We start from the raw sequence: 560,000 nt of genomic DNA on the forward strand, positions 1-560,000 counted from the left end.
TACATCAGTAACAATTTTTCCCAAGCACACTACAAAATTTAGTGGAACATCTTCCCAGAAGAGTGGAGGATATAACAGCAAATGGGGACTAAATGTGGAATAGCACACTCAAAAACATGTGCATCTTATTGTCAGGAGTCCATAAAACGTTTGTCCATATAATATACTAGTTTTCTGTGGTGTCTGTGTATATACTTAACACTGAGCAGGTGTGTGAGATCATTAATGTTCAGGGGTTCCGGCCATGATATTGGGCCCTCGTTCATGTTATTGCACTGTTAACGCTGCAGCTTTGGTCAATTTTCATGATCTAGGTTTGGCCCCATTTGACCCACTTTGTGCTATAGAGTTTTTGGATTTCCAGCATCCTGTAATGATTTACCAGCTGCACACATCCAGTCATGCATAAATGTGCAACACACATTCAGCTCTTTTCAAATAAAATGTCATTTTCAGAGTTACAGATACAAACTGCATGTTCATCATTGCCTTCTAACAAAACATTATGTTTAACAATACATGCAAGATGTCAAATTTCAGGTTTAAAAATGAATTATTGTTACATTGTCAGGTTTAAAAATAAATTATTTAAGTTTTATACAGTAGTGTAATCTTTTACAAATGAACCAAAAACTTTTACAAATAATATTAAGTGTCATTTTCTTTTCAAATCAATGTTCTGCATAGACTGCATGATGAATGAATAATATATAATGTGATATTCTGCTAAATTATTTACATGTTTTTTGGGACTGCCATTGACATTACAGTATTATTAACATTATATTTAATATTAGTATTAATAGTTTAATAAATTTTATTTTCATATAATAGTCTATAATGCAATTATAGATTATTATAATCTTTTAAAATGCAAACTTATTTAATATAAGGCATATTTTTTTTTTTTTGCTGTAGAAAGGCCTTATGCCTTGAGATTCATGATATATTTTTCCATCACTTACTGCAGTTTTTTGACTGCAAAAGCTTTATGGTAGTCATCCTCATAATGTGAACAAAACTCATCATATGAAAATGTGTGTTTAAATACTTGCACCACTTCCATGTACTGTATTTATACACTTATTACTTTTTGCATAATTCCAATTTGGCAATCTGGCACTGTTTTTTACCCACTGTCTCTGTTCTCTTTCTTTTTCTCAAGGAGGCGGGTGTATGGCGAGGCTTCGAGGAATGGAGCTAGGTGTCCGCTTCCGTTACTATTTCCAGCACCCGTGGTCACGCTTAATTGTAGCCTACCTTGTCACCTTCTTTAACTTCCTCATCTTTGCTGAAGACCCTGTATCCCACAGTCAGACGGAGGCAAATGTGATAGTTGTGGGAAACTGTTTCTCCTTCATCGTGAATAAGTATCCAGGTAGAGGGTGGAACTTTCTAAAGGTGCTGATGTGGATTCTGGCGATCCTCACAGGACTCGTTGCTGGGAAGTTCTTCTTCCATCGAAGACTCTTTGGTAAGTAAGCTAACTATTTAATGTTTGCTCTTCAACATGGGATTGTGCTATGTAATACTTTTAACAAATCATGCATTTGGAACTGTAGATCCATTGTACAAACTTGTTTTTCCACTGTTTTTGTGTACACTTTAAGGGGACCTAGTACATGCACAAGTTTAAAAGTTAGTGAGGTCTCACAACATTTTCCAAACTAATGAAGCCTGTAGCACGCTGATATTTGTGTAATTATTGTTCTCGATATTGTACTGTACAGCTCTTGAACCATATGTGTGGTGAATACACTATACACGAATGCCCAATTAATAACTTTTTAACTTTTTAACACTATTTTTGTTATAGTACATAGTGCTGAATCATTGAAGTGTATTGTACATTACATATTTAGGTCACAATATGCAAAACCCTTCCAAAATACAATCTTGTAGTCATTGTCTATTTCTAACCTTTTAAAACCTGTCAAGCGATTAAAAACACAGGCAAACTGTCTGGCCTTCTGAGATGATAAACACTTGAATTGTTAAACAGATTAATGCATGTGCAATGGACTGGATATCAATGCTTGTTAGTGCGGCTGTAAAAAAATTAACCTGTTGTTATTTAACTCCTTGATTAAGTGTGACTGAATTCTGTGGTGCATAGACCTGACCCCTCAATCCTTAGCTCAGGGGTGTCTGATCTTTTCCAACCAATCAAGGGCCACATCTGATAGTTACTGAAAATGAAAATCATTACATTTAAACAGGTAGAATTTGGTGTGGACCTGCTTGGTTGGAATGAAAACCCATACTGGCCCTTGGAAAAGATTGGACATCCCTGTCTTAGAGGTTTATTAGTTTTCTGGTAAACACTGTCCAGTAATATCCTGTGAATCAGAGCTCATCATGTCTGTCATGCTGGACTAACTATTTTGGAACAAGCTCTCATATCCTAGAATGAATCGAGTTACAGTGATTTGAATGACTCAGATGCTATGATTAGAGTGTGTGAGGTATAATTGGAATTATACCAGAGTGATGTTGAATTCTCCGTTCTGATTGGTCAACATGTGCTGATTCAGTTTTGATGCAAAGTCTTAATTTATTCACCTCAGCAATGTTGCAAGACTCTTGCCTATGTTTTCTAAGGATGCTCAAACTAAATAAAGCTCTGACTATCACTTATACCAAAAGACCTGACCACATCACTCCCACCGTATTTCAACTGCATATTATTACTCACTTATTACTTATCCTGTATCTTATCAAATACAAAAGAAAATACCTCCCACTTGGGTTACATCAGTGACCCCCCTAGTTCCAAGTCACTTGTGGTCCCCAGATGAAGACTTTCTATAATGAGTTGCAGGTCTTTCAATAATTTAGACCTCAGGTTCTATAATCCTCCTCTGAAGGCCTTCATGAAGACTTGTCTCTGTCCTCTTTTAGATGCACCCCCAAGGTCATCTCTGTTTTTAGTGCTATCAATGTCTCAGCAACGAAGCAGGTCCTCTTCTGCTGCAAAATCTCTGTCTCTCTGCTACCATCCCAGTATACCTTTATCCATCTGTTCCATCTCCATTAGGTCTTCCATACAACCACAGTGTCATAGCAGGTAGTGTTAATGCTTTACAGCTTCAGGTTTTCTGTTCAATCTGTAGGGTTTATGTTGTTTAGATGTGTGCCAGGTTCGTCTACAAGCCTGTGGTTCTTTTTTATAGAGACATTTAGCAACTCCTACATAATGTATTATATTCTCCTGCTGTTTAATGTTGCCTGGTCATGTCAGTTTAATTAATTTATTGCATTTTATTGTGTTATCAGTGGTGTGCCAGAAAAAGTTCTGTGATTTATAGGCTTTATTTTGAATTTACTTCCAAAACAGCACCTATGAAACCTTTATTCATGTTGTACAGAACTAAGCTAGCAGACAGACAAAGACATACCCAAATGACATTACTTCAGTGTTGTTAAATAGCATTGACTCACTAATCAGCCTGTAGAACTATTACTGTAGAAATATTTATGTTTCTCTGGTAACAACTCATATAATTAATATGCAATTTTATACATATAATTGTAGACTTGCTTAAATGACGCTATGGAATGAGTCTCCAGTGTCAGCATAAGCATTTTGATATGGTGCTTCAGGACATAGATATTATGTTAGAGAGGGAATGCCTGGTTTTACTTGCTTATAGGAAGTGACATGATGTTGTAGATGTTCCACAACATTACATGCAAATGTTTTTTTTTATTTATGTTTTATTAAGAAAAATATTGTCAATATATTTGCCACTTTGATGTGGTATTTATTTTATAGGAAAATAATCACAGTCATTTTATTTTAAGTGTGTACTGTCATGTTTTATTCCTTACTTATCCCATATCTGTTCATTATGTAAAAGTATGAGAGAGTGAGAGAGAGAGAGAGAGAGAGAGAGAGAGAGAGAGAGAGAGAGGAAGGGACATGAGAAACTATCATCCAAAATTTAAGCCTGTTTTTCCCTTTCTCTCTCTAGGTTTATCTTTAGTTTCCAGCCTTCACAGTCTTACAGTCTCTGTCTCTGTCCCGTGTCCCATTAATTAGCCACTAGGTGTGGCATGTCACATCCTCCGGTCTTCAAACATTGACAGTGAACTACATTGCACTCACCCCACACTTTCCCCCTCAGAGAGAATTTTCTCACATAATTCATTATACCAAAGACCACAGAGTGAATAACAGGTATAAAGTAAGGAGGAAAATCTCTTCCTGGATTATCACCACTAGTTGAGATTATATGAACAAATCATGTTATCCGTCAGCAGCAGATCACTTCACTCTGTCTCAGGAGGAGACAATGTGTCTTCTAATGACTGCTATGTGGGAGCTTGCTGAATAATAATGGAAAGTGTGAAACAATCAAAGCCTTTTGTTGTTCATTGTGCAACCCGCTTTGTGATCTGAAATGCATTCAAGAATGAGACGGTTAGATTTGGAGAATAGATAGCAAAAATCCTACTAGAATGAATACAGAGACGCAATATGCAGAACCTGTGCACCACAACTGATGTCCAAATTGTTGTCCAAAATAAATAAGATCATTCTATTCTTATTTATACATACCATCAAAATGATCTAATTAATTTACAGTTTGTCAAGACATATACCACTTACTGTCCATTTTATTAAAAACACCTTCTCATTTATACAGTATATATAACATTTTTTTTTAAACGGTCAATCATGTAGCTTCACATTGCTTATAATCAAGCAGATACAGGTCAAGTGCCTCAGGCAATACTGGCAACTCCAGAATGAGGGGAAAGTACATTTTCATTTACAATACAAATCTGCTGCTTGGATTTTAAAATTACATTTATGGCATTTGGCAGACGTTCTTAGCCAGAGCATTTTTCAATGTGCTTTAAAGTCTTGATCAATAAATATATTCTAATTGTTCAATAAGACACAGACTAAGAATAACCCATCCATCTACCATTTGTTGCTGTGGAAAACCTAAGGAGGTTCTGGATTAGTGGCAAATGTCGAATGTCTTTATGTCTGTAGTAAGTACGTTTAGTAAGTTTACACAGACTTTATGGCAAAAATATAATAGCACTTCATCTATCATTTAAAGCATTGAATTTGAGTAATACATGAATAAAGAGTAAGTTATAAAAGTGGCACTGCAGGTGACGATAATGCAGGAAGTTTTATTGAAAATGACCACTCAGAGATGGGTTCTGACCCCCGATAACCTGGCACACATATCTGAGACAAAATCCAAAACTCATATTTAAGAAACATGAAAGGTTTAGTTGAGGTTCAAACAATCTATACTAAACAAAACCAAAGAATTGGATCCAAAAAATTGGGTCCAAAGAGAGATAAATACCGAAACATCAAACAGGGGATAACGCTGTTTCAGTAGTAATACAAGCATTACATTAAAAAAGACATGTACAGAATACACACACACACACACACACACACACACACACACACACACACATACAGTATTCATTTCTTACAGTTTTTACAATTTTTTGTATTCTGAGAAATATCATTCTTGGCTGCAGATTGTCTGACAAAAGGTCATGATGGTGTGATTAATCTTCTCACAGGAAAGTGTATATTGTATAACTGCAATATCCTAATATTACAATAATCTCAAGATAATAATCATATCTTTAGCTTACAATTTTCTGGCCTACAGTAAAAAGAAGGCATGAGTTGAAGGCTTAGTATCGAAAGCTAAAAATGAAACAATTATTTTTCTTTATTAACTCTGCTACATCTGTTGTTGATTTGCTTAAAAAAACCACAAGCGGTCATCTATCTCTCAGGATGTTGTGGTCCACTTAGGTTTAAGGTTTATCTCCAACACCAAGTCTATTCACATCTTACCGCTTCTCACATGCCCTTCTATTCATCCCCTCGTAATTATCTGTACACAGGACAAATAACAAAGGAGATCCAAATGTGGTTCAAATGTATAGTGTGCCCATTGGATTACTTATTATACCTATTGAAGTTTTCATATGACCTGTTGTTATATAGGGATTCTTAGTGTTACTGTTTCTGTTGTGAGACGGCCTTAGAAATAAATTATTTACTGAACCTCTTACCTGAACAGAGGAGAAAAGGTGACAGATGGGGTATGTAAGGTCCTAGATGCTTTTTTTTTTTTAGACCTTCAGGTCAACTAGTAGCTGCTTTCAGTGTATGTTAGCTGAGTACCAGATCATCAGCTCAAAGATCATTTATTTTTTCTTGAGTACAGAAAACTTTAGTAGCCTCTTACTGGGCAAATAGAAGGGGGTGAGGGAAGGATGTGCATTCACCTCATGTCTTAAAGATGCAACTGCGATTTTACTGTTGACAGTAAACCTTTAACCTTAAATCTAAGTGGGCATCCTAATGTAAAGATGACAACTTCAGATTAAAAGAAATCGACAAGTTATTGCGGTGTTATAATTAAATCAGAATCAGATATAGCTTTATTACCTAGTACGCTTCCACACACAAGGAATTTGAGTTGGCGTCGGGAGCTTCCAGTGCAGGAGAAAGTACAGACACAATGTAACAAAATAGTAAAACAGACAATTAAATAATGCAATATACACAGAGTAAAAATATTGTTTAAATAAATGTACAGATATTTACAAGTGTGCAGCTTACAAAGGAAAATGACTATAAAATGACTATAAAATGATCACAATTGCATTTTTTATGATCAATAATGGTGGAGTTTGTGTTCTTCTTCAGCTTCCTAGCAAGCTGGGATATGCAAAGTAAGAATTTCACTGTGCTGTTGAGTACATGCGACATGTTTACATGCTGTCTTTTGCACCTCTTGCCTGCTGCTGTTTTTTGCACTACATTTTGTTTATATTCACTCCCTGGTATAGTTTTTACAGTTCTCCTCGCACAGTACTGTATAATCAAAGTATACAGTAGGTTTACTGGTCGGCGCTATCTTGGGTTTTGTGTCTTGTCTTGTGTTGTCTGTCTGCACTGTCTGTCTTTACTGTTTTTTGTCTGCACTGCACTAGGTTGCACTCGATGCACTTTATGTAGCTTGTGTTGTGTTGTAGCTCTATGTTGTTGTTTAGTGTAGCACCAGGGTTCTGGAGGAACGTTGTCTCGTTTTTACTGTGTACCACTGTGTATAGTAGAAATGACAATAAAAGTCTCTTGACTTGACTTGACTTGAAATAAACGCTGCTTTCTCTTTCTATCTTACTTTCTTGTATTACACCAGTTGATCACTAGATGGCAGCATTTGTGTTCGTGAAATCACATACTCTGTAGCGCAGAGATGCAAAAACAAGGTCCCGTGGGCCAAATACCTTTTAAAATGAAATGCTTGTATCCAAATCATTACAGTCACTGACACACCTGGCAGCCCTTTTTTAAGTACAGACCGACCTTAAATGCTAATCTGAACACAATTCTGAATTGTTTGAGTTTGTCAAATTTGGACTTCTATAATCCTGAACATTATAACACTCTAACACATAATGTTTTGCACTTCTTTTTTTTATAAAACACAGTCATTTGTCAGATTACTTGACCTGTTTCCTTTCTTCATTATCGACCTAACACGCTGTTATAGGTATAAGCAGCAAGTACGAAGCAGTGCTGGTCTCTGTTGTGTGGAAATCGCAGGTTTGCTTTGTCTGTAAACACTGTATCGTTGTGTTTGAACAGGCGAAACAGGACGCCTTGAGCGCAAGAGCACAGCTGCTGCGTGGTGTGTTTGCGCACACCTGCTGTGTTCTCACTTCTTAATTCAGCACTCAGAATAGATGTTAATTTCATTTCCTAACATTTTCTGATTAGGCTTGAACCGGGAGTTGTGCAAGCAAAGTGTTTGTTCGAAGCATTGAAAGAGAAACAGCTGAGCTTGCATCAAACCTTTCAGATGACATCATTAGCCAGGTACCCATAGCTAAGGAAATCATATTCAGAGGTGTTGAAGTAGGCTGTTTATTCAAAAAGTAAACATTATATCGCCTTACCCTTTGTTGGAATATATGGAAAGAACAGGTGTTTCCTATGTGCGAAGAGAAATTTTAACAAATAACATAAGCCTACTTCTTTCATAGAGGATTTCTGGTGCCTTGACAGTGATGCTAACTATCATAGTACAGTGGAGCCCACTTATCTCGACCTCGGTTAACTCGCCAACCCTATAAAGCCGACGTTTTTGAAGTGGAACCGGCAAAATCTCGCTTTGGCTAAGCATTTTTTTATCGGTTATGTCGATTCTTTTATGTTGACGAACCCTAATATCTCGAGCACAAGTGGGGGGCAAATTTGCCACTTAACATCGGTTATCTCGATCCCATGACCAATCGCCAGCTTTTGCCACGTCACCATCTAACTACCGCGTTTATATAAGACTTATAGAAAGTTTTACATACCCCTCACCCAGGGTGCGTCTTATATATACGCGAAAATACGGTAGTGAGACGGCACTGTGCAGCCGCAGAAGAAATCGCGGAAGTGGCGGAAAAATCAAGCCTTACAGATGCTACAGGTGTAGGACACTTTTTAGAGCTGTGTGTCAGAGTGAAATGACTCGAGAATTTAATGTTGACACTGGTTAACTTTTTGTAAAAACAAACTACACCCCGCATGTTTTTTGTGATTTGGTGAGCGATCTTTGTGTTTGCAATGTTTGAGAATATAATAAAGGGTTGTTTTGAGAATCGACGGTGGTTTGTATTGTATACTGGTGAATCTCTGCTGTTAGTTGGTGTCCCCTAGGCCCTCGACATAACCGGTTTCCACTGCATATGCACATATTTAACATCAAAAGTTGCACTTTAGGTGTGTTTGTATTAACAGTATCCTCTAACAACGTTCAAAGACAAACTTCTTCTATTCTATTTAATCTTACTGTTAAATGTATTTGTTATTTCCACTATTTTTTTTTTACCCTAACCCTAAACTAACCCTAACATAACGCTAATCTAACCCTAATATAATCTTACCCTAACCACACACTATGACCTAACCCTAACTTGTTAGGTGGTATGTGGTAAGGGGAAGGTGGTAGCTCAGTGGTTATTGCTCTGTGTTACTGATTGGAAGGTTGAAGGTTCAATCCCTGATATCACCAAGGTGCCACTCTTGGGCATATGAGCAAGTCCCCCAACCCTCTGTGCTCCAGAGGTGTTGTATTATGGCTGACCTCAGCTTTCCACTACTGGAAAATGCAAAGAAAGGATTTCACTGTGCTGTAAGGTACTTATAACTAGTAAATTGCTCCTTTCTATATTTTCTCTACCTTTCTTAACCACAAACCTTTCCTAATAATAAACCTACATTAACCCCAACTCTATACTATGCCTAACCCTGAACCTACACTTACCCTAATCCAACACTAACCCTAACCCCAAACTATTGCTAATTCTCGACCTACATCAACCCTAACAACACACTATACCTAACCATATACCAACACCAACCCTAAACCCACACTATTCCTAACCCTAATCCAACACTAACCCTAAACCCACACTTTTCCTAACCCTAATCCAACACCAACCCTGAACCCACACTATTCCTAACCCTAATCCAACACCAACCCTAAACCCACACTATATTTAACCCTAATCCAACACTAACCTCAACCCACACTATAACCAACCCTAATCCAACACCAACCCTAAACCCACATTATATTTAACCCTAATCCAACACCAACCCTAAACTCACATTATAACCCTAATATAACACCAACCCTACACCCACACTATACACAACCCTAATCCAACACCAACCCTAAACCCACACTATATTTAACCCTAATCCAACACCAACCCTAACCCTAAACCCACACTATACCTAACCTTAAACCCACACTATACCTAACTCTAAACCCTACACTATTTCTAACCTTAATCCAACACCGACCCTAAACCCACACAATTCCTAACCCCAATCCAACACTAACCTTAAACCCACACTGTTTCTAACCCTGCTCCTACACCAACCCTAAACCCCTCACTATGCCTACGTCAAACCCTAATTCTAAACTACTGTAACCAGATAAATAATATAATTGACCAGAGTTATTGATTATATTTGTCACATGCTTGGTTATATATATGAAAATAAACAGGTGTTTCTAAGAGAAAAGCCTACAAATATAACAGAGAAAAGTTAACAAATGTAAGAAGCCTACTGGTTTTAAAGAGGATTTCTGCTACCTTTTATTCACATTGATGCTTAAATATATAAACAAATATGCACATATTTTACTACCTGCAATCTACTTTTGGTGTCTGTGTTTTTTTTTATAGAAGTATCTTCTAATGAAAGAGCAGACAGTGGTATGCCCAGCCCTGATTAATCGATGTGACCACTGTTTCTGTGCTTATCATCTCCCAAGGGTCAGTCATGGCATTAAACCACAGTTCTTTTACAACATGATGAATGGATTTTCTCTGACTGAGTCCATGGGGATCTGGGCACAAGTAGTTATTACTAGGGTTCAGTATGCACGGGTTCACTCAGCCAGGAAGCACCCAGGAGGGAGTTGAGGATGCAAGGCTATTCATATTACTGTTAGATATATTTGTAATTAATAACAAAACAATTTAACTCAATACACTTTTATTTTTTGGATTTTTTTCAAATATGTTTTGCAGAATTTGAGTTCATAAACCCTTTACACAGGCTTCTGATTGATCAGAATGCAGCTTTCACCAATATCACATTTCATGTAGTAATAACAAATACATATAACAGTGTAATCGTTTAGTCTTTGTCTGCAAAGCAGCAAGAACCAGTTGATTCAGATGCACCTGAAAATCACCTTTACTGTAATGACTTTTATGGCAATGAGAACTAACCCTGAAACACATTAATCCTACCATTGGCGACTTAGAAAAGCTGAAGATGCTGCTTCTCCACCAAGTAAAAGGTTGGCATACGAGGTTTTACTACCTCTTTTGGGCACCCGAGAAAGGACTTTATCTCAAGTTCAGAAACTTGAAGCTGGTAAGTTTTATTTTTACTCTTGAGCAAAAAATGTGACAATGCCCAAAATGGCAAAATATACAAATAATTACATACTAAACAAATAAATTCTGAAGAAATTAGCGAGGGTTAAACAAATACATAAAGTAAGTTGTAAGCCTTGTGGGTTTTGTGTAAGCCTTGTGGATTCAGTGGTTTTTTTTGTGTTCAGTGCTGACGAGCTTTGCTGAAAAAGATTTGTGAACACAGACATCTGCTGATTTTTGTCTTTCAAGCATTTTAATCATTATTATGATTTAATCTTTGCCCCAAACAATTCACTGCAGCATCAAAAAACAAGTAACAGCTGGCACATCAAGTCTCAGGAGTGTATTTGTTAAATTATTGTACATTTTCTGACCAATGATTTGTTTACTATTAAAAGCTTGTGATTTTGTAATCTTGGGCTTTGGCCCCAGGAGTGAACCTTAATTCAAAGATGATTTTGCTAAAATATTTCAGGCAGTATTTCCTACATTTTCATCCTATAAATGAACTCTTGGGTCAAACAGTTTAGCCAGTTTTGACCTCAGTTCAATTTCAGTGTGTTTTTATTTGGTAAATTTTGTTAAAATTTTACTTAGCTAGTTTAGTTTAGTTTTTAATATTAATTTAGAATTTATTTCTATACAAAAATGCAGCACAAAAACAAAGTGGTAAATACTCCCTGGACACAAGGCCCAAAATCAGCACTGCAAATGTATACTGCCAGAGTAACTTCACTTCAAGTCTTCTTTTAATCTCACAGTGGCTACTGAACACCAACTCTTCTGGTGTCCCTGCAGCACAGCCGTGCCATGACCATCTTCTTCCTCCATCTCTGCTGGAAATCCTGGCTGGCAAGAATGTAGAGCACAGGGTCCAGACAGCTGCTCACACTGCACAAGGCCTCCAAGAACTCATAGGCTATGTAGAGCGTGTCCGTGTTTTCGCTTGTCACCTTGCCGATGAATCGCATGAACACTAAAGTCATAATCATGATGTGGTAAGGAGCATAAGACAACAAGAAAACCACTAAAGCGGCTGTGATGAGAACCAGAGGTTTCCCAGTTCTCCGAGGAGCCAGTCTCAGCTTTCTAGGGTTCTTTGTTCCTGTCATGCTTCTCAAGACCCTTATCATCTGTGTGTAAAATGCTCCCATCACCACAAACGGCAGCAGGAATCCCAACAGCGCTCGAATTAACGAGACGGTGGTCACATAAGAGAAAGGGCCGTGGATGTTTTCCATACAGATGGTAAAGTTGTCAGGGCGACTCAAGTCGAAAGTCATAAATAAATCAGGAATGGAAGCCAAAATAAGGAAAATCCAGGTGCAAATGGAGCAGAAGCAGGCCTTTTTCCCGTCCCACCAGCGCAGAGAGCTGATCGGGTGCACCATGCCGGTGTAACGATCGAAACTAATCAGAGCCAGGAAGAAGATGCTTCCATAAACATTGATGTTGAAGAAGATTTTTTTAAACTGGCAGAAAATGTTTAAGCCTTTTATATGTGGGTGACGCAGGTTGAAGTAAACCGTAAATGGCAGCAAAAGGAGCCAGCCGATGTCACACAGTGCCAAGTTAAGCAGGAAAACTGTCCCCGTGCTCCAAGGCCGTCGATAGCACGTGTAGTTCACAATGGCCACCATGTTACCAAGCAACCCTACTGGTAGACCAACGATAAATAAGACCAGCAGGACAGAGCAGTACCACCTACCATCCTTGAACTGACTGCAGAATGGTGTGGTCTTATTGGGATAATCCAGGAACGCTTCATCATGGTGTGCTGTGAGGAAATGTAGATGGGTGATATGTTCTTAGAAGGTATTATTATAATTAAAAGTGTTATTTCATTAGATATTCACAAAACATTAAGTATATATCAAAACACTAGAATGACAATAGATTATGACCAGTATTACCATCAGCTTTTGTATCATTTTTGTTTCCAACATATTTGCTCATTAACTTGCATAATAAGCCGTGTTTGTCGAAGGTACTTCAGTCCAGTAGAATCAATATATTGCTTCCTGTAGCTGACTTTTCCATATTATAAAAAAGCCTCAGTATATTCCACTTTCCTTTACCATGTCTATCCGTAAAATGAGGGTAGGAAATGCAACTTCCACCACCAGCCACGTTAAGGATCACTTAAAAATCAGGGTTATGTATATATTCTATTTTACATAATATGCTATATAATGAGATTATGTGTGTCCGGTCCAATTCCTAGTGTGTGTGTGTGTGTGTGTGTGTGTGTGTGTGTGTGTGTGTGTGTGTGTGTGTGTGTGAAAAGCGTTCTTACCAGGATTGTAAGAGTTATTGATGAGAAAATGGATCATGCTGACAGACTGCTGCTCTCTTCTCTCTGTCTGTCTACCAGCTCCACCCACCTCATCAATCAACAACGGACAGTGTGTGTGTGTGTGTGTGTGTGTGTGTGTGTGTGTGTGTGTGTGTGTGTGTGTTTTAAAGACATGGCCCTGGTGTATGAGTGTAAATACTGAGATGCATGCATTTACTCTTGCCTTACCACAATGCTGATATACACTGTGGTATTTTGCTCTATACTAGGCTAATCTGAGCTTTTTTAGGACGTAGTGTCAATGTTGGTAGAAAGCATTTATGAGGAATAATCTTGTTTCTATCGAACATCAATAACTACATTGGAGCTAGAGGGTTATAACCACTAGAGGGAACTGTCTACAATGAGATATTTTTTTAACCTTGTACATAAGTGATAGAGCTACAACTTATACAGTATTACATCTGTTCTAACTCCTGTTCTATTTTTATTGTCCAAAGCATTTTTTGTTATGCTGACCTTGCAATCAATCCTCAACCGAATTTGACCTCGGTCTCGCTCTTGATTCCTGTAACTCAGACACACACACACGGTACAAATGAATAATCAGTAATACACGTCATATACAAGAACTTCAGAATTGTCATGGTTTTCTGTTTTAACACACTGACCTTTAGTTAGGTGTGTGTGTGTGTGTGTGTGTGTGTGTGTGTGTGTGTGTGTGTTGGGGGGGTATGTTCTGTCTTTGTCTTGCTCTCTCTCTCTCTCTCTCTCTCTCTCTCTCTCTCTCTCTCTCTCTCTCTCTCTCTTTAAAACCATATATGTTTCTGCTGATCAGTTCACATCCTCCAGTCTGGGGTCACACGTATGGCCAGAAACGAATGTGCCCAACACACACACACACACACACACACACACACACACACACACACACACACACACACACACAGTTCTGCTCATTTTGTTAGCTTTCCCTTTTGCCTTTTTCTTCTCTGTGTTACTCTCTCTGGCACTTTCACACATACACACGTAATCAGTCTCATCTACACACAATACCGTTCACCTCTGCTAGAGCTCAGTCTTTGAACACCCAGAGCTATTAAGTTCATTCATGCAAATCAGTCCAATTATGCAACTAAGACAGACCTTGAAATTACCCAAAGTAAAATAGGAAACGTTCAGGGAAAAGTTGATCCGTTTCAGAGGGAGAGCCTTATTACAGTATAGATTAGTTTGTTTGTGGTGTTCCAAAGGCAGTGAAAGCACTAATGAATCATTAATACACATGTATTATAATGGGCAGTAAGTGAAATGGTACTAAAATAAAAAGGTGCTTAGATATTTAAGGGTCATTTTATAAAAATATTAAATATTTGTTAAGTATCTTAAAAAGAAAATATAATTAAATGTAGCAGCATTAAGTTGAATAAACAATTGTACAAGCGGTGTAACAGATGTATGAATTAGAAGGTGGTGGTTGGGATGCATTGATTTTGGATATGTTAGAATAACATACTATTGATAACAAAATAGTATTCATCAATGCAAGAGATTTTCTATTAGAATAATATGCTTTTAAATAAAAAAGAATCATTTTAGAGCAGTGCATGAAAATATAAAACCTGTTCTATTTCCCTAATGTATTAATATTTCCATCAATGGTCTTTTTTCTCTTTTAAAATAAATCTTAATTATACCAGAATAATCTATTTATATCTTTATTATGTAGTTTTATTACATTCTTCATAAGAATTGTAAGCAAACTGATGCTGTTGAATAATCCTCGGTCTAAAAAGTGTACTTATTTAGAAGATCCTTGCTGAAATTATTATAAGGGTAATGGCAAAAAAAGACACATTTAATCAAAGGCTTGATTGCTTCAGGTGGTGGTGAACCCTGAGCCACGTCTGGCTTTCTTTGATGGCGTTTTAATTCGCTTTACATTGTCAACGCATGATAATGTAAAGTGAACCACCTGCCATCACAGAAATGGCTCAGCATTACATAAAGTAATCAAGCTTCTGAATAAATGTTCCTTTCTTTACATTAACCTAAAGCACTTATTTTGGATATGTTGTCATATGTACAAAGATCTTTCTAACTATCCGAATAAAAGCCTCAATGGAAGTTTGAGAATTATGAACAATACTTTGTATCCCATATAATCCCATGTAGATTGGGAGAACATACATGGATGTTGGGCAAGGTGATAAAAAAAGTGAGGACCCTCTGGCTGGGTGTGTAACATAGAATCAAATCCAGTGGCCAAGTCTTAATGGCAGTTTTGGAAATGCTCCTTTTTTCCTTCAAGATGTTGCAGCATGTGGTCCAATGTAAATGTAAATGTCCCCAGGAACTTCTGTCTGACAGCCAGGTCATGCACTTTGTTCTTCACAGTGTACCTATGCACACACACAATTACATGTCAGGCTTCCATGAACTTGATCAGTTTCACTGAGAAATCCCACTATAATTGTGTCAACAGCAATGACAACAGAAAATGGCACATACTGACATTTTATTTGTTAAAAAAAATATCTATCGACAGACTGCAGCCTGGTTGACACGATTTGGTTTGAGTCTTCGGCACTGTGTTGAAGACACGAAATGTTGTAAGACATGTTGGGAGGCTCAAATTCATCACATCACTGACTGAGCACTTTGCCCTGTAGGTTGATTCAAAAAAAGGTTTGTGAGTAATTTAAGATGGACGGTACCAAGCTGGCTTCTCGGAGCCCAAGGGCTTCAGAGTAATGGGAAAATAAATGGACTCATCATGCCTGAATGAAGGCCAGAGAGCTGTGTCTGGGAAAGAGAATAATGCAGGCTATCACTCAGATGCAGGGAAGGCCCATAGGCTCATAAAGCTAATGCAGTAGGAAAAGTGCAGTGTGTAGGTCAGACAAGAGCAAAAGTATGTTTTTACATATGCAAGAACTGAAATCGCCCTCAGACACAGACATTTTCCAGTCTGGTTAGGTCATGGAAAAGTAACAATCCAGAACAAGTGTAGTCACACTACTGTACAAGTTGTGTTTTCATTAAATATTGTGTTTTCATCGAATATTATGAAATACTTCTCATGAAATTGGTAACTCTTTATAATTGTATTTAATGTAATTGTTGCAGGCTGTGTTTTTCTCTATTGCTTGGCTGTCTGGTGCTACACTCAGATACTACACTCATTAAATAATATGTGGGTTAATGAGGATTTGTATAGATTTTTGTTTCCTGCCCACACAACATTATTTGTTTGTGCATGTAATTACGCATGCAGCTAATCACTCTACTAAAATGTATCTAAGAGGTGAGCCTCCTTAATGTATTTTTAATAGCGCGATTAAACATTTTAACGGCGTGCTGTATCATAAACACTAGTATACAAAGCCATCCTAGGACGATTTTTGAATTACATTTTTTACAGTATAAATAAAATGGATTAAAATAAAATCTTTATGCATGGATGCAAATACTCAATGCCTCTTTTGCTTAAATGCGGTGAGATCGGTTTTCTTGCGTATATTATGTTATTCATTATGTTCTAACCCGGTCAGCATATTGTGGTCAACAATATTATTGTTTAAGGGTTGTAAAACTGTCTGTTCCTTTGAAATAAAGTACACATTTACATATTACTTTATTATCATACCACACATGGGATTTGCTTTCCTTTGCAGAAGCAAAATATAAAATATGCCTATAGAGGTCACTAAGTGACTGTGTGCTGGCCAGAAAATCTCTCTTGTTCATATCTATTAGATATTAGCACCATAACTGCTGTTGTGGAGAAAGTGATTAGTTAGGCGACTAACCTGTTTGTGATTACATGCTCTTCAGTTTGTTCATTGTTGTATTATATCTCTTTTTCATTATTAATTTGAGTTGGTCTTCTGCTGGCTCCATCATACAGTATTTCTGTTTACAGGAACTTAATTGTCTCAGTAAAGATGACACCAGCTGTGTATACACGCAAAAGGAGAAACAATCCCCTAAACATGACAAATAATTTGCATAGAAAAAAACATTGTTAGAAGTTTTGCATGACTTCCAGATGCATAGAAGATGTGTTAGTTCTCCTTGGCATCAATGAGTTGGTGTGTTTTGCAAAACGAATAGTAAAAATTTGATTTTATTCATTATTTAATGTCCAGTAAGTGTTTCATTTCAAATGCTGCTTTTGAGCTTACAGCAAAATTCTATGTAATGTTGCAGTTAAAACTCAATTTCCCCAAAACAAGGCAGAGGAGAAACAGAAGGACATGATTACACATTCAGAGCAGACACTTTGCTATCTGAATCAATCTCATATTCTCAGAGAGGGAGTGTGCACAACAGAAAGGTATCTTGCAATGATTTGATTTTTTGTGTGTTCAATAATTTGATTCCCAATGGAAGAGAAAAGAGAGCGCTTTACAGGTTGTGTGTGTCAGAACAATCTGTAATCATATAAAGGCAACATGAAACCCAAATATCAGATTAGAATCAGAAAAACGGTCTGCAGACTAGTTAGTAGTTTATATGATCTACAAACTATGTTACTGTCAGGTATTGACAAGTGAACTTGTTATGATGGACTAGCTTCGAATAAACTTGAAAGCTTTCTGTCAACAGTCCAGAAATGAAAATGCTGGGAAATGTCTTTACTAGGGATTGTGTATGCATAGTTTAAATGGTTAATGGACATGAAGAGATAATATTTACATTGGACTTTTCTTTGTGTACCAGGACGGTTCCTACGACTAAAGATGTTTCGTGAGGACCATGGCTCCTGGATGACCATGTTCTTCAGCACTATACTTTTCCTTTTCATCTTCTCTCACATTTACAACCTCTTTCTCCTCATGGCAGAAGGCATGAGGTAAGGCCATGCTTTAGCTGTTTTGCAATTTCACTGCCATGTATTTTTTTTTTTTTTTTAGTTAAACAGCATGTCTTACAGTATATATGTGACAACAAACCTATGCACAATTAAATTCTATTTATGTTTATACCAAAATAATGTCAATAATAGGACAAATTTGCCTCCTAATTTAGCGTTTACTGCTTTACTCAGTAACCAATCAGCCTTAGTTCTTTCCTCAGAAGCTACATTTCGTTGGAAACAAAAGCTGCTTTGTCCTGAGAAGCTAATCAGCTAACATTATTTACTCCGTCACATAAAATTATTTATCTATTAGCTAATCAGCTAATAATATTTACTCAACCAGTGGATATACTTCACTCAGATACTAATTATCTAATATTGTTTACCCGGAAGCTAATTTGCTTATAGCTTTTACTCAGAAACTAATTTGGGTAATATTTCTTACTCAGAAGCTAGTCAACTTATGTTATTTACTCGGACAATCATCTAATAATTATTATTTAGAAGCTAATCAGCTGATATTCTTTACTTAGTCATTTGAGTTTCTTTATTTGGAAGCTAATCCGTTTATTTTATTTATTCAGAAGCTAATTAGCTACTATTTCTTACTCAGACGATCGTCAGCTTATATTATTTATTCAGATGTTAATCGGCTAATATTCTTTACTCAGAAAGCTAATATTGTTTACTTAGTCATATAATCCTCACTCAGAAATGAATTAGGCAGTAACTTTTCAGAGGCCAAAGAGTTAATATTCTTAACTCAGAAGTTAGGCATCTAATACTAATGCTAACGCTAACACAAAATGAAATTCTATTTGGTTTCATTACTCAAAGTGGCATTCAATCTCATTTCCCATGTGTAATTAATGCTACAATGCTTACTGATGTCTCCAGCCAGTGTTTTGAGACAGTGGTGATTTTTTTAGCATTAGTATGCCCAGGACAGGCTTGTGAATGGATTAGAGATACCTCTGAAACCGGGTATCCATTAGATCATTTAGATATCGCAGAACAGCCTTTGCATTTTGTAGCATTATGGCTCCATATTATGAAGCAAGATGAATGTCCCACTTTGGGCCTGCGCTTTTTTCTTTGCCTGCGCCATGTTTTCACTCTGAGGTCTTCTGTTTCTGAAGCGGCCCAAAAACAAACACAGGGATTGAAGATTGAGTGTGTTTGTGTAAGCATTATGACCACAATCCTTCACTCCAAGGTTACTCTCAGCTGACAGAGAACACATCAGTCATTAAAGTGCACATGTCCCTGATAGCTGTCACGTTATTGTTTTCTCAACACACTCGATGCCTCGTTTAAATCATATAAATACTGTAATATCTTTTAGATACATAAAATACCATCGCATTGTGGTAAGCCCTGTACAGATTTAATTTCAATCACTTGTTACACATATGTTTTTCTTTATTTAAATTAAAATCAGGATTTAAAATAATAAATTTAAAAGGCAGGTAAAATTTTTTTAATATCAAAATTATTTCAAGGGTTCTCCAAGAAAGGACTGAATAAAGTATCTAGCTAATCTGTTTCCTTTTCTAATTGTCACACATGTCCATTTTTTTTTTTTTGCCTGACCAACAAATGCCATGTTGTCAAGCTGTATTTGGGTCATTTAGTGTGAATTGCTGAGGTCATTCTGGTATGACCATCTAATTCCTCACACACTCTGAGCCATGACAGTGACATCCATCATATTTATTTGTTCTTATTGGCTAAGAGAAACAGCAAACATGTCACTGCAAATAATCAGTCAATAAACAATCGATCTGCGGATGCAAAATTGAAACGCATAAGTAAATTACACATTGTAATTTTTTCAAATATTTTGCCATTGTCTTGTTTTTTTAACCATGACCCAAGATTTAATTGCAGTATACCTTTGTTGTGCTTTTTACAACAGCACAATTGAATTTGGCTTGACCACTGTTACAGGTCCCTTCTGAAGGTATAAAAGGCGGCTTATCTGTTTGGAGCACATGGCTGCCGATGGGTGGTGCTATGCCACAGCAGGCAAATATATCATGCACACTGAGCGTCTCCTCCATCGCTGAGCTCTTTCTCTTTTTTTTCTCTTCATCCATGTTCTATGTTCTCAACTTCTCTTTTTTCTTTCCCTCTACTTTCTCAGCTCATCCTGTCAGGCACTCAGTGAGGAATTGTTTTGCTCTGTCATGAGAAATTAATGTTTACACATGTGTAGACAGCAGACATGTTGGAAGCTCAGCATGCTTCCTACAGGAGACCTGCTGAAGACATGCTGCTACACAGCCACTGCTGAGAGAGAGGGAGTTTTTCTTTCAAACACCTTTTTTTTGGCACAGTCGCTTTCACAACACAAAAATATGCTTTTGTATATTTGTAAAAAATATCCCAAGCACTAGTCAGACTGAATGTTCTAAACATAGTTTTCCATATTTATTAATCTCTTGTTATTGTACCTTGTACTTCGTGCAGCATCTCTGATATGTCATCGTGAGTCCATTTTCTAAAATCTGCGTTTTATCTTGAAACCAGTACTCTTTGTTTCATTTTATTTAATAAGCCAAAAGCCATTATTGCTTGGAATTCTGAAATATTTAACATACCATTCATAAGGGTGATACATATATAAATACATATAATGGTGTAGTGTATAAAAGTGTAGTGCAAAAAGCCAGTTATTTATGTTTTTTTAAGCACATGTTCCTTCTGTTTCTATGCAACAAACTAGGTAAAAGGCAACAATATGCAAGAATTGGACAGTGAAAGCCTAGAAGAAAGTTTCGTGGATGAGATGAGTCCAAATTTGACATTTCTGGCTCTAACAGTAGAAGTTATGTAAGACGGAGAACAGCAGAGAATATTTTAGCAGACTGCCTTACACCCACAGTCAAACATGGCGGTAGAAGCTCATGTTTTGGGTTTGTTTTGAAGTTGAAAAGGCTGGAGACTTGTTCCAGATGAAAGGAATACTAAACCAACATGGCTACCATTCCATACTTGAATGCCATGCAATACTGTCTGGTTTGTAGCTAATTGAAACCAACTTCACCATACAACAAAACAATGACCTGAAGCATACATCCACGCTCTGTAATGTTATATAAGAAGAAAGATACAACTTCTGAAGAACATCTTTGGCAGGTTTCACAAGAGGCATGGCACAATATTTCAGCTGAATGTTAGGAGAAACAAACTGTCCGCATGCCAAGAGTGTGTAAAGCTGTTATTCATGCTAATGGAGGATTATTCTTTTATGAAAATAAGCTTAATAACTTCAAATGTATATATTTTTGGTCAATTTTGATCTTAATGTCATTTTATTACCTGGTATGTTGCATAGAAACAAAAAGGAACATGCATGTGTCTTACAAATCTATTATAAGAAGATTATGTATCCAGGTTTAAAAGTTCAGATTAGAAAGCACATTTACCTGGTGGACAAATAGGTTTAGTGGACTGCTGATATAACTCAGTTTAATTCAGTTCAGATTAAAAAAATTCATCCTCTTCTGGGTGGATAGTGCGATTAATAATCATCACTCTTCTACATATAAAAGCCACAAGCATGTTTATCTCTCTCCTCCAACAACCAAAGATAGAAACCCTTCACTAAATGCATTTGTTGAAACATTACCGGTTCAATATAATTGGCTTAGATGGATCACAAAAGCTGAATGTTATGGCATGTACCATTCTTTTCTGTACCAAGAACATGGCTTGCTAGTTAATTCAGAGTTTATATAGTTTTTCAGCAATAAAGATATCCAGAAATTGATTTATATGTGATGAGCAAACCTGAGGTGATGATAGGAAGACCTCTCTGAGACGACGTGAGGAAAGAAACCTTAAGAGTAACCAGACTCAAAGGGAACCCTTTCTAACGTAAGAAACCAGATAGTGAGAATATCAAATCATTATTTTCTTCAAATGTGTAGTATAGAGTCAAGCAGCAAATGTGAAAGGATCTTCAGTATTAGCTTCTTTAGTTAATAGGAACTTGTTTTACAGTATAAAGATGCAAGTCAGACAGAAATAAAGTTTTTTCGGAGAGATGAGAGAACACGACAAAATAAAAAAGCTTTGAATGTTAGCAAAAAACTTCTCCGTCTTTTGTTTGTGGACGCAAAACAGTACATTTCATCATAAGAGGAGCATCTAGAATCTGGCTACATAAAATCGGCCCTCCAGAGGATTAAACTACCTGCTTCTGTGCCATATTCTGTATTATTGCAGGCAATTAGCGTGTCATACTTTTGAGGTAAATCACATTAGCTGACACTTTTTCACTTTTTTTATCCTAATTGGACTTCCTGGCAAGCAAAACGTAGGACACATCAGAGGTTTTTAGCGTCCCAATAGGCTAGCTAATGAATTTATAATTGATCCATCAGTGTACGAGTCTGCGCAATAACAAAAACGCTGTCAGTCAACACCTCTGAAAATGAAGCGTATTCATTTTTCATCTCGTGTGAGCAGGTAAGCGAGCAGGGAACAGATTTATTCTGTACAGGAAATGTCTCGTTGAAGATTTATGGCAATGTTGCTATTTGTTTATTTCACAGTTTAGCTGGAGGATGTATTCCTTCGAAGGCTGGCAGCATGCACACTGACACAATTGTCATATAGTTTCCTTTCTTTTATATACTTGTTTACTGTTTTTATGTCTGTATATATGTTCCTTTGTTAATCTTTACTGTTTCATTGTCATTGTGTAAGCATTATGGATTCATGTATCCACGTGTATGTGTTATAAGTATCTCAATGTCTGAGGTTTTGCATACCCTAACTTTACGCCATCATGTGTGTGGGTCTCTCTCTCTCTCTCTCTCTCTCTCTCTCTCTCTCTGCATCTTCCTGTCACACCTTTCTTTTGTACGAACATTAGGGCTGTCTGTCTCACCTGCGGTCTTTCTCCTCAGACAGCATCTGTTGCCTCTCATCACATCTCATTGATATTCTTTTATTCTCCATGACCTTCCAGCCTGCAGGGGTGAGGGGGGAGGAATATTCACAAAGCACCCCTCAACCGCCAGTGCCGAAATCAAATTTCAGCCAAATATAAGTCCTAATGCTTTCCCTTATATTGAATAAATCATATTACTGTCACACATCGGATGGCACCACAAATGTGCAACGAGCTAGCAGATTTTATGTTTAACACTTCAAGTTATTGTAATAAGATAGTCGTCGTCATCGTCAAAGAAACCAACAGAAGCTTTTGTTATTTCTAACGTCGCTTTGTGTGGATTGGCTGAAAGATATTAGCCGTCATCTCAAGATAAACCAACTCTGATTGAACATAATAAAACATCAGCGTCGAGATTTAGCCAGGGGGTAAAATATGGGTCTTAGAGGGAAATGGAGCCCCCCTACCTTTCCTTTATGTGAATGAGAACTGAAGCTGTACTGAAATCGAATGAAAATGTAAATTATAGGCTTGCCGTAATGGCGATAATGACGATGTGATACATTTTCATACTGGATCATATCAAAATGCTTTCACTTCTTATAAAAGCTGTAAAACATAACATAAATTGCCATTAGTCAAGGCGGTTGGTAACCGCTGTGTAATATTTGTGCATGCGTTTATTTCGAATGTACTGCTTCGTGTATTTTTGGAACAAAAATTCAAATCAGAAGGTAGTTTTTTATGTCAAAATTTAGAAACCACTAAAACTGAAACACGTAAGTATAGTTAGTAAAATGGAGCACTAAAGACACTACACTTATCTATCAAAAACAGGTTATAAATAAAAGTAATTGATGCTATAACAGCAAGAGTGTGATCAAAATATTCCACATCCTCCACATGGTGCAATCTTATGCCTCGCGCATAGATAATGTCAAAGCCTTTAGTGTCTAGTCTGACTAATAGTCGAATTACTGATATGAAAATGTCTTGCGGTGCTCAGACTGTAACACAGCAGCACTTAGTAACTCATTCGGATTTGACTCAGCATCTGAGTGAACACCATCACGGGACAGTAACCTGCACTCGTTGGCTCGTTCTGTCTCTGTCCATTTGCTTGTTCACTGAGACTGTCATATCAGTGAGTCGGGAGTAGAACAGTAGGTGCTGCTCACGGAGTAAGCTTCAGGGAGAAAATTAGACAGAGGAGGAGCCTCCTTTTCCCCATCTTAAGGCATCCATTATGGGCATAAATCATTTGCTAATTAAGCAGTGTTATTTAATTAAGAACGCCCGGCGCGTGGAGATCTCATTAATCACACCCGATTTAGAGCCATGGCACGTCTGTGCCATGTGGAGAGAGGGATCTGCATGGCCCCAGTGACACATCTGCAAAGAGAGAGAAAGACGAGTGAGAGGGTCTGAGTGAAGGAGATGATAAGGAGGAGGATGATAGAAGAAAGAGGGAAAAAGCATGCCCATGTGAGAGAGAGCAATAAATAGAAGAGAAACAGATGGAGAGAGAGACAAAGTGGTTTTTTTTTCCACCCACTTTTCTCAGCTAGAGAAAGAGGGCAAGGTAATGCACTAAAAGAGTCATAGCTACATTAGTCAGAATGCCAGTGTTGGTCCTGTTTTTCCCTACAAACGAGCCACTTGTGCAGATCTAACAGAAGTCATTAGTGCTTGTACTCTATGGTTCGAAGACCACCATTTCCAGTTGACAATCACTCATTCAGGGTGATAGATATAGAGGGAGAGATATAAACTGTGTTTTCTCTGCAGTTTATCTCTTCACCCATGCTGGGGCAGCTGGGAGCAGAATAGGTCAAATTTAACAAGGTCACAGGTTCCCCCGAAGTGCTGAGCTCAAAGCATCTTGACCTACAAAATCTAATACCCCATCTGGTGATGGATCCGTTGTTTCTGCTCGCAGGCCCAGTGGTTTAAAAAGTAGCTGCATTGTTTTTAAAGCATTGTTATGCAAAATAATGTAAACGGACACCCAATGGGCACCTATCTAATGAACAATCAATAGAATTGATTTGCTCAATTGAATTGAATATACTTGTAATTACTCCTTTCTGCAGCTGATGGCTAGACGCACGCGCTGTGGTTGTCAGACAGTAGACAGAGACACACGTGTACCATGAACTAGTCATGATTCTTAATGTGATATAAAAGCATCTTGTGTTTTCTGAGTGAGACTAAACCGGGACCTAGATTTACTCCTCAGGACTACTTCTCCCTGCTAAACAGTACCACTAGTGCTATCTAGGCCAGTGGGAAGGGCTAAAGGAGGAAGGGGCGTGGCTGTGGAGTAGCAATTGTTACCGTGACAACCAGGGTGGGTCCTATGGGAATAGCAGATATACATACAGCTAGAGCTATACATCAAGAATGTCAGATTGTATCTGGGTGAAAAAGGGTGTGTGTGTGTGTGCAAGAAAGAGAGTAAGGGAGCACTATTGCCATTTTTACCCATCATAGTATGCTTTTAACAGCAGGGTTTATAATAAATTACGTAGTTTCAGCTCTGGTCGCTGTCAGATTTTATATTAAACATTTTCCATAAAACATTGCACTTGTAACTACAGCACTCTGTCTGAAAACCCCCTTGGGGAAGATAAAAAAAAATCCCAGGGTATTAATTTATTTTTGATTTAAGTTTGATTATTTAAAGACTAATTGCTTATCCTAAATGATGTTAAACACATCTCTGTGCAGATTGGAATTGTAAATACAGCAGGTGCCTGTGATAATGAGATATTGATATTCACACTAGGTTCATTTGGACCTGTTCAACTCTGACTCGTTCTGTTTTTTTTTTTTACATTCATTATGCAGTGGATACTTTATGCTCAGTTTCTGTGCTTTTCCAAAGAGCTTTAAGGAGCCCAGGAGCACAGACGAGGGCTTCAGAAACTTTCTGAACCGAGAAGGTATCGTGTTGATAGAAAATATTGTTGAATGATGGTGTTGTAGCCACACCTGGGCTCTATGGAAGACCCTTTCACTGGAGTGTAGAGAAACCCTGAAACACCACATCACAAGCTAAGTGGTTCGGTTGCATTTTCACCATCGCATTTACGCCAGCGTTCTTCATGCAAATGTACCAGATGGTAATATGTCCCCTTGAAATTATGTGAAGGATATGTACATTAACAGAAAAGCATTGTCATTTTGTGTTGCCAAGCAAAGCCAATTAACCAGAAGCCTTTAATTACCATAATTCGGTTGATCTCTCCAGCATGTGACTAGGCTTTTTGAGTGAGAGCTCTGCAGCATCAAGCACCAGGCTTGAGACTGAAGAACTAACGCATGCATATTAATGTGCATGGCAGGAGTCTTCTAGGCCCATGGGCTTATGGTACAAGTGGTGTATGATGTGCCTGGATAGACTATGTAAGCATACGTCAGAATCATTTATAATCTTGTCACGACTGTGATCTATGGTGAAAAGAGGAACTTCTTTTCCCAAGCGAAAAAAATGATGCTAAAGAGAATGACTGCAATTTAGCAATTTCTCACATTGGTGAGTCGAAGCAACGAGCAGAATCTATAATCTCCACAATGAACCAGAACAGCTGGGTCCTCTTTCCAACAGATCGCTTGTCCTGAAGTACCTAGCCTCCAGAGGTTAAAATTAACACGAGGACTTTAGGCAAAGTGTTGCTTTGTATATGCTTCTGAGCACACGTCCAATTGTTGTTTAGTGGCTAACCACAATGTTAAGGATGTTTCTCTTTCTCCATTCTCTCGTAATGTAACGTCACTGCAGCAGGATGCATATTTAATGTGAACCTTTGGTCTGCTGTATAGTAAATCACTCTGACATGACATTATAGCAGATTATGGTTCTGATACAGCGATATAGGTTATATTTGCACAATGCTTACAGACTGAATGACTGTTTCCTGTTTTTGAAATGTCAGGCAGCTCCCAAGTGGTGCCACAAAAAAGAAATCATTCACCCTATCGTTGAAAGATCGCAAGTTCAAATCATGACTGGCTCTGCTGTCTGAGTGGAAGGGATTGCATTACTATTTCCTGTCCATCAAAGTCAAACTAATCTCTGGGATTGTGTATGCGGAAGAGGGCAGATAGAGCTTGCTAGTCTGATACATAGATAACGTAGCTTTACGTCTTGAGAAAGCATTTCGTATACTTCACTCATTCCAGTTGATAGCTATCATGTGACAGATGATGCTTTGAATGTTTGGTGTCCAAGATTAACTTTGTCTTATATGTAAAAGAGAGGGCAAGATGTATTGCATTGATTTAAAAAAAAGTCAGCATCGGATACAAGTTGGCATTTATATTACAATGCATAATTTGTTAACATATTTGTACTCGTAAAAAAACTGTATGTATTTATATATAAATGTTAGAAGTGCGCTATACTTTTATTGTTAAGAAAGTAACCAATAATTTGTGACCAATAATTTATATGTAGATTTATTTCTCTACTTTTTAGATTTATAAACTGTTCTCAAGCGCATTCTCTCAGCACCACTGCTTCTAGGTGAATATGACGTACACAACACTACAGAGATCGAGGCGTGTCCTGGGAGTCACATAATATAGATTAACATGGCAGAGGTAGAGCTGCATTTTCCTGGAGACAGAACAGGATCAGATTGTCTGGTTTTATTTAATCTTTTTTCTTTTAGGTTTGCATGCCATGCATTAGAAGTCAGAAGGTGCTTAAATAAATGTATGATTTGTTGTCTGTATGAACCAAAGAAATAAAAGTGAACTCTCTGTACCATATTGAATTGCATACAGTAGCATCATATTTCTTCCATTGCTTTGTGTTGCATTGGATCGCATAGTGTTGAATCAAATCTAAATCAGAACACACTGCATTGTAACAGGGGTCAATCGGTAGCCCCATCATATGTGTCTTTAATGTATCGTATTATTGGCTATCTACTGAGATGTGAAACGCAACGGCCTCAGTTATGGAGAATTTCATCCCTAATATCTAATCAGATGATGCTATACCTGTTGAGTTTGAGAGCTTAGTGAGATATAGAGTTTTTGACATTACTAACTAAAAAGTTTATAAATATGTGCACTACAATGTCAATACAGGACATTTCTAAGACTCTAATTTGGTAAATCTACCTGTGTTGCTTATGCAAAAAAATCATTCCAAGTTCTACTTCTTTGCTATGGTTTGTTACGGTGATGTGAATGTCCCATTGATCATTTGCAGTCTTGGGAAAACAGGTTTTGCCTTTTTCTGTTTAAATAAGGCCACTGTGTGTAGTTTGTGTGCTCCTCACATGAATAGTTTTGTGTATGTGTGTGTGTGAGAGAGTGCAGGGGTTTTTTTTGTTGAGAAACTGAGGGAAATATTCTGCTGATGTTTCAGCACACTTCCTTTCATTAGACCACTTGACTTGGTACAGCATTAAAATTTCAGCCTTTATGAATAAGTCAAACCCACAGGCTTTAATCACATGGGGTGTGGGGTAGACAAAATTTTAAGGGAGTGCAGAGTAGCATGTCAGGGATTCGTAAAAAAACAGAGGAGAGGAATTTAAAAATAAACAGCACACAGATCCATCTTTTTATGATTTGGTGTGTAAAAAAAAAAAGCAAGAGAGAAAGAGAGAACTTCAATTTCAGTACATGCTCCTCCTTTTGCTAGAAGTGTGTATGCTGTTTAAGTGCGACGCAGTGACTTGGGCTAAGTGCTTCAGATTTATCGATCAGAATATGCATCCTCAGTGAAGGACTCCCCATGGGATCGTTATAGTGACTGGCAGTGTTCCAGAACCCGAAGATGTTCTGAAGTGTCTTAACAGTGTAACAACATCTGCATCCTAATCACACAGGCTGATCAGCATCTCTGCCTCTTGTGTCCGCTCTAATGACTGCCTGTCCACCAGTCTGAAACAATGGAATATAGATGTACTTCAATACACGTTGCACATGCCTAACACGGGACAATAATGGCAGTTTGCCAGGCTGTTTGATGCTGTTTGGTGTTTGTACAGTGAGACACATGAATGAATAAAGAGAAAATGAGTGCGGCGTAAGGTGCATCGTTGAATAACAATCGCGTCGCCGGCTCTTTCTTTAATGGCTGAGGGTATGTAATGCCCTGCTATGGGGAGGAAATGTCAGCTAATGGATAGAGGAAGGGACGGATAATTGGCGTTCATTAAGATGAGAGCCCGTTAAAGCTGTCTGTGTTCGTTAATAGGATAATGACATTACTATTTAGTGCTGGGAAGGAGACAGGAGGATGCAGGATCGACAGAGTTCATTCCGTCGTCAGCAAATCCAGCACAAAGTCACAAGTTCCCTGGCTCTGGCTATGTTTAAGGTTAATTTTATTAGCCCTTGACTTCTAATAGCTGAGATTAAACTCGAGTCAGGGTGAAGTGTTTTGTATTGTGCGATTATAAAATCACCTAAAGAGACAGCATCTAATTCTACACTTGAAATGTTTTCTGTGCCTTAGGAGGAAAATGAAAGGCGATCATGTGTGACAGCCGGCATCATGACACTTCATGACCGCTTGTGGCCTTTCCTTCTTCTGCTTTTCATAAATTGTATATATTCCTGACCTCATCTCTCTCTCTCTTTCTCTTTTTCTCTCTTTCTGCAGCATTTACATGGTTACAGAGTACATGGGCATAAGGAATGAAAGCTTTATGAAAATGGCTGCCGTTGGTACATGGATGGGAGACTTTGTGACTGCATGGATGGTAAGGTCTTTTCCAGCAATAAGTAGTTTTTTTTCCCTCAGTAGCCAACCTAAACATAATACTGAATGTCAAATAGCATAAAACATTGCAGTTGCTATAAAAGCTCACTTGACTCCCAAATGTTTCCAAGTGTTGTCATAGTGGATAAGCTGGGTGTTTGTTATTAATTAGTCATTAGTAATTAATTAATTCATTATTTATGAATACATTATTTTCCTTTTTCACCTATTTTATAAATAGGCAAAAATTCAATTTGGAATTCTGAATCTAATTTAAATAAATAACTCTAGATAAATGAAAATTGCAAAAATAATTTAACATCAATAAATAATAAAATGTAGTGACATTTAATTGTATTATATTATTTTCTGATTATACATATTATTTAGACAGACAGACAGATAATAGATACAGTAGATAGATAGATAGATAGATAGATAGATAGATAGATAGATAGATAGATAGATAGATAGATAGATAGATAGATAGATAGCAATTTACATCTTAAATGAAAAATAGCAAGAGAATGAATATGTAAATATAGAAGTAACAGAAATAGTGTGAGAATGTGATATGGCAGTACATCGTATAATTTTTTGAACTATGTAATTTAACACTGTAATGCATTTAACTCTATTTAAGCAAAATCTCTATTGTACATACATACTAATTAATCTAGCTTGAAAAGGTGGAGTGGCAGCACCAAGGAGTCGTTTGAATCTATTACATTTCAAAGAAATTTTGGACACACCTGTACCTTTAGTTAACTTTTGGAGAAATAACTTTACATTGCATAGTACACATTCCATATTATAACATTTATAAACCTAATCCTTTTTTAATAACCTAATAAAATGTATACAGAACTTTACGTGTCGGAATTCGTTATGTATTCATGCATGTCTATTTTTATTTCCTATTTAATAGAAAAATGTATTGCATTAATTGAAAAGCATTTATTACCTTATGTATTTTGGTAAGGAAAGTAGCAGCTCCTTTATATACTACAAATTAATGAGGTTTATTCTTGGTTCTTGGGCCATTCGAAGTTACACACAAGCATGCTGCGTCTGTGTCTCCTGTCTCGGCTCGGCCGTATTCAGTATCCTGTCTTTAGAGGATAAGTAGCCCAGTCAGTTTTGACTGTTTATGTGCGTGTCTGGGTGACAGAGTGTGTTTGTGTATGCATAAACATGTATGTATGTGGGTGTGGATGCGGCTCAACTTTGACAATCTTATGCTGCCTACATCACATTAGTATGCCTGACAGGGAGGGAGAGAAAAGAGTTAGAGAAGGAGTGAGAGGTACAGTGTGGGAGAAAGAGAGAGAGAGAGAGAGAGAGAGAGAGAGAGAGAGAGAGAGAGAGAGAGAAAGAGCAAACGGCCCCTGAAAGTGCTGAATCGAGACGTTACAAGGCTTTTTTCATTCCATTAATTCAACACAGCGCACTCTCTCAAACGACCTCCCTTTCTCCTCTATGGGGCTTTGCTTCTTTTTTATGGGGGGGGGGTACGTCATGGTCCACAGAAGGGACACACACACACATATATATACACACACAGGCGCACATACTGTACACACAGGCGGTTTCACACTGATGGCCATAGCACAGAGATTTGATGCCAGTCTCTCCCCAGTGAGGAGACATGCTGTGCTCTTGCCTCTGGGCACACTAATCTATCGACACGCTAACCTTGGACAAAATGTGTCATCCTGAAAAGGCCAGATTTGCATAGAAAAGGAGAGAAGCAGAGGGAGACAGGACCAGAGTGGGATAGAGAGGCGGCTGGGTTTAATTACTTTTACTGATTCCTCACGGGTGATATTTTTTCCCAAACAGCAGTAAACTTTGACAGCAAAAGCGTGCTCTGACTATGAAATCCATCTACAGGGAACTCGATTGCCTGCACATCAGACTTTTTTAGAAAAAAACAAGAGAGGGAAGACAGTGAATTAAAAAAAGTACTGTTGTATTCTATTATGTCTGTGCATCCACCTATTGTCTTTGCAATAGGTGGATGCAATAATATAATATTTTCCGTCCGGATTTTTTTTCCTGTATATCCATCTGCTGATTCTAGTATTCCAGAATTAAAAATACAGTGACCCAAATTTGAAATGAAACATTGCTCAGTGGCTTTTATAAAGCCACCTACAGTATATTTAAAACAGTTTTCCGACATTAGCAGTGCAAGAAGGATGATGGTGTGGTTTGTATCTATAATATAAGTGTATGGTAAGAGCATTTTTTAGAAGGAATAAAGTTAATTTTTGAATAGAAATAAAAAGAAAAGTGATAATAAATAATAAAATAAAATAAATGAGCTTCTTAATAGATATAAATATTTTAAATAAGCAACATTTTCTGACCAAAGAATAAGAAAAGAAAATCCTATTTGTTTATGGGCATAATGTCTAGAATCAAGAACCATATTGTTATTTTAAAATAGATAATCATTGTATATGATAAGTATGTTTATAGTGGCTAAGACGAATTTTGTTAGTGAACTGTCTGTATTAAGCATGGTTTCATCACATTTGCTCAGAATTACCAACACAGATCCATCTCCCGCTCTCTCTCTCTCTCTCTCTCTCTCTCTCTCTCTCTCTCTCTCTCTCTGTCTCACTGTCTCTGTCTCTCTGTCAGGTGACAGACATGATGTTGCAGGACTCCCTGTACCCCGACTGGGGACGAGCAGCTCGACGCTTCTGGAAACAGGGCAACAACAGAATTGTGCTCTTCTGGTGAGCTACAGGATGATTCTGTCCCTCAGGTGATGGATTTCTGTGGAAAACATGACAGCCATGCCAAATCAACAGGCAGCAGCGTGAGATACTATTATTTCTGTAAGCCAGTTGGAAGGATGTTTATTGAAAACGGGGCTATAATAAATGGTGAATCTGTGTGGATTTGCATGTTGAATCTTACATTCCAGAGCATACTTACCTATAAGAGCCTAGATATCTCCTGAGCTATTGCTTTTAAGGAAGTATTGAAGGGAATAATGACTTCTTGTACATGTTGTAGACCTGTAACACCAGATCCAATAAAATGTGTTGGGTAAATGATTTCTAACCAAAGTCTAACCAGTATAATTTTGACCGTGTCCAAAAACTAATCCAACCTTTACACTTAAGTTATTGTTAGATTAGATTCAACTTTGTCATTGTGTAGAATACAAGTATAGAGCCAATGAAATGCAGTGAGCATCCAACCAGAAGATAAAATACAGTGTTTATAAATAAATCTAATATAAACTTTCTTTCGGCTTCTCCCATTAGGGGTCGCCACAGCGGATGTTTAATTTGGCACATGTTTTTATGCTGGATGCCCTTCCTAATGCAACCCTCCCCATTTATCCGGGCTTGGGACCGGCGCTAAAAGTGGCTGGGGTCGGTTCCCTGACCAGGGATCGAACCCGGGCCGCAGCGGTGAGAGCGCCGCATCCTAACCACTAGACCACCAGGGGACCATAAATAAATCTAATATAAATATACAAATACACAATAAATATATTATGGGAGTACAAATATGCAGTATGTACTGTAGAAGGTGCCGTATGAGTAAGAGGCATCATGGAAAACAATGTGTAAAGTATGGAGACATGGAAGTGTACAGTCAATATGAGTAGTGTTCAGTTGACTGAATTGGATGTAGAGATCTATTCATGATGTTCCCACATATTTGTCCATTATGCTGTTTAGCAATGAAAGCTTACAGTTAACAAAAAATTGATTATTGATGCTAAATTAAAAATATACATTATATGGAGGAGAGAAATGGGTCGCCTGACTTGCCAAAGTGGTACCACAAAGCTGGAGGCTCAGATAGGATGTATAGGGTGCCTTTGATCATCAAACTACTCTAGGAGACCTAAACCTGTTCCAGTTGCATCTGTACACAATGCAAGTTCCATAAAGATAATGTTGACATGAGTTGGAGTGCAAAATCTTGATTCACTTTGACCATTTGGGTTGAATTGAAGCACTGACTGCACCCCAGGTCTCCTCAATCCTAAATCAGTACCTGGCTTTACTAAGGCCCTTGTGTCTGAACCTTTACATCACTCCAAAATCTAGTGGAACAACTTCCTAGACGAATGGAGGTTATTATAACAGCAAAAGGGGACTAAATGTGGAAATAGATGTTCAAAAAAGACATTCGATTAAGGTGTCCACAAACCTTTGTTCATATAGTGAATATTGAACACTGAATATTATTATATACTGTATAATAGTTTTAGGTGATTTTTACACAGACACATGGACATAAAGATATTTATGAAAATAATCACATAGCTACAACTTTGGAGTTATAGTATTTAAGAAATGAAGGAGCAGCATGATGCATCATGGTGGTCAAATTATTTATTCGCCTGTATGTAGCTGGCTACCTAGCTGTTTAGCTGTATTTGAAGTAAGAGGATAACTTGTGCTAATTCAGTTTTTTGGAGCTTGTTAGAGTGCTGCATAATTAACAGCATGTGTCATTACACAGGACATTATAGGTTTTACAGCTCGTAAAGTGATCGGTGTTAGAGCAGGAAAGTACAGTGCAGTATAGGGGACGATTAAGTTTAAGGTGAAATAGGTAAAGCCTTGAGTTTTCGTTTTGAAGATTATTAAGATCTCACTTTAAAGTCACAGCCGGTTCACATGACTGAATTGTATCCAAAAGCCGTTTGATTGCTCAGCATTATAGAATATCTGACCATACTTGATAAAGGAACAAAACCTAATTACAAACAAGTAATATTTTACTTTTATTTTTCTCTTTACCTCCATAGATTTGTTTAGCAGGACCTTCTGCGTATCCTCTTCTTAGCTAAACTGAGCTCTGCATGCATTTCGTTTTATGTAACTGTTGATCAGAATTGGTTTCGAAATCAGCGTTGATAGTGTACTTAATGCTTAACTGAAAATTGCAAATCGCATGCAAGGGTAAGTAGTAGAACGTTTGTGCTTTTGATAATGAGATTTCATTAAGCTTTCGTTCCTGCTGCGCTTTGCTTTTGATTTTCTCTAACTGTTGCATGCGAAATTAATTCAGGCCCTTTCATTTCTAATGAACAGCAGGAAGTAAGAGATCACAGATTATATCAGTTTTTTTTTTTTTTACATGAATAACTGCATAGTAACGTAGAACATACATTTAAGATTTCAACACGTCATCAGGAAACTTATAAAATTGCTTTCCTTTGCTCTTTTTGTCTCTCTCTCTCTCTCTTTCTCTCTCTCTCTCTCAGGACAGTGTTGATTTCCCTGACCTCTGTGGTGGTATTGGTTATTAGCACAGACTGGATTAGTTGGGATAATTTGAATCGAGGATTCTTACCTAGTGATGAAGTGTCTCGAGCGTTCCTTGCCTCCTTTATTCTTGTCTTCGACCTCCTCATCATCATGCAGGTGACCAATGACCAGTGAACTTTTATGTCTATCTGCTTTACTTTCTCTAGCCTTGTCCTTGGCTTCTACACCCCTTTCCCTTTCCCTCTGTCCACTTTATGCTGTTTTAGCCAATTGACTTTTTGAGCATTGTGCACCTTATGCTTCAGGGCAACTTTAAGTCTTAAAGAGCACATGGCTGGATCTAAGCTGTTTAGATTCTCTTCACTCCTCAATACAGTTTATCATCAAGTTTTTTTATTTACTTCTTAAACTGCAATGCCATTGCATTTCTGTTTTGGAGATCACTTCCATGAATAAACTACAGGCTTTTTAACACATCTCTCCATCGCTAATAGCGTTTTTCAAAAGTTCTTCCTTACCACTTACAAAACAAACTTTTGTATCTGATGTGGTCTCATTTTTCAGGGTCTGCATTACTGAACCTTTCATATCATTGGACTTTATGTCGAGAGAAAACAGCATGCAAATCCACAGAAATCATGACACTGGCCAATTACTTTGAGACTGCACTGTACCCATTAGCCTTGAGTTATTGCATCCCTCACAGAGCTACCTCTCTTTTGATTTACAGGAAAGTAAAGTCCACCCACACAGGACCTTGAATTCTGCTCAATGTGCTCTTCTCTTTCCGAGAGACACATCCAGAATTGCTTTTTTTTTCATTTTGCGCGGTGTACCCTGGGAACATGTTTATTGGCCTTATTTACGATTTTCAATTAGACCGTTGCATCTGGAATATACATCTCCTTGATCTATTCTTTCCCTCACAAGTGCAGTCAATAAACAGTGAGGTTTCTGGTATTGGGATGTCTCGCTTTACCTTTGTCTGTGGTCACCATGTGTGACGGTTAATCTCTGTGCTCTGTGTGACGCCTCTGATATTTTATTCAAAGGCTAATTGACTTTCCCTGTTTGTTGACCCTGATCACACGGAACCCCTTTGTCCCTGGTTCTTAGCAGGTTTACAAGACATTTTATTTGATTTATACAGCAATATAGGTCCATTTCTCAATTTTAATGAAGCTAGTGCAAAGGGAGAGGGACAGAAGAAACTGTAATTATCATGCAATTGAAAATATTATTTTTGTCCTATACTACATCATTGTTTAATCCTCAAATCTGATTGGGTAAAAGATGTTAATTAATTTTTTATGACACCTGACCATAAGATTTGCTTTATTTGCTCCCAGTTTGTGATTTTAATAACCGCCACCCTTTTGGGAATATGTTCCAATAGATTTTGGAGTGTGCTTGTGGAGATTTGTGCTCATCCTGCCACACAGGTTTTAGTAATGCCAGGTAATGTCTTTAAATTCACTCCAGAGGTGTTCAGTAGGGTTGAGGTCAGAGCACTACAGTAGACAACACAAGATCTTCCACTTTGTCCTCTTTAAAGCAGCTTAATGGAGCTCACATTATGTACAAAAGCATTGTCATGCTGAAAATGTAATGCTTCACATTTAAAGACTTCCGATACCTCGAAATTGAAGGCACACAATTGTATAAAACATACATTTGGGGAACAACTAGCAATGATGTCAGATGTCCCCAGCATCATTTCAACGCATAGGCAAACTAATAGGTCGCCTACTGTAGGGTGCAACCAGCTGGCGGGGCACCAGTGACCGCCCCCCTGCCCTGCCACTGCCACACCTTATTCAGTTATATTATTTACCTGTTTTATCAGTTTAATATACATCATACATTTGCATACTCGAATTTAGGCAATTTTACAATGATTATTAAATGTGTTTAATCTTTTTTTATGGAAGGTTGCAAATGATTTGCATGGTGTGGGGGTGGAGCCAATCGAGGCAAGGGGGGTTGACAATAGAAATCTCGCCTAGTGTGCCAAAAAGGCTAGAAACAGACCTGGATGTCCCAGTTCTTTTGTCAAATTTTTGTATTTTATTAGATGGTTGCAAAGCAGATGCTCCACATAAACTGATTTGAAAAAAAAATGTATTTGTTTATATGGAGAAGGAGGCATTTATCTGGAAAGAGTCACTAGTGTTAGCACAGTGTACCAGTCTCAGGACAGAGGATTTTGACATTCTGACAGACTATTGTATTATTCATTTGTTTGTTTGTTTGTTTTTGCAACTTGACAAATGCTGATTAGGCAGTTTTGTAAAGTAAAAAATTCTAAGCATGATCCAAAGTAATGGTTAAAAACAGAGAGGTGGCCAGCAAGCAGTATAATCATGGCTTAAAACAAGAATCAGGACTGATCAATAATAACATAGGCAAGCACCACAAAATAGCTTGGCAAACAGATAGACTAAGATTAACTGACCCTATACTTCGCAAGGAGTTACTAAATTAATGTCTTTTAATATACTATAGAGAACTGGCGTGAGTAATTGAAGACACTTTTGTTCAGTTATTAGAAGGGTTGGTTGTGATGCTCCAATGTGTGGAAGTTGTATTTAGTTATAAACATGTTCAGTATGCCGACCAGGTTGACTTTTGGTAATCGGAGTTGCTGCTTTGTAACCTGATATTTCTGATTTATTAACTTCAAAAGAGAGGCCAAAAAAAAGCCGGTGTGTGAATGACATAGCTGCTATAATGTAAGTTATAACAGGAATTAGCTGTTCGCATATACATTCCATGAAATTAAATATTGTAAATTTAAACAGATAAAATACATTGTCTACTTTTCTTTAAGAATTTCTTCATATTAAGAGTTTCTTCAGCAAATTGCCTTGGTAGCACTATAAAACACGTTGCTGTGTGCTACACATGCAACATATCCCGTTGTGTAATCTTCATACATTTTTTGGGGGTATTTTTTTAAAGGATTTTGCTTGTCATCTAACATCTATAAAAAAAATTTTTTTAAATTCCTATTCATTTTTCTCTCCTACCCAAAAGACGATCACATGTCATAATTCATGTTGATATATGAAAGCTCTAGTTATATGTCATCAGCAGCTATTGAGATCTTACATCATCCACATGCTGTGTGAGGTTTGATTGGGTTTACGCTCTCCTCTATCAGTGGAACCACCGGCAGATAATAGGCAAATCTGACATCTGCTCATCTGATGTTTAATGTCACTAGTCACGGTGGCGCCCCGCAGAAACCTTCAGCAGAATCTGTGCTTTCTGTCAGATTGTGAATAAATGTCAAAAGAATTCATCAATATGTAAGGGTTTCCGAACTGCAAAAGTCAAACAAGGACTTCTGTGTGAAAAATTGTTCCATCTAAAAATATCTTTTAATAACTTTTTTTCCTCTTTGGTAAAGAGTTTATTGCACACCGCTTTGTAATTAGGTTTTCACAGCTTGTGCGCAGTAAATTATGAGCTTCATCATTTTCGGCTAGTATAAATATATATGGGTTTTTCTTTCTTCAGGACTGGGAGTTTCCCCATTTCATGGGGGATTTGGATATGAACCTACCCGGCCTCTCTACAACACAGCTGAAATTCAAACTCCCAGTCTGCAAGCGGATCTTCAAGGACGAATATCATATACACATAACAGGTATGCTTGTATCCTGTACCCATTTATGTATTCACCTCCAACATAAGGGACCATTAAAATATAATTAAAGCAGTACAATTATTCGGTCATTATGTTCTCAGGCATCATTTTAGCACATATAATAAATCAGTTTCTTCCCGTAGGACAGGCTAAGAAATTTTTAGGTTGTAATTACATATTTGACGGCGTTATTTAAAATGTTCAGAAGCAAACATTACTGCAGCCCTTCAGCAATTGCTACCAAGGTTGTTGTCCCTTAGCTGGGTGGATTCTTTTCATGTTCTAGCCATCAGCAAAATCAAGTTGCCAAGTTGTCCCAGACCTACATCCCCTAGGAGTTTCACTCTTTTGTTCATATCACAGCTCTCAATGTGATCAGTGGGTAAGCTTCATGTCTTTTATAGACTGTAATAGTAAAAGCACTTTAAATCTTTTAACAGAAGGACCAAAAGCAGTTTACCACAATGTATGATAACAAAACAGAAAAACTCTAAAAAAAGATACTGTTCCTCATTATTCCTAAAATCTTGAAGTGGAAGCTTTTTCAGAACACTCAGAACATCCAGTGTTATACATTTATTGTGTTATTTGTATGGTTACTGCATGAACAATGCATATGTGCTGGCATTTCTTCTTTTATTAAATATATTATTGCAGAGAGCACAGTATATATATATATATATAACATTTGTTTTGTCATGTTATCCCAAATCATGCTTAGAACTTTCTAGCATGTCGAATCAAATCTTCCACTCCAAATCATGTAAACCATAGCACTGGGGCATTGAACTAGAAGAACTAGGAACATTGAACTAGGAGACCCAAACCTAGTTAAAAAAGAAAATGTAATGCAACTGCATCCAAATACATACATCCTATTCTCCTCTGAATATGTGGTACAAGTTTGGGGAAAAGCTACATAACCTTTTGTCATTTAAAAGTGTTTCAGTTTTCAGAGCCATTTTTGAAGTGGAATATTTGATATGTAGATTCTTTATTAATATTAAATAAATAAAACCTTTACACTGAAACCGTTGTTCTGTCTATACATTGTGTTCATTTTGATGGAGCTGATTGTTTGTAATCTGATTGCATGTGAAAAGAAGTCTTTCTAGTGTGTGGTGTTTTTGATGCTCTTCGATCTAAAGCACCTGCTGGAGGAAAGGAGTTCAAATATGTGGAGGCCTGCTGCAGGGAGTCAATAATGATTTTTTTTTTCTGCTCACTTCCCGGCTCTGAAGAAGAACAGGTCCTTGTGGGAGGGCAGGTTGCTTCCTATGAGCTTTTCAGCTGACCTGAAAATACAATGCAGTCTCTACAGCTCATTACTGGTTGCAGAGCCAAGCCAGACTGTTATTAAGGTGGTGAGCACACTCTCAATGGTGGCTGCGTATAACTGGGTCAATGACTCCTGTACTAGGTTGCTTCCTCAGCTGTCATAGGAAGTACACCCTTTATTAGACCTTTTTGCCAATTCAGTGAGTGTTGGCTTCCCATTAATAAATAGTGCTCCTCAAGAACTTGAATGTCTGCAGTCTTGTTCAGTGTGGCAACAGAAGGTAGTGATAGAGGCAAAAAAAAAAGCAACCTAAACAAACCAGAAAAGTTATTTAACTAGTGTCGAGTTCCAGGTGTGAGGGTTCTGCTACTTCTGAACAATCAGAAAGCATGTGATTCTTTTAAAGGAGTGGATCAGATCAAGAATAATTGTATAACATTTCAAGCTAAAGTAGAGAAACATAGTAAAACTGAAGAAAGAATTGTCCTATTACTGAAAGCATAGAAGCTGCTCATATCTGTCTCTGGAATTTTCAGCCGTACTTCCTGTGCTGCCAAAGATTGAATTCTTTGATGAGTTTTCACCAGTAACTTTGACTGATATTTATCACGGTATGCCTTTCCTGTGACAAGACTAGGGCATGTGAAAAACTGACTCGAATCTGTGCAAACATAAAGCATAAGACAAAGCTTGTGAGATCTAAGGACAAGCAAGTCAATAGACACCAAAGATAGACCTCTCACTCACTAATGGTAGACACACTGTCTAAGCATAACTGCATAGCTCTATGTGCTCTACTGACCTTCCCCAGTGTTGGCATAGTAGTGTAACTATAATTACCTCATTTATCTTCACTGTACATATTACCACTTCTCACGGTAGTCCATCCTATAATATGAATACAGAAAGAGAATACACTTTCTCTCCCAATGTACAGTGTATTTACTCTTCGGCCTTCTTTTCTTGTCGCTGTCCTATTTTCCATTCTACCTTTTTGTATCCATGGGTTTTATACAGAACATATTTATCTTGTGTGTGCTTTTCTTATAAATACATTTTTACCAAACCAGAAATAGGATTAGGCTGAGTTATGACTGTCATCAGGTTTATTTGATTTCAAGTACTTTGGACTAATGACACTCTTAATTGGAACTGTGAAACTATTAATAATTGTGAATCTATAATTGGAAAGTAATCAATCGACCATTCTTACATTTCCTGCATCACATACATTTATCTCAGTGAAATCTAAGAGTGCTTATATCATATATTGTGCTAGCGAAGTGCTCTATTGCATTTCCTTTGTCTTTCACTGTTTATTTTTATGGTTGTTGGGGGAATGGTCTTTAGTTCCCTCAGGCATTGCTTAATGAACTGCATACTCAACAATTAGCAGTTTAATGTTAACTTTAAACCTTAATGGGCTGCAATGCATTTATCTTTCATTAAAAAAAATACTACTAATAATTACTTAATAAGCATAACTAAATACAAAATGCTACTTCTTACTCTTCTCAAGAAATATAACTGCACTTTTAGTTGTTTATTGAAAAGTATATGTTGTATTTAGAACACCTGTATAGTCATTCATGCAGTTATCCAATCTGCCAAATCAATGCGGATGAGGTGAGCCTGTATTCGCTGTATACTCATATTCCTGATCTTGGCTGAATGGAGATTCAAGATGCAAGATTTTTTATTTGTCACAAACATAGTTATATACAGAATACAATTTGCAGTGAAATGGAAACCTGTTCGGTTGCTCAGAAATTGTGCATTAGATAAAAGGGTCTATAAATATAAAATAGGAGAAAATAAGAGAACATATGAGAAAATATATTGGATAAAGATAGTGGAATTGAAAATAGTGCAAATATATTTAGATGTGCAAAAAGGAAAGTACAAATTATATGGAATGTAATAAGGTTTTACAATAACAAACCAAAAACAGTGACAGTGACAATACAAGGTGCTGTGTGCAAATGCACAAAACTGATTGTAAAGGAAAACTGAGCATAAGAGACTTATGTGAAAGTTGGATGGGCATGTGTGCATTAACAAGTCTGGAAGCCTGGAGTGGAACCTGATGTGGTCTTTATCATTTGTTGAAATCCAGCTGAAATCCAGCTGAAAGGTCAACCTATTCTGGATTTGGAGATGCTTGTTTGTATACCACTGATGGAAACAGTGGTTATTTGAGTTACTTCTGTCAGCTTGAAGCAGTTTGCCGATTTTCCCCTGACCTCTCTCAAGAACAATAGGTTTCCACCTGTAGAACTGCCACTCATTGGCTATTTCTTTTGTTTTTCACACCATTCTGTGTAACTCTATAGACTGCTGTGTGTGAGAATCAGCATGCCTGGCACCAACAATCTTTCCTCACTCAGTCAATGTTTGATGTGAATATGATTTGAAATAGATAGATAGATAGATAGATAGATAGATAGATAGATAGATAGATAGATAGATAGATAGATAGATAGATAGATAGATAGATAGATCGATCTTTATTGTCATTGCATAGTACAGGTACACATCAACAAAATGCAGTTTGGCATCTACCAGAAGTGCAAAAAGTAGCAAGTGTGCAAATAGTGCAGATAAATATGTAGAATATTTACAGCATGTGCTCTATATGTAAGCATATGTACAGTGAATAAATATAAAGGCTATAGCAGGGCAGAGACATGTGGACATCATTAAGAAGTACAGATAAATTGTTCGAAGGCTATGGCATTGAAAAGAAAATGTGCAGAAGTGAAAGGTTATAAGATTATGGCATTTAAGAAATGTGCAAGCTGAATAAACAAGTCTCCTATATATTAGTTCAGTAGTGTGATGGTGGATGGAAAAAAGCTGTCCCTGAACATGCTGGTTCTGGTATGTGGTATGTGAGTATAATGCTGTATAATGTTGTGAGCTCTGTGCAGATATCTGCTGTGGTCAAGGTGTTCAATGGCAGGTAGTTGGGTGCCGGTGATGCATTGGGTGGTTTTGACCACCCTTTGCAGAGCTTTACGTTCACAGACAGTGGAGCTTCCGTACCATACAGTGATGGAGTTGGTCAGGTCGATGATGCAGCGGGAGAAACTCGTTAAAATACCTGGGGGCAGATGAGCTTTCTTGAGACTCCTCAAAAAGTACAGGCGTTGCTGTGCTTTCTTAACTAGAGCTGAAGTGTTCTGGTGCCAGGACAGATCCTTAGAGATGTGAACTTCCAGGAACTTAAAGCTGAAGACTCGCTCTACCTCAGTTCCATTGATGTTGACTGGGAGATGTCTCCTGCTGTTGGATTTCTGAAAGAATATATGATTTTATATATGATTTGACTTCTGTCTGCATGATTTTCTGCATTGCATTGACACATGACACATGATCTAATGATTATATAATTGCATGAATGTGCATTTATTCATGTGTTTTCATAATACAGCTGTAAAGATACTGTATCTCTCTTTGTTATTTCAGGTAAATGGTTCAACTATGGCATCATCTTCCTGGTCCTCATTCTTGACCTAAACATGTGGAAGAACCAGATCTTCTATAAGCCCTATGAATATGGCCAGTATGTTGGACCAGGAGAGAAGATCTACACTGTAGAGGAGCCAGCCACTCTTAGCCACTTCAACCGCAGCACGCTAACATGGGAATGGCGGTCAACTAACGTAGACCCTGACACCAACCTTACCTACATCTACAGAGATATGTTTCTCCACAGCCGCTACACTGGCGTCAGCCTGGATGTCAAATGCTTGGCATTCATTCCCAGCTTAGCTGCCTTTGTCCTCTTCGGTTTCTTTATCTGGCTGTTCGGCCGTTTCCAGGACAGCGAGACATTCCTGGAGAGCCAGGACAAGGCGTATGAGCGCATCAAACGCAAATCACCCTCAGATCTGGGCATCACACCTGAGGAGGTGCATGTATCAATGAGTGAGGCCCTGAAAAGAAGTGGTACTCCAATGTTGCTGCTAGTGGACACTCACCATTTCGGGTCCTTGACTAACTCCATATCCCCGTGTTCTAATGAGACCCAGGAGACGCAACCTAGCGGTTCTGTAGATAAAGCAGCATGTGCTGAAGCTGCCGATGTTAACAAACTGACTCCATAACCTTAAGCAAAGCTAATATAAACTCTAGAGAGTTGAGTTACGTTTCTGCTGAGCTCCTGCAACTCCATCCTTGCCTTGTTGGGATTGTTAATGATGGCCAAGCCAATAACTGAACACATGCCACTAACACAGGTCCTGCAAAGAGACACTGTATGCTGGTTGTTAAAAATCTTCAGAGATCCACTGTCAAACTTCTTATAGCAGATATGTGTTTAGCACAGTGTGTTTTCTACATTTTAATAATAAGCTTTTCAAGACACCACTACTGGCACTGACATTTTGGAACTTCTAATAGCCCAACTTTCTTTTCATTAGAGTATTGCATACGGTCCAAACGGTGCTCAACATTTTATTTTTTTTCATATTTTTATTGTTCTACTTTGGCAGTGCCTACATGGAAACTGGTTTATACACCGAGTGCACAGCAAAATGGTCATGAGGAATATTTTCGGCAGAAAAAAAAACGGTGCCTTTAGTAGACATGTCCATTATCGGACAGTAGAATTTAAAGGTCTTGTGAGATGTCACGTTACATTATATATTTATGCAATATGATGTGTTCACTATGTGTCTTGTATTATTCATTCGATCATTCGCAATAAATGTAAAAATTGTATTTAGATGAAAATTACAGCAAAATGAATTAGCTACAATAGAAAGCTGAAGAAATTGTAGTAATTGGTCACTCAATAATGTGTTGAATTTTCACATGGATTTTGACTGTCATTTGGCTGGTACTAAATTCACCTTGTTCCCCTTATATGGTTTTAGTTTATTTACCTTATGTTTTTGTGATCAAGACTTTTCAAGACTGCCATTTGAGTGGCACAACTCGAGTGGCACAACAAATACAAACTGAGATTGGTGTATTGTATATGATCTCCGTCAGTCATGTGTTGAAGTTTGGCATGACCACAATTTTTTTTTTTTTGTATGCTTGCTTTTGTTTTGTGATCATTTACCAATGATGCTGTTCAATTATTTTCTTTTCTAATAAAATATGAACATGATTAAATCTCATTTATATGTCTTAAGTAATGGTATAGATAAATGACATTTGGCAGCATCTGATCAGTGATGCTTCCTTGATAAGGTCTGTTGTTGTAGTTGTTTTTGTTTAGTGTATTGGTGAAAATGATGCTGCTGGTCTTGAAACGCTTCCAGACGACCAACTGTTTCCATTTCAAATAGGCTCGGTCCATAGTGACCCTGTTGCCAAGCAACTCTTCAGGGCCGACCTCTTCCAGCTGCTGCCCCAATTAGTTCATTAGGGAGGGAAAATAACTTTGTGCAGCCAAGGCAAACCAAGTCGTTTAGAGGAAAATTTAGAAAATGACCATCAGCTCCAATTAAGGCCAGCGAACAAAGGCGGCAAAAGCGTTCATTACTTGTCCCTACCATAAGATTTTCCAATACACAACTCTTTATTTATTAGTGACCAGAAATGTGTTGTTTTTCAACACAATTTGCCATGTATTTGTTATCAGTATCCTGTTAATCAAGGAGAGTTTCTTTTGTATAGTATATTCTGAGGATATTTTTGAGGCTAAAATACGAGTGAATGTAAAAAACTGAAAAATGCAGCATTATGAGGAGACAGAGGGAGCACATGAACAAGATTGTGCTGTATATATATTATATATATATATATACAAAAAGAATAAATAACATTATAATTAGACAACTATCTAATTTTTTTCCTTATATTAAGACTCTTTGTAAGAACAAAATGAAAGAGAAACGGTATAATGGACATTTTTTGAAAATATTCCACTGTACTTGGAAGTGTATGCTCTGAACCAGAGGCAGCAGCTGCGTCTAAGACCAAATTGAGTTGTTCTCTGTCTGGCCATCGTCTAAATCTTTCCCAAATCAGTTGTCATGTCATCCCTCTCTCCCGCATCTACTAGATCAGAGTATCAGTTGAGAAGTCTGCCATCAAGCCTCGGCAGAGCTTGAACTCTGAGGGCTCTCTGAATCTGTCAGACTTCCATCATGATTGCTCCTGTGAGATTGTGGTAAGGATATTTTTTGTGAGCTGCTGGAGTGTGTGTGTGTGTGTGTGTGTGTGTGTGTGTGTGTGTGTGTGCATTTAAGCTCTGAGATTGCCTTTGACACTCACACAGCAAGGGTGGACCGTTGGACAAATCCCAGGGTAGAGTTTCTGACTTGTTCAAAAGTAAAATACAAAGAGACTTTTATTCTTTCTTTCTTTCTTTCTTTCTTTCTTTCTTTCTTTCTTTCTTTCTTTCTCTCTCTCTCTCTCTCTCTCTCTCTCTCTCTCTCTCTCTCTCTCCCTCCCTCCCTCTCCCTCTCCATTTCCTTTGACGGCTGGAAAAGTCCAGACAAAATCAAAAGGTCCTCTTCATATAAAGAACTAGAAAAATGAGAAACTTTCTTCAAATGTAATAGCTATCTTCCACATTTAGACAATCTAAAAATTTAATTATGCTGACACTGAACAGTGTCACAGTTTCTAATTACTTTTAGCGCAAAAATAACTCACTGTGGTAATGGATAAGAAAAAAAGTCATTCATCATTATTTTTTTAGTAATCGTTTTATCCTGTTCAGGATCTCTGCCAATCCAGATCCAGACCCTCTCGTGGAAACCCTGATTGTGAGGCAAGAACATGGTCAGCACAGGGAATCAAATACCACACTTTCACTCAGTGGTGTAAAGTTGTTGAGTAAATGTGCATTGTTACTGTACTTAAGAAATTTTCCTAAAAGTTTTAGTTTTCTGAGTACCAAAGATATAAGCATCTTTTACTCTTTACTCAACTACATTTGTGATTTAATATACAGTCCGACCCCAACCTACAAACGCCCGACTTTCCGGAAATACGAACCATGGCCACCCAAAAAATGCAAGAAAAATAAAAAAACAAAGAAAATCTAATATATTCAAGAAAACGTTCAATATCCATCGCAAACAAAGGGAGAAGAAGAAGAGAGCCTGGCATGCATTGTGGGAGAGAAACATGTAAGTCTCACTCTTGTCGACTTATGAATAATTGACTTACGAACACTTTTCCGGTCCCTATCTATTTATTCTGCAAAAGAGACGATGTTGAAATGGCTGTTGTGTTGATTGTTAATGAAGTGTAACGGTGTACAATTGGTCTGTATTTAGGAAATAAAACCTTACAAAACAATCTTTTGGCTTTTCATTGACATGTTTCTTTGGTTGAGGAAAAGTGCATCTACATTCAATATGAGCCAAATACTCAAGCACAGCTCAAATCAGATACTCTAAGACTTTTATTTAAAGCATATTGGAATTGGTGACTTAACTTGTAATGGAGTTAGCTTTGCAGTAAGTTATTTATAATTTTAGGTATGATTTTCAGCTACTTTTTACACTTCTTTCAACCCCCCCCCCCATTTAAGGCACAGGGCAATTTCACATAGCCAGTCCACCTACAGATATATTTTTCGAATATATTAGAGGAAATCCACATGTATAAAGACCATAAAAAGAAACTTCATAATGACTGTAAGAACAACTGAAAACGTCTCCAGTTTACATTTGTAACCCTTATTCACCGAAGGAATGAGATGCTGCGTCAACAGCACTTTGGGAACGCTTCCACATGTCCACGCTCTAAACCACGTGTGAACCACGTGTGCCGTCAGTCTAAACTGTTAGTATATATATATACTATACAGCTATACTGAACAAAATTATAGACGCAACACCTTTGTGTATATATACTGAACAAAAATATAAATGTAACACTTGAATATATATACTGAATATACTGTATCTATACTACACAAAATTATAAACACACTTGTTTTTGCCCTCATTTTTCATGAGCTGAACTTAAAGATCTATTTCTCACAAATATTGTTCACAAATCTGTCTAAATCTGTGTTAGTGAGCACTTCTCCTTTGCCGAGATAATCCATCCACCTCACGTGTGGCATATCAAGATGCTGATTAGACAGCATGATTATTGCACAGGTGTGCCTTAGGCTGGCCACAATAAAAGGCCACTCTAAAATGTGCAGTTTTTCTGTATTGGGGGTCCAGGGGGGGGTCAGAAAACTAGTCAGTATCTTGTGTGGCCTCTGTTTGCCTCACGCATTTTGCCCTGTACAGTGAAAACCGGAATTCATCCGTGAAGAGAACACCTCTGCAAAGTGCCAGACGGCACTGAATGTGAGCATTTGCCCACTCAAGTTGGTTACGACAACGAACTGCAGTCAGGTTGAGACCCCGATGAGGAGGACGAGCATGCAGATGAGCTTCCCTGAGACAGTTTCTGACAGTCTGAGGTTCTTTGGTTATGCAAACCAATTGTTGCAGCAGCTGTCCGGGTGGCTGGTCTCAGACAATCTTGGTGGTGAAGATGCTGGATGTGAAGGTACTGGGCTGGTGTGATTACACATGGTCTGTGGTTGTGAGGCCGGTTGGATGTACTTCTCTGAAACACCTTTGGAGATGACTTATGGTAGAGAAATAAACATTCAGTCAGCATGCCAATTGCACACTCCCTCAAAACTTCTGTGGCATTGTGATGTGTGATGAAACTGCACATTTTATAGTGGCTTTTTAATGTGGCCAGCCTAAGGCACACCTGTGCAATAATCATGCTGTCTAATCAGCATCTTGATACACCACAAGTGTGAGGTGGATTGATTATTTCACCAAAGGAGAAGTGCTCACTAACACAGATTTAGACAGATTTGTAAATAATATTTGAGAGAAAAAGGCCTTTTGAAAGTACGCATCCTTCAGATCTATGGTGACAATCCAGTCCTCGCACCTGATTCGAGACATAACCTGATTAAACATCTTGAACCTGAGCCTCATTTGTGAATGGTTCAGCTGACGCAGATCTAAAATGGGACGCAAACCCCCATTCTTTTTGTGAACTATAAAGTACTGGCTATAAATCCCGGACTCTCTGTCTAATTGATGGACCACCTTGATGGCCTCCTTCCTCAGGAGAGTATTTACTTTTAGTTCCATCACTAGAGCCTGCTTGGGTCCCACCATAAAAATCGGGGCAGGCGAGACCCAAACTGAATTGTGTAGCCTCTGTCTACAGTGCGCAGGACCCATTAAGACACATCTGGCAGGCATTTCCAGGCTGCTAGATATTCTCTTAAGGGAATCATTCTCTTAAGACTGAATCTGGTGTGCCTAGAGGTCTGGTGCAGTTCTAGGGGCCTCCTGAGAGGCAGCAAGCCCCCTAACTTTGCTATGGTGCTGGGTGGAAACTGATTGTGGCACTCGCTGGTAATAGCAATATACTGAGGTGCACGTCGCCCCCTCCGGTGGAGTCCCCAGATTGTCCTGATGACGGTTCTCAGATCCCTGGCAGGGTAAGTGTGAGTAGAGAGACTCTGTCTCTGCACATCACGATGGCTGGATGTACTGGGCTGGGGATGGGGCTGTGCCCTGTAAAATGAAGCTTAGACCCCAGTGCAGAGGCAGCAATGCAGGCTGCAGAAAGCACTCGTCTAGCTTGCTGGATGAGTGCTGCTTCTGCTGATCAGCCGGCACAAATCACTTCCGAACGGCATGCTTTCGAACCAAGAGAAGGGTGCTGGACCCGGCAGGTAAGGAAGGAGAAAGAGACAGTCCCATTTCCAAACCCCCTGCCAGGTCCATCTGCGAACCCCAGGACCTCAATTGCCATCCGCATGGACAGCAGCCAGCTCCCCCGAAATCTGATCAAGCATGCTCCGCTCCGAGACAAGCCACACATAGGCTAATACAACGGGTGCAGGGAGGAACACACAGCCTGAAAGACAGCTTGTCTTTAGCTTTACTTTCCATTTTCCTGAATTCCCGAATATTTACCGGCAAAAACAAACACACGCAGACAAAAAGACAGTGCTTTTTATAGCTTCCTGGTCGTGACGTCACACCTTTCCATTGGACTGATTACACACGTAGTTCAGAGCGTGGACTCAGAAAGCATTCCCAAAGCATTTTGATGCAGCTCAAGTCCCTGAAGGGGAGCATTTGATATGCAAACATGGTTGTTAATAAAAAAAGACTTTTGCAGTGGATCATAAAAAATATAAATGCCATTATTCCATATACTTTTATAGATACTCTAATAGTAATGTAGGTGACTGATTTGAACTTTAATTACTTTCTGTTTGTGTTGTTAATTTATCAGTGCAGTAGACACCATATCTACCACGAAGGTCCTTTAAAATTAAGTGTGTGTGTGTGTGTGTCTGTGTGTGTGTGTGTACAGTATAGAGTTAACTAAAACGATTATTTTTTTTCTATAACCCAACTGATTACATTTATTTTTGTAGTAGAGTTAATGACTTTATATTAGGTCACTGCCAGACTCAAATTCCAACCAGACACAACAGCCTTCAAACATGGCTATTTTTTACCAGATTTTGGTTGACCGTTTTGGTAATTTGGTCCTTTCTTCCCTATAAATTTCTGTTTATTTATTGATGTTATTAAACAAATGCAAATGGCTGAATTTAATTACTAGGCATCTCTAATGGCAGACTTACTAGTATTAGATCCCTTCAGGTAGAGGCATCTGTTGCACTGCTCTCATCTCTCCAATAGAAAATTGGACATTTAGGAGCCAGCTGGACAAACCCAGCACGCCTGCTGTGACTCCACTTTCCGGCCTCTGGCAAAAAGCCACCGCTCACTGAGATCTGCTGAAGCCAGTCGTGCCAGGAGATACTGTTGCCAAATCCATCCCAAACACTCTGAGCTGGGTGTTATCCTACTGGCATTTCACTGATAATAAGTTCATAATGATCAAGTATATCCCCGTGACCTTAGTTCATTCTCCTCTAAGGCCACATTTTAATTCTACATTAACCTTTTAAAAGTTAGTAGTGAAACTCTTTAAAGACATCTTTGAGGATGACTGCCAAATATTTCTTAATTCTTTGTAATACAAAAATGTAGAAAATAAATAATAATATTACAATTTCCAGGAATGTGGTGCACATAGAAAGGTGCTTTATGATTCTATTTACTTGTAATGGACCTTCTATCCATTAGAACGGAAAAAGCACTTTAGGCAAAAGGCACCAGAAAGGCGCTTCATTGATAGCCTGGAAGATTGATTTCTTCATCAGCTACTCCAAAGTTTGCTTATAATGGAAACATACTGAGATGAATCTAAAACACATATGAGTACATATCTGTGAATTTAAGCTGTCTGGAGATTGGGACAGGGCTATACCTGTGTTCAGATCCTACAGTATATTCATTGGTAACTTTTCCAAAAAAAAATGTGAGTTTATCTTTGCTAGTTTTTAATTCTAATTCTAATTGTAACACATCATCCCAGCTGTCAAGCACAATGAGAGTTGATGATTTGGGCTTGTTTTCTAGCCTGAATCAACCATAAACTCCTCTGTATACCAAAGTATTCTAGAGTTAAATGTGAGGCCATCTGTCCGACAACTAATGTACTAACAAGCTTGGCTCATGCAACAGGGCAACAACCCCAAGCACACAGAAAATATATAACAAAATGGGCCAAAAATAAAAAAAATCAATTTGTTGCAATGGCCCGATCAAAGTCGCAGCCGTAACTATACCGAAATGCTGTTGCAGGACCTTAAGAGAGCTGTGCATAAACATGTGATAGCGAGCCTCAAAAAACCAAAGTAACATTGTAAAAAAGAGTGAGGCAAAATTCCCATTCAGGAACTCGAGCTGCGTTGCAATGCTTAGGGAACGCTTCCACGTTGTCTACGCTCTGAATCACGTGTGTAATCTGTCCAATGAAAGGCACGGCGTCACCGGTGGGATGACATCACGACCAGGAAGCTATGAAAAGCACCTGGAGTATCAGATTCAAAACACTGATGCTTGCCTACAAGGCCAAAAATGGTCCAGCACCATCTTACCTCAGTGACCTCATCACATCTCGCACTGCACCACGCTGTCTGAGATCCTCCAGCACTGCTCGACTGGTACCTCCTTCTCTCAGAATGAGAGGTAAGTACACTTCAAGGCTCTTCTCTGTTTTGGCACCGAGGTGGTGGAATGAACTTCCCCTAGATGTCCGTACAGCAGAGTCCCTGACTATTTTCAAATGACGACTGAAAACCTACCTCTTCCTGAAATACCTACATTCGCACTTTCCAAGTTTGTAGAATTCGAGTTATATTTATATTAAGTTTGTAATATTGCGTACCAGTGTAGATTTATTCATTACTAGAGACTCAAAGCACTTTTGTACGTCGCTCTGGATAAGGGCGTCTGCTAAATGCCACAAATGTAAATGTAAAACTGGCGCCAGCTTCTGTGTGTTTATTTAGCACTCTGTGTGTATATTTGTTGAATCGTTTGTCTATTGTTTGTCTAAAGAAAAATATGAAGACAACTAAGAAAGCTAAGCACACCTTCTGGCTTTGTGTTCCTCCCTGCCCCCGCTATATCGGGGGGATACATGCAGCTTGTGTGTGGCTTGCTTGGGAGCAGAGCATGCTTAGTGGGTTCTCGAAGGGAGCACTGTGCAAGGAGGGTGCCCTCACTTCTCGTGGTTCTGGCCCCGCTCTTTCCGAGGCAAAGTGGCGTAGCAGTTCCTGGGGGTCGTGAATAAACATTGCAGAGGGTTTCGAGATGGGTTTGTCCTTATCTCCAACCTCACCTTGGTCCAGCACTCATTGACAGGCTTCGGAGGCATGCCTTCCGGTGGTTTCTTTCCCCTGTGATGATAGCTTGCAGCTCCACCTCTCTTATTCTAAAGAGGGGGGCGCGCTTTGCAACACCAAGGTCGAGAAGCTCATGGAGGTTGTGACTCGTGCCGTCGCCAAGCTCGATCTAGTTTGACCGGCCAGTGAGAAGAGAGTCCTTCCATTCAGTAAGCCTGACTTTTTCAGCCTGCCCATTTAATTCCAAAGCAGCGTTATACTCATACATCATTAGGCTGAAAGAACAGGGTTATAGAGAGATGCCACGAGATATAAAGATGCTGGCCTTTGCAATACGTTGGCGCTCGTGGGGAAGGCTTACGCTTCAGCTGGTTCACCATGGCTGTGCTGCATATGTAACATGCTGCCGCAAAAGCTGGATGTGGAAGGTGCCTCAGGCAGCCAGGTTCAAGAGCTCCACCATACGGCGGACCTGGCTCTCAGAGCCAACAAAGAGACCGCATAGGCAGTTGGCTGGTCCATGGCCACCCTGGTCTCCACCGAGAGACACCTATGGCTCACCTTGTTGGACATGTCTGACAGAGATAGGGTTGTACTGCTGGACGCGCCCTTACACTCACTGGCCTTTTGACAATTTCCGTTAACGCAGTGGTTGAGAGGTTTCAGGGGGGTAAAAAACAAGCTGCGGCATTACATCGGTAACTCCCACACTGCTCTCATGAGGCTGCTCACCGGGCGCAGCCCCAAGATCAACCCAGCACCTCCCATAATAAGGCACAGAAACGAAGCGTCACATCATGCAATCCCCCTGTCAGGAATACTGAAGACGGTCATTTTCAATAGAAGGGGCTTCAACCAAAAAGTCCTGACATAGGACGTTCTGTGGTTTTGACCATTAAGAGGAGTGCTGCACAGCATTACTTGGTGCCCGCCCCGTCCCGGCTCCCTCAGGGACCTGGTCCGTTAACCCTGCCACCGAATGTGCTTCAGGGCACAGCCATCTCTAGAGAGCATCCTCCTAGGTTTCGACCCAGTATCACTTGCCACCTCCTTTAAGGCTACCAGAGCCACATCAGGGTGTTGCTTCTGCTACAGGCATACCAGAGTCAGTCTCGAAAGACTGATACCCTTAAGGGCCACATCTACTATGACACATCAGTTGCCTAGAGATGCTGGCTGTCTTTGAGAGCATCTTACATCCTGGGCCGGTTGAACGAAGCAGCAAACATTCTGTTGAGGCAGGGTTTGAGACCCGGGGGAATGGCAGCTCTATCATCATGTGGTGGAGCAGATTTTAGGAGAGATTCAGCAAAGTTCAGTAGACCTGTTCACATCTTGATGCCAAGGGCTGGATGCCATGGCTCAGGCGTGGCCAAGGCTACACCTGTATGCCTTTCCCCTGTTGCGTTGCTCCTGGGAGGTCTGGGGAGAGTTCGCTGAGATGAAGTCCTCTCCTTCTGGTGACCCCAAGGTGGCCGAGCAGACCATGGTTTGCAGACCTGGTAACCCTCCTCGAGCGCCCTTCCTAGGCAGATTCCTCTGAGGAGGGATCTCGTCTTTCAAGCAGGTGGCACGATAGTTCACCCCCACCTAGAGTTGTGGAGACTGTGGCCCCAGAGGTGGTACAGCTCAGAGGTTTCAGTCTCTCCACCAAGGTGGTAGAGATCATTCTCCACTCTAGAGCTCTCTCCATGAGCAGGTCGTATGCCGCAAGATGGCGCCTGTTCAATGTGTGGTGTGAGCACCACCATTTGGATCCAGTTCACTGCCTGGTTGGTTCAGTGCTGGAATTCCTTCAAGGTCAGTTCACCAAGGGTTGGCTCCAAAAGTTTAAGCGTACACCATTTTGGCGTATCATGCCCCAGTTGCAGGGAAATCACTGCGCAGAATAATGCGTGGCACTAGGCTGAGGGCCCCGGTGTGACCCAGAGTGCTTGGGTGGGACCTGGCCGTTGTGCTGGATGCTCTGTCTGAGCCCCCTTCGAGCCTTTGGCTGAGGCATCTTGGAGGCACTTCACAGTTAAGACTGTGTTCTTATTGGCCATTTGCTTTCTGAAGACAGTTGGAGACTTACAGGCCCTCTCTGTAGCCATTTCCTTTCTGCATAAAGACACTGTGTCTCTATGCGACACTGCTGGCATCCCTGCAGTGCTTGCTTCTCCTTTACAGAAGCTGCCTTTGGTTTCACTCCATGTGCTTTTTATAGCTTCCTGGATATGACGTCACCCCGCCGTCCATTGGACAGATTACACACATGATTTAGAGCATGGACAACATGGAAGCATTCCGAAAGCGTTGCGACGCAGCGTCTTGTTCCCTCAGGAAACTAGGGTTACATACCTAACCTAGAGACTTTCTTCCACAACATGAAAGATGAATGAAGTCATACTAAAAATTATTACTTCCAGTTATTCTGCTAAAGGTAATTCTACTGTACAAGCTATTGAATCATAATATGTACTATATTTTTTACACATGGTTTAAGGGTACTTTTCACACATAGTTTCTCCATTTTGGGTTTATTTTTATAAAAAAAAAAAATTACATTGTAATACGTCATGTTGTACTTCTGAGGTTGTATTTATAAAATATTTAAGACGTTATAAAGAACAGATTATTTATTTATTAGGTACTGATATGTAAATCCATAGAATTCAAAATGGGAGGTGATCACATGACTATTATGCTAGGAATACAGCCTTAATTTTATGTAATGAGAAAGATAGTGGATGCAAATGCAGATTAAGATGATGTATTTTAAATAATCAGCCAGGCAAATTTACCGTAAGCATAAAGCAAGCATTGGTCAAAAACAAACAAACAAAAAAAAAACGAATGCTTGATAAACAGCAGTGAACAATGTCAACTGAAGAAATTACTTTATTAATGTGCTAAATAAATTAGAGTCCATTTAAATTGTGGCTGTGATGAGTGTGTAACTGGAAACAGGTGTGACTAATCAGTATGAGGATGATTGAACATGCAAATGTGTGATAGGAGTTCTATATCATCCTGAATATTCAAGCTCCTCATTGTAGAATGTTACTTTATGTTATGTAATGTTTGATTGGTGGAAAGTTTCCAAGAAACCAAAATAAAGTGTTTTTTTAAGGTGCCAACATAACTGCTTGAATGTGTCTTCTGAAAATGTACTGGAGAGACAAACACCAAAACCTCCAAAAGATATTTCCCCAATTGGTGATTTGATGATGCTTGAGATCTACAGTTGCTACTGCAAAACCCATATCATATGAGTTACATCAATCTTATCTTTATTAAACCAATCTGTGAACCCTTATACCCTGTGGATGGGGTAGATCTCTGGAAATAGTCAATTCTGTTTAATTATAGCATAAATCAGTCAGAGAAATTTGTATATATTTGTAATGATCCTCTGAAGGTAGAGGAGCTCAGTCCTACATAGCATAACAGAGCCACAGCAGGAGTCAAGCAGTCACGCATTTGGTGAAGGATAGCTCATTTGAAAATATCACTTTTTGTCTCCAGTGCCTGTGGTTTTCATACCACCAAACTCTCAAATGTGCATTCATCATTGTAATGAGGGGCTTTCTTGCTGACAGTCTGATCATGTCATGCACTGACATTCTCAGTCACCTGAAAAGCAATTTCTCACAACCATCACAATCAGTAAATATGTGTGTTCAACCACAACATCCAGCCCTATTTACAGACTTCATTCTCATCGTTCAAAATGAAGATGTCACTTTAGTCAGTCTTCCAGTAACTGAAACATGCTCTCTGGTCCTAATAATAAGCATTCTTTCAAAGTCAGATTTTTTAGGTCTTTTACATTCTTTAGTCTTGATCCACAATTAAGAATAACTAGGCTTGCTTGAGATTATATTCATACGCCATAGAGCATGGTAGGAGGTTAATTGCTTAATTGTATCATGCATTACATGTCTGTGATGTTTCTCTACTTACTTATTCCAGCTTTTATTTTATTTTGTCAACCATCTGTATGGTTTTAGAGAAAATGAATTGCTTTTGCCTTCCCTGAAAGAGAAATTGTACAGTAATGCATAAAAGCTTTTAATAGTTGTGGAATATTTCAATATTCATCAATATTTATCATAACCACCCTTTGCCTGCAAATTAGCATCAATTCTTTTTGTCGGTTTTGGTATACTTTTACACAGTTTTTGAAGGAACTTGGCAGGTAGGTTGTTCCAAACATCTGGGATGTAGGCTGCCTCAAATCCTACTGCATCATCATGTAATCCCAGACAGACTTGATGACATTGAGATCAGGGCTCTGTGGGAGCCCAAACTATTACTTCCAGTACTCATTGTTCATTTCTATGCTAAAGATGACATTGGCTGTATGTTTGGGGTCATTATCCTGCTGCAAAATATATGTGGGCCTAAATGTGGGATGCCTCACCGATGGTATTGCATGAGAGATAATCTGTATCATGGTAACGTATCATGATTGATCAGTGCCTGTATTTCTCAGCATTGAGGACATTTGCAGAAATGCAGCCCTAAACTTGCAGGAAACCTCCATTAGGCTTCACTATTGCCTGCAGACACTCATTATTGTACCACTCTTCAGCTCTTTGGCAAACTTGCCTCCTACTACAACCAAATATTTTCATCAGTCCACCTGTTTTCCTGTGTTTTCATTCATAGTTGAATTGATTTGCCTTGTTTCCATGTCGGAGGCATGGCTTTTTAGCTGCAATTTTAGTATAAAGACTAATTATGGCCAGAGTCCTCCAGACAGTAAATGGGTGTATCTGGGTGTCACTGGTTTAAGTTTTCTTGTTAAGTTTCTTTGCACAATCAAGGCATCTATGGTCCTCAAATTAACCATTTCTTTGTTTTTTGTTTTTTTTAAATAGCTCTAACAGCACATCTTGAAACTCAAGTCTGCTTTAAAATCTTTGCCTGCGAAAGACCATCTCTAGGTTATGTATGTAACCCAGGTTACCTGAGGGAACAAAATGCTGCGTCAACAACAGAGAAGCGCAACTTCACTGGCGGGGTAATGCCATGACCATGGGGCTATAAAACCCACAAACAGTGAAGCTGATGCTTGCTTCTGAAAGGGAAGGAAGTGCCCCAGGGATGCAGGGAGTGTGACTTGGAGATGCAGTGTCTCGTTTCCTCAGGGAACCTGGGTTACATACGTGACCTAGAGACGTTCCCTTTCAGGAATTGGAGCTGGGTCAACAACGCTTTGGGAATGGGAGTCTATTCACGCCAGACTGACCAGTCCCTACCTAGTGTGGTTGGGCACAGCTAGACCGAAGTACGGAGGAGCCAGAAGTGTCTCTAAAGTCAAAGTTATAGAGCCTGCAGCATTGCAAATGACTTGGAGGGGAACTAGTGCGCTCTGACACCGAAAGATGCTGGGAGACCAGAGGACTCATATGAGGATGAGATGGCATCCACAATCCACCTGCTGAGGGTCTGCTTGGTCACAGGGAGCCCTTTTTTGTTTTTATATGTCCGACTTCCATCACAGATCTGTCCTGAAAACATATGTATCCAGTGCTCGCACTGGACACAGTCAGTTTAGCTTCTCCTGGTCAGGGGCCTGAAAAGGAGAAGAATAGATTGCCTGCAGCATGACAAGTCGGGGCAGAACCAAGGGCACCTTATGAACATACCCCAGTCTGGGGTACAGAAAGGCAATGGCCATACCTGGGGTGAACTCCAGGAGGGACAGAGCCACAGAGAGAGCCTGAAGGTCCTCATTCCTCTTTGGGGACTAAAAGAATCCTAAGGGTTACCTCGGCTAAGGGCTCAAAGGGAGGCTTAGACAGGGCTTCCAAAACAACGGCCAAGTCCCACACAGGCACCCGGGCCTCAGCCTCTGCGCAGAAAACTTGTCACCAAGTCACTTGTCAGACAACCCTGCGGTGAACTGCTCCTGAAGGAACTTCAGTACTGGCAGTTAATTGGGTCCTGGTGATACTCGCACCACACAGAGAACAGGTGCCATTTAGTAGCATACGACCTCGTGGAGACCAGCAGCTAAGAGCTGTGCCCCTTGATCCAGGGTGCCCCTGCCTGGAAGAGAAGATCCTTCCTGGGAGGAATCTCCCAAGGAGGTTGTATGAGAAGAGCCACCAGTTCCACAAACCATGGTCTGCCTGGCCACTAAGGGGCCACCAGGAGAAGACGGGCTCTGTCCCGACAAACTCTCTCCAGAACTGTCCATAATGGTCAAATCCCATACTACCTAAGATGCTGGATCTCTGTATTGGAGAAAGAACACTCTCCTTGGTGTTTAGTCTAAGCCCCAGCTCCTTTATACAGGCAAGAACGACATCAAAACTTTGATTGAGCTAATATCAACCAAATCATCCATATAGTTCAGAATTTGGATGCCCTGGAGCCTCAGCATGGTCAAAGTCTCAATCAAGCATTTTGTGAAAGTAAAGGGTGAGAGCACAACCCAATGGAAGCACCTGGTAGTGGTAAGTTTTGGCCCAGAAAGTAAACCTCAGGAATTTCCTGTGGGAAGGTAGAATGAATACATCATTTAGATCTATCGTGACAAACCAGTCTTCAGATCTGATTTGAGACACAACCTGCTTCAGGGTCAGCATCTTGAGCCTGAGCCTTAATAGTGAGCGCTTCAGCTGACGTAGATCTAGAATAGGACGTAACCCCCTGTCCTTTTTGGAAATTATAAAGTCCCAGCTAAAGAACTCAGATTATCTGTTTGATGGAGGGACCAACTCGATGGCCTCCTTCCTCAAGAGTGTCTCTACCTCTTGTTCCATGACCAGAGCAGGGAGGACAAGACCTGAACTGAATCATATAGCCTCTGTCTACAGTTTGCAGGACCCATCGAGACACATCTGGCAGAGACTCCCAGACTGCCAGGTAGTTTCAAGTGTGTCAGTCTGTCGAGACTGACCTCTGGTACATCTGACAGCCTTTCCTCCTTCGGAGGAAGAGAGGCGAAGTGTAGTGCTCTTTAAGCATTGGGAAGAAAACGTTAAAAGGTGTGCTTCCGAACCCTTAAAGAAGACACTGGATCTAGCAGTTTTATAATTTTCTAGTTGTGACTCTCCGTTGGAAAGATTACACACGTGATTCAGAGCATGGACAACGTTGAAGCATTCCCAAAGCGTTGTTGATGCAGGAACTCACTAATGCAGTACCTTGTGTCTAGTTGCCATGGTGTGTGACCTGTGACATGAAACTGTCCTGCACAACCTTACCTTAGTAGCACTAGAGTTTGTTTGGCTGTTTTTTACCCAGATAAAATCCCCCTACATTGCTGTTTCTGTGTCACCCTACATATAAAATTGATCATTAGAGCCTGCTTGGTATCATTAGTTAATCATACACGTGACTCTGATCCTGACTTTTGCAAGGGTACAAAGTATGCAAAAATAAGAATTAGGAATTGGGTTTTTTGTGTAAGCCAAAAGGTAGTTACAGCAAATATTCATTTGATTTTGATTTAAATTTTGTTAATTAAGAAAAATAAAGGCATTCTCACATGGGTTACGTAACGTAATCCCGGGTTCTTTGATAACAGAGTGAGGTGTTTCACTATGGGAATCGCTTTGGGCGTGACCAACTACGGAAGCTCTTATGACACCACGTCTGTCTTTCAAGACAGGTCGACCTGAGATCAGGCTCCACCCCACCTTTATCCCTCAGGTTGACCCCTTCTTACATCATTGCAGCGAGATTTCTTTCCGTCCCCGTGCAAGGAGGGAAGTGCTGGTGAAACACCTCACTCTGTTATCAAAGAACCCGGGATTACGTTAAGTAACTCATCGTTCTTTTTCTAACTTCGCTCTGTGTTTCAATATGGGAGATATAGACCACTTCCGGATTGCACATGATCCCGCTACACCCAATCACATGGGCTCAGGACATCTGGCACTCAGCATTGCATGTGCCAAGGCTGACTTAGACACAACTAGTCTATAAAACCGCACAAAGGTGTGTGGCGTAGCCCAACCAGCCGCCGCACAAATTTCCTGAACAGAAACTCCCTTAAGTAGGGCCCATGATGTCGCCATCCCTCTAGTAGAGTGGGCCCTCAGACCCGCAGGTGCCTGAGAACCACAGCATTCATACGCTAGAGATATAGTCTCCACAATCTAGTGGGACAGCCGTTGTCCTCTGATGGAAATCAAGCTCAGTGGAGGGAATGCGTAGAGAAGAACATTTGGCCATGGGTGGGCTAACGCATCCACACCCAACGGTGCATCTTTGTCCCTTAGAGAAAAGTTCAGAGGACACTGAGCGTTTTCTTGCGAGGCATAGAGATCTACGGCAGCCCGGCCGTATTGCTGCCATATCTGCTCCACAACCTGGGTTTCCCCTGAAAAACAGATCTGCACCCCTGTTCCATATGCCTGGAACATGAGTCGCTCTGATGGACAAAAGCATCGTGTCGCACCACATTATCAGTTTCCTCGCTAACTGATGCAGCTGGAGGGACAACCCTGCCGGTTGATGTACGCGACCACTGTGGAATTGTCTGTTTTCACCAACACATGTTGGCCCTTTATGAAAACCAGAAAATGTTTCAGTGCTAGAAACACTGCCAACGCTTAGACGCACGCATACGTTATTTTGACCTGCCAATTGAGATGACGTCGGGGACATAAGCGCAACTGCACGATCCATCTCTGAAAATTTCTCATCATGAGAAGTCCCAGACGCGCCACAGAAATCACTAACGCCATTAAACCCAGCATTCATAGGCACACTCGGAACGGGACCATAGTCCTCGTCTGAAAACGGGGTGTGACGGGTAAACGTCTATGTGAAAATATGCGTCTGATAGATCGATCGTCAAAAACCAATTGTTTGGACGGATCAACCGACAGAGTGCTTTGTGTCTCAACATTCTGAATGAATATTTTCTCAGGTGCTTGTTTAACACACGCAAGTCCAAGATCGGACGAAGAGATGTGCTTCCTCACTTCGGGATCACAAAGTACCGGGAGTAAAAACCCTGACGGCTTTCTGCCTCCGGAACAACTCGGATTGCCCTTTTGCTCAAAAGAGAGTCAATCTCGGCCATTAGGACGCGAGCCGACTCTCCTTCGGCCACCGAGACCAACACACCGTTGAATCTGGGTGGTTTCATTGCGAATTGAAGCCTGTATCCCTGTGAAATCGTGCTTAACACGCCAATTGACGAGGCGCGCAGAAAGGGAACCCCCGCGTACACAACTCTGGTCACACGTTGATGACGTCACAACCGTCGCCGCACTGGGCTCTGCTGGCAGAGCGAGCATGCCCTCCAGCGGTAAAACTAGGGGGGTGCACGCTGAATTATTGGAATTTTTGCACACTATCGCCCTCGGCTGATCGCCTGGATGCGAAAGTGCCACATTTATTGTGTTTTTTATTCTTGAACACATCGCCCTCAGCCCGCGGCTTGGATGCGATGCTTTCCCCACGGTCCCGAGCCATCCGATCTCGGACGTTGACCAGCTTGCTGACTCCTCGCGCTCATCGGTCTCCCTCATGCAGCCGCGGCTGCGGCAAAACCCCGTCGCGCTGGCTGAGGGGGCGGGTTCTGAGACAGCTTACGAGGCAAACAGAGGTTGAATGCTTCGTCCTCCTGTTTCTGAGGGTGCTGGTTTCTCTCATCTTTTCTAGAGCTGGACCGAACAGACCTTTAACGGGGTCGTAAGCAGCATCCATGACTTCTGCTTTCTGTGTGTCACCCAAGCCTGACAGGTTAAGCCACAACGCTCTCTCACCTGACACAGCCAAGCCCATCACGTGGCTGCAGCCCTAAACTGCGCCTCGTGAAGAGCGCATGACTGGGACGTTCACCACACAGATCTCATCCCAAAGTAGCGGGTCCCAGAGCACACTGACTGCGCTGCGTATTTATACATCCTCTGATAAATGGACGCCGTCAATCTCTCTATTTTTCCAGGCAGCACAATTTGAGAGGAGGCAGAGATAAACGCCGATTCGGATGGAGGTGATAAGCCACCAAAGGCTCCACAGCTGGGGGTCCCGCCAACCCCAGCTCTTCCATCCCTTGAATCTCCAGCTTGGAGCACCCTTTTGCGGGAAGCTTGCTCTTGAAGGGGCTAGACCAGTAACGAGACATGCACATGCTTGCGAGTCCGCGAGCAACGTTTGAGCGTGCTTCGGGCCCATGCACATGATGCACATAGGGTGAGGGTCCCTGCCCGAGATGGTTGCTCCACATGATGATGGACACGGGTGGGATGCAACCTTCCTGATCTTCGACTCATTCCCTTTGGTGGGGGGGATGACCGTCGACATGGCTGAGTACGGAGAATACTAGACTCGTCACAACACGTTAGTCTGCCGATGTTCGCAGGGTAGTTAGCCCTCTGAAGGCTTCGCCTTGACGCGCTAAGCCTGTAATTAGCTTGACGCTACTACGTCCCTACCGTGTATCTTAATACCCAGCAGTTTGGAATAGGAATATCGCGCTTCGACGTGGACGCTGACTGTGGCACAACAATGAGCACATGAGAAATATAACGTTTATGTCTTCAGCTTTTAAAGACTATACAAAATTGGTTTTCAACATTTGTCGGCGTAAGCAGGTTTAGGTGTATTAGTGTATGGAAAGTTTTCTTGGCATACTCTGGGCCTGTTAATACCAGTTAATCATTGCTTGACTGCCACAGTCAATTTAAGTATTTTGCTGACCATGTGCATCCTTTTATAGCCACAATTTATTTTTATTTTACAAATTAATCTTCTAATGGCTACTTTCATTATGATAATTCACTATGGCACAAAGCAAAAGTAGCTTCATTAACATCACAGTGAGTCCAGTGTTCTTCAGTGGCCTTCCTAGTCACCGAATTTAGTAGTAACCTTTTGGGAAGAAACCTTTTTATTATTATTTTTTCCTCATTCAGGCAGGTAGATCATCAAGGGAAATTGTAAAATTGCAATGCCCAAGACCCTACAGGTTTTCTATAAAGCAGAGGTAAGGAATCATTTGGGAACTAGAACTGGAAGGCCTGCAGCATGAAAGTACCCCTGAAAAATCTGCAGAACCGTGTAATATAATCATGTTAACATGGACCAGAATCTTAAAAGGATTTCCAGCATCCTTGGCATGAAGATTTGAGGCGGTTTTAAGAGCAAAGTATGTACATGTTTGCATATATTAGTATTCCAAATAAAGAGCTCAGTCAGTGTACATTGGCATACTGCTTATAATTACAGCTAATTGTGTGGTAATTTATCATAGTAACCATTAACAGTACAGAAATGCAGAAGAATGACAGGACAAACAGGAAAAGAAAATACATTTATCCCACATTTGCCTAGTGTATTCTATCAGACATTATCCTGTAATGGATGTAACAGATGGATGACCTCCAAAAAATCCACTTACTCCTGAATCATTTCCAGGATACACTCAGAGTGTGATTAATGGAATAGATGTGTTAGAAAGAATAATTGACTAATCCTCTTAGAGAATCATGAATACTACTGCTTGCCTGTTTCCATGCAGACAGTGGGAACTACAAGATGGAAATCTCAGAAGTCACATAGGTTAATTGAACTAGGGTTCTTTACACTGTAATATTGGGGTGATTAAATAAATAACAAAACACCACTGCTAATCATTACAAATGAATACAAAACCTAAAACAATAGAAACACAATGATCTCATAATTACATGAGAAATCAACTCAGTAAATAATGTTTTAATAATGTTTTAATGTTCAGTAGTGTGTTGGATATATTGTATTTCAGAAAGTGACTGCAACAATAGTGTACTGGTCAGATAATTATTTGTCAGAACAGACATTAACATAACAAATATACCCTGTTACTCTTCACCTGGAAGTATTAACCTTGTATCAGGTTTTCTCATTCAGACAGGGAGATCATCAAGAAAGATTGTAAAATTGCAATGCCCAAGACCCTACCCGTTTTCTATAAAGCAAAGGTAAGGCTATCTATCTGCTATTTTTCAGGTCATCTGCTTTGACTTGCAAGCTGAGTGCCATTCAGAATAAATGAACTGGCCTTTCTTGAGTATACAAACATGTCCTAACCTTCTTCATGGAAGGCTAACTCTGACTTACTCTTGTGGGTGACTATATTACTGGTGCAGTGGAAGTCTATCTTTAGAATTGCTACTTCATTTAAAATGATCAATTTCAGAATTTTGTGAATCGTTAAGTAAGCAGGAGTTTAGGAGGGAGATTAGGTCACCATTAGTGTTTTATTTGCTTTTAAAGAGTCTTAACATTAACTAATAATAACACACTAAGCTAGCTAATCATTAAACAACAATTTTATCGTGTTTTAATATGAAGTTACAGGAGTTAAATCATCAGTGGTGAAAAGAACCTACCTTATACAGTGGAAGACCTTGGATATTAGAAACCTTGGCAGGTTTATATTGAAATGAGAAGGACTCAAATAGTGAAGGGCATCATTACAGGCAGTTAAATATGGCAACTTTGCTGATCTTGGCACACCAGCAGGTTATGTGCAAAACCATATTACTACTGTATTAAGCAGCATGTCAAACTATACTGAGCAATTCTATGGCAAAAATAAATCTGACTAGAGCATGAATCATATTTATTTTTAACAATATTATGGAAATAACATATAATGTATATTCTGCATGTCAAAAAGAGTTGATGCTTCCACCTACTGCAGCATATTTCACCAGCTGCACTATTTCATCTGTGAGTTATAAAAGTCTGTTGGTCTTCAAATTATTTAATTTAATATTATTAATAAGGCATAGATTTGGGATTGAAGAAGAGTCTTACTTCTTCTTATTTAAGTGAGTTTTATATAACAATTAGCTTTGCAGTGGTGTGATAAATGTAACCTAACATTGTGTCTCTGTAAGACAAAAATATCACATCTGTTAAATTTACCTCAGTTATGTGGATCCAACCTAAATTGCATTATAGATTATAGTATTTTCATACAGTATGTGCAACATATTCTGTATATAGAGTATGCAGAATGTATTCTATGTATTGTGTGTTACCTCTTTAACACTGATAAATAGTTATTTACAGTATCTCTGCTATTTAATTCTTAGTTTTAAATGCCTTTGCATTCTCCATGAAAAATAATAAGCTTGAGTAGGCAGTAAAGTAGGTAGGTTATGTGCTTTTGGTAGTTTTAAGTTTGGAATAATCTATAAATATTTAACATTTATTTATTTTAGCTATCTTAATATTATTGCTTTAGCTTATGTCATTTTAAAAAATCATGTAAAATGAAGAATAATATGTAGTAACAGTAACACATAGTCAGAGGCACCTCTGTTTCATGTAAGAGATAAATAATGCTATGTAATACAGTCACCGTAGATCTCTATTTATTTAGATGGTTTATGAATAAAGGATACGATTCAGAATTGTATCATGTGTTTTACTGTTTCTTGTGTCTGTGTAGTCGTGTATTTTTTTCTCCTGATGCCGTGCAGCTCAGAACACAGGTGAGGTGCGTTTTTTCGTTTCCGTTCGGAAATTTCATTGGTCTAATGTTATGTCGTTTAGTTTTTTTGGCTTGAAGTTTGTGAAACCGGGAAAAACGCAGGAAAAATCCATAAATAAGCCGCTTCGTTGTTTAAGCAGCGGGCTTCAAAACGTGGAAAAAAAGTAGCGGCTTATAGTCCGAAAAATACGGTATATATATATATATATATATATAGGTTTAGCAGCTAACTAAAGGCTTACCTATACACATTTCCACAGTTTGGATACTGAGCTGTAAAATGCGGACATCTCTGTGGGTTTTTGCCCTGGATAATTTGGCAGTCATTAACACACTGTAGTGAAATAAATTTAGAGTTGATTAGATAATTTTTTTACACTTAGGTAAACGCATGATTCCTGATTTAATTATACTTAAAAAAAAATACCTTCACAGTGAACCATGCATTCAATTACTGTAATGAGTGTACATGTAGTTCATTACTTTCCACCTCTGCCAGCTTTTAGTCACGAGCTGATTGAGTTAACTTGTCTAATGATTACACTGTGCAGCCAAAAGTTTGTGGACCATCACACACATATGTGAACATCTCATTCCAGTTTTGGTTTACTTTGCTGCTTTACCACCATTCTCTTGGGAAGGCTTTCCACTAGCAGTTTATCCCAATGGTGTTGAGATCATGAATATGTGCAGGACATACAGGTTCCTCCACTCCAATCTTGGCAAGGCAAAACATATCATAGAGTTTGCTTTGTGCACAGGTGTATTGTTATACTGGAACATGTTTAGGACCTGTTTAGTCAGGGAAATCTTGTCAAAATGAATTTTAAAAGTTTAGACTCATTGGAATGAGAAAAATCATCCTACTTATTTAAACACGTTAAATGGTTCAAAATAATTGTTAATTCCTTTTGTAAAGCTGCACTCTAGCTGATGAAAGCATATTCTCTCCATGTTTTTTAAAAACATGTAAATTATTGTGTGACAGGTATAACTATTTTTAAGAGCAAGGTGTGACTTGATGTGTGTAGCTTTTGCTCTCAGGTGTGCATGTTAACACATTAATTAAGCACTTACTAATATGTGTAATAAAATTTTTTTTCTTTTTTTTTTTTTACTTATTACTTTTTGATTGCAGTCAGAATAGAATAAGATTAGTAGTTGAAAGTGTTTGGGGAAAATGCATGAGATGCTTTTAATATACTTAATAGGGATTCTGGACAGGGAAAATGGGGTGATGAAGATTACAAAAAAAAATGTCCAGTCAACATCAATGGATTTCACAATCTATTATCTGTAATCTAATATATTCCTCCCGCTGACCCTTAGAGTGTCACTGAGCATGTCATTTTAATTCATTTGAAATAATTTATGGAGATTAAACAATAGATTCATCTCCATAAATTATTTTAAATAACTTAAAATAATTTATGGAGATTCATATTTCTTAGCGAAAATAGCCAAGATACTTGTAAAGTGGGTCATTTTTATATTTATCTAACTTAATTTAATGCGCCACAAATCGGTCAGACATCTGAACACCATTGCTTTTAGTATAGTTGAGCTGAAGTTTGCCGTCTACGATACAATTCCACATTCTTTGTATAATTCTTGCTATTTTGTATAAAATATTTCCTAAAGCACAAATATTTGCAGATGCAGGGCATCTTAGCACTGGATTCTGCCAGGTCTTCCTTTATAAGCACACAAGATGAGATAAGATGAGATGATAAGATGATGGACTTTAATGGGACTGACAGGAGGGATATGTAAAGACAACCAAGCAGTCTATAATGAACCCAAAATTCTGTTCCAAATGGGTTTTTGTGTGTGTGTGTGTGTGTGTGTGTGTGTGTGTGTGTGTGTGTGTGTGTGTGTGTGTATTGACTTTAACATGCTTTCCACACTTCATCTTCTTTAGCAATGTGAACAAAATGTGTGTGTGTGAACAAAAGGTGCCAACATATACTCTATATAAACAAACGTATATGTGTATAAATATGTCTGTGTGTATACAGTATATGTTTGCACCTTCATAGAATCTTTCTTCTTAGTCATTGAATTTTAAATTTGCTGAAATATTACACAGTCTGAATTCACATTCTATAAGCAGATTGCAGACTGAAAAAGGAACAGATCTGCAAGTCGATAAGTCCATAAATGAATTTCTGATCAAATGCAGGTGCAGAGAAAGAGAAAGCTGGGGGTTTTGGACTGTATCCTGGGTGCTGAGCGTATAATCTATAGGATCAGCTCCATCAGCGGATTCCGCTCTGGAGGGAAAAGCTGCAGCCGGGGAGCTTATTATCACACAGATCTGAACCTACTGTGAAAGGATGAAGAACAGGACCATTGACCTATAGGTGACTAAAGACTAACAATAGAGATTTATGTATTTCATTGGTGTAGTGTGGTTCATAATGTATTTTTTTTGTACAAGTTCTCTGGCTGAAGAAATCACTACTAGATTCACACAGCAAAAAAAGTGGTTTTGGATTTAGTGTTACACAAACTTCGTAGTGCACTTTTAAGCATGCTGGATATGTAGTGAGAAGACCAAAAGAGAGGGAGGGGTGCAAGTGTGTCCAAGTGTGGAATGACCTTGTGTGTTCTGTATAGTGTGAGCACATGGTGCTGCATTTACAGTTAGGACATGCTCCTTGTTTCCTTGTGCTGCCCAAAAAGTGCTGAATACTCATACAATATTCAAACATTCAACAAAATACAAAAATGTTTGATATCTTCAAACTAAAAGCAGATTTACTTGCACAAGTATATGTAAAAATGAAAGTTTTTATATTTGTTTCCAGAATTTGAAGTGAAAAGTCCTTTCACCTCCACATCACACCCACTCACACAACCATGGATATTCATTCAACATGGTTTGTTTGTTAGTGAGGCAGTTATAATGAACTTTTGGTGAAAATGTGTTAGGAAGAATTACGTTTTATACTGTGATAACATTTATATCTGATGATAGCAGTCATTTTCATGTGCAAACTGGGGAGTATGATTTGGGGAGTAAATTGCTGTGTCATTTTAAGTAAAATTGTCATGGTTCATTTAGTGGGTGTTGCTTAGAGGAGCATTCATTTAGCAATTCACCGATAAACATTTAAACCAACACTATGAACCACAAGCCAAAAAAAAAAAGGAGGAAAAAATGCTTCAGCAAAATTTCCAACTCTAGAATTACCCAAATATGAGAAAAGGAAGTAAACAGAACAAGTATATTTTTATTGCTTTAATTCACATTTTTAGCAACATTTATATAATAATTTATAAATAATATATTGTGCTGCAGACCAATTTCCTTATACTGTTTCCAAAAAATACATTCATACTAATATATATATATATATATATATATATATATATATATATATATATATATATATATATATATATATATATATATACAGTGAGGGAAAATAAGTATTTGAACACCCTGCTATTTTGCAAGTTCTCCCACTTAGAAATCATGGAGGGGTCTGAAATTGTCATCGTAGGTGCATGTCCACTGTGAGAGACAATCTAAAAAAAAAATCCAGATTTTACAATACATGATTTTTAAACTATTTATTTGTATGATACAGCTGCAAATATTTGAACACCTGTCTATCAGCTTGAATTCTGACCCTCAAAGACCTGTTAGTCTGCCTTTAAAATGTCCACCTCCACTACATTTATTATCCTAAATTAGATGCACCTGTTTGAGGTCGTTAGCTGCATAAAGACACCTGTCCACCTCATACAATCAGTAAGAATCCAACTACTAACATGGCCAAGACCAAAGAGCTGTCCAAAGACACTAGAGACAAAATTGTACACCTCCACAAGGCTGGAAAGGGCTACGGGGAAATTGCCAAGCAGCTTGGTGAAAAAAGGTCCACTGTTGGAGCAATCATTAGAAAATGGAAGAAGCTAAACATGACTGTCATATCTCCCTCAGACTGGGGCTCTATGCAAGATCTCACCTCGTGGGGTCTTAATGATCCTAAGGAAGGTGAGAAATCAGCCCAGAACTACACGGGAGGAACTGGTCAATGACCTGAAAGGAGCTTGGACCACCGTTTCCAAGGTTACTGTTGGTAATACACTAAGACGTCATGGTTTGAAATCATGCATGGCACGGAAGATTCCCCTGCTTGAACCAGCACATGTCCAGGCACATCTTAAGTTTGCCAATGACCATTTGGATGATCCAGAGGAGTCATGGGAGAAAGTCATTTGGTCACATGAGACCAAAATAGAACTTTTGGGTCATAATTCCACTAAACGTGTTTGGAGGAAGAAGAATGATGAGTACCATCCCAAGAACACCATCCCTACTGTAAAGCATGGGGGTGGTAGCATCATGCTTTGGGGATGTTTTTCTGCACATGGGACAGGGCGACTGCACTGTATTAAGGAGAGGATGACCAGGGCCATGTATTGAGAGATTTTGGGGAACAACCTCCTTCCCTCATTTAGAGCATTGAAGATGGGTCGAGGCTGGTTCTTCCAACATAACAATGACCCGAAGCACACAGCCAGGATATCCAAGGAGTGGCTCTGTAAGAAGCATATCAAGGTTCTGGCGTGGCCTAGCCAGTCTCCAGACCTAAACCCAATAGAGAATCTTGGGAGGAGCTCAAACTCTGTGTTTCTTAGTGACAGGCCAGAAACCTGACTGATCTAGAGAAGATCTGTGTGGAGGAGTGGGCCAAAATCCCTCCTGCAGTGTGTGCAAACCTGGTGAAAAACTACAGGAAACGTTTGACCTCTGTAACTGCAAACAAAGGCTATTGTACCAAATATTAACATTGACTTTCTCAGGTGTTCAAATACTTATTTGCAGCTGTATGTCTCTCACAGTGGACATGCACCTACGATGACAATTTCAGACCCCTCCATGATTTCTAAGTGGGAGAACTTGCAAAATAGCAGGGTTTTCAAATACTTATTTTTAAATACTTATATATATATATATATATATATATATATATATATATATATATATATATATATATATATATATATATATGACCAGAGATGGATGTAACAAAGTACAAATACTTTGTTACTGTACTTAAGTAGATTTTTCTGTTATCAGTGCTTCACTATTTATTTTTCGGACAACTTTTACTTTCACTCATTATATTTTTTACACAAATATATGTACTTTCTACTACTTACTTTTTCTAACCAGGCTCGTTTCTTTAGTTTTAATCTATTTGGTGACATGATCAATATTTTTTGCCTATTGCAAGCTGTTTTCTGCCCATCAACCTGTTTCTTGTCATTGCACAGCTTTTCCAGTCTACCACTGGTGTATGATTTCCATATCATTTCCTGGTATTCACGCACCACAGATTTAGAGTTTATGGAGCCAACAATAAACAGGGCAGAAGGTAACAAGAATTCTGGTTTTAACGTGGATGAGACAGAGGGTCATTATCATCTTTTCTCTGCTTGTGTTCTATATGGTGGTTGTTCATACATTCATTAAATAACAAAATGTGAAATTCTTTTGTATTAATATATTAATATGATGTGAGATCCAGTTACCAGCGTGACACTAAAACAGGTAGTAATAATGGCTAATATTTACTTAAGTACATGTCAAAGCCCAAACTTTTTTACTTTAACTTGAGTGAGTAGTCAGTACTTTAACTTTTACCAGAGTCTTTTAAAACATGAGTATCTGTACTTCTACCTGAGTGTAGGATGTGTGTACTTTTGCATGTCTGTATATGAATGATTTTGAAGGTTAAAAGGTAATAAACTACATCTGTAAATGGATATGGAAATACTTTATTTCACCATTAGACAAGAGCAAGCAGGATAATTCTTTAAAATTGTGAAATAAATCCAAAGGGAACGAACATACAAAAAAAAAAAAGTGTTATGGAATCACAAAATATAGACAGCTTCCATAAAGTGATGAAAGAGAAATACAGTAACGTTTACATACTATCTAAGATCTGCTAATTCTTTTACTGGTTTCATAAACAGTTCTAAGTGAAAGGATATGATGTTTTTTTAACATCCAGTGTGGTCATGCCTGTGTATACAGAATTCTGTACAGTGCAGTGAGCTTTCACCTCAGTGTGAAAAAAAATGGGTTTCTTTCTGTAGCAGATATGAACAGCGACATTCTCTGTCATCAGTTTGGTATAATACATAGTTTGCATTTGGTATAAAGATGTTTTGGAACAGAGTGAAAACAGTGGGTTTCTTTTAAATGGAGAACAACTGTACAAACACCTTTAGCAAGATCGTCTGCAGCTAAAGGCACAAAGGATCCACTGAGCAACAGATGTGTCCATTCTGGAAAAAATAAAAGGAACACAGTAGAAAAAACATACAGTATCAGTATATACAGTGTATATATATATGTATATATATATATATATATATATATATATATATATATATATATATATATATATATATATATATAAATATACAGTATCTCACAAAAGTAAGTACACCTCTCATATTCAGCAACCATTTTATTAATATCTTCTCAAGGGACAACAGAAATTAAACTTGGTTATATTTTAGTCAATATGCAGCTACAGATTTACTGTCCTCTAAAACATACACCCATTATTATCTAAATAGCTGGTAACAAAAGTGAGTACACCCTAAGTGGTAACAGCTGTACGTCATGTAGCCATGCAAATCCATATGTCTTATTCATCATGTTCATGTTTTTGTCTGCTTGACAGGAACATGTAAATTTGTGTATCTTGTATTAGAGAAGTTAAAATTTGGTAAAATGATCTCATAATGACCACTGGATATTCAACATGGCACCTCATGGTAAATACTCTCTGAGGATTTGAGAATTAGAATTGTTTCTCTCCACAAAGATTCCCAGGCTATAAGAAGATCTGTAACAGCCGGAAACTGAATGACAGTACAGTGGCCAGGGTCATACTGAGGTGTTCCAAGACGGGTTCCACTCAAAACAGGCCTTGCAAAGATCGATCAAAGACGTTGCTGTGCGTCAGGTGCAGAAGCTGACTCAAAAAGGCAGAGTGCTGCCAGCATTGCTTTAGAGGTTGCAGAAGCGGAAGGTCCACTTATCAATGCTCAGACCATACGCCGTATACTGCAACAAGTCGGTTTGCATGGCCGTTGTCCCAGAAGGAAGTCTCTTCTGAAGCTGGCAAACAGTTTGCTGAAGACGACCTGTCCAAGAGCATTAATTGCTAGAACCATGTCCTGTGGTCTGATGAGACTAAGATAAACTTGTTTGGCTCAGATGGTGTACCGTATGTGTGGCGATGCCCTGGTGAGGAGTAGCAAGAAAATTGTGTCTTGCCTACAGTCAGGCATGGTGGTGGGAGCACAATGGTCTGGGGCTGAATGAGTGCATTCCAAAATGTACTTTAACATTCTGAAGCATAACGTGACCCTTTAGAAACTGGGCCTAACGGCATTTTCCATCATAATAACAACCCCAAACACACCGCCAAGAAGACAACTGTCTTGCTAAGGAAGCTGAGGGTGAAGGTAATGGAGTGGCAAAGTTTGTCTCCAGACCTGAACCCTATAGATCACCTGTGGGATCCTCAAGCAGAAGGTGGAGAGGTGCCAAGTGTCTAACATCCAGCAGCTCCGGGATCTTATTTTAGAGGAGTGGAAGAGGATCCCAGCAACAACCTGTGCAGCTCTGGTGAATTCTATGCCCATTAAGATTAAGGCAGTACTCGATAACAATGGTGCTCACACAAAATATTGACACTTTGGGCACATTATTTAAATGTTCACTTAGGGTGTACTCACTTTTGTTGGCAGCTATTTAGACAATAATGAATAATGGCTTTATACTGTATACTGCAAAATGTTAAATTGATTTTATATATATATATATATATATATATATATATATATATATATATATATATATATATATATATAAAATAAAATAAAGAGAGAAATATTTTTTGTGTGATTTATGTGCATCTTTGCAAATCTCTACTAACATTAAAGCTGTTGGTGTTAACTCCTTGTGCTGTTTTTTTATTTATTTTGCATTTTATTTTTATATTTAGCTGCTTGTCAAATTCATATGCTGCTTCAGCCCAATAAGTCAAATAGCATGCAAAATTTCTCCAATCAGCTCAACAAATGTTTGGAACAACTAACTCACTCTGTATTAAACTCTAACTGTATGCTCTTATGGTTACAGTGGTTATAAAGCAGCACACTCAACGGTTTGAAAACATCCTTCTAGCCAAAGAGACTTGACTATTTAGACGAGGTGTTAATTTGATTATACTGTAAGTGTCGCACTGTAATATCTAAGAAAGCTCAAAATGTCTCTTTGATAACAGTTCACCCAGATGCAATGCAGAGCAATGAATTTGTTTTATGTGTGTACGTGTGGTGTAGAGACCTTGCACTGGCAGAGTGTGCACTCTGTGCCGTGTTTGACCCAGGAGGAGCCGCTGAAACGCATGATGCCGTGTTCATCCTCGCAAGTTTTGGTGATGTCATTGCGGATGCTCTGAGCCAGGCATGGGTCTGTGACGCAGCGTGGGCAGCATTCGCCCTCGGGCACCATGGTGAAGTCGCAATGCGCCGGAGGGCACAACAACGGCCAGCAGTCCACCTCTCCCTGCTGTAACCCACACAATAGACTATTCAGCAAGTTCACTTATTCTTACATCATCATACTTCTCTTATTAAGCTCTTTTCTGTTTGGATAACACTTGTTACATCCAAGATCATATCAGTTTTGTTGTAAGGTCAGGTTTTGCATTTAAATACTATATACTATATTTACATTGGAGACAGATGATCCGCTGTGGCGACCCCTAATAGAACCAGCCGAAAGAAGAAGAAGAAGATACATGATTTACATTACAATTCTTTTTTTTCTAAATACATTTATTTTAGTTTACAAAAATTCTCCATTAGTTTTCCTTTACTCTAATGGTCCTGGTTTATTTCACAATAAATTGTGTAATACCCTTGCTGCAGTTTGTTTATCCCTTTAACAACAGAAAGAGAAGAAGAGAATTGTACACCTCTGTTAAAACTTGGAAAGAGTGGAAGTGCTCATTTCTGTGAAGCCCCTTGAGTACATTGGAACAAATAACTGAGCCCAAAGTAGACCGCAATAAACAATAGATACTGCCTCTGTAATTGAGAAATGACCCTGCTTGGCTTGCACTGAGAGACTGTTATCCACAAAGGAAACACTAGCCTTGCATATTAGTGTACATCCTGTGTGGTAATTATGGTGTGGATCCATTTTAGTATATTACATGTAAGCAGCTACAATCTTGATGACAGTAACTATATTACGGTGTAGAGTTTGGTGAGAAAGCATACATATCTCTGGAGCAAATGCTCCACTCTTCATTTCTCATAAATCGCATGAAAGCAGCACAACTGAAATTGCACGGCCTGCTTTATGCTCCTCTCAGTAAGTCCCTAAAAAAGTCCCATATATTTCACCTGACCTTATAGATTTGGGTAAGGTGTGGTATAGCACAGTCTGACTTATTTTAGATAGCTGTTTTTATTTTACCATGTTTAAAGTTAAACCTGGTTTGTGTGTGTGTGTGTGTGTGTGTGTGTGTGTGCGTGTGTGTGTGCATGCATGTGTTTAAATGCATGTATCATTGTCTTTCGATGTGGTAGCATTTAATTTCGCCTTCACTTGAACTAGGAGACCCAAAACTGTTCCAGGATGACATCCATGAATATATATATGAAAATATAGTTTACATGGGTTGTATAGGATTTTGAGTGGCCTGCTATAGAGCCCTGACCTCAACCCTATTATTACCTTTGGAATGAATTAAAATGCTGACTGCACCCCAGGCCTCCTCACCCTACATCAGATCCTGACTTTACTAAAACCCTTGTGGTTTAATGAGCACAAATCTCCATAAGCACAATTCAAAATCTAGTGCAGCATCCTACCAGAAAAGTGCAGGTGGTTATACCAGCAAATGGGGACTAAATATGGAATGGGATGTTCAAAGAGCACATACAACTCTAATGGTCACAAACCTTTTGCAGAATATGTGTGTCCGTCGATTAACACAATGTACACTTCAAAATGTTTTTCTTTAATAGTCAGGAAACATGTTTAATCACCTAATATTTGGTGTATTGTGACAGCCTCCTGCCCAGATCTTTCCTTCCTTCTGTTCTTTTTGTCCCTCTCCCCACACGCGCCACTCTCGTTTATCCACACTCCATCATCCGTTTCTCCTCCCTTCTTTGATCCCTGCATCCTTTCCTTTCTTCCCCTTCTTTCATGCTTGACTTATCTCGTTTCATTCATTGAAGTCGGTTGTTCTGCCATTGAGAAGGCAATTAAATATCCTGCTTTCTCGCTACTCCTTTTGGCCTCTTGTCAGAATGCAGCCCTGTATGCAGAAGACCCCACTAGGTATTATCAGAATCAGGTCTTTATTTTTTGCACATCTGTGTTCATATGCTAATCTGAAGCAAGAGGAGGGCTGAGAAAGTTGGCTAGGCTGTGTTTTACTGTGTTTGATCTGTCTAGAGCTTAATAACAGCAGACATACCTCCACCCAGACAAGACTGAAGGGCATTTGTGGAGAAAAGGTGCTACCCAAGAGGAAGCTGTAATAGATTTTTTTTCCCTTCCTGACGAGAAAAAAATCATCTCATGAATGGCATATAGCGGATTTGCATTTGATGAACATATGGATGGGGTGGAGGAACAGCTGAGGGAAAGAGGTAGAGAGGGAAATGTCTTGTCAGAAAAAAAAGTCTAGCGAAATGTGTTCCTCCTTTTTTCACTCTGCAGGAGGGCTCAGAGCCAAGGGAAAGGAAGAAAGCAGGAGAGTGGTAGAAAGTAAGACAGATGAAGAGAATTCTAATGAATGCATTAGCTGCTTCATAGAGATTATCTCCACAGGCGATTATAAGATACAATGCGTGTGATTACTTAATATAAGATCCATGGCAAAAATCCTCAGCTCTGATTTTTTCCAACGCAATCATTCCTGTGCAGTTACATCAGCTGTACCAAACTCATCAAACACAGGAGCGATCACGCTGCAACTCATCACCACTGGCAGGGTGCAAAGAAATGCAACATGCCAGGTTATGTATGTTTTTCTTTTAGAATACACTCAGAGTGGGCCATTTTAGGAGCAGGTCAAATAAAAGGTAGGAGATTATAGGCAAGCTTTCTCCAGACTAGAGGAAAGGATGAAAGTTAGCTCTTTAAGCCAGTCTCTTTGGTCCTGATCCTCATGTCTCACTTAGTAGCTGACTACATTATTACAGAACCAAGCTGAACACATCTCACCTGCCATTCAGCAAACATTTTATACGATGAATTCAATTTTTTGTTTTTTATATTTACTTGATAGGCAGAAGTGCAAAACAGTAGAGCCAACTATCTAAACTGTCTTTCTGTATCTCGTATATATGACAGAATATATTTTTATATTTTCTAAATATTGTATTTCTCAATACATGAAATCCCAGTACACCTGCAAATATATACACCGATCAGGCATAACCTAATGGTTACCAATCAGACACAACATTATGACCACCTGCCTAATATTGTAACAGTCATGACCCGTCGAGCATTAGCAGCATTAACTTCAGCAATTTGAGCTACAGAAGCTCGTCTGTTGGATAGGACCATGTAAATCATTGAGCCTTGGCTGCCCATCACCCTGTCACAAGTTCATCACTGTTTCTTTCTTGGACCACTATAGATAGATACTTATCACTGCAGACCAGGAAACCCCACAAGAACTGCATTTTTGGAGATGCTCCGACCCAGTCGTCCAGCCATCACTATTTGGCCCTTTTCAAACTCGCTTAAATCCTTACGCTCACCCATTTTTCCTGCTTCTAACACATTAACTTTGACAAAATGTTCACTTGCTGCCCAATATATTCCAACAACTAACAGGTGCCATGATGAAGAGACAATCAGTGTTATTCACTTCACTGGTCATATTGTTATAATGTCATAATGTTATGTCTGGTTGTGTATAAATTGCATTTCGTTGGCAAAATAAATGATTCCCACCAAATATCCTTGCATTTACCTAATAGCCCAATGTCTCTAATTTAATTAACATCTCTTCACTCTTAGACTACAAAGACAGTGTCTGACTGATGTCTTTCTACCACTGGAAATTGTACATAATACAGGTATTAATATCTACTGCATGGGTATCCAATAGAAATTTGCAACAATCCAGCTGCACAAGATTCCTGATTTATGATTTCTTATCATGACTGAATGGCATCAAGACTTTTAATCCGTAATTAATATTGATTAATTCAAGGCTGAATGGGCAGAATAATAACGATTCAATAATTATTAATTAATTAATGAGAAGAATTCTTTAAAAGTGATTATATTTTCCTTTTTGCACTAAAATTAAGGAACCTGGATGGACAAGAAACCTGTTCTGAAGGGACCAAAGACATATTTCTTTGCCCAATTGCCCTTAAACCTAACAACATTCTGTTGTCATTGTCACAGCTTTTTTCGAACAAGCCATGCTTTCACTTCAGTAATTAGATTTGAGAATTTGAGAGGGTAATTACATGTCTGGTAAAAAGTCTCTTTCCTTTTTCATTGCGCTGCCTTTAATGAGAAAGGAATTATAGCACGCACATGTGGCAAGCCACAACAGAGCAGCAGCTGTAGAAGCTGCAATGGCTCATTGTATGAAAAATAAATAGTTGCCCAACTACAGCCATTCTTTTTTTCCCCATACATTGATCGGCTCTGCTGCAGTAATTTTTGAATGCTCGGCTTGATCCATTGAAACACTATATCCTTGGGGCTGTGGTCTGCCCCTGGTCTAATACCTCTTATCAGACACTAATAAAGCTGCCACCTGTTATAAGGCCTGCATGTATTTCATATTGATCAATGCAAACAGGGAGGTGCGTGCGCGTGTGTGTGTGTGTGTGTGTGTGTGTGTGTGTGTGTGTGTGTGTGTGTGCGTGCGTGTCTCACCAGACACTGGCATTGCTGGCAGTTTTCTGTCCATGTGTCTCCACTGCTGTAGGTGACCAAGCCATTCTGGTGCAGACATTGAGAGCTGAGGCGTGGGTCACACTCAGGACAGCAGAAGAGATCCACAGTGGGATTCTCACAATCACACACCATACGCCTGCACATCACCTGCCCCATCTAAAGAACAAGCAGACAGTAATCATCTACACATATCCTCATTAAATATAGAACAAGCTGAGTTGCTCAACTCAGCTGAGCAGTAACCTCATGCTTACTGCCTAACGCTTTGGTTTATGAAAAATATCATCCTGACCAGTTTTAAGTATTCAATAACCTTGATCATGCAATGACCTGTGGCTCTCAGACATGAGAAACTTTCCATGTCGCAAATACAATTATATGTTTGAGCTTCTGTTCAGTCAACCACAGAAGACCTAATTTTGACTGGCACTTTCCCCATTTTCAAATCAATTAAAACGAGTCATCTAATTAAAAATGATTTTCTCGCTCTGTCCTTCACCGTGAAGTTACTAATAGGAAGGATGATTATTTAATATCTAGAAACTCATCTTCTTTGGTGCCACCATCAGACACAAGAAAAACATTTCAATTAAGTAGGTAATTACTGAGCGTGACCAGAGAAGCGAATGGAGGTCAGATGGTTTAATGAAGATACTATTCTTAAAAGCCTTCAAGGTGTGGGTCAAATTAGCAGCAATTAAATGCCATCATTACCTAGTGATTAAGATAGAAGGAACAGGGTGTTTTTGACAGAATTTGCAGTGTTTCTGTCTTGAGATTGTATTTTATTGATATATATATAATTGCACAAATCTTTTAATGCATGATTAATGCAGCACACATTTCTGTTTGACCATTTTTTTATATAACTGAATAAATAAAAGAGCAACTAAATGAAAACCTTCAAAACTACACAGATTTATTCACAACATCCTTTCTTTAATCAAATATATGAAAGAAACATTAACTGCATCAAAAAATCATTTTTAATCACTAAACATTTGTTATACTGAACATAGCAAAACTTTTGTTTGGTGTCCTGATGATTTATGTAATTAAAAAAAAAGATTATTACTACACATTTAAAAATATAATGTTTCCAAAAGATCACTTACTAATTCACTGATGCAACAGTACCTTATTGTTTGTAAATTATTAAATAAAACAAAGAAATGTATTCAGAAGACATTTTACAAATGTACTGTATTTAATTATGCAATTGGTGAACATTTCTGTAAGGAGACATTTGCTAAAACCCTCAGGAAGGAGTATCCAATGTTAGCATTTTAAATATCCTGAGATAATGTTGAAATTCTTTACACCATAGGAAGTTTTTTTTTGCAGTATTTCAGTAGCATGACAAGTTTTTTTGTCTTATTAATTGCAAAAGAGAAAAATTTGAAGGTCTTGAGAGATAGCAATTGTTTATATGTGCTGTTACACAACATCAAATGGAACTTTAAATGAACAGAACAATGTGGTCTGGAATCTGAAATAGGTCCATCATACCACATCGCAGAATTACTTTCCTACTACAGTTTGTCTTGAATTATAACAGTCTAACAAGTAATGTTCAGGTGTGTATTCTATTCGTAGTTCCCTACTCACTTGGCATGAGCAAACAGAGCACCTGTCGTTGTCCAGGACCCAGATCTGCCCGTTGTGTTTCACTTTGCTGTCATAGATGCAGTCTCCAGTGCAGTTGTGTCCATGGGGACACCTGCAGTCATATCCCCCATCCAGATTAAAACAGACAGTGTCATTGGCACAGGTATTTCTTCCCACCTTACACTCATCTATATCTAAAAAAAAAAGAGAGACAGACAAACAGATAGCAGGGAGATTGGTTTATTATGGGCATGAGATTGAGAGAGAAAGATAGGCTTGGCTCGACAGAGAAGGTTTGCAGTGACTGTTTTACTTCTCAGTAACTTTTATGGCAGCTTTTATGTAATCTAAAATTCCAAACACTCAATCATATGGCAGTTGTTATTATAAGCTTAAAACTTGAAGTGAAGTGCCAAATGTAAAATGTGTGCTTAAAACATCAGACTACCTTCACATGACTCCCCATTAGCAGTAAACAGGCCGTTGTCATGGTATCCATCACGGCACTCACAGTGGTACCATCCGGGTAAGTTCACACAGGTAGCACGGCTGTCACACTGCACAAACCCTTCAGTGCACTCATCAATATCTGCAGAAAGAGCAGTCAGATTGTTAACAATATTACTGAGTAGGAATTGCTGGTTCAAGCTTTTTGGTCGTGTTCATTTGTGCAGTTCTGTACAGCTTTTAATAAAAGTTAGTATAAAACTTCTAAAATAAGAATAAATAAACTTAAAAAAAAAACGGGAACTTATTATTAGGATCTTAGAAAAAAAGGTAGAAAGAAAAGAAAGGATCCTCTATCTTATCATCAGAGGGTCAATCTGGATGCAGGTTTTTATGTAATAGGAGACACCCAATAGTCTAAATAGTCACCTAATCTAAAAACAATGAGCAGGAAAAAAAGATTGTAGCTACACAAGCTGGAATACAATTTATGGAATTGTTGTTACAGAAAAGGTAGTCCAAGACAAACATCGTTCTTTAAATAAAATTTTCATATTCAACATACATATTTATATTCAGCCATATTACACACATCAAAAAGATGTATTACCTGGATTATATTCTAATTGCTAGCAGCAGGCATTTGGCTTTTAAAATCTATATATTTTGGATTGCATACAAACCAAATATATACTAAATGTTAAATGTATTTTTTCTTCACACCCCCACTCAGGCTATAGATTAATTTCACTCAGTAACATGTCAGAAGAAAACACAAATCACCCCTTTGGTATAAAGGCTAATGGACAGAATCTTCTCTATGCATGAATGGGTGGCATGTGCTGCTGGTGTTCATTACATAAAATTTTCATCGTTTTCTCCCCAGTGGCTGCCTTTTAAAGCACCATTTACTTTCACCCTTCAGAAGGTTATTGACTCTGTTCTCTGCTTAGCAGTGCAATGGCATTATGCAAGCTCTCTCTCTCCAGCTTGATAACTGCATACAGGATGACTGTGATCACTGATAGACAATCTGTATTACACAGCAAGTGGCCTTATGAAGGCATACTTGGCTTAATTTCCTATTTCATACCACAGTATGGCCGAATTTATGATTTGACTGGTCAGAAGGAGTACCCAGGTTCTGCACTTTTGAAACATATACAGTATATATATATATATATATATATATATATATATATATATATATATAGAGAGAGAGAGAGAGAGAGAGAGAGAGAGAGAGAGAGATAGATAGATAGATAGATAGATAGATAGATAGATAGATAGATAGATAGATAGATAGATATAGATATACATTTCATAGGAGAGTAAAGGAAAAATCTGGTGAGAAAACAGCTGTTTTATGCTAATATAATGTAAAGATTGAACTAGTTTTTGAACATTTTCCACAACTTTGCATGCAATAGATAAAATAATAATGATTTTTTTCTTTTTATTATTAAAATTCGAACTTTTGTTTATTGCTGTGCTAAAAGAGGAACAAAAACACTCCGGCAATTGCTCGGGCACGTACATCCCCACTGTATTGATTTCATTTTTCTTTTCTGTAACACTGCACCCTGTCATGTTTTATTTGTTCTATAATCCTGCAAACGTAGAATAAAAACCCCAAAGCATCTGCAATCAGTAGAAATGTAAACGAGTGCAATTTGGCATACATTGTGCATCAGATGAATATCGAAGCTTTTACATTAACATTTACAAATGCGTCCGCTCAGAAAAACAAACCTCATCTACAAAGGGCATAACTGCAGTCCATCTCTCATAAAAGACAGTCTGGATTTAATAGTACACCCAAAACAAATGGGTTTTAATACATAGAGGAAAGGACATTATATTTGAAATAATATTTCATTAGACAGCAATGGGCTGGGGGGATGGGCTAGTTATTAAAGAGGAGGGATGAAAACAGAGGCACTGGGAGGTTTTAGGATGATTAAATGCTCCCACCAGGGCTGTAATGTGCTCATTATGATTGCCACAGATGCATCAGGCTCTGTCATCATGAAATTACTCTGTTGAATTTCTGGGCTTCTTGCTCTGAGACCCACTTGCTCCTGCTGGAGAAGCTGCCACTCTGTTTGTCCTGCTGTTTCAGTGCTGCAATAATGATTACTCTACAGAGACATGCAGCATTTTTTTTTTTTTTTGCCGAATTCTTACGACCAAAACTGAAGCGTGATTGTTTGTAATAATCATGATTAAATGTGAGAGCAAAAGCTTGGAGCAGGGTGAAAATGAATAGTTTATTTTTGATAACAAGCATGAGGAGGAATAATGTAAGCTGTTAGCTGCAAAATTGCCCAAACTGCAATGCATTTTCTCTTTTCCTTTGCAATTTTGAGCTGTTAAAAGTTGCTACATTGTACTCAAAAGAAGGCAATAGACTCTTTGATATACAAATAGGAAAGGGTTTTTACAGTACAAAAATTTCAGCATGCAATATTTTCAACATTTTGGAAACTAACCGTATGGAATTTTATCATATATATATATATATATATATATATATATATCGTTTTTATTTTTTTATAGATTATTCCCAAACTGTTTGTCATTGCTTTCTGTCTGATATCACCGTGCCCATTATAGAGCTTTTCTTTCCGTGTACTAGTATATAATGTACCATTGCTGACCCTCTATATTGACATTGGTACTAATTATGTAGTTTCTGCCTGTTTCTTCAAATGTTGGCTGTTTTTTTGCTTGCAGGAGTCCAGGAGAAGTGCAACAGCTATTATGCTATGAAGTCAGCTATATAAATCACTTCATGCTATTACTTTTCTAGCCATGTCTTTGTCTTATTTTTGTTTGTAATGTGCATTTAAAAGACCTGGCATCATTCTTTTTAACCACAAAGTAGTTGAATGTAACTTATACTTCACAGATTTGAATCTGTATTAGTACGGTTGGAGTTGTGAGAATGATATTTCTATAAAATCACCACATTGTGTGCAATGTAACATGGAAACCTTTATTAAATCATAGCAATCGGGTCAATGACTTTTGGGACCATATTAGATTCTCTTTCTGCTCTTTCTGTAGATAATGTATGCAGACATGTTTTGCAATAGCATTTTACATTGCTCTATAACATTCACCTTTTTCAAAAATTTATATTCAAAAACAACCTCTCTATCGAGGCAATAATGCAGAAAACCATTTCTATAAAATATTTATTGTGTGTCTATGACTTTCACACAGCAGGTGTGACAAAATTTTTTACATTGAATCCAGCGTTTTCAATTCTGATTTGCATCACTTTTATAATGCTTTAAAGAAATTCAATACATATCGAATGTGGCAGTGCTACCTCTCTCTGATCAGGCATATAGGAATTCATGCAACTTTAACATCAATACAATCTGACATTTATCAGAATTTCCTACTACCATGAATAAATGAAGCAAAGTATTACAGATTTTAGTTGGATCTTTGAAACATTGGGGGATTTTGATGTACAAGCAAAATTCGAAGTCATAAATCTTCTTGTATTATCTTGTTTTTGGTTTAGCTGACATCAAATATTAGATATTAGTTAACAAAAAAATGCTGTTTTGGTATTTTTGTGATTTTAACTTTTTTTGTCTATTATACAGGATATATTTTTTTGTCAAAAATGGGTGAATGGCTACAGTCATCTATAGAAAACAGTCATACTCTAAATGCAGGCTGTAAGTACTGTAAGTGTCTATACAAATCTTAATTTCACATTTCTTCAGTTGTTCCTCCATATCAAGCTAGGGCTATGTAAGACAACATATTAAATGCCACATTTTTGTAAGAAAGCTTGCCAGACACATGCTTTGCTACAGAAGTACCCTAAACAAAGCACCTCCCTAGAGAAAAGTATGTACTTGCTCTTTTCTTTACTTTTATTGTGAAAGTGTACTGCCTACCTTGTCATTGAGAGGGAATTCATGTATTTAAAAGTGTAATGCACTTTACAAACACACTGGGCAATGGCCCCGTATTCAATAACTCATCCAGTATCTATCTAATATATTCGATTACAGCGTTCGAACTTCATTTAAACGCTGTTTTCCCATGCACACTGTGCACAGCAAACAGTTCAGGCCCTGTAAATAAGTTAACAAAATCACACAAACAGCGTTTGCTAAAGGCACGCAGCAGACGCCACCACTCAGACAGAAATCTTTCAATTAAAATCTGTATTTCAAAATACACTCCAGCTGCCCAGCTTTGGTTAAAAAAAATCTGTCATAATCTTTGCACTGGGTGAATTTGCACTTGGCAGGAGTTTTGAAATTAAAAAGCTGTTTGACTGCAATGCCCTCTAGCCAGGAAAGAAAAGACCAAGACACCTGAATCCATGCCAGCTCGTTCTGCGTGAAGGGAATCTGAAGGCAGACAGAAGGCATGCAGACTATTTATACCACCCGAAGGGTTTTGACAGCATTTTTAGCAGAGGATGGATGTAACACTGGAGCTAGCAAAGCTTTTACATTAATACATGTCATTTTCAGAGACAATTTTCAAGTCTAACCTCTGCACAAAAAGAAAAGAAAAGAAAAAAGAGAGAGGAAGATAAGAGATGAGATAGAAGAGAAGTCTGTATTGACTGTGAGAAGCGGCACAACTATAATGTTGAAGTTTAATATCAGCAAAAGCTTATTAAATTAAGTGGAAGACTGCTGAGAGAGATGCTACATGGATTATATTACCATGACAACATGAGGGGAATAAAGACATCTCCATGTTTACTTTTTACATAATTTTGTGCTGTAGGCTAACTTCTACCACATAACTGGAAATACAGGAAAATAAAATAAAAAATAATCATATAAATACATAAATAAATAAATAAAATAAAAATAAAACATTTCTAAGATTACCCTTAATACTGCAATTATTTGACTTATTATTTATTATTGCATAATTTTGTTCTGAGTTTATCTGTTCTTAGTTAAAACTTTGTATTTATGAGAAATTACGAGTTACAACACGTTTTATATATAACATAATATCATTTTTATATGGTGTCACCCAGATGAGAAGTTCCTTCTGAGTTTGGTTCTATTTAAGGTTTGTTCCTCATATCATCTCAAGTAGTTTGTCCTTGCCACTGTCAGCACTCGCTTGCTCATTATAGATATACTTATAAGGACTAATTAAGGAAATAGAAATTTATATTATTTACTACTACTGCTACTACTACTACTACTGCTACTGTCCCTTGAGAAGATACTAAAATAGTTGCTGAATTGTGAGGGATGTACCCACTTTTGTGAGATACTATCTACCTATATATATATATATATATATATATATATATATATATATATATATATATATATATTGCATATTAAATACCTGTGTAGAATTCAATGCGTGAATATATACTTGACCTGAATATTAACTGACATTTGTTATTTTCAGTAATAATGAAACTAAATATGATTAATGAACCGAACACAAACAAAAGAGGAGAGCAAGATCAATAAAGCAATTGAAAGCAAGATGGTGGGTGGATGGTGAAAGAATAGCAGTGGGACTGAAGGAGTGAAGTACAGGAGTACAGAACAGGAGAGCAGGTGATGCAACGGCCACAGCTGTTCCCCTCATTATACTGAGCGACAAGCTGGAAACAAAGGCTCTATTAAAATGGCCCTCAAAGGGCAGAGAATGAGTGAATCTACTGTCACTGCATTCCTTCATTTTGTCACTCTCTCCTCTATTGCTTTACTTTCTATCCCCTCTTTCCCTGTGCTTTCCGTTTCCTCAGTTCTTCAGAGGACAGCATGGATGAGTGCTGAAACAGCAGCACGAATGACAGTATTCTACTTTCAAAACAAATGGCGTAATTTGAAAACAGAAAACAAGGAAAAAATGTTGATAAGTGGTTATAAGTCAAGCGTTATTTACAATGCCTCGTAAATGGAGATTGAAGTATCTTGCAGTTAAGAGAAGCTGTACATAGTGTAGCTGTACATGTACCAGAGAAGACAAATAAAGAAATCTAAACTACCATTTGCAAACCTTTGGGGTGTGTGTGTGTGTGTGTGTGTGTGTGTGTGTGTGGCATAATGTATGAAGTCTAACAAGAATATTTTATATACAAAACAGTACCCAAAAACAAAAGAACAATGACAAAAGCGATACGATGCATAATTTATTCTTTCTTGTATCCACAAAGTGTAAGGGGGCAAAACAATATAATTGTTGGGCATTGCGGCAAGACACTTTTGGACTGATTTATCTGGATGAATGTAGCCTTAGGAGCTGCTCCAAATAAATAAAAAATATCATTAAATACATAACTGGCAGGATTTAGACAAGGTGACTTTTTCCCTAAAGCAACATCAAATCTCTGTTCTTTTATTACAGGCATTCATTATCCAGGCAACAACTGCTTTGTGCTAGCACATAAAGCATCAGAAATGCATCTATTCATTACTCCCTTTATCTTGACTACAATTTCCCCTTGATGAAAAGCAGCTCCAATAACTGATGCTGCCACCACCATGTTTCATATGGTGAACATTTTGCAATGTTGCTTTTGCAATATCTTAAAATTAGCCCCCTAAAAAGTTCTGCCTTGGTCTCATCATCAGACACACAGATTTTGGGTTATTTCTTTTAAATAAGGACTGCCATCTAGCCATCCTATCCCATAGCCTAGATACATGTAAAGAAAAACAAGAAGTTAGCTCCTTTAATGTTACTGTATATATCTTGGCAGACTCCTTGTTGATTTTTCATCTTCTCCTTTCATCAGTTTCGAGGGATACCCTAATCTTGGTAATGTTTGTTGTGGTGCCCCATTTTCTCCACCTGCTGATGATGGCCTCCACAGTGCTCCATGGCACATCTAATATTTTAAAAAACAATCTTTTTGTTTCCCTATCCTGATCAAAACATTTTGACAGTGAGATTCCTGCTGTAAGCTTCCTGCAGACTGTGGCTTCAGCAGTCAATCGAAACCAAGAGACAGCTGATTTTTTTTTGTGGTTCACTCAAATTACTGTACTGATGACAGGTACATGGTAATTACTTTGAGCATGATTTGAAAGTGATTGGTGTATACTAAGCACACTCAAATGATAGAAGAGAATAGAATAAAAAAATCCCCCCCTAATATGTCATATCTTTTGTCTTGGTAACTTTATCATATTAAAAGTGGAAAAGCCTTCAGTAGCACTAAGAAAAATACTTACTTTCGTTTTTGGTTTGAATGTTGGTTCTGAGAAACAAAATGCTCTTGTACATTACTATATACGCCTAATTATGGCACTTAACCAATACACATGGATTCACAGAGCAGGTTATAAGTGGAGGGAATAATGTCACCTAGTACAGACAGCTCATTAGGCAGCCTAAAGAGATTGTGAAAAATCTTTGTGTTACACTAACTTTATTATAAATTGTTTGACCTTTAGCTATACCTCTGTGAATTCTTTGATCTCAATCAGGGTTATTTAGTTCTGTAAGCACTCTATAGTCAGTCTCTGAACTCTCTACATTTGGGCATCCCTGTCTCTGCGTGAGTAATTCGAGGAGCTTCGGAATGGGGCTTTAATGAGGTGCTTTTGCACAGAGCGGTGCTTTAGGTCCCAGCCGTTATTAAAGCAAGTAATTACACAAATCTCCAGAAAAACCAGGAACAATCTATACCGAAACCAGATCAACGTCTAATGCTTACAGTCAATATCAGTGTCACAGCAAACATGAAGAGAAGAGAAGAGAAGAGAAGAGAAGAGAAGAGAAGAGAAGAGAAGAGAAGAGAAAAGAAAATTCAATATCAACTTTTATAAATGGCACGCTTTGGTAGAGAAACAATGTTTAATATCTTATCAAATGTTTTATTAATATATTTAGTACTAATTCTTATTAATATATTTACAATATCAGAGAATTAACAGGTTTGACATTGATCTGTGTTCATCTGTCACCCCATGTTATGGCCCCTGTTTTATTATTTGACATTTTATATTTTCCAATTTTATTATTTGGCCAGTATTTTCTTTTTGTGTTATATCTCCTGCTGTCTCTTGATTGATTTCATCTGTTCCCAGTGTCCTGCCAAGTTTTGTTTTCTCCCCCAGTCCTTTGGCAGTCTTGCATGTTTATAGAGCAATTCTAAGCCATTTCTCTTAGTCTAGTTTCTTGTCTTCTTAATTTTTTTTCCTCTACATAAATATAACTGTCCAAAGTTACTAGTGTTGAATGCAGCCAAAATAGAAATCTGAAATCTGATTTTAAGCAAAATTGAATTTGACATGTTTATACTTTATCTCTATATTAAAAAAGGAAACATACCTACTGTGGATTTCAGGAAAAGGTTTTATTTAGGTTATCTTCCAACTTTGACCCTTCATCATTATACAAGCTGTCTCAAGAATGGAAATCACTGGAAATCAATCCAAAGTTATTCTGACTATCACATTTAACCCACAATTTTCTATAATGATGCCAGTGGTCTCCTACAGGACGTCAATGTCTCTATCCAATGTGCATAAGTTCTCCCTAAATATGAAGATTATGTAAATCATAATGCTTCCTCTTCACAGTACCAGGTCTCAAAGCAATTGAACTGAACCTATGAGAGATTTTAAAGCAATGCGTTAGCACTCTTCATTAATATCCTCAAGAATAGCAAATTAGGGGAATATCTTCTGGTAGAATTGCACTCATCTCAATTACTATTACAAAAGACTGGCATATTGTGGTGACTTAACACCTTTATTTTGGGCATTTTTGCTCTACAATTTTACCCATGTGTACATGAAAGGTTTAAGGGATACCACCTGGGCCACTGATTAACAACATTCAAGCACAAATAGCATACATAAGGCAGCATCTATCTTCTATATTCTCACAATATTGGGTTTCTTATCAGTTTTTTAGATATGCTTTTTTGGCTTTACAAATTCATGCAATTGCATTGGGTTAAAGCTACAAAACCAGCTGCTCTGTTTGGGGATCTTATAAATTCTTGTTCCAAAAGTGCAGCACTACAGAGTGTAGTCTATGCATTATACAGTGCTCTATGCATCATTACCCAAGAAGCGGACTGCTGCACTGCATTGCAAGCATGCGTGTATGCTGAAATGTCTATTCCCTCAAGGGACTATGCCATGCTACTGGCTGTAGCTGCAAACTAGCACCTGGGGAAATGACCTCATCACTAGGACTAAGCAAAAAGTTTGGACATTGAGCAATTTTTTTGTTCTGTTTGCATGTCTAGTGTGCAATATTGGATAGAGGCTACATAGTTTGGTGTTTCCAAAGGGATTTTTTTGCATCCATTAAAAAAGAAAAAAAAACACCATGTATTTCAAAAAGTGCTGCAGTAATGGGAGTGGTGTGTTTTGGTTTGTGCTCATTTGAGGTGCTTGGGGATGAGCACACATATGTTTATATAATCTTTCAATCCCACCTGTGCTCCAAAGCCAAGTATGCTCTGTCATCTAATAAAAAAGAAGTACTTTTGCTAGAATGAATGATGATATGCACACACGTTGGCCAGGAGGAAATGATCTGTCCAAGATATTCACGCCAAGTTGTTGGAAAACTAAAGGAAAAACTAATCACAGTTGTCGGTACACATCCAAAGTTGTCCTATTAGTGCTATAAATATGTAACAAGTTCACAGCAAACCACAGCTCTGCATACTGTTAGTGTGTATGTGCATATCTATCGGGTTACAGCACGAAATCAATACAGGTAGTCCCAGACTTATGATGTAGATGAAAGTATCTTGAAAGCATCGCAGGTCGAGACATGGCTTAGTATCAGTATGGGGTAGTATATTGTAATTTGTTAAAAATTTAACAGTACATAATTTAGCAAAACAGAGCAATTTGCAGTACCGTATATATATATATACTTCACAGTATATATGTGTGTGGCAGTGGGAGTGTGGATGAGCACCAATTTGCAAGTGGAGGCGAAGCCAGATGAAACAAGCAGTAAGAAGCACAGTTGTAGCTGATGAGACTAAGTGCGCTCTGTTTTAGTTTTCAGTGATGCAGATAAAAAAACCAAAAAACAAAGACAAGCTAAAACTGGGCTTTGAAAGAGCAAAAACACAGAAGAAAATACCGCTCAAAAAACCAAGACAACTCTCACAATCTCTCGCATCTCACAAGACATCATAGATATGTACATCCTAGCAGCATCCCAGTGTATCCTACCTCATACGCTGCTGTGTTTCCCTGCCACACAAAACTTTTAATATTTTTACACTTTTGTTGTACATCATCTTAAGATAAAAAAAAAACATAAGTTGAAATATTGTAACTTGGGGAGTACCTGTACATTTGCCCTAATATCAATTCTCAAATTGATAAGACAGCAAAGCATATCACTACAATTTCTGTCACATTGTGAACATGGGCTAAGCCTACCAATTCTGTGAGCAATAATCCATCCTTACTATTCCATTGTAGGATAAGATGGCATTTTTCCTGCAATATTATTCTGCCTCTGTTTAGTGCCTCTTTGCACTTTCATGTTTATTGCTTTTTTTTCTCTCTCTCTTTATTCATTTCACTATAAAACACTGCCTCATAAAGCTTTCACTCCGTATCTGTCTGTCTGTTTCTCTGACTCGTTCTCTCTAAGAGCTGTTGCTGGGTAGTCAGAGAATCCCAAAGGTATTCCTAAAAGCCAGTGCAGGGCTGCTGAGAGTAAGAACGAGTGAAAGCATTTCTATGTTCACTCCACCCTTAGCCCCAACACCAATCTCCTTGATTTTGTCTCTGCTTTGCTCTGTGTATCCCCTGAACTATCAAGCCAGCTAATACAAATGAGAAAATCTCACCGGTCATTCTCTTTGTGCGCAATTTTTTTTTTTTTCCGGAAAAACACAAAACTCAGAAAAACAAAACATCTCCCGAATGCTCTGACGCATGCGACAGTCAAAATCAGCTGGTTTAATTACTATGCACGATTTCCATCACTGTTGGATGCCGGGAGACATTAACGCACCCCAATGCATCAAAGCCATGACTAAATAAGCGAACGCAGCATGCATAGAAGACACAATGTGATTCATTGCTGACATTTGTTGTATTGCTGTATTGTAAAGCTCTTCCCATAAATGCCCTCACTCTCCATGGGCATCTGAACGGTCTCTGTCTTTCTGATTTTCCATCCAAATATCTGTCAAACTCATTGTCTCTTTGTCTGCACAACTCACCCTCTGAAAAGTTCAGCATTCACGTTTGGTGACTTTACACATTAAAAACTAAAAAAGCGCTTCACTGATTAATGTGTACTCTGCTCAAGTGAGAACAGCAGCTGTCAGAGTAGTAACAGGATCACGGGGAGTGACACACACACACACACACACACACACACACACACACACACACACACATTTACACACGCACACAGAACAAGAGGCAATGTATCTTACACCTACGCCAATACACCTACTGCCATTTTTTGGAAGGTAGGAGGAAAGTGGAGAGCCCAGAATAAACTTGGGTAGAACATACACAGAAAACTCAGAAGACTTCGGACTCAGAAGTGATTCTATCCACCGCACCACCACACCACTGTTACAGTGATTACTATGTCTGAATCATGCAAATGATACACAATTTAAAGTTAAAATGTACAACAATGCTCAATACTCCAGATATCCATTGAATATAATATGGTAGCCCTTATGGTTTTAAGAGGGTTTTTATCATTTTGTGTCGCCATCTGGTTTTCACTTCACATCACTTATTAACTTCAGAAGAGTGTCCAAGTTCAGCCTTCAAAGTGAAATACCAGAGGCAAAAGCAATAGGTAGAGTCTGAAAAACTAATGCACTGTGAGTGTCATATCTAAAAACTTAAACTTTCATTTATCACTGCCTACTTACAAATAGAGATCACTACCACAACTATATCTGAACAGATTCAAGCCCTCAATAAATGACCAGTTAGATTAAACACATACACAAATACCTCCTCTTTACAGCCAGACATAAGGCAAGTTCCCTAACCTGTTATCTTTGACCCCTTGTGGCTCCATAAACACAACTCTCACATCAATTGGGGGACAGTTGACATTTTTTTATGGTCTCACATCTGTACTGCATCCTCAAACTCCAGTTGATGAAAATCTCCATTTCCTTTTTGCTAACAACTTTCACAGTGAAAATTCTATCCGACTTAACCCAAGCAGTGAGTCCTGCTTAATATCAGAGACTGTTAAAGGCTTTTTTGTTTCAATGTTGTCCCTTGTTGCCCTCATTCTTTCTATGAAAATATGATTGCACTAGTACAGGGGTAATACCACTAAGGTGGGAAGCTTATTCAGTGTCCATATTAGAATACAGAAAAATACAGTTTCAAAGCTTTTGCCCATTGATATTTCATGCCCTCTATTTCTACTTCTTATCATCCCTTATGGGGTTATCAGTTAGATGATGGAAAAATATCCCCCTCCCCATTAATTAATGTTGTCAACTTTAGAAGAAATTAGAGTTATGCAGTGAATTAGAGACAGTGATAAAGTGAGACCTCATTTCGCTTTAATTGAAGACATTATGCATATTTAGCAATGCACTGTGCCTTGGTAAATGTTCCTTCTGACGTCCAGTTCTTTAATGATAAAAGAATGATTTTGCAGGAGATGATTAATCATTGGTTACAGCATCAATATTTTCTACTATCTATCTACATCTTTTCTTTATCTGAGCATGTCACATGTCAGGATATTACTTAAAAGACATTTTGCAACACAAATTATTTCTCAGAACCAAGAAGGGAATGACACAAAAAGGGGGTTTCATTTCAGAGGGCTACATATCAGTACGCAGAGCTAAGGACAAAGTAATTTGTCATAACCACATAAAGTGCATCGTGTGCAACCTAGTGCAAACTGACAATACAAAACATGACAGTCCAGGACAGATACACAAAATACACAAAATAGTGCCGACCAGTGTACCATCTGTATAATATGTTATACGGTACAATGCACAAAAAGAGAACAGTAAACAAAGTGTGCACTGAGTTATTATCAAACTCTTGATGTCACCCAAATGAGGATGGGTTCCCCTTTTGAGTCTGGTTCCTCTCAAGGTTTCTTCCTCAAAACATTTAACGTTTTTCCTTGCCACAGTCGCCATGGCTTGCTCATCAGGGATAAATACACACCATTTACCTTAACTGTTGATTTCTGTAAAGCTGCTTTGAGACAATGTCTGTTGTGAAAAGCGCTATACAAATAAACTTGACTTGACTTGACTTATTAAACATTGTTGTACATTGTTAACTTTGTTAACAAGCAGAGGGTTTCTTTTCTGAGTTGCATCATTAGTCTGCCGAAGATCAGCAGGGAATAACAGCAAGATGAACATATACAGATTTGATGCCAGTGTTAAACAGGATAGTTTCAGTCCAGGTCAATTAGACCTAACCTTAAAGTAACACTGACTATACCCTGAACTTCTAAGTGTTGTTCTTACCTGATGCCATAAGCTTGATTTTACACTAACCCTAACCATAACCAACACCAAACACCAACCAGGTTCATTTAATAAATCTCTGTTTACAATGTGTTCAATTAATGCACAATACAAATATATACTAGTGACCTGAAAAAAGAATACAAATATATAAAATTGTGGATGTGTAAGTCTTACTGAGTACTATATTTTATTGTGTCTTTATTGTACAAGTACAGTGTGTGGGTGTGGCTATTCCTTTTTATGCATTTCTAACATAATTTGGATGACCCTTGATAATTAAGAATCTCAATTCACTTTGCTTTTACATTCGCAATCATTGCACTACACAACTCATTCTCATAGAAATGCAGAGAATAAAACTAGTGACAAGTACAGTTATAGCATGCCTTATAAAACAAAGCAGCTTAAGAAATTTGAAAGCTATATTATCTGTAGCAATTGCATTACACAGGCTATAAAAAACGTTTTGTTAAAGTGTATTAAATCTCTAGCAGAGCTGCTAAATAAATCAATGTACAATGACTTAAAAGACTACTACAGCAAAAGTAATTGGTTATTGTAAAAAAAAAAGAAAGAGCTTTGTGTGAAGCTATTTTTATGGAGTTTTGTTAAATTAGCATTTCTGAGATGTTAAGTATATACTATGCATTGAGCAAGCAGCTGAAATTGTGTGTTGCTACCAAAATGTTATTTTTGCCACTATCATTACAATCAAGTGTCTGAGGGCCCTTTAGAAACCTAAGTGTCTATCTCTGTACTCTGGGAATGACAGGGAGTAAAGAAAAGCAATTGAGCTTCAATCGGCTGCCTCACAGGGACACGTCGTAAAAAAGATTCCTTTATGTGGAATCGATGCAAAGCTAGATGAGTAGGAGTGTCCTGTTGCAGATGCAGGCCGTATAACCGCATGTTTCCTGCTGCAGCTTGCTTTTGTCTCGGCTGTGCTCAGCATCTGCCTCTATCCTTAATTACCCATAGATGAGTAGCAGAGCTGCTGCATTACATAATGTCGAGATTACGTACGCATGCTCACTGAGCTTTAAATCCACGTTTGTGATTAGAACGTCTCAGCCAGCTCAGCCTTTCTCTGGGTAATTCATCACTAAATTAGATGTAACCAGAAGCAACTTTATAACAAAAAAGTAAATAAGAGAGTGTAAAGGATGGATGGCGAGATTAATCCGAATCTATTTAACAAAACACAGAGTTTTCGATGCTCTTCTCCAGCCTCTATAGAGGTCAGAAGGAATTAAATCCATATTCTATTTCGCTTTTGGCATATGAAGTCAAATAGAGATGAAAAGCCATGTGTAAATCGCATTTCATGTGAAATCACATTCCCAAACTGCCACAAATATATGGCTTGAGGCTTTAATTAAATTTGATGAGAAGTTGCGGTGTGATGATCGTGGTCTTTAGAATGGAATGGTCAAAAAAATCAGCAAAAGTATTTATATATTCTTTTGATTATAATAATTTTTTCAAAGCATCGCACTTCTCATCAGCCCCACCCACTTTTTTTTGGGACACATCAAGGGCAGTGGAAAAAACCCTTAGTTTCAGTTCATCACACTGCTGTAGTTGCTGCTCATGAAAGCAACAAGTGGTGAAAGGCAAGAAAAGGTAGTGAAGGAAAACCGGGTGATAAGAGCATTGACAGCACGGCAAGTACCTCTTACCTTTCTCACATTTCTGCCCAGTGAAGCCCTGTGCGCACACACACATGTTAGGAGAGATGCAGGTGCCACCGTTCAGACACAGACCATCGCACAAGGCTAAAGGGTCAAACAGAGGTTATACACATCAGGATTGAACTGAGAAATACTGTACATCTTAGGACTCTGATTGATTGTCAGATGTAAATGGTAATACAGACAGATGTACTGCATTCTTGAAACTGAAGCTGATCAAAAGTAGAGGTTTATTTGTAATTCTTTAGAAATTTCCACTTTTTCAACCTCACCTCCGTCTTCTGCCTCCATGACATTAGTATGAAATATAATTAACAATGCTATTTTCTAAGGATATAACAGAAAACTTACCTGAAGTCTATTTATAATTGAGCAAAATGGCAGCAGGTGGAGGAGTAAATTAAGGTTTATATTCAATATGGTTATCTTCATAGATTACTAATGTTTGTCAATTACGCTTTACATTTTCCACCCATGCGCATGACATATTAACATCTTATATTTATATTACAAAACAGGTAAAAAATGTATAGAGAAAAGAATAGAAACTTTCAATAATCATTATTATACAATATATAGACAAAAGTATTGAAACACCTGACTTTTCCAGCCATATGTAAATCTTATCCATTACATATTGGAGACACATAATTGTTAAGAATGTCTATGCATGTCTTTGCATGAAATTTACCATTCACTTGAACTAAGAGACCTAAGACCAACTAGTAAGACTGTCATTGATTGGGAAAGAAAGTATGACAATTTAGCTGTGACATTTTCAGGATTCAAACTCGTAATATATGGATGATAGTGAAATTTTTTCCAGTATTTCTGATTTGACTTTCAGGGCCAAATATTGATTGTCTCTGTCTGTTGTCACCTGCCAGTGTTCTGACCCATGCTATGAACTATGACAGTGATTATTGGATTTTCCCTAATAAGAAACACATTGATTTGCATCCTGCATCTCTAAATCATGTTGCACTTTTATTTAGTAATTTGTTCCCCACACAGCACATTTAGTAGGCTGTCCCAAGAAAGATGGATTTTTAGTGTGGAGAGCATTTGGGGTTGGGTAAAATCTAAAAAAAAATGTGGAGGTGCTTAACTTCTAGCCTGATCATGTATAGTATCTCACAAAAGTGGGTACACCCCTCAAATATCAACAACCATTGTATGATATGTTCTTAAAGGGCAATACTATAGAAATGAAACTTAAATTATTTACTTATTTATAACTTAGATATACTTTAAGTAGTAAATGTGCAGCTTGTATAGAGGTACAGATTTACTGCCCTCTAAAAACAACTCAATATACAGCCATTATTGTCAATAAAAGCTGCCATGAAAAGTGAATACACCCTAAGTGAGCCATGTAAACATGTCAAAACTGTGTCCAAAGTGTTAATGTTCTGTGTGAGCACAATTGTTATCTAGAACTGCCTTAATCCTCCTGGGCATGGAGTTCACCAGAGATGCACAGGTTGTTGCTGGGATCCTCTTCCACTCCTCCACAATGACATCACAGAGCTGCTGGAGGTTCATACATGCTTAATAGGGTTCAGGTCTGGAGACATACTTGTCCACTCCATCATCTTCACCTTCAGCTTCTTCAGCAAGGCAGTTGTGTTTGGGGTTGTTATTATATTAAGAAACTGCCAGTTTCTGAAGGGCGGGCACCATGTTTTGCTTCAGAATGTCACAGTACATGTTAAAATCCATGTTTTCCCTTAATGAACAGCATCTCCCCAGTACCAGCAGCACTCATGCACTGACAAGCGGACCTTCTGCTTCTGCAACCTCTAAAGCAATGCTGGCAGCACTTTTTTAAGCCAAATTCTACACCTGACGCAAAGCACGAGGACTCAGGACGCAAAGCACGAGGACTTTGATTGACCCTTGTGAGGCCTGTATTGAGTGGAACCCGTCTTCGGGGTGTTACCAATCTTCTTTGTGAGAAGAAACAATTCTAATTCTCAAATCCTCAGAAAGTTCTTTGCCATGAGGTGCCATGTCGAACATCTGGTGGTCAGTATGAGAGAATTGTACTCAAAGCACCAAATTTAAATATAAATATATAAAACACTCCAATTAACCACTGAGAAAGGTCTAAAACAAAGCAGGTCAGTTAAGGTGTGCTAGACAGGTGTGTGTGTGTGTGTGTGTGTGTGTGTGTGTGTGTGTGTGTGTGTGTGTGTGTGTGTTGTGGACAGCCCATCCTTACCTCTGCATATGGTGCCATTGCCAGTATAGCCAGGTTTACAGGAACAGCTGTGCCCCCCTACATTGTTAAAGCACAGTGCATTTTCATCACAGCTGTGCTTTCCCGACACACACTCATCGTGCTCTAAAACAAAACACAGTGAGCACAAAGTTAGAGAAAAACAAGTCAGAGAGATTTGACATTATGATGTCTTTAAGGAAAGCTTTCAACTTAAGGTGAGGAAAGCAGAGAGATGAAAGATGGTACCACAAATGCCCATTAAAAGCAAGAAATCTTGAAAGGAAAGAAGAAGAAGAAGAAAAAAAGAAAGAAAGGTTCACTGTAATTGTCACATGCACTTTATACCACAGTGAAATTCTTTCTTTGCTTATACCAGTGATGTTATGAAGCTGGGGTCAGCCATGATGCAGCTCCCCCAGGCCTTGGTCAGGGGCCCCAAGAGTGGCACATGGCAATACCGGGGTTTGAAGCCCTGATCTTCCATTCAGAAGCCAGAGCCTTAACCACTGAGCTACAACTTGCTCAACTTTTACACTGAAATGCAGTAATGTTTAAGGAACTATTTCTGTCTGCACTTCAATTGACCATGAGCTCAAGGGGATACATTTGTCTGCATGGGAGTGTTGAATAATACCAATGGTATGTCCAGCATGATTACAACAGTGCATTAACAGTGTATTAGAAGCAAATAAATGCTTGGATAAGTAGCTTTAAAACTAATAAGACTAAACTTCATGACATACTAGAACTTCTATTACCATAATTTGCAATGTTTATGATTAACCTAATTATTAATATATTAATGGGTATAGTACATTATTCATACAGAAATGTTCTGTAAATTCTTTTCCCAAATTTTTTTATTACTCATGTAAAAGGAAAGAGCATATTAACGATATTATTTGTTACGTAAAGGCTGTTTGAATCTCACTTCGGAAAATGATTCTGCTCTGTATTTGATTTGTAGGTAAAATAAACAGAAAGTTAGTGATCGAAACAAGCGAGAAAGGCGCAAAGAGAGATAGGCAGGAGATAGAAATAGATAGAGAAAGGAGAACGAGAGAACACAAGGTGACTCAGTGGCTTTTGTAAAGTCAGAGTATGACTCATTCCTGCATGGGTGCTCTTGGACTGAAGCTCTGTTGAACAATGCTTTTACTTATCTCACTCCACGCACTTGCCAAAAACTACTTTCATACAAGTTCAGATGATGCTAGGATTTCCAGAAGCTCAGCCTTTGCTGTAGCTTGTGGGTAAGACATTAACACAAAAAAGTTGAGCTTTCATTCACTCAAATGTAAAACTTGCTCTGGGGCATGTAATATATTGAAAAGTAAATATGCTCTGGGGCATGTAATATATCCACCCTGCCTTTGTGCAGTCCTGAAATTTAGAAATTTCCCCACTATAGGACAAATAAAGGTATATCTTATCGTATATCTTATTAAGCAAAGGAATTGGACTGCAGAAAGTCCGAATGAGGCAGGAGTTAAATGTCAAGTAGACAGGCGAGGAGATTAACCCAAGGTCACTGTGGCCTGCTGGCAGTTGGACCTGCATGATGTGTATTACTGCAAGCATATCGACAGGACTGCAGAGACGCTGTGACACTTTCTCACCTCCTGCCACTCAAATCTACTCCCTCTCCCCCTCTTTCGTTCTAGTGTTGTTCATACTCCTGTCAGATAAACAATCAATTATGTACAGGCAGTCACCAAGGGGATGCTCTGTGTTGTTTTGCTCTCTAGCTCCTCTCCTCTCCTCTTCTCTTCCACTGCTGTTGGAACATCTGTGTGGAGACAGAGCTGTGCATACGCAAACCCAGAGCTGGATGCTAATAAATTGCACTTATTTACCGTGTGGAGAAAAGGCCTGAATACGAGCCCTTTCACCGTTTATGAATTCAGAGCCTGTGCTATAATGCATGCTTTTCAGAAATTATTCCTGAACACTGACACACACACACACACGTTCAAATGCAACAGATGTCATGTTTATATATTTGGCTTTCATGCTGGGAAAATCTTGCTGCGTATAAAAAAAACCCCTGAGGAGGCAAATAGAGATTTCAAAAAGATGACATAAAATAGTAGGCCTTAATGCCTTAATTAATGCCATCTTGAACAGTCATCACCAGCATCTTACAAACACTTCCTTATAAATATTAGAGCAAAAAAGGGTATTTTGTGGAGAATTCAAGACAACTGTCAAGAAGGTGTTGCTGAACAAGAATTTATAGCACTATTCATTCACCCCGTTTCTGACAGGTGTTGTATCCAGTGGCACGCATTTCTATTTGTAAACCCAAAAATTCCAGTCATCTGAGGTTCTTTTTGTAGGCCAAAAGCTCTGAGGGAGGCCTCAGAAACACTGTTGATAGAAGCGTCTTTGAACTGTCTTGCTCTAATCCCGTTTCCCCTGTGACCCCCGGTGGGTAAGTGAGGTAGCTGGTGCACACACCCACACACAAATCAGAAAAGAGTCAGCCAGTTCTGCTATCATCAGATTAAAGCCTTCTTACTGACCTCTGGAGAAAAAAAAAAAAAAACACACACACACACAGAGCGAGATCAAGAGAAAGTGAAGGGAGGCAAAAAAAAAGCAAAATAGAGAGTTGCCTTCTCATGGATTAGAGGGTAATCTTTGTCATTGTTGGAGCATTTGAAGCCACATCAAACTTCAGAGAAAAGAAATGAAGTGAATCTTGACCTTCAAGTTGAAGGAGTTCCAAAAGGTTGATTGTGTTTTAGGGTAAATCAGAAGTTGGGCTTTCAGTGAGCCAGTAGTCATCCTTGTGTCAAGCATAAGCCTTAATAGTAGCTTATACAATGCTATACAATATCTACTGTTGGATTAAATTATTTCAGAATTTTCATGCATAAGAACTACTTTGTGGTAAACATATCATAATTCCTTTTTTTATTTATAGCTGAGTGCAAAAATGTGATTTGCCAAAGAACCTATAACAGCAGGGTAGTTAGTGTGTTCCTTCTACATTATCCCTAATAACAACATGCATTTTTATTTTTTTTGCTTTTCCAAATCTTTTTCATGCACATTTCATTTTTTTCTTTTTCTTGAACTTGTCTTCTTCACCTTTCAATTTTAACACTGCTCTAGCCAATATTTTTCTGTTCTTCTTGACATATACATTTGGTTCTGTCAACAAGCCATATAAGACAAAAACTGTGTCCAAAGTGTTAATATTTTGCATGAGCACTATTGTTATCTAGTACTGCCTTAATCCTCCTGGGCATGGAGTTCACCAGAGCTGCACAGGTTGTTGCTGGGATCCTCTTCCACTCCTCCACAATGACATCGCAGAGTTGCTGGAGGTTTATACATGCTCAATAGGGTTCCTGTTGTTTTAACCAAACACTGCTTTAAATTTTATTTTTTTACAATGGACTTCTAATGGCATCACTACTTGCTGAAAACCTTGCTGTCTGACTGAACACGTCTAAACCCGTGCTAGTGAATGGCACACTTTTATATTTTGTTTTACGTTTTTTGGAAACCTGTGTGCTATAACAATGTAGACAAAAGCCTAATCTATTTGGTTCATGATCAGATAGCGACTGTCAAAATGTCTGCGACACTGCCATCACCTCATCAAAACAAAGGAACAGGGCGTACAAACTCTGCGCCGAGAACAGCAGATTTAAAATGGCTAAATAACCCCAAATTTTACCTAAAGAACAAAACTCACTGAATTCTTGTTGATGTTTGCAAAAACAGAGATGAAGAACAGGAAGAGACAACGATGAAACGTTATTGTGGATGTTGATGATGATCAGAGTGAGATATTGTTGCTCATTTTACAGTTTGGCAGCAATCGGGTTATGAGGTCATGTATTGCATAGCATTATTTAGTTGAATTGGAATAATTCTTTATATATATATATATATATATATATATATATATATATATATATATATATATATATAATGGATTCTATAGCATATATAAAATGCTAGTGCTGTAACTCTTCAGAACAATGTAGAAGGCCATGTAAAAAGTTTTCCTAGGCAACAATACATAGAGTATGTGTAATATAATATATGTATGAATCTATATGGTGACATGTTCAAATCGAGTCTGAAGATTGAGGTGGTCATGACAAACTATTTCTTTTTGTAATTTTTTTCATGAAAACAGACTAGTACTCAAGATTTCTTTCACTAGTGGCAGCCTTAAATCACAGGGTAAACTCAGATGCTGGGTGAAGTTTTATATTAAGACAAAAACAGTTATAAATCGGTGTCTCCAGGGCCACAAACAAACCACAATGCTCTGCGATCAACAATTAATTGCCTGCGTCCCTTAGGAGGACAAAGAATAGTGTTTTGTCAAAGCGGGGTATAAGGGATCCAAAGAAGAGAAGGATTAATATGGTGCGGTATGTGTGTGTGTGTGTGTGTGTGTGTGTGTGTGTGTGTGTTTGTGTGTGTGTGTGTGTTTCTGTGTATGTGTGTTGTATGCAATTAGGGACTAGAAGTTTTCTCTGTGGGTTAGATTTCAAAGTAAACAGATGCTCACTAGCTATTAATTACAACATCTCTGATGAAGATATAGTCAATACGTTAGCGCTAACGATATTCACCATCGGTTTGGGCGGGTACAAGTGTGCGTGTGTGTGTGTGTGTGTGTGTATTTCTTTCTTTTAAAAGCAAAAACACAAAGAACCAATCCATACCCTAACTGTGTCTAATTAAAGGTTTGACTGTTTGGAAACGTTTCACCTCAACCTGGAAGCGTGTCTGATTCATCCATCCGGTTGGCAGACTGTGCTAACTGTGAGAGGACTTTTCTCATATCAAGAGGGATTCAAAGCGTAGGACAAAAATAGCATGCATGGGACAAAAGGAGAACACTATTGGCAAATGAAAGTGTGTGTGTGTGTGTGTGTGTGTGTGTGTGTGTGTGTGTGTGTGTGTTTGTGTGTGCATACTGCCAAAGCTACAATGAAACACAGGAGTTTAAGAAAGAAAAAAGGTACAGTTTTAGAAACCTAGGGTTCTTGATATTTAAACCCAAGGATCTCATTTTTTTGTCATTTACTTTATAAATTCAATCTGGCCTTTTTAATATAAGGCTTATTAATTAAATCTGTAATATTTTGATTACTTTATGCACTATAGAGCTTTTTATTCATGAATATTCTGTCCACATAACAAAATTCCTATTTAGTTGTCATTTCTTTTCAATTCAAGTTTATTTATAGGCCTACTTCTTGTACATTTATTGTGTGAATTGTATTTATTTTATTCACGTTACCAGTCAAACAGGGTAAGAATTATAAGAAGGTCATACATCTAGAAATAGTTTAGTTAGATTTCTACTATTTTTTATTTTTTTTATCACAGGACACCCCTGGCTATGCTTTAAAACCCAGTGCTTTAGACAATCTGGCAGACAAATGGAGTCAATAGGGGCTTATCTGTCAGATAAAGTTTACCAAACATTATTCAAAATATATATATTGTCCCACTTTGAGAGAAATTGTTTACAACACAGGAAACAAAATGCCTCCCAAATCACAGGAGTGAAAGTATCAACTTTCTCGTTTTACTGAACTGAAAATCAACCTAAAAATGAGGTCTTTTTCAGAGTCTATTAGACCATGTATCTTCACCAGTATCTTTATGCTATATACTACAATCTCCAGCCAGCTAAATTCTACACAAAGAAATAAATACATTTCAAATGATAAAAGGGGCAGGCTGGTTAAAATAGAACCCATATTCCAACATTTATCTATGAAGCACGATGTCTCTTAACAAGCTCTTGTTTCAGTTTCATGATAACAAGCAACACAAGATCAGTCCCAGGAAAGGAATTGTATGCCTTCAATATCTCCCTCAGGGTCATCATATTTACACACCATCCACACCTTAATTGTACTACATAAAACAGAAAATACTTCAACAATGATTAGTCATATACTGTATAATATACTGTATAATATAAAGGCTGAACAAATTAGGTAACACTCATAACTCACCATGCCTTTAGGCTTCAATTGTGCCCATAGAGATCCGAAGCACAATACAACCTCTCTATATTTAAACAAATGATCTCGATATTCCACATAGGTAGCTCAAAGTAGCTCAGCACTAAAAAATTAATATAGCTGCCATAAACCAATGGGGTGTCATCTAGAATAAAATCAATAGAACCAGCAGGCCTTAAGGGCTACAGCACTGCAGAGTTTACCATTCCACCTCTCTTACCAACTGATTCAATTCATCAGCTAATTGTCGAGGCTTGCTTGAGTTGAATTTGTTATGTTGGAGAAGGAAAACCTTTCTTGGGTCCGGAGTTTCATTCCTGGTTTCACATCCCATCCCATCACATCACACGTACTAACTAAGTCCGGGCAATACTGATTCAATCAATTCATACACTCTGAATTCTCAGCTTCAGCATTATCTTCAATCTCATTTAGAGAAGCGCCGCATGCAAGGCCATTTTAAATCCCACAATCCACTCTTTGTTCATACTGGTCGATATACATAGAGGCGTGTGTGTGTGTCAGAGAGAGTTATATCCCACTTTACATGCCAAGGTGAAGATGGTGCATGTACAGTTATATCTTCATAAGTCAATACAAGAATGACAGGTATTTGACTTTAGTAAGCACCTCTCACAGCTAAGTCACTATAGCTGAGTCAGAGAAAGGCTGACTTAATCACATAAAATTGACTTTTATAGGGGGATGCAATGCTCTTGAGTCGTCGAACCCTCATCTCCCCCGCTGTTTAATCATGATCTATGTGAAAGCAATTTAATCCATCTCTTTTACAATATTGATGCTCTGAGTCTGAAAAATCAGAAACATTAAACGATCTTAATGGTTCATCTGCTGTCTGGTAAATAAAACATTAAGAAATTAGGTGTAGTCTATCATCAAAGTGGTACAGTTGTACTAAACACACTGGGGTCATAATTTAAAAAAAAGCATATCGAATTTTTACTGCTTATAAAGATTAACTGTTCATCAAGATTCCAAAATCTTTCTAGTCCTTGATGAACTAATCGCTCTACACACTATGCAGGTACGTACCCGCTTCAAATACTTTTGAGCAGTTTAATCGCTTCATTTCAAGCTGCTAGTAGAAGAAAATGCACATGTTGCTGAACCTCACCCCAATTTCCTGCGAGCCGTACCGCACCAGCGAGAGCAGCTTTTTAATTACACACAAAGCACTTTCGAGGCCCTTTTATCAAGTCTGTGGCGTTAAGGTCATATTTGCTGTCAATGTTACATTACACCGTTGAATGTAATCCACCTCCTGGACATTTTTGCATTGTACATTCAGTGCTAGGTATTTGTTTCTTACCAGTGCAAGAATAGTCATCGATGCGGATGTATCCTGTGTGGCAGATGCACATAAACGATCCGGGGGTGTTCACACACATAGTGTTCTCTCTGCAGTAATGTTTCCCCTCCGCACACTCGTCAACATCTGCAGGAAAGACCCAAATCAACAAATTTTCATTAAAGAGTTTGACATTCAAGAAAAAAACAAACATTTTATGCCATACACGATGATGTAAATGAAGTTACTTGTGAGAAATAAAAAAGCTGGCTGATAATAATAAATTAATAGAAGAATAAATTGCTCTGTACTGGTGCAAAGATTGAAATTTGTCTTCAGCTTGTCATCATTTTAATCGGCAATTCAAACACAATTTTTTCGAGCACACTGATATAAAACCAATATTAAAGCTATTAACAGTAAAAAAAAATACTGAGACAAATCAAAACACTTCAAGTCAGAGGTATAAAAAAGTCAGGGGCATGTCAGCTGCATGTCATATATTCTGATCAAGTCAATGCAGGGTCTGAAACAAAATCACCAAAATGATAAAGAAATTAACCATTTTCAGCAATACTGGCCTGAAATAGTTGTGTAGGTTTATGAATGTATATGTTGAATGAAAAGATATCTCAATTTGCTTCAGACATCTATCATATGCAAATTCTTGAAATTGTTCAAGAATAGTCTATATCTTCCTGCTTCAGCAAGCATGTTTATTATTCACTCAAACATCTTTTGCCTTCTGTAAAGCCGCTTTCAATATTATGTTTACATTTACATAAGCCACTGATTTTAAACAGTGAATAAACAAGTATAAAAAATCTGACTTTTTTTCTATTCATCTCGCTCTTCACACTACCTAAAGAGAATCATATATCCTTGAACAGGGCTTCAATCAACTCTCAGCTTTGGACTGAATGAATGAACGCTTGCTTGTTAAGTGATGGAGGCCATCCATCCCATCACTCCTTAGTAATGGCAGGCATGCTGGCAAAAACAAGATAGATGGATAAAAGCTGTTCTAGATAGAGTGGAACCATGACACAAGTGAATAAGCTGTGCATCCTAATTTTTTCTTTTTGCATTTTCCCGATACATTTACATGTATTAATGTATTCACTGATCTGCCAGAGAATCCATCCACTTATCTACTCGACATTTGCTATTTGAAACAATCCAACTTAAGCCTAATACACTGACACAAAGACTCCTCCGATGCATTTCAACTGAGTGATTACAGCAATCTCTAAAAGCAATTCTCGCAACGAGGTGCTGCATTCAGCCACGTCAGTGAGATTACTGAGGCCTCACAATCAGAGGGTTTCTGTCTCCATTAGTAATTCCATTCCTTTGATCGTCCTGTCACGTCAGCCATATAAAAACGAGAAGGAGCATTGTGAGCACTAGGATCACGAAATCAATGCACACTTTTATTCCAAGAGTGATCTGGGTCAAGAGACTCGTTCACACAAAAAGATAAATGAACAGTTTTTCTATTTTTGCCGGCACCAGAACTAAAACTCGCTAATGCACCTTAGAGTTGTGGACACGAGCATTTTTAATATCCCTGAAGATTGCAATCAGACTCTAACCCTAAGAGCAAACAATCAAGTGTAAATCGGAAACTAATGAATGATTACAAATGACTTATGTGCAGCCAAAAAACTATGTGCAATTCTATTTACAACCTACAGAACATTTTGAGAAACCTAAATATGATATAAATATTATACTGAATTATGACATTATAATTTTGACACTGCATGTAGTGATTGCAAGGACATAGTGACATTTTTTATTAATCAGTAATGAATGACAGTTACTAATTAACTAATATAATTATCAAAACTGACATTATAGCAATACTGATCCCAGTGCTACACTGAAACTTGAGTCTAATGCCTGCACAGTGCCTGGGAGAGACCAGTTCCCAGCAGCTACTGTTGCCTCCAAACATGGTACTCAGGGACTCTCGCGTACCCTGCTACTGATTGAGCACAGCTGTGCTAATTGAGCATGTGCTCAATCACACATGCACACACACACCTCACTCACTCTAAGTAAATGCTCTATGTGAATCTGTTCCTTTGCTGCCGAATGGATTCAGTCCTTGTTTTTTGATCTTTTCTGTCCTAGTTTATTCTGTCTGATCATCTGAACTGTTTTTGACTACAGTTTTACCTTCGATTCTGAGTTGTCTGCCTTCATACTATTAAAGAAGTTTTACCTGCACTTGCATCCATCTGTAACTTATTGACATCAAATGCAGTCTCTGTGTATTACAAAACTAAAAACAGATTATGAAGACCAATAGTAAAAATGTATGGTGAATTTATTAATTAATGTGAAAATAAACTAAAGCACAAACCTCTAAAAATTATTTAAACTACAATTTTCCAACAATCATATACTTTTTCGCCCATATCTGCCTTATTTGAATTATCCTAGCCTAAACTAAATCTTTCTTTTCTAGGCTTTTTTTTTACGCTTCAACTGATGTAATTTAACTGCTCAAGTGTCAACTTTAGAGTTAACACAGAGCACAGTCCAATTTCTTAAAAAGTAATTATTCTAAATGATTTTATTTGTGAATGTGGTGAACACAGGAAATGCATATAGAACATTTCCACCGACAATTGTCTGAATGTTGTTTTAAGAAATTACTAAAAACGAGCAACTTCCAAATACTCAAACCAGCATCCATACCACAATCAATATTATAAAGATCAGACATTCTGATCTTTGATGTAAATATTATCCAAAGGTCTCGATCTGTATTTGCATAATTTCTCTGCATATTTTTTCTGCATTGTGCTGCTGATTATATATGTTTGGCTGATTAAACAATTTCACTAATGTGCCGGTTTACAAGTAATTCAAATGAAGTAGATGGTGAATGAATATAATATCTACAAGTGAATGTCAAAATGAGATAAACATGGTGGTTGTAGGTCATCTGAGAAACTTCCAGGTTTCATTTTCACTGTGATTCACATACATACAAATCAAAAACCAAAACATAAAAGCCCTTTATGTTGTCATAGCCTGCATCAAGAGACAGTTATCATGTAGTAATTTACATTTATTTACATTTTGATTGCTTACTGTGCAACGTGACAGTATGATGCCACTGAGAAGGATGATTATTGTTCAGGACCAATAGACAATGAAGCATTGCAATGGTTTGATGATACAAAGCCAGGAGAAGAAGAAAGGGAACCAAGCTGGAAGCAGATTTATGTTTACAATAGACTACAGAGCAATTTACCACCATTCTCAAAAGCTAATCTGATTTCGTGCAGCTCCTCAATTGCAGTTATATTATTACATCAGGGTTTATACTTACTAACAAGCATTTTTTCTATTCCAAGTGCCTCTTCACACAGCACAACAGAACACTACGTGGACCAAACTGTGAGAAAAATATCTACTGCTTTGATTTGAAAATGCGTTTGCTCAACAGGTTTCAAAATTCTTACTCGGCTCTACCTGTAAATTTCACATTTCTGCAAATTTCCCAAAATTCTGCAATCACTTTTTCAGATTATGGCAAATATGCCAAAAAAAACAAAAAATTGTATTGCTAATATATAAAACAAAAATGAAAGGGGCCACAGTTTATGTTTATGTCCAGAGGGGTGCCAATATTAAAACCTTTTCGACAATATGATTCCTTGAAATCACACAATTCAAATCCCCTCTTGCCATATATAATACAGAGCACCTCATTTTATTCTTGAATGGCCTCTGTGAAAAAGCCATTCCTTAACTATACAGAGAATTCATTTCCCTGAACATAAACAGTTTGTAATGATTGAATAATAACAAGTAATATATATATAATAATGCAATGTTTAAAGTATTAATAATAATTTTCTGTAACAGTTCAGACTAACATTATTGCCCCCTGCATGGAAAATCATTATTTTATATTAAAGCTTTCAATAATGTTTCCATAGTAACAACTACGGCAAAGTGGTAAACACATGGTCTATGATTGGATTCTCAATTGCATCCTTTGATCTGAATAAAATAATCAGACTCTCTCTCTCTCTCTCTCTCTCTCTCTCTCTCTCTATATATATATATATATATATATATATATATATATATATATATATACACACACACACACACACACACACACACACACGCTTGCATGCATAGTGGACACTTTTTGCCATGTTCAAGAATTCTGTTATGAGAGTTTATATATATGGTAGTTTTTACAGCAGCACACTAAGGTACATTTTCCATTATAAGAAAGTCTTCAGGGACTCTGTGGATTCTGTGGTAGCATGACAAACTGCATTTTTGCCTTATTAACTTTAAAAGAGTAAGAAAAAACCCAGAAAGACTGTTAAGGAATGTTTATATATGTGATAGCAGAAAATAACATGTTTCACAACAACTTTATTAAATTATATTGAAACTTGGCAAGAGAGAACAAAGTGCTAACTTTATAATAATGCACATTAATCATGTGAATGCTGGCATAGACAGGCTTTACAGTACACACAAAATGTGAGATTTAACCATTTATAAGACAGCCTTCATCCTGAATTTCTAACATTCCGATACTTAATACTGCAAAGAAAAATGCTAAGATCTGGATTATGAGGTTTGAGTTTTGACCAGACTAGATTTATAAAATTCTGTTAAGTATGTATCTATTTTCCTGCAGGTACTCCGACCAAGTACTAGTGAGTCTTGATTTGAGTTACAACACTGCTTCAGTGGTCTTGCTTAACAACCAGGCTACATAGCTAATAATGAGTTGGGCTAGTTTGTTCTAATTAGCTTTTGTGAGTCACTGGCTCTTAGTGAGTTCACAGGAGGGACCCAGGCATTGAGAGGCACTTGAAAACACTGCCTTAATGTCCTTCCTATAGAGGCTTTAGCTGACAAAGAGACAGAATACCTTGAAAGCACCTTGGATCATTAACAGGATTTGGCGAAGTGTCAACAAAATGGAGACGGCAACAGCGCATCCTTTGAAGGCCGTACAGTTGCTATGGCCTCATTACCACAAACTCAGAGGCAGTAAATCATCTCACGATATGAGGTGCCTCTCAGTGCAGAGTAAAATAAGAAACAATAAAGCGTATAATGCCGTGAACACTCAGTGAAGAAGAATGGACTCTGTTATGCCTGATTAATGGTAATGAATTATGCTGTCTCATTTAAACTCCTCACTTACCCAAAGTGGTTCTGACGGTTTGCATGTGTGTGTGTGTGTGTGTGTGTGTGTGTGTGTGTGTGTGTGTGTGTGTGTGTTGGTGGGTTGTGTGTGTCAGTTGTTCGGTTGGTGTATGTATATGTGTGTGCGTGTTTGTTAAGAAAGAAGCTTATCTAAAGGTTTACATGCATTTAATTGAAATCATTAGTCTCTTTAAACCTTACTTTACTGTCATTCAAATATTCGTTTTAATCCATTTTATATAATAAATACATTTCTGTTTTCTGAGCAAGCAGTAAAGGAGTTTAAAGAATTAAAAAAGGTTTTTTAAAAGTCCATTCAGGAAGTCAACTTTAGCTAAATCTCCTATAAATCACTAATGCCATTTCTAGAAATAAAGCCGCATGCTAATCAGAGCTAAGTTGCTTGCCGGGTGCTTTTAATTAGCATCTTAAATTCTCATGTTATTATTCATACTTATTCATCCTAAGCTATATTATTAAATAACTACAGTGAAACTAATATAAGAGTATAATCTTTAAGTATTATTTACAAGATTAAGGACTTTAAATCTCCTGTAAATCCAAACACTGCTCTTGAGTGCTTTTGTTATGCTGTGGATAGCAGGTGGCACTTAGGATTTCAAATTCAGTGTGCTGCTGGTTTAAAGTGATCTTTTTGCCCACATGAAGGGGTGTTGTGTGCGTATGCCCCACAGGTCACTTGGACGAAAACCTTGGTCAGGTCATCCTCCTCGCCCACTCGCCACTCTCCACCTAACTTCACCTCAGCTGTAATTACATTTGGGATTTGGCTGCTTCTCTTCAGTCAATGCCAATTAACCTTCCTCCACCTACTGACATTTTCCACTCAAACTCAATCAAACAAAGCCTTTCAACAGGTTCTGAGACACTCGTCCTCAACCAGTCTACTGGAGTCCCCCTTGGGAGTCGAGATATCGACAAAAAACAACATCCTTTAGGTATTCTTTTTTATGTCTTTACATTTATAAGTAAACCATCTGTAAACCAACAGTCTACTAAGTTTGTATTTTCATCTAAAATATGTCTATTCTGTGTTATATAAGGTTGTAAAGAAATTTTTTTAAAAGAAAATCCTTTATCTTAGGAAAGATTAATATTAATATAAATATGTGGATACCATAAGATGTTTAATAACTGTTTTGGGAAGTCAGAAAGCAGAATCCCAAAGCACAAACACAAGACAACAATGACAACAAGGCATACAGTGACGATTTTGTACTTTACACACTGGGTAAACTCATTATCTGTCCACTCCTGTTGCCTATCAGTGATCATCACAGCCCTGCTGTGATCGCATTCAGCTTCCACAGCCCAGTTTATTACATACATGTAATGATCCCCCCCCCCAAACAGTGTTTGCTGTGCTGGAAAATTCAGCTTCAATTTGAGTGCACCAAGTAAGGGGAGGAATTGAGGCCCCCTGCTTTTCTGTCTGACAGAGCAGCACTCTGCTTCTAAAGAGTATCCCCCTGAGTCTCTGCCCTTCCACCAACCACATGAAAAATTGAAAGGGGACTGATCTCATCGTCAGAGTCTATTTCGAGAGCAGCGATGTGCATGACAACTTTAAAGAAGTAGCTCTCCGTTGTCTCTGCCACCCACAAAAAAAATCCCCCTGTATCTCAGAGGATGCTGAGGAACTGGAAACAACAAGGAATTAATGAGGTGAGGGGGGTTTTGAACATCGAGGAGCTTGCTGCCTCTAGGTTGAAAGTTACCTGAACTTTATTTAAGAGAAATGCAATTTTAAAAAGGTTAAAAAAGGCATTATGAATCCTTTTTGCCTTTAAACTCACATAGCAATGCTAGAAGAGAGCTGCTTAGCTCTTGCCGTGAAGAAATGCTAAAAAAGTGAGTGCTTACTTAAACTGTCTTACTGAATGCAGTTAGCATTTCAAATCTCTTTTTAAACAGATGATTGACCTTTCTTTCGAGAGATCACTGTTTATCAAAAATTAAATATAGAATATCATCTCTAGGTTACGTATGTAACCCTGGTTCCCCGAGGGAATGAGGCGCTGTGTCAATAGCGCTTTGGGAATGTCTCTGGGGGCCCACGCTCTGAACGACACATGTAATCGTCACCGGCAGGGTGACCTCAAGATCAGGAAGCTATAAAAGCACATGCATGGAGACAGTGCTAGTTCCGAAGAGAGAAGGTTGCGCTCGCAGGGATGCAGGGAGTGTGGCACCGAGATGCAGGGTTATGATTTTTAACCTCAGAGAACCAGGTTTACATATGTGACCTAGATACGTTCCCGTTCAGGAACTCAAGCTGCATCAACAACGCTTTGGGAACGATAGTACAACACCGCCAAACTGACAGATCCCTGCCTAGTGTGGATGGCCAGGAGAGGCACTAAGGTCAAGTCTATAAGACCTGATAAATTAAGACCTGACTGCAAATATTCTGAAGAGAAACCCCCAAAAAAAAGCCCTGAGAGTGAGCTCTGACCCCAAAAGGAGCAGGGAGACCAGAAGACTCATAAGAGGAGGAGATAGCATCCACAGTCCACCCACAGAGGGTCTGCTTGTTTGCAGAAAGACCCCTCTTACACAGATCGTAGCAGACAAACAGCTCTGTGTATGGTGAAATAGGGTGCCGACCCCCTGTTGGATGTAATAGACCACGGATGTGTTGTCCGTATGGATCAGCACATGATGGCCCCTCAGGTCTAAGAGGAAATACTTTAACGCTAGAAGCACGGCCAGCATCTCCAGGCAGTTGATGTGTCACACAAGATGGGGCCCTTTCCAAAGACATTGGGTGGAGCAGCCACTCATGACCGCCCCCCAGCCAGTAAGGGAGGCATCTGTCGTTAACTTTTAACGCGACGACAGGGAGCTCTCGAAATGGGGCCCTATGACAGAAACCCAGGATTCCCCCACATGTCTAAGGCTGTAAGGCTCGCGGCATGATCTTGATCAATCTGAGCGGGTTGCCCTTCTGGAAAAACCCTCTGGTCCTGAGACACCACTGCAAGGGTCTCATGTGCAGGAGGCCAAGTGGTCTTTAGGAGGCCATTAGGATCGACTCAATCCGAGCAGGAGACAAATGTGCCCAACAACAGAAGATAGTGCCATCTCCACTGCATGTGTTTTTATAGCTTCCTGATCATGAAGCCACCCCACCGGACAGATTACACAGTGGTTCAGAGCGTGGTCACACAAAAACGTTCCCAATACGTTGTTGACACAAATCAAGTTCCTGAAGGGGAATCTATAATATATGTATCAATATTTATAATGGCATTATTTTAAATGACACCACGATGTGTTAAATGGACTATTCTATATACATATTTAATGTAAATCCATAGAATCTAGACAACCAGTCTAACTAAAATCACAAACTGGTAAAAATATAAAAATTTTCCCTGCTATGCTGAGCACCTTGGCCTTAACCCAAATGAGGGGGAAAATGTGATGAATTGGGCTTCTCTAGTTAAATAGGGCACTATTGCTTTCACTAAGGAAACATTTATAGGTTATAGTTCTTGTGGTAATCGCTGCCAATTAGATGATAAAATTATTAGAAGTATTAAAAGTACCAATTACCACAATTTTTTTTTGCATGCTGTCTGTATAATATTTCAAAACTCAAAAGTGTCTCCCACAGGGCTAAACACTACAAGATAAAGAAATCATTTAAATCTAGCCCATTATTCGAAGTAGAGCTTAACCCAGTAAGGGCCACTGAACTCTCCATTAATTTTAAATCAGTGTGCAAGATAGCATATTTAATTATGCATATTCTCCTGTTCTTGTGTAATTACCTGACAACCATTTCCAAGAGGCGTGAGTAAAGGCTACAAGGGGTGACTGATGGCCTATGCATATCGGTGCAGGTTTATTTTTGGAAGAGATGAACTGCTTTCATTACATTTTTGTCTGCTCTCCACGGTAGTAAAGGCGAAGGAGGGCGAAGCGCTTCCAACCAATCAGCTCAGTTCATTAACCATGCCAAGAAAGTAGGTCATACAGTCAGAAGACAGAAAAGAAAGGCGGACAGGTGTAGGTGACCCACTCATGACACACTCCAGCATGACACACTCCAGCTGAACATTGAAAAGCTTTCTGAAAAATGTGTGGCAGAATAGAATACACCCATCATATCCAGATCAGTCTGTTATTGGCTATTGGTAAGTGAAAGCCATGCGTCATTATAATTAACCTCTTTTTTAAATTTCCTCAACAATGAAATGTTAGCCGAGCACAGTAAAATATACAGGTGCATCTTAATAAATTAGAATGTTGTGCAAACGTTTAAAATTGTGAAACTCGTGTAATCAACACCATGGTGATTAAACCAACTTTTGGTGCCCAGGTAAGACGCTTCTGACATTGTCTGTGGTTCAGGAATGGCTTAACAAGAGGAATACAACAACTGTAGCCAAATTCCTTAACACGTCTGTGTGTGGTGGCTCTTGATGCCTTGACCCCAGCCTCAGTCCATTCCTGGTGAAGTTCAAATCGATTTTGCCTAACAAGCCTCTCAAGCCTGCGGTTCTCTTGGACGGTTGTGCATCTTTTTCGTTAGCATGCATGTATACAGCACTGTGTGAACAGCAGCTTCTTTGGAAATGAATGTTTGTGGCTTACCCTCCTTGAGAAGGGTCAGATCAGCAGTCTTCCCCATGATTGTGTAGCCTAGTAAACTAAACTGAGAGACCATTTTGAAGGCTTAAGAAACCGTTGCAGGTGTTTTGAGTTGATTAGCTGATTGTCATGTCACCATATTAACAACCCGGTAATGCTATTTTACTTCATTTTATAATTAATAATTGTATTTCTTTCAATAAATTTGATTATTTCAACATAAAACGCCATTAAAACAATTTCCTATAAGTTTTTTGGTCTATCGTGCCATCTACAAGAGACCAGGAAAATAAGCAAAACAAATAAATAATAAACATGGGGCGCAAGTTTCAAACCACAGTGAGGCGGGGGATTACTGTGTGTGTGTGTGTGTGTGTGTGTGTGTGTGTGTGTGTGTGTGTGTGTGTGTGTGTGTGTATATATATATATATATATATATATATATATATATATATATATATATATATATATATATAGACCGCATTCAGCATTAGTGAACAGAATCCTGTTGGACTGAATCAGAAAACCCCACAGATCAAAAGCAAACGTCACTTTGTTCTCATTAGACTTCACAGGGCATTTAAAAGCAAGAAAAGCGACTCCCTTAAAATAACTCAGGTGAAAATGGAATTCGAAGTTAGCCTACTTTGCCTTTATAGGTTCATCCGTGCCAGCCTCTCATCTCATATCATTTTAATTGGTAAAAATCCAATTAGCCAGAGGGAAATGATCTGAGGATGCCCTTGATATGCAAGATTCAGTAATATACAGTACAATACTCCACTGGCTACAGTTAGTGAGCCAGTAAACCTTTTGGGTGAAGGTTATTCATCATTTGATTGCCTGAATAAATGAAAAATGCCTGGAGATGTTGCCCTGCTTACCTTCACAGTATGCATTGTCTGGACGGAGCGGACGGAAACCCTCTTTGCAGCTGCAGCTCGCTCCTGCATCCAGATTTATGCAGTCTGAATTCTCCATGCAGTTGTTGCTCTCCGCACAGAAATCATGACCTTTCGAACACAGAGGAATTTATAATTGTCATAACTTCTGACAATGATTAAAGTGGATAATGTGTAATCCAGTGCTTATCATCCTTATAAGTCTTCAAACAGAAACACTCGTTTGATATTTTTGGTAACGTTACACAGAACACTTTGTCGTCAGTGTAATCCATGAGCTTTTGATTTTGTCTTAGCTACAAACGCTTGGATACACTTTCAATATAATTTTTTCCCATGTTAATTTACATGCACTCTGCAGCACTAAGTAAAGTAACAAGGCAGTCTATAGATGGAAAAACATGGTGAATTAAATTTACTATAAACATCCTTTGCACATTAGGTTAATGGCAATATGACAATACAACAAAAAGCCTAGCCTGCTCAATGCCGCAATTGTAAGAATGAAAGAAAATCCATACCAGGGATAGACATTTAGTCTGGCTGTACAATATTAATTGAGGAACTGTGTACATCTATTGCTCTTTTACATTAAAAAACACCAATCACTGATACATTAATACACATTAAAGTAGGTGTATTAGTGTAGGTGTAAGATACATTGCCTCTTGTTCTGTGTGCGTGTGTGTGTGTGTGTGTGTGTGTGTGTGTGTGTGTGTGTGTGTTGTTCCATATGTACCATATTTAGGATGGAGTAGAAACATACTTTCATCTTAAATTCTGTATTTCAGCCTCGACCTCAACCACAAAATGAGTCCAAAAGTACAAGACCCAAAAGTAGAGCTAATATTTAAGCCAGAAATCAAACACATAAAAAATTTCCTTGCAGTGTTTTCTTGCGGGAGTGCTTATAAAACAATACACCGTGTTAAACTCATCACAATGTATTACCATATGAGTGACATTTTAATTGAAAAAGACTGTCAGAGATTATTTTAATCTCACGATCTTTTCTTCTCATTTATTATTGCAGCATTCAATGTGTTCTTGTCATCTACCCATACAAAATATATTGTACGTGTGTTCTCTCTGTCACTCCCTGTCTTTAAAAAAACAAACATACATTTCAGTGATGTAGATTACTGGGCCTCACCTCTACACACTCGGCAGCATCTGTCAGTAAGAGTGACCTGCTGTGTTTCTGGACAGTTGAGTTCGGGGCATTCATTGTTCTGGACTTTGTGCATTGTGTGATCCTGGTTAAACACAACACTGTAACTAAGTTGCTTGTCTTTGAAACAATAATAATAAAGTAAATGATTAAATAATAATAATAATAGATTTTGAAAAGTATAGTGCACATTTTACTTTCAAATACAAAAGTAATAGATTTTTGGGAGGCTTTGCATAAAACAACCTAAAAAAAACTTCCTTATAAAAAAACTTATAAGGTAACAATATATTTTTGAATGATCACAGTAATCATTACATTTAAGGGTTCATGATATTCACAATATAGGGACAAAAGTTTATGGACATCTGGCCATTAGATTCCTATGTGTTTTTAAACATCCAATTACGTTTAGGCCTTAGCTCTGTGTGCTGTTATGTAGCTCTATGAAATAAAACCCTCTTCTTGCATCTTTTTCTTCTTAGTTCTTAAAAACAATTTGTTTTGCAAAATGTTAAAATAATATCCTGTTTTGAGACATTTGCTGTTATAATAACGCCACTCTTCTGGGAAGATCTTCCACTGGAGTCTTTTTGTACAGGGTGTCATGTCATGCTGGAACAGATTTGCAATTGTACCTCATTCAGACATCCAAAAAATCCTATTAAAATTGTGTGCCTAAAGCTTTGAGGTAACAAAGATTTGTACGTGTAGTGCATATGTTCTTGTTGGCTATTAAATGAGCATAACAATTGTCTATAAATGTCCAATTACTTTCATTGAAATATTAAATATTAAAGCTAAGAGCTTTAAGAGCTTTAGTGAGTTCAAGAACTGATGTTGAGTTAGGAAATCTGTGGTGCAGTCACTGTTCCAGTTTAATCCCAAGGTGTTCAGTGGGGTTGAGTTTAGGACTATGTGCAGGATATTTAGTTCTTTCACTCAAACGGTGAAACTTTGTGGTAACCATTTGTGGACTCACATATGGGTATAATAAGCAGGTGTCCACATACTTTTTGCAATATAATGTGGCAAAGCCATTATGTATACACTACTCATGTTACTGGTATGACCTCATGTTAAACCAGTATATCTTACAGACAATATGTTTTTTATATTTGTTTTACATCAGTGTTACAGTGTTATTGGCAGACGCAAACGCAAAGCAACACAAAAGTCATGGTAAAAAAACTATAGTATACGCTTTAAAAAATCATCATCGGTACACTGAAAATAAATTGGATAACAGTGATTATACAATGCATTCTGATATTTTCTTATAAAATACAGGCTCTGATCTCTCACCTGCATTCATAGAGTTGACACAATCCACTGGCATGATGCACAGCTTTTCTGCCCCCTTCCACCAACTCCTGGCCAAAAAATATGCACATGGCTGCATGCACACACACACACACACACACACACACACACACACACACACACACACAATAGAAATGTGTATCAGTTACATATATCGTTTTTATGTGGTTTTATGATGTGTCAAAGCGCTACAGGACTTAGAAAACCCACAAGGAAGTCTCACTCCATTAGTTGTTTAGTATGTTAGACTTTGGTTTCTAAAAAAAGGAGAATTCCCAGACCACCAAACAGCCAAGTTTTATTACTTTCTGTCTATCAACCTTAGAGCAATATAACCAAGCTTTTTTGGTATAATTATATATAAAAGATATTCTTCTTCAGATACACTGTCCCTTACATGAGCAAGTAGAACAAACTTCTAAATGAGATGGCACTTAACTAAACAATGCATGGATCTGCTTCAAGTAAGCACAGTTCTAAGCCACTACTGAATATTTAGCACATGTGGAAAAACAATCTTGCTTGTCAGTTTCTTTACCAAGACACATTGCATTGATTGCAGATAAAAACGCAACACCAAACAGCATAGGACTGAGATGCAATTTGTTCATCGACTGTCCCAAGAAACATTTGTTCTTGCTTCCTTTGCTGTTTAAAAGAGACATATGGCTGGAATCTGTCAGAAATCACACAAACTTTTATCAGTGTGCTAACTTTGATGAAAGTTGCTGCTGCTATATTACTGGCAATACACTAACCAAGAAAGATGATAACAAAACAATTTGATATCAGTGCATGGCAAGAAAGTAATAACTGGAAACCGTGACAGCAATGACATTTCAAAACATGGCGAACGTTAGTTGTTGAGGTGTTTCACTTTTAAACATTTGTTTTAAGCGCATAAGAAAAGAAAAGTGGTGTGTGTGTGTGTCTGTGTGTTTCGGTCTGTGTGTTAAATTTGTAACAAAGAAGCACTTTAGCGCTGTCCTGTTTTATTGAACAAAAAGCTCAACTAATTAGTGCTTTGTTTGCCTTCATGTGAAAAACACAGATGGCTGTAATATACAATGGTGATAGAAGGAAAAGATTAGCTAGGAAAAGAGCTTACACGATACACTCTGTGCATTTCAAACTCTAACAAAGCCCCCATTATTTGCTGAGTCATAAGATAAATGCTACTTCAATTATTTAATCCTGACAGAAACCTAAATTATTAATTCCACTGCAGTGGATGGAATGTCTTTTGTTAGTGGCTTATGGTCACTAAGAAAACGTTTGGAAGGGTTACTTTACATTTGCGGCATTTAGCAGACGTCCTTGTCCAGAGCGACGAATAAAAGTGCTTTGAGTCTCTATCAATGAATAAATCTACACTGGTACGCTAGATTACAAACTTAAGATAAATCAGCCTACAACTTTGTTGAGAGGGTTTTTTTTTTTCGTTTTTTTTTTTTTAACAAAGAAAGTGTTAGTGTAAGTGTTTCAGAAAGAGGTAGGTCTACACCCGTCGCTTGAAGATAGCTAGTTACTCCGCTGTTTGGACATCTAGTGGAAGTTCATTTCACCACCTTGGTGAGAGAACAGAGAAGAGCCATGAAGTATACTTTCCTCTTACTCTGAGAGAAGGTGGTACCAGTCAAGCAGTGCTAAAGGTCTTAGGCAGCATGGTGCACTTTTTAAAGCATTGTGCATGAGGGATACAGTAAATCCAGGTACTGTCCAGGGTGTGAATTATCTACACTCATTTTCAGGTTACCATTGGCCACAACACTCTGTATGACTGTACAGCCTTTATATTTGTTTGAGTCACTATGTTTACTAGGGGAAAAATGTGCAGGGTGTTTAACAAAATTCTGAATTTGACTTTACATGCTCTCTGAGTGGGAGAAAAGAGATTACTCTTTTCACTGCCAGTCAAAATGACAGTAGGCAGTTGTGGGCATTTGTCAGCTCATGTATGTGGAAGAGGGCAGGTAGTGCCTTCCAATATGTTTAACTACCCCGAGACATGAGATCTGGAGATTTCTGGCAACACAAGTGACAGATAGATGTGGGTGTTTCCAGCAAAACAAAGTTAAATAAAGTTAATGGAGTGACTATGAACTGTGAGTACCAACGGAGAAAAAAAATAGAGTGCACATGATTTGTGGCAACCAGCTGAAGGAACACCTGCTGGTAACTTCATAATAGAGTGACTGGCATCTTGCGATGATTAAATCGCTGCATGTATGAACGAAGCATCAGAGCAAGCACATTAAAAGCTGTCACATCACAGGTGCATGCTAGTTAGTGAGCGGGAACCCCCTTTGGCAGAAATTGAAATACAAATTTGAAAAATTTACAAATATTTAAATTCTTGAGCGACAAATAATGTCTTTTTTTTTAACCCTATCATGTTGGGGATTCTCTACAGATTGAAAATTGTATTTACTTAAAGGGGACATACACAGGTTCAGTCAATCTCACGTTAATCTACCTACAGTGTAATATTGCATTCCTCATATCTTCAAAGAGTCTTTAGATTTATCCTATTTATAAAAAATAAAAAAAACAGCTTTACGCAACCGAGCTCCAAGATCCGTTCCGTGGGTGGCATTTTTTGCGTTGCGATCGTCTGCAAACTGTGACATCGTTGTAAATAAAACAGGAACAAAAACTATATAGTTTAAGTCTGAAATTAAAAATCCAATCAACAATGACTACAGCAGGAGGTGTCTATACAGCAAGTACTGAACAAGGTTTTCCTTTTCTCACATCCAAAAACATACTTCTTTGGAGACATTCTTCTCGAACAAGTCCTGTGGTGGGCTGCTGATGACTTCCATAACCAAATGTGATCATGCTTCTCTGTCCTGCACCGAGGTGGTGGAATGAACTTCCCCTAGATGTCCGTACAGCAGAGTCCCTGACTATCTTCAAACGACGACTGAAAACCTACCTCTTCCTGAAATACCTACATTAGCACTTTCCAAGTTTGTAGAATTCGAGTTATATTTATATTAAGTTTGTAATCTTGCGTACCAGTGTAGATTTATTCATTACTAGAGACTCAAAGCACTTTTGTACGTCGCTCTGGATAAGGGCGTCTGCTAAATGGCACAAATGTAAATGTAAATGTAAATGTAAATGAAGGGCGTGCTCTTGCTCTCACTCTGGTTGCTGTGAGCGCACTCTTCCATACAAGAAATTCCACCCTTCATGAGGTCATGAAGGGCCATACTCAAAAAAAGCTTTCCAAAACGTGGAAGGAGTGTTTTTGTTAAAGAAATTCTCCATCATACATCCAAATAGTTTTTTTAAACTTCGGCCATGTTTATCATGTAAATAACTGAAAAAACAATAAAAAGCATTAGACCCCACTTTAATATTGTGTTATTCAAATATTATTAACAGAAATACATTTATTTATGATCTCATCAACATAGCAAAATTGGTTCTGAAGTAGCAGAAGTGTTATTAAACAGTTTAACATGATTAACAGCGTTAATATTGAACACAGAGTTATTTATGGTGCTTAATCTGGAGCTCTAAAAATGAGACAATACTTTTGCCATAATTTATAAGCATTGGGACAATTGTTTTTGATTAGCAATGTAATAGAGATTACAGTCATAGACTCAAATGAATCCAATATTACAGCGATCTGATAGGCCAAGAGGGTTTAAACTGGGGTTTTCCATTTGCATACACCCCTGAGGGCTGCACTTTATTGCTTGCTCGTGAATAATTTATTTGGATATGTATATATACGGGAGGACACCTCTGGAGACACAGTGAGCATGTAGCTAAGCAACGGAGAGATGTGGTCAGTTGTCAGGCAAACCTGTGGGGGTGTGAGATAAAAAGCTCTGCTATAGTATCTTCAGATTCTGTGTGTGTGTGTGTGTGTGTGTGTGTGTATACGTATGTAGGAGTGTGAAGGAAGAAAAAGGCAACTTTGGCAGCAAGCACAGGATGAGTGCGTGCAGGAGGAGGTGGGAGGTGTTTGTGTGTGGGTACTTACGTTGACATTTTTTGCAACACTCGCCTGCCACATAGTCTGCAATGGACCCATCAGGACATTCCAGAGCAGGACACACAATGGCTTCACACTGGACTGTGCCATTCTGAAACGGCAGGAAGTTGAGAAACATCATGCAAACATTTTCAGCCCAACTCTGTGTCCGTACGACAGAACTTATGCAGAGGTCCCCAACCTTTCTGCCTGCTCTAATGCATCAGAGCCAATTAGCCACCTAATTAACAAGGGCTCTCTTGAGTTGATGTGGTTGTGCTAGAGCAGCAAAAACACAAAAATATACAGAGCAAGGGTACACTTCAAGGCAAAGGTTATCAACACACATGCTGGCACCCTGGAAAGAGCAGCATGTTGACCTAACTGCATCACAGCAGCAAAAATGTACTTCTGTGTAGTTTAGTGTCCTGTGTTTTTACACTTCTTCACTAGGATCACACAGGCCTTTGAAAAGCATACTGAACAGCAGCAAAGCAGGGATATATAAGAAGAAAATTACAGTACTTCAAACAGAAAAACAGCACACACCATCTATCACTGTACACAATGCCATTTGCAATGCTATGTGTAAGAGCTGGTTTAATCATTTGTATATTTATTATGCAAATTTAAAGATTGGTTTGAAAGCAGTAAAATAAAGGTGTTTTTGTGTAATTTTGCTTGTCTTGCAATGCTGACATCTTCTATATTTATCTTATTTTATGTGTATTTTTATATTATTGTCATTCTGACATTATTGATTCCTGTTCTGTTTCTACGTTAGACACGCCTACTTTTTTGAATATTGGCAGGGATTAAATGGATTCCTGTATATATTTTTGTATTTTTTACACTGACTGATTAAAGAAGAGCCTTTTGTATAGACTGCTTGTTTTTCTTGTGATGTTGTAAGAACATATTCTCCTGCATTATAGTTTCAAGAAAAGATAATCCAAGACCTTGTTTCTATACTATGCTTATAAAAATATCAAGTAGTTCAGCCCAGTACATGTGGCTCAGGAAAACCATTGCCGTATATTCTAGTTATGTACAGATTAAAAGAGGAGAAAAAAACAGAGATACACTATATAGCAATGAGAGATGAAATGACCTGATACTAATTAACCTTTCATACCAGGTTCCCATCACAGGCTCTGTGTAAGTGGATGAAAGCAGCTAATTAGGTAATTGGAGATTGCTTCATGCTTGCCCAGACATGTTTATTAGAATTTACAGCTTTTTAGTACTGCGATGGGTTAGATTTAACAAGTCACACACACACACACACACACACACACACACACACACACTTTAAGATGCATTTTGCTGGCATGGATTGATTCCACTTGAGTCTACAGGGAAGTAGAGTTTAGGGAAGAGTTAGGTGAGTGTAAAACATATATTAAGCAAGTGCTATGGACTTTATATTAACAGTCACCAAATCTTAACCCAGATAAGCACCCATGGACGTGGCATGTTGGACAAAATCCTCCACCACCATCATTAAAACACTAATTCAGAGAATATCTTATAGCAGGACAGGTACTTTTACAGTCTATGTCAAGGCATCTCTTGGTTTTCCACCTTAATAAGACAATTTCTGTTGGCTTTTCCTATTATTTGTGACCTGTGTGTGTGTGTGTGTGTGTGTGTGTGTGTGTGTGTGTGTGTGTGTGTGTGACTCTGTATCCTGAACTGCTCAGTATTGCACTGTCAAGATGCACAGCAAAGCCACTTGTAAAGGAGCCTCATTATGCAGCCTAATCCAGGCATTGTACAAATTTCACAGCATTTCTTGACAAAGACAAACCATTTCAATCCCTTTTCTGTGCCTCTTCTCCTATTATATCCCCCCTTTCCCCACTTAGCACCCACAGGGGTGGAACCGTTGCATATAACAAAGGAAGCGAGGCCCTGCTGGGAGCTCCATACACAGAGGACACTCAACACACCAAGCATGTGCAGTTTTTGCAGCCATCTGTCCAAGACTGCTCCTCTCTGTAGGTCACCCCCTTCACAGTGCACGTCCGCTCACAAAAGCAGTTATCCAGACCGTTCATCCTCTCCTCTGCTAGTGACAGCTGCAACACAACACACACACAATCAATCAAATGCATGACCACACTGGTCACTCCAGTCAATTATTGGCCCCACCTTTAAATAAAAGTATGTAGGTAAATAAAGTGCAACAGGCAGCTAACATGACAGAGAGATGAAAGAAATCTCTGGTTTGGGTAAAGAACTGAGAGCATAGCCTTGATATATGAATGGGGTTTAGAGATTGCACAGACAATATGACAAAAAAATGATTGTATATGTTTAAATCTGTATAAAATCTGCAACTATTTATTAGAATAAAAGTGGGGATGCATTGGTATTATCAGGGATCCATTCAATACATATATATTTGTGCATGTAAAAAACAATCATAAAAACGTTTGACACCATGTGATAACTATGTAATATAAGCCTACTGCAATTTTTAACAAATCACACAATGTGACAATGAGAGTATTTCATGATTGTGTTCTTAAAAATATAAATATAAAATATCAATAGGAGGAACTGCAGCATTTTCTTATACTACAAGTAGCCTAATGAAAGATCTCTGTACAAGACATTCAGTGGTGCCTGCATATCTCTACAATGCAGCAAACACTGGATAAGCAAGAAAAAAAAAAATTACACCTAGTGTAGTATAAAAAAAGCATATTCTTCTTCATATGTAGCCTTTGTTGGTCATCAACAGCCAGATATTATGACAATGACAACATTAAAAAGCTACAGTTCAGCTTTTTAGAGGTAAAACAAAACGAAGCTACAATAGATAATGCACCTTATTTAAAACCTTTTGTTATAAATAACATAAACAGTAGCACAAGTTCTCAGACATGCACTTTTTTTTACACTTTTAATAACCACTATATAGAACAGAGCGAACCACAAACCTTTTTGTGACACCACTGATTGCTTAACAGTATGTTAATCATTCCTGTATCTGTATCAGCATTAAAATCAAGTACCAAAATACATATACTCATGTTTGTTCTTGGTCTAAAAAGGAATATTATTGATGCATCCTAGTAAAAGCTTATTTTATTATTGTAATTAATATATAAACACACATTGATAACATTGTTAACAGCTGTGCATGTATAACAGATGCATTTTTACCTTGCTGGATGTTTTGGCCAAGATATCTTGAAGTTCCATTATCTTCTGTACGAGCCCATGAAAGTCATTGCAGGTTGGACAAGCTAAAATGCAGAAATGTAGTGAGATGAAAGGATATAAAAGCGTGTATATTGTATGCTGTATCACTACAGTAGTTTCGAGTGCACTTACTGCGATTAAGATCTGGGCACTGCGTGATATAACCTTGAGGCATCGCGATTATATGAATATCTTGCATGACCCCCTGTAATAATAGAATTATATCAGTCAGAGATGGTCAATAACCCGCTTTGATTAAAGAGGTTTATATCATTTGTGTATACCAGCCTTCTCTTTCTGTTCTCACTAAATGTTGCATCGACATCTGTGAAATTCTGTGCTGTCTATTCCTGATTACGGTTTTGACTTCATGTTATGCATCTGGATTAGTGGCAGCATTCAGATTTAATCTCCTCAATCTCAATCAATTTGTTTCCTATTAGTTACACAATACTGAATAATAAGACTTTAGCTGAATAATAAGCATAATCCATTATCATTGTGTCAATACTTTTAACTCACTTTTAGCTGTTTCCAGAATGTTTACTTAATATGCATATGTTTAATGTAACTCTAGTTGAAGAAGTATTAGGATTATAAATAGTTCCAAGCATTTAAACTGTATAATTCAACCTAATTAATAAGCATTTAAAAAAAAAATGATTAAGACTTCTTGAAACTGTAGAGCGCAGTAGATATGCATCAGTTTGTCGAGCATGTGTCAAGACTGTTTGAGACTAATACGCAAGTATGCACCTGATAATTAGACATAATGTAATGTAATGTCAGCTGCAGCATCGATGGAAAAGACTGAACACGAAGGCCAGGTTTCATTCATCGTCTCACTTTAATAAGCATAACTATGAGATTCAAATTAAATTTGCCTCGTAGGTGCATTAATCTGATCAACTTCTGTCCTCCAGCCAAGCTACACGAGTGCAACATCACGCATAGACACTCTGTATCCATGGCAACGTGGCCACCTCACTTCCATCTCCCCTCGAAGGAGAGGAATGGTGCGATTTATGAGAAATTGTTTTTGAAATTGTCTTGCCACTTCAATTTAAAAACCATAAATTCAAAACCCAACAAAACTATTTGCGGATTCTTCAAGGCACGGCAAGAGGAAATGGAGGTGAGCAGTTCAACTATGGAAAGGCTCAGGATGCAATTTAGTGTTCCCGCGTGCAGAACGAAGAGATGGGACACATGCGCCGATCATTTCCATTAGAGTCAACATGCAAGGTCAACAAGTAGCGAATTATTTCTGCATAGACCCCTGCTAATGGTGCCCTCTACAGTTCTGCAATTATGGGCTAAACTTGTTTATCAATATTTCATTACTGCGGTACCTCACCAAATGCCAGTGCCATCAATTTGGTTCATATTAATATTGGTTGCTCTTGAGAAATATTCGAAAACTAGAAGAAAATAGAAAAGCAAACACTAAACATACATATGAGTATCAGCAACTTCTCAGCAAGTAATTCAAGTATGCCAAATACGCAGAGAAATGTTCTAATGTTGTGTTGCTGTCTTGTTTCTCTCCTTGAAATGAAATGGGATGAACATCTGAGTGCTTTTCAATGGTTCTATGGAGACAGAGAAGTGGGCGGGGGCTGATGAACACTCGTTAAGATGTGAAAATGACCTCCAAGACTCCCTTCATCTGCCAATTAACGCTAGAGAAGCTTAACAACCTGGAGCAACAATTATCTCAAAGAGACTCCTGCACACGCACACACACACACACACACACACAACAGCAACGTGTTCAAATGGTTGAAAGTCTGCATGGTGGTGTGATAGTCTCATTTATCACTGCAGAGACGGGCAGCTGAGAAACGGAATCGACTTCAAAAGCTGTGGCTGCACGACTGAAATCCTTTCTTTCCATCTGATAGAGCGATGGCAGTTTTAAAGCCTGAATAATGGGGTGTATGCGGTACTATTGGGAGTAATAATTTAATCTTTTGCTCAATACAGATGAGACAAAAGTACCTTGAAAAGGCCATGTGCACTGTTTCTTTGCCCAATCCAGAATGATGCTTCTTCTGGGATGTCCATGAGAGGCACAGCCACCACCCGCTCATAGATTCTACACAGGAACAAGGACCATTTAAACTGTTAATCGAAATATAATATACAACATCCCATCACAATTTTAGAGTTATATTTAATGGAACTCATCCTTAAGGAGATCTGCTGACTCTTAAATGATACGACATACTGTACCTGTTGCAGTCCACATAAAGAGTGATGTGGGATGCACTGATGGCCACTGAAACTTTGTGCCACTGGTTGTCTGCGAGCAAATAGGGGAAGATCTCGGTGTGCATCTGTCGTCCTTTGGCCAGGAAATGGAGACGCACCTCGCTCTTCTGCCCACTGCTCTCCAGCTCTAAAAATCTGCAATCAAATTTGTTTTTTTTCAGATCTAGACCTTGATTGCGCTTTAAAACAATTTCATTTGATGAGAGACTTCATGACAAAGCCTTTGAATTACAAAGACAAACTGGCTGAAAAGTACTTTAGCATGACAATTAAAAATCTGTCTTCAGCCATTACACCATATATACTGCCACAAAAAAATTGTTAGATCATCTGAATATAATTAGAAAAGTTTGGAAATACGGTACTTGGTGCTTGAGGCACACAATTGTATATGATGTCTTGGATATTGTACCATTAAATTTCCCATTACTTGAACTGGGAGACCTAAACCTGTTCCAGCATGGCCATGCCCCTTTGCACAAACCATGCTCTATGCTTTATGCTCTATGCAAAAATGGTTTACATTAATTTAAGTGGAAGATCTTGAGTGGCCTGTGATAAAGCTCTGGCCAGAACCCTACTGAACACCTTCGGGATGAATTTGAACACTGCCGACACCCTAGGCCTCCACCCTACACATCAGTACCTACCTGACTTTACATATGCCCTTATGGCTGAATGAGCACAAATCTCACAAATAAGAGAAGCAAAACAAGACATGCAACAATGTACAGGCACACAGTTGTATTGGATGTCTTTGGATGGAATTACATTTTCCCTTCACTTGTACTAGGAGACCCAAATCTGTCCAAGCATGACAATGCGTTCATGTATAAAACCAGCTCAATGAAGATATGCTTTACATGGGTTGCTCATTGGGAGCTCTGACCTCACACCTACTGAACACTACGGACTGTACCTCAGGCCTCAGTTGTGGCTGAATAAGCACAAATCTCCACAAACTCACTTTAAAATCTAGTGGAACATCTTCCCAGATGGTGGAGGTTATTATAACAGCAAATGGGGACTAAAGGTGGGAAGAAACGTTTAAAAAGCACATATAAATCTTGTGATCAGGTGTCAACGTTCGTCCTTTTGTTTTGGAATAAAAGCAACCAAAGCCTGCCAAATACTATAACAAAATCAGAAAAAAACTGGTACTAAAAGATACAGGCTTTCAGGGAAGTGCATATTTTACGCTATCAGTGGAAGCAGGGGACTGGACACGTGTCCCTGGGGTGCAGCAAGCAGCTGGAGGACATCACACTCTCCTTTAATGATAATAAATGTGTCCATCTCCTTCCTAGATATGCCATGTACTGTAATAACAGCCCAAGAGATTTACAGTCCATGCCGATAGATTTCAGTCTTCACCACTGACACCGCTGTGAAAGTGAATTAATACGTTACGCCGCTTTTAGCTTTAAAGTAAGGCCGAACATAGGCCCCAAAAAAGAAGCTTCATAAAATAAACCGCTGACACTATCGTGCTTAAAAGGTGCATTTGTGTGAGATGAATGGAAAACACACTGGTTCTCAAAAAAAATAAATAACAGCCTCACATGGTGTTATTCAGCAACATTACCTCTGAGTTGCTCTATTGAGATTCATTAACAGCAGTGACATTAATGGAAAAAGCTGCCAACACAGTTTTCAGCTGCGCTGCCTGTGCAGACCAGCAATTTTTACTCCTCTCAAGACTTCTCTTAGGATCGTTATTCGACAGACACCAATTACTGACAGGCAAATGTTGATTTATCTACAAAGCGGATCTAATGAGTTCTTTTTTCTTTTTTCTGCATTGCATTTTCTGCCAGCTTAAATCTGACTACAAAGAGATATTAGCGTTGCATAGCAAGCATGGTGGCGCAGACGTGTATGCCTGCTTTAGCAACAACGCCTGTGAAAGGAATAAAACAAAGCCACCTTTACAGTTTTTTCAGTTTCTTGAATCATTCTTAATATTTGCAAACCGGTACGTGCAATTCTCAAAACAATTTGTACAAACAGCACCACACAATTTATTACTTGCAAAAACCTGTACTTTTCTCAATTACTTCATTCATCTCTCAAAAGTAAGTATTTGTGTAAATGAACATATCATCGCTTTCAGAATGACAAGTCCTTTTGTCATTGTTTACAAACAAGATGTTTAGTCATGTTGTCAGTATGATGGCACACAGTTTTAGTATTTCCTGATGTATACTAGGGTTTGGATGACACCGATTGAAAATGCATAAGACTGAATTTCGTCTGTATGGCAGAAATGAATTTCGACAGCACAGTTGTACACATAACTGTATGTTGAATATTGATTGGACAAGATTCACACACATACTGTACTGAAATAGTATTCGTTCATTTTCTGATCTGTATTCAGAAATTGTAATTCTGTGTTTTGTATACGCTCACCAATAGAAAATAGATTCACCTTTGACCTATTTTACAGAACTAGCTGATCATTGGTTGCTTTGACGCCACACACTCGCCATCATCAGTGAAATTCAAGATTCATCTGCACAATTCATCAATTTAAGACACATTTACAAAAAAAGTTTAATAGAAATGTGAAAATTATAAGATTGATAGATGATGACAACTAGTTTAACCATTTTGAATTCAATGACTTATGCCTAGATGTTTTTGGGGGTTAAGACTATTCAGGTGAGAACCAGTATAATATTTTTTGATGAACATGACATACACAATCATAATGCAGGGAACAGCAAACAATTGTAAACAATAAATTAGATGAATGTACCAAAGCATTTCCAATTTGTTCAAAGCAATAAGAAATTGCTTTTATGTGCATAAGTGAGTGCATGATATGGAGGTTGAAAATTTAATTTTATTTCTGATCTGACAAATGCTCCAAAGTAACTCAGAAAAAATGTAATAAATTAATGCTTGGCCATGCTTTAAATATGAATCCATTTCATGAATTTTGTGGAACTTATATGAGACATGTTCTTCTTATCACTTATATTAATGCAAGTATAAGTAATAATGTTTTTGTTTCTGTTTTTTTGTTATTTAATATTTAAAAAAAAAATTAATAGTTATTTTTATTTATTTTTTATTATATAAAGCATCCACCGTTCAAATCACCAAATCACTAAATAAGTTGTTACTATAGAAATGCAAATCTGCCGCATTAATATAAAAAAGTGCGATGAACATCAGCCGTAACAACTGTCAGAGTTGTAAAAAAAAAATAATGTTTATAAAAAAAAAAGGAATCAACTTCTTCTAAACAATCAAATTGGACAATTCAACAGGCTATGTTGTAAGATGTAATTAACACCTTTTACCAGCATCTTCATTTACTAACTTCAGTGAATACAGTATGTATACAGGTGTACTCGATTTATAGGTCATTCTTCTGTTGTTTATTTGTGTCATGTTCTGCAGCTGCACTTAGTGTTTCTGGGTTTTGTTTTTATAGAAATAGTAATAAGTGCTCACACTGTAGATTATGTTAAAGCCTGGGATTTAAAGGAGTTGCATTTTAACATGCAGATTAGATAGATAGATAGATAGATAGATAGATAGATAGATAGATAGATAGATAGATAGATAGATAGATAGATAGACAGACAGACAGACAGACAGACAGACAGACAGACAGACAGACAGACAGACAGACTTTATTCATCCCAGAGGAAAATTCGCATATTTCAGCTGCACAGACAATTAGAATTAATAGATAATTATACCATAAAAAAGATCAACAACACAGTCACTCTTCATTTCACTCTTTCATTATTTCATCTTTTTTTAACATTTATACTGGTTAGGGTCTCACACACACACACACAACACACACAACACACACACACACACACACACATTTAAACAGTCATACACATCTGGGAGCAATTTCAGTGTAACCTTGCATGCAGGTTTCTGAGAGATGGAAGGAAACCAGAGAAACCAGAGGAAAACTCAATGGATATGAGGAAAGTCAATGTGCAAAGCCCAGCACAGAAAGTAACCCAACCTTAGAGCTGTGAGGCAAACGTGCCATGCTGCCCCATATTAAGAATATATTATATTTTTATAATTGGAAAGCATTTAATATTATCATCATTTAACAATTAATGTGTATTTTGTGGCTACTAGTGACAAACAGTTTAGAGAAAAGTTATAGAGCTATGGAGAGCTATGAGAGCTCAAATAGAATGATCCGGGTAAAGTACAATCAGAGCAGAGCAGAACAGTGTTTTAATGATTCTTAGTCAAGCCTAAGAAAAGTCTGCTGAGTGGTAATTCTTGGCTAGGCTTAGAGAAAAGAAAAAAATCTAATCAGCCTTTTGGGTACAGAGAAAATGATCACTGTGCAGAGAGAACAGTACTGATGTGGAGCCCAGGCTAGAGAACAACATGGAGAGAGCAAGAGCGAGCTAGAGAGATCACTGTACTACATACTGCTCTACAATAGAAAATAGGCTTTCTCAATTGTTAAGAAGCATTCAGTAGAAGGACTTGCTCTCTAACCCTGCTGTATTGTTCTCCATCCATAAATTACATACCAGACCCTCGCATTATCCTGTCAGGTTCACGTTTCTAGACTATACACTACACTCTAGCCAATAAAGAATAGCATGTCTTTAACCAGAACATTAAACATTAGCCATTTTTCTGCCCTGAATTGTAACTGCCAGGCGTGTGTATGTGATATTGATTATTTGATAGCTAAAGAATAATTGCTATTTGTTAAGGTGCTAGAAGCTCCTGCATCACCTCTGTTCTGCGTGGTGGATCGAGAAGATGGCTCCAGAGTTGAGCAGCTTCTGTTTCAGTGTCACAGCCATGGTAAACTCAGTTCTGCCTCTCAGCTTCTGCAGCATGTGTTGGGCCGTCTCTTCAGCCACCTTCACACTCCTGGAGGAACCTGCCAAGAACAAAAAAAATAAGGGCAAAGTACAGAAACAATTCAGAATGTTTCGGAAAATGTGTGTATAAATTTTAGTAAGCGATCATCTAGTAATAGTATAGTCAGCTTCAGAGTACTTGAAAGGCTGCAAAAATGACATCAGGGCGATATGAAGGTCAGGCATGTAATAAACAAAATGCAGCAGGGATTTTTTTATGTATATGCAAAGTACTGCACAATTTGGAGCCAGAGGCAACAGACTATAAACACGTCTCTTAATTGAGCTGGGGGTTCTTTTTTAAGAAAAGTACATGCATCTAGTTAAGATAAGATTAAATTAGATATATTTGAAAAACATTAAGAATTTGGTTCAGGAAAATAAAATGTTTTGTGAATTGAAGCAAACACGCATATTTGGTGTGCCAAGAAAGAATTTCTATTTGAATCTAATTGTCTGAATGTGTAATTCAGAGTGAAAATAATGTACATGTAGGTTTATGGGGTAAGAAAAAAATGATTGCATTTTTTTGTAAAAGGATTTCTCTACCATCTTATTGCTACAGAGCTTTTAAATCCAGTCAGAACAATATGAATGATCAGAACACTATGATTGTGTCTAAAACATAAATTATTCTGAGATGTGACCAATTCTTCAAGACATATCCCTCTTATCCCATAATTCCACATATCACACTGCAGGTGAAAGAATGCCAGTGGACATCACCAGAACAAAGAAATGTTTTATTTTGGGGAGTAATACATTATATGTAACTATTTTATGTATATTTTGGTGGAAATAGTCCCAGAATATTTATTCAATCCCGAAAATCACTTTATTCCACCTCACCTTATAGACTTTTAGGATTGAAATAAGATGGCAACATGATAATATTCTGCTCTATACAATATATTGTTAAAACTTGTAAGATAAATAGTACATTACAGTACACGGTATTGGATTAGGTGCTAGAAAATCTGTCACACAAGAAGGCAGCAGAGAGATTTTGTTTTGGTCTTTCCTTGCCTCCCACCTGAACTTTGCCTAGTTCCCAGTAACACTGAGCCAAGGCACTGCCACTCTAATGGAGACATCAATAAATTATCAGGTTCCTCAGACGTGATCACATCAAAGGGTTCACTGTGGCAGCTGAGGGAAGCCATGACACACTTTTGAAATCCAGGCAGCCCACTACAACAGCAGCGTCTCTTCAGTAATACTCACGCTGTTCCAGATGGCAAGGGAATCCAATTAACATAATGCAAAATACAAAAAAAAAATTGTTTAAAGATTGGCACTGGGAGAAAAAGAGGAAGAGGGAATGTGTGTGTGTGTGTGTGTGTGTGAGAGAGAGAGAGAGAGAGAGAGAGAGAGAGAGAGAGAGAGAGAAGAGAAAGCCTTAGTGCTACACAACACCAGCAAACACTTATTTTATAACACTATTTATGGTCTTCGGGGCTATTGAGCCTAATGAGCATGGCTGAAGCACACGGAATGCTATAACACTGTCTTTTCCATCATTGACAAATAAGTACAGTAAAGCAGTAACAGCACAGTAAAGGTCACGTTCGAGGTTTTGGAATGCTTTCTTTTTCTTAAACAAAATAATAACTGAATTTCTAGATGTAAAGACCTTGCCTTGCTGAGAAAAGAAGCAGTGGATTTGGGCTGAGGAGGGAGATTCAATGAATCGTGATTGAAACCATAATGGTTATGATTCAGTCTTACTGGCACTTTAATGGCACATTCTGACAAGTGTTCAGCCTAAAACTTAAGCTAGGTGACAGTTGACTTTCATATCCATAACCCCAAGATCACTGGGATTGTGCTCTTCTGTTATGATGGCAATCGAAGTAGGAGACAGAATGGACTCTTTAAAACAGAAAGAAATTGTACTATTTATGCATTATTGAAGAAAAGACCAGCCTGCATGTGTGTAATATTTTGAAAGACATGAACTGTTGGTCAATTTAATCACATTAAGCCTTTAGTCTGCCCGTGATTCTAGCCTCTCTAGCCTGCCAAAAGAGGAACCTTTCATCTTTACACAGAACTACAGGGTCTTCACAGGGGAATGGCAGGAAGAATAGAGGACAGTGGGGGAGACAGGGGTTCAGCTGCTCAGGATTTCCAAAGTGCATCCAAAAAATGACTGTATCCATAGAAACAGCTCCTCCCATATGGTTGCGACCCTTCAACCACTCTCAGTCTGGGAGATTGGTCAATTATCTTAGTAACATGACAAAAAGAAGGGAAACTGAAGCTGTAGAGATGGATGAATCCTCCTCTGTGATAGCCAATGCTATGACGCGCTCTTCCTCTTCCTGGTCTGCCTCACCAAGGTTAAATCAATAGTTTCACTGCACGAGATGCAGGTCGATCAGGTATTGGCAAGCATCTACAGAAGGTGACCACCTGCTCTCAATTGGAGATCCTTCATATGCCACTGAGAAAAGGCAGAGATAAAAGCTCACAGCACTCACTGCTCATATGGCTAATCAGTTAGTCCGTACCGCTTCTCACAGCAGAAAACCAGACGCTCTAAATTCTATAATAAAGCAATTTCAATGCTTTAAACAATATTCCATCATAATTATAGAAGCAATTACATTTCCAAATCCTACCTTAATTCAGAGTATTACAAAGAAGTAGTCCATTTAGACTTCCATCTATAATACTGCTGAGACATCTAGAAGCATCTACAGAATAATTTATAGAATCACCACATGACCACAGGCAGGTGAAGTGAATAACACTGATTATCTCTTCATCATGGCACCTGTTAGTGAGTGGGATATTATTAGGCAGCAAGTGAACATTTTGTCCTCAAAGTTGATGTGTTAGAAGCAGGAAAAATGGGCAAGCGTAAGGATTTGAGTGAGTTTAACAAGGGCCAAATTGTGTTGGCTAGACCACTGGGTCAGAGCATCTCCAAAATTGCAGCGCTTATGGGGTCTACAGTGTCAGAATACATTAAAAGTGGTCCAAGGAAGGAACAGTGGTGAACCGGCGACAGGATCATGGGCAGTCAAAGCCCATTGATTGCAGGTGGGGAGCGAAGGCTGGTCCGTGTGGACCAAACCAACAGATGAGCTCCTGTAGCTCAAATTGCTGAAGAAATGCTGTAAATGTTCAATGGGTCAGGACTGTTTTGGCAGCAAAAGGGGGACCAACACAATATTAGGCAGGTGGTCATAATGTTAAGCCTAATTGGTGGCTGTAGTATTATGCCTGGTTGGTATAAATAAATAATAATAATAATTGCTGTCATTTGTATTTTTAATCCATAGTTGAAGCAAAAATGGCAACTACCGTAATTTCCAGACTATTAAGCGCACCCATATATAAGCCGCACCCACTGAATTTTACATGTATTTTTATTTTGAACATAAATAAGCCGCACCTGTCTACACAAATGTACTTTACACAGGCTTTAACGAAAGACACGTTACACACGGTGTAACGGGTGAAATATGTTGCGCTTCCTTTAGGAGCATAGCGGTATTTTGGGAATAGCCTGGCACTGCATTTTTTTCCGCTATTACTGCATGTGTGCAAGATAAGGATTATGTCCTTATTATTTTCTGATGCTCATTTCTAAGTTTCTTTGACTAACCCATAACGCTGTTGCCAAGAAAAATAAAAAAGCAGGAGTTTTGGAAACCTGTCTGTGCTTATAAGATTTCTGTTGCAACTGGAGTTAGCGAGCTCTCCCTTCACCCAGACTCAACGCGTTACAACGGCTTGTATCTAAACAGTAGCCGACCAAGAAAGTCATTGTTCACTGTCTTCCTTCTTCCTTTTACCATTTCTCTAGGGAGTTTATCTTTTGGCATCGTCGTGCGTAAAAAAAAAAAAATTTCTCCCAATGCCGTGCAGCTCAGAACACATCCGTTCGGAAATTTCATTGGTCTAATGTTATGGGGTTCAGTTTTTTGGCTTGAAGTTTATGAAACCAGGAAAAACCCAGGAAAAATTCATAAATAAGCCGCTTCGTTGTTTAAGCCATGGGAAAACGTTCAAAATGTGGGAAAAAAGTAGCGGCTTATAGTCCGAAAAATACGGTAAATGCAACTAAACCCAAGAAAACACACAGAACACGTGTAAATATAAAAACGTTTTTGTAGCTTTTTAATTTTTAAAGGTGTGTTTCGATTGAACTAAAGACCATATGGTCTAGTAGTAGAACACCTGACTAGTTCCTAAAAGCTCATTCATCTACGAATATATGAACCGACTGCCTGAAACACTGAATGAATTGGCCAAAGTCAGCACGTTTTTATAAGCTATTTGTATAAAACCTGCTTGTTATTATCATTTGTGTTTTATTGCATTTAATCTTTAAATACAAATATATTATGAATATCCCTATCTAACTAGTATGGTGTCAGTTACTCCTAAACTATTCACTGAAAAAGAGCAGCATAATCTATGCTAGCCCCTATCCTAGATTCCAAGGACTCCTACAAAGCTAAAAACTGTCATTACACACAGCTTCCCTTGGGCAATATGAGTAACATATGGAGGAATCACTGTATTCATCTTGATTATCCAAATGAAAAACCCTCAGCAGACACTCCAGTCATCCATACACAGTCAGACTGCTGCAGCCTTAAAACCACAGATTTATCAGCTATTTGTTTGCACCTATCATGAATTCCACACCAAAGGGCACCTTCAAATCTGCTGGGATGGCACTTTGAGCAGCAGACTCTGACTGACTGTCCTGTGATGGCCTGTAAGGATAAAGAGTACGTCCTTGGCACTCAAAGAACTAATCAGAAGCGTTAGAGTGTGACTGTAAATTGAGCAAATAAAACTGGCCAATGCACTCGGAATCAGATATGACTGCAGATATGCCTGAAGCAGTGCAGACCAAATGCTGCAAATCAGCATCTTGAAGAAAAGAATGTTTTTCGTGTTTTTTTGTTGTTGATCATCAATGAAGCGAAGCGTATACAACTAAGACATGTCCATATGGAGGCCCCTTGGTGCGCAACAAAATTCAAAAACAAAAACGCAGCAGATAAAGCGTATGACATTCGAGGACACTTTTACTTCAGAGATGGCAGACATTCTACCTCACTTATCACAGTTAATTTAACTCACCGGCTAATTACCAAAGCTGTTAAATTGTGCTGGATTTGGTTTGTTGCAAGAAGGAAAATAAATGTCTTCAAGGTTTTGGCCATCCCTGACCGCAGTTTGGCACTTCTGTTTTTCATACATAGGCACACTGACAGTCCTAACAACATGACAGTTTTTCAGTTCAGCTTCTATCCTACTGCATTCATGCCACTTGTCCCAATTAGGAGAGGTATACATGGTTGAGGCTCTCCAATTTTATCCCATCAGTCCCTCGGGCCTATCTAAATGTCAGTTAGAGCAACACCCGGTGATGCATTTACATATCAAGCTTGTTTTGCGAAATAGGTGTAGGTGGTGTGTATGAGTGTATTCGCATGTGGGAAGTAAGAGCTAGTTTGTATGTGATTTTTGCTCTAGAGAGACAAAAAAGGTGCGAGAAAAGGATGGGGAGATACAGATATGGTGATACAGAAGGAGAGAGAAGCAACCACAAAGGACAGAAGAAGAGAATATTAAGAGAATGCCTGAGAACTTCGAATACTGAAATGCTTATCTTTACTCAGTGATCTAAAATATGTTACTAACCTGGAAAATGAAACGTGCATGTACTGTTTATTTAAAAATATATATCACAATTGTTAATCTGTCAGACACCTTGATCTTTACTATTGAACGTCGGCAAGAATAGATATCGAATGCAATACATGCATAAATAGGCCACTACGATACACACCACAAAAGAATATACATCCTGGTGTCTATTCTTGGAAGGTTAATATTACAATATTGCTTTTTTCTCTCTTGAGTCTGCCCTGTCACTCAAAATCACAGCCTTTTGTTTGAATATGGCTCCACAGGGCCCGAGTCCCTCTACACCACAAGAATATGAGCTAGCTCAAGAACAGTAATAAAAATACTGGTGATGTGTTACATACATTTGCAGTCCAGCTATGTCATTTACTGAGGTGCAGGAAAGAAAATCTAATTTATGTGCGTGTGATTTTTATACAGAATATCATGAGCACCGACTCAAATTGAATTTGATATTTGGAGTTTTTTGTGATTTGATGCAATCCCATTGAACTCACACAGAAAGTCACAGAGAACTACATAATTATTGGCTTTTATATTATATTAAAATCTGCAAAAACTATAATGGAATAAAAAAAGAAGCATTGCACAAAACTATCAAATTCAAATGGAAAAATGTGCAATTTTCCTCTTGTAAAAAAAAAATTCAACAATACTGTTTTCCTAAAACATTATGAGGAGGAAACTAATCTGTGATAACCATCCATGAATTGAACAATTTACTAGATTATCATCAAAAAATACCTTGCAGAGATCAAATCACAAAACCTTACAAAGTGGCATAAACCTACAGCTACAGCATTGTACAGTAGTCATGGATTTCAAGATATGGCCATTTTAATATATTTTAATAAAAATAATGATCCAATCATCAACACTCAAATCTGAATAAATATAATCACTTCTGGTAGATGCTTGCCAAAAACTCAATAATTAGATTCTTTCCATGATTATGTTCAAAATATCACATATTACATAATCAATTTTTCAAAAAATTCATAATTTTATAAATAATGACGATTCTTGATTCTGACAGAAGTTTAAATCAAGGGAGTGAGACCTCTTCTGATGGTCAAAACCCCCCCTAAAAAATTATATTTTCTCTCCTCTAAAAGTCTTGGTCATTAGCATATGATTTGGACCTGGTGTATTGGATGACATAGATTGTTAAACTGTGCCACGGCCTTCTGGGATTGGAGTCTGACACAGTGTTCATAGTAAAGAATAATGATCTTGAAAAAAAACTATTCTCCACATACCGAAGGTGCTTAAAATGATTTATTAAAAATAATGTGTGTGTGTGTGTGTGTGTGTGTGTGTGTGTGTGTGTGTGTATGCAACATGCCTGCATTTAAAGTAGGATATATTGCTAAACTCTCCCGCAGGCTTCCACAAACCATATAATTGCATCTATTTTGTTCAACGTATGCTGTCCTTGTTGTGTATGTATGGTCTTATGTGAATCATATCACATAATTGAACATTCACATTACATTATTTGGCATTAAACCTTTGTCTAAGTAATTTTTTAGTAAGTGCTGGTAATAGGCCAGGATTCCACGTGCACAAGCTTTGGTTAGGAACTAGTATAAACTAGTAGGAACTTCTAGCATTGTTCATGCAGATGATATTTGGCTATCTGTTTATTATTCACATTATGCACTTTCTGGACTTGTTTGAATTGTGCATCACTTCAACAGCACAAGCAATAAAATAGTCTTCAAGAAGTTTAAAAGATAAACTACTTCCATTCCTTTTTATTGTGTTATTTCGCTTCTTTATCATTGTGAGTAGTGATGCTATGAAAAAAACAACTCAAGGAAATGGATCAATTTCTTCTTCTTACACGTCTTTTATTTTCCATCAAGTTTGATCATAGCATGGCAATAATAGCAGAACAGTTGTATGGAATACATGACTGCACTGGTATTATATTGTTTGATAAAGCATATTCACAAGCGCTTTCTTGTTTTGTCCTCTGTGAAAGCCTGTGGGACATGGTTTTGTGTGCTGTAACTTTTTTTTAATTATTATTCATTTATTTATTTTGTGCAGAAATTGTTTTGGTTTCCTTTGTTATACTGAGACTACAATGAACACATGAAGGCTTGTACAATGCAGGTGCAGTAATTCTAGATATAGTTCGTGGTTCCAAGAAATGGCAGCATAAAACAATCAATATATAGCACAAAGTGTATGTTGAGTTTACCTTGAAACAAGAAGGCTCTGGATTCATCACTGAAGCCCTGCACCTGTGTAACTCCTTCATACTGCTCTCCAGGGCTGAAATCTTGGAACACACTGATGCGCAGCGCAGGATCCACACCAAATCCTGCAACTGCAAGCACCAAAAACACAAATCACCACCATCATCAGCATCAGCACCATCACCAAACCACTGTAATGCATTAGTGGCATTTCTCGAAAAAAAAAATGCAGGAAATCCCGTGTTGGAATAAAGTTCCATTGTGAATACTGTTTGGAAAAACCTCACCGAGCATCACTGAGCATCACCACAAAACGCACATTAACGCCAGGTCTACCTACCTGAGGAGACGAAAAGTAATCCGGACGCAACCAGGAACTGTAATAAACCCATGATGGATGGGATTTAGTCCATCTTTTATTTTTGTATTGCTCTTCCAAAAATGGTGCGTTTTGCGCAAAAGCGGCGGCCGTGTTATTCAACCCAGTGCTGCCTTATACATTCCGATTTGCTGTCCACCGCATCAGTGCAACATCAGCTCCAAAGCTCTGAACTCTAACAATAACGATGATGATAATAATAATAAACCCTTTAAACACACACAAGAACGTGCGGTTCTTGCAAATAAACGCGTTAAACCTGGACTGCTGCTGCTCTGCACACGTGGGAAGGTGGACTGAAAGAAAGCAGTTTGCGGAATCGTTCCCTTCCCCTAATACGAGAGAGAGACAGAGACAGAGAGAGAGAGAGAGAGAGAGAGAGAGAGAGAGAGAGAGAGAGAGAGAGAGAGAGAGAGACCGAGACCGAGACCGAGACCAAACAGAGTCCCCCTACTGGTGTTCCTCAACTCTTCAGGCAAAGTCTCATATACAACTCCCTCTGTCTCATCCACGTTGGATCCATACTTCTTGTTGCCTTCTGTTAGACTTATAGGCCAGCCTACATCTGTTAGACATAGGTTGATGAGCTAAAAATGAGAAGAAAAATTAGAAGAAAAAATATTGATCAGACTCAGGAACAGTTTTTCCCCCAGAGCCATTTGAGAACTGAACACCAAGAAACGCCATAAGTCTTCACAGACTATTTATTCCCAACCACAATCTGTTCAAAGACTTTGAATGTGCAAAACTATCTATCTATCTATCTATCTATCTATCTATCTATCTATCTATCTATCTATCTATCTATCTATCTATCTATCTATCTATCTATCTACAGTATCTATTTGCACTCATTCAGCCACAAGGGTATGAGGGAGAACAGGCACTCATCTTGAGTGAGGTGCAGTCATTGTTTTAGTTTATCTGAAAGGTGTTCGGTACGGTTGAGGACCGCAGTCTGTGCAGGACACTCAAGTTCTTCCATTCCAGTGTTTGGATATCATGTCTTTATAGATTTCACGTTGTACACAGGGTTAGGATTCTTAGTTTGAGTAAACTGTTTTTCATCACGTGCATGAGTTTTAGGTTTTTCTTTTTTCTTTTTTTTTTTTTTGGAAGCCTCAGTGAACATTTACCTGAACAAACAAAACCATAGTAGGAAAAGCAGATTACAGATGACCAGTAAGGGTGATTTTGCACATATTTTATTCTAATGATATTTTGATATCAGATTTAAAATTTTCATTGCATTTATTTGCTTGGCAGCACAAAATGAATACACACCAGCTTACAGTCAATTTCACCTAATTAAGCATTTACGTAATTTGTTGCTATTAGTCACTAGAGACCCGTTCAATTTCACCCATATTAGGGGAGAGTAGTAGAGCACTGATGTGCACAAGGATATATGGATTTTTCTTTTGTGGATACATCAACATGAAGAACTGAGAAACAATGTGCACTTTTGATGAGTTAGACTTTTCCTAAAGTGATCCGTAATGTTTGGCAGGTTGAACAAAGTGGGAAAATGAAGTAGGGTTTGGAGTTTAGAGGTAATGTGTGGACACTTCCTTGGGCTTAATGTAATAAGGTGGCCTAGGGAGAACACAGGTTGTTATTAAAAACATGCCTGCTAGTATCCCTGGATTGTATGACATGGTTTAGAGCATTGCCTCCAAGCACTTCATAGAATATACTGAATTTAATATATTTGAATTGTAGCTGGAGATAAATAAATCTTAATCATTAAAAAACAATTTGGTTGCTGTCACCCACACAAAGCTAGCATATATCCTTTCCATTTAGCTAGCAAACCATGTTATGGAAAGCACCAGGATTTTCACAGTGCATGTTGATCAGTCCTCCTCTCCCTTCTTTACCCATCAAATTCAGCTCTAATAGGTTTTAGACCTCAAACAGCTCCCCCTTTTCTCTCTCACGTTGTGTGAGGTGTGAAAACACTTGACTAGCCAGGATTGTCTGTGGGGGAGTTTCGGTTTTTAAGATGAGAGTCTCATTTTCGCTGGTTCATACAAACCCATGTTGGTTAATCTTCTGCTCTACAAGCCAAACATAGTTTGAAGAACCGTTTTTTTGGTTGATATCAAATCAGGTTCTCTTGCCAAGCTAGTGCCAGTTGATCTGGTCCGCTTCATGTCCACCGTCTCTGCTCTGTTCTTTTTTTATATGCTGTCAGATTATTCACTCATGGCAAATGACTAATGAGACGATACAATTCTGACCAATGTCTGTAAGAGGCCCAATGAATCAGCATTCTCAGGTTTTGAATCCAAAGAGACTTTCGTTTGATTGGGTGGCTTATTTGGCAGTCCTGAACACGATGGAGTCTTATCAAGGAGCTAACAGCTTTTCCATAGATGGGACATCATTCTCTGGTGCAGGGTTGCTATTGAAATCCAAATGAAACCCACACAAGCACTGAGGAACAAATGAGACAAACAGCAACAACCTGTTCTATGCCTGTTATATTAAATGCTGATATTGGCTATTCATTTTTATCCTCATGTTCAGCTTATGATGTGGGTGTTTCCCCTACAAAGGTCATTCTCTGACTCCTACATACAGAATGATGAAAATCTAATTCTGCCTCTGATATGCAGTTTCGCAGCAGAGCGAAAAAGACAAGGAACCAATCTGAATTCCATGCTGTACTGCATACCAACTGAAATAGTTCCCAGCTTCATTTTCCTTCTTTGAAATGTGATGCGCTCAAACTACATTCTGTACCACTTATGTTTTACAGTCCTCTATTCGTCCTAAGTCTTATTATCCTCTTTGCTCTTACTGCAAAAGCAACACCATTCCCCTTTGTGTTTTTTCCTTCGCATTCCATCAAGAATTTATCTCTACATCAAGCCATGCTTTTTGTATAAGCCTGCTCATTAACAACATATTTCTATTTAGGCATCTCAGTATCCACTGTGCATATTGGCTGGCACATGCAGCAAACATATTTGCTCATATCCCCAATATCTGAGTATGTGTGTGGGAGAACGTCACAACTTTTGTTGTGACAGAACATCATCAGTTACAACATTAAAAACGTGAAATGACGAAGCTGATAAAATAGAGAGGTGTAATTTACTCACACGAAATGAGAAAAAGCATCACAGTTTGTGAATTCATTATGCACAAAATTATATTTGATCACAGCTCAATTATGGAACCTTGGAATTGCCTATGTGCCTATCTCCTTCTCTGTCAAGTTAAACAAGCTCCTGAGTTACCAGTGACCAGTGTTCCTGTATTTCTTCTCTACAAATCTACCCGTTTCGAGTTCTCTTCAGACAGAGACCACTCTGTGCAGCTGAGGATAGTTCCAGCTCAGCTCAACTCAACTCAACTCAACTCAACTCAACTCAACTCAACTCAACTCAACTCCAGCTTTATTGTCATTCTTTCACACACACAGTATACAAAAGAATGGATTGTTGTTACTAAGGACCAAGGTGCCTAGACTGTAAAGAGTAAGAATAAAAAGTAGACATAAATAAAGAGTAAACATTGAATAAAGCAGATAAATAAATATGCGATAAATATGGGGTTTAAATGTAAGTAATGTAAGAACAGAGTAAAGTAGTGTGCAGAGTAAAGTGCGAGTGTCAGAGGTGACTGTGTCCATCTCAACAGTCTGAAGATCCATGAAGTTGCTGAGCGACTCAAGAACTTTTAGGATGGTTTTGTACTGTATTTAATATCAAAAATCTACTCCAATAGCTCAGGACCACAGGTTGCATCAACAGTTTTGCATTTAAGCGCTGATCACCGAACACCTCAACAATACAACTGTAATAAATGGACATTCAGTCCCACCCGGACATAGATATGCTCTTTTGCACAACATTTGTTTACATTTTTGCTACTGTTCACTTTGTCTCTTTACAACAGGTTTACTGGCAGAGCTATTTTATGTTTTGTGTACTGTCTTGCACTGTCCTGTATTGTCTTGCACTGTCTTGTGTTGTCTTGCACTGTCCTGTGTTGTCTTGCACTGTCTTGTGTTGTCTTTGTGGGTTGTTTTATTTCACTGTGTACTGCGTCAGCTATATATGGTTGAAATGACAATAAAAAGCTTCTTGACTTGACTTGGATGAGTTCCCTTTTGAGTCTGGTTCCTTGCAAGGTTTTTTCCTCATACCATCTTATGGAGTTTTTTCTTGCCACAGGAATTCTAGGGATAAATGTACAATTATAAGAAATACACTTATAGGCACTTAATTTGGACACTCTTTTATACAACTTTATAGACCCTTTATCTCTGTGAAGCTGCTTTGAGACAATGTCCATTGTTAGAAGCGCTACAGAAATAAAATTTAATTGTATTGAATTGAATTAAATGTGCCATAAACTAGCATGGATGGATAGAGTTTTGGCAAAACTTTATTTTGTGAAATATATCAGAATCTTGCATCATAATCAGAGATTGTATTCAATCTAAATTCTGTTCTTTTTCCCCACGCTGAACTTTTTTTTTTTTTTTTTTTAAACGCATCAATAATTTGAATACACCAATGATGACATCTAGTGGACAGATTAGGTCACGAGTCACTAATCAGTATAAATCCAGAAATAAGTGTAAATCATTCCAGAAAATGCAGGAATAAAAAAAAAAACCATGTCTTACACCTTACAAACACAAAGAGATTTTTATGATCTATCTCATGAAAGTAAGCTGAAAGATGTAAAAAAAAAAAAAAACCCTAAAAAAATAATCCCACTGTTTTTCCACAATAAACCCAATTAGGATTTAAGAATATAAATTCTAACTACAGAGATTATTGGTTAAAAAACAAGAAGCGCTTCATTGATATTTTTCATTGTTGTTTTGGCAAATTTCAGCTTATCCTTCCAGATATTTTAAGAGATATTTAGAGAGATATTTTTGTCATAACATTTAACTGCAATTAGAAAGAATTAAAACAACTGATAATGACTCAAATAGAGACATGAGGGTTTGTTTTTTCTTCAAATTATTTATTAACTTTTTTATGTCACTACTAAAATACTTAATAGAAAGTTACATTAGATAGAATCTGTTTGTAACCTCATAAATCACATGTTAATAAAACATTATTAAGCACTAGAGCAGAAGCATCTTGTGACCATGGTTTTATTGTGGAACAGGACACTTGGCCTTAAAGACATGCAATCACTGCAATAAGGTAATTTTTTTATAAAAACCCACACACCTTCAATTCATTTGTAGTTTATTACAGTGTTGCTTGAAATGTGTTAATGTTGAAAATCTACTGCAAGTACGCTCTGATACAAGACCACAGTCTTGAATATGTTGTTGTTGACCGTCAGGCAACAATTCTACTTTTAAATCTATGAATTCTACACATCTGAATTAATAGTTTTTGCATCATTACTCCATCAGTAGTTTAGCTGTTTTGTAAATTCAGTGTATGATTTGCAAATTATTATTTTTTTTTTTTCACAATATTCACAGAAAACTTTGGGTAGATGCACTGCTTTTGTTCCAGGACTGTTCTATCTTGAGTGGTGCCCCAAGTCACCTTTGAAGGTAGTTTTAGGTTGTGCTTATCACTTATAATAATAATATCCATCCGGGGTGATGAAGCCACAAGTGGACAGAAAAGTCTTAAGCCCATCCCTCAGAGAACTTTCAGTGGTGGTCTGGGATGCATGTGACATACATTTGTAGAATGAACAGCCATGTGTCCTGATATTTCCTGCAAAATGTATAAAAATCAATGGTCATAATATTTAACTTCAATTAAAATGTACTTTTAATGGACCAATTGCAGCCTTTTGCTCTGAGGATTATTAATCAATTTTTGCAAGGTACATACAAAGAAAACGGTCTATACATTGTTTAGCTTTGATGTGACATCAGACTGTGTCAGATTTGACAACCTTTTTACAGACAAAATGTGAATGACCAAAAAAATTGAGAATGGCTATCCATCTCACCTGTCCTTTTGTGTTCAGATCACTGAAGACAGATATTAACATCCAGTCTGTAAAACGTTTTACAAGTGGCACCTGATCCCTATTCATCGGATACAGCAATCTGCTTGTGGGATGGATGTTAAAACCAGAATGTGAATCTTTGTTGACTTAGCATGTTTGGTGGCTAATAGTGGTCTAAGTCCCTTTGTGAAGCATGTGCAAGCAATCCAACAACTGCCACCCTGAGTTTGTGTCCTAATCCATCTTCACTTTTTTTTCTTAACCGGGTCTATTTGATGTGATTTTGAAAGCACCACTAAAACTGAGTTTAGGACAGAACAGATTACTAGTAATCTTGCTATATTAAACAAATGAAAGCATTTCTTCTAATTGGTTTCATTTCAATTGTTTTTATAAACCCAAAGAGCCTAATTTTTCATTTTCTTTGGTAAAAGTTGAACTTTTTTCCCAGGACATGTCCTTACATGACTTTGGTAACTACGAAAAGAAAGGAGTTGACCAAAATGATTCTGACGCTGTTGGTGACAAGAAAATCACCTCTAGATCTGGTTCAGGAGAGTTTGTTGACAGTGAAGTGGAGGGGAACTGATGTGCATTCACAGTGTAATGTGCCTTCACACATCTGTGCCTATGTTCCTCTTTTCAGAGTCGCTGTTTGAAATACCATCGTTTTTGTCTGCTGAGTTGTACCCAGTTTAAAACCAGTGCAGATTTCAAGACCATTTTATCTACTGCCATTCATCCTACATTGTTGTCTTGTTGCTATTTGAATGTATAATTTGACATTTCAGCTGCAATAAATAACCTAATGTGGAGAACTGCATTTCTGAAAAGTCAAGTCAAGAAGCTTTTATTGTCATTTCAACCATATATAGCTGACGCAGTACACAGTGAAATGAAACAACGTTCCTCCTGAGCGATGGTACTATATAAAACAACAATCTCAGAAAACACAGGGCTAAGGACTAGCGTCCTCGCCACATAAAGTGCATCGTGTGCAACCTGTTGCAAGCAGTGTAAACACAACACAAATCAGTGCAAGACAATACAGGACAGTACAAGACAACAACAAGACAATGTAAGACAAATACACAAAACATGTTGTATATTGCACACTGCGATGTGTAAAAGAGTAAGGTGAACATTGTAATTAACAAAAAATTTTAAAAAAATGTTGTGCAAAAGAACAATAACAGCAGTCCAAATAAAGATGTGCAAAACCAGCATGTAAACAGTAGTAATTAAGTTATTTAAAATGAGTGGTGCTGAAGACATGGATGTGTGAAGTGAGTACAATTGTGTGTTTGAGTCCGGGTTGTAAAGATCAGTCACACAGTTGTGTGTGTGTGTGTGTGTGTGTGTGTGTGTGTGTGTGTGTGTGTGTGCGTGAGTTTCAGTTCAGTTCTGAACAGCCTGGCTTGATTATAAGTACTTATTACTTGTGTTTTGGTCATTATGTTCTGCCCAGTAATATTTGTGTTTACTGTGCTTGTGTCACTGTAGTTTGTAAAAAGTCACCTAGCATCTGTACAATTTCACAACTAATACACTACATGCCTTTTAAATGATTTTCGTCATTTAATTAATTATTCAATTTTAACAGATCTGCTTCTTTTCAGAGCAAGTATTTCACAGGAGTAAAGTTGCTTATGTTAGCACTTTCTGTTTAGGTTGCCTTAGCTAACCATTTAATATTGCCCAATCTCCTTCAACAAATCTGCCTTACTCACTAACCTGAAGAGTTCAAATCACTTAAGAAAAGAGGTTTCAAGCACTGTTGTCTGATACACAGGACACTGATAAAATATCGTTTTCGTATACATTAGAAAAATGTAGCTAACATTCATATGTGTACAGATAAGTTGACCAAATCAAGTTGACCTAAAACACCATAATTACAAAAATGAATTACTAAATGTGGTGGCCAAGAGACACCATAGGAAGCATCATTCGCAAATTCAAGGCAAAGGGCACTGTTGAAACGCTACCTGGTCGTGGCAGAAAGATGATGCTGACTTCGACTGCTGTGCGCTACCTGAAGCGTAGAGTGGAGAAAAGTCCCCGTGTGACTGCTGAGGAACTGAGAAAAGATTTGTCAGATGTGGGTACTGAAGTTTCTGTTTAGACAATACGGCGCACCCTGCGTAATGAAGGCCTCCATGCCAGAACTCCCAGGCGCACCCCCTTGCTGTCCCCAAAGTATAAGAAGAGTCAACTGCAGTATGCCAAAAGTCATGTGGACAAACCACAGAAGTTTTGGGATAGTGTTCTGTGGACTGATGAAACAAAATTAGAACTGTTTGGGCCCATGGATCAACGCTATGTTTGGAGGAGGAAGAACAAGGCCTATGAAGAAAAGAACACCTTGCCTACTGTGAAGCATGGCGGGGGGTCAATCATGCTTTGGGGCTGTTTTGCTTCTGCAGGTACTGGGAAGCTTCAGCGTGTGCAAGGTACCATGAATTCTCTTCAGTACCAGGAGATATTGGATGACAATGTGATGCAGTCCGTCACAAACCTGAGGCTTGGAAGACGTTGGACCTTTCAACAGGACAATGATCCCAAGCATACCTCCAAGTCCACTAGAGCATGGTTGCAGATTAAAGGCTGGAACATTTTGAAGTGGCCATCGCAGTCACCAGACTTAAATCCGATTGAGAACCTCTGGTGGGACTTAAAGAAAGCAGTTGCAGTGCGCAAGCCTAAGAATGTGAATGAACTGGAGGCTTTTGCCCATGATGAATGGGCGAAGATACCCGTAGATCGCTGCAAGACACTTGTGTCAAGCTATGCTTCACGTTTAAAAGCTGTTATAACTGTAAAAGGATGTTGTACTAAGTACTAAGATTGAATGTCACTTGGGGGTTGAATAAAACTGATAATGATGTGAGCTCAGAAAAGACATTTGTGGTTATTTCATTATAAATGTTATGTTATATTTGTCTGACCTACACGTGCCTCTTTGATTTAATTGTAAGCAGGGTGACTGAATGATCATAATCAATGTCAAACCGACCAAAACAATCAATTTCAGTGGGGTTGAATAATTTTGAACACAACTGTATGTATAGGTACAGATGCTTCATCTCAATACTAACATTACTGGCTGATAAAACTCTGCCACGTTATACTAAAATAAATAAATAAATAAAACACTGTGCTCAGTTCTAAGCTATTTATGCTTAATAATACATTGGAGTCTTTTCAATAAGATTTTTATCTAAGTAGCAGTAGGGCAGAGTGTTGTGTTCTAGTGTACAAAGAGTGTTGGCACTTGATATACTGTTTATGTGAAAGAAAGTGTGATGATAACACATAAGGATTTATGCCAATGATTATATGCTACCAAACAGTGTCACATTATGTTTACAGCAGGATCTGATGACTTTCTGTAATTCAAGCCAACAGTCTCTAGATAAGATTTTTTAATTTTTTGGAAATAGATGACAGAAGTAGCCCAGTGTCATTAAATAAATATATATAGTCATAACTGTTATATAGTAAAACACACAGAAAATGAGCAAATGACACAGAGAGAGCAATACGTTCAGGATTCTACATTTTTTTACAATTCAAGTTTGGAGAGTAATGAAAGGGTTTAGCAAATACCAATATGCTTAGTGGCAGGTAACCTTAACTAGTCATCAGAGTATAAGTAAACAGTTCTAGGTAGTGCGAATGTTACCCGAACAGATGTCCACCTTTAGATCAATTTTGATTATATTTTGTCCTAGCTCTATGTCATGTAAAGCTGCTTCTTAATAGGCTGGATCTTTTGTTAATCTTTTCAGGTTTTAGTTCAGAATATGGTAGACAGCATGCTTAGATGTATTAATTCCTTTACATCTTCTCACTTCAAGAGGCTCAGATGTATATAAATAAATCAAATAAATGAATTTGAGCTGCTGAAATGTATAGATGCCGTACAGAAGGAAGTGAAATTGTGTGCATTTTCAATCGCTGTAATCCAAACCCTAGTTTCTATCAAGAAATCCTGAAACTGTGCAGTCATACTTACAACATGACTAAACATTGTGACGATCTTGTTTGTGAACAATGACAAAGGGACTTTTCATTCTGATGGGAATGACATGTTCATTGACATTAAAACTTGTTTTTGAGAGAAGAACTAAGGATTGTGATTTGAGAAATGCTGCAAAGCAACTAAGAAAAACTGTAATAATATGCTAGGTAAATGTAAATACACTATGTGGACAATTTGTGGATATCTGACCATAAGATTTGTGTGTGCTTTTTGAGCATGCAACTCCACATTTAGTCCCCATTTGATGTTATAATAACCTCCATTCTTCTGAGAAGAAGTTTCCTTTAGATTTTGAAGTGTACTTGTAGATGTTCCACTAGATTTAGAGAAGGGTGCTTTAGTGTGCTTTCTACAATGGCATTAATAAAGTTAGGTACTGATAGGATAAAGAGGCGTCAGGTCCAGTCAGCGTTTCAATTCTTTCCGAAGCTGTTCATTAGGATTGAGGCCAGAACTCGGTCACTCAAGATCTTCCACTCATGTAAACCTTATCTTCATGGAGCTGGCTTTTTGCACAAGGGTACTGTCATGCTGGTACAGGTTTGGGCCTCCTAGCTCAAGTGGACTGAAGATTTAATTCTCCCACATCCAAATACATTCTACAACTTTGTGGTAACAGTTTGGGGAAGAATCACAAATTTCTGGTCACTTTTTTTTCTATATAGTGTAGAAGTCATAAAAAGAATATTGTTTATGACTGCAGGAGTATTTTCAGATTATATTATTCAAATTGTAATGGAACAAAAACAGGCATGTGCTTTGTGAGATGTTGCACCTCAACGTCATTCTTTAACATTGTGTATTCTTGTAGCACATTTGCTAAAAGGTCACTAATATAAGACAACTTTAACAAAAATATGGGCCAACCTATCCTTGTTTTATCCAGTAATCAGTAATGTTAAACCATTATTATTCTATGATCGTAGATGTTGTTACAATAATGTAATAATTAAATTTATACAAGCAGATTTCAAAGCAGCAATACAATTAGAATTTTCAGATTGATATCTGGGATTGTCCATAATTTTCTACAGTAACAGTGGTAACCTCTAACCTGTTTCAAAGTTAGAAGACGCTTTGTATAAACAATGTCAATAGTGTGTGGATGTATATTACGTCCTGATTATATAATTTAGTAAAAACATTTTGATCTATTCAGCCTGCATTACTTAGAAGCATACTTTTATGATCAATCAGTGTAGAAAAATCTTCCATGATAATGTTTTTCCATATCTTCCAGTTCCATCTGAAGTATTTTATTATTTATATTATAGTTCAATTTGGTGTATATGAAATTGGACAATATTTAAGTGCACCCTGTTTAATTTAATCCTAACTGAACTATAAACTAATTCTATATACTTAAACTATAGTTAATTGTTATACTAAAGAAAATAAGTTTGTAGATTTAATGTTGCAATTGGTTTTGCTGTTTCACATTTACACAATATTTTCCAAAACAAGTGAAATGACCTTGTGAACTTAAAAGTTACATTATTTTCTTAAAAAAAAACATTTCTGTGCAGTTAAAGCAACCTGGCACATGAGTTTACAAACTAACTAACCTTCTTATAATATGCAGTGACTTGACTTCATATGATGGATCTTTTGGACATTTTTATTAGACATTATATACATTCTAAGTTTTATGAGTTTAATTCAAAATGCTGTATTGAATTCATATGTTTTGTAGGAAAGCACTGTGAGCACATTAGCATTTTCTATTTACATTGTCCATAGTAACAAAATAATTAAAATTGATTTTTCAGTTAATTTGTAAGTTAATTGAACAAGTTTGTAAATAATATGCAGATTTATACAATTATATACAACAGGCAATATATATAAAAAAAATTAAAAACACAGATGTTCAGATGTTAGGTAAAAAAAAAAAGCAGCTTTAACTTACCCTTATTGGTTTTTCGGATGAATTAAAAAAAAAGAAAAAAAAGAAAATTTCAATAAGGATTTATTTTAATGGAAACAACTGATACCTTGATCATTAATATCATGTACTTGTAGCATTGTATTAGTCATGCAGCACTGAAATTTGTATATGTGAGCTAAATTAGTCATTGAATAATGTAGTGTAGCACTTATTTAATTTTATATTTATTACATTCTGGTTCTGTACCTTTTTCTGTGTGGTACTAACAATAAAAAGGCTCTAATGAAACTCCAAGTGTTCAAAAACTTTTGACTGAAGTGTACACCTCTTATCTCTGAATATTGTTTGAAGCAAGATGTGTGTGAGCTTTCAAGTGTTTTTCAGGTGTTTGGGATGTGTGGCGCCCCCCACTGGAGAAGGTTTGTGAATGCTCTATTTCTCCTTTTTCTGGGATGCTCCTAAGTAGGAGCTCTTCCATAGCTGGCCGTGAGCTCAGGCTTTCTCTCTCCTTTGAGTTCCTCCACTTCATTCTGCGGTTCTGAAACCAGATTTTTACCTGAAACAGGACAATGTTTAAATATGAGTCGTAGTATTTTCAAAATTATTAAATAGACTAAATAAATATAATATACACTATATGGACAAAAGTTTGCACAAGTGATCTAAATACCTGATTTTACTAACATAAATGTCAATGAAACATGTTCCCAGAAGAGTGGAGGTAATATAAGAGCAAATTGGGACTAAATGTGGAATGTGATGCTCAAAAAGTACATTCTGTACTTATGGCCAGGTGTCTGCAAACTTTTGGCAATAAAGTGTACATACTTGGAATGCAAATCATTACAAATGTTGTAGTAGATTTGGGTTTTGGGGGGTTTTGAATACAACTAAACAAACATAAATATATTCTATGTGTTGAAAATTTGATATGAGACTTTTCTATTAAGCTGTGAATTATAAAAAGGATAATATTATTGATTTTTGCCATTTTTTTATAAGATGTTTTATACAAGCTTTCTTTTTTAAAGGGTTCATTTTACTCTTCAATAGTCTGAGAAAACTTTCAGGCTTTCAGCTTTTGTATGGCCTAATGGCCACAGTTGTATTGAGTTAATGTAGTGTTATAGACTGAATTCAAGAGGCTTTAGTTTAACAGTGGGGAAATCATTAGAGAATCATTGATGAAGCGTGTTTCTGTCAATAGAGAAATGCTGCGTAAACTTAATACAAGATTAATAAACAACATTTAAATTATTATCATTATTATTATTATACATAGTTTTAAAGTCATTGAACTATACCACGTAAACATCATTAAATCATAGCTTGTACATTTGATTATGGGACTCTAGAATGATGTATGTATATATTCCAATCATAACCATAAATTATAAATTATAAATTATAATATATTGACAATAGCAGCTACTGAAGCTGTATACCAGTTTTTTCATACTAATAAATGTGAATGAAAAAGGAAAAAACATCTGTACTAATTTAGAGTGAAGTGTCAGACACACACAAAGATATTAACGTATGTTAGTGGTGGGCGGTCAGGGCGAGCAAAGCCTTCCCTGCTGGCCTAAACACTATCGGAAGCACTGACCTACATTTACAACCTAAATTCTAATATTTGTTCAATGAAATTGTATTAATTTATTTCCAAAAGTTTATTCTCTTCATTTTATAGCATTTCTCTTGGCTGCACTGCTTCCAGTACGTGTATGTGGATGTTCGTTTTTTTGTTCAAATTTCAGCCTGTATGTAATGCCATGTCAATCTAATCTGCCCAGGGCCTGCAAAGTTAGTACTGCTGCCGTTTTTAAGAAATAGCTCTGTTTCTTTAACCAATCAGATTTCATATTCGCCTAGCAGATTTTCATATATTCAGCTAGCTGGCCCAGAATAGCGTCAGCATTTTTCACTCCTCTGATTGGTTGGTCAGAGGGAAACTTGATTTGGTTTAGGACATAATTAAAAATAAATTTTCAAGAAAAGCTAGACATCTTGAGGAGAGGTTGGCCAACCCCGCAGCTAGCTACCTTGTCTTAGCCCGGGAAAGGGTTTGTTCACCACTTCCAGACCAGTGAATACGAGTGATACCACTGGATTACAGCCTCTGAGGAGTGGCGCAAATTATGAGTCTGCATCTCTGTGGGTTGTATTTTATTTTAATGTTTAATATTTTTGTCATCTTATTAGACAAATATTGATTCTGAACTGCTCCAGGTGATTTAGGTGCACAGTTGCGTTTGTAGTGTAGAGGTTTGGAGTCTTAACTGGGTTTCTTGCTTTAGTAAAATAGTATTCATCCTCACTATGTGAAATTCCTCTTTCTCTGTAATGCCACGCGTTTTTATATTGCGTTTTTGCACAGTAATGATGGTTTCTATAAGTGCGACATGATAGGGGGGGTATTGAGAGGTGGATTAAGTTGGGTAAGTCCCCACTGAAGGCCCAGGTACCAAATGCATGGCCCACCACTGACATATGTAGATGTTTATCTGTGTAGGCAGTTAGTTTTACCTGTGTTTCCTTCAGACAGAGTTCTGTGGCCAGTCGGTTTCGATCTGTCTTGCTGATATATTTCTGTCTGCGGAACATTTTCTCAAGTTCTCTCCTCTGCTGCTCAGAGAACACAGCTCTCCTCAGGATCCCTCTGTGTTGTTTAGGGCATGGGCCTGAACTCCATACTGTGGGGCTTGTCCCTTCTGATAAAGAGAAAAAGAGAACTATAGAGTTGTTTCTGTGTACGTAAATACATGGCTCTGTCTTTTATGTGTTCTTTCAACAAGTCTTCAGAAATCATTTGTTTCAAATATAAAAAAATGATGTAAACATAAGAGTAAGGACAGAGGCTGCTAACTACTAATTAATTTTATAGATTTTTGTAACCCATGCACCATACCACCAAAAAATACACAGAAAGGTATAAAGAAGTGAAATTAGGGTTGATTTCTATTTAGCTCAGATTGTGCTAACAGTGTTAAGTGATTATGTCAATTGATTTTACTGTTGTGGGTATAGTAAGGGAAAGCAAGGGGGATTTATTATATAACGACAATTTTCAATTAAGAACGTGGAGGAGAAGAAACTAGAGAAACAAGAAGTGTATCATCTGAACACTCAGCATCTAATTAAAGTTTTGATTAAATTACACAAAAGAAAAGATGGCAGATTTTTGTTTCTTAGTATATGTGTTTCAATAAAAGAGAAATAAGAACTTTTCTGTTGACACACAGCATAAATTAGAAGAAGAAATGATGCATAGATATGAAAATATCATATTCTTATATTTGATTAAGAATATATGTGTTATCCATCATTGTATGGTATGTAGTAATACCCCTAACACACCCACTACACCCTTGGTTCTTCCCCAAACTGTTTCCATAATGTTTAAAGCACACATTTTCCTTTATTATCTTTGAAAGCTTTAGTATTAAGATTTCATTTCAACAAAGAGTCCCAAACATGTGGCAGCATGACACTGTCCCTGTGCACACAGTAAGGTCCATGAAGACATGGTTTGCTAAGGTTTGGGATGAACTGGAATGTTGACTGCACCCTAGACCACCTCGCCTGACATCAGTGCCTGACCTCAGTAATGCTCTTGAGGTTGAATGGGAACAAATCCCCACAGTCATGCTTCAAATTCTAATGCAAAGCCTTCTCAAGACGAGTGGAGGTTGTTATAAGAAGAAAGGGGGACTAAACAAAACAAAAATCAACACACACATATGGTTGGGGTTGGTCGGGTGTCTACAGACATGGCCAAATAAGTATATAACATTATTATTATTATTATGCATTTTAGTGTGTAAGATTTTTTGGAGCAACACATGTATAGTATAGTGAATGAGCTAGAAAGAGAAGGAGGCAAGAAGGGAAAGAAAGACGCATGACCAGTGAATAATAGAGAAATAAGAGGTCTAGAGGTCTGGAAGCAGCAATCCCACGCTTTTTTAACCACAGGTGCAGCTTGACAAAAAAGTCAAGCACCACAATTTCCCCCAATCTATTCAACAATACCTCCTTAATCTGTCCAACAAATCGCAGCGCTGACCACCTCCGTAGCAGAGGGTAAGACAGTTAGTCACGCTCCTGGTCTGTTATTCGGGATCAATGGTTTCCACTTAAACGCTCTATTAGTGGGTCAACTCACGAGCGGGCTGCTTATTCCCCCTCTCTCTTTTGTAGCCCCAAATCTCCTTTCGCGCCTTAACAAAAGAAATGCTCCTTGCCATTCCTCTGCAGTCCCTTCAGGGACCAGTTATCCCTCACTCTATACGTATCTTCCCCTACAGGTACACAGATTCTCTCTATGGGAAGATGAGCTCCAATAAGTCTATAAAAGTCATCCCAATTGATCGTATTATTCCTCCCCATAGAGGGAGTCTGGAATGGATAGAGAGCAGCATGTGAAAAGAGGAGGCGGATTTTCGAGCCTCTGCTTTTTATCAGATACAACAAAAAGGCTGCAGAAGTGTTCCCTCCTTCTTTCTACATAGGAATGTAGGTTTGCATTGTGTCACTAGAAGTTGCCCTTCTTAGTGAACTGACACCAGTTTTGTGGGGTCCTTTAGAATGGCTAAGCTTAAGATTTGGGAAGGGTTCACTGCTCCGGGATCAGTATAGAAAAGCAACTTAGAGTTCATTGCTGTGGTGAAAAATGGCAGCAGGGTCGCGTGTGTGCAGTCTGACTAAAAGAGCTAATTGGTCACGGGGCAAAGCAGCATTGTGTGTCTGGGGGGTGCTGTGGGAAAGTGTCAAGCCACTAAAAAGTTTTCAGAAGTTTTTTTTTCCCTCCAAGGTGGAAGGCATGGAAGATGGTGGGTAGGTGGATAATTTAGCTACATCACTTGTCAAGGTTTATAGGGCTTTCATATAATGCCTTCAGGTATCATCAGTGTTAAACAAAACTGTTATATATGTAAATAAAAAAAAATATATATATGTGTGTGTATATATGTGTGTATATATATATATATATATATATATATATATATATATATATATATATATATATATATATATAAATTTTGTATACCCCTGCAGGATGATTGTTTAGCTTCTGTCTTTCTATCTTTTTATTGCTTTACACTAAATAAATTAATAAATGCAAAAACTAAAATGCATCATTTAAATGCAATTCTATATCAATTTGTGAACCTTTTGCTGCAGCTACTTCAGGCATTAGCAGGATGGCACAGCAGAGCATTCAGGCTGCCTGGAGCTCACTGAAGAATGGGCTGGTCACTATGGTGCTCTTAATATCAATTGTAACCTACTCTGGCAGAAAAAAGGAGGTGTGGTTTTATTGTGCTCTCTCTCTCTCTCTCTCTCTCTCTCTCTCTCTCTCTCTCTCTCTTTCTCTCTGTGTGTGTGTGTGTGTGTGTGTGTGTGTGTGCGTGCGTGCGTGTGTGTGTGTGGTACATGGTAATAAAACCATTCCCCCATACTAAATAGACATGATTGATGAATAAGCTATAGCTATGCATTGCTGTGCATATTAGGGAAGAATTAGCTATTAGTTATAAAACCCATTTACTTTGTGTGTGTGTGTGTGTGTGTGTGTGTGTGTGTGTGTGTGTGTGTGTGTGTGTGTGTGTGTGTGAGAGGGGGAAAATATACTCACTGCAGAGGAGAGGAGGAGAACACGTAAGTGGACTGGAGCCACCATAACACGGATGAACGAGAGGAGAAGCACACAGCAGCACACTGCCCAAAACTGCTAAGAAAACAACAAACCTTTCACAAAACATACTGAAAAGTGGACTGCTCAAGACTCCATTTTGTATGTAAAGTTATAAAAGATATGGTTAGGAAGCAGTTCTTTAATTGTTTTTTATAAAATGCACACTTCTTCCTCTATCAAATTCCTATAAACTTTACTAGAGATCAGGTTTAAATAAATATATATTTGAAATTACCTCATTCTTTAGCTCTTAATTGCTCCTATTAACAAATACATGGGTCTCTGTCTGTCTCAGAGATATGGTTTAACTTTTATATCCATAATGTAATGAAATAAATAATAACAAATACATTTAAAATAAAATTTGTTTTAATTAAGCCAACAAAAAAATAGTTTGTTCATACTTTTATAGTTTACCACCTAGAGATTATGCTGGTGTATAAGATATATATATATATATTGTAATAAACAGAGATAGATAGATAGATAGATAGATAGATAGATAGATAGATAGATAGATAGATAGATAGATAGATAGATAGATAGATAGATAGATAGATAGATAGATAGATAGATAGATAGATAGATAGATAGATAGATAGGCAGGCCTCTTGTGTTGTCTTTGCACTGTTTGCACCAGGTTGCACACGATGCACTTTATGTGGCGAGGACACTTACTAGTTCTTAGTCCTGTGTTTTCTGTTTTCTGAGATTGTTGTTTTATATAGTACCAGGGATCAGGAGAAACGTTGTTTCATTTCTCTGTGTAAGGCGGCAGCTATATATGGTTAAAAGCTTCTTGACTTGACCATTAGAATTTCTAGGTGTTAAACTATTTGACAGTGATCTTCACTAAACTAATAACAAAGTGAAAATGTTTGTTTTAAATGTTAAATGTAGTTAATTTAGTTACAGTATTATTGTATAGTGTAATTATAGTGTATCATATAAAGATACAGGCTTCAAGATTAAGGATTACTTTATTTTAAAGTAGCCAGCAGGAATGGTTTTATAGATTCAAGTTTTATAGATTAAACTATGTTAATCATAGATTGATATAAAAGCAATAATAATTATACCTTAATTGTTCGAGGTTGCCAGAATTTATATATCATTTATTTATCTAAACAAATAATAATCTTCAGATGGAAGATATTTTTTATTAAAGAAAAACATTACAACATTATGGTACCTCTGTAGTAATAAAACAAATATTTATTAAGCTGTTTGTTGATGAAATAATGGTTTTATACCCAACAAATCACTAGCTATAAAGTATTTGTTCACACTGTTGGTCAAGTCACAAAGAGCATAACTGCTCTCAACCTTAGAGATATTTAACACTAGTAAGGAAAACAAATTGTTTCTAGAATTGTTTTTTGTAAAATATCACAATAGTATTTAGTAGCAGTAGTAATATTAGTAGTAGTAGGAGTAGTAGATATAGATTATGCTGCCATCACTGTATGCCATCCTACCTGAATGTGTCTTGAGTGTCCCTCTCTCCATTTCTTGAGGAGTGTTACTTGGCTGAGCGCGTGAAGGCACCCAGGAACGTTTAGGAGCCAGTCCCAGTGGCCCACACACCAGTGTAGAAAGGCATCTTTTCTGGCTGGCAGTAGGTATGACTTGGGCAGAGGGTGATTTGTTGTCAGAACGAAGCAAATTATCAATAAGAAAACTCTTCCCAGAATTGCCAAATCCAAGATGCCGTGATGGAGATTCAGCCATTGCTCTCTGATTCTCTCTTTATCATGAATTTACTCCTTCTGTCTCAGATCCAAAGCTCTTTGCAAAGTTTGTCCCAACTACTAGCATTTTCCTGAAAGACCAACAGGGTAAACTTCATTAAAAAGCAGAAAGAAAACAATAACTCCTTTCCCTCTTTCGCTTCTGGGTGTGCGTTGCTGAGTCCTGATTGGTTAAGCTCCTCTAGTGTGATTGTGAAAGGCGATAAGAGTGGAGCCTTTCTGGTGGACAGAAGGTGGGACCACTTCATTCATTATGTCAAAGTGGCCATTAAATGATAGACATTGGAGACAATAGACTCCTGACCAAAGTTTAACTTGCACACGAAACAGAGTCCTGGAGCAGTAAATAGTTGTGTCTTTTTCTGAGGCACTCACTCAAAAGCCCATCAAGAGTCAGCCTATAAAACTTATCCACCTCACAGTCCATCACTCCTTATTATAAACAGCTCTATTGCCTGACATTTTATAGCTGTGTCCAATACGGATTTATTTGCTATCATGTATTTTTTCAGTGTCAAAATGTCAGATTATTTTATTTAAAACTCTTCTTTTGAATTTCTATTGCAACTGCCTACTTTCCAGTTCTAGTCCAGTTCACCACATGCATTAATATCTGACAAGAAAGTGATTTTATAAGCATGTAAGCCGATTCCTTATTCTTTATATTTCCTGTAAGTCCCTACTTGCTACACATAGCTACAAGAAAGATAAGACAAGACAAGAAAAATATATTTTATGCATGAGATAAAATAAGTCTAGTTTAAAATAGATACTGACAAACATTGACCTTAAAGGCATAACTGATATGAAACGATACAAAGGTGTGTTGTATCTATGTGTCTGGGCCTGTTTCACATATTAAAATATACCAAATTTATTTACTTATTACATAAACATCCATTTCAGTGTCAGAATATTTAGATTATATATATCTATATATATATACAAATTGCTAAACATTATGGTGGCTTGTAGGGTCACTTGTTCCGACTACAGTGAAATGCAGTCAATATGAAACCATTCTTTAAATAAGAGTCCTTTTGAACAAGAACAGGGTCTCCAGCAGGGCAAAAGTGAGCAGAAACAGCGCAGCCTAAACAGAGGTCTAAACAGGCATGTCCCAGTGCAAGGGGTGCTGGGGGATTTCTGTGGGGTAAAACATCACCTCATGCTGGGCATGGTAATCAGCCTGGACAGCCAGGCCCTTTGTGCCTCGGCCGCAGAGCCAAAGGGCGCTTGTAATCAAATTTGCAGTTTTATCCCCCTCACTGGTGGAGGACCTGACGTCTGGTGATGAATATGTAATGTGTTTACGGTTAACTATGAGGAGATGCTCGACTGTGGTAGGCTTTTGGGTGAATACCAAGACAAGATTAAAGTTATGGCTGATATGAAGAGAGGAAATGAGCATCAAAAGAACACACACATCTTTATATTTTAGTTCTAGGCTTTTCACCTGAAAGGACTGTATACTGTAAATCAGCATTATGTAAAGTAAACATAAAAAGGTAAACAGTGTACTGAGAATTCAGCAAGCCGTATCCTGCATATAATTACAAGTGGACAAGAAAAAAGAAAACGGGGCAAATTTGCCAGTAATTAAAGTCAATTAAAAATCTATAGCAATACTGGGATTTACTAAATGTTTGTGTAATTGATTGTTCCATGTTCCATTTCAAGGTCCTTTGTAAAATAACCCCATAAAACCTGACACTCATAAAACCTTAAATTCTTACATTCAGTCTTACATTCTTTCCCTCATGCCAGACATCAAGTGTCTCTCAATCGCTTCCACAGTGCATGGCTTTGCCAAATGGGAACTCCAAATCTGTTGTCCTATTATGATCTCTGAGCTCTCAAACATCACTTCATGTGAATCCATTTGAAGTCCCTTCATCCATTTTTTTATCTTCCAAGACAAATGAAAGAAAATGAGAGGCCTCACAGAAGAGCCATAAAGAGCAAGCTCAGATCCAATGCTCAGTAGACCAGCTGTGAGAGGTCTCCTTCTGCTTTTCTCCCTCCCACCCCTTAAAAACAGAGCACACTCAATAGTCTTTTCCCCACTGGCACTTCATATTGTCAATAGTGGTCCAGACTCCATGAATTAGAGGGGACAATGCGGTAAAGCCTAGCACTGAGGCGGCTTTTTGTGGCACAGCACGGAAGTTTCTAATGTGCTTTCTCCCCATTGTGTCTATAGAGTCATAATGAGGTAGCAAAGGAGAATGAATTGCAGCAACCCTGTTCACATTTGCTAGCCACTCACACACACAGACCCACACACAAAGACTTCTGCAGTTTGGGAAACCCAGAGCGATGTTGCCACATTCCCAGTGTGCACAGTAAACAGAGCTAGAACCAAATAAGATGAACAAAATAATGTAAGGGTAGCGGGAAGTGGAAAATGTGGGACATTTAATTTTGTAATTATTATTTGATTAAAAGACGTAAGCGACACTGAAACCTAAGAACGAAAAAAGATTAGGTTACTGATTATTTACTTTTTTTAGTGGTCTGAACCCAATTTGTTAGCCATTTCACCAACAAATGACAATAATATTGTTTCCAAAAATGTAGCATTTAAATGTTTTGCATTTTTTAAATGGCCATGTTTATTTAAAGATTATATTTTGATATATAATTTTTAAAAGCAATGACAAATATTAATACAAATTAAATACACTTACAAATTTGAGATTTAGCAACTGTAGAATACTGAGCATTACATTTAATTTGAATACATTTAATTTAATTTAATTTGTTTGCATGCATATTTAATACAAAACACAAATACAATTTGTATAAGGGGCATGCCCACAATAATCTGACATCCCATTCCCGGTGTACTCTGGCCCCGAACCCATTGTTCCCAGAACAGATCCTGATCAGAAAAGTGGTTTCTAAAGACAAGTAAGTGAATGAAGAGGAACATGTTCGATTTCTTCTTTATGAAAATTATTATTATTTTTTTTTTTATGCTTCACTGTATGCTACATTCAGGTGTTATTCCTTCCCCTGGTACTCCTTGGTACATTCTTTAAAACCCTGAGCGCCCATAAAGAAACTTTAAACATAATTCTGGTAACTCTTAATATATCGCCCAGAGGCCAGATTAATAGTCGGCACTATTTTGTATTTTCAGCTTTTAAGATATTACTCTTCCACCAATGTTATATTTCTTCACAGCCAAAAACAGATGCTTTACATGCTAGAACTGAAAAGCATTATGAAGACATTTTCAGTCATGTGAAGGCTTTTGATTATTTTTTAAACCCAAAATATACAGGTGTGTTTTTTATAACACACAATAGAAATAAACCAAATTTTTTTAAATAATTAAATAAAAGCCAATACTGACATATTTTTTATACAATCTACAAAACGTAATATTTTTATTGCAAATAATTTCTTAAAACCCTACTTAAAACATTTAACAGAAATACTGTTGAAGTTAAGTGAACATAATCATGGATTCGTATTTATTTATTTTTTTTACAGGTTTTTTTACTGTTTGCTTCTATTCACAAACATATGAATCTTAATAGGTATTGGATAAATGATTTCATTAATAATATGATTGAACTATTTTTTTTTTAATAATTAATGTTAATGTGAAATGTTAATCTTATTGGATACTCATAGCCATTTCAGTTTTGCAATCCAAACTTTAGTAACTCAAAACCAAGCATTGTATATAAATAATATTAACGTGAACCTTAAAACTTGAAATATATAAAAAAAAAAAAAAAAAAATGTGTAATGAAAAATGTGTTGTCAGAGGAATATTTTGTAATTCCTTATTTTGATGTTAAACAGCTGACTTATCTAAATGATCACTGCTGCAACATGCTTGTCTGATTGGATAACTGCATAAATAAGTATTGATAATAATAAATAAATTAACAAAAATAAAATGGTCTGTGAGAAACAGTGTTCCATGGTGCAGTGCTTTCTCCAAATCAATATTTCATTGTTACAGCAGGATCTCTGAATCCTGATTCAGGTATTTTTAAGAAGAGGCAGAAAAAGAAAAGAAAGAAAAAGAAGAAGAAGAAGAAGAAGAAGAAGAAGAAGAAGAAGAAGAAGAAAATAAAAAGAAGGGGGAAAAGAAATTAAATGAATGAGGCTAGTGAGAAATTATTTTTACATGACATTTATTTGTATTCTGCCTACAAACATCATAAAACACACATAAATACACTAATACTTGGATAGAAAATATTATCTTTTTACAAGGCCTTTAATCAAAGGCTCAGTATTTACAACAAAAACAACAACTACTATTGGAGTGCATTCAATTTCATGTGCTCAGAAAATGGAGAGTGAGTTTTTCAACCAGAGGAGAGAAAGTAAAGCTCCAGAAACACGATTCTCTTTTTTACATGTCGGTTCACTCTGTACACTCTGTTTCTCACCTTGAAGTTTTTCTCTCCTCTATAACTGTCTATAATGTCCTCAGCACTTGTGGTGCTTCCACTTGCGGGTAGCAGCAGCTATGTGCAGGTCCTTCTTTAGCCAAGGAAAGAGGTGTGCAAGTTCCACAGTGCCGTCCGAGCGCGTCGTGCCTGTGATCAGGTAGAGCTGTGCACGTCCGGGCTTCACCAGAGTATGTGCACAGCGCAGGTTCAGCAGCAGCCATTGTTGCAGCAGATTGGTGGTGTCATATGGCAGCAGAGGACCTCGCTGAATGAACTCCACCTTTCCCTCCACCTCAAGTTCTGGCTCTGAGGAGGCCACTCGGCGGCGGAACAACTTGGCTTTAAAGGCTGCGGGGAAAGAAAGAGTAATTTTAAAACGTGTCCTTGATACCAGGATACACTCACAGAAGTAGAACTTCTACCACCACATAGGACATTTTTTTTGTAAAAAACGTTTTTTTTTTTTTTTTATGTATTCTTATGCTTTTCCTTACCAAAGTCAGTGAAGCAAAGGGCATCCATCACTGTCTTCAAAGAAGGGAGTTCATCTACTGAAGGACAGGACTGACACACAGGCTGGGGGAGATCTGGAAAAGAAAAAGGATGTATAATTGGATTACTGTGGAATTGCAACACAATAAACACAAACATATACATGATATAAGAACATAGAAATCTTGAAGAAGTCTAAGAAACTGACCTTTAGAGAACCTGCCGACATGCTTGGGTAGTGGGGTGAGACACATGTCATCCTGATCAGGAAAACGGTCACAGTCCAGTTCCTCAGGCCATGCATGGCCATGGCAGGCCAAGACTGGGGCACAGCTGTCCCTCACAGCAAGACATAGACTTCGGCATGGCTGGATAAAACTTTAGAGAGAGCAAAATTGTTACTTACATGAAATTGATGAAAAGATGTGCAATTAAATAAATGTAGATGATTTGAGTAGAATATAGTAAGCCTGTATCAGTCTAAGAAGCAACATCTAAAAAATAAGGTGAGATTTAGAATACTTACGTGTCTAAACAGACAGGAGCGATAAGAGAGCAGATGAAGGTCTGGGCTTGAGGGTGGCACCCAGTCTGCAGCAGGGAACGCCAGCCATCAGACCGTGGTAGCACCTCATCCTCCAAGCTGCTGTCACCAAGGAGGTTAGGCAGTCGCATCTCCGAGTAGCCCACATCGTGACACACACTCAGCTGGCGAGGTATGGACACGCAACGGGTGGACTGGCCCAAGTCAAAGGCCCCGATCTGGGCCACAAAAGTAATGGAAAGCAGGGTAGCAAAGAGAGCCATAGTTCCAGAGTAGAGGATGGTCCTGTCAGGGAGAAGTCTTGCACTGAAGGTGAAGTCTGGTTGACTGATGCTGAATGAGGATCCCTTGGTTTATATACAGTGAGAGCAGACTCAGCCAGGGTTTTATCAACGACCTATCAAACAGGCGCAGACGACACGTCAAGCAGGAGATAACAACGTGCAGACGCAGGGAGGAGGGGGATGAAGGAGGGGGCATTAAATAAACAATCAGAGACTTAGGGTACTTTTCAGCCCAGTTTGATGATGCACACTAGCAATCTGTACACACATTTTTCTGTAGGATGTAGTTTAAAAGCATACTTTGCTATATTTTTTCCAAAATCTCAGCAGCATCACTGTTCATTAAATAAATTATATTATTTTATAACATAAATGAGGCATAATTAATTATGATCATTTAGAAATCCTTGCTTACCTCTACTAATAAATGTCTTTACAAATGCAATGCATTTATGTTTAAACTGTTTACTGTGAATAAAACAACAGAAATATAATGCATAAGCTACAAGATTTGACTTTAGAAATAAGGACAAGTGTGTGGAAAAAAAAGCTATACAACAGAAGAGAAAAGCACCAAGCCATTTTCTTTTTAAAAGAAAAAGGACAGAAAAAATAAAATGCAAAAAAACCCTGAAAACTAAAAGACGCTATGCTGAAGACGTTTTGTTTTAAGGAATTATATTTATGTAATAGTTTCTTGTCCTGTAGGGAGGGGGACTAGTGGACAGACAGGCAGTCTCCTAAGTGATGACAGTTCCTCTGTCTCCCCATGTTAATTTGAGTTTCCCTGACCCGAGAGACTTCAGCATACAGCCTGTCTCCCATTAGAGCAGCCTTGTCTGCAGTCTACCTGACCACTACGCCACCTTTGATCTAACGAAATAGGGAGCTATTCATATTCAAATGCTAAATGGGACACCACTTAGCTACCGTGGCCTACCCAATCCTTACATGACTCAGCTTACTGTCTACATGACTGATTTGGCTCTCATTATGTAGAGTAATAGATTATCCCACATTAGCCAACAACTTTTTTTTCAGTGTCTTAAGTCTTTAGTCTTTAGTATTAATGGCCTATTCTATCCTTAGAATGTTTTTCATTGAGCTGCTCCAACTCATTGGTTTTACTTGTACAACTTAAATGTTCATACATCCAAACTGGAGCAATTAAGGCATATCTCTAGTGGCCACTTATATTTAATTTGTTCTTCATTGATCATTAGTTGACCAAAAACTCACCACGGAAAACTCCAGATTCTATTTACACAACAGGTGTCTGTAGTAGAAAAGCTTTATCCCATAAATGCCTCCCACATACAGCTAGTATATTGCTCAGTCTCCAATATATTAACTTCCAAAAGTCAAAGGCCTCCAGCTGCAATTGTTACCATCTATATGAGAACTTTATTCCTGGCTCCAGTTTTCAGACATGGACCCAAACTAAAATAGTTAATGAAAGCAATCAGACGGAGTAGACGGTGTGATTATTGTTAGAACTTGTGGTGCCATTTGAAGTGAATTAGGGGGGAACGTTAGCTATGCCACCATGCGCCTTCTCCCACTCTTACAGTCCCTCAGTTCTTGAGTCTGCAGCCCTGTCACCCCGGCCCCAGCCTCGATGGCCCCTTTACTGCCCTGACTCAAGTTGGTGTAGACGGCAGTTAACAAGGGGACCTAACTGGGCAATTAGAGACACAGGCCCATTTTGGAAAACAATAGATCCCCCCCTTCTCTCATTGTAATCCCCCCCCAGAAGCATGTTTGTCTTTCTAATAGCTCTCCTGCCCCTTTTTAGGTATTATGTTTGTGTTGTTAATGTATGGCCAGCCTGTAGAACACTAATGGGACCCATACAAACATGTCTGTCAAAGCTTTGTTTAACTTCTTGACAAAGTTGGTTCTGTTTGGGGTTTTTTTTGGTTACAAATAGTTAATATGCATATATTTTTACATAGACTGCAATGTAGAATAGTGTGGAATTTTGGAGCTGCAGCTAAATTATCAAAACGTTATAAGGATTAGGAACTATTATTGCCATTGATTATCTGCTTATCTATATAAATAATGCAAATATTTTAGCCTCTCTCATACACACACACGTACACACAGCTGATCTACAAGCAAGCAGGGTTGGTTTCTTGGTATACTGCATTGACACAGTTATGAAGGATTTATAATACAATAATGTAACTGGTTCATAGAAGCCTTTGAGTTAAATAATAGATTGTAGAATGAAAGCTCAGTTTAAAACATTACTTGAAGAAACACACATTTGATCAGACTTTTAGTTAAAGGTATCGAGAGCACAGTGGACCCGTAAACACAAGCTCAACACTAAGACACCAGTGTCAGACTAGTTTCAAACAGCTTACTCACACCAGCGTATTACATCAAAGAGCAGTCATGCAGTCAGGCCTACTCTGATCTAAAAGCAGTCTCCACCTCAATCATTACAACTTTGCTGACACTTACATGTTACATGCACTGTACTTCCTTCTGTTTCTCTTTTATAAAATAAAAGAATCTCACAACCTCTATGCAACAAAATCCTTTTTTTTAACAGTTGTTATATATATTTATATATATCTATATTGTTATATTTGTTGTAATATAAAAATTAGACATATATGATAAAATCATCTTGCGATTTGACTCTACTGCTCCTCCCGTCTAGTCTCTTGGTGTCCTTCTCCACTCTGTCTCTGCAAATAGTTATTGCCACTCAATTGTCGTATTCCAGACTTGGTCATGGAGACGCTGCCACGCCGAGATGTTCAGACATAGGACTGTCTGCAACCTACAGACTCTTTGACTCTGACAGTGCTCTCAAACTAAAGACTGAGAGACAGACCTTTTTTATGTATGCCAGAAATTTCATTCATTTAAAAATATATTTTTAAACATCTACCTTTCAACAAAGATGCACATATACCTTCACTTCCCTTAATAAAACCAAAACAATTTCCAGAAATACATAGGTCATCATACAGTGCCTGAGGTATGGGATGTGCAGTTGTAAATGTACATCAAATATATAAATCTATGAATAAATATGTACAATCAAGTCCAACAATTTTGGATCACATTGTAAAATGTAAATAAAACAGAATACAATAGTTTGCACATCTGATTAAGCATTTATTTACAATAAAAAATATAGAACAAATATAAATTTGTTCAAACTGAGGAAATGCACCATTATAAGGAAAAACTAAACTAAAATACAACTATAAGAAAAATTTGATGGGGCCATGTTTACCACGGTGTAGCATCTCCCTCTTCTTTTAACAACAGTCTATATTAAATAGACCAGTAACTGGAATTTTGGAAGAGGAATACAGGATTCTTTCTGCTCAACTTCTTTGTCACATTTTTTGTTACATTTTGCACCAAACATTTAAATTTATGAAAGGTCTGGATTGCAAGAGGCCATTTCAGCACCTGGGACTCTCCTACTACAGAGCCATGCTGTTGTAATCGATGCAATATGCCAGGGGTGTCAAACTCAAATTCACAGTGGGCCAAAATTAAAAACTGTGACGAAGTCGCAGGCCAAACTCAATATTTATTGAAAAATTGATTGCAATTGTGCGTGTTTTCTGTCTCTCCAGATATGTAATGTTAAACCTTTTCATATGGAAACAAACTTTAGTTTTGTATAAACATTGAATCTGGAACAACCAAAGTGTAATATTATAAACACATGAGAAATTACATTTGAAAAAAAAACACACATCAGCGGTATTCATTTCTTATTATGTCTCTCCCTCTCTCTATCTACAGACTTTCTAATTCCATTTTAATGTAAACCTTTTTTCCACAGGCCAACAAAACAACCCAAAAAATAATAATTTCCATCAATTGAAAAAAGCAATCTTTAAACCATTAACAGTCCATGCCCTGGAGTAGAAAAAGTGCATAAAGACAAAATTCATTCAAGCTCAGTTTTTACACTCTGATTTACTTTGATTGGTTGAAGACAGATACCTGCATCTCTACTTAGATGCAAGAGCATCATGTCTGGGTTTAGGTTCTGAACTGAGGAAATTCTCAGGATGGAGTGAATATGTTCTTCAGTGAGACTCCTGAGTGGTGTTTTGTTCATCTTCATTAAAGAGAACAGTTACACACACAGATATGTGCTGCTGAACATAGAGAGCGTTTGAGCAGCTTGGGCACGGAGTTGGAGCAGTGTGTCGAGGAGGAAACATGGAAACTGTGCAGCACACACAGAGTCGTACTTTAACTTGAGCGTGTCTCTACACTGGAGTTCAATCAGCTCCATTTGGAGGTTGGTTGGTGCGCTTTCCACGTCAACCAAAAACGGATTACTGAGCAGATGAAATCTGCATTTCTGGGCTTCAAAGTCGGTAAATCACCGGGTAAATTCAGCGCTGAGAACGCGGAGTTTTTCAGCGGTCTCGACTGACGCGCCAACGCACTAACAAAGCATTCTGGGATTTGTAGTATTAGCGGTGTATGCGTTATACACTGCACTAATACACATTTGATATGATCTTGCGGGCCAAATATAATTACACCGGGCCTGAGTTTGACACCCCTGCAATATGCAGTCTAGATAAAAGCATTTGTTGCTCTAAAACCAGTACAAGTAGTCCCTAATTTACGATGAAGATGCATTCTGATGAGTTATGGCATAGCCTAGATCAGTATGGGTATATAAGTATACTGTAATCTGTTAAAAATCTAACAAATTCCAGCAAATTACACTACCTTAATGTTTAAACTTTACAGTATATATGTATTTGGAAGTGGAAGCGAGTGGAGGGTGGATTGGCAAGAAGCGTGCTCTATTTCAGTGTCGGGCAACGCAGATAAAATGAGAGACAAGAGCTAAAATTGGGCTTTAAAAGACCGAAAACACACACAAAAAGAAAATACGCTCTCCAATACCAAGATTACTGAACTCTGTCGACCGCTGCCAAGAGCAAGAGTACACATCCTGTCAGCATCCCAACATATTGTACCACTTATATGCAGCTACGTTTGTCTGCCACTCAAAACTTTCAATATCTATCAAAAAAAATTATCATTTTGTCATCTCAAAATCGTTACTCGAACCATGGGCGTAAATCCCGGGGGGGACGGGGGACATGTCCCCCCCAATCCGAGGGTTGTCCCCCTCCAAAAAAAAATTATAAAAAAAAATCGCACTCTCCATTATATGTATTCCCTATTATATGAAAAATATATGTATGTATACCTAAAATAATTGTGTAAGTAGGAAAAAAAATGCATTTAGAAACAGTTGGGTTCCCCCCTCCCCTTCCTCACAGTGGTTTGACCCACTGCCTGCTTTCCCAAGTTCATCTCACCTTCTCTACACACACACACACGAGTCAGGTGTGCGGTTCATCTCACCTTCTTTACACACACACACCCGAGTCAGGTGTGCGGTTCATCTCACCTTCTCTACACACACACACACACGAGTCAGGTGTGCGGTTCATCTCACCTTCTTTACACACACACCCGAGTCAGGTGTGCGGTTCATCTCACCTTCTTTACACACACACCCGAGTCAGGTGTGCGGTTCATCTTACCTTCTCTACACACACACACACGAGTCAGGTGTGCGGTTCATCTCACCTTCTCTACACACACACACGAGTCAGGTGTGCGGTTCATCTCACCTTCTCTACACACACACGAGTCAGGTGTGCGGTTCATCTCACCTTCTCTACACACACACACAGTCAGGTGTGTTCATCTCACCTTCTCTACACACACACCCGAGTCAGGTGTGCGGTTCATCTCACCTTCTCTACACACACACCCGAGTCAGGTGTGTGTTCATCTCACCTTCTCTACACACACACACGAGCCAGGTGTGCGGTTCATCTCACCTTCTCTACACACACACCGAGTCAGGTGTGCGGTTCATCTCACCTTCTCTACACACACACACGAGTCAGGTGTGCGGTTCATCTCACCTTCTCTACACACACACACGAGTCAGGTGTGCGGTTCATCTCACCTTCTCTACACACACACCCGAGTCAGGTGTGCGGTTCATCTCACCTTCTCTACACACACACACGAGTCAGGTGTGTTCATCTCACCTTCTCTACACACACACCCGAGTCAGGTGTGCGGTTCATCTCACCTTCTCTACACACACACACACGAGTCAGGTGTGCGGTTCATCTCACCTTCTCTACACACACACACACACACACGAGTCAGGTGTACGGTTCATCTCACCTTCTTTACACACACACCCGAGTCAGGTGTGCGGTTTATCTCACCTTCTCTACACACACACACACACACGAGTCAGGTGTGCGGTTCATCTCACCTTCTCTACACACACACACACACACGAGTCAGGTGTGCGGTTCATCTCACCTTCTTTACACACACACCCGAGTCAGGTGTGCGGTTCATCTCACCTTCTTTACACACACACACACTTTAAATAAAGCGATTCTCTTTAATGTAGTTGTTGCAGACTCATTCATAAATTAGTTGCAGCTAAAATGCTGATTAGCGATGTAATTTTCCATGAATCTGCTCTATTAGCGATTAAAATATCACTTATCTAGTGAACGTTAGCTTGTGTACAATAGCTTGTAGCATAGTGCACTGACACTAACACACCAAAGCCGTTTCACATGCAGTGTTTTATTTAGGACGACTTGGTATAATGTTAATTTAACATTAACAGCCACAATTAGCATATTGTTTATCTGTGCATTTACTGAATGAGCACTGTGCTACGTCTGAACTGACCACACTGTATTTTTTTTGTATAATCAATTTCTATTCTGTTCTTAAATGTCTTCATTAATTTGTAAATAAAATGTTAAACATTTTTTTTTTATTCCTTGTTTTTATTGGTGATTATTTTTTTTATGATAGTTTTACTTTATGTAAAGCACTTTGAATTATTATTGTAATTGACGCAGTCTCCGTGCTACAATAATAATGATAGAAACAACGTTTTCACTATGGGGACACTGTGTCTTTATACTGTAAGTACAATTTGACTATTATTTGTGTCCCCCTTCAAAAATTGCTCATGAGAAATTTTATATGTAATGTCCCCCCCTACTGTTAAATGAAATTTACGCCCATGACTCGAACCATCAAATCTTAATACCTGTTTAAACACTTCAGCATTTAAGGTATTGTGGCCTCTTTAAATGTGAAATCTGAATACCTTCATATACAGGTTTCCAAAAAGCATTTCCAATTTTGAATCATCTGACCACAGTAGTTTTCCACTTTGCCTTAGTCCATTTTAAATTGGCTTTGGCCGAGAGAAGACATCGCTTCTGACTCATTGTCACATGAGGATTCTTCTTGCAACTTTAACCTGCATTTGTGAATGACACAGCAAACTGCGTCGAGTGATTTCTGGAGGCATTTCTGAACCCATGCACTGATTTCCATTACAGAATCCTGCCTGTTTTTAATGCAGTGCTGCCTAAGAGCCCAAAGATCACAAGTATCCAACATTGTCCTAGATTTATTTTGGAATCTTTTGATGTTAAGTGCTGTGATTCAAAGTCGTCACAATTTTATGTTGAAGAACATAAGTTATTTCACAAGCTGTAGGGGTTTTTATTGTTTTTTTTTTTTACAGATTGGTAAACCTCTGGCCTCTCTAAGATACTCCTTTTATACCCAATCATTTTACTGACCTGTTGCTAATTAACCTAAGTTGCAAAATATTTCTCCATCAGTTTCATTTTCTAACACTTTTCCAGTCATTTGTTGCCCCGTCTCCCAACTTTTTGAGACGTTTTACAGACATCAAATAAAAAATTACCTTACTTCTTCCTTTAAATGATACATGCCTCCAATTTAAACATTTGACAGGCTTTTTATATTCTAAAGTGAATAAAATATGGGTTTAGGAGATTGTAAAATGAATGCATTGTTTTTATTTTTACCAACTTGTTTTGGAATTAAGGTTAAAAAAGAAACAAAAACCAGACATAGAACAGATTTTTTTTAATTTGAAATACATTATATAGTCTAACCAGTTAAGAATTCTTCTTTATACTCCTACTTCTCTTTAGAAGCAGCCCTGTGGAGAAAAAAATTCAAATATTTCATTATAATACAGTAGAGAGATATTTTGCAAATTTTCCCAATGTGATAAATGAATATAGTATGAAATATAATAAATACAGTATGTATGAATTATATGCATACAAACACACACACAAATATAACATTTTTAATTAGGTTTTACCTATTAGTGGTTAGGAGGGACACCGGAGGGTCACAACCAAGGTAAGCACCATTCTCATAGATGTACTGCAGCAGTTCATGAAAACATGGGTCCTGTAACATATGCACAAGCACACAAAATGACTAGAAATCATGCAATTTTGCAGATTCCTAAATCTCTGCAGAGAAGGCAGCATTACCTTGACCAGCACGTGTGGGTTGCCAATAACAATAAGAAGAGCTTTGGGTCGTGTGATGGCCACGTTGAAGCGTTTGGGGTTGGACAGAAAGCCCAGTGTACTCTGAATGTCATTGCTTGGTAATGCCTCAATGGAGCGCACCTACGGATTAGGAATGAGCTGAGATGTTAATAATAATAATAATAATAATAATAATAATACAAGTTAATAATATAAAACTCTGTTCAATCATTTTCCTTGAGTTACCTGTAATGCAACCCAAGTTTGAAGATTGAAGTATAAAAATAAATATTGCATTACACAAAAAAATTAAGTTGCCATGATTTCTCTCATTAAGGATTTAAACTTATTGAAAAAAATTACTCTAATCTGTGTAACTAATGCACTTTTATATTCAAAGTTCTATGTGATAAAGCATAATGAAAAACAATTCAATTTATTGCACAAGAACTCAATGCCTTATAAAGCTATTCAGTAAACTCTAATGAAACATGCAGCTAGTCCTTATTGTATTTTATTAATGCAGCATGCAGCTAGTCTCTCCCCCTCTTCTTATATATAGCATGGTGGGCCATAACAGAGGTCACCTTTGGGGCTCCTAGTTTGGGCATCTCAGAGTATTTCAGGCCTGTAACAATATCAGAGATGAAAACATGCTTAAACATGCTCTCTGAATGACCTTACAGTTTGTTGATCTGTAATCATTTTTTATCCTGGATCAGGGGGATAAAGCCCCGGTATCGCCAAGCTGCCAACTTTTGGGCTTAACACTCTGTGCTCCAGGGGTGCTGGACCATGGCTGACCCTGCGCTCTGACCCCAGTTTCCGAACAAGTTGGGATATGCAAAGAAAAGAATTTTACTGTGCAGTAATGTGTGTGTGACAAAGGTTATTCTTATATTCCAAGTGTTACCGTAGAGAGAATAATGACCAAGAACTCCTGTCCCTGGAATTCCTCAACTGAGCCAACCTTAATGTCAGCCAGCCCAGCCCTGTGCAGCAGCACGCGAATCTTTTCCACCTGATGACAGGAATAACGATTACAAATAAATTAATTCAATTACACACGAAGTTCATATGTACATGAATAGACAGCACAAGAGACCTGTTTTTTGTAAGGAGTGATGATGCCAATATCAGAAGCTGGTATTGGGTTGTAGAGTCTTTTTGCCAGCTGGCAACAGTAAAGCATGGCCTGCACTGCTTCTCCAGGGTTAAACCAAGACGGGTTGGTAGCTTCCCTCATCTCTGTGCCCTTTAAAGAAACAATGCTTAACAATGCTTATTTATTAAAAATATGCGCCAAGTTATGCAACATCTTAGGCAGACGTCAAATAATGATTTTCTGTTCAAATCACATCATGCAAATGAAATCAAATTTAGCTACACATTGCTATAAAGAAAGGCTCACCCTGACTCCATGGAAGATGAGAGGAAAGCCCTTGGTAGGAAGGCGGCTCCAGTGACACAGGGAGTCCACGACAGCTCTCTGTGAGCGTACACACAACTCGCCACCGTAGAACAGCCGAGACGGTAGCTCCAGCAACACCTCATGGGAGCGGTAGTTATACACCAGCTTAGTCACCTAAAAAAAAAATTATTCAAACTGCAGTTCCACTTGTGCTACCAAACAGAGCAGGAATGTACACATCTCTTGAGACTGCACAATTTATCTAAAGCTTAAGTCTTACAAGCAACGATCACATGTTTCTAGTGTACCCTATTTCATGTGTCATGTAAAGTTAGTTTCTTTATCACATTTTCTTTCCTACACTTGCAACAAAGCAAGAAAGTAGGGCTACGAGTTGATTGTGCATGTTAATTTTTCACCAGAAATGGATTGTAGCCCTTCTCAGTGCAGGAATACAGAGGGTTGGCCATCAGTCTCTCAAGCAAAGACACTCCCAGTCCAAAAGATTCAGCTAATTTAGACTTCACTACTGGACCCAGTTGCTTTGGGTCTCCAGCCAGGACTATCTTTATGAGAAAGGGAAAAAAAATAAAATAAAGGAAAATTCAGACCAAAAAAAATGTATGCCGTATATTGTATATTTACTGCTATTCAAATATAATTTCATGACTAATTATATTTCTAAAGTTTTTAGGTTATTACACCAGAATATAGTTATTTCAAACATAATAGAGGCCAACTAATATGGGTTTTTATCTGTCTGATGCCGATATTTAGAAATCAGGGCAGCCAAAGGCATAGCAGACATGATTTAAAAAAGCTACACAAATCCATTAGCAATGATCACATTTACAGTTCTAACTCTTCTGGTTTCCTGGTTAGGCTGGTGAATATAGACTACTGCCACCTGCTGGTATATGAGAGTTACATTCTCACATGCAAGTGCAAAACGTGCACACAGTTTGGTGTGCTTGATGCGCCAGCATAATAACGGCCTAATTCGCAGCACAATTGGCAAATGCCGATTAATATAAAAGATGTAAAAAAAAATTGCCCTATTAACCGATTCGACCGCTAATACAGAATACTACTAACCTGCCCCGTCTTTTCAAACACCAGGCCAAGAGGAATCAAAGATTCAGGCTCTGTTGCTTGACCAGCCTCATCCAGAAACACATGAGTGAAATGGCCAACACTAAAAACCAAAATAATAAATAAAAAAACACCATACGTCTAATTATAATTTTACAATTTATGTGATGCTTTAGAAACCATATTATATGTTCACTAGTGCACATTACTCTTGGTAAACAATTTACAAGAATATCTATAACTAGTTCTCACCGTAAGCCAATCTGGTAAAACATGCCAGCACTGGTGCAGGTGCTGACAACAATACGGTGGAAAGAAGCATGGCGTACATCCTCTCCAGCATGGCAGTACTGCCGCAAAACCTCGGGAATAAACTGCAAGCATACAGGGAACAAAATCATTACCAGGGAAAAAACTAAAAGAACATAAAATGTTTATTTAGTTTCTTAGCCTTCTTGTCCAAAAAATTTAAATAAAACCACAATAACTAAAAACAGTCACAAAAATACAAATCAATAAACCTTCAAAATCAATAATGTGGATTGGGGATAGAAATTAGGAAATCTTTAAAAAAACAGCTACAAGTTATGTACTGTTTATCAGTGCACTCGCTGAGACTGCAGTACCTCCTCCATCCTGCAGGTGGCGTTGACTCGTGCCATGCTGGCATCTTTCAGGTAGCCGCTCTCATGCAGACGGATACAGATGAGATCTGCAGCACTGTTAGACGGAGTGCACACCAAAACACGACTCCCAGGCACACGATAATACACCTGCATATGAATACATCCATAATTAATACTTCGGACTATGAGAAATAAATCATCAGTTAAAGTGTGGGGAAATAAAGCAGAAATAAACATACAGAAATACACTAACCAAGCATAACATTACAACATTATGATCGGTAAAGTGAATAACATTGATCATCTCTTCTTAATGGCATCTGTACTAGTACTGTAAGTGGGATATATTAGGCAGCATGTCAACATCTACACTGAAGCTCTTGTGGGATGTTCCTGGTCTGCAGTGGTCAGTATCTATCAAAGGTCGCCCAAGGAAGGAACAGTGGTGAACCAAAGGAACAGGGTCATGGGAAAGTAAGGGCTCACTGATGCAAGTGGGAAGCGAAGTTCCGCTTGTGTGGTCCGATCCAACAGACAAGCTCCCAAAGCTCAAATTGCTGAAGAAGTTAATGCTGTTTATGCTTAATGGGTCAGGACTGTTTTGGCAGCAAAAGGGGGACCAATAAAACATTAGGCAGGTTGTCATAACGTTATGCCTGTTCGGTGTATCCGACATGCATATTTTTAATGGCAATTCTCAATTCTTTTCAACAACCAAGTACTTGATTAACAATTTGGTCAATGCCATGTCATCACTCACAGCCAGGGGGTCATTCAGAAGGTTGTTAAGCTCATGTTAAGCTCATGTTAACTAATCCATGTTCAGTAAACACCTTATCAAGGCTACAGAGGAACTGGAGCCTATCCATGGAACACTACAAACATGCTCACAGAGTGGAACATCATGCAGCATCATGCCACATGTTCACACACTAACAACAAATTAACCTTCACAAAGTTTGGTTTGGCCAAACGAGCACTCAGGAACAACTGCATTCTGGGTCCACAATTTTTTTTATACAAATACTAATTCCTGCATGTTTGCTCCAAGTCAACATGGACAACAATCTTAAATTTTCAACATTTTGAGAAACACATGCCGCAAAGAACTAAAGCTGTTGAGATCTTACTTAGCATTAGTATAGTGATCCTGATTAAATATATTAGATTATATTAAATTATATAAATAAGTGAGTGTAGATTGCAAATTATTTAGTATTGTCTGAAAAATGCCCCATAAGAGCAGACAAACAAGACAAATGTGTCAGTCAGGTGATGTGTACCTGCAGTATGGCTTCTATGAGTGTGATAGTTTTGCCTGTGCCTGGTGGGCCAAAGAGCACATATGGAGTGGGGCGACACTGTCCACTGAGAATGCGTTTGACTGCCTCCTTCTGAGCAGGGTTAAGATTGCAGTTAAAGAACTTGCCTGGGTCTGGAACGGGCTTAGCAGCTGACAAAAAAGTAAGACAAAACAATCATGCCCAGACTTTACACCTCTTAAGCTGTGATCAGTGGTGACAAAAATAAAAAGAAAGCAAATCTGTTGGGTGCATACTTTTTTTTTTTTAAAACGACAATCTGATTTAAATACAATTATTCATTCGCCCTTTTTTACACAATTAGATTAAATAACATGCTCAAATCTGGCTAACCTGTTTTTGTCTGTGTTGCCACAGAGACCATGTCCATGGTCAGAGAAGATGGCTTCCCTCCGTTCTCACAGGGTTTTTCTCCACCCTGAAAACACCATTTCACTATTATCAGTGTAGAATATACAAGTTGTCCACCTAAATATCTGTATTACAACTAAAAGGCTTATATAGCTTAACAAAATATTTATACTTTATCTTCCTTGGATGTTTTGTTTTCATCCTGCTTGGATGACATTTCAGGCTCCCAATCACCTGTCCACAAGGGGCTCTGCAGCTGCAAATATCTGGGAAGAGTACTAACAAAAAAGAAGAACTGTTTCAGCAGACATACTCATCTTGCAGGAACAGTTGCAGAAATGATACATGAAAAAAACTAAAAAGAAAGGAGAATTGAAGAGCGAGTTGTTTCTCAGCTTTAGCTCACCATTCTCTCCTAAGTGTTTGGTCTGTTCCAGAGCATGGTGGCATCTTCTCATAGGCAGTCTGAGTTTGAGGACAAAAAGATAATGCGAATGATTGAGGAAATTAACACAGGGGGTATTTAGAGATGTCAAGGTAAGTAAAATAATACACAATTTTTTAAAAGCATTATCATCATGTTTTCAATTATTCTTGTACATGTACCTCAGTGATGTATTGACTAAGCCTTGAAATGGGTTAAAGCCAGTAGGGTTGCAAATTGGAGATACATTTCCAGGATATTTACATGGAGATTTTAGGATTTATATAAACTGTATCATATACAAGAAATATTAATATTTGGTTTCAACATAAGCTGTTAATTGTAAGTAGAATAAATGAAAGATATTTCCTAATATATTTCACAATATTAATGTTCGGTTCTGTATCTTTGATCAAATAAATGCACTTTTTAAAAACATAAAGTTTGGACACACTTCTATTTTATCACTACTGTACTTCTGTATGAAAACAGAAAACAAGCAGAAGGTAGAAAAAAGAGCATCACATCTTGAGCTAGCTAGCCTCATAAATTGTATTGTGCTAGCTTACATTTAGCATATATGGTTTACTGGCTAGCTGCTCAATAAACACATTGGTATTTGCTAGTTAAGATTCAATACCTTAGATAATATATATTCACCCAAGTAATATCAATTCACTTGAATGGATGTAATCTGAATCGAATGCAGAACTGTGGCTTCACTATTCCTGTGGCACTGCAGTATGTGTGCTGTGTGCATGTGATTAATGTGAAATTCAACTGAAATTGCATGAAATCTGGTTGTTTTAAGCAGGACTATCCTGCAAGAACTACATTTAAATTCCCTGTTATAGGCTAATCTGCAATTTTAAAAATTCACAGTTTATTCCTGTTAATTCACATAAAAAATAAAAATAAAAAGATTTCCAGTCTTTAAAAATCCTGGAATTTTGCAACCCTAGTAGTGAATCTGAAAACTCTCTTGTTTTTGTTTTTTTATTACCAATGATAGGATAGTTACCTGTTGTAAGTGAACTCGACATCCAGTGGCTCCCCTAAGTAGTTATTCAGAAATGCCGAATTTACCCGCAAACTCACATCCTCCTCATTGATCTGTAGGCGTCAAGAAACAGCAAACAAAACTATACACATATAAAGACAATACACTTTATACCGGTTAAATTAAGTACAGATAACACCATTTTTTGTAATATAATTGTACCCTAAATTAACGAGCACCTCAGTAACATAGCCGATATACTGTATAGCAAATCCTCCATTGTATGGATTCTTCAGAACAACTTTGTCTCCTATTAGAGATCAGACACACACAAAGATTTAAAACATAAAATATGCTTCACACAAAAATAAATAAAAAACACGACTTGAGTATGCTGCACTGACAAACAGGACACCTCACCTATGAAAAGACTTGGCCTTCCTTCACTCAATCCAGGCACCTCCAGGTACAAGGACCCTGTTCCTTTTTTTAAGAGGGCACCAATGATACTGAACTCTCTGAGCTCTCTTTCAGCCTGCAACTCCTCCAGCCAAAGCAGAGTAGAAAAACGAGGCACCATGGAGGAAGGACACAGTGGCTGCAGATGGAAGGAGGACATGAGTGTTTCAAGTTTTTCCATGGAGCCTGAAAGCTGACAATAATACCCGAATATGAGCATTTTCTGTAGTGTACTTTATACAGATTCTCCTCTCTTTGCTTTATTAATATTTTTGTGTGTTTGAATATTTGGAGTCTATATTCAAATACTTTAGTCAGCTTCCAGGCTCCATATCTTTTCAAGGTGATGCATTATACACTTTTGAAAGCAGAGACTTTATTCTGAGCAGTCAAACCCTATAAACGATCTGTTACCTCCCCAAGAGCAGGCTGAACTGCCAGTACATCGGTTTTGGCCTCCAGACAATCTCTCAAGGCCTGTGGCACTAGGTAGCTTCCCAAGAAATTAGGTAGATGCCTTCTTACCAATCTGATGAGGAAAAAACAGTCGAGCGTGCATTCTCATAAAAACAAAACTCTGAGACTGGGACTTTTTTAAAATTACGTTTCTGTATTTGCATCCCTGTCATCACCAAAAAAAAATACACCCTTATGCTGGAATTTTTTTTGGAACACTGACCTGACTGGAGGTGCAGGAGCCATGACAGTGACCATTCGAGCAGTGGGATGTTGTGAAGATGTCAGCTGGGCAGCTGGAAAGTAAGGGGCACTGGGCTTCAACAACCTTTCCTCTACACTGCTCACAGAAACCTCCAAGCGCCTCCCAATGGTAAACGAAGAGAAGCGCAGCAACAGCAGCTCTGCACACCGCCCCAGGTTTCTACAGAGCACAAACGTGTCTCATTAAAACAACAACAACAAAAAAAGTAGTCATATCTTTAAAACTTTTTGTAATGCACTTTCTATATTATGCCTTTTATTAACATTATATAAAAACTGTGTGCCACTATAAATATTATTGCATATCAAATCCAGAGAAGAGCATCAAAACTGTTTCACCATATGAACGCATATCAACGTAACCACTTTAATACACATGCATATATGAAAATAGTTAGGCCTGAACAGGAAAACATTTAGCAGGAGTTTAAATGCAAATGATCATATCGTTGATCGTGCATAGATTTTTTAAGGGAATGTCTACATTAACAATTGTTTTAGATACAGAATGATACCCTGCTCTGTTATTTCTTTTTATTATACATGAGACCATATCGAATATCGGTTCATGGTAATATTTCGAATTTATGTTACAAGCTTTTATCTGAAACAGTCAATACATGAATTGCCAGATCAACTCCACCTGGAGATTCTTCCACCTCCAACTTGCACACAGCTTTAGAATTACTGGCACAATTCATACGGCTTTAAATAATTCTATAAAAATCCTTAAATATAATTTCTAACACAATTATATTTCTTTTTAGTGGAGCAATATAATCTTTGTCTTTCTTTTTCACACCATAGCTATTAGCAAAGGTGGGATGTAACAAAGTACAGATACTTCGTTACTGTACTTAAGTAGATTTTTCTGGTATCAGTACTTCACTATTTTTTAGACAACTTTTTACTTTCACTCATTACATTTTTACACAAATTTCTGTACTTTCTACTATTTTCAAAAACAGGCTCGTTACTTTAGTTTTAATCTTTTTGGTGAAGTCAATCTCTCACTGCATGCTTTTTTTTTTTCTTTTCAATCTACCACTGGTGTATCATTTGCTGGCTCTCACACACCACAGACGTACACTAGTTTATGAAGCTAACAACAAGCAAGACAAGGTAACAAGAATTCTAAAGTTAACATGGATGAGACGGAGGGAGTCAACGATGTAAACATGACTGAGAACAGAGACATTCCTGATCATAATTTTTCTCTGTTTGTGTTCTATATGGTGGTTGTTCGGCCTGGACACATTCATTAGATGTGTTAGATTAGATTAGAAGTCTCAAATCAGCATCAAAATCCACCATGATGCACACAATCAACCCTCTGTGGTCGGCGCGTTTTGTGCCATTTTTCCCCTCATAACAGCGAAACAAACCTAATCTGTCTTTTTTGATTGTACAGATAAGAGCAATACATCATTTGGATCTGTAAATGGTCTATTTTTATCTGTATACACTCATAAAATGCTGTGCTTTTGTAAAATAAAGAAAACACAGTGTGGCTTTAATGTTGAATTAACTCATGACAATCATGCCATTAATCGAAATTAAATATTTTAATTGACAACCCTAATATTAATATGACGTGACGCCCAGCTACCAGCATGACACTAAAACAGGAAGTAGTAATGGCTTTTTACTTAAATACACATCAGAGCCCAAACTTTTTTACTTTAACTTGAGTAAAAAAAGTCTAGTCAGTACTTCAATTTTTACTAGAGACATGAGTATCTGTACTTCTACTTTAGTGAAGGATGTGTGCACTTTTGCCACCTCTGGCCACTAGTGTTTGTTGCACAAAAAGAAAATGGTCTGTCACATTTGACCCCAAAGCCAATAACATTTAGAGAACTTCAGGTACATCTAATTGTTGTTAAAGTAAAAATCTCTCTTTTAATCATTCACTTACTTAGCATGGCAACCTATAGTGATGGACACCTTCTCCCCTGGTAATATGCTCAGATTTCTCTCTATTGCCCGCAAACGTGGTGCCTCCTCAGCATTATCTGTAACCTCTTTATCAATATCTTCCACAAAACCATTTTTATGTCTTTCCCCATCTTCCCCAACAGGTACAGAGGAAGAACTGGGGAAATCATAGAGGCCATGCCCTGATCCAATGCCTCTTCCAGATACCCGGAGGAAGGGCATGTAGGGGTTGGTTGGGATGATTTGTTGAAGCTTGGAGTTTGATGTAAGGTCAGTGTTGGCGTAACGTGGCGTCAGTCTAAATGAAAACTGCTCCTCCGAGTCCCAGCCAGCAAATTCACACCACTTCAGTTTGTGGGTTTCTGAACCAGTATTGCTGAACACAAAACCAAAGAAGAATTATTATATAAAATATAATACTAATTAAACAATAATCCTGTTAAATGCATTTCATATGTACAATTTTACATTTAAAAAAAAAACAAACATCAGTAAAAAAAAAACAAACACAAAAAACGGACTAAAATATTTTCTGTGCGAGGCAGAATTTGTCTCATTTACTCACTGAAGAAATATAAGCAGCTCTTTACTCTCCCCCAGCCACAAAGATCCAAAATGTGTTTCCTCACTGACCACAAGCCCCCCTTTATTTTTTAGCAACGTCTGGATTTCAGCTTCCGGCAATATAGTCTCCGACCCATTCACCCTAATGTGATGAAAAGCAATAAATATTCTGTGTATGACTTAAGGAATAAGTGGACAAATTAAAGAACAATAGAAAATAAGGGCACTAGCCTGTGTTTATCAATGGGGGCCATACAGAGTGCCCTCCAGCAATACAATGACTGACTGCTCTCCACCACCACAACGCTCACTGCATCTCCTTGTGCGGGTTTGTATCCAGCTGGCAACAGCAGTGAGTCCATATTGAAAAACACACTGTCTCCAACAACCCCACCGTTGCCAAACACACGAGACACATGCATCTGAAAGGCAGAGAGAAGGACAGGAGTGTTATTTTACGTGAAGATGAAATTCCATCATTCCTAGAAATCGACAACCTGAAATAAGATAAAAGAAAAAAAATTTACTAAATAAACACGAGGAACTGAAATATTAGCTCTGTGTGTGTTTGGACTGACTTTGTCCATGCGCTGGTATCGTAGCGGGGCAACAGTTCGAGCCTGACTGCTCCAATCTGTGGGGCTAATGAAGTATTCTGCCTGCACCCAATCTCCTTTAATGGGCTCAAAACCTAAAAGGAAAAGACATTACCGAATAAGCTTATTTCAGTCGACTAAAATCATATTACAAATAATACAGCATTATATGTAAAACAAGTATTGATGCATAACCTTCACACAGGGCTGATCGGGGAAAATACGTCGTCTGATTAATAAATCCGCCATCTTTATTGCATGATGTTACTGTTCCAATCAGAGCCCTGAACTTATTAGCGTCTGTTTCAAGTGAGGAACTGCCTCCTTCCCATGTATCAATTTGCCTTTCCACCTGTAGAAAGAATTCAATAAACATTCTATATATTCTACAATCATATTAGTATATGCCCATGGCTGGTATTTCCAAAATATACATATTCAATTCAGTATGCATGAGAAACACCTTGTGTGATATATTTGAGCCAATAATGTTTGTAATTTAAAGTAAGGTTATGGTTCTTGGTAAAATGCCATGTGATTAGTGGTGAACAGTAAATGTAATTGGTTACTGTACTTAAGTAGCTTTTTAGCATACCTTTATATTCTTACTGAAATATTTCCATTTGGGCAGACTTTTACTTTACTTCACTACATTTCAAAATATCAGTTGTTCCGTTTTATTTATTAGTGGATAAAAACTTAACTGGTCAAACACACAGCAATCCACCAATCAGAGTAGAGCTCAGGCTCTGTAATTACATTTGAAGGCAAATACATTTGTACTTTTACTCAAGTGTAAATTTAAAGGGAAACTTTTACATTTACTGGAGGAATATTTTACCTAATCTGTACTTTAACTCGACTACATGGTTTGTGTACTTCATCCACCACTGCATGTGGAGAATAAAAAACAAAATAAAAAAAGTAGTAAAGAAATGCAAGGCGCAAACCCGTAAAGCCCTCCACCCTCCATGGGTTCCATCTTGAACAGCCAGAGCATTAACAGCATCACCCACATGCAGAGGCACTCCTCCAAGCACCTCTTCAACAGTGAAGTACACAGAATGATCAATCAGCCCGTAATTCTCGCATAGATGAGTCACTACACTACCTCGCATTTGTCGAATCTCCTCCATACCTAGATATATGAAAACAATACATTATTTTATTAGAATGAAAAAGACAGGGGGTATATGATGGAAAAAATAGCAAATTCATGTATATGAATTCAGGAATACATGTACCGGTATATCAAGACATTAGTGAATATGGATTACCAGAGTAATCTTTCCAGAGATTTCACATGAATTACATGATTTATCAAAAACTACACAAACACTTCACTGTTGCACCAAGACAGTCCCAAATCATCATGATTTAAAAAATTGGTCAAGTTTAATTGCTTATTGTTTGTACATCAAAATGCATTTAATGAGGCCCATTTAAACTAGCAAAGCTGGCATTGAGTTGTATGATTTGGGCCTTATGTTGTCATTATGGTTTCAAAATCGCACACCAATCATAATTCTTTCATCAGTTAAAATGTGCAATCTAAAGAGTATTCTGTGGTGTGCTCACCAGAAACCAATTTGGTGTCATTACGACCAAAGTCTTGTGAAAATTGTCATACACTGTTACAAAGCCAGCTGTAGAAGGATGGTTTGGGATTATGGCAAAAACATATAGAACTGCTACAAACACAGTAGAGAAAAAGAAAGATTTTGCCAATCCATATGCCTACAGATCCCTTTAAAGTATAATTGTTTATGCATCCTGATTTACTGCACGACTCCGAATTGTCAGGATTTAGGATAGTGGATCATCATTTAATCTGAAATGGGGAACATGCCACAGTAATGAACATGTCCATTACTGAATCCTGCCAGGATCTCAGACAGTATGAGAAGTAATAATCATAGAAAACAGCAAAGAAAACTGACCTCAGTAATCATTTTCCTGTTTACGCTCAAGTTCACTCACCAATATGAGATCTGTCGTAGATATTATAAAGTGCAGGTCATTTAGACTAGATGAGTTTATTTTTAAACTTAATCTCTATAATAAATTAATAAATCAGGCTAATTTGATAGGTGTGGCAATTTTATTTGTAGTTGATTGAATTAGACACTTATCAAAAATGCTTACTTATAATTGTCTAATTTGGCTATTTTAATTGTTACTACCTTTTTATTGGTATAATGATTTGATGAGGTGTGTGTGTGTGTTTGTGTGTACCTGTGTTTTGGAGAAGGCCTGTCTTACCTGTGCTGTAATAAAAGCCATCCGGTTCCTCATCCACTGTCCTCCAAAGAGGAGAAAGCAGCTTAGAGATGAGAAACTTTACAGCAGACACCATGTCCTCACTGTTTATCACAGATCAATTAATCAATTAATAAAAAGAGGCATTCACAAAGCATATAATCTTATTATATATATATATATATATATATATATATATATATATATATATATATATATATATATATATAAATCTACACTAAGTACTTTATAGATTGTAAATTTTATTATATATATATATATATATATATATATATATATATATATATATATATATATATATATATATATAATTTACAATATATAAAGTACTTAGTGTCCAGCACCAATTGACCAATTGTTAGCTTGAAAAAAAGTTAGCTTGCTAAGTTAATAGAAACTGGTTAGCTGATAGTGGTTTTCTTTTTTTTTTTTTTTTTAAATCACAATTCTTGACAAACAGCACTTACTACTGCTGCTACAGCCAAAATACAACACTATTACATATATTAGTTGCAGTATTAAACATGTTCCCAGGTCTTTTAATGAGATAATTTAATTACCTCCTTATAGCTGTATCAATAGATAAAACACGTGCGCGCGCCAAACTTCCACACACTACCGCGGACCAAATAAAGAGTGAATATAAAATAAAGATATAGTAAAGGTAGCTGAGTATATAATCTGCTCAAATACACTTCGCAGTATATAATGAAATTAAGTGTGCTGGCGTTGCTTCCCGGTATGATGGTGAACTCTAGACTCGCTCCGCATCTACACTCCAACTGCTGCCAAGAAATGTCTGGAGTCGTTTCAGTGAACCGAGTCATTTGAGTCAGTTCAGGTAAATGATTCATTTACCAATTAGTTACAGGGGGTGCTCAGATGTATGGTTTAATCAAGTAAAAATTGTTAGTTGTGTAAAAGATTAGATTAGATTAGATTAGATTAGTTAGTTAGTTGGTTGGTTAGTTAGGAGTGGTGGGCCATCAGGCCCAGCAAGGCCTTCTCTGTTGGTTTCAACTCTGTCCGAATCACTGACTTATAATTAAATATATGTTTTTGTCCATTGATATGTATATATGTAATATTCAAAAACCCATTAGTCTATTCTTTTAAGTTTTGGTTAGAGTTTCTGTCCAATCAGATTTCAGCCGTCACGTGTTGCCGGGCCCAAAGATATCCATCTGCTGTAAACCCCTCAAAATGCAGACTGCTGCACCCTGTAGATTCAAATCCATGTTGTTAGAAGGCTTGTCAGATTTCAAGTTGGCCATTTTGAGGCCCTCAAGTAGAAAAAGGTATTTTCACATTCTTTGATTCAATGGTCAGAGAGCGCACTATTTAGACCTTTTTTTTTTCATTACAAAATGGCTGACTGAGGAGAAGAAATTGATTTGGTCACAGATAAACTTTACAAGCTGGACTTTTCAAGAAAAGCTAGACATTGTAAGGAAACGTCAGTCCAAAAAATCATAAAAGGTTTTTTTTTTGCGAACCATTTATACTTTTGCATTTTCTTTCCGTCGTATTTGCAGAAAAACGCACAATTTGCTTTACATTTAAATCCCCTGAAAAACCATATAGCACAGAAAAAAATGCACAGTCATTTAATGAGGCTTATATTCAGCTTCTGCTAGAGATGATGTATGCAGGTGTTTCAACTGTTGCTGCAGTAAAAAGAAACTTGTTGAATTGTGTTCATTGGGATTCTTGTTTTAATCCTTGTATGGAGTTTGGGTTTGATTTTTTATCAAAAGAAAAATTATACGATTAATTACGGGAACCATTATTTATTTGCTCATACTCTATCCCAGCTGCAAATTGGGGGCGTGACACTATAAATATATCTTTGCCAGTGTGGGTTCTTATCATAACTGATCAAGATAGCCAAAAGATTCTCTTCCAATGATTTTGCAAGAGAGAGAAGTGTGTGATAATGATGATGTAGAGGAAGAAGTTTCAGAATGTGAGGATCACATTTTTGAAAATGACAGTGACTTTGAGGAAGATGAGATGGAGCATCAGCTAGTTCTCAAACGATAAGGAGCATCAGGACCAGCCCATCAGCAACCAGCAACAGGACCAAAACAAACACATCAGCAGCCAGCAAATGAAGAAATATGGATTTAAAAAAAAAAATGGTGAAATTGATAGTCAAGAAATGAGCCACACCACATGGCTGCCAATGTGATAAGGATGCAACCAGGGCCAACACAGATGGTAGTTACTCATGTGCAGGACATCAATTCTTCTTTTGAGCTTTTTAATCACAGTTTCCATCAAGAAAATTATTTTGGATTACACTAATTTAGAAGGACACAGACAGTAAAACTCTGCCCCTTAGGTGTTGTATAGGCTGAATAAAATGGCAATGTGTTCAATGGGGTTGATGTGTTCTGTAGACTGACATGGTTACTGATTTTCTTTTTTAATTACATTTAAAATAATAATAATAAAAACGTAGCACTTTAATTCATAAATGTGATCTAACAAGGGTAAAAAGCAATTAACCATATATGCTGTTTATATTGGTTAAAATTGAGATTAATTAAGCGTCTGTTGAGTATTTATCATACATTATTTTGATTGTGTTGAATTAAAAGCCAAAAAAAGCAGTAAGGCCACCAGATATGCGAATACTGGCTGATTAACAAAAATGTGAACAACACACACGTGTTAATAATGGCTTTTATTCTTGCTGCATGAGATACCAGTCTTTGTTGCAGCACTCAGTTATACTGTGTCTCTGTATACTTCTGAGGGTTTCTAAAGCTGTGGCATCATAATGATGGTATTAATAGGTGCACAAATTAAGGTAGGGCACCAATAAAGGCCTAGGTGAGAAATGCATGGCCTGCCACCCTTGGTTGTTCGGGTGAATGGTTAGTTAGTAATTTGGTTGGTTGGTTAATTTGTTAGTTGCTAAGTTAGTTAGGTATTTACACCCTACAAAGACTCCTGTGGCCTGAATGAGCCAGAATACAACTCCATAAACGAGAAACAAGGAATTTGAGTGATTACGATTCAAACTTGTATAATTCAGTTATGTATAAAAATCTCTATTGAGATTTAATTCTAGAAAAGATTTGGAATGAAAGAATTAACTTTTTAATGATTATATTATTAATATAGACACCGTATTTTGCCACTTGTATTTAAATCTAAATCATATACGGTATATGTAATTTTGCTGGCTTTTGGAAAGGGTGACGTGCAGTATTAAATTCGACCACTAGGGGCCAGGAGAGACCACAAGCCATGCTTCTTTCTCCACACAAAATTGACATTAAATGTAATATAGATAAATAGAAGCAAATATGTAAAATATATACATTTATAGACCGTGTAACCATAAATAGTTACTGAATGTATGCTTTTTAAATAAAAATGAATTAAAATTGTAATCTGTCAGCAAATTCCTTTTGAAAGGGACCTGATGAAAGCAACCCAATCCTAAAGCAGAATTTTGGTGCTTAAATTAAGTTTAAATGCAGTTCTACTCCAGTCTAAATGAATCTTGATAGGTCATGGTAACTCATTAGCCGCTCATCATAAGGAGGGTGTTCTTAGAAAGTGAGCTATCCACGAGGTTCTAACAGGGCAAGTGCAGCCGTTTGTTTACTAAGTTATGCTCATGCAACTAGGAACCTCTTCAAGAGCAACCAAAAGTCTAAAGATCCATGTATTACCACAACACAGATATTAATTTAACATAGCCATTAGAGCTGATTTATTCCTGAACCTTCAACTACATCCTGCATCACTTAAAATCGCCCCATTAACACCATTATTTTAACATGGATTAAAAATGTCTCTTTATTTTACACTTGTTGTTAGTTATTAACCCCTTTAATTATTGAATTATTTATATATTAGGAAATGTAGAAATACACAGCTCTTTATTACATTTTTGGCATGGGCATGTATAACTAACTTTCCCTGTCAGTTACCAAATAAAACCACGACAGAGGTTTTTGTTGAACTTTCCCGAAAGTTTGGTAACAATGGCATTTTAATTGCAGTTAGATTTAATTCCATGGTGATTATTCATATTTTCAACACTGTACATGAATACTGAAGACATCAAAACTATGAAAAAACATGTATGGAATTATGTAGCAAATAACCCAGAACACATTTTTGCCATTTAGCAGACACCCTTGTCCAGAAAGGTCTGAACAGAACAGCTGAAGAGTTAAAGGGCCTTGTTTATGGACACAGCTAACACTGCCAAAAACATTTGTTTTCTATATTTTCGATTCTTCAAAGTAGTCACTTTTACATTTACATTTGCGGCATTTAGCAGACGCCCTTATCCAGAGCGACGTACAAAAGTGCTTTAAATCTCTTTGCTTTAATAACACCCTTGGCATTCTCTCAGTCAGCCTCATGAGGTAGCCACATGGAATGGTATTTCCAACAATCTTGAGGAGTTCCCAAAGTTGCTTAGTGCTGGTTGGCTGCTTTTCCTTCACTTTCCAGTTTTCATCTCAACTCATGTTCAAAAACCAGATTATGAATGACAACAAATATACCAAAGGAACTCATGACAAGGCACATCTGTGAACTGGAAACAATTCCAGGTTACTTCCTTATGGATTTGATGAGAGGATGACTTCTGCCAAGTTGTAACCAGCTAAACTTTGGACAATGTAAAATATACAAATATTCTGTTCATAGTTTTGAATGTAGAATGTTGAAAATAAAAAATGAAGAAAAAACACTAAAGGAGAAGGTGTGTGCAAACTTAAGGAGTTTTAACCAACCACTCAAGTTCAACTAAAGCCCAAGTAATATAATATAAGCCCAGGTTTATTGTGCAACTGCATAAAAGTCTGCATAATAAAAAAACATAATAATTTCGAACCTATTTGTTCCAGCAGTTAAAAAAGGTGATAAATTAATATACCGAACTGTATTAAATAGTCTAATTGTTGATTAACCACATTACAGTCAGGCAAAAAGCAGGGCGTACTAAATCGAGGTCCAAGTGGGCGCGGCCTCAATCCTGTCGCTCACAATCTCCCCAGCGTTTGGTCGAGCGCGCGAGTGACGTTAACGCGCACGCCCCGCCCCCAAGTCGAACTCGCGTCGGACTCGCTTTTAAAACGCTGGCGGGAAGTGCGCGCGTCTGTGTTTGGTGTGCACGCGGCGGGGGCGCGCAGAACGAGCCGAAATGGTCAGGACGAAAGCAGATAGTGTTCCTAGCAGCTACAGGAAAGGTGAGGTTATAATAATAATAATAATAATAATAATAATAATAATAATAATAAGATGCACAGGAACGACTTTGTAGTCGTTTTTGATATTTTTTTTTTTATTTCGTATCCGGTTTGTGTTGAAGCTCTGAGCTGCCTTTATGTTCTCTTCATGCCTCTCCCGCCAATTTGTTTTTCCATCTTATTACCTGGTCAAGATGCAAAAATCTTGACAAAGACGTGTTTGGGTTTTCTTTCTTATATAAACGCTATTATTTTATTTTTATTTTGATGCAAAACCCAGTTTATAAATGGACGTTTTGACATTTTCGCTAAATGGTTTCGCCCGTGTGTCCTGTGACCTTTGTGACCTTGTTGTGGTGGTCTGTCAACCGTGAGGTTTTTTTTTTTTCATAATAAATATAAACATTGATGATAAATAAAAGGTCAGAAAGTGGTTTTAGTCTGGATTTAGCTCCCATTTAAAGATGGTAGCTCGGGGGAAGCTCAACCTCAGGAGAAATGGCGCCAGATTTGTTTGGATGAAGAGGAGGAAGAGGAGGGGATTCATGTGGGCGCTGCCTAAAACCTGTATTTCCGTTTATATAGATTGAAAGCTTTGTTTTTCTTATACATAATTTTTAATGCAATTTTTTTTTATTTGCATTGTCTTTAGCTGTTGCTGCTTCTGCACCCAGGAAGTCACTTGGTGCCTCCAGTTCAGGAAACTCCTCCAGCAGCAGCCCTCAGGCCTCCACCCCAGGTTCTGCTCATCTCCACTGCTCATTCCTTCTCAATCTCAAAATATTTTGGTCTTTATTTGGCAATTAAATACCCCTTCAGGGTTGTTTTCCCCCTTCTTTGTAGCCATGTCATGTTTATTTGGATGTACTTTGAGCATGAGGTATTAATAAGAGGTATTATTAAGGTATTAATTTAGAAATTTCCCCACTGTTTAGAAATTTCCCCACTGTGGGACGAATAAAGGTTTATCTTATAAAGCTGTTTTGTTGTTGCAGGGAAAAATAAGTATGCTGGTGGGAACCCGGTCTGTCCCCGTCCGACTCCGACGTGGCAGAAAGGCATCGGGGATTTCTTCGGAGGCCCTGGCAGAAAGCCGGAGAAGGAGAATGTGCACCCCGTTAGTGATGGAGAAGAGGCCGGGGGCAGCGGCATGTCCAAAGCACCCAGGAAGTACGTCTCGATTGGTTTCATTTCATTCACTGTGTGTAAAATTCATGTTTATATTGTCTGAAATGTTCTGCTTTACCTTGTACAGGTCCAGACCGCTTCCAGATGAAGATGAGGAAGATTAGGTCTCCTTGTATGATTTATTGAACTTGATTGGTCAATGACTTTTTTGGTCATGATTTTTATTTTTTTTTTGTATATCTTTGTACATAAATATTTTGATGTTGCTTAAATTGTTTTTTTGTACAGAAGTTTAATAAACCTTTTTTAAAAGCCACTAATGTGTTCGAGCTTATCTGAGAATGCATACCCTCTATTTATCAAAGCAAACAAATCTAGAGCACCTGAATAATTACACTAATTTATTTTTATATATATATATAAATAAAATAATGGTAAACTTGGAGTATATAGACTGTGCCAAATATTTGGAGTACCATGAGAGAAAAATGTGATTAAGCTAACATTGAACAATTGTAAAACATATATTGAACAATTCAGGTCACTCCTGGAAAGTATAAGGAGAGAGACCTGGGTCTGGTTGAGATTTACTTTTTTTTTTTTTTTTATAAAATAGGTCTCAAATCATAACAAACCAATCAGAACCAGTGCAACCAGGCCATGGATTAATTGTCGTCATGGTGGTATTACAGACAGGGTTTTTATAGCTGAAAGTTTTAAAGAGGAGGAAAAAAATAAATACATCTGCAAGAATGAAAGGGAAAGGTTATAGGACTGTGGTGAGACCTGCGATGTTGTATGGTTTAGAGACAGTGGCATTGAGTAAAAGACAGGAGGTGGAGCTGGAGGAAGCAGAGCTGAAGATGTTGGGAGTGATGAGGATGGACAGGATTAGATATGAGTTTATTAGAGGGACAGCGCATGTTGGATGTTTTGGTGACTTGGTGAGGGAGGTGAGATTGAGATGGTTTGGACATGTGCAGAGGAGGGACATGGGGTATATCGGTAGGAAAATGCTGAGGATGAAGCTACCAGGAAGGAGGAAAAGAGGACGGCCAAGGAGGAGGTTTATGGATGTGGTGAAGGAAGACATGCAGGTACTTGGTGTGGAAGATTCAGACGTAGAGGACAGAGGGGTATGGAGACGGATGATCCGCTTTGGTGAACCCTAATAAGAGAAGCTGAAAGAAGTAGTAGCAGAATTGGATTATTACATGTGTACCAAACTGGGAGCAGCAGCTCTGGGATACTTTTTGTATTATGGTGTTTTGTTTTGGTGATTTGTCTCAGTAGAAGTGGACTTGACTTGTACAATACAATATGCAAAAGTGCCTTCAGCATGCTGAACCCTTTATGGATGAACCTGTTGTGAGAAGGTTGTGAATCGCTCACAACTAAACCGAAAGGATGCTGGAGGTGATCTTGCACATCTTCATGGTGTGAAAAACAAATAAATCCTGAAAAACCTGAGCACGTGATGAACAGACGGCACGTTTCTATTAACCTATATATTTCGCTTTACATTTCCCTTCTGCCCTTTTTCATTTGCTCCATAACCCAGCTAAACAACTACACTAGTGATAATGGCGTCGTCCTAAACCGCGTCATCACCCTACTCCCTTGGTGGTCTCAATAGCATATCATTGTGTCGTGCCCTGAGCACTCTTTCCGAGCAGTGACGCGCGGTTTGGAGCGCAGCCCGCCACCTGAACGAACGCACGCACACACACGCGCACAAAAACACGCCGCTTGTTACCCGGATGAACTGTTGTTCCATAGGCGGTGCTGTTCCGGGACTGAGAGAGAGAGAGAGAGAGGGGCAGGCTGGGGGAAGGAGATACTGATCTGTTCGAGAGGATTTAAATACATATATATACACATCTATAAATGTATATATAACTATACAGAAATATATACATTATTTATTTAAAAACCTATTGCACAAACGAAAAGCGACGGCCTGGGAGTGTATAGACGCGGACATGGACTGAGAGACACGACTTCGGGTTTGATTTCAGGTTAGGAATCCAAATGTACTTTCCAATGTAGCTGAAATGCTGTGTGTGTGTGTGTGTGTGTGTGTGTGTGTGTGTGTGTGTTAGTTAGCACAGCTGAGTGCTACCTTGAGAGCTAGCAACAGCAAACAAGCTCAAGCTGACCTCTTGATGTTCAGGACCTGATGGATGATCGAGCTGATCAGGAACACGCCTCGATCCTTGACTGTAGATCTGCCATTTTAGGATTCAGAGTTACCCAAGCTGTCTAGATTGGTTTTCCGATCTCTTGGATAATGTTCCAGAGAGCTAGAGCTGATTGATGACTTTCTAGCAGTGATGGAGAGAGGAGATGTGCCTGAGATGTGCCTGAGATGTCAGCTACAAAACCCTTTAAATATAATATCAGTCTGAATTGTAGCAGTTTGTCTGATAAAATGTTCACAGAACAGCTTTTGGGTTTCCTCCCCAGGACATTTTCCTTTTTGCCCCCCTAACCGTCCACTTACCCCCTATATCCTATCCGGTTTGGTTTTGTTAAGCATATGCCTAGTGTCAGATTTCTCACCCTAACCTGCTACGATCTTGATATTTCCTCTGTTTCCTCTTTGAGCAGGTGAAGCTCAGATCTTCTGGATCATCATTTTTGCTCAGCCCATAGAAAGTCTTCTAAGGAGTCTTTCCATTTAAATCTTTACCAGTAACAATTCGTCTATTTTCATTTTGAGCTCTGAGGATCATCTGGTAAATACACCATAACACTCCTGACATCCTCTCAGCGGTCCCTGCAAGTGTCTGTCGGCGAGTTCTGTGAAACCTCAGAGGTGTGATGGTGGTGATTGTGTTCCCATGTTCGAGTCGGTAAACAGAACCCAGTGCAAAATACGTCATATCCCGGTCTGATGCGAGTTCGGTGCACTCGTATCGAAAATGAGCACGCGTCTTATCCGAGGATTTCATACGGACGAATATTTATCAATCACACAATCGAAAACGGTCCAGGTTTGAACTGAAACGATTGTTTTTGATTGTAGACGATTGAAGTTTAAATTGGCCCAAGTGACACCAGATACCAGACGTACCTTACAAACGTCACGCTTTCTCCTCATAACATTGAGACTCACTTCTGAGGCAAGTTGTCATGTTATAGGTTAGCGTTCTGAATGTACATGTCTGTTGAGCGTTATAAACCAGTTGAACTAGACAAGATTTTCCCATGGCACTAGTGCTGCTAGACGCAAACGGCATGTTGTCGTTCTGTTGCTACACGTTGCTGTTGTGAAACTCGTGAGTTAAGGTGTTAATGGAATTAGCATTTTAAAGCTTTTTTTTTTTTTTTTTTTATAAATATAAATGAATTGTATTGTTTTGATTGTGTTTCCTGAAAAATTGTGATGACTCATCCAGTTTGTGTCCAATCTGGTGCTCGTCTGCATTTCCCAGACAAACTAGCAGCGTGGGTCACTTTACAGAAGCAACGTGTTCGCATCAGACTTTGGTCATTCGTGTAGTTTTTGTTTGGAACTTTCCCAGAAAGTAGTTCCCTTTGGGTGGAGTTTAGATATGTGTACTAGTGTTTATTCCTCTTCCACTATAAACAACTATAAACACTGCCAATAAAGCCACTAAATGGCAATATATTCCGCCAGTACAGCCACTTAAATACTGTGATGTGCAGTCAGTTAGTTAATATGGTTCTGATGAAAGTGGGCAGAAATAATCCCATCAGTTTTTCCTGATCTAGTTATTGCTCTTGTTTTTTCACAAATAGGAGTGTTTTTTTAATCAGATTTCAAACCCGGCTTATTCATAATCTTGTCAATAAAGAGGTTTAAATGGGGAGAAAAAAGAAAAGAAAAATCTGACAAATTTGAAACAAATTTTCCAACACAAAGAACATCTAGGTTACATATTACTGTTATAATATAATTTTGGCGCTGAAAATTTCGAAGTATTTTGGAGAAAAACTGCTCGCTTGCAGCTGTTGAGATCAAGGTCAAACCATCTTTTCTATGATGTGGTTGTTTTTTCAGTGCAACCTTCGCCAGCATTACTTCTCCATCGTAGATTAAATTAACGTTCCCTTACAGTGGGGTTCCTTAAACCTGGATTATCCGATAATCCAGAATCCTTTCCAGATAAGAGCAGAACGATGAGTTTGAGTTACATTTCCTGGGTAATACAGTGTCCGGGAACAGCGAAAGGGGTGATGCTGACATCTCAGAGGTGGACAGACGAACATGTTATGCTTATAATTGGGATAAAACATTGGTTATAAGGTTGTGAGATGGTTTCCTGTGTACTTTTAAGTATTTTCTAAAATAAAATCATCGTAGCTGAAAAATATACAAATCTAAAAACTTATAGATACTCGTACTACTTTATTTTTGTCATTGTTTGCTGCACTCTCAATTAGATTATATGTGGAAAATGCCATATTCTGGTGATCTGGTATCAAGCTGAGATTTCTTTTTCCTATTCAAACCTCTTCTCTAGGACACAGGTTTGAGAAATCCTACACAACTGAAAATGAGCTCGAATATATTACATGAATCCGCTTTGCTAACCCATTTCGCCCCTTTTTTGCGCATTATCATCGGGCTCAGGTGATCACATAGCACTAGATGCAGATGTTGATGGGGTTCTAGCTTTGAGTTGCATGGTTTTCACACTTTTACATTTAACTGCCCATCCATGCTTGATGTGTGATACATCTGACATCTGTTGCTTGAGCATTCGTGAACCTTCCAATGAATGAAATCTCTATTAAGGATGTAACAATACACAACGTTGACTTTGAACGCCTCAATGTGATACATTTTCAATCAAAAACATGTGGAGAAGTCTCTTTCTCATCTAAAGGTCAGGGGTTGAGACCTCGCAATGCCAAGCTGCCACTTTCGGCCCTTTCTGCATCAGGGGTGCTGTATCATGGCTGACCCTGTTTCCAAACTCTAACCTTATGTGAAATGAAATCTGTGCTGTAATGTTTGTGACATTCTAAAAGTACAATAACTAAAACAACAATGCACTCGTGTGATCAACCATTCGGCCACTTGTGTGGATATAGCACAATAAAACTGCCCCATAATTGAACAATTCTTCGTTTAGCGTGTAGTGTATTTACCACTACCTATACTCTTTGAGTCACACGACTCTCGGTAGCCCTAGATTTGTTTTTTTTAGTGCATTCGACACAGAAAAAGTCTTCTGAATGAAACTGGACGCTCCCCATCTGAAAGGTTTCTACGTTTGCTTTGTGTTTTCATCTAGTTTTAGGCAAAGACACAGAAGAGCGATGTCGGACACGTTTCGCGTATTAGCGCCGGTTTGCCATACACACGTTTGTTCGATTCAGCACACTGTAACGTGACCTTAAATGTTTGTTGTCATCTTCAGAAAGGAAGAATAAAGCTCGCTGTTAATTAAAGCCAGCTATTTTTCCCCAAGCTAATAAGTTAGTATCTTAGCATGCTAACATAGCTAGCATGCTAGCTTTTTAAATCAAAATCAGTATTAGAATACTTTATTGATTAATTGTTCGGTTGCAGTTGCTCACAGTAAAAGATCAAAGTAAAGATTAGATTTAAAAGTAAAATAAGAAAATATAAATAACTGTATATATGAAGTGAAATGGAATTGCAGCAGTAGTGAAAAACTACAGTAATAGATCTAAAAGTTATTGCACATGTGACTAATTATTAGTATTGCACTGAGATTATTGCACATAATCACCCCAGATATTAACAATATATAAACAACATATGAAGTGTGAGTGGGATTTTATTGATTTGATTACATAATAATGTAACTTAGTATTTTGTATGCTCTATAAATTCACCAAATTCAGTAACGTCATAGCAAACGATATTTCACGGTATTGTTACGAATCCTAATCTAAAAAAATAGAACGTCTGTTTGGCGTATAAAAAAAAAAATACTACTTGGAAATCATGGACGGCTTGAGATTTTGCTTCTTTCGTGGAAGGTTTTTGCCGTGGTGCTCACCTGACTTCCTGTTTCAAAAGGAAATCAGTATATGGAATGAAATCACAGTATCCACAGGATTCCATTGACGTGTTTACTGTGATATCCAGCAAAGTACAGTAATAGACCTAAAATAAGATTAGCATATCTACTGATTTTGCAGCATGGACATGTGTATATTTGCATATCTCACCATGTGAGCAGGATATTGAGACATTAGTTAAGGCGAGCAGTAATAGCAGGAGCTGCGACTAATAAGTGTTAGCCATGTGCAGTGGTGATTACCAGCAGCAGCAGTATAATTTTGGTGCCTAAGGGATTTGTGCAGTCTGTTATTGAGACAGGTTACAGTATAGGCCACAAACGGTTTTGATCTCGGTTTGTCTGGTATCTCAGCTCTTGAGAGACTGTATCATCAAACCAAGTACTGATTGCAATGTTCTTTTACTACCAAAGCGAAGACCACGTGACGTGTACGTAAACAAAGCGTGTGTGAGGCGAACCACGCAGTCGAGCGCTCGCTGAATCTGTCTCTCAAATGGCTTCCATTGAAGTCCAGCGTGATTGGAGCCCTGGCTGAACCTTTTAAAGCATTGAATTATACATGATCTTTCTCAGATTGAGTGTCTGCGTCTTGTATGATGCCTGAGCTGTGCGCTGGTGCTCTACATGATCGCCTCATGGCATTGTATTTATTTATTTATTTTTACCAGGTTTGGTCAATGGCAAAGCGAATAGTATTGAATGTGTGTTGGCTGCTCACCAGGCTGCGTGTCTGTGCTGCAGCTACTCTTAGAGACTACGCCACATCAGTATCTCTACTCGCTCTGGGTTTGTCCGATCTGACAGTGGAACATTTCATAGTTTCAGCCCAGGCATGACATGTTTCTCGCACTACCACAGCGACGGCTCATGTCTCATCTCAGCAGTCAAATGTGTTTGTATTGTGCAGTGCGAAAATGTTCTAAATAACAAATTATTCTCTGATTCGACCTGTTGAAGGGGTGATTACAGATCAGAAATTCTTTAGCTAGCTCTCCAAGTGTCCCAACTCTCAAATGCTGCCCAGTCTCACCTTTTTTGTTTGCTTGTAAACCTTATTCTTTGGGCTAAAACCTGTAATAAACACGTTCCTGAGGTACCAGTGACCACTGTTCCTGTCCCTTTCTTCTCTTTGGAAGAATCTGCTTGATGTTATGTCTTACCTACAAAGATGGATGGTGTTCTCTTTAATTGGAGACCAGCCTAAAGATCCTCAGAAGTTACTGAGCAACTCAAGAACTGGATTAACAAAGGATGGATTTGGACTGTAATTAATTTCAACAGTCTGCTACAATGGTTTAGGTCTGCATTTTGCATGAACAATCCTGCATATAAGCATCTATTAGGGAACAGTACACCTTAGCAGGTATGGGGCTGTAATAAATGGACATTTGGTGCCACTCAGATAATGATTGTTTCCCGTTTGAGCCTGGTTCCTCTTGAGGTTCTTCCCTCATACCATCTGGGGGAGTTTTTCCTTGCCACAGGTTTGCTCATTGGGAATAAACATATAAGGAACAAACTTATAGGCACTAAAATTACACATTCCAACGTTTTCTCTGTAAAGCTGCTGTTTATTGTTAATTAGAATTTGAACTGCATTGAATTTCTATTGAGCTATTAATGTACCTCAATACTGATTAAGGGAAAGAAACAAGCTCTTTATTCTCTTCTAACAAAGTTCCTAATGTTTCCTAAGCATTTCATCTTTTTTTGAACCCTTTAAAAGAAAGCCAGCAAGTCTTTGGTCTGGATTACAGATATGAGGTAAAATAAGGCAAAAAGATGTTTAAATCTGGCCAGTATTTTTTTGTTTACTCTTGATATTTAGCTTGGTGTTGACTGAGGGTTTGTGTCAATCATCTCCACAGTTCAGTAGTCAAATCCTTCTAGTGGACATTAGCTCTATAAAAATCCCACAATTCACCACACACAAAAAACACAAAACAGGTAAAATGGAATCTGTGTGTTCTCTTACCTGAAATTGTTATTACTATAACTTTATAGAAGAAAAATGTAGCTTGTTGTCATTGTGGTAGCTCTGAAATGATTACTTGTCTGATGCAATTGAAAAAAATCTACTATTTAGCTTACGACCCTTGTGATTAGGCTACCAAATTTTTTATTTGAATTTAAGGAAATTGAGTCATCGGTATCTCAATGCAGGGTCCTTTCCATTGCTCAAGTTCATGTATTCACTTTGCCGATTCACAACTTTTGGGAGGCAACCAAGACATACCCTGTGTGAAGGAGTTAAATGACTGCTCTTACTCAGTTTCATCAGTGTTTCCGCATACCTGATTCCATCATCCTTCGTTCCATCACAAATCTATCTATCACAGCATCTAGCACAAGCATATTTTTGTATGCATCAGGTGGTGGGAATCGCAAGCTGCCCCAGTTGCTCAGACCAGCAATTTTAATAATAAAGAACCTAAATGAGCTTATAATTCACCAGCTAAGTCACAAAGACTTGCAAGGACATACTTGTATGCTTCCCAGACTTTAATCTGTCACTGAACTGGAGAATACAAGGAAATGAGTATGTACCTGTATGCTTTAAAAATCTTCTGCTTTGAATTATTAACAGAGTGCTTAATGTAGTGCACACACTGGACACGTAATTAAATATTTAAAGGTATGGAATATGCATGTTTAACATGTTAAAGCGATACTACAGCCAAAATGTATGTCAAGTTGTAGGATGAATCTGTTCTGAAGCTTCTTCTAAAGTCGTAGCAAGTTCTGAAAATTCTGCAACCGCTTTTGGGGATGAATTTTTTTATTTATTTATTTTTTTACCAGCAAATTCAGGGTATAATTTAGCTTTAATGATTAGCATGACAGCAGCAGAAATAATCTTTAGATGAGATTTCTTTGGATTTGCACACATTTAGAGCGGAGGTGGACGATGAGAAGTTAAGGGCAGATTGTATTTAAACCTCGTCAGACCTAAAAACTAGTCAGCCCAGTTCAGTACATAAAAAGCACGTTTTGTGGAATGGCGATTAAGTGAAGTTTCTATAGATACTTTTAGATCTCTCTCTCTCTCTCTCTCTCTCTCTTTGTCCTCTGATTTGAACTGCTGCCTGTGCATTATTAAGCATACTTCATATTTCTTCTTTTGTACAGCGTTTGACTTTGAGCAAAAAGTCTACCCATTACTTCTGGATTTTCCCTCCTGTGTATTTACCACATCCTGGTTCAGTGCACTCTTTTACTGATTTTGTTATCTGATTTGTCATTGGAAAAAAAAAAAGTATACATTAGAATATTGCATAACAGGTTAAATGAATTTGTTATTGATCTCCGGTTTTATACCATAAAGTCAGTGTTGATCATTACTACAGTTTTATACCAAGGTCCAATTGGCTGGAAGGAAGTTCAAGCGGTTTAATCACTGCTTTTGTTTTTTATTTCTTCATATTAAAAATTATAAATAACCATAACATACAGTTGCAGTCATACATGCAAAGTAAAGCAGCAGGTAAAAAATGTTTTCCTAATTACCATACTGAGTTGAATGGAAGATTCTTTGAGTGTCGTGTAAGGAATATGGTGAATATGGCGATTTTGATAAACAGGCGGAGACACGATGAATTCGACCAACTGGAGAGGAAAAAAGTAAACAATGAAAAAATAACAAAAAGGGCACAAGGAATTAACACCAACAGCTTAATTGTTAGTAGATAAGCAGACGTGTAATTCACACAATCTTTTTCCCTCCAGCGCGCTCTCTCTTTCTCTCTCTCTCTCTCTCTCTCTTTCTATTGAAACTCATTCGATTAAGTTGAATCATCCCACACTTCTTTATCTATGTGCAGTTTAGAGTGGGCAGAATTTTATACATCATCTTCTTTTTCTTCTTTTTGCTGCTCCCATTAGGGGTCGCCACAGCGGATCATCCGTCTCCATACCCCTCTGTCCTCTACATCTGCCTCTTTTACCCCAACTACCTGCATGTCTTCCCTCACCACATCCACCTCCTTCCTCTTTTCCTCCTTCCTGGTGGCTCCATCCTCAGTATTCTCCTACCGATATACCCCATGTCCTTCCTCTGCACATGTCCAAACCATTTCAATCTCGCCTCCCTCACCTTGTCTCCAAAACGTCCTACATGCGCTGTCCCTCTAATAAACTCGTTTCTAAAGGATTGTATACATCTGTATATAAAATAATAAGAAACCTTTTGTTTTTATTTATTCTGTCACTTTTGTGCTGCACACATCAGTTAGCTTTATCGATGCTGGTAAATGAGCATGACTAGGTGTGCATTACACAGTTTTTACTGCACTTCGCTGAGGCAGTCTCACTCCGCTTCACATCCGCCTTCCGCGTCATCATTTTAAGATGTGTATTATGCACAACTTGCCATGGATTGTCCCTTATGTAATCCAGGGATTCACAAAACACCAATAATTCATTTCCACATCTCCTGCAAAAGAAATATATCATATTGATGTTTAGACTTATGATACCGCTGGAATAAAATCAATATTTTGGTTTATCCGATTCTTTCCATTTTAAAATGTACACTCGGAGACCTACTCGATTGATTAGTCCGAGCCTAATGCTTAAAAATCATGACAGGGTAACATTATCTCAAGCATGTGTTTTGGAAACTCAGTCTGGGTGCATGTTTCCATAAAGCAGGTTATATGACACTACCTTATAGAGGAAGTTTTAGCCGACAATCAAACTGTAGCACAGATACTGTATTTATAATATTTATTCATCAACCATTAACATTTATGAGCTTCACTAATGCTTTACCAAACTCTTTGTCATGAGAGAAAGGGGAAGGCTACTTACCTTGAAAAACAAAAGCAAAAACAAATGCTAACAAATTTCAAATCATCTTTTATCTCATTATAATTTAGTAATAGTCATAATTTTAAACGTATAATAATAAACTAATATTAAAATGTAGACTATTTGCATTTCCAGGTCGAAGACTCTAGACCTTAGTGTTCCAGGTCTTCTCCTCGTATCACAAAGATGAAAGCATCAGGGACAAACTTACACTTATAAAGAACATCTTATTCATTCTTTATTAAGACATGATCTGTGTAAAGCTGCTCTGAGACAATGTTCATTGTTAAAAGCGTTATACAAATAAAAATGAATTGAATTGAAAGCTCTAGATTGACAATAGCCCAGGCACAAATGCGGCTTTAGGAAAATAAGGCTTGCCAAGGTTGTAGTGGAGAAACTCCAGAGTTCTGCACAGAGTCCTGACCTCAACCCTACTGAACAATTGTGATCAAACTGGAACCTCCTCACCACAGCCTGATCTCACTAATGCTCTTAGGATTAAATGAGCACAAATCACAACCACACTCCAACAGCTAGTGGAAGACCTTCCCTGAAGAGTGATTATTATTATTATGGTGGTTGTTTGAACTTATAATTATGACTTATTATGATCTTCTGGTGTCTAAATATGTTTGTCGGATCTGTTTAGTTGCATCATTTGAAAGCAGCGATGTTCTTGTATTGAATACTTCAGGTTCAGGTCATTGTGTTCAGTGGTTCTCAGCCATCATCATCATCATCATCATCATCATCATCATCATTATTATTATTATCATCCATATCTCTTATATTGAACTTTTCAACACAATTTAGCACGACCATATTACACAATTTTATGAAGACTTGAGTAGATAAATAGATTAAATAGATTTGAGTAGATAGATAGATTTGAGTAGCTCTGGACTGATTTTTTTTCCAACAGAAAACATTTTATGCCAAATTTGTCTGGTTAATATGCCAATATTTAATGTTCAATAACAGTAAAAGAGTACAGTGGATATGAACAGTTTTGTTTACCTCTTACTACTACAAAACCCGAGACATTTGAGATTGAGTATGAATAAAAATCCAACTGAGGAAAAAGCCAGTTCACTAAAGGTAAAATTGGTTGTTTTACTTGTATTTAGTTACATTTCGTCTGTACTTTCTCCTGCACTGGAAGCTCTTGTTGCCAAATCAGATTCCTTGTGTGTGTGTGTGTGTGTGTGTAAACATACTTGGTAATTTCTGATTCTGTAAAAGGATGTGGATGTAAAAAATATGATGGTGCTTATTTTTGTGACTTTCTACATATATAAGGTATACTTTGACCTTTAAACTTTGAAACTCAGAACACAAATAGGGGGCTCTTTAGCTCTTTTAAAAAAATCACAACTGGAGGAGCTTCGTATTAATAAATAATGGCTAAATACCATCTGGCAACGATCACACCAAACAGATATTTGCATTGATTTTTTTACCAGTGGATGAACTGATAAGGTTTTGAACTCTTCTCAGGGACTGGACTTGTTGACGGTGGAGATGTTCCCCTGCTGACACCATGGTCACACTCCACAGGGCCAACATGTTGTTGTTCCATGCAACTTGATTGTATCACTTTACTCCACATAGCAACACAATGCAATGGTGGCGCATGCAACTGGTACAAACATTCTAACAATATAGAGTGGCAGATAAATACTTCAGAATCCTTAGTTGGCATTAGATTATTGAACATACAGTAGTAGTCATGTTTTGTGCTGTGAGGTTTTAATTAGGTTCAATTAGAACCATAATTAGCTGGTGGTGCAGTCGATTCATCCCAAAGTCTATAGCAGGCCACTTAAAATGTTTTCACTCTAAATGTAAATCATTGCTTCACGGAGCTGACTTTGTGCGCAGGCATATTGTCAAGCTGGAACAGGGTTTTTTTTTTTTTTTTTAGTTCACGTGAAGGGAACATTTAAATCCAAGACATAATATACAATTACGTGCTTTGTGTTCACACCCTTGTCTCACAAATTGTTTTATTTTTAGCAAACAGAAAATGAAAAGTAATGCAGCTTCCTGTCAAAGTTTACCTGTTTAATATGAAAAATACCAATCTGCAAGGTGTCATGCAGTTTTCAAAGCCATGTGCACTAAATAAGTATATAAAAGTAATGACCAAATACAAACAGGGCGTTATAATCACCAAAATGTACATCGTTTCATGATTCTTGTTACCGAGACAATACTTCCGCCAAAAATGTAACACCAAGTGCACACTGTGCGAACTCGCCCTCGGTTTGGTCATCCGAGAGAAATTTTGAAAATCCTAAAAGATTCCTATAATCCCAAACTCAAATCTGTAGTCTTTGATCGCTGGTTTGACATGTTCACCGACAGCCGATTAATGACGTTACGAGGATTTTTTTTCTGCCATTGTCTGAAGATTTCGGACACTTTCCTGCAGTGTGACCTCCTACGATGAGCGTCAAACCAAGAACCAACAGAAGCGCCGAACCTGTTGACGCAACAACGTGAAAGCACCTCAGGGAAAATGTAGAAATGCCTGGTGGACAGTACTCATGGCATGTCATGAACAATATTAACTCTACAGATTGTTGTTTGTTCGCTGATAGCTACGGATTGATCACGTAAAACTTCGGATGAGTCTTTTTCTTGTGTGCGTCAGTTTTTGACTGTTGTACAGTCTGATATGACAAGCGTGACATGGGGATCATGTTCGTATAGTCCGACAAGCAAAAATTGCAAAAGACTATTAAACCTCTGACATTAACCTGGTCATTATTGTTTAATACAAACAAGCAACTGAATTCATGCTTCATTCAATGTTGTGAAATAGACTAGTTAGTTATAGCAGTTTTTGTTACGGCTTAATACTGTATCATACTGAAGCAAAAAATATTGTCCCACGAGTGGCAAGGAAAGTCACAGGAAGATGTAATGGCAATAACAACGTAGTGAACACCGTCTCATGAGTTTAATGAGTCACTTTACAGGAAAGCAGTTAGCCACATCCCTAAAGAAAAAATGTTTTGACTCTCGGCAAAACAATCTCTCCATCGCAGAATTTCCCCCACCAAGTCTTTATAGAGGTCATGATGCTTGTCAGCCATGTGCTTTTGATGGCTGGTTTACCTTGAAGGGATTTTTTTTCTTCAACACCATTTGCATGTGTTAAACTTAAGACTGTAAAAAAAAAAGGTAAATAGCCTGGTTTATTACTTGTGCATGATTAAAAGTTATTTAACTGCCCTATTGAATGTTTTTTGAAAGGTTTCACTCTTTCTTTATAATTTGCAACACTAATGTGAATCATATAACACTAGTATGTGAATCATATATTGTCACAGGAAAATTACTGAAGTCTTCCTCTGAACTAACCTTTTAAATATGAATATGAAAGCGCATTATATAAAGTATGCCAACTACCTTTTTTTGTTTGCACAGGTCAGTTATCATGCAGTGAGGGGAGCTGGGGTGTGGTTCCTGATCCCGCTAGCCCATGCCCACAGTGCCAGACTGAGGTGCTCTGTCAGGGGCCTCTCTTGCTCCCTCGGTGCCCGGAGCCATGGAGCACACGCGGGAGAAGGAGGGTGAGCGGCCGGCTCGGAACACCAAGACTGCTCAGAGCCGCAGCACACACTCTCGCCCGTCCGGCTCTGGATCATCTGGTGTGCTGATGGTCGGCCCAAACTTCCGTGTGGGGAAGAAGATCGGGTGTGGAAACTTTGGGGAGCTGAAGCTTGGTATGTTTTTATCTGTTCCAGAACTAGTGTGACTAGTTTAACAAGTCATTACCTGAGAAAACCTGATGACTATGCGGGCAGTAGGTCTATAATTTGTGGTGTAACAATGTCCAAATTTGTCACAAGGTGCATAATGTCAGAGTTTCATGGTGTGTTTGGGCTTGATATTGTTCAGTATGTGTGCACATGTATACTTCGATTCACATTTGTTTATTGAAGGGCTGATTTATTTCTTTTCTTCTGCATAGCAAAAATATTAGCAATAGAGCAAGCAAAAAAAAAGTCAATTGAATTTCCTGCTTTTTGTTTTTTTTAGTCTGTTTTCAAAGTTTCATTAAATGTTTTGTAGTATCAAAGAACGAGGAAATTGTTTTACATTTCTATCAATATCTGATTCAATTTCTTTTTACAATAAATACCAGGTACATTGTTTTAACTGAGTCATTGAAACCACATATATATATATATATATATATATATATATATATATATATATTGTATGTATATATATATATTGTATGTATATGTACATTGTAAGTCTGTAGTTTCTAATACCACAGAGAAAGCCAAACTCTGTATAGTTTTTCTTTTTTGTCACACTGACATCTGATCAAAGTTCTTAGATAATGACCATGAAAAACAAAAACATCCAATGTATGACATACTCAGGATTCTTATTCTTGGTGCAGGATAGATTGTTATGTTGCAATAAGACGTAATGCAGGGCTGTTCAGCAGTTGGCCTGTGGGCTGGATGCAGCAAATTGATGTAACGAGTAAAAACAGAAATCTCCAAACAATATACCTTGTAAATTACATTTATGGTGAATTTGTTGATCTCACAAAATGCCATGAGGTGTAGACAAGTAATGGTCTTTTGTACCATCACGTTATGGTATGTATATAATAGATGGCGGTGGTTATCAAATATTATAGTTATCCAATCCCCAGCTGCAGACAGATGTACACTCGAGCTGAGTAAAGAGAAATGGTGAACTTCATAAACAGTTATAATCAAAGTTGAATCCTTTGCTCTCAAGTTCATTTTGATATTTACTTTCTCTACACCAATGGTTGGTTTAGTAAAAAAACTAGGATTATAAAATTCAGTTTTAGTAAGCATTTAAAACCAGCCTAAACTCGGAGCAACAAGCCAGCTTGCAAAATATAAGTTTATTTTGTATTTTGTTGCAGGTAAGAACCTTTACACCAATGAGTATGTTGCAATAAAACTGGTAAGTGGCCAAAAGATTTCTCCCATTTTTTTAAAGCTGATTACAATGTGCAGTTGTTAAATTATCATGTCTCCAAACATACAGCAAATGATTTGCAACCTTTGAATGTTTAATATGATTTAATTGTCTAATTGTTCAGTTCACGTTTAAGGAATTTTTTTTTATATATATTTTTCAACCAAACCCAATATAATGTATATTACATCTGTATAAACAGTGATGTATGAATTACATTAGATAATGTAGTACTGTAGCAGTGTTGCTGTTATAAAGGTGCATTTTAATCGTGCAATCTTGTATGGTAATCTATGATGTCACCAATGTGCAACCCTTCTGTTGGTTCTTATCCTTGTTGTACAGGAACCTGTGAAATCGAGGGCACCACAGCTGCATCTGGAGTACCGGTTTTACAAAACTCTGGGCAGCACAGGTGACTGACTTCTGTCTTTCTCTCTTTTTCTCTCTCTTTCTCTCTCTCTCTCTCTTTTCATTTCTCACACACTTTTTTTTTCAGCTAACAACACACGTACACAAATTCTCGAATCATATATATTCTCAAATAACAGACATATATAATTTCCTAATTTTCTTTGCAGGCACACACTAGCGCACGCGCACACACACACCAACACACGTTTACATTTATGGCATTTGGCAGATGCCCTTATCCAGAGCGAATTACATTTATCTAATTCATAAACTTAAGCAGCTATGGGGTTAAGGGCCTTGCTCATGGGACCAGAAGTGGCACTTTGGTGTGACTGGGATTTGAACTCATCTCACCTTCAGATCCAAAGTTCAATGCTGTAACCACTAAGTTGCTACCCCCAACACACACACACACACACACACACACACACACACACACACACACACACACACACACATGCACACGCACTCACTCACACATACACAAGCCCAGGTGCCAACAGCAGCCCTCAGTGTTGATGTGTTGATGAGACACATGCTCACTCTGCTGATAGAGTGCTCGTGTTAATGGGAGAATTTGTATAACGTTCAAGTGTGAACACCAAGAGTCTCTTTTTGTTTTATATATGGCCTCTCTCCCTGCCGGCTGTCTAAAGCAACAAAACTGCTAACAGGCTGTGTGTCTATGTTAGATGTAACCTAGCGGTTAGTTTTGCTTGGTGCCATATTTAGGTCAACAGTAGAAGATTGCATCGGAGTACACTGCAGTTAGGTTGTACACAGGAAGTTTAGTTTTGCTGTCGTGGCTTTGCTGTGAAGTGCAAGTCGTTTGTGACACCACTACATTTTCATGCGTTCGTTATTCTTGAGGATTGTTGCAGTTGTGATTTGGTGACATTTTATGCAGCTCTCAGACCTTAAGACCTCCAAATTCTATAATATTTCAATGAAAATCATTTATACTATGGACGACAATATAAAGTATTTGAATAAGTCATAGACCAGAGAATATTTGCTAATCAGTTTGATGGGAATGTCTATTTGCATTTACGCTGAATGTTTTACCATTAACAATTAAAAGCAGAAGGTCTGTTATTTACATGCAGCAGACATAGATTAGATGTCTGAACATGTATGTAGCTAAATCATGACAAGCCAGCATGCAACAGCGTAATAACCAAGTAATCAATATGTCAAAATCACCACAATCTTATTTAATTTGAGATTAGCAGCAGAATGCTTTAGAAAAAAAGTCATAGTAACTTGAAAAAAAGCTAAAACACTTTTTACAACCATGGTGAACAGAAAAGCATCTCCAGGTGAACAACAGGGAAACCTGGAGGTGAATTAGCTACGTCAGCAAATCACACCGGATTCTACTCTTGTGAGAAAAAAACGGGTGTCTGAGGCTACATTGGGCATAGGCACAATGGTTATGAATAAGCGTTTTTCATTCTTTTAGTCCTTTCTGAGATGCTTTTTTTTTTTTGCCAAGGTTACATTTCCCCTATTCAGATGTTTGATGTGGCCAATTACTGAAGACCTGGCTTGATTTTATTCATTGCATACGATTTGTTTGTGTTTTTTGGACATCCCGTTCCATATTTAGTCCCCATTTGCTGTAACTGTAACCTCCACTATTTTGGGAAGAAACTCCACTAGATTTGAGTGTGGCTCAGTGAAGTCAGGCACTGATGTAGGGAGAGGAGTCGGTGTAGGGTTGAGTTCAGAGCTCTACTGTATATCGGGCTACTCGAGATCTTCCACTTCAACACGTTACCCATAGCTTCATGGAGCTGGCTTTGTGCACAGGGGCATTGTCATGCTGGAACTGGCATTGTCAGGTTTGGGTCTCCTAGTTCATGTTAAAGAAACACATTTTAATTCTACCACATCCAAAAATGTCCTACACAATTGTGTGCCTCCAACTTTGTGGTAATAAAGTTTGGGGAAGATCCACATATGGCTAGACAAGTCATGTGTCCCAGTGCTTTTGTTCGTATAGCGCATGAGCGCTTGTATACTGATTAATCTAGAATGTTCTAGAATGGTAAGAGGTGCTCCCCTGTAGAAGTTGTTCTTCTTCACCTGTCCCAGCAAAACACAACATAGCAACTCACCATCTACACACTACAGGACTCCAGTGTAGGTGTTTCAGTAGCACTTAAGTAGCTTTCTTGTATTTGCAGGATAAAAATAACCAGTTTCTCTTATTTGTCTGTTGGCAAACACACCAAGGTTTTCAGCCGACATTACTGACTTGTAGAACGGCATAATAATCTTGGTGTTTCAAAGTGCCGAAATATAAGAATAACACTCTGGCGTCAATACTTGTTCAAATACTTCGTTTGAAATGTTGGTGAAACTCAATAGCTAGCAAACTGTGCTAAATCTGTGATTAGCGGTGTATACGTGTGTTGGGTGGAGCCTGGACACCCAGGGACTTATCATGCCATCTGGCACTGTGGACGAACACGAGAGAGACACGCACACAGAGTCTAACCGCGTTATTCCCATGCTGCGGGTGTAGGACTTTTGCCTTTCTGTTTATTCACCCATGTCTCCACTCTTTTAATCTCCACTGCTTCTTGTTTTTCCCACTGCTTTAGTGAGTCATGGCAGATACGTGAGCAGTGGTTTTGAGGGAAGTGAGTGGGCTGTGTGTGTGTTTCTGTTTGTAGCTGAGAAATTCTCTTTCTCATTTTTCCCTTGTGTTCACAGTGATCAGCATTGGATATAATACACTAAAGACATTACTTGATATTCAGGGGAGAGAGATTTTTCCTCATGGGAGAAAGATTCCATCTCGCTTTCATTGCATTAATGAGCGGATCATCTAAAATGGACTTGGACTTAAATGTTTTCTCTCGCCGTTCATTTGATACTTAAAATATGCACAAACCAAATCTGTAATGTGATGTGGAAATGTTAATCATATTTAGCTTAATGCTTATACACATGCTTAAAATAACTCCCACTCTAGTGTCAGTCATTTTCTAGATGTACATGAAACATGGCCGAGCGAAAGGTTGAAGCCCGGTGTGGGATGGGTTGTGTTTTCCTCAAAGGCGGCGTGCAGTGATTCATGGAGAGCCTGCTAAACTCTTTTCATGATTAATGCTGAAGTACAATGATATGCAGTCGCTGCAGCTAGCCGTTAGAGATTCGTAAAACAGTGAGTCAGCATTTAAGAGTAAAGGCCCGCTCGTTCCGGTCATGTTTCTGAAGCATTTTTGAACATGTGTTACCCACTAAATGATTTTAGTCCTGACAAGTCCTTTAATCAGTCCCGACTCCCTTTGACATGCATTAGACAGGTCATACATCCTGCTCCGAGTTGCTCAATACATTGTCGAGGCGCCACCAGCACCACAGTACTATATAAATGCAGTAGATGGAGCAGTTAAACATCCAACCGTAAATCTAACCATAAACTTGTCATTAATGCCCGGGTGAAAGAAATGCATTAAGTATTTTTTTTTTTCTTTCTCGTATTAACATTATATTTTGTAGCTTTAGCAATATTGGTTGTATTATCTGCATGAGTTTTAACTGAGAGACGTGCATCAAGAATTACACAGAGGTCTGTTACTGCTGCGAATGATGTAAATGAAAAACCATTAAGAGTTGCCACAGAATTGGAAATCCTATTTCCAGCTGCCTTTGGACTCAGAAGTACTTCTGTCTTGTAGGATTTAAGAAGGACTCAGCACTAACTGTGTAATGTACTTTACACATTCTGTCATGTCATCTGGTTTTGGTGACGCATACAGCTGTGTATCAGCATAATAATGAAAGGTAATACCTTGAAAGATTTCATAGTTGCAGTTGTCGAATCTGACCAAGATTAGAGCTGTTCCTTCAACCCGTGCAATCTTTCTTATTTAGTCTTTTCAATGATTGTGATCTGCAGAGTAATGATTGATTGGACTGTATATAATTTACAAGCAAAATGCAGCAATCCTGATCAAAAGCCAGTAGTGTTTCATTTAACCAAAGCTGATTCAGGACTGTGATGATGCTTAATCCCTGAGTGATATGAGTGTATTTCCTGGGCAAATATGAGCTCAGCTGCTGAGCTACAGCGTTTTATCGGATCTTGGTGATAGAAGGCTCGGTTGATCAATATGTATAGAATATCTTTATTTTTTACAGCGGGTGTGGGTCAATGTATTTTAATCAATGGTTGTTGGCTGGTAGTTAAAAATGATTTAGGTACATAGCTAATACTAAGGGAGTTAATTATTTTTTTCAATGTTCACTGCTCCTGGTGTATCAGCAAGAATCTGGCGACCCGATACGTATCACGATACAGGGGTTGCGATACAATATTTTGCGATATTGTAAGCAAGGCTATATATTGGGATATTTCTTATTTCAGGAATAAGTGGAAAACTGTCATTAAGAGCACACCACCATATGCGCGTCCACACGTAGTCTGCCACAAAGTGTATCCATAAACTGAACATGCCGTTCCTGAGCTTTTTAATGCCGTTTTAACATAACAAATAACACGCAAACAAAAACATATTCAGTCAACGCTGCTATTACTTCCGGAGGTTATACCCCTAATCTTATTTACAGCAGCTCCCCCAGGAAACGGTTACTAACATTAGTAGCATGTCCTTATGCTAGTACTTCCTGTCACTGTTTGAGTACAGAGATAAGAAGACTGCTGTCTAACTAGCGGTTGGGATATAAACTTAAATGCAATATCGATATTTAAATAAAAAAAATTGTGAAACTAAACAGTACAATATCGCAATACTCACGCGTATCGCTTTTTTCTTACACCTTTTCTTCTGGTATTATTCATTACAGAAATATTTATATCACATCTAGGGTTAGGCTTTTGGAATAAGGAAAATGGTGCTTATATACTGTATATCTCTGTGTAATTACATTATTGTTGTGAAATTCATACTGACATTTCTATATATTTATCTTTTTCTTTGACAAAGGGAATGTATTATAATATTAATATCCCCTACTGATAGCACTGTTGCGTTATTCACTGAAAGAGATGACCGAGTAGAAATAGTAAAGAAAGCTCGGTATCGGGTTGCATAGCAGCTTCTTTCTTCTGGTGCACCATAGCTGAAAGCCAGTTTCCTCTTTGCTTTCATTTACATTTATGGTATTTAGCAAACGCCTTTTTACAGAGCGACTTACAACTGAGCAGTTGAGGATTGAGGGCCTTGCTCAAGGGCCCAGCAGTAGCAGCTTGATGGTGCTGGGATTTGAACCTATGATCCTCCGATCCAGAGTGTAACGCCTTAACCACTGAGCTACAACCTTCCTACCAGCCTTCAACTTGCCCTTTCTAATTTCTTTGGAGATTTCTTTTCTGCTTCACTTCACTTTGTTCAGTGTTTGTGTAAGTGAGCTGCTGGCAGCAAATGCAGAACCAAGATATGTGGCTTATCATCAACTATCAGCCAATACTTTCATAAGATGCATCAGTAACTCCATGTAATCTTTGCTTTGTCTTGATTTATACTCTGGTCTTGACCAATAATTGGAAGGGAGTCTTAAACTGAGTCTCTAAAACGTGCTTTTTAAAATGAATATGTTGCAGGAGCGTAAAAGAGTTTTGTTTTTATTGTACAAGAAGTTGTTAATTAAGCCATCAAATTCTCACTTTTTTATATTGTTTACTCTGTGTTGGTTAATAAAAGATACTAACTCGCTGTTTTGTTCTCTCAGTGGAAGGGTTACCGCAGGTGTACTACTTTGGCCCCTGTGGGAAGTATAATGCAATGGTTCTGGAGCTGCTAGGTCCCAGTCTGGAGGACTTGTTTGACCTGTGTGACCGAACATTCTCCTTGAAGACTGTCCTCATGATTGCAATTCAGCTGGTAAGCACGGCTTTCACTAACTGCTGAACAAGTCTGTCCTTTTGAGAGGTTTACAACATGACTCATACCTGACTGCACAAGTGGATTTCCAGTTTGGGACTTTTTCTTTTTTTTTTTTTTTTTTTTATGGTTTTCCAACACACCTGATTCTTCTTGTGAAGGGTCTGTTAATCAGCTGACGAGTTGAATCAGACGTGTTAATGAAGGGGAAAAAACGAAAATGAGGATCTTGCTGTCACTTGTCTATGCACCTGCTCATGATCATCATAGTGATCTAGGGTTTTTTTTCTGTAAATTTTTGTATGAACTTGAAAAACTTACTACAGTAACCTCAAATTTAACATTGATAGTTAGTTCAGGTGGACCAAATGTAAATTGTTGGCTATTAAAAATATTTTTTTCGTGCAGATATCTCGGATGGAATACGTTCACTCAAAAAACCTCATCTATCGGGACGTGAAGCCGGAAAACTTCCTAATCGGGCGACAGGGCAGTAAAAAAGAGCACATCATCCACATAATTGACTTTGGTCTTGCAAAAGAATACATCGACCCAGAGACAAAAAAACACATACCATACAGAGAACACAAGAGCCTGACTGGCACGGCACGTTACATGTCCATCAACACACATTTGGGAAAAGGTACGTGCAGACGCACACACAAACACATGACATCCAAAGCTAAATGGGTTTATACACACCGGCCTTGAGTATTATTTCAGTGCGCTAAATGTGATCATCACTTACTTTGCTTTAATTATCTTTTTTTAAGAGCAAAGTCGACGGGATGACCTAGAAGCACTTGGCCACATGTTTATGTACTTCTTGAGAGGTAGTCTCCCATGGCAGGGGCTGAAAGTGAGTCTGACTGGTGGCATCATTTCCCTGGCCTTTATTTCCTGTCTTTCTTGACTAAGGCGTATCTTTCATTAGTCTGTTGGGATAAAGACAGAATGCTTTTCTCCGTGTTCAACAGGCAGACACATTGAAAGAACGGTATCAAAAAATTGGAGACACCAAACGAAACACTCCCATTGAGGTTCTCTGTGAGAACTTTCCAGGTACGACTGAACTTTTATCAGAGCTAAATGCTAAAACACACCGCTAAAACAATCACGCACCGATTTTAATTTAATTGCATATTCCTGTAAAGGAATAGCTCAGTGTTCAAAGTGTGGTGCGAACTCAATGATTTACATTCTAAGTGCATTCTGTAAACTTAATATACACTGATCAGGCATAACATTTTGACCACCTGCCTAATATTGTGTTGGTGCGCCGAAAGGGGGAGCTCCTGTAGCTCGTCTGTTGGATCGAACCACATTGACCAGCCTTCGCTCCCCATGTGCTTCAATGATCCTTGACCCATGACTCTGTTGCTGATTCACCACAGTTCCTTCCTTGGAGCAATTTTGATGTATACTGACCACTGCAGACTGGGAACAGACCGGGAGTTTTGGAGATGCTCTGCCCCCGGTCGTCCAGCCATCACAATTTGGTCCTTTTCAAATTCGCTCAAATCCTTACGCTCGCCCATTTTTCCTTCTAACACATCAACTTTGATGACAAAATGTTCACTTGCTGTATAATGTTTCCCATCAACTAACAGGTGTCATGATAAAGAGATAATCAGTATGATTCACTTCACCGGTCATAATGTTATGCCTGTTCAGTGTAAGCTGTAAGTCTTCTATCCCCATGTAAGGCATAATAATGAAACTCTTAATATTTTGAAAGTGTTCACTAGATGCATTAAGAAGATTTCTAGAGAACAGTCAGACTGTTTCATTGTATTAGATTTACATTTACAGCATGTGGCAGATGCCTTATTCAGGGCGACTTATAATGATCTCATTCAAAGAAATGAGCAGTTGAGGGCCTTTCTTATGGGCCCAGCAGTTACAGCTTAGTGGTGATGGGATTTGAGTTTAAAACCATCTGATCCAAAGACCACCATCATAACCACTAAGCTACCTCTAGTCCAATTGTATGAAACTATAGTCAGACGGATATTACGGTTTATTAAAATGATAATGATGTACAGTGTTGTCAGTTTTGTGAACGTGCATTGATTATTCTCCTATGTTTTTTTATATATATATATTTGTAGAGGAGATGGCGACGTATTTGCGCTACGTACGGCGGTTAGATTTCTTTGAGAAGCCAGATTATGAGTATCTGAGGACTCTCTTCACTGAACTATTCGAAAGGAAAGGATATACGTTCGACTACACATATGACTGGGTTGGCAGACAGATTGTGAGTATTTACTGTAAAGTATCACAGGTATTAATACACTGGAACATTTTAATCTGTACTCTCAATATTCGTCATACACACATCCATCCCTTACTGTTTCATTTGTGTGTGTGTGTATAAATATAATTTCTTTTTTTCTAGTGTATGTGATTTCTTAACCTTCCTGATTTCTTTTTTTTTTTTGCATGTTTGTCACACTTCAATGTTTAAGATCATCAAACTAATATAAAGATTAGTAAAAGATAACAAAAGTGAACACAACATGCAGTTTTTAAAGGAAGGTTTTTATTATTTAGGGAAAACTAAATACAAAACTACACGGCCCTTTGTGAAGACGTCTTTGTCCCCTAAACCTAATAACTGGTTGGGCCGCCCTTAGCAGCAACAACAGCAATCAAGCGTCACTCATCTATGCAGAATTGTTGTAATTCAGCCACATTGGAACTTTTTAAAGTCATGCGACAGAATCTCAATAGGATTCAGGTCAGAACTTTGACTAGGCCACTCCAAATTCTTTATTTTGTTTTTCTTCAGCCATTCAGAGGTGGACTTGCTGGTGTGTTTTGGATCATTGTCCTGCTGCAGAACCAAAGTTTGCTTCAGCTTGAGGTTACAAACAGATGGCCGGACATTCTCCTTCAGGATTTTTTGATAAACAGCAGAAATCATGGTTCCATTTATCACAGCAAGTCTTCCAGGTCCTGAAGCAGCAAAACAGCCCCAGACCATCACAATACCACCACCTTATTTTACTATTGGTATGATGTTCTTTTTCTGAAATGCAGTGTTACTTTTACTCCAGACGTAATGGGGGACACACACTTTCCAAAAAGTTCAACTTTTGTCTCATCAGTCCACAGAGTATTTTCCCAAAAGTCTTGGGGATCATCAAGATGTTTCCTGGCAAAACTGAGAAGAGCCTTTATGTTCTTTTTGCTCAGCAGCGGTTTTTATCTTGGAACTCTGCCATGCAGACCATTTTTGCCTAGTCTCTTTCTTATGGTGGAGTCATGAACACTGACCTTAACTAGGGGAAGTGAGGCCTGCAGCTCTTTGGATGTTGTTGTGGGGTCTTTTGTGACCTCTTGTATGAGTCGTCGCTGTGCTCTTGGAGTCATTTTGTTTGGCTGGCCACTCCTGGAAAGGTTCTCCACTGTTCCATGTTTTTGCCATTTGTGAATAATGGCTCTCACTGCTGTTTGCAGGAGTCCCAAAGCTTTAGAAATGGCTTTACAACCTTTTCCAGACTGATCGATCCCAATTAATTTCTTTCTCATTTGTTTCTGAATTTCCTTGGATCTCTGCATGCTGTCCAGCTTTTGAGGATCTTTTGGTCTACTTTACTTTGTCAGGCAGGTCCTATTTAAGAGATTTGCACTCAATTGTACAGGACGTCTTTAGATGCGCTCTAATAACATTTTGCATTCCCTGAACTTGGAAACCCAAACTAGTTCCAGCATGGCAATGCCCCTGTGCACACGTGAGCTCCTTGAAGATCTGGTTTAGATGCTTTGGAGATGAAGATCTTGAGTAACCTGCTATAAAGCTCTGATCTCATCCCTACTGAACACCTTTGGGATGAATGTGAAAGCTGCCAGGACCCCAGGCCTTCTTACCTACATCAGTACATGCCTTTCGTAACACCATGGTGGCTGATTAACACAAATATTCACAAGCACACTCCAAAAACTAGTGGAACATCTTCCCAGAAGAGTGGAGGGATGCAATGCAATGGTCAAAAATCACATACCATACTTATGACCAGTTGACTTACTTTTGGCAATATTGTGTGTGCGTGTGTGTATATATATTAACCTTATTTTTATTCTTTATAGTTAGACTAATCTTTTATTATACTTTATTATATTAATTTTTACCTTACTTTGTTTTTTATTTTGTATATTGTATTTCTATTTTTCATTTGGACAGTCGTAAAAAAAAATGCATTTCACTACATGTCGTACTCTGTATGAATGTGTATGTGACAAATACAATTTTAATTTGATTAATAGTTGGTCTGTAGTTCCTTTTTTAGTTGATATCTTTTTAAAGTTGTAAATTTTGGTCTTGTAGCATCTGAACTTCTCCTGCATTTCTGTTTGCCTCCTAGCCGACACCAGTCGGGTCAGTTCATGTGGATTCAGGAGCCTCGGCTATCACTAGAGAATCCCACGCCAACAGAGAACGACCTTCACAACATCAGCCGCTGCGGAACCAGGTACAAATCATCAGAGTAGTATTTTAAAAAGCCATTGAAAATTTGAAGAGATTTGTTTGAAACTGAGTTATATTAGTTTGTAGGGCCGTGTTAGGTGTGCGCTGCATTGAAGGTATAGCGAGAGTTGATGAGAGAGAGTGAAACAATGAGCAGTGGAATCAGGAAGATAGCCTTGGAGAGCTAAATTAATTTCCATCCTGGAAAAGCTCCAGCCCCACCCCCCGGCCTCCAGCGGCACCACTGCATCCTGATTTGCTGGGCTGCTCGGGCTTCATTGGCTGAGTTGGAGTGGTGCTACTCCTGACGCTGATCTCTGACTGCACCCAGTGCTGTAGTTGAGCCTATAGTCAGGAAGCATCTCGAATTGCTCATCTAGTTTTGGTTAGTTATTGACTTCCCTGATCATAATCATACTGAAATATTTTTTTTTCGAATGCAACCCCTCAGAAAAGCAAAATATAGTGGTGTATTTCAAGAGATTACGAGTGACGACGAAATAGAAGCCGTGTTTTCTTGGCTTGTGTTTATTCATCACAATAAGCAGCCGTCCTCTGTCTCCATGGGCTTTGTGCGTATCACAAATGGATGAACAATTTGTCCAAACAGACAAAGGCTCCCATTTAAACCCCCCTGCAGTACAACAGACTAGCTTTAGCCTTGGAAAATGCTAACACTACAAGAGTAGATGGGTAATTTTCCTGAAGCACAGCTTTGGTTTTTATTTTGTTTTGTTTCGTTGGGGATTTTTTTTTTTTTTTTTTTGGCTTGAGAGAATGGCAGAAAGGAGATATGAATCATGCTGAATATTGGCTGTTTGCATAATTATTTGGAAAATGCTCTTGAGCTCACTTGCAGGTGGTCCAGACACATGGCACTAGCCTATGCCTTTTCTGTTCTTTTCATGTCAGTTGGAGTTATTTTAACTTCTTTTCTGCTTGTGTGTGTGTGTGTGTGTGTGTGTGTGTGTGTGTGTGTGTGTGTGTGTGTGTGTGTGTGTGTGTGTGTGTGTTTTGCTCTACACACTCCTTACCTCACTGCTTGCATCACATTCACATGTCTAACACTTCTCTGTTCTGCTGCTGTCCTCTTTGTCTGTTTATTTTGTGCTGTTTATGTGCAATGCATGGCCATTCGCCCCTCTCTCTCTCTCTCTCTCTCTCTCTCTCTCTCTCTCTCTCTCTCTCTCTTTCCCTTTTTGCTGTGGTCTTGGTGCTTTGTGGGGGTAAGACGGTCAGCTCGGAGCACAGGGGAGCATGGGACACTCAGCCTCATCGGCACACCAACCTGTCATACCTGAGCTCATATATGGCATCTGACCGGCATGGGGGCTCTGCACAGGTAAAGCGAGGATCTGCACGCACTGGCCCTCACCTCATTCCTGCCACACCACACAGCTAAAGCATTGCTGCTTATTTTCTTTTAATTTCACCCCTTTTCCCTTGCAACTAGCAGAGCAGTTTGTTACACTTCTCATGAATGCACACCGGTGTTATTCATGGGAGAACTTGCATGGAGTACACAAATATATGCTGTACATCTAAAACCATGACAAAGATAATCTGTGTGGAATAATAAATTGTTGAATTTGTTAAGGACAAATATATTGCTAAAAAATGGTTTAAGAACATTGCTGCACCTTTACAGTCATGAAGAGTTCAAGGAGCGATGACTACTGGTCCTTACTAGGGGTGTAACGGTACACAAAATTCACGGTACGGTCAGGGGGAAGAAATGCAAAACGTGAAATTGCTTGTCTTTTTGTTTTTGTTTTTTGGATACATTGGTTGAAAATTTGGTTAAATTTGGAAAATGTGAAAATTTGGTTAAATTGGTTAAAATCAATTACATTGATTTAAAAAAATTAAATAAATGGAAAAATGTAAGTATATAGTTTACATTTGTTAGACTCTATTTGGGCAATACAGTGTATGTAAGTGTGTGTTTATACTTTAATTTTCTAAAGATAGGATCTACTTATTTCAGCAGACTTTAACAAATGTCTTCATTCCTTTCAACCTTCATTCATTTACTCCCTTGATATGTGGAATTGCCAGGATTTTCTCCATTTAAGAGAAATTTTCGAAGCTAGACATAAAACGTATAGCACTAGCCTTAGCTGCTAGCCACTTCCTGGTTAGCAGCTAACGCTAGCATGCACGAAACAAATGTTATTTCCGGTACAGAGTGAGGAGTCACAGTGACACTACGCAAACTCTGGTTTCTTTTTTATACCCCTAGCATCGTTTTGTAGGTTTTAAAAGCTAATAATTAAAAAAATGTGCTCAAAGTGCAAGGTGGAGACTAAACAAAGTTGTAGTCCGTCACTTAATACGTTCCTGAGGAAACTCAGATTTTAAATATGTTCCACGTGTAAAAAGGATTGCATTCTGAAAGCCCTGTACCGAAAAATTGTATGAATACGTGTATCGTTACACCCCTAGTCCTCACTATTTCTTACAATAAATAATAGCTAACTGCTGGGAATTTTACTGTCTATGTTCAGCTGTTAAACAGTACCCTAACTTGTAAAAGCTGAACCAATGGCGCTTTCAGAAATATATAGTGAATTATTAATTTGCATGTCAATTCATTTGCATATCAAACACAATTGTCATAGGACCTATATAGTGACTTTACAACCTGACCAAGGTGCACAGACTGTAAAACAGCAAGAGTAAACATTAAACGAAGCAGAGTGCGATAATTATCAGGGAGATGTGATAAATATGAGGTTGAAATGTAAGGAATGTGAGAGCAGACACTGGAAATGTAGTTTTGATAAGAATTACCTGTCATTATATATGCAATTATGAGTGCAAAGTAAAGGAGAGTGTGTTAGAGAAGTGAAGAAAAGAGTGCAGGCATGGTGGAGTGGGTGGAGAAGAGTGATAGCAGGAGTGATTTGTGATAGAGTATCTGCGAGAGTGAAAGGGAAAGTTTATAGAACTGTGGTGAGACTTGTGATGTATGGTTTAGAGACGGTTGCATTGAGTAAAAGACAGGAGGTGGAGCTGAAGGTAGCAGAGCTGAAGATGTTGAGGTTTTTGTTGGGAGTGGCGATGATGGACAGAATTAGAAATGAGTTTATTAGAGGGACAGCGCATGTAGGACGTTTTGGAGACAAGGTGAGGGAGGCAAGATTGAGATGGTTTGGACATGTGCAGAGGAGAGACATGGGTTATATCAGTAGGAGAATGGTTATGGTTGGGCAGAGATACAAAAACGTCTGTTTTGTGCCTAATCATAGATATGTGTGTGTGCGTGAGCATACTGCATGTGAACAGTACCAGTGATTGAGAAGAACTTCTACTTTAATTCTATTTTTGTACTAATGAGTCATTGTGCAGTGTGTCTGTGTAGTTTGTGTATATTTCTAGAGGCACTAAAGTATTATATCGGAAATACTTGATGCAGTTACACTCCGTCACGTAGACGAAAAGATCCGGAGGTAATTTTGAGTTGCTGTGGCAACTTTTGGAAAGTAAAATATAAATGCACTCGGTTCCGATCAACCAAAACAATACTGCGGAAAAAAGTTCCAAAATCTTTCAAATTACCAGAAAGGGTCAAGAAAAATTGCAAGGTAGATTAGAATTAAAAAGAAATTTGAACGCTAGTGGAAGCGATGGATTTGGACACATTTGTGACAACTATTTTCAATCCCGAATTCAATAAAATGTTATTTGACTTCTTAAAAAAAAAAAGTTTTTTTCCAAAGTTTTCTTGCTATCTGGATGAACACGATTTGTGTTGCAGGTGATCAGCTCTACCAACGGAGAGCTGAATGCAGACGACCCTCTGGTAGCCCATTCTAATGCACCAATAACGACGCAGGCCGAAGTGGACGTCGTGGATGAGGCCAAGTGCGTGTTTTTTATTACTTTTTTCCCCCTCCTTCTCTGCTGTATTCGTGCCTCGTCTTTTTCTCAACTTCCTGCTGCGACACCTTTGTTCTTGCGGTCTTCCCTTCATGATTTCTTTGTTGTTTCTCTTTTGCACCATTCATCATCTATTTGTACTTTGTGCTCTTGCCTTGTGTGTATGTGTATTGCATGTAGTTTCACTTCACCTGTTTGTGTGTACAGTATTAATCTCTATCTCTCTCTCTACGCTTTCTGTAGCTGCGTGAAAATGCTCAACTTGTGGTGAGTCTCCCTTTCCCTGTACTCATCCCAGTTCAGGGACGGGCACACAGGGGGAAACACTAGTGCTGACTTAGTGAGCTAATTCTTTACATAATGCAGTACTATCAAACTGGATGGACAGGGTGTCTTGTCTCTCACTAGCTAACTATATTGATTACTATTTGGTCTTGAGTTAACATCTCCATATTCGGTGTTCTAGACAGCAGCCCAGAAGTCGTCTGACACCGTGCCATGTTTCTTTCTCAACAGCATGTCTATACATTGTCTTACTAATGGCCATGTTGTTCTCGTCTTGTGCTTTGGGGTGTTTTGTTTTTCGTGTGTGTTTCACGCGACAACCTTCACTGATGTCCTTTCTTGTAAATTGTAATAGATATTGGGTGTGACCTTGACAATTAATTTTGATCTTTTTTTTTTTTTTCCTTCCCATCCTCCCCCCTCAGGTGCTGCTGCTTTTTCAAGCGTAAAAGGAAGAAGAGTTCCCCGAGGCACAAATGAGCCAAAATCTTCCTCTCCTTTCTTTCACTGCACTGCTGATGTGAGCCTGTCCACGGAGACACATATTTACAGCTGGAAAATGTTCAAGGCTTATACACACAGTACACACAGTGGCCCTGCAAGAATGTTAAAGCTTCTTTACAGTCCAGAGGCACCTGGACGAGACTGTCTCCCCTTTTGCACTCTTTTCATTTGCTTCTTCATTCTGATCTTTCTTTATTTATGTATTTTGATGTTTTTAACGGACATTTGCTTGTCCCAATGAAAATCTAGTCAGTAGAGGACAGTCATGCTGAATTCTTATTATTAATTTTTTTTTTTTTCCCCATGAACGGTTGTATTTTGCTATGAACATTGAAACTTTTCCCTCAACTGTTAAGTCATTTCAATGATCTTCTCTTGCTTGGCCTGTTTTCTGTTTTGTTTTGGTTTTTCCTCTTTTGTTTATTTCATCCACCTGCTTTTTGGACAGAGAGAAATTCATCACTTGGTGGTACCTGGACTCGATAGCACAGATTACTTCCACGTTTTCTTCTACACATTCTGTGCCAGTTTGAATATAAATGTCCGTTTACTGTATTCATCCCGTCAACACATAAGCACAGCGTCGTCACCGAATAACTCATTCAACGCGAAGTTCGAAACTCCACACCACAATAACGGTCCCGATGAAACAAACGTGTTACACTGGAGACAAATATAATTGCATGTCAAAGTGCAATACATACGTACGGTATGTATACGCGTATTGATCTAAAGTGGTTTTGCAAAGATGACAAGCTTGCGAAGGATTTTGTCCCCCAAGACCAAAATCTAAAGAAGAAAAAAAAAGAATTTTACTCAATATATTGAAGTATTTATCCTGAAGGTATTTGTGGCATGTTTGATTAGGTAACCAAAAGCCATATTTCATGTATTTAATCGTATTGTAGTTTGCATGATCCAATCCATGGCTTCTCTTAATACATTTCCAGCAGGGGGCGTACTGTACGTGAGAAAGCCCAAATCCAGCACCACTCATGTTTCAGCTTGCAGAGCACATTTGCTATGTACGGTTATATAAACACTTTTAGCTTTGAATGTGCAATACTCATTCCCAAAGTCTTAAAAGTTCCAATTCTTTATCACCAATCGTTCCTTTCTATTTTTTTTTGTTTCAAATTTTCAAATAAGATAAATAAGATACAGAAGACGAGGCCAATTGTTTAAATGTTACAGTAGGTTTATGTATATTGATGGTTTTTGTAACGTGGGATTGTGCAGTTAGGAGGAAGGAATTTCTCATTCTGATTGTCAGCTCTTTCATGTCCCCTGCTGATGATAATGCCTTGAGTACAGAGCTGCATTCACGTTAGCCAGATCATTCAAATGAATATTCCTGGTGAACAATACCAGACGGATGGAGGGTTGGACATGCTCATGTTCTACCTGTATGAACTCTGAGATGGACTGCAAGCCAGTCATAACATGGCATGTGATTTACCTGCAACTAATTACACTGAATCTTTATTAAATGTAAAGAGCATTTGTCTTAATCCCCATGATGCTAGTGAGCTGTTGGGTATTTGGTAAAACAGTGTTTAAGATTGTTGCACCCTGACATACTTGATCGTTTGAGCGAAAGCTTAATGAACCTTTTATATGCATCACATACTGGATTTTCTTCCCTTGTTTTTTGCTTTGTATTTCCGCTTCAGTCCTCAAGCTAGATTTTGTTTAGGTGATTATTTTTATTTTTTTCATGAGTAATCTAACAAACAGCTGCCTGTTTATAGCATTAATTCTATTGCAAAACATTGTACTGTAAGTTTCTTTTTTTCCTTTTTTTTTTTTTTGTTTGCTTTTTGTATTTGAATATGGATTATAATTGCGGCCTGAATGATGGATTTTTTTTGTTTCTTAAACAAAACAAACATTTATTTTGTATTTAATGATTGATGCCTCAAATGGAAACAATTTGATGGTGTGTTTGTGCATTGACAGTGCATATGAGTGTATGTGGTCACTTTATTTGTAATTTTCTTGATTGTGAATATTTGTGAAAATTTCGATTTCTTTTATTTGGAGAACATTGAGGTCTCAACAGCACCTCCTGGTGGGGTGAATGACTGAATCTGTGCTTTTCTCCTAAATTAGCCATATATGGTAAAAAAAAACAACAAAACAAACAAGCAAAAAAATATATGTATATATATGTATAATGATTATTTGTGCATAATCATTTAAGTTATGACTTTAAGTTTGGACACTGACTGAACCAGTGTTGAAATCATTGTATTAGCTGGACGTCTTCATATAAAGAGACTAGGGGACGTAGGACTGGATTTCCCATCCCGTGTGTTTAATTTAGTCGTGTATGGTTGATATTGAAACTGATCAGAATTTGTTTGAGCTTATATTATTATTAATTGAAGCGTTTTACCTTTACATTTGATGTTGATTTTTGTTTTGTTTTTGTGGGGCAGGAAGGATCAGTGCCTTCGTCCCCAAGTCAGTATCTGCTTCGAGTCATATAAACACTGGTTCATTGGGGCATTTGGATTTTTTTTCTTCCCTATCACTGATTCCAGCACCATCAACATTTATCATGATTAATGTCTCGTCCACAAATCCACGCTTGTTTACTTACACTGTTTAATTCCCAGGTGAATTGCGATAATGTGCTCACATACAGACAAGCTGTACACATTTAGAGAGATCGTTCCTTATGCATAATCTACTCAACGCTACAGTCTTAAACCATGCTCTGGTTCCCTGTTCACACATTATGCCTTATTGAAGGAAAGGAAAAATGAAAAGAAAAGCTTTTTATGAAACTAAGTAAATAAAATAAAGAAATAACCTGAAATAAATCATTGTATCACATCACATAAAAAACTGATTATTGCAGATTTAGCTTGAGAGATTAATATTCAGATAGTACATTCTTTTGTTTAATCTTCAAACCCACACATATGATGGAACTGAAACCACTATTAAAACCATGTTAAAATCAGTCAGAATCTGTGTTGTAAATTGTGTAAGATATTTAATTGTTTGATGGTTTGATTTTGACTCTGCTTTGATTCGGATACATGAAAAGAAAACACACACTTTTGATTTCGTCTTGGACTAAATGCTTTTAATGAGAATTTCTAACAAGAAGCTTTGTTCATGTACAGTGCTATCAGGGCTTAATGTGTGTCTGGATAAAAACTGACTCCTCGAAATGTATTATTAATGTTGTGTGTTTAAAATTGTTGAATGTCATCTCAAATTTTTATTCTTATGCTTTACCTGTGCTAAAGGGCTCCAGATGAGAAGAATCCATTAGTTTGTTGTTTTGGATTTTTTATTTATTTTTGTTTTGGGGGTTTTTTTGTTTTTGTTTTTTTTTGGAAAGTTTTGTGTTCAGAAAGACAGACAGCCTCTCTGTGTAATGGCCATTTTTCAGAGGCACCAATAAATACTTTTTATTCCTTCCAACCAGAGGGGTAGCTCAAATTTGGACCCTTTTTTAAATGTAAAATAAAAAATGATCTCTCTTACCCTTCACCTGGCATCTGAGTCGTTTTTGTGTTTGAATTTAAATTAGATTAGATTAGATTAAACTTTATTGTCATTGTGCAGGGTACATGTACAGAGCCAATGAAATGCAGTTAGCATCTAACCAGAAGTGCATAGATATTTTATTTACAAGTGGCAGTGTAATAAATAAGGGTATGAGGTTATACAGAAGGTGTAGTAATATGTACATATAACTGAATAAGGGTATATATAGTGTGGTTTTTATATAAGTATATTACAGTATGATCTGTTTAAATCTTTACTGTTTAAATCAATTATCATTTTAATAGATATCAGTGTTTGACTCATTCATATCATTCTATTAATAGACTGATGTGCTAAAAGTAATATTAGAGTCTTTTCACATAAACTGAGATGATAAAGCAAACAGTCTTGTGCCAAAAAAAATGATAATAGGAACATTATAGCTGTAATAAATCAGAGCACTTTGGATACCTAAAGTACATTTGAAGGCAAATACTTTTGTACTTTTACTCAAGTGAAAGTGTAAAGGGAGCACTTTTACTTTTACTGGAGTCAAATTTTTATCTCTACTTTAACTCAACTACATGTTTTGAGTACTTCCTCCAGCACTGTCCTTTTTGTACTACACTACATTCCCCTACTCCAGCTCTTAAAAACATTTTATTCAGTAAATTTGTTAAAATTAAAGCTGCGTTTTACTTTTACTTGAGTAGATTTTACAACCGGTAGCTTTACATGTACTTAAGTTAAAAAAAAAAAAAAATTAAAGTAATATTTTATTACACTTTTCGACGGGTGTTCCTATTAAAATGGACATCGAGTGTATATATAGTAAAGTTTGATACATTTATCTCGATTTTATTTATTTATTTAGTAAAATAACTATCATTGCAGAACAGGGATGAAAGAAAAAAAAGTGTCATCCAAAAAAAAAAAGGACGTGTCTCCTGGCCAGAAGGTGGCAGTACGTTCCCGATAGTGTTTCCGGTCTGTGCTTTAAACTTCCGGTGCTGCTCTTTCAGGCTCTCTTCGGCTAACCTAATCCAACATGGTGGGTACTTGACGTTTTTGCTGTCGCTAAAATCTGCTTTAATCCTCTGTGAATCTGCACACTGGAACGCTGTTAGGTATTTAATCGTTTAGGGAAAGCGTTTTGGTGTTCGGATTGGTGAATATTAAAAGTGTGTCGGGTTTAATTGTAATGAAAATAAAATAATGTAATCGCGTCAGTCCCGTCGCAGGAAAGACGGTCCCTGTTTCTTCTACTGTTAGCGAACATGGAGGAGAAATGGGAGGCACTCTGTTATACGTGCTTCATTGTTTTGAAGAATTTTCTTATTGTTAATTTTTTTGTTGTATTTTCTAGTTTGTGGTATTTATTTAAAAACCGGTTTTAGTTTAACAGGAAGCTGTAAAATTATCCCTTGTTGGTTAACACCTTGTAAGTAGCTACATTATTAGCTATGAATTATACAATTAATCATTTTGTCACTGCTTTTAAAAATCCTCTAAATGTGTTTCTAGCATGTTTTAAAAGCATGTAACTGTAGAGTGACACCAAATGGCTGCAGAATTAGTTCAGTTCACTTCCTGGATACTAGTGTACGACTGTTGTTTGATGATGGTTTTTCTTCTTCTGTGTTTTCTGATGGACGGCTGCACCCGTTTACTGTCCGTAGGGCCGCGTCAGGACAAAGACGGTGAAGAAGGCCGCTCGGGTCATCATCGAGAAGTACTACACCCGTCTGGGCAATGACTTCCACACCAACAAGCGTGTGTGTGAGGAGATCGCCATCATCCCCAGCAAGAAGCTCCGCAACAAGATCGCTGGGTGAGAGATCGGTCCCCGGTGTCACGAGTGTCTCTGTATTGACAAGTCCCTGTATCGAAAGTGACCGTGGTTTCTGGTTGCCAGGTCATTGATACTACAGGGAGAGAAAACTGAAAGTCTTTCCCGTGTTTGCTGGACACCGTGTTCTTGTCAAACCCTGTATCTTTCACACACACGTCATCGTGATGTACCTGCTTTTCCTCCCTGACCGGGATCTTTGACTTTATGATAAATTTCAAAACGTGTCGAATGTATTCATTTTGTTTGGTCAAATTTGTCCGAACGAATCCTATTCAATCGTCTGTCTATAAAAACTCATGGTTTGATTTGCATCAATGTTTGAAAGAGATCTCTAGGATTTATAAAGCCCACTTTGAGAACTACTCATCTAAAACAGTGGTCCACAACCCCCGGGCTGCGGACCGGCACCGGTCCGTGGGTCAAGTGGTACCGGGGCGCACGGCGGAAAGAATGCATAACTTGCATTATTTCTGTTTTATTTATGATTCTAAACGATTATTTATTTAGGAAAATTACCGGATTCTCTCCACCACATCTGTCTATGACTCACTCTGGATGCATGTCAAGATGTTTGCCTTGGTCACGTCTTACCTCCATCCGCTACCTTCTTAAAGGGGCTGCTCCGGCCGCTAACACTTAATACATTACAGCTAAATCTAAAAACGAAACCCCCAAGCTGACAAAATAAACAAAAAACAGCACAGTGGATTCATGATTATTATATTTAGAAAATACCAGTTTTTATGCCGGTCGTATCATTTTATTGTTTTATTTATCCGCCTCTACTAATGGTCCCCTGGTTGTCTAGTGGTTAAGATGCAGCGCTCCCACCGCTGCGACCCGGGTTCGATTCCCGGTCAGGGAACCATCCCCAGCCACTCTCAGTGCCGGTCCCAAGCCCGGATAAATTGGGGAGGGTTGCGTTAGGAAGGGCATCCAGCGTAAAACGTGCCAAATCAAACGTGCGGAGGATCCGCTGTGGCAACCCCTAACGGGAGAAGCCGAAAGAAAGTTTATTTATCCGCCTCTACTTAAAGGCCGGTCCGTGAAAATCTTGTCTGACATTAAACCGGTCCGTGGCGCAAAAAAGGTTGGGGACCACTGATCTAATGAGGAGCTGAGCTTTTCAACTGACCAAAACCATAAACACTTTCAAATTAACGTTTCTTTTTCCCCCTGAATAAAAACTCTGTTCAGTTGAGATGTTTTCTGACCACATTTCTAATGCTAATGTACCAAGAAAAGCTCAAAGAAAGCGTTATAAAGTCTAAATTACATGTTGATACATATTTGACTTTTTGAGTTTGCACCTAAACTGCTCTTGAAGATGAATGAAGAAATGAAACACTGTATTGTTACTGTGCAGGTATGTGACCCATCTGATGAAACGTATCCAGAGAGGGCCAGTCAGAGGCATCTCCATCAAGCTGCAGGAGGAGGAGCGTGAGAGGAGGGACAACTATGTCCCAGAGGTATGTTTTTTTTGTTAGTTTTTTTTGCCCCACTGGATCGTTTTTACGTCTTTTTTTACACCTGGTTGATTTGTGCGTCTTGACTCTAGATCACAGATGTTTATACGTGTAGTCAAATGCTTCTGTGATGACAGCGGGAAATATTATTGCTTTATCACGTGTTAATGTGAATTTTTATGCATGGAATTTATCAAGGTATCGAAAAATCATGACCATTGAGCGTGTCGTTCACAGACCACATGCGCTACCTGTTAAAGATCAGGAAGACATGGATTTAGACGTCTAGATAATCCATATAGATAACCAAATGTAAATGCGGCCTTATTCATCTGCTTCTAAGTTACATTTTATTGTCTTGATCATGGCAGATCATTTATCAGGGCATTCAGGTTCTTAATCATTGGGGAAAAAGAATGATACTCTATTCACTTATATAGAGTTGTGCTAGGACCAGTTATGAGCAAAAGGAACAAAGTGGCGGTTGCAGTGGAGATGGTTTCGGTTGAAGTTTGGTTATTTATCTTTGTGGTGGTTGAAGAAATCCTCTCGTCTTAGTATGACATTTCTTCTCGTCTTAGTATGACATTGAGACACGTGTAGATTTGAGGTGTCTCGTGCATCGGTATTTTGAGTCAGGTCTCATTCAAAACCAAACCTCAAGGCGAATAGTGGTTTTATTGTGGATTTTATTGTGCATAGACGTGTTTTTTAAACAGAACAGGCTGCGCACTGGGTTCGGTTTAAACTCTGAAGTGGAACATATCTGATATTGTGCACAATGTCCAACATTGATTCTTTACAGATTTAATTCTGTAGTTTTTAAGTTAAATCACAAACTTGAGTCTTTCAGCACCCAAATTGAACCCGTTGGACTCGTGGCTGATCGTAAAGGACACTTTCTGAATCAAAACTACTAATTTCCTGAACTTAGTTTTTGAGATTCGTCTTCAGCCCTATTCCGACGGGACTAGTTTTCCAAACGACGTTTGAGTTAGAATTTTTTTCAGCCGACGTCTGTCATTTCATGTATGGATTCGGACGGGACTAACATCTCCGTGTTTATTGCAGAGGTAGGAGTGTCTGTGTTTTACATGTGGGCGTTGCACAAGACCTCTACATCCATTATTGGTGCGCAGAAAGCAGAAATTTGAATACCGGCACGCTAGGGTTAGTACGGTAGTTCACGTTGACCAAAACACACAAGTAAACGTGTTTTGGAAAAAAAAAATTTCGTCAATCACAGACATTCGCATTCGGACGGGATTAGATTTCTCAGAGGAGCGCCGAGTTTGCTAAAAAAAACAGTAGGTAATTTGCTCTGGAATTTTTAGAGGTCGTGTGAGAAAAAGACAGACATGGCAGATTTGGACGGGATTAAGATCACAAAGTACCTCTGTGAAACAGAAATTTCTCTAACGACCCCCTGTAAAACCAGTCCCGTCCGAATAGGGCTTTCGATGCATTTGGATCGACGACTGAAGGATAATGGGGGAAGGGCCAAGTGGTCTCATTATGGGTTTTCAGGCAAAACATGAGTAAGCATGTTGGTTTCACTTGCCTTGTAGGCTTGCTATTTGCTAGTTTTTTTTTTTCGCCTACATAAATGTTCTGTCCAATTTAGGATTTTAACCCTTTAGCCTGGTCTTGTTTGAGTGAAAAGAATAACATCTCCAGTTGGATGCTGAGTGGACATGTTTAGTGTGAAGACTTGGGATGCTGTAATGTGTAAAAATCATTTTTTATTGGACACTGCTTTAAAAGTAGTATCCTGACTGTTCATTTTATTTAATACATGTAGTCCCTGATTTACGATGGAGATGCGTTCCGACTAAATTTGAAAATATAAAATGTCGAGACATGACCTAACATACCCAGGAGTCTTAGAGAATAATCGGTGCATAATTTAGCAAAACAGATTTCAGGAAAGTCAAGGAAAGGGAAAGTTGGTATAGATAAATATCGATTTATTTATTTTATTCCAAGATGTGGATTTTTGGTTGTTTTTATTGTCCTACATCACATATCACTGATGTGATCTGTATCACACCCCAGTTTGCTCAGAGTAAATGCATTTGCCCATGGATCCATTTTATTTATTTATTTATTCTCCCACCACCACCACCTAGATCACTATTATATATTTTTGAGACACGGTCTCAAATTTTGTGTATTTTTTTAATTAACCTATAGGAATATCAAGTTTTACTGAATTTCAGCTCCCCTAATGGGAGAAACCGAAAGACGACGACGACTGAATTTCAGCTCCATTTCTATTCCTGTTGCAACAGCATAAATTGTAACTACCACTGAGTAGAAGTGAAGATCTCTTTGGATAAAGTTTGTAATTACAGTGGCAATAATAGTCAGCACATATTTTCTGCTTATATTTATTAATCTAGTGTGTGAAAGCATGGATTCTCTTCGAGTGCAGAACTTTGATCACAGTTGTGATGTGCTGATTGTACAGTGCCATTTCTTTATGCAGAAATATCCAGAAATCATTGACTTGTGCATTATTGAAAATGTGTGGTGGTTGATGCGGCTTTTGATTTTCATATGATTTACTTGTAGATGTAGGGCGTGAGATGCACACACAGTGGTTTTGGTATTAGCTGGGTGTTTGGATATCATGCATGTATCGAGGCAGATGGTCAGTAAATCCGCTCACGGTTGAGCAACTAATCCCAGATTATAGAATTGCAGTTGGACGTGTGTGTAATAATTTAGCTCCAATGCAGACCCTGTATCGAAAGTGACCGTGGTCTCTGGTTGCCAGGTCATTGATACTACAGGAAAAGAAATCTGAAAGTCTTTCCCGTGTTTGCAGGATTGTTTTGTTCCTGTCAAACCCTGTATCTTTCACACACACTTTTTTTTTTTACTGTCAGGCTCCTGGAGTCCTGATATCTCCTGGATATTTATTGCGTTCCCTGCTCTCAACAAGATTCAACCTGATCTCGTCAAAACGAACAAGTGTCTTTAGCAGGCAATTCATTTTCACTAAATTGTAATATTTCTCTCTACAGGTTTCTGCTCTGGACCAGGAGATCATTGAGGTGGACCCTGACACCAAGGAGATGCTCAAGCTTCTGGTATGTTTAATTTCAGCTTATGAAAGGAAGTGGTGTCCTGGGAGACCCTGTATCGAAAGTGATCATGGTTTCTGGTTGCCAGGTCATTGATACTACAGGAAGATAAAATTGAAAGTCTTTCCCGTGTTTGCTAGACAACGTGTTCTTGCCAAACCCTGTATCTTTCACACAAATAGTCTGCACACGTCATCGTTACTTAACCTTTTTTTTTTTTTTGAATGACTATAAAGACCTCGGATGCCATTTTCAAAGGAAATGTTTGAAAAATGCCTCTTGTGGATTTACTCAGTTGTGTGTGTTTTGACAATGAAGCTGAAGCTCCTCAGCACACAGACTATTTACACACCCTGATACCATTTTGTGTTCAGGAGTCGAGTTATTGACTTAAGTATGGCAGCAGGAAAAAACCTTAACTATGAAACATAATTAAAAAAATTCAGTTCCAGAGAACATCAAATAGAAACACTTGGTATTAGTTTTCCAAATGTCTTCATGTAGTAATATTTTATTCAGGTAGCCATATCCAGGTCCAATTTAGTAGTTCAGAAATTAAATCTGAACCGAACATACTGGTAGCTGGTAGTTCTCATGCAGTATTGGGGGTATCTCCTCTTTCGGCTCGTCTCCGTTCTTTGTACATGTAATCATTTTTTATTTTATTTTTTTTGACACTGTCCTGATGTTTGCTCTACAAATCTGACGTCAATCATGTTACCGAGATAAAATTGCATAAGTCTGTGGTCTATAATAAATTTTGTATGCATTAATGCACTAGAAATCCTTTAATGTCCTCTGCAGGCTCCTGTAGCTTAAATATTGACCTGTTGTCGACTCTGATCGTGCTCTCAATATATCTGATATTTCAGATTAACCCGAGAGATACAGAAGATAATTAAGTCAGGAGTTACTGATTACAGGACCGTTTGGATTTATGATAATAAATGTCTTATTTTTAATTTAAGCGGCTTGGACAGAACCTGGATTTCCTTGATTCCTTTTCATAAGTTGTGGTTTACAAATTTTGTGTGTTTGTCTTGCAGGATTTCGGCAGTCTGTCAAACCTGCAGGTCACCCAGCCAACAGTCGGCATGAACTTCAAGACCCCTCGAGGAGTCTAGGTGTTTGTAATATATCTCATAATAAAACTCTGGAAAACAAAGAGCTCGAGTCTGTTTGCTGGTTTATTTTAGACTTGCGCTGTGACGTCTCCTCTGAAATCTAACGATGCACCACAAACACTTCTCTGAAAGGGGACTTGGCCCTAATAATTCACTTTAATGAGTGTGTGAGATGTTCTGCCTGCCTTAAAGTTTCTGGGATTAAAGAGTCACCTCTGCATCTTACAGAAGACGGAGACACTCTGGTGGTACACATTTATACCTTGCTTTAAAAAGGTAAAAAAAATTTATCCAATCGGTTTCCTTGAATGAAGTTTTTAAATTCAGGTTTCTGAGCAGGAGGTTAAACTGGTTCTATGGTGCAGGTGTGATTAGAGCAGAGGTCAACTGACCTTGTTATTAATTAGACTGATGTCTGACCTGATCTGTGTACAGCAATAAGCCATAACATTAAACACACCTGCTAAATATTGTGCAGTTCCCCATTCTGCTGCCAAAACACCAAATTGTGAGCAGATCTTTAAAGTCTTAATGGTTGTGAGGTGGGTGTTGAACTTTTGTTCATCCCACAAACTCCTGTTCAAATCAAAATCTGGGCAATTTGAAGGCAAATTCGACACTTCAAGCTGCTTTTCAGGTCATTTAAACCTTTATTTTGCCAGTGTAGTAGTGTGCATTATCCTGCTGATACACATCACCTGCCTGAAGCACTGCTTTATGGCTTGTCACCAGGATAATGCCCCTCTTTCATGCTACAAAAGTGGTTCAGGAATGGTGCTTGGCACGACAAATGGCTCAATTGAAATCTGGGGAATTTGGAGGACAAGGCGACACCTCATGTTCCTCAAACCTTTTCCAGAACAATATTTTGAGTTTTACTGCCACTGCCTTTAAACAGGTTTGGACAGGTAATGCATGTTAAAGTAGCACCCACCCATGTGTTGCCCACGGCCTCCTACTGCATCCACTGGTTTGCCTTCTATGTATTGGGCATCCTGGTGCCTGCCTTTCTGAAGGACCCAAGAATTTGACTGCCTACATGATTCACATACCTACCAGTCTTCTGTTCATCACAATGAGGCCCAAAAAGTGACTCTGATCCTTCTGCATTTTTGTCATGGCTGATTGGTGTAACTCCGGGGTGTCCAATCTTTTCCACACGGGGGCGATGTTTGGTGCAGGTTTTCTTCCAAACTGAGAAAATTCTACGTGTTTGAATATGATCCTTTTCATTTCCACTGACTATCAGGTGTGGATTTGCTTTGTTGGAATGAAAGTCTGCACTCACACCAGCCCTTTTTTTTTTTTTAAATATAAAGACATGTAAATGATGTTCCAGGACATGTTGTGCAAACAAGAACAAGAAAGTCCAATTCTGCATTTCCTGTCGGTGGATATTGTTTGGGACTCCTGTGCCACACTGCACTGGGATCTGTGCCCTTTTTTCCTTTTTAACACACCATTTAATGTAGATCTTCGTCCCATTAGAGGTTTATCCTGAGGAATACCAGAGTGAGTCCTAATGAGAAAGTAGATCGTGAAGAAAACGTGCACAGTGAAGTGTTGAAAATGTGACCGAGAGCGGAGAAAAAAATGAGCCATTAATTTATAATTTTATTAAATCTGTCAATGAAAAACAGACAAGAGATGAAACTGAATGTTGGGGAAGAACAGTCAGCGTGGCTAAAGTGAGAGATCAGGAGCTTTTGGTGCAAAAATTCACTATTATTGCAAAAATGTTTGATCAAATTTGATCAGCATCACACTAGTCCATACAGAGCAGCACTGTTCACTCTAATGAAGGAGGGAGGAAGAGAGAGAGAGGGAGAAAGATGACTAAATTAAAAAAATAGAACGAATGGCAATAATAATCATCATAATTACAAAAGCAATTAAAACATCTCTAAACGGACAAAACACAATCACCTCAATAATAAGACGATATTCTGTCACCGTCACAACATCAGAAGTTCTTTTTATTTATGTATTTTTTCCATATTGTTTTTAAAAATACTTCACCATCTACTTATACTTTTTTTATTGCGAAAATAGGTGATGGGAGATGGAGCTGGAGGGTGGAAGAGGGTCGTTGGCACTGAAAGCGAGCTGTAGTGTGTGTGGGTTGTGTCTCACACACGCTCCAGCAGGTAACTCCATACAACGAGGCTCCTCCCTTACTTAAGATGTTTCGCACTGGAGTAGATGTGGGGGTTGTAGAACGCTCTGCAGCGCTCCATACACTGATCATAATCCCTGAACAAACGCAAGCGCAACCTCAGAACTGGACTGATATGGGGCTTCACCTGATGGTCACGTGATGATGCTGTGGAGAAAACTTTTTTTTTTACGTTTTATAATGGTAGGAAGCATACATGTTAGAAACAGTTGTGGAATGCTTAAAGAGTACGGCCCAATGAGAACCTCGCCATCGAGGTTTCGACCAGTTTTTCTTTTTTTCTTTTCTAAAACAGCTGAATGAAACGAACGAGAGTGAAATGCACACACTTCTCCTTTCCTTCAGGTTCTCCACGCTTTTGTGAGCTCAGAGAAACACCACAGAGAATTGAAGTCACAGACTTTTTGTTTTCCTCCTTCATTTCACACACACTATTCTGTAGTTAATCCGGAGAGAACGGTGCGCCTTTCTGTGTTCGGAGTCTCCTGTGTGTCTGCATGAGCCTGAACAGTGACATGCAGCCCTGATGGAGGGAGGTGGTAGATTTTGGGGTTGAGAGAGGGCTGTAAACAGGTCTGTGGCAGAACTTTGGCTCAGGGGGCTCTGTCTCTGTAAGGGGAAGACAGGCTGAGAGAGAGAGAGGGGGGTATAGGGGTAGAGAGAAGGAGAGAGATGTGAAAGAGATGGAGAGATATTTCCATCCGGAAAGGTAATAGCTGTAACACTGGCATGCGTCCATCTTGATCGGTTCCACCAGCTCACAGTGACGATGATGTATGAGGTCCCTTGATGTGTTTGGAGCCAATTGGAGTTTGAACACTGGAGCATTGAGGCAAAGCAAACACAGTTATTTTGAAGGTAGTTCAAGGAAAGTTTGGCTTAAAAAAAAAAAAAAAAAAAACTAAAATTTTAGCCTGAACATTAAGGACACTGATTTGGTTATAGACTATAATCTTCTAAATCTGTTTAATGCTCATTCATCCATCCATCCATCCATTCAATCCTTGGTAACCAGTTAATACTGGTCACGATGGGTCCATGGTCGATCCAAATCTGGAATACACTTTATACACACATTCATACATTTTTGAAAGTCTAGGGGTAAATTTATCAGTACTGTGTGTGGGAAGAAACCCATGTGGACAAAGAGAGCGTGTGGAACTTCACACAGACACTAACCCGAGCTAAGGGATCGACCCGGGGACCCTGGAGCCGGCTGCTGTGTCTCACAATGCTTATTTTGATTCGACACATTTACACTCCATTGCTCTTCCATTGCATATTTCTTTTCACATCATTTTTACAGGATACAAAACATCACACCAGTCATTTATCTGAAAAATGGAATCCGAATTAATGAGCAGCACTGTGTGTTGTGTTTGTGTTTTGTGTGTGTGTGTGTGTGTGTGTGTGTGTGTGTGTGTGTGTCTGAAGGTGCAAAAGAGTGGACAGTCAATGCAAATTTCCACCTGTAGTAGCTCACGCCGACATGGTCCAGTCTTACATTAGTCCACACACAAACCCTTACTTTCCCATTCTCTCTCTCTCTCTCTCTCTCTCTCTCTCTCTCTTTCTCTCTCTCATTCTCTCCTTCTCTCTCCCTCTCATTCACTGTCTCTCTGACCTCTTTCTCCCCCCAGACTGAGAGCAAGATGCAGTTCCAAAGCCTGCCACTAGGGGGAAAGAGCTAACATCGGAAAGGTGCTACGAGTTCAGCCACGGATGATTGAGGCAGTCTCTTGCAGAGGCGCGTTTTTCTGGAACCATCTCCAGCATGGGCAACAAGAAGTTTGTGAAGTGGCTGGCGTCCTCGGGTGACCAGCCGTACTTCTCCACCAGGACGTCGAACAGAGACCAGGGCTTTAATTTAGTGATGTGCCGCAACTCACCTACAGAGAGAAACGAAGAGAAAACTGGATTTACTTTACAGAATTTACTCGTGATGAAATGATGTTTTGAATAACAACGTCTGGGTTTTTTTTTTGTCTGCAGATGGTCCACAGTGCTGTCGGCAATCAGCAAACTACGCTGAGCCTGTGCGATGACTCTCTTATTATATGACCCAAAAAGAACACAATGACCAGTAAAAGATATAAACTGGTATCAGCGACACGACCATTATTCCTGCTAATCCACTGATCCGCTCTAATATTTAACATTCACAATTTCACAATGGGTCACTTTTAAACCTGTCGAATGTCTGCGCAAATACAAATGGCAGTAGGGATATTGACATAAAATGATATATCGCTAACATCAATTAGACGATATTTTGCTGACTCCTAAAATTTTCGATATGCTACATACACTCTGTGTGGTGGTCAGTTCACAGCAGTGACAGAGATTAATCTTTTTCAATATGCTTAAATGTATTTGTGTGCATCATCTTTTGAGTCTAATTCATACTTTTAATCAGTCAGTTAGAATAATAAGACATTTTGGCTGTATTTAATATTTCAGTATGAATATAATATACATTTTATAATATAAATCTAAATAGCTGTTTTTTTGTTGTTTTTTTGGGGCTGAGGCACTTTTCGTATGATATTGATTCACTATATTAATTACACATTTTCTGCCTCCACATCTAGAAATTTGTGATCATTCGAAATGCAGTTTAATAGACTGAATCATGCAGCGAAATAACGCACTCTAAATGCACACACGCGCGACTCTAACCTACTCAACTTCATCATGTAATGAATGAATGCACTCTGTAAGTGCGTTTTGTTTGTCAAATCGCACATCGTTGAAACATCGATTACGATATTATCTTAGACGGCCATGTTCTTACGTTTATTATGTCATTACATCATTATGAAAAGAACCGGGTTCGCGAGGAACAGATTTTTTTTTATGTATCCCTGCCCCTCATGTATGGTTAATCCTGAAATTTAGCACGATCTAACAAATGTCCTGTGTTAACCTTTTCAAACAATCTTGCGTTACAGCCGTTTAAGTAAATTAGGCTTAATTTAGGGTTGATTGGCATGTGACAGCCATATTGTTTTCAAGTTTTTGATTGTTTTTTTAGGTCTCCACTATTGTGTCTAACCTGAAATCCAAATAGCTTTTGCACATAAGGCAAAATCTAAGTGAGGGGAGAAAAATAGCTCTTTTTACAGCGCAGTTCTCGGTGGGACGTGCGGTTCTGAAAAAAATGGGCCAAGAAAAAAGATTCGGTTTTTGTATCACCATCGGGCCTATTGTCTGTCTCTTTTTGTACTTGAGTACTGGGGGCTAAACTGCATCTTTCCTTCAAATTGACTGTTTCTATATTTTGTGGTATTTGTTCTCCATACTGTTTTAGTAATAATAGTAATAAGACAAAGAAATATCCTAGAAAATGTGATAGGTTTCTAGAACCTTTGGTGCTTGGACCCCAAACAAGACTTTTCTGATTCAAATGAACACCAGGATTAATTAATAAGCATCAGTTTTCAGCACCTACACAGTATTTACATGAGAATTCTGCTATTGGTATCAGATTTGAGGTGAAAAAAAAAATGTTAGTGTTTGATTTTACAGGCCTCGGAGTCGGGGAACCTCACTAGTTTCTGCTCCAAAGGTAGAAAATAATGTGCTTCTCAAAAATGACAGCAGTGGAGCATTTGATTTGGTGGTTGGTTAAATTTATAGAATAAATCAAACTTGACTTGTGTGCACGAGGCAAGCCAGCAAAGTGAAAGATTTCCAAGCTTGTGCTTCCTGCTTGAAAAAGTAAATACATTTTTTAATAACACTACATAAATATTAACATCATATTTACATAGCAAAAGAAAATTGATCCCGTATGATTCTACTTTGGTGCATGTTCACTCTGTTGATATAATGAAATTTTAGATTTGCCCTGAAGTTATTTAATACAATAATTACCGTCAATGAAGTGCTGAGGAAATGCAAAGCAGGAACGCTTCCAGGAACTGTATAGTACTTCATCAGGATTATCCAGGAGTTCCAAAACTTGTAAATTTAAGAACATCAAAAGAGTTTGAAGACTGGCCTTGTCCTTCAGCCCTGCCATCTAATATTTTGTTTTCCTAATCAGTCCTAATCAGATACACCGATCAGGCATAACATTCTGACCACCTGTCTAATATTGTGTTGGTTCCTCTTCTGCCAAAAACAGCCGTGACCCATCGAGCATTAACAGCATTAACTTCTTCAGCAATTTGTGCTACAGGAGCTCGTCTGTTGGATCGGACCACACGGGGCAGCCTTCGCTCTCGCGTGCATCAAACCTTGAAGCACTTTTGATGTATACTGACCACTGCAGACTGGGAACAGCCCAAAAGAGCTGCAGTTGTGGAGATGCTCTGACTCAGTCGTCCAGCCATCACAATTTGGTCCTTTTCAAATTCGGTCAAATCCTTACGCACCCCTATTTTTCCTGCTTCTAACACATCAACTTTGAGGACAAAATGTTCACTTGCTGCCTAATAATATTCCACCCACTAACACGTGCCATGATAAAAAATAATCAGTGTTATTCACTTCACCGGTCATAATGTTATCATTTTTATAATGTTATGCCTGTTCAGTGTATGTGATTTTGTACATGGAATGCTGGGACTCCTGTCTTAATGTTTTCTTCAATTTCTCTAAGATTTGGTTCCTGTACAGCTGAAGATGAGGAGCTCTATTACCTTTCTTTGAGAAGAACTCACGGCTGTATTTCCCTGCAGCGATGACTTTACGTGGGACTTTCCCCAGCAGCTCCATAATCAGAGCGATGTGGTCTGACCACCACACACACACATACAAACACACAAGCAACAAAACACACACGTAGACATGAGTAAATCATGCACACACACTTGTGCAGGAGGACGAGTAGATGCATGGCAGTTTAGCTCGTGAACAGACAGATACGATTCCCGTAAAGTCCTCAAATTCAAATTAGTGGCGAATTTGCTAACAGCTAACAGATACTGTCTGTATCGAGTGGGACTGCGCATGTATTCGTCCTCCCCAAGTGCTCCTACAGCTACCTCTCCGGTTGAAGAACTCCCGAGAATATTTTCCAGATAGAGCAAAGTGGCGTGGAATACAGCCCAAGAGCTCTATGATGTGGGCTATGTGATCTACAGAAGCAGAGGCAGAGGGGAGAAGAAAAAGTAGATGTACAGGGAAAACAGTGCAGAAGTATGGATGACATGATGAGAAGAGAAAAGGGAGGAGGAGGAGGAGGAGGAAGAGGGAGAGGAATTAGAGAGAAGACAGAAAGACAGAGTTAGTGATAAAGTATAGCGATAAACACAGATTAACTGGAGAAAACATACAGAGTAACATTCCCCATGCTTAGCTTAATTTATACAAGCCATTAATTGAGTCCAGTCCTCCAGCATCATGCTATTTATAGACATGTGTAAGACGCTGTTTTGGGTGTGATGCTGAGGAAATAGTGCAGAGAATCAACTTGATGAGGATGAGGAAAAAAAATACATGGCCTACAGGGAAAATTGGCCCAAAACAATCTGATCTGAGATGGGATCTCATACATTTCTGTTGCTAAATTTCTACATTTGGGTTTGTTGCAACCTAACACATTGCACTGAATGTGCACTGAAAATTGCCTGAAATTCCTTGGTTAGGTTCCACCAAACAGCCATTTCTGATCAGGTAATTTTTACTATGCTAATATTTCGCTGCTGTATCATTTTGGGCTTGTGATGATGGAGCAACAATTACTAAAGCAATTAGTAATTAGTAGCATAACTCTATATTTCACTTTCTTTTTCTCATCCTCTTTTTCCTTTTACAATACTGAGGCTCTGATAGCTTTGACCTTTTCATGATGAAATAGTTTAATCCAGGTAAGCATGGACAATGTTCCCTGACACCCTGGTCAAGAAAATATGATCATATAACCCCAATCTTATCGTCCCTACACTGGGTTCCTGTTAATTTTCAAATCGACTACAAACAACTGCTACTTATTTAAAAAACACTAAATCGTTTAGCTCCCATGTATCTATCCAGTCTTCTAACACGCTACAATCCGTCACGCTCCTTGAGATCTCAAAACTTTGAACTTCTAGTAGTTCCTAGAATAGCAAAGTCCACTAAAGGTGGTAGAGCATTCTCACATTTAGCTCCTAAACTTTGAAATAGTCTTTCTGACAGTGTTCGAGGCTCAGACACACTCTCCCAGTTTAAGTGCAGATTAAAAACTCTTTTTAGCAAAGCCTACACATAACAAACATCACATCATAACCTTGTGCTCCAGAACATATGATCACATGCACATTATCAACTTGTGCTTGTTAATATTATGAACAGCAGCTACGCTAATTCCTCTCCACTGCTTCTCTTTCTCTACCCATCCTGAGGCATCCTGAGGTTACCCCAAATCCAGTCACATGCCACCTCATGAAGATTATGGACCGTCAAAAAAGTAGATGCCAACCCCGCAAACATCCCGAACCATCTAGAGACGTACCATCGGCATTAAGATTCCACTTCATATAAAGTTTCATTTCGGACCTTTTCAAATCGAGGCTCTGGCATGGAGGAGTTGGTGTTAGATATATAATGATCTCAGATGTTGAGTTGCTCAGTAGCTTCTGGTTCCACAACGTTAACTGACTGTATAAGACTTTAGAAAGGACATTACTCATAATCACTCATGTTACTGCTCATGTTAGTTCTCACTCTTGATACTTTTGATACTGGTTCCTCTCATGGTTCATTCATCTAAGGGAGTTTTTCCTTGCCTCAGTCGCCCCCTGGCTGCTCATCAGGGATAAATACACATCAAGTACTTTAATTCTTAAGTTCTGTAAAGCTGCCTTCAGACAATGTCCATTGGGAAAAGCGCTATAGAAATAAACTTGAACTTGAACCCTCTACATTTCTATTTCTCTTCCTAACAGCAGCAGCCACTATCACCAGAGACACTGCTCAGATAATCACAAGTAATCACTGCTACTATGTAGTAATAATAATGATAACATTAATAATTCTCTCGGTGGGTTGAGGACGGGGCAAGGGCAAGCGTGGCAAAGGGGCAGAGGCGCTCACTGGCGCCCCCAGCTGTTTGTGCCCTAGCCGACCGCCTATTTTACCCATGCCTAGAAACGGTGCTGATCGAGCGATGAGAAATTAAAGGATATAGAGTATGTGTGTGGTTAGAATGCATGGGGTTCGAAAAGACTGAAAGGTTGAGATTGAGTTAAAAACAATGGAGGAGAATGGGTGAGACTGAATTAACGTTTGGCTAAAAGAAAGGAAAGGGTGAAATGAGGAACTTAGTGATGAATGTTAGTTAGAGAAATCTTAGAAACCGGGCACATAAACTTTAAATTTACAATTTAATTCTACAATTATATACACTCAAATACTAGCCAGAGAAGTAAAAATGTGGTACAGCAGTAAATAATTAGCAAAACCATGCTATAGCAGCACAACCGTAACCAAATGAATGTAGTAATATATGTATTAATATATTAATAGTAACAAAACATAATTGTGAGCTGAGATTTACCTTCATCACGCGAATAGTCCTCTCCTGAATGTGGCTCGAATAGATAGTCTCCAGTCGCGAGCTCAAACGCCTGAATGGGACAGAAACAGGAGCGTTAAACAGCCTCTAACTGAAGCACGATTAATGTCTGACACATAACCGCAGTCCAATTATTGAACTGCTATGTATTCACAAATCTTAAATTACATAGCTATTATATGAAAGATTTATTCCGGACTATAAAAAAAAGCTTATTTCTAGTTTTAGTTCTATTTCTTCTGGTAATCCCTGTAAAAAGAAAAATACATATAAAAGTGTATCAACACATCCCTCTTAAATGGTGTGCATACAATTCTGAATTTACAGCAAACAGATCAGATTTAAGGAGATAATTATTTTTTTGTAATATAATAAAAAATAATACATTATCCAGTTTTGAAGCACATAAAGGGAAACTTTCTTATGAAACACAAGATTTCTATACAGCCATTTTGTTATTATGAAGATGATGTACAAGGGTAGGCATAATAGAATTATTCAGAAAAACATATAACTTAGATAAATTCATGCATATTCAAATGTCTGTTAAATCTTAAAACACACTTGACTTCTTATATTAAAATGAAGTGTGAGAAGGAAGGAGGGATAATTATAAAAGAGGAAGAGTGGACAATAATATGGAGGTGTCAATGGAAATGCTCCAAGTCACAAAAATGGAGAGTTTTGGTGGAAAAACTTGATATGACATTTTATTACATCACCTCAGAAAGTACACTATAGTTGCAATTTTTTCGTATGTGGGAGAAACTTTGGAATCAAAACGCAACCCTTTACCATGTTTTCTGGTACTTCTATGTTATTATGGACTATTGGTGAAGAATGCATATTGCTTTACAGGATATTTTTAAAAGTATAATACCTTTTGAGAGTAAAATCCTTCTTTTTGGAAAACAAATACCCCAGAAATGGTTAAAAGTAGATAAATATTGGATGAATATATTGCTGATTGCTGTTGGAAAGAGTTTTACCCAAAAATGTTTGTCACAGGAGAGTCCTTCACTGAATGCAATGGATGGAAATCAAAATGGATGTTTATAAAATTGAGCAAATAAGAGCATTTGTAAATCATAAACTAAAACAATTCGCTTTGTACTGGGAAACATGGACCAAATATGCTCTTATAGACCTGATTAAATTTTTTAAAATAAAAATTATGGTGTAAAGACGTGAAAGATCACTCCCTACAGCATTTGTACTTTTTTTTTCTTTTTTCCATCAATATTTCTGATGAGCATATGTCCAGTGAACAAAAATGTAATGTGTATATCTACAGTACAGACCAAAACTTTTGGTCTGTACTGTATATATATTATATATACAGTACAGACCAAAAGATTATATTATATATATATATATATATATATATATATATATATATATATATATATATATATATATATACACAGTACAGACCAAAAGTTTGGACACACCTGCTCATTCAAAGAGTTTTCTTTATTTTCATGACTATGAAAATTGTAGAATCACACTGAAGGCATCAAAACTATGAATTAACACATGTGGAATTATATACATAACAAAAAAGTGAACTGAAAATATTTCATATTGTAGTTTCTTCAAAGTAGGCATCAAGAGAATGCCAAGAGTGTGCAAAGCAGTAATCTAAGCAAAAGGTGGCTACTTTGAAGAACCTACAATATGACATATTTTCAGTTGTTTTACACTTTTTTGTTATGTATATAATTCCATATATAATTCCACGTGTTAATTCATAGTTTTGATGCCTTCAGTGTGACTCTACAATTTTCATAGTCATGAAAATAAAGAAAACTCTTTGAATGAGAAGGAGTGTCCAAACTTTTGGTCTGTACTGTATATATGGGAGTATTCTGGTATGTTAACGTGCGGGTATAGATGTACATGTGTTCATACATAAGTGTATTCAGTTGTATTATGTCTGACGTACATCTGATAAAAATGTATCTTTTTTTCCTTTGATAAAAAGGTGTATCAACAATCTGATCCAGTTAGTGATAAATTTGCTACAAGGTTATGCTTCAATATAAAACACAGCTTATACGTACAGAAGCTTAAAGCTTTAGTATTAGAAACATACCATCACGTCCCCCCATAATAAATATGAGCAGTTATTAATAAGCATCACATAAATTAGAGCTAGTTTTGTAGCCTGAGGAGACTCAGTTGAGAGCCAGTTATTTCACATCTGGGACATGCGACATGCATTTTCCTGCCAGCTATTGATTAAGGCTCTGCGAGAGGCTTGAATGTTTTTGTAAGTCGGAAGAAGGCTAATTATGGTAATTCTGGGATGACTTGACAGTACGTTTGCCTTATTATCATGTACAAAGACCATCAGAAAGAGACGATCAGATATCACTTATTCGTTTTGACAGCTCCAGGGATTGACAAGGAGAATATAAAAAGCTGGATAGATCTAACTGATCAGTGTTTGTGTTTCTGTTCTATTGGCTGATGCAAATATAGTCCTGTACTAGTTCTGCACACTGTAATGAACATGCACACATAGACTCGGTTTATTGCTTACCATACAGGCAGTGCTCCAGATGTCTGCAGGAGTGCTGTAACCAGCTCCAATCAGGACCTCAATGGAGCGGTACTGCCGTGTCTGAATGTCTTCTGTGAAGTGCTTGTGCTGGAAACAAAAGAGAATCAGTGATTCGGCACCGTCTGAGACAAACTAGCAGACACTGGACTTTCAATAGTATTAAATAGTTATCTTTTAAATAAGGTCTCACACTCATACTCACTTTGTGTGACTGATCTGTACAAACAGGAATCAACACACATCATACACTTCGCACACCCATGATTCAGTACCACATTTAAATACCGCAAAATGTTTACATGCCGTTTTTGCACATCTGGGATTGCTGCTATTTGTTCTTTTTTTTATTTATTCTGTCCACAATTTTTTTTGCCACTGTTCACGTTATCTTGATTGCTGCTAATTGTTTATTTGCACAATATTCTGTTTATATTTTTGTGCTACTGTTCACCTTATTTTGTTACGACAGGTTTACTGGCAGAGCTATTTTGTGTTTTGTGTATTGTCTTGCACTGTCCTGTGTTGTCTTGCACTGTCTTGTGTTGTCTTGCACTGTCTTGTGTTTTGTGTATTGTCTTGCACTGTCCTGTGTTGTCTTGCACTGTCTTGTGTTGCACTGTCTTTTGTTTTGTGTATTGTCTTGCACTGTCTTGTGTTGTCTTTCTGCACTGTTTGCACCAAGTTGCACACATGCACTTTATTTGGCAAGTATTTTTCTACTAGTTCTTGGCCCTGTTTTTTTCTGTTTCTGTGACTGTTGTTTTATGTTGTTTCATGTAGCACCGGGGTTCTGGAGGAACATTGTTTCATTTCACTGTGTACTGCGTCAGCTATATATGGTTGAAATGACAATAAAAGCTACTTGACTTGACTTGACTTGATGAAGTATTTTGTATATACACTCAAAGTATTTATTTATTTATTTATTTATTTTACATGCATTTCTTCTCACATCATGTTCAATGTGTCACCAAGTTTTATGTGGACACTCATAGATGTACCTGCGTTTATGTGGGTGGAGTGACATAACAACAAATGTGACATCTAACGTTTCATTTTTAAACCCATTTTAGCTCCAAATTTACAGCCACTTGGTACCCTCTTGACACCTTTGGTCAAAAACTCTGTCCACACATCTTTTAAACCCACACGTTGAACTTGAAAATAAAGAAATAGCGCAAAAAAGCGTGCTCCCTTTCCTTAGGCCTTGCTGTAAATAAAACTACATTTCAGTGCATTTTTCCAGCATTTTTAAAATACAGTATAGACAACAAGGCTGGTTTGAGAGCAATAACAAATGGAATGGAATGTACAAGATGTTGTGCAGAAATGCTGTATCATGCAGAATGACTGCATTACATAACAGCATTTTCCACCTCATCCCACAGATGCTCAAGAGAGTTAAGAGCTGCAATCTGTGCAGGCCACTGAAGAAATGTAAACTCGCTGTTATGTGCTTGAAACACTCTGTGGTAATACGCTATCAAGCTGGACGTGTGCATAGCTTAAAATTATGACGTTCTGATACTTTTATCAGCATAATATGTACAAGCTTTTTCCAATCCTGTTTTGTTTATTCATTTTCTGATTAAATGTTCTAGTGACTAATTTTGACTTCTCAATATGGTTATTTGACTACAGTTTAAGTTTATTTTTACAGATTCTTAAGCGAATTCCCCCCGGATTGGATGCCAGTCCATCACATGACACTATTCATATATAAATTCCATGGTGGATGAAGTACACAAAGCATGTAGTTGAGTTAAAGTAGAGATCCACTCTATATATTACTGCAGTAAAATTTTAAGTGCTCCCTTTAAACTTTTAATTGAGGATAAGTACAAAAGTATTTGTCTTTAAATGCAATTAAGCATCCAAAGTACAATAATTTATTATGGCTATAATGTTCCTATTATCAATTTTGTCACCAGACTCTTTGCTTTATCAACTTATTAATAAGTTTATCAATAAGTTTATGTGAAAAGACTCTAATATTACTCTCAGCACACCATCTATTAACAGAATGATATTAATGATTCAAACACTGATTAATATCCATTTAAATAATCATGAGATAAAATCTTTTCAACTACTTAAAAAAAGCACAAATAAGGCCACGGGTGTTGTGACAAGTTCGAGTCAGGAGTTTCTTCCATCATCAGATATCGGCTGCCCTGATTTCCAAATATCGGCACCGGCCAAAAAAAACCCATATCGGTCAACCTCTAGTTTCTTCCACATTTTAATCCTCTGAAAATGTTCTGTTTGCTGTTGAACTGATGCTGAACTGTATGTTGGTAAAAAATAGACACCACCAAGCAGCGATCAAAACAAGTTCAAAACAGAGTCTGAGCTCTACCCTGATAAATACCCTCTTAAATAAAAATGAACGACTGATTCCGCAAAATGTAGTTGAGTGAAAGTGAGATATTTGACTGTGAAATGTAGTGAAGTTAAAGTAAAATCTCCCCAAATAAAAAGAAATTACTTTAGTACAGTAACTAATTACATTTACTTCATTACTGTCCACCAGTGATCTTTGAAAGATGCCTTTATTACTTTGTCAGATTCAAGTATACACACTTAATTCTAATATGCATACTTACATTTCTAGTATGCACTCCTAAATTTCTAGTTTGCACACTTAAAATTCTAGTATGCACACTTAAATTTTAGTATTCACCCTCAAATGTTGAGTATACACACTTAAAATACTAGTATGCATACTTAAATTTCTACATACTAGAAGTTTGAAATAGATGCTGCCAGTGATGGATGAAGTACACAAACCATGTAGTTGAGTTAAAGTAGAGATACACTTGGTAAAATATGACTCCAGTAAAATTAAAAGTGCTCCCTTTAACCTTTTGATTGAGTAAAAGTACAAAAGTATTTGTCTTCAAATGGACTTAAGCATCCAAAGTACAATGATTTATTATGGCTATAATGTTCCTATTGTAAATTTTGTCACAAGACTCTTTGCTTTATAACTCAGTTTATTTGAAAAGACTCTTATGTTACTCTCAGCACACCATCTATTAATAGAATGATTTTAATGATTCAAACACTGATTGATATCTATTTAAATGATTATGAGCCCAAAACCTTCTTTTTAACTACTTAAAAAAAAAGCACAAATAAGGCCACGGGTGTTGTGACAAGTGCAAATAAGGAGTTTCTTTTATCATTTATTCCTCCCAAAATGTTCTGCTTGCTGTTGAACTTATGCTGAACTGTATGTTCGTGGTAAGTAGATACAAGCAGATGCATGCGACAATCAATACAAGTTCAAATTCGGTGATTGGTGGCTTGCTGCATGTTTGACAGGATTAGTTTATATCCACTCTGAAATAAAAATGAACGACTGATTTCGCAAAATGTAGTTGAGTGAAAAGTAAGATATTTGACTTTGAAATGTAGTGAAGTTAAAGTAAAAGTCTCCCCAAATAAAAATACTTCAGTAAAGAACAGATGCATGAAAACAGCTACTTAAGTACAGTAATGAATTACATTTACTTCATTACTGTCCACCACTGTACAAATTCACAACCAGGAGCAATTTAACACAGACATTCAACCTACATACATGTTTTTTAAGTTGAAGGAACCCACATAACTTTAATGAAAAACATGGAAAAAACTCAACACACCCTGTAACTCGAGTTCACGAACATTCTCAGTATAAAAGGCTAAGCAGTATAAACTAGCAACTAAAGAATCATATTTCCTACTTGCCAAACAGTGTTCTTACAGTTTTACCCACCTTCCCATAAATTCCAATTGTTCCAAAAAGTCTAGTGCCGCAAGCCACCTGTACCTGAGAAAGTTCTTCCAGGGTAGCACACATGACTTTTGGTCATTTTTGTCAATTTAAGTAGTAGTTGTTTAACAAAAATCTGGAAATCTGAAGTATTCTGTGTATTAATGCTGAAAAGCCTGTCTGATTGCTTGCATGATTCTTACCATGTCTCTTTTAAGATCTGTGATCTATAAGCTTTTTTCCACAGGATTTCTGATAACTGGTCATATTTTTGCACATTGCTCCATCCCCAACAAAAGACTGGCACACAATTGCCATCTATCATGTCACATTTAGTGTTGGCCGGATTTTTACCCCATAATGACGCCAGCCACATGATTTGAAAGATTTTTGTAAAGATGAAGGTGTGTCTAATAATCTGGCCACAGATTAGACTGAAAACAAAATGACACCACATATTTTATTTTGCTTCCCGGGTAAGTTTTGAAAATGCATGGATTACAAATCGACAAAACAAATCATCTTACCACCCAGCAGGCATTGCCCAGGTCTGCTATTTTCACTCGGAGAACATCAGCATTGCGAGGGTCCAGAGGATTCACCAGTAGGTCAGCTGCCCGTGCTTTAGCTGAGTGAACCAGTACAGGGCTGATTAGAACATGTTTAGTTATTAGAACAATACAGTAAGCATAATCTGTCTAAATTACTCTACATATGCACTCACTTATAACTAATTTAGACTACTGATTATGTCCTTTCTGTAACACATATATCTTTAATGTCACTGTACAATGAGATCATTTGGAGCAAGTAGATAGATATACTAGAAGGACAAAAGTATTGGGACACCCGATTTCCCAGCCATATATGGTTCTTTTCCAAAACGTTATTGTAAAGCTGAAGGCACACAATTGTGTAGGACATTTTTGGACGCATTTTCCCCTCACTTGAACTAAGAAACCCAGACCTGTTTCAGCATGACAATACCCTTGTGCACAAAGCAAACTCCATTAAGATATGCTTTGCATGGGTTGGAGTGGAAGATCCCCTGCTATAGAGCGCTGAACTCAACCCTATTGAACCCTATTGGGATGAAAGTGATTGCTGACTGAACCCCAGGCCTCCTTACCTACATCAGTACCTGACTTTACTAACACACTTGTGTCTGAATGAGCACAAATCTCCACAAGCACACTCCAAAATCTAGTGGAACATCTTCCCAGAAGAGTGGAGGGTATTATAATAGCAAATTTGGAACAAATGTGGAATGCGATGCTCAAAAAGCACATACTGTACTTGTACTACTTACTGTACATGACTAGGTGTCCATAAACTTTTGGCAAAATAGTGTACCATCAAGAATAAGACAAATGATATAGAAGAACTAAAAACATTTTGTTAATACTGTACTATATCTATAATGCAGTATTTTACATAAAAATAAATGTATTGCTGTATAATAAAAAAAAAAAATATGACCAAACTTTGGTCTGCAATTGTCAGGAGTAAACATATAGCAGTGTGTGTGTGCGTGTGTGTGTGTGTGCGTGTGTGTGTGTGTGTCAGTCACCTTTGGGAGTGTCTCCAGTGCTGGAGGATGAGACAGTGCGGCTGCGCTCAGCATGAGGGTTCAGGTTTGTTTCTTCTTCCTCGGCCTCGGGGTCTAGTGGGAGCTCGGGAAAGCGTGGTGCCGTGGCTCTGTGTCGAGCGCCATTACTGAGTGCCGCCATCTGTCCGTTAAATAGCTCATAAGAGGCATCAGAGGCGTCCCGGTCAGTGGCACTGAGCTCCGACTCCACCAGCGGGCACAGCAGAGGTGAGGATGAGGGCACCACGGGCACAAGTTCTGATAGATGTAATGTATCCACCACTGCGTGACCGTTGGTTTTTAAAGTGTCATTGTGTCTCTCTGTGGAATTCCTAAGCTCTTGGACATCATCCTCGGCTTCATCGTCATCATCGTCATCTTCGTCATCAGCTTGGTCTTCGTCTTCCTCATCGCTTTCCTCTTCTCTTCTTTCCTCTTCTTCTTTCGGCAGCTTAGGCTGCTCCTCCGTTGCACACTCATTTGTCTTTTGTTCCAGCTTCTTGTCACAAGATACGGCTTCAAGCAGGTCTGCTGCTCCCTTTGCATCCTCCTGACACTCCTTGGCTTCCTGCTGCTCTGGTGCTCTTTCCTGCTCCACCTTATCTTCTTCATTTTCTTCTTCTCGTTCCTCCTCCTCTTCCTCCTCATTTGCAGGGTTGTTGCTCGGTTCATGTGGTGGAGTGTTAATCTTTGTCGCCAGAGGGGGATTTCCATCATTGGGTACATCTGTGTTAGGAGATACATCGCAGTCCTCCTCATCCTCCTGCTCTGGTTCTGAAGGAGCTGCACCTAGAACATCAGAAAAAAGTAGAGAAAATGAAGGATTCTCTTCTCAGACTAAAATGAATGAAGCAGCTAAAATCCAGTGTGTGTTTGTGTGTGTGTGTGTGTGTTTGCACACATATGTGTACACACTGAGGGGGCGAAGAGGAAGTTGGAGGTTTGCCTGTCTCTCTATTAACAGACCTCAAAGTGTCTCCCTCTACATTTATTTCCAGTTCAGTAACTTTGGACAGGGAGATATTTAATACTGAAATAGAACAGAATGGATTAAAATATACACTGACTGGTCTTTTTATTAGGCACATTCTCTTTTATGCAATTATCCAAACAACCAATTTGCCACAAATAGCAGCAGTGCAATGAGAAAAATCCTGCAGTTCTCCATGGAAAAATGTGATCTTGGCAACTTTAACTATTTTTGTTGGTTCCAGATGAGCTGGTGTGAGTATTTCATTGAGGGTTTATCTCCTGCACATACACAATAGATCTAAGAGGTTAGATCCAGCTGCAGTTCTGCAGAAGAAAACTTTCTTTATGAGACAGGTCAGAAGAGGATGGCCAAAATGGTTTGAGCTGAGAGGAAGACTATAATAACCTTAAATAATAACCTTTACAACCATAGTAAGCAGAAAAAAGAAGCACAGGCTGTAGTGGGAAAATGGGAAATTCACAGCATGAATGTGCAGCTGACGAATGCAGCAATTAGGTGTTGCAATTATATTAACATGGACCGAAGTCTCTTAAGAATGATTCTATTTTATTGTGAAGTCCACAACAAAGAGGGTTCCTGCCCAGTATTAGTAAGATGCTCCCAATAAAGGGATTAGTGACGGGATTTCATGTTAAGACTCCAAATAAACAATTAACTCTAGTAAATCACTATTTCATAAATCACAATTACATTGAATGTTAACATTTCTTAAAGTTTCTGTGATTTGTTTGTGAATTTGTGCAGCTCGGTGGTTAAATAATTTGGACTTCTGATCAGAAGGTTGTGAGTACAAATGACATCAGCACCAAGTTGGGCTCTCAACTGCTCAACTTATGAGCTCATGAAATTCACCTTTGACCTGTTTTAAAGAACTAGTTGATAATTCTTTTGATCTAATGCCGTACACTCGCCTTCATTAGTAAAATTCAAGATTCATCTGCACAATTAATCAATTCAAGTCACATTTACAAAAAAAGTTTAATAGAAATTTTAGATGACAGATGATGGCAACTGGTTTAACCATTTAGCATTCAATGACTTATGCAATCAACTGAGATGTTTTAGGGGTTAAGACTATTCAGGTGAAACCAATATAACATATTTTAAATCAACATGACATTAACAACTGATAATGTAGGAAACCACGGACAATTTTATACAATCAAATAAATAATTGTACAAAAGCATTTACAATTTGATCAAAGCAATAAGAAATGCTTTTATGATGAGCACAAGTGACTACACAATGTGGAGGTTGAACAAGTAGTTTTGACTCTTGACTTGACTTGAGAATTTCATTTACGATCTGAGAAACGCACCAAAGCAGCTGAGAAAAACTGTAATTAGCTTATGGTCAGCATCCTTATTTTCCAGTTGCCTAGCAACAGTGATTAGCATTCCCATGACCAACAATTAATGTATCATATGCACGTTTGCCATTTTAAAAGCACAGGTTCGCACATCCATGTGAGCACACCGCAAAAATGAGTTCTTTCTAGAATCCTCTGTGCTACACCTGCAGCTGCTGACCCACTTGTGCTGAAAGCTCTCTCTGTGTTGATTGAAGGCCATGTGATGGCTCCAGTGGTGATGAGCCAAACAAAAAAGGAGGATGAAGAGGAATTATAAAATACAAAGAGTATGGGACACCGACACAGGGCTGTAAACTGAAAAGTGTATATCTGATACAGTATACACTACATGGACAAAAGTATTGGGACACCTGACTTTCCCAGCCATTTGTGTTTCTTGCCTGATCTGTTATCGCAAAGCTGAAGGCACACAGTTGTATCGGGGGTCTTTGGATGCAGTAGCATGACATTTTCCCTTCACTTGAACTAAAAGACCCAAACCTGGTCCAGCATGACAATGCCCCTGTGCACGAAGCAAACTCCATGAAGATGGGTGGGTTAGAGTGGAAGATCTCCTTCTACAGAGATCTGACTTCAACTCTATTGAACACCTTTGGAATAAATTAGAAGGTTGACTGCACCCCAAGCCTCCTCACCTCACCTTCATCAGTACTTTATAACACCATTGTCTCTGAATGAGCACAAATCTCCACAAGCACATTCCAAAATCTAGTGGATCATCTTCCCAAAAGAGGGAATTACTTGCTCTTATTGCTATTAGAGCAAATTAGAACTAAATGTTTAATGTGATTCTCAAAAGGCTCGTACCATACTTATACACCATACCATACTTAAAACCAGGTGTCCACAAACGTTTGGCAATAATGTGTATTTTAATGATAGTTTGTAGAGATAAATATAAAAGTCCAGAGTGCCCATGTTTCAACATTACACAGAAAAGGTTATGCTAAATGCTAACAATACAATTTGTATTTGTCAGATGTGTTAATATAGGCCTTTTGCATAAGTGTACACAAAGAACCTTAACAGATTAGCAGCATTAGCAATTTATTTGTATTTGTAAGTGAATACCAGTTTGGTTTTTGCTGTTTTACCTGACCAAAGCTGTGCATAAATACACAAAAATCAAAGCAAACCTTGATTGTCTGCAGTTTCAGCTGTTTTAGATAAAATCTAAACCCGAAATGTCTCAGTTATAATCAAGAACCACTTACATGTGTGGTTGGTTAATCTAACAGGCCGCTCCCTCTCTCCTTCTTCTTCCTCCTCGTCCTCTATGTCCTCCTCTTCGTCGTCCTCATCTTCACTCTCAGCAAGTGCCAGTGTGGGTCCTGGAGGCGGGTTTAGCCCCTCATTGGTTTTCTTTTTCTCAGCCTCCCTCTCTAAAGCCTCTATCTCCAGCATGCGTTTCTCCAGCAGCTCTGCCTGTCGCTTTTGCTTCTTCTTCAGCTTCTTCTTCTTGTTTTTGGAGATCTTCCCCACCTGTAGGGGGCACCAAACACAGTAATGAAACGAGCTTTACATATTAAACACACTGCTTTTGGACCATAAGAAATTTATTTTTTTATTAGTTCATTAATTCAGCTGTGATTATGTTGGGGTCGTTATTGCTACATACCTGTTTGAGTTGTGGTGCTGTGCTCACTACAGAGAAAAAACAAACAAACAAATTCAACTACAGTCACCAAACCAGAACACAGGGCTGTAACCAGGATCACAATTCTTCGGTTCGTATCTATGTTATGTTACCCATCCCTTTTTCCATAAACTTCACTGTTAGACCATTTAATTTTATTGAATTAAATAATTAGAAAATAAATATAAAATACAGCATAACAACATGGTATCAATACAACAGTTAAATAACCGTATCATGTTTATAGTAATTTATCAGTTAATAAATTCTAATTTAAAATTAAACTATATAATATTAAGTGCTTATTAAGAGCCAAGAGTTTGTAGCCTAAACTATTTACCTTACTGCGAATAAATAAAATGTATGTTTCAAAAACTGTCCCCACGCATTCATGCATGACATGCAGTACAGCCACACATTTATATCATACACTATTTGGACCAAAGTATTGGGATGCCTGACCTTTCCTGCCATACAGGTATGCGGTTCTTCTCCAAACTGTTACCACAAAACCTATTGTACCACAATTGTACAGGACGTCTTTTGATGCGCTATAATAAAATTTTGCCTTCACTTGAACTTGAAAACCCAAACCTGTTCCAACACGACAATGCCCCTGTGCACACAGTGAGCTCCATGAAGATATGGTTTACATGCTTTGTAGATGAAGATCTCGTTGGCCTGCTATAGAGCTCTGATCTCATCCCTAATGAACACATTTGGGATGAATTGGAACACTGATTGCACCCAGTCCTCCTCACCTCACCTACATCAGTACCTGACTTTACTAACACCCTTGTGACTGATGTAAACAAATTTCCACAAGCACGCTGCAATATCTCGTGGAACATCGTTCCTGAACAGTGGAGGGGATTATAAGAGCAAATTGGGACTAAATGTGGAATGTGATGCTCAAACCATACCATACTTATGACCAGGTGTCCGCAAACATTTAGCAATTTAGTGTAGCTCTAAAGGATGTTAGCATGTAATTAGTACATTGCAGATCATTCAATATAATAAAACTCTGGTAGCTTTAGGGTCCTTTGAGCTTGAAACATAATAGCCAGTTAACACAGCTGATCATAGGTCAGTTGAAAAGTGATCATCACTACATACTTTTGGCTAGTTACAGCCTTGCTAGCCCTCTTGCACTTTAACACATTATGCATAATATCAGAAATGAGTGCAATGTTTAGGCTCAAAGAGGATTTAATGGCACTGTCTGTCCTGTCTCTCTGTCCCAGTTCCACAAGCTGTTGGCTATTCCTGACGCCTGGCTCACGTCATCTTCTCACTCCATCATGTAGTCCCACCCTGCTGAAGGCCACACAGGCAGCTCATCTATAGCCAGCATGTCCTTAAACACTTCATCAGTGAATCAGGGAGTGTTCCCACAGCCATGTTGTCTATAATGATCAGAGTCTTGAATCCAAGACTTCAGTAAAGGTAATGCATTTTTGCCTTATATGAGCTGACAGATGAAAACCATGAGTAACCAGCATGCTATGAGCTTGATGGCATTGCTTTCCTGAAAACACTGAGGCCAAATACAGGTCAAGTAGTTTGTGGATAAATGTACAATAGCTGGAAGTGGAAGTGTATCTATCAACAATCTCTGAAGGGTAGTTTTCAGAAATTCATTTGAGTACAAAACAGGCCTTTTTCTGAGGTGATTTCAAGAATTTTAACAAAGCGGTACCAAATATTACATGCAGATCAATAATAATTTCTGGCTTTTTCTATTACTTCAACCTTCATACTGGTGATACAAAAAAACAAGGGCTTAGGTTAGTTATTGTTTGTTCCTTCTTCATTATTTTATAAAGTGTATTCTCTAGTCCGAACATAAGCATTGCACAGGAAGGCACTTAAATTAGACTGCCCAGGCAAAGATAATTATATCATTCACACTGTGAAGTAGAATTATTTAAAGCATTTATCTATGTATCTTTCAGGGTTTCTGCAGGTTTTACAAAGTCAAATTTAAGCCTTTCAAACCTTCTTAAGACAATTAAGAAGGAATTTAAGACCTATTTCACGCCATCAAAAACACACACACACACAAATACGTTGTTAGCAACTGGCCTTAATAAAGCCAAGTATCGCTAAACTTTCACTTCCCCATAGCTGTTTTATGTCTGCGGTACAATCAAAGAGGTTCGCGCCAGTAACAGAAAGCTGATTGGATGTTGCATGTTTCATTTGTAGTCGCAATACAGCGAATTATATTCGGACTTGCGAAAGAAAGAACTACAGCCCCACGGAAACGAATTAAACTAATGCGGGAGCATTTCAATGAGCAATTAGAGATAGCATTAAATGCAAGTTATTGGAAATTAAGACCTGTTTAAAATTATTTAAAACTTAGAACAGAGAATTTAAAGCCAAAATTTTAGATTTTTTAAAATCCTGCAGAAACCCTGATATTTATACTTATCATATCAAATATAAACTCAATTAATGTGGCATTAATTCACCTAAATGCATTAATGCAGGTTAAATAGTGCACAAGGCAAACACATGCTCAAATCTTTGGCTAAATCACCATGATAAATAATCATGATAATTATTTTATCCTCTATCATGTACTCTCTAAAAAACAAACAAACAAATAGTGTAATACCTGCAGATCCAGAAGGAGGAGGAGCTCCTGCTTTCTGCCACTCTGTGGCTTCAACTGCCATGCGCCTGACAAAGGCGTCATCCACACACATTAAGATGTTCTCCGGCTTGATGTCTGTGTGAATGATCTTGCACTTAGTGTGGAGGTAATCCAGACCCTGCAAGACCTGCCGATTACGTACACAACATTCACATCGGTTTGCATGGATCAGGAATGAGCTGAGATTTATGCTCCTTTAAATGTGCTGCTGTGGTGGTGAAATGCAACATATATAGCTTAAAGCAGTGATTCTTAAATGAGGTGCAGGGACATTTGTGTATTAAGGATTATATGTATTATTCATGTAGTGTGGTTCGTGACCTGTTTATCTGGTAACTTGAACAGAATGATTTATTAAACTTTAATACTTCATACATTAAATTATATAATGTCAACTGAGACTCGATGTGTCCTTTTGATGCAAAAAAAAATATATATAAAATGTATGGATCTGAAAAATAGACAAAATATAAAATCAAATAATTAAGTCTATAATAAAGAAGCAAAACCCTTAGCTTTTAGAATATCTAACTTAATTTTCTGATATAATATATAATCAAGCCAATATCCAAATTAACACTATAATAAAATCCAATAATGGGTTTTGTGTATACCTGTTTAATGATGCTCTTGACGCATGGTAAAGGCAGACCCTGATAGTTAGACTTGATGATCCATTTCAGTAGATGGTGGCCGAGGACTTCAAACACCATACATACATCTAAGAGCGTGAGTTAGGTGAAATAACACAGGAAAGCTTAAAAAAAAAAACAAAAAAAAAAAAAAACTTGTCCTGTATACACACTGAGGAGGATACGGATTCCGTTTATCCCCGAGATCTTGAAGTCGTCGATGAGCTGAACCACCATATCTTTGTTGGGGTCAGCGGGGTCACTCTCACGTACCTGACAGACAGACATTGGCGTGTACTGTTACCACACACACTCTGAAATGAGCTCTTGGGATCAAATGACCCAAACTTTTAAAAACACATGGCATATCTTAAAACATGTCATCTGACACGAGCTGCATTAGCTTAATGAAAATGATTTTTGTTCAGTGCAGAGCATGTTCGACTTTTCACTCACACATCGGAGTAGCTTGATCTCGTCGAGTGCCGTCTCTGTATAGTGCTGAGCGCTCTTCACCACCTTCATTGCCACAAAGCGCTTTCCTCTGTGAACAAACCACAAGACTGTTGTACATCTAAGCTATAATTGTTGATGAAGCAGCTTAACTGAGTCTGTGTGTGTGTGTGTGTGTGTGTGTCCATATGGAATTTTTGGCTTCCAGCTGTCCCAAATGGCAGTCAGATTCAAAGTGCCTAAGTTTACAAATGGACATCCTATATTCCCTCTAATAGGTAAAGTTCTCTCACATGTTATCTCTGCATGATATTTTCAACTCATTTTGCCTTTTAAAACCCCCTTTCATTTTTATAATAAAAGTTAGTCTGATTGGTTCTGTAATAATAAAGTAATGACCTTTTTTCTTTAAAAATATAAAATAACATTTAAAATCTCAAGTTTTCAAATAAAAAAATAAGGATTTAATATAATTTAATATCCTCTCAAGTTCCACTAGCAAAACACGTCTGTAGCGCGCTGTGCACAATAATATATCTGAGTTAGACTTTTTTACACACACAATGGCTGATAGAGGATGAGAAATTTATTTGGTCTCGGACATACTTAAAAATCCATTTTCAAGAAAAGCTAGACATCGTGAGAAGAGGTCGCCCAACCCTGACTCTAGCTAGCTTATCTCAGCCTGGGAAAGGGTTTGTTCACCACTTTCAGACCAGTAAATACGACCGGTATTATATATACATATATATATATATATATATATATATATATATATATATATATATATATATATATATATATATATAAAACAGTATAGTTTACAATGGGAAATAAGATTATCAGCAAAATCGACTCATCAGCTAAGGGGGAAAGTTCTCCTGGCTAAAAGTCTTGATATTAATGTATTTTATTAGGCCATTTAAACATTGTAAAACTTTATGCACTGTCTGAACAGAGTCTAAGTGCTCTTCTCCATTTGGATCTGATGGAGTGGATGCATTGTGGACATTTTTGCAGTCGGTATATGATAATAAACTGAATTGATACCATTTGCTGTGGTATGTATGTGGTATGTCCAAAAACTTGATCAAATCATAGGAAACTAAGCTAGCAAAATCTGGTTCCTCGCTTAACATGATCTTCAAACGTTTTTTACAGACCTCATCACTATTTTTGTCCAATAGGAGTGTGAAAAGCAGCACGTGCTGAATGTGTGTCGTTAGCTGGTGCCAAATGTCACATGTTGGTTCCACATCATTACATGTCGCAAAGTTTTTCAATACATGTTATAGCATTTAGTGATGATTGATGCGCTCTCGTCCAAACGTTCTACTGAAATCCTGTCTGTTTCTTAAAGAATTTAAGGAGGTTGGATTTTAGTCAGGCAGCTATCACTATGATTTTTTGCATGAATCAGTGCATAAATGCATCAAAGTAGTTCATGATCTAATGAATTCATGCTTGTATGTGAAGAAAAATGGAAGGCAATTTTTTTGTCTGTTTATTCTATAATTCTTTTCATTAATTGTTCTATATGTTCTATATGTTACCACTGTAGCTAAACTGTAGTAAACATAAAAGGTCTTCAAATTCCACCTAATTATGCATAAAAAAAAAAAAAAAAAGTGTTAGTTGATGGAATTGCATTTTATTATTTCTCCGCTCGTAAGAAGGTGGATAAACCTGAATAAAAGCAGCTTTGCTAATGGTTTCTATTATTTTGGATTCATCACGAGATGTAATATAAAATTCACACACATTTTAATCATTTATTGGCTCATTTCAGCAGTCTTCCATTCTAAGTGAGTTTTGATCCTACAGGTTCCGCATTATTTGTTTCAGTACAGTGACATTTTTTTATGTTTACGCCACAAATGTGGTGGATAAAATTCTTTAAAAAGGCTCTCTAAGATTTCTGGAGTATTACATTATCTTATGGGCAGTTTGTGGCTTCCCTCAGCGACTGTGTGTGGGTTTTGTTTATGAACGTATCTCCATGGTTGTGGGCTGTGTTAGCCTATTAGGTGAGCAGACGGTGCAGGTGAGGTGGTTACCTGCTGCACTAAAAACTTTAAGTGCTGGGTATGAGTTTCCAGGTAGATATATGAGCTATTAGTCTAATTAAGAAAGAGGCAAGATGTTCGAACGGAGACAGGCATAGAAACGTGACACTAGGACACAGATACTGGCATACAACAAGCTGCTGGGCAACACTGAGTCTGAGTTTCAGTGGGCGTGTGTGAGTGTGTGTGAGTGTGTGTCTTTGTGTGTGTCTGCAAAGAGCTAAAGTTTTATGCACAAGATGACTCACTGGATATCCCAACAAAGCCAGACAGTAGAGAAGTGACCCCATCCCAGCTTTCGGATCACGTGGTACCTCCCATTAAAAAGATCTCCTATCTTCACTGGATGGTATCCTCCTAGAGAGAGAGAGAGAGAGAGAGAGAGAGAGAGAGAGAGAGAGAGAGAGAGAGAGGACAAACAAAACAGAAAGTTTAGAATAGGGTTGTCAATCGATTTAAATATTTAATCGTGATCAATCGCATAATTGTCATGAGTTAACTCAATTAATCACAACTTAATACCCCCTTTTTTATCTGTTCTAAAATTGATACTTTTCAAGTTTTTAATACTCTAATCAACATGGGTATGGACAAATATAGATGCTTTATGCAAATGTATGTTTAATATTAAGTGAAACTAAACTCAACATAGAGCATAAAGACAAAATATTCTTGTCAATTTTTTAAAGAAATTATTCTGTTTTCAATTACGTAAATCATCAGTACACCAAACGAAACTTTTGCTACAGTATGTTTCCACACGGATGATTTTAACTGCCGGGTATGAACATCATGGCGAATTTTGGTGCTTGATTTGAGTCTTGACGCATCAGTTAAACTTGTTTAGTGATAAAAAAAAGATTTATTTATTTATTATATCCAAGTAAAGAAAGGATGCCGTGAATAAATGTGTAGTGTTGAAGGTTTAAATTCACCTCTATTTGTTTATTTATATTTTTTATAATGCGCGCTGCATTAATTGTGCGTTAATAGAATTAGTGCTGTTAAAATGAATTAGCTTTTTTTTTTGTTTAGAACAATCAAAAATATCATGTTGTTTTTAACATGTAGAGCTCCCTGATGTATCAGCCATGCTACAATTGGGTTTCTATGTCCAACTTGATACAATATAAATATACACTGATCAGGTAATAACATTATGACCACCGGCCTAATATTGTGTTGGTCCCGCTTTTTCTGTCAAAACAGTCCTGACCCATAGAGCATTAACAGCATGAACTTCTTCAGCAATTCAAGCTACAGGAGCTTGTCTGTTGGACAACTTTTGGTAGATACTGACCACTGCAGATAGGAACACCCCAAAAGAGCTGCAGTTTTGAAGATGCTTTCAACCAGTCGTCTAGACATCACAATTTGGCCCTTAACTTACTTAATCTTAAAGCTTGCCCATTTTTCCTGCTTCTAACACATCAACTTTGAGGACAAAACGTTCACTTGCTGCCTAATACTTACAACACACACACTCACTTAACTGTGTGTGTTACTAAACTGTACAACCTAAACTCAACACACACTCATTACTCATCTCAATCCATTCCACCACCCATATTAGATTGATATTTAATCATATTATACTGTTACATGCTGCTTTGCACCTCTTGACTGCTGCTACTGCAGTTTTTTTCCACTTTATATGTTTATGTTTACAAATACAATCTTGTTTATAGTCCTCTTATGCACATTATTGTATAACCATATTATACAATAGATTTACGAATTGGTGCTATTTTGTGTTTTGTGTATATGTCCCACACTGTCTTGTGTTGTTTTTTTTCTCAGCACTGTTTGCACTCGGTTGCACACGATGCACTTTATGTGGGGAGGACACTTAGTTTAGTCCTTTGCTCTGTGTTCTGTTATGTAACTTTATGTTGTGTGTTGTAGCTTTATGTTGTTTAATGTAGCACCAGGGTTCTAGAGGAACGTTATCTCGTTTCACTGTGTACTGCGTCAGCTATAAATGGTATAAATGACAATAAAAGCTTCTTGACTTGACTAATAATATCCGACCCACTAACAGGAGCCATGATGAAAAGATAATCAGTGTTATTCACTTCACTGGTCATAATGTTATAATCTCATACGGTTATGCCTGATCAGTGTATCAAGATATAGATTCATGATACATTTTGACATTTGACTTTTCTAATTATCTAATTCATTTTCTAAGCACTTTCTAAGCAAATCACTTCATTTATATGAGACAGTTACAAAAGAAAAAGCACCAGGTGTCAGGTGTATGATAAATATATAATATATAGACGGTGTAATCCTGAAAGGATAAGAGACATTATCAGTATCTCTGTACTGTATGCAGCTATCATTTACCAAATTCAATTTCAGTAGTTCTGCAAGTGAGAGCAAAAGATAGAAAGAGATAGAGATAGAGATAGAGAGAGAGATAGCAGAACGTAGAGACTTTGCTGGGACCTTTGCAGTAGTCTGCCGGATCCTCTTGTTCTTCATCGTCAGAGCCCAAAATCTCTTCCTCTGGCTCCGGGGGTGCTACTGGCTCTGGTTGGGGTGGTGGTGGTGGTGGAGGAGGGGGGGGAGGAGGGGGAGTGGTTGGGACTTTCTGCTGCGTCTCAGGCCTGTCAGAGAAGGAAAAAGACAACCCATTTAGCATTTAAACAGTCTACTGGTGCTCCAGCGACCGGGAAAATACAGCACTGGTGTGTTGTGAGTGACCTCATCTTTGGGAACAACTTCATACTTTAAACTATTTAGAAGTCACACTATGTTGAGTTTGGCTGAGGGCGTGGCCTATGGATGCAACATGTTTTCCATAGTGATATAAAGTCTGTCCCCTGCTGAAAGCATTCCCATAATACTGTTTACAGATGAGTTTTTAGAGAACGTATCGATGAGATGTACTGTAATTGAGAGCTAGTGGTGTGAAAAATAAACATCCTTATATTGGATTGGAGGAGAGGGTCTGTGGCACCTTCGTTCATGTGTGAAGGTGGAAAGTTAAAAAAATTATATTTCCTTGAGTTACTGTAATTGAGTAGTGTTCTTCCACTTTTTTAATTAGTTTTTAAAATCTTTAATTTTACTTTTACTTCAGTATGTTTTGTTTGAAGTATTGTACTTTAACTTTAAAATCGTGTCCAATACTGAGTAAAAAATAAATAAATAAATAACGCAAGGAAAAAACGCGCCCTGGAAACTACTGCTAAACTCAACCAGCCAAAAGCAAAAGGCCATCAAATCTGTTACCATTCTGAATCTGCATTTGCGATTTCTCTCATTATTATATATAACATTGTAACAGGAGGGTTTTTTCCTGCAAAAGTATTGAATTCACATCAGACTCAAGCCTTTTTTGCATTTTAATTTGTTAAGGTATTCCTTCAATTAAAAAAAAAACAGCTTGAGATGTATATCGCCTTGTCCTTAAGGAAACTACAGTAGAATCCTCCACCCCACCCTTTTTAAGAAGCTACTTTTTATTTTTATTTGAGTAGATTTTTAGACTGGTAACTTTACTTGTACTTAAGTTACTCTTAAGTTATTTAAGTTACTCTAAATTACTCTTAATTGAGTAGAATATTTTATTACTCTTTCCTCTGTTTATGTGATTGGCAAGTGTAGAGAAGTTGGGTGTCATAATTTGACTATAGTGTAGAACATAACATTGGAACATTATAACAATATACCAGATTCAGCGGCTAGTTCAATATGAATACCTGTACACCTGCTCACTCACATGATTATCCAATTAAATTATCATGAGAGTAGCACAGTGCAAAGATGCATGAAGATACATTTCAAGAGCTTTAATTAATGTTCAGTTAATTAAATGTGTTCGTTGGCATGTTCGTTGGTTTGAATATTTCAGATTCATTTCTTGGAATGTGCACACAGTCTTTACATAGAAAATAAATCAACATCCAATAAGCAGCAGTTCTGCGATTTGAATCGTATCTGCATGATTTTATATACTTTTAAACAATCGTCTGCTGCCACCTGATTGGTTGATTGGATGACAGCAAGAACTGTGCAGGTGCTCAGATGTTTCTAGTAACATGGTAAAGTACTCTGTGTAATGACACATTCATTGTGCAAACACACACTAACACAGCCAGTCTTTGGTGATCCAGATGAGGTCAAAGAGAATGACAGAATGCCTGCCAGTGGGTTGCTATGGAAACAAGCCAGGCAAATCTGGCCAATATAGGGTTAATAATCAAAACCAAACACAAAGAACCGGAGTCGCACTGACACTCATAACTGACATTCCAGCAGTATTCTCGCACACAAACACACACACACACACACACACACACACACACACACACACACACACACAGACTCAGGCACACACATACACATGAATATACATAGTACATGTAAATACACAAATGCAACAATATTGTTGGACACATCCGCACTGACAGCAGCGAGTTATGTGTTCGCTAAAGCATTTATAAGTTAGATGTGCCTGTGCAGTAGGAATACAGAATTATAGCTAACATATTTTAATAATTACTAATATTACAATCTCGCTTTTTCACATGAATGCACCCGATTTCTATTTCATTCCTCTTAGTATTTTTTTTTTGTTATTTTATGCAACAGAAAACTTTGTGCATTACACTATAGTTCTGAGACTTAAATTCAAAAACTCAATCCATTGGACTCAGTAGTCAGGAATTGTTCAGAGCTCCAAATATAAAAGCGTTCCAGCATTTCAGCGTCAGGAAAAAATGGATACATGGAAGTTTATATTTGTAAACCTAGTCTCTGAATTTGATTAACATACTGAAAAGGGCTACATGAACATTATCTGTAAAGAAATAACAAAATACATCTTGATGATTATTAAACAAACATATTAGTATCCCTAACTTTTCCAGTCACATGTGTTTCATCCTCAAACAGAAAAGTTAAAAGCACACAATTGTATTGGACGTCTTTTAACGTGGTAGCATTACACTTTTCCTTCACTAAAACTAGGAGACTCAAACCTGTTCCAGCATGACAATGCCCCTGTGCACAACACAATCTCCATAAAGATATGGTTTATGTGGATTTGAATGGAAGATCTTGTGTGACCTGATATACAGAAGAGCTCTGACCTCCACTAATGACTGCACCCCAGGCCTCCTCACCTCACCAACATCAAAACCTGACTTTAACTAACACCCTTGTGTCTGAATGAGCACAAATCTCCACAACTATACTCCAAAATATAGTGAAGCATATGCCCAGAAGCGCAGCATTGCAGATCTATTTTAAAAGCAGATAGGATGTGGAATGGGATGTTTAAAAAATCATAAAAATTTTATGTTCAGGTGACCATAAACTTTGGTTTATATAGTGTATGTTACAGTGTATTAATATCATTATAGAAGAAAGTCTGAAATCTGCATAGTTGCAATGTAGATCTGAACTTATAAGGCTGTAAAACAACTTTTCACAACAGAAGAAAAGTAAAAGAAAAATGCAAAAGGGAAATTCAGTTGAACACTGAATCTGGGCAGCCATATTGTTGTAAGGTGAAAAGGGACACGGCTGATGTTTCCTGAGTTACTAACTGGATCATTAAAAAAATTATTTTCATTTAAAAATCTAAACACAGTTAGACCTCAAAATAAATAGCAAAAAGTGAAGATGCCACTTCCAGACACTTTATAAATATGAAAAAGGCGAATAGTTCAGAACTAATTTACAGACAAATTGGTTTCACTAATTGAGGGTGTTGAAAATGTGCATGGCTAACCTAATATAATATGCCACTATATAATATATAATATAATATAATATAATATACAGATTTGTACTGGGATATACATGTAAACCAATACACAGCTTAGTTCACACACACACACACACACACACACACACACACACACACACACACACACGTTGCCATGGGAGACATAATTATAACTATCTTAACATTCCACATGTTTAACAATTTCAGATTATTCTCTCTCTCTCTCTCTCTCTCTCTCTCTCTCACACACACACACACACACACACACACACACACACACACACACACACACACACACACACACACATACATACAAAGGGCCACAGATATTTGACTGCAGACATCCCAGTTCTGATATCTCCACAACAGACATAATCAGCTGCACACCAAGGTGCATATACAGTAGTAAAGCATAGGAATAGTTAATAGTAAAAAAGTGGCATCAGAGCAAAAATTTAGGATACTTCAATTAAAAAAAAGGTTATTAAAAATAATGGCAATGTCATGGTTCAGTAGAGATGAAAAAAAAAAGTGAAACAACCTTCCAGGCAAACTACAGAAAAGGGGCTGAGTGCTTAGGTGCAATGACGCTTTAGAAGCCTGCCTCAGGGTGGTACGAGGTGAAGCATGAAACGTGAAGCTAACATGTCAAGAAAGGTCTGTGGTTAATGTGTGTGTGTGTGTGTGTGTGTCCATAGGCAGGTCCATACAAGACAACATTTTTATTATACCCATTTGGTATCATCACTAGGTGCTTGTTATCACTCTGCGCTAGTCACCTCTCTCTTTCACACACACACACACACACACACACACACACACACACACACGCACGCACGCACGCACGCACACAGCTTGTCCATTTGCACCATGCAAAGACATTCAGAAGCTCAGCGTCACATTCTAAAAGCCCTTGCCTGCTTAGACAGGCTGCACATGTGGACACACACTTGTGTTCTGCGGTAAGTAGTATTCGGGAATCGCAATTATGATCACTGCTGTAGATTAGTGATGATTCTTTCAAGAACGAGTCGTCTTAAAGAGCGATTCGTCCATCTTTTACTGGTTGCGCATAAGCAAAGCATTGTGAAATCTCTGCAGGTTATGTACAGGAAACAGAATTGAGTAGTTTCCCTCTTTGATATTTTTAATCACTATGCAGTTGTATACACACGTATCAATTATTCAAACTATAGTCAAAGTTTGTGTATGAAAAAATTATTTTATTTCTGATCACAGGAACAGAATGAACTAAAGTTTTGTTCATTCTGTTGATTCTTTTTTTTTTTTTTTTAGTTACTAAATGACAAAAAAAAATATTTATTTTATTTTGATGAACAAGTTACAAAGAACTAAGTCAATAAAATGATCCAATTTTCCATGCAGATGTGCACTGAGGATGAGGATGAAGAGGAGAGAAAGAGACAGCGAGCAGGAGTGGAGTGTATTAATCGGACACTGTGTCAATGATCGAGATAACAGACGTCTTTCTGTGAACAGTTTGCATGCAATTATTTTTGCAAAAGACACTTTGCTGTATTCTCACCTGTCTGTGGAGTATGTTTGGAAAATGGAGGTATAGACAGAGAGAGAGAGAGAGAGAGAGAGAGAGAGAGAGAGAGAGAGACTGAGAAAAAAGAGAAACAGAAAGTGAAAGACTGAGGGAGATCTTTTTAAAATAGGAACAGCTTCTTGAAACCAAGGACAGTATATACTACTGCCAAACCAGGACCGGAACTGGGCATAGGTTTACGCGCGCGTGCGTGTGTGTGTGTTTTACCAATTCATGGCTGTTTTGCTGTCTCGTGTATTACACAATAATTACTATTTGAAAAACACAGAAGCTTTTAAGTGGAATGAGGCCAAAAAGATGTGCTGGATCATGCAAAATTAGCTCCAAGCTCTCCATCCTGCTGTGTAAATGAAGACATAGTTTCCACAATTCAAAGCACATTTCGGTGATGAGCGCCGAAAAACAGCACGAGCCTTAATTGAAGGTGCATGAGATAGGAACATCTCCTAAGTTGCACAGAGTGGTTATGATGATAACAGAATTTTAGGACTTTAACCAGAGGGAAAGTTAGACTTAAGAAAATTCTTCCCGAAAACAAGAGAATGTTTGATGTGCAGTAGCTGGAGGATCGAGAATGTTACTACCACAGCGTTCTCCTCGGGGTTTCTATCTGCTGCCGTACACATTAACACCACATGCACGTGACAGCAGGTATTTAGGCACATGAAATGTATTTTCTACAAAAAAATGCACATTTATGCACAATATTTTTTTCCCCCACACAAAAGATCAGAGCATCTTCACTCTGAAACATGGCTTATCTTACTTTTTTTAAGTATAGGAGATAAATGCCTGGTAAGGTTTTCCATCAAACTATGTACATGTTCTCTTTCCAGCACAGTGCACTGTATAAACCAGAATTTGTACTGCCTGTACTTACAATGGAGATACGTTACGACTACCCAATCATAAATTAAAAATATCGTAAGTCAAAGAGGGTGCTAGGACTGTGACAGTCTTTCCTGCTTCATGCTGATTTATAATTTTCAATTTCTGCTCCAAACTGATGGCTTTCCTCTTCTTTACTCACTACAAGCAGGAAACGTACTTGGGCACTTGGAAGACACGCTTTTATCACTAAAATTGCTGTTTGAAACAGAATAAAGTACACACTGAAACAACTTTACTCCGTTGACCGCTAGCGAGATTGGGGCATCTCACAGGGTGAGATATACGCTCATCCCAGCTGCACGTCCAACGTATCGTACATCGTACGCTGCTGCTTGTTGCGAAAATTTTTAAATATTTGTACAATTTTGTTGTATCACTATCGTCATTGTAAGATTGAAAGATCGAAAGTTGAACCATCGTAACACAGGGTCCATCTGTACAGGTATAAAACCATAATAAAATAAAGATTTGTGCATTCGGTTTTGTACACAACTGACTGTGTACTGTGTAAAATTAGATTTAGATTTAAAATAATAAGATGTGCTGGATAATGTGCTATTGTATGAGCCTGAAGTCATACTGTTAAATGAATCTGAATGACCAGGACATGTGATCTTTACTGATTATTAAGACTATTACTAAGGGATAAGATGGCAATATTTGATTCCAATTAAGGTTTATTTCAATGTAATCTGGTTATTCATACATTTTTATATAAAATTATAAAAAATTGATTTTAGGTTAAATTGTATTACATATCAGAGTGAAGGAAAAACAAAGTTTAGCTGTAGACCTCAATTAACAAGATAACAATTTTCTCCTGCATAAATAACAAAGTAACTTTGGACATAACTTGGTTCTCAAAATCTTTTATCAATGGATGAGTTTTTTTCCATGACACTGAAATTCAAAATGTCAGGACTAATATAAATAAAAACAGTATATCATATATACTAGCAAATGATTTACCATTCAGGTCTAAGTCAGTTTTGCTTAATGAAACATCAAATCTTATATAAGTGACCTATTGTCTCTTATATAGCTATGGCCAACAGGACTGACTTAAGGTTACACAACCAGCATTCATAATTGTACTGTGTCCACTAAAAGGTCAAACCGATTGTGATTTGCAGTGCTATGAATAATGATTGATCTGTATTTGGTAGGTGGCAGGTATTCATTTCAGACCCTGGCCTTTATCCAAGTTTAGCGCTTATATAAATGAGTCAGTCGCACCTATGAATCAACTCTTAGTATTCGAGAATGTTCTGAAACTCTTTGCGAAAAGCCTGCTGTCCTTGGCTATACAAACTTGTCTTAAGTAATCCTACTTTGGACACAGTTGTCATCTCTCCTCCACTTCTTTCTTCTTTTTTTTATCTGATTCATTCTGCCACTCTCACTTTCATTGCCCCTACGTCCAGGCATTCTTTGACAGAGCACACGCTGACTCACCCTCTATCTCTCTTTACGAATGTGGGAATTTGTGTGTCGGCGTGTGCCAAAGTGCAAAGTTGCGTCTTGGGGATATTTCCGTCTGCTCTCTTGTGTTACCACCTTCTTTTCTCAATGTCACACGTTAACACAAACACTCTCACACAAACACGCACACAAACAAATCTAGGCAAATCAATGGCTAATTTAGACGCACGTCTAAGCCACATTAGTATTTTTCTGTCCATTTCTGTCTTTTTTTTATATATTTTATAGTATAGTACGCTTTTATACTTATACTTTATATTTTTATACTTCATATTTGTATTTGATTGTAATTTTTATATTCTATATTTATATACATATACATATATATATATATATATATATATATATATATATATATATATATATATATATATATATATATATATATATATTTATATTTATATACATATACATGTTGGACAGAAATTAAAAGCATTTTACTACAAGTTGTACTCTGTATTAATGTGTATGTCTTCTTCTTCTTCTTCTTTCGGCTGCTCCCATTATTGGTCGCCACAGCGGATTATTCGTTTTCAAACTACTCTGTCTTTCACATCTGCCTCTTTTTAAACCAACTACCTGCATGTCTTCCTTCACCACATCCATAAACCTCCTCCTTGGTCTTCCTCTTTTCCTCCTTCCTGGTGGCTCCATCCTCAGCATTCTCCTACCGATATACCCCATGTCCCTCCTCTGCACATGTCCAAACCATTTCAATCTCGCCTCCCTCACCTTGTCTCCAAAACGTCCTACATACGCTGTCCCTTTAATAAACATCTTTATCTAATGACATCTTCACCTGCAAACATTATGCACACCTGGAGGATTGAGATCGACATCCTGAGGCTCGTGGGAATCCACACATCACACAACTGTCTGGTTTCCTTTGTGCTCCTTTGTCTTGAAAACATTTCTGCTGTCATTATGATTGTTGTTATGAGCCTGATATCAAGTAGAGATTTTTCTTCTTTCATCCAAAAGTTTTAACCCATCAAACAGATTTCTAAATAAATAAGAATTTTTTTATCTGATTTAAAAAAGTTTTTTTATAAGATTCAGACATAAACTGTAATATAGCAGTAGGTTAGTTTTAATACTCAAAAAATGAAATGTCTGCAACCTTATATATATGCAGATATTTCAGTCTTTGAGTAATAAATATATATGTAAATATACTTGCAAGGCTCCTTGCTGGAGAAAATGCTACAAACTGTTTGCTTTATTACACATACACAAATAAATGATCATATACAATTAGAGGAATCATAGTTTTAGAAGCCTGAATGACAAATTTCTGTCTTAATGATGAATGTAAACAGAACAGCACTGTCTGCAAGTAGGCCATAGTACATTTAATGCACGATATTTGCATGCAACATTTCACAATACTGCCCCTGCTGTTTAATATTGGCTCTGCACCATAGGCACATGATGTACCAAATATACAGGCGTTTGGCATTTGTATCGCAAAGCATCGCGTTTAACATATTCGCATAGTCAAAAAATGACTTATTCCCACAACCCGAATACAGGAAATGTTGGGACATTTTTAATTCCAGACTTATTTTATTCACAATAGAACATAGAGAACATAAGAAATGTTTAAACTGAGAAATTATACACTTTTATGCAAAAAATGAGCTTGTTTCAAATTTGATGCCTGCTACAGGTCTAAAAAAAATTGGCTTTTATTTTTTATTTTTTTGAAAAATATTCAGCTGGAAAAACATCTAGCAATTACCGGTAATCAAGTTAATCGACATCAGGACTGTAACATGATTAGCTATAAAAGGGACATCTTAGAGAGCCTGAGCCTACCAGAAGAAAAGCTAGGCAGAGGCTCACCAATCTGTGAACTAATGCATAAAAAGATTGTGGAATGCTTTAAAAACAATGTTACTCACCGTCAAATTGCAAAGGTCTTACAAATCTTATCATCTACAGCACATACCATCAATAAAAAATTCAGAGAGACTAGAGAAATCTCAGTGCGTAAGGGACAAGGCCGAAGAGCTTTGTTGATGCCCGTGGTCATCGGCTCTCAGACGACACTGCATCACTCACCGACATGACTGTGACGTGGAAATTATTAAATGGCCCAGGAATACTTCCAGAAACCACTGTCGGTAAACATCCGCCGTGCCATCTGCAGATGCCAACTAAAGCTCTATCATGCCAAAAGGAAGTCCTTGCTAAAAATCAAGGATGGCGTGTCCTCTGGGTATAGGCAGCTCGCGTGTTTTGGAGGGCACTATGAATGCTAAAAGGTATATAAAGGTTTTAGAGCAACATATGCTCCCCTCCAGACGACTATTTCAGGGACATCTTTGTGTATTTCTGCAGGACAATGCAAAACCACGTACTGCAGCTATTACAAAGGCATGACTTCATAATAGAAGAGTCCGGATGCTGAATTGGCCTGCCTGCAGTCCAGATATTTCACCTACTTTACAGAGAACATTTGGTGCACCAATAAACGGAAAATACGCCAAAGACGACCACCAACTCATCAGCAGCTGGAAACCTATATCAGGTAAGAATGGGAGCACATTCCAACAGCAAAACTCCAAAAACTCATAAGCTCAATGCCCAGACCTCTTCAAACTGTTTTGAAAAGAAGAGATGCCACACCATGGTAAACATGCCCCCAGCTTTTTTGAGAACTGTAGCAGACATTACATTTTCTCATTTTGCACATAAAAGTGTAAAATCTCTCAGTTTAAACATTTATGTTCTCTATGTTCTATTGTGAATCAAATATTTGCTCATGTAATTTGAAAGTCTTTTAGCTTTTTATTTTATTCCAATTTAAAAAACGTCCCAACATTTCCGGATTTCGGGTTGTATATAAATATTAGTTGATGCACTATTGTTATTTATGTCTGTACTTTGATAGGCAACAACATCTGGAACCAAATTCCTTGTGTGTGTCAACACATTTGGCCAATAAACCTGATTCTGATACCATTATTATTTAGAAAGTAAACAATAATTTGTGACCAATATTTTATATGTAGATTAATTTCTCCTCACTAAACGTTTTCTGTAACACATTCTCTCAGCACCACTGGAGACCGAGGCATGTTCTGAGAGTTACAAAGAATATAGATTAACATGGTAGAGGTAGAGCTGCATCTTTCTGGAGACAGAAAGGATTGTTTGTAAAAGGGCCATTTCTTAAAAGTCAGAAGGCACTGATTTGCTGTCTGTCTAAACCAAAAATATAAAAGCAAAAGATCTGTACCATATTGAATTGCATAGCATTATATTTTTTTCATTGTATTGCATTGAATTGTGCTGTGTTGAATCCAGTCGAAATCGGATCTCATTGCATCGTAATAGGGGAATCCTATTGCATTGCATCGGTAGCTGCTTCGCATGTATCTTTAATGTATTGCATCAGAGGCTAGACAACGAGGAGCGAACCGCATCAGCGTCAGATATGGAGATGCACATCCCTAATATGCATAGTTAAAAGTGTGTCATACTATACTGTTCAAATTAAGGTGCTCTGAAACTTAAATTCAGTCATTATTACTGACTTACAAACTTAGAAGATGCTACAGGTGCTTTTCCTAAGCATCCTGTTTGACAGTGTACTAACGTATAAGTTCATAAAACAGTTACCCTCAGCAAAACACAGCTGCATTCAGACAGCCATCCAGGCTAATGTGATCAAAAGGAATCATGTTGGCGACTGGGTAGTCCTTACCCACACATATGAGACTCTTATCACATGATGCAAGATTCATAAACCTGTCCTAGCAATTGGCCAAAAAAAATTAACATTCAATTAGCGATGCTTAATTCCATTCCATTCTAGTGCACAGTGTTTGTTTTGCTATATGCTCCTAAGACTCTGACTTGGATCTCGTTTCAATTATAGCGTTAAATGTTATAACACACGGGTCATCAATCTTGTCCACGAAGGGCTGTAGGCTTTCATTCCAACCGGGCAAGAATCACTCCTGTTTCAACTTGTTTCATCAGTTCATCTTGGGCTTCAATCAACTATAAAGTGCATGCCCTATATGGATAGAATGAAAGCCAGCGATCACACCTTTAAAAAACTGAAGACGTTTCGAAAAAAAATCTAAAGACATTCACTTAATGCTTAATACATATTAAGAAATATATCGTATCAAGACACCAAAATATTTGAATCTTGAATCGTGCATCTCGTTCCACCTTTAGCATAAAACTAGGGGGGCAGATTTCGAACAACTGGCAACACTGGATACCAGCAGCTACAGAACTCAAGGTCGGATCTAGTCACAAAACTGGACTGAATTTACAGCCTCCATTGTTCCCCTCTAGACATGACATAGATATAACTGCACACTACACTGCCCTTTATTGCTCTACTTGCTCCTGACATGTATAACACTCTTTCACACACACACACACACACACACACACACACACACACACACAAACACGGAAGTAATCAATAAGACTCTGATAAATCACTGAATGTTTTATTGAATCCCAACCAACGGCAGCCACTGCAGATGAATGTTTTTGTAGCTGTTTCGATTTATGGTGGCCCAACAAACATAAATAGCTTAGGGAAAATAACACGGGTCATTCTTTTACCGTTTTATCAAGTGTGACAAAAAACAACTCATAATAGAGTGATTTCTTCTTGTCATGCAACCCCAGTGCTCGGTGCAGAATGAAATTTGCATCAGGAAAAGGCTTGCCAGTCTGCATCCGGCAATCTTACGCCAGCAATCTTAACAGGCACCCGCTTATTCTATGTGCAGAAAAACACATGCGTGTGCGCACACACACACACGTGCACACACACACACACACACACACACACACACACACGCACACACACACACACAGTGCTGCTGGGACACTCACCCATCCCCCACAGCACATGACCTTTACAGGAAGAGTTCAAACGCACACATTTGCATTCACAAAAGAGCTAAATGTTGTGTTTCAAGTGATAACAGGAGGAAATAGCTTTCTTCTCAGGTCGAGCAAAGCACAATCAGTGTTATCAGCTTGTTTGTTATGCATGTTTTCCCTGCACAGCAAAACACTCTTCATTCCTATAAGCATAAAACAGCATAATGATCATATACATATTAAATATTAAAACTACATCAGGCTCTAAATATATTCATATTATTAAATAAACTACTTTGTACATGGTGCTACAATAGTAGGGTTGCAAATTGGCATGATTTCAATGAAAGTCATGATCAGACTTTACCTTACCGTTACAATGGTCCAAAAAAACAATAGAAATGCATTTCCTTTGGAACGTATTTCAAGTCTTTTTCAGGACTAGTTTCCCATATTTATTATTAAAGTTTTAATCCAAATATTTTACATCTGGAAGGATTACAAGGTTTTTCAACTTCTATAAAAATGACCAATAGAAATCACCCCAGGTACTATGTATACTCACTGAGCACTTTATTAGAAACACTATACTAATACTGTTTAGGGCCTTTCTTTTCTAGAGCACTTTCAGGTTGTGAATCTCCTGTTCTACCATAATCCCTAAGGTGATTGAATTGGAGACTGCTGCATGTGAAAATCTTAGGAGATCAACAGCTCAAGAAATACTGAGGCCAGCCCGTCTGGTACCAACACTCATGCCACATCGTGCTAATTCTTCCTCATTCTATTGGAACAATACATGATGGAATAATGCATGATTCTCAAACTGTTAGCAGAAAGATTAAGGCATACAATTGTATACAATGACATTGGAGGTACAGTAAAACCTCGTTGGACGAGCATAATTTGTTCTTGAAAATTGTTTGTAGGTCCATTTGCTTGTACGTTCGAACTGATTTTCCCCATAAGAATGAATGTAAAAGTGATTTAATCCGTTCCGAGACCTCATTCGATCGCTTATTTCTCCATTAAAAAAGTATTTGTAGCCTATTTTAACAAACAAATACACCGCAAATTACCATAATGTAAAAATAATTTAACACTTACTCAAGTGGTAGTGGTTGATTGCGAGTGTGAGACACGCACCACGCTCGTAACCTTCTTGGTTTCACTGGTAATTCTATTTACTTTCGTTTTCACAGCACCATCACTGATTTTCTTGGGAGACATTTTTCAAGATTTCTAGTGAAATAAAAATATAACACTAAAAAAAGTTACGTTTTTGCTGCACTGAACAATGAGAGCGACCGAGCAACATGTCATCAACTAAGCGACTGATGCTACCCTTGGCCAAAAACGGGGAACCGGCAGCATGGGTTTGCTCGTGCCTTTAAAATTTGCTTGTGAAATAGGATAAAATTTTGCGAGCAAGGTCGCTCGTATCTCCGTTTGCTCGTACTATTATTTGCTAGTAGAACATGGATTTACTGTAGCAGCTTTAAATTTTCCCTTAGTTGTAACCAGAAGATCTTGATTGACCTGCTAAAGAACTCTGACCTCAATCCTATTAAACACCTTTGGAATTAATTTGAACGTTCCTCCTCACCCTACATCAGTACCTGATTTTACTAATGCCTTTGTAGCTGAATGAGCAAAATTCTACAAGCACACTCCAAAATCTAGTAAAACATCTTCCCAGAAGAGTGGATGTTATTATAACGGCAAATAGCGACTAATGCAGAATGAGATGTTCAAAAGGCATATACGAATGTTATATTCAGTTGTCCACAAACTTGTGTCCATATAGTGCATGTTCTGGCTATGTAACTTACTAATGATAAAGTGTAACATGTGTGACCAAGCAGCTAAAACAAGCTCTTCTAATGAAGATCAAATATTGTATGTAGTATGGATGGGATTTTAAATGCTATATTGTCCAAATCTATCATTTACATTTACAGCATTTGGCAGACACCCTTATAAACATACAATTAAGCATCTTTGGGGTTAAGGGCCATGCTCAGAGGGCCAGGAGTGGCAGCCTGGTGTGGCTACGATTTGAACTCACGATCTTCTGAACCACAAAGCTACCATCTCCCCACCTACCCCCACTAGCTACCACCACCTATCATAATTACTAGAGATCCAGCAACACTACTGTACAAAAGTATAGAAATCCCATAGAAAGTGGAACAATTGGTCCCCATTGGTTTCCTATACTATATTATAGCATGTGCAAAGACACTTTTGTCAACATTTTTCATTCTAAATATTTTCTTAATATTGTCACCTTCACTAGGTGCAATTTTAAATACTCAATTTATATTGCATTAGTGTGAACCAGTGGTTCAATGTACACAAAGCATGTAGTTGAGTTAAAGTAACGATAAACTCGGTAAAATTTGACCAGTAAAAGTACTACCTTTAAACTTTTACTTGAGTAAAAGTACAAAAGGATTTGCCTTCAAATGGACTTAATTATCCAAAGTACTATGATTTATTACGACTAATGATCGTATTATCATTTCTGTCACAAGAATCTTTGCTTTATCAACTTGGTTTATGTGAAAAGTTTAGTTACTCTCAGCACACCGATCTGTTAATAAAATTATATTAATGAGTAAAACACTGATTAATATTTATAAAAATTATCATGAGCCCAAAACCTTCTTTTCAAATACTTGTGGCAAGTTAAAATCAGGAGTTTCTTCCATTATTTATTCCTCTCAAAATGTTATGCTTGCTGTTGAACTGATGCTGAACTGCATGTTGGTGATAAATAGACACCACCAAGCAGCAAACAAAACGAGTGTAAGCTCTACTCTGATTGGTGGTCTGCTGTGTGTTTGACCAGTTAAGATTTTATTCACTTATTACTAAAAGAAATGACTGATTTTGCTAAATGTAGTTGATTAAAAAAATAAGATATTTGGCTTTGAAATTTAGTGAAATTAAAGTAAAAGTCTCCCCAAAAGAAAAGTACAGTAACGAATTACATTCACCTTGTTACTGTCCACCACTGGTGTGAACCCTTGGTATTCATAGACCTGCTCATCATAGTATTAAGCAATGCACCATAGGAAACCGTATCACATCAGCACTTCAGATTGAGTACAGTGAGAACAGTGACACTGACTTCACTGCCATGATTTCCCCATAAATCTTACAGAAACTTAAATGAGTCAGTTATTCTCCACTGATAGTTTAATTTTAGTACATAGACATTACCTCCAGATGTGCTAACATTGGGCATATGAGCTGTACCTGATCAATAATCAATAACCACTTCCTTGTAGTCCAGACAAATCAACTTGTTAATCCTGTCATTTAATTTGAGAATAAGTATCCTCTTTAAAGTCTAAAATCTAGAGGTCCTTGAGACAACACTACAATACACTACACTATACTACACTACACTACACACAAACACACACACACACACACTTATTCTACCTGTGTTTGACGGCTCGGTGGCGAAGCCGGAGAGCGCTGAGTGCTAAGTCCAGGGTCTTGTTAGAGTGAGAAACACTGCGATTCATACTAACACAGACACAAGAAGAGAACGTTATGTCCTGTTTTTCGTTCTGTCCTGTTCCGGTTCCCTCACACTTTCCCCAGCGTCTCTCAGGGTGCTTTACAGAGTGCGGGTGGGGCCAAGAATCTACCTCTCACATGACCATCTCACACCTAAGTGACATCTCTGCATCCATTTCGTCTTTGTCTCTGTAGAAGTGCACACGCTCATACGAGGCACATGCGACTATTTAGTGTCTCTGCATGCAAATACACACACACACACACACACACACACACACACACACACACACACACACAAAGAGACACATACACAAAAAGCTCTGTGTACGCTGTGTTCATTTGTTTTCTTTGTTTTGAAAATAAAAAACTAATGATGAAATTACTATGTTTACAACTATCTTTTGCTCAAAATGTAAAATATTTTACAACACCCCTATTTTATAGTTTCTTGCTATCTTATTATTTAACTTATTTATGGGTAGAGTTGCAAAATTCCAGGAACTTTCAAGACTGGAAACTTTCCATGGGAATTAACATGAATTAATGGGAATAAACTGGGAATTTACAAAATTACAGGTAACAGAGAACTTAAATGTAGTTGTAAAAAAATAATGATGTCATATTACGACCAAACAAAATGTTTACATTTATGTATGTGTATGATACAGTTTATTTACATTTCCTCAAATTTCTAATTAATTCCCATAAATTCCGGTCCAAGTTTTTGACTTGGAATATTTTCAAATTTCCCTAAAATCCCCAGATGAATTTCCCATAGAAAGTTTCCAGAAAGTTATCAAAATTATTCACCCCTTTGCATACCTATTTATGGGTTATTTAGTACTTTTACTTTTTTGGTACTCTTGAACAACCCTGATCTTAAATAACTAATCCACCTGAGCGCATAATACATCAGTGGCTTCATCAAAGATTCTGGATCGCTACATGCTTTATAAAAGCAACAAGAGTGTGACAGTAAATAGAAGTCTGACACATATCCTCTTCTTACAACTTTAGGCCATGCACAAAATATTCAGACACTCATGGTAGAACGACCCTGAGCAACCCCACCCAGCCCCACACTTTGTACTAGATTGTCCATGACCACTGAATATATTGCTTTAGTTTGTATTATATTATTTATCATTTGCACAAATAACTATAGAGAGTGAGCATTTCTTTATTTTTTGTGTATGCTCAGAAACCATATTCTAACCATATTTTTTTGTTTTCAATATTACAGTTTTTCTCAGTTGCTTTTGAGTGTTTCTCAGATCAGAAATTAAATTCTAAAAAGAAAACTTATTTGTTCAAAATCCACATTATTTAGTCACTTGTGCACATCATAAAAGCATTTCTTGTTGCTTTGGTCAAATTGTGAATGCTTTTGTACATTCATTTAATTGTTTGTATACAATTGTCTGCTGTTTCCTACATTATCACTTGTTTATGTCATGTTGATCAATATATATTATACTGGTTTCACCTGAATAGTCTTAACACCAAAACATCTCGGCATCAGTTCATTGCAAAAGTAATTGAATGCTAAATGGTTAAACCATTTGTCATCATCTCATTTAAAATTTCTATAAAAAATCTTTTTGAAAATGTGCCATGAATTGATAAATTGTGCAGATGAATCTTGAATGTCACTAATGAAGGCAAGTGAAAGGCATCAGATCAACCAATGGTCAACTAGTTCTCTCAAACAGGTCAAAGGTGAATCTCGTGAACCTTGATTTGGTGACAGAGTGAAACACGGAATAAAAATTTCTGAAAGTAGACACTATTACAGTACAGTAAAAGTGTGAATCCTGTTCGATCTCTTGCAATCAATATACATCAAATATGCAACAAATAAATTAATTTGTGACGTTGAAATTCATATCTGCCACACAGAAGAAATTCACCCTTGTGCATTTTCAATCACTGGAATCCAAACCGCAGTTTATTTCAGGAAATACTAAAACTGTGCGCCTTCATACTGACAACATGACAACATTTTGACTCTCTTGTTTGTGAACAATGACAAAAGGACTTGTTATTCTGATGAGAATGAGATGTTCATTGAAATACTTTTACACAAATACTTTTGAGAGATGAACTAAGTATTTTGAGAAAAGTACAGGCTTTCGCAAGAAATCCAATGTGTTGTTTTGTTGAATTGCACTTACTAGTTTGCAAATATTAAAGATGATTCGAGAAATGCTCCAAAGAAACTTAATAAAATTGTAAATTAAAAAGGAAGTAAGGCATCATAATTCAAATTTTTTTCGATTGCAAACCAAAAAAAACTAAAAAAAACAATGCAACATACACTAGCCCACAAATTACTGTTGATATCACTTTTACACGCAAGAGTTTCAACGAACACACATAAAGCATTTTAAACCATTATATAATTCCTTGTTTATTGTAACAAGGCCAGTCAGCTTTTTGGTAAATAAATATTTCCCATAAATGCTTAATTTGGAATGAGATCTCCAGAAGGCACGCTCCGGGTTTCTCATTATAGCCTGCCTATCTTGGACTTTCTTTTCCATTCCACTCCAACATTCCTTTAAGCCCAAGTGACTGGCTGTTTCCTGCAGACTCTGATCTCGTCTAAGGTTACCCTTTTCAAGTGCAAGGCTCATCTGACTGCAGATATAGAACAAAAGATGTATAACATAATATTATAGTGAAACATGGCACTTTTCAAGTGTGTTTTATGTAACAGATGTTAACAGAATCTACCCCAAAAATCAGTGGTGGCATTTTCTGTATGACTAGTTTTAGTAGCAGATGCTGCCTTTCACCGAGTTCACCTGCTGACAGAGGTCATGAGATCTCCACCCAAATGTTCCCCGCCCGTGCTCTGCTCAAATTCAGTGCACCGGAGCTCAGTGACGCACATGCCTGACACACACCCTTTACACCGAACAGGTAAAGCCTCCTCAGTTGGTGTCAGCTAGCTCCAAGGGTTCTCATATGGCTCATGAAGGTTCCTCAGATGGCCAAGTGTAAAGTGTAATGTTCCAGCCATCATCCAGGAAACTAATCTGCACTGAAGCTGCAGCTAAACTACTGTTCTGACCTAAATAAGCAGACCACCCAGTGCTGCAGTACGGCATTATGAGATACAATTGAGATCCTTTGGGCACACATTGGTAGAATATTTAGCTTCATCTTACAAAAAAGGTCTAAATTAGGCTTTATCGTAATGGAATGACTGTTATCGCCATTACACAGGAAAGGTAAAGGTATTACGACGCTGTCTATTTACCCATTGCTGCGATAGAAAGAAGGGGGAAAAAAGGGGGGACAGAAAAAAGATATAAAGAGTGCTGTGTACACTGCAATAAATAACCGTCCAAATATAAAAAAACTGATGCAGGTTTTAATATGCTACAGACTAGAAACAAGTCAAATTATCTGCCAGTGCAGTAAACTAATTACACTTGGATTTTCTGAAATAAGAAAACACACTGAATATAGGCTTTAGAAAAGAACAAAATGTCTTAAAATACGCATTAAAACGCTTTTTTCAAGCAGTCGCTTTAGTCTAGTTAACTAAAAACTAGCTTGTTAATACATTTTTTTAAAGATCTTAAAACCAGAGCTACTAAACAAAAGAATTCCTCTTAATTTAAGAATCGTCATCATTATATATTCTTTCTAAACATTAGACAAAGCATTTAAAATAGAAACAAAGATTACTATCAAAATCGAAATCACGCATACATGCATATATGTCAACAATTATTTATTGAAGTGAAGACCGTTTTGTAAAACACAGTAGTTACCAAGCGACAACAAAGCAAAATCGTTACTTGCTGCTTCTCAAAATACTTAAACTTATCGCAACATAAAGCATTATTGAATGTATTTTGTCCTTACTGGACAACTGAAAGATATTCAACATGAAACACTACAGAACAACTTAACAAAAAGCCAAAAAAAATGTTACATTTTCCAAACAAATAACTATACTTGATAATGTTTGGAAAGAGTGTGCTGACTTCATACTGCAAAATCTCATCATTTGCTATTAGGTTGTAAACAAATGTGTCGGTTTTGACGTAAAACAAGCATTTGGAATAAATAATAATATAATGAATAATGAATAATAAATAATACTAATGAAGTCCTAAGTGTGATTTGTGAGCATTTTTGTACTACCAGTTATTACAGCTAAAATAAAGTCTTAAAAGACACTAGAACTAACTTTAAGCTTCGCTAACAAAGTAAGAAAAAAGAAAAATAATATTAAAACAATCATAATAATCTCACACCATCTACTCTTTTATAGTCTTTTATTCTTATAATAAGATCAATAAGAGTTAATGGCTAGAAATAAGATTAAGGCTTGACTAGATGAAGAGTTTTTGCAGAGTAAAGGGAAAAGTTTCAGAAGCACTGGAGAGAAAGAAGCAAATAAATGGAGTAGGATGGGAGGTGGTTCTGCAAACTAATGGATGGCTGGTTAGCTGTATAGAGCAGTAAAAAGTGTATGGGATCAGTGTGGGGTTGAGAGTGCTACAGACTGTAAGTGAAACAGAGCCAGGGGACATTTAAATGTCATGAACACAGACGGAGGCTTTTCTTTTTGAGTACCTCGGTGCCTATTATTTTCTAAAGACAACATTGACAGAAAAGGGATACCTAAATATAATGGATTTGTGTTTATGGACTGAAATAAATGCCCAGGTAGGAGTGTAGGGCTGGCCTGCTCTTTGGTGGGCACGGCTGACTCCATTCTGCTCATCCTATATCATCATTTCTACTTTATGTTTGCATCATCTGCCTTCCCCCAGGATCAATATTATTCATATTTCTCTTAGAAGAATTAAATCTGGCTCCTCTTTTACATTCTTTTCTCCTCCATCTTCTGCTTCTGGCTATTCAACCTTGAGTCTAGTCTATGTGTCATTGTTCTTTTAAACATAGACCTACACCTACATCAGGCATAACATTATGACCACCTGCCTAATATTGTGTTGGTTCCCCTTTTTCTGCTAAAACAGTTCTGACCCATTGAGCATCAACAGCATCAACTTCTTCAGCAAATTGAGCTACAGGAGCTCGTCTGTTGGATCAGACCGCACGGACCAGCCTTCGCTCCCCACATGCATCAATAAGCCTCGGCCCCATGACCCTGTCGCCGGTTCACCACTGTTCCTTCCTTGGACCACTTTAGATAGATACTGACCACTGCAGACCGGGAACAGCCCACAAGAGCTGCTGTTTTGGAGATGGCCTGACCCAATCGTCTAGCCGTCACAATTTTTCCTTTTTCAGACTTGTTCAAATCCTTATGTTTGCCCATTTTTCTGCTTTTAACACATCAACTTTGAGGACAAAATGTTCACTTGCTGAATAATATATCCCACGCACTAATAATAGATAACCAGCGTTATTTACCCACCGTTCATAATGTTATAATGTCATAATATTATGCCTGATCGGTTTGTATAATGGTATACCTTCTTATTTGATTTTCTCTTTGTCGCTCCTTGATGCCTAGTTCTGAGTAAAATGTTCAGTTTTTTGCTGTTCTCATTCTCTAATCCGATCCAAGACATTGAAATTATCAAAGGTATTGTCATGAATCACCAAGTGCATGTCCTAATCAAGCCTAAAACACACAAAAAATTCCAATCCTCTTTAAAGTCCTCTTCCAATCCTCTTTTAACCTTACTCCTCTCATATTTCCCACATTTATCTTCCATCCTCGACACACACACACACACACACACACACACACACACACACATACACACACACACACACACACACACACACACCATTTCACCTTTGGATTGGAACGCTGCTATTTTTGCCCCAACAGACACATCTAACAGCAAACCTGTGCTGTCTCTCCTGTGTGCATGTACCCTCAACAGAACCCTACACCACCCCCAGTCTTATCAGGAGTATGCCAGCTAGATATCTCTATTCTATCTGCACTATAATGACTTTCATCTTACTACATAAAAACAAACCGATATCAGAAGCTGATTATCTGAACTGGAAAACTATACTGAAATGTAGTGGATTCTGAATGGATCTAAGCACAGACCCACTGCTTAAAAAAAAAAGATTGCTAAAACTAGGCATTTTTGGACATTTTATTCTTCACATACTGTAATAGCAATGCTCTAGAACTGTCTTTGGCTCTGAGCTTCAAATCCCAGTCCACCAAGACAGCCAGTTAGCATTCATGTTTCATTTTGCCAACCCATCTGTCCAAGCTAATCAGGTAATGTGGAGAAACTGGAACATTCGAGGACACTCGATACGGTCCGTACGTAGTAGGAGGCATAAAAAATTGCCCTGACAATACTGGCATGCTAGGCTTTACAATCATTCATTAAAGCGAAGCCATTCTTCATGCAATCTATCCAGCGAGCCCATAAACATCGGTTTCAAGATAGTATTGCAATCCAAAGCCCCTATGACAGTGGCTATTAAAAACATTAACGCCATGAACACAATGTGTTCTAACTAATTTATATTCTCTCCGTGTTTGCTGGGCTTACAGCTCTTATTTCACCCTGAATTTATATATATTGATTTTCCATTCCACCAGTGAGAATGTCACTCTGTCACCAAAGGCAGGGTTAGTTGTACCTCATAATAACCACAGGGCAAATTGGGGTTAAATGCCCTTCTCATGGGCACAACAGGGTACATAGGGTAAGATGCTTAGCATGTCATGCATGTTGCGTTTACACTTGCTGCCAGGTTCTGGGACAAATTCTCAGCTTTATCTGCTCTAGTTTTCACAGATTCTATTCTTAAATTTCCCCCGGTATTTTGAGACTGTAGTAGCTGCAATAGCTCTGTGTTTCCAAGACAAGTAACCTCTTTTAGGTACAATTTTGAAAATATTTTACAGCTTACTAGAACCTCTTTGTGTTTATAACTACTAGTCCTACACCTGATCGTTCCTTCCCAAAAAAGCTCTTCAGTGCATTTAGTTTTGGCTCATTTTTTTCAAGGGTTAGCTTGTGTCGCTGATGCGTGAAATGGCGTGCCAGAGTCAAGTGTGGCAGTTAGGCGAGGGCGGAAATAATGAACAAAAAAATAACTAATTTCAACCACAAAATCTTTTCTTTGTGGCCCGGTACCAAATAATCCATCGACCAGTACCAATCCAGAGACTAGGGGTTCGGAACCCCTGTTATAGGGGACCGTTAGGATTAAATTTTACCCTTAGAGCCAGTCAGCAAGGGTGGCCTACTGAGAGCATTGAGCTCCTGGAACATTAGTTTAGGATTCACAGAAATATACAAGTTGTCCAAGAATTCAGTTGAGGTGGATAAGAATCCTTTTAAGGATACCCTCTGGTTATCTGCCTCTAAAGCTTTATCAGGCACATGTCGCTCACCTGTGAAAAAATGCTAAGAATTTTAAGTTTCATAGCTATACTTGGCAGTTCGGGAATCCACACCGGAGTATTATATGTGTATTAAATGTGTAAAATCAAAAACCGTAAACAGTGGAGGCAGAACATTATTCATTATTATGTTAACAGTATTTAATATAAAAACTAACCCAGCCATTAGGGTTGCACAAGCCAGTGCACTCTTAGTGCCGGTCCCAAGCCCGGATAAATGGGGAGGGTTGCGTTAGGAAGGGCATCCAGGGTAAAATATGCCAAGTCAAATATGCGGATCACGAATCAGACACCAGATCGGTCAAATCCCCGGGTTACCAACAACCGCCACAGGTATTGTTAGCTAACAGGATACCATTGGAAATTGGGCTACTGTTGGCCGAAGGAGGAGAAGGAGAGGAGGAAGACGTCTACAGAGACAGCAGGAAAAGGAGAAGTGGAGAAGAGTGGAGGTTTGGGTGGTCACTTTGAATGTTGGTACTATGACTGGTAAAGGGAGAGAGATCGCTGATATGGTGGAGCGGAGATATCATGGTGTGGATGGAAAGAGAAATGGTGTAGGGGTGATTCTGAAGGAAAAGTATAGTAAGAGAATAGTGAAGGTGAAGAGAGTTTCTGATAGAGTGAACATGAAGCTGGAAGTTGAAGGGGTAATGATTAATGTCACCAGTGCCTATGCTCTGAAAGTGGGTTGTGAGATGGAGGAAAAGGAAACATTCTGGAGTGATTTAGATAAAGTGGTAGAAGGTGTACCTAGAAATGAAAGCTTGGTGATTGGGGCAGATTTTAATGGACATGTAGGTGAAGGGAACAGAGGTGATGAGGAGCTGATGGTTAGGTATGGTCTTAAGAAGAGGAATGTGGAAAGTCAGATGTGGAAGATTTTGCTAAAAGGATAGAAATGGCAGTGGTGAATACATATTTTAAGAGGAAGGAGGATCATAGAGTGATGTATAAGAGTGTAGGAAGGTGCACGCATGTGGACTATATTCTATGTAGGAGATGCAACCTGAAGAAGATTGAAGACTGTAAGGTGTTGGCAGGGGACAGTGTAGCTAGACAGCATCGGATGGTGGTCTGTAGGATAGTTTTGGAGGTGAAGAAGAAGAGGAGGAGAGTAAGGACTGAAAGAAGAATAAGATGGTGGAAACTGAAGGATGAAGACTGTAGTGTGAGGTTCAGGGAAGGGGTCAGACAGGGGCTCAGTGGTGGTGGTAAAGACATGCTGGATGATTGGGCAACTACTGCAGAAGTGATAAGAGATACAGCTAGAAAGGTACTTGGTGTGACATCTGCAAATAGAAAGGAAGACAAAGAGACGAGGTGGTGGAATGAGGAAGTGCAGGAAAGCATAAAGAGAAAGAAGTTGGCAAAACAGAATTGGGATCGACAGAGTGATGAGAAAAGTAGGCAGGAGTACAAGGAAATGCGGCAACAGGTGAAGAGGGAAAGCCAAGGGAAAGGCATATGAGGAGCTGTATGAGAAGTTGGAAAGAGAAAAGGATTTATACCGATTGGCCAGGCAGAGGGACCGAGCTGGGAAGGATGTGCTGAAAGTTAGAGAAATAAAGAATGGAGATGGAAATGTGTTGACTAGTGAGGGGAGTGTGTTGAGAAGATGGAGGGAGTATTTTGAGCAGCTGATGAACAAGGAAAATGAGGGGGAAAGAAGGGTGAATGATGTGGAGATGGTGAAGCAGGAAGTGGACAGGATTAGTAAGGAGGAAGTGAGAGCAGCGATTAAGAGGATGAAGAGTGGAAAGTCGGTTGGACCAGATGACATACCGGTAGAAGCATGGAGATGTTTAGGAGAGATGCAGTGGAGTTTTAAAACAGGTTGTATACCAAGATTTTGGAAGGTGCGAGGATGCCTGAGAAATGGAGGAGTATGCTGGTACTGTTTGTAAAGAATAAGGGAGATGTGCAGACCTGCAGTAATTACAGGGGAATAAAGTTGTTCAGTCACACCATGAAGTTATGGGAAATAGTAGTGGAAGCCAGGCTGAGAGAAGAGGTGACCATCTGTGAGCAATGGTATGGTTTCAAGCCAAGGAAGAGCACTACAGATGCATTATTTGCTTTTAGGATGTTGATGGAGAAGTATAGAGAAGGTCAGAAAGAGTTACATTGTGTGTTTGTGGATTCAGAGAAAGCGTACGACAGGGTGCCGAGAAAAGGGTTGTGGTATTGTATGATAAAGTCAGGTGTGTCAGAGAAGTATGTGAGGGTGGTGCAGGACATGTATGAGAACAGTGTGACAGCAATGAAGTGTGCAGTAGGAACGACAGACTGGTTTAAGGTGGAGGTTAGACTGCATCAAGGATCGGCTCTGAGCCCTTTCTTGTTTGGTGTTGGACAGGTTGACGGACGAGGTCAGACAGGAGGCTCCACGGACTATGATGTTATGATATTGTGAATTGTGGTGAGAGTAGGAAGCAAGTTGAGAAGAGCCTGGAGAGATGAAGGTATGTGCTGGAGAGAAGGGGATAGAAAGTCAGTATGAGTAAGACAGAGTACATGTGTGTGAATGAGAGGGAGGGCAGTGAAGTGGTGCAGTTGCAGGGAGAAGAGGTGGAGAAGGTGGAGGAGTTCAGGTACCTGGGGTCAACAGTGCAAAGTAATGAGAGTGTGTTAGAGAAGTGAAGAAAAGAGTGCAGGCAGGGTGGAGTGGGTGGAGAAGAGTGGCAGGAGTAATTTGTGATAGAAGGGTATCTGCAAGAGTGAAAGGGAAAGTTTATAGGACTGTGGTAAAACCTGCGATGTTGTATGGTTTAGAGACAGTAGCATTGAGTAAAAGACAGGAGGTGAAGCTGGAGGTAGCAGAGCTAAAGATGTTGAGATTTTCTTCGGGAGTGACGATGATGGACAGGAGTAGAAATTAGCTTATTAGAGGGACAGCGCATTAGGGACATTTTGGGAAAAAGTGAGAGAGGCCCAATTTAGATGGTTTGGACATGTGCATAAGAAGGACATGGGGTATATCGGTAGGAGAATGCTGAGGATGGAGCCACCAGGAAAAAGAAAAAGAGGAAAACCAAGGAGGAGGTTTATGGATGTGGTGAGGGAAGACATGCAGGTAGTTGGTTTGAAAAAGGTAGATTTTGAGGACAGAGTAGTATAAAGACAAATGATCCGCTGTGGCAACCCCTAATGGGAGCAGCCGAAAGAAGAAGTATTTAATATGAACACTATCCTATTTCTCAACTCTAGCATTAAAAGGCCTTTGATCTGGCCTTCAAACCTACGACAAATTCTGCTTTACATCATAATCTAATAAATACTTTCAAATTTATGTCATGATGATGGCAGACATTTTAAACAACACATTCTATCCTTGTTTTGCTGAACAGAGACAAATATCCTGGCACTTATCACTAAACCTTTTAGTGGTCGATACAGCGATCTGATGGACAGGGATGTTTTTGATCTAGTAGATGTTTCAACACTGTCCGTAAGGTATGCAGATGATTGGGAGAATAACGCTGCCACTGCGTCCAATGCGCCATGAGTCAAATATAAACCAAGCCTGAAACCACCTGCAAGGACGTGACATGACAGCACCTGTCCTGTCTACACAACAAGCTAGAGCACTGAGCAAACTTGCTCAAGGATGCTGTGTTTAAAGGTTTTCATATACTGTAAATTTCTTTCCAGCTTCGGGGCACTTCTATATCTACTGATCTTTTCATGCCGATTCTTGTTGATGCCAGTGTGCTATCCAGCAGTACGGCCTGCTGCGGTACTGCAGGTGCCCTCCATATTATTGGCGCAGCAACAGTTCGATTTGAGTTGATTTATCCGTTTATCTGTCCATCCATCTGCCTCGCTTTTTAATCCCTTTATCTGTCACTCTAAGGCTATAGATGCCGGTCTTGTGCCTGCTGCTGCTCTGTTGCCTTCACAGTGCCTTGGCACAGAGTTCTGAGTCACTAAGCATAGATGGCTTCACCTGGTGTCGAAGACGTCACGGCTACTTAAATAGAACAGATCCTGGTCTACAGTATTGTGCGCAGTGAGGTGGCCTCTCTTTACACTGTGACCAAGTATGACTACATTATAGCAGTGATATCCAGATGCAGGCCTTCATATTCATACAGCATACAACATATATAAAGTGCAAGAAACCGCAAGACATACACAAAGAATGAAGAGCAAAAGGTGAGGTTAGGTGAGTGCTGACATTTAAATGTTATTTAAAAAAGTTTTTGATTTGTATTTGCCCACATTCTCATGTCCTAAGAAATTAGTACACATTATCATCGACCACTGCACGTGTTTGTGTGTTGAGCAGACATTCGTGACCATGTAAATAGTGATTTTACTGATGTTGTTTTTCCCTGATATGATCTCATATTCTCAACATAACTCACTGTTGCTCAGCTCGAAATCTTGTGTCTTATTCTTCGTGAATCGTTTTCGCATACATGTTTGTCAAGTGTTGCTTTTTTTCCGCTGATGTGAATTGTGCTAATATTGTGCACTGATGTAAACTGTTGTCTATCGTGGATGTGATCCAGATATGCATCGAATGTTTGAGATGTCCTACATTGGGCTTGATGCAAGAAAATGTAGTGAAACCGGTTTAGAAAACAAAGTCATTACGGATAATCCGATCTCATTATAGAAATTCAGAATCTGGATTGTACGTTTTGTTCTTAAGAAAGATAGTATGGTGCACCTTTTGCCTGCGATGTGTTTGAGATAAAGAGGTGGGCATCCCACTGATTTGCTAAGGACGTGCTGTGATGTCCAAGCGTGTTCAGATCGTGTTTTCCGGTGCTGGGTATGATTCGACTTCATGTTCTGTCTTTGTCAACATCAAGGCCAATAGGGTAGGACATGCTGTGCAAAAGCGCCCTATTTTCTGTGTGTGTGTATTTGTGTGTGTACAGTACAAAACGCAGTGTCCATGCATCCATTCTCCATCAGACCAACACACTAAGGCAAAACCCAGACAATAAAGACTGCTTAGACAGACAGTACACACGAAGCAAGAGACAGAAAGAAAGAGAAAGAAAGATGGAGATCGTACGGTGAGGCAGATAAATGACAAAAGAAATTGACAGACGGTCCAGTGTCCTGAGACACGTTACCTTTCCGGGGACGAGGATTTTTCTGAGTTGACGGACATGAGCAGAAGCTTCAAGCCGCTCGCTCCCAAAGGAACGACAGAGGCAACCAAGAACGAATAAAACACTCTCTGTGGATCTGCCTCTTCTTGCTCAGTGTCTCACTCTTCTCATCTCCTTGCTGTGAGGCTCCACTGAGACAAGAGAGGAGAGCTGCCTCGTCCTCCTCTCTTTGACCGTGGAAAAATAAAAGGATGGAGGGCAGGCGGTGAAGCCGAGCTCGAATAACAGAATGGTAGAGAGACAAAATCTTGCTGCGTTTAAGCAGACTCAGACGCCGCGAGGAGCCCCTCCTCACTCCTCCTCCCTCCTCTTCCTCCCTCGTTTTCACCTTCTTTTCTTCCTTCCTTTTTTTTCCTTAATGCCTCACCTTTCACTTTTTTTTACAGGGTATGATTTCTGTTGACACTTTTGTCCTCCACTAAACCACTGAAATGACAAGTGGTTTACACTCTCCTTACTGTCTGCCTGATGCTGCCTCTTCCTCCTCCGTCTCTCTCTCTCTCTCTCTCTCTCTCTCTGTCTGTCTCTCAGCGCAGTGGTTGGCTCGACAGGCCCTTCTGCAGCTCTCTGCACAACAACAGAGCTGTGAACGCAGCGGGCTAAACCACTGCCTGAGAGGGAGGGGGAGGCTGTGCAGAGAGCAAACGGAAAACGTGTTCATCTTTCTCACTGGTTCTCCCCCATCAAATAGCTTGGCCCAGGCCTGCCTCACCCCCTTCCTCTTTCACCCCCCTCCCTTTCTCACTTCCTCCTGTTACACCATTCTGTATCTCGGGGCAACGCGGCACATATACGCTTTCCCCCCTCTGTCTCTCTCTCTCTCTTTTTTTACCTCCCATCCTTCTGCCCCGACTCTTTTCCTCCACCTCCCTCCATTTCACAGCTGTCTTCTCTGCTGCTCTGTTTGCTGCCTTTCTCTCTCCATCAGTGCTTGGCAGTTCTGTGTTTTCATCCATTAAATGAAACCAAACAACAGATGCCCAGCACTGGAGGGTGTTCATCATAGTCGAGCTTCTATACATTTCAATGCATTACATCTCCATCTCCATTAAGAGGTGGAAAAAAGAACAGATTTACAATAAATGAAAATGGAAATTGTGCTCACAACAATAACCACAATCTCTCAGTTCACAGTATAACACACATTAACCGAATCTTTTTTTATATTAATGCTTCAAAAAAATAAATCTACCACCATAATATGCAACCAGACAACAGATTTGCTTTTAATGTACATTTGAATTATTCCGGTTTAATCTGAAATATTCATATTTCCTGATTATGATTCATTCATTTCGGGAATCATTTACAATATAAAAATAATTGTTTAGCCCCTAAGAAAACCCCAATACATTTCCATGCTGAAAGAAATACACTGATCAGGCATAACATTATGACCACCTGCCCAATATAGTGTTTGTCCCCCTTTTTCTGCCAAAACAGTCCTGACCTGTTGAGTGTTGAGTGTAACTTCTTCAGCAATTTAAGCTACAGGAGCTCGTCTGTTGTATTGGACCACAATGCATCAATGAGTCTTGGTTGCACATGACCCTGTCGCTGGTTCACCACTGTTTCTTCCTTGGACCATTTTTAATAGATACTGACCACTGCAGACCAGGAAAAGCCAATAAGAGCTGCAGTTTTGGAGATACTCTGACCCAATCGTCCAGACATCACATGTTGGCCCTTGTTAAACTCAAAATCCTTACGTTTGCCCATTTTTCCTGCTTTTAACACATCAACTTTAAGGACCAAATGTTCACTTGCTGACTGATAATATCCCACAAACTAACAGGTACCATGATGAAGAGATAATCAGTGTGATTCACTTATCTTGTTATAATGTCAATGTTATGCCTGATCGGTATAAACCTACAAATAACATTAGAACAAAAAGAGTGCAAGCGCCATAACATACACACATACAACACGCACACACACACAGACACACTCGCTTCCTGTATGTTTGACACATGCTTATGTAAAACCGAGAGCAAGAAAACCATATACACTGGTGACAAATGTGCACACATAGCCTGTTCACCTTTAGCCAAACACACACACACACACACACACACACACACACACACACACACAGACACACACACACACACACACTCAATACTAAGCAAAGGATCAGATGTTCTCATTCTGTATGAATATAATTATCACAAGGCATTCACAAGAATACTATAAGGGAACCTGAAAACACATGTAAATGAGATAATATGCATGTTCTTGCTGTTGTATAACTACTATATGTCTGTCATTTCTGGCAAACAAGCCATGAAATTAATTCACTTTAAAGACCAGAGCACTGATAATATAGAACATGACTGATACTTGGTAGAAACGAAGAGAAGTAATGACCTTGATGCTAGTAATGCTGTCCTATAAAGAATGGGAAGACTAAATAAGGTTTCAGTCCATTAGTGATGGGAAGATCAGATCATTTTAGTGACTTGGTTGATTGAATGTCGTTCATTGAAATGAACAAATAATTTAGGTAAATTTGATCAGAAATAAAACTTAATGCTTCGATTAATGGGTCCCCAACATGTCATGCACAAACTAAGACTATAATTAGAATATGTATATATACAGTATATCTGCATAGTGTCTATAGGAGTCACATGACACAAGAATGAACGACACGGACTAGAATAGTTGAGAAGGAAACTACTCGATTCTGTTTCGTGTACATAACCTACGGAGATTTCGCGACGCTTTGCCCATGCGCGACCAGTCCAAAATGAACGAATCACTGTTTGAGACGACTCGTTCTTCTGAGTCACATTAAAGCCTCGTTGAAAAATGAATGCTATGTTCATAAACGACCCATCACTATCGTGCATATCCATATCATGTCATTTCTTTGCACAGTTATACTGCATATTACAATATATCCTTATTTATATTTACCATATATTATTACCTACTGCACCTTCTGTACATGAATCACTCTCACCCCTGTACATATGGACCCCATACCCTTTATTTATTACACTGCTATTCATTGTAAATAGGCCACTTATGTACTTTTGGTTAGATGCTAACTGCATTTCATTGGCTCTGTACATTTACCTTGCACAATGACTATAAAGTTTAATGTAATCTAATCACTATTGCACATAGTGATGGGAAGATTTTAGTGGCTTGGTTCTTTGAATCTCGTTTATCAAAATGGATACAGTTTGAATACAGTTCTATGATATGATCAAAAGTCTGTGGGAGTGTGGTCACGACTTTTATAGGTCCAGTCTGTACCCCACTTCACCTCCTCACATCATCTATGTCCCTTCATCAGCAGTAGTGGAAGTAGGCTGTGTAAAGATAGCTGTAGCCTTAATACTGACTCCCAAAATACCAAAATGAGAAAGAGAGAGAGAGAGAGAGAGAGAGAGAGAGAGAGAGAGAGAGAGAGAGAGAGAAAGAGAAAGAAAGGCAATCTGGGTCTTTTCTCTCTCTCTCTCTCTCTCTCTCTCTCTCTCCACTCTTCTGTTCTTTACCTCCTTCTTTCCACAGCAAAAATGCTCAGCGAGAGAGCGAGCGTGGGTGTGTGTGACTGTGTGTTCTCCTTCCGTGTGAACTTGTTCTCTAGCTAATCACAGTTCAGACAGTTGCTATAGAGATGGAGCTGGTTTATTCCAGTATACCGGTCTGCTACGTCACAGAAAAGTGTGGGGTTCTCTGGCAACCACAGCTGAGACGGCAGCACAGCACGCTTCAGTATGTGGGTGTCGTAAATACATGTCTGCCGGTGCGGGAATGCGGTAAACGTTTCTGCTGCTCCTTCAACTGTGAAATAGGACATGATGGATGGATTGATTGATTGAGAGAGACGATTCAAATTTTGTTACTATCGACCCAGTTTTGTCTTTACCGATGTTTTACACGTTTGAACGCTGATGTACAAGCGAAGGAACAGTTTTAGGGTTATTTAAAAGAGTGCAATTTAAGGCATTTTGTCCCTTAACAATTGTGTTTAATGAATACAGTGATGCAGTGAAGCCCTAAGAGTTCTGATCCATTTATAGTATTTTGTGCAAATACTGGTGTCTGTGTATATGTATGTAGTGTAAGAGAGAGAACTTTGACCCGGTCAGCAGTCAGCTGTTTCATTTGCCTGGCATCTAAACAGGGCTGAGTCACCTGCAGTCAATACCCCCCCACCTCTCTCTCTCTCTCTCTCTCTCTCTCTCTCTCACACATACACACCCTTGGATGCATCAATGGCATTAATCTTTAAGCAATTACAGCCTCTGCCTCAAGGCGTTTCTCCTCACACTCCTCACACCTCAATTCTCGAGTGCTGTACACCTCTGCAGATTAGCACACACAGTAAAGCATCATCAGCATGCTCCAACTTGCTCCACAGTCTCCTTTTCCAAATTGCTTTGCAGCTGAATCAGACACCATCCAGCCTTGAACTAGAAATGAATAGGTCTTAAGTTTGAAAGCTTAAGAGAAAGGCCTGAAACGTTTTCATTTTCCAACTCTTTTTAGTATTCGATGCCCAGCTTACAGAAACAGAGTGTGTGTGTGCTCTCTGTTGGTCTGAACGAGCACTGCGCTTCCTCTCCTTCCACCACTTAATGAAATGCTCTATACACACCAAAACATTCAGGATAGTGATACTTGGATGTAAATTAGGACATAGGATCGTTTCGAACCGTTTCAGTACAGGACTTTCGGTACAGTGCACATGAGTACCGAATACTTGTTAAATACCTTGTTTTCCATGCGAAATAAATAAATAAATATCTTGTGTGTATCTTACATGCACACATTTGATAAAGTATGCTGAAATAAGTAGAACATATCTTTAGGAAATTAAATAATAAATGTAAAACACACACACACACACACACACACACACTTATATACTCATGTGTATTACTCAAACAAGGTTTAACATATGTAAACTTTTTAATTTAGTTTTTCCCCTTTATTTACTCATTTTAATGTGTGCAATTTAGGCAAATACACAATTTAATCAACATCATAAAATCAAACAGGCATTTTATTTTTAATTGTTTTGAAAATGTAAAGTGTTGATGTTCACTAATGTTAATAATAAAAAACATTAATTTAAAAAAACTATAAATTTTATGTTTTGCATTTCTTCCCCCTAACTCTCCCGGAATTGAATCAAATCATGTTGTACCAAACCGTAGATTTTGTGTACCTTTACACCTCTATTACCTGGATGCTATTTCTGTATAATAGAGCGAATAGAAGTGTAGTTCCGGCTGTGACATTATTGTTAGGGTTATGCTAATGAAAGCAATCTAATGAGTTAATGTTTCTATAGTAACAGTTTGACGAGTGGATGCTTTACATAATCTAAGACATAAATAATCAGATTTTCTAAATTTACAGTTCAAGAATGTAAAATGTACATACATTTGATGTGTTGAAGTATTTTTCTTGAGAGACATTTAGAGAGTCTATGAAGCATTTTGCCCCAGTCATGGTGAAGTTTATCAGCCCAAGAAAGTCGTTAGGACTTTCTCTGTAAAATCACTAATTATTTTTACGAGGTTTTTTTTTTTGAGGCGCACAGGAGACAGCAAGATGAGAAATGAGAGAAGCTGGTGAGGAAATGACTATCACAGATGGAGGTCAACCGATTAACTGGTTTTGCCGATTAACCAGCAACGATAGTTGATTGCTGAAACTATCGGTAAAGATCGATACGGATAGTTTTCCCGGGTTCTGGTCCACTGTGATTGCAAGAGCGGCCTCTAGAGGCGAATCACTGACACCACATGCTGTTTGTTTTTACATGCGAGACTGCAAGCTGCACGGGGAGAGCGCAGTGCATAAAGAACGCTTGATTATATTTATTATTAATAATTGATGAATTATACAATTATATTTATTAATTGATATATTCATATTGATTTTCTTTAACACATTTTCAAGGTTTAGTATCGTGTTATTGATCTTTTAAATAAAGTTCACATAAAGTGTTATGTTTGATTTTTTATCAAAGGCAAGCCTTGTCCATTTACATTTACATTTGCGCCATTTAGCAGACGCCCTTGTCCAGAATGACGTACAAAAGTGCTTTGAGTCTCTAGCAATTAATAAATCTACAATGGTACACCAGATTACAAACTTAATATAAATCAGAATACTAATTTAAGTGTTTTAGAAAGGGGTGGGTCTTCAACTTTCGCTTAAAGATAGCCATGGACTCCGCTGTTCGGACATCTAGGGGAAGTTCATTCCACCACCTCGGTGCCAGAACAGAGAAGAGCATTGAAGGTGGTACCAGTCGAGCAGTGCTGGAGGATCTCAGACAGCGTGGTACAGTGCGAGGTGTGATGAGGTCTCTGAGGTAAGATGGTGCTGGTCCATTTTTAGCCTTGTAGGCAAGCATTAGTGTTGTGAATCTGATGCGTGCAGCTACTGGAAGCCAGTGAAGGGAGCGCAGCAGTGGGTGGCGTGGGAGAACCTGGGCAGATTAAACCCAATTCATGCAGCTAGGTTTTGGATCATTTGCAGTGGAAGAATAGCATTCAGGGGAAGACCTGCCAGCAGAGAGTTGCAGTAGTCCAGTCTCAAAATGACAAGAGACTGAACAAGCACCTGGGCGGCCCAAATGGACAGAAAAGGTTGAATACTTCAGATGTTGTAGCGAAGAAATTAGACAAGAACAAGCCACAATAGCAACATTTGAGGAGAAGGACAGTTGATTGTCCATAGTTGCCCCAAGGTTGTGAGCAGTGGCTGAAGGAGAGAGCAGAGAGTCTTGAAGAGTTATTCGGAGATCTTGGCCTGGAGATAAATCACCTGGGATGGCCAGCAGTTCTGATTTTGCTGGGGTTGAGTTTTAACTGATGAGTACTTATCCATGAAGATATGTCAGTCAAGCATGCCGAGATCCGAGCGGAAGCTGTGGTATCCAACCTGGCCATCGGTATCAGTAAAATCATTTACTGGCCGACCTCTAATCACAGTGTAGGTAGGACTAGGTTTTTGTCTCTGGGATGTTCCACAACATCATAATCTAATTCTAAATTGCTAAAAAGCATACCATTTCATTCATTAAATAATTAAACATTATCACTGTTGTCAAATCACACTGGAATAACACTTTCCTGACAGTACTAGTATACAACACGTTGACAAGTTGAGCCACAACCTTCTATGTGCATTATTTTTCTATAAAAGAACAGTCTGGCACGTTATTCCTTACACAATTATGACTAATCAAACTCTGCTGAATTATTACCTAAAACATAAAGGATTTCCATTTACAGGACCTATGCATCAAAAGACTGTTCCAGCATGACAATGCCATCCTGCACAAACCGAGACCTATAAACACATAGATTGCCAGGGCTGCTGTAGAAGATCTTGTTTGGCCTGCACAAAATCCCGGTGAATGCTGAAATTATGGCTGCACACCAGACCTCCTAGTGCCACATCAGTGCCCGGCCCTTTTGTGCTTTTTCCTTTTGTTGCTGAATAAACATAAATCCCAACAGCAATGCTCTAAATCTAGTGTAAAGCCTTCCCAGAAGAATTTAGTTCATTATAACAGCAAATAAGGGACGAACTCTATATTAACGCCTATGATTTTGGTATAGAATATGTTTGGGTATCCACATACCTTTGGCCATAAAAAGCAATCAAAATGAATACATTTTCAAAATACGCTAGCAGCAGAAATATCTGATTCTGGTACTGAGAGTGTGTTACATGGTAGCTACAGCAAAATCTGGGAGGTATTTTTCTGCCAAAAATAAGAATTTATATGACATATCAGTAATCACAAAGAACAGCAAGAATGGCTACTCTACTAGGCATTATAGAAATAGGTTATCTATCTAAAGAGCTTATGGAGAAGTTCCACTAGTCTCTGAACAAGTACAATATTTTGGCAGCGGTATTTAGTTTTTTAGGTATTTAGCTTTCTGACCATTTACTGAAGCTTAACTTCAAGCCAAAAACTGAGGCAACATAAATTATGAGCCTAGGTATAGTGTTATTCTTTACACCATAAAATAAATGGTCTACTGTAAGAATCAAGACCTGAAACTCTAAACAAAGATTTTATATTTAACATCCGACTCATAGAATCATACCTAAACATTCACTATGTTCACTATGTTATTCTCGATGTCTCAACCATCTTGCCATGACCTGTCCATGGTCCCAGGAATTTACGATGTTGCCCACAGGAATTTTGTAAAAGGCCGGGCTGATATGAAACCGTCATGAGAAATAAATATTCAACAATTATCTAATCACTACTAAGACAGTCTGGAGAAAACACACACACACACACATAAATATACACACAAGCAAGAGAAAGAGCTACGCATGTATTCTCTGTGGCTTAGTTTATCCTTTACAAGATGATTATATTATCGCAGTGATAAATGTGTCCGTGTAAAAGCTGTTACACTTCTACCCTCTACTTTATGCCTTGAGGCTGCTTTTTGGACCCATAAATCAAGTCTAATGACTTCTAATTAGCGTAAAACTCTTGCAAAGTCATTCTGGAGGTTTTTTCCTTACAACAGCTGTGTAGTGAGATGGACCTCACTGGCAAATGTTTTCGATTTAGCGTTTCAGTGCTTCATAAAGTTTGCATCATCAAGCCTCGTTCACAAGCCATCGTGATCAAACGAAAAAAAAAATGCATGCATGTGGTGCTTTCAGTGCCTATTAAAGTACAGCGTCGCTCATGCGGCTCACTGTGCCTACAGCACACACAGCCTGCTCTCTCCAACACTATGTGGAACATAGCCTGCAGGCCAATGTTGTTTCAGGATCTACTCCAAGCACCGAGCAGAACAGAATATAAAAGGAAGGGGGAAGAGAGAGAGAGAGAGAGAGAGAGAGAGAGAGATCAAGAGAGAATGAAAGTCAAGAAGAATGCTGTCTGTGATTCTTCCATCTTCCATCCATCTTTTTCCCCTTCCAGTGAGTTCCAACAGAGGGCAGCAGTGAGCACTCAGCGAAATTATTCTCTCTTCGATGAGCACAATTAGACCTGACACAATTACACACATGAAGTCTATTACTATAAATAATTTAATGTGATTACATTTGAATGATTCTGGTTTCCTCGTAAATAGCTTGGGAATGTTTTTCTTTAGCTTATTCAAACATCATAACCGGTGGGCGTGTTATTGTGTTTAGATGTACCGAGCACATTAGCCAAAAAAGGCAGAATAACAATGCAACAGGTGTTCACAAGCAGCAAAGAACAAAATAACAGAGCATAGGGGGAACGTAAATAGTAATATGATAGAGATGACTGTCATTATATACTGAGCATTTCTATCTATCTAGGAGGTGCTATCAAAAGGTTTTCAAGACTAGCTCTGTTTTCAAGAAAGTACTTTGTTTATCTACATTTACACACTATCAACTTCAAAATAGTCCCATTGCACAGCAATACAGTGCTCCCAGTGTTCCTGCCATTTCTGGAATGTGTCCTTAAAGTCCTCTTTTCGAATCGTGTCAAGTACCTTCTGCGATTCGCGCTGGATCTCCACAATGGTGTCAAAACGGCGAGCTCTGAGCTGGATCTTCATCTTCAGGACGAGGGCGAAGTCCACAGGAGCCAAATCTGCCGAATCATGTGGATTGTTCTTTGAAGATCATCATGCACAAGTTGCTGAATAGTTTCATTACTTCCGTGGGGTGAGCTTGTCGAAGGTCTTCCTGATCTCTCGCTGTCTTCCAGTGATGTTCTTCCGCTCTTGAAATGCGCGTGCCACTAAAAACACCCCGAATGACTCATAGCAGCTTCGCCGTATGTCAAACGTATGTCGTGTCAAACGTCTCTCTGAACGATCTTCTAACTTGCTGTCCATGATGAAATCGATTGTTAACGCATGTTGTCAGAATAGCACCAGTGAGCAGCATTAGTCTCAAAACCTCAGTGGTGGGCAGTCAGGGCAAGCAAGGCCTTCTTTGTTGGCCTAAACACTATTAGAAGCACTGACCTACATTTACAACATAAATTCTAATATTTGTTCCATGAAACTGTATTCATTCATTCCCAACAGTTTATTCTTTTCATTTCGTAGCGTTTGTATATGGATGTTAGATTTTTTGCCAATCAGCCTCTATGTGCTACCATGTCAATCTAATCTGCCCAGGGCCTTCAGAATCAGTAGTGCTGGCTGATGTACCTTGAACTATATTATCAATGGGTCTGTTTCGTTAACCAATCAGATTTCAATGTTTCATTCCTCACAGAATAGCATCAGCATTTTTCCATCCTCTGATTGGTTGGTGTCAGGCTGATGACGCGGAAGCGGAAATAGTTCAATCATAGTCTTTATTTACACAGTTCAACAAAGAAACACTCACTGCTGCCGAGGTGAGAAAACAAACAAAAGAATATCCGCTCGAGACGAGTAATCCCAAAACGAAACCTTGAGTCCGAAACGAAAGTAAAAGGCAACTAGTAATCCCAAGAGAACAGAACCAGGATACGGAACCAGCGGGGAATGCTGGCGGTCGAACAGCCACGGGTATCACCAGCATGACAACACAAGAACCGACAGCCTGTGACTCGAGAACGTGAGTTTATATAGTCTGAACCGTAAGGAGTCACAGCTGTCGGTGTTCAGGCAGGTACGGGATAATGAGGCACATTGAGAGCTACTGAAGGGGGCGTGGCAGGGTGAATCTCTGACAGCGGCCGAGGAAGGCGTGGCAGGGGAATCCCTGACGGTGGCGGCACCCGACGCCCCAAAACCCCACCAACGCCAGGCGGGCCGGGGCACTCTGAGGAAGGCCTCCCCAACCGACCCGGGACAAAGGAGGCCCTATGAGCACCGCAGTAGAACAGGGGAGGATCGGAAGGGCCCAAGGCAAAAGCGGTGTCTACGGTCGGGATCAGGAACAGGTCAGCGGCCCTCGGGAAGACCGGAAGCTGAGCCAGGCTCTTGGCGGAGACCAGCGGTGGCGTGATCTCCACGGCGTGGAACCGGAACGGCGGCGTCCACGGCGGAGACCGGGGCGGCGGCGTCCACGGCGGAGAACCTGAACGGCGGCGTCCACGGCGGAGGCCAGAGGCGGCGGCGCCCTGGCGGAGACCAGGGGCGGCGGCGCCCTCGGCGGAGACCAGGGGCGGCGGCGCCTCGGCGGAGACCAGGGGCCGAGCGACGCCCACGGCGGAGGCCAGAGGCGGCGGCGCCCTGGCGGAGACCAGGGGCGGCGGCGCCCTCGGCGGAGACCAGGGGCCGAGCGACGCCTCGGCGGAGACCGGGGCGGCGGCGTCCACGGCGGAGACCGGGGCGGCGGCGTCCACGGCGGAGACCGGGGCCGAGCGACGCCTCGGCGGAGACCAGGGGCCGAGCGGCGCCCTCGGCGGAGACCAGGGGCGGCGGCGCCCTCGGCGGAGACCAGGGGCCGAGCGGCGCCCTCGGCGGAGACCGGGGCGGCGGCGTCCACGGCGGAGAACCTGAACCGAGCGACGCCCACGGCGGAGACCGGGGCCGAGCGACGCCTCGGCGGAGACCAGGGGCGGCGGCGCCCTCGGCGGAGACCGGGGCGGCGGCGTCCACGGCGGAGAACCTGAACCGAGCGACGCCCACGGCGGAGGCCAGAGGCGGCGGCGCCCTCGGCGGAGACCAGGGGCGGCGGCGCCCTCGGCGGAGACCGGGGCGGCGGCGTCCCTCTCGCGACCTGAGCTCTCTTGGGGACTCTGGAACGAGCTCTCCTGGGGACTCGAACGGAGCGAGCCTCCTGGGGACTCGGAACGGAGCGAGCCTCCTGGGGACTCGGAACGGAGCGAGCCTCCTGGGGACTCGGAACGGAGCGAGCCTCCTGGGGACTCGGGAGCAGGCGAGCTCTCCTGGGGACTCGAACGGAGCGAGCCTCCTGGGGACTCGGAACGGAGCGAGCTCTCCTGGGGACTCGAACGGAGCGAGCTCTCCTGGGGACTCGGGAGCAGGCGAGCTCTCCTGGGGACTCTGGAACGAGCTCTCCTGGGGACTCGGAACGGAGCGAGCTCTCCTGGGGACTCGGAACGGGAGCGAGCTCTCCTGGGGACTCTGGAACGAGCTCTCCTGGGGACTCGGGAGCAGGCGAGCTCTCCTGGGGACTCGGAACGGGAGCGAGCTCTCCTGGGGACTCGAAGCTGAGCGGCACCTCGGCGGAACTCGAAGCTGAGCGGCACCTCGGCGGAACTCGAAGCTGGCGGCACCTCGGCGGAACTCGGAAGCTGAGCGGCACCTCGGCGGAACTCGGAAGCTGGCGGCACCTCGGCGGAACTCGGAAGCGGCCCGGCGCTCGTGAAGACTCTGTGGCGGCCCGGCGCCTCGTGAGACTCTGTGGCGGCCCGGCGCTCTCGTGAGGACTCTGTGGCGGCCCGGCGCTCTCGTGAGGACTCTGTGGCGGCCCGGCGCTCTCGTGAGGACTCTGTGGCGGCCCGGCTGTCTCGTGGCGGGTCTGTGGCGTGAGGTGCGCTCGTGGAGACACTGTGGCGTGAGGCGCGTTTGTGACGGGTCTGTGGCGGCCCGGCTGTCTCGTGGCGGGTCTGTGGCGAAGAGGCGCTCCTGGAGACACTGTGGCGGCGCTCCTGGAGACACTGTGGCGTGAGGCGCTCGTGGAGACACTGTGGCGTGAGGTGCGCTCGTGGCGGGTCTGTGGCGGCCCGGCGCTCGTGAGACTCTGTGGCGGCCCGGCTCTCTCGTGACGGGTCTGCGCGCCCGGCTCTCGTGAGACTCTGTGGCGGCCCGCTGTCTCGTGACGGGTCTGCGGCGGCCCGGCTGTCTCGTGACGGGTCTGCGGCGGCCCGGCTCTCTCGTGACGGGTCTGCGGCGGCCCGGCTCTCTCGTGACGGGTCTGTGGCGGCTCGGCTCTCTCGTGACGGGTCTGTGGCGGCGGCACGCCCACGGGAACCTCGAAACAGGGCAGCACGCTTGTAGATGTCCGGTGCCAGCACTGACAGCTCATGGGAATGCTGGGATGCCAGGGCGCGCTCGCAGACGCTCGGAGTTGGTGCAGAGCGCCCACGAGAACCCCGAACACAGCAGCTCGCTTGTACTGACCCAGGGCAGGGCCATGTGTCCGAGGAAACCCGGGAACTGAGCCTCGCGTTCTTTCATGCCCAGGGACGGAACCGAGCACCTTGGAGAATCCTGGAACGGAGCCACGCGCTCTGAAGAACCACGGAATGAAGCTGAGCACCGTGGAGAACCCTGGAACGGAGCTGCGCGCTCTGAAGAACCACGGAATGAAGCTGAGCACCGTGGAGAACCCTGAACGGAGCTGCGCGCTCTGAAGACCCATGGGACGAAGCTTCTTCATCCTCAAGGGGACTGTCGTGGAGATCCACCACCTCCATCCCACACATCCCCAGAAGAAGCTCGCAGAATTCGGCGAGTGAGCCAAAATTGCCCCCATTGGCGCTCCATAATCTGCTGGTTTTGACAGGCGTCACCAGACAGGAGAGAGATGCAGAAGGCGATCTTGGCTCGTTCTGAGGAAACTGCGCAAAATTTTCCTCCACATACTGCCGATGCTCCTTAGAAACCCGCCCAATTCTTCTCCTTTCCGGAGAAGCGAGCCGGAAATCCTTCGCTCGCGGAGGGCGTGGCGCAGCCGCCGCTTTCATGCTCCGGCTTCTGTGGCTTTGAGCCGCGGGAAGCAGCTTGGAACCCGGCGAAAATCTGAGGCTGGGTTCGCTGCCACTTCATCGCGGCCGAAATCGCGGAGGCGATTCCGCTTCGGTTCAGGTCGGTTCTTCTGTCAGGCTGATGACGCGAAGCGAAATAGTTCAATCATAGTCTTTATTTACACAGTTCAACAAAGAAACACTCACTGCTGCCGAGGTGAGAAAACAAACAAAAGAATATCCGCCGAGACGAGTAATCCCAAAGCGAAACCTTGAGTCGAAGCGAAAGTAAAGGCAACTAGTAATCCCAAGAGAACAGAACCAGGATACGGAACCAGCGGGGAATGCTGGCGGTCGAACAGCCACGGGTATCACCAGCATGACAACACAAGAACCGACAGCCTGTGACTCGAGCGTGAGTTTATATAGTCTGAACCGTAACGAGTCACAGCTGTCGGTGTTCAGGCAGGTACGGGATAATGAGGAACATTGAGAGCTACTGAAGGGGCGTGGCAGGGTGAATCTCTGACAGCGGCCGAGGAAGGCGTGGCAGGGGAATCCCTGACGGTGGCCGAGGGGGGCGTGGCAGGGGAATCCCTGACAGTTGGTCAGAGGGAACTTGTTACAGCCAAGTTCGATTGACAAAATATGTCTTTAATGCGATGCACACATTAATACATCTGAGACTTTTTTTTATGCCTACAGAGAAAGAGAAATTGATTTGGTTTCTGACATACTTAAAAATACATTTTCAAGAGAAGCTAGACATTGTAAGGAGAGGTCGGCCAACCCCGAAGCTAGCTAACTTATCTCAGCCCAGGAAAGGGTTTGTTCGCCCATCTATCTACCTATATACATTCAATTTGAAAAAAAGTACAACTTCTTTGAATTCTATGATTTTAAATACCAGACAAAATAGAAATCATCTGGTTCTTAGCAGATCTAAGAATTAGATAAATACAACCTAAGATGAACAATAAAACATGACATATTACACCGTCATTATTTATTTGTCAAAAATAAAGCCAAAATGTGGAAGCAATGTGCTTCTTTTAATAGCATTCAGATTAAAGAGCTTTTAGAACTACTTTTATCAGCAATAACTTTAATCAGTGACTTTATCAGTCTTTTATGTCATTGTGGAGGCTCAATCTTCTTTCCAGTGTTGTTTCAATTCAGTGCAGGCATATGTTTTTGCACAGCTCTTTTAAGATCATGCAACAGCATTTTAGTTAGGTTGAGGTCTGAACTTTGACTGGGTCATTGCAACAGCTTCATTCTGTTGTTTTTCCATCATTTTGTTGTACATTTGCTGTCGTGCTTTGGATCATTGTCTTGTTGCATGACCCAATTTTCGCTGTTAAACAGATGGCCTCAAATTTGACTCTAGAATACATTAGTATAGCGGGGAGTTCATGACTGCAACATGGCTAGGTCCTGTGCCTGGAAGACAAGCCCCTATTATCACTTTTTTACCACCATGGCTGATGATATCTGTTGATATTCTGTGTTTGAGTGGTCACCAGACGTGGAGCTGTGCATTACATTATTTTCTTTTTATCAATTAACAAAATGGAAAGTAAATGAGCAGAAGAAAATCTAAATTAAATCAATATTTAATGTGACCACTCTTTGCCTCCAAAACAGCATCAACTCTACTTGCACACAGTTTTGATGGAAGTCAAAGAAAGAACAGGTTGTTGTCATCTGTAGATGTAGGCTACATCAAATCCTTCTGTCTCTTTTTATAATCCCAGACAGATTTAATGATGTAAGAGATTTGTACTTCTCTACACTGAACGTAGTTCTTAATGACATTGGCTGTATGTTTATGATTGTTGTCCTGCTGCAGAATAAATTTGGGGACAGTCATATGCTTCCCTGATGGTATTGCATGATCTGCACTGGGGACAACATTAATCCTGACCAGATTTTCAACACCATTTGCAAAAAAATAGCCCCAAACTTGCATGTAACCTCCACCATGCTTCAATGCTTCCCTGATGGTATTGCATGATCTGCACTGGGGACAACATTAATCCTGACCAGATTTTCAACACCATTTGCAAAAAAATAGCCCCAAACTTGCAAGTAACCTCCACCATGCTTCAATGTTGCCTACAGACAATCATAATTGTACCGCTCTCCTGCCCTTTGGCAAACAACTTATTTGCTACAGCTAAATATTTCACATTTTGGCTCATCACTCCAGAGCACCTTCTGCCATTTTTCTGCACCCCAGTTCCTATGGTTTCAAAGGGTGTTACACCAAATACTGATTTAGATTTTTATTCTGTTCGCTCACTTTGCATTTTGTAAATCGTTCAAAATAATCACTTAAAATATATATTTTTGAAAGCATTCTTCCTAACAGTAACTAGATTACATTATACACTTTCACTCCACATGAAGATTGTAAAATTATAAGAAAACACTGTAAAGTCTGTATTATTTTGCATCAAATGCAGTAGCATAACAATACATCATGACAGTGTCAGGCAACCACCGGCCACACCCCCCCTTGGCACTCAGCACACTCGCAGCGCCTTGCTTTCATACTAATCAACTTTACCTGTTCCCAATCTACACCCTCCCTTTATAAGGCCCCTGTACGCACTTACTCACCATTCAATCTCCGGTTCATTCTCGCGATCATCTCTGGACTACCTGTGTTTCGGAATATACCCGTTTTCCCTGTTTTACCCGTGTACCCGTTGTCGGTTCCAGGGCGCGCAGCTATGGAGGATTACGTTCAGACACCCAGATTGTTCCACTCCCGTATCCGCTTCCTCTGGTTCCAGCTGCCCTGGAGGACTTACAGGATGCACGGATCTTCACAAAACTGGCTCTCCGCAATGCCTGAACATCCGCCAGGGGGACGAGTGGAAGACTGCCTTCATCACCCCCCGGTCTCTATGAGTACCGCGTCATGCCATATGGCCTGTCCATCTCCTCCGTGGTTTTCCAGCTCTTCATGAATGATGTGTTCAGACCGTTCCTTCACCAATTCACGATCGTCTACATAGATGAGATGACATCCTCATCTTCTCCCGAGACCCGATCGAAACACCGCGAAGTCCTAGAGCGACTAAGGGACCATCACCTCTACCTTAACCTCAAGAAGTGTGAGTTCTCCCGGTCGGAGGTGCAGTTCTTGGGATTTGTGATTAGCCCATCTGGGATACGGATGGATGAGGGGAAGGTGAAGGCGGTGCAGGACTGGCCCTGCCCGAGCACCACCATAAAGGAGCTCCACTGCTTCCTGGGGTTCACCAACCGGTTCATCCACGGCTTCAGTCTGGTCACCACCCTGCTCACCTCTCTGCTGAAGGGGAAGGCCAAGACCATTACGTGGACCCCAGAAACCAAGGAGGCCTTCCAGGAGCTAAAGAGGAGATTCAGTGTCACCCCCTCCTACAACACCCGGAGTCCCGGCTCCCATTCATCGTGGAGGTAGCTGCCTCCTCCACCGGCGCAGGGGCTGCCTTGTCCCAACAGTTCCTGCTGAAGTCGATTCATGAAGCCCCAGGTTCCGGCCACCCGGGCAGAAAAGACAAACCCTCCTCCTAGCCCAAGCACGCTATGGGTGGCCTGGAATGAGCGAAGAGGTCTTCCGATTCGTCCAGTCTGCCCCATCTGTGCCATTTCGAAGACACCACGACATTTACCCGTAGGGAAGCTGGTTTCCCTGCCTTTCCCTGCAAGCTGGTCCCCTTTCGTGGCCTGCCCACAGCTCTAGAGACTGCCGAGGCATTGTTCCATCATGCCTTTCAGAACTTCAGCTTACCCGAGGAAATCGTGTCCAACCAGGGACCCCAGTTCACATACCATGTGTGGAAGGCGTTCTTCCGGCTCCTGGGAGTGACAGTCAATCTGTCCTCGGGATATCACCCTTAGACCAACGGAAAAACAGAACGCAATATACAGGAGCTATGCACAGAACTCCCTACGCCAGGACGACACTGGCCTAAGCCCATTCAAAGTGCGTGCTGGGCTTCCAGCTACCTTTGTTCCCATGGATGGACAAGCCCTCTAACATTCCCGCAGTGGACTACTGGTTCCAGGAAAGCGTGCATGTGAGAGTAAGCCCACACACAGCTCCGATGTGCCCTCAGAACCACCCGGAGGTTCATGGACCCTTGGAGGTCAGAGGCCCCTTACCAACCAGGGGTTTAGGTCTGGCTGTCCACCCAAGATTTGCGACTCCGGCTACCTGTAAGAAACCCTGTTTCATCGGGCCATTTCAGATCATCAGGCGGGTCAATGACGTTGCTCGACCTGCCTCCTCGGTACTGCGTCCATCCAACCTTTCACATGTCTCTTCTAAAGCCCTTTACACGCCCTACCACCGAGCACACTGGAGTCACCGTAGATCCTCCTCCGCCAGAAATGCTGGACCAGCCATCGGTGTTCTCCATCCAGGAAGTTCTAAACTCACAACGTAGAGGTAGCACCCTAGAATACCTCTTAGACTGGGAGGGGTACGGACCGGAAGAATGATCATGGGTCCCCAGACAGGACATGCTGGCTCCGGCACTCCTGGAGGAGTTCCATGCCAGCCACCCCAACTGCTCCACGCCTAGGGGCCGAGGGCACCTCAGGCGCCGAGTTGGGGCGTCAAGAGCCACCCCTGGAGGAGGGAGTAATGTCAGGCAACCACCGGCCACACACCCCCTTGGCACTCAGCATACTCTCAGCGCCTTGCCTTCATACTAATCACCTTCACCTGTTTTCAATCTACACCCTCCCTTTATAAGGCCCCCGTTCCCACTCGCTCACCATCTGATCTACGGTTCATTCTGGCGATCATTCTGGCGATCCTGGACTACCTGTGTTCCGGAATATACCAGTTTTCCAGAACATGCTGCTTCCTAGCTTCTGTTTGTTTCCCAAGGCTAATAAACGTCCTATTTATATTCTGGTTTCCGACTCTTGATCAAAGTGTGACAGACAGACTGCATGCGCTATTCAAACATGTGATGTAAATCAGCATCCTATTAATTATGCATGTTATGCAGCTGCCATGTTTGTTTTTTTCAAAGAGGCAACATTTACTAACAGTTACTGTTATCTGGCTAGATAGCATACAACGACGTACATTCCGGGTAATGGTCCATCAGGGTGGGATTTGTTTCCTTTTATTATTTCAATCACAAAGCGCTTCCAAATTTGAAGTTAGTATTCCTATTGCTTTCCATGTCCACTCACATCATGTTGCTAACTCCACTGGTGTAATAGGGTCGGCGGCACTGTTTGCAATTTTTACCTGGTAAGTGTGAACAAGTGGAGTGACTTCAAACGTTCCAATGTGTTATATTAAAAATAACACATCTAAAACACTGATCATCCAATCAAATTAGTCAACAGTAACTAAATGTTACTAAACTAAATGTTAGTGTATCTTTTTGAGCATTTGGAACATCCATGAGACTCAATTCTTTAAGACAGAGGAGTTTACGCTTATTCTCATTGAAATTCAATCCTTACAGAAAGCTTTACCATAACAATGATTATATGCTTTTTAATATTAAAACAGTTACAACTTTTTTATCCATTTTCTCCTAGGCTTCAATTATATGATGTAACTGTAAGTACAGAAGGCAACAACCGAACAATGTTGCTACTTTTAATTACTTCTACCTGAATGTTTATATACATTTATTTCTATTTCTTTGTCATTTAAAGCGGGTTGAATTTAAAGTTATGAAACAGCCAGTCACTCATTGCCTCCAGCCTCCATAATGTAAATCTTGTTGCTGAGCAACCACTTCACGGCAATGATGGCAAACTCACATATAGACTAACTGTGCTAACTAGGTACCTGGTGTGTATATCAGGTTGTAACAGTGCTCACACTACAAGATGTCTAATTACATTTCTACAATTCGGTCATACGCATTTCTAATCATTTGCCCTTTCACACTTTGCAGTTAACTCACAATTTACGATCCAATTCTCATGAGTTACCATCCAATTAAAAAGAAAAAATGACAGTGACAGCAAATAACTGTACAAGCCAGGACTACACCACCTCACATGTTGTGAAAAATGTCTAGAAGATTGTTGGCAAAGCCTGAAAGGCATCACCAAATATTCATTGTGACTTAGATTTCTTTTAGTCATCACATTAATAAGGACATGCAGGTAGAACTGCTTTTAAAATGCTCTATAGACTGCATTCAGATAAATCTCTTGAATGCAGTTTTGGGAAGAAGATTTTGATATATTCTTCTGAGGAGAAATGTGTTAAAGATTAGCTCAGTGGGCTCTTTATGGGATATGCTGATTGTGCTTCTCTGAGCTGAGCTGGTAAACAATTCTGGAATTATTCTTTAAGTGAAACCACTTAAGACAGATTAACAGAGAATATATTTTTCTCTTCTGATAAACTCTAAACTCAGCAACCTCATTGACCTTGTTCTCTACAGTGGGACCCCTGCACAAGTATGATTGTCCCACAATGTCTTTTCTGCAGCATTCTTGATGACTATATAGCCCAGAAACATGCCAAGTAGGGGTGAAAGAAAATATGGATACACATATTTTGTTTGCCGATACTGTATCGATTCCACAAAGCACAACATCGATATATTTGAAAAAAAAATCATGCAAGATTCAATGCAGTTATTTGGTTTTGAGTTTATACTGTGTTTGACCGCTAGTAGCGACAGGAAGTACTAGCATAGTTAGAGATCAGCGACAAGAAGTACTAGCATACACTAGCTTAACACTAGCATGTTACATCAGCATTTAGCATTTCATTAATGTTACATTAGATTTATAAGCGTTAATATACACCTGTTTCATCATCAGTCCCGCTACATATTAGGTGTCTACTATGTGCATATGTTAAAAAAAATTATTAAAAAAATTACCATGTTAGGTAGAATTATTTAAACTAATTGAGTTTATGTATTGCAATACACTTGATGCCACTAAGGCGTGATACAGGTGAGGCTGGCACAGGTTTCATGATATGAGTAAGTTTAAGGGGTTAAATTATATTTATTTGCTAAGGTTTGCAAATGGTGATATATTCTTAATGACATGGGATATAATTTTTCCTAAAATTATATCCCATTCCTAAAAATAAAAAATATCCCAATATATATCTTTGCTTACATTATCCAGTGTATGCTAACCCTATTGATAATATGTATCATGGTACATATCATATCGCCAGATTCCTGCCAATACAAGGCCCTAGTTCCTAGTCAACATAAAAAAATAAAAAAGGATTTTTGTTAAACGCAGTTATGACCAGCAACAATGGATACAACGTGTTTTGTGGAAAAAAGAGTGTTCTTGTGAATACTGGGTATACTTCATGTATGATTATCTCAGTGATACTAAATAATCTGAATGTAGGATAGGGAGATGTAGGTTTATGTTACATCATCATATTGAAATCAACGGATTATCTTAGTGAAAACACAACATCTGTCGCCCTTTAAAGTAACCCAGTTCGTAACCCAACACACACACACACACAAACAGATACATAAAACTAAACATCAAAACTCTTCCATGCAGCCAGAGCGAAAGCACTCACACAATACTTGTTAGCCACGAATGAGGATTGCATGAACAAAACAGCAGTGTGAACTGCAATTCTCCTATATCACAGAGGAATCCACAGAAATTAGAGATGCAGTTCATTACATTTACTAAGCAAACCTCTGGCCACCGTCACACACATTTGCAAACATTTAGTCTTGTGTCTTTTACTTTCTACATAATTGTACCACACCCACTACAGATGTCTTTCTTGCATGAATGCGTGTTTTTGTGCTGTATGGAACTGAAAGCTTTCTCTGTTCTTTCTCTGATGCTTTGTTTGCAGCTGTAGGATTTAAAAAGACCCACAATGACTAGTGCCATATTTTATTTCATTTAGAGACACTAATGCACTAAGATCGACACATGGATGTATGCAGACAATAGATGGGATGATAAATGGTTAAGGTCAAACAGTCACTGCACTCCTGCAGAGAGACAAGAGATTTCCTAGTGAATTTACATGTTAGTCACGATGTACCTGAGAGCCCTTTTAAACAAAATTTGCAACAAAGACCTCAGCACTCTTGAGACTTCTGAAGCCTGTGACCCTGTGACTCATCAAACTGCATGTCAAGAACATTAAGAGTGTGTGTGTGTGTGTGTATGTGTGTGTGTGTGTGTGTTGTGTGTGTGTGTTTTTGGGTGTGTGTGCGTGTGCGTGTGCGCGCATGTGTACGTGTTAAAAAAACCACAATCTAGCCATTGCAGATGAATCCTTTAACATTGTTTAATTTAAGTTCAAAGGACAAGCAATAATTGAATACTATTGTTGGACAACATTACTCAATGATCTTTACACACCCTTTGATCTTTCTGAGTTCTAAGGTTAAAGAGTGACAAATACCTGTTAAGTACCAGGAATATACAGTATACAAAAAAAAGGATGCAGGTTGAGAAGAGCCTGGAGAGGTGGAGGAGAGAAAGGGAATGAAAGTCAGTATGAGTAAGACAGAGAACATGTGTGTAAATGAGAGGAAGGGCAGTGGAGTGATGCAGTTGCAGGGAGAAGAGGTAGAGAAGGTGGAGGAGTTCAGGTACCGGGTGTCAACAGTGCAAAGTAATGGAGAGTGTGTTAGAGAAGTGAAGAGAAGAGTGCAGGCAGGGTGGAGTGGGTGGAGAAGAGTGATTGGAGTGATTTGTGATAAAAGAGTATCTGCGAGAGTGAAAGGGAAACTTTACAGGACTGTGGTGAGACCTGCAATGTTGTATGGATTAGAGACAGTAGCATTGAGTAAAAGTCAGAAGGTGGAGCTGGAGGTAGCAGAACTGAAGATGTTAAGGTTTTTGTCTGGAGTGACGAGGATGGACAGGATTAGATATTAGTTTATTAGAGGGACAGCGCATGGAGGATGTTTTGGGGACAAAGTAAGAGAGGCCCGATCGGGATGGTTTGGACTTGTACAGAGGAGGGACATGGGGTATATCGATAGGAGAATGCTGAGGATGGAACCACCATGAAGGAGGAAAAAGGGAGGCCAAAAAGGAGGTTCATGGATGTGGTGAAGGAAGACATGCAGTTGGTTGGTTTAAAAGAGGCAGATGTAGAGGACAGAGTAGACAGATGATCCGCTGTGGTGACCCCTAATGGGAGCAGCTAAAAGAAGAAGAAGATGTATATATATAAAAAAAAAAATTATAACAATAAAAAAAAATAAACAAATAAATAACCAGGCGAATATTACGTTAATGGACAATAGGCAGGTAAATGTTTTCCAAAAGCAGCACATCCTGAAGTGTTTTATTCATACTATACACAGCAACCTGATAATGATTAAAGAATTTAATGCTGCAGAGTTTCCACAAGATGAGTTAGTTCCTGTTACCTAATATGTTCAAGTTAATAACACAAAACAACAAAGCTTGCCTGTTACTAAGAAGCCAAAATGAACAAAGACAATCCTGTGAAGGAACACCTCAGACTTCTGCAATTAAAGCAAAATCAGTTCTAAATATCTGCTCACATACCAACAACTACACACGTTTTAAAATCTATGGAGTGTCCGCCAAACAATTCTCTTTACAGGACAAATTATAGAGAAATACTGATCATATACCATCATTAAACTAATGACAAGGCTTGTCCTCCAAGCTTAAGTGTGAATGGCTGGTCTTCTGAAATCTGAAATAAGATTTGTTTTGGTACTTTTAAAGAGAATTCTGGAAGAATTTAGGGTTAGGGTTAGGGCAAGTCTTTTTTTTTTCCAACTTAATATTGTTATCTTGGCTCTGCAAATTCTCGCTCAATTAATGTTCATTCATAAAACAAGTGTATTCTAAATCCACGCACCTACGTTTTTAACACTGGCTTTTATAAGCTTTATAGTGAATTAATATTGAAGCTGATATGTACAAATATAAGCAAAAATTTAAAATAGGGAAAACACTATCAATGTTAGGCCTAATGTGATTCAACAAAAAATTGTCAGATTCCTACCCTACATGCCCTAATGCAATTCTTTAAATGATCATTTATGTTTTGTTAACTATAGACACAATATTGCCTCAATAAAAAGCCTTTTTAACTCCATGCCTGCTGATTCATAAATGTGTCTAATTGCACCATACACCATGATTAAAATTAATTAAAGACGAAAAATTAAAGACTGTGGAAAAGTAAATCAAGAAGAAATCTGTATTGGTTAAGCCTTGGTGATACCACAGGAAAAAATATATAACTTGATCCTTGAGATAAAGACAGATGAAGTTAGGCCTCTGTTTCAATGTCTGCTGAAATCCATCATTGTCTGTGTGCATTTGAGTGAACACCATGAGGAAAGCCTTATTAAAGCAAAGGATGCAGCTTATATTCATACCGCCTTGAAAGTAGAGCTAGATGATAAATTACTACCAACAATAAAAAAGAATCTCAATCAGACTCAATTAAATTTCTGATCAAAATAAAGAAATGAGAAATGATTCTACAATAAAGATTGTAATGTTCTTGAGTTATCACAGTATGTAGTCAGAGCTCATAATGAATGTTTTTGAGGGATGTTTTTAGATGCATAATTCGCATCCCACGCCGCATTTAGATATCTTATACATCAAGGGGGGTTTAGGTCTGAACCTGAAAAAATACTGCACCATATATGTTTTCATAAACATCTAGAGAAAATGTAGTTCAAATTCAATGACTCCAGATATCTAAATATGAACTAGAGTAGTTTCTATGGCAGACCCTCTTTTGCAGCTCTTCTTATCCCATACAATTATATAAATTATGTGACTGAAGGCAGCTCAGACACTTCATGTTAGTTGTTCATACAGACCTTACAGAGTAAGCAAGAATTATTTACAATTTATAGAGAAATACTGATCATATACCATCATTAGACTCATGCCAAGGCTTGTCCGCCAAGCTTAAGTGTGGTTGGCTGGTCTAATCTGAAATAAGATTTGTTTTGGTACTTTGAAAAGAGTATTCTGAAAGAATTTTAGAAGTCTAGAAGCTCAGAATTGCATAATTCCTGACCTTTCCCAGTAGGAATTCCAAGCTGAGGGGGTGTTGTCTTTGGTTTTTCCTAGTTAGAATTAGAAAATTCAGGAATTTACATAGCCATGCCAAACATTTATTAATTTACATACAATCCATAAGTGAAACTGTATTATATTATAGCCAGAAGTTTGTCAAAACCTGACCAATCACACCCAGTGTTCATTTCCTTGATGAACATCCCATTCTAGTTTTATTCCCCTTTGCTTTTATAATAACTGCCACTCTTCTAAAAAAGATTTGTGCCCATTCAGCCACAATAGCATTAGTGAGGACAAGGAGACCTGGGTTTCAGTCAGTTACAGTTTACACCAAATGTGTACATCAGGGTTCAGGTCAGGGCTCTGTGCAGTTCTTCCATTCCAGCCTTGGCAACTCATGTCTTCCTCAAACTCATTTTGTGTATAGGCTCATTGTGAGGCTGGAACAGGTTTGAGCCTCTTAGTTCCAAACAGGGACAATGTTGCAATGTTAAGCATACAAAACACATTCTAGTCAATCACACACCTCCAATTTGTGGCAACAGTGTGCAGAAGATCTACATATGTGTGTTATAGCCAGGTGTCCACATACAATTCATCTGCCCATATATTTTATAAGGCACCCAGCTGCAAGTGAGCCCACATAATGGTTTGAGGCTCTAGACCACAGAAACCTTTTGTGGAACTAAGGTTTCAAAATCTGATCTCTGACAAAAATGTGTTGTCCTTCCAGCGTGCTGAAGGTAATAATCATTATTTACCTCTGCAGTATTCTGTGCTATTCAATGCTTCAAGTCTTTATAGGATTAAAAGTAACAATCTGATTTTCCAAACTTCTTCCCCTTGCATTCCAACCTTCTGAAGGCTTTGGAAAATTGTTCAGATGAAACATAAACCAGTTTAAGCGCTTATGTCGGTAGTTTGGCTACTGAGAATCAGTGGTGGACAGTAACAAACTATATGTAATTCCTTACTTTACTTACCGTAATTTCCGGACTATTAAGCGCACCCATATATAAGCCGCACCCATTGAATTTTACAAAGATTTTTATTTTGAACATAAATACGCCGCACCTGTCTATAAGCCGCAGGTGCCTACATTAAAACTAATGAACTTTACACAGGCTTTAACAAAAGACAGTGTCTGTTACACGGCTTGTATCTAAACAGTAGCCTACCAAGAAAGTCAGTGTTCACTGTCTTCCTCCTTCCTTTCACAACTATTTCTCTCGGGAGTTTATCTTTTGGCATCGTCCTGTGTTTTAAAAATCACCATCGGTGAAGCTTTTCTCCCGATGCCTTGCAGCTCAGAACACAGGTGAAGTGCGTTTTTTCATGCCCGGTTGTTTTCAGCGTGACGAATGATTCGCATTTCCTGTAGACAGTCCGAGTGAGCGGCAGGTCAAATGTCAGAGAAACCTCATCCATATTTATAATTTGGTGCAGCCCGATTCAGTGGGAGCGCATCTGATTTAATATAAAGAGTTTCATTGGGTTAGGGTTAGGGTTAGGGTTAGGGGTTAGGGTTAGGGTTAGGGTTATCCCGTTCAGCAATTTCATTGGTCTAATGTTATAGGGCTCAGTTTTTTGGCATGAAGCTTGTGAAACCGAGAAAAAAACCCAGGAAAAATCCAAAATCCTGACTCTAACTTGCCATAAGTAATTAAAAAAAAAGGTTTTAGGCTCATGATAATTGTAATAAATATCAATCAGTGTTTGACTCATTAATATAATTGTATTAATAGATGTGCTGAAAGTAACAAAGTCTTTTCACATAAAGATTAAGAAACAGTGACAAAAATGATAATAGGTACATTATAGCCATTATAAATCATTGTACTTTGCATACTTAAGTACAATTGAAAACAAATACTTTTGTACTTTTAGTGCAAACGTTTAATGAGAGCACTTGTACTTTTACTGGAGTAATATTATTTACTTTAACTCAAGAACATGGTTTGTGCACTACTGTCCACCACTGATAAGCATTTACATCATCGTTTTAGCCCTCTCAGTGCAAAACTCCAAAGCCTGTTCAATGAGAGTCTTGTGGTAGGGACGGTTCAGAGGACTCCGGACAACTATCAGCATCCTAACTAATTAGCGTGACATTGAGAAAACTTTAAAGTTGCACTGTAGTCATGTGGCATGTTCATGTCCCCACACCCTGCCTCTGTGTTGAAGAATTACACAGGAAATTAAGAGTCGGCTGTCGTTAAGCAAGTGTGAACCCAGTATTCACACAGGGTTATGGAGCAAATGCCTGCAAGACAGATGCGAAGAGCGAATTCTAAGTGCAAGGCTGTCTTTAAGGCGTCTATGGTGCTTAATATACAGTTTGTTAGATAACAGCTAAATACAACATGTGCTCCAGAGACAGCTTTCCAAATTAAGATCTGCCTTTAGGTTTCAAAAAGAAATTAGTGCATATTTATTAAAGGAGAGGTCATGGAGTGGGTCTGGGTGTCAGGGTGCAGTCGTGTGTGTGTGTGTGTGTGTGTGTGTGTGTGTGTGTGTGTGTGTGTGTGAGGTCTGAGCAGAAAGAACATCAGGGAAGCTCTACGGCACCAATGCATTCGAGCACATTCTGGAGCGCGAGCGTGGCGGGAAACCGGGGGATCGCGGCTGCCCGCTGACGTCATCCTCCACACCCACAAGTGTCCAGGAACGGCTTTGATCCAGGCGACAACGTAAACAATGCGTTTGACTCGTGTGTCCGTCCTCTGTGTTTCTCCTAGGACACGTACTGAGCGGTGTGTGTGTACGTGGGATGTGGTGCAGCACTACACATGGACACGCCGCTGAGTGCTGTAGTGCGTGTTAGGTGTCTTGTGAAGCATGTCACGTCATGACATCCCAAATCCATGTAGGTCAATATGTCCGGGTTTTTTTAATTACAAACACGGAAGAAATAGGCAGACCCACAAAGTGCCTTCGTTGCCATTAGCAACTTCCGACTCGCTCCGCTCCGGCCATTATTGTAGGCTGGAATACTAAGCTGCACCGAGTGTGTGTGTGTGTGTGTGTGTGTGTGTGTGACATGATCGTTAAGGGTGTGTATACATCCAGGGCTCTGACCCTGTCATGTTTAGGGAACCTGCATCACTTGCATTCGGTCCCAAAAAACACCGCCCATATTTCACTTACCTCCGATGATGAGCCGCCTTGTCTTTCTTCCCTTTCGGCCTCCGTTTCCGAGCCTGGATGGCCATCACTGGAAAAGAGACATCGGTGAAGGGTGAAGATACAACCGGGGGAGGAGCGGGTGAGAACAACGCGATAAGATCCGATAAAAGCATCTTACAACCAAAAGCTCTCTCTCACACACAGACACACAGACGCTCTCTGTGGTTCAGCAGGAAGCTTATAAAAGCTGTACCAGCATTTATACAGACAGTTTTGTGGCTATTTATACAAGAAGTAAGATTACCGCTACCTTTTCTGGAGCTCATGATGTCTGCTCCGTGCTCGCGGTCGAGGGCAGCGCTGGCCCGCTTCTCCCAGCCGTCTCGCCGGAGGAAGACGCGCGCACGCGCTCTCTCAGCCGACCACGAGAACGAATCGACTCTTCGTAAACGAGTCGACTCTTAAAAATGTAAACATAAAAAAAAATGTCTAACTTTAAACGTTTCATAATATTTTTGTAAATTTGACATTTTATATATGCCTCTCTAAAGCATCTTTAGATAGATAGATAGATAGATAGATAGATAGATAGATAGATAGATAGATAGATAGATAGATAGATAGATAGATATATTCCACGTGATATATTCAACACACAATAGACGAGTCAAAGGCCTTCAGTGGTGTCCTGTCTTAATCAATCAACCTCTTAATAACATCATTATGATGCCATGGATATAGAGACCATCAATATTAAACAGAAACGCAGTATAACAGCTTTGAATCACAGACAGGTATCTCAGGCAGTGAGAATAAATGCTATTACTTAAGCAAAAAAAAAAAAAAAACAATGAACACAATTAAACAATTCTCCTTTCACTGCAGGCACTGTGAATGAAACATAATTTTAATAATATATTTTTTCTGATTTATTTGCATGATCAATGTCCTCTCTCCCAATGTAATGTAATGCCCATTTGAATATTACATTGACATTTTATTGGGAGGCTGTAGACTGCATTTAAAGCCAATACAAGGTCACATTCATGCACAAGCAGCCCAAATCCATCTGGCCACATAATTTAGTTATTACTGACTACTGACTGATGTGTTCCATGTGTTGTAACAGCACTATACTAGCTTAATTTATATGAAGAAACTATCCAGCAGAAATAAGAAATACGATAATAAAATGATATTAAAGTTATTTCAGGAAATTCTACAAAGTTTAAGTGTAGTTTGAATAACTTTTGTGGTTCCCACAGCACCATCTACTGGCCGAAATACAAAATTGGACATGGTACAAAAAATATATATGTATATATTTATATAGTTTATATAGCTTGAAAGTTGTGATTATTTTTTAACAATTATGTTAGACTGAAAGAAAAAAAAAATATCAACGTTTTTGATGATTTTTATAAGATTTAATCAGAGTCAGAATCAGAATCAGATTTATTGGCCAAGTGTGTTGACACACAAGGAATTTGGTTTCAGCTGTTAGTGACTTTCAAAGTAGAGACATAAATAAAACCATACATTCAGCTTAGACTATACAAGACAAAACAGACAAGACAAGACAAAAACATACTATACAAGACAATATGAGACAATATAGACAGTATAAGTATTAAATAGGGATACAGATTATATGACAGATCAGTAAAGTACATAAAGTGTGAGAGTGCATGGTAGTGCATGGTAGTACCCATGGTAGGGTACAGTATTTAGGACTTTATACAACATATAGCAGCCATAGTGTGTGTAACATACACGGATAATGTGATGACTGACAGTTCTTATAGTGCAGTACTTATAGATATGATATGAAGCAGGGAATAAAATAATAGTGAGTTGTTAATGAAGCTGATTGCTTGGGGAAAGAAACTCTTCCTGTGTCTGACAGTTTTGGTGAACAAGGTTCTGTAACACCTGCCAGAAGGGAGGAGCTGAAAGATGTTGTGTCCAGGGTGTGAAGGGTCAGTAGTGATTTTTCCTGCCCGGTTTCTGGCTCTTGTATGGTACAGGTCCTGTAGAGTGGGCAGGGAAGCACCAATGATTTCTTTCTGCTGTTTTAACAGTTTTCTGCAGTCTGTTCCTGTCCTGTTCTGTTGCTGCTCCAAACCAGATGGTGATTGATGTCTATAGAACAGATTCAATGACTGCAGTGTAGAACTGCACCAACAGCTCCTGTGGCAGACTGTACTTCCTTAACTGGCGTAGAAAGTACATCCTCTGCTGGGCCTTTTTGAGAATGGAGTTTATGTTGGATTCCCATTTCAAGTCTTGGGAAATGGTAGTGCCCAAAAAACTTCTTCTCCACAGATGACACAGGGCAGTTGGATATTGTGAGGGGGATTGTTGAAGTGGTTAAACTGGTATATTTGAGTGTATATATATATATATATATATATATATATATATATATATATATATATATATATATATATATATATATATATATATACGCAAATATATCAGTTTATTATACTACTACTACTACTACTACTACTACTAATAATAATAATAATAATAATAATAATAATAACGTTATTACTTTTTTTCCTTTTCTATTTTTTTTCTTAAAAAAATGTTAGATTGGTTGAAAATTTGAAAGTATCAGCGTAATTGTAATAAGTATACTTTTTAAGATTAAAACGTGTATGTTCGAGTTGGTTAGTTGGTGTAAACATGACATTATTATTATCATCATCATCATTATTATTATTATTATTATTATTATTATTATTATTATTATTTATTTTTTGTGTGTGTATCTATTAATGCATAATGATTTTGTGCATATAAAAAAACATGTATACATCTATCTCCTGGCGTTAAAACAAATACAAATACTTGACATTTAAATTAAATAAACTGGAAGGCGTGGCTTATTCGACTATACACTTCCGGGTTAGCGCGCACAGTAACACATGTTGCTACTGGAGAAAGCAGTGCGGCCAATCAGACTTGTCTGGATCAGGTGAGCTCTGGATTATGAGGCGACATCTTTATAGTAAAGATAAAAATGATGGCCTGTTGACAGGTTTAGAGCTGTAGTGCACGATGCATGGTGAGCTTGTCTTAGTTATCTAACCAGAGACGGTCATGTTTGGCTTCTAAACACCAAACTAAACTAGCTGCTGCTGTACACATGCTAGCAGGAGACATCACAGTTCCAACAGTGTCGACAAGGTTGTGGAAACATGTAATGATTAATGAGTGCTTGATGCCTTGACTCTATTTGGATATTCAACACATGCAGTACTTCTAATGCAATCAGTTATTTGTTTTAATATCATTCTAGATGCTAGAATGCAGATTGTGAGAATGTAGATTGTGAGAATGTGTCCAGCTTTTACTTGTGCTTCTACTGAACACCATGTGTTTGCATTAAATGAGATGTTTTTCCTCCCAACAGATCTTTCACTCTGTGCCCCTATCCTTCAGTAGTGTGCTTTTTCTCAAACCTGTCAAGGCGTCTTCAAAAACCCCATCATAAGCAAAAGATTTTCCCTGCTCTTCGACAGACTTTCTCCTGCAGGTGAGTAACCCAAGTTGGTTTATAGTTATATATAGTTACAATATTCTATATTGATACCTTATTCAAACTCCTCCCTTCTTTCATCCTCACTGCAGATTTGTGCAAATGGAGGATAAGGAGGCTTCAACCGAGCTCGTTCATCTTGGGGAGAAGCGAGCGTGCCCTGAGGAGGATTCGGAACATACAGTAAAGAAAGCCAAGCTTCAGGATGAAGCTAATGGCAGTCATGTCATTAAACAAACAGAGGGTGAGAAAGAAGAGATGGAAGCAGAGGAGGGTGGAGAAGAGGAGTCTTTGGAGGATGCAGATGGAGATGGAGACGGAGAAGGAGAGAGCTTTGCAGATATGATGAAATACGGCCTCAGTGAAGTGGATGTAGGAATCCATAAGTTTGTTAGTGACCATAAAGGCTTCTCTGGGATCCTGAAAGAGAGGTTAGATATCCAGAGTTAATTTGTATCTCCTCTCTCATTTTTCATTCTTTTTTTTTTATTTATATTCACTCCAGATCATAACAATAACATGGTGTCTTTTCAAAAAGACATTTCTTTTTCAAAATGTCTTTGCGGTATCTTTCAAAAAAAAAAAAATGCTGTTTCATATTCTGGCAGTGAATTTTACCCAGGACTAAAATGGCGACATTATTCATTGAGTGTTTGAATAATCACACCAGTACCTGTCTTATTTAGGTATTCTGATTTCGTGGTTCATGAAATTAGCAAGGAGGGGAAGATCTTGCGGCTAGATGACCTCTCCATACCAGTAGAAACTGAGGTAAGTCATGCCTGAACAGTATTAGAAGCTTATTCCGGGCTAATTAAGAATCATTTCTTTAAAGTAATTACCTGATGAATAAGTTCTGCACAGATTATCGTTCATAAACGAGTGATTTATCAGTCTTTGTCTGCCCTGTGTTGTAGGATGCACCCATAGAGACTGAGCCAGTAGAGTGTCAGGACCTGACAGAAGAGCAAAAACAACAGCTTGCTGATCTGCAGCTCATGAAAAACAAAGAGGGGAATGTGGCGATTGAGGTGAATCGGTTTGCACCGTTACATGTGAAAATGTTCTTCTCTTAAAGCTCTTACTGTGTCCGAGCTCATGAAAATAATCAATTTAATACCCCAGAGCTCTCGACTTCTCGATTCTAAATGTTCTACAAGTTGCTTACAGTACAAAAGTAAATACACGCCACGCTAGGGTCTTGCTTGTTCAAGTAAATCCCATAAAGGGGTCCGTATCCGCCAGTATAATTCAGATTTGTTCTGTACGTGTGTAAGTTTTTCCAATAGGAGAATATTAGCCATATTCAACATTTGTATTTGAGATGATGACCATACAATAAGTGCATTTCTTTGGCAGATAAGTAATGACTTTTTAAAGAGTGTGAATCAGTAGAGAAATCTAGTGATGTTTTACAGATATATAGTTAGAAACAATGTGAAGTTTCTAGCCAGTATTTTCTGAACCATATCATGTACCTCATGCCAAAAAGATTGCATTTTCTTAGTCCCGAAATAAATGCATCGATGTTCCTCTTTCAGATTTACATTTAAAACACAGCTAAGATACATTTGGGAACATTTTATAGAGGCGTATTCGGGTGAGATATGTTCTGTTTATGAATTTGTGTTGTACTTTTTAAAAGATGAGTACATACTCTAGCAGCCTAAAAGCTCTCAAACCATGTGCAAGGCAATTGTGTGGAAGAAAAAATCCGATGTTCATCCACTCTCATTTTATTTATTATTTATTTATTTATTTATTTTATCTGTTTTATTTTATCATTTATTCTTAATAAAATGCAAGAAATGAGACTCTCGTCCAGTTACCAACTCGAGATTTAACCAGCCTGAAACGATCTCGCAGAATGTGATTTATAAATTTGAGGAAGTAATTATGGAAAGAATGCAGAATTTGAATATATCCTCAGAAATTGTATGTGGTCATGTATTCATTTTGTGCTGAAACCAAACCCTTAAACGAATCATTATATTTGCCGGCGTATGTGTTTTCATTTACTGGTAAAATCTGTGTATCAGAAAACATTCATCATATGTTCGTCCGCACAGGTGGAAGGAGATTCCAAGGAGAGGCGTACTTTGCTTCATAAAGCAATCAAAAGCCTATACCCAGGCCTGGAGACCAAAACCGAGGAAAGAGAGGGCAAGAGGTTCATAGTGGCGTATCACACGGCCGGGAAAAAAGCACTAGCGGGTAATGAGCATTCACACTCCATTGTACAACAAACATGGCTGTATTTCTACAGGACGTTATGTAGAGATGCAACTTTCTGCATGTGTAAGAACTCATCACATGTCATCTCACAGTCTCTTTCCATACTTTAACTTGCATGATCCATTTAATAAAAATGATTTTGGCATGTACAGGTGCATGGACATAGTGTTGAGGCAGCTGTGCATATTTTTGAAAGAGGGTTGAGTGCACACTAAAGTGTCTGGATTAAGAGTAAATATTACCTGAGATTCAGATTTTATTAATTTATTAATCTTATTAAGAGTCTCTATCTGGACTAATTATAATCACCTAATTCATACAAGTGTTTGCTAGTACTAGAACCATTAGAACTATTTATGGTGAAACACAAACAACTAAAATACATTACATAATTTTGTTGGTAAAATGGTAAAAAAAAATTTACAATTAATTTTTTTTAATTAAATGTGATATGGTTTCTTCTGCACGCCATTCTATTGTAAAGAGAGATTTTTCTGTTACAGACACACAGTGATGGTAACTTAACTCCACACAAACTCTCGTGAGAAGCATGGGGTTACAGTTGTGATCTGACAACAGGTTCTAATTCAACGCAATTTATGTTTTCACTTCAGAGTTGTGAAGAAATTCACTTCAGAGTAGCATTTGTTTCTGTAATATAGTGCTGTTAAAATATTGAGAAATAAGTGTTTCCCAAAATCTACTGATAAAGTACAGATGCATGAAAAACTAAACTCTTAGCTTCAGTAACAAAATAAAGTTTTTGTTGCTGTCCACGACTGCTATTAAAATCAAGCTTTATAGCTGCTCATTACTTTTCTTTGAAGATGAAAAACATTGTCTTTGTTTTAGGGAAAAATTTTTTTCTAAAGGCAATACTCTCTTAAAAACCTGTTTGCTAGAATTCAGCTCCAGCAACATTGACAGAGTGAAGCTCATATAATGCAGGATCTATGTGAGGGAGTAGATGAACATGAATAAAGCAATGAAATGACAGTAAAATCGGAAATTTAATGGAATTTCCAATTTCCACCATAATGGACTAAACATTAGCATATAACAAGTTCGGGAGATTTTCGGATGAGGTAATGATTTATAAATGGCTACCGAGAGACTAGTAGATCTTGAAATCAGACCAGTGTAGGATAAATTCACAAGACATAACATAATTTAGCTAAACATCATACCCGGTGCCCTCACGCCTGATCCTTCTTGTGTTTTGGACTTTATTTTTAATTTTTTTTAATATTGTGTGGTAAATTTTTCACTTTTAATTAAAGATTCAATTATGGTCAGGCTTTTAAAGTATTGTATGAGGTTTGATGTTTTGCATGCTTATGTAGAACAATCAAATGAATTGAGAGACGTTTGGTCAGTGAGATCTGGGTGCAATTGGGTTCTTGTTTCTTGCCAAGTCAAGCTGTTAGACATCAATATGAGAGGCTATATGTGAGCTACCAGATCTTTTGATTTTGCCTTTATCTCAAAATAACAACTTTAGTCTGAGACTATTCACCTTATGAATATGTGACATGATAAAGCCAGATGGAGCGCCATGAATTTTGTTCTATGAGCATTTACTGCTCTAGTCAGCACCCTGCCATAAAGAAGGGTTGTAGCATATCTCCCTGCATGCAAATCATTCCCAGTCTCTGGGTTCTCTACTTTGGTCCCTGACCAATCTTAGTAACACTTTCTTGTCCTCCTAATGCTCCTCTTTATTGGGACAGAAGTTCGAACAGCCGCAGGTAAGAACCTCTCCTCCACTCAGCTCCATAAGAGGGGTTGGGGGAATCATGGGTTTGTTTTGTTGGATTTACATTTGGGACAGTTGCTGTCCAGATGTACTGGGGAATTGGTATTAAGTTTTTAATGTTTCTTGGAGTTGATAATTGAATTGAAAAATGTTCACTTGCAGCTGTTAAACTAAGTTGTTGTTTTACCTTCTTACTCTTTTTTTTTTTTGTCTGTATTTCTCTTCATGGAAGCACCAAGAAAACACTCGTGGCCTAAGAACCGTGGCAGCTTCTGCCATTTTGTGCTTTATAAGGAGAATAAAGACACCATGGATGCCATCAATGTTCTCTCCAAATTTCTCAGGTGTGTTAGTGATCCCATATGTATATATGATCCAATTGTAATGTTTTTTACACAGTTTGGTTTAAACTCTATATATTTTGTGAACATTTTAATTTTTATTCATATGTGGTTATTACATTTTGCAGAATCTCCATGTTAGTATAGTCAGAAGTAAGATATGCGCATGGAATCAATTAGCGTATGGTGCATTCGGTAGCTCAGTGTATATAGTAAGCAGAATAATAGTCATTATAACTTGGCTGTTCAGGTTAAAAGTAATTTTTATATTCTAGAGGTCATTGATAGTGGATTTTATTGATACCGATAGGTAGGTTGGATCGTACTTGCTGATAAACAATTAATCAACCGAACGTTTTTCAAATATACACTGGATAAAAAAAGAAACAAACACTCCATGTAAAAGAGTACTGAACTTTATTACAAAAATACAAAAGCAGTACTGAATCATGAAAATTTGCTAAATTCAATAAATGAGTATATTCATTATATTAATACATATTGAGGAAAACAAAACGAAAATAAACACTAAATAAATAAACAGTTACATTCAAAATAAATAAAAAAGACTCTTCAAATAAACAGCATGCATTGTCAGAGATTCACCTCTAGAGGCTGCTCTGGTACTCTATAACTCAACTCTAAAAAACACTATGGTCATACAGTATATTTTTGCCGACTGTCGGTGCCGAATATATAAGAATATATTCTCTTAATCATATAGTAAGGTTTTGTGCTTGTGACATGTCCAAAAGAGTTATTCTATAAAGACACGTAGAAAGAGACCAGTACAACGGTCGATAAAATAACCATTTTATAAATTTTATTTAAAAGATTATTTTTTTTTTTTGTAACAGTATTCTCAATTGTGAGCTGGTTAGAAAGTATGTCAAATGTATTTAGGAAAACCAGGGAATATAGTAATAAGTAATAAAAAAGCATACATAACTATAATTTCAGATCCTAATATATTAAATATGACAGGAATACAAATAAAAGAAAACCACTCGCATCGGACACTTATCAGGATGTTTCGCATCTGGATTGTTGTTTGTTGTGCAGCTCTACATTCCAAATTAATATAATGTCAGACAATGCAGGAACTGTCTGCCAGTGTTGGTAAGCAAAGACCTAATGACCTGAGCTTAAACACCACATATCAGAAGAGAAGGGCCCAATAGATTACCTCTTAAATTACCTACTTCTTTGGAATCATTGCAGATGATGTTTGGAAGTTGTTGTGTTTTTTTTTTTTTTTTCTTTAATCAAAGAATCTGTGCTTGAAGCAGCCTAATATTTTTTTTTTAAGTTTTAATTTAGTTTTATGTCCTACACTGTTTGTTTTCGTATACAGTAATTTGTCATTATAAGCATTTGCAAAACATTGTGCTACCAAATATGAAAAAGCCTTATTTTTTACAAAGTGAAATTAGACCTTCTATTGACATTGTAATTTTTTTTTCTTTTGCTTTCTGATGTGTCCTCAGGGTTCGACCCAATGTCTTCTCCTATATGGGCACAAAAGATAAGAGAGCCATCACAGTGCAAGAGATTGCTGTGCTAAAGTGCGTTAAAATCCAAACTGATGTTTATATAGATCTTTTTATTAAAATTATATGTGACTGAGTTGTGTGTATTTTCGAAAGTCTATTATTGTATTTTCTCAGAATCAGCGCAGAACGGCTGGCTCACCTCAATAAGTGCTTGATGAATCTTAAACTAGGAAACTTCAGCTATGAAAAGCACCCACTGAAACTGGGGGAGCTTCAAGGGAACCATTTCACTGTGGTACTCAGGTCTGTACACTTGTCTCCAGACTTTTATTTATATACTTTTTGTGTGTGTGGGTGCTGAAATTGATTCAGCCTATTTTAAGCAGTATTGAGATGTTGATTATGGAGCTCCTCCTGTGTTCTGTATTTACAGAAACATCTCAGGCTCTGGTGAACAGGTGGAACAGGCCATGACCTCTCTCAGGGACACGGGCTTTATCAATTACTACGGCATGCAGCGATTTGGCACTACAGCTGTCCCCACACACCAGGTTGGAAGGTAATAACACACCTGCTTAGTCAACAACACAAACACAAGAATATTTAAGAAGAATTCTAACACATTTATCTGTGCATACCTGCAAAGCATTACTTTTTCATTACATTGTGAGTGTTTTGGGAGTCTGATTTTCAGAAACCCTTTTCTTTACTTTAAGAGCCATCCTGCAGAACAACTGGACTGAAGTGATGGACCTGATCCTAAAGCCACGACCTGGGGGTGTGTGTAAAGAGGCTATAAGGATCATCTCCACTAGAACATGTTTTTAATGAATTTTGTCTTAATCTCTAACTTAATGTTTTTCTCTCGCAATCTGCTTTGACACACCTTGACGGATATTAGCGGAAAAGGGCTATTTGGTAAAGTGTAGAGAGGAATGGGCTCAGACACGGGATCCTGAAGCAGCCCTGAAGAAGCTGCCTGTGAAACGCTGTGTAGAGGGCCAGCTCCTGAGAGGCCTGTCTAAGTACGGCAAAAAAAATATCATTACAGCTTTCGGAATGGTACGTACACAAATGCATATGCACTGCTAAATTAAGGGATGTGTGTAAACAGGCACACTGGTGTTAATTGTAAGTTTTGGCAAGAACTTCATACATATAGTAATAAGCACATGTTCAAGCACAGTCGAGTTTACTTCATTTTGAATTGAAATATTTGTAACGCAAGTTGGAATACATATTGGGTGAGACAGGAAAATTAATCATACAAAATGGCCATTCAGGAAGTGCATCATGATGTGCAGTACAGTAAACCCTCGCCTGGGTTACGTTTCAGACCCCCGCCGCGATCCGCGAAGTGGCAACCTAATGTGTACAGTATACAGAATACCTGTATGTCGTAAGGCTTTATAAACCGTCCAGACACGCTTATTAACATTTCCTCTGCTCTTAAACACTCAATATTCTTAAAAAATACGTAATTTTAACATAAAATTAATTCTATGAGTACTCACCAGTGAAGATACAACTTGAATGATGATGATTATGAATTAAGTGTGAAGTACTAATGATGAAGGTGATGACGATGAAATTAATGTACTGCATACCCCATACGGCATTCATCATTATTTATCTATGGTTATTAAATTAGTCACTGCAAATTAAAAGATATATAATAAAACACCATAGTTATATTGAATAGGGTCTTGTTTTGCTTTCAAAACAGTCGATTGTCTGCAGCATGGATTCTACATAACATTAAACATTTGAGATTCAATTATTTAATTGGCCAATTGTGAAGTGCAATAAAATGTTCTTAATAAAGTGCATTCTTGATTGTATACACAAAACATTATTATTACTAAACTCCGTCTCTACTAATGTCATCTTTTAGCAGTTATTTCACGCACTGCTTTTTCCAACTGATTTCTGCTTCGCAGATTCCTCGCAACAACAGGCTGATGTACATTCACAGCTACCAGAGTTTTGTGTGGAACACTATGGTCAGCAGGAGAGTGGAGGCCTATGGCCTTAAAGCTGTGGAAGGGGACCTAATACTCAAAGAAGGTATTGTTCAAAATAATTTAAGTGTATTAATGGATTTGAATGGAATGCAGTTATTTAAAGGCTTGATTTTCATTTATTATGTGCTAGTTTTAATGTGAAGATTTTTTTATTTTTATTTTTTTTTGTGTAACTAGTCAAAACATACTTCAGTCATGTTGTTGTAGTTAAAATTATCATTGTTAGTAATTTTGAAAAAAAAAACACCTGGTTAAGGAATGTTGTATTTTAAGTTGGTATTCCATAAATAAAGTGGTCATCATAGTGTACATAAATGTCAAATTCTCTAGTTAAATATCTTTGCGGAAGATTTAAATAAAATATGAAAGCAAATGTTGTGAAATTTGAAGTAAAAATTAAATATTTCTGAACACAAAACGAGAATTCAAGAAAAACCTTGATTCAAGAAAAAAATAAAACCGTCTTAAAAAGTAAATCCTTTCAAATTAACAAATTTTCTTTTTTCAATATCATACTTCTGTCAGAAAAGCAGTATGGTTGATTTTTATATGGGCTTATAGTTACTAAAGAAAATATTACCTTGTTGAATGGATTATAGTGCTGCAGTGGTTTCTATCACTTGACGGCCAGCAATAATCTGACAAACCTATACAACTTGCGTCATGTGCAATTATTCTCAATAGCAACAAATCCAATAAACAATGTTAAAATAGCAAGCAAGAAAATAAAATAAAATCCAGGGTTGTGGTGTCAAAGAAGACTTGATTTAGGAAAGAAATATAGCCAGGCCATTCCACGGAAGTACCCAAAGACACAGGCCACACATAGTCTGGATATACCCTCTTCAGCCATGTGTGTAACGCTCACATTCCTCATTATTTTCTAAAAAGTACCATAATTCATATATGGCCACTTCTGATTTAAAAGCACCATACTTGCAACTATATAGATCTGGTGATTTCTGGTTTTCTTTTCGCTGAATCTTCTGGTTTGGTATTTTGGTAAAAGTTTTCTTATTGAAGTGCCGTAATGTTGTTTATGGTGTTAAGTATTTGGTATGTTTTGGTAACATTTGATAAAACGATTTCCCAAAGCATGAGAATGTTGACTGTTAAAACAGGTTGTTGTTTGATGATGGTGTGTGTATTTTCGCTGTTTTTGTTTTACAGGCATCGCTCACATCCTGTCTGCAGAGGAAGCTGAGCAGCACTCCATTCATAATATCGTGATGCCACTCCCTGGATTTGATGTCATCTATCCCACACACACAGGTCAGTTAAAACATGCCGATATATTTTCTTTTCCACTTTGTATAATATAATACAATACATTTTCTTTATTATTAATATTTTTCTTGTTTTTGCTTATCATCTCTTTTTTTTTTTTACCTCGTCGGCCTCATGCTCTCTGTGTGGCAGTGGGAAAAGGCTACAGGGAAATGCTGGCAGCCGATAATCTAGACATCGATAGCATGAGGCATAAAATACGAGATTATTCACTGGCTGGAGCCTATCGGCGTATCCTTATATGCCCTAAAGACGTCACCTGGTCAGTGGAATGCAACTTCAAATTCCTTTTTTTTTTTTTTTTTTTAAACATTGAATGCCTTGAATTATGGACAGAAGAATAAGATTGGCTTGTAATGCTCCAGGTTCAAATTGCCCTTTCTCTTTTCATCTTCCTCTCTTTTTGGTCATCTTTGAAAGGGAGCTGATTCATTATGAAGACCCCCGAGTGCCTCTGGTCCACACGGATGTAGAGAAATTGGAAAACAAACCGGCACCGGTTTTTCTAGCGGGTAAGTAATTTTAGTCGAGTTGTCACAGATGTTTAGGGGTAAAAACATTTCCAGTTTAGCGTCAGCATTAATTATATTTATCCACTTACTTCAGTAATACAGGTAGGAGACACCTGAAGACTTTAAGTTCTTTTTTTTTTTTTTGCCGTGAATTCACAAGCCATGGTCATTGTGTTGTAATAGAAAACAAGTATATATAAAACAGAGGTGCTACTTTTTACTTAGTAGTGGTCACACCAGAGCTTCGATCCACTGGTACACACAGGAAAATCTTGTTCACTGATATTAAAATTTTCATTTGATCATTCAGTGTACTAGGACTTTTCTATTGTTACAATCAGAGCTGCCAAAAATGCATCATAAAATATGCAGCACCTTCCCTCAGATTTTGGTGTAAGAGCCAGATGCAGATTCAGTGTTCTATTAGTTGTGCTGTTTTTTTCCGTGTGTGACTTATTTTCCTCTCTCTTTAACCCCATACTGATGGTGTAGAGGGTAAATACAGGGCTCTGAAGATGGAGTTCTCCCTCCCGTCATCTACCTATGCTACCATGGCCATCAGAGAAGTGCTTAAAATGGACACCAGCATCAAGAACCAGACGAAGCTCAACACCGTGTGGCTGAACTAGGACCTGTGTCTGTCTGGAGTTTTACTTCTCGCCAAGCTTTTATTTTTAGTAACTGCAATGAGAAATAAGCACAGATTTGTTCAGTATTTAATTTCTTAATTTTTAACAAGCTTATAAAACAGTAGGCATAGACATTTAATTGACCTTTATTACAGGGTGGACACTGTGTTTGCAAAATTAACCTCCCTGTGTTAAACTTTTTGTCTAATATCAGACTGTGCTCTGTATGTACATATAAGATCAATTCTGTCTTTCTTTTGTAGTTGCAAAATGACACTTTGACAATTATAATGTCCCCCCCACTTTTGGAATAATCTCATATGACTAAACAGCTTCATGTCCAGATCTTTATTTTTGCCGACATTACAATGCTTTGTTTCATTGACCACAATATCTTAAGAAATCATATAATTTCAGGCCCAAGAACACATCAGCGGCATTACACCTTTTACACTATATGAGCAAAATTATGTGGACAGCTGACAATCACACCTATGTGTGGATTATTTTTATTTATTTTTTTCCCCCAATTAATTAACCACAAATTTGAATGCACAGAATAGTAGACAATGGCTGCGGATGCTGGGGCATTACAGTTTGCATGGTGTTGATATGCTGTTCTACAGTTGGAGTCCTGCAAATAGCACTGACCTGAACCGCAGTGTTTACAAGAAAAATACATAATTTCTGTCAAATATAATGTCGCCAAGGCTCACAGCACAGTTTGATTCACAGGTGCTGCAGTGCTGACCATCTGTCCAACACACTGTTCAAGCTGCCTTTAGATTCCCTGCAGTAATAAGTTTGTTTACATTTATTAATTATATAAAGAGCCCCAATTTGCTAAGGTTATAAAACATTTTATAAATGCAGAAGGTTTTTTACAGAATCGATTTTCCAAGATTAATGCAACTCAGGAGACCATGGGTTACAGTAATTGTATTATAGATAAAGGTGTTTATAGGCAAGATATGAATGTCTGAAACCTGCTAAAAGTCATTGCAACTCACAGCCTCTTGTTGCTTTTATAAAACAAAAACTAAACTAACTTCAAACCTTCAATACCACACAATGTTTGGGTTGCTAAACGAAATAACAGCAAAAGCTTAGACTATGAATAAAACACAGGGTTTATTAGTATTAATCAGAATCAGATCAGTTTATTTATTTATTTTTCTATTTATCATTTCAGTTTATATGTACTTTAAAGTATAAACTATAACTACTAAATATAACTACTATAAACTATAAAGTTTGGCATTTTGCCAAAGTTGTTTGCCTCAGGAATATATTGTTTTAATGCTTAATATGGATCCAGATGCAATTATTTTGTGCCACTATTTACCCTATCAACATACACACCGAGTAACAAATATACTATTATATCTATATTATTAACTATTAGTCATTGTAGACATAGAAGCTCGTTTAGAAACAATATGCACAAGTGCTTTTTTTCACGAGTTATTTAAAACTAAATAAAATTAATAAAACATAGGTGATATTCGACTTTAATGCCCACTCCAATAATGGTACAGTAATGTCCGGCGCTTGTTTTCTGCGCGCCCCCACTGCGTGTCCGCGCCCCCTGAGCGTCCTAACAACCTCTGTCTCTCTCACACACACACACACACACACACACTTACACGGGCTATAAGCGGTCAGAAACTCGACAGCAAAAGCAGTTCAGCGGTGAAGACAGAGGTTGTTCATTTGTAGCTCGGTGACTACAGTTACAGCAGGTAAGTAATTTATTTTCTGTTGAAATATAAAATATCAAGCTTGGTTTTAGTTTTCATTTATTATTCACATTTTAATGTGCTCTATTTATATGAACAATGACCTTGTGAAAATGCTGGGAGAACCTGATGTTCTTTAGGGGGTTTTAGTCAGATTTAATGCTCCTTTATACCTATTGTTACAGATCTATTATCTAATCTCAGGGTTTATTCTCAACTCCAGTTGTCTGACAGGCTCCAGGTGTCCGCCTAATGAATTACAGATAGCACACATTCCGCTTCGTGTGTGTGTGTGTGTGTGTGTGAGAAATGCTTAGACTAACCCATACACTCCTGAGCCCCTAAAGAAGATATCTGAGTGGGGTTTGACTTTATTGCAGTGCTTGACCTAATATATCACACCTGCTATGAAGACTAAATTTACATAGTGAAATAATGTCTCATATTTACACTTCTGGACAAAAAGTAAATGGACAAAGCACAAAGTTCTGTAGTGTGATGGTCTTAACAGCAAATCATTGGTTAGGAAATTACCAAAAAGTAAACAAAGAAATGCATCAAGTTATTTATTATGGGATAAATTTGAACTTTGATTTCTTCAAACTGTGTGGTGTGTAAAACTTTTATTTTTTTTTTTTTTTTTTTATTACAGAAATAGGAATGAATATTGTTTTATTCTGTGTAGATGAGTTTCAAACATTTGATAAAAATGACCATTTATAGCTTTTCCTCAGACAGTTTACTGCAGGAAAAAGTAACTAAGCAAATAAATGGCACAGGAATGCATTTGATTCATTCATGCTTATTTTCTGACCATAAAAAAATATGACTGTACAGCTTTATACTTTACAATTTGGGGCGTGGATCAGTTTTTGCACAGGAGTGTACATGGATTAGGCATTAAACAAGTAATTATTATTGACATACAGGCTGGTGAGAGGTTAATAATTAATGTTACTTCTTGGGAGAATAGCAAAGGATTTGTTCTCAAGCAACATGTTTATTCGACATGAATAAATAGACGACAAACCTTTTTTTTTCAATTTTATCAAGTTTTATTGTATAAGTTCTCACTGATCTATTATTTCCAACATCAAGCTATTGAATGAATCTAAATTGTGAATTAGATTACATTTCTTCTCTGAAGTTGAGACAATGATCAGTGTGATTTTATATCATTTTGTTTCTGCACAGTAGATTACAGTTTAGCAGTTTTCTTTAAAACTAATTTAAAAATAAATAAATAACCCTAAACCTAACCCTAACCCTAGCACATTATGTTTAAGTGTCCACACTGGATTGACTGGCATAAGCACTGGTGTCAAGTTGTGACGTGAGTCACTGTGGTCTAAGTCTCTATGGGGACTGTTATAGGACTTACCTCATTTCTCACAGCAGTATAGTGTTACCCAGACAGTGACAGATATGTCTCTGAATGCCAGATAGGGCCCACAGGGTAGTAAAATCTTTCCCACACACACATTCTGCTGTCCGGAAGACACTCAGAGCAGATTCACAGATCATGAGCATTTTTTATCTGATCTGATAAACTGCATTTGAATGTATTCTGAATGATATGCATTACAGATGGTTTAGTCCTCACTTGTGCATATAAAATGTATGTACGTGATGCACAAATCTGTTCTCAAAACTATTGCATAAAGATGTCCCTTTACTGAAATACTGAATGCGAACTCCATGCAGACATGGCTTCCCAAAGGTATGTAATAACAGGAGTGTCAGGCATCGAAACCCTGATCTTAACCCATTATACACTTTTTTAGATGAACTGAAACACTGACTGAACCCCACTGACATGATATACAGGATGTTTTTTTACTTCTATAAGCTGAAGTAATATTCAAATTATATGTTCATTATATTCATCATGTGGTCCTGTATTGTCAATATTTCTTTTTCATAGATGTTTTCTGCATATATACACTCACACGGCAGTACACTCTTAGATAAAGGCTTCTGTAAAGTTTCTTAGGATTTTGAATAGTTCTAGCTTTCCTCAGTTCTAATCAGAACCTTTCTGTAGTGGAAATCATCATCTGCAGGATTCTTGTAATAAGGATTTCCTTAAGGGGGCTTAATTTAATATTTTTTTTAAATTTAGGATACTAAAGGCTTTTAAATAGGAAGATTGAAAACATGTATAACTCACGTTTCAGCTCTTGTTTAATGTTTTCAGATCTCATATATGATTATATGGTTCGGATTAAAGGTTCGGATGTGTTTTGTGTTTTGAACGTTCTCCTTCTCCTAGGATGGTGGCTCGTGAGGAAAAGACCACCTGTGGAACAGTATGCCTAAAATTCCTGTTGTTCATCTTCAATCTGATTTTTTGGGTCAGTTACTTTTTATATATATATATATATATATATATATATATATATATATATATATATATATATATATATATATATTTATTTATTTATTTACTGAATACAATACAGACAGTTGTTGTTGTTTTTTATTTTGGTTTTAAAAACATGAGATAGTATTTTATTAATTTATCTGAAATTCAGTTCTACATCCCAGGCTTTTCATTCAGGATGTATTTCCATTTTAAGTCTATTTAAATCTAATGTGTCACTGAGCAGGAATACTAAAGATGAATAAATTCATATTAACTATAAGATGTTCTAAGAATTGTATCTGGTATATTAACTGCTTTTTTCTCTCCCAGTTGTCTGGAGGTACTGTGATGGGAGTGGGACTCTGGACTCTAGTGGATAAGAGTGACTACATTAGTCTACTGTCTTCCAGTACATATTCATTTGCTGCCTACATCCTAATCGCAGCAGGAGCTGTTGTCATGCTCACCGGAATCCTCGGATGCTGTGCCACTATTAAGGAGAACAAAAGACTTCTGATAGTAGTAAGTCAAAAACATAATGTGGTCATTTATGGGCATGTTGCATAAATTACCATTAGCATTAGGCTGGATGATATAAAAAGAATGGAAATGTATTTTAAATCAGATAGTGAATGTACTGCTACAACCTCTTAAGTGTGGGCCTGGAAAAACAGCGCCATTGCTGTGAAATAAGCTTAAATCCTCATCAAGGATTCAAAGGATCAAACATTGTGTGCCATGTGATATGTTATGTGAGAAGCCAGTTTAAAAGCCTGACCTTGTGCAAAGCACAAAAGAGTGGAGCACAAAAAACTTCCCTGGATCCCTCCACCCAAAAATATTTCAGATGTGTTGCCATAACACTCCCTTTAAGTAAAAGCCTAAGAAGCCGTCTGGAGGATTGGCCATTTCATTTCAGATAAATATGTCTTTGAAAAATGAAGGGAAGGGCATGTTTTGCTTTTGTAATAGAATCTTGCAAGCTCTTATGGTACCGTAAAGGCTACCGAATGCCGTTTTTTTGTTCTGACGTCATCCGTCGGCGGTTTCTAATTGCATGACTATGAAAATGTTTTGTTGTGAAACTGTCATCCATGATGATTTAAATAAAGCGTTATGTATCTTTAAGACCTTTGTGGGGGGACTGAGTCACAGCTGAGGAATGATGGGCATGGGTGAGGGAGTGGGGGATGCCAGGAATGAAGGGGAGAAGAGTGAATGAGCAAAGGTCCCTGTACAGGAAGGGAGTTGTAAGGAGGTGTGTGTCTCTGTGTGTGTGTTTGTGTTATTATGAACATGATGTTATTTCCATGGTAATGTTTTCTCTCTCTCTCTCTCTCTCTCTCTCTCTCTCTCTCTCTCTTTCTCTTTCTCTCTAACCCCTTTCCTGTATGGAAACTTTTAGTAACTTACTTCTATTTCGCTCTCTCTCTCTGACTCTCACACACACACACACACACACACACACACACACACACACACACACACACACACACACACACACAGTTATTGTGCCGCTATACTATACAATAGCATTTTTCTTCATCAAAACCAAAGGCTCTTGGAGTGAATCTGGCATTTACTTGTCTTATTTGTCATGGGTTTACCCTGTATCTTGTTACCTAATTTCTTCTAATCTGAGCTGTCTATTCCTGCTTTCAAGTTTTTTTCTCATTTAGTTTATATTGTACTGTCTGGATTTTTTTAGATTTTTATACATTTCTGATTTTCCTTTGCAGTTCTTTGTGCTGCTGCTGTTGATATTCCTGCTGGAGATTACTGCTGGAGCTTTGGCATATTGGTATTTTCAAGAGGCAAGCCATTCATACTTGTACTGTGTTTGAATCTATTAGATTTGATTTAACATCTCAAGTTAGGAGGCTCTCTCTCACTCCACTTGTGCTTAATTGTTTTGTGCAAAGATTTTGAAATGTAGCAAAATAATTTCTAGACCACTAGTGGTCAGGTCTTTAAGGACTAGAATCCAGCACAGTTTAGCTGAATTAGTTCATTAAAAACATGTACAGTAACTATACAAATTCTTTAGATGCATGAAAATATTCAGGAAGCATTATGCATGCTTCAGGATAATATAATCTCTTACATTTGTCTTCTGCATTAGAACAGTGGTTCTGATCTTGGGTATTAAGGTGGGATTTGAGAAGGCACAGAGTGAGTCACAGGTGGCGTCTACTTCTCAATCAAGTTCTTTTTACATTTTTACTTTATAAATTTTGCATAGTCACACACACTTTATTGCTGAAAGTATTGGGTCACCTGACCTTTCCTGCTATATGTGGTTCTTTTCCAAACTGTTACCACAAAACTGGAGGCACTCAGTTGTACAGGACGTCTTTAGATGCGCTGTAATAAAATTGTGCATTCCTTGAACTTGGAAACCCAAACTAGTTCCAGCACGGCAATGCCCCTGTGCACACAGCGAGCTCCTTAAAGATATGGTTTACATGCTTTGGAGAGGAAGATCTTCAAGGAAGTTAATTCCTACTGAACACCTTTGGGATGAATTGGAACACTGACTGGACCCCAGGGCTCCTCAACTCACCTACATTAGTACCTACCTTTCGTAACACAATTGTGGCTGATGAACACAAATATCCACAAGTACAATCTAAAATCTAGTAGAACAAGGTGACTGAATACTTTTGGGTATATATATATATATATATATATATATATATATATATATATATATATATATATATATATATATATATATATATATAGTGTAAGAACTTTTACTATTATTGTTGTCTCTGGTTACATTTGAGCAAAGCACAGAATCTGGGGTTTGAGCTTTAAACATCTTTTTAAACCTTACAGCACAGTCCTTAGTTTTCTGCTTCATTACATGAATTCATAATCTATTATCAAATTATTCCTTTTTCTAAAAAAAAAAAAGGTATGAAATGTTACTGTTTTAGGTTATTGAAGTAAAGCACAAAACTTGGGCTCAGAGATACGACTAGTTCAAATCTATTGATGCATTTGCATCCACTTGAAGCTCTCAGATTTTATTATTATTATGTATTAGTATCATTCACATTGTGTTATGCTAAACCCTTATTATTAGCATAAAAGGTTGCCAATAGGTATTAGTGTTTAGCAATAATCAATGTCAATTTATTATTGTCAGCTTTATTGCCACATGATTAACAAAAATTATAACATCACTCTTTTTTTAATGCACACACTTATGCTTGCATGCTATGCACCTGGACTTCTTAAATATATCTGTGTCTGCATGCCTTCTTTTGCGGTTTTTTTGCCATGTTTATAAACCCTCTTTTCCTCCTGTCCATATTCTCCCTGCAGTGTTTTCCTTTCTGCAATAAGGTAAACATTACCACTGTGTCTCCCTCTATCACACTATACTCATCCAGCAACACCTTCCTTCACTCTTCCACTCTAAAAAGTAATCTGTGCAATATAAATGCTAAAAGTTCTCATGTTCTGACATTTGACTTATTGACTTTGTTTATTTCTTCACAGTTGAATGATGAGCTAAGAGTGAATTTGAAGGAGACCATGGTGCAGAAATACCAGCAGCCTCATCAGGAGCACATCACCAGAGCTGTGGACAAACTCCAGCAGGATGTAAGAGGTTTTCCAGTTCACTTAAAGGGAATATAAAAATAACTATATAAGAATTTAGTTTGTTATAGAAAGGAAATACACTGAGGTGTAGTTGTTAAAAAAATATTTTTAGGAATCAGGTTTAGGTGACGAGCAGAGAAAAAAAATAAGACATTGCTTTTCAGAAGATTAAATCATATAAAATTATATATATATATATATATATATATATATATATATATATATATATATATATATATATTCCTGTATATATATATATATTCCTGTATATATATATATATATATATATATATATATATATATATATATATACACACACACACACACACACACACACACACACACACACACACATATATATATATATATATATATATATACAGTGCCCTCCACAATTATTGGCACCCTGTTTAAGATGTGGTCGTGGACTTCAAAAATTCTCCTTTTTTAAAACAACATAGAACCCAAATGCAAAAAAGAAAAATCCAACCTTTATTTAAGTACATTACTTTGGTGGTAAAAATCACACATTTAGAAAAAAAAAAAAAATTTGAAATCATGTGTGCCACAATTATTGGCACCCTGATGTTAATACTTTATACAACCTCCTTTTGCCAACAAGACAGCACTTAATCTCCTCCTATAACATTTCACAAGATTGGAGAACACAGAGAGGATTTTGACCATTCTTCTTTGCACAATCTTTCTAGATCATCCAGTGTCCTGGGTCCTCTTATGCACTCTTCTCTTTAGCTCGCCCCACAGGTTTTCGATTGGGTTGAGGTCTGGGGACTGAGATGGCCATGGGAGGACCTTGAGTTTGTGACTGCTGAACCACTTTTGTGTAGATTTTGCCACATGTTTTGGATCATTATCCTGCTGAAAGACCCAATGACGACCCATCTTCAGCTTTCTGGCAGAGGCCATCAGGTTTTTATTTAAAATATCCTGGTACTTCAAAGCGTTCATAATGCCATGCACCCTAACAAGGTTCCCAGGGCCTTTGGAAGAGAAACAGGCCCACAGCATCACAGATCCTCCACCATACTTCACGGTGGGCATGAGGTGCTTTTCGGCATACTCATCTTTTGTTTTACGCCAGACCCACTTAGAGTGTTTGTTGCCAAAAAGCTCAATCTTAGTCTCATCTGACCAAAGCACACGATCCCAGTTGAAGTCCCAGTACCGCTTAGCAAACTCCAGACGTTTACGTTTGTGAGTGTTAGTGAGAAAAGGCTTTTTCCTTGCATGCCTCCCAAACAGCTTGTTGGCATGTAGAGAGCGTCTGATGGTTGTTTTGGAGACTCTGTGACCCCAAGATGCCACTCTTTGATGCAATTCTGTGACGGTGAGCTTGGGAAATTTTTTTACTTCTCTTACCATCCTCCTCACTGTGCGTTGTGGCAAGATAAACTTGGGACCTCTTCCAGCCTGTTTTGTCACTGTTCCAGTTGTTTTAAACTTCTTAATGATTCCTCTGACTGTAGATACCGGCAAGTTAAGGCGAATGGCTATTTTCTTGTAGCCATTGCCTGACTTATGAAGGTCGACACACATCTGCCTTACTTGAATGGTGTGTTCTCTTGTCTTTGCCATGTTGACAAATGGGTAAGAGAATTAGGCCTCTGTGTCACGTCATATTTATACCCCAGGGAAACTGAACTCATGAATTACTAATTAAAAGTCCCTAGATACCCTGACCAACCTTAGCAACTACAGAAAAATATATTAAAAAAAAAAAAAAAAATTTTCAGAGGAATTGTTAGGGGTGCCAATAATTGTGGGACACATGATTTCAAGTTTTCTTTTTTTTTCTAAATGTATGATTTTTTTTACCACCAAAGTTATGTACTTAAATGAAAGTTTGGATTTTTCTCTTTTTTTGCATTTGGGTTCTATGTTGTTTTAAAAAAAAAAGGAGAATTTTTAGAGGTCCACGACCACATCTTAAACAGGGGTGCCAATAATTGTGGAGGCACTGTATATATATATATATATATATATATGTATATATATATATATATATATAGATCCTCTCTCTCTCTCTCTCTCTCTCTCTCTCTCTCTCTCTCTCTCTCTCTCTATATATATATATATATATATATATATATATAAATTTTTTTGTTTTTTTTATTTCAACTGAATGTTGTTTAAAATAACACCATAAATCCATGGTTTTCCCACGCTCTTTTGATACTGGGGAAAAGTTGAAGTGCTGTGGCAGTAACAGCTCGGCAGATTGGCAGGAGGGAGCCTGGATACAAACATTTGCTGACAGACGGCTTGTGCCTGACAGCTGCTGTAAGACCCTTACTGTTCGTTGTGGAGTGAGAGACCACCCATCCAATATCTACAAAGTGGAGGTATGGCTAATACACAGCTCCTTTTTTAACAACACAGTCTGATGTAATGAATTAAACACTTGGAGTATGGCGGTATAGAAAAGTAATTAGCGTTGGAGTGGATTTTTCCTATAACAGCAAAGTGTTTTATTCTGCTTATACCATTGAGAATATGATTTCCAACTGCACGCCATAGCAGTTATAGTTACATTTAATGTTGTAGTATATATATATAGTTTGAAACAGCTATAAATAATTGTCTTCTTACCAGCCTGTACCTCTGTCTTTTTATAGAATATTATTTAACACATTCTGACCATTCAGAATCAAGAATTCAACAATGTCGTGGTATAAACTTAAACAGCAGAACACTTCACTATAGTCAGTAAGTTAAATAGGGCTTTAGACTGTAAACATGTATAGACTGTAAGCAGAAACCTTTTAAAAGTCCCTACCTGAACAGCAGTGTGTCCCAAAGATGTCCTGAATGTTACCAAGCCAAAGCATAAATGGATTTTTTTTAGACACAATATATCTGTTTTTTAACAAATTGCTTGTGTCTGACTGCTTGAGCTTCAGACTAAATTGGGTTTAGTCAGTGAACTGTTCCCAATAAGGGTAATGTAAAATATTTTTGTGAAAATGGCATTTTAAGTGTTTTAACAAGAATGTAAACATGGTGTTTTCTCACTTAAATTTCTTCACTAAATATATTCAGCATCAATTATATGAAGAGACTCTGTAATTCTTTAGAGTCCTTTGGTTGTTTCAGGACTTTATGAGGGAAGACATGCAGGTAGTTGGTTTGAAGGAGGCAGATGTAGAGGACAGGGGGGTATGGAGACAGATGATCCACTGTGGCGAACCCTAACGGGAGCAGCCGAAAGAAGATCAAGAAGATTCAATAAATGTGCATATATCTTTTCTCTGAAATAAAATGTTTTTTTCTTCTTTTTTACCTCAGGGTGGTTGCATTTCTAAATTAGAGGACTCTATTCTTCAGCATTTGCTGATATTAGGTGGTGTCGGTATTGGAATTGCATTCCTGCAGGTAGGACATCCAACTCCTAACTTTTTTTTATCAAATTATGCTCTTTTACAACTTTCCATATTCAAGATTCTAATTATTTGTTTTTTCTCTGTTTTGTTATATTTTGTAGATTTTAGGAATGCTCTTTACCTGCTGTCTATATCGAAGTTTAAAAGAGGAGCCTTACTAAGACCTTGCATGCTGTATTTAAATACCAAAACACTCACAAACACACACACACACACACACACACACACACACACACACACACACACACACACACACACACACAAAGTGGTAACACATTTTACTTTTGACTTTATCTTTCTGTTGTGCTGCTATGCAATGTAAATATTTTATGTAAAGTGGTTAAGGACAGCAGACCATAGCAATATATTTTGGCTGCAGGGCAGTCATTTGCAAATAGAGAAGTATATTAATGATTTAAACGTTCTATAAGGGTGTGGCCTACAATGAACCAATTTGGTTCATCTCATGATATCGGTTCATCTTGGTTCATCCTACTGACTCTGTGTTGAAGTGCACGATCGTGATTGGATGAGATGTAATTCATTATTATTGCTGCATTATTTGTATTAGTTCCTATATATCAGTCTATTGTAAAAAAAAAAATTACCTTGCTAAAAAACATGTCTCGGATCTCGACCTGACTAGCTACAGGTTTTCAAAAGCACAACTAAGCCAAGCTCTAAATGCTGTAAATTTTTGATCATTAAAACAAAATTATACTTGTCTCTGATGCATTAGTGGTAAGAGTAGACCATTTCGATTGATTTGCATTTCTGCATTTAGCAAGTCTGACCAGCTCGGCCTGGTCCATAGTTTGACCAAGATTAATTTTTCAGCAAAATAAATTAAAAGCTGAAATAATAGCCAGATTATACATTGCCATGCACTGCTACCTAACTATATTTAAAATGTATTTTTAAATTAATGTGTAAACTGTAACTGAGTATAAGTATAAAAATCATTATTTCATAAGATGTATCATTGGTATGTATCCTGTCAGTTGAATACATTTTGTTACATGAATAAATGTAATGTAATTCAATCTTGATTATAAGATAGATGTGGATCATGCTTAGAGTGGATTTTATAGTCTTTCAGCCTCCTGACAAATCACCTGACCAGCCAATATTTCAACCACAGCGCCACCTGGTGGCTCTTTTGCGCCTTGCCCTACTTAAAGCACGACGTGACTGCAAAAAAAAGGGTCCAGGTTTTCACAATTCGTTTTAATACAACGTCCATATTTTTTTAAGGTTCACTAGATCTATTAGATTGTGCAGTATGAACACCAAAATGTGTGCAAAGTGTGTTTGGACAAGTTTTTTTATACGTAACCGGAACTACATCTATGAATCCAGTTTCGAGACGGAGCATTTAGTTGGCGGCACCAGCTTTAATAAACCTGTATTTGCCATTTGTATAAAGCTATGAATAAATCCAGCTGTTCTTTCAGGTGTCTCGTTTGATGTTTGCTTTGTTGGTGTACATTACAGACTAATCATCATTTGTATAGGATTTTTAAGAAGTTGTTTTTTAGCGAGATTTAAACAGCAGTGAGGACTGTGAGTTTATTGACCATGACATCTAAACCTACATGCTTGATTGTGGCCAGTGCAACACCTCAAGGTATGTTAGATTTCATAGTTTAGTGCTTAATAAAGACGGAATATACTGTACATTTCAATCCAACACTCAATACTGATTGTGTTTTCATTATTAGGGGTGTCGGCTCGGTCTTTCCAGCAGTGTTTCTCTCTGTGTAGTCCTGTGTTCAACCTGCAGACAGCTACACCAGGGGTGAGCATACAGTATGCATTATACTACACTAGATACATCCTGTAACAATGGTTGAATGATATCAGTTTAGAACGGAAGTCCTTAAAGCCTTTCTCATGATCACATCGTAACTTTCTGGTGATCTCGACATAAACATAGTTTCCATGTTCTAGAGGCATCATCATCAGTGATGATGTGGCCGCTGCTACAAAAGGTTATGGTTATTTGATGCTGCCCTCTAGAAAATATACAGAAAAATTAAGTCGTGATAACGAGGAAACAAGAAAGAAAATAATAGCATAATGCATTTCCTTTTAAAACTTCTGTAGGCAATGCGTTATATTTGTTTGTTTTTTGTTTTCTCGTGATCACGACTTTTCTCCTCGTGCCCACATATACCACAATTAGTTATGGTTATTTTCCATGATTCTGCATTTAGAAGTGTTCTCGTAATGGTAATTTTTTTCCGTGTTTCCAGCTTAAGAGCATGTTCTAGAAGCAGCAGCATCATGAATAAGACGTGATAACGAGAAAACAGCGTTTGTTATGTCGAGATCACGAGAAAATTATGTTGTGATCACGAGAAAACAATAATAATAAAAAAAACATTATTATACATGGCCTCTTAGGACTTCCGTAGTTTATGTGGTGGAGATAAAACATTTATTAATTTTGACTCCTGTCTCACAGGGGAAAACTATTGACTTCGTCGGGATTGATGAGAGCTCCTCTCGATGGGTTCAGGATTTCAGCGTCAAACCATACGCCACTCCTGCCAAACTGGAGTCTATTGATGGTCTGATTGACTTTTGTGACTTGGATTATGTTTTACTCGATTCAGTGTAGTTGTGTAGGTGCCTGAACAATTCCCAACTCCATTTAATATTAAGGTCCTCAAGGCTTCAAGACTCATTCAAACTGTAATGCAATATTCAACAGGCCTCTGGTTTCTGGATGGCACACGCACTGATTTATGTTTGTTGCCCTGCAGGTGCCCGCTACCAGGCTCTCCTGATCCCAGACTGCCCCGGAGCTTTGAAGGACCTTGCTCACAGTGGCTCTCTGGCACGCATCCTCACACACTTCAGCTCTCAGAAAAGTAAGACATTCTGTGCTACAGTTCAAGCTAAATGATAAATGGTGAAATATGGGCAGGATGATGTTAAATAAAGCATGACATTACATTAATTGTGTGTTTTGGGGTCTTTCAGAACCTGTGTGTGCTGTGGGACAGGGGGTTTCTGCACTCTGCTGTGCCACAGAGGGACAGACATGGATATTTAGTGGATACAGCTTGACTGGAGTAAGTCTTAGGATTCAGCAAACATCAAAAAGAGATAATGATTTTAGTTACTGCATTGAATCACATCCTTTCTCTTTCTTAAAGCCCTCTGTGTTTGAGCTGGTGCGCTCCCCAGATTTTGCCAACCTTCCTTTGATCGTGGAAGACTTTGTGAAAGACAATGGTGGATCCTACACAGGTAAATTTGCAAGATCAGCCCTCCAACTGTACATACATCAAACATATTTAGGTTATTAACGATGTTAAATTGGAAAAAGTAAATGTTTCAGTATTCTAACAGAATGCTGATGATGTGTGTGTTGCAGCTAGTCAAGAGGATGCGCTGCATGTAGTCCTGGACCGCCACCTAGTGACTGGACAGAATGTTCAGTCTACAACAGCAGCAGTTAATAATCTGATCCTGTTGTTTAACAGCAGGTGAAATCCATTGTATAAAAAGCAGTGTTGACCAGTGACACTGGAATACTTCAGTGTAAGAAGAATCATTTTAACATTCCAGCAGTTTGTCTTAATAGATGTTCTAAATTGTGCTACACTGAAACTACTTGAAGATCTTGGAAGAATTAGAAAAAAAAATATTTGGTGTAGTTCTAAAAGATTTACAATCTTTATGTAGTGAAAATGCTGTGGAAAAAACAATTACAGACTGACCAAAGAATGCCTGAAGAATGACCTCAAAGTAATGCAGTGTTAAATTTGAGTTGACCATTAATTAATACCTCTTTATACACGTATTAACTGTAGCCTGGTGTCAGTATAAAGCATTATAAATTACAGTACACATCATTATTGAACCATTATTTTGTTTAAATGTTGCAATCATTTGAGAGTTTTAAATATATGATAATTCACCACTATTAGCCACTTGGCATTAAAATATGATAGTTTTTCTTATGATTTGTACCTAAAGTATAAAGAAAGTACTTAGTTTATTCTCCTAAATTCCAGTAAATACCCTCAGTGTTGGCATGGATGGCACCATATGTTGATGCATAGAGGAAAGGGAATATATTTCTACCATTAACGTTTCTATGTTTCTGTGGACATCATTAATAGTCTTAATGTTAATAGATAAAGACTACAAATGGTACCTAAAGTTCTGAGTTTAAAACCTGTGCTTTTTTTTGATCGAGTTCTGCCTTTTGTCAAATTTAAACAAATTGTAGTATTGTACATACCGTATTTTCCGGACTATAAGCCGCTACTTCTTTCCCATGATTTGAACCCCGCGGCTTAAACAACGAAGCGGCTTATATATGGATTTATCCTGGGTTTTTCCCGGTTTAACAAACTTCAAGCCAAAAAACTGAGCCCCATAACATTAGACCAATGAAATTGTTGAACGGGTTCAGGTGAACCAATGAAACTCTTTATATTAAATCAGATGCGCTCCCACTGAATCGGGCCGCACCACATCATAAATATGGATGAGGTTCCTCTGACGTTTGACCTGCCGCTCACTCGGACTGTCTACAGGAAATGCGAATCATTCGTCACGCTGAAAACAACCGGGCATGAAAAAACACACTTCACCTGTGTGCTGAGCTGCACGGCATCGGTGGTGATTTTTAAACACATGATGATGCTAAAAGATAAACTCCCGAGAGAAATCGTTGTGAAAGGAAGGAGGAAGACAGTAAACAATGACTTTCTTGGTAGGCTACTGTTTAGATACAAGCCGTGTAACAGACACTGTCTTTCATTAAAGCCTGTGTAAAGTTCATTAGTATCAGTGTAGACATGCGGCTTATAGACAGGTGCGGCGTATTTATGTTCAAAATAAAAATCTTTGTAAAATTCAGTGGGTGCGGCTTATATTTGGGTGCGCTTAATAGTCCGGTAATTACGGTATATAATATCCCTTAAATTAAAAATCCTATTAAAGTGTGCATTGTCATTTTCTTATACAAACTCAAATATTAAAAGTGAAATTGGTACAAAAATGTTAAATATTTCATTAAATATACACAAGTGTACAGCATTTTTCCTTTTTTATTGTTATATAATAAAAAGTTTTATTAGCATGCTCAGGAGTGACACCGTCATAAAGAACAATGTACCATTACCCATCGGTGTTTGGAAGAAGGGATTACACTGTACAGTTTGTTTCCATGTGTCCAATTCACAAAAGGTCATAGAAATAGTCCAAGCCTTGTCCAAGTTCCCACAAAGAGAGTCCTGTACCGAGTTCTGTCGCCAGGGCAATTCGTAACTCGAGAGACTAAAAGGAGGCAATAAACATCCATGTGATTAACGTATGTTTTAACCGTGCTTGTTACATTATTTGTTGCAATCATAGATGCTCTTACCTTCAGAGTCGGATAATAGACAGTATGCTTCCCTGAACCTCTGAAATAGAAATAAGGAGCCACAGTATTACGGTTCATCTTAAGTCATTTTCTTTAATATTTAGATTTATAACATTGAACTGAGTGTTTGGCATTTATTTTAAGTAAATCATAAATTGTTGTCAGTGGAAGCAAAACATTTTTATTAATAATAATAATATGTGAGACTGCTGTGGATTGTTCCACTTAGGCACCATGAAAATTAATTTGTACTATAATAGACATTTTGCTACAATGGCTTATGAATGCAATTGCCAACAATTTTACACTCAAGTGTATCAGTGAACAGTTATTAACTGTAACTATATATTTGAGTTAACTCAGTTGTGGATGGGTTCCTTTTTAAATATGATTTCACTCGAGATTTCTTCCTTATAATCATCTCAGGGAGTTTTTCCCTCCCATTGTCACCACTGGCTCACACATTAGGGTTAAACTTAGAGAAAACATTTTATATAATACATCTGAATTGATTTGAATTAGTAGGAAATGTTATTGTGTAGATCATAAACAGGTCCTTGGGTAAAGCCCAGAACATTTTGTTAGATAATTCCCACCCTATGTATCTTGAGTTTCAACTCCTCCCTTCTGGCATTCGGTAAAGAACTCTTATTAGTAAAACAAATCATTTTAGACATTAATTTATCCCCTCGGCTGTACATTTTTTTAATTTACAGTAAATATCTCTTAGGAGGAAACGGTATTTGTATTGGGTGTTTGAGTCCTTTTATGTTTTAGGTGATATGCTTGAATGTGCAACCAACTAAATAAATTAAGATGAACTGAACTTGATGTAGTAAATAAAACCAAATTACTATAGGATCAGAAGATCTGCCTAGAATGACATTTAAACCTGATTACATGTTAAAAAATTAATAATTATTAAAAGAAAAAAAAATAGATTTGATGAGATGGTCTCCTGTGTTTATGTGTCTCTAACCTTTTGTAATTAAAATAGTGTTCTCCTGAATACTCATCCCAAATAAGCTTTGGTTTGACATCCTTTAGAAGCTCGATGTACCTACAAAAGACCAAAAGAGGAATGAATATACAGTAGCAAGTATGTAAAAAAGGAACTATTAGGAAATGCTATGGTTTTTTTTTTTATTTTTATAACGCATTTAGGTATAAAAGCATTTGCACTAAATCCATACCTGCCCCCCAGTAGGGGCTCAGCTCCTCCATTGACAGTGAAGTCAAGGCCATACATGTTGAGGCCCAGCAGGATTTTGTGTCTCCACTGGCTCTGTGGTGTGATCTGGAGCACGCAATCTCGCATCCAAGGCAGAGGAGAACTAGGGCCTGGTCTACAGTACACAAACAAAACATCAACCAATCACTGAACAGAACATTTCCAGGTTCTGATCAATAAGCGGATACTGCGTAATTAGTAGCCAATAACGAGTTTCACAAAAACAGTGTGTGTCTTATACAACCTAATTGTTAGGATTTGAAAGTTAGTAAGTGGAAGAGAAAAGGCTGCTTACTCCCTTTTTCACTTCCACATACTGTATTTGAGTAGCATATTTTAGCTAATGTCTGTTTGAAAAATAATAAAAAAAAACAGAAGGGAAAAGAGTCAGAAAGATCATGTGAGACATTTCTGTATTGTGTGTCTAACCTGCCCGGACTGGAATAGTCATAAGTCATCAAACTGAATGCATCAACAACAGGAGCCAGTTTTTCAAATTCTTCCCTTCCAAACATGCCTGGCTGATTAGACCTGAATAATGCAGAAACACAGGTACAGGTTGACACATATCCTTGATAGGTTTGGTTCTTTTAGTGTGCAATGTCTTACAAGATTTTAACAATTCATGTGCAGATTGTAGTGGCCAGTGTGTAAAAAAAAATCATGGCAGTAAAAGAAAAACTTGAGTTATTATATGGTTATTATTATTATTATTATTATTATTATTATTTACCCAGGAATTATAGCTGGAGGAATGACAAGAACGCAGGTAAGCTTCCCAGCATTTAGGTACTTGCACAAATGGGTAATCAAGTGGATCAGCTCGCTGGAATACACACACAAAAAGCACAGTAAAACACACTCAACACTGGGACTCTGCTAAATTGGTTAATGTGTGCTGTGTGCTTTTACTATCTCTGATGCACACACAGAAACAACAAAACTAAACTGACTTTCTCTTATTTCCTCCCAGCTGACTCCACAGTTCCAGAGTATAGCCATCAAAACCTTCAGCCTAAAAAAAAGCATAATCATTATAAGACAAGATTACAGCATGATGCACTGAACAAACCTTTGAACTACACTGAAAAAACTCCACCCTCCTCCACCATCACATTTGATGTTTATATTTATATAGAATATATACATATTTAAGATATATATTTACATAAAGATACTGGTAGCACAGTTTGAATGTCATTAAAATCGTCAGTGATCTTAAACATAAAGAATAACACTGAAGTTTGAACCAGGAGATGGTTTAGTTTTTTGAACATGAAGCGAAATTCAATGTCATACTCATGAGAAATCCAGCAGAGAAGCAATGGAGATGGCAAACGTTTAAAAAAGCTGCGTAGTTCAATAATGCATTTGCATTGAGTCACAGGCAAGACTTGGCTTGGCTAGTTAGTGAATTATGAGATCTTTGACCTATGAGACTTTCACAGCGGTTGATCCTAGAATGCATGAAAGTTGAAGATTCGAAACCTTTTCCGTTCGCGTATGAATTTATGAATTTAAAAAGGGACAGCTGGAAAGACTGAAGCGAATAAAGCTCTGACTCATCACTCTTCTTAGGTAGAGATGAATTCTTGTTTGTGTAAGTATTAGCATTATTAAAAACAGGCCAAATGTGAAAGAATGAATAAACCTCAGAAATAAATAAAAGGATAAATAAACAAATGAACAAATCAATAATCTTCCAAAAAAAAAATAATAATACAATTTAAATAAATCTTTGAATTTAATCGTAAAAAAAAAAAAAAACAACAAAAAAACTTTTGCATCACTGAAGAACATACTGATTATAAATTCAATGATGCAGGTAGGGTGGATTTTTCCTTTCATTCATAGTTTTAAATCACAAAAACACACTATACCTTTGCCACCTCAACGATTTCTCTACCAATCTCCTCAATCTCATCCTCACTGTCCAGAACGCTCATGTAATCCTGATAAGACCAGCCATCAAATAATAACCGAGGTACTACAACACAGTGTAAAAATATATAGGACAGGTTATCGATAAGTCAGCATACGTCACATCGTTTTCTATGTTAAAAAAATACTTACATATTTTATTTTTTTTGTTCGCTTTCCTCACAGCCTTGACCCAACCTGTTACAAGACATTGTTTCAATGATTGAACAATCATTACGGTAGATTGATAGTATGCAAGGCTGCATGAGATTAAGACGCACATACCCTGGTCATTGTCATGAAGGCCGGTAATCTGAAAGCTTTCCGATCCTTTGCGTCTGATCTGGAGCCATACCGGAGACACGGAGGTCAGCTTAGGCCCGAAAATCTTAGCAATGTCATACCCATGGGAGTTCCACTGTAGGAGACAAAAATGAAGAGCGAGAAAGACTTAAAAATCTGCAACTAATAAAATATAAATAAAATCTTAAAAATGATGACATTAACTCATAAGACACAATTACACTATCAGTCACTATCAGAAACATTTATGTAGGACCAATTTGCATAGATTTTTTTTTTGCTAGTCAATAATAAACAGCTACAGGTTTTATGCTGCGCAATTTTAACTTTGGAGACCAGATTTTCCATGCCAGATAATACAATGAAGATTCTGATATTAGTTTTAAGAAAATTACTATGTTCTGCTTGTCATCAATCAGCAGGACCTGAGCTCAAGAAAGAAGTAATAACAGAAACAAACCAGATATAAGAGTCGTTCTCTTTGCTTACACAATTTAAAATCCCATTTCAATCATTATTAAATCATTATTATTTTATTGATTATTAAGAAAAACAGTAGACAATGTAGCATGTCAGTGGTAGCTTATTAGAGGAACTCAAGTCTGATTAGCTAGTCAAATAGAGTAATTGAGAGGCTTCATTTTGCCCCTTGCGAGCCAATCAAATTGAGCCGACTCATCAGGAAACCTTCCAGGTAACTTCATGCCTTCAAAATGTATTTTGAAGCTTTATATTCTTCAATACCAATTCATTTTAAGACCCTTATTTTTTTTATATCAAATCTTCTATAAAATGTTTTTGTGTATGTGTGTGGTTTTATAGTCCATAGTGTATTTGAAAGGCATTATTATTAATAACAAAATTCAATTGCATTACATACATACATACATAATTTGTTCTAAGATTGCTGATCCCAAAATCACAACCAAAGAAGAGCAAGAAAATCAGTGTAAAAATCAAGGGAAAAGCTCCTGCTAAGTAAAGCTAATAGATGTTGTAAAAGTGTACAGAAATGCACATAAAAACAGATGCAGCATGACGGTAAAGGTTACCGGTGTGATGTATCCCAGCACTGCTCCCTGAAAGTGGCGTGTTGATACGGTCTGAGGGCAAAATCGTTTCTCTTCTCTCACTACATCTCTCCACTGGGGAGTAGTCACTATCAAACCTCGCTCCTGCACCGGCTGATCCGCTACCGCTGTCTATGACACACACAGACAGAGGGACAGACAGAGGGACAGACAGAGGGACAGACAGAGGGACAGACAGAGGGACAGACAGAGGGACAGACAGAGGGACAGACAGAGGGACAGACAGAGGGACAGACAGAGGGACAGAGAGCGAGAGGGAGAGAGAGAGAGAGAGAGAGAGAGAAAGAGACTCCTGAGTCACATGCACAATCACTTCACATGTCTATAAGTGCCTTATGTAATCCTCTAAAAACGTGTTTCACTTAATTTCCTTAAGTGCTTACGTCAGCGTCCTGGACTTTATTGAGTTTTTTGGCATCTGTTTTGGAGAGGGTGCCTCTGATAACAGGGACTGATGTGGAGATGTAGAGAAACAGCAGAACAGCTCTCATTTCACTCTGCTGGAAGACAATTATATATATATTTACATGCTAGAAGTCGGTTTGTTGAAGCAATGAGTATTTAGTCCTTCTTTATATATAATATAATATAATATGGGTGGTTTTTTTTTTTAATACACTTGTATTAATGAATGAAAGGTTCTCAATTCTTCTAAAACATTTACTCTTGAGCTCTTGAAATATATATATATATATATATATATATATATATATATATATATATATATATATATATATATAGATAGGAGTCTAATGCATTAGTCTGACCTGCTTCGATTAGCAAGCTATTATACATCCGGGAAAAAGACTGGCTTCATCCCAAACGCCTCCATCTTAAGACTCTCAGTGCACTACATTTCGTTCACAACCCCTTCGTGCAGCACTACATGTAGTTCACTTATATATAGAGCGGATCCATTTGGGATACGGCCCTGCTTGTCAAGCAAACAGTCACTATCTTTTATTTAGCTAACACAGACTAGGGCTTTCTCTTACTATGTGCTGTTAAATGAAAATAAATAATAACAGTCATTACTTACCTAAATGCGTATGTGCTACGATGATTATTTAATTCTAATGCAGTAAAACAGCGCGGAGTAAACAGTGTAACATGTCATTGGTTGTCTATACGGGGAAGGTAACACTGTATAGCTAGTCAAACAGGCAGGGTGACTTGGAGGCTTCATCCCGCCCCCTGTCAGCTCAGCCAATCAGATGCAGGCGTGTCAAAGCACCATCAAGTAACCTGCCAGGTGACCGTAAACCCATGTACCTTTATAATATCCAAGAGGTTGATTAAGTACATTTTTCTGGTATCAGTACTTTACTTCACTTTTTTATTTTTTGTTATAACTATTATAACTTTTTACTTTAACTCATTGAATTTTTTTACAGAAATAGCTGTACTTTCTATTTTCAAAACAGGCTCGTTACTTAGTTTTAATCTATTTGGTGACATAAACAATATTTTTTCTTTTCACTGCGCACAGATTTCAGCCAATCAACCTATTTTCTGTCATTACACGCTTTTTTTTTCTCCAATCTACCACTGGTGTTTAATTTCCAGGTTCTCACACACCACAGACGTACACTAGTTTACAAAGCTAACAACAAGCAAGACAGAAGGCAAGAAGTTTGGGGTTAACATGGATGAGACAGAGGGAGTCAGCCATGTAAACATGACTGAGAACAGCGGTGGTGGATGTTCAGTCTGGATACATTAATTAGGAAACAAAATTTGAAATTCGTTTTATATAAATGTATGAATAAAGGTTTTCAAAATTAACGCGTTAATGCAAATTAATTTTATTATCGTGCGATTAATGCCATTTCTGTGTGACCGTTTTTTCTTACAAATGTAAAAAACTAAATAAAAAAGGGCCGAAATTAAAACCTTCAACAAAACACGTTTATTTCACAACGTCCTTTCTTTACCAGAATATAAAAAAATTTAATAAACTCCACCAAAAAAAAATTATATTTTTATCAGTAAACATTTGTTTGTCAAGTCTCAAATCAGCACCAAAATCCACCATGAGGCACACAATTAGTCCTCCATTAATATGCTTGGATACAGCACTCTGTGAACAGCAGCTTCTTTAGCGATGACCTTTTGTGTCTTACCCTCCATGTGCAGGGTGTCAATGATCGTCTTCTGGACAACGGTCAAGTCAGCAGTTTTCCCCCACGATTGTTTAGTCTGAACCAGACTGAGACATTATTTAAGGGCTTAGGAAACCTTTGGAGGTGTTTGGATTTAATTAGCTAATTAGAGTGTGACACCACAAGTCTCCAATAGTGAACTTTTATATATAATATATATCTTCTTCTTCTTTTCTTCTTCTTCTTTCAGCTTCTCCCATTAGGGGTCACCACAGCAGAGGTGGCAAACGTACACACATCCTTTACTTAAGTAGAAGTACAGATACTCATGTTTTAAAATACTCGGGTAAAAGTTGAAGTACTGATTCAACTTTTTTACTTAAGTGAAAGTAAAGAAGTTTTGGCTCTGACATGTACTTAAGTAAAAAGTAGTTATTACTTCTACCTGTTTTAGCTGTTAACTGGACCTCACATCATAGATAGATAGATAGATAGATAGATAGATAGATAGATAGATAGATAGATAGATAGATAGATAGATAGATAGATAGATAGATAGATCGATAGACCGATAGATAGATGGATGGATGGATGGATGTGATAGCCTAGTGGGTTAATGTCAGTATCCCCACGAGGAGTTTGAGAGTTTGATTCCTGGTCGAGCTGGTGGTTGCTGTGTTGGTAAATAAAACTTCTGGACCTTGTCCCCTCTGAAAACATTTTAATTCTGTCCTTTCTGTGTTGGATTAATTTCTTGATTTCCTGGTCTTTAATGAAAGATAACCCCACCAAAAAAAAAGGCACTTTTGTGGTAGCTCAGTGGGTTAAGGCTTGTGCCTGAACATGGTCCTTAATATAGTCCACGCTGGTGATAAGGTTTCAAAGCCAGTCCTACATGCCTTCTTTCATACTGCGCTGGCATGAAACAAAGTATGAACCCTCCAAAAAGCACACATGCTTTTCAGCAGTGGTCGATCAGTGGTTTAAGGCTTGTGCCTAATCTAAACATGCTTCCCAGTCTGATCTCTTCCATGGTTCATCAGATTAAGGCTGGCGCCTCGCTGATGGTAAAGATCAGGGTTTGAATCCTGCTAGTTGCGATGTATGTTATGTTCCTGCTTCCTAAATATTTCTTTAGCTTTATATTCTTGTGTTGATGGTTTAAAGGTAGATAGACCTGCTCTAAACAAACTTCCTGGCCTGTCTTCTCTGATGGTCCAGTGGGTTAAATCAGGTGTTGTGCTTTTGGTGGGGTTCAGGTTTCGAATCCTGCTTTCTGTCTGCCAGTCACGATCATGATTCACTTCCTACATTTTTCTTTAGCGATATATTTTTGTTTTTAATGGGTTGAAAAGAAAGATAGACCTGCTCTAAACAAGCTTCCTAGCCTGTTCTCACCGATGGTTCAATGGGTTAACGTTGGTGTCTCGCTGGTGGTGGGGATCTTGGTTCGAATCCTGCTATTTTCCTGTTATTTACAATGCTACTTACATCTGTATTCGCTTCCTACATCTTTCTTTAGCGTTAAATTCTTGTGTTGATGGTTTAAAAAGAATGATAGACCTGCTCTAATCAAGCTTCCTATCCTGTTTTTTCCTGATGGCTTAGTGGGTTAAGGCTGGTACTTTGCTAATGTTGGTGGTCAGGGTTCAAACCTGGCTTTCTGTCTGCTAGTCATGAGGTAGGTTAAATTCCTGATTCCTACATCTTCATGTTTTTGTTTTGATGGGTTAAAAAGAAAGATAGACCTGCTCTAAACAAACTTCCCAGCTTGTCCTTCCTGATGGTTCAGTGGGTTAATGCTGGTGTCTCGCTAATGGCGTATATCAGGGTTCAAATCATGCATTGTCCCTGCTAGTCACGTTATGGGTTTGCTTCCCAAGTCTGTCTTTAGCATTATATTCTTGTGTTGATGGGTTAAAAGAAAATATAGACCTGCTCTAACAATTGGTACAGCCTGTCCTTCCTGATGGTTCAGTGGGTTAAGACTGGTATATTGCTGTTGGTGGGGTTCAGGGTTCGAATCCTGCTTTCTGTGTTTCTTTCTGGTCTGAATTTCTTGCTTTGAAGCATGAAACAAAGGATAAACCCCCCAAAAAAAGAAGGTGAGTTGTGGGACTTGATGGCTTTGTGGTAAAAGCCTTGCCTCTGAGCTCAGAGGTTGCTGGTTCAAATCTGGCTTGTCCCCACACTGGGTAAGCTGTGTGGAAATTAGTGTGTGGTGAGCAATGGAGTGGATGACTGTGAACAAAGGCTGTCAAGACCTGCTGGGTTATAGCCTCAGAAAAATTGAGGGTGATAGTTTTGCATTTAGGGGAGGAGAAAAGTTATTAAATTAATTTCCGCCAGGAGCCTAAGTTCATACTTTTTTTGGTTGTTTTTGCTTCATAACCACCTGTTTTCAGCTTCTCAGATGCCAGGGGGGCAGATGCCTGGATATTGCCCCCCTGGTTTAGGATACGCCCTCTGAAACCATCCACATCCAACCTTCCACGCAGCCATTTCTGACACCTTCCTCACTATGGTCACCGGAACCTTCCACACTCTTAACTTTGAGTCCTGGCTGGGGTTTGAACCAGCAACCTCTCAACCCAGAGGTAAAGCTCTTCCAATTGAGCCACAGGATCTCCTGCAAGAACCTGATTTTTAGGACCTTTTTTGGTTCTTTTATAAAACCTTTTAAACAATTTAAAGGATAGCAAAGGGGTAGGACTTGAACCGGGTTCGTCAGATAGCAGAGGCCGCATTACTAACCACTACACTACCAGAGGGGAGGCAAACAAGCCTTTGCTTATTGGACTATTGGTTTTTCTATAGTTAAGAGACCACTATTTTCTCTTAGATCATGATGGTAGAGGGTCAAAACTTCTCCTTCCTGTTCATTCTCTCAGTTACTCGAAGTCTATGAGAAGTGACTCAGGTACAAAAACCACATCTCCAACACCTGCACCACTGATATACCATGATTTACCAGCAACCAATTTTAATAATATTTCATTGTTCTGTTTTTAAAAACTTCTTATAATGTTCAATATGAAACTAGAGGTAAGAATCGAACCAGGGAAGTCTTTCATCATAGATCGCTAATGGCATTACTTCAAAACTCAAAACTTTGTTAGACATGTAAATAAGCAGGAAAGACAGAGACAAAGACAAAGAGACACAGACACAGCTTTACAAAGAGATAGAAACAAATAGAGAGACAGCAAGAGAGAGACATATACAGTGAGACAGAGACATTTACTAAAAGAGACACAGAGACAATTAGATAGAGAAAATAGAGAGACAAAGATAGCGAGATATAGCCACTTCCTGTTGGAAGTGTTTATCCTGAGCGACTCTTAATGATCTCATTTACTAAATGAGCAGTAGTGAGTTAAGGGCTTGCTCAGGTGCCCAAAACTGGCAGCTTGGAGGTGTTAAACATGTATCATATTTACAGCATGTGATATATATGTAAGCATATGTACAGTGATTAAATATAAAGGCTATATCAGTGAAGAGACATGTGGACATCATTAAGAGCCTTTGATATGTTTCCACACGGACAGTTAATGAGGTGATACCGGAGAAAATGCACCTCTTCAAGTCAAGTCAGGAAGCTTATATCTAGAAAATTATAGACATTTATAGAGACACATATAGACAAGGAAAAAATTTCGTGCCGTTTAAAATAATTTTAATTTTGACAGCCATATATATATATATATATATATATATATATATATATATATATATATATATATAAATACAAAACTAATTAAAAATGTTGTTACCTAATGAATGTGTACAGGCTGAAGATGATGATGATCAGGAATGTGTCTGTTCTCAGTCATGTTTACATCACTGACTCCCTCTGTCTCATGCACGTTAACCCCAAACTTCTTACTGCCTTCTGTGGTGAGTGAGTCAGGACTTTATACACCAGTGGATTGAAAAAGACGCGCAGTGACAGGAAATCGGTTGTTCGGCTGAAATCAGCACGCAGTGAAAATAAAAAAAATATTTCACCAAATCAATGGATTAAAACTAAAGTATGAAAAAAAAGTACTCATGAAATCCAAAATGAGCCAATATTTGGCATGACATTTTAAAATGTCATACTTTCAACATTTGATATGTTATCTATATTCTATTGTGAATAAACTAAGTTTATGAGATTTGTAAATTATTGCATTCCTTTTTTATTCACAATTTGTACAGCATCCCAACTTTTTTGGTTTGTACTATAACTTTTCCCTTACCTTCACTGTACTTCAATAGAACATTTCTTTCCTATTCTCACTCGGTGTATATACTGTTTGTCTTTAAATAAAATCGTACCATGCACTTTCACTTATTTTATTACATTTAAGCTAAACCTTAAGTCACCTAGACAAAAAGAATGCAGTCATTCAAGTTATCAGATTAAGGACACTAACAGTAAGTAACACAGTATCAAACGAATTTGTCTTTTAGTAATTACTCATGTTAATTATATGGTCATTTTGTAGCCTTTTATAAACTGGGTCTCTGGAAGGTTTTGTTTAGTCTATTAAATTAGTTATTCCATTGAATATGATCTTAAACCTATTGGTAAATATTTAGATTAGATTAGGATTTAGAGTAAGAGATAGAGAAAATGCACATCTGCTATTTGAAAAAGGAATCGATTGTGAGATTAGATGAAGTTGTTACGGATTTAAAGTTTAGTTCATGCTTAAGTTTCAAAAAAGTGAGGCTAAAACGATTAAACTATAAAACCTCAGATCAGAATGTTTATTTTTTTGCCTATAATCTTGGAATTACTGTATTTAAAATGGATTTACCCTTTCTGAAGAATAGTTTGCATGTAAAAAAAATAAAAAGAAGAAAGTAAATAATGAATAATACTATTCAAAGCCCTGTTTTTCAGGTGTGATGCTTCCTGGGGTTTTTAAACAAATTCAGCTCAAAGGTTAAGCAAAGAATCAATAAATGAGGAGACAATGTATAAGAAAGTGTTTTATTTCTTATTCTACATAGTGAAACATTACAATATAGACTGAAGCACTTGAAAAATGATTCAAAAATAAAGTAAAACTACCGAAGAGAGTTAAATCGGAGATTTAACGGTGACTAAAAAAGCCCTGAGGGTGGTTGAATTTAAAAGGCTTCAGACGATTAGGTCCCCTGAAAGGCAAGAAAAACTTCTGTCAGTGGAAAATGTGTTAAATATTTTAAACAACAACAACAACATTAATCATTGTTTCTTGTGTTACTTTGGGTTATTATTTTAATTACAAGATCTCAGTAGATGAGATTATATATATATATATATATATATATATATATATATATATATATATATATATATATATATATATATATATATATATATATATATATATATATATACCAGTGCACTGAATATTTTTACCTGGTAGAGCGTAAGCACATCTTCTCCCTTGGGAATTCTCTGGGGCCCTCAGAGCCGTCACAGACTTGGCTTTCGGTCTCCAGATAAACATCCAGACACACACACAGACGCTGAATCTGGTTGGTCAGTAGCTGCAGGCCTGGTCGCGGTCCCTGGAGTTCAGACTTGTACACATTCACTTCACTCTCTATCGCCTGGCCAAAACAAAAAAAAAAGACAAAAAAATTTTAAAGCTTGTACAGAGTATTAGGTTATGCAGAAGAGAACCTTATAAACGCACAGTTATTATTTATGATAAAGTAATTGTAATTCAAAACGTGCGGGTCCATGATGCAAACACTGGTGGCTACTGGGATACTTTGAACTACTACAGGAAACATATAGACATAATATATAGTATTAGTTAATCAGGAAAAAAAAAAATTACATATAGGGGTTTCCAAAAATCTCCATACATAGATGACATGAAATTAACGTCTTCAAAAATAATTTCCCTTCAGTATGGGATTTAAATAATTTAAATAAGGTAACTATTAAAAATAAATCATCAAAGATCAAACGATGTTTTTCTGCATCAGAAAATCCTTTCCTCTCAAAGTCTAACAGTGCACTAACACGACTCTTACCCGCAGGTTATCGTCTGTGCGGCCGCTACGCTCTCCTTTCCAGTGCAGTGAAAGTGAGAAGAGAGGGGTGACATCTGGATAGCGAGGATTTAGCACCACTGCAGCCTGAAGATGAGCTGAAAGCAACAATGGATATTTAGAAAACACTGGAGATTTTAGGCAGCTGTATGCTTGTGAGAACACAATGTTTGCTAAAGATTTAAGTCCCGTGCATTGTTCACCGTTTACCTCATTTTAAATACCAACTGAAATTAATCACTCACCTGTTCCCCTTTCCACTATAGCCATGAAGAACAGGTCAGTCTCCCGTACCAGACCAGCTTTCACCACATCCTGGACAAAGTTCAACTCCTAAACACATACACATGAAATATAATCAGCCATTATATTAAGAATTTAATACAACTTTTTTTTCTATCTTGTAAAATATAGTACTTGATCAGTATCAACCTCAGCTCATGCTGACAACAGTGTCCCATGAAAATTTTACATTTACATTAATTGCATTCATTTTTATTTGTATGGCACGTTTAACAATGGACTCTGTATCAAAGCAGCTTCACAGAGATAAAGCGGTTATAAAAGAATGTATACGTTTGTTCCTTATAACATTACATTTACGGCATTTGAGAGACGCCCTTTTCCAGAACGACTTTCAATTCTACAACTATTATTACAATAATAATTTATGCAAATGATCAGTTGAGGGTTAAGTGCCTTGCTCAAGGGTCTAAGAGCAGCAGTTTGGTGGAGCTGGGATTTGAACTCTTTGGATCAGAAGTCAAACATCTTAATGACTGCGCTACCACTTCCCCCAGAAAATCATCTTCTGACAGTTCTGATAATCCATCAATTAATTAAACCATAATGACAGAACAATAAAGTGATTCAGGCTTGACTATGACAACTTGAAAGATCTCTGTAAACATCAGACGTACAATAAAATCCTCGTGGCTCATCATAGTCCAGCAAGCCAGATGAGAGACCACTTTAGCTGGAAAGAGATGCTGGCACTCGGTGGACACAGGAACTATGTTGTGCTCTATAACAAAATTCAAAATTCGATTCAAATTCAGCAGACACAAGCAAAAACAACAGAAAAACAAATTTAAATGGAAATTTACACAATCTGCACTGGAGAAATGAACAACAACAAAAAGTACTGTTGAGTACTCGATAAACATTTATGCAAAACATTTATTTAGAAAGCGATCATGAACATTTCGGTATGTTTTTTTTTTCTTTCTTTGCGAATTTATCTCTAATTGCCATTTCTATCCAGGGAGGAGATTTTGTGAATGTTATATTTATTACTTGGGGTTAATAATGTGCACTTACACAACCTATGTATTTATTGGAAGAGAGATAGACCTAAAGGTAGTAAGGCACATAATTAACAAGAGGTAACTACATTATATTGCTCTGGTGTTGGAAAGTTGAATAAATCTACAACTTAGAAAGAGAGACAAATGAAAGGAAATGCTTCCAAAGACCACTATTGTTATTGATACCATGTGTAACAACTGTAGTTTTTAATTTAAGTGTACTGTAGTGTTCTGTTAAACGTGATTTTGGCAGTTCCAATTATTTATATTTTTTTTGATCAACAGGTTTTCTTTTTTATTGATTTATTACCCATGTTCTCAAAACTAGGAATGTTGAAGACTTGTTACCCAGAGAGCTGAACTGTTTGTGCAAAGCCAGACGAGACAGCAGGCGCCCTCTTAGAAGCTTCATGGTGTTTTCCATATGACTGGCACTGAGAGAACTGCGAGCCCCATTCACCTGCAAGCAGTTAGTAACAGTCACCTAAACCTGTCATTACTTGACTTTCCGTATCCAACAGTAGAATCTATTCGAGATGGAATAGGATGAAGACACAATATACAATATACAATACAGAACAAATACAATAATACAGAATTTTGAAAAGTTAAATGCTTTTAGATAGTTATCACACTGACATCTAAAGTGCTGGATTCAAATATACACTCGTACCTGTGGGGTTTCCCTGGAAAATTGTAATCCTCCAAGATTTTGCACCCAGATGTATGGATGTCCAAGGTCAGACACATAATCAGCAAAGGTTGTGATGCTACATGATAAGAAAGTGAAACTTCCATTAACTGAGGCCCTACCATTATACCAATTTTGCGCTGCTTATCCACTATGCATTTATTCACCATCCATAACTTGTTTATAATTGCACTACTGTATATTCCACCCATCTTTATTCTGTATATACTGTATTATTCAAACCTGTACATAACTGTCATTTGAGCATGTTATCTCCTGACATCTATTCACAATCTCTGCACCGTATATTGTATATTACTATATATACACTTTAATTATTACCTACTGCACCTTCGGTACATGAATCACTCTTACCCCTGTACATATGGAACTCATACCCTTATTTATTACACTGCTATTTATTGTAAATTGGCCACTTCTGGATAGATGCTAACTGCCTTTCATTGGCTCTGTACATGTACCTTGTACAATGACTATAACATTGAATCTAATCTAATCATTGGTAAAGTTTACAGCACTACAGCTGTATTCTGACTGAGGGAACTGCCTTACCCCACTTTGTCAAACTGATAGCGGTTGGTAGGGTTGGGGGTTTCTTGGCCATCATCGGAAGCATACAGGCAGTTCAAGAGAGACTCTGGGTTCAGTAGCTCCCTACAGAGCAAGAGAGATGTTGTTTGGAAAAACTAAGCAGCTGTTGTATTACATTTGGCAATAACTTCACCTTTTTTCCACATTTTACTTTAACAGCCTTAAAAATATATATAACTCACCCTGCACTGATGGCTCCGGAAAGGTCTGTGGAGGCTGAAACTTTTGCTTTCACAGTAAGAATGTTGAGGTTCATCAGGTAGTAAAAAAACAGGTGCAACACACTGCCATCTACAACAGACCAGGGACAACAGATTGTGCAGATTAATGCATTTCAATAATAAATAATGCTGTCGCTCATATGCTTGACATCATATACACCTCTTTACACACACACACACACCTTTACACTTGAGCTCTAAGCACAACGAGAGAGGATGTCGTTTCAGCATTTCTTTACGCTTATCATCAAGCTGAACCCCGACAGTGCCTCGTCGCCTTTTCTGGAAGAAAAATAAAAAGGTCACTAGAATTTCATGACAAGACTTTGTGAGAAAATAGTGCTTTACTTTTGTCGATTATAAAATTAAATCAGTGCTAGAGTGCACAAAGCTATAGAATGGGCAAAATGAGAATTACAGTATTCTGTTGTTCCTCCTCTGCATCAGAATCACTCTCGTCATCTTAAGGAAAGAAAAATAAATAAACAAATAAATAAATAAATAAAAAAACACAGGCAACCAAATTAATCCACTTGGACACGATTATTATTTTGTAACAGACAGAAAACTGAATTTCTTATTCTGAATGATTCAAGATTTGGCAAAAACAGATTTCACACAAGATGGAACATGGTAAACCTTTATGTTACTTGTCCCACTGTGCAACAACAAAGAGAAAACAAACACAAAATAATATAGTAAAATATTAGGTGTATATATATATATATATATATATATATATATATATAAAAAACACATTCTTGTGCAGTATATTTAGAAACTATAAATGTTTACTTATTTTTTTTGTCAAATGTATATTTGGCTGTAAATTAGGAATTACAAATAAAACCATTTGCATTCTATATTTTCTGTACACACTGCACATGAATATATTTCATATACATTTATATGTAAATAGCTTAACACACATTTTGTGAAAAAAATATTCAAATGGCCCTGTCCTATTCTCTAAAATAGCGATCTAAACCCCAGTTTTAAAATCATAACCTAAGCTCATATAAAACTCAATGAATTTTTACAGTTGTATGTCCCACTTTATTTTATCAGAATCAGATGTTCATGAGGGAGAACATAAAGACATGCACAAAAGCATTTGTTACCTTGAGAATCCTCAGGTGGTCTGGAAAGAGCCTTGGCTTCGTCCACATCTCCACTGATAGACACAGACAGATTCTTGTCTGAAACACAAACACACGTGTACACAATTATGAGTGGACACTCTTTGCTGTACCTATTGTCAATTTTCTTTTTTACAGGATTCATGTGCATGTGTGTGAGAGAGAGATGTCACTGCTACAAATCTAAATATGTCTGAAAAAGAAAGGATGTTGCTTGAAAGAGATATGGGACCAAAGTATCTGCATTACCACAGGCTTGTCCGTAAGCGCTGGCCTGCACAAGCAGCACATAAAGAGGAGGAGGAAGGTGCCGTGCAACCTCAGCCTGTTTCTGCACACGCTCAAACGGCATGGACAAGTACTCTTGCACGGGCAGAGATGCCTGAGAGAAAGATAGGGAAAGACAAAGTCAATATGCTTTCTTTACACAGCTTCAATTGAGCACTTTTAGTTCCATTAATGGATTCACTGAGAAATAATAGAGCAGCTACTACTTTCAATCAACACATTATAAATAAATTAAATATACTTGTTTTAGTTCAGTTAGACTGGCTGGCCTCCAGAAGAAATACAAGCAATTTGAAATGCCTGGTAAATCCCTTCTTTGTGTCAGTGACTTACTTGCATGATGGCATGTAGGCCTGGCTGAAGACTGCTCAGGTACTCCTTCTTCGACTCAATCCCTTTCAAGATCTTTTCCTTAGTGCACAAGGAGCTCTTATACTGCTCAGCCAACCTAAAATACGATAGGCAACAACCAAATCCTAATCAATCACCTTCCTTTTGAAACCCTCCACACTATATTAACATGAGAAAATTTTTAAATATTATTGTTAAATATTATTTTTTCAGTGTTTAATTATTGGGTGCCTTGATGTTTTTTAACTATATGTGCCACAAGCACTCAAATGTATAGGATAACTTGGATATTGTCATATTCATTTTCCCTATCACTTGAACTAGGAGACCCACACCTATACAAAGCCAGTTCCATGCAGATACGGTTTACACAGGTTGGATTGAAACATGGCCCATTATAGAACTCTGACCTCAACCCTATTAAATACCTTTAGGATGAATTAAAACATTTGACTGCACCCCAGGGCTCCTCAGCCCACATCAGTAACTGACTTTACCAACACCCTTATGGCTAAATAAGCACAAACCTCCACAAGCACACTTCAAAATCTAGCGGAACATTTCCAAAAACATGGAGGTTATTATAATGGCAAAAGAGGAATGGGATAGTCAAAAAGCAGAGTGTCCACAAACTTATAGTCAGTATTACTTCAGACATGCAAAGCTTTTAATAAACATAAGATCAATGCGTATTAACACTGATCTACTGAAATCTAGCTTTAAAACATGATTAGATACTAAACTCTGGTTTTAAGCATGGTTAATAAAAAGTCCACAAAAACCTACATTTTACCATTAGCTAATCTACCGACCTTTAGTTAAAACACGTTTATTATTATTTATTAAAAGCGCTTAAACTGTACGTGTAAGTAAAAAATAATAATCATAAAAATGACAATCTTAGAGCCCATATACACTGAATATATACGCGTGACTTGTTTGTGTGTCCGTTATTTCCATTTCCATTTGTCACCTTTTTCTCTGTTCCAGTTCCCAGTCCAGTCGAGCGAGTGTGAGCTGGTGTGGGTCGTCTTTAGTGAGATGAGGGCGGGAGATTTCAGCTGGTGCCTCCTTAAAGAATTCTTCCACACTCACTAACTCTATCTCTTCATGCTGGGACCTACACACACACACACACATTTTTTTTTTATTTTGCTTTGTATATATTTACACATATATTCTTTATTTAGTACTTCATTTAAAATGGCCTAATTCTTGTTCTTTCTGCTGCTCCCATTAGGGGTCACCACAGCGGATCATCCGTCTCCATACCCCCTGTCCTCTACATCTGCCTCTTTTAAACCAACTATCTGCATGTCTTCCCTCACCATATCCATAAACCTCCTCCTTGGCCTTCCTCTTTTTCTACTTCCTGGCTGCTCCATCCTCAGCATTCTCCTACCGATATACCCCATGTCCCTCCTCTGCACATGTCCAAACCATTTCAATCTCACCTCCCTCACCTGTCTCCAAAACGACCTACATGCGCTGTCCCTCTAATAAACTAATTTCTAATCCTGTCCATCCTCGTCACTCCCAACGAAAACCTCATTATATTCAGCTCTGCTACCTCCAGCTTCACCTCCTGTCTTTTACTCAATGCCACTGTCTCTAAACCATACAACATCACAGGTCTCACCACAGTCCTATAAACTTTCCCTTTCACTCTTGCAGATACTCTTCTATCACAAATCACTCCTGATATCACTCTTCTCCACCCACTCCACCCTGCCTGCACTCTTTTGCTCTCACAACAAATCACAATATCATCTGCAAACATCATGGTCTATGGAGACTCCTGTCTGACCTCGTCCTCCAACCTGTCCCTCACCACTGCAAACAGGAAAGGGCTCAGAGCTGATTCTTGACGCAGTCTAACCTCCACCTTGAACCAGTCTGTCGTTCCAGCAGCACACTTCACTGCTGTCACACTGCCCACATACATGTCCTGCACCACCCTCACATACTTCTCTGACACACCTGACTTCCTCATACAATACCACAAATAGTTACTGCAGGTCTGCACATCTCCCTTATTCTTGAAAATCGGTACCAGCTCACTCCTTCTCCATTCCTCAGGCGTCCTCTCACCTTACAGCATCTTGTTGAACAAGTTGGTTAAAAACTACATTGCCATCTCTCCTAAACATATCCATACATCTCCACACCATCCAACCTTCTATCTCTCTAATTTTCTTTATTCATCAGCTGCTCAAAATACTCCCTCCACCTTCTCAACACACTCTCCTCACTAGTCAACACATTTCCATCTCCATCCTTTATTGCTCTTACTTGCAGCACATCTTTCCCAGCTCGGTATCTCTGCCTGGCCAATCAATACAAATCCTTTTCTCCTTCCTTATTGTCCAACTTCTCATACAGCTCCTCATATGCCTTTTCCTTGGCTTTCGCCACATCCCTCTTCACCTGCTGTCGCATCTCCTTGTACTCCTGCCTACTTTTTTCATCAATCTGTCGATCCCAATTACCTCTTTCTCCTTATGCACTTCCTCATTCCACCACCACATCTCTTTGTCTTCCTTTCTATTTCCAGATGTCACACCAAGCATCTTTCTAGCTGTCTCTTTTATCACTTCTGCAGTAGTCTGATTTCCTCCCTGAATCTCATACTACAGTCTTCCTCCTTCAGTTTCCACCATCTTATTCTTCTTTCAGTCCTCACTCTCCTTCTCTTCTTCTTCACCTCCTAAACCATCCTACAGACCACCATCCGATGCTGTCTAGCTACACTGTCCCCTACCAACACCTTACAGTCTCCAATCTCCTTCAGATTACATCTCCTACATAGAACATAGTCCACCTGTGTGCACCTTCCTACACTCTTATACACCACCCTATGATCCTCCTTCTTTTTGAAATGGCCTAATAGCTCACTGAAAAACACTTTTGACAGATTTGGACTTGGTGTTATGACCTACATTAACAATAAAAAAATAAAAGACAGAAAATTCTGTATACTTGTGCACATCCTGTATATAATAAATCCCTAGAAAATAAAAAGATCAAACCCCCTTGTTTCCTTCTATAACAAGAGGAAGAAGAACTATTTGTCACATATACATTACAACACAAAAAATAGGGTCGGCCATGATACGTCACCCCTGGAGCAGAGAGGGTTTAGGGCCTTGCTCAAGGGCCCAAGAGTAACAGCTTGGTATTACAGGAGCTTGTTACTGACCTTCCAATCAGTAACCCATCACCTTAACCACTGAGCTACCACTCCCCATAACCTATTTAAATATTATTGCATATATTATTTGTCATCATGCTACTGTAAGTGTAACACGATGGCTCTTTTAACCACCAAAACCACAAAAAAAATTATCTAACTCATGCAGCAGCGTACAATGCTGTGAAGAACAATCTTTTCACGTACTTGAACTCGAGGCATTTGCCGATTTCTTTCTGAAGATGCATGACTTCATAGAGGAGATTCTGAAGCTGTAGGTGCAACACATCCACCTTCTGCTTCGCCTGCAAAACGAATCAAAACTCAATTGAAAAGCAACAGGGAAAATGACAGACCAATAGGAAAATTCTAGTTTTGTATTGTGTGTACCTCGTGCGTCTGATCCCGTGCCTTCTTCAGTCTCATGTGTGACAGACGATTCAGCTTCTTCAGAGTGATGAAGTGAACGCACCCTTGCCTGCGTTTTGCTTCAACCTCTACGCTCTGAATACGCAAACACAAAATCACAGATTTGTCTCTGGAATTGAAAGCTGCTTCAACATCAAGTAGCATGTTTTTTTTTATTTACACTCACCCCTTCTTTAGCTCCACTGGCTTTCAGTTCTTGGATTTCACTCATGAGTGTAGCCAGAGCCTCACAGGTGTTTTTATACAGTATGTAATCCTGTTCATGGTCTCGGCTCTCCAGTTCCACTTCTTCATTATATGTACGCACATCCTAATGGAGACATATTAAGTCAAAAAAACACAGCTAATGTGTGCATGCAATAGTTATGTGCATCTCCAAAACTGAGGCTGACGCAATCCGCATATCAAGGCATAGCCAATAATACATTAAAGATACATATGAAGCAGCTACCAATGTGATGCGATTCCCCTCATTACGATGCAGTGCGATCCGATTTCCAATTAATTCAACACAAAGTGATTCAATGCAAAATGAGAATATATGATACTATGCAATTTAATATGGTACAGATTTCTTCGGTTCAGACTGACATCAAATCATTATTTTACTTAAGTGCCTTCTGAATTCTAACACATGACCCTTTCACAAACAGGCCTTTGTAGTGAAAAAAAAGATGCAGCTCTACTTCTGGCATGTTAATCAGAATTCTATGTGACCCTCAGGACATGCCTCTGTCTCCGAAGTGTTGTGATACGTCATATGCACGCAGCATCAATGGTACTGAGAGAACACGCTTGAGAAACAGTTTAGCGAGGAGAAATGAATCTACATATAAAATATTGGTCACAAATTATTGGTCGCTTTCTGAATAATAAAGGTTTAGCACATCTACTAATAACTATAAAAAAAGTAATCTGTTTTTACTGACACACAAATGTTAGAAATTATGCATCTTGATACAAATGCCAACTAGTAACCGATACACACTTTTTTTTTTTTAAATCGATGCACCATTATGCCGATTCGCTGATGCAAATTGTGTGTGTGCGTGCAATTCTCTCTCGTCCAACTTCTAAGTTAAACCTATACTAGTCAGATGCAGATAACCATCAAATGTAATTACTCTCTTCTCTCACCCAAGTGTAGGTACAGAGAGATGTCCCCCAACTAAGTTGAACAGAGTGCACCTGGACCTCCTGTCTAGCAGTAACAACTGACATAAGCCTGGCATCTTAGCATCATCTTGGTTTCTTCTTACACACAACAGAACGTCTGTATGATCCAGGAATTTTCATTAATGATCATAAAGCTCAAGATTTTCAGACACATTTAAAAGATTCTGAATGTACTGTGGTTAGGTGGGTCAACCGAGTTTGTGTTTTAATCTTGGAGACATTTGAAAACAATTCATAAATCAATCAAGCATTAATTATAATCCATAATGGAAAGAGTTTCTCAAAATTAAAAAGATGGAAAGGAGCCCAGACTGAGTACTTCATAAGACACCAGTACCCACTATTGCAGTAGTACAATTGTACATGCTGTATATTGTAATTTTTATACCCCTCATTCTCTACACATATTATTCCCTACATACATTTGCATTACTATTTTATTTGTGTATCCATATATACACTCCTTACTGTACATCCTGCCTAATATTTCACATTTACGTGTATGTATATATATATATATATTTTTTTTTGTTTGTTTGTTTTTCCCCAATGCCATCACCTTGTAACCTTCTACTTGTACCTTTAAAACAGTGTCTGCACATTTTTCACTGCCAGAGACTTATAACTATTTACTTGTACTTTTCAACATTGTCTACACATCTCTTTACTGCTAATAAACATTATACTTATTCACTGTACATGTTTACATATATATTTATTTACATGCTGTACATATACTACTTGCATATTTATCTGCATTTGTCAATTTGCACAATCGCTACTATTTACACTGTTGACAGTGGAAGAAGCTGCGCACTGACCTGCTCTCCCTCACCCCGAGCCCGTTTAGTCTCCGGTGTGCCGCCGTCACTCCGGATCACTTTGGTCTTGCGTTTTTTTAGTGGGTCCAAGGACATGGCTGAAAGCAGAAACACAACACTTGAACTAACACACAGAGGGTAAAGCTAAATTTGGCACCATGCAGATACATTAATCCATTAACTATGCAATTTCAATTGCAATTGCAGCGATTTAGATTAGACTCAGTGGTCAAGATCATTAAACCAGTACTCTTCCCCCGAGATACAAACAACACGCGGCTTTGGACCGCTAATCTACAATAACCAGGTTCGCTAGCTAGCAACGGGATGATCATTGTGGTTAATAATTTCATTTTCAAGCCAGATTTGTCATTTCACACCAATCACTTGATCACTGCGCAATGCAAAAATCCCGTTAGCTAACAACTCCAGTCCTCACCTTTCAGTGATTTATTTTGATCAAACTACACTGTTAACCAATAACTGAGCCCGGGTTCATTTGTTCAACGCAACTACAGTCGCACTTCCGGGTTTTTCTTATTCTATTGTTTATTGTCGGGTAGCAAACCAGCTTTTTGGTGTGTTAGCGCCACCAACTGGATTGGAGTGTAACGTGTTGAGTGGAGTTTTATTTTTAAAATAAAAGATATTTAATAATGAATTTAGCGTTTAATATTACATTCTGTAAATCAAACGTGTTAGATATCTTAGATAGCTTATTTTTGCTTCCACATATACTCCCCACTTGCATTATGAAACTGGTCACAATTGGTACAGTTTTTCTTTAAATTATTTAATTTCCCTATGTAATACACTAAAGTACGTTTTACTCTTGACTACTATGCATGCATTGCCCTGTTTCAGGTTTTCCTACAATATGTGGTGCATGTTTTTTTAAGAGGTTTTATTTATTTATTTGCAAACAAGAATTAAACAATAATTAATCACAAGGAAGATTTAAAGAAAGTAGGAGAAAATTGGACATACAGATAATGCAAAGACATAGAAAAGTAAAACTTTTTCATTATAAAAGATTAAAGGTCCCTTACAATGGAGTCAAGAATAAGTTATTCAGGCCTTTGAGTTTAAAGATTTTTACATGTTTTTGAAGGATTGAAGTGACGTCACATGGCGTCACTATATTACCCACAGTGCAACTCCCTATGCTGGGCTGAGTCCATTGATATATCACGTGTATTTTTGTGACTCTGCCCACTTTGTTAAATCTAGTATTGAATTCTGTTTTAACTTCCCTTGTATACTGTATAGGTGTCCTTGCCATTCCTACTTCCGGGTGTCGGTCTTTTTTCAAAATAAAGTCCTACATTTCAAAAACGTTTATTAACATTTTATTCACTTGACACACGTTTTTACCTACCAGTACTGTATCCGTTATGGCTTACTAGTGTTATTATTATTACTAATTAGCATTACTAGTTTGCATCTTTGAAGTGAACGTACGGCCAATAGTTTGTGCCTCAGATGATGATGAAAATTATGAGACTTTTATTTTGAATATAACACTAAAGCGTTCCTTTCGGCTGAGAAAGTAAACATGCAACGTAGATCATGCTTTTACCCAGACAGGAAATCGACAGGGATGATCATAATGTATGGGAGACAACAGTTTAAGCAAGTATATGATTATATTATATTTGCAGGAGTTTGATGCCCATGTATTAAAGATGCATTCTAAATTATTAGTGCAGGGAATAAACGAGGAGGTGACTGTGTGGCACTTTATTGAGTCAGTGTGTGTGTGGTCATTAATGGCAGTTCAGTTGGCCAGAGACTGCATGCTTTTGAGTCTCTTCAAGTAAATATAAAAGTAAAATTGTTTATATTTTGCTGTGGAATTGGCAGATGAGCTGAAGTGCCACTGGTATTAAAGAGGCAACAGCTGCTATTAGTCTCCTGGGTTTCTTGTGCTGTGACACTAAATGATGACGTGCACAAACAAAATGTGATCAAATATATAAAGTAGAGAGACAGTTTTTATGGTTCTGCTAAAGGTAATGTATGTAATACGTGTATTTCTCTCAAAGTCAGTCATATTGTTTATGGGTATTAACACAGATCAGGCATACCTAATTTGCCACCTGCCTAATATTGTGTTGGTCCCCCTTTTGCTGTCAAAACAGTCGTGACCTGTTGACCATTAACTTCTTCAGCAATTTGAGCTACAGGAGCTTGTTTGTTGGATCGGAACACACAGATCAGCCTTCACTCCCCATGTGCATCAATGAGTCTTGGCTGCCCATGACCCTGTCACCAGTTCACCACTGGTTCTTCCTTTCACCACTTTTGATAGATACTGACCACTGGAACATCCTTCAAGAGCTGCAGTTTTGGAGATGCTTTGACCCAGTCGTCTAGCCATCACAATTTGGCCCTTGTCAAACTCGCTCAAATCTTTATGCTTGCACATTTTTCCTGCTTCTAACACATCAGTGCTATTCACAATTTGTTTACAGGGGCCTTGTCATGCTGGAACATACATCATTTGAAGACTGCCAGTGACAGCTGTTCAGACATCAAGTAGAAGTTCATTATACCACCTCAGTGCTGGAACAGAAAAGAGTCTCTAAGTAAGCCTTTCAGCAACCTTTATTTTAGTATTAAATTCAAAACATGCAGCCTACTTTCTAGTGGTTTTCACTGTATCACTTCTTAATCTTGCCCTTTTAAACATTTAGAGGGAAAAAGAGGGAGATTTAGCTAGTACTGCTTTAGAATGTCATGTTCTTATTTCAGGACTGCTATATATTTTACAGTTTATTAACAGCACTCTAGCTCTCTCAGCTACTGCTGTCAAAGTATCAGACAAAGTGCTTTTGTTGTATTCATTCACACCACTTGTGTGAAATGTAATCTATGCTCTGGTCCCACTCATATCTTAGTGAAGTGCAAATACATTGAAATTCCTCAGTTTTTTATGCTGTGAACTTCATTCAATAGTTTTGGTTTATGATTCTCTCTCTAGTCATAAGTGGAGCAAAACAGGATTCTGTTTGTTCCTCTGAGAGAAAGTTCTATGCAGAAGGATGGCAATGTAGAACCACTGTTGGTGGTCTTTATTCTTAGGTTTTAAACTAATAAACCCTTGAAGAAACATATTATGTTTGAGTGTGTGCATGACACCAAAGCTGTACAGTGTAAAAGACTTACATTGTGTGTTGCAGCCTTGAGCTTAAGTGTGGACGGTGTTCTGCAATATGGCTCGATGGAAACCCATCACAAACCTGAGGAGTAACATTATACATCATCCTCCAGTGGCTGTGTTTTTCATGTGCCTGCTCCTTCTAGCTGGGGCTTTCATCAGCATTGGGATATACTCGAAAAACCATGACATCCGGAACCCAGACATTAGCATGGTGATTATACTGTTCTGCTTTGTATTTATTCAGTAAGGAAAAAAACCAGAAATGTGGTGTCCTAGATTGTTGACGATCCTTTTTTTTGTTGTTCATGCATGTGTTTCAGGACTGGAATCAGATGCTCGGCTCTCTGGCAGATTTGAAGTTCTGCACACAGTTAAACGATACAGATCTATTAAACGAAAAGCCGGATATGAACTCACCTCCACTGTTAAATCATGCTGATGAATTGATCAACAACACACAAAAAAAAAGTTTGTTTCTTCTAGTGACTTTGAGGACTGATGGAGACTACATGAATTACAACAGCATTAGTGACACATTATTGGGAAGTCAGTTGGGCCTCAAAGGTATGTGCTTTTCCTCTAAAAGAATGCAAACTGTTAGGGTGTGTTCAGGGATATTTGTTTCAGTGTATTCATTTTCTGCCCATAGGCTCTGCTGGGAAACAGACTTTAAATGTAACACTGTACTTGCATGTATCAGCCACTGAGTCCTCATTTATCCAAAAACCCTTGAACATGCAAGCAAAGCCTCAGTTCTATGATTCTTGTCTGAGGATTACAGCTCCAAACCACATTCTGCCTCAAACTCCGTAAGAGAACAAACAGCATCAATACATACTTCATGGGTGTTTTTCAAATATTATATACTTGTAGGCTTATGTTATTTTCAGGTTACCACCACAGTGTCCTTCTAGTAAAAACCTGGAGAAAAACATACCTTCTGTAAGGGCACTTGCTATAAAATCAGGAGAAAAGAGTGCTAATGGACCTGCATGTTTCAGCTTGGAATTTACCCCTGACCCCAAACTGACTGTCTTTCTCACTCAGGTAAAACACAGTGACACACATATAAGTAGTTATAAAAGGGAATTTATTTATATTATATATATATATATATATATATATATATATATATATATATATATATATATATATACACACACACACACACACACACACACACACACACACACACACACACACACAGTGGGGCAAAAAAGTATTTAGTCAGCCACCAGAGGGTTGTAATTTTCATCATAGGTAGACTTCAAAAATGAGAAAAAAAATCCCGAAAATCACACTGTCTGATTTTTTTTTTTTTATTTATTTGCAAATTATGGTGGAAAATAAGTATTTGGTCACCTACAAAAAAGCAAGATTTTTGGCTCTCACAGAACCCTAACTTCTTCCTTAAGAGGTTCCTCTGTCCTCCACTTGTTACCTGTATTAATGGCACCTGTTTGAACTCATTATCAGTATAAAAGACACCTTTCCACAACCTTAAACAGTCAGACTCCAAACTCCACTATGGCCAAGACCAAAGAGCTGTCAAAGGACACCAGAAACAAAATTGTAGACCTGCACCAGGCTGGAAAGACTGAATCTGCAGTAGGTAAGCAGCTTGGTGTGAAGAAATCAACTGTGGGAGCAATTATCAGAAAATGGAAAACATACAAGACCACTGATAATCTCCCTCGATCTGGGGCTCCACGCAAGATCTCAGCCCATGGGGTCAAAATGATAACAAGAATGGTGAGCAAAAATCCCAGAACCACACGGGGGGACCTTGTGAATGACTTGCAGAGAGCTGGGACCAAAGTAACAAAGGCTACTATCAGTAACACACTACGCCGTCAGGGACTCAAATCCCGCAGTGCCAGACGTGTCCCCCTGCTTAAGCCAGTACATGTCCGGGCCCGTCTGAAGTTTGTTAGAGAGCATTTGGATGATGCAGAAGAGGATTGGGAGAATATCATATGGTCAGATGAAACCAAAATAGAACTTCTTGGTAAAAACTCAACTTGTGTTTGTAGGAGAAAGAATGCTGAGTTGCATCCAAAGAACACCGTACCTACTGTGAAGCATGGGGTTGGAAACATAATGCTTGGGCTGTTTTTCAGCAAAAGGACCAGGACGACTGATCCGTGAAAAGAAAAGAATGAATGGGGCTATGTATCGTGAGATTTTGAGTGAAAACCTCCATCCATCAGCAAGGGCATTAAAGATGAAACGTGGCTGGGTCTTTCAGCATGACAATGATCCCAAACACACCGCCTGGGCAACGAAGAAGTGGCTTCGTTAGAAGCATTTTAAGGTCCTGGAGTGGCCTAGCCAGTCTCCAGATCTCAACCCCATAGAAAATCTTTGGAGGAAGTTGAAACACACGCCGCCGTCTTGGTGACCAAGATGGGTACCCTGCGCTGGCATCCCAGAGCACCCCAGTAGGGTACCCCAACCCTAAACAGGATTACTTAGACATGGAGAATGAATGAATGAGGTGGTACCTCAACTACTCACCAGATTTGGCTCCTTCCTGAAGACAAAGATCCAGCTCAAAAGTACTTTCTTGCAAACAGAGCTAGTCTCGAAAACCTTTTGATAGCACCTTGTACCTGTTATACATGATTTAGCAGGATGTCAGGGTCATTCTGGTGCTGTATCAAACTCATAATACCTGTTTATATGGCTGTTTATTGTTTAGACATTTTTCCTTGGAGGCCCCGGTTGGCCTTCCATATTGTTTGATTAATGTAGAGCTGGCCGAAGTGTAAGTGCAAACTGTTTTGAGGTTGATCACAGCTGGTGATTAATAATAAGTCTATCCCTAATGAGCAAGTCAGTGGCAAGAGTGACAGGGAAAAAACTCCCCGAGATGGTAACCAGATGGGGAACCAGACTCAGAAGGGAACCCATCCACATTTGGGTGCCACCTAATGTTTATTCATTAGATGTTTATCATAGTTGAGGTGTGCTGTTCAGTGAACTATTCACTGATAGGTGCTTGAATGCAGAACTGTTAATGCTAATTGTAGTCTTGAGCCATTGTAGAAGACTATATCAATTACAGTCTAATCCATCCTTATACTTCTTGCGTTGCTCAGTAACTTCATGGATCTTTAGGCTGTTCATGTGAAACCATCCTAGGTTGGATTCAGTGGTCTTCAGTGAATCTACAAATGCTTTTCCCACTCAGCCTACCTGTCCAAATATTATTTAAACAATTATTCAACTTATAAGGTGTGCCATTTTGTGATTGGTCCCCTGTAGTGAATGATTAAAAACAGCATAGACTATATTTCCGGTCAGAAATAAATATAATTATTTAGATTTCCCAGAGGCTCAAAAGTGTATATGAAAGCCTTTCTTATTAAAGGTCACAATGATACCAGGATTACTGGCTCAACAATTTATTCTTCCTCTTTGCACCTAAGAGCTCATATACATGATAAAGAGCAGATAGCATCATCTCCGGACATGATTAGGTGCCCTCACTTTGTTAAACAAGAATTTGAAAAATTATATTCTATAGTAGGAAGCACGTTTTGAACTCTGAACTTCCCAAATTGGCACAATGGGCCAATAGAACTAGTAGATGAGAATCAGCTTTGAGGAAAATTGTGTAGCAAATATTACATTTTCATAGCTAAAAATAGAATCCATAAATAAGAAAAAATATTTAGATTGTCAGACCATCAAGTTATTCATACATGTTGTGACCGAAAGTACATGGTAACCCAACACCCATGTGGGGTTATTTTTTCATTCCACATTTATCCCCTTTGCTGTTGTGTTCTTTAAGCCATAAGCATTTGTGAACTTGGGCACTAATGTTAAATGAGGATGTCAGCATTCTAAAGGTGTTCAATAGGGTTGAGGTCAGGGTTCTGTGGAGGACACTTGAGAGCTTCCACTCCAGCCTTGGCAGTCCATGCCTTCATGCCTCTCTTTGGGCAAATAATTGAGTTTCCACATCATAGTTTCATAAAGGTACAGTAAAATTGTAATGCTACAGCTTACAATGACACCCTATATGCATGTAATATTAAAGTGTCCACTAACTCTTACCTATATAGTGTATTTACCTCAATAATTCACCACCACACAACATTTCAAATACACAATACTGCATGCTGCTTTGACAAAAAAAAAAAAAAAACCTTACTTTTCTTCTTCTCCTCAGTGATGTTGCACTGTATTCCACCAGTTGCTGCATGTGTTATTCAATGCCATAATAATTTATACACAGTCATACAAAGTATTTTGTTGATGAACTTTCAAGAACCAGGTGTATGTATTACTGTTTCTCACTCTACCAGGATGAAAAAAGTCTTGCTAGATATCACCTGCTGTTGGTCAGTATTGTTCTTTTGGCTCTCTGCATCACGATGTGTTTCTCAGGAACTGTTACCTGTTCCAAATCACGCCATCATCTTGCAAATGATTCTCAAAAGGTAATGAGAATAAACTCAACCTGCCTAAATGTACACTGGAGATCAAAATTAGAGAACAATTTATAAACAATTGAACAATTCTGAAATAATGTCATCTTCACTACTCAACAGTTGAAGGAGTTTTTGTCCTGTCTATACCATGCATTAATGACTTCAGCAGATCTGCGGCCACAGGACAGCACTAGTCTCTTACACTGCTCTGGTGTGATTTTGGTCCACTCTTCTTCCAGTCTCCTCCACAGTTCGGTGACTGTAGTGGGTTTCTTGGCCATAACTTTGTCGCCAAGGATTTTCCAGAGGTTCTCTATTGGGTTGAGATCAGGACTCAGTTTCAAGGAACTGCCTTACCCGTTTTGCTGTGTGATATGGAGCGTTGTCCTGCATGAACACTGCGGGCTGGTTGGGTGATGAACGCAAGGAAGGAACCATATGTTGTTGAAGAAGGTTCTGATAAACATTTGCATTCACTCTGCCATGTAGCTGTATAAGAGGCCCAACTCCTGCTGCAGAAAACATGCCCCAAACCATGACACTTCCTCCTCCATTTTTCACTGACTTCTTTACACACTTTGGGTTTAGTCTTTCTCCAGTTCGTCGCCAAACATAATGTTTCCCATCAGACCCAAATAAATTAAACTTGCTTTCATCACTGAAGTGAACTTTGGACCAGTTCTCCTCTGTCCACACAACATGCTCCTCAGCAAAGCTTAGTCAAGCCTTTTGATTCTTTCTGCTAATGAGAGGTTTGGTCACTGTAGAGTGGGCTTTCAGTCCAAATGCTCTTAAACGTCGAGACACTGTATGATGAGACAGATCCTTACCCTGTTCAGCGCTGAACTGGTGAGCAATTCCAGCTGCAGTGTGGAAGCAACTGCCCATTGAGATCCTCTGCAGTATCTTGTCCTCTCTTGTATTTGTCTTCCGTGGACGACCAGCCTTCTTGGCGGACTTGAATAAGTTTGTGATGTTGTAAAGATTCAATATTCTTGAAATCACAGATTTGGAACGACCAACTTGTCTTGCTATGGCTGATAGGCTCATCCCTTTGGCCTTCATCTGGACAACCTGCTGCCGGAGTTTTTCAGTCACTTTAGAACGGCCCACCATCTTACAGAGTCAGTGAAACTGGAAGTTAGGCTGCCAGTTAAATAGGGGTTGACATATAATCAAGGAAATTAGCACCAGGTACCAGATTAACACCAATAACTGGGAGGTAACCGAAAGTGTTCTCTAATTTTGATCAGTGTGTTTTGTGCAAAATAATTTTTTTTTTAAATGCCTTAGTTATTTTGTGGAAAAGGTGTTCTGGTAGCATGGTATAGACAGGACAAAAACTCCTTCAACTGTTGAGCAGTGAAGATGACATTATTTCAGAATTGTTCAATTGTTTATAAATTGTTCTCTAACTTTGATCTCCAGTGTATATATCCATTGCATCTCTTTTTGTGCACTTTTTTGCTGATCTAATAGTTCAGTGCTATTTGGTACGGTGTAATCGACCTCTAAATTATCCACTTGACTTTACAGGAAACTCTGCTTGGGTGACGAGGATAAGAAGTGCATCAGGAGTAGTGCACAAGCGTTACTGCTTATCAATCACTGTGAAAGTCTATATGATTGATCTGTGAATTGCATCCTTTGATTTGCTCCAAAACAGATGTATTACACAATAAAAGTGTTTCGCAGAGTCTTTTGTGATCTGTCTTCTATGTTTGGTGTGCAAAATTTAAAATGTTTTTTTAATGTGAAATTTCAACCAATAGCTTTTCAGTTACTGATACAATTAGACACAACAAGGTTATCTTCAGTGCTAAAATGGTTTCTTTATATCCTGTTTTCCAGCATTAATGAGGGTAAAATGCAATAAGATGCAAGGTGGTTAAAGCATTGGACTCTGGATCCAAAGATCCCAGCACCACCAAGCCTGCCACCTCTGGGCCCATGAACAACGCCCTTAACTGCTCAGTTATAAGGACAACTGGATAAGGGGCTGCAGTGGGCTTAGAGCTAGCACCTTGGCAATGCTAGGGCTTGAACCCCCGACCTTCAAATTAGTAACCCAACACCTTAACCACTGAGCTACCACTCCAGCTCTAAGCAATCAGTCACTGGACCTAAAGGACCAATATGGTTTCCTTTCCATACTTCAACACCATGTAATTCTGTCTGGACTGCGGCTAATTGGCACCAACTTTACCACATCTGTGCTGTAAAGACTTCCTGACAAAGCTCCTTGTGTAAAAGTATTGATACATCACTGCAAAACTTACTCCGTTACAAGTTATGTCACCAATTCCAGTATGACGAGTAAAATGCAGAGTATGTGATTTAAAGAGTACTTGAGTATTTTACTCATATTGAACGTAGGCCAAACAAGTCTTTCAAACAAGACAAAAAGTAATAAAACAATCTTTTAAACTAGTCTCTTTAAATAACAAATATATGTACAGTTTAATGTCACAAGGTGTACAAACTATTAGATAGAAAAAGAGAAATAAAAATTTTACCTTGGCAATTGCTTGAACCCCGAACCTTGTAGGGACCAGCTGATCGGTAAGCCAACACCTTAACCACTAAACTATCAGATACACCGTTGCGCGTACAATCAATAAGCCTAATAAACCAACATGGCTTCGCCATGTAACCCATATTAAAAGTTGACCAAAGTCTTTCAAAAAAGACAACAAAATAAAGCAATCTTTTAAACAGGTCTCTTAAATTACCAAATAGATTTAATTAACAAATATATGTACAGTTTAATGTCACAAAGTAGACAAACTATTAGATTTCAAAGGAGAAATAAAAACTTCACCATAGTGATGCTGGGGCTTGAAGCCCCAAACTTATGTGGGGACCTGCTGATCTGTAAACCAACACCTTACCCACTGAGCTATCCCTTTCTACTAGTAACAGCAGTCAATAAGCCTAATGAACCAACATGGCTTCTTTTCCACACTTCAACACCATGTAAATCAGGGGTGTCAAATTTAATTGCATAGGGGGCCAAAACTCAAAGCACATTTTAGGTTGTGGGCAAAACAGGAAAAACATTTATTGAACACACTAAAACGAAATGTTTTTTTAACATAAATATGAATAAAAACAGACAGGAATATTATTCCAGAATAAATCAACTTAAACTTTAAATAACTTAAAATATTTTGCTCTCCATTAAAATATCTCCAGTCAAACACAAGACGTCTCACACCTTCATCATGCAGCTCTTGTGAAACTCTCCCTCAGTAAATAACCGGCTGATGTGACTCTGATTTCTCCTCTGTTTTCACACCAGCTTCACTTTGTGATTTTGCTCTAGTGAAACACCTCTGCTGAAATGTCAGATTCTTCTTTAACTCTTCTACTCTCTGTATCTTCTGCTTTGCATTCAGGTTTTTCAGCTTCTCCTGATGTGTTGTCTCGTAGTGCCGTCTTAAATTAATTTCCTTAATTACAGCCACATTCGCTCCATAAATAAGACACACGGGTTTACCTGCAGGGTCAGTAAACATCTACTCAGAATCCCATCGGTTTTCAGAATCAACTTTTCTCTTCGCCACTGTGAGGCGCTGCTTCACAATAACTTTACAATAGGGTTAAATGCATCATTAGAAGCTTGACTTGATTGACGGCGGAATGTTCCCAGGCAGTCTCGCGTTCAGTGAAGCAGCGGAAGCGCTGCATTATGGGATATGTAGTTTGTGTGTTATCAGCACTTCCGATCGCCGGGCCATTAATAACAATAATAATAGATGTATATAAAATCATCTCGCAGGCCGGATATAATTGTACATCGGGCCAGATGTGAGTTGATTTGAGTTTGACACATAGATGAACCACAAATAAAGCAAAAAAAAAACTATAAACACTCTGGTTTTAATGCTGTTAATATGACAACTATCTATTCCAACAAATTAACTCTTGTTTATGTTCCTGAGCTAAATTCTGCAAAATAACGACTTTAGCAATAAATAATACCCAATTCAATCTTTCTCCAGGAGACCACAAACCTCGCCTTTTTGTGTTTCCATGTCACACACGGCGCCGCCATGAAATCCCAAACACGTCTTTCAGTGACCGACAGTCTTATCAGCGAATCAGGAGCGCAGGAACGGACACGGCGCCTCGCGATTGGTCGAGTCTCTTCCGAGGGGCGGGACTCGATTTTTCGTGTTTTTTTGCGCAGGGAAACGAAAAAAAAAGAAAAAAGAAAAACCCGCGGCCTTCGCAGTGTCGGTGTGTTCTGCACCCGGACACGGAACAAAATACGACCAACTTCTTACCAAGAAGCTAAAGAAAGACTGGATAGAACAGAGCAAAGGACTATCTCGTGAAGGTTAAACCGCTTTGCAATATTAAGTGGACGGAATGATAAGTGCACTTAGTGGCATTTTTTTGTATTCTAGTTAGCTGCCTGTTAGCCAGCTAGCAGCTGAGGACATGGACATTAATACTGTTAGGTGTAGCAAAAAGCCAGACCTGAAGTTGAGCACCGCACAGTGTGGGTTAGATATTCAGGCTGGTGTGTGACTCGAGGTTATGAGCCCACAGCTCCTGGTCGAGTCTCTAGTTAGGGTTGAAGAAGAAGTTGGGGGATTTGCAGGGTATTGAGTGGGCCCTGCTGCATGCACTAGCATGTGTAGCGACCAGAAGGCGTGTACAGCAATGCCAGGTAGCTTTTAACTCCCACTGTGTCTCAGTGTGCGAGACCATGCCATCATGGACACAGCCCCCAAAATTCACCCTTCATTCATCCAGTTAGCTGATCACACCTTGTATCTCAGTCTTGTCAAATGATCCAGGAGGCTGCTGAGCTCATTGTTACCTTCAGCACTAGACTTTTCAAGACAAGTAGACCTATCCAGAGATGGTATTTTTTTGCATGGTATTATAGCTGTCAAACACACCTGGCAGTATAAACATAGACAGATCGATAAATACATACTTGCTGTCTTGGCAAAGTATAGGTGCTCAGCAAGGAAATGCACTTTCGTCACATGTTCAAATTGTGCATGTATGGTGTATAAATAATTTGCAATGCATATACGTAATACCAGAGCGCATACTGAATAGAACAGAAATGCAGGATCAAAACACCTCTACATTGTATAGCAGTAGAGTTCAGCAGGGTAATGCTTGTGGGAGAAGCAGACGGTCCTGAGCTGTCTGGTCCTGGTGTGAATGATGCTATATTATCAGTATACCAAAGTGAAGTTTAATATAAGATGAGTATTTCAGATATACCAGATGTGTATTTCGTCTCTTCCTTTGCGAAAGCATCTAAAGACATCATGTGAGAGAGAGAGATGTAATATAGAAGTAATTGAAACTGTGCAGTGAAACAGAATGTTTGTTCATTCAGATTTGTTCTTTGCTTTCGTAGGTGCTGCAGGAGCACATCGCTTTGAAAGTATGTAAAGAAGAGCAGTGACTGAGAGTGTTTTTCACTATTACCACTTGAGACAATGGCATATTCAAATTACAGCAGTTTAAACCGTGCTCAGCTCACCTTCGAATACCTGCACACTAATTCGTAAGTATCACCGTGTTTTGAGAGCGAGAGAAATCGTGTATGCCTCATTGAGTGAAAAGAATAAAACAAACATATTCACTGACTACTAGGAGTTAACAGGAAGACCTTTTGGGTTTGCAATAAGTAATACAAGTTGCACTAGCTGGATGTGATTCAGTACTTATTTCATCTTATTTTTAAAAGAGATTTATAAGAGAAGTGCAGAAATGGGTTGTTTACATTTTAAGGGGCTCCACTGGAAGCTGAAAGGCACTTCAGATTTTTTTTCCACTAGGCAAGGCTAGTGATGAAGCATGTTAATCATTGGTATGGTAGATGTCTTTGCCTGTCTCGGAGGCAGCATGTGCAAGTTCTCATTATCTCTATTTGATACCTGTTGTACGATGGGGAAAAGTCAGCAGGTGGAATCTGGAATGACTTCTGAATGTGTCGGACATTCGGTGGATTGATGGCACAGGATTTGATGGTCTTCTTTATAATGTGTAATTATGTAATATTGATATAATCTGAATATTAATAATAAATTATTAAAATTTATTTGAAAAGTTTGAAATGACCATTTTATGCTGTGTATTATATAGTGTTTTTTAGTGATACTGTAATGTTGCATCCACAAAATGCACTGAAATGGCCATTATGGACACAGACAATGAGGAGGGCTCATTTTCACATTTATTACTGATTATCAAATGCTAATTATCAAAATGAAATTAAACAAATGTTATCAGACACTTGACATTAAATGAAAGTGGAATTTATTCCAAACATGACGTATTCTCACTCTAAAGCTGAGCAGCATGTAAATATATTAATTCAAATGAGGTTTTTGGTTATTATTAATTTATTGTTAATACTCGTCTTATTACACTGGTATACTGGGATGCTGAATCCCATTTTATGTATGTTTTTACCTATATATTTTAGAGGAAAGAATTAATCTCAGCTGTCCCTTTTCCTGAGTGTGATCAGTGCAGCAATATAAGTTCTTAAGTTCTTGTTTAATTATTTGGTTTTGGAACAGGTTTTGGCCAGCTGCATGACCAGGAAGTTCTTCAGTTAAATGACATATTATCCAGTATATGTTTTTGTTTCTGCACAGGCAATGAGAATTGCACCATTATGCTGGACAGTTTTTCTAGAGCATGAAAGTGTTATCATCAAAAGTATATACTCATTGCTTTAAAAATGCTTTCTATGCATTTCAATCATAGTGTCATAATTCCCTTCATTTAGCTATTCAGAGAAGGTTATTATTTGCAGACCAAAAAACTTTGTTCATAGTATGTCCAACCTGCATTTAGCCCATAAATATGTTTTAGATTACAGGTAAATCTCCAGACCGAAATGTTTTTGTAAAAGTCTTCTTGTTTGTTTTCACGAGTACAACCCCAATTCTGAAAAGAATTAGCACTATGTGTAAAATGTCAATTAAAAAAAAGAGTGCAATGATTTGCAAATCTCATAAATCTATATTTTATTCATAGTAGTACCATTTTAAGGGATTTAATAAAGGTATTTTGTTTTATTTGATAGCTGCAACATGTCTCAAAAATGTTTTGACAGGGCAACAAAAACCAAAGTGCTATTAAAATGAACAGGTCAGTAAGATGATTGGAATAAATAGTATCTCTCAAGTAAAGATTGGCAGAGATTCACTAGTTTCTGAAGTACTATGTCTACAAATTGTTTTTCAACATAAAATTGCAAAACAGTCGAATATCTTTTTATTAACAGTCCATATCATCAAAGGTTTTAGAGGATCAGGAGAAATCTCTGTGCACAAGGGACAAGTGTGAAAATCAATATTGGATGCCTGTGATCTTCTGCTTCTCAGGTGGCACTGCATTTAAAACAGTCATGATTCTGTAATGGAAATCACTGCCTGGGCTCATTAACACCTCCGGAAATCATTGTCTGAATTTAGTTTGCCATTATCCACAAATTCAGGTTAAATCTTTATCATGCATGGAAGAAGGCATGTGTGAACATGATCTAGAAATGCCCCCATCCTCTCTGGGCCAAAGTGTATTTTAAGAGTTCTGAGGCAAAGGGGAAATCGGTTCTGTGGTCAGACGAATCGAAATTGAAATTTATTTTTGAAAACCGTGGTCAGCACATCCACTGCACTAAAGAGGAGGGGCCATCTGGCTTGTTATCAGCATTCAGTGCAGAGCTGCATCTCTGATGGTATAGGAATGCATTAGTGCCTGTGGGCAGCTTACACATTTGGAAAAAGGCTTCCAACCAGAAAACGTGTTCTCAAGGGAGGAGCTTGCATATTTAAGCAAGACAATGCTAACTGCATAATGCATCTATTACAAAATCATGACTGTGTAGTAGAAGAGTCTGAGTGCTGAACCTACCTAGATTGTAGACCTCTCACCATTTGAAAACATTTGCCGCATCATGAAACAGAAAAACACAACAAAGGACACGCTGATCTGTTGAGCACCTAGAAGCCTGTATCAGACACATATGGGATAAAGTTTCTCTCCCAAAACCTCAGAAACTGGTCTCTTCAGTTCCCATATGCATACGGACAGAAGAAGTGATGCTACACAGTGGTAAACATGGCCCTGTCCCAACTTTTTATGAGACCTGTTGCAGCCATCAAATACAATTTCCTTCTTTAAAATAGTATAAATTCTCAGTTTTAACATGTTTTTTAAATGAGATTAGCAAATCATTGCATTCTGTTTTCTATTTTTATTTACATTTTACAAAGTGTTACACTTTTTGGGAATTGGGGTTGTACATGCTTCTTGTGAATTGTTTGTCACACAATAAAGCATTTCATTTTGTAAGAGTTATAGAACTTGTTCAGAAATTCTAATGTTTCTATTAAGGAAATTCCCTAGCGATTAGCATATCGTGGACATGATCATATATATTGACTGATCTAATGAATCTGTCTAGAAGGCCAAACACCAAATGTTTTTTTGTTGTTGTTTTTTTGTTTGTTATTATTACAGTAATCCCCTGTTTATCACAGTGGTAACGTTCCAAAACCGCCCGCGATAAACGGACGCCACCCCAAAAATGCTATTTTATGTATACAGTACTGTATTAACATTTTACTTCATTTTATAATTAATAATCATATTTTTATTAATACATTTCATTATTTCAACATACAACTCCATAAAAACAATTCCCTATAAGTTTTTTGGTCTATCGTGCTATCCGCAAGAGACAAGGAAAATCAGTGAAACAAATTAGTTATGAGGCAATTACGCGATAAAACCGGGGGCGCGGGTTTGAACCGCAGTAAAGCGGGGGATTATTGTATTATTATTATTATTGTTATTATTATTGTTAGTGTTGGTAGTAGTATTACTTGTACTAGTAGAATTTCTCTTAGATTTTCTTTGTTCTGTTGTATTTAAACCAATAGGACAACACACGAGTTTCTATTTGGAGCTTTGGCTGAGCTTGTAGACAATTCAAGGTACCTATCAACTCTTTCCTTCCTTTTTTTACTGACAAGAAAAAAACATTGCAAATGTCTTAAATGTAAAAATCTCATCATTGTTTTTTTTCTACAGAGATGCAAATGCTACAAGGATTGACATATATACAGGTGAGGAATCACCCAAATACATTCAAATGTGTTGAGATATATTTGTATAACCAGTGCCTTCAAAATAAAGCTTATTGTAATCAAATCTATTTTTCAATATTTACATTTCTTGGAAATTTAGAGAAAAGGCCAGACCTTCGAGGAGGCTTCATGCTTTGTTTCTTGGATGATGGGACTGGAATGGACCCAAGTAAGTACATTTTATTTATAATATAAAATCACCTTCAAAACTCAACACTACAGCATCTCTCAACAGACATGTGATTCAGTTTATGAGTCCTGTGGAGCAATTACAATCTCATTTGCATAGGTGAGGCAACACACGTGATTCAGTTTGGCAAATCCAGCAAGAGGTTTCCCGAGTCCACGCATATTGGCCAGTATGGAAATGGCCTTAAGTCGTAAGGGACTTTTATACAAGCATTCATAAGTTCACAAGATTGAACACACTTCCTGTAAAATTTTCTGAAAATGTTGTATTTACTTGTACAATAATAAGTTTTTCTTCTATCCTGATTTCAATATTTCTTCTATTTTTTTTTAGTGGTTCAATGCGTATTGGCAAAGACTTCATCCTATTCACAAAGAAAGATGACAAATTAACGTGTTTATTTCTGTCTCGAACATTTCATGAAGAGGAGGGGCTGGATGAGGTAGGAGTCTGTCTGTCTTTCTGTCTGTCTATCTATCTATCTATCTATCTATCTATCTAAGGAATCTATCTAAGGAATCTATCTGTCTGTCTATCTGTCTGTCTGTTTATCTATCTATCTATCTGTCTATCTGTCTAATATACAACTACTATTTTCTACTTCCCTATTAGTTACTAGAACTTATTAGTTCAATGTAAAGCCATGGTCTTATTTAGAATGCAGTATCAAGTATGTAATAGAATAAGTAAATTAAGAAATGTTTGTGACTTTATTGGAACCTGCTATAATCAATTTAGATGTTGAAATCGTTAATAAAGCAGTTGTGGGACACAGCTTGTATTTATCTTATTGTACATAAAAGCATTTCAGGTTAACCATTATGCCCATGCTGTAAGTAGTCATTGGTTATATTGAGCATTGGGTGAAATTTCCGTAAAGCATTTGGAGCAGACCCACAAATGTGAACTGGAAATGATCTTGTTTAGGATTCGGAGAATTTGCCATTCAATTCGTTTAATACATCACTAAGAATTAGACCTTTAATAAAACATATTTTCCTTTATTAAACCTGTATAGGTTCCCTGGCGGTTTAGTGGTTAGGATTCGGCGCTCTCACCGCCGCGGCCCGGGTTTAATTCCCGGTCAGGGAACCGAACCCAGCCATTAGGATTGCACAACCCAGTACACTCTTAGCACCAGTCCCAAGCCCGGATAAATGGGGAGGGCTGCGTTAGGAAGGGCATCCAACGTAAAAACATGCCAAATCGAACATGCAGATCACGAATACTGGGAGAAGCCGAAAGAAAGAAACTGCTCAGTGTTTCTCATATAGCTTTGTAACTTTACAACCAAAAAAAACCCCCAACTTTTTGTATATTCTTTTCTGTCTGTAGGTTATTGTTCCATTGCCCAGTTGGAATCTAAAGACTCAGCAGCCTCTTACTCAAGACCCGGAGAAATATGCGATTGAGACAGAACTTATTTTCAAATACTCTCCTTTCAAAAGTGAAGAACAGCTTTTCCAGCAGTTCAAAAAAATCGAGGGAGCAAGTGGTAAGATTTCACAATGCAATTCTGAATCTTGAAAGATTTGTACACCTACTAATATGCATGATCCTGTGTGTGCATTTACAGGGACACTGGTTGTAGTTTATAATCTGAAACTTATGGACAACAGAGAGCCTGAATTGGATGTGCAGACAGATCACCAAGACATCCTGATGGCAGGGACACCTGTGGAGGGAGTGTGAGTATTTCAACAATCCCACTTGTTTTGTTAGTTTGTTTGTTTGTTTGTTTCCTAATTTCTTATCCTCTTTGTCATTCATCATTCCCCTGTTTGTTTTTGGAACAGGAAGCCCGAAAGACGGTCTTTCCGTGCCTATGCAGCTGTTCTGTACATTGATCCTAGGATGAGGATCTTTATTCAGGGGCACAAAGTCAGAACCAAGAGGTTGTCCTGCTGCTTATTTAATCCTAGGTATATACTTCTCTTCATATAATAAATATGTGTTTTATTAGGGAATATGCAGGATATATATGTTGAATCTTGTTTCTTATAACATTCACAGCATCCAAATAATAGAAGCTAAAGAAGGGACATATAAATGCCATTTTTTCCCTTTTTTTTTTTTAAACCTTTTATAATGCCAACATGGAATGTAGACATTTTCATATCAGACCTTCTCACAGAGATGCCTCTCAACAAGCTAGCTTAGGTGTTACTATATCCCTAACTAGAGCTATTCTCAAATAGTGTTTGCTTCCCTGCAGGATGTATAAATACACATCAACCCGCTTCAAAACACGTGCAGAGCAAGAAGTAAAGAAAGCGGATCACCTTGCAAAACTTGGTGAGTACATAAAAAAAAAACATATTTGTACTTTACAGAGGGTACTGGTGAGGAGACGACATTTTTCATTTCATGTCTGTTAAAGTTATGTTGTAATATCGTTATTCTGCTTTCTTTTATTCTAAAGCCGAAGAAAAGGCCAGAGAAGCAGAGAGTAAAGCTCGTGCTCTGGAATTAAAACTGGGAAATGATTTATCTAAAGAGGCCAGGGTAAGAACTCGCAACCATTTGTTACACATATAAAATGTGACCAAAAGTATGTGGACACACCTGCACACCTTGCATGTGTATCTGCACTGACTCAGTTTCATTTAAATTGTTAATGTTTTTCTGAATTGTTTTCAGGCTGCTTTGAGAAAAGCACAAGATTCAGCTACAGCACTTCGTGCAGAAGCTATTCGAAAACAAGCCATTCATGCATCTAAACAGAAGTACTACACACACACACATTTACATAAATACTGACACAAAAAACTATTTGGGTTCCCTCAAAGACATATTGACACAATTGATAAATGTTGATCCCGTTTCTTTGTTGAATAACAATAGCGGAGTCATGACCTTATTAGCTTGTGACCATGACTCATGTACAGCCTATAAACAAACCTATCAGTTTTATATTCTAGCCATTCTTATAAAAGCCAAGCTTTGAGGTTATACAAAATGTGGCCACATTGACAAGGTGATGTCTTTGCTATTAGTATTTGTCAAGGAAAGAAGCAAACATCTGTTCAACACTGATTACTGATTTTCCTGTGGTAGGGCACTAAAGGAACCCAAAGAGCTGAATTTCATCTTTGGCGTGAACATTGAAAGGCGAGACCAAGACGGCATGTTTATCTACAACTGTAGTCGACTCATTAAGATGTATGAGAAGACCGGACCACAGCTAGATGGTGGAATGTGAGTACTTTATGTTAACATGTAGTACATGTAAGATTTTAAGTGTACCTGTGAAGATATAATAAGCCAAATGTTAAGGTTTGTGGGCTGTATTTGGACATTGTTTCCTTTTGCATATTTCAGGGCATGTGGTGGAGTAGTAGGGGTGGTAGATGTTCCCTATCTTGTATTAGAGCCAACACATAATAAGCAAGATTTTGCAGATGCAAAAGAATACAGACATTTACTAAGAGCTATGGGAGAATACCTTGCACAGTACTGGAAGGACATTGGTATAGGTGAGTATACGCCGTCTTTTCCACTTCATGCATAAAATCTCCCCCAAATAAACTGCCAAATTGTATAACTTTATTTACCGAACAGCTCAAAAAGGCATAGTGAAGTTCTGGGATGAGTTTGGCTACCTGTCAGCCAACTGGAATGCTTCACCTTCAAACGATCTTCGGTTCCGCCGGCGCAGGGCCATGGAGATTCCTGTGACAATACAGTGTGGTACGAGCACAGACCTTTCAGACTAGCACACACTTTGATAATAGCCTAAACATAATTTATTGCATAATTACAGTTTGTTTACATAAAAAACTTTTATTATCCCTATTTTTCTGTTCTCTCAGATAAATGTCTGAAGTGGCGTACGTTGCCGTTTCAGATGGATGCTGTGGATAAGCGTTACCCAGATAGCTGGGTCTGTCTCATGAACCCTGATGGAACGCAGGATAGGTACAGAAAATAAAGACAATAAGAGGGTTTGGCTAGTGTTTCATTTGCTCCCTCTTTTTATATTATTAGTACACACTCTGCTCCACTTCTTTCACTGCTATAAAAGTATTTTTCCACTCTTTTGTCACTCCTGATTCATGACTCCCAGGTGTGATGCCCTTGAACAGAAGCAAAATTTACCAGTTGGTGTTTTGAAGAAAGACACAAAAACTTCAGAAGACAAACAAAAAGAGCTCTCTGAAAGAATTCGCCAGCAACAGGAGAAATTGGAGGTTCTACAGGTACTGCAGCATACGTTTATGTATCTTTTTTTCTTTGCTATAAATTGTTGCCTGTGTGCCTTAATGTAATCCATTACATTACCTTTCATTACAGAAAACCACAACTGTTAAATCGGCAGCAGATGTAAAACGGCTCCCACTAGACGTGACTGCAAAGATTATAGAGGAGCGTACATCTCAGGTACTGTTTTACTGTGTGTGTGTGTGTGTGTGTGTGTGTGTGGGTGGGTTGGGTGAGTGGGTGTCCACCTTTTATTCAAACTAAGAGTCTACATCTTTTTTTCTTCCTCGGATTACGATCACTTGATCTAGTGATCAATTCAGTGGTAATAATAATGATTTCTCGAAGGTCTCTGCAGTGATACGAGACGTGTGTGTGCCTGTGTATATTCTCTCTTGTTTGTTTGTATATAATTGTGATGAAAGTAGAGACAGAATTTTGTTATGTTAAGAGAAGTTTAAATATATATCTTTTTTTTTATTATTAGACTGCTACCCGGTCGTCGCAGCGTGCAGCAGCTCGTCCTCGTTCACCTCCACTTCCCGCCGTGGTCAAAAATGCTGCCAGTCAACCGCCTGCAGCTAAAACTCCACCTTCTAAATCTACTGGACCTGCCCGTCCCACTAGAACTCCACCAGCTGCTACCACTACAGCCAAAGCCAAACCACCCCCCACCCCACTTCCCAAATTGATGAAAGCCACCACTAAAACCTCAACTCCACCTTTAAAAGCATCAGCTCGCAAGAGCATAACTCAAACACGCAATACAACGGTGAGCACGCACCAACGTTCATCAATATTAGCCAGAAGTTTGTAGTAGTTCTGAAGAGCTTAATAGCAGCACTTAGTGGCTATAATCATAAACCATGTTATAAACATTTATAAACATGAGCCTTAATGTTTTTACTTTTTTAAATGGTTCCAGTCATCCGTTACAAAGACAACCAGACAGACGGCAGCTAGCAAGAAAGGAAGTGTCAAGAAAGGAAAATCACAGAACAAAGTTGAAGAGGAAGAAAGTGAAGAGGAAGAGGAGGAGGAGCAGGAAGAGGAGGAGGAGGAGGAGGAAGAAGAAGAAGACAAAGAAAGTGAAGAAGAGCCACAACCCAAGAAATCCAAACTGGCTCTAGCGACTCAGCCTCGTGGCAAGGGAACAGTAGAGAAGAAGGTCCTGCCAACCAAACAAGCGAATAGCACAGAGGTATATTAAATATACTGTTATACTTTCCAGTGCTCTTGGCTAATTTTGTATTATATGCAGAATTAATGAATTATAAAGCAGATTTTTTTTAACTGAGCTCACATATTTTTAGCGAGTCAGCAATAGCACAGAAGAAGATTTAAAACAAGAGGCACTGAAAAATGGCCTTAAAGGTACCCACTATTTCTATATGCATTTAAATCCTGAAACATTTGCTTGGGAGTAGTAGACTTGCATCAAATATGTACTTCTGTGTGTTTCACAGATAAAGGCTTACAGGTGGAGGCAAAGGTGAATGGAGAATGGTTCACTGGTCGGGTGACCGCAGTAGAAACAGGAAAAGAGAGTGTGCGCTGGAAAGTAAAGTTTGATTACGTGCCCATGAACACCCCACGAGACCGCTGGTACGAATTTACATATATGGCAAAACACTTGTGTTTACTGTGCCTTGTGTAATGCTGAGTTCCTGGTACCTTGTAAAATGGTAATTTTCTAGTTGTTATAATGCCATTTCCCACTTCAGCCTGCTGGTACACAAAGTCGAACTTAAATGTGTTCGTGAAAGCTTGTCTTTTGTTTGCTTGCTACCACCACCGTGCTTCTCTGTGGGGATCTTTTTATCATGAAAATTAGCAGTGTTAAGATCATGTTAAACATAATGCTTTGGGTCTTGGTAAAGTTCAGTTCTGGTCTCATTAGACCAGAAAAACTCTTGATACCAGTTAGTTAGAAAAGTTAGAAAGTGTCATATCATGTGACACTTTAACTGCACATTGCAGACTCAACTAAACGTGTATCTTCTGTTTGCAGCACCAGAACCAGGTTAGGTTCCATTGAACCTTTTTATTTGTCGATTATTTCAAGTGTGCTAAAAACTAATAGGAATCGGCTAGTTGATGATCAGCAGCTAATGTAACCTAATTAGTTATTAGTTTAAAATAAGTCCTTTAAGGAATTCACGATGTTGAAACGAATCTGCCTAACATCATACTATAACATGCTAAACAAGATATGTTTTTAAATAGGCGATATAACATTTTTGACAAATAAAGTATTCGTGTATTGTTTAAACTCCTTTTTTTTTTTTTTTTTTTTTTGCTAAGGGTGTTTAAAGGCAGCGAGGATGTTCGCCTTATGCGGCCTGCCTCACCAGAATCACGTAGTCCAGACACCAATCAGGGCCCAGCACGGTCTTTGACTCCGCCCACCACAGCAGAGCCTGATACAACCCAGAGTGGCCCAAGCAGAGAAACTGCAGAAGGCCTAGTCTCTATGATGAGGTGAGTGAGTGTGTTTGTTTCCGAGGACTAGTAATTCAGATGTTCTTAATTGTATTAACTTGCATTGTGATCAAATTAAAATCTTAAGATAAAAGAGAGAAAGCAGTAACAATCTTTATTAGAAACAACCTTATTGTGATTCTGACAATGGCATGATTGTTGCTGCCAGGCAGGCTGGTTTGGGTGTTTTTGTAACTGCCACAGGCTAAAGGCTGCAGTAACTTAAATAATTATTATAATTTTAGGACGTTGCTGCGGTACTTCTACCCACCCGATTTCCGAATCCCAAAAGATTCTGTGAACACTATGAGTGCTGAAGACCTTGTGGCTTTCCCTATTGTGAGTACTTTCTAACTGTTGTGTCACAGTATTTTAGATTCATATAACCAATGTTAGTAAGGAGTCCATGTGATCTGTGGATTAAATAAAACTGTGCCTTCATATAGTCCCCTAGTTAATCATTAACTAACGCGAGTGTATGTGTTGCAGAAAGAGTATTTTCAGCAATATGAGGCAGGGCTGCAGAAGCTGTGTAACTCTTACCAGAGTCGCGCTGAGTCTCGAGCTCGGGCTGTGGAGGAAAAGAGCAATGGAGCAGAAGCTAAACTCAGAGAGTCTGAAGAAAAACTGAGCAAACTCAGAACAAACATCGTTGCACTGCTGCAGAAAGTCCAGGAGGTCTGAGACACACTTTCTTTTTTTCTCTTTTACACGCGCACACGCAAATGTACATTCAGCATACAATAACACCACTGCAATCACAATTAAACAAAGATATATCCTCACCCACATGTATTAGAAAGCGATTCAGTAACTATTATGAATTAATCAGTAACTAATTACTTGGTACATCTGAACCTGTAGATAGAAAATCAAAATACACTATTTGGAAAAAAGTATTGGGACACCTGAATTTCCCAGCCATATGTGGTTCTTTCCTAATCTGTTTTCATCACGCTAAAGGCACACAGTTGTATCGGGTGGCTTTGGATGCAGTAGCATTAAATTTTCCCTTCACTTGAACTAGGAGACCCAAACCTGTTCCATCATGACAATACCCCTGTGTACAAAGCAAACTCCATGAAGATATGCTTTGCAAGGGTTAAAATGTAAGATCTCCTGCTGACTGCACCCACGTCCTCCTCACCTCACCTACATCACTTCTTGACTTTACTAACACCCTTGTGTTTGATTAAGCACAAATCTCCACAATCACATTCCAAAATCTAGTGAAACATCTTCCCATAGAGGGAATTATAAGAGCAAATTGGGTCTAAATGTGGAATGCCATGCTCAAAAAGCACATACCATACTTATAACCAGGTGTCTGCAAACCTTTGGCAATATAGTGTATAGCAGGTTGGTAATTTACTGGTCTGTAAACTTGTGTCTGAGAATTTATGGATGTTTTCTTTTTCCTAGGATATTGAGATCAGCAGTGATGATGAGCTGGATGCCTACATAGAGGATCTGGTCACTAAGGGCGAATGAAACACTGCAGCACTTGCTCCAGCTCTCCTTGTTTTCCTTTGTCTATATAAGTGGTATCCAATCTTTTCCACAAAGGGCCAGTGTGGGTGCAGGTTTTCATTCCAACTAATCAAGGGAACACCTGATGGTCATTGAAAATGAAAATCATTAGATTTAAACACATAGAATTTGGTGTCGCTCTTGCTTAGTTGGAAGGAAAACCTGCACCCACACTGGCCCTTTGTGGAAAAGATTGGACACCCTGGCCTATATGTTGCCTAAAATCCGATTTCCTCTTCATGCATATTGTTCATTTGTTTTTATAAGCCTTTAAGCCTGAGAGGTCACAGTATTTCCGTTATGCCTCCCACGTCCAGCCTGAAGTTAGAGATGTGCAGGCAGTATTTTCACACAACGGTTCCTTCCCCTAGCTAATTAACTTCTGATGCATATATTGTGAGCATTGACCAAAGGAGCTTCTATGCTTCGCATCTTTCACTTCACACAGACCGTTTTGTATGTTTATTTGGATATATATTTCATTCCCAGCTCTGAAAAGATCTGCATCATATAAGTATAAGCTTGCAGCATTAAAGGGGAAAAACTCTACAGTTACGAAGAAGGTGTTTGGAAACTAAATTACTGTAATTTTATGTTCAGTCTACGCTCGCTGTTTTTATTTTTTTTTTTTGGATAATGTAGGTTCCCTGTGTTTTGCAAGCATTAGTGTGGGGTCCAGGACTGTTTATTTTTTTTGTTTGAATAACTACAGAAGGGTTTACCCAATGTTTGAACAACATTTAGTCAACGTCTTTATATATAAGTATATTTTTTAAACAATTTTAAGAAAATGTTCAAATGTTCCAATAAAAGTTAGGATGTTTATGAAGTGTTCTGTTGTTTCTTTTTGGATGTTTCCTTTAAATAATTTGCAACACAAATGCCAAAGGATACTGATCTGATAAAAAAAAATAAACATCTAACGAGAAAAGGGAAAACATTGTATACAATTTTTAAAAAAGGATATATTTTAGTGAGGCCAACAAAGTCTCACGTTATTCTATATATTTACTGTACAAGAACATTGACATCATGTACATTATTACCATGTAGACATGATTCAGCTTATCATATGAGTATTTACATGATATCTTAATTTGCATAATAATCAGGTCGATATAAGTCCAAGTTGATGTTTTTATACAGGTTTCTCAGCCAGGAGAATTTTATATTGTCAAACTTTAAATTATTTATCTGTAAAAAACCTTCTGCCAGGGTGATTAATACAAACTAAATGCTGTATATATTCTTTCCCTCTATATATATATATATATATATATATATATATATATATATATATATATATATATATATATATAAAATGTGTTTATTTTAAAGCCTCCGATTACCATCATCTTATTGTGCAAATAGTCAAGTGTACAGATCTGTGACTGTATCATTTGATTCAAAAATCAAATACATTTTTAGAAAATGTTGTTGGGTCGTAAACATAAACTTTAAGTGTTCCCCAACAGGGATAACCAAAGAACCATTAAGGATTCTAATAAAAATATTTACTGTAGTGTAGAGAATATGCAGTAGAGCAGTGTTATTCATTTGACATGCTGTACGCAAGCATATAAAGCAAACATAGTTAAACATTTAGCCTGAAATGTTGAGGGCAAAGCAGGTTAACCCAGACCTGGTCATGTAATGTTTATCTCTTCGTCTGGTTCGGTCTCCTGCTTTCACCGTTCATGAGTCCTTGGTGTTCTGTGAGATGCTCGGCATTCTGTCTTTTGCTGGTTTTATGTTAAACACTCTAAGAAAGAAAAGAAAGTATAAAATACATCATTACATTCACCAGCCATAGTTAAAAAAGAAATACAGAAAAAGTTTAATACTATATAAATGTTGTTTACTGAGACTGCAAATAGACAAATTTACTTTTAGTTCATCTGCTATATCTCACTTAATAATTATATTCCAATCATTTTGATTTGATTATTGAGTACTCCATGTTGTTTTTGCACTCATACCAGATTACATGCATCTATTGGTGGGAGTATTTCCAGGCCTGAGAGGTGAGTTAATGTTCCTTTTTATTAATTAGTGGATAAAAACTGGTCAAATACACAGCAAGTCACCAATCTGGGTAGAGCTCCTGCTCTGTTTTGAACTTGTTTTGATTAGCGCTTGGTGGTGTCTATTTACACCAACATACAGTTCAGCATCAGTTCAACAGCAAGTAGAACATTTTACTGGAGTATTATTCGTATCTCTACGTTAACTCAACCACTGGTCCACCACTGGTGGCTGAAAATAAGTAGGTTCCCTCAACTGTTTAGGGTATGTGTGCAAATGATATACTCCTAGCTGTTAGGGTTTGTGAAGAAAGTTTAAAGTGTGTGCAGAAACCTTGTAGTCTTGATGTGGCATGGTGGTGTGCACACTCTCCTCCACATCATGCTCCACACCGCAGTGCGCAGAGCAGGACTGCCCCATATGTACAGCGCAGAGGTACTGAGTGCGTTAAAGCGCGCCATGGAGGCAAACACGTTGGTCGCTTCGTTCCTAAAGTGCAGCCCTCCGTTGGACAGATATCTGACCATGATATTTACGAAGGAGGGACACCATAATGACAGAAAACAAATCACCACGAACACGATGAGGCGCAGTGATTCTTTCTTGCTGTCTCTCTCCGGACTCGGTGCCTCACGTCCAAGCTGGTGTCTGGCTATGAGGTATAACTTAATGGTCATCAAGACTTTGACCACAATTATTATCTGCAACATCATGATGCCAAAGGCAGTCATTTTAACGGCCTGTGCAACTGGTAACACGCTCTGAACAGCCAGGATAGAGTAGGTGTACAGCCAGCAGAAGGCACAGCACGCGACGACGAACCAGCGTGTAATGAAGCGCTTATAGAAGAACGGGTGAGCCACGGCCAAGTAGCGGTCAAACTGCGCGAACACAAACGTCATAATGTTTACGCCTAAAAACGAGGGCAGAATGTAATATGTGCTGTTTCGGGACGGATAGCCCTCCTGCACGTCGAAGAGGCCGAGGTAATAGACGGAGAGGCCGGTGAGGGTGTCGCTGATGCTGGTGTTCAGCATGAATATGAAGCGGTTCTGCAAGCGCAGCGCTCGAGTGCACAGGATACCGAGGACCACCGAGCCCGCAAGCAAAGACGCGCATGTGGCGAACACAAGGTGGTAAATAAAAATGAAAACATCTCCAGGACTTGTAAAATCAACAGAGAAAGGAATTGTGTAATTTACACTAGACATTGTATTACTGAAGGCGAGGAGAACCGCTCGCCCTCCACATACCGGGGACAGGGTGGTATTATATAAACCCTGTGTAGAGACCCGAGGGGCTTAGATTCAAGAATCCAGCAAATCAGTGTGCCAAATGTCACACGAGAGCAGCCATCATCTTGCATGTGTTTATGAAAGTGTTGTTTTAGGCCATAGGCTGAAACAATGTAAGCCTATGTGTCCATTGCAGAACTCATGCCTGCATCAGTAATTATTTATCATCCTTTATTAATCTCACTGCCTTTGCCTGATTCTGATCATGGATGATCAGGGGCCTGTTGTTTGGGAATTGGGAGAAAACCAGGGAAAATCCATACAGTCACAGACAGAACATGCAAATCTAAGGTTGAGGTTAGAGCCAATATTAAGCTCCTCAAGATCTTCCACTCTAACCCATGTAACCCCTATTGTTTGCATTGTACATGGGGCATTGTCATGCTGGGGGTCTAATAGTTCAATTGAGGGGAAAATGTAACCCTGATACATCCATAGACATTCTGTACACAGGTCTGTCTCAAACTTTGTGGTATGTTACATAAAGTAGTAGTGTGTTTCCCTACAGCTGTTGACTGATCATATTTATTATAATATGTAATGTAAGTGATAATTGCTGTCCAATTTAAGATGATGAGAATATTCTAATTGCCCAGACTCTTGCAATGAAATAGCTTTGATTTGAAATACTTGAAATTGTGAGGCCTGGTTGTGAAGCACCACTCAGGATTTTCCACTTGCTTACCTCTCTCTCTCATGCTTTTGACATAAATGCACCTGGACACGAGAGCAATTAAGCGAGCTTTGTTTACAGGTTGTTCCCTCTCCCGTGCTGAATGCCAGTCCCACTCTGGGCTTTAGGGCTTTAGGTGTTTTCAGGCTGTTTTGACAGGTATGAGAGACCACAGAGGAACTCCTGGGGTCATTTAAAAAGCTGTGTGTGGGCTTTCACCGAGTGCACCCTAATGACATGTCCACATCTGGTTGTTTACTTCTCTGATGGCTCTGCTCACGCATGGCCACTCTTATTAAATCCAATTCTTCTGCTTTGGTTAGTGGTTTGGGCCTCGGCCCTGTTCTACCCCTAAACAGTTTCGGGAACGTGCTGCTGTTCCTCTTTAATATTCTCTTGGCTACGGCCATCATCTTTTTGAACGTGTCGGTGTTCGTGTCCATCCTGGTGAACAGTTCGCTGCGCGGCGAGAACCGCTTCATGTACATGCTAAGCACGTGTCTGAGCGACGTGTGCTCGGGCGTGTCGTATTACTACTGCGGCGTGCTGGACGTGCGCGACAGCTACGACTCCCCGACGCGCACTTTCTACGTGGCGCCGACTTTCCTGGGTCTGTCCTACATGGCGATTCTAGCGGCGCAGGCGGACCGCTACCACGCCGTGTCCGCGCCATTCAAGTACTCTCAGCGCATGACGCGCGGCCGGACACTGGTTGTGATCGCGGTGTATTGGGTGTATGCGTTCGTCATCGTGGCCGTCAATAACCTCGTGACGATGGGGATCGCCAAACAGGTCACGGGCTACGGCACGTTCGTGGGCAACATCTTCACCGTGATCATCATGATCGGGTTAAACGTGCGCCTTTTCCTGATCGCCAGGTACCAGCTGGAGCGCGAGCCAGCCAGCGCGGAACGCGAAAACAAGCGCGCGTCCGTGTATCTCATAGTGGTCGTGGCCGTGTGCTTTCTTATCTCTTGGCTCCCGATATTCCTGCACATCATCGTGTGCAATTTATCGGGCACAACGTGCTACTCGTTCCGCAACGAGGGCACGGACCCGCTGCGCGTCATGCCGCGCGTAAACGCCGCACTCACCCCCGTGCTGTACATCAGGGGCTGTGCCGGGATCCGAGCCACACTGCTCAACAAAGTGTGGAGAGGGTGCCACAGACACGTAGGGTAAAAAACACACACACACACACACACACACACACACAAATTCTCTCTCTCTCTCTCTCTCTCTCTCTCTCTCTCTCTCTATCTATCTATCTATATATCTATATAGATATAAATGCGATATATATATATATATATATATATATATATATATATATATATATATATATATATATATATATATATATATATCTCGCATCACACTCTAAATTAACATACCTTAGGATTTCATTAACTGAGCTGAAGTGTGTTATTACCGGAACATTCTTTATACCTATATTTTATACAAAAAGCATAACAAGACACTCTTTGAGAAAAAAAGAAGGTAGCCACCTCAGAGACAAGACCTTTATTTATGACATTGTGCTTTATCATGAACAGCCAAAGCTACAGTATTGATATGAATGTTCATTTGCATATGAAAATCCTACAGCCCTCAATCTATCATAAAACACATTCCCAATCTGCATAGATTTCCATTTCTTCATAAACATGTGGGGTGTCAGGACTATATGGCAAAATGCACTGACACAAAAATGTAAAGGAAAACATTTCTAAATGATGAGGCCTTGTGCGGTCTAGAGCTGGTCAAAACAGCAAACCTAGCATTCAGTGCTATTACAGTAAACCGTAATAAATAAGGAATGTATCCTTGTTCTATGTAACACAGAACATTTTCATTTTTTTATAATTAAAAGCATGTAGAGCTTGTAAACAAATTAGTTTTGCTATAGCTATTGATTTGTATAAATAAACTGGTTAAAGCTGATTGCATCAGGCAGTTGAGCAAACATTATAACAAAATAATATGATTATTAAAGGCTGCTGTGAACTCTCAAGTTTCCCAGTAAATGTAAATGAATTAGGCATATAGTTTAACTTATTTTAGGTTCCAGTGTTAGACTGGGTAACTAAATCATACCATCACACCAATGATGGCCACATATACCTGCATTAGATCAGCTGTAGTGGTGGATTGAAATAGTTATGTGTTATCCTAAGCAGTGTCAGTAATATTTGTCATTTCACTCACATGAATGAAAAAGGAATAAATAGGGTTGATTTTACATGTTGTTATTTTTTTCCTCTGTAGAGTTTATCCAGGACTTCGGGGGAGGTCAGTCGCACCCAATGTCCAATCTGTTTCCACGGTGTGCAAAACGTAGAAGAAAAAGCCAAAAAAGAGTACAAAAAATGTGATGTCATTGTCATGATATAAAATTATTGTAAATTATTTATTGTCTGCATACATCTCATAGTTTTGTGTTGGATATAAGTTTAGGTTAATGCCTTTTTCTCAGTCATGTTAATAGTTAGATCCATAGCAATGTTGCAGACATCACATCATTTCTTAGCTGTTATAATTGTGTTTTGTGCATGGTTTTGCTGGTTTTTTTGAACCTGCATGCTACTATGATAAATAGCTCCACAAAAGCACACAAATTACACAACGAGTTAATTGACTATTTCATAATATTTTTATTAAAATTATATTTTTCTTCAGGTTTAATTTTATTGTCTTTCATTATCTTAATAGAGGACATAAGTTGCCTTAGTAATTAATCTAATTGTTATAGATGAAATAATCTCATTGTATACAGATGTGTAATTGTATTATACATGTAATATATGTAAATCCCACAGAAAAGTAAATAAAGTTTTTTTGCATCCACACAGCAAAGAATAATACTCATAAAAAAATGAAAAAACATAATAAATTATATTATATATATTATATATGTATGACAGACACCCTCTCTAATTTTAAAAACCTGATGATGATGTATGTTGTAATCTTTAAAATAAAAATTATATTGAGAATTCGTTGCTTATCCAGCACAATAACGTTTCAAAGCAATAAATGCAATTACATTAGATTAAACAATTAATATTCATTTTCATGCTAACTGTTAGAAAGGATTCCTATTTAGTTGTAATTCCATGCTTCACCACTAGAGGCAGATATACAGCTTACCAAGCAATGACAAGCTATCTGTTTGCAGTTACATAAAACAATGACTAATCATCATCATTTTTGACATTGTTGTTATCATCATCATCATCATCATCATCACCAACAAAGGGAGAAAAAAGATAAAGCTACAAAGTTCTGCATTATGAGGCATCTAAGAAATGTTGAAATATTAATTAAAGCAATAATGTAGAAATAATCATGTAGATTAATAAGGCCTGTAGAAATTATTATTAAACCAAATAGCAATTTTAGATTTAAAAAAATTATACCAGATTATTTTTTTATAATGTATAATTTGTCTTTTTTAAGGTCAGAATAAGAAGCATTCTATTTTTGAGCATCTGAATTTTAAAATCCCAGCATTTTCTTTCCAACATATCATCAATCTAAACATTATTATTTATTCTATTATTATACCATTATTTTCCTATTTGTTTGCCTATTTTTTTTCTCAGTTTACTGCAAATTTATTAACTTTATACTTAAAGACAATCATCTTTATGAGTCTCATAATCTGCTGTGTAAAGTTTTCTGTCTTTGGTTGTTTGTATGTTTGTTCTGTCTTCTGTCATGTTTTAAAATACAGTTATAAAAGGGAAATTATTTACAACAATTATTTACAAACACCACCTCTGGCTTGCACATTAGAGATAGATTTTCTCATAAAAGAAATTTATATTTGGAAGTTATATAAATGTATATGTGTAAGTCTGATTGATGACCATTTCCATTGTTAAAACTCATTTCAAATAAAATGGAATTGAAACCAGCTGAACTGAATTTATTTCTTACTCATGGATTCAATAGGGCTGATTTGTATCATTAATTATATGAATGATAATTAGCTGATGTGTATCATTAATTACAATTATCAGGTTTTCTAACATTAATAATTAGTTTTAATGTTATAAGATCTTCTGTGAATTACTTACAATGCCATAGATTATATTTTAACTTTACAGCTATATACTAACAGCTAAAAAGTAAAAAAAAAAAACTCATGTGGTAAGTCATGAGTTCAAATCCCAGCACATCACCAAGCTCCACTGTAGGGTCGGTGAGCAGGCCCTTGACCCTCAATAGTTCAGTTGTATAATGAGATATTTGTAAATTACTCTGGATTAGGGTGTCTGTCAAATGCCGTAAATGTAAACGTGTGTGCAGATAATGTACAAAATACATACAGTAGACATAATGGGTACTACGAAACATTTATTTGTAGAAATGATGATCTAGATGGAAAACATAGTTGGTTTAGAATTCTGCCTACAGCAAACCAACTTACTGTATATTCAATACTGTACATTCGCAGATGCTCTTATCCAGAGCAATTTATAATTATTTTATTTTTTGACATCTGATTTTTTATACACCAGCAGTGGCAGTTTGGTGATGCAGAGATTTGAACTCACAAGATTCTGATCAGAAGGCCAATGTCTTAAAGACTAAACAACCAACTTTTCATACCATTCAATACACAGTAGAGCAGGGCAAAATAAACTTAGCCATTGATAATATCTTGAATGTGGGTCAAATGTATCTAAATCTTATTTATGATCAAATTATTATCAATTTTTCTGCCATTTTTATATCATTTTGTTTCCAATGCTTTTACTCATATAAACCTTCTCTATTTATTTAAATATTTCTATTAAAAAAAGCTTAAAAAAACTTAAAAAATACTTTCTACCAAACAAACAAGACTGCTTCAAGCCTGAAAGTAGTACAAAATATCTACAAAATAGGGTTAATGATCATATATTTAGTTCTAGATAATTATCTAGATGTTCTAGATGTTATCATATATTGTAAATTGCTGTAATTTTTGCTGTTTATATACAAAAAAACCTCATGCACTAGTCTTTTTTCACAAGGACACTTTTAAAAACAAGCAAACAGATATTTCATGTATAAGATGTGTATTTAACAAAGACAAACAGATCCCAACTGAGACAGCACTTAAGCTCAAAAAGGTTTAGAAATGTAATTACTGGGCTCATCCCCATCACGCCATTAAAACTACATGCAAAAGTGCACTCCATCAGTAAATTATAATGGCAGTAAAAGCAATGTTGTTATATGAACTCTGCAGGAAGCATCATCTCCAGACATATTGTGGTATTTGGAGGCTGCAAAACTCATTATCTCAATACACTGGTGATATTAGCAAGAGTCAGAGCACTGTGTTTACGCACATGGCCTAAATTTCCTTTTCACTTGATTAACCACGTTAACGATGCCAGTGATGTCAGGGAGAACGGCTCTCTCCAAGGGGTTAATTATTCACCATAACAGGCAAATTATGATTAGTGGAAGTGACATGGTTGTTCTTTTGTGCGGATTTTGAAGGGTATCAAGAAGCCTTGGAACCCAGGTAGAGCAGGAGAGCTGGTAATTAAATCCCAGGGAGCAATTAATACAGTTAATCAGTGATCATTATGGTTAAATGTGTGTACGTGTATATGTGCATATGTCAAACCTAATAAATCAACTGTAGTAAACTTGGAGAGAAAAACAGGTCACACAAGAGATCATAGGACTCAGGAGTATTAAATATTTCCTACACAAAATAAAAACGGGTCTTTAAGAGACAACACAAATAAAGTTTTGTTCAAGTTTATGCGTGTGTTTATTGAACGGACTAAACTAACCCTAGATGTTTTTGTGTTTGTTTTATGTAAATTTGTTTGTTCCAATTGTTCAGCTGCTTAATGCTTCTGGCTCCACATTTCACCCAAAGTAACAAAAGCAATATTAACTACATGGATGTAATGTAGAAAAATAGTATTTTAAAGTGGAATAAAGATCACTTTAAACTGAAACTTTAATCTTAAAACAAGAGTACAAGGACTCAAAGATTTTATTATTATTATTATTATTATTATTTTGTACATGTTTAGGACAGGTGAAATTAGAGTACAGTATATCATTCAGGTACTGTTTAATCTAGTCAGTCAATCATTCATGTTCAGTAACCTGTTCATCCCAACCAACTTCACTATTATCTAACAAATGGAAACTGCTGTAGCCAAACTATAGCTTATAAACTGAATGCATTTTAGCGAAACATTCATATATATTCAAAAATGCCTAAATAGGGATCAAATTACTGAAAGGAATAAATAGATGTTCATATATGGCATTGGAATGACAGACTTATTTAGGATGACTTACACTCATCTAATTTTTGCTCAAGGGCCCAAGTGTGGCAGGCTGGTGGTGTTAGGATTTGAACTTGTGACCTATCTATATATATATATATAAAGAGAGAGAGAGAGTGAGTGGTGGAGTCAAACATCTGAGCAGGTCACAAAGCCCAATCCCAGCGACACCAACTTGCCACATTTCTACTACTAACCCTCATCTACTCAGTTGATAAATTATATAATTGCAAGCCGCCTGAATAAAGCAGTATGTCTAATGCCATAGATGTAAATGTAATGTACATGCCACTTACCACTGGCCCTAATGAAGTGTTGCACAACATTCAGTCAATATCCTGTGGAGACCAAGCCGTTACAGTCCATCCATCTTCAATATAGTGATATTCTTAATTAATCAACAAACCTTATTTTATTTTTTGTTTTTTATAACTTTTATAATTTAAAATAAGACAGGTACAACAAAATATTAATTACATTCTGTGAATCACAGTAACATTTATATGATCAGAAGCCAAAGCACAAGTTAATTCTCACAAATTTCTTATGTAAATGCTCCTACTTATAAATAGAGCTGTAAACTGTTATTAAATTAGAGAGTTATTTGTAGACTACATTGTAAAAAAAAAAAATGTCAGACACTGAGACATTGAAACACAGCATTTAATTGAAGATTAAGCATGGACAGAGAAGTAGACAGGTGGGAGTTAAAAGTATCACAAAACCATGAGTGTACATTAGTTTTTATATCAGTGCAGTCTTTAGAAATAGATTTTCCAGCCAAAGCGCACACATATATTTCCTATTCTTTGTAACTGTTACAATGCATCAAAAAGCCGAAATGCAATCACTTTGCCCTTTACAAATAATGGGTTATACATACATATTTAAGCTGAATGGTGAATCTTGTAGTGCAAAAGAGTTCAACTTATAGAGAATAACTAGAGTTTGTCTAAACTTTAACTTACATTTCAACTTTAACTTAAATAAAACAGAGAATAAAAAAAATATCACATATTAAAGCACACCTCAAACTAAACAATAGATCAGTCTCTACATATTATTAAATAAAAACCTTAAACATTGTAGTGAGCTAAATATACATTCATAGAACCTACTGAAACGTTTTTATCATTTACATAGTCTTCAGACTACTTTAGTGTACTTTGTCATTGAATGCTTTCACTGAGCTATTTACAAAGTAAATAGTAAATCCACTAATCAAAAGTTCACAAGTACACTACATAAAAGACACGCAGCCTCGTTTATCAATCTATCAATGCGATTGTTTGTCAATGCGCAACTCAAATCGAACTAAACCACTTCACCTGGTTTACAAAAGTTTTAGAAGAAAGACGATTCCTTTCATGCTTTCAAATATATATGTTGAAAATTTGTAAAGTGCAAAAATCATTCCTGATGCAACTTATTTACATGTAGTGATGCCCACAAAAATGTCGAGCAGAAATCACAAAATTGATTTTTTTCTTTTTTAAAAGGTGCCTGACAGCTATGCCAATTCAAGATATTTTTCAGCACCTGAGAGAAAAATTGCATAAATGATGAATTAGGTCGGAATTACATGAGATGCCTAGAAAATGGTGTTAAATGAAATTGGAGTGTAAAAAAAAAAAATCTACTCTGTACCCAAGTAATCATGCACATCATATCAAGCAGGTCAGGGACAGGGAGAATGCTATTTATAAATGGATTAAAGTGGCTCAGCTGATGTGCTGGAGTGTTGCGTTAAAATAAGATGCAGCGGTGAAGTGGAAGCGATTTATAAGCATAAATCATACTGGTATTTACAAACCCTTTCTCATAACCATGACAGAAAGTCAGTGGAGTCGTTTGTTTACGATATGAGGATGCAATACACAATAACACGGACCTACGTAAACTAAATGATATAATGATATAATGCAAACACACGAGTGCCGCAATCGATAATAATGAGATAATCATGTTACACACACTCAGAGACACAAGTAAGATTGATAAATGAGGCCTGTCGTAATTTCTATAGTGCGGTACATAACTTGAGTGACCTAATGATATGAAAAAATTACAAAGTAGAATGTATCCAGGTTACGAATAAAGCAGCAGGAATTCGATAAAAATGTGACGTATTTTTTCGGAAACGATGCAACGTGTTGACTAAGAGGGGCAGTAGGGTACACATTCATGCAGTAAGGTCATGGTAAAAAGACATTTCTCTTCTTCAGTGTTACGACAATAATGAGAGACTGCCTGGCCCTGTAAAAAGAAATGAAATCGTGTTTTAGCTTCAGTAAACCAATAACAAAAAGTCAAGAACAGCTAATGTCCTCTGGGTTCTTCTTCGGTCAATATAATTTATTACAACAATAAATTCTGAGGCAGAAACCATTATGTTTGTTGAAATATGCATTCCTTGGTTGTTATATTTAGGTTTTAGTATATTTAGTTAAGTTATTTTTTCTCTTGTTGTTCACTTGATATGTCTTACCATGACTAAAGAGGGTCTACACGGATTGACGGGTTCAGTAGAATAAAAGGGAGCTCAGCAGCAGAGAGATGAGCATGAGCCCATGGCTAAGCAGAATTATCTGTTCAACACCACCACTATTTATCTGCAGTTGGGCCTGTCTCTCAGCATGTTGCTCAGCGTAAACCATGTAAAGTTCGACGCAGCGTCGAGCTTTCATTTGCTCAATCAGTGCAGGATACCCGATTTCCAGTATGCTTACAGTATCATCATCCTCATTCATCCCACCAGTGTTCTCCTGAAGCTCAGAAGGTGGTTCGGTAGCTCCGGTAAGCTTTGCAGCGACTGGCAAAGGGTTACCGGTGGCGTTGGTAGTTTCGTTACCTTCCCCAGCGTACTCGTTTATTGTAATAGCTCCTGAATCTTGAGACTCTGCTTCCTTAACTGGTTTCTCATCCAGCCGCTCATTTCGATCATCGACATTCAGAAACTTTTTACTATCCTGTGGCCAGGATTCCTCAGCAACTCTCTTATTTCTGCCCTGTTCCTCTCGCAACAAATCTGTCCTCTTCATACAACTGTCCATGTACTTGTCATAGGACTGCGGTGGAAGATTCTGAAAGATGTTGGGAACATCATTATTAGTTGGACTTTTTCCAGAGTCATCTGGACTTGCACCTGGAGCATTGGGGTTTGTGTTACTGTCAGACGGTTTGCTACCGTATCGCCGGTACATGTAGTGGTTATAATAATATTCTTCTTGTGGGTTGTGGAACATAAAGTGTGGACGTGGAAAACTGCCCAAACCATAACCTAACGCCATGCCAGCCATAGCGCCAACTCCAGCAGCCATCACTGCCTGCTTTCCAAACCCCTTTGATTGAAGAGAGGGCCTCATGCCCATATTCTGTACAGACTGGGCGAAAGGAGAACCTCCTGCTCCATATGATCCATAACCCCCATGTCCATAGTTACCACCATAACGAGGGCTGATTATTTTATTATTGGGGTTCCAGTAGGGGTATTGTGCTCCTCCAGCATATCCTCCAGCTCCACCATACTGGTTTGGGCTGTAACCAGGATAAGATGCTCCTCTGACTGGGTACCCTGGGTAAGAACCACCTTGAGGATAAGGGTTCCCTGCACCTCTTCCTGGATAGTTGTTGGGATAAGACCCTGCACCTGGATATGATCCAGCCCCTGGGTAAGATCCTTGTCCTGGATAGCGTCCTTGACCTGGATAGCCTCCCTGATTAGGATATCCCCCCTGATTGGGATATCCCCCCTGATTGGGATATCCCCCTTGATTGGGGTAGCCTCCTGCACCGGCTCGGCCTGGATAAGATCCTGCTTGTCCGCCACCAGTGCCAGGATATGGTGGAGGGTTTTGGTTAGGTACATGAGGCTGGCGAGGATAATTGGCTGGTTGGGAGTGGGTTCCTCCAGATGAGGACCCTTTAGTGTTACTAGATCCTCTGTTTCCGGTGCTGGTCCCTTTACTGCCTGTGTTGCTGCCCTTGCCCCAGCCGAGACCTCCTTTAAAACCACCACCTCCACGTCTGGCAACAGCAGATACAACCAATGCCAGACACAACCACACAACCGCAATACGATTCATCTAGAAGCAAACAGAAGAAAAACAAGAAATGTCAGATAAAATCCAATAACCAATCCCATTAAGAAGCTGCTCATCACTGTCAACAGGTTAAATTACAACTGTATCAATAGGGGGTCTACATTATAGTCAAAAACATGATTACTGATCACTGTCTCAGAGACAAATAGAAAAACACTAACACATTTTTCTTGCTACTCCAAATCTGGCTAGGTATTTAGGTTGTTATACATCACCAAGCCCATAATAACAGCCTACATGTGTAAATAGATAACCAAACATTGGTACGACAATATAAACCAGTAATATACTAAGATAATATAATATACTAATTTTGTGTGTTTGCATGAAACGGTAGTTAATAAATGCGTTTGAACCACCGTAGCTAGTTCGCTAAGCTTAACTAGAGACATAATAACATGAACTGCTGTTCATCTGCTGTGAACAAAACCACATCGCATATTGACATTTATATAAATGAGCCACAATCCCAGAGCAACCATATCGCTGTTAAAGAAAAATACATGTAAATTCTACATTTATAAATCGAGGTATACCTTATTCTGGATGCCTTATATTGAATAACAACCAACTCATTCGGGTGATGGCTGCGATCCGACTCTGCGAGTCGACACTCCAAGTCGACTCTCCGAAGCTTTGTGGAGTCGACTCTGCACGGTCGATTCGTGTTCCAGAAGTGTCCAGCTACACTTAATTAAAAATTGTATATTTTTTTTCATTGCTGTCTTTAATTATTTCCAATAATATCTAATATCTATCTATATATATGTGTGTATAGAGTAAAATGCTATTATTTCATACACATATGTATAATATAATTGCATTGTACTGTATACACACATGCTGTTTATACACATTATACATAAGCAAATGTTTGTATAAACAAATTGTATCATTTATTTTAGTATTTTGTTACATCTATATTATTTAGGCCAAAACAATGTATATTTTCATGCATTACTTTTAAAGCAAAAAAATAAATTGTACTGGAAAATGTATATTCGCCTTTGAGCACAAAAAACGCAAATTTTATACCAGACTGTAAATTGAAGTACTGTTTATTGTAGTATTTCGGTGTTAGTAGTTAATTTGATTATTGTTAAAGGCATTTTTGCTTTCCTAGCATTTCTTTGCACGTGACTTGCACAGCACCGTGTACTATGTGGAGTCGATTCTTCGAGTCGATTCCACTATTGACCACAGAAAGGCTTATATCTAATCCAAGATCTAGTAAATATATTTGTACCTAATAATATAAAATCTAAGTAAGACTGCTTATTTCTCATCTTAGGTCTTAAACGTAGGTGGATTATAAAGCTCTTGCAATTATAGCGGTTTAAATATAGTCTCTTGTCGAAATCGTAAAATGTTTTGGAGGTAAACATTTAGCTGTTGTAACATTAAATACTAATTGTAAACATCACGGTTAATTAAAATAACCAACACAAGTCGAATAAATGCGAACATCTTTCCGAAGGAGAATGGATTTTGGATGAATAAACGTGCGCCTTGTGCAGACCAAAAGTCACGTGATCAGCCCGTGACGTACATTTTTCCATTTCCCGGTCAAGGCGAAAGGTTCAGGAGTAATGGATGCTGAGAAGTCACGTGAGCGAGACTCGTAGGAGACACTGGGCACTTTTCTTGGAAATTAATATTATAGCTTTTAATAATATTACATATATTTATTATAAATATTATATATTAAATATATACTCTCTCATTTTATATACATTATATATATATATATATATATACACACACACACACACACACACACACACACACACACACACAAATATATATTTACACAAATAAATATTTATACACATATGTGTGTGTGTGTGTGTGTATAAATATATATATCTACAGTGAGGAAAATAAGTATTTGAACATCCTGCTATTTTGCAAGTTCTCCCACTTAGAAATCATGGAGGGGTCTGAAATTGTCATCGAAGGTGCATGTCCACTGTGAGAGACATAATCTAAAAAAAAAAATCCAGAAATCACAATATATGATTTTTAAACTATTTATTTGTATGATACAGCTGCAAATAAGTATTTGAACACCTAAGAAAGTCAATGTTAATATTTGGTACAGTAGCCTTTGTTTGCAGTTACAGAGGTCAAACGTTTCCTGTAGTTTTTCACCAGGTTTGCACACACTGCAGGAGGGATTTTGGCCCACTCCTCCACACAGATCTTCTCTAGATCAGTCAGGTTTCTGGCCTGTCGCTGAGAAACACGGAGTTTGAGCTCCCTCCAAAGATTCTCTATTGGGTTTAGGTCTGGAGACTGGCTAGGCCACACCAGAACCTTGATATGCTTCTTACAGAGCCACTCCTTGGTTATCCTGGCTGTGTGTTTCGGGTCATTGTCATGTTGGAAGACCCAGCCTCGACCCATCTTCAATGCTCTAACTGAGGGAAGGAGGTTGTTCCCCAAAATCTTGCAGTCGCCCTGTCCCATGTGCAGAAAAACAGCCCCAAAGCATGATGCTACCACCCCCATGCTTCACAGTAGGGATGGTGTTCTTGGGATGGTACTCATCAATCTTCTTCCTCCAAACACGTTTAGTGGAATTATGACCCAAAAGTTCTATTTTGGTCTCATCTGACCACATGACTTTCTCCCATGACTCCTCTGGATCATCCAAATGGTCATTGGCAAACTTAAGATGTGCCTGGACATGTGCTGGTTTAAACAGGGGAACCTTCCGTGCCATGCATGATTTCAAACCATGACGTCTTAGTGTATTACCAACAGTAACCTTGGAAACGGTGGTCCCAGCTCTTTTCAGGTCATTGACCAGCTCCTCCCGTGTAGTTCTGGGCTGATTTCTCACCTTCCTTAGTATCATTGAGACCCCACGAGGTGAGATCTTGCATGGAGCCCCAGTCCGAGGGAGATTGACAGTCATGTTTAGCTTCTTCCATTTTCGAATGATTGCTCCAACAGTGGACCTTTTTTCACCAAGCTGCTTGGCAATTTCCCCGTAGCCCTTTCCAGCCTTGTGGAGGTGTACAATTTTGTCTCTAGTGTCTTTGGACAGCTCTTTGGTCTTGGCCACGTTAGTAGTTGGATTCTTACTGATTGTATGGGGTGGACAGGTGTCTTTATGCAGCTAACGACCTCAAACAGGTGCATCAAATTTAGGATAATAAATGTAGTGGAGGTGGACATTTTAAAGGCAGACTAACAGGTCTTTGAGGGTCAGAATTCTGGCTGATAGACAGGTGTTCAAATACTTATTTGCAGCTGTATCATACAAATAAATAGTTTAAAAATCATATATTGTGATTTCTAGATTTTTTCTTTTTGATTATGTCTCTCACAGTGGACATGCACCTACGATGACAATTTCAGACCCCTCCAGGATTTCTAAAGGGGAGAACTTGCAAAATAGCAGGATGTTCAAATACTTATTTTCCTCACTGTACATACACACATATACACACAAAACAAACAGGCCTAATCTCCAGGGTTTGCCAGACCTTCATACAAAGTAATGTAAACTAAATATCAATAAATAAATTCCTAAAGAATAAGAGCAAGTTGTGCGTAATGCTAATGCATTCATACTTACTCGGAATCCACTTATTCACCCAGTCTCTAACATCACTTTGTCTCCAAACTGCAGTTATTACATGCACTTATGAATAAACAGAACTAGCAGTGTTGAGAGCAGAGGCTTAGTATTACTTTGTATAATTAGTATTACACTTAAAGCAACATACAGCTCATTAGGCCCAGTTTCCCATAATATAACAAATAAAGCAAAATGTTGTGTGTTTATTATAACATTTAATAGTGCATAATAATTCATGTCCACTCTGCTTGGTAGGCTTCTGTTTGATTTTGGAGCATGGCCTGCGGTTCAGAAAACTCCACCTTTCATTTATGTAAATTTTATTCATACTATCACTTGTGGGGTAAAAAGAAACCAAAATTTTGTCTACTCTAAACAGCATGAAAAACCCTTGCTGAAAGCAGCATTTGACCATTTCTTTTACTAGGCATATTGAAAGGGATGAAAGAAGAAGGAAAAAAAAAAAAAAAAAAACAGGGGAAGAGAGAGAAATTATCTCGCAGAAGATTCATTCAAGTGTGGGTAGATTAAATCCTGCATAGGTTTAAAAATATATTTAGATTTAGGATAAGGTTCAGAAAGGAAATCTGAAGGAACAAAAAAATTGACATTTATCAGTTCACTTTCATTTCTCAACATTTAAAAAAAAAAAAAAAAAAAAAAAACATTGAAGATTATGCAGGTTTTAAGCAGAGAATTTACATACATACATAGTGATTCCTGTAACCCATAAGGTTGTATCCCAAAGTGGCCATGCCATTTCATACCAAACGTATAAAGACCACGGCTACTACCAGCATTGATAAATACTGTAGGTTAAAACAAACCGAAGTATAAAGGGGGAAAGAGGGAAACAGCATTTTGTTGCAAAACCCTTTTGTGATCTCATACATTTATAGCACTTTATTTAAGTGAAATCCAAAATGTTCTATATAAACACAAATCTAAAATGCTTACATATAAAAAAAGACAGAAAAATAGACAAGACTAACAGAGACAGTTCCCAGCTAGTTGGGCATGGCCCCAATGCGTGGGGGAGAGTGCCAGACAGCAGAGCTTGTGCGCTTGAAGAAGCGTGGTTTGCTCCTTTGGAAAATCTTCTCCAGTTTTGGTTGCTCAACATCCCCAAAATAGGAGTGTAGATCCAGTGGGTCGTAATATTGCTTCATAATAGCTTGCTGAAGCTGCATGCCTGTATAAAAAAAAAAAAAGATCTTTAAAACAACTTGAAAAAAAAAATCAATTATTTAGCCAAATACCATTAGAAAACATCCCGATAACCACACACAGATGGCGATATCTTACCCTCAGCCCACGAAGGGATGGGTTTCCTGGGTGCGGACTCATCATCTGTAGAGTCATCACTGTTCTGGTCCATGCCATAGTCCTCTGGATTGACCAAAACCTCAACCTTCTTACCTTTAGGTGTGATTTGGTAGGACTGAGGTGACTGCTATAGGATATATTCAAAATAAAAAACAAACTCCGTTATCGTCTGGTGCAGACCAACTACAGACATCACTTTTTTAAAAACAAAATCACAAATCTACGAGGGTGACGAACACATGAACCCAATTACTGTAAAAAAAAAACTGTCCCAGTCAATTTAACATATCAAGCACCACTTATGTTCAAGTGCATTTATCAGGAGTAAAGTGAGACTTTTGAGAACTGATATAAAAAAAAAAATAATAATAATAATAAAATTGATATTTGTATTAAAATCAAAGCGTATTTAGGCTGTTTTAAATATTTCAGCAGTTGCCTACAACTGCAAGGTTACATATATGTATGTATGTATGCATGTAGCATATATAGTCATCGTCTTTTCAATTCAGGTTATTTCAATAAAACCTTTAACTACTGACAACTTTAGCTTTGTCCATTGTGAAAACATTAATTAACAATTCCTTGAGTAAATTGAATAGAAAATTTTATCAAGGCAAATTATTTGCTTCTTTTAGTCCAGACAACATGGTTACTGGTGGATCAGGAATGTTGGATGTTTGCGAAAACTCAAGTCAGAATTAGGCAGACCTTTTATTTTTGTGTGGTGGACTTATTTTTATGTGACTTCCACACAACACAGAAGAACGCTGCAGAATGAAAAATGGAAGAATGGAGAAAACGAGATTGAGGGGCGAGAAGAAGATTCAGGCCAAAGACAAATGACAGTTTTCAAAGTCTGGGATTATTTTTTAACACTGTACTGTGTTTTTGCCCTTTTTAAAGTCTAAAGTCTAGAAGTTTATTTTTATGATGTATATAATAAATTAGTAAAAAAATACTATCCGATTACTTGATGGAATAATCGGTAGAATACGCAATTGTTCAAATAATCATTAGCTGCAGCTCTAATGGAAACAAAGATGAACTTGCCTCTATATCTACAGTAGCATTCAACGCTGATCCTTTGTCAATAGTCTTGTTATGAGTTGTCCCTTTGCCCACAGGAGTTTTCATGACTGAATGCTATAAGAAAAAGAAAATACAAATAAAAGTTGAGAAGGCGCTGAATAGGCAGTACGTGACGTAGAAGAGGAGAAGAGTCTTACCTCAATATCTACAGTAACATTTAGTGCAGGACTGTGTGTAATTGTGGTGTTAAGCGCTTTGTTGACAGGCAGGTTTACAACAGTCTGAAAAAGTGTGCAAAAGTATATTTAAAACACAATAAATCATAAGGTAGTATAATTACAGCGATTAATTACTCTGTATTCGTACAGTGGCTGCAGGGGGTACAGCAGCAGCAGCATGTATCTGTTTGACCAGTCTTTCCTCCTCAGCCCTTTTCTGCTCCTCCTCCTGAATAAAGAATACATACTTTATCTAAACATGTGTTAAATTCCTGTAATGTATGGCAAATTTAGTTCCTGTTACAAAGTTGTATGCCTGCAAAAACCCTTGATATATACATTAAAGAGAGAGAGAGAGAGAGAGAGAGAGAGAGAGATAAACCTTCATGCTATACAGAATTTTGAATGAATGTACAACCTACTATAGATAAAAGCAAATTATAAACATGTCCCAACAAATTTATTTTTAAAATGACAGAAGCCAGACACTGACCTTCCTCCTCTTCTCCTCTAGCTCTTTCCTCTCCTTAGCTGCTCTCTCCAATTCTTTCTGAAGAGCTATGGCCTTCTCCCGCTCCACTCTCTCCCGCTCCCTGAGAACACATTCATTTCCTATTACATGCCACATTTCCGTACTTTCAAAAATTAAAAAGTGAGCTGTGTGTGTGTGTGTATATTATATATATATATATATATATATATAGAGATAATGACGTATTCGCTCATCTGCCCTCACATACAAATGAACATGAGCAACATCCGATTTTTAATCCATAGGGTTTAATAGGGTTTAATATGATGTTGGCCCACGCTTTGCAGCTATAACAGATTCAACTCTTCTGGGAAGGTTTTCCACAAAGTTTTAGGAGTGTGTTAATGTGAATTTTTGACAATTCTTCCAAAAGCGCATTTGTGAGGTTAGACACTGATGTTGGACGAGAAGTCCCGGATCGCGGTCTCCGCTCTAATTCATCCCAGAAGTGGACTCTGTGCAGGCCAGTTAAGTTCATCCACACCAAACTCACTCATCCATGTCTTTATGGACCTTTTGCTTTGTGCACTGGTGCGCAGTCATGTTGGAACAGGAACAAGCCGTCCCTAAACTGATTATACGTGCTCCAACACTTCATGGCTGAGTTGCTGTCATTCCCAATCGCTTTTACTTTGTTATAATTCCACTAACAGTCGCCTGTGGAATATTTAGTAGTGAGGAGATTTTATAACTGGACTTCTTGCAGGTGGCCTCCTATCACGGTACCACACTGGAATTCACTGAGCTCCTGAGAGCGACCAGTTCTTTCACCAATGTTTGTAGAAGCAGTCTACATGCCCAGGTGCTTAATTTTATACACCTGTAACCATGCAAGTGAGTGGAACACCTGAATTCAATGATTTTAATGGGTGAGTGAATAAAGTGATAAAATAATAAAAAAAAAAAAACCTCTCAGCAGCAGCCTGACGTTCCCGCTCTTTTTCTTTTTCCTCACGCTGCCTCTCACGCTCACGTTCCCGTTCTTGCTCCTTCTTGAGCTCCAGGGCACGAGCAGCCTCAGCTTGTTTGCGTGCCTTCTCCCGCTCCTCCTCGGCCTTACGTTTGGCCAATAGTTCCTGGTGACGCCTCTCCTCCTCCTCCTGGGAATGGACGCATACCCAAAGTCACATCTAGTAGTCATATCCCATATACAGCAATCCTATAAAACACCCACTCAAGCAGCTTTGGTCTTTAACTCCCATCCGTTCTCATTTACAAATGGTATAGTTTAAAACCTATTATTTCTAATATCAGGGAAAAGATTTAGTTAATATTGAGATTAAATGCTAGACAGAGACTACAATACTGCAAAGCATCTGATGGTGATGGCTTCAGCTATCGACTGTTTATCATCTCAAAAATTGTAATCCATATTAACCAATTATACAAAATATTGATGGGTATATGCTTTACCCCCAATGCCCACTTGGGGGCAGCATAGATCCAATTTGAATGTGTGAAAACAAAAGCCGCTGCAAGAACAATTTACTAATACACTAAATACAAGAACTCGATTTTATGTACTTGCAAACAAGTTTTTTTTTTAATTAAACTAAAATTTTAGTTTTATTAAAAGTAAGATGTTCTAAAAGGCCAGTCGAGCTTCAATAATTAAAAATTGACATTTTCTAAAAACATTTTCATGCAGTGGAGCAGAGTGTGTATACAGTGCGCTCACAGCTTGCTGAAGCTTTTTCTTGCGAGCTGCTTCTTCCTGTTTCCTGCGAAGTTCCAATTCCTCTTGGCGCTTGGTTGCCACCTTTTTCTTCGCTTTCTCCTCAGCGAGCCGCTCCACACGCAGCTGACGATGTAAAAAAAAGAAGATCCAGACTCATTCACTGACGGAAAAAATAAAGCACAAAAACATTTTAAGGATGCATTTCAAAACAAACCATGTCATTTTTCTTCTCTATTTGTGCCATTTTCTCTTCTATCTTCTTTTTCTTTTCCTGCTCCTTCTCCTTTTCTCCTTTCACCCTAGCCTCCACTACGCGTCTCAAACGCTCGTCCCGTTTCCTAAAAACAAAATCACTTTTATAGATTGTGCACCTTATAAAACACATACATACTGTATCTGGGAGTGTATATAATTTCATACTTTTTCAATTCTTCTTGTTTCTTTCTTCGCTCCTCCTCCAGCTTTTTCTTTCTTTCATTTTCTTGTTCAAGCTTCTTGCTAAGAGCATCCCATTTCTGCCGTTCCCGTTCCTGACAGAAAGAAAAAAAAAAAAAAAGGTCAAAAAGTATAAGGATATCAAAAGGTCACACAAAGCGCCAAATCTGACGGCCGTTAGGTGATTTAGGTGAGAAGTGAATTGAGCTGTAAATAGGGATGATTAAATGAGTAAACGGTTACCCTCCCCAAGTGCAGCACTTCATGATTTAAAAGTCACAGCCATGTGTTGGAGTAGTAAAGCACAGCCAAATATACGCAAACATTTAATAAACCTAGAAACATAAAACTAGGAGTCTCGTTTAAAATGCCATGTAACGGCTTTAATCTATGGTGCAAAACGAGGTGCAGCCTCTTTTCACAGAGCAGTGAAGCATGGCACAGGTTGCTGACGAAACAGCACCCAGGTCAAATTTCCTGCCGCGTATGAGGACATTTGGGATAAGTTGGTGCAAGACGCAGCAATCCTATTGGCTGAATGCACAACAAAACATGGTGCCAAATCTTTAAACTTTAGATATAAACAGACTCTGTGGCTGAAATGCATATGGTGGACTAAACTACACACATACAGCATTTGGTTGGATGTATAGCACCATTATGTCTAGAGGTCAAACAATGGTGAGTTTTACTGATACCCACTATTGGATTGACTCGATCGTACTTGCCGATAACTGATTAAACAAGTGATATTTTATGGATACCGGATTAATAAAAAATAAACCCATAAACATAATACTCCATGTTAAATAGTACTGGATGTATTACAAAAATAAATGTAATTTCAATGCTCTAGCCTTTGAAAAGAGAAAGATGGTGATTTTAAGCATAACTGTTTGGATTAATGCAAAAAGGTAATACTTTACTGTAAGATTCCATTTGTAACATTTAGTAAAGTTAATAAATGCTTAGAAGAATTGTTTTGATTTCAACATTTATTAAATAAATATTAAAATTAACTGAATTCCCATTTTATTACTTCAGTTACTGCACCATGAACTAACATGAATAAGGTGTCAAAACCAACAGCACGAGGCTTCAGTGATTCGCCTCTAGAGGCCGCTATGGTACTGAAAATTACTGCGACCTTCTCAGCTGCAACCTGGAAAAACTATCGGTATAAATCCATGCTGCATGCTGCGGTCAAGTGAAAAGGCACTACAAAGCAAAGCTCATTCAGCCATTTACGGTGCTAAAAACACCACACATCTATCGCTTTTGAAGTAATGCACTGTATGAAATTTGATACATTAACATTATGCTGGTCAGTGTGTACATGCAAGCCACAATACAAAATCCCAAGAAGATAAGATTAAAGACCAACACTAACTCCGATCTTGAAAACTAAATGGAACTATGAACAGAGTGAACACCCCTAAAGGTTAGATGACAAACTTAAGCACCCATGTACATGTCAAAGTGCACACACACCAAAGGTAGGGTTACGATGGATTACACGGACACCAGAGTTTAAACTTACCACTGAGCCAGTGCTCAACTGAGGGAATAAAGAAGAGCAGGATTACTAGCTCAGCAAGAATGCTGAATCTACTGTTACCTGCTTAACAATTGAATATCTTGCATATCTACAAACTAGATAGTATAAGACCTTGATAACCAGTGTAACTTTCACATCAAGTGTGTTGTGCAAGGTGAGCTAAGACAGGTACCTTGACTTCCAGTTTTCCGCTCTGTTTAATAAAGGATTTCATGACGGAGGTACGACCAAGGGAGGTTGGGGTCATCATCAGCAGCTGGTTCTTTTGCACGGTGTGCAGGAAGGAGCGCATGCCGGGTGTGATACCCTGTAATGACCACCGTAAAACTTATGTAGCAAACCAGAAACTAGTCAATTTCCACATTAAACACTTGGATAATAAAAAAAAAAAAAAAACTTTTTATAGATAGATTTTTTACACTATTCTACTCTATGGGGTTCTTTCCCAAACTGTTACCACAAAGCTGGAGGCACTCAATTGAACGTCTTCAGGTGCACTATAATAAAATTTAGCATTCACTTGGACTTGGAAACCCAAACCTGTTCAAGCATGGCAATGCCCCTGTGCACAAAGTGAGCTTCTGGAAAGATCATGCCTACTGAACACCTTTGGGATGAATTGGAACACTGACTGCACCCCAGGCCGCCTCACCTAAATCAGTACCTGCCTTTTGTGATACCCTTGTGGCTGAACAAAATATCTACAAGCAAACCCCAAAATCTATTGGAACATCTTCGTAGAAGAGTGGTGGGAATTATAAGAGCAAATTGCGACTAAATGTGGAATGCAATGCTCAAAAATTACATACCTAAGACCAGGTGACCCAATACTTCTGCCAATATAGTGTATTTCCATTATAATCAGTGAATTATAGAAAGTGTCTTACAGTCATGCACTTCTTTGGAGGAGAGTGCTTCTTCTTGGGGGTACTGATTGCTTCCGCTTCTGCAGCTGCACGTTTGACAGCTGAGCGAGAGGCCCTGAAATACACCCAATTTCTAGTGCACTGCATTCCAGATAAGAAAGCATAACACAAACTAATAAAGAATATTAGCAAAGACAACTCACCGAACATCATCCTGGGTATTTTTCTCACCATCATCTATAGATAAAAACATTTTAACACACATTGTTAATTCTGGATGATGGGTATGCTTTAATGTGTGGCCCCAGGCTTGTGGGCCATTCTGACAACAAACTGGGAAATTTCAGAGACAGCAGTACCTGATCCTGAGGGCTGAGCCATAGAGCGTGTGACACGGTAGTTTTCCTGGACACTGGGAGATTCTGCAATCTCTTCCTCTACTAATATGGGAGCTTCCTCCATTTCTGGCTCAGGCTCCTGATTAAGCACCTGCACACACGTATGAAAATACCTTTATTCACTTGAGGATTTAAAAGCTGACTGCTAAGAGGTCACGGCTTTTGAATTAACTTTATGTACACGTATGCTACATGATACAGAACAATAGCAGTCCAAGACTAGTAAATGCTATGCAATGATTACTTCTTATTAAACCCTATTGTAAAGAGTAGTACATAACTTCCATTGAATATTTAATTAATTTACTTACTAATTGAATAAAAAAAAAAAAAACAATGCTTTGTATTGTATCATGTCCAACCTTTTTGATATACCTTTGGCTCAGAAAGCATTTGGAAATACACACTGAATTTTGCTACATATCACACACCATTAGGATGAAAATGCAATCCTAAGTGTCCTAACCGTTAGTCTAAATGCTTTAAAGACAAATTAAGTGTTAAAATTAGTATGGAGATTTTCATATCAACACTAGATTTGGAAACGGCAAATGTAAATTATATAATTTAATTTTTATTCTGCACCAAACTTTAAAAATGTAAATACAGAAATACATTGCCATTTTGCATATTATTTTATAAAATGAATTTTGCTACCACTATTCTTGCACTGTAGAGGCTGTTTTGAAAAGGTCATATCTCAGGATTAAAGTTGAATTGGACAATGCTAATAATTATCTTTACCTCAGGCTGAGTTGGGCTTGTTTCAGCATTAGATCCAGCTGGTGGCTCTTCCTGGTTACCCACCCTATAAAAGAGGCGGTGATTAATCTCTGATACATAAACAATAAACTCTCCGGAAGAAAAAATAAAAAATAAAAAAAAGGACTTACTCCTCCATCATCTCCCCTACCACTTCCTCATTTTCCTCCGGTTCTATGTTTACAGAAATATCTCCTACACAAACAGACAAACAAACACACACACATGCATCAACAATGAAGTTACACAAAAAGCAGCAATACGAGACAAGCAATAAGTTCCACCTTATACATAATCACAATTGGCCCCTACAATGAAGGTCTGCAAACTAGTGGTTCCCCTTGACGCATAAATATACAGTAAAAATATAAAATTTCTAGCAGTTAGTCTATGCACTTTAACAGGTATAGATTATGGTCAAACACAAAAATTCCATGCGGTAAAATAAATATTCAGCTAGATCTGAAAGTGTGAGGTGAAAATTGGTTTGTAATTGTAAATAACTACCAAATGATCAAAATTATAATCCCCCAATCTGTAACAGATTTATGACTACTTGTGAAATCTCAGTCTGGCATCTACATCAACAACACTTACCGTATTTTCCAGACTATAAGCCGCTACTTTTTCCCCACACTTTGAACCCCGCGGCTTAAACAACAAGGCGGCTAATTTATGGATTTTTCCTGGGTTTTTCCCAGTTTCACAAGCTTCAAGCCAAAAAACTGAGCCCCATAACATTAGACCAATGAAATTGCGGAACGGGTTCAGGTGAACCAATGAAACTCTTTATATTAAATCAGATGCGCTCCCACTGAATCGGGCCGCACCACATCATAAATATGGATGAGGTTCCTCTGACATTTGACCTGCCGCTCACTTGGACTGTCAACAGGAAATGCGAAATCATTCGTCACACTGAAAACAACCGGGCATGAAAGAAACGCACTTCACCTGTGTTCTGAGCTTCACGGCATCGGGAGAAAAGATTCACTGGTGGTGATTTTTAAACGCACGACGATGCCAAACGAAAAACTTCAGAGAGAAATTGTTGTGAAAGGAAGGAGGAAGACAGTGAACACTGACTTTCTTGGTAGGCTACTGTTTAGATACAAGCCGTGTTACAGACCCTGTCTTTCGTTAAAGCCTGTGTAAAGTTCTTTAGTTTCAATGTAGACAGGTGCGGCTTATTTATGTTCAAAATAATGTCAAATTCAGTGGGTGCGCTTATATTTGGGTGCGCTTAATAGTCCGGAAATTACTGTATATAAATTGCATTAATTAATAATAGTGATCAATCACTTATTAGAATATCCTTAACTCCAACCAGTTCAAAATGCAAACTTTTCTGCTAGAAGCTCATTTCCGTTACTGTTCAACATATTGTTTCTACTGCCTACATTTCAAATCGCTACAAGTATTTTTTTTTTTTGATTGACTTGATAAAAACTTCTTTATTACACCCAGTTTCTTACATTTATGGCATTATGCCCTTATCTGGAGTGACTTAAAATGATCTAAGCAGTTGAGGCTCAAGGGCCTTACTTATGGGTCCAGCTTGGTGGTGCTGGCATTTGAACTTCCGATCAGAATCGGAATCATGGCCACTGAGCAACCACTTCCCACTCGTTATAAGAAGCTCAACTATTTGCTAATCTTAATGCAAAAAAAATATCACAGTGCGCTTTTATGTCGTCTCACCACTGATGGTGCTGCTGCATGTTGAGTTGCCCAGTCTGGCTTTCTTCTTCAGAAACGAACGTCTAGAAGCACGACGTACTGCTTCCTGAGTCATGCTGTGTCTGAGACCTGCCAGAGAGCGCCGCACCACCAAGGAGTGTCTGCCCGAGCTCGGTGTTGACGCCTGGCCACCTGCAGCTGCGATGGTAATCTTCTGTGCAGTGCGGCCTGGAGAGGTAGAGCACTGGGGCACTTTTTCAGCAGAAAGACGCTCGGTCGAGGGGATTTTCACCATGACCTCAGACACCAGTGTTTGCACAGGAGACGAAGAGCTGCTTGACTCTTCTACCACATGCCCCCTTTCCATTGAAATATCCTCAGGTGACAGTGGAGCAGCTGGCAGCTCCTCCTCCACCTTCTCAGACTGCTCCTTTACTTTGGCAGCCGCTTTGTTGCGTGTGCTCCGTTTAACCGGCTCGCTGTTTTCAGCTACAGCAGCTTTATTGCGGCGTGTGCGGCGAACAGGCTCCTCAACCACACTGTCTATACTGTTACTGGGTACTTGTGTATTCACCAACTCGGAGATTGAATTTAAAGTGAGCTGGACCGAGGAACGGCGCAGGTTACTGCGCTTCCCCTTAGAGAAACTGTAGAGAGAAACAAAGAATAGTACAATTATTGATGATCTAGAATTATTTTAGATGACACAAATACAAATGATTTAATATGTACTGCTTACAAATTCTGGGCTGATTCTCTTGACTACATTCACTTTCTTAAAAGGTTTTAGAAACACTAAACACAAACAGCATGAAATTTTTCTGTACCTGCTCAAACAAATCATTTATTGTTCTTGAAAAAAAAGTGAACAGCCAGGTAACTCCATAATTAAAAGCTGCATCACTACTATATACGAGTACAAGCACATTTAAAACTCTTACATATACTGCCTCAATAGTACCACCCTCACCGTCTTTTGCTACGAGCCTCACTGAGCTCTGTGGACACCCGTTTCCTGCGGTTCGTCTTTTTCTGTGATGGAGTCTTTGGCATAAGCTCTGGCTCCGTGCTAAAGTCACTGAAATACAAACTCAGAGAATTAGTTCATCAGCACATAATGACAGATCATTCTGAACAAGAACAAAACGCACAAAAACACAACAAAACACGAGATCTGTATATACCTGGAGAACATGCGTTTAGCCTCCTGCTGAATCTCCTCCAGCCATACCATGTGAATCGTCTCAATTTCATTATTAAACTCCTGCAGCTTCCCATTGAACACTTGCACAAGGGAACGAGTGGCCTCCGGCAAGGAACTCATGGCTGCGTCCCTTAAAAATAAAATAGATCAAATAAATGTGAGACTCTTGAATACAGGACCATGTCGGAACCAGGAAGTGTGTCGGACACAAATATTGACAGTAGCTACAAACTAAGAAAATGCACAAAGGAAAGAAGGATAGATTTGTCAGAAGCAGAACTGCAGATCATTGGACTGGATTTGACTTCATATGTTGGCACATATATGGACTCATAGTCTTTGCACGAGTATAGTATACTGGTTAAAGGCAAAATAAATAAATTAAAAAGGCATGTGCCCTCAGAGGCACAAAAAGATTGTCAAGGTTATCTGTCAAGATTTTATTATTATTATTTATATATATATATATATATATATATATATATATATATATATATATATATATATATTTTTTTTTTTTTTGGTAATTATTTTAAGTATGACAAAGGATCAGAATTGAACATTTGTGAATTATTCCATTAGAACATCAGCAGAAATGTATCTAAACACCTTAGTTATGTCTGGTTGTTGATTATATATGCACATATATTCAACTTTATCTATCTATCTATCTATCTATCAACAAAATATCTGTCACATTATTATTTGGTAAACATGTTTTTCTTTTTTTTCACCGGAATGCAGCTAACTAGTTAGCTGACAGTAGCTAGCAAGCAACAAATCTTAGCTTTGAGCCTGAAAACAAGATCATTAGCATCCTAATTATTATTAACACACAACACAAACACGCAACATTACAAACTAGAACAGATTAAATGATCATTCTGATATCGTTACTATTTAAATCTATCTATTACACTAATGAGATCATGAGCTGAATAAGAAGCCTCGCTGCCGCCACCACCACCAACAACAACAAAAGCTAACCATCAACCTCAGAGAAACACCGAACCACTTTACCTTTTAATTAAAAATATCTATAAATAAGCCTAAGAGTTCACTTGACGTCTTCTTCTGGCTCCGTATCTCCTCTTGTCAAAACCATTCAAATCCGATCCAAATGCGCTCCAAATACAATCGCAATTCCTCCTGGAGATGGAAAATGGTCTTTTCGAGGCACCCGCTCAAAACGGTTTAAGTAGTTTAAAATTCTGAGGAGACCAATCAAAGGCGATACGCGCGGCTATTTGTCAAAATTCATGTCTGTCAAACACAAATTGACCAATCAAAACTAAGAAAGGATGAGTCGTCACAGAATAGGCGGTGCTTTAAGAGGAAATCGGAAGTCGCGCAATTTGATTGGACGAGGCAGGCGTCCATCATGCATTCAAACCACCCAATCCAACTGAACCGCAGCGGTAGGGATCCGCCTGCGAAAAACACAGAGTACACAGCGCTGCGACTTTTACACTAGATCACGCCGATTGACACAAAAATGGCAGCCGAATAGAACATGTATTATATAAATCACAATATCCAGCTGTTATTCTTTTGCCAAATGCGAATGAATTGGCTTTTCGGGGTAAATTTTCCTTAAAGTTAATTTTTTTGTCATCGTTAAGTTCATTACATCACGAAATAAGTGATTTTTTTTAAAGCAACTGTATCTGCTTAAAACAAACAAAATAAAGCAGGAGCTTGATTCAGATGCTCAGACGCGGTTGCCTTGGTTACGGCGCTAGCCTTGCGTGGATTCAGTCCTCTCGGTAATCAGCTAGCCGGCTAGCTAAACTGAGAGCGTTTCAGTTATGTGATCGAGGATCTCTAGTTAAACTTTTATATAACTAAGCTCTGTATATTTATTTAACATGTGAGACTTATATGTAATGAAGACCTTCTCGGATTGCCTGTTGATTAGCAAGGTGAGTCCGAGCATGTCGGATGGTTCAGCATGTTAGCTAGCTAACAATGTAAAACTAGCTCTTGGATAAACTGGAATGCAATCAAACATGTAAATGTAAAATATATGCTCCATATATTAAGGGAAGTCAGTTGTTGAATGATAACATTGACGAGTTCTTTAGCTTGCAGAATTGATTTGGTCATTGATTGATTAGCCACTGATTTCACTCTGATTCTGATTTAATGTTGAATATTATTTTTAGACTAGAAGTATTCTGTCCTTGTCTCATGTAGAGATTATGTAGAACCAGTAGACTTTGGCACTAAATTGACAGCTTGGAATTGCATTCTGCAGATTGATGCATGTCCTTGGGCATTAAAAGGCTTAAAGTGAATCCTCTTATTTTATTTTTAGTAAGATAAGGGGAAGACCATGAGTCAGTGGCAGCACCTGAATCTGAGCTGAACCTGGAACAGGAATACAGTATTGCTCGTGTGGACTGCAGTAGCGTACAAGATGAAGAAAATATTACGGTTCACCAAAAAGAAAAGGCTCTCCGAGTGCATCTGAAACAGCCAGTGTGCTTTCGGTCGGCTATGACCTGAAGGAGAAAGACCTGGGCAAGTTGCACAAGGCGGCATTCACTGGGGATTTGGCAAAACTCAGACAACTCGCCAAAAAGAGCGATTTAAACCAGCTGGATAAGGAGAACAGGTAAGACAGAGGTGTATTAAACACGACTAACAGTGTAATTACAATATAATTAATCAGTTTGTCTTTTCAAACATAAGTTAGTCAAAGATCCAGAGATGTGTAATGCCTCCCAAACATGTATAATTTTATAACAGTGTGTCCTGAAGTATATAATTATGCATCCTTCACAACAGCAATTTTGCCGATAATCCCAATATACACCGATCAGGCATAACATTGACATTATAACATTATGAGTGGTGAAGTGAATAACACTGATTATCTCTTCATCATGGCACCTGTTAGTTGGTGAGATATATTAGACAGCAAGTGAAAATTTTTTCCACAAAGTTGATGTGTCTGAGGCAGGAAAAATAGGCAAGCGTAAAGATTTGAGCGAGTTTGACAAGGGACAAATTGTTACGGCTAGACAACTGTGTCAAAATACCTCCAAAACTGCAGCTCTTGTGGGATGTTCCTGGTCTGCAGTGGTCAGTATACATCAAAAATGGTCCAAGGAAGAAACAGTGGTGAACCGGTGACAGGGTCATGGACGACCAACGCTCACTAATGCGTGTGGAGAGCAAAGTCTGGCCCGTGTGGTCTGATCCAAAAGACGAGCTACTGTAGCTAAAATTGTTGAAGAAGGTAATGCTCGACAGTTTGAGACTGTCTTGGCAGCAACCGAGGACCTAGACATTTAGGCAGGTGTTCATGATGTTATGTCTGATCGGTGGTCATAAAGTTATGCCTGGTGTATTAATCTAATAACGAACAATCTGGTCATGCTGTTTCACAATTTATAGTTACATTTAATATCGTCTGTAAGACAGGTGGCGCTTTGTGTTGCTATGAATACATCGTTGCAAGAATAAACAGTCGTTTTCTCACCTAATTTTCTGTCATGGCCAAAAGTATACAGTATACTGTAGCATTATGAGTTTCCTTCCTGAACAGCAAAGAACAATAGGAACAGGAGCGTTCAGTGTGTTATACTTGGAGAACATTCGCTCAGCCCTTTGATGAATCTCCTCCAGTCATACCATGTCAATATTCTCAGTGTCACTAGTGAACTAGTGAAGCTTTGCACGTGGGAACAGGTGGGAATGTATGAAAAAAGGGAACACGACTGCACCTCAGGCCTCCTTGTCTGTCAATAGTGCCTGACCTCTCACGCTCGAATAGCCTGCTACACAAGTCTCTGTGAATAAGCTCTTACAACAAAAAAGTGTGTTCATCATGGTTTTAATTGCTGCCAGAAAAATGTAAAGGAAAATGTGGGGAATTAATCTAATAATTAAGAAATTAATCTAGAAAATATATAAACCACTCTGATTTAAGAATTTACCAGCATGGTGTATAATGGGTCTTAAGAAATGTGTTCTTTGGTAGTGCTTGTTATTATTTTGAATGAGTGCTTTTTACTGTTTGGCTCGGAGACATGGATAGATTTGTGTTTTGAGTATATTGTTAAGCTTAAAATATCAGTTACATTGCTGCTGTCATAACATGGTCAAATCGAGTTGGATCAAAAAGCTGTCTTTGTATTTGTGTATTTGCAGAACTGCACTACATATAGCCTGTGTTCATGGACACACTGAAGTGGTTCAGTATTTGGTGGAAAACAAAGTTAAACTCAACTTATGTGACAATCAGAACCGCTCCGCCTTAATGAAGGTAAAACCAAATTATTGTATTATTATTATTATTATTATTATTATTATTATTATTATTATTATTGCATTATTATTATATTATTGTACCCCAAAACTAGATAATTCATTACATTTTTCTTCAAGACGTTAAACAACATTATTAATACGAATAGTCGCTTTTCTACATGCGTCTACTTGAAAGTGTTTGTTGGGTTTTCTGTGGGTCTTTGTGTAGGCGGTGCAGTGCCAACAGGATCGCTGTGTGTCCATTCTCCTGGAGCATGAGGCAGATCCCAACTTGGTGGATATAAATGGGAACACAGCGCTACACTTAGCTGCCCGCATCCCCTCTCTGACTGTGGCGCTGAAGCTGCTCGAACATGAGGCGAACATCAATGCACAGAACAAGGTGAAGCCATGGCAGTACTTTCTATTTAGTATCCCATTTAGCTTTATTAGAAAACAACAGGTGTCAGATGCATGGCAAAAGACAAATATCTCCGCTATCCTTGTGGTATAGTGAAATTGTACCCTCACACAACAACAGCTGAAGGGGCAAAGAGACCATTAGCTTTATTTCTGATAAAAGCCCATCTTTCAATGCATTATATAATGTATTCTTTTATGTTTATGTTTTGGTTAGGTACATAAAATACATTTGGCATTGGATAGTTATATAAGTGGAAATAGATTTTTAAATGCATACAAAACATAGACAAATTTAAACTTGTTTAATTGTATTTTTAGGAAGGCAATTCTCCCTTGATATTGTCAGTGGAAGAAAGCCATGCAGAGATGGCTGAATTTTTACTCAAGGAGGGGGCAGATGTTAATCTCCAGAACCAGGAGCAACGGTAAGGATGCTTACGGTTCTTCTTGACACTCACAAATAACACATTGCAATTGCATTCAACTGCCATGAATGCATACAGATCGTACACATTTTTTTTTGCCAACAAGGACCCCTTTACTGATTGCTGCTTGCAATGGCCAAATCAGTATGGTGCGACTGCTCTTGCAGTACAATGCTGATATCACTGTGAAAGATAATAAGGGATGGTCATCTGACGACTATGCTGTAATGAATGGCCATCATGCGTAAGTGTTTAATTTGTTTGTGTGTTATTAAAGTTTTCAGCTGCAAATGCGCTGTTTTTATTTTCATAAACAGTACAGAGAAGTGTTGCAAATGATTTTCAGTTGTTCACACCTAATCATTGAGCATGGGACGAAGAAGAAGGCCTTGCAGTCACCCTCCCACCTTGCCTCCGATAAAAACAAGCAGACTTCATTGTTGGGCAGTCCCAAGGATGGCTTTGCTCTCAGAGGTCCAACTCTTGGCAAAGATGGTGAGTCCTGATTGTGACCTTTGAAGTCTGTTAGTGATGAATATATAGTGCTTTCCTTAGATTAAGGTTAAAAGATATAAATATTCTTTAAGTCGGATTATTGGCTATGCCGAATGTAACCTTCAGAGCATGTTAGAAGTTGCATTAATGTATCAAAACATTACATAATGCTTTCGCATCCTTATTTGTGCTTCGTAATGCTTAAACCATTCTACTGCACAATGTTCTATCTGAAGTTTTATTATTTTCCTCCCATTTACATTGTTTACATGTGCATGTCAATGGAGGAAGTGCAAAAGAAGGGAAAGGTATTACAAGTAATAATAAAACTGCTTATATGCAACAGAAAATACACTGCATTGTTTACCATCAAGCTAGTCAATAAAAATATACAGTAAGCTCCATGTGTCTGAGAACTACAATTTTTTCCTTTCAAACTAATTTTTCAAAGAAGCTGAAAGTATGCAGTATCTTGATAATTTAGTTTTCAAGATATTGCATTGTTTCAGCTTGACCTCCAGCTGTCATTCGTGCAAAAGGCCAAACACTATAAAAAATATTGATTCTTCATTTTTACTCAAATTATTGCCAATAATGTAATCAAAAGGTTTGTATTAAAAAAACAAAGGAGGACTGAGGCATTATCATTGGTGGTCTTAGACTTTTTGGACCCTAGTAAATTTTGTTGATTTTGTTTGTTATAAATTCTGTAGTATTTAAAAGATTTAATTAAATACAAAATGTAATAACATTAATACACCCACAAAATAAATGATGTGTAGTAAATATGTGAATATGTTTTTCAGATACAGAGGATAATTCACATGCAGACTCTATCAGCAGGTAAGTATACGGTGTATACAGTGCATCTGGAAAGTATTCACAGTGCTTCACTTTTTCCATATTTTGTTATGTCACAGCTTTATTTCAAAATGGATTAAATTCATTATTTTCTTCACAATTCTACAAAAAAATACACCATAATGACAAAGTGAAAGAAGTTTGTTTGAAATATTCAAACAAAATGAGTCACATTCAATTAAAATTAAAGAATTAACTTTTCCACTGATCATCCTTGAGATGTTTCTACAAATTGACTGGAGTCCAGCTGTGGTAAATTCAGTTGATTGGATATGATTTGGAAAGGCACACACCTGTCTAAATCAGGTCCCACAGTTAACAGTGCATGTCAAAGCACAAATGAAGACATGAAGTCCAAGGAATTGTCTGTAGACCTCCGACAAGATTGTATGGAGGCACAGTAAACGTCCCAATGAACACAGTGGCCTCCAGCATTTGTTCCAAGTTTGCAACTACCAGGACTCTTCCTAGAGGGGCCGCCCAGCTCTAAAAGAGCTCCAGTGTTTCTCTGTGGAGAGAGGAGAACCTTCCTTAAAAACAACCATCTATGCAGCACTTCACCAATCATGCCAGTATGGTAGAGTGTCCAGTTGGAAGACGCTCCTCAAAAAAGGCACATGACAGCCTGCCTGGAGTTTATGAAAAGGCACCTGAAGGACTCTCAGACCATGAGAAACAAAGATTGAACTCTTTGGCCTGAATGGCAAGCGTCATGTCTTTAGGAAAACAGGCATTGCTCATCACCTGGCCAATACCATACCTACAGTGAAGCATGGTGGTGGCAGCATCATGCTGTGGGGATGTTTTTCAGCGGCAGGAACTGGGAGATTAGTCAGGATCAAGGGAAAGATGAATGCAGCAATGTACAGAGCGCTCTGGACCTCAGACTGGGGTGAAAGTTAGTCTTCCAACAGGACAACGACCCTAAGCAATAGCACAACCAAGATAATAAAGGAGTGGGTACGGAAGAAGTCTTTGAATGTCCTTGAGTGGCCCAGCCAGAGACCAGACTTAAACCCGATTGATTCGAAAGGGTCAGAAAAGGTGAGAAAAGGCCATTCAACCTGATGGAGTTTGAGAGGTTCTGCAAAGAAGAAAGGAAGAAACTGCCCAAAAATAGGTGTGACAAACTTGTAGCATCATACTCAAAATGACTTGAGGCAGTAATTGGTGTCAAAGGTTCATCAACAAAGTATAGAGCAAAGACTGTAAATACTTATGTACACTCATGTACTTTTTGTTTTTTATTTGTAATAAATTTGCAAAGATTTCAGACACATTGTCATTATGGGGTATGGTTTGTAGAAATTTGAGCAAAAAAAAGAATTAAATCCATTTCGAAATAAAAAAGCTGCAACATAACAAAATGTGAAGCACTGTGAATACTATTCAGATGTGCTATATATATATATATATATATATATATATATATATATATATATATATATATATATATATATATAGTTGCAATATAAGTATATATAGCAGTTGACAATTTTATGTGAGTATGAAATCATGTTCCTAATAAATGGAAATTTTAGAACATCAAAAAGTGGTGCTGCTGATTCCTGGCCCTCTACAGATGATAATGATGACGACGATGAAGAGCTTAATCTGGGCCCAAAGGTGATTATTTGTGCCCTGAAGAGATTAAAATACTGGAGACATATTTCTCTTATTATAGACCATTTCAATGGCCATTCTTTCGTGTAAGGAAGTGACGTCTTTCCGGTTAGCTTAAAAATGTTAAAATTAAAACTTGTTCGGTGGTTGCATGCTCTTTCAGACCAGGAACTAACTTGCTGTCGGTAAATTAGTGTTTAGATCCGCGAAAAACAAAAGACGTGAAGCTTGAATTGCAGCAGTGAAGAGTGAAGGCTGGATACTAAATTAGATTTTAAAAAAAGAAAAAAAAAAGAATACATGTTAGCCAACAATGAATTGCATGCACCTTCTTGTTTATTCATGACCAGATGGAGCATTCAAACCCTCTCTCACACACTCTTCCACCTCAACAAGGATCATAGCACTTAAGTATCAAAAGTACTATAATTTATTATGGCTATGATGTTCCTATTAAAATTTTTGTCACAACACTTGTTCAATCAACTCAGTTTATGTGAAAAGATTCATGTACTCTTAGCACAACAATATGTTAATAGAATGATATTAATAAGTCAAACACTGATTGATATCTATTAAAATTATCATGAGCCCAAAACCTTCTTTTCAACTACTTCAAGAAAATCACACAAATAAGGCCACGGGTGTTGTTAGCAAGTTAAAGTCAGAAGTTTCTTCCATCATTTATTCCCCTTTAAATGTTCTGCTTGCTGTTGAACTGATGCTGAACTGTATGTTGGTGACACCACCAAGTAGACACCACCAAGTTCAAAACTATTCCAAATCACTGTTCTTACTGTATTATCTCCAGATTTTATTTCAAGTTGTATATTTTTTTTTACATTAAATTTCACTCGCTACAATTTAATTCAGATTAGAATTCAGTTTGCGGCGTGATTTATTATTAGAATAAACATACAAACATACCCGGCCATGCAAATGCATCGCGCGCTAATAACGGTTACCATAGCAACGACCAAAACATGATCTTTTTTTTTTAAACACTGACTTATTCCGGTCTCACCGAACACAAGATATACATCATCAACGTTGTATCGCCAAATATTTCTGTCTTTTCTTTCGCTAATGAAATAATTGTAGGCATCCAGATTACGACATGGTTTTACCGCTATCAGCGTGTAGAAGCACTCGGTCTAAATCAGATCATAATACACATCTGGATAAATTCCTTCAGGTAAACGTTGAGTGTTTTGTCAACCCAAATGTTTAAGGGGTCCGATAATTCCACGTTATCATCATGTTCTGTTATAGCTAAACTGAAAAAGCACGTGGTAGTCATTTTGTTATGACAGCTCCGTGCTTTAGAAATGGCGCCATCGGAAATGCTTTAGGATCGGACATGCGCAGTATCGCCACAATCACATCACATCACATTACTTCCATCTTTGTAAACTTCTTATAAGTAGAATAATGTGCTCTGCTTCCGATCACGAGAAGAATGTTAAAAGCTTTCAAATAAGTCCATTTGACATTTCAGGAGATCCAAGGGCACTCAGATTAGTAACCCCCTACTAGCTGAATACAGTAAAAAGGAAATATTACACAATTATGTTTGAGATGTCTTTTTAAATTTTGTACAAAGGTGATATATTGTCATCACAACAAGTTCATTGAACTGTTTACTACAGACATCATTCATTCTGTTAAAACATACACACTTGCACACAGTCAACTCTGACTCACTCGCACTTTACTTGTTCTTACATTTCTACCTCATATCGCACCGTAGCTCACTTATGTTTAATGTTTGCTGTTCATTTATGTTTAATGTTTACTCTTGCTGTTTTACTGTCTATGCACCTTGATCCATTAGTAATGACATTTCTTTTTTTTTGTATATTATATATAGAGGAATGACAATAAAGCATGAGTTGAGTTGATAATACCTGTTCTGTTATTATAGAAACTTCAAAAGATAAACTTGAAGAAACTAATGAGTGCCTCCAAATTTGATGGGAAAAAATGTAAGTACAATGTTAGATGTTTTGTACATTTTACTTTAGCTTGTGTCTGTGCTGTAACTTCAAACTCCTTCCCTGTAGTCGCTGAGGATCAGGATCCAGAAAAATCCTGGAGTGGCACTGAGTCTGAACCTATCAGCAAGCGCAAAGCAGTAGAACCTTCCATGGCTTTCCCTTCTAGCAGTACCTCCACCCAGCTTCCTGTAACCCCTAAATATATTTCCTTTTCCAACCCTTCCCAGATGACCTCCACCCCCATCATTAGCTCCCAAAAGGTAATCTTACCAGTCAGTGTAATCTTCTCATTTTTGCTTTTCTATCCTTTTGTCTATGCATTCCATCCCATCCTTTCGGGGTAGGTGACGAGGCTGAGAATTCACAGCTGCCCTGTGGCAACAAATCAGATGTAGAAGCCAGCGAAAGTTCAGAAGAAGAATCGGAGGAAGGTGAAGATGTTGAAGACAGCGAAGAAGAGGATGAAGAAGAGGATGAAAATGAGGAGGACAAGGAAGACAGTGAAGGCGATGAAGAAAGTGACGATGAAAGGGAACAAGAGGAGGAAACTAGTGTTGCAATAACACAAGAAGATGATAATGAAAGAGAACTTCCTGAGATCACAGCTGTAGAGGAAAGAGAGGAGAGCCATGATATTCAGATGCACGTTGATGTAAACACGGAACCTATTGGACAACCGGAGACATCAAACATATTGATTGAGAAAAGTGATCATGCTAAGGAGCATTTTAGTTTGTTTGAAAGAGTAGTCTCGAAAAAAAAAGAATTTCTAGAGACAGCTGTGTTAGAAGTCATAGAGAGACAGAAAATAATGCATTTAGAGATCACAGATGAAGAGCTGGAGAAGGGAGTCTCTCACACACTAGGTGTTAATGCTGGCACACTTTTATCAGGCATTAGGGTCGATTCAACATGCGCTGATAAAGAGGAAAATGATTACAGTAACACAGGTGCCACAGGAGCGTTTAGAACACCTCCACATATTGCAGGCACTACCCCAAAAACTACGAAGAATTTTGAAGGTGATGAAGATGAAGACAATGAAGCTTTCAGAGCTGGGAATCACAGCAATGCTGATGTCTTAAAGTTTCTAGAAAATACTCTGGTAGTTGAATCAAATATCAAACCCAAGCAAAGTAAGACTGGAGGCATGGTATCTAAGCAACCTCATGAAACCGGTGATGAAAAAGCAATCATTAATGACATGAAGGCTGATAACACTGTTTCAAAAGCACTCTCTCAGTTGTCCACAGTTCAGATCAATGCAGATGATGATAGCGTTCCAAGAAATGTAAATGATACAATGAAGCCATCAGAATTAATCTCGAACCCAGAAGAACCTAAAAGCTCTGAAGACTCCTGGGGTTCTTGCTCAGATAATGAAACAGAAGGTTCAGTAGAAAATGACACTTCAGATATTGAGCCAGTTAATTGTAAGGATTATGAGAGAGAACATATGACCATTGAGGAACATACAGTAATACATTATGATGATGATGATGATGAGAATTTGCCAGTGTCCATGATCGTTGGAAGTGATGACTTGGAAGATGCTAAGGATGGGGAACTCATATGTCATGAAGAACTCCCACAGACAGTCATTGATGATATTAATGAGACTTTTTATTTTGATAAGAATGATGTAGATGAAGAGCGGGGAATTTTACAGGTACACGAGCATGTTATGCTATTCCAGACTAAGGAACATGTCTCCTACAAGGAGAATCATATCATATAATTAAGGATTGTGGGTTGGTGTATTTAACACCTTAAACTGTTATGATGCATTAAGGTGGTGATCATTATGAATTTTTTCCCATTCTGTGTTATTCAAATTCTCCATTCATGACTCATATCATATATTTAATTTGTTACTTCACTGAATAAAGTTATAATGTTGGACAATACTTAGTAACAAATCTTTGTTCATAGCCAGGAGAGGTAACTTCATCTTCAGAAGATGAGTATGATGAAGAGGATGAAGATGAAGAATGTGACGAAGTATCAAATAAAAGATCAGAGGCTAAGCAGCTAGAAAAGACAGAAGCTTCTAAGAAGCGGGGTAAGATTTAAAATCTTGCGAAATCCAGTGCGTGTGTGTTTAAAGATCTTTGCATGTATTTCATGGAGCTGTTTAAATACTGTGTTTCAGACTTTTTGTCAGAGTTGGGAATTGAAACGCGAGATCAGGAAGAGGATTCTCCTTGGGACTCAGAGGTTAGAATTGTGGTGTTTGTCAGTGCAGCTGCTAAAATAGTGTACAGGCTTGTTTGCCAGACCTGTTTAAACTGCAGTGCAACACTTAGAAATGGTCATTGTGAATTAGTGTTTCAAGCTGACTGAATCTCTTCTCTTTCAGTCTGGCTCGGACAGTTCGAGCAAAAAGGGTAGTAGTGGGCACAACTCCCCAGCCAAGTCACATAAACCTATGTCCAGTATTCATGAGGAGAGCAATGAAGGTATGTAGCACTTTTGATCTATTCATGCTTAGAGCTGGAACAAAACCCGTTTTCAACAGGACAAAATTTGCTTCAGTAAACCATCACTGCAGCCATTTCATGCTTTAAGAAACATTCAAAGCTGAAAAACTTTTTTACTCTGGTTCACCGCTATTACTTTCTGTCAACTGATGCCATCCAAGCATTTCAGTATCGACTTTACTATTCATAAAGTTGCTACAAGTAATTTTTTTTGTATTGAAGCGTTTTCATTGAAATAGAAATGATGCCTTGTGTAAAGGTCAGTTCAACACAGTCTACTATTTTTCTATAAATCATCTGTAACTGATTCCTTTTTTAGCCCTGCATTATATTCCATCTTTCTTAAGAGGATCGAAGCACAGTAGTGTATTCAGAAGTGTTGCTCGGCCTGGAGGTCAAAAGGCAGTGGGTATGGCAATTAAATTGCTGCACGATGTCCTGTTGTTTTTCAGGACTTAATATACTGTAGCTCCACAACCCCCAGCTTCTACCATTTCACATTACATTACTTTTTCATATCTGTAAAGATGCAACAGATGGTGTTTTTTTTCCCCTGCATATCTGTTGTCAGTGTCTATGTTGAACATGGTGGTCTGTATGGCTTGCATCCTGTGGAACTGATTTATTGAGAAGAGGGAAGATAATTTACAATTAACCGATGATTCTTAAAATAAAACTTTAATAGTTACATCGCCAAGCATTAACGCCAGGTGCACACATACTCCACTTGCAGTACGTAGGCAGCCTTTTATTGTAGTATGTATGCTTTGAACACCAATTTGTGCCACAAATTCAACAATGGGAAATTCTCTTAAAAATGTGCATAGTTTTAAATCCAACATTTATTTTAACATTGTCTAGAAATTTCTGTTTTTAGTATGTATTGTATTTCACATACATTGTATTTCAATGACTACAGCTATATAATTCCTGCTAAACGTTTTGCGTTGCTTTTCTTTACCCTGGGCTTAAAGTAAAAAGATCACTATTACTCTGTGCAGAAACGATCGCTGCACTGCGATCCATGTGTAGTGTGAATGCTCTCACCAGGCCACTGGAAAGAATATGCATTGCAAACAGATTATGTGTGCACCTAGTCTAAGAATTCATATGAATTGTCAGACTAGTTTAAAAGCTTCACAGATGCAGAGTAGTGTAGTATTAGAGTAGATGCAAAGTATTACAGTGAAGCATTTAAAATATTATCACGTGGCTTATATGAAAATTAGGAGAACGATATATGTTTGTAGTCCAATAATACCACCACTGAGTAGTTGTGCTGTGAGGATCTTTATTCCCCTTAGCTGCACACTGTGTTATTTTGTGTCTGTTCTTCATGCCAGATTTCTAATAGTTATTGGGTTTCCTTCTTGACTGATTAAATGTTTTGGCTGCCTGTTGCTTTTACATGTAGTGGTATGCGTAACCAGTAACTAGAACTAAGCCAAGTTCTTGGTCCAATGCTGCTGTTATGAATTCAGTTACTTAGTTTCTGTTTTGTCAGAAAAAGGAACTTTTATGTTCATGTTCTGACAAAAGATATGTATGCTTCTCAAGAACTAAAGTGCAGTGACTGCAGTAGGATTTAGTACAGTTCATAGCTCTGTAATATCAGTTTCAGGATCTGTGGGTCATGCAACTGCACTAACGTATACTGTGCTGCCATGCGGTTAGTAGATATTAATGCATTAGAAATGACTGCAATACATTCGATGCTTTGCCTGCGCATCAGAAGCTCACATGCATTAAGGAAACTGCATTCGCATGTGCATGCTTTCATTGGTGCTGCTCTAGAGGCTTGGGTATTCATTGTGTATGTGTCTTGTGTTCTTGTGCTTAATTTTTCTTACTTTTTTAACTCTTAATGTGTCAAGATTTACATTTTCTTTTGTTATGCAGTTTTAATATCTAGTCAGGAAGAGGAGGATAACAGTGATGAAGAGAAATCTGATAAGCAGGTAAATTTCCTTTATGCATTTTCAATACTTTTTGTTTCCTATTTATTTATTGACTTTTTAATTCGTTTGATTTGTTTAAAATTTATGAATGACTCTGTTTTTGTTTGTTTAGCACGATCTGCCTCAAAGGAAGCCACTATCAGTGCTGAATAAGCTGCTAGAGTCAAAAGATGCTAGACAAAATACAGGTAATAACAGTGGTTGTTTGTGTGTGTGTGTGTGTGTGTGTGTGTGTGTGTGTGTGTGTGTGTGTGTGTGTGGTCTTCAACCTGTTACTAAGACATTGCTAACAGTCTTAATGCTACATTTTTGCTTTCAGATGTAATGGAGGAACTCGGTTTAGTTGATGTTGATCTCGAAGGTAATTTTCTACCTGGTTGGATCTTACTTGATGTTCTCAATCAGGTTTATTTTAAGGGTTAAACAGATTTTTGTGTATTTTTATCTCATCTAAAAGAAACTCACCAAATCCCAGCAGGTCAGATGTACTCCATTATGCTCTGAGCTTTGTAGTTGTATGGTTAGTTTTTATAGTAAACGCTGCAAAATTAATAGCCTAATGTATAGTCCCAAACTAAAGATTTTATTCTCAACACAGATGCTTCAGATTGGGATTCAGCAAGTACCACCAGTAAAGCCAGTAAAAACCTGCCAGTCTACGAATATAGGGAAGTATTTAAGAGTGAAATTCCAGCGTTTCTGCCAGTCGCCCAAGAGCAGGATTTGCATACAGGAAAGGAAGAAGAAAAAGAATCTTCCTTTTTAAGAACTTGTCCAATGCCAAGTCCACGCTCATTCAAACCTCTTACCAGCACACAGATTCAACCACAACCTCAAACACACATTCACAAAGAGTTCTTTAAGAAACCAGTGAGTGATGAAGGTGAGAGATAACTTTGCTAATTTTAACCTGTGAAATATTTTGTGATTTGGGTATACAAAGATGTTGGAATGATCATTCAGTGTAAAGTTATTATTTTTCAAATTATATTGCAGACTCAGACTGGGACACAGACAATACCTTCAGCCCTGCAAAGATTACAACTCCACTGCCAAACATTGCTGAGACTGAAACAGGTACGTAGGTTAATTAAAGATATACTGACAACAGCTTCACATAAACCCCTGAACACAAATACTATCAGATATTCATATTGCTGACTATTATTTTTTATCTCTGATCCTCCAGTTTCCCCATCAGAGGCAGAAAGGGAAAGTGGCTGTAGCTCAGAGGCCAATGAACATCCAGAAGAGGTGGGCAGAATTCTTTATCTACTGCACACACGCAATTCTATTTCGTGCACATGCTCCCTTGGTTGTTTTTATTTAGGTGTCTTCCAAAAGAATTGTGTACCCTTCAAAAATAATTTTGGTTAATGCACAGTTCTTCGTTGTTTCTTTGTTTTTCGATGTTAATTGTATTTCTTTGTCCACTCATGCTACCCAAGGAAAGAGCGATATTAGATGCAGTTAATGTAGATTTTAGTAGTCCATGTCAGGTAGGTCCCTCTGAATCCCATACCACTGAGGTAGAAGAAAAAGAAGAGGAAGAAGAAAAGCAAGAGTTTGTAGAACATACATCTTTCCATGAGACTACCTGGGAGCAACGCTATGAGAAAATCTGGGTGGAAATTGAGAAAAAAAAGTCAAAATCCCAATACAAAAATGTAACAGCTGAGCTAAAAGAAAGATTTGGAGAGATAACACATAAGGAGCAAAGTGAGACTGCCCAGGACAAAGAGACAAAGGATGAGGAAGAAGATGCAATCAAATATATAAAGAAAGACACAGAACTAAGTGGGAGTGCAGCTGAGGAAGTCTCCAGTGAAGACGAGGAAGAGTTGATAGTGCAACCGAATACACAGGCTAAGAGTGTTAGATTGCTGCCTATTCCTGAACAAAGGGAGTCTGGACAAGAGGAATCATACTCTGAGGATCCTCCTAAGAATGATTTTGCCAAACACAAAAATATCCAAGAACATTCTGTAGAGACTATGAATGAAATTTCGAAAGACACAGAAAACAGCTCCTACCACAGGGCTGGTGACAATGCAGAGGCTTTCTCTAATGTAAGTGAAAATAAAGACAACATAAGTTTGGCTCAATTGGATGATATCGAATCTCCATTTGCCGTGAACCAAGAATCTTCTCAGGAAGATGGAATTAGTCCATTGTATTTGGTTGAGGAGGCAAGGATTCCTTCCTCTATACCAGATGAATTGGTTGAGGAGGGCTTACAGAGGTCCCTAACTGAGGTAGGGAAATGAAGACGGAGGAAATCACGACTTTTAGTAGTAATCACCAGTGTCATTTTTTGTCGTTTTCGCTTTCCTTTCTTCACTAATGTTGTAATTATGAGCAGCACAGACCTTGAATTCGTCTTATTGTTTTTATTATTATTTTTCCAGCTTGTGGTTGCAGCTTTGCTTATAGAATGCATGCACATAGACTGATTGTTTATTTCTAGTGATTATAACGTTCAAGAAAATTATACAGCTAAATATTTGTTGGTGTTTTTTTGTCCCTTTTTTTTTTTTTGGGCAAAAACCATAATCAAACAGGTGCAAATTAACGTACAGACCGAGTTTGTTTCTACCTGATTATTTAAATCGCAAGGTCTGAACTGCTCACGCCTTAATCCCCATCTGGCTCAGACGGCTTAGTCATTAAAAATTAACAGCATGATTTTTGCCCAGGTGTCATGTTATCAAATCGTGCACCTTATGCCGTCTTTAAGGGCTTCTCCTTACACTTCAGTTTTTGTGTGTCACTCACATCATTTCCTTCACCTACCTGAAGATCACATCTCATCTTTCCTGAGTAGTGTACATTGTGTGAGTGTGTGTGCATTTACACTTCTTGTTGATACTGTTTGATATAAAGTATTTCCCATTATTAGTGCTTCTTTTAAACATTTTAAAAGAAGGTGTGTGTGTGTGTGTCACTAAGTGTTTTATTCATTGTTTGTGTTGTTCTGCTTGTTTCAGTGTTTGTGTAATTACAAATGTCACTTATTTCTACATAAATACTGCATTTAAAAAGAAAAAACAATCAGCATATGCTCTTGTTCTTAGGGTGGTGTCATGAGAACAGAACTTAAATCCAGTGCCTTATGGAGCACCTCTGGCTCTGAGAATCAAATTGACATTGACCAAGGAAAACACAAGAAAGCAGACACCAACACAAACAAGCCAACCCCTAAACAAGAAGGCACATGGGAGAGTGGATCTCAACAGAAGGATGATACTTTGAAGAAAAGGGATCGTGTTTTGCCAAAATGGCCGACACGAAGCCAAAGGAGGTAAAACTCTATAAGTTGAAATCTGGTGTGGACTTTTTAAAACTTTTAATATGAATTAAGAATCAACACTTAATTACAAATGAACAATTATTTTATAACATTAAGAATTCTCGCTTTTATTTAAATTTATGCATACACATGGCTAGTCAGACTTAGACTTATTTAAGTTCAATATAAAGTGTAAAATTACATTTATACAAACCTGCATAATCATGGATCTAGAAGCTATTCTATTTTAATGACGAGTCATTTGTTCTAAATGAAATCAGGTGCCTTTAGTAATGGACAAAAACACTATAAAGTTTCACTATATACATTTAGAGACTGTTCATTGGAAAAAATACTTAGTACTTGTGTTCTGTGGTCTGTGATATTACTTTTACTTTGTCTGAAACACCTACTCTTGGTTATTTGGGCATTATTGAGTAAAGGTTTGTGGTAGGCAGAGAAATCATTTCACCCTCATGATGAATGATGAAGTTTGCAATCTCCTACTAACAGGAGGACAACACTCATCAAGGACCCTATGGGTAGCCTGCTACATGCCCCTGCCCCAAAGCAGTCTAGAGATCCCTGCCCTGTGAACCCGCATAATGGAGACCCCCTGTCTGTGTTTGATGATAGTACATTAAGTGAGGTGTCAGAAGATGAAGGAAGGTACATATGCAGTATGATATTCTTTTAATATGATTTGGACTTTCAGTCTTGCTCATTATTCGTTAAAATATCAGATACTACAAAAATCTGTTTGCGTTGGATGCCACATACACGTGGTACAGTATAGATACTGCATTGTACCATTTCTGCATTGTGCAAACCAGGTTGTCTCTGAATATCGGTGACATTTATGTGTAATGTTATGTAATGTCTTGTTGATTCTGGGTAGGTCTCCTTCACAGCCTCGGGTTGAGAAAAAGGTAGGATTGTTTACATTTACAATTTTTTTATAATTAATTATTTATTCATCATTGGCCAATAATGTGAAAGGTAAACTTTAAGCAGAAATGTACAACTTTTGTCTGCGCAGAATGGTGGAGAGCTGGAAATCGCAGATGACTTCGATGACCTAACGCAGTCGTCTGACACAGCTACTGAGGAGCTGGACTCTGTTACCTCTGGCTACTTTAATGCCTCTCAACTCATCAAGCAGCTGGACACCAGCTCTATAGGTGAGCTCAATGTATACATTTTCATTTTAGGGAGTCACTGTATTGCAAAATGAATTTATTTGGTCCATAAACATACAATGACAAAGTAGCAAAATGCACTATATACAGAAAGATATGTATTGATGCTAGGTAAGGCTTATTTCTCTTTTCTAATGGTCTTTGTAGATTCAGTGAGCATGGTGAAGTTGCAGAACATATTCTATGAGTATGAGCACACTATCCAGAAGGAGTGCAACAAACATAAGCGACTGAGTGATAAGATTTCTCAGCTGGAGCAGGAACGGAATGAGCTCAAACTCCTGCTGGATGAGAGCAGAGAGAGCAAGTCCAACATGGAGCACCTCCGACTAGAGCTGGAGACAGACATCAACAACCTCAAGTGAGTTGCACTGGATTTTGTCTTTCGGACGGTGACATTATGTCCACAATGTCTTCGAGCTCAACTGTGCATTTTCCACTGTAGGTTTTTGTTGAAACAAGAACAGGAGAAGCACCAGAGTGCCTCTATGCTGTATGATAAGACTCGGGAACAACTGTTTCGGAAAGAGGAGCAGCACCGAGATGAGGCAGAGGAGAGAGAGAAATTGGAGCTCAACTTGAGGAACCTTGAGCTGGAGATTAGGGCCTTGATGAACAACATGAAGCAGGTAATCATCTATGATACTGACAGACTGAAATCAGATTTGATGTAAATGATATTTATAAGAAAACATTAGTTACATAAGTAACATAAGTTAACATAAGTTAGTGATTTTTAGTTCCACTAGGCTTGCACTTTTGGTTACTATTTCATAGGAAAACTTTTGGACAGGCTTTTCACTTTTCTTTTATCGAAGTCAAATATGCAATGATAGACTTTATTTTATATTTATAAACGTCAAATATTCTTAATTTATCTGGCAGGAAAGCAAGGGTGTGCTGCAAGTATGTGAGATGGGGAGGGGGCAGGGTTTTAAAAAGGTTTATTATTTGAAAAAAAAATTCTAAAAATCATTTATTATGTCAAATATGCAGTAATGGGGCAAATAGTTTTCATGTGACTGTAGTATATATTTAAGATTAAATAAACTGTTATTTATAATCAATTTAGTTCACAATATATATAAGTTGCACTTCGACTAATGAGTGTCTGTGATCTGCTGCATAGTTGGAAGAAGACAGGAATGAAACCCAGCGTCTTTTGGTCCATGAGCGATCTGCTCGCGCCTTGCAGGAGGACCTGCTGAATAATCACCTACGCAAGCAGCAGGACATTGAGGAAAAGAACCTCAGGAACCTCACCAAGACCACTGAGGTAAATGGTCAAGTAATATATTTGAAGCCGTTGTGTCTGTTACAGTTGATCAGCGTTGACGCATTTTTTCTCTCAAGCTTGCATTACTTATATGACTTTTGACTGTTTTGTTCAGGCTACATCCCAGCTGACCGAAGCTAATGAGCGTGAGAGGGAGCTGCTACAGCAGGTCTGCACATTGCAGGAGGAGCTGAGCTCAGTGCGGGCTGAGTTGGATCACTTTCGTTTACTCTGCCGGCAGGAGGAGAGCAGACTTGTTGATGAGAGAGATGCTCTGCGGGAGAGACTAGAGGATGCTCGACGTGACCTAAAGTTAAATGATGAGACTCTAGCCCAGACCATCTACCAGTATAATGGGCAGGTGAGCACCTTGAAGTCAGAGTGTGTGCTGCTCAGCACCAAACTGGAGCACGAGAGGCAGGTGCGCCAACAGCTGGAGGCTGAGACGGAGACCAGCAAAGCACGGCTCCAGGTAGCACTACAGGAGACGGAGAGGTGTCAGGTGTGTATGTGCTCTATTTGTTCTCCATTTTCAACTGTAATTGTCTGGTTCTTTTTTAAAAGACTTTGTCCATACAGCTTGGACAATGTTCAGGTTGCTGACTCCCTCTGCTCTTGTTGTCAGGCGGCATGTGTAGAGACAGAGCGCACCCTGCAGCGCGAGCGTGAACAGCATCTGAGATCTGAAGCGAAGCAGACATCGGAATCTATGTCACAGCGTGACACTGTGCAGTCACTTTCGCAGAAGCTGAGTGAGGCCGAGGCCCGTGCAAACAGCCTGGAGAATGAGTGGCACAGAGCCACTCTGATTGTGGCCGAGAAGACTGCGCTGCTGGAGACGGCAACCCGTGAACGGGAACAGGCCCGTGCGCGGCTTGAGGATTTAGAGGGGATGCTGCAGAGTGAGCGTGATCGGGCCAGCCGTGCCCTTGCGAGACACGATGCCATGCAGGAGCGGTTAGCACAGGCGCAGAGCGAGGGTGCCTTGCTCAGGCAGCAGTTGGAGGAAGCACAGAACAGAGGTACAGCAAAGGACCAGGCAGTTACTGATGCGCAGGAGTGCTTCAGCCAAGCACTTAACCAGCTGCGCACCAAAGGTGAGGAACGAGTGCAGCTGGTTGAAGAGAGGAGCAAAGAGCTGGCAACCAAAAACGCAGACCTCCGAGAGCAAAACTACAGACTAGAACAGGAGAAAGCCGATAGAGAGGTGTGTATCCTTAAAAATCACAAAAATAAATCAGTTCTGTTATGTGTTTTCTTTAAAGAACAACTGCAGTCATGTTACTGAAGAGTTGTGATGCACTGTTGTCTCTGTGGTAGACTTCTCTGAGGCAGCTTCAACAGGAGCTTGCTGATTCTCTGAAGAAGCTGTCCATGTGTGAGGCATCTCTGGAGGTGAACACTCGGTACCGCAGTGACCTGGAGGAAGAGAAAGTGCGCACTCAGAAGGACTTGGACAGACTCAGGAAAAAGGTGCCCAAAAAATCTTATTTGTTAAATCACACCATACTGTGTAATGATCATGTCATGGTGGTTAAAGCATAAACTGGAGTTCATTCAAAGTGTAATTTATTTATTTATTTTATTCAACAACATCATTGAGTTATTTCAGTTCGACCAAGTGTTGTGTAGTAAGTGTTGTCTTTCTCTTTGTTTGAACTCCAGCTTCAGGAGAGTGAAGAGCACAACATAGGGGTAGAAAGACGCATTAACAGTTTGATGGGCACTTTGGATGAGAAGGAGCGGGACCTCATCAGCACGGGTCAGAAGCTCCAGGAGGCACTCGCTGTTACAACACGTTCGGAACAAACCATTAAACAGCTAGAGGAGGCAGTACAGAGGTATAGGTGCTATTTTTATAGATTAGATTACATTCAACTTTATTGTCTTTGTGCAGAATGCCAGGACAGAGCCAATGAAATGCAGTTACTGCCTAACCATAAGTGCAAATAGCAATAAAGTTATATTGCTACAATTAAATATTATAGTCTCTAAAAAGTGCAGGTATGAGCAGTTGGAAGTAGAGACCAGCTCAGTGCATATGAGCTGGTAATCATAAATCCTTTTGATTTCATTTCATATTTGATCATTAATCTCTGATCATTATCTTCTGATGTTAGTGGCTAGAAATAAAAAAGTTCAGGAATTTAAAATGGAAACTCATGCGAGTCCAATAAATAGTCAGATTTTGATTGCACATACATTTATTTACATTTTTATATATATTTAGGTCTGTGTGAGAGTGTTTTTTTTTTGTTGTTTTTTTCTCTGAAGAAGTGCTTATGATTTTGTCATGTTCACAGATTGGAGATTGAAAATGCCAGATTAGAGGCAACAGTAAAACAACAGAATAACCGCATTGAAATACTCGAGAAAGAAGCGCAGGAAGCTACTGCTGTAAGTACAGATTACTTTTTCAAGCTTTTTTTATTATATTGTCAAGATGCCTTAATTTCTTCCATTGTGTGCTTATGTAAATAAGTGAATAAATATTGAAAATGACCATATTATTAAAATAGAAAAATAGGTTTTATCAACAAAACTGCTTGTAGCTTTACTTGTATCACATATCAACAAGGGAACACAACGCAAGTTCGGTCAGTCCCCAGCACTGGAACAGAGACCCTTAGCTGTAGAACATTAAACCCTCAGTATACGTTTATACCTTGGTAATCATATACATTCTCACCTCCATGAAATGCTTCATACCTGCTGTGCACTGATAGTGTGAGTGTTCTTTTCACAGCTGACAGATTCATCACCAACAGGAGGGGTTGGTATTTTACTTGTAGCTGTGGAATCAAACTGCCCTTTTCACTTAAAATTTTCGAGGTGTCCAGATACAACCCAAGCAAACATACAAACCTTTAAAATATCAGTATATTTACGTTTCAGTTGTGTGAACTGGATGGTATTACATTTCTGTTGGATGATACGTAAAGGAATTCGAGCTCTTTTATCCATATGCTACAAGTTTTTGTAGCAAATATTGAAACATCTTTCATTTTAGACACTAATTGTGCTGAACTACTGGTGCAATACAGTGTAATAAATATGGCTGTTCAATTCTTAGGAAGAAATATGATTAAGTACCCATTTTTATAAGCCAGAAATCTTGAGGCATATGTTGTGGTAAATTTGATCTTGAATGTTACAACAAAGTATTTTGTGATATATTTATGTACAGTATACAATCAGTGCTACTGCATTTTTAATGTTATACATAAAATTATTAAGACCTTCAGGTCCATGCTTATCATGTTTATTTTTAAAATAATGAATTGGGTTGTTTATGGACATTTTCTGTTCTTGGTGGTGGTCTTTCAATTGAGTGTTTCTTTTCACTTGATTGAACTTGCTTTTACATGATTCTTCTGTTTGGAGAGCTAAACTGCATTTTCGATGTGCTAAAAAGATGTTAAAGAACTCTTTACCCTGCTGTTGAAGTGTCTCACATGCTTATACATCTGTTACATATTTACAGGTCCGAAATCAGTTGGAGAATTTGATCACAAATTTGCAAAGCAGCAAGATGACCCTAGAAGATCAGCTCAGTCGTGAGGTGCAACATTTCTTTTCTGTCGCATTGCTGAGAAGTTTGTTGAACTTGTTTATAAAAGTCCATTCAGCATGACTTTAGTAGCTGCAGTTGTATATGAGGTTGAAATTCGAATAGCAAGTCTGCCAGACTTACTGTTACTGGAGGGAGAGGAGTAAGAAATGTACCTTTATTTCATAGAAAAGGGTAATACAGACATAGAAGTCAGTTTTAAAAGTAAAAATAAAAGCTAGTTGTTGTCTAAAGTAAGGCAAGATGGCAGAATTTGTGTGGTACAACTACATATTCAATCATTTTATCTGACAATATGCTAGCTTCAGATCTTGGAGTTTCAGAGAATGTTCAAGATGTTATAGCTTATATGGACAAGTAAAAAAATGCTTATAATGCTTGTAAGAATTTTCATAACAAAATGTAAATGTTTTATTCATCGATGTCACTGTTGTTAAAGGCAAGCATCGTTTGAATTGAGTAATAAAAGTAATAAGCTAGATCAGAATCAGAATAAGGTTTATTAGCTAAGTGTGTTGACACACACAAGGAATTTGGTTCCAGCTGTTAGTGACTCTCAAAGTACAGACATAAAAAACTATACATACAGCTTGGACTATACAAGACAAAACAGACAAGACAATACAGACTATGTGAGACAATATAGACAGTATGAGTATTAAATAGGGATACAGATTATATGACAGATCGGTAATGTACATAACGTGTAAATGCATGGTAGTGCAAATGACAGTATTGTGCGTCAGGTATAATAAAGAGTTTAATATAGAACTTTGTACAATATATAGCAGCCATAGTGTGTGTAACATATACAGATAATGTGATGACTGACAGTTCTAATAGTGCAGTATTGATAATGGTTCTCCTCTCAGGTGCAGAAGCAGAGCATGCTTTCCCACAATGCCCATGACTCTCAGGCCCTGTGGGAGGAGGAGCTGAAGAATCGGTCACGGTTCGGGCTCCGACTGGCTGAACTAGAGAAAGAGAAAGAAGAGCTCACTAACCAGGTCACTGTAACAACCAGATACATGTTTGTTTTGTAGTCTTTTCATGCTTTATAAGATAACATTTTTTTGTAAATGAAAAATCATAGAATTGAGAAACTCTGTGAACATGATCACTATATCAGTAAAAGTAATAGTGGATTCATAGAGAATTTCCATCATTTTGCTGGTTTTGCACTATTACAGGTGGAGCTAGAAAAGAAGAAAGCCAAAAAGAAAGCAGAGCAGAAGGCGGCCACAGATGTCCGACTTGAACAAGAGATTAAGAGGAACACCGAACTTCAGAATGAAATGTATAGGTAATACTTTAAATGTGTCTACCGCTACCTACAGTGCTGAGATACCCAACTGTGTTTTAACCTCGTCGTGTTTAAACCTAAAATACTTTAGTGTACGTGTATAGTACGTCCCTGTGGATTTTTTCAATGGTCCATACTACTACTAACCCTAACCCACTATTAGGGGGAATTATTTGTATTATTAGTTACCATTTCATGGTAAGTGATAGACATGACACCAAGTCTCGGTTTGGTCAAACACTTAGGATGTATTTTACAGCAGGGCAAACTGATGCATGCGTAATTGTATTTATTTGTAAATTAGCAGTAAAACTGAGTTTCGCAATTTGTTTTAGCAGTGGTTAACATTAATTAGCTAACATGAATAAAGAATAAAGCTAAAATATCAAACATTTAGTTTTTGTATAGCAAAATTAAATGCGGTAAATGTATCCTGTGCTCCTTAAAAAAAGCATGATAAAACCTACTAACTGCAATGAATGTGATCTGGATTTTAGTTATTTTTCATAAATAAAAAATAAACCAGACAAAAAGATTGTTATTAAAAGTTGTAGTTTGTATGCCAGTATAGTCCATTAACCCCTTGAGGAACTCAAACTCACAGCATGCATTTGGGAAGTGTTGAGGAATCCTGTGAGAGAGGAGAGAAAACAGAAACAGACTGTTGTGAAACAGACAATAACTGAATTGTACAAAACTGGGCTGGACCCTGCAGCTGTTTGCATCAACAGAAACTCTTTGTACAAGTTGAATTATACAAAACTGTGTGTGTCCGAAGGTTGCGGACTCTGGTGAAAACTGCTAAGAAGAAGCTGCGAGAGCAGAATGGAGGAGAGCTGGGTTCTCCTCTGGGCAGCCTACGAGGAGAAATGTCTTTTAGACCGAATGAGACAGAGGGAGCCCTCAGCAGGATGAAGATAAAAGTATGTCTCTTTGTTCAAAACTATTTATGTGGGAAAAAAGGCAAAAATGTTGAATGATATGTTGTTGTTTAGATATGGTATGAGCTACTTCTGCTTTGAGGTTGACAAACAATTCAAGTTTAACGCTTTATTGCAGCTTTTTACCATAATCCCTTCATTTCTCTGTTTTCACTGCAGGTGGATGAGCTACAGGTGCAGTTGGAGCGTGAGGCATCATGTAGATCTAAGATGGAAGACATGAACCGGGAGCTGAAAGAGCAGCTCAGTACTTTAAAGAGCATGGGTCGCAGATATGAGCGTCTGGAGCGCAGTAAGCAGCAGTTAGAGGAGGAGGTGATGGGCCTGCGCAGGAGGGTGGAGGCAGGAGTCATGGACCCAAGCCAAGCCGAACAGTTTCGCAGGGAGATTGAAGAGAGAGCCAGACAGGAGATCCGTCATAAACTAGATGAGATCAACCTCTTTCTGCAGGTACAAGCAAAAGCAATATGTCAACTCATAATGAGCAAGGGTTTTTTTTTTTAGATGTTTTTTGTTTCTTGCATGATGATTTCATTAATTGCTGCAGTTGCCCACAATCTGTTTAGAATGTCAGGTCATTCCTATAGTCTGAAGTACAGATAATGATGTTCCTATTTGTTTGCAGACACAAGCAGCATCTCAGGAAGCTCTGGAACAGATGAAGGCTGCTAACGAGGCAAGTCAAAGAACTGAGCTGGAGCAGCGCATTAGAGAGCTGGAGGCCGAGCTTAGCCGCGCACACACCAATCAGCAGGACAGTCTTCTGCAGAGAGATTCCAGCCGCACGGAGCTCGAGCGCTACAGACAACTCTACAGTGATGAGCTAAGACTCCGGAAGAGCCTCGCTACCAAGCTTGATAGGTGAGACACAGGTTCATTTTTTTTTCTTGTAATGCTAATAAATATTGCATTTTGTTATTTGTTATGCAATGTGTTGTTTTGCTCAGTTATTGATCAGTCATACCTCTGATGCTCACAGTAATTAGTGTGAGTAAAACACTAATTGATATCTATTAAAATTATCATGATCCCAAAACCTTTCTAACTACTTCAAAATAAGTGTTGCAAATAAGGCCATGGTGTTGTGGCAAGTTCGAGTCAGGAGTTCCTTCCATCATTTATTTCTCTCAAAATGTTCTGCTTGCTGTTGAACTGATGCTTTGACGTTTTTTTTTTTTCAACTCAAATAAAAGGAACGATTGATTTTACAAAATGTGGTTGAGTAAAAAGTTTGACTTTGAAATGTAGAAGTTAAAAAAGTAGAGTCTCCCCAATGAAAATACTTTAGTAAATACAAATTACATTTTCTTTATTACTGTCCACCACTGAATGCTAAGCAGTACAAGTCTTTAAATATATTGCTTATCTGCATTGAATTATCTTAACTGATGAAATTTCGCTTTTCAGGACTCACGAGCGGCTAGCAGAGGTCAACGCAAAGCTTCTAAGTGAAAGGCAGCGCAGCAAATCTCTCCTGAACAGCAGTATAATTAATGGAAGTCTGGGAGGACCAGCTCTAGACACACATCCCTCTCTGGGCCGCCTGGGATTGGGAGCGTCTCTGCTCAGCCCTGTAGGGGAACAACACACCAACCGTGTGGAAGCCTACCTGGCAAAGGTAAGCTGTAGATTTGAGTCTGTGTTCAGTAGCTGTGGGTTTTAGCTTTTTGAAACATTTTCATTCACACTGTTGTTACAGGCATACTTGTGAGAAATTAGCAAGAACTTCAATAGACAGTTATCATATATAATCCATATTCACTCTATCCTACATCTGCAGCTGTGCAATTCTCTTCCACTTTTCCTCCTTTTTCTATTCCTGTCACACCTTCACTTGTTTTGTTTCTTATACACTGTGCACACATAACCTCTTCTGTTTCTTACTTCTTCAGCTCCTAGCTCAAAAGTCTGTCTCTCACCTTTCCTCTCTTCAGCCTGATTCATAAGCAGGTGTGTAGTTGGTGTAACTCACTGCTGCAAAAAGCATGGCTTTGCTATCAAATAAGTTCTTCCCTAACCTGAACTTTAGCAGTTGGACAAAATCATTGATCGTTTTTTTTCTTTCAACTTTTGTGTTGAGCACTAAAAGATCTTAACCTCGCCTGTGTTGTATTGTTTCCATTCCATGCATTCATTTCATAGTGATGTGTTTGAATTACTTATTCAAATTTTTTTTTTATTTAATTTGATAAAAAATCTGATTAAATCAAAATGTAACTTAATCCATAGATCATTATAATATGACACTAATCAGGTATAACATTATGGACACCGGTCTAATATTGTGTTGGTCCTCCTTTTGCTGCCAAAACAGTCGTGACCTGTCGAGCATTAACAGCATTAACTTCTTTAGCAATTTAAACTACAGGAGCTCGGCTGTTGGATCGAACCACACGGGCCAGCCTTCTTTTTTAAATCAATTCTGCAGTTTTGGAGTTTCCTGACCCAGTCGTCTAGACATCACAATTTGGTCCTTGTGAAAATCCTTACACTTGCCCATTTTGTCTGCTTTTAACATATCAACTTTGAGCACAAAATGTTCACTTGCTGCCTAATGTATCTCACCAACTAACAGGTGCCATAATGAAGAGAAAATCAGCGTTATTTACTCACTGGTCATAATGTTATAATGTCAATTTGATGCCTGATCAGTGTATATTATGGTGATGTGAAAGTTTGTTTCTACATTATCAGTGCTTATTACAGCAGCCAAACGTTTAGCCTGTGTTTTTGCTCTATATTATAAAGTCTGCAAAATACAGCAGCAGATAAATAGTGCACATAAAGTAATGTTTTATCCACTTGTCTCTTTTGTAGATGCAGTCTGAACTGGAGAAAAGCATATCAAAGGAGCTCGACTATGGTGAGTGCTTCTGTTAATGTACAGCAAAGAACAGTGCCTACTTACACAGTCATTAGATTCTGATCACTTATCATAATTTAGTGATGACTGTACAGTGTTTGAGCGGGTTTTTTTTATATACCAAATTAAAATCCAAACTCTTTTGGCTGAAACTTATCTGTTTTGCTGGTTTCTTTCTGACAGGCACCACCGAGCTGGAGGGTGCATCCACCCGGATGTCTCCCGTGGGTTCCGCCTGCGGATCCCAGAAGAACCTCAACTCCAGTCTAACCGTAGAGAAGCAGGAACCACTGAGCAGAGCCACACAGCAGTACCTGGAGGTTCTCAAAAAGAACTACATGATCTGAAATGGTTCACACTAGAAAAGACCAGAGACCGAACCCTAACAACTGGGTCAGACCATAACACAATAAATGACCAAAAAAAAAAGGGTACAAGGAATTTTTCAATGTGTTTTTGTAGACAGAGAAACTTTACTACTTGTGTGTAAACACAATCGAAAAGGCTTGCATATTGCATATTTTGTGACCGAGTACAGTCACTTCATATAGAAATAATAAAGAGGAAAAAGCGGGAGGTGTGAAAGGACAACGTTGATGTACAGATGTGAGCGCCACAAGCATTCAGGAAAAATTCGACAAAAAAAAAAAAAATGCTACTACACAATCACCAAAAACAAAGCGCCAAAGCCTAAACACTAACGCTCCAATATTTTTATTTGTATTACTATTTTTTCACCTATGATCCACTGACAACGCACTTTGTACCTCAGATACTCAGGAGCAAGAACAAAATGATTTAAAACTATTAGAGGCAGGCAAAGTTATAGCGGTTGTATGTAAAATATAGGTACACACACACACACACACAGAGTGCTGCTACATTTTTATACCTGTGACAGCTTAATGGTATTTTGAAACGACACAGATACAAGTTTATTTATGTGCATGTTTTGGAAGCATTGGCTTTAGTACCATGTATATCATTGCCAATTAATCAGCTGGTACAGTCTGTGCACTTGTGCAATATATTTGTCAACATTTGTTGAGATTTTCGAGGAAAATAAATATTTGGTAATTTTATTAACGGTTGTTGTATTTTGAGACAAAACTAGAAAATGACCTAGTGACTCACTGTAGCGCTGTATCATGCGGTATTGTACGGTACACTGGATCGATGTGGTGTGCTTTTTGTGTCTATTCTAAGCTTTTCAGTATTACCATGTTTTAAGAACAAATAATTGACGAAGTGGTAATTAAAAAAATAAATTATTAAACAACCCCATTTGTCTTTGTTAGTGAATATATTCATAGTGATTGTTCTGCAAATAGGAATACTTTTATGCAAAATCTGTCATCCAAAATAATAAGGCCAAATATCAGCAAAACAATTTTTTATTAATTTGACAAAAATAAATAAATTACTGAAATAAATCACTTGTCAAAAAACAAACAAAAAAAAAAAAACCACAATGCTGGAAAAAATTGCACATGAAAAACACTACATTCAAGTCCTCTGTTCTGCATGACTGTTGTCATACACACATATATACATACATATATATATATAAAAATGTTATGCATTAATGATACTAAATAATAAACCAGTTCATCATTACATAATCAATCCAGCTTTCCAAAGCGAGTTTTACTTGGTGAAATTTAAGCTCATGCTGCATTGAAAAAGGCAAGATTTTCAAATTCAGCTGAATCTCAGTTCATTCTCCAGTGTATATATCTTTGCTTTTAGACTTTTAATTTCACCCTGGATTTTCTTGGTGCGAGCGTTTGACTGTCGAACTTCATGCAGGATTGCCAAGTCCTGATCTGGCCCCACATTAAGTGTCACCTGAAAAACCAATTGGATTGTGTTACAGGAGATCATGTTAAATAAATTACATTTTTCTTAGCACTAATGGACATTGTCCCAAAGCTTTACTGAATGAAATCGATTTAAACATAATAAATGAATCTATTTAAATGCATCCCTAATGAGTGTAGTATTTATTATTATATACATTATAAATCTCTTTGCTTGATCAAACATTTAGTTGTCATTTGCCTCGATTCTTCATTTAGTCCATTTAACTACACGTGGAGCACTGCGTTTGGCCACTGACCATTATTACTGATGCACCACCCACTTAACTCTGGAGCACTCTGGACACAGAAGATGCTGCAGAATGAAAAATGGAGGAACAGAGAGAACAGCGAGGGGCGAGGAAAAGATTCAGGCCAAAGAAAATGACAAAGTTTCCAAAGTGCGGGATCATTTCAAACTAAAAAAAGAAAACTCCATACAGTGCGGTTACTTTTTTTGTAAGAGTCATTTCAAATAGATTTTGACTTATGGTTTTTATTTATTTATACATTAGTATTAGAATTTTTAGGTAATATGGCAATTAAATGCAGTAAATGGGGTTAGTTTTCACAGATATTCGTGTGAAATTTCAGCAACAAAAATGTAAATGACGTTTATTTTAAGAGACCCGTCTTATTTTCTCTTGTTTATTTAGTATTGCTCTTTAATAAAGAAAAAGTACTTCTTATCCGATTAGTTGTAACTGGTAGAATACTCGATTACTAAAATAATCGATTCACTGTTCTTCACTGTGTACTGTACCAACTGCATATTGTTGACACAAAATTACCTCACTTGACTATAAATATAAAAGTATGACATGGTTATTTACATTATTAAAAAAGATTGCCAGTTGAGTTTTATTGGTGAAAAAAACAAGTCAGGCTACATTACACCGCCTATTATATTCTAATATATTTAATTATGTACAGTACCATATCATACTTTTAATCATTTACAGTCAAGTGTGTCATTGCACTTCACATGCATTGATTATGTTCTTATTTCAGCATGGCCCATGATGTTTTATTCTTTGTTTTATTTATCATGGCTTAGCTAAGCACTATAATTGGGGCTAAAAGTGTTTAGATATACCTGCCATTTTCTAGTTTCACGGTGATGAACCTGTGCGTTTTTTTTAATCATCTCCCCGACACTGGTCATGTTCGCTAATCAACATACCTTAAAAAGCTGCTTCTCCACATCTTTGAGTTTCTGTCGCAAATTTTTGATGTCGGTCTTAAAGCCTTCCACCTCCATGGATCGCCTCTTTTCCAGAGCTTCATAACGCCGACTCATTAACAGGAGCCGCTTGGCCATTTTGTCCGAGCGCTCCTACGCACCCACGTACAAACATCAAATCAATATTTACACTAGTGAGGTATAATCATTTTAAATGCCTTTTAATTTTATCTACTTGCCTTGAAGATCTCCTGGCCTACGTCTCCCTCCTCTCGGATCTGTGCCAGATCAGTCTCCAGGCCTACACACTGCTCTCTGTACATGTCTGCTAACTTGTGGGCTTGCTTTAAATCCTCTTGTAGTGCCTAGAGAAAGACACAAAGAAACTTGAGTACATGAGGCCATCACTGGTTATGATAGGAAAGGTCAGAAAACAAGTGGAATTTCAATAAAAGTTTTGACATTCCTCATGTTACAAGAGTAGCCATTTCCAGATAAAGCAGATTTTAATCATTTTAGAAGTTTTTCTATATTAAGGCACATCAACTTGCTTTTAATTTGCCTGCAATTTGTTAAATTCTGTTTGGAAAATGAATTCAAAATCAAATTAAACTACAATATCTTTCCTAAATCTTTTTGACGTCGCATCCACCAAACTCTCTAGGCTTACCCTGATCTCATTACGATGCATCAGGCTGCTCTCTGGTGTGGGTTGAGTTAAAAGCACTGGGGTTGTAAAGACTCCTGGCTGCTCGTGGGAGTTGCGTGTCTCTCTGAGCCTCTCCTGACACGAGTCCATCTCTCTCAGAAGCCTGTCCTTCTCCACCATCCAGCTCTTCTCATGGGCTCGACTTTCAAACTTCAGCTGTAGGAAGTCTCTGGTGCTCTCGTACAGCAGGTTCTGTGTGCGCTGGAGTCTGAAGAGGAGAGGCGCAACAAGTGGATGAGAAGTAGTGTATACCGTATACAGTATATACTGAAGCTCTAGATCACTAGGAAGTAAATAGAAAGATTGGTCAGAAGAATAAAGCTACTTCTCAGTTAATGCAGTGATTCTCTCCTGGTCCCTCTGACGCTGGACCTGCCCCTCCTCCACATGAATTCGTCTGTCCTCCAGCAGGGACTCTACCTGTTCTTTAGCCAGACGGGTCTGCTCTTCCAGCTGTGCCTGCAATGCCTCCACCTAGCAAGACCAATCACAACACAATTAACACAAAGCAAGAGCGACACACTGGACTGAATTTAAACGAGTCCCGTGAACCAAAAATGTACACACAAGTCACATTACAAGGTTCTGATACACACCTGTAGTAAAAGTGTCTGGTTATCCTTCTTGTACTGCTCAGAATTTGTCTCATCTCCTCTACTTTTAGATGATCTCTTAGCCCCCTCTACAGAAAACACACCCACAGAGGGAAGTGGGATTAAATTTAGCTAATAAACACTCAATTCTTGGGCTGCAACAACTTATGGATCAAATCAATAATAATCGATGATGAAATTCGTTGTCAACTGAATGGCGGTATCGAGTAGTTGGGCTGCTCAAGTGACGGGCTAACATGATCGCACGATAACACAGCCGCACAAAAGTCATAATAAAAACAATTAAAAACCTTTAGTTGATCCAGGTCTTGGTTTTGCTACATTTCCATACTCCTGTGTTCTGGGTTGGAGTTTCTTTTGTGGAATAGTAACCTAATAAAGATTGCAGATGAAGCAGACGTTTACCTTTATGTATCCACAACAAACGTGATTATGAACAAATTCAGACCTCAGCCTTCTGACCTTGTGTGGAGGCTCCCTGTGAAAATAGGTGATCTCGCCTGCGTCGGGTCCAACCAGCGCTAAAAGGTGCTGAATCTTTTTCCGATCTTCAAGCTCTCTACATTGCATTAACAGTAAACATTAGTATTAAAACTTTTCACTTTTGCAACCTTGTAATATAGAGTAGGAGGGAATTCTGATGTTTTATAGTACAGCTTTCACTCATCATGCCAATTCAATCAGTATAATAATCAATAAAACTTGCCCACACTGGGTCCTAGATGTAACATTATTGTTGTGTTATGTATTTTAATTGTCAGATTTTTATTGTAAAGCATTTAGAAATTATAAAGTAGATTTTAAGCACTTTATAGGAAGCACCTGTACACATGCCCCAAAAAAAAAAATAAACTGATTTTGGTGATTTTCTCCTTCTTTGGCAGCAGAAGGGAAAACTTGAACAGTTGAAAAGTGGGAAAATGTAGGGAATACAAAAAATACGAAAATAATAAATTATAAATCCAAAAGACCCATGCTGCCTTGTCTGAAACAATGCAGGCTGGTGGAGGTGGTGTAATGGTATGAGGAATCCTTTCTTGCTAGTTAAGTTACCACACTCATTTTTACTAAACATATTCAATGATTGTTATGACAAACATTGCACAGTTGCTAGAACTTCCACAATACTGAAAACTGTAAAAAAACTAAACTCTCACTTGATCTTAAGGCGGTCATTCTCTGCATACAGACGAAGAGCCTGCTCTCGCTCCTGGAAGAGGAACACCTGCATGTCACTCAGGGCCTTCTGCAGTTCTGCTATCTCGTCTTCTCGTTGACGCACTTCCCACTGCAGCTTGTGCTACAAGAACACGTAATGGTATGAACACACAGTTCCATAAGGTCATAACATGAGCACTCCAGTTTAAAAATTTTAAAATACAAAATTACTAATACACCCACAGAAATATGTAGACATATATAATACACAGTTCTCACTGTAAAGTCCTACCTGGTCCTCTGTAGTGCTCTTATACTTCTCAAGCAGCTGAAGCAGGTCATCGTGTTCGGCATCGAACTGAGCCAATTTCTGTCTGTAAAACTCCAGTAGCTCACGTGATGGTCTCAGATAAGCCAAACGTTCGGAGATGGGAGGCAGTGGGGAATCTGTCTCTGGTTTAGTCTTATGGCTAATCCTTACAGAAAATGGAAATAATGAGTGAGATGTTAACAGACAGATCTAAGATCTAGATATTCCAGTTTTCTTATGCAGCAAAAGAAAACATAACTTGTGCAATGATTTCATAAATTATTTGCAAAACAAAGTAATAAAATAATCAAGACTGTTGCTTAAATACCTCAAATGACTAAAATAAGATCAAATTAATTATACAGTAATAGTAAATAAATGACCACAGATTTATTTTCAAATTAACAGAAAACTACCACAAAAACATCTTGCTAATTTAATAATTCTAGTAAAAAAAAAAACCCACAATCTTGAACTAAAACCTGGATCTACCATATTTAACAGTGCATTCCATCTCATTATACCTTAACATTTTACACTCATTCTCTAAATACAAACACTGATTGAGAGATCAGTGAAACCTCTTCCTAATAAAGATACATTATGTGTATGTGGAAACTTCACCATCTCTTTCAGAGCCACAAAGTCTGAAGCACACAACTGTATAAGCTGAACATAAGTTTTCCTTCACACTCATTTTCTAATGCAAAAACAAAAAAACCCCAGGATGATTGGAAAGATAAAGGTCACTGAGATATCTGCTGATAAGGGACACTATTCGAAAATATTCAAAAGTATGTGGACACTTCACTATCACACCTCTTTGTGAGTCACAAGTCTGAAGCACACAGTCGTATAGAATCTCTGTATACACGAAACGTTCGTTTATTTATGTGCACAAATCTTCATGAAGACGTGACCTGCCAAGAGTGGAGTAGAAGAACTTGAGTGTCGTGCACAGAGGCCTGACCTTCACCATTAGACTGGAGCTTGTTATAAGAACCGCTTAGGAACTGTTTACCTCCAGAAATTAGAAACATTGACTCTCTGTCTGTTTTTAAATCTAGACTCAAGTCTCACCTGTGTAAGATTGCATAATCTTCCTAAATCTTATTGGCTCAGTCACACACTGACACTTAGTCATATCAAGTCATTTTTTAAATTGTTGTTTGTATATGTCGTAAGCTGTATGCATTGTTTTAATGTGTTTTTTTATGCTTCGCAACTTATTGTGAGGTGTCCTGGAGTGTTGAGAAAGGCACCTATTAATAATGTATTATTATTATTATTGTGATGACCAGGTGTCCACATACTTTTATACTAATACTAGATAAACTCCTGAATACCTACCCTTCTTTGAAACGTTGTCGTGTTGGCACTGGGGACTCCATCACGCCTGCAAATAAACAAGAAATAGCACCGAATTAAATAGCTACTAAGTCCACTGTGCATTATAGTCACATGTCAGGTACAAAACATTTCTGTCCATTCAAAAAGCAAGCGCTTACTGTAAATCATGAAATTACACGACGTGTAAATAACATTTGAAGACACAAACAATATCGCGTTCAATTAATCATTGGAGTTTTAACACCGTCTTAAACGCCGCGCGGTCGTCAAGCGGAAATGACGTAGTCGGTCACGCGACCTTTGAACAGACACGACCGTTAGGGGCTACACAATCCGGGCAACCAGCTGGTAGCCTAATTATACGAAAATGTTATATAATATATATTATACTATATGCTATTATACTATATATACACGCGACTCCAATATTTTTTTAAGCAAAAACAACTATTACTCTTATTTTATTTCTGGCCAAAAAAAAAGTGTTACACTTAAAGTAAGCATAAGCAGCAGCCAGGTTGATTAACATTGCCAAACCAAATTGCTGGGATGTAATTTATATAATTGCATGTTGTTAAGAACGCGTTTTATATATTATTCATTGCTTAAACAAAACAAACAAAAAAAAACCCCTCGTGCAATTACCTGTTACTTTGTACAGGGGGCGGATCTGTTCTTTTGTTAGTGAATCCGGAAGGGTACACCAGTGAGCATCAATACTGCGGTCAAACAACGCAGAGTTTTTAGGTAGCGGTGTCAGATGTCATTTTTACCGACATAACCCTGGTCATTTATATATCTTATTTATAAATAATTACTATCGGGCATACTATTTGTGGCTGAGGGTCTACAAAAACAAATAGTTATTAGTATTGTTATTGTTTTATGTATTCGGAAGCCCTGGTACTGATAACGAGCCCGAGCTAGAGTTACTCGAGTTTAGTCGAGTAGTAACCGAAACTTCTGAACTGCAATGTACTGAGCAGAGTAGTGGTCTTGTTATTATATTGCTTCAGTAAAGAAATGGCAGCGTTCATTTCGAGCAGGTTACAATTGGGGTGGCTGACTATGAAATTCAGCAGAATCCCGCAAATACGGCGCTACAGCAGGGTAAGTTCATTCACCAACATCAGTATGTTTATGAGTTAATTATTTCAAGTAAATCTTCCTTTAACTTGTGGTGTGACATTTTTGTAAAATAGAAATAAATAGTTTCATTTGAGGGAACCAGTAATTAATTATAATACGGTTTGGTAATAAAGGATTGACAGTAGTCAGGGAGATTGTATAGTTTCGGTTTAAATGACAGTTTGTTTCTACGCATGCGTATTTCAACACCACAACAGTCAGAACTAGAAAGAGCCGGCTGTGCCTCAGGAGTCACTCTTTCGTTGTCATGCACCGTGACCCTTAACCTGATTTGCATGACTGATTTACCTGTCTCCCCAAACCACACAAACATTTTAAAACAAAAATAAAGTAAAATAAACTTCTTGCTGAAAGATTGTTTTGTCCATTCAACCAAAATGATTATAAATAATCAAGAATATTTGCACATTTGCCAGCAACATCATTTCGTAAAACTGACTGATGTGTTTTTTTATATGTTTTTATTATTTTCTAAGCCTTCCCCAAACTCTTTTGGTCTCCTTTTCGACATTGATGGAGTCCTGGTGCGTGGAAGAACCCCCATTCCGGCAGCCAAGCAGTGCTTTAAGAATCTGGTGGATAGAAATGGAAAATATAAAGTCCCTGTGGTCTTTGTTACCAATGCGGGGAACTCAGTCCGGCAGAACAAAGCAGAGCAGCTGTCTCATCTTCTAGAAGTAGAGGTCAGTCTTGCAGATCAATAAAAGTGTACTCTGTCCAAAGAAATCTACATTTATCTGTTAATCTTTTGTTTGTTTGTTTTTAGGTGTCGCCAGATCAGGTCATGTTGTCCCACAGTCCTTTACGGGTCTTCAGTCAGTTCCATAAGATGTGTGTCTTGGTGTCTGGACAGGGGCCGGTTGTTGAAGTTGCACATAAGTATCCTTAAATGCCTGTTTATTCACGTGAACTTGTGTTGCCATTCATAATTGTTACCTTGGTCGAAATACTGATGGTGTAAGGCTAGGTCTTATTTTTGCCCAAACCTTGTTAAGTATAGTTTTTTGCATATGTACCTACAATTACATGCATCTATTTATTACACATACACAACTTTCTAGTAACAATTGTAATCACTGTCATTACCTCATCATCATTAATACTGTTTAAAACTACACTGGGATTTCTTTTAAAAGGTTGACTTTAACTAAACCAACTCCAGTCTGGGCTTTGAGAATGTTGTCACCATTGATATGCTGCGAGAGGCGTACCCTCTCCTGGACATGGTGGATCACGATCGCCGACCCAAAGACATAGTGAGGAATTACATTTGCACTGCTTAGTACACTATACTTTCTTTCGGCTTCTCCCATTAGGGGTTGCCACAGAGGATCATCCGCCCTTCCTAACGCAACCCTCCCCATTTATCCGGGCTTGACACGGCACTAAGAGTGGCTGGGGTTGGTTCCCTGACTGGGGATCGAACCCGGGCCGCAGCGGTGAGAGCGCCGCATCCTAACCACTAGACCACCAGGGACCCTACAGTTGCACTGCTTAGTGAAAGGCATTGATATATAGTTAGATTTACATTTGTTTGAAGACTAAATTTTGCCTTTAAGTTTTTTTGCATGCATACATACATTAAACTTGATTACACTTCTTGCAGACTTCTTACAGTTCTTGCACACTTTGGATTAATGTATGCAAACTTGAAATTATTTTCGGTAAATTTCATGTAATACACACAATATTTTTTAGGTTCGTCCATCTAAGGACATCCAACCTATTGAAGGCAAGTGTTATTTTTTTATTTTATCTCAATTCATTGCTTTCATTTTGGGTTCCCCTTAGATCTCAATATATGCTTTCATTTTCAGCTGTCATTCTGATTGGGGAGCCAATCAGGTGGGAGACTAGCCTTCAGATGATTGTGGATGTTCTCCTGACCAATGGAAAGCCAGGAAATTCTGTGACATCAATGCATTACCCCCATATCCCAGTGCTGGCCTGCAACATGGACCTGCTATGGATGGCAGAGGCAAAGAGTCCTCGGTCAGTCAGTCAGTCAGTCTCCCCACAGCAGTGTCTGAGGAATCACATGTCCAAAAAGATTTTAATGCATATTATTTGTAAACAAAAGTTCTTAAACATCTTATTTCTATATTGATATTTTAGTGTGGTTAACACTCTTAGTTAAAAAATGTTGAATCCAAAGCCCGGTAATAATGACTACTTCATTTGGTTTGTTATTCCTGTTTAGATTCGGTCATGGAATGTTCCTGGTGTGTTTGGAGAGCATCTATAAGAAGATCACGGGTTACGACCTGCATTACGAGGCTCTGATTGGGAAACCCAGTGTGGTGACCTATAACTACGCAGAGCTGCTGATCAGACAGCAGGCAGAGAAGCTAGGATGGACAGAACCTGTCCAAAGACTATATGCCATTGGGTGAGTTAAGGCCTTGGTGTTGTTCTTGCAGAGATGATGTTCATGTAAGAAAATGGCGTCAAAAAAACCCCAAAAACTATAATCATGCATAATTTGCTTGTTGACTTGACTTGACTTGACTTGTGTGATGACGTATGAACAAACACACTACATGAGAAATTATGTGACTGGATCATTAATACAAATAGACAAAATAAATGCAAAAAGAGTTTGTCTAAAAAAATACAATTAATTAAAGCTTGCTAAAAATTAAGGTGGTTTCAGCATTTGTATATTAAGCCTTCGGGATTAATGTTTGCTTTTGATTAAAAAAAAAAATTGTAATAATAACCTTTTGGGTAAAACTGATAAAATGATCATTTCATTTAATGAACCCTATAACCCTTTATTGATGCTTTCCTCTAAAAAAGAACCATGTCTCCCACAGAGATAACCCTATGGCTGACATCTATGGAGCAAACCTCTATAACCGCTACCTGCAGTCAGAGCACAATAGCAAGTTTCGGGTTCATGCACAAGGTGGCTCAGCCAGTCATGTAGCAGGTGATGTCCACTATGAAACAGTTGACGATGCAAAAAATTCAGGCAAGGTGTTGGTCGGCGGCTCATACAAGCACCGTCTACCTGAGAGCTGCACCTCTATCCTAGTGTGCACAGGCGTCTACAACAGAGAGCAGGAGGAGCTCTCTCCTGAGCAAACGGTCACAGAGCAGCGCATCTTTCACGGGCATCGGGATTTCCACTTTGATCCGACCCTGACCCAGCCTTCTTTTGTAGTTCAGGATGTACTCGAGGCTGTGGAGCTTGTCTTCCAGCAGGAGGGTTCTAGTCTGCAATAAACCACATGCTTCCAAAATCACAAATACATATAGACAATTAAAGAACAAAACTGAACACTTTACACAGTGGAAACTCTACACATGAAGTAATGTAGCACAACTCCAGGTCTGTAATACAAAATACTGTAATGGTAGCTAAATATTTCAAGGATTTATAGGAATTTCTAATTGTATGATTTTTTTTTTAGCAATATTGTATTACAGGCAAAGTTTAGTTAAAACCGTTTTAGTTATAGTGTGTTGCACTAAACCTGATATTTATGTAAATCATTTTTAAAGCATTTTTAACATTGTAAAATTCCCCTTCAAAACATTTATTTTATTCTTGGATGCAAAATGTTTTGTTATTATTCCCTGGCATGCAGTTTTTCATGTTATTTTAAGATCTTCAAAAATGATTCCTTTTATTTGGGTGAAAAATGTTTGAACACTTTTAAAATGTAAAAGTTGCATTGCTTTTAAGCAAAATAAATGTTTTGTGAAGCAAGTTCATAGGCATCATTTCTCCACTTTATTACTTGTTAACATGAAAAAAACAACAGCAATATATTATTTATAATAATATTAAAATACGAGTTAAAATATCATTGCACACAATATGTACAGTACATGAGACAGGAGTAAGTATTGGGAAATGTTTTTGGAAGTCTTCAAGAGGCCTGTAAAAGAAAACCATTCTTTAAAAAAACGAATATTTAACAGTCACAAGTTTTCTTCTTTAGAGACTCCACTTCCCCGATTGAGTGAGTCTCGGAATATAGAAGGAGATTTGGAGAATCTGACAGTGCTTCTTGTGGGCCTATGCCTCCGTTTCGTACTATCAGCTCCCGTGCCATTAGCTCGAAGGCTTCTTGTACATTATGTTTCTCCTTAGCAGATGTCTCCAGAGCAGCCAGAGCACCCTTCTGTTCAGCAAGAGTGCAAGCATCCTCAAACAACACTTGTCGGTGGGGCTGCAGGTCACACTTATTACCTGAAGAAAGAACAATAAAATGGAAGTTAAAGATATTTTAGTTAGATTTTTTTTTGTAAGGGTAAAATGCCCTGAAAGTAGTTATGTATACTGCATAATAATCAAGTCAAGTTTATTTCTATGACGCTTTTCACAACAGACATTGTTTCAAAGCAGCTTATCATATTATCATAATAATGTTATGTATAACAAGAAAATATGTACTTTTACAGAAATGTGTCCATTTATTTTAAGCTCAGTTCCACATTCTATTTTGTTGTAGTAGACAGTATAGTATACATAAACCTAATGGAAACCTTTTTGATGTTAAACCTAAGAAGAACCTCAAGGAATGTGCTCTTTGTAGGCCACATGGCCATCACCTATGAATAAGTGCTAGCTTTTAAACCAGATTTATATATACATACACACACACACACACACACACACACACACACACACATTATATATATATATATATATATATATATATATATATATATATATATATATATATATATATATATATAAAGGAACATAATACAGATCTTGAGGTTGCATTTAAAAGCAGTTGTGATCGTCTTGCCGAACACATCGGGTCCACCAAATTCTTATGCGTCCCTTATAAGTATACCTGTTATAACTATTAGTTCCTGTTTCAACCCTTAAATGATTTCTCCAACAAAATCATAATTTCAGAACTGATTTGAGGCTTTAGATCAAGAATAAATCTCTGACCATAAACATTATATTTGTGCAATACACTTGGTATTCGTCATCTATCCATGTATAATCTTAGACATTATTCTTGAGATTCACATGTGTAATAAATGTGCTGTAAACATGATTGTGGTGTGAGGGGGTCCTTAGGAATGCCTCAAGGCTAAGACAGTCAGTGTGGACACAGTGGTCTCATGGACTTCTCTGAAGATCATTTCTTACTCTTAAGATATTTCCCAGCACAATGCACTTATGGAGATAAATTAAATCATGAAAATAAAAGGTAAATCTAAAGACACTGTTTTAGGATTCAGTGTATCTGCTTGGGGTTGTGATCAACTACATTCTTCTTCTTCTTCTTCTTTCGGCTGCTCCCATTAGGGGTCGCCACAGCGGATCATCCGTCTCCATACCACCCTGTCCTCTACATCTGCCTCTTTAACACCAACTACCTGCATGTCTTCCCTCACCACATCCATGAACCTCCTCCTTGGACTTCCTCTTTTCCTCCTACCTGGTGGCTCCATCCTCAGCATTCTTCTACCAATATAATTCATGTCCCTCCTCTGCACATGTCCAAACCATCTCAATCTCGCCTCCCTCACCTTGTCACCAAAACATCCTACATGCGCTGTCCCTCTAATAAACTCATTTCTAATCTTGTCCATCCTCGTCACTCCCAACGAAAACCTTAACAACTTCAGCTCTGCTATCTCCAGCTCCGCCTCCTGTCTTTTACTCAATGCCACTGTCTCTAATCCATACAACATCGCAGGTCTCACCACAGTCCTATAAACTTTCCCTTTCATTCTTGCAGATACCCTACTATCACAAATCACTCCGGTCACTCTTCTCCACCCACTCCACCCTGCCCGCACTCTTTTCTTTACTTCTCTAACACACTCTCCATTACTTTGCACTGTTGACCCCAGGTACCTGAACTCCTCCACCTTCTCCACCTCTTCTCCCTGCAACTGCATTACTCCACTGCCCTTTCTCTCATTCACACACATGTACTCTGTCTTACTCCTACTGACTTTCATTCCCCTTCTCTCCAGCGCATATCTCCACCTCTCCAGGCTCTTCTCAACCTGCTCTCTACTCTCACCACAAATCACAATATCATCTGCAAACATCATAGTCCAGGAGACTCCTGTCTGACCTCGTCCGTCAACCTGTCCATCACCACTGCAAACAGGAAAGGGCTCAGGGCCGATCCTTGATGCAGTCCAACCTTCACTCTGAACCAGTCTGTCGTACCTACTGCACACTTCACTGCCGTCACACTGTCCTCATACATGTCCTGCACCACCCTTACATACTTCTCTGACACACCTGACTTCCTCATACAATACCACAACTCCTCTCTTGGCACTCTGTCGCACGCTTTCTCTAAATCCACAAATACACAATGCAATTCCTTCTGTCCTTCTCTATACTTCTCCATCAACATCCTCAAAGCAAATAAGGCATCTGTGGTGCTCTTCCTCGGCATGAAACCATACTGTTGCTCACAGATGGTCACCTCTTCTCTCAGCCTGGCTTCCACTACTCTTTCCCATAACTTCATGGTGTGACTGATCAACTTAATTCCCCTGTAGTTACTGCAGGTCTGCACATCTCCTTATGCTTAAAGATCGGTACCAGCACACTCCTTCTCCATTCCTCAGGCATCCTCTCCCTTCCAGAATCCTGTTAAACAATCTGGTTAAAAACTCCACTGCCATCTCTCCTAAACATCTCACGCCTCTACCGGTATGTCATCTGGTCCAACCGACTTTCCATTCTTCATCCTCTTAATCGCTGCTCTCACTTCCTCCTTACTAATCCTATCTACATCCTGCTTCACCAACTCCACATCCTCCAACCTTCTCTCTCTGTGATTTTCCTCATTCATCAGCTGCTCAAAATACTCCCTCCACCTTCTCAACACACTCTCCTCACTAGTCAACACATTTCCTCTCCATCCTTTATTGCTCTAACTTGCAGTACATCCTTCCCAGCTCGGTCCCTCTGCCTGGCCAATCGGTATAACTCCTTTTCTCCTTCCTTAGTGTCCAACCTCTTATACAGCTCCTCATATGCCTTTTCCTTGGCTTTCGCCACATCCCTTTTACCTGCTGCCGCATCTCCTTGTACTCCTGCCTACTTTTCTCATCACTCTGTCGATCCCACTTCTGTTTTGCCAACCTCTTTCCCTAATGCTCTCCTGCACTTCCTCATTCCACCACCACGTCTCCTTGTCTTGCTTTCTATTTCCAGATGTCACACCAAGTACTTTTCTAGCTGCCTCCCTCATCACTCCTGCAGTAGTTCCCCAATCATCCGGCACCTCTTCACCACCACTGAGCCCCTGTCTGACCTCTTCCCTGAACCTCACTACACTCTTCCTCCTTCAGTTTCCACCATCTTATTCTTCTTTCAATCCTTACATTCCTCCTCTTCTTCTTCGCCTCCAAAACCATCCTACAGACCACCATCCGATGCTGTCTAGCTACACTGTCCCCCGCCAACACCTTACAGTCTCCAATCTCCTTCAGGTTGCATCTCCTGCATAGCACATAGTCCACCTGTGTGCACCTTCCTCCACTCTTATCGTCACCCTATGATCCTCCTTCTTCTTAAAATACGTGTTCACCACTGCCATTTCCATCCTTTTAGCAAAATCTACCACCATCTGCCCTTCCACATTCCTCTCCTTAAAACCATACCTACCCATCACCTCCTCATCACCTCTGTTCCCTTCACCTACATGCCCATTAAAGTCTGCCCCAATCACCAATCGTTCTTTCCTAGGTACACCATCTACCACGTCATCTAATTCACTCCAGAATCTTTCCTTTTCCTCCATCTCACAGCCAACTTGTGGAGCATAGGCACTGATGACATTTATCATCATCCTTCAACTTCCACCTTCACGATCATCACCCTATCAGAAACTCTCTTCACCTCCACTACACTCTTACTGTACTCTTCCTTCAGAATCACCCCTACACCATTTCTCTTCCCATCCACACCATGATAAAACAGTTTAAATCCACCTCCAATGTTCCTGGCCTTACTCCCTTTCCACTTGGTCTCCTGAACACACAGCATATCTACCTTTCTCCTCTCCATCATATCAGCTATCTCTCCCTTTACCCGTCATAGTACCAACATTTAAAGTACCAACCCGAACCTCTACTCTCCTACACTGCTCCTTTTCCTGCCGTCTCTGTAGACGTCTTCCTCCTCTCCTTCTCCTCCTTCGGCCAACAGTAGCCCAATTTCCACCGGTACCCTGTCGGCTAACGATACCTGTGGCGGTCGTTGTTAACCCGGGCCTCGACCGATCCGGTATGAAATTCTCCTTTGTGATCCGCATATTTGATTTGGCACATGTTTTACGCTGGATGCCCTTCCTAACGCAACCCTCCCCATTTACCCGGGCTTGGGACCGGCACTAAGAGTGCACTGGCTTGTGCCCCCCTAATGGCTGGGTTGTGATCAACTACATTGAAGGTAAAATATAATTGACATGAGCTGGTGTAAAGATGTTTCTTTAAGACAGAGCCTGAGAATTGTGGAAAATATTGTGCTGTGCTGGTTTTTGGTTTCCACGGCAAACTTGTGTTTGACATCTGCATAATCTTTCAACAAGAATGCCCTGGAAAAATAATGTTTTTTCCCCAGCTTTTCTCCAGAGGCATGCTTCTAACATATTTCATATTAAAGTACTGCTTTTTTAATTTTATACATTTTAATGCACATGGTCTATTAAACTGTCCATTTAATCTATATGTTTTGCAATCATAATCACCTTCATTATCAATATTCTGCAGAGTCATATCTGTTTCCTAGACCACTACTGCAAACCTGTTACTTTAAGGTTTCACTGGAATAGTATTACACACCCAAATGCACTATTTGTTCCTACTCCACATTATCAGCAACCTCATTCACATAGACTAAGAAGACAGCTCAATTTATTTTATAGATTCATTTATCCTGCAGTCTTATTGGTTCTTGAGTTGTTGTTTTTTTTTTATTTAAGTGCAGTAGCGGAAATCAGAACTCACAACAATGAAAGTTATTCCATTATCCCATAAAACTGAATGGATTTGATATTGAGCCTAATGTGTTGTCAGTGAAAGATTTAGGATTAGAAACCACTATGGCTCTAATAGTCATGAAATGATTTTGTACTGCGTTTGGTCCATGAAATTGAACCAATAATGTAAATTAATGTAAATGAATGTAAAATAGTCTCCGACTATACTAAAGTATAATGTAGAACCTCTGCTGTATCTTGTGTATAGGAATTTCTGGATCAAGTCCTGGTTAGTTTCTCTACAGACAATACAATAAAGTTGTTGACAAATAGCTTGAACAAAAAAAGTCCAATACAATCTATTTTAGCAAGTGCTTTCAGACTTTCCTACAAGTATAATGTTCCTCTTTTCTTACTTGAAATATAGCACTCATTTATATTGACTCCCAGTTGAAGGTTCACCTGTGGTTACATAAACCCAATGTAATAAAGTACAATGACTCGTACCTATAAGTACAAAGACTACATTGGCAACTCCATACTGTTCTACTGCGTGTATCCAGTGAGGTAGTGAGTCGAAGGTGGAACGTTGTGTCAGGTCATAGGCGATCATCGCCCCATGAGCGCTGCGGTAGTAATTCTGTGAGATGGTGCGGAAACGCTCCTGACCAGCCGTGTCCCATATCTGCATCTGCATACACCATAAATCTTTCAAATATATATTGAGCAAACAGGCATAATATATATTTAACAACATTTGACTCATGTTCAAAGTATAGTAAAAACCTCATTCTTTTCATCGCAGGAACAATGCAAGACTCCTCCCCATGATTGCTTTTTTGGTTGCTGAAAATTTGATCGATTCTTTTGTGTTTTTTATGCATCAATTACTGTAATACTTTGCTTTTTGGGGTTTTGAAATCTACATAAAACAAATTACAGGTTATCCAAAGTTCAGCTGCTCAGGTTCTGACTAAGACCAGGTCTGGTGAGTATATCTCTCCAGGTTTGGAGTCATTGCATTGGCTTCCAGTCAGATTCCGGATACATTTTTGACACAGCTTTTAACTGTCTACAGTCCAAGGTGTGTTCTCCATTCCTCTGATTTCCGGTCTTTTGGTTGTTCCTCCTACCCTTTTACGCTCTATGGGTGATCTGGCTTTTTTCTGACATGCACCAAAGCTGTGGAATTCTCTCCCGACTGAGATTAGACAGGCCGAGTCTTTCAGTGTTTTTAAATCTGCTCTTAAAACTCACTTTTTCAGGATAGCTTTTATTAAATGTTTTTATTTTTGTGATGTATTTTGTGATGTTTATTTACCCATTTAATGTTTCTTATTAGTTTTATTATTAATACTATTATTAATTATAATTTTGATCTTTATTTACATTTTCCCTCTATGCTTGGAAAGCACTTTAAGATGCTTCTTTTTTAGGCACTATATAAAATAAAAATTATTAGTATTATTATCCTCATTATAACATTTTGCATGAGGATCATTTTGAAACAGATCCTTGTAATCGTACTATAATTATCTACCAAATCAATAGACAACTCATTTAACAACCACTGCCAGGACCTATTAGCTACAAACATCTTGCAAATTTTATAGACGTCCCCTCACACTGGCCCATTTCAGTCTGAAATCAAGTAGCTAGCAATTCTAACATGCTAGAAAAAACACAACGGTGTCTACAATTCTGCAACTGCAACATCCCCATTAATCAGAATGGGCTGTATTTGTTTATAGTGTTATATCTTGGTTCTTGAGCAGCTGAATGGCCTTTCTTTTATGATGCTAACATACTACACCAGAGCTCAAAAGATCTAATTACATTTAAAAAAATACAAAATAAAATAAAATAAAAACCAAGTCATTACAAACTGTTCAAGCTGTACAATCTGTACAATCATTGGTTTCCAAGAAGTAGAATGTTCCTTTATTTACGAGTGGAACATTTTGTAACTATACTTATTTAACTATTAGAGATCTTGACATCGTCTAGCAGGAAAACTATCATGTGCAGGACTATGAGTTTTCCTGGACTATGGTTGGGAAACAATATTCTGAAGAGTCAGAATCTGTTCATACACATGCTAAATGTGGGGTTGGGCAAATTGACTTCATGAGGATAACTAGCATATTTAGCTGTGAGCGCTAGTCATTCAGTAGATGATTAGTCCTGAAAAAGCTGTTTGGCGTGTGAGAAATGATAATAGTGTGCTTTTTAAGTGGTGTATCTCCCAAGAGCATAATGAAAACTTTGTTTTAATGCAGAAAAGAAATGGAGCTGTGGGAAAAATGCTTTTATAGAAGGCTTTCAGTTCTTTCAATTCACACTTTCAGTTGTTCTTATTTTTATTTTTTGCCGAATTGTTGCTAATCGCTTTGCATCACAGGTGCTTCGTGATGAAATTCCGTTGGTGTTTTCAGGTGTCTGTGATTTTTTAACTATCGGTATTACAGAAACAGTAACATTTATATATTTTAAATATTACTTTTTTAAAAGCAGTTGTTTGTTTCACTAGTTTAGTTGGTTAAACGCTAAATAAAACAATACAATAGGTATTTATTATATGTACCTTATGTGTTGTTTTATTTAGCATATCGGCCCCTTCCCTAAAATAGAAATGAAAAAACACTTGGTGTAAGACTTAAACTAAATACCAAATACATACATCTCAAGAAAGGCAAGTATTACATTAACATTTATATAAAACAACACTATGTATTTGTTAGATGGATCCCAATCATAATGCACTCGCTGACCATTTTATTTGGAACGCCGGATCCTTCCTACAATTATACAGTCAGCCAATCATGTGGCAGCAGCTCAGCACATAAAATCACGTGGATAATCATTAAAGATCAGAATGAGGAAAAATGTGATTTCTGTGGTTTTGACCATGGCATGGTTGTAAGTGCCAGAATGATTAACCCAGTTCAAAAAACTAGAGTTTGAGAAAATAGCATAATGGATTAACTGACACAAATATTCTACAAAGAGAAACAGGTTCTTCTGTTAAAATTGAATACAATGAAATCCCTATGACATGACCTTCAGTGGGCTCTGTAGTGGTTTATGGGTGATAGACCACTATTCCTGTCATAACTAAAAAAAAAAAAAAAATGTATAAGCACCACATCCAGGGAATATTATTCTAAAAGTTTGTCTTATATACTTTATAATATATACTTTATAATATATATACTTTATGATATATGATATACTTTAATACTTGTCAAGAAGTTTTTTTAGTGAAAATCTTTTGAACAATTTCATTACTTACCTTCACCCGCTTGCCATCTATATCCATAGTATGTACAGTGAAGTCTACACCAATAGTGTTGTGCTGTTTGTCTCTGAACTCTCCAGACTTTAAGCTGTGGATGATGCACGTCTTTCCCACATTGCCGTCTCCAAGGAAGATAATTTTAAATAGGAAATCACAGGCAACCTCTTCCTGTGCTCCTGTAGACTGTGCAATCATGATGAGAAAAGATATCGTAACACACCCAGAACTTCCACATTCAACTAATCCCTGGAGTTTGTAAACTATTTAACTATTTTATTCTTAAACATGATTGATGTTCAGACGATACACAAAATATAAACCAAAAAAACAAAAAAACAAAGTGCCCCTGTATTATACGTTACAAGTTTTAATCATCTAACTACTAATAAGCTGGATAGACTGGATGAACTGACTGCTGCTTCTGCTTTGTTTTCTCTCCCCTCCTTAACACCAAGTAAAATGTCAACAAACACACCCCTACCTGCCCTGGTAGGTGAGATTTCCATTTGCTGGCCCATTTGCACCACTGCATCTCCTGGAATTGTTTTTAAGCAAACCTCGTTAACCAGAAGTGCCCACTTTTCCGTTTTCCTTTCCTTGTTCGGTTGAAAACTGAAGTCTCACTATGCAAAGTGAGAACATTAATACACACACATTTCTGATTTTACTGTCTTGGGAGGTGACCTTTGGTCGGCAAAGACATAGCTCAGTGAAGCATGCCTCGTCTCGTTCTAACAGCCTTCTGGGTTTTTTTTTTTTTTTTTTTTATGCCAAGCAAGCGCTCAGCTTTCCAAACTGCATTTAGTTCTCTGAAGTACAAAGACAAAAGATTACAGCTGATCCTGACTAACCAAAGTTGTTCATTAAGTTTTCTCTCCCACAGTCATCCCCTAACACCAAACATTTCAGTAAACATACATGAAAAGATTATTACATTAAAGTGTGAATATCTGCCAATCTATGGAAAAATACAACAAATTAAATTGAGAACTTGCTCAATTACCTTTGGTCCCAGAAAGTTTGCTTTTGTAATTAGTTGTAATGACGTTGTTGTCTGAGTGTGCAAGAACCTCTTCGTATTCATTCACAAACCCACCCATCCACCCACACACACAGACTTGTGTCGTCAACATAGTTCACAGAGCCACAAGGCACTGCCCGGCACTGGACAGTACACAAGTGTGTGACATCTGGCACTTATTTTGAGTAAAAAGCGTTTATGTCTAAACATACAACAAATCTGCATATTTTTTTGATAGAGTTGAAAAGTATTTTAAACTAGACTGATATTTTATTTTTCAGCAGTTATGCTGTATCAATGTCAACTGAAATCTCTACACCACTGTTTACACGCTGCTTAAAGAGCAGGCTATTTGCTATTTGAGACAGGGAAGTCTTTGTGAGGGACATGTAGGAATAAGCCTGTATGTATAAACAAGAATAAAGGCTCATTAATTACTAACCCCAGCAAGTCACATTCATAGTCTTGTTTTGGTTCCTTGGAAACTCTTACATGAAACCAAACATTAGGTGTGTGTTGACACAGTGAAACCTTGTCCGTTCCTTCCCTTGCTCAAGTGGTAGAATTTTATTGAAGAAAAAAAAAAAAAAGGTTTAAATGTTAATTTTATTTTTTTTGCCCCTACAAAATGACAAATGTATAAAATCGCCACATTGCAGTGTGGTGTTGGTGATATGGAAATCAAGCAAATATTTGATCTGAAAATGACCCAATCACCGTCTCTTGGATGCAAAGCTGAACGTGTCTTTATGTTTGTAAGTAGTACATGGAGTTGAGTGATATTTCGATGGACCTGGCTGTTTCCTGTGTGATGAGTTCGTCCCAGGTGTTCTATCGTGCTGTGGAATGTGAATAGGTTTCCAAGGAATAGGATTTACAAAACTGGGAGATGGATAGTTTAGATTGTCATAGCCACCTAAAAAACAAGAAGAAAAGGTTTCAGCTTAAAATGAATAAAATACTTTTACATGACAAAGAAAGATTTAAATAAAATAATCGAACTAAAGTTAATGTTCAGTGCGTATTTATTTATTTTTTTTATATATATTTTTTTAAGTCTTTTTTATTGAAAGATTTTTACACATACAACACATACAAACACATACACTTTCCCCCTTTTTTTCCCCTCTCTTCCCCTACTTTTCCTTCCTTCCCCCCTCTCTTCCCTCTTTTAAATGAGATTTTTCGGCTTACCGGCCGAACATGCCGATGACTGACGTTTATGCCTTTCTTTGTCCTTAATGCTTTTAAGCCACTCTTTAAACGTCTCGTCCGCTCTTTCTTTTCGCTCTCTCTCCTCCTCTTCTTGTCTAGTTATTTCTTCCTGTTAGTCAATAAAAATTAAAACCCCTTACATCAATAAACAGAATCATTCACCTTGTTTACTTTTTTAAATAATTGTCTCTATAAACATACTTGCTCTTTTAATTTTCTTTCCTTTTCCTCGTGCTTTTTCTTATGCAGCCAGGCTTTATATTTTTCTTCGGCTTTTTTTTCTATCTCCAACCGTTTCTGTTCTTCGTGAAGAAATTTGTTTGTTTTCTGGGACTCCTTAAAAAGCTTTTCCTGTTTCTCCTGTGAAAGGAAAAAAAAGTAGTATTTAATAGAAAACACTATACATACCCAAACAAAATAAATTCTGAATATGTGTGTGTTTGGTTTAAGAGAAGGTTTGGTTCGATCCAATTCAACAGCAAAGACTGAGAAGGCCACTGAAGAACACTGTAGTCATTGTCATGTTCATGAAACCAATTTCAGAAAACAGATGCTTTGTTACATGATGCATTATGTCCACAGCTCAACAGCCTGGAACGTTGACACACAGCAGGTCGGCTCCATGAAATTATGCTGGTGTAACCCAATTCTGATCCTATCATCTGTGTGTCTCAGAAGAAGTCAAGATTTATCAGACTACGCTACATTTTTCCAGTCTTCAAATGTCCCATTTTCGGTGAGTCTGTGCCATCTGCAGACTTAGCTTTCTGCTTTTGGCGGACAAAAGTGCTTAAGATTCAAGGTTTTGCACCTTCTGAAATACAGTGAATATCAAATTTGGCCATTCTTGACCATTCTGTTAACCTCATTTATCAATAAGGCATTTGTGTCAACAGAATTCTTCTTTACTGCACCATTCTCATTAAAATCTAGACAATTGTTGTGCATGAAAATCCCAGGAGATCCAATTTTTCCTTATTGTTCATAATCGCATGAATGAGGCAGGCACACAGATGTTCTTAATAGAGTGCTCGGTGAATTGATTGTATCTATGTGATATTGAGATTGGGACCTCTGCTGTTCAAATGGTGCAACTGCATTAGACGTATAAAGAACAAAATGTTGAATTCACACTTTTCCAGTGTGCACACTCACATATTTACATCACTATGCATTGTGTCACAGTGTATTGTTACACCCCTATTTATTAGTTATCTTCAATTATCACACAGATCTGTTGAATAGTGTCATCTCTGACAGTGGTGATGACGACTGTAATTCAAATCACAGATTTGCTGTGGGCTCAAGCTTATGGAATTGTATAGCAGGCAAAAACTGTTAAAGTTAGCAAAAATTGCTGTTGTGCAAGTGGAATAAAACCTTTTAAAAAATTTGGTGCAACTGAAAAACTATTAACTCGAAAAGAACGTGACTAGTACCTGTTCTCTCTTTATCTGCAGCCACTCCTGAATCTTGCACTCGCTGACTGCTTTCTTTCGTTTTTGTTCCATTTCTTCTCGCTTCATCTTTTCTTTCAGAGCTTGTTGCTGAAATATAAAGAATTTACACATACATTTGAATATTTAATCAAATCACAGAAAAGTCCACAGACAGACAGACAGACAGACGGACAGACGGACGGACGGACAGACAGACAGACAGACAGACAGACAGACAGACAGACAGACAGACAGATAGATAGACTTCATTCATCCCAATGGGAAATTTACAAAAGTTGCAGCACAGTAGTAAATATCCTAATAAACCAAATGCACCTCCAGTGATCTCTCATGTGTTTTGGTTCGCTCTTCTTTGGCTTTACTCACAAGCCACTGCTCCCATGCACTCAGATTTAGCTTTTCAGTTGAGGTATCTTCTGCATGATGGGACTCATTCCTAAACAGAAGAAAATACATACACAGAACAGAATCAGAATCAGTTTCATTGTCCGAGTGTGTTCTCACACACACACACACACACACACACACACACACGCACAATGAATTTGATTCCAGCTGTTGGCAAATCTAAAAGGTATAGACATAGAGAACACTAAACATTTAGCTTAGATTATACAAGACAAAAACAGACTATATGAGTACTAAATAGAACACAAGAGTATATGACAGATCAGTAATGTACATAAAGAGTGAGAGTGCATGGTAGTGCATATAGCAGTATTGGGCATCACGTAAGAAAAAAAGGTTACTTTAGAACTTGTGTATGATATACACCAGCAATAGTGTGTGTGTAACATATGGGGATGGCGTGATTACTGACTGGTTTGATAATGCAGTATTTATTGATATGAATCAGGGCAAATTATTAAGGTCAGTTGATAATGAGGGTGAAAATAAACTGTTCCTGTGTCTGGCAGTTTTGGTAAACAAAGTTCTCTGGAGCCTGCCAGAAGATAGGAGTTGGCCCACTAGTAGTGATTTTTCCTGCCCATTTCCTGGTTCTTGTATGGTCCTGGAGAGTGAGCAGGGGAGCACCAATTGTTTTTTTTCTGCTGTTTTAACAGTTTTCTGCAGTCTGTTCCTGTCCTGTTCTGTTGCTGCTCCAAACCATATGGTGATTGATGTCTACAGGGCAGAGTCAATGACAGCAGTGTAGAACTGCACCAACAGTTCCTGTGGCAGACCGTTCTTTCTTAATTGGCGTAGAAAGTACATGCTCTGCTGAGCAATTTTTTATGTTTAGAGTTTAAAGTGGAGAATTTATTTAATTATTGTATTAAAACTGAAGTCGACAAACAGAATCTGGGCATACACCCCTGAGTAGTCGAGATGTTCCAGAATGTAGCGCAGCCCCATATTGACTGCGTGATCCGCCGAGCTGTTTGCTTGGTAGGCAAACTCTAGGGGATCCAGCAGCTGTTCCGTTACATTCTTTAGGTGGGCCAATACCAGCTGCTGTAGTCGACAGGCCTGTAGTCATTCAGTCCTGTGATGGAGGGTTTCTTAGGGACCGGGATGTTGGTGGAGAGTTTAAAGCAGGAGAGTTCTTCACACAGCGCCAGAGACCTGTTAAAGATATGGGTGAAGATAGGAGCCAGTTTGTCAGGACATACTTTGAGACAGGAGGGAGAGACACCGAGCGGGCTGGGTGCTTTCCTTGTTTTCTGTCTCTGGAAGAGCAGAATCGCATCCTCTTCAGAAATCAAGAGCGCAACATGAGTGCTGGGGTGTGATGGGGCAGTCAATGGGCTGGATGAGAGGTTTGAAAATATTGTTCTCAAACCTGCAGTGGAAGGTGTTGAGGTCGTCAGCCAAGTCTTTGTTTGTTTCGGTGGGGAGGGGTGGTCTCCTGTAGTTTGTGATATCTTGCAGGGCTTTCTGCACTGATGAAGGATTGTTAGCTAAAAACCTGCTTTTTAGCTTTTTAGAGTAGCTTCTTTTTGTAATTCTGGGCTGCTTTGTCAGTGGGTTTCTGGCCTGCGTATAAAGAGCTTTGTCCTCCCCTCTGTGTGCATCCTAATTGGCATGTCTAAGTTTGGCTGTGAACCATGGCTTGTTCTTACTGAATGTGCAGAAGCGTTTGGTTGGCACACACATTTTCACAAAAACTGATCTAAGATGTCGCAGTGTCAGTCAAACTGTCAGCTTCAACTTCAAAGACACTCCAGTCAGTTTAGTCAACGCAGTCTTGTAGTTCCTGCTTTGCCTCACTGGTCCATCTCTTCACTGTTTTGACTACAGGTTTAGCAGACTTTAGCTATTGCCTGTATGTTGGAATATAATGAACCAAGCAGTGATCAGAGTTCCCCAAGGCTACCTGGCATACAGGGCGATATGCATCCTTAAGAATTGTGTAGCAATGATCTAGCATGTTATTTTCTTTAGTGGAACAATCAATATGCTGCCTGTATTTTAGAAGATCATGTGTTAGTTTTGCTCTGTTAAAGTCTTCAAGGAAAATCCAGAATCCAGATTTTTTTACTCCAAGCCGGATATTTGGTTTGCCAGGTTTTGCAGTGCATCACCACCTGTTAGTGGGTGGGATTTATTAAGCAGCAAGTGAAAATTTTGTCCTCAAAGTTGATATGTCAATGGGCGAGCGTAAGGATTTGAGCGAGTTTGACAAGGACCAAATTGGGATGGCTAGACGACTGGATCAAAACATCTCCAACACTGAAGCTCTTGTGGGTGTTCCTGGTCTGCAGTGGTCAGTATCTATCAAAAGTCGTCCAAGGAAGGAACATTGGTGAATCGGCGACAGGCTCATATGTGGCCGAGGCTAATTGATGATGCACGTGGGAAGCAAAGGCTGGTCCGTGTGGTCTGATCGAACAGACGAGCTCCTGTAGCACAAACTGCTGTAGAAGTTAATGCTGTTAATGCTCAATGGGTCAGAACTGTTTTGGGAGCAAAAGGCGGACCAACACAATATCAGGCAGGTGGCCATAATGTATGTCACAATGCAATGCTTCCTACATCATACTGCATAAAGATTTACAAAATCTGTTGAACTTATAATATAACAGTGAGTAATAAAATATCAGAATACAAAGTTATAGATACCTGCTAAGGCTGATGGGTAATACACTTTGAAGTTCTGTAAGAGAGGGATCATCCAGTGGTGGACACTCTTTCAGCGCTTCTTCTGCATCGTCATCTGATAACTCGAAGCTATCGTGGTAAATGGGGGACAGTAATGAGTAGGTGGAATCGCCGGTCGATTCTACACTCCTGCTTCTCGGGATGCTCCTAGGGACAGCAGATTTGCTTTTGAGGGGAGTTGAGGTAAAACTTTTTGATGAAGCAGATCGAGGTGCTGACATCTCCAATCTGGCAGGACAAGAATAGAAAAACATCAATTGAAGATTTAGTGGCCATTTTTCTGTAAATCAAGTCATGAAATATACTAACAAAAAAAAAAAAAAACATCTGACCACTAAAACTATTCTTTTCTGGTTTTTGGTCTACATGTAAAGAAAACTCTCTGAAAGATCAATTTGGGTTCCACTTTAATGGGCCACGGAAATATAAAAGTTTTCCCTAAATAGGCAAAAATCAGTTCTTTATGTCACTTTTTTAACCATGGGGTAAAGACCATAACACCATTATCAGCTAGCTAACTAGCCGGTTAGCTTTACCCTGCAAAGCTAACGGTTTTAAAAACTTTTTTGTTAGAAGACATAGACCGGAAAGTGTGAAACTATATATATCCAAAAATATATACATTTACAGTGAAATTTCGAACTCGAATAACTCACCAGTGTGTGGGGGAAAATGCAAAGACAAGGCTTTAAATTGATCTCACTCAGTTTGTAGGTGTGTGTCTGTTTGTATTAATGCATGCTTGGTAATGTCCCGCCTCTCTACGCGGGGATTGGCCAGTACACACGTCAATCATACATCCGATGCCTGCGATTGGCTCTTAGTGCGTAACCATGCACGCGCCAGAGGAAGCGTCTCTCGTAGAAACAAAGCGTCCGTGGATGCAGTGATTTTACATCTTGCCATGAGAACATGGCAACATGTGTGTACTAGCATACGTGCTGTACTTTTAAACAAATAAGGCTTCTGATACTGTTTATAAAATAATCCAGACATTAGGGTTGCACAAGCCAGTGCACTCTTAGTGTCCAAACCCGGGTAAATGGGGCGGGTTGCGTTAAGAAGGGCATCCAGCGTAAAACGTGCCAAATCAAATATGCAGATCAGTAATCAGACTTTCATAGGACCGGGTTAACGACCGCCACAGGTATTGTTAGCCAAAAGGGTAAAAGGGAAGGAGGAGAAGGAGAGGAGGAAGACGTTTACAGAGACAGCAGGGAAAGGAGAAGTGTAAAAATGTGGAGGTTCTGGTTGGTACTTTAAATGTTGGTACTATGACTGGTAAAGGGAGAGAGATAGCTGATATGATGGAGAGGAGAAAGGTAGACATGTTGTGTGTTCAGGAGACCAAGTAGAAAGGGAGTAAGGCCAGGAACATTGGAGGTGGGTTTAACTGTTCTACCATGGTGTGGATGAAAGAGAAATGGTGTAGGGGTGATCCTGAAGGAAGAGTACAGTGAGAGTGTAGTGGAGGTGAAGAGACTTTCTGATAGGGTAATGAACGTGAAGCTGGAAGTTAAAGGGGTGATGATAAATGTCATCAGTGCTTATGCTCCACAAGTGGGTTGTGAGATGGAGGAGAAATAAAAATTCTGGAGTGAGTTGGATGAAGTGGTAGAAGGTGTACCTAGGAATGAAAGATTGTGAATGAATAAAAGGTGATTGAGACAGGCTTTAATGGGCATGTTGGTGAAGGGAACAGAGGTGATGAGGAGCTGATGGGTAGGTAGACCTTAAGGAGAGAAATGTGGAAGGGCAGATGGTGGTAGATTTTGCTATAAGGATGTTGGCAGGGGACAGTGTAGATAGACAGCATCAGATGGTGGTCTGTAGGATGGTTTTGGAGGTGAAGAAGAATAGGAGGAAAGTGAGGACTGAGAAGAATAAGATGGTGGAAACTGAAGGAGGAAGACTGTAGTGTGAGGTTCAGGGATGAGGTCAGCCAGGGGCTCGGTGGTAGTGAAGAGGTGCTGGATGATTGGACAACTACTGCAGAAGTGATAAGAGATACAGCTAGAAAGGTACATAGTGTGACATCTGGGAATAGAAAGGAAGACAAAGAGATGTGGTGGTGGAATGAAGAAGTGCAGGAGAGCTTAAGGAGAAAGAGGTTGACAAAACAGGATTGGGATCGTAAGAGTGATTAGAAAAGTATGCAGGAGGCATATGAGGAGCTGTATGAGAAGTTGGACATTAAGGAAGGAGAAAATTATTTGTACCGATTGTCCAGGAGAAGGATGTGCTACAAGTTCAATAAAGGGTGGAAATGGAAATGTGTTGACTAGTGAGGAGAGTGTGTTGAGAAGATGGAGGGAATATTTTTAACAGCTAATGAACGAGGAGAATAAGAGAGAGAAGGTTGGATGATGCCAAAATGGTCAAGGAGGAAGTGGATAGCAGCAATTAGGAGGATAAAGAGTGGAAAGTCGGTTGGACCAGATGACATACCGGTAGAAGCTTGGAGATGTTTAGGAGAGATGGCAGTTTAGTTTTAACCAGATTGTTTAACAAGATTTTGGAAGGTGAGAGGATGCCTGAGGAATGGAGAAGGAGTGTGCTGGTACCAATCTTTAAGAATAAGGAAAATGTGCAGACCTGCAGTAACTACAGGGGACTTGTTGATCAGTCACACCATGAAGTTATGGGAAAGAGTAGTGGAAGCCAGGCTGAGAGAAGAGGTGATCATCTGTGAGCAACAGTATGGTTTCAGGCTGAGGAAGAGCACTACGGACGCAATATTTGTTTTGAAAATGTTAATGGAGAAGTATATAGAAGGTCAGAAGGAGTTGAATTGTGTTCTTGTGGATTTTGAGAAAGCGTACGACAGAGTGCAGAAAGAGGAGTTGTGATATTATATGAGGAAGTCAGGTGTGTCAGAGAAGTATGTGAGGGTGGTGCAGGACATGTATGAGGACAGTGTGACAGCAGCGAAGTGTGTAGTAGGAATGACAGACTGGTTCATGGTGGAGGTTGGACTGCATCAAGAATCGGCTCTGAGCCCTTTCCTGTTTGTAGTGGTGATGGACAGGTTGCAAGACAATGTCAGACAGGACTATGGACTGTGATATTTGCGGATGATATTGTTATTTGTGGTGGGAGTAGGGAGCAGGTTGAGAAGAGCCTGGATAGGTGGAGGTTTATGGATGTGGTGAAGGAAAGACATGGCGGTAGCTGGTATAAAAGAGGCAGATGTAGAGGACAAAGTAGTATGGAAACAGATGATCCACTCTGGCGACCCCTAATGGGAGCAGCCAGAAGAAGAAGAAGAAGAAGAAGAAGAAGAAGAAGCAGCTTTTTATGAAATGCAACACAGATTAAGCAGCCTATAGTTTAACATATGCAAAGTAACATCATTAGGCTTGAAACCTGATTGTAAAATATAGAGATTTGTAAGAGCATATTTTGTTTAATACACCTACTATTTGTTTTAATATTACAGTATATTTATATGTCAAAAGTTTGGAAAAACACCTAGTCTATGATAAAGGTTTAATCACTTTTGAGACAAATGCATGTTCCTTTTGTTTAAATGCAACAAACTAGGAAAAAGCCAAAATACAAAAGAATTGGAGTGAATGACTGGAAAAAACTTCTGTGGAAAAACAAGTCCTGACATTTCTGGATCTAACAGAAGAATTGATGTAAGACAGAGAACAGAAGAGAAGATGTTAGCAGACTGCCTCACACAGTGGAATATAGGAGGTAAAAGCTTAATGGTTTGTGGTAGTTTTGGAGCAGGGAAGGTTGCAGACTCATTCCAGGTAAAAGGAATACTGAACCAACATGGCCAACATTCCATAATTTAGTGCCATGCAATTCTGTCACCATACAACAATACTATGACCTGAAATAAACGTGCATCTCAATAAATTAGAATATCATTAAAAAGTTGATTTATTTTAGTAATTTAATACAAAAAGTGAAACTCATATATATTCATCACACACAAACACTGATATATTTTAAATGTTCATTTCTTTTAATTGTTGATGATTATTATCTCAGAAAATGTGAATATTACTTAATTTTTGAGCACAGAAATGTTGGACTACTGAAAAGTATGAACATGTACAGAACTCAATACTCGGTCGGAACTCGCTTTGCATGAATTATTGCAGTGGCATGTAAAGCGATCGGCCTGTGACGCTGCTGACATGTTATGTAAGATCAGGTTGCTCTGATAGCGGCCTTCACCTCTTCTACGTCTCATATCTTCCTCTTTACAATACCCCATGGATTCTTTATGGGGTTTAGGTCAAGTGAGTTTGCTGGCCAATCAAGCACATGGATATCATGGTCCTTAAATCAGGTATTAGTCCTGTTGGAAATTAAAATCAGCATCTCTATAAAGCTGGTCAGCAGAGGGAAGCATGAAGTGCTCTAAAACTTCCTTGTAGATGGCTGTGCTGACCTTGGACTTGATAAAACACAGTGGACCACCACCAGCAGATGACATGACTCTCTAAACCACCACTGACTGTACATATTTTACCCTGAACCTCAAGCATCTAGGATTCTGTGCCTTTTCTCTCTTCTTCCAGACTCTGGGGCCTTGATTTCCAAATGAAATGCAACATTTTCTTTCCTTTCATCTGAAAAGACGACTTTGGCCCACTGAGCAACAGTCCAACCCTTTTTGTCCTTTGCACAGGGAAGACACCTCTGACGTTGTCTCTGGTTCAGGAGTGGCTTTACACAAGGAAAGCGTCAGTTGGAGCTCAGTCTTTCCCTGTGATTGTGTAGCCTGAACCAGATTGATACACCATTTAAAGACTCAGGAAAACTTTGCAGGTGTTTGGATTTAATTCGCTGATTAGAGTGTGACACCATGAGTCTCCAATATTGAACTTTTTCACAATATTCAATATTCAAATTTTTTGAGACACTGAATTTTGGGTTTTCATTAGCTGTAATCCATAATAATCAAAATAAAAATACATAAACACTCGAAATAAATCAGTCTGTGTGTGATGAATCTGTATAATATACAAGTTTCACTTTTTGTATTGAATTACTACAATAAATCAACTTTTTAATGATATTCTAATGTATTGAGATGCATATGTATACGTCCCAGCTCTGTAAGTGTTATTTAGAGAGCAAACGGCTGGTTGGATTTTTATCTATCATGAATTGATCGGCTTAGTCACCACATCTAAATTCTACTGAACTGGATCACAAGGTCAGAAATAAATATTAACCGGTGAATAACATCTATGGAAAGTTTTACAAGAGGCATGGCAAAGCATTTCAGCTGGAGAAACTGTCCAGATGCCAAGAGTGTGTGAAGCTGTTAGTCATGCTAAGGGGAATGAAAATAAAATTCTGTACATTTATATATATATTTGGTCAAAGTAAACCTTAATACCATCAAATTTCTTAGTTTTATTGCATCAAAATGACTTTTAAATAAATAAATTTAGCATTTGCAAGCTTTAATCCAGAGATTATGATTACAAGAGAGCTTTTAGTCTTAAGGTCACAGGGTTTCTCTTTAACATGTTTCCTATTTTTAGCCTACTGCACATGTTACAGAGTAACTTGGTTATCAATGCCTGAATAAACATTTCAACATGTTTAAATTAACACTTTACACTTTATTAACAGAGCAGTTCAAGAGTATTTTGTATTTGAAAGAAAAGTTAAATAAAGATTTTTTCAGTGTTTATTTAAAGTCATACAATCTGAATAAAAAGATGCAAGCATTTATTATGAAGATTACAATAGGGCTTTTTTTTTTATCTAAGCAAACCTATTACATAAATAGATTTCATGATTATTATATACTTTTAATGGTTATCTCAGCTAAGGTTAAACAAATAAAAAAATGTAAAAGAAAGAAAGAAGGAAATCATATCAAATACACAAAAATTTAAATTTTATTGTCTGTATTGCAATAAGAATTTCAGTAAATGTCCTGAGAAAAAATATTCTGATATGGCTAAGTACACAGGTGAAACTGGAGTTATTTTGGAATGATTTGACAAGATAGAGTAAATCCAAGGCCACAGTAGTTCTATAAAACCCCTCACTCAATGCAGCTAGAGCAGTGTGAAATCATGGCTCTCCTGTGGATTCTCTCTTGCCTCGCCTTTATTGGCGCAACATACGGTATGTAACTTTGAATTTAATGTTTTCCTGTTTTTTTTCAACACTGCATATATTAGTTTAGGTTTAAAATTCATTCCAAAAGAAAGAAATGTGTATGTGTGTTATTTGAAGGTTGTGGTGTTCCCGCCATTTCTCCTGTCGTTACTGGATATGCCAGGATTGTGAACGGTGAGGAGGCCGTGCCACACTCATGGCCCTGGCAAGTGTCTCTGCAGGTAAGACTCACCCTCCTATCTCTTCTCATCTCTACCATGCAAAATTCCTCTTACAATACACATTTGCTGTAAGAGAACTTGTTTAACTAGACTTCGTTTTCTTGCTGTTTTCTTCTCAGGACAGTACCGGCTTCCACTTCTGTGGTGGTTCTCTTGTTAATGAGTACTGGGTCGTGACCGCTGCTCACTGCAATGTCAGGTAGGGACAGAAAAATGAGCAACCCCACAAATCAGTGTAAAACATGACAACTGAGAGGCTTTGGTTTTCTCAAAAGACACTTCTTAATATTTATTTATTTGCTTGTCTTTCCAGTGAATAAAATGATAAACCAAAATATCATAAATGTCATTACAAGATTACACTTTTTTGTTTGCAGAACCTCACACGTTGTGGTCCTTGGAGAACATGATCGCTCCTCTAATGCAGAGAACGTTCAGGTCATGAAAATTGCAAAGGTTTGTGTTAGGGCTATGAAAGTGCATGAACTTATAGATATTAATTAGAACACAGAAAGTTGAGGTTATGATGAAAAAAAACTGTTTCAAATGAACTATTAAGATACCACTACTACTACTAATAAAAATTATATCCATTCTCTTTCCAACACAGTCTATCAGACACCCCAAATACAATTCATACACCATCAACAATGATGTTGCTGTGATCAAACTGGCCACTCCTGCCCAGCTCAGCCCCCGTGTCTCTCCTGTGTGTTTGGCCGAAACCAGCGACAACTTCGCTGGTGGCTTGAAGTGTGTCACAAGTGGATGGGGCTTGACCAGATACAACGGTAATGCAACGTTTGTGATGACTGTCTTAAGCTACACTATGCTTTAACTATATCAAGAGAAATTTTGTTCCTTTATTCCACATTTATTCCTTTAATTTGAACTCTCTTGTTCTCTTTTAGCTGCCAACACTCCTGCTCGTCTGCAGCAGGCCGCTCTGCCACTGCTGACTAACACCAACTGCCAGAGTTACTGGGGCAGTAAAATTACTAACCTGATGATCTGCGCTGGAGCCTCTGGTGCTTCCTCCTGCATGGTAAAATTAACCACCATTAACTATTAGTAAAACAAGTGAAACCAATTCAAATTTTTAGGGTTAAAGGAAAAAACACTGTAAATGTTAGAGGATTAGACTGAAAATATATGAAACTTTTATAAAAAATAAATATATTAACAAACTAGTCTGCTTCACCACACTGTCCGGTCAGTAAAAAAATATCTATTTATTTTATCACTTTTAATATGTGCTAATTATATTAGGCTTGTGTTATTTAAGTCTAAGCAAATGAAGCACACAGTATGTAATAAATATTTTTATTTGTTAAAAGAAATTACAAAAAAAGCTGCTCTATCAGAAAAAGGCCATCATATATAGCATGCCTTTCGGTTATTAATCTACAGCTGTTAAAAAATAATCTAAATAAAATACAGTATGGATAACAGAGATTACACTGTATATAGCAGGTTTTAAATAAGACATTTGACCAAATATTAAATATGTAAACTTTTCACAACATTCAGTCAAATGATCAGCTTAGCTTGATTTAGTTGAACAACTAACATCAGATGAAAATAAATACTTGTATAGTAAAGAAAAAAGAAAAGAATGTATAGCATGAATGTACAGTACGGAAAAAATAAATTTATTTTATTTATATAGCACTTTTAACAATCGGCTTTGCCTCAAAGCAATTGTTTTCCACATTTAGATATAGTCTAATATTATTACAAATAACCAGAAATTTAATGTATGCATGTGTTTTCGTTCTTCCTTGTTTCAGGGTGACTCTGGTGGTCCCTTGGTGTGCCAGAAATCTGGAGCTTGGACCTTGGTTGGTATTGTCTCCTGGGGCAGTGGCACCTGCAGTACATCCATGCCTGGAGTGTATGCTCGCGTCACTAGCCTTCGCTCCTGGATTGACCAGACCATCGCTACCAACTAAAGCCTTTACGGCCATGCTGTTCTGACTGCATTCTCTCTTTCTTCCTTATAAATAAAGAAGAGATTGTTACAATGCATCAGTTGTTTGATTGTTATAGTTTCTTTTAGATGCAAATTGGAGATATTTTAGTAAAATAGTTATCCAGCACCTACAGGAAATATTGGTCAAAGAAAAATCCTAGAGGCTGATTTCTTTAAGCAAATCATTGCATAATAACAGGGTGGAAAAACAAGTGAACAAACAAGTGAACAAAAAACACATTTTATTCATGCAGCTAACTATTTAAACTATTTTTTCAATTACATTTAGAAATAGACAAAAATATTTATTGTATTGGATATAGACAAACCAATACAATAAATATACAATAAAACAACTAAAATAAATATTAATTTTCATACAGTGTTTATTAAAAAAACTGTAATGTAATTTGTAAACAAAAGTTAATCTTTTAGGTTAGCAAAGAGTTATATTTTACTGGCCACACTTTGAGAAACAACTTCTAAAAATATTACCATATGCTCTAAAAGGTCGAAAGTATATGACACCCAACAATTACACCCATATGCAGTTCTTCTCCAATCTGTAGACACAAAGTTCAAAGAAAACAATTTATAGAACTTAGAAATAATAGAAAGACTTCTTCAGTAAGCATTACAATAAACCTGTTTGAACACCACAGTCATCTTGTGTACAAACTAATTTACATAAAGACATCAGTTGTCAAGAAGTGGAAGGAGATAATTGTCCTGCACAGATCACAGAATCCAAATGAACACTTTTGGAATAAAGTAGGATACAGACTGCATGCCAAATCTCTATCAGGAGCTAAGCTTGAACCAGGATTGAATGCATGGGCCACAGGGATTTAGAATGACCCAAGAGCAAAGATAGACTGGAAATGTAGTTTAAGTTTTTATTTGTATATTAATTGGTTAATTTAATACGTGAAATTTCAAAACAAAAAAAGAAAAAAAGAAATTCAAACCAAAAAGTCACAAAAATCTTGAGCAAATGAGTTCCAAAAATAAAGAGCAAAAGGACAACAGGAGAAACCCGAGCTCACAATGCATACACAATGGGCTGACTAAACAATACAAGGACCAAGCAACAAACCAAGGCAGAAGGTACACTAAAATATACTGATGGTTATAGGATACAGGTGAAAATATTTGATGTGAGGCAAAACGACACACTGGAGACAGAGGAGAACACAGACAGAAACAAAAGAAAGGCAGAAGTCCTAGCAAACTCAATGCTCAAAAGCAGGGTCTGATCTCACTCATACTTCTGTGGCTGAATGACATCCACACAGACATGCTCCAAAATCTGGTGGAAAATCTTCCCAGAAGAGTGGAGGTGTATATAAGTGCAAATGAGGAATACATTTGTATTTATTTATTATTGTAAACAAGCACATATGCATGAGTAATATTATGGTGTCTACAGGGTTTTGCACATATACTGTATACAGTCTAGTGTATAAGGATAAATGCAGTGAGAATACTATTTATTAATTTGCATTTGCATAATTTAACATTTTATTTGCATAATATATTGCATCTGCATAAATTATTTTCTCATCTTTACCAGGCAATATATTTGACCTGAGACGAAATAAAATTCCCACATGGCTACAGAAGATGAACCAACCATGACAAGCTTTGCTAGTCTTCAAGATCTCTGGGTAAAAGAACGTTAAACTAATAGGATAAACAAGAAAATAAACATTAGGCTGCGTTGGCAGCGGCGCCGTGGCTTAGTTGGTTAAAGCGCCTGTCTAGTAAACAGGAGATCCTGGGTTCGAATCCCAGCGGTGCCTTTTGACTCCAACCTCGCGAAGCTTGTCACAATATATTCCCTCACCTGATTTGTATCAGTCATCTTAATAATCAGCACCCAAACCTCAAATAGTATTAATTATGATTTATTCACTACCAAAACGGTTAAACATTTTATCATTTACAAAAAAGACATGGCAGCCGGTAAACACTGAAGTGTCTCATCCACTGGAAATAATCTATACAAATAATTTACAGTTTCAAATCTTATTTTAAGACATTTGAACTCTCATCCTTCTACATAGGTCTGCATAGGCAAAATGAGCAGGCTTTAAAAAAAAAATGTACAGCTTAGAGTAACTGATACAGTGCATGATTTCTGGCAGTTTGATATTTAAGCATCCATTCATTTATTACATACTCAATCAATATATCTGTAAAACAAAAACAAAAATGTAATGCTATGCAGTTCAGTGGCTTTGCACAGATATTTACAGTAAAGTTTTGGGACAACTTGCTTGTTTCCTGAAATGTCCCAATTGTTTATAGCGACTACAAAAACACCTCAAAGTTACACAGGACATATTACGAGAGGAAGGAAGGTTGTCTGGAAAGAAAAAGTTGATCTGTTGAGCTGCTCTGCACAGTGTTAGACTGAAGGGTTTTAGAGATGTTTTAGCTCTAAAATCCTTGCATGGTGTTTCTTGGAAAAGGAGAAAGTGTGTGCCGCAGTTATGAGACTTTCTGATTAACATGTAGTTTAATATGTCGGGATTTAATATTAATATTTTTGAATTTATCTGAGCATGGTCAGTCCTCATAATGTTACATATTAATTTGCAAACCAAAACTGTCTAGAAAGCTAAGTGTCCCCAAACTATACATCTGCATTGTATAACCAGTAAAACATGCTTTTCTTTCAGTAGCATAACAGTGATAATTGCGCCATGAAATATTCGTAAGGTTTAATATTTGTGCGTGAAGGTTCACCTGAAGTCTCTATAATTAAACAAACAAAAAAAGGTTGTATGTTTGGAATTCAATCACATTATGAGGAATAAACATAAGAATGATTAGAGTAAAATAAAAAAGCACATTATCTTCATAGAAAATAACATTATTAAGTAGTAAGTAACAAATAGTTTTAGAAATAAGGTATAGGGTATTTAGCAAAGCCAATGCATTCCTGAATGCCAAATTTCTAGCTGCCCCTAAAAGAGGTAACCAATGCTACAAGGTACAAGGACATTTCTAACTACCAAATAACAATAAATATATTCAACATTAGTCTTACATATTTTATATATATATATATATATATATATATATATATATATATATATATATATATATATATATATACACACTACTATAGCAACTACTATAGAAATACACAAAGGCACTTAAATATTTTAGGCCAGAAGTTATAACCTATTAAAGTATTTCAGTAAACATAAAACGTAGAAATCGTAAAAAAAAAAAAAAAAAAGTAACATCTATGGCAATTGCATTTTAGATGTTAAGGTGACATTAACGTAAGTATATCAGAAAAAAAGAAAAAGAAAGACATTATACAAGTCTTATAGATATTTGTGTTTGAATATTTACCAAAGAACCATATTTTGGGGCTTTACAACAATAAGAGGGCCACTAAAATAAGATGTTTTAAAATATCATGATACAATTAAGGTGATAAACAAACAAACAAAAAAAAAAGTCAAACAGGTCCAGAGGCCTTGCGAATGGAAGAAGGTTTGTCTGTCCATTCTCTTGGTGTTATTTCTTCAATGGGGTCAACTTGAGGGAAAACCACAAAAAACAATCTCTGACCCAGATACGTGGCCCACTCTGTAGCAAACACAAGATGTGGTCATTTGCATAAACTTTAAACAGAAATATAGTTTACATTACAAAAAATACAGTGAAAGCGTATGAAAAATGAACATCTGGGGACACTGACATGAGTTTTAGAATTTGTTAGTATTTAATATTTCTGACTTTTTCTTTGATAAGTGTTTTGATAGATTTGTATTGTATAATATTCTGGGTTCTTTTTAGATTTGAAATACTCTAGTTAGTCCAGATTCATTCTAACACCTGGGTCTAAACCCTAAATGGAATCTTGGGTTATTCTCTTTCATGTTCCATACTGTGCATGTTACAGTTAATCCCGGATATTAATAATCTGATGTTTAGCACTTTGAACTGTCCCAAAACCCTGGGGTAACATTTTTATCTGCATATTTGCAGTGTCAACGACCAGGGTTGGATAAATACAGGTGTTTACATCAGTGAGAAAAATATTGCCATGTTAATCCTTCTTGGCTGTTGTCCTAATTTGACCCCAAATACTGTTTACACAACACTTTAGGTTTCTGTAACGTTACATAATATGTGATACGGTCCATACACTGTTCAATTTCTGAATAGGTGTCTGTTGCTAAGCATTTAGATGAACCAACCTAACACAGCATCATTTTAAACTTAAAAACTGATGGGAAATGCAATGTGGGGTTAACAGTTTCTAACCCTGGGTGAAGAGCAGTGGTTAAAGCTTTTAGCTTTTATTTAGTTTGTATGTTAATGCACAGTCCAATAGGAATATGGCCTAATTTTTCACATAATTTCCCACATGCCTTTCTAACAGCAATGATCAGTTTTTCCCTACAGTAATGCAAGTTTCAATACATTTACATAAATGTCATATATGTAAAAATGTTATAGTTTCTAAATGGTTATAATTTAGTCTGACGTTTGATATACAGTTGGTGGGCAATGATGAGTTTAAATGTAACATGGTACTAAATCAGATACATTTACATTTTATTACATAAAACTTACCAATGAAGTTATAGATACACTTTGGCTTGTCTTTCCAGTGCACTCCTAGAAAGTATACAGGTACTCCAGTGAGCATAATGACCAGTCCCACTCCGCAGACCACAGGCTCCGAGTGCAGACTGAAGCCCAACAACAGGACCCAGAACAGGAGGTAACACACAGGAACAAACAAACTCACCTGTGCACGGGATGCAAGAAGAAATCAGACATGAAATGAGAAATTTAAATTGTTACTTTTCTAAAAGTGTGTAAAAAGCGTTAAAAGATGTGTTACAGACAGTCAAAAAACAGCTTTATAGAAATACATCTTTAAATCCCACAAGATAGCTGATTGTGGGAAGGAAAACCAATACATTTGGGTAGAAAGTGGCCTCAAAAAGGAAGCCATTACCTTCTGAATAAAGTGATAAACTAATTACAATTATACAGATAAAAAATGAAAACAAACAAACAATAAGTGTTTAAAGTCTGTTCATTATGAAATAGAGTACAGGACAGTATTTATAACTACAGCAGCAGTTCTTAGAAGAGTGTGTACATTTACAGTATTCAGTATACTACACTAACAGCAGAGATTTCTCCTTTGTACATCTGTGTCATGCTGCTACCATGACATGCTGGTTAGGACACATAAAGAATCACCTCAGCATTCATTTCTGAATAGGTATTTGTTGTAATGATACCTTGATTGGCCTGTAAAGGTTTGGCTTCTTCCATCTGTAATATAGTAAGCCAGCAATAGTGACTCCATAGGAGAGGTAGTTGATGAAGGACACATAATTTATAAGATTATGTGTTTCACCAATGCACATGATTACAATTGTGGCAGTGCACTGTGTAAGAAGATGTGAGAAAACAGGAGGAATGGAGACAGGATTGGAAAAAAAGACAGACAGACAGACAAAGGTAAACATTAGAACATGCAGATACCAAACTGGTGTAAAACTCAACTATGACAAAAACAATATATTTTTCTTTGTCATTGAACAACTCACACAGACAAGCAAGGCTGGAATAGGGGTACAGCTCTTAAAGTGTATCATGGCTAGTAAACTGGGTAGATGTCCTTCTCTTGCACCAGAGAAACAAAGTCTGAAGGTGCACAAAAACACACAGTAAAGCATATACAAGTATAAAAATACAAAATTAAATTAAACTCTTTAACCATAAGTAGTTAGAAAATGTTTAGTGAGAGCAAAATGGAATAATCTGGAAAGTGATTTTGAATAAGAAGTCCTACTAGATAAGATAAGTAAGATCAGTCAAACGAACTAAAAAACAAAGAACACACACATGCACAAACATAATAATAACAAGCTGATGAAGGGTCAAGCACTGCCATTTGACATCTCCAGGGGCTTAAGCTCAGGTAACTTGTGTCAGTTTCTAAATACTTGTTGGTAGGTGGTCTGACTATGATAAATCAGTTGTAAATGTATGGTTTCCTGTGTACCCCTGTCTCTCTACCAAAGTCCTTGATAAGCCAAGACCTTAATAAACATACCCAATATGAATGAACAGCTATGTTGGCTTCTGATTTTATGGGAATTGAAAAATTACAGCTATGCTTCATTTACTCCACTTTGAGAATCACTGTACTATGCTTATAGTAAATGTAAGTCACAGAAATTCCAGAAGGGGCAGCCGAAATATTGGGATGACTAAGCTGACCTGGATGAGGTGAAGAGATAGCCGTTGATGCCTCCGAATGTGGAAAGTGCCACAGAGATGGGCATGAGAGTGGAGAACATTCCAAGCAGCTTCTCTCCAAATGTCTGTTGGTGTCAGAATGTAGCACAGTCAAGACAATTATTGAAAAAGTCAGCTACAGAAATGAGATAGTAGATAGGTACCTAAAGTTCTGGATAATTATGTCAAATCACTTAGAATAAATTTTTAGACTGAACCACTAGGTGAAAATCGGGCTGACAGCTTGCAAGGGGAAAGAATGTGTTGTGTACTGACCACAGCCACAGCATTGGAGGACAACAGCTCTTCCGGAGACATGGCGGCGAAATAGGCGATATTGGTGAGTGTGTACACAAAGGTCACTAGTGGAATGGAGATGTAAATTGCACGTGGAAGGTTCCTGAAAAGACAGTAGCACTGCTGTTTAAACACTGCACTGCTGACAAGAATATTGTTCAACAGCATTTACACATGTGAAGTAATTTTTTTAAATACAGTTAATTATAAATATTTTTCGATTTTATCATTTCACTGGCATGTAAAACATTACCGACTGAGAATGTGGTAATAAATGAACAGTGTATTTATATTCTATCAGTCAAACAGCTGATAGGCATGCTTGGGACATATTATGAGCCTCTTCATTGACCAACAATGTTAACAAAATTTTGTCCATCTATTCATTTTTTATACCGCTTATTCACAGACTTACAAACACATTCACACACAAATAATTTAGAGACGCCAGTCAGCCTAAAACGCCTTTTTTGGTATTCGGAATACCTAGAGGAAACCCCCAAAGCACAGAAAGAACACTGCCTATTGTCCACAAAGCACCATTTAAAACATATTCGCAGTAAATTGTAACTGCACCTGATTAATTCCTTGATATACCCATGTGTTACTAGTAGCACTAAAAAGCCCTTTGGTTTCTTCTTGGTAACAGCCAATAAACCAATATCAACCAAATTTTTTAAGACAACAAATAAGGAGTAAGAAGTCCAAACTCACCTCCTGGGATCTACCACCTCTTCTGTGACATAATTGAGAAAGTTCCAGCCACTAAAGGCAAAGGACGCTTGAAGGAATGCCAAAGCAATCTGTCCCACTGATGGCGTTTTATAAAACTGAAATGCAGTTTGAGGTGTAAGACCCTCATAATTACCTGTGGAGATAGGACATTATAACACTTTTTATATCTATGTTTAAATACTTTTAGATAAAAGACATGTCATTGCTTTAGGATACTACTAAAATTTCTATGACACTTCCCAGGATAAAGCTCAAGATGAATGAAGTTTGCTATAATGAGACTTCGACTGTTCCACATCCTTGTGCATTTATTTAGTCAGGCAGCAAATGGTGGCTCTTGTGTAATTACATTCCTAATTTAGGTTAAAATATTAACTATATTCCAAATAAGATCTAGCAGACAGTAACGGAAGCCGGAACACAACAATATCATAATTACTCAATGTGATTATTCTATTATTCCACTTGACTAGTCATGTTTCCCATTAACATTCATAAGCTGTTAAATGGTATCTGGTGCTACATTTCTCTCACCTTCATAGATCTGGAGCAGTCCCACAACTATAATGAGGCCCAGTGCCAGCAGCTTCCCTACAGTGAAGATATCCTGGATACGTGTGGCCAGACGTACACTGAAGCAGTTCACCCATGTCAAAAACACTGCAAACACAGTTACACACCCCAACACTATAAAAAGCAGATCTCTAAAAGATTCATTTGTATACAATATTATTTGTGTATAATTTCTAATCTAGTGATAAACTGGATCTTGATGCTTATACTATAGTGTAGTATTTGTATTTATTCAAAATAATACACCCTTTAAAATGCTAATAAATTGACTTCCTTCTATTTAATAGGAATGTATGTTTTAAATGGTTTTACTGTTTACGAAATGCACTAATTTTGAACTAACAATAAAGCAGTTTCTGCAAATACTTACAAGTTTTTGGTTTTTACATTTTTTCACTCATAGGTATGCATCATAATATAGAGTATGTTTTTCACCTGGAAGTGACAATCAACCACAAAAAACTAACATTATATCACCTAAACCAAGTACTGATGAACATTGTTATTCTGCGCCTGTAGCTAGCTAACCATGTTGATTAGCAGAAATATTACTAGCTTCTAGTTGCTGAATAGCAACTTCCTTGTACCTGGATGTATACATTTATGACCAGACAGGTGTCTTTACCTCATCTAGGTAGTTGAAAGATAATGTAAAAATAGAAGTAAGAAAAAAAAGAAAGGGGGTCCATTCTGTATAAATTACAGATAATTATACTTTTATAGCTAATATGCTTGGATACTTGAAAACAAAAGCTAACTTACAACAAGTCTCAGTAATTACAAATATTAGATTTATTCTTTGGTGCTTTTATTAGTTTCCTTTAACTATGTTATATGGCAGATAAAATTAAAATAGAAGCCAGTCACATTCCTAACATTACTTTAATAAGGCAACTGCACAGGAAGCTGGTTAATTCCAGGATAGCAATATTTATGCAGTTTTTAAAGCACAGAGGTTGTAATCATTGCACAAAAGTACCTCATGGATGCAGATGAGACAGTTATGCGTTAAAAATATACAGAAGAAAAAGGGGAGAAACAACGTTGGAAAGCTACACTATGAATTAACTTCAAAATTAACACTAGCTTGTAATGAGAAGAACAACAAAAAAAAAAAAACGTTTAATATAGTGTACTAAACTCATATTAAACATATGAAAATAAATAGCATTAATTTGCAGACAAGCAGCCATTCACAAACATCTGCTAGGAAACTACAGGTACCTCAGTCTGTAAGAGTGCATGAAGAATAGTGCAACCATGGGAAACACTTAATGGTCCATTGACTTATTGCTCCAAATTCCAGTTGACCAACAGACATTTGAAATCAATCATTTGAGATTGCTTTTTGCCAAGACCAGTAGAAAAGTGGCAAAAGAATTCCGAACGCAAAAACAAAAACACCATGAGAATGTGAGAATTCTTTAAAAAAAAAGGAGGAGTGGAATTCTTTCAGCTCATCCATCACTGTCCCAGTGACTCTCTTTTCCGACATGTTTTCTCTTTCCTCTCTGTGAAACATAAGGTCTGTTCTAACCAAGACTAACAAATTACTGTGTGGTGTAACAGCACAAACAGAGAGGGCAATGAGCAGGTCTGTGAAAAGATGGAGCGCCTCACTCTTTTACAGAACTCTTCTCTTGTGTGGGCTCCACTAACAAAAGTAAGTAATTAGAGGTTATGCAATAATCACACGCCTATTCGTCTTCACCGCAGCACAGTCAAGACAGTCAAGTGCTTCGCTCTTATGCCTCACTGCCCCTTGTGAGAGTTTGGCCTTATCCAAAATAAATGTGCTCTGCATGTGACATGTTGGCCGTCTACTGTTCTTGTTTTGGTTTTTATCATTCAGTGTTTTTTTTAAACTCTCATTACATTGCCACTGTTTCATGGAAAGTGGCTGCTGGAACTCTGCAAAGGTGGGATGGCTGATTGGCCAATTAGGCAGGTTGGTATTTCTAAAGAACACTGAGCCAAAAAGAGTAAGATTTACTTCTAAGTGCTTCACAGCTTCTTAAGCTCTGCTAATGAACAACCCCATTAACAACCTGAAATATGCCTTAACAACTCTGTGGGCTTGAATATTGAATAAATACTGCTGTTGTACTCTATTAACACAGCTTGCCTTAGAGATACTGAGAAGTATAACTATTACATTATTGTCAAAGTGCCTACTATTCAAATGCATGCACATAATACCGTCTTGGTGTCCATGTTAGTATCACCGTAATAAAATCAAAAACAGCAATTATTGTCTTCACTAATTTATTTGCTTGTTTCTAAAGAAAATATAGTATATTTTCAGTTACAATTTCAATACAATTTCTGGCTTCCGGCTCGAAGTCATTATAAGAGTGGCCTCTAGAGGCGAATCACGGACACCACATGAGATGGCACGCTGCACGGAGAGCGCTATATGTATTATTTTTATAATTTTACAATTATATTTATTAATTAATATATTCATATTTATTTAGACATTTTCATGATTCAGTACTGTTTTTTGTTTTTTTTTCCATTTTATTTGTGTAATAATGTTGAATAACATTGGAGTGTTTGGTTTTATCCAATATGCTTTAATCGGGTGATTAATTGGTTATCGGCAAGTATGATCCGACCTAGCTATTGGTATCGATAAAATCCACTACTGGACGACGTCTACCATTTACCTTGGAAAAATAAAGAAGTGAGTGTGAAAAATCAATAAGGCCAACAATAAAGTGTTGCTTTACTCACATATGCAGACGGTGGAGAGCATACGTGTGGCCATATACGGTGGGACACAATTGGAAAACGCTGGCTGTAGGACGTAGTTGGAGAAAGTGAGGGCTATTACAGCAAGAGTAGTCGGATACATGATCAGTACTGCACTCCATAAAAGCAGGAATCTGGAAGAGGGCAAAAGAGAAAAGGGATAAGACATATATAACCCAGCTGTAAAAAAAAAAAAAAACCTAATTATAGATGCTGTTGGAGATATTTAGACTTTTACAACAAAAATTTGGTTAGCAATTAGGAGCATGGGATGCTTTTTTTTTTTTTTTAAGAACTGCATGTTTATTTAAAAGATTTGAAAATATTAGGAATACCGATTAATTGCATACCCGATTAAGCCTCCAAAAATCTCTGTAACATATGAATAGTCTCCCCCTGACTTAGGGATAGTGACCCCAAGTTCAGCATAACAGAGGGATCCAAGAGCAGCAATGCACCCTCCTAATGTCCATACCACCAGTGCCAATCCAACAGATCCTGAGTGTTCCAAGACCCCTTTAGGAGAGATGAAGATCCCAGAGCCAATGATGTTACCTGCAAAGAGAAGGTGTGATGTTATACCGCCTCAGTTGCAATTCTAATTTCTAATTTAGATATATATTATTATTAGATGTATTATTATTATTATATAACATTATTAGATATATAAGATATATTGATGTTTGAAATCACTATAACTAATCAACTATATTAATAAATAAATGATTCTTTTAGTATATAAGACATGATAAGAGTCGAAACTATAATCTGATACTTAAATAGGCCTTATGAAATGGGTCAATAAAAGATCATCATAGTAAACATTGTAACATACACTACATGGACAAAAGTATTTATAAACACCTGGCATCTCCAGCCATATTGCACCGGATGTCTTTGGATGCAGTAGTATGAAACTTTCCCTTCACATGAACAGCATGACAAGGTGCACAAAGCAAGCTCTATTAAAACTTGGTTTAAATGATTTAGAGTGGAGAATATTGAATGGCCTGCTGTAAAGCTCTAACCTAAATTCTACAGAACACCTTTCTGATGAATTGGAATGCGGACTGCACCCTAGGCCTTCTCAACCTACAGCAGTACCTGACTTTATCCAACACCCTTGTGGCTGAATGGGCACAAATCTCCACAAGCATACAGTAAAATGTAGTAGAACATCTTCAAAGTGGAGGTTATTATAACAGCAAGAGGGAACTGAATGTGGAATGAGATGAACATACAAATCTTATGGTCATGTCAATCTTTTGTCCATATAATGAAGTTACTTACTAGTGGGAATTTGCCAAGAAAGATTATATGATAAAGATGACAAGGAGGGAATTAAATAACGAGAATTAAATTCGAGAGTTCTGTTCTCTGAATGCCCTGATTGAAACTCATTGAAAACTCATTAAAAACTACTATAGTAGAAAGCTAGAGTAAAAATAAGTATGTAAATGATCCCTCTATCAAATGTTGGCATTGTGGCCAACCTCAGATCTTCAAGATAATCTTTACCTGTGCAATGTAAAGGGTTTACTAATATTACAAAGCCGGGTTTGTCTATAGAGTGCAGCTATAATATGCAGAAATTTAGGCCATGCCACATCAACAAGCATTTCAGTCAAAGATCAGGAGGCTGTATAAAGAAGAGGTGCATTTCCTGTGGTTTACAGGTCACATAACTGTGCATTTCACAAAAGTAAATATGAGCAAATTTTGGTCTTAGTGTTTATTAACACTATCTAATTTGGCCAGTCAGTGTTCAATACATTTTTACAATTCTTAAACTGACTTTTTTGGAAACAGTTAATTAACCTAACCTAATTAACCTAATAAAACCTAATAAATGACTTCACGCTGAACAGAACAACAAAAACCCTCATAGAATTTGAGATGGTTTTAATAGTTATAATATGAATTGTGATTGTTTTAATGGAAACTGTAATGGTCTCTACTAGGAATCTGCTGTCTTATATCTAGTGGATACCATTAAGTGGATACCAACAGTTTTGACGAATTGTAGATTGCATTTTGGTATCTACTGGAAACCAATATTTACTATTTGGACAATTGTTTTCAATGCACTTTGTAATGGAAACTGATTGGTAATGGTTTTAATGGTTAACAGTGAATCAGTTTTAATGTTGTTTTCTGGAATTGTTTTTTTTTTTTTTTCAGCCTAGTGACATGCTGATATGATACTTTTTCAATTGTGACAATGAGCAATATTAAATGGAAAAAGAATATGTAAAAATGGCTTGTTATTTGCTGGGAAATAAAGAAAACAGGCAATTATGGCATGGCTGATAGTACTAATTTGTCATGCTATTCATGTGTGTGTGTGTGTGTGTGTGTGTGTGTGGTGTTGTGGTGTGAGTGAGAGATAGAAAGAGAGAGAGAGAGAGAGAGAGCGAGAGAGCGAGAGAGAGCGAGAGCGAGAGAGAGAGAGAGAGAGAGCTGTGCTTTATCTACTTAAACAATTGGAAAGCATTTAGAGTGAGACTAGAACGGACATTTTAACTTCCTGTGGTTAGTTCAACAACAACGAACTCCAAGCCGGACTCCAAACCCTCAGTCAGAGGCCTATAGGTCAGGCGGTGTTGAACTCAATACAGGAGGTAAGTATCCATGAATCTCAAACATCACTATACCATTACTCATTTCACCTCATAAATGTTATAATATCGTTAAAGAAAGAAGTACTTCCTTGTATTTACTTGTAACATGAGCTCAATGCATGACTGTATAGATGATTGTACACGGTATAACATTAACCTCATTATTAAAATGCAAATATATATAATGCAAAAACAAAGTACAGTATAAGAAAACATTATTGAACTTTTATAGCACAAATTCTGTGTTTGTAAAGATTTAACAGTAATCAATAATAATAATAATAATAAGAAGAAGAAGAAGAAGAAGAAGAAGAAGAAGAAGAAGAAGAAGAAAAAAAAGAAGAACAAAATAAAAAAAAATTCCATTGGTTTCCAAACTTTATACATATCCAAAGTTTGGAAGTTACATGTATCTCAAGAATAGTATAAAGTTTCTTGTTGTTGCTGTTTATATGATTAATAATTAATAATTAACTAGAAAAAGACGAAGAAGGAAACAATTAATGTTTTATTTTGCAAACTAATCTAAAAGTTTTTGCACGTGCACCAGCTCACCTATAATGATGGTGCACGCGCTCAGCAGTCCTATTTCTTTCTTGAGAGTCACGCGCTCCGGGATCGTGTCGCACTTCACCGCTCCGTCTTTCATGGTGCTCGGCTGAGCCTCGTCCTTGTGCTTGGCGTTCCTTTGCCGCTCCGCTCCATGCATTTCAGCGCGCAGCTCCAAAAGCAACCTCGTCTCACTCTTTCTCTCTTTCTCCTTCCCTCTCTCCTCCTCTCTTGAACTGCTTTCGGAGCATTGATGCACGGTGAAAAGAAGGCGCATGCGCAGCATCCGCCGCCGTCCAGGACGGAATGCTAACGACTCCTCAGGAGTGAGCGCGTAGAAGACTAGTTGACTGCTCTATATAAGGAAATGGCGTGTGACTAATGGGTTTAAGATGGGTTTCAACAATTCGACTGATTTGTGGTTTTGCTGTGAGGTAGCTCTCATCTCATCAACACACTAATCACCCATCACATGGAGGTCCACATGGAGGGTGTGGGAATTTGTGGTCTATTTTGCTCATCACTCAGTAACTTGAAATGTGTCATTCCACGTGATGGTGAACATCTACACACACAGTCAAAATCCCAATCCCAGTCTAACAAGATTACTCTTAACTCCATGTACAGTTCCTGAGAAGAAACCTATATAGGAATCCCATGAGCACTTAAGAAACGTTTTACAACGAAGCAGCTTCCTCACACTCCTATTCAGCATTGAAGGATCTCTGGCGTGGAATTTAGTAAGTCAAGTCGTGAATTTGTGCCGTGGCTTTTCCCTGGCTAACAGCACCGGTCACACAATGAAGGGCCCTGGATTCAGTTGATCCCCGCCAGAGAGCCTGTTCAAATTGGAGCTGCTTTGTAAGCCGGCAGGAAGGCCCAAACACTGCCAACAGTGTGCGGTCCTTAAAGGAAGAAGTCGAGCAGAAAACCAATACATCACAAGAACCACCAAGGAAAGGAGAGAGAGCGAGAGAGAGAAAGAGAGAGAGACCAAAGCTGAATGAGTGAGTCGCTGAAACAATGAAAACGTACTTCCCAAATGCCTTGAGAGTCGAGTTGAACTCTAAAGCACCTGAATTTATTCCGGTTTGAAATTAGGACACATTGAAAGTCACTATAATATGGCATTTACAGTGGTGGATAAAGTACACAAACAATGTAGTTGAGTTAAAGTAAAGATCCACTCGGTAAAATATGACTCCAGTAAAAGTGCTCCCTTTACACTTTCACTTAAGTAAAAATACAAAAGTATTCACTGTCAAATGTCGTATCCAAAGTACTATGATTTATTACGGCTATAATGTTCCTATTATCGTTTTTTTGTCACAAGACTGTTGCTTAATCAATTCAGTTTACGTGAAAAGGCTCTAATGTTACTTTTAGCACACCGATCTATTAATAAAATACTAGTCAAACATTAATTATTAATAAACAATTATCATAAACCTAAAACTTTTTTTGCAATTCCTTTAAAAGAATCGAGCAAATAAGTTCACAGGTGTTAAAGCAAGAGTTTTTCTATCATTTATTCCTCTCAAAATGTTCTTCTTGCTGTTGAAGTGATGCTGGACTGTATGTTGGTGTAAGTAGATACCACCAAGTGGTAATCAAAACGAGTTCAAAACAGACCGTGAGCTCTACCCTGGTTGGTGGATTGCTGTGTGATTGACCAGTTACGTTTTTATCCGCTCATAAATAAAAACGAACGACTGGATTACGAATGTTAAGTACGATTTTGCCATTGACTTTAACATGTAGTGAAGTTAAAGTTTCCCCAAATGGAAAAACTTTAGTAAGCTACAGATACGCAAAAAAGCTATTTAAGTACAGTAACGAATTACATTTATGTTGTTACTGTCCACCACTGGGCATTTATGGGTAAAAATTCATCTTAGTCAAACATCAAGACAAACAGTCACAAATATGCCAATACAAAAGGAAAATTGAAATCAGTCAAATACACCAGCATGTGTGCATATTGACTAATAGAACAATACAGAACATTATATTTATGTATTTCAGCTCAAGTTATCATCAGCTATGTCTTGTTAGACTGTTCCTTTACACATGCAGGGAACATTGACTAGTTTAACTAGACACATCAATGCATTATGTACCCAAAAATATATACATTTTTAATTTTATTGCTTCTTTGAAGTGTTCAGTGTGTAAAAAAAAAGGGCAGGTATACGTGATGGTGACCAGGACATTAGAGACACAGTTCATCAGGACTGCACCAGAGTCAAACCTTTCCTTTTTGTGCACGGTTTACGCTCATTATAAACAGTTCATTCAGTTGGAGTGGGCTTCTTTATTGTAGAACAGCAAGAGAAGAGTTTAAATTGCAGTGTATTGCAGTAACAATGACTAAATGGTGGAACAATGCCTGGTGCTCAATTGCTTCAGAGTCGTGCATGGGTTTCCTCCAGGTTCTCTTGTTTTCTCCTATCTTCCAGAAACATGCTGGACTGGCTACAAACTATGCCCCTGGTGCGACTTACTGTTCAAATGTGTGTGGAGGTTGTCGTGCAATGGGCCGATGTCCCATTAAATTACAGATGATAAATGAACTTATGTTCTCAGATACAATAAAAACAAAATCATCAGGTATGAGGTTTTTTTTTTTTTAATTATTATTAATTATACTGAAGAACAACATTTTGGAACAAAATGAAAACAAATGCCATTTGACTGAAGTAAATGTTTGATTTGAATTAGAGTCTCGACATGGCAAGAAAGTAGTGTGTGAAAGTCTTTGCACCATGGCACATGGCAGAATATCATGAAAGTACATCATGAAAAAAAGCCCAGATGTGCTGAGCAGTGGCCTGTCCAACAACAGGCTCCAGTTCCTCAACAGAGACATTGCTGATCATATGGATGCTAGGGAAGTGCTGGAGTAGGGCCATGGCCTTTACCTTGCCAACCCCAGGGATCTGCTGTACCAGGTTCAACACCACTGGGTCCAACAATCTGGCTGTGCTTCTTCTGCGGAACGGGTTCTCCTTGCTTTCTCCATGCACCTGTGGAAAAACATTTTGAAATAGAAGATTTAAAAAGAATGATAAACTAAATGCGATTGAACGGGAGTCTAAATTGTGAAGAAAATAAGTCAGAGTCAAAGAGAACATAATAGGTGAATTGTAATATTTGTTTCTTCAATATCTATGTGTGTGTTATTTTCTTTTTCTAAACCTCCAATTTAAATAGCAATTAACCTTTTTTTTTTGGCGGGATCCTGCAAATCTAGATTGTACAATTACTAGTTTCCTCAGGAAAACTGAGGAAAAGATGAAAAAACACCTACCATTTTCTATGCCGATTTTAGTAATCAAATATTCTACCGATTATTCCAACGATTAATCGAGCAATCGCATAAGTACTACTTTATTTTTTATATTATCAAGCAATACTAAATATATAAAAGAAAATAAGATGGTTCTCTTAAAATTAGCAAGTAATTTTTTCCTTTTTTTAAATTTAAAATGATTATTGCTGAAATTGCCAACAAAATAATCTAAAATACTAAACCCATTTAGTGAATTTAATTGTCATATTACATCTACAAAAAAAATCTAATAAAAATAAATTATTTTAGATTACTCATTTAAAAAAAAAAAAAAAAAAGAAGGAAACACACTGTACAAAGTTTTCTCTATGGTTTAGTTTTAAATGATCCCAAACTTTGGAAACTTTGTCATTTTCTTTGGCCTGAATCCAATGGAATCCCCTTTCCGCCATATAATAATAATTATTTAAAAAATGTTCTGTTGGACTATTTCCCCCTCACAATTCTGAGTTTTTTTTTTTTTATTCTGACTATTTCTCATAAACATCCAACATTTCTGGTGCATCCACCGGTAACCATGTTTTCTGCCTGAAGTTTAAAGCTGTTGGTGTATAAACGATGCTCCTCTGCTTCATCTGTTTGTTCCATCTCCTTCAGAGCTGATTGTTAGACAGAGTTCTCTCCAGGGATCAGAGGCTCAGTTTAATACCATCAATTCTATTAATTGTAGATCGATATTGATTTTCAATGTGCAAAGCTTTTTTGGCACTACAGAGTTGATGCTGAGATTGGCAAAAAAATAAATCGGTATTGCGAGAAAAACAGACGGAAAACAAACTTTTTTTAATGTGTTGAAAACGGTCCTGCATAGGGATTTTCTTCTCGCCCCTCGCAGTTTTCTCCACGTTCCTTCATTTTTTTTTTTTCCATTCGACAGCGCCTTCTATTGTCTCGTATTGTCTGTGTTGTCTTGCATAGTCTAAGTTAAATGTTTAGTTATGTCTGTACTTTTGAGAGGCACCAACAGCTCGAACCAAATTCCCTGTGTGTCAACACACTTGGCCAATAAACCTGATTCTGAGTTTACCGGTCCAGAGTGCTCCAGAGTTTAGCGGGTGGTGTGTCAGTAAATATGGTCAGTGGGGAAACACAGTGCTCCATGTGTAGTTAAATAGACTAAACGTTTTTTTTTGTATTTGAATTACTCGAGTTATCGCTTCAGCCTTACTTCTGATTGACCAGGATTTTTTTTTTAAAAGAAGCAAATAATTTATATTTAAATGTTTTACTATATTGAGATCAAATCACCGTAAAATTTTGGAACGAATTTACACATACTGCCAACTGTTCAGTTCTTTCTGTATTAGAGTATGGTTATCAAGCCAAACTCTAATTCAACATGAAAGGTATCACACCCAAACAACCTGACATTAGTCTGTTTGAATAACTACGTTTATAGTGTCTGGAATTGTATTCATGTAAATAGACAAATAATGTACAGATACGGATACGTTACGACGACCCCATCATAAGTCAAAGATGAACCAGAATTAACTGAAGCAGATGATTTCACCGCTTCCATTATTCGCTCCTTGTCCTTCCACTACAAACATCGATATCGTTGAGCGTGATAGCTGGGTTTCACATGCTATGACTGTGACAGCCTTTCCTGCTTCATGCTGATTTATAATTTTCATTTTCTGATCTAAACTGATGGCTTTCCTCGTCTTTTTTTCACTACCAGCAGGAGACATACTTGGGCGCTTGGAAGACACGCTTTTATCACTAAAATTGCTGTTTGAAACCATTTGAAACAAAAAATAAACCATACTGAGACAGCTTTACTCCGTCGACCGCTAGTGAGAGTTGGGCATCACTATGCTATCGTCATCGAAAAATCGTAACTCAAGACCATCTGTATATTATGATGAGTTCCAAAAATTTAGTAAAGAAATTTCCCCACTGTGAGACAAATAAAGATACATCTTATGTTTTACTCAAGTTTTCTTTAAGCTTGAACACCAGTGTTTTAGACCTTGTAATTGCTTTTTAAATTACTGTTATAGAGCACAGTGCATTTATTATGAGCCCTAAAATATTTTGGGTAGATCTTTACACTGGAAAGTGACTTACCATTTGTGCAATAAGTTGAGCTGCCTCACAAGGACTAGAGACATGTAACAGGGTCAGGCCCAGCTCCAACACCACAAACTTCTGCAGTCCACTAAAGTACTGCTCACTGAGACGAGTCTTCTCCACCAAGACAATCCCATGGAAGTTACTATTGGCCTGCAATATAATTACCTTAAATTAGTAAGTAAAATTACCTGTAAATTATAACTGAAAATGTTCCTTGAAATGGTTTTCATATATGATATAATGTGCACAGTGTAATAAAGATTTAAAGAAAGTTAAGAGCAGATTAAATGACCATTTCCACCAGCACTTTAACAGAATAATTTCTTGTTGGTTAAAGATACAAACACTTGTGGACTGCTATTGGCAAAAAGTATAAATGCTTTACAGATTTTTTGACTTCTCTTTATGCCAGAATCCCTCTCAATGCTACTTGCATCATACGATGTGTCAATTGTGTTTAACAACTTTAAGTTAGCCATGCCCTTAATTTAGGTCTTCGTCAACGCTGACAACGCTGACAACGCTGAAAAAGAACCAATTGTTTTTGTCAAGACGAAGAGAAAATCAAAATCACATCATCAAAACTTTCACACTTACGTTTCGGAATCGAACGATTTTTCTTTTGTAGTCGTTCCCTGCCACCAGATCAATCTCGGACACATACAGGACACAGCTTTTGTTACTGAGGTGAAGGTCCACAACACCAAGCTCCTCCTCAAAGACAGCCTTCACACTCCCTGTGCAGCAAATAAAACACAGTAAAACAACAAAAACTGTAAGCAAGTATATTAGAGGTAAACAATTAAGAAGAGACAATTAGTCTTTATTAGGAGTTGAGATCTGTAGATAGGAAATAAAGATATCTATAGCTAGATATCCATCAAAATCTGGTCTTAATGATAAGTCTCCAACCCTGCAGCTGAAGAAGTTCCTATCTGCTCCACCATATAAGTGTTCTTCTGCTCCAACACACTCATATTAATTAGATGGTCAGTTAGTTCAGGTGAGTTCAGGTGGAGAAGGCCAAAGCAGGACATGGGCTTTACACACTAAGGGTCACCTTTAAAATGCTGCACTAGTGTGGATCCTCTCCACTTAGCGTTGATGATCACATGTCCATATGGAGGTACTGCGGTAACCACCACTGCTGCTGAGATCTTCGGCTCCATGGATGTCACATCAACACTACCATATTGACTTAGAGACAGCTAGTCTACCTAGACATGCCAATACAAGAGAAACTCCATTAGACTGCAGCTAACAGTGTACCAGTTAGCATCACAAGGATCCGTGCTAGCACAGTAGACAGCTCAAACTATCCAGCGTTAGCTATTCTATTCAGCCCAATTCTAATTTTCGAAAATTAATTCTGATATCATTTCAATGCAAACACGTGTTTCACTGTGCAACTCCTGTTTAACTCCAAGCTAACTCGCATCACCCCGGCTTGATATCAAATCTCGCGCTCGTTGACTTCCCACAAATCTCGCGAGGTTTCACAGACGCCGCCGTTCATTGGCTGCGAGGTTTCAATTTAAATGGTTGAAAAGACGCAGAGACGCGACTTCAGATACACGCGAGACGCACAAACAAACAAACCTACAGTAGTGTGTACAGGAGGCATGCACATGGGCACCCGAACACCGATTTTACCAAGGTAAGATTGTTTGAGCAAATCCTGATGGGTGCATTCGTATATGTGTTTAACTTGAGTGCGCAATATTTATAATGATGACTTTAATTTGTAGTTTGTGTATTTTATTTAAAACGTGATGTTACCGGTTAAACCGGTTAGTATTGGTGTCATGAATAACAAGATCGAGAGTTGAAAGGACACACACACACACACACACACACACACACACACACACACACACTCTGTAATGTCTGTCAGCTGTGTAAGGATCCATGCCCAGGCTTGTCCTAGACCAGCAGGCATCGACCCTCAGTATCACAATTTCTTGCAATATGAATGGATATGATCCTTAACCAATCTTCAGTATTTTATGATCATCTATTAACCTTTTTACATTTGAACCATTTTCTCTAAAAGCATTTTCATTCATTCTTTCACCTTCTGTAAGTGCTTCATCTTGGGAATACACCCTGAATGGCATGGGTGCCATGAGCATCAAATCCCACCCAGGAGCTGATTTTAGTGTAAATCCTTCTACAGGCATGTTTGAGGAAAAAATAAAAGCTGAGAAGAACATGTGAAATGCTACATGGACACTAACCTGAGCTCAAGATCAAAGCTTTCACCCTGGAGATGTGGTGACTGTGCATCATGGTGTTTTTCTCTAACCTTTTCTTAAAATATTGTCCCCCCCCCCCCCCCCCCCCCCGTCTTATTTTTAGGGGTCAAATGGTTCAGAGACATCTAATATGTTTGGAACTGTGGGTGCTCATAGTGTGTGTGTTGGCTCTTTGTGGTGAAGTTGATGCTTTCTTTGAATGGGTGAAGAAAGCAGCACCGGTCCCAGACTCTGTGCCTCCAGCTATACCCACTCGTCAACCTGCTGTCCCGAGTGATTCGCTGCCATTTGAGATGAGTGTTGCTGATGAGAAGCTTTTGGCTGAAGCAAAACTGATTGAGATGAGTCCTCTTGACAGCTGCCATTTTAGGGCAAGTACAGACTTTCTTATATAAGCAGGTTAATACATAAATGGTGGTTGAACAGTATCACAAACACCAAATAATAGTAGTGTTTAAAGGCAATCTTTTTTTCTTCTGATTGTATCTGGTGCTTTGCCATTTACTATTGATCAAGTCTTAAAATCTGTCAATGTTTTGAGTACAATTGACCTGAATTTGATTTCATGTATTTGTGTTGTATGTGCAATCCTTTATGTGTGAGTGTTTTTGTTTATTTGATTTATATTCTAAAGAGTTTTATATTTATAGGATTGCTGACTTCTTCTTTTAACAGATTGTCTCTCAGCTCAAGGCTACCTGCAGTGGTCTTTCTGAAGAACAGCTGGCCAAACTGGGAGTGGCTTTGTTTAATTGCCAGTCAGAAGTAGAAGGACGCAGGACTTTCCAGTGCACCGAGGAGATGGTACAATGCAAGATAATTTAGTGTTTTTAAAATGGGCTTTTATATAGAGCCATTAGCACATGTTCTTGGTGAGAGTGTGGAGGAAAAACTTGGGTGACTATATTGCAGGCAGAAATCTGTATTATATATATATATATTATATAAAAAAAAAAATGCAGCCACATTTTACTGTCTAAATAATAACCAACCAGCAAAAATCTCTAAACATGATCACTTTTATAAGCATTTAAATGACTGTCCAATTTGATATAAACTACATGAATAGAACTACATACAGTATTTACCTTTTTATTTCCTTTTTTGGCAGTCCATTAAAGAGTGTACAGCTGACATGGATTCGGATACCTGGAACGCGTACCACATCGTCAGCAACCGTGCACGCTCTGTGTGTTATGCCACACGTCAGCAGCAGTTTCGGAGGCAGACTGAGCTTACTGTGAACGCCCTAATCTCAACTGCAACCAACCAGCTGGATGCTATGAAAGACCTGAAGGTCTGCATAGCTAGACTTTCGTTGTTTGTTGTATGTGTGGGGTTTTTTTTTTGTTTGTTTGTTTAAATAGAATTTTTATGGCAATTTTGTAAACTGTTCAACAATATGTAATTGATCTTGTGTTTTGTTTAAAGGCATAAGTGCTGCTTTTTACCGGTGAACATGGCAACTTAAGAGGAAAAAAAAAAACATGGAGCTTGACAAAAATTAATTTTTTTTTTTTTTTTTTGGGGGAGGTTTTGGTTTTTTGCCTCTCTTGTACCTGCTGGCCATTTTATTTAATAGATATGCTTCTTCTGATGTATAATTATTGAATTTATTATTATTATTATTATTAGTAACCCATCACTATTTAGAGAATGGGGGAAAATTATTATTATTATTATTTTTAAGCATCATGACCCTGGATTTTGTTTGCTCCATTTTTCTTTTGGTATTTTAACCATATTTTGTAGAGGATTTTTCCCTTGCAATGTTGAATTGCAGAAGCATATTTTACCTGATAACATTAGGCCATATGTTTGCAGGAGGGTCAGCGTGAACTACGAGACATGACTGCAGCATCACTAGACAGGCTGTTGGAAGGTCACAGTGCTCTACAGCTCCAGCAAGGGGCACTAAAAGAAGGTCAGGAGCAGTTGGATGCTTCAATTTCAAACAATTTGCAGAGGCTGGCACAGGAGAAAGCTTTGATCAGTACAGGGCAGCAACTGGTGGCACAGCTTATCCAGGGAATTACTCAGAGAATAGGTGTGTCTAATGGTCTTGTATTATATCTTTTTTTTTTTTTTTATTATTATTATTTAAATACAAAATATTTGTTAAACACTTGATTTTTTTAGATTTCTTAAGAGAAATTTTATATATATAATATATATATATATTTTTTTAAATTGACAAATTTTTTGATTTAATTTAAGATGTTTAAGGTCATTCTTGTTTCCTCTGTTCTGCATGCTTAGAGAATGTTAGTGAGCAGCTGAAAGGCCAAGGTACAGATGTGCAGGAAGGTCATCAGGCTATTCTGGATGATCTGGCTGAAGTCCGGGGCCGTGCACTAGAGATCTACAGTAAAATGGGTAAACATTTATGTTTAACAATTCTTTGTTTGATTTCATTTGACAGTGATGTCAGTTATTTAACCTGTTTTATAGTAATTTAGTTGTCATAATTTGATGTACTTTTCTTTGTGTTGTGCCTTAGTGTTATTTAGAAGACGTTTGCACTTTGAATCAGAATCATCATTATTGCCAAGTATTATGGGTTGTATGTACAAGGAATTTGTCATGGTGTGCTGGTAGCTATTAAAAAAATATGCAAACTATATATATAAAAAAAAAACCTAGGAAAATGAATTGAATAAAGACATTAACTATACAGTTTGTGTAGGGTATGTAAAAGTGATGCAGTGCAAATGATTTTTCCTGAAAATAGTCCATATAAAGTTAGACCCCAACCTATGACCATAAAAAAAAAAAAAATGATTAGAAGGAAATCAAAATTTTTCAATGAAATCTTTCAAAAACTGTGTGCGGTAACTAAATTTGACAACACCGCAAACAGTGTGGGGAAGAAGTATGCCTGTTAGGCATGCATTGTGGGTATCGGAGACTCTCTAGTTGGCGTGACCTTGCATAGTTCAGACATGTTCAGAGTGATCTTGTGACGTGATTTTTACCCTTTGCTGCTTTATGGCCAGATATCAAATAATTTTTTAAAAAACCATTTGGTGTAAAAACTTAAAACCGATTTAGAAAGACATCTGTTGTTTCCCCAAAACTTTTAGCGGTCACAAAAATAATGGAAAAAAAAAACCAGGGCTGCATAGATTCTGCAGGCAATTGGTGGTAATCTCGTTAAATGCGTGTTGCAAGCTTAGACGATCGTCAGGTCAAATCTGGTTATTATTTCTCAGATCTTGGATGTTTCAGATCTTGGATGTTTCTTTTACCCTTTGCTGCTTCATCCCAAATGAGGATGGGTTCCCCTTTTTGAGTCTGGTTCCTCTCAAGGTTTCCTCCTCATTACATCTAAGGGAGTTTTTCCTTGCCACAGTCGCCATGGCTGCTCATCAGGGATAAATACACATAATTCACCTTGACTGTTGATTTCTGTAAAGCTGCTTTGAGACAATGTCTGTTGTGGAAAAGCGCTATAGAAATAAACTTGACTTGACTTTATTTACCAGGGCTGAAAAAAGCAGTACGTTTGTACTATGTATTTATGGAAAAAAAAAAAAGTAAATGTTTACAGTGCCTCTTTATGTCTGCGTCGGAACGCATCATAGAGTAGTCACTCTTCTCGACTTGCGACCGTTTTTTCGGCCCCTATCTACTTCGTAAGTTGGGGTCCCCCTGTAGTTTATTGTTAATGCAACATGTATGTAATAAAAAAAAATGTGGGGTTTACATTACTGTAATTTTAGTGTTAATGGAAACGGGTCATAGATGATGGTGGGTCCTTATTTGTGTACACATCAGTTGATATTCATGGCTTACTTATTGTTAAAACCTGACTTTTCTAATCTTGCTATTTATATTAAACATTTAATATGCATATTTAAATGTAAAAAATTTCAGTATCACTATACCTATAATGACAACTGTTGTCTTAACAAATTTGTTTCTTGATTCAGAGCTCAATTTGAATGGGGTCCTGCAGCAGCAGAACACAACAGTTCAGTTCTACTCGGAGCTCATGAGAAAGCTGGAACGCATGAACGGCACTCTGGGATACATGCTGACGTACCTGGACAGCATGCAGAGCAGACTAGAGGATAGACTACAAATGATCCAAGGCTACCTGGGATGGGCTGGTACATAGCTTTTATTATTTAAAACATGTTCTGGTTAAAATATAAATTCAGTGTTTGTGTGTATATGGAGCTGCATTCACAAGTGCTCACAAAGTTCATTGCTAAAGCTTTCTTTAGATGTGGAACATCTCTTTCAAGTGATTTTAATCAGAAATGGACAGAGTAAGAGCTTTGGTAAATCTGCTAGAAGCAGCTCAGGGTCATCTCGAGGCCATTCCAGAAAATACTAACCCAATGCTTGCTTCAGCAAAGTGCATATTCAAGTCAGAGACTTAAAAATGTTCGAATGAAACTATCACGCCCGTGGGATGGTTAAGTAGCGCAGGCTCACACTGTCTGTGCTCAGGAATGTAAAAAATACATTAGAGAGAGGTTATAAATTAATTTGTATTTGATCCCCTACCAAATAGCAAGAATTCTGACTCATACAGACCCAAATTAATCCTGTCCCTATAAGAATGAACTCGTATCAAATTGTGTGTAAAAGACACCAGTCACAGACTCAACCTCTTCCATTCAAACTTCTCCACCACCATGGGAAAGACCAGAGAGCTGTCGAAGGATGTCAGGGACATGATTGTAGCCCAGCCAAGGGTGGAATGGGCTACAAGACCATCAGATTGTTGACTGGGCCCATGTTTTTGGTCATCGTCATGCTGAAAGACCTATCAATGACCCATTCTTTCCCAAAGGTACAGGACTAATTTGGGTCTTGGATCTCTTTCATATTTTTATATATATATATATATATATATATATATATATATATATATATATATATATATATATATATATATATATATATATATATATATATATATAATATATAGGCCAATGAGGCGGTTTATGGATGTGGTGAGGGAAGACATGCAGGTAGTTGGTGTGAAAGAGGCAGATGTAGAGGACAGGGTGGTATGGAGACGGATGATCCGTGGTGGCGACCCCTAATGGGAGCAGCCGAAAGAAGAAGAAGAAGAGAGAGATATTTTATATTATTCTGTCTCTGTTAAACCTACCATTAAAATGATAGACTGTTAATTTGTGACACTTTCAGGCAAAGCACCATGGTAAACGATGAGATTTAATTCTTACTGAACACTGGAGTTACCTTTTTATTGTAAACTGCTTTGTGTGACATTTTACCGAGAAGTTATGGCCATATTACTATTTGCGTATGTTATAATGAATATGGAAGCCTATTATGTGCTCTGCCAGAGAGTATCGCAAATGAGTTACAAAAAACTTGAAGTCAAAATTGTGAAGTTATTTTAAACTTTTTGTGTTGTGGAAATGGGCTTCCATTGTTTATTATATATGTAATTACTTTTTTTTTTTTTTTTTTTTTTCTTCTAGGTCTGAGTCTACGTGCCGTGTGGATATGTATAATGCATATTGGATATTTCCTGTTCTCTGCAATCCTGCTGTCCTTCTTGCAGTGTTCAACATTTACCCGTGTCTCTCTGCTCATCACTGTGCCCATCAATGCCGTTGCTGAGGTCAATCAGCAATCAGCTCTGGACCTGGTCACACTCTCTTTTCTCCTCTTTGCGCTCTCAATGGGTTAGTGTGAATGTGCTTGTTTACGTTCCTGTTTGTAAGTCTTCGTATCAGGGCCACACAAACACCTTGACCTTGTTTTCCAGCACGTTGGTTTGTGCTGCAGTTGTTATGGGCACTGTCTAACCTGAAGGGTCAGAAGTGCAGTGATGGTGTTAAAGCAGCTCTTCTGGCTTCTCCTATCGAAAGGACTCCTGAAAAACCTTCAAACCCTGCCTACACTCCAGCCACCTCTTCAACACCTCTAGAGTGAGTCTTTACAGTTTGCAGTTATATCAAGTATAACTAATAACAAAAAGTTAAAAACAAGCAGGAAGAAAGTATTGGGCTGCTTTTACACTTGTATTTAAATGTGACCTATATTTGAAATTTGTCACATACACATTGAAAAGACAAATGTAAACATTCTTCTGATCGTTCTAATGTTATCTGATCAGAGTGTCCTGGTCCAGAGGTAGTCAAGGACACATTGTGATCGAATCTCGGTATAATGTAAATGCAATCCAGCCATTGTGTCTGCATTCGCTGGTTGATGTGGTATAATCTGAGGGTACAGTACATCGCAAATATAGTGGCAAGTTGGTACCATTTAAATATTGCATGTAAAACTGATCCGGTCGGTTGACGTTGCCAAGTGTAAACGTGCCGTGTCCTGATTGACATGGTGATCGCATTTTAAAAACAACTTCTTTGTCCATTTTCTTCTCAATTCATTCATGCCTTCCTTCTTAATTTTTAGCCCCTTTCACATAACAGCTACTGACTAAAAACAGTAAGTATTCATACTGGTATGTGAAATCCGCCAACAGCCTACACATAAGGAAACCTTTTTTATTGTTTTTCTTTTACTGTGATTGACTGTAGACCGAGACTAATGATTTTACTCTGTGCACCTTTGTGATCAAATTGAACTTTGTCAGTATCAGATAATTGAAAAGTGGCAAAAAAAAAGAGCTTTCAGTTTGTCCCCTATTCTAACTACGTGTGTTCATTTTAGTGAGGACCTGGACTGTGATTTGGAGTCAGAAGTGCCATGTCTAGGTCAAGACAGTTTAATGACTGGTATGTTTTTGCTGCACAAACATTTACATTACAGCATGTTAGCAGGCACCCTCATCCAGAGCGACTTGCATTTATCTCCTTCAAACAACCAAACAGCTATGAGGTTAAGGGCCTTGCTCAGAAGTGCTCCAGATATGGCAGCTTGGTATGGCTGGAATTAAAACTCATGACCTTTTGTAAGCCAAAGTCAAATGCCTTAACCACTAAGCTACCACCTCCCACATGTATACATTTATTTGTGCATGTGCGTACTGAAGTTCTCTGAAACGCAGAATCATTTATTTGCTTATAAATTTATTTTGCTTGATTTAGGTGACCTATGTATGGTGGCTTCATCTCCATCCCACACTTATGGGCTACCCAGACATGGGCGACTATCTGTAGGCACCCCCAGCCATTCTACACCCCGATTGAAGATCCGACATGGCTTTGGAGGAGTGAGTAGAAAACACAGAACAAATGTATCAACATTTTCTTTTTAAAACAAACACTTTTTCCCAATTCTCATGCTGGATAAGAATTGATTTATTTATTCTTAATAACTGTTTACCTTCTGCTCATGCATCAGCTATAGATTGACAAAATAAAAGCTTCTTGATTTACAGAAAGGCTTTAAAGTCTCTAAAATATGTGCTCAAACTGCATTCTCATGCAAGTACATTCTAATCTTATGCTAGGTAATGGACGGTGGGTAACATGTAGGTATTAGTATAGTATAGGGTTTAGTGAAACCCTGAATTTGTATCCTTGGCATCAATTAAATGATGTAAAAAAAAAAAAAAAAAAAACAAGTAAACAAAAAATAAAAAATGACAGCTGTTTTATTATGGTAAATGGGAGCTGGGTCTGTCTCTTTGCACATATGACTTCTTTCTGCTGCTCCCATTAGGGGTTGCCACAGATGATCATCTGTCTCCATACTACTCTGTACTCTACATCTGCCTCTTTCTAACAAACTACCTGCATGTCTTCCCTCACCACATCCACAAACCACCTCTTTGGTCTTTCTCTTTTCCTGGTGGCTCCATTTTCAGCATTCTCCTACTGATGTACCCCCATGTCCCTCCTCTGAACATGTCCAAACCATCTCATCTTTTTATATATAAAATCACTTTCATGTATGTTGGTCTGAGAGACTTAAGTTTCCAACTGTAATATTCTTGATCCTTGTGTACACTGTAGATTTTCTTTTCTGATGTTTGGTCACATTATAACATTGAGCTTTGCCATTTATGAAGTATTAAATAATTTCATGTGGGAAATTATTTTTGTTTAGTTTGGACTCTAAAATGATTGCTATTGTATGTAGCCCAATAGTACATTAAACTATTGTGGTGCCTTCTGGTATAATATGAATAGCTGAACAAAAATCTGAAAATTAATGTACTAAAATTCTTAACATAATAGTATTTACATTCTATGCAGAATTGATGATTTTAAAAATGCTTTCACTCTAATACTTTTAAGGCCGTCCTAGAGAGTGTTACCCAGAGGAACCTGGGAGGTGTTTTGGATATAGTCAGTCAGTCTCGGAGCTCCAGTCCCAATCAGTCAGTCACCAGCAACAGGTACGATGCACAGTGTATTATTTATACAGTCATTCATTTAATTTTTGGATTTGTAGTAACGGTAAACCTTTTCTGCTTTGTACTTCTTGTAAAAACTATTGACCTACTTTTCTATCTCAGCTCTTTCTCAGGGCGTCCTCTGTGTAGTGGAACTACCAGGCTGGGACAGCCATGCAAGAAAAGGGCACTGGCAGGTCAGGACTTTTGTAGGGTCCATGAAGGTGGACACAACTCCTACAGCCACCTGTGATGGCGTTTCACTTCCACTCCCACTCTCACCTGTAGCACCAGCGAGTGTATTGTGCTCTTTTTCACTACCGGTACTATCAGTACTCGTTTTAACGTTATCCCCTTTTTTTTTTTTTTATTTATTTTTTTTTTTTATTCATTCATTCACTTTATGTATATGAAAGTGTAAATGTATTTTATAATAAATTATTATACAGGATAATTTGTGTTGGTCTATTTTAAAGCCAGTTTTTAAATGTTGCATTTAAGAAAGCTGGAGCTTCCAAATAAGTTTGTCTTGTAATTGTGAGCCTAGTGCTTCTACAAGGTTCAACAGAAATCTATATTAAACCTGCTTAATTAAAAGAAAATAAGTTCTGTCTTTTGTAATGAGACAAAAAACAACAAAATGTTTCCTGTTACTGAGAATGTCCTGACCATTACCAAGCTCTTACATCAATACAATTATTATTACAGTCTGAGCATTCAAGCATTGTGGTATAAATACAAATGCACAAACATGAGCAAAAGACAAACAGCCCTAACTCCTACAGTCCTCTCAAATTGCCATTAAATGAATCCATAATTGCTGTGTAGGATCACCTCATGCCCCCCTTTTTTCTCCTCTTTAATATAGATTTTGCAAAGAATTTACTTTCAGATTTTTAATTTTTGCATTAGACATGGATGATGACCTCCATGAGGTACTGCATCAATGCACACTAAAGAATGTTCAGAATAATTTCTGCATCTGAATGTTTGGTGAAAATGAAAAGATGGAACAAGGGCTCTTTTAAGACCTTTTTTTATTTAATAAAAAAAAAAAAAAAAGATGGGAATTTTCTTCTTTTTGTAAAATAGGAGTAAATCTTGATGGCTAGTGGATGGCTTCATCTTATCTGAGATCCATCAGTTCTATAAATGAAGAAATTGTGGTGATTATTGTGGAAAAAGAGTTTTGTTAACCTAAAAATAGATAATTTAAATCTTACCTCCTCCCCCATCATTTTGTTCTGGAGCCTGTACTGTAAAAAAAAAAATTAAGCGTGTGTCACACAGTCCATAACTTTTAAGTTTCTAGTTGAATATTTCACTGCATACAACTTACTGTTAATATTCTGTTCAAACTCTACATGGCCTCCGAATGAATGTCTCTCCAAAAGGTGGTGATTCGAATAGCTTCCCTCGTTCCTGATGTTTATAATCCCATCTCCAGAGCAAAGCACAAAAAGATAAATAACGTTACATAATGATCGGGACACTTCCACATCAATGAAAAGAAACAATTTAAGATAGAGCAAGTACCATTTTGGTTTCGGCACATAACAGAATCCGATCCTTCTCTGGCTGGAGGTCCTGAAATTCAGGAAAAACTGTTACAGTAGCCTTCTTAGGCAGTCATTGCTGTACACTTAACCAGAGGGAATCATTTCTTTCATTCCCAACAGAATAATGTAAAAACTGGACATGGACAAACAAATATAAATATATCAGTAACTTGTAGTAAAATGCAATGTGTAGTTCAATGTGGTTTTCTTACCAGTGTAATTGACTCGATTTTTAAACTGCGCTTCAAAATGGTTGTCTTTCATAATTACACCAGTGTGCACTCCTCCTCCTGAAACGTCTAAATTTATCCTTCTAAGTTCTGCAAGAAATAAAATAATTTCTGAGCTAAGCTTTTCCACAGTTAAAGATGTTTGCTTAAAGGTACTTACCAGAGTTTTGCTCCAGTGGTCCTCCAGCCATTTTATTAAATTGAAGCAGAAGTGCTAATGTTTTCTCTTGGTTTTTGTGTCCGTTTTATCTTCGTTGCTTAGCTATACTCTGTGGCTGACTGTGCTTTTCATTTCAGTTTCTGCTTCGTCACCAATCCTGTTACGTGGCAGGAAGTACAAGGATCACAACTTTCTAAAATAGATAATTATAATAGAAAATAGAAATCTAAAATATTTAAAAATATTCACAATTTTCCAGACAGTTTATACATTCGAGCCTATCAGCAATATTTTGTGTGATTGTTAAGGCGTACATTTTTTTTTAGAGATAAAACGGACATCGGAAGTGAGTGGGGGAAAGTACCTACACGTTGACTTTCTTTTTTTTAATGATACTCTGCTAGGACTAGTTCCGGGTTGTTATTGGGTTGTTTTGCCTTCAGCATCTGACATTCCTGCTAAATTGGATTAAGGCCAGGTTGACTTGACTAATGAACAACATTTAACAAAGGATTTAATCAGATTAAACTTTACTGTCATTGTGCAAGATACATGTACAGAGCCAATGAAATGCAGTTAGCATCTAACCATAAGTGCATAAGTGGCCTATTTACAATAAATAACAGTAGATAAATAAGGAATGTGGTCCATATATTTAGGGATGAGGGTGATTACCGTCAGAACCGTTCTACTGGGGACCCCATTGCTCATATCCTCCACACCACGATGAGCCACCTGAACCAAAGAAATGGGAATTATACAAAGATGCTGTTTGTTGACTTCAGTTCAGCTTTTAACACCATAATTCCCTCCACACTCACCTGTAAGTTAGAGGTCCTGGGACTCAGCCAGCTGCTGTGTCAATGGATCTTTAACTTCCTGACTGACAGACCATAAGCCGTACGGGTGGGAAAACACACCTCATCCACCCTCAACCTCAGCACTGGAGCTCCCCAGGGTTGTGTTCTGAGCCCCCTGCTGTATTTGCTGTACACATACGACTGTGTGGCCACTTCCAACTCCACCACCATCATCAAGTTTGCTGACGACACTGTTGTGGTGGGTCTGATCTCCAACAACAATAAGACGGCCTACCTAAAGGAGGTTAAAAACCTGGAGAGATGGTGCTAGGAGAACAACCTTCTCCTGAATGTAAGCAAGACTGAGGAGTTGATCGTGGAATTCAGCACGAAGCAGGAGCGGTCATACCAACCGCTAAACATCAGCGGGACCCCAGTGGAGAGAGTGGACGGTTTCCGGTACCTAGGTGTTCACATCACACAGGACCTTTCTTGGTCCTGTCATACCAACACCCTGGTGAAGAAGGCCCGGCTGCGTCTGTACCATCTGAGACGCTTAAGGGACTTTAAACTACCCTCTCAGGTGCTAAAGACTTTCTACACCTGCACCATTGAGAGCGTCTTGACGGGTAGGATCACTTCCTGGTTCGGGAACAGCACCATGCAGGACAGACGAGCCCTTCAGAGGGTGGTGCGTTCAGCTGAACGTACCATCCACACCGAGCTCCCTAACCTGCAGGACATCTACAGCATGCGGTGCCAGACCAGAGCTAGGAAGATAATGAAGGACCTCAGCCATCCCAACAATGGACTCTTTTTTTTTTGTTGCGTTCAGGGAAACGCTTTCGCTCCACACACACAAAGAGAATGAGGAGGAGCTTCTTCCTGCAGGCCATTCGGAGTTTAAACCAGGAAACACCCAGGATCTAAAAACTGGATCTAAAAGCTGGTCACTCTCTCTCAATCATCACACTTCTGCAAATATTATTATTTTTTCTTTCTTCCGCACTACCCTGTATATACAATTTTTCCTATATATATCTTATCTTTATATATTTGATATTTTACATAGTTTATTGTTTTTATTTATCTGCCTTCTTTTTTTCCCCCTTGTTTTATTATTATTATTATCCCCCCAATCCTACTCCCCCCATCCTATTCCCTCATGCCGGACAATCGTACAAAGCATTTCACTACATGTCGTACTCTGTATGTATGTGTATGTGACGAATAAAATTTGATTTGATTTTTAATGTGCAGAAGGTGCAGTAGGTAATAATATATGGTATATATAGTAATAAAGAATACGCTGTTTAAAGATTATGCAAAGATAGACGTGTCAGAAGATAATATACTCAAATGACATGATATAGTTATGTACAAGTATGAATGTATGATACAGTATATAAAGTATAAATATGGAGTGGGTGGAGAAGAGTGACAGGAGTGATTTGTGATAGTAGGGTATCTCCAAGAATGAAAGGGAAAGTTTATAGGACTGTGGTGAGACCTGTAATGTTGTATGGATTAGAGACAGTGGCATTGAGTAGAAGACAGGAGGTGGAGCTGGAGGTAGCAGAGCTGAAGATGTTAAGGTTTTCGTTGGGAGTGACGAGGATGGACAAGATTAGAAATGAGTTTATTAGAGGGACAGCCCATGTAGGACGTTTTGGTGACAAGGTGAGGGAGGCGAGGTTGAGATGGTTTGGACATGTGCAGAGGAGGAACATGAGTTATATTGGTAGAAGAACGCTGAGGATGGAGCCACCAGGAAGGAGGAAAAGTGGAAGGCCAAGGAGGAGGTTCATGGATGTGGTGAGGGAAGACATGCAGGTAGTTGGTGTGAAAGAGGCAGATGTAGAGGACAGGGTGGTATGGAGACGGATGATCCGCTGTGGCGACCCCTAATGGGAGCAGCCGAAAGAAGAAGAAGAAGATTTAAGGGGCTGCAGTTCTTCTGCATTAACCTTGGCAAACTATCCCTTCATGGACCATACTGTGTGCATAGGGTCACAGTCACTTGTGTTGTGGGCCTTTGAGTTCCAGTGTTTCAGCAGTGTTTCAGCTTCTCCCATTAGGGGTCGCAATAAATTCTTTATGAGTATAAGTTTGTCCCTGATGAGCAAGACGGCGGCGAATGTGGACCCATCTTGAGGATGGGTCCTTGAGATGGGTGAGGATGGGATGCCATCTCCAGGAGTTTTTGTACAATGCATACAATTTGATCTGCATTTGAGAACATACCATGACATTCTCATATAGCTCACGATAAATCCAAATAATCACAGCAAAGCAGATGGACCAGAAGGTGCAGCGTGGAGAGAAGCTGGAAGACTTGTACCTTACTTACCTGTTATCAAGTAACAAACTCTCCCTGGCAGAGGTTTATATCACCATCACTGAGCTGCAGAGGTGGCAAAAGTACACACATCCATTACTTAAGTAGAAGTACAGATACACATGTTTTAAAATACTCGGGTAAAAGTTGAAGTACTGATTATACCTTTTTACTTAAGTGAAAGTAAAGAAGTTTTGGCTCTGACATGTACTTAAGTAAAAAGTAATCATTACTTCTACCTGTTTTAGCTGTTAACTGGACCTCACATCATATTAATATTTCATTTGATTTGATAGATAGATAGATAGATAGATAGATAGATAGATAGATAGATAGATAGATAGATAGATAGATAGATAGATAGATAGATAGATAGATAGATAGATAGATAGATAGAACTTTATTGTCATTGCATAGTACAGGTACACAGCAACAAAATGCAGTTTGGCATCTACCAGAAGTGCAAAAAGTAGCAATTGTGCAAATAGTGCAGATAAATATGTATCATATTTACTGCATGTGATATTTATATATGTAAGCATATGTACAGTGATTAAATATAAAGGCAATAACAGTGCAGAGAAGTGTGGACATCATTAAGAGCCTTTGCTATGTTTCCACACGGAGAGTTAATGAGGTGATACCGGAGAAAGTGCACCTCTTCAAGTCAAGAAGCTTTTATATATAATCATAGACATTTTACAGATTTAAATGATGTATTGTTCTTATCTGTACGATCAATAAAGACAGTAATTTAAGTTCGTGTCGTCATTATGAGGGAAAGACCCACAAAACGCCACCTAGAGGATTAATTGTGTAAAACATGGCGGATTTGGAGTTTGATTTGAGACTTGGCGCATAAATAAAAGTTTACTGATTAAAAATATTTTATCTGGAGTTTATTTATTTATTTTATATCTAAGTAAAGAAGGGAAGTCGTGAATAAGTGTGTTTTGCTGGAGGTTTTAATTTCGCCTATTTTATATTTAGTTATTTATTTATGTATTTACATTTTTTTTAAATAAAAATTGTAAAACAGAAATGCGAGCTGAATTGATAGCGTTAATAACATTTAGTGCCGTTTAAAATAATTTTAATTTTGACAGCCAAATATATATATATATATATATATATATATATATATATATATATATATATATATATATATATATATTAATACAAAACTAATAAAAATGTTGTTACCTAATGAATGTATCCAGGCTGAAGATCCACATAAAGAACACAAGCAGAGAAAAGATGATGATGATCATGAATGTGTCTGATCTCAGTCATGTTCTCATCACTGACTCCCTCTGTCTCATCCACGTTAACCCCAAACTTCTTACTGCCTTCTGCCTGCTGATTGTTATCTTCGTAAAGAGTGAGAGTCAGGACTTTATACACCAGTGGATTGAAAAAGACGCGCAGTAACAGGAAATCGGCGCACAGTGAAGAGAAAAATTTTATATTTCACCAAATCAATGGATTAAAACTAAAGTAACGAGCCTGTTTTGAAAATGTAAGAAGTAAAAAGAGGGGTGACAGGAAGAGAAGGGTATGGATTATTATGTGTCCTTATTGTTGTATAAAAGTTAAGGACACTGTGCAGCTGGGGACTCCAGCAAGACTCGATATGCAGCATAACTAAAAGGGAGAACCAGAAGGTAACACAGACATGAGGGATCTCTGGGATAAGAGAGACCCACCACACCACCAGCAAAAAACCTGATTGAACGTGTGAGAGTGAGGGGGCGACAGCATACAAAAATTCCAGTTCACTAAACACTCTAGATCAATCATCCCTCCATGATCTGCTCCTTTACCTAGTCCCGAACACTGCTCCCTGCTGTAGTCTTCATTATTTGAGGTACCAACAAATAGCCTGCACCTTTTGATCTAAGTAGGCGTAGAGGATCATATTGGTACAGAAGTTCACTCAGATACTGAGGCATGAGACCGTTAAGTGCTTTATACGCCAGTAGTAGTATTTTATAATCAATGCAAAATTTAATTGGGAGCCAGTGTAGCCTGATTAAAACAGATGTGGTAATGTGGTCATATTTTCTAGATCTAGTAAGGACCCTTGCTGCTGCATTCTGAACTAACTAAAGCTTATTTATGCATTTACTCGAACACCCAGACAGTAAAGCATAACAGTAGTCTAATCTAAATGTAACAAAAGTATGAACTAGTTTTTCTGCATCCTGTAACGACATCATTTTTTATATTTAAGCAATATTTCTAAGATGAAAGAATGTGATCCTGGTAATTATAGTTATTCACGTGAGCCTTAAATGAAAGACTAGGGTCAATAATCACGCCAAGGTCTTTGATCTCTATCATCTGGCTTTGCTGAAATAAACAGCTGTGTATCATCAGCATAGCAATGGAAGCAAATAACATGTTTATGTATAATTTCACCCAGAGGCAGCATATATAATAAGAAAAACAGTGGGCCTAAGACAGATCCCTGTGGAACACCAAAATTTACCTCAGAGAGTGTGGAGAACTTACCATTTACATCAACACACTGATAGCGATCAGTCAAATAAGACCTAAGCCAGGAGAGAACTGTTCCCTTTGTTCCAACAATGTTCTCAAAGTCAAACAAAGTCTAGCAACCAGGATAATATGATCGATGGTGTTGAAAGCTGCACTAAGGTCAAGCAAAACAAGTAAAGAGTCAAAACCCTGATCAGAGGCCATTAACAGGTAATTTACCACCTTAACTAGCGCCGTGTCTGTGCTATGATGAGGCCTAAATCCTGACATATTCAAAAAATGTTATTCCTAAGTAAATGTGAACATAAGTGCTGTGCTACAACCTTTTCTAAAATATTGGAAGTAAAGGGAAGGTTTGATATTGGCCACTGTCCTCATACATGTCCTGCACCACCCTCACATACTTCTCTAAAACACCAGACTTCTTCATACAATACCACAACTCCTCTCTCGGCACCCTGTTGTACGCTTTCTTGAAATCCACAAACACACAAAATGATCTTCCTTCGCATGAAACCATACTGTTGCTCACAGATGGTCACCTCTTCTCTCAGCTTGGCTTCCACTACTCTTTCCCATAACTTCATGGTGTGACTGATCAACTTAATTCCCCTGTAGTTACTGCAGGTCTGCACATCTCCCTTATTCTTAAAGATCGGTACCAGCACACTCCTTCTCCATTCCTCAGGCATCTTCTCACCTTCCAGAATCTTGTTAAACAATCTTGTTAAAAACTCCACTGCCATCTTTTATAAACATCTCCATGCTTCTACCGGTATGTCATCTGGTCCAACCGACTTCCACTCTTCATCCTCTTAATCGCTGCTCTCACTACCTCCCTACTAATCCTATCCACTTCCTTCTTCACCATCTCCACATCATCCAACCTTCTCTCTCTCGTTTTCTACATTCATCTGCTGTTTAAAATACTCCCTCCATCTTCTCAACACACTCTCCTCACTAGTCAACACGTTTCCATCTCCATCCTTTACTGCTCTAACTTGCAGCACATCCTTCCCAGCTCGGTCCCTTTGCCTGGCCAATCGGTATAAATCCTTTTCTCCTTCCTTAGTGTCCAACGTCTCATACAGGTTCTCATATGCCTTTTCCTTGGCTTTCCCCACATACCTCTTCACCTGCTGCCGCATCTCCTTGTACTCCTGCCTACTATTCTCATCCCTCTGTCGATCCCAATTCTGTTTCATCAACCACTTTCCCTTTATGCTTTCCTGTACTTCTTCATTCCACCACCACGTCTCTTTGTCTTCCTTTCTATTTCCAGATGTCACACCAAGTACCTTTTTAGCTGTATCGCTTATCACTTCTGCAGTAGTTTCCAATCATCCAGCACCTCTTCACCACCACTGAGCCTCTGTCTGACCTCTTTCCTGAATCTCACACTACAGTCTTCCTCCTTCAGTTTAACCCATCTTATTCTTCTTTCAGTCCTCACTCTCCTTCTCTTCTTCTTCACCTCCAAAACCATCCTACAGACCACCATCCGATGCTGTCTAGCTACACTGTCCCCTACCAACACCCTACAGTCTCCAATCTCCTTCAGGTTGCATCTCCTACATAGAACATAGTTCACCTGTGTGCACCTTCCTCCTGTACTTGCTTATTGATTATTATAACCAATTTAAAAATAAGTCTAAAATTGAATCAGATAGATTGTATTTATTAAATATCTGTGCTGAAAGGAATCCACAAAATTGTTATTATTATTATTATTATTATTATTAATTAATGTACTTGCTTGTTTATTATTATACCCAATTTAATAAAAAGTCCAATATTTAATCAGATTGTATTTATAAATTATATCTGTGCTAAAGGGGTTATTATTATAGTCATTTATTTATGATTTTACATATTGATTATACAGTTTGAAACGTTCATACTTTAATTTTTCATTCATTTTTTGCATTGAAATTCACATTTCTAATTGATCGGAATCTGTGCTTTTTGAACAAACACACTGCGTGTGCCTGCATGTAGTGGGCGGGGCTGGTGAGAGTATGTCCATTCTGATTGGTTGTGGAACCTGTCACTCTAAAGGGGTAATGCTGAGGAAGTGCATTGGTTTGGAGCTTCTGGCTAACAGTGTCATGTCGAGTCAGGCAGATTGGGTTACACTCTATCTGATGGAATAAATTCTGAATCTATCATGCAGACGAGACTGACATAAACCAGGTAACCTTTTCGGGCGTGTTTGTTAAGGTTTAAATGCCGTTTTCTAAGTCGGCACCTTTGCTAGCCATGTTAGAGTGGTAGCTAGCTTGCTCTGTGTTTGTTTACTCTCCTGTCATTTCCATCCATGCTTTTACCCATGTGTGGGGTTTTCGTGTTAATAACAACTGGTTAGAAGAATCAGACTACTGCAGTCTGTCTGTCTGGGTAAATCAGCAGGGCTGTAAAGTGTAAGATTTCGACAGAATGCATACCATGAGGAAATGTCACAAGCTAAGTGAGCTTTTTAGCAAGACCTGTATTTCCTTCCTTATGCAGCTAAGACCATATGTTTGGCTAAACGAGCAGCACTGCCATAAACTGTCATGTGGCTTTTATATTTACATTTACGGCATTTGGCAGAGTGACTTATAGCTGAGCAGTTGAGGGATAAGGACCATTGCTGAAGAACCCAGCAGCTTGGTGGTGCTGGGATTTGAACTTGTGACCTTTCGATCCAGAGTCCAATACCTTAAGACTTCCTGGTAGCCCTCCCACCCCAGCTGTACAGCTGTATAGATTCCAGCTGTAATCTATAAACTTTTACCCCTTTACAGAAATGAAGATGGTATGAAATTTTTTATACATTAGCGAGCCAGTGGTGACATTGAAAAGAGGAAGAGGAAAAACTCCCTGAGATGGTATAAGGAAGAACCCTTGAAACTCAAAAGGGAACCCATCCTCATTCTCATCACAGAATATCTGTTTACGTCCATGTCCATTATTGATGTGTACCGTTCAGTAAACTGTTCACTAATAGGCACTTAAACGCAGAGCTAATGTAATTTGCAGTCTTACGCCATTGTAGTAGACTTATTATATTTGGATTTTCATGAATTTCATTTCACATGCTGTCTCATCACCAGGACTGGATGAGTTCCTGAAACATCATTCTTAGAAAGTTACTTAATTCTGGTTATATCATCAGCTAGCAAAATAAAATCTCATGCAAAAATGAAGTCACATAAACAGAACCATGCTTCAGGATGAGATTGAGGTAATGAAGCTGCACATTGACTCAGCACTTTATTAGGAGCACTTTTATTAACATGTATTTGTGTTCTCATATCAGGCAGTCATGTGGCAGCAGTGCACTTCATACAATTATGGATATACATTCCAGCAACTTTGGTTAATGTTCATGATATTTAGTCCTGAGTATGTGGAATAAATGTGACCTTAGTGATTTTGACTGTGTCATGATTGTTGTGGTTTGACAGTCTGGTTGATATATCAATATAACTGCTGTTTTTTTTAGCACATGAGTGTCTAGAGTTTAATTAAAATAGTGTAATAATGAGAGAAACCAGTGACTGGAAGTAGACTGGAAGGCCTTGTCAACAGACTCGAATGACCAGACTCGGATAACCACTCTGTACTGCTGTGGTGAACAGAAAAGCATCTCAGAATCACATTAAACCTTTAGGTGAATTGCCTTCAACAGTAAAAGTCCATATCAGGTTCCACTGCTGTCAGCTAAGAACAGAAAGCTCAGGCAACGGGGGAAAAGGCTCACCAAAACTACACCGTGAAGACTGGAAATACTTATCTTGGTCTAAAAGATACATGGATGTAAAATGTTAGAACGTGGCTCCAAAATCCTTGTGTCAACAGTCTGGGCTGGTAGAAGTGGTGTAATGGTGTGGCAAATGTTTTCTTGGCACACACTGGGATTGGTAAAACCAATCAATCATCTTTGACTATATGAGCATTGTTACTGACAAATTGCAGCCCTTCATGAGCAAGATTGATCTATTTTTTTAATGCCTACTTCCAGCATGATAATGCACCATATCACAAAGCACATAGAACATGATAACAATATTGTTTGTCACTGGCCTTCCTAGTCAACCGAGTCCTGAACCTGAATCTAATAGAACATATTTGGGAACTGAAACTGCACGATTTGCACGATACAATCACAACATGTAACAGGATTTATTGTTGTTTCTTATATAGTTTGGAATCCATACAGTGAAGAATTGATGGCTTGTGGTGTGGAGAGCAATGTGAGGCCATACCCAGTATTAGTATAGGGTTGTGTTTTTTTTGTTTTTTTTCCTCTCTGTTTGTCTGTACTAACTGGATCAACACTAAAGATGGCTTATGAACATTTATATACAAGACATTACAGTAATGTACAGTAATGTGTTTAATTTTTAAATTAAACATTTCTCTTTTTGAAAGAAGATTTGATGATTATACAGTACCAAAGATTTAACATATTGACTTCTGGGTTCTGTAAAATACTGAACATCTAACAACTATTTAGCTGTACACTAGAGATGAACTAGACCAGTACTGAGTGACACGACTAGTACTGGTGTAAAATGTACGTGGTTTATGTTAGTTTGGATTTAAACAGACATTTCTTCTGTTATATATATCTTTTGTTAGACACAACACATATCTTGTCTAAAAGAAGGCTGGTGTCATACCTCTAGTGGATAATGGAGTTTCAGTGGTCACTGTGGGCATGTCATTATATATGTGTCAACATATATAAAAAAAAGCCAACAACAAAAAAGCCCTGGGATTGGTCTCAATATTTCAACATTAACATTGTGTCTACTTGCATACAAAGAAATGTCTTGATTTTGTTTGGAAATGGTTTTCAAAAGAAGTAATCTGTAAGGATTATCACTACAGCAGAATGTTTCCTTCACCATCACGAGTACGTGGTTCCCCCTGCCAGGCAGTTCTGGCCCAAAAATACCAGATCACATGGTGTGGTTAGAATTCTTCTGCTTCTCAGCCTCTGTTTGCAGCACTGTGGTGATGAAGGGGGTGGGGTGTGGTGTGGTGGAGTGGAGGCCCCTGTTTTACACTAAGGCTTGGGTCATAACCTGCCCTCAGGGATCGTGTGGTTCGTGTTGGACTATGTAGTGCGCTAGTTTATATTCTTGGACTCTGAAAAGCTCACTGATGGCTCTGTCTTTCCTGATTTGTCATATTAAGAGTCTGAAGATGCGATTATTCTCGCTGTCACACACACTTCTTAATCGGCATAAACAAGTGAGTACACTTTAGCTGGAGTATAGTGACGGGATTTGTAGCTCGAGTTCAACACTTGAAATACTTTTAAGCGAGTATACAACAGATTTTGTTTCTTTTAAAAATCATTTCACTGCTGATCAGATTTTGTACCGGATCCAAACAGTTATTATAGACTTGATAATGCTTTCTAGCCTAAGAACCAATGCGAATCTTCTAGGTGGTCTAAGAAATGTGAACTAGTTAAGATTTAATACATGTCTGAGCATTGGGGGAAAAGATCAGGCACCTTTACAGCATTTCTTTTAGTAAAAAATTCAATTGTGTCTTAATTCATTTAAAAAAAAAGTAAGAACGTGTCTTGCTTTCCCTTTAAAAAAGTAAAAACGTGTCTCGCTTTCCCTTTAAAAAAGTAAGAACGTGTCAGTAAGAACGTGTCTTACTTCCCTTAAAAAAACAACAACTAAGCTTTAGTGTATATTGCATGTACTTGTTTAAAACAGCTGTTGATTTTTTTCAGTTTTGGAAAGTTGAAGCAAATGTGATTGGGAAACAAGATGATGTCAGAAACCAGGCTTCTGTTTGGCCCTAAAATATATTGTGTACTGTGTAAAAGTTTTTATTTTTGTTGTATATTTATTTTCTTAAAGGAATGTAATTTGTTAATTGCGACCTCAGGAGGAGACATGACCGCGTTACGGAGTAATCTGTGTAATTAGACAAGCTAAAAAAGTTTTTGTGATTTATATTGGTAATTATGTTTTCATGTTGTTAATATTATATGTTGTTAAATTGGCCCAATATAAATCCAGTGTCCTGAGCAAACGTTTGTTGTGAACTTGTATCGCAAAGCTGTACAGGTACCTCATGTTTTACAAATCAAGCACTGACACTACCCATGTCATTACTTGGTCTACCTCTGCTCTGTCTTAACAATTAACTGTACATGTGATGATGGATTTTTACTGTCGCATAGCATTGCCACTTTACAGCTCCAGGGTCACCGGTTCAGTCCTGACCTTGGCTTAACGTGAACTTCAGGGTTTCTACGGGTCATGGAATTTCTGGAATATTATGAAATTTTAAAAGGTCTATTCCAGACATTGAAAGTCAGGGAATTGTATCATTCCATGTCATCAGGGATTTTTCTTTGTCGCTTTAAATTTTAGTTTCCATTTATCAAAATGTCATTCTTTATCACGTTGTTTCATGAGTTTTGCCTATTCCACTGGGTGGGCTTATTTATCCGACCTGTACCTGTTAACTAAGCCATAAATGCCAGGAAAATGTACCTCTTCAAAGACTGGGTGTTAAAAATAGACGACAGAAAAGCAAAATGTAAAGTTAGTAAAACTACTATCAAGCTATCAAATATGGGAGAAGGAGCACTTCGCTGCCACGCAAACAGTAAGGAGCATCATCTTCAGCCCAAGTTCCCATCACTACTCCACTGCAGCCTCCACATATAGCTTCAAAAAAAAAAAAGCAGTCAGCTAATGAATCCTTCACCTCCAGCAGTGACAGTAGTGTGAGACACAGTGAAGCATGTCGCGGCTTAACACCAGCAAAGACCCTGGAGGCTGAAATCTTATGGTGCCTGAAGCTTACTGAGTCCCACTGGGTCATACAGGTCCTCAGAACAAATTGGTATGTAGATATAACTTAAGATAGCTAGCTATAATTAAAAATTACTTCTAAGTAGCATAAGTGGTCGCTGACAGAATTGAAAATGTAGCTAATTAGGTTGCGAGCTAATTACTGTTAAGTCTTCACTAATTCTTAGCCTCCGCACCAGGGGTTTAGTCAGGTATTTAAACTCAATCTTCATCAATGTTGTATTAATGTTTAGGCTAATTGTAAAGATTGATAAGGCCCTTGCAAATGAATGGCTTTAAAAAAACACTCTGTGGTTGGTTTTTGTCTTAGAAGAACAGTGGACATTTGGTGCAACCCAGATGAGGATGGGTTCCCTCTTGAGTCTGGTTCCTCTCAAGGTTTCTTCCTTATGCCATCTTGGGGAGTTTTTCCTTGCCACAGTTGCTCATCAGGGACAAACGAACTTACAAAGAACATATTTACTTTTAATCGCCACATTATCTGTGTAAAGCTGCTTTGAGACAATGTTCATTGTTAAAAGCGCTATACAAATAAAAATGAATTGAATTGAATTGTTTTTTCTGTTTATTATAGGTCATGAATATTCAGTTTTTTTGTCAGTGAAAGGAATTTTACGTGGCTTATAGTGGGAACGCTGGAACCTATTCATTTATCACATATAACATATATCACATGTAATACATGTACAGGAAGCATTCTAAAAAACTTCACACTTTCTTTGACTGTTTAAAGTCAGGGAGGTTTTGACTTGTTTGTCGGCAGCGCTCATCGTTACAGCTTTGCTTTCGTATCGAAAAATCCTTCTGAGCTCTGAATCGATTGTACAGAATGTAATTCCATCCATCACCTGGTTTATGAAATGCCGTGTCCTTGGGTCATGCATTTGATGTGAATATAATCATTTTCTTGTGGTACTAAGGCTCAAGTGGTAAAGAAGCATGTTATTTGGAAGCCTGGCATGCCGTTGTGCAGAAATACTTGCAAATGAGGAACGGTCCTTTTGCGAGGTCATTTCTAGACATGCAGAAACAGAAAGCATTTTCGATGTGTTTCACTTCACATATTTATCAAAACATTCTCTTGCTAGGGACCACAAATATCTCAAACTAAATCCTATTTGGGGTGAGTACACCAAATACATCAAGGTAGCACCTAAGATGAGAACATTCCTGACTGTTTCATGACTGTGTGTACTGTATTCAGGCGTTTAATTTGGGCTTTGTGGTATGAATCTGCCTTTGTGCCACCTTTCGAACGCCACAGCCATGACCCTAATCAGCAAACCAGACTCTATTAATCTGAGCTAATAGGATTAATGTGATGTGCAATGCCCTCTCCGCTCTATTTCTCTTTCTCCATTTAACCTTGCGTCCTCCTCTTTCAGCTTTTCATTCTACCTACATTGTCTTTTCACCTTGTCATTCTTCTGTCCTCTCTCTCCTTCTCACTATCCTCCCTGTCCAATTTAGGAGTCAGAGTGCTGGGTCCCTATGGCTGTGTATGATGAAAATATTCTGAAGAACCCATTTTACCTGGCACTGGAGAAGCAAAGACCAGACCTGTGTACACGAGTGGCAGAAGTTCATGGCGTTGTAAGCAATCTTCAGGTTTTTTTAGTCTTTGTCTGTGCAGTGCATAGAAATATACTGCAGATAAAATGTGTCCAACCTGTAATGAATGTGCCGATTTTGCTCACTGTCTTTATCATATGCACCATATGACCAAATGTTTGTGAACACCTAACCAACACTTCCAAAACCATGAATTTGGAAGCGCACATTTGTGTAAGATGTATTTGCTGTGGTCCTTCACTGGAACTGATGACCCACCTGTTCCAGCAAGACAAAGCCCCAATGCATAAAGCGAGCTTCATGAGGACATAGTTTGTCAGTGTTGGAACTGAAATTGCTACATAGATCTCTTTATTCATCCCGGAGGGAAACACAGCCAGAACTCTGATTCGTCGCAGAGGGAAGTCCTGTACAGACCTTGACCTCAACCCTACTGAACACTTTTGGGCTAAACTGGGAAGCAAACTATGTGCATTAGTGAGATCAGTGTAAGTGGTAGCTTAGTGGGTAGGACGTTGGACTTTTGATTGGAAGGTTGTGAGTTCAAATCACCAAGCTGCCGCTACTAGGCCCTTGAATAAGGCCCTGTAATGCCCTTGTGACTGAATGAGCACACATCTCTAGAGCCAAAATCTTCCAAAATCTAGTGGAGGGTCTTCCCAGAAAAGTGAGGGCTTTTCTCACAGCAAAGCTGGAGAATACATTTGAAATGGGAGGTTTGACTAACAACGTTTGGCCATATAGTGTATTTCAGTTAATTGTGTTGCTTTTGTGCTGCAGAACATGAAACTCAACAGTGAATTTGTTCTGTCTCCAGTGTGCAGTGTGTATTTTTGAGCCTCACAGCAAATACACAGAGAGACAATCATTACTTATTCAGTCTTCACCATGTGACTGTTACCATGCCATTCAGAATCAATTGTAGATTGTGTTTGGACCTGTGGCATAAGCCTTCTTTCACACTGCACAAGATTAAAATCTCTTTAATGTTTAATGTTTGACGACACAGTCTTTTTTATTTTTGGAGTGAGAGTTGAGATCACAGTTCTCACCCTCTTGATGCATTTTTTGCATAGCTCTTACATTATTTTGTTAATGATTAACAGCACAAGTCAGTAAATATTCAATAGATATGTACAAAAGAAACACTTACTAGTATAAAACTCATCATATTCTGCTAAACCACTCAAGAAAATTTCTCTTGGTAAAATGCTCTGTGCCGTTCACATACACATTTAGGGTGGGTTTTGTTTCTTTCTTTCGGCTTCTCCCATTAGGGGTCGCCACAGCGGATTATCCGTATTCATGATCTGCATGTTCGATTTGGCACGTTTTTACGCTGGATGCCCTTCCTAATGCAACCCTCCCCATTGGGATCAATGACCACTGGCATACCATGTGACCTCACTCGCACCTAGTTTTCGGTTCCTTTCACTTGCCTTTTGTAGTCTCATAGAGCATACATAAGGTCACATATTGGTGTCTATAGCTGTTGGTTGGTCTCAGTAAATATGGTTGCCCATCAAGTGCAAATGATGTGTAATTGTGACTGTTCTTCAATCGAATTGCATTAAGAGAGAAATTAATGAATGTAAATGCTATAGTTAATTTCACTGTGGTAGAAATGAAAGCTTGATGAAAAGACAAAGAACTTTAAATTAGGGGAAAATATATGGGGATCAGATATTTCCTGCATGCACTGGATTTCAACGACCGTTTTTTGTTTGTGTCTGTAGGTCTTGGTTCCATGTAGTGAAAGTTTAACAGCTAGTTCGTACACAGCAGAACAGTTTGAGAGCTATGTCCTTCTGCCTGCAGAACTAGGCTTCCAGACAGTTGATGGGAAGGTACACAAAGACACACCCAACTAATCTATGACCATTATCTATTACTCTAATACCAGGTGGAGTTTTGCAGTATATGATTGTAAGCTCTGTTCTCTGTCGTATCTTTCAGGAGGTGTCGATAGAAAACAACCAGGTACATTTGCTGACTGGGTTTGTGAGTCCTGCTTCAGTCCCTATTTTGTTTGAGGAGACATTCTACAATGAAAAGGAGCAGGCTTACAGTATCCTGTGTATCACTCGACCGATCGACTCTGATCCGAGCGCAGGTACAGCTCTCCATGTTTATACACTGGGCTCCTGAGGTGTCGGTGCAGTCCAGGGAACTGGTGGAGGTTATATAATCCATTGTGTTTTGCATGTTTGCTTTTGATTGACAATATTTTGTAATAAATTTTACATTTCGAAAAAATCCCACAAATAGTTCTTAAACAAAATAATGACTCATGTCTCTGTTTAGTGCATATATACCTAGTGTTAATAGGTAAACATAGCTGCTAAAGCATATCTTTAAACCTGGTATTAGTTTAGTTTATAGATTCATATAAATTATGCTCCTTTATTATACTACTGATATTGCAGATATTAATAATAATGCAAAATCCGGTGACTTCTTTAGCAATAATTTTCATGTTTTCGTCTTATTTTAATGACATGTAAACCCATGTAATGATATACACAATATGGACAAAAGTATTTTGACTTTTCCAGCCATATGTGGTTCCACATATTCCACATAATCTGTTACCACAAAGTTGGAGGCCTACAATTGTGTCGGATGTGTTTGGATGTGTAGAATCACATTTTCACTACATTTCCCAAACCTGTTCTTGCATGACCATGCCCCTGTGCCCAAAGCCAGCTCCATGAATATATAGTTTACATGGGCTGGAGTGGAAGATCTTGAGGTGGCCTGCTGTAGAGATCTGACCTCAAACCTATTGAACACATTTGGGATGGATAGGAATGCTGACTGCACCCTAAATCTTCTCACCCCACATCAGTACCTGACTTTACTAACACCCTTGTTAGAGCTGAATGAGCACACATCTCCACAAACACACTCCAAAATCTTCCCAGGAGAGTGAAGGTTAATTATAACAACAGAAATGGAATAAATGTGGAATGGGATGTTCAAAACACATTAATCTTATGGGCGTGTTTCCTCAAACTTTGGTCCATATGGTGTAAATGTGTGTAATGTAAATTTTATTAATAACAATTTGTGTAAATACATTGGTACTGTGCTTATTTAAGTGGTTCCAGTGCATAAATGTTTTAACCTAGATTAAGTGCGGCCACTGGCACCTTGATCATTGTAATCATATTCATTAGAATTATTCAATACATTTTGTACACGTTGTTAGTTGTAAGAAAAAACCATTTTGTTAAAGAAGTGCAAGTTGTGTCAGTGACTGAAAGATCTCTACAAGCATGATCTTTGTGAAACTCTTTTTGTCAGTTAAGCTGAGTCCTGCCCCTTCACACTACTGCCTGAAGAATGTGGAGGAGGCAAAGGACTTCCTGGGTCGCCATGCAGAGAAACTGAATAAATTCATTGCTTCCTTCTGCCAGTCCTTCAAAGAGCAGGAACGGAAGGGTCTGCGCCATCACATAGTGAGAAAGAGAGAGAGAGCATAATTTCCCTTCTTACTCCTTAGCGCAGGTGTTGTGTAGTCAAAGGAAGAATAACTACATGTTCTTTTTCACCCCAGGATGCTGTGCATGCTCTGTATACAAAATGTCTTCAATGCTTGCTGAGAGATTCACGTCTGGTACGTAGAGGTCTCTTGTATTCTAGAGTCCAGCTGTAGCCTGTACTGTTTTTTAGTGCTGTGAGTGGATAAAGTGTGTGTTGTGGATTTTAGAAGGTGCTGACCAGGCAGGAGCTTCAGATGACCCTTCTCAAACAAGCAGTGGAGGTAAGTTTACATAAGGCTGCTGTCACATTCATCTTTTTTTTTTCCTGCAGTAAACTAAAGGGAAGAATGCAAGTGCTTTAAAATAAATATGGAATGTCATTCTCTTCCTTTTTACATTAGGCTAAATATTGAGAATGTAATCACACTTCATGTTAATAAAGCCTAAATCAGAACTGAGCAGATATTTTACATTTTAGGATTTTTCAATAGACCACATAATTTATTCTGTTGCTAATGCTGCTGTTTTTTTTTTGGTTTTTTTTGACAGATGTACATACATAATGATATCCATGATCTCCTCTTCAGTTATGTAGGAACTCTTGAAGCAACTCAGGTTTGTGTGTACATAGTATTTTGTCTATTTGCCTATTTTAATGCTAATGCTCCCCCCCCCCCCCCTTTAAAATCTGTGCATATTATGTTGTTGCTATATTTAATGTTTGCATTTTATTATGTTACATCACTTAGTTTTCTATAAAAGAAGACTGTAGTTTCACCTACAATGCAAATCACAGATATATATTAATGCTTGTTTTCTAAAATGATCTGTGATGCCATCATTATAATACATAGATCAAAAACATGATGCTATTAAACAATGAGTTTAACAGATTTTTCCTCCATAAGTATGTTTTTATGTATGCTGTACGGTTTTTCGGTCACATGACAAGCTGCCTTTTTGTTTATCTTAAATTATAATAATTTAAGAATTACATTTAAGAATTATTTAAAAATTATAACAATTTTATCTTAAATTATAAAATTTCAAAAAAGGAAAAAAAGAAAGGCACATGACCTCTAGCTACTATAAGTGATGAATGAGGTTTTCTCACTGACCTTTTCAGATAAACAGAAAAAGTATGACATTTTATTTAAATAAATCATAATGTTCATGTTGATAAAGTTTGAGGCAAAAAAAAAGGACACGCCATCATTAATGATTTTCCTCATAACAGCATGTTCCATCGTGTGTTTTTTTCCAAATCTTTGATTTTAATAGGATGCTGCATTCAATAAAACAACAAGAGGGCTGCAGGAGCTGCAGCAGAAAGATCTTGGAGTCAAGTCAGAGTTCAGGTGACCTGAAGTACAGTTCTTAGTCGATTCTTTGTTATTTAAATCCCTCTCTGTCTGACGTTTCCTCTTTCTACTTCTCTGTTTAAGTATAAATATTCCTCGTGCAAAGAGGGAATTAAGCCAGCTTAATTGCTGCAGCTCTCCTCAGCAGAAGCTGCTCTGCCTCAGGAAGGTTGTCTTCACCATCATGCAGTCACCCAGCCGCAAAGGTGTGTTACTTTTTGTGTAAACTTCTTTTTGGAATATGTTTTCGCTCAGCATTACCGAAGGTTGTGTTCATTGTAGGGGAAATAGTGACATGTCAATTTATGATATCTGAGTGCCTTTCATCCGGTAACTCCGCCTTATTGTTTTCCTTGACAACGCAATTCAACAGGGCAGTGTTGTTGGCGTTTGTGTAACAATGCTGCCTTTGTCCCTTCGTCCAGCCATTCTCCTAAACTTTACTATAGTAACCAGATTAGCTGGCATGCACACATACACACACAAAATACTTAACTCTGTTTCACCGCAGACTGTTATTATTGAAATACACAGTGCTGGCAGCGCAACAACACTTCACTGTTTGTGTAAAGGAGAGCAGTCTGGTCTTGACAACTGTTTGCCAGCCAGCCAAATTTTAGATTAGTGAAGCAGACACTGGAAAAGTGTGTAGAAATGTTGAGACTGGAGCACAAGCTCACACTGAAGATATGAAATTATGAAGGACGAGTTTCTTCTCTTTGTGTGTATCCAGTGAACCTGGAGGCTGTATGCGCAGATGATCTTCTTTCAGTTATTCTGTATCTACTGGTCAAAACTGAGATTCCTAATTGGTAAGTAAAGCAGGAAGCGATCATTGAGCATCATATTTGAATTGTTCCAAAGCCAGTCTGTTTATTGGTTTAGGTGTTATTTTAATTACATTTAATTGAAAGCTGCCTACTTATTTGTCAGCTGTTTTTTTTTCTTATTGGTTCCTTTGATAACAAATCTGTTCACTTTTTCAGGATGGCAAATCTCAGTTACGTTAAAAACTTCCATTTCTGCAACTCCACCAAGGATGACCTGAGTTACTGCATGACATCATTTGAGGCAGCTGTGGAGTACATTAGCCAAGGAAACCTTAATCAAGGGCCGACGGTGAGAGCTGGGGGATGAATAGTGCATGCTCTTATGTCCTGACATTCATTCAATAATAATAATAATAATAATAATAATAATAAATGTTTATACTTGCCTTACATGATACTCAAAGACACCTTACATACAACAAAAAAAACCAAACAATTAACAACAGTTTAAAATAATGAAACACTATACAACCAAAAAGACACGAATACAATGTCAATAATATGCCTGTCTAAAAATGTGTTTTCAAATGAGATTTGAAAACAGAGACAGAGTTGCTGTTGCAGATATCAAGAGGAAGTTTGTAGCTAAAAGCTTGAGATCCCATAGTTGCCAAATGCATACGAGAAAGAACTAAGTTGGATGAGGACATTGATCTAAGAGTTCGAGAACGAGAATATGTTAGAAGAAGGTCAGATAAATATAAAGAAGCCAGGTTATGTAAAGCCTTATATAGGAAAAGCGGGATTTTTATTAACAGAACAGAAGCTATGTGGTCCATTGTAGGAGTTCAAGTGAGTATTAGTGCAGCTGATGTCTGCACCAACTGTAACTTGTGTAGGAGTTTACAGAAAAGACCAAAAAAAAAAAAAGAGCATTGCAATACTCCATGCGGGAGGTGACAAGACCCTGAAACATAATAGCAGTGCTACTAATTAAAAGGGCTAGGCAGTGGCGATTTATATAATGGATGTGACAGCTGTCCGGGAGATCTTATTAATATGTGCTTCAAAAGATGGGGTGTTGTCAACAATAACACTCTAGCTCCTAACCTGTGTCAAAGAGAATTGTGGAACCGTCAATATACATACAGAAACTTCTAGTCTTAGATGTCTTAGTGCCCTCGAAGGAGTAATTAAGTTTTACTACTGTTAAGTTTAAGAAAATTATTTGAGAACCAAGCTTTAACTTCAGACAAACAGTTAGAAAAAGAAGAGATAAAAGAAGGTCAGAAGTAGGTTTTGAGGGCCGATAGAGCTGGGTGTTATCAGCAAAGCAATGGAGTTGAGTACCATGTTTCCAAAAGATACATCCAAGTGGCAATAAATGAATGATAAATAGTAAGGGGCCCAGAACTGAACCCTGCGGGACACCTGCAGTGATGCATGAAGATTTAGATTTGTACTGGCCTAACTGAACAAATTGAATTTGACCAGAAGGATAAGAGAAGGAAGTATCTACAATTCTAATAGAATGCAGTCCATCTAATAAAATATCATGGGGGATGGTGTCAGACGCTGAGGTTAAGTCGAGAAGAATTAAAATAGACAGAAGTCAGCCGCTAAAAAAAGATCTTCAGAGATTTTGACAAGGGCAGTCTCAGTATTATGGTTAATGACAGAAGCCTGATTGGAATTGTTCATACAAGTTATTTACTGATAGGTGATTGTGCACCTGAGCTAAAACTACCTTTTCTAGAACTTTGTATCAAAATGGGAGATTGGACTGAAATGATCAGTTATTTTGATCAGCACCTGGTTAATAATGAATCTTGAAAGAAGTTGGGAACAATGCCAGAGGTGAGAGAAAAATAGATGGTCTCAGAGATAAAAGGGATAATTGTAATATATAATATTGATATGTAAATTTAAACTTGTTCCCTGGTGCACAGGGCTCAGGAGAGCTGCATGACAAATTGTTCTTCAGGCAAAAGATGAATCTTCTTTCTCAAACGTCTTCTACACCGATAGACTGTTTGTTTGAGGTGAGAAACACTAATGCATTCTTTTTCCTCTTTAAAAGATACCAAAGAAATTAATACATTTAATAATGTTTTTAGTCTGAGCATGTGTCTAGTGTTCTTTATGTGTGTCTTATAGCATATAGCAAATGGGAACAAGACAGAAGTCCAGCGGCTGCTAAGTGAAGGCGAGATTGAGGAAGACAGGAGACAGTTGTGTCATCCCCTGTGCTCCTGTGATGCATGTGACCTGCATTTGTCAGGGTTAGACTGAACTCTATTCTACACACACACACACACACACACACACAGTACACATCATAAAACGTTTAATGAAGAGCAGTCAAAATGACTTATGGCACATAATAAAAAAATTTACTTTTATTAATACATTTTTTAAATAACGTCCTAATCGCTTATTTGTTTTTTAAATTTAAATTTAATTTAATTTGAATTTTTTTAAATTATGTCCTAATTGCATCTTACTTGCTCTTCCTAGTATATATGATTAGATTACATGCAGTGCAATCCATTTAGTAAAGTCAAGCACAAATGTGGCCACATCTATTTTTTTCGATTGTATATTTACATGAGTAAAATTTAAAAAGTATCACTACTGATCCAAACACATTTAATTAAATTTATTTAAGTAAGCTTTCTTTTTTTAGTACTTTATTATGTGTTCATTCTCATAAGCATGTTTTGGAAACTCCAACTAAGAACTAAGAAACTCCAATTAAACGGTCTAATTATTATTGTTTATTTTGGACCGTTCTTGCGCTGTGGTCGTACTTTACCATATACATTGTGCACAAATGATTATGATTGCGATGAATTGCTATAAACACAAATGTATTTACCCACTGCCAAAAAAACTAAAAAGAACCAGAACCAAAATATATTTTTTTGACAAAAGATGCACTGAACAGTAGGAAATGGTTTGGAGAGATTTATATTTCTGATATTAAAAACTTAAAAACAGTTGTTCATATCCATTTTTTTATGCATTTGTTGTGTGGTTTATGTTTGACAAAACTTGTTTGGATTAAATTTGAAGACTTTAATTTCTCCTAAAATGACAACTGTGTATATTATGGTATATGCACTTCAATTAAAAAAATTTAATCTTGGCTCTTGCATCTGCTTTCTATCAGAGATTTGTAAAAAAATTATGTTTAATCCCCAGGAGATTAAACGACCCATCTGTAGTAACTTCATGTTCACGGGATGACCGAGGCTACACTCCACTTCATGTTGCTGCTATATGTGGTTAGCCGTCTTCTTATGTACTTTATTGCAATGTCAAATCTGACTCTTAATGCTAATATTTATAAGTAAAGTTTAGTTCATTTCTTAGTCTATTATATTTTTTAACTAAATTTCTGCAGCTTTAGCTGACAAGTAGAATATATGTTGGCTGAATAGGTCAGGCTCTGCTGGTTGACCTGCTGGTGTCAAAGGGAGCAGCAGTGAATGCCACAGACTACCACGGCCTCACAGCTCTGCACCTCTCCTGCCAGAAGGGCTTTCAGAGTGTCACGGTGAGTGTTTTGCATTAATAAACCTGCTTATAGCGTGATGTCGTGGTATTTTACATAAACAAATAAAAATAAATCGGCTTCTCATTATAAAGTTTTTTGTAAGGTGATTTTCTTTAGCATGTTTGGGGAAAAAAGGGTCTGATGAATAAATTTTTATAGTTGCTGTAATGTAAGTGATGCCAGGACTTGTTTTAGGATGTTCAACAATTATAAACACATGGCTTAAACTGCGTTTGAGTCGAGAGGCAGGAGCTCTAGCAGTCTGCTATAGTGAGGTGTGTGTGAACCCAAACGCAGGCACAAACTTAGAAAAAAGTTAGTTAGAAAACCCCTTAAAAAAAAAAAAAAAAACCACTTTACTAAGTGTCTAAAAAACAGAAAACAGATAATTATAATTCTTAAAACTCTAAAAAAAAAAAAAAAATACAGCACAATAGCAGAGCAAAAAAGTTCACAATTTAAAAGAGGAAAAAAAAAACCTCCATGTTAACTCTGGGGGAAAAACATGTTAAACAGAGTGTCTAAGGAACTGGCAAAAAAATAATTCACAGAAAAAGCAAGGCAAAAATTAAAATTTAGAAACACAAACGAACCACAGAACTTCAACAATCAAGCCAAAAAGATTGACAAAAAGGGGAATTTAAATGCACACTGGGCTAACAGGATTCAGGTGGAAACAATAGGAACTAATTAAGGACACAGGGACACAAGTAGAGAAAAAAAAGGCCTTAACCCCAGCAGGAACCCCCAGATCCTGACAAAATCTAATTATGAACAGATCTGTATGTGTCATTCTATATTTGTTGTTGATGTTGACAAATAAAACACATACTTGTTAATGGCATTGCACCACTCTGTTCCTGATTATTTCCCTTAATCAGCACACCCTGTTGTGTTCTATTCCTTAATTAGATCATTGGCATAATCTCTGACTCTGATATTGTGTTCTCTTTATCACCTGTATTTATTTTTGGTCCTGTAGCTGCTGCTGTTGCACTATAAAGCAAACACAGATGCTCAGGACAACAATGGGAACACTCCTCTTCACTTGGCTTGCATGTATGGCCACGAGGATGTAAGTAACTTGCATAATGATGTTCATGTAAATCCGTAAAGTCTGTGTTATCATGAAGTAAGATTATATAGACAATCCCCATGTGACCCTCATGCTAAGCTATATCTAGACATTTGTGTGTTTCTGTATTTGTGTGTTTGTGCATGTCTTAGTGTGTAAAGGCACTGGTTTACTACGACCTGCACACATGCCAACTGAACGTGCAGAATGATAAGGGGGATACGGCACTGCACATTGCGGCTCGCTGGGGTTACGAAGGCATCATGGAGGTGCTACTGGAGAACGGTGCCTCCACTCTCCTCCACAACAAGTCCAATCAGAGCCCACTGCACTGCGCACTTAACTCCAGGGTCAGAGCGCTACACGCAACATTCAACCTCTTCAAGATTTCTTATTTATTTATTTATTTATTTTATTTTAGGCACTGCGTGAATTTTTCTAAATGTTTATTCAGCTGATGCATACAGTAACACATATCTACAGTCTCATTGTATTAGAATGTGGCTTGGTTGTGGCTGCAAGATAGTCAGGTTTCTGTATTTCAAACTGCCGATCGAAGAATTTCATGAACAATGGCCTCAAGGTTTATGCAGAATGGTGAGGAAAAACAAAACAACAAACATCCAATGAGTGGTAGCTCTGGAAGAGGAAAAGCCTTATTGATTAGAGGGAAGTCAGAGGAGGAGTAGTGGTTTGAGTAATCAGGAAGGCTACAGTAACTTAAATAACAACTCTTTACAAGCTTTTAGCAAAAAAGCATCTCCTCCCAGCCAAGAACAAGGATCTGTGACTGTAGTGGGCAGAGACCTGCCCAATTTGGACAGTTTGACAAACTTGGACTTGGCTCGCTACCTAAAGTGGGCTCCTTTTGTAGTCTATGAGCCCCACATATTTTAACGCTTTAACGCCAGCCTCTGACCTGAACTTGCAGGATTTTACGCATTGTGCCTCTTCTATTTGATTAACTAATTAGAAAAGGTTGATGAAGCATGTAAAATTATTACACCTTGAATTTCACATCCATTTATTTGTGTGCATTTGTGTAATACCGGTAGACAAATAATTATTTGAATTTCATTCTAATCACATATCACACACACACTTCTACTAAACAGTTTTCTCTTCATGTTGTAGGTTCTGTCCTTGCTGGAACGCACATATGATAGTGCCAGTAAAAAGGTAAATGGTTTTGAATAATAAAAACAATAATAGGCTTCATGCATATAGCATCTCTCATACATTAAAATGTAACCACAGTACTGTAAAAAACATTCTAAAGTTAATAAGCAAAATATAAAACAACCGTACAATAAATGTTATAGATGTAAATAGTACTAGTAAAGCGTAATTGAAATTAAATAAAAATTCTCTTAAATTGTTAATCAACAATTATAAATAAAAATGAGAGAAAAGCTTATATAAAAAACTATGAATGAAATGTAATAATTTATCATTTTAACTGCTTTTTAAAAATTGCTATGTAAAGATCATTACAGTATATTATGTCTAGTGAAGTTAGCGAGAAGCTCAGTGCAGAGGAATAGTGGAACAATGAACAGAAAATGCTTGTTTGGTTTAATCGATTCCTTTAGGATCCCAGTCATTCTCCGCAGCCAGAGGACAGCAGCAGCAGACGCAACTCTGTGTCCAGTACGTCATCATTCATCTTTGTGGAAACCAGACCAGGTCTGAGTTCAGTTCTGAGCACTCGGATGAAGGAGGTGAGACCGACGCCGCCTTCTGCATCACAAAGAGGCTTTTTGCCTCCATGCTAAAAACGTTTTGGCTTTGGTCTGAGACCTTGTTTCTCTTGGTGTCAAATGGCAGGTGGAGAAGTTACTGCGAGCAGTGGCAGATGGAGATGTGGAAATGGTGAGCAGTTATTGCATGTAAACTAATACAATCGCTAACAAATACCAGAATACACATTTTTCTCTTTTTCTGCTAGCGCAGTGCTGAAAGGGGCTTATTAAGAGAACTTCCAGGAACCAAACCATGTTTTCCTGCCACTTTACGACACTAAGCAATTTGCTGCAAAAATAACCAATGGCGGTTTTTACATTATTATTATTATTTTTTATTTATTTTTTTTTAAAAGTAATGAATTGGCATCTACACCATTTCGTTGTTGTACTTAAGCTTTTTTCAGATTGTGTGAGTGTGCACATGCTTGTTTTGTTTCAGGTTCGCTACCTGTTGGAGTGGCTAGACGAAGAGCTGGAGGATGAAGAAAAAAACAATTTGCCTGCAAAAACAGAACTGTGCCACCCTCTGTGCCAGTGTCCAAAGTGTGAACCTACACAAAAGGTTTACACATTTTGCTAGACATGATGCACCCTGCTGGTTTTTACAACAGAGCACATAAGATAATTATTACTAATGAACTATTTTTCCTATACAGTTTTTAAACAGTAATTATTAGCCTTCCACTCTTATTGTTTCGTGGGTTTTTGTATGTCTTTTGAAGTTATGCACTCTGCAGACGGACCGGTTGGGGGTGAACAGCAGCAACGCAGATGGTTTCACTCCGCTGCATGTGGCAGCACTGCACGGACACACAGTACTTGTCTCTATGCTCATCCGCCATGGAGCCAACATCAACGCCTGTAACAGCCTGAATGCCACTCCACTCCATCTGGCCTGCCAGAACAGCCACACACAGGTGCTTCTGCATTATTAACACTGCTCTATATATCTATAATCTATAATATTTTTATGCTCTATATATCTATAATCACTGAACATTCAGTCAAACATCATTTTTTATATTGTCTATCTTTGATTCTAGCAAGCTCTTTTATAAAATAGAATGTTTATTTCTTTATTTGTTTGTTTATTTTAAATGGGAATCCCACACCTGAGCCCAAATCCTTAACCATGCACAGTACAGACGCTCCACACTTTACGACCTTTCGCAGATACGAACCAGTCGTCAAAGTGAAATTTGCCGAATTTGTCGAAAAAATTCAAAAGGGAGGAGAGCTGCCGCTAGCTAGTCGTCGACCGTAACAAGTCTACATGATGCGCACTGGAATACGGCGAATGTATTTTTTTTTTAAGTTAATTTTTTTTTTTTATATAATTTTTATTCTTTTTTTTTTTTAAATTAATACAAAATATTGTATACAGTATTTCTATTATTTTGATTTGTTTTGGTATATTTTATTGTTTATTTGATAGTATTTAAAGCTCTTATATCATTAGGAGATATGCATAGTTAATAAGAACACAGTAACAAATTCATGGTACGAACGGTCGTTCTTAAGGTGGGGAGCGTCTGTATTGCTCTTTCAAATTTTCCGTCTGCATACTTCAAAAGTTGTTGCATACACATTCAGTAATATCTCAAAATTGGGTCCAAATGTGAACCAAAGTGAAGTGTTACTTTGCTTCCAGCAGCAGAAATGTAGGTGTTTTGCTGCTTTTTATTTGTTCCTATGGGTGATAAGAGATCCTTCCATGAACATCTTGCACAACAGTTAGTGTTCACATTGATTCTAATTCAAGAGCACAGAGAATTCACAGAAAGGAATGCATTTCTATTGAGCCACTTAGAAGCCCCATATTAGTCTTTACAGCACATTTACAGAATATGGGGTTTTAATGACTTTTTAATGTGGATTTTATTATTAATTTTCCTTTTAATGTAAAGTGTGTTTCTTTCATCTTGGGTTGAACAGTCTATGCACTCTGCTAATATTATCTTTTGGTAAGTTTGTGTTGTGTTCAGTGAATCAGATATTCTCAGATTGGGCTGATTGACAGTTGAGAAATGATCAAAGATTATTTTAGATTTTTGTACAATGTTATCAGGGAATAGCAATGCTCTTTCTTTTATAAACGTGTAGACTAGTACAGTGAATGTCAGTTATTTTTCTTGAATTTTTAATTCATGAATTAGTAAAGGGAGATTATAATTTAACACTGAATTACAGCGCCCTTCTACATCCTCTCTGTATTTCTGTAGGTGGTGAGCTCTCTGGTGGAGTGCAATGCCAAGCTAAATAAGAAGGATCAGTTTGGGAACACTCCCCTGATCCAAGCCTGTTTAAAGGGAAATGAGGAGATAGTAGCAGTGCTAATGGAGGTACTCATCTGCTTTTTACTTCACTCTCACAAAACATGCTGTAGTATTACTTATATATTTATTCTTGAGGAAGTCACATGAGGTTAGCTTGTGACGAAGAGTAAAATGGAAGAGAAGTTAATGGCTTTGTCTTCCTGCAGAGTGCTGCTTCATTGAACCTGGCCAATAATCAGGGTAACACAGCTCTACATGAGGCAGTGAGAGGAGGACACCAGACTCTAGTGGAACTGTTGCTACAAGCTGGGGCTCTTACACACCTCAGGAACAAGAGACAGCGCACTGCAATGGACTGTGCTCAAGAGACTGTATGCAGGCTTACATTTATAACCATTCGTTTCCATATTTCCACAGCTGAGTAGTAATAGAAAACCCTGCCTTCTCTCTTTTATGTTGGCTTGTATCTCAGTTTACAGTTTAATATTACAGCAGCATTTCTCACTTTAAATTATTTGGTCATTTATATAATCGGAATATCTTTTAAATACCGTAAAAGAAATTTTTGTTTTGCAGAACACCTCGATTCTTAGGATTCTAGAGAAAGCCTGTGTATCCAGTCTTGATGCTGATTCAGTAAAACAGTTCTGTATAGGCCAAAAACATCTTGGAAAATGTAAGTGGTGTATATATACCACATAATCAACTGTGATGCAAAAAGAAAATTGAGTTTCTCATTTCTATCTCATTTCTCTCTTTTTTATTTTCCCCTCACAGCGCCCTCTGTTGTCCAACACAGTCCTGTTATGCAAAGGTGTGAGAAAGATTAATCTGTATTATTTATAGACGTATTGTCTTAAATATTTCATCCTTATATACTTTAAAGTAGTTTTTTTTTCTTCTCTACCTAAGCATCTACACCAAGCCTTACATAAATTGCTAAATATTTCGACTTTTAAAATGTGGGTTAAAAGATTAATAACATCATGTATTATGGCCAGAACACAGCAGATGAATAAATCACAAGACAGTACCATCCATCTCTCGACCGAATCTCCAAATAAGGTAACCATGTATTTTTTTCTAAGCCACGCTTCACTGTTGATTTTATATTTGTTTGTAACGTTATTGATTTTTTTCATGTGTGGATCAGGGCTCAGATGACCGGAGTTATAGAAGACGGCTACGTCGTGGAGAAACTGTTGACGGCTTCATCCATCCGCCTGAAAACTCCAAGGCCAAACTGAACCATGCCAAATACTTAAGCCGCAGTCACACTATACATCAGGACCTGACCTGCAGATCTCGTAAGGACCTGGAACACACACAGTGTTGCTCAACTACAACCAAAATGACTGACAGTGGAGCAAATGACCATTCTATTAATCTCTCCCATGAACCTGAGCAGATAATTGAGATGACTGAGGAGAACATGCAATCTAATTTAGAAGAGGAGGAGAACAAGGACAAAAACTTGCATTGGGTTTCCACAGAGATGGATGATCTCGTGCTCTAAGGACTTCACTGGCTGCTCTGACTGTAAATACGAGTTTACTAAAGGTTATGCATTTGGCTCTGCATTCAACTGACCAGGATTAATGTTCTTGCTTAGGTTTGTGATACTACACTCACCTGAGCCACTGACACGAACAGCTGAACCGAACTTGTTTTAAACAGTCTAAAGCGTCAATTCAGTGAAATGACAATGGCACACAACATTAATAAAACTACTAGGGGTTGAGAGAATGTTACAGTTCATGTATGTAATGTTCGCTTGATGTTAGAATGTTATTACATATTATTTTGTAATATAAAGGGAGATAACGGTATTTCCAAATACTTAAGATAATGAGATACTGGCAACGTCTGTGCATTTAAAAGTCCCAAAGCCAATATTTGTGTTTAGTGTTTTATCCTTTTCTGCAAGAGTCCTCATACATCATTGCTTTATGCTAAAAAAAAAAAAAAAAAAGTCATGGGGCCTTTAAGTAGACGCAAAACAAGCTTTTGAATTGAGCCTGCTGTTTTATTTTACCAGCACTTTTACCAGCATAGTTTTATTTTACCAGCACTTTTACCAGCGATGTTTTATTTTACCAGCATCAAAAAAAGGGACGGTTGGGCATCATCCTTACAGTTTCCGTTTAACATGGTCTAGTTTATTTCTTTAACTCTTTCTGATCCCATTTCTATGTTTCGTCAGCTTAGGCCCCACTTGCAGAAGCTTGAAGCTGATTTCATGTGTGACTGCACGAGTGACCACATACACTATATGGACAGAAGTATTGGGATAAATGACTTTTCCAATCATAGGTGTTTCTTCATCAAACTGTTAACACTCAATTGGAGGCACACGACTGTATAGTATGTCTTTGGATGTGGTAGCATTTCAGCTTGGCATCCCTGAAGATATCCATGAAGATATAGTTACATGGGTTGGAATGTACCATCTTGAGTGGCCTGCTATAGAGCTCTGACCTTAACCCTATTAATACAGCACAAATTTCTTCAAGCACACTCCAGAATCTAGTGGAACATCTTAGAAGAGTGGAGTTTTTTATAACAGAAAATGGGACTAAATGTTTAATAGGATGTTTAAAAAGCACATACAAATCTTTTGGTCAGCTGTCCACCACTTTTGTCCATTAAGTGTATTTACCAGTAAGTTATGCATTTTCCTTATTAGGAAAAAGGTGAAAGTCTTCTAAAATCAATTGTAAGATTTTGGACATGACTAATTTCAAATACTACTCGGGTAGTACAGATTTTGTTTTGTTTTTTTTCCCCCATCTTTACTTGATTTGATTGACTTGATTTTATATATATATATATATATATATATATATATATATATATATATATATATATATATATATTAGACCTTTTTTGCATCCTCAAAGGTATACAGGAGACATTCTGGATCAGTACTGTGTTTTAGGCATGCACTTTACTTTTTAATAAATACATTTTATATATATATATATATATATATATATATATATATATATATATATATATATATATATATATATATATATATATATATATATAATATATACACACACACACACACATTTCATGCCGACTAATCCTAAAACTTGGAATAGCTTTACTGTGGTTTTCGGATTTAGGTCTGTGAACTATTAAAAGACTGAAGACTTTCTGAAGACTGTTCAAGTTTGCAATTCGTTGCCAAATGTAACTGAACTGGGCATCTCTAAATCTCAAATCTAGAAACAAATAGCAAGTATTTTTGTACGTGTCCCTTTAAGTGTTATTCATGTAACAATGCAGTAAATGTGCCTTATTTCAATGGGGTCAGAATAAACTATGATAGTCATTCATCAATGTTTTTTTAGTAAATAATAAAAAACATTTAATTGCTCAATCAGATTTTTTTTTCCATTATTGTTTTTGTAACTATGCACACAATACTCATATCCAGACTTAGCAGTAATGTACTCATTTCATCCAATCATCTCTCAATGTAATCCATGTATGGCATCATTCTACAATATTGCAAACTACTACTTTATTTCAAATATTAAGAAATAATATATATTTTTGAAAAAATATTATACAAGAAAAATGTATTAATATTTTAGATCTTTACCTAAAATCTTTATCTACGTATAAAATACCAGATCTTTACCTGTATCCATTTTGTGGAAAATACAAGCTGCAGTGTTTGATATCCGGTAATGTCAGTCGAACATGTAAAAGTAGAAAGAGGAATTGTTTGCGAAATGTTTGCAAGAAATGTGCAACGAGTTGCCAACTTTTACTGTGGGTGTGTATGAAATGTGCTGCCGTCCAGCACACTGATTGATGGATGTGCTGAACAGGCCGGGAATCTTATGGCCCTTCTGATTTAATGAAGGAGACGTAGGGAAATGTAGTCATTACCATTATTAAGCGCCAGGGCAGTTTCACAGCCAACCATGCATCACGCCAATAGGAGAAGATTAAACCACTTAGTCTAAACGGGCGAAAAAGAGAGCACTTTCATAAAAGTGCATTAAATGATTGACACGCCGTTTTCTGAAATATGCTGCGCCTTGAGACTGCTACACCACGGTTAAGACGAAACACTCTTTTACTCGAGATGGCTCTAAAGTGCAAATCGCCTGTGGACTCATTTTGAATATGGAGGAGATGGGCAGAGGGGAAAGAGAGGTCATCAATTAACACATTAAGCAAATATCAGAATGAAATGTAGCATTCACAGATGCCCAGAACAGGAAGATGAAAGTTCCTGTGTCAGCTTTTCTGCAGTGGGATCTAAAGAGCTGAGAGCATAATTAATCTGACCCCCTTTCAACCTGTTAAAATCGGGAAATCAGTTTTCTTTTCTTTTCGCTTCCGGTCTCAATTTGTGACGAGTGCTCTGGGGTAACGTTCCTTCTGACAGATCCTTTTTAATTCATTATAACAAAGCTGTGTGTGAAATGTTCGATTGCAGTGCACTTGCACTCCACTAAGGCTGTCGCACGCTGAACCAAACAAATGTTACGCACAAACTCTCTTACTGCTGTTCTTCCTAATTTGTTTGGATTATATTTCTAAGGTGGTGTGAAGCATTGCTATTTTATTGCTTTCTTCATTCGGTTGAAATGTTTCATATTTAAGAAGGCTCGACTACTGGGTGCCCCAGAAGTGATCTTGAAAACAGGTGGTCACTACAATTTATCATGATTAATCAGAATGTGTTATTTTGACTTGAATTATTTAGTGAACTGTTTGGACTGCTTGATTCATTCTGTGCCCCTGTCTCCTGTATGTGTTTAACATCCTGAATGCTCTTCTGAAAGCAGCCATCATCTCGGTCTCATTCTAAACCTGGCCTCCAGTGTTAAACAGCAA

General features: G+C 38.2%; 30 protein-coding genes and 4 non-coding genes across 57 annotated transcripts in view; 19 read left to right on the forward strand and 15 right to left on the reverse strand.

Moving 5' to 3' along the window:
- tmem117 (transmembrane protein 117) overlaps window positions 1–45,054 on the forward strand; it is a 46,887-nt gene extending 1,833 nt beyond the window's left edge. Inside the window, exons 2-8 of one of the 2 annotated variants that reach the window (XM_046859224.1) lie at window positions 1,166–1,474; window positions 17,981–18,113; window positions 29,654–29,753; window positions 32,402–32,499; window positions 35,001–35,160; window positions 38,527–38,656; window positions 43,404–45,054. In XM_046859224.1, the coding sequence (XP_046715180.1) occupies window positions 1,166–1,474; window positions 17,981–18,113; window positions 29,654–29,753; window positions 32,402–32,499; window positions 35,001–35,160; window positions 38,527–38,656; window positions 43,404–44,044 (1,571 nt within the window). In that variant the 3' untranslated portion in view covers window positions 44,045–45,054. Of the gene's footprint in view, window positions 1–1,165; window positions 1,475–17,980; window positions 18,114–29,653; window positions 29,754–32,401; window positions 32,500–35,000; window positions 35,161–38,526; window positions 38,657–43,403 lie in introns of those variants that run through there. The other variant, XM_046859225.1, reaches the window with a different exon arrangement.
- A 26,820-nt stretch (window positions 45,055–71,874) lies between these two features.
- On the reverse strand, window positions 71,875–142,065 carry nell2a (neural EGFL like 2a). The gene is made up of 20 exons (XM_046860004.1): window positions 141,658–142,065; window positions 141,320–141,448; window positions 133,301–133,451; window positions 128,519–128,692; window positions 128,285–128,381; window positions 126,416–126,488; window positions 126,245–126,327; window positions 125,023–125,151; window positions 123,080–123,182; window positions 119,059–119,149; window positions 117,736–117,839; window positions 116,565–116,693; window positions 105,877–106,002; window positions 98,533–98,655; window positions 96,297–96,392; window positions 81,160–81,300; window positions 80,712–80,905; window positions 79,083–79,259; window positions 74,493–74,717; window positions 71,875–72,412 (listed from the first exon to the last, which is right to left on the reverse strand). Exons 1-20 carry the CDS (start codon window positions 141,707–141,709, stop codon window positions 72,371–72,373), a joined length of 2,439 nt encoding a protein of 812 aa, XP_046715960.1. The 5' UTR covers window positions 141,710–142,065; the 3' UTR covers window positions 71,875–72,370.
- An 11,274-nt stretch (window positions 142,066–153,339) lies between these two features.
- On the reverse strand, window positions 153,340–161,108 carry dbx2 (developing brain homeobox 2). Of its 2 annotated transcripts, none has more exons than XM_046859946.1 (4): window positions 160,767–161,108; window positions 159,229–159,321; window positions 156,117–156,301; window positions 153,340–154,143 (listed from the first exon to the last, which is right to left on the reverse strand). In XM_046859946.1, exons 1-4 carry the CDS (start codon window positions 161,017–161,019, stop codon window positions 153,916–153,918), a joined length of 759 nt encoding a protein of 252 aa, XP_046715902.1. In that variant the 5' UTR covers window positions 161,020–161,108; the 3' UTR covers window positions 153,340–153,915. The 2 variants fall into 2 exon arrangements, with proteins under 2 accessions (XP_046715902.1, XP_046715901.1); XM_046859945.1 differs by having other exon boundaries at window positions 159,229–159,324.
- Window positions 161,109–165,497: 4,389 nt separating this feature from the next.
- szl (sizzled) lies at window positions 165,498–166,759 on the reverse strand. Its single transcript, XM_046860050.1, has 4 exons — window positions 166,479–166,759; window positions 166,161–166,330; window positions 165,955–166,047; window positions 165,498–165,808 (listed from the first exon to the last, which is right to left on the reverse strand). The coding sequence occupies exons 1-4, from the start codon at window positions 166,757–166,759 to the stop codon at window positions 165,498–165,500; spliced, it is 855 nt and encodes a 284-aa protein (XP_046716006.1).
- Window positions 166,760–174,745: 7,986 nt separating this feature from the next.
- mov10l1 (Mov10 like RISC complex RNA helicase 1) lies at window positions 174,746–188,780 on the reverse strand. Its single transcript, XM_046858642.1, is given in 28 exon segments — window positions 174,746–174,836; window positions 175,005–175,096; window positions 175,183–175,323; window positions 176,096–176,203; window positions 176,288–176,437; window positions 176,594–176,767; window positions 177,013–177,159; window positions 177,689–177,788; window positions 177,938–178,059; window positions 178,312–178,458; window positions 179,595–179,764; window positions 179,967–180,051; window positions 180,157–180,248; window positions 180,251–180,262; window positions 180,391–180,449; window positions 181,430–181,521; window positions 181,648–181,718; window positions 181,829–182,006; window positions 182,282–182,396; window positions 182,547–182,747; window positions 184,506–184,901; window positions 185,091–185,231; window positions 185,321–185,511; window positions 185,668–185,780; window positions 185,881–186,037; window positions 186,636–186,823; window positions 187,948–188,048; window positions 188,526–188,780. Coding segments are annotated over 27 exon segments (3,558 nt in total). The 5' UTR covers window positions 188,042–188,048; window positions 188,526–188,780; the 3' UTR covers window positions 174,746–174,814.
- Window positions 188,781–193,032: 4,252 nt separating this feature from the next.
- pclaf (PCNA clamp associated factor) lies at window positions 193,033–194,631 on the forward strand. Its single transcript, XM_046859736.1, has 4 exons — window positions 193,033–193,187; window positions 193,840–193,926; window positions 194,183–194,357; window positions 194,443–194,631. The coding sequence occupies exons 1-4, from the start codon at window positions 193,142–193,144 to the stop codon at window positions 194,477–194,479; spliced, it is 345 nt and encodes a 114-aa protein (XP_046715692.1). The 5' UTR covers window positions 193,033–193,141; the 3' UTR covers window positions 194,480–194,631.
- A 1,452-nt stretch (window positions 194,632–196,083) lies between these two features.
- LOC124392360 (casein kinase I-like) lies at window positions 196,084–229,063 on the forward strand. 4 transcript variants are annotated; one of them, XM_046859307.1, is made up of 14 exons: window positions 196,084–196,333; window positions 208,589–208,887; window positions 210,081–210,121; window positions 210,482–210,551; window positions 216,257–216,408; window positions 216,817–217,051; window positions 217,182–217,267; window positions 217,386–217,470; window positions 218,520–218,668; window positions 220,779–220,886; window positions 222,114–222,224; window positions 224,643–224,749; window positions 225,008–225,031; window positions 225,475–229,063. In XM_046859307.1, exons 2-14 carry the CDS (start codon window positions 208,710–208,712, stop codon window positions 225,527–225,529), a joined length of 1,401 nt encoding a protein of 466 aa, XP_046715263.1. In that variant the 5' UTR covers window positions 196,084–196,333; window positions 208,589–208,709; the 3' UTR covers window positions 225,530–229,063. The 4 variants fall into 4 exon arrangements, with proteins under 4 accessions (XP_046715263.1, XP_046715264.1, XP_046715265.1 ...); XM_046859308.1 differs by lacking the exon at window positions 225,008–225,031 and having other exon boundaries at window positions 196,085–196,333; XM_046859309.1 differs by lacking the exon at window positions 222,114–222,224 and having other exon boundaries at window positions 196,085–196,333.
- Window positions 229,064–230,021: 958 nt separating this feature from the next.
- On the forward strand, window positions 230,022–236,635 carry zgc:114188 (40S ribosomal protein S17-like). The gene is made up of 5 exons (XM_046860124.1): window positions 230,022–230,111; window positions 230,740–230,891; window positions 232,279–232,384; window positions 235,411–235,476; window positions 236,517–236,635. Exons 1-5 carry the CDS (start codon window positions 230,109–230,111, stop codon window positions 236,592–236,594), a joined length of 405 nt encoding a protein of 134 aa, XP_046716080.1. The 5' UTR covers window positions 230,022–230,108; the 3' UTR covers window positions 236,595–236,635.
- On the forward strand, window positions 230,939–231,064 carry LOC124392997. Its single transcript, XR_006927270.1, has one exon. It is a non-coding gene; the product is annotated as a small nucleolar RNA SNORA71 (small nucleolar RNA).
- On the forward strand, window positions 235,124–235,250 carry LOC124392996. Its single transcript, XR_006927269.1, has one exon. It is a non-coding gene; the product is annotated as a small nucleolar RNA SNORA71 (small nucleolar RNA).
- Window positions 235,522–235,647, forward strand: LOC124392998. The gene has a single exon (XR_006927271.1). It is a non-coding gene; the product is annotated as a small nucleolar RNA SNORA71 (small nucleolar RNA).
- Window positions 236,636–239,704: 3,069 nt separating the features above from the next.
- srpk2 (SRSF protein kinase 2) lies at window positions 239,705–322,811 on the reverse strand. Of its 5 annotated transcripts, XM_046858665.1 has the most exons (17): window positions 322,680–322,811; window positions 322,391–322,457; window positions 266,459–266,619; window positions 264,256–264,364; window positions 261,945–262,032; window positions 261,674–261,761; window positions 261,471–261,577; window positions 260,818–260,983; window positions 258,174–258,199; window positions 257,770–258,037; window positions 254,171–254,977; window positions 253,128–253,228; window positions 248,820–248,927; window positions 246,257–246,326; window positions 243,417–243,509; window positions 242,647–242,733; window positions 239,705–240,659 (listed from the first exon to the last, which is right to left on the reverse strand). In XM_046858665.1, exons 1-17 carry the CDS (start codon window positions 322,693–322,695, stop codon window positions 240,475–240,477), a joined length of 2,547 nt encoding a protein of 848 aa, XP_046714621.1. In that variant the 5' UTR covers window positions 322,696–322,811; the 3' UTR covers window positions 239,705–240,474. The 5 variants fall into 5 exon arrangements, with proteins under 5 accessions (XP_046714621.1, XP_046714624.1, XP_046714623.1 ...); XM_046858668.1 differs by lacking the exon at window positions 242,647–242,733; XM_046858667.1 differs by lacking the exons at window positions 242,647–242,733; window positions 243,417–243,509 and adding an exon at window positions 243,762–243,854.
- Window positions 322,812–325,277: 2,466 nt separating this feature from the next.
- pus7 (pseudouridine synthase 7) lies at window positions 325,278–336,522 on the forward strand. 4 transcript variants are annotated; one of them, XM_046858670.1, is made up of 18 exons: window positions 325,278–325,352; window positions 325,791–325,913; window positions 326,009–326,347; window positions 326,603–326,687; window positions 326,834–326,947; window positions 327,986–328,130; window positions 329,882–329,899; window positions 330,140–330,251; window positions 331,736–331,813; window positions 331,916–332,044; window positions 332,175–332,300; window positions 332,458–332,519; window positions 332,643–332,803; window positions 333,682–333,808; window positions 334,936–335,037; window positions 335,185–335,314; window positions 335,473–335,564; window positions 336,057–336,522. In XM_046858670.1, the coding sequence occupies exons 1-18, from the start codon at window positions 325,303–325,305 to the stop codon at window positions 336,191–336,193; spliced, it is 2,130 nt and encodes a 709-aa protein (XP_046714626.1). In that variant the 5' UTR covers window positions 325,278–325,302; the 3' UTR covers window positions 336,194–336,522. The 4 variants fall into 4 exon arrangements, with proteins under 4 accessions (XP_046714626.1, XP_046714628.1, XP_046714630.1 ...); XM_046858674.1 differs by lacking the exon at window positions 325,278–325,352 and adding an exon at window positions 325,353–325,442; XM_046858671.1 differs by lacking the exon at window positions 325,278–325,352 and adding an exon at window positions 325,424–325,564.
- Window positions 336,523–337,788: 1,266 nt separating this feature from the next.
- cd151 (CD151 molecule) lies at window positions 337,789–348,766 on the forward strand. Of its 4 annotated transcripts, XM_046860045.1 has the most exons (10): window positions 337,789–337,935; window positions 340,205–340,286; window positions 340,628–340,819; window positions 342,037–342,111; window positions 343,631–343,651; window positions 343,808–343,912; window positions 346,120–346,275; window positions 347,219–347,305; window positions 347,415–347,513; window positions 347,544–348,766. In XM_046860045.1, the coding sequence occupies exons 2-9, from the start codon at window positions 340,206–340,208 to the stop codon at window positions 347,472–347,474; spliced, it is 777 nt and encodes a 258-aa protein (XP_046716001.1). In that variant the 5' UTR covers window positions 337,789–337,935; window position 340,205; the 3' UTR covers window positions 347,475–347,513; window positions 347,544–348,766. The 4 variants fall into 4 exon arrangements, with proteins under 4 accessions (XP_046716001.1, XP_046716000.1, XP_046716002.1 ...); XM_046860044.1 differs by having other exon boundaries at window positions 347,415–348,766; XM_046860046.1 differs by lacking the exon at window positions 343,631–343,651 and having other exon boundaries at window positions 347,415–348,766.
- Window positions 348,767–348,798: 32 nt separating this feature from the next.
- On the forward strand, window positions 348,799–351,179 carry gatd1 (glutamine amidotransferase class 1 domain containing 1). Its single transcript, XM_046860048.1, has 7 exons — window positions 348,799–348,940; window positions 349,035–349,111; window positions 349,781–349,886; window positions 350,082–350,189; window positions 350,302–350,393; window positions 350,478–350,571; window positions 350,699–351,179. Exons 1-7 carry the CDS (start codon window positions 348,892–348,894, stop codon window positions 350,812–350,814), a joined length of 642 nt encoding a protein of 213 aa, XP_046716004.1. The 5' UTR covers window positions 348,799–348,891; the 3' UTR covers window positions 350,815–351,179.
- Window positions 351,180–352,367: 1,188 nt separating this feature from the next.
- Window positions 352,368–358,443, reverse strand: chid1 (chitinase domain containing 1). 2 transcript variants are annotated; one of them, XM_046858572.1, is made up of 13 exons: window positions 358,287–358,443; window positions 357,631–357,744; window positions 357,209–357,358; window positions 356,139–356,271; window positions 356,007–356,051; window positions 355,814–355,920; window positions 354,887–354,948; window positions 354,667–354,759; window positions 354,363–354,464; window positions 353,896–354,048; window positions 353,682–353,762; window positions 352,703–352,742; window positions 352,368–352,614 (listed from the first exon to the last, which is right to left on the reverse strand). In XM_046858572.1, the coding sequence occupies exons 2-13, from the start codon at window positions 357,736–357,738 to the stop codon at window positions 352,516–352,518; spliced, it is 1,173 nt and encodes a 390-aa protein (XP_046714528.1). In that variant the 5' UTR covers window positions 357,739–357,744; window positions 358,287–358,443; the 3' UTR covers window positions 352,368–352,515. The 2 variants fall into 2 exon arrangements, with proteins under 2 accessions (XP_046714528.1, XP_046714527.1); XM_046858571.1 differs by having other exon boundaries at window positions 357,631–357,747.
- Window positions 358,444–364,319: 5,876 nt separating this feature from the next.
- On the reverse strand, window positions 364,320–376,195 carry thoc5 (THO complex 5). The gene is made up of 20 exons (XM_046860229.1): window positions 376,056–376,195; window positions 375,617–375,714; window positions 373,786–373,929; window positions 373,581–373,694; window positions 373,398–373,495; window positions 370,974–371,120; window positions 369,983–370,097; window positions 369,611–369,743; window positions 369,344–369,421; window positions 368,641–368,684; window positions 368,405–368,504; window positions 368,184–368,292; window positions 367,963–368,064; window positions 367,372–367,468; window positions 367,047–367,158; window positions 366,312–366,415; window positions 365,637–365,724; window positions 365,374–365,489; window positions 364,748–364,941; window positions 364,320–364,500 (listed from the first exon to the last, which is right to left on the reverse strand). Exons 2-20 carry the CDS (start codon window positions 375,710–375,712, stop codon window positions 364,437–364,439), a joined length of 2,055 nt encoding a protein of 684 aa, XP_046716185.1. The 5' UTR covers window positions 375,713–375,714; window positions 376,056–376,195; the 3' UTR covers window positions 364,320–364,436.
- Window positions 376,196–377,148: 953 nt separating this feature from the next.
- Window positions 377,149–384,917, forward strand: zgc:158398 (uncharacterized protein LOC568894 homolog). Of its 2 annotated transcripts, none has more exons than XM_046860269.1 (8): window positions 377,149–377,252; window positions 378,091–378,204; window positions 378,799–378,990; window positions 379,100–379,343; window positions 379,429–379,588; window positions 379,670–379,826; window positions 383,096–383,230; window positions 384,758–384,917. In XM_046860269.1, exons 3-8 carry the CDS (start codon window positions 378,832–378,834, stop codon window positions 384,773–384,775), a joined length of 873 nt encoding a protein of 290 aa, XP_046716225.1. In that variant the 5' UTR covers window positions 377,149–377,252; window positions 378,091–378,204; window positions 378,799–378,831; the 3' UTR covers window positions 384,776–384,917. The 2 variants fall into 2 exon arrangements, with proteins under 2 accessions (XP_046716225.1, XP_046716226.1); XM_046860270.1 differs by having other exon boundaries at window positions 377,154–377,227.
- A 2,493-nt stretch (window positions 384,918–387,410) lies between these two features.
- Window positions 387,411–401,591, forward strand: morc2 (MORC family CW-type zinc finger 2). The gene is made up of 27 exons (XM_046859853.1): window positions 387,411–387,563; window positions 388,611–388,760; window positions 392,155–392,208; window positions 392,306–392,340; window positions 392,462–392,530; window positions 392,651–392,741; window positions 392,885–392,993; window positions 393,887–394,046; window positions 394,128–394,239; window positions 394,348–394,473; window positions 394,767–394,846; window positions 394,974–395,056; window positions 395,192–395,277; window positions 395,609–395,749; window positions 395,873–396,027; window positions 396,113–396,241; window positions 396,364–396,469; window positions 396,618–396,750; window positions 396,845–396,931; window positions 397,239–397,523; window positions 397,677–397,952; window positions 398,065–398,125; window positions 398,218–398,356; window positions 399,056–399,232; window positions 399,478–399,571; window positions 399,722–399,910; window positions 400,655–401,591. Exons 2-27 carry the CDS (start codon window positions 388,693–388,695, stop codon window positions 400,721–400,723), a joined length of 3,114 nt encoding a protein of 1,037 aa, XP_046715809.1. The 5' UTR covers window positions 387,411–387,563; window positions 388,611–388,692; the 3' UTR covers window positions 400,724–401,591.
- A 678-nt stretch (window positions 401,592–402,269) lies between these two features.
- LOC124392702 (trace amine-associated receptor 7e) lies at window positions 402,270–404,724 on the reverse strand. Its single transcript, XM_046859872.1, has 2 exons — window positions 403,121–404,724; window positions 402,270–402,524 (listed from the first exon to the last, which is right to left on the reverse strand). The coding sequence occupies exons 1-2, from the start codon at window positions 403,996–403,998 to the stop codon at window positions 402,458–402,460; spliced, it is 945 nt and encodes a 314-aa protein (XP_046715828.1). The 5' UTR covers window positions 403,999–404,724; the 3' UTR covers window positions 402,270–402,457.
- A 155-nt stretch (window positions 404,725–404,879) lies between these two features.
- Window positions 404,880–407,773, forward strand: LOC124392701 (adenosine receptor A2a-like). The gene is made up of 2 exons (XM_046859871.1): window positions 404,880–405,933; window positions 407,024–407,773. Exons 1-2 carry the CDS (start codon window positions 405,038–405,040, stop codon window positions 407,094–407,096), a joined length of 969 nt encoding a protein of 322 aa, XP_046715827.1. The 5' UTR covers window positions 404,880–405,037; the 3' UTR covers window positions 407,097–407,773.
- A 3,938-nt stretch (window positions 407,774–411,711) lies between these two features.
- On the reverse strand, window positions 411,712–415,814 carry prnprs3 (prion protein, related sequence 3). Of its 2 annotated transcripts, XM_046859870.1 has the most exons (3): window positions 415,706–415,814; window positions 413,555–415,151; window positions 411,712–413,322 (listed from the first exon to the last, which is right to left on the reverse strand). In XM_046859870.1, exon 2 carries the CDS (start codon window positions 415,149–415,151, stop codon window positions 413,589–413,591), a length of 1,563 nt encoding a protein of 520 aa, XP_046715826.1. In that variant the 5' UTR covers window positions 415,706–415,814; the 3' UTR covers window positions 411,712–413,322; window positions 413,555–413,588. The 2 variants fall into 2 exon arrangements, with proteins under 2 accessions (XP_046715826.1, XP_046715825.1); XM_046859869.1 differs by having other exon boundaries at window positions 411,712–415,151.
- Window positions 415,815–419,633: 3,819 nt separating this feature from the next.
- On the reverse strand, window positions 419,634–431,634 carry LOC124392956 (inner centromere protein). Of its 2 annotated transcripts, XM_046860262.1 has the most exons (21): window positions 431,468–431,634; window positions 430,428–430,577; window positions 430,214–430,321; window positions 429,265–429,890; window positions 427,695–427,758; window positions 427,546–427,609; window positions 426,763–426,892; window positions 426,607–426,640; window positions 426,425–426,518; window positions 425,710–425,844; window positions 425,520–425,537; window positions 423,965–424,074; window positions 423,759–423,882; window positions 423,545–423,667; window positions 422,776–422,966; window positions 421,828–421,927; window positions 421,483–421,563; window positions 421,314–421,397; window positions 421,138–421,230; window positions 420,064–420,211; window positions 419,634–419,950 (listed from the first exon to the last, which is right to left on the reverse strand). In XM_046860262.1, the coding sequence occupies exons 2-21, from the start codon at window positions 430,565–430,567 to the stop codon at window positions 419,766–419,768; spliced, it is 2,652 nt and encodes an 883-aa protein (XP_046716218.1). In that variant the 5' UTR covers window positions 430,568–430,577; window positions 431,468–431,634; the 3' UTR covers window positions 419,634–419,765. The 2 variants fall into 2 exon arrangements, with proteins under 2 accessions (XP_046716218.1, XP_046716219.1); XM_046860263.1 differs by lacking the exon at window positions 425,520–425,537.
- A 231-nt stretch (window positions 431,635–431,865) lies between these two features.
- On the forward strand, window positions 431,866–460,494 carry si:ch211-272n13.3 (ankyrin repeat domain-containing protein 26). Its single transcript, XM_046860158.1, is given in 47 exon segments — window positions 431,866–432,369; window positions 432,765–432,898; window positions 432,900–433,064; window positions 434,606–434,720; window positions 434,934–435,107; window positions 435,446–435,552; window positions 435,659–435,796; window positions 435,899–436,047; window positions 436,335–436,355; window positions 436,854–436,890; window positions 438,450–438,534; window positions 440,456–440,516; window positions 440,873–442,197; window positions 442,461–442,590; window positions 442,681–442,745; window positions 442,888–442,987; window positions 443,328–443,417; window positions 444,908–444,966; window positions 445,079–445,154; window positions 445,286–445,327; window positions 445,424–445,444; window positions 445,565–445,849; window positions 445,963–446,043; window positions 446,156–446,220; window positions 446,415–447,221; window positions 448,041–448,267; window positions 448,769–448,924; window positions 449,154–449,184; window positions 449,295–449,436; window positions 449,602–449,815; window positions 449,900–450,083; window positions 450,584–450,730; window positions 450,846–451,232; window positions 451,356–451,937; window positions 452,051–452,203; window positions 452,396–452,571; window positions 453,034–453,127; window positions 453,477–453,503; window positions 454,215–454,292; window positions 455,174–455,308; window positions 455,492–455,604; window positions 456,383–456,527; window positions 456,705–456,995; window positions 457,171–457,406; window positions 457,953–458,163; window positions 459,363–459,408; window positions 459,592–460,494. Coding segments are annotated over 46 exon segments (8,169 nt in total). The 5' UTR covers window positions 431,866–432,369; window positions 432,765–432,866; the 3' UTR covers window positions 459,756–460,494.
- Window positions 460,495–460,789: 295 nt separating this feature from the next.
- ccdc77 (coiled-coil domain containing 77) lies at window positions 460,790–467,316 on the reverse strand. 2 transcript variants are annotated; one of them, XM_046860161.1, is made up of 12 exons: window positions 467,237–467,316; window positions 466,592–466,637; window positions 465,224–465,407; window positions 464,931–465,073; window positions 464,236–464,332; window positions 464,064–464,145; window positions 463,756–463,841; window positions 463,485–463,633; window positions 463,121–463,367; window positions 462,690–462,815; window positions 462,451–462,603; window positions 460,790–461,256 (listed from the first exon to the last, which is right to left on the reverse strand). In XM_046860161.1, the coding sequence occupies exons 2-12, from the start codon at window positions 466,630–466,632 to the stop codon at window positions 461,110–461,112; spliced, it is 1,455 nt and encodes a 484-aa protein (XP_046716117.1). In that variant the 5' UTR covers window positions 466,633–466,637; window positions 467,237–467,316; the 3' UTR covers window positions 460,790–461,109. The 2 variants fall into 2 exon arrangements, with proteins under 2 accessions (XP_046716117.1, XP_046716116.1); XM_046860160.1 differs by lacking the exon at window positions 467,237–467,316 and adding an exon at window positions 466,750–467,200.
- A 252-nt stretch (window positions 467,317–467,568) lies between these two features.
- On the forward strand, window positions 467,569–471,455 carry hdhd5 (haloacid dehalogenase like hydrolase domain containing 5). Its single transcript, XM_046860162.1, has 8 exons — window positions 467,569–467,701; window positions 468,217–468,423; window positions 468,507–468,619; window positions 468,903–468,996; window positions 469,439–469,472; window positions 469,558–469,732; window positions 469,941–470,129; window positions 470,557–471,455. The coding sequence occupies exons 1-8, from the start codon at window positions 467,615–467,617 to the stop codon at window positions 470,966–470,968; spliced, it is 1,311 nt and encodes a 436-aa protein (XP_046716118.1). The 5' UTR covers window positions 467,569–467,614; the 3' UTR covers window positions 470,969–471,455.
- Window positions 471,456–471,485: 30 nt separating this feature from the next.
- LOC124392902 (ras-related protein Rab-19) lies at window positions 471,486–481,446 on the reverse strand. Of its 2 annotated transcripts, XM_046860164.1 has the most exons (5): window positions 480,972–481,446; window positions 480,450–480,591; window positions 479,963–480,151; window positions 477,178–477,361; window positions 471,487–471,941 (listed from the first exon to the last, which is right to left on the reverse strand). In XM_046860164.1, exons 2-5 carry the CDS (start codon window positions 480,498–480,500, stop codon window positions 471,664–471,666), a joined length of 702 nt encoding a protein of 233 aa, XP_046716120.1. In that variant the 5' UTR covers window positions 480,501–480,591; window positions 480,972–481,446; the 3' UTR covers window positions 471,487–471,663. The 2 variants fall into 2 exon arrangements, with proteins under 2 accessions (XP_046716121.1, XP_046716120.1); XM_046860165.1 differs by having other exon boundaries at window positions 471,486–471,941; window positions 480,450–481,446.
- A 131-nt stretch (window positions 481,447–481,577) lies between these two features.
- ccdc34 (coiled-coil domain containing 34) lies at window positions 481,578–487,526 on the reverse strand. The gene is made up of 7 exons (XM_046860163.1): window positions 487,423–487,526; window positions 486,728–486,994; window positions 483,980–484,100; window positions 483,644–483,751; window positions 482,406–482,564; window positions 482,184–482,313; window positions 481,578–481,905 (listed from the first exon to the last, which is right to left on the reverse strand). Exons 2-7 carry the CDS (start codon window positions 486,985–486,987, stop codon window positions 481,703–481,705), a joined length of 981 nt encoding a protein of 326 aa, XP_046716119.1. The 5' UTR covers window positions 486,988–486,994; window positions 487,423–487,526; the 3' UTR covers window positions 481,578–481,702.
- A 5,195-nt stretch (window positions 487,527–492,721) lies between these two features.
- On the forward strand, window positions 492,722–495,120 carry LOC124391985 (chymotrypsin A-like). Its single transcript, XM_046858664.1, has 7 exons — window positions 492,722–492,877; window positions 492,989–493,092; window positions 493,212–493,291; window positions 493,470–493,548; window positions 493,703–493,883; window positions 494,004–494,137; window positions 494,883–495,120. Exons 1-7 carry the CDS (start codon window positions 492,802–492,804, stop codon window positions 495,042–495,044), a joined length of 816 nt encoding a protein of 271 aa, XP_046714620.1. The 5' UTR covers window positions 492,722–492,801; the 3' UTR covers window positions 495,045–495,120.
- Window positions 495,121–496,792: 1,672 nt separating this feature from the next.
- trnat-agu lies at window positions 496,793–496,866 on the forward strand. The gene has a single exon. It is a non-coding gene; the product is annotated as a tRNA-Thr (tRNA).
- Window positions 496,867–498,283: 1,417 nt separating this feature from the next.
- slc7a10b (solute carrier family 7 member 10b) lies at window positions 498,284–509,205 on the reverse strand. Its single transcript, XM_046859832.1, has 11 exons — window positions 508,891–509,205; window positions 506,065–506,269; window positions 505,697–505,848; window positions 502,922–503,047; window positions 502,367–502,520; window positions 501,632–501,755; window positions 501,338–501,441; window positions 500,662–500,758; window positions 500,350–500,499; window positions 499,667–499,844; window positions 498,284–498,673 (listed from the first exon to the last, which is right to left on the reverse strand). The coding sequence occupies exons 1-11, from the start codon at window positions 509,168–509,170 to the stop codon at window positions 498,543–498,545; spliced, it is 1,701 nt and encodes a 566-aa protein (XP_046715788.1). The 5' UTR covers window positions 509,171–509,205; the 3' UTR covers window positions 498,284–498,542.
- Window positions 509,206–511,497: 2,292 nt separating this feature from the next.
- Window positions 511,498–515,732, reverse strand: faap24 (FA core complex associated protein 24). Its single transcript, XM_046859833.1, has 4 exons — window positions 515,376–515,732; window positions 514,913–515,052; window positions 514,310–514,465; window positions 511,498–511,910 (listed from the first exon to the last, which is right to left on the reverse strand). Exons 1-4 carry the CDS (start codon window positions 515,482–515,484, stop codon window positions 511,668–511,670), a joined length of 648 nt encoding a protein of 215 aa, XP_046715789.1. The 5' UTR covers window positions 515,485–515,732; the 3' UTR covers window positions 511,498–511,667.
- Window positions 515,733–515,818: 86 nt separating this feature from the next.
- bmb (brambleberry) lies at window positions 515,819–525,573 on the forward strand. The gene is made up of 13 exons (XM_046859831.1): window positions 515,819–515,972; window positions 516,674–516,941; window positions 517,246–517,374; window positions 517,682–517,867; window positions 518,395–518,617; window positions 518,830–518,946; window positions 520,503–520,682; window positions 522,036–522,242; window positions 522,326–522,488; window positions 523,237–523,301; window positions 523,614–523,738; window positions 524,769–524,869; window positions 524,990–525,573. The coding sequence occupies exons 1-13, from the start codon at window positions 515,854–515,856 to the stop codon at window positions 525,117–525,119; spliced, it is 2,013 nt and encodes a 670-aa protein (XP_046715787.1). The 5' UTR covers window positions 515,819–515,853; the 3' UTR covers window positions 525,120–525,573.
- An 8,939-nt stretch (window positions 525,574–534,512) lies between these two features.
- Window positions 534,513–556,883, forward strand: ankrd27 (ankyrin repeat domain 27 (VPS9 domain)). 3 transcript variants are annotated; one of them, XM_046859474.1, is made up of 30 exons: window positions 534,513–534,648; window positions 540,765–540,887; window positions 542,603–542,713; window positions 542,823–542,979; window positions 544,173–544,327; window positions 544,426–544,485; window positions 544,579–544,632; window positions 544,901–544,966; window positions 545,633–545,709; window positions 545,797–545,918; window positions 546,446–546,524; window positions 546,699–546,831; window positions 548,432–548,524; window positions 548,640–548,764; window positions 549,687–549,769; window positions 549,926–550,041; window positions 551,024–551,116; window positions 551,269–551,466; window positions 552,251–552,295; window positions 552,709–552,837; window positions 552,944–552,988; window positions 553,301–553,423; window positions 553,584–553,778; window positions 555,084–555,203; window positions 555,344–555,508; window positions 555,714–555,813; window positions 555,915–555,951; window positions 556,139–556,202; window positions 556,291–556,444; window positions 556,546–556,883. In XM_046859474.1, exons 2-30 carry the CDS (start codon window positions 540,786–540,788, stop codon window positions 556,551–556,553), a joined length of 3,009 nt encoding a protein of 1,002 aa, XP_046715430.1. In that variant the 5' UTR covers window positions 534,513–534,648; window positions 540,765–540,785; the 3' UTR covers window positions 556,554–556,883. The 3 variants fall into 3 exon arrangements, with proteins under 3 accessions (XP_046715430.1, XP_046715428.1, XP_046715429.1); XM_046859472.1 differs by having other exon boundaries at window positions 556,291–556,883; XM_046859473.1 differs by having other exon boundaries at window positions 553,599–553,778; window positions 556,291–556,883.
- Window positions 556,884–560,000: the final 3,117 nt, after the last annotated feature.

This window comes from Silurus meridionalis, chromosome 10, assembly GCF_014805685.1.
Source record: "Silurus meridionalis isolate SWU-2019-XX chromosome 10, ASM1480568v1, whole genome shotgun sequence".
NCBI lineage: Eukaryota > Metazoa > Chordata > Actinopteri > Siluriformes > Siluridae > Silurus > Silurus meridionalis.

Excerpts from the sequence above, each read along its gene's own strand:
- nell2a (XM_046860004.1), bottom strand. The coding sequence starts at position 141,709 with ATGGGTTTATTACAGTTCCTGGTTGCGTCCGGATTACTTTTCGTCTCC. Across the intron at positions 96,393-98,532 it reads CAATGGCACCATATGCAGAG|CCTTGTGCGATGGTCTGTGT; the intron begins GTAAGGATGGGC and ends TTGACCCTTTAG. Across the intron at positions 79,260-80,711 it reads GCTCTGTTTGCTCATGCCAA|ATGGGGCAGGTGATGTGCAG; the intron begins GTGAGTAGGGAA and ends CTTGTTCTTTAG.
- dbx2 (XM_046859945.1), bottom strand. The coding sequence starts at position 161,019 with ATGGCTGAATCTCCATCACGGCATCTTGGATTTGGCAATTCTGGGAAG. Across the intron at positions 159,325-160,766 it reads GACACTCAAGACACATTCAG|CAGTTTTGGGCAGTGTGCTG; the intron begins GTAGGATGGCAT and ends TTGTTTTCTTAG. Across the intron at positions 154,144-156,116 it reads TCTGTCTGAAGGAAACACAG|GTAAAAATCTGGTTTCAGAA; the intron begins GTAAAACTAACT and ends GTCCTGTTTCAG.
- szl (XM_046860050.1), bottom strand. The coding sequence starts at position 166,759 with ATGGCTCTCTTTGCTACCCTGCTTTCCATTACTTTTGTGGCCCAGATC. Across the intron at positions 166,048-166,160 it reads TGTCGGCAGGTTCTCTAAAG|ATCTCCCCCAGCCTGTGTGT; the intron begins GTCAGTTTCTTA and ends TTTCTTTTCCAG. Across the intron at positions 165,809-165,954 it reads CCTTTGCTTCACTGACTTTG|CCTTTAAAGCCAAGTTGTTC; the intron begins GTAAGGAAAAGC and ends CTTTCCCCGCAG.
- pclaf (XM_046859736.1), top strand. The coding sequence starts at position 193,142 with ATGGTCAGGACGAAAGCAGATAGTGTTCCTAGCAGCTACAGGAAAG. Across the intron at positions 193,188-193,839 it reads TCCTAGCAGCTACAGGAAAG|CTGTTGCTGCTTCTGCACCC; the intron begins GTGAGGTTATAA and ends CATTGTCTTTAG. Across the intron at positions 193,927-194,182 it reads CCCTCAGGCCTCCACCCCAG|GGAAAAATAAGTATGCTGGT; the intron begins GTTCTGCTCATC and ends TTGTTGTTGCAG.
- LOC124392360 (XM_046859307.1), top strand. The coding sequence starts at position 208,710 with ATGGAGCACACGCGGGAGAAGGAGGGTGAGCGGCCGGCTCGGAACACC. Across the intron at positions 208,888-210,080 it reads CTTTGGGGAGCTGAAGCTTG|GTAAGAACCTTTACACCAAT; the intron begins GTATGTTTTTAT and ends ATTTTGTTGCAG. Across the intron at positions 218,669-220,778 it reads ACTGGGTTGGCAGACAGATT|CCGACACCAGTCGGGTCAGT; the intron begins GTGAGTATTTAC and ends TTTGCCTCCTAG.
- zgc:114188 (XM_046860124.1), top strand. Across the intron at positions 232,385-235,410 it reads GGGACAACTATGTCCCAGAG|GTTTCTGCTCTGGACCAGGA; the intron begins GTATGTTTTTTT and ends TTCTCTCTACAG. Across the intron at positions 235,477-236,516 it reads AGGAGATGCTCAAGCTTCTG|GATTTCGGCAGTCTGTCAAA; the intron begins GTATGTTTAATT and ends TTTGTCTTGCAG.
- srpk2 (XM_046858665.1), bottom strand. Across the intron at positions 264,365-266,458 it reads TCCGGCAGACTACTGCAAAG|GAGGATACCATCCAGTGAAG; the intron begins GTCCCAGCAAAG and ends CTCTCTCTCTAG. Across the intron at positions 246,327-248,819 it reads TCTGGAGCACTGCCTGTATG|GCGTTTGAGCTCGCGACTGG; the intron begins GTAAGCAATAAA and ends TGTCCCATTCAG.
- pus7 (XM_046858670.1), top strand. The coding sequence starts at position 325,303 with ATGTTGCTACTGGAGAAAGCAGTGCGGCCAATCAGACTTGTCTGGATC. Across the intron at positions 325,914-326,008 it reads CGACAGACTTTCTCCTGCAG|ATTTGTGCAAATGGAGGATA; the intron begins GTGAGTAACCCA and ends TCCTCACTGCAG. Across the intron at positions 331,814-331,915 it reads CAAGAGATTGCTGTGCTAAA|AATCAGCGCAGAACGGCTGG; the intron begins GTGCGTTAAAAT and ends GTATTTTCTCAG.
- cd151 (XM_046860044.1), top strand. The coding sequence starts at position 340,206 with ATGGTGGCTCGTGAGGAAAAGACCACCTGTGGAACAGTATGCCTAAAA. Across the intron at positions 340,287-340,627 it reads TCTTCAATCTGATTTTTTGG|TTGTCTGGAGGTACTGTGAT; the intron begins GTCAGTTACTTT and ends TTTCTCTCCCAG. Across the intron at positions 343,652-343,807 it reads GTTTTCCTTTCTGCAATAAG|TTGAATGATGAGCTAAGAGT; the intron begins GTAAACATTACC and ends ATTTCTTCACAG.
- gatd1 (XM_046860048.1), top strand. The coding sequence starts at position 348,892 with ATGACATCTAAACCTACATGCTTGATTGTGGCCAGTGCAACACCTCAA. Across the intron at positions 350,190-350,301 it reads ACACTTCAGCTCTCAGAAAA|AACCTGTGTGTGCTGTGGGA; the intron begins GTAAGACATTCT and ends GGGGTCTTTCAG. Across the intron at positions 350,394-350,477 it reads GTGGATACAGCTTGACTGGA|CCCTCTGTGTTTGAGCTGGT; the intron begins GTAAGTCTTAGG and ends TCTTTCTTAAAG.
- chid1 (XM_046858572.1), bottom strand. The coding sequence starts at position 357,738 with ATGAGAGCTGTTCTGCTGTTTCTCTACATCTCCACATCAGTCCCTGTT. Across the intron at positions 354,049-354,362 it reads GACTATTCCAGTCCGGGCAG|ACCAGGCCCTAGTTCTCCTC; the intron begins GTTAGACACACA and ends TGTGTACTGTAG. Across the intron at positions 352,615-352,702 it reads TCTATTATCCGACTCTGAAG|TCTCTCGAGTTACGAATTGC; the intron begins GTAAGAGCATCT and ends GCCTCCTTTTAG.
- thoc5 (XM_046860229.1), bottom strand. The coding sequence starts at position 375,712 with ATGTCCTTGGACCCACTAAAAAAACGCAAGACCAAAGTGATCCGGAGT. Across the intron at positions 369,744-369,982 it reads GCCTACATGCCATCATGCAA|GCATCTCTGCCCGTGCAAGA; the intron begins GTAAGTCACTGA and ends TCTTTCTCTCAG. Across the intron at positions 368,685-369,343 it reads ACCACCTGAGGATTCTCAAG|ATGACGAGAGTGATTCTGAT; the intron begins GTAACAAATGCT and ends TCTTTCCTTAAG.
- zgc:158398 (XM_046860269.1), top strand. The coding sequence starts at position 378,832 with ATGGCTCGATGGAAACCCATCACAAACCTGAGGAGTAACATTATACAT. Across the intron at positions 378,991-379,099 it reads GGAACCCAGACATTAGCATG|GACTGGAATCAGATGCTCGG; the intron begins GTGATTATACTG and ends CATGTGTTTCAG. Across the intron at positions 379,589-379,669 it reads CACATTCTGCCTCAAACTCC|GTTACCACCACAGTGTCCTT; the intron begins GTAAGAGAACAA and ends TGTTATTTTCAG.
- morc2 (XM_046859853.1), top strand. The coding sequence starts at position 388,693 with ATGGCATATTCAAATTACAGCAGTTTAAACCGTGCTCAGCTCACCTTC. Across the intron at positions 392,742-392,884 it reads TATGGAAATGGCCTTAAGTC|TGGTTCAATGCGTATTGGCA; the intron begins GTAAGGGACTTT and ends ATTTTTTTTTAG. Across the intron at positions 397,953-398,064 it reads AACAAGCGAATAGCACAGAG|CGAGTCAGCAATAGCACAGA; the intron begins GTATATTAAATA and ends ACATATTTTTAG.
- LOC124392702 (XM_046859872.1), bottom strand. The coding sequence starts at position 403,998 with ATGTCTAGTGTAAATTACACAATTCCTTTCTCTGTTGATTTTACAAGT. Across the intron at positions 402,525-403,120 it reads TGCCACATCAAGACTACAAG|AGTGTTTAACATAAAACCAG; the intron begins GTTTCTGCACAC and ends TTTCTTTCTTAG.
- LOC124392701 (XM_046859871.1), top strand. The coding sequence starts at position 405,038 with ATGGCCACTCTTATTAAATCCAATTCTTCTGCTTTGGTTAGTGGTTTG. Across the intron at positions 405,934-407,023 it reads GGGTGCCACAGACACGTAGG|AGTTTATCCAGGACTTCGGG; the intron begins GTAAAAAACACA and ends TTTCCTCTGTAG.
- prnprs3 (XM_046859870.1), bottom strand. The coding sequence starts at position 415,151 with ATGAATCGTATTGCGGTTGTGTGGTTGTGTCTGGCATTGGTTGTATCT.
- LOC124392956 (XM_046860262.1), bottom strand. The coding sequence starts at position 430,567 with ATGAGTTCCTTGCCGGAGGCCACTCGTTCCCTTGTGCAAGTGTTCAAT. Across the intron at positions 426,893-427,545 it reads CAAGCCCAACTCAGCCTGAG|GTGCTTAATCAGGAGCCTGA; the intron begins GTAAAGATAATT and ends ACGTGTGTGCAG. Across the intron at positions 420,212-421,137 it reads ATGCTACTGTAGATATAGAG|CAGTCACCTCAGTCCTACCA; the intron begins GCAAGTTCATCT and ends TATATCCTATAG.
- ccdc77 (XM_046860160.1), bottom strand. Across the intron at positions 465,074-465,223 it reads AGAGCACTACAGAGGACCAG|CACAAGCTGCAGTGGGAAGT; the intron begins GTAGGACTTTAC and ends GTGTTCTTGTAG. Across the intron at positions 462,604-462,689 it reads TAGGCCAGGAGATCTTCAAG|GAGCGCTCGGACAAAATGGC; the intron begins GCAAGTAGATAA and ends GTGGGTGCGTAG.
- hdhd5 (XM_046860162.1), top strand. The coding sequence starts at position 467,615 with ATGGCAGCGTTCATTTCGAGCAGGTTACAATTGGGGTGGCTGACTATG. Across the intron at positions 467,702-468,216 it reads AAATACGGCGCTACAGCAGG|CCTTCCCCAAACTCTTTTGG; the intron begins GTAAGTTCATTC and ends TTATTTTCTAAG. Across the intron at positions 468,620-468,902 it reads GTTGTTGAAGTTGCACATAA|TCTGGGCTTTGAGAATGTTG; the intron begins GTATCCTTAAAT and ends AACCAACTCCAG.
- LOC124392902 (XM_046860165.1), bottom strand. The coding sequence starts at position 480,500 with ATGCAGTGGTGCAAATGGGCCAGCAAATGGAAATCTCACCTACCAGGG. Across the intron at positions 480,152-480,449 it reads AATCTCACCTACCAGGGCAG|TCTACAGGAGCACAGGAAGA; the intron begins GTAGGGGTGTGT and ends ATGATTGCACAG. Across the intron at positions 471,942-477,177 it reads TGTAGTCTTTGTACTTATAG|GTAATAAGTGTGACCTGCAG; the intron begins GTACGAGTCATT and ends TTCTTTCTTCAG.
- ccdc34 (XM_046860163.1), bottom strand. The coding sequence starts at position 486,987 with ATGTCAGCACCTCGATCTGCTTCATCAAAAAGTTTTACCTCAACTCCC. Across the intron at positions 484,101-486,727 it reads TTACCCATCAGCCTTAGCAG|GAATGAGTCCCATCATGCAG; the intron begins GTATCTATAACT and ends TCTTCTGTTTAG. Across the intron at positions 482,314-482,405 it reads AAAGAAAATTAAAAGAGCAA|GAAGAAATAACTAGACAAGA; the intron begins GTATGTTTATAG and ends ATTGACTAACAG.
- LOC124391985 (XM_046858664.1), top strand. The coding sequence starts at position 492,802 with ATGCAGCTAGAGCAGTGTGAAATCATGGCTCTCCTGTGGATTCTCTCT. Across the intron at positions 493,093-493,211 it reads CCTGGCAAGTGTCTCTGCAG|GACAGTACCGGCTTCCACTT; the intron begins GTAAGACTCACC and ends TTTTCTTCTCAG. Across the intron at positions 493,549-493,702 it reads AGGTCATGAAAATTGCAAAG|TCTATCAGACACCCCAAATA; the intron begins GTTTGTGTTAGG and ends TTTCCAACACAG.
- slc7a10b (XM_046859832.1), bottom strand. The coding sequence starts at position 509,170 with ATGCTGCGCATGCGCCTTCTTTTCACCGTGCATCAATGCTCCGAAAGC. Across the intron at positions 501,442-501,631 it reads CCTCCAATGCTGTGGCTGTG|ACATTTGGAGAGAAGCTGCT; the intron begins GTCAGTACACAA and ends TGACACCAACAG. Across the intron at positions 500,759-501,337 it reads TATCTCTTCACCTCATCCAG|ACTTTGTTTCTCTGGTGCAA; the intron begins GTCAGCTTAGTC and ends GTGCACCTTCAG.
- faap24 (XM_046859833.1), bottom strand. The coding sequence starts at position 515,484 with ATGGAGCCGAAGATCTCAGCAGCAGTGGTGGTTACCGCAGTACCTCCA. Across the intron at positions 515,053-515,375 it reads ACTAGTGCAGCATTTTAAAG|GGAGTGTGAAGGCTGTCTTT; the intron begins GTGACCCTTAGT and ends TTTGCTGCACAG. Across the intron at positions 514,466-514,912 it reads AAATCGTTCGATTCCGAAAC|GCCAATAGTAACTTCCATGG; the intron begins GTAAGTGTGAAA and ends ATTATATTGCAG.
- bmb (XM_046859831.1), top strand. The coding sequence starts at position 515,854 with ATGGTTGAAAAGACGCAGAGACGCGACTTCAGATACACGCGAGACGCA. Across the intron at positions 515,973-516,673 it reads CGAACACCGATTTTACCAAG|GGGTCAAATGGTTCAGAGAC; the intron begins GTAAGATTGTTT and ends TCTTATTTTTAG. Across the intron at positions 520,683-522,035 it reads AGGCTACCTGGGATGGGCTG|GTCTGAGTCTACGTGCCGTG; the intron begins GTACATAGCTTT and ends TTTTTCTTCTAG.
- ankrd27 (XM_046859472.1), top strand. The coding sequence starts at position 540,786 with ATGGCTGTGTATGATGAAAATATTCTGAAGAACCCATTTTACCTGGCA. Across the intron at positions 550,042-551,023 it reads AGGGCTTTCAGAGTGTCACG|CTGCTGCTGTTGCACTATAA; the intron begins GTGAGTGTTTTG and ends TTGGTCCTGTAG. Across the intron at positions 552,838-552,943 it reads TGAGCACTCGGATGAAGGAG|GTGGAGAAGTTACTGCGAGC; the intron begins GTGAGACCGACG and ends GTCAAATGGCAG.